This window comes from Suncus etruscus, chromosome 12, assembly GCF_024139225.1.
Source record: "Suncus etruscus isolate mSunEtr1 chromosome 12, mSunEtr1.pri.cur, whole genome shotgun sequence".
Classification (NCBI taxonomy): Eukaryota; Metazoa; Chordata; class Mammalia; order Eulipotyphla; family Soricidae; genus Suncus; species Suncus etruscus.
In genome coordinates this window covers 62501-572500 of record NC_064859.1, presented here as the reverse complement: position 1 = coordinate 572500, position 510000 = coordinate 62501, and the positions used below count along the sequence as shown (strand labels likewise).

Here is a 510000-nt window from a genome sequence, read left to right as displayed (position 1 = left end):
AGAAAGAAGGAAGGAAGGAAGGAAGAAAGAGGGAAGGAAGGAAGGAAAGAAAGAAGGAAGGAGGGAGGGAAGGAAGGAGGGAAGGAAAGAAGAAAGGAATGAGGAAAGGAAGGAAGGAAGGAAGGAAAGAAGAAAAAGAAATCACTTGCAAGTGATCACCAATAACCGTGATGTGATTCAAGGATGGTCTACACTACAGTCTGCCTTTAAGTTGCAGGAGGGACACACCAGGTGGTGTTCTGGGGAACCACAAAGGTCAGTATGCAAGCCACTACTGCAGAAGCTTCTTGCAAAGTTGCATCTGTGTTGTCTCTCTCTAGCCCTGCTGCTTTTATTTTTACACTGGGCTCTACTCTCTACTTAGAGAAGATAGAGAAATGATCCCTAATGATTATCCCTTTCCTTTAATAGGTCAAAGACTCTTCTGCAGACAGTTGCAGGTAATGTGGGTAAAATGGGGAAAGAGGGAGAGAGCCTCAAGAAAACATTTCTACCTCTCTTCTCCACCCACTCTGACACCCAGAAAAATTCCTGAAATGGGTCAAGATTGATCCAAACACCACCTAGCAAGGCAATCCATCCCTCTAGCCTCATCAAGCCGCACATGAAGTTCATTTAGTCTGCAAATGTAGGAACAAGTTCCCACTACCCCTGAGAGAGGGTCACCAGGAGAGCTGGACCAGAGACTCAGTCAGAATAGAGTGTGGAATTGCTCTTTTCAGGAAAAGAACGTCAGTCGTGACATTCCAGAAATGCCACCTTCTCTCTGAGAAAAGGTTTCAGGAGAAGACAAAATAGTGAACCAAAGTAGTTTTATTTAAAAAAAAAAAAGTCACTTAGAGATAGTGAGAGGTGTGTGTGTGTGTGTGTGTGTGTGTGTGTGTGTGTGTGTGTGTGTGTGTGTGTGTGTGTGTGTGTGTGAAATAAAAAAATCCATGAGTGAATGGGGCCTGAGAGATAGCACAGCAATTGGAAGTTTGCCATGCGTGCAGCCGATCCAGGATGGATGGTGGTTCAAATCCAGGCATATGTCCCCCTGTGGCTGTCAGGAGCGATTTTTGAGCACATGTTACAGGAGTAACCCCTGATTGCTGTTGGTTGTGACCAAAGAAAAACCAAAACAAACAAACAAACAAAAAACTAAAAAAAAAAAAACTAAAAGAATCCACGAGTGGCAAGATTATCCCAGACCTCAGACCATCCCAGTTTCTAACTCCTTAGGCAGACAGATTTGATGAAGTAGGTTAGCGGCAGACAAATAATGCCAAGCCAGTGAGAAAAGTAGTCAGTCTGCTTTTCACTTCATGGCCTCTCTGATATGTGTTGCCTCTGCCCCCACCAAAATCCAGAACTGTTCTTTCTTTTCTCAGACCAACTCATCATACCAGGAGGAGGGAGATCCAGTAAGATACAAAAGTACTCCCTGGTGGCCTTTTACACATCAAAGGAAGAGGTTACAAGGAAGAGAAAGTTGAGGAAATACCTTTGTTTAGAGTTGTTGATAGTCTCACCTTACTTGAGAAAGAGACAGACAGACAGAGACAGAAAAAAGGGGAGACAGAGAGACTGAGAGAGAGACAGAGAGAGAAAGGGAGAAAGGGAGGGAGAGAGGGAGAGTGAGGGAGGGAGAGAGAGAGGTACAGGAAGGACACGAATTTCTCTAGAGTAGAAAACGTAAGTTTTTCTCACAATCAGTTTGAGCTTGGACTTCTCTGCTAACAGTGAAGCTGACTGTAGGTTTATAGTTTTCTAGTTCTTCCATAGCTTCTCCTTTTCAGAAGGAGTTCATTCTTCTCTGTCTGGTGCCTCAGTTCCTCCATCTCTAAAGACCTCAGGAGTTGCCCTTCAAACAGTTGTGATCTGTATGCCTTTGGACTACTTCAGAGTTTGGCAACTTGTTAAATTTTATTTTTTCCAAAAATCATTTCCAGGCTACCCATCTCTCTGCAGGCCCCAATGTTGAGGTTGGAAGCATGTGAAAAAGGCAAATGATTACTGGTACACAATCCTTTTTCTTCATGTTCTAACCTTCCCAGCAATATTTGGTTGCTTTGAAAGGTCTGGACGCCCTAATCTAGCTGCCCGACGCAGAGAAATGAAGAGACTGAAGCCCCAGCAAATGCTCCAGTAAGTCCTTTATTTCTGGCCGGTCAGGGTCTAACAACGTGTCCATAACAGGACACGTGGTGTTCTACATTCATTCTTATATACCATAAGAAGAGGGAGGAGAAAGGAAGGGGTAGAGACGACTTCCTTAAGGGCGGGACATCTGCCAAGGTTGGTGGGGGTGGGGTAATGACTTTCCTTTTCAATCTCCACTTCTTATAGAGAGGCTTCTAATCCTAGAAGCCAGTGGGATAGGGGAGAATCCCACCCCACGAAGATCATAAGGGACCATCTGATAGCTCCTTTCTTCTTTTGGCCACCTCCTCTTGATGGTGTCTGATTCTGTCCTGCACTATTCCCAATTTGTTAGTATAAAAACAATATTTTTCTTGCAAAGCCTTCCTTTCTCTGCCAAGATAAAATCTAACCCTCGCCTGCTTTGTAATACCACTTCAGCTACTGAGGCGAGCTGGTCCTGCAGATCATTAATAGATTTATATATGGTCTCCACATCTGAAATTAGCTGTTGTGAGAGTCTGTCATACCTGTCTATTGATATTGCTAGCCCTGCTCCCCCAGTCGCCAATCCACCTGCTACTCCCGAGCCATACCATAGGGGCAGGAACACCACAGCTCACCTAGACGGATGAGTGCTGCCTAAGAGATCTATGCTAGGCAGAGGGATGGGCTCTGTCCCCGGAATGATGTCAATGTTGGGAAGTACTAATGCTGGGGCACAAATTCCAGTTCAGTTTTGGGGTAAAAGAGTGTAAGCCAAATTTTCCCTCCACATATCCATACCCATCCCGGAGGTAAGCATCCTGGGCTGGGGGGGGGGGGGCACTGAGCACTGAGCGGCTTCTACCTGACCCATGTCTACAGATTCAGTGCCATTATGTGAATAGCAAACAGAAGATTTGAAGCTAAAAGGGACTACTTTACAACTAAAAGCAAAGATTAGATTACCTAGTCGGACAGGGACAGCCAGAGGCCAATTTTCAGCTAAAAAGTTTGTGAGTTTCTTCCAGGATGTTCTGAGTATTTGGATCTAACTTTTCAGCAGGCATCTGGGGTTGGAGGGAGGGATGCTGGGGCAACTTAGACATTAGGGTCTCCACCTCCTTTGTAGCCCAGTCTATGGCCTCCTTCTCTCTTTTCTGGTCTGTTGCCCCCCCATCCGAGATGTGAATGGGCGCCTTTAGGGGCCAACAGATCAAGTCTCCCACTTCAGCCATGCAACTCGTGGCTCCATAGGGAGACTTATGGCTATTAACTGTCCATTCCCCTTCCCATGCTCCCCCTGTAAGTTTCGGTGAGTTTGGCCACCAGATATGCCTTGTTATTTTTAGTACACTCTTGATACTCCCTATAGCACTGGGAGTAAACTTGATTAAGCTCCACACATCCAGCAGGGCATCCCCCACCCCCAAAGAGGGAGGCAAAGGCTGAAGTTTTGCTTTACACACCCATTCCAGCTCCACCCCCCCATGGGAAGAAGTATGGGACTGGAGGTGAGCAGTTCTAGTTCCACAGTCTACTGATCCAGTGTACAGAAGCCTACTGTTGAGTTGATAGCTCCCCCCTGCAGTCACAGGGGTTTCATATAGTCTTTTAACCAGCTCATCCGGGTGTATGGCCTGATCGAGTCCTCCCTCAACAAGTGCCAGGAGGAGCATTGTCAGAATCAGTGAGCGCATCAGGGTGGAGTGTGCCTGCTGGACCCAAATCTTGAGGGGATTCTCAGTGCGCTCCACTTTCCACTCATCATGGTTGAGATCAGCAGGGGCAGGTTTTAGATGGGAGGCGTGAACCCAGGAAGCAATGCCGTCCACCTTAACAGCAGTAGGGGTGATCAGAAAGACGACATAAGGTCCTTTCCACCTAAGCTCTAGTGTCTGCAAGCGGTGCCATCTCACCAGGACCTGGTCTCCCGGCTTGAAGGGGTGAGGCACCTTCAGTTATCTGGGTTCATATGCCTGTCTGAGTTCCTTCCAGACTTGGCTTTGTAGGACAGTAATGGTGGCCAGCCGAGCTGCTAGGGGAGTGGAAGGGGGAGAGAAAACATTATAAGGCTCAGAAAGCATTCGCACTGGGGAGGGGGGGAAGCGCCATATAGTTGCTGCTGTAGGAAGACCAGGACTGTCTGCCTTTTGTTCTGGTTCTATGAGCTGACTCAGCTGGATCTTCAGGGCTTTTTTCTTGTTCAGGCTATTAATTTCTCCACGAAGATAAGGAGGTTTCTGCGTTCTTTTCTTTAATCCTGCAACTTAAAAGGGCTGTTGGGGTAGAGAAAAAACAACAGAGCCCTAAACTTCAGTTGCCTTTCCTGCACTGGGTTAGACAGAGATGAAGGAATTTCATATTTAGTAATAATTTTCTTACTTTTAACATTACCAAGGGAAGCATAATTTTTGCTTCTTTCCTTATACTACCCATCTTTGTTGAATATTAGGGTTGATTTATTTTCGCTACCTGCTTCAACCTCTGGGATAGATAGGCATAATGTTATCTTTAATTGTTAACTTGGTTTATTAATTCCTGTGGCCTTTCTTTTCCCCTTATTTTCCTCATAGCCTTTTTTGATGACCATTTTGCTCCATGTTTTTCCTAGAGATTTCATCACCCTAGAAGTCATTAAAGGGAACGTGGTTGAAGATCAATTCTCTGTAGCTACTTCAGGCTGATAAGGGAATGCAGTCTTAATCTCTAGATATGGTGAAATCTCATATTTCCCTAAAGGAGCAGTTAACTGGTTCACTTTTGCAGTCTTAACTCCTGAAAAGGATCAGATCAAGTAGACGGGGGAATATTACTTAACCCAATCAGGCCTTGGAGCAGTAAATAGTACAACTTGAATGGCACAGGTGTCCTTATTGTCTGTAATGATAGCACAAATTAAACAACAGAAAACAAAGCAGTATAGCATTATCAATAAACACAGCTCTGAGTTACTTTAGCCAGACTAACGTTTACATTTACAGTTTATTATCTGGTTCGGTACAACTAGTAAGAACATTTTCACATAAGTTACTTCAAAGAAGTGGGTTTTAAGTTAGGCCCACTAGAATTTTAATTAGCTACCAAAAATAGTTTTTCTCTCTACCTTTACCTTGTACCTTACCAGGTATTTGAATAACTTGGCTTTTTCCTTTGCACATATACAGCACTGTTTGAGAAATCTCCATCTGGGACACCCCCATTACTTACAGAGCTTTTCTGAGGATAGATTGTAGACACAGCAGATTTATCACGTTACAGTCACTCAGGTTTGGCTGATGAGTTGGTCAGTTCAGCATAAGAATCTTGTGGCTGGCCGTGAGCATCTCACCCTCTGTAGGAATTTTCAGAGGTGACCTGTCTGTTCCACTCCTCTTCTCTTGAGATTGAGGGTGGAGGGTGAGAGCAGGCCCACAGGATGTGGTCAGTTAGTGCTGCTCCAGAATCTTCTAGGAAATCTTTAATTTCCTTACTCAGGACATTCATCTCTGTATCTTTCCAGTCTTTACAGCCAAATGCTTAAGGATGCCTGCTTGTCACACCTCAACTCCAATTATTCCTCTGAAAGAGGACTTTGGGGTCCCCTCACTAATTTTAGGATTTTCTGTCTGCATGGGAATCACTCCTAATGCAGAGAGGAAAGCCATCTGCTTGTATCTTGTGCAAAGCAACATGATGCCATGACATAAAATGGTACTAAAAGGTTCTAGGAGAAGAGAAAAAGAAAATATTACTTAAATTTGCACAGAAAATTCTAGAATCTTTTATACAACAAAATCTTTTATATTTTTTGATTCTTAAAACCATGACCTTTTTTTTGTTGTTTTGTTTTTGTTTTGGGGCCACACCCGGCGGTGCTCAGGGGTTACTCTTGGCTGTCTGCTCAGAAATAGCTCCTGGCAGGCACGGGGGACCATATGGGACACCGGGATTTGAACCAACCACCTTTGGTCCTGGATCAGCTGCTTGCAAGGCAAATGCCGCTGTGTTATCTCTCCGGGCCCAACCATGACCATTTTTACAAAGCCTCTTGTGATACAAATATTAATGTCATTGGTAGCAAATAATGAAAAATTGTAAAATAACATTTTAATCGTGCTTAACTCTACATATAGAAGTTTACTTAGTCTTCTGGCCTCGGTTTACAGGCAGAAGACACCAGCAATTCACATTACACAAATTAATTCTGAAAACCAGAAAGAATGAATGCTCACTACTTCTGGCAGAACATGCTTTAAAACATTTATACTTCCTTTATGTTAACCTAAAGGCATATCAATAGTAATCATACAGATTTTTCCTAGTATACATGTTTAATTTCTTTTGCACATCCTTTCTGCATGTAAGGCAAATGCCCTCCCTACCTTCCAGCTCCTTCTTCTCTTCTTTTTTTTTTTTCTTTTCTTCACTCATCCTTTGGGAGTCCTTTTGTTGCTAAAAACAGCCACGTGCACCAAACTCAGACTAGAACTTAGCATTTGGACCCTAGGAACAGTGCTTTAAATTGTCTGCTGCCAGTTTAGAATTACTTTGCTGAATATTTTTGCACCTAGCAGGACCAGTTTTATTGATTCCTTTTTCTTTAGGTATTCACAACTTAGTACCATCAAGATTTTCACATTAAGCCACTTAAAATCCACCATTAAGTTTGGTGAGATAAATTCAACATGGAATTGAGATACTGTAACAATAACATGTGTTCACAAAGTCAACAATATTGTTTTAAAAAAAAGGCCAACCACAATAATCTGCAACATCTTATTTTTTAATTGTTCAATTTAAGAAACCTTTAAGTTAGAAATTTAAATGCTCAAAAAATTTTTTCCTGACTTCCAAACCATTAGCTAAATTTTTCTTTGATATGTAAAAGACCCACTGGGATTACTTTGCCTACACCCACATTTCCCAGCCAGGTGAGTCTGGGAGAAGAATAGCCATTGCCCTGGGGCTCAATGAATTCCTTCAGGCTGGAGAGTTTAAAAAGCACTTTTTTTTTTTTTTTTAGCTAAAAAAAAGTGGCCAGTTAGCCCCGTTTCTTTCTGGCCTTACACATGGCAGGAAAGTTGGGTGATTGCAAAGTCCAGAAATTCTCCAGGAAAAATTTATCCCCAATGGCCATTGAAAAATCTGGGGTTTGCAATCTCTGACACCCTCTGCCATGTCCCTAGAATAACAAAACTGGCTTAACACACAATTTTTGACCTGATAAAGGAAGCAGTCAGAGAGGAATCAAAGGAACATTCAGAGGCACAACTATAAATTCACAGATTAATTCTCGACTGTAAATACCAACAATAAATCCAAGACAGACAGCAATGCCAATAACAACCAAGCTGGTTGAGCTCCACAAATTACAGGCAGACAACCTCTCCCAGCAGTCCGGGAATGTCTTCCCACTGCTTTTAACGACCTCCTGGGGTGCCTCCAGGGTCGTGACCTATAGCACCAGAGCCCGTCAGCTCGCTACTATTCAGATTCCTCGTTGAGTAGAGGACTCGAACCCTCAGTCACAAAGTCTACTACTACTTGGATTCCACATCGAGTAGGAAACTCATATCCTCAATCACTAAGCCACTACAAAGTCTGCTTCCCACTGTCACAAAATACAATATAATCTTAGACTAAGACAGACACGAGGGGCCGGGCGGTGGCGCTAAAGGTAAGGTGCCTGCCTTGCCTGCGCTAGCCTTGGATGGACCGCGGTTCGATCCCCCGGTGTCCCATATGGTCCCCAAGCCAGGAGCAACTTCTGAGCACATAGCCAGGAGTAACCCCTGAGCGTTACCGGGTGTGGCCCAAAAATCAAAAAAAAAAAAAAAAAAGACAGACACGAAGCAAAGCCGCACTCACACACACATCAGAACTATTCAGGCCGCCTGTTCACAGCTCTATTCTGGGCAGGATGAGGACTCCTGGCTGGCTCGCCAATTGAAAGGTCTGGACGTCCTAATCTAGCTGCCCGATGCAGAGAAATGAAGAGACTGAGGCCCCAGCAAATGCTCCAGTAAGTCCTTTATTTCTGGCTGGTCAGGGTCTAACACCTCAACCATAACAGGACAGAGGCAAAAGACCACGTGGCGTTCTACATTCGTTCTTAAGGGGAGGAGAAAGAAAGGGGTAGTGACGACTTCCGTAAGGGCAGGACATCCGCCAAGCTAATACGAGTTATTAGTGGGGGCGGTAGTGATGACCTCCTTAAGGGCAGGACATCCGCCAAGGTTGGTGGGGGCGGGGTAATGACGACTTCCTTAAGGGCAGGACATCCGCCAACGTTGGTGGAGGCGGGGTAATGATTTGCCTTTTCAGCTTCAAATAATGGCGTTAAATGTAGCCAAAAGTTAGTCAGGGCTTGATAAAAATGTGAGGTCCTTAGGGATTAGATAGAGGCAAAGGCCCACATTTAGGTGATTTTTGTCAGTGGTAGTGAAACCAGGGCTTGATTGGCTGAGTTCATTCTTACTGGGATTCATTTCTTTTTCTTGCAATGAATGATCCTGTAATTTAGAGATTAATTTTCCCCTTACCCACCAATTTTATTTATTTATTTATTTATTTATTTTGGTTTTGGGGCCACAACTGGTGGTACTCAGTACTCTTGGTTCTGCACTCAGAAGTTACTCTTGGCAAGCTCATGGGACCATATGGGATGCTGAGGATCAAACCCGGACTGGCTGCATGCAAGGCAACCATCCTTCTCGTTGTGCTATTGCCCAGCTCATGTTATTTTAAAATATTCACTACATTATAAATTTTCTCATTCATTTTGATATATCTGGAATCAGAAATCACACACACACACACACACACACACACACACACACACACACCCTAAAGGCCTCTTTATTCACATTTTCCTGAAAAGTGAGTATTTTGGTATTTTCATTATACAATCATATCAACATTGTAAATGAAGGGGCTGGGGCAGTGGTCAGCAAGCCGCAGCTCACGAGGCACATGCGGCTCTTTACACTTTTTAATGCGGCTCTTCTGTGTGCCAGGCGGCAGCTCCAAGAGTCAGGATTCTGTTCCTAGCCTCTGTCAGTGCGCTCCCTGTGTGCAGCCCCAGCAGCTGACTCCATGCAGCTCTGATCAGAACCAAGGCTTTGTCAGTCATTGTCAGGATGTAATTTTCTCTACATTGTAAGTCAAATTTTGCAGAATTTAACATTATCGATAAATGATATTGTTCTAAAATTTTTGTTTTATTAGTTGTGGTATTTGTATCCTCCCGACCTGTGTACTTGTTTGTAAAGAAGCACACATAGACCATTTTTATTGACAAAGATAAAATTTTCTTCACTGTAATTTTGTCTTTGACAGGGGCTATTAACACTTCAAGACTTATAATAATTGTTTAAAGGTGTCTATTAAGCTGTGAACTTGGTTTAACACAAAGTGAAATGGATGTGGTATTAGAATCTAGATTAGACATGGAGTAACAGTACTCCTTTACTGAAGAATCTGGTCAATGAATTCCTCTTGCCTCTGCAATAGGATCTGGCACTCATGATGCATTTGCACTTAGATGGTGTCTAAGGAAAGAGTGACCCACTGCAAAAACAGGACCAACTTGGACTAGAAATTGCTTTATCTCTATGCAACATTAAGTAAAATGCTGCATTGCACATGATGCTCAAAGAGCACTCCTGCAGCAGAATATCTCCAGAATATCTCTCCCACAGAAAACACTCAAAGAAAAATCAAGTGGTTAGGAAGTCCCATTGGTATACCAGCAAAGGTGACCCAATCCATGAAAGACCTCAATGTTCATTCCCTTCAAAGAGCTACTGGACCTCCTCACCAGCCCCTATCTTCCACATCTTTCTTTACAAATGTTAATGCCCTTTCCAAGAGGTACCTGGGGGCAGCCTCTCAATTTCCTTGAGGGGATTTTATATCTCAACTCAAATCTCTTTTTACTGACTTAGATTCCAAGACTAAGTCCTTTAGAACTCTGTGTCTAAGTTCAGATGAAGGTCACGAGGAGAAGGTGTCTTATTTTGTTTTGATTTTTGGTTTGTGCTCAGGGCTTACTTTTTGCTCTGCACTCAGGGATTACCCCTAGCAAGGTTTAGGAGAACTAGGTCCTGGAGATGGAATAGAATCCAGGCTAGTCTTGTGCAAGGTACCTGCTGTACCTGCCTTACTTACTCCAATCCCAGAGTGCAATTTTTGGACCCCAGATATGCTTAGCAGCATGAGCTGGGAAGCATTGAAAGCAGTAATTTGAACTGCACTAAATCTAGGACAGACCCTTAAATATCCTTTGTTTCTAATGACTAAACATCAACCACATAATTGAAAAAGTAATGGATAAATCGATAACATATTGATTATTAGTAAAAATATAGGTTGAGTCAGTTATAGGATACTGCCAATATGTAATCAGTTTTATTATAATTAAGTTAATTTCATAATATTCAACTTTAAATTGTAAAATGTTTCAGATACCACTGAAGAGATAAAGAAACAAATTGTTGATTTGGTTTGGTTTGATTTGGTTTGGAAGCCACACTTGCAGTGCTAGAAACTGACTCCTGGTGGGACATGAAGGACCCAAGTTTTTTCACTGTTTCCTGTCCCCCTAGATCCAAAATTTTTTGTCTCCCACTCTTACCCCTGTATTAAAGTTACCCATACAATGTTTTTATTCCAGATTCTGAATTTGATTTATTGCCACTTGATGATCATGGAAGTCACCCAGCTATACTGTATTCAATGATTTTATACATAATATTCAACAGTTATATCCTCAGCACCAGAGAGCTGGAATGCCAGATTTGCAGCCAGATGGCTTGTGTTGCTACTAGCATCACATACAATCTTTTGAGTACTATCAAGAGTAGCCTCTTTGAATATTATCAGAAGTAATTCCCCAAATACAAGCTAAATAACAATTTCCAGGGGATTGAGAAATAGCACAGCAAATAGAATGTTTGCCTTGAACACAATCCACTGGTTTGATCCCCAGTATCTCCATGAGTCTCCCTAATCTCACCAGGAGTAATTCTTGAATACAGAGCCAAAAGTGAGCCCTGAGCATGAGCAAATGTGATTCCCAAATCAAATGCATAATAACAATAATATCAATACTAATGATGATAATAATAATAATAATACCCACATTCTACACTAAGGGGCACACAAGCTGATGTAAAAATCCAGAAGTGCCTCTCTTGACAAGCCTGGGAAATCCACAGACTGATGGTGCTACCTCTGGGGACTTCAGCCTTCAGCACTTCCATCCACCACAAGTGACTCTGAAATCAGAGTACTGCTGGCCTGGGACACTGGGGTCTCCATGGTGACCAGTCTGCCTTGAGGCATGGCTAGTAGGGTCTCTGCTGCTTTGGGAAAGAGAATCCACTACTGGAGAATGAACAAAGTGGTTCATTTAAGTCTGGGCTAGTCCCTGAGGAAGGGTAGGGTTTGCATGTGGCCTGTTGGGCAGAATCTTGCATTCAACATCCCTGCACAGGAAAACGGTTTTCCTGTCACAATCTTCTGTCCTATCACAACCTTCTGAAGTTGCAGGCTGAAGTTGCAGACTAGATTGGTTTGTTTGTTTGTTTTTTGGGTCACATCTGGCAACACTCAGGAATTCCTCCTGGCAGGCTCGGGGACCATATGGGATGCCTAGATTTGAACCACAGTCCTTCTGCATGCAAGGCAAATGCCCCACCTCCAGGCTATCTCTCCAGCCCCTGCAGGCTAGATTGGAGAAGAATCTACATTTAGCTTTCATTTGAACAGTCACATGCTACGTGGTTGATGGCTAAGGCAAGGTGGTTCAGGCCTTGATGGAGAAAACAGAAAATGTGATTGAGAGAAACTGGAAATCAGGCATGGCCATAGCTCAGGCTCTTTGGAGAATGAGGTGGGACAGGTCTGGAGAGAAGCTGAGAGAGACTGGCGAACAGAGCTTCCAAGTTCTCTTCTAAGCCCTGGGCCCAGGGCAGCCTTGAGGACAAAGCTCTGCTTTAGAGAAAAGGAGCACTTGAAGTAAGGGCAACTTTGTGAGTGGAACAGCTGGAAACTAGAAGCAGAAAGAATGGGGATCTGAGATGGACAATCCATCTCATTGCAGGATTGTCACAAAGAGCAGGGGAGAGCATTTAGGATAGAGGGGGGACCACTAAGCAGCAGGGGATAGACCAGGGAGGAGGGTGAGAGAGAAATTAGAAACATTGGTGGCAGGAAATGTCCCCTGGTGAAGGGTGTTATATATTGCATGACTGAAACTCAATTATGAACAACTTTGAACTGTGTTTAAAAACCCCATGTTTCATGGCTGAAACTCAGTTATGAACAACTTTGTAACTGTGTTAAGAAAAACCCAACTATATTATAAAAAACTAGAAACCATGTTCTTTACATAAAGTAATTAAAATAAAAGAATAGGGAGCTTTACCACAGGTACCAGAAAAAGTACTTCCATGGACCAGGCTCTCCATACAGTTCCTCCTCCATTATCCCATAGCACATGGGATTTACATGAAAGCATGGAGATGAGTTTATAGTTGTTGAGGTTACATACATGTCCAGTTCTGCTGAATTTCAAAGCCCATGAAAAGGGGAGGTAGCCCAGTGGTAGAGTATTTCCTTGCCTCTATGAGGTCCTGAATTAAATCTTAGGAACTGAAAAAAAACTCAAATAATAATAGTAAAAAAACAAAACAAAAAAACCTTGACATAGAATCTGTAATAGAAAGCATGTATGCCCACTCTAACCCTGGTTTTTATGATCTTTAGGCCAGGCAGAAATACTCCCTTACTATAGAATTGGGCAGAGGACACATAGCCACCAGATTAGATCAGGTTTTGACACTGGTAGGACAGGGGCTACCTTTCCCTGGCTCCTTTCATTTATGCATTTATGCTAATTTTTAACTATTTTTTTAAATGTTGGGGGTTTGGGGTCACAAACAGTAATACTCAAGGTTTACTCAGGGCTTAATTTTAACACTGTGCTCAGAGACCACTTTTGATGATACTTGAGAAACCATCTGTGGTGCCAGGTTAGTGTATTGAAACACAACACACTGCCTGTGTGGGGCCCTAGATTCTGAAGAAAGAGGGTCACCATTTTGTAAAGGGCCACATGTTGTAGACCTCTTAGGCTTCTTTTTTCCAGCCTAAATTTCCATTAATACTGCTCTGAGATATTTGGCCATCCCAAGTAGCCTATCTGGAAAGGACACAAGGGAGCATTAGGAGGGTACTCTAGATAACTGCCAATACTTTTAAATACCATCAGAAGCTAGAAACTCCTTATCCCCTCTCTATATAAACTGGCTTGTGACATTGGCAAGGATTGCCTTCTGTAGGAGGCAGCCCTGGCTAGCCAATTTGGGGCTTATGGCTGATGGAATAAAGTCTTGTTTTTGTTTATTTCAATTGTCCAGTCAAATTCTTTGACTCTGGACCCTAACACATCTTACTGCCTTCCCCCTGCAATCTCTGCCTAGCTATGCCCATGTATTTTTCAAACTGGCTTCTCAGACCATCAGTTCTCTCACCTTCCTAGTGGGTGGCAGAAGCAGAAATACAGCCATTGCAGAGAGTATCTATGTTTATTTGTGTACAGAGTAAATTTCTGCACTTGAGGTGCCTTCCAAAAGGCTTCCTGGAACAGTTTCCTTTTATAGATAAGAGTGTCTTTTAGATTCTTCCCTGGAAGGCAGCTCAATATGGCATTAAAACAATTCAAGAACCTGGATTTTTAAAAATATTTTTATTTAAACACCTTGAGTTTCAGTCATATCAGATGACACCCCCCCCATCACCAGTGCAACATTCCCATCACCAATGACCCAAATATCCCTCCTCCCCTCCCCACCCATACCTGTACTGTAGACATGCTTTCCAATTCCCTCATATATTCTCATTGTTAGGATAGTTTGCAATGTGGGTATTTCTCTAACTAAACTCATCACTCTTTGTGGTGAGATTCATGAGGTCAGCTGTAATGTTCAGCCCTCCTCTCTTATATCTCTGAATATTGTTTAGAAATGTCTTTCATTTTTCTTAAAACCCATAGATGAGTGAGACCATTCTCCATCTTTCCCTTTCTCTCTGAATTACTTCACTCAGCATAATAGATTCCATGTACATCCATGTATAGGAAAATTTCATGACTTCATCTCTCCTGATGGCTGCATAATATTCCATTGTGTATATGTACCACTGTTTCTTTAGCCATTCATCTATTGAAGGGCATCTTGGTTGCTTCCAAACTCTTGCTATGGTAAATAGTGCTGCAATAAATATAAGTGTAAGGAAGGGGTTTTTATATTGTATTTTTGTGTTCCTACAGTATATTCCTAGGAGTGGTATAGCTGGATCATATGGGAGCTCAATTTCCAGTTTTTGGAGGAATCTCCATATTGCTCTCCAGAAAGGTTAAACTAGTCAGCATTCCCACCAGCAGTGGACAAGAGTTCCTGTCTCACCACATCCCTGCCAACACTGCTTGTTCTCATTCTTTGTGATGTGTGCCAGTCTCTGTGGTGTGAGGTGGTACCTCATAGTTGTTTGATTTGCATCTCCCTGATGATTAGTGATGTGGAGCATTTTTTCATGTGCCTTTTGACCATTTGTATTTCTTCTTTATCAAAATGCCTGTCCATTTCTTCTCCCCAATTTTTGATGGGATTAGATGTTTTTTTCTTGTAGAGTTCTGTCAGAGCCCTGTATATTTTGGATATTAGCCCCTTATCTGATGGGTTTTGGGTGAATAGTTTCTCCCACTAAGTGGGTGGCTCTTGTATCCAGGGCACTATTTCCTTCAAGGTGCAGAAGCTTCTCAGCTTAATATATTCCCATCTGTTAATCTCTGCTTTCACTTGCTTGGAGGGTGCAGTTTCCTCCTTGAAGATGCCTTTAGTCTCAATGTTATGGAGTGTTATACCTACATGTTGTTCTATATACCTTATGGTTTCAGGTCTGATATCGAGGTCTTTAATCCATTTGGATTTACCTTCATACATGGTGTTAGCTGGGGGTCTAAGTTTGCTTTTTTGCAAGTGGCTAGCCAATTGTGCCAACACCACTTGTTGAAGAGGCTTTCTTTGCTCCATTTAGGATTTCCTGCTCCTTTATCAAAAATTAGGTGATTGTATGTCTGGGGAACATTTTCTGAGTATTCAAGCCTATTCCACTGATCTGAGGGCCTGGGCCTGTCTTTACTCCAATAGCATGCCGCTTTGATAACTATTGCTTTGTAATACAGTTTAAAGTTGGGAACCGTAATGCCTCCCATATTTTTTTTCCCAATAATTGCTTTGGCTATTCGAGGGTGTTTATTGTTCCAAATGAATTTCAAAAGTGCCTGATCCACTTCTTTGAAAAATGTCATGGGTATCTTTAGAGGGATCACATTAAATCTGTACAATGCTTTGGGGAGTATTGCCATTGTAATGATATTAATCCTGCCAATCCATGAGCAGGATATGTGTTTCCATTTCCGAGTGTCCTCTCTTATTCCTTGGAGCAGAGTTTTGTAGTTTTCTTTGTATAGGTCCTTCACATTTTTAGTCAAGTTGATTCCAAGATATTTGAGATTGTGTGGCACTGTTGTGAATGGGATTGTTTTCTTAATGTCCATTTCTTTCTTATTACTATTGGTGTATAGAAAGGCCATTGATTTTTGTGTGTTAATTTTGTATCCTGCCACCTTGCTATATGAGTCTATTGTTTCTAGAAGTTTTTTGGTAGAGTCTTTAGGGTTTTCTAAGTAGAGTGTCATGTCATCTGCAAACAGTGAGAGCTTGACTTCTTCCTTTCCTCTCTGGATTCCCTTGATATTTTTTTCTTGCATGATCGCTATAGCAAGGATTTCCAGTGCCATGTTGAATAGGAGTGGTGAGAGAGGACAGCCTTGTCTTGTGCCAGAATTTAGAGGGAAGACTTTTACTGGCTTGTGGTAGATGGCCTCAACTATATTGAGAAAGGTTCCTTTCATTCCCATCTTGCTGAGAGTTTTGATCAAGAATGGGTGTTTGACCTTATCAAATGCTTTCTCTGCATCTATTCATATAATCATGTGATTTCTATTTTTCTTGTTGTTGATGTTGTGTATTATGTTGATAGATTTACAGATGTCAAACCATCCTTGCATTCCTGGGATGAAATCTACCTGATCATAGTAGATGATCTTCTTAATGAGGCATTGAATTCTATTTGCCAAGATTTTGTTGAGGATCTTTGCATCTGCATTCATCAGGGATATTGGTCAGTAATTTTCTTTTTTCGAAGCATCTCTGTCTGGAATAGGTATCAAGGTGATGTTGGCTTCATAAAAGCTATTTGGAAGTGTTTCTGTTTTTTTGATTTCATGAAAGAGTCTTGCCAGGATTAGTAGTAGTTCCTCTTGGAATGTTTGAAAGAATTCATTAGTGAATACATCTGGGCCTGGGCTTTTGTTTTTGGGCAGACATTTGATTACCGTTTTAATATCATCAATAGTGATGGGGTTGTTTAGATATGCTACATACTCTTTATTCAACCGTGGGAGGTTATAAGAGTCCTAGAATGTATCCACTTCTTCCAGGTTCTCATTTTTAGTGGCATAGCGTTTCTCAAAGTAGTTTCTGATTACCCTTTGAATCTCTGCAATATCTGTAGTGAACTCCCATTTTTCATTTCTAATACAAATTATCAAGTTTCTCTCTCTCTTTCTCTCTCTCTGCTAGTTTTGCTAATTGTCTATTAATCTTGTTTATTTTTTTTTTTTTTTTGAAGAACTAACTTCTGCTTTCGTTGATCTTTTGGATCTCTTTTTGGGTTTTACTTCATTGATTTCTGCTCTCAGCTTTGTTATTTCCTTCTGTTTTCCTATTTTTGGGTCCTTTTGTTGAGCACTTTCTAGTTCTATTAGCTGTGTCATTAAGCTATTCAGGTAGGCCCTTTCTTCCTTCCTAATGTGTGCTTGCAAAGCTACAAATTTTCCTCTCAGTACTGCTTTTGCTGTGTCCCATAAGTTCTGATAGTTTGTGTCTTTATTATCATTTGTTTCCAGGAAAGTTTGATTTCATCTCGGACCCACTGGTTATTCATTAGGAGACTATTTAACTTTCAGGTGTTAAAGTTTTTCTTCTGTGTCCCTGTGGAATTCACATATAATTTCAGAGCCTGTGGTCAGCTAAGGTAGCCTGCAAAATTTCTATCTTCTTGATATTATGGAGGTATGTTTTATGTGCTAGCTTGTAGTCTATCCTGGAGAATGTCCCATGTACATTGGAGAAAAATGTGTATCCAGGTTTCAGGGGATGGAGTGTCCTATATATATCTAGTAGGCCTCTTTTTTCCATTTCTCTTCTCAGATCTAGTATATTCTTGTTGGGTTTCAGTCTGGTTGACCTGTCCAGTGTTGACAAAGCCGTGTTGAAGTATCCCACAATTATTGTGTTGTTATTGATATTATTTTTCAGATTTGTCAACAATTGTATTAAATATTTTGCTGGGCCATCATTTGGTGCATACATGTTTAGCAGTGTGATTTCTTCCTGCTCTACATACCCCTTGATTAATACAAAATATCCATCTTTGTCCCTTACTACATTCTTGAGTATAAGTTTGCATCATCTGATATTAGTATGGCCATTCCAGATTTTGTATGGGTGTTGTTTGCTTGGGTAGTTTTCCTCCAGCCTTTTATTTTGAGTCTATGTTTGTTCTGACTATTCAGGTGCCTTTCTTGTAGGCAGGAGAAGGTTGGGTTGAGTTTTTTGATCCATTTAGCCACTCTGTGTCTCTTAACTGGTTCATTAAGTCCATTGACATTGAGAGAAAGAAATGTCCTGGGATTTAGTGCCATCTTTATATCGACATTTGGTGTGTCTTTTGGTCAGTCTTGTCTTAAATTAGGTCTTTCAGTTTTTCTCTTAAGACTGGTTTGGAGTCTGTAAAGTTTCTGAGCTGTTGTTTGTCTGTGAAACCATGTATTCTTCTGTCAAACATAAAAGTGAGTTCTGTTGGGTACAGTTTCTAGGCGAAGCATTTATTTCATTGAGTTTTGTCACTATGTCCCACCACTGCTTTCTGGTCTTGCGTGTTTCTGGTGACAGATCTGCTGTAAATCTCAAGGATGTTCCCTTGAATGTAATTTTTCTTTTTGATCTTGCTGCTTTCAGAATTCTGTCTCTATCTGTGGGATTCGTCATTGTTAGTAGGATGTGTCTTGGGGTATTTTTTCTGAGGTCTCTTTTGGTTGGTACTCTTCGGGCATGCAAGATTTGATCGCATATATTCTTTAGCTCTGAATTTTCTCTTTAATGATGTTCTTGACTGTTGATTCTTCCTGGAAATTTTCTTCTTGGGTCTGTGGGTCTCCAATGATTCTTAAATTGTTTCTGTTGAGCTTATCATAGACTTCTGTTTTCATCTGTTCCCATTCTTTGACTAATTTTTCCATTGTTCATTTGCTTTAAGTTTTTTTTTCCAATCTCTCCCGCTATATAGAGTTGTTATTTATCTCATCTTCCACAGCACCAATTCTATTCTCAGCTTCTGTTACCCTGTTGGAGAGCTTATCTATTTTGTCATTCAATTTATTTACTGAATTTTTCAGGCCTGTTATTTGACCTGTTATTTAAGTTTAGAGTTTTCTGATTTCTGTCTTCATATTTTCTTGGTTCCTATTAGTGTTCTGTTCAACTCAATCCATGGTTTCTTTGAGTTCTTTGAGCATCTTCCATATTTCTAGTCTAAACTCCTTATCTGAGAGACTGATTAGTTGGTTGGCCGTTTTCTGCTCATCAGAATTGTCATCTTCAATCTCTATGTCTGATGCTGGTCTGCATTGTTTCCCCATTGTCACACTTGTATTGTGAGTTTTTCTGTGTTGTGGTGGTATTCATTGGCTAAATGATGTGGCATCCACGCTCCTCTGGGTATGTCTTTTTTGGGTGGGTCCACTCTCCTCCAAAAAAGGGGAACCTTCCATGGATGAAGCCTCACACAGCATCAAATCTTAGGCCCAAGCACGCAGCAGAGAAGACAGTCCGGAGAGAAATGCTGGGCTTCAGTGATCCAGTTCCTAGTGTGATTTTTTCTTCTTGTTGCAGTGGCCTTCTTTCATTTGAAAGAGTGCACCCATGCTCTTCTGGAGCCTCTGGAAGAGCAAATTTTCTGGGCCCTTTTAGGCCCACTCCCAAGAGGTTCATGAGACAGGACAGTAGACAAACACACAAAGGCAGCAGTCACAGTTTCTCACAGTCGGGAACCACTGGGCAGCCATACATTTTCTCGGCCTGATGTCACAAACAGGGGGCCTGCTTTCTGCGAAGTACTGCTTATAACCGGTTTTCACCTTTGGAAGCAGTTCCTTGGCGTTCAGGCCTTTGAATGAGCTTCTGGGAGAGTGAATTTTCTGGGCCCTTTTCGGCCCATTCCCAAGATGTTCAGGAGACCGGGCAGTAGACAAACGCACAAAGGCAGCACTCACAGTTTCTTACAGTCGGGAACCACTCAAACCTGTATTTTTTAACTCTAATCTGACTTTGAATCAGTTGTTGATAACATGATTTACAAAAGTTTATGTTTTAAGACTTGAGGAATAAAAGGTACCCTGAGTTTTGCAAAGCATTTGCCATATAGGAGTATAGCTTATTCTCCTCTCTTAGAAGGTCATTTTATTTTATTTTTTTCTTGTTTGCCTGACTGCTTTTTCTAGATTGTGGTGGAGAGCAAGGAAGCTGCAGTTTCAAAGCACCAGTTCTGCACTAGACGTTCAAGGAGTTCACTCAAGGTCAGATTTCTCAGTTTAAATTACGACTTGTCAGAAGCCCTGCACAAATGTAAACACATCAAGAGAAGATGGTAAAGATGAGGTGTTGGTCGTGATGGGGAATCCTGAAAGGTTGGAAGCATTGGAAGATCGGAAGCTAGCAGGCATTTGTCCTCCCTCTGTAGATTGGTGTGTGCGGCCTCAGTGCTGCCATCTACAGGGTGTGTGGCGCCGAAAGCTCCAGCCTGGCTTTGCATGTATCTAAGACAGGGTGCAGAGGGGTGCAGAGGGGTGCAGAGCCTTTGGGCTTCCGGACTTCTCTGCCCCCCTCCCTTTTCCTGTAGGCTTCCCATGATTCTGAGCCTAGCTGTTCTGCAGTGCATTTCAAATGTCATTCCTGAAAGAAAGACTGGGGGTGGGGGTGGGGGGGGAGAGCAATTCAGAGCCACATAACAAGTGTTTCACTGATGCAGATACATGCCACAGGCTGGCTGAGTTAATAGCTAAACGTGTCAGTGTCTCGACTCACACCACTCAAAGCACCATGGACATTTCCATCTCCATTATAAAGGAAGTGAAGAATCCGATTGAGTAAAATTGCTTAGACCAAGTAAAAATACAGATCTACAAATGATTTTTCTTTCTTTCCCATGTATGAAAACATATCCAATCGAGAGTTACAAAGAGCTTCTGTTTGCACATGATAAAGGTAAATGCTGCTTACCTGGAGCTAGGACTTGGAGAATCTGGGTCACCAAAGGAAGATACTTTAGCTGAAACTTCATTTATTTCAATAAATTTTCAGTGAATCTTTTTTCTTTTGCCCCCTGCCTTTTTTTTGGGGGGGGGGTTGGTGTTTGGTTCTTGGGCTATACCCTGTGGCTCTCAGGGTTACTCCTGGCTCTGCATTCAAAAATTGCCCCATGGACCACATGGGGTGCCGGATCAAATCTGGGTCCGTCCCAGGTCTGCTGTGTGCAAGGCAAATGCCCTACCACTGTGCGATATCGCTCTGGTCCTTCTATTGCTTTCTTTTTTTAAATAAACTTCCTTAGAGCCAGGAGTAAACCCTGAGTGCTGCCAGGTGTGATCCAAAAACCAAAAAAAAAAAAAAAAAAACTTCCTTCCTTCCTTCTTTCCTTCCTTATTTCTTTCCTCCCTCCTTTCCTTCCTCCCTCCTTTCCTTCCCTTTCCTTCCTTCCTTCTTCCTTCATCCCTCCCTCCCTCCTCTCCTTCCCTCCTTCCCTCCCTTCCTTCCCTTCCTTCCTTCCTTCCTTCCTTCCTTCCTTCCTTCCTTCCTTCCTTCCTTCCTTCCTTCCTTCCTTCCTTCCTTCCTTCCTTCCTTCCTTCCTTCCTTCCTTCTTTCCTTCCTTCCTTCATTGCACCTATGATACTTATAAGCTGATATCTATGTGCTGTGATCCAAGGGGTCTCTTTTTCATTATCACTCCTCTAATCTTGAAACTTTCTTTTTTTTTTTTTTTTTTGGTCTCAACCGGCTGTGCTCAGGGGTTACTCCTGGCTCCATGCTCAGAAATTTATCCTGGCAAGCCCGGGGGACCATATGGGACGCCGGGATTCGAACCGATGACATCCTGCATGAAAGGCAAACGCCTTACCTCCATGCTATCTCTCCGGCCCCTAATCTTGAAACTTTCTACCTGTGGCTTTAGTCCTTTTGGTTGAGAAATTGTGTACAATAGATGCTGTAGGATTAAGATGCTGTTATGTCAATATTACATATTATGACTGCCATTAGAGTCTATTTTGACCAGTAATTATTAAGGTATTTTCATGGCACAATTCAAACTAAAAGAAACATTTACCTTACTCTCTGAACAAGTTTGAAAAATTTAGAAGAGTTGAGAAGTCGAATGTCAGCCCATAAATAATTGTGATGAGAAGTTCTGGGAAATGATGATAAATCTAGCTTGGTCTCCCTATTTGCTGAAAGTGATGGTGGTTGTGGCGTGGGAGATTATAATTGACAAGTACTAATAAAATCACAGTTTTAGTGATTTTCCAAAAAAAAAAAAAAAAAAAGGTGCTGTTCTCCTGAAGAAAAAGCATCTCAAATGAAGAGTTTGTAGCAAAGTTAAATTAGATAATCTAGTCTCCAGTTGTATTTTTAAAAAATGTAATACTTTGGGCCAGAGAGATAGTTCGTGGGCAGGGTGTTTGCTTTCCAAGCCATGGATATGAGCTAGAATTCCTACACTATATATAGTGCCCTGAGCAACACCAAAATGATTTCTGATTACAGAACCTGGAGTAAAGCCTGAGCCAGGAGTGTCCCAAAAGCTAAAATATAAATAAATAAATAAATAAATAAATAAATAAGTAAATTTAGTATATTCTGAAATATTTCCATATTCAATTTTAACAAAAAACGGAAACTTTACTAAATAGAGGAAACTGAGACTCACAAAGCTCATATTAAATCTTTAAAATAAAAAGTGGTGGAAGTCATTGGACTAGTTTTAAAGAATATCCTCCCACTTCGGTGAAATTAGTTTTGTTTAACCATCATGGCTCTGAATCAATCTCCCTGCTCATAGGCTACAATATGATAAGTGAGACAATAAAGGATAGTTTTAATGGATCTGGGCTCCTGATTTTTGGGTCACACTCATTTATGTTGTTCTTGGTAGAACTTATTCTTGGCAGAATTCAGGAAATCATTTGTGGTGCTGGAGATCAAACCCAGGTCAGCAGCATACAAGAAATGTGCCTGTACTGTTTCTTGGACCCCTGGGCACTTAAATTTTTAGTTTTGGTGTCTTCTGAGACATGCTAAGGTTATTAATGTAACTCCTATCTTTTTGAGAGGGAAGGTTGGGTCACAACTGGCTGTGCTTAGGAGCTCTGCCTGTCTCACTCAGGACTTACTCCATGCAGGTTTTTGGGATCCATCTGTGTTGCTGCATATTCAGTATAGGTAGAAGGTACGGGGTTTAGGCAGGCTCTTGCTTGCTTAACCTGGTATTATTCCTCCAGCCCTAATTCCTATTTTTCTTATGGAAATACTGGTAAATAGGAAGAGGGAAGGAAAAGCTACTGGGAATTCAAATTAAAGACATTGCCTTTGGGAAAAGATTAGGGGGAAATCTGGGAGGATCATAGTTCATAGACATTTGTTATTATGCTGGGAAGTTGATGGTCAAACAAGTCACCAGTGTTTGTTTTAAGGTTTCTCAAAATAAATATTTATACCATACAATCAATGAATTCTAGAAAGTCAGTAGAATGTGTTTTACTTTTAACAAGCTGTTTCTAAACTAATTGTTGATCCACTGCATTTATAAACTTCTATTAGCCCTGAATAATTTCTTAGAACTTCTAATAACTTTCTCTCTTTTTAAGCAAGTGTCAGTCAAACTTAATATGTTTTTGAGTCCCAAGGAAAGTAACATCTTCTTTTTTTTGTTTTTGTTTTTTTGTTTTTTTGTTTTTTGGGCCACATCCGGCGATGCTCAGGGGTTACTCCTGGCTGTCTGCTCAGAAATAGCTCCTGGCAGGCACGGGGGACCATATGGGACATCGGAATTCGAACCAACCACCTTTGGTCCTGGATCGGCTGCTTGCAAGGCAAACACCGCTGTGCTATCTCTCCAGGCCCGGGAAGTAACATCTTCATTGGGAATATATAAAAAATGTGAATCAAAGGCTTAATGTACATGATTTGCCCTGCCAAATTATCCTTAAATAAATAGATACAAATAGTAAATGGTTGGTCACTGAAGCATTGTATTATCATAGTAAAAACAACATAAAAGGGGCCAGAGATATAGAACAGGGGCTAAGATGCTTGCCTTGCACGTGGTTGATTTGAGTTCGATATCTGACACCACCAAAAGTTACCCATAAGCACAGAGCCAGGAGCAAGCTTGGAGTATAGTCAGGCATGTGCCCTTCTCAGGAAACAAACAAATAAACAAAATAAATCACATTTTAGAAGGAAATTTACTTAAGAGATTATAGTATCTTCATACTGGATTATCAGGTAGTTATTATGAATGATGACACTGAAGAATAGTGCTAACAAAACCATTTACAAACTGAATCAATCAAAATAAAAACTATAGTTCACTGAGCTGGATTCTGATTCTAAACCACTGATCTCCTCTTTATCCAAACTTGAGAAATTGACTTAACCTTTTACATTTCACTTTACTCAGACATAAAGTTGAATTAATGAACAGACATTGAGGGCACTGTTTTCCATGAAATAAGCCAGATAGAGAAATATACATACTATGTTATTTTACTCTATGTGATGTAAAGAGGGAGAGATGAGTGTGGAGAGGTTCATGATTTGATATATACAGACATTGAATTATAATACTGAACTACTAAAGTCACTACAGCAAAATCATTAACTGTTGTGACCTCAAAACAGTTAATTATTTATTTGGGTTTATCCTGGCTTCATGTTCAGGACTTACTCTTGGCTCTCTGATCACGAATCATTCCTAGCTGGACTTAGGAGACATATGGGATGCCAGGAATGACCAGTGACTCAGGTCACCTGTATGCAAGGAAAGTCTCCTACCTGCCGCTCAAAAAAAAAATCATTTAAAAAAGAAAAGGAGGAGCCAGAGAGATAGCATGGAGATAGGGTGTTTGTTTACCTTGCATGCAGAGGGATGGTAGTTCAAATCCCGGTGTCCCATATGGTCCCCCGAGCCTGCCAGGAGCGATTTCTGAGCACCGAGCTAGGAATAACTCCTGAGCGCTGCCGGGTGTGACCCCCCACCCCCCAAAAAAAGAAAAGGAAAGGAAAGTCAGTCTGTGTAAATAGCTAAATATAAAGCCAGTCCACTTAATTAGGAACACTAATATCTTGCTTTGTTTACTTAAATTTCTTACTTTTGGGGTCAACAGTTACATATGAATTTGGTATTGACAAATCAAATAATTCCCTCAAATGTTTAGATCATAATCATCTTTATTATCAGTTTTGGAGACATACTAGCTGTGTTCAGGATTTACTCATGCCTCTTTGTTCAAGAATGAGCCCTGGTGATGCTTAGGGTACTATATGTAGTATATAGTACCCTAAGCATATATATATATATGTGTATATATATATATATATATAACATAAATATTGACTTTTGGCTACACTTGGCAGTACTTGGAAGTTACTACTAGCTCTACACTTAGATATCACTCCTGTGTGGCTCAGGGGGATCATACGAGATGCTGAGGGCTGAACCAGGATTGACAGCAGGCAAGGAAAGCACCCTCTCTGCTGTGCTATAGCTCTGGCCCATGCACTTATATTTTTATTAAGATAAAGCAATTGAACTTGTCATCATAACCTAGCTATCATAACCTGTCATCCCACAGCTATCTTTCTTTTGTTGGTGGCATTGTTGCCATGGCTAGGGCTGGAAGCTTTTTGTTGTGTGGTGCTTAAATACACAGTCTTACTCTTCCTCAGAGATCACACTCTTTGGCTAAGGCTCCTCATATGTGCTCAGGTGCTTATACTCCTGAGCTCAATGGGCACACAGAGTTCAAGTTTTGGTGTTTTCTGTTTGAATTGCAGTGTTCAGATCCCTGAGCAGTATGGCTGGAAATGAGTTTCAAGTCAAGGGATCTCAAACCACCACAGAGTTCTGAAACTCACAGGCAGCCTAAGCATTGGTAACAGGGCTCAAACTGGCAGCCACAGAGTGAGTGGGCCCCACAATAAAGTGTGTGTGTGTGTGTGTGTGTTTGCCACCCTGCTTTTGGCAATAGCATCAACAGAGACAAGGCAAGGAGAGGGAAAGTTACAAGGTGGAGAAAAGGAACTCAAAATACCATTGAGAGTGAAATGATTGCTTTTCATTCCCTGGTGAAACAGGTAGGTGGATGTTGAAAACCCATCCTTATGGCAATGAGTTCTTGGGATCTAATAAAAGTTCTTGGGGCATAATAAAACCAAGAGATGAATTAGAAAAAGTGACTCTTGTCACTGGCCCTAAGATTACCAGGTACACCTTGTGGATACTGGAACTAAGGCCTGATAAAAGAAGCTTCCCAGAAAAAAGGCCAAGAAAGGAAGACCAACTGATTCCCTCTGACAACCACAACTGAACTCTTCCCTAGGTAGAAAGCCCCATGTAGGACAGGTTGGGGGAAACCTATATAAGCCAACTTGGGACAAAGGAGATGCACACCTATGCTCCACATGTACATGTTGCCTGCCTCTCACCTCCTGAGATGTGGACTTTTCTACTTTTCTACTTCCAGGCTGGATGGTGTCCCAGAGCTCTCTCTGCCTTTGGAGAAGCCCATACGCTCTCTTGAGTGTGTTACTTATCACTCTCTCCTATACTCTCCCTCACCTTCCTCAGTACCTCAAATAAAATGTTTTATGTCCTCCCCTAATAAAAGGGAGTTAGTCTCTCCCTTTCTTATCCTCTCCCTCCTTTTCCTCAATACCTTCCAGTGAAACTTGTTTTTACTTCATGCTCATCTCCCCTGGAAATTTATCTGTGAGGGAAGGTGATAGACCTGAAAGGCCTGGCATCACTATTGTGCAAAGTCAGAAGTGGGTGAGCTTGTGCTGAGCCTCATGCCAGCCAAGTCTACTTTGCTCTCTGAGCATGGCCTTGCCTCCAGTGACTTTCTTCTTCTCTCCCTTAGGCCAGAGGTCAGTCTTAGGATTGGCCTGATCCAAGGAGTGGCTGAGCCAAGGGGCTGTTCACTGTTGACAAGACAAGTGAGGGGACTGTCAGCGAATGAATGGCAGAGGACAGAGGCTATCAGAATTTCCACCCCACTAACTGATCTTTGGGAAGTATTCCTCTAGGAGACATTCCCTGTGTTTCAAGATAATGGCGAAGAATGACTGAAGAGTGGCAGTGATTTGTCCCTGTTCTAGCAAAGCTAACTCTGAAAGAGACTGGTTCAGCCTTGTAGTTTGTAAATTCTAGAACAGTCATGAGGCACTAGTTTAACTGATGTCTCTGCTTTGTGATGAGATTCTTAATTACCTCACATTTTGAAGAGACAGATAAAGATGCAGCTCTGGTTTCTGGCAAGTGTTTGATTGATTTTGTTTTGTTTTTGAACCACACTCAGCTGTGCTCAGGTTTTGTTTGTTTGTTTGTTTGTTTGTGTTTGGGTCACACCCAGCAGCGCTCAGGGTTACTCCTGGCTCTATGCTCAAAAATCTTCCCTGGCAGGCACAGGGAACCATATGGGATGCCCGGATTCAAACCACCAACCTTCTGCATGCAAGGCAAATGCCTTACCTCCATGCTATCTCTCCGGCCCCTGTGCTCAGGTCTTTATCCTGGCTCTGTGCTCAGAGATCACCCCTGTCAGGGCTGGGAGGGGGCATCAAAGGGTGCTGAGAATGGAACCAGGGCAAGCCTCATGCAGATAACAAGTAACAGACTTACCTGTTGTACTATCTTTCTGGCCCAGAAGATTGGTTTAAGCAGCGACTTTTTTCTTCTTCAAATTTTAGATCATACCTGTGCTCCAGAACATGGAAGATGCTGTAACTGAATCTGGGGTGTGCTGCTGGCCAGGACCCATCCTATCCTCTGAACTAACACTTTGCCTCCAAGGAAAGTGACTTCTCAGAAGCCTTTCTGAAAACATTCATGTGAATGATATTAGTACCTATTTGGCTTTGGAGCTAAGTGGATATTGATTTTGAGAACTTCCAACATAGTTGATTTGTTTAATATGTGAACCCTTGACAATGGATCATCACCTTAGAAGAGGGGAATTCTTCATTTTCCTTTGGGGCCAGACCTGGAAGTGTTCAGGGCTTCCTTCTGGCTTTGTGTTCAAGGATCACACCTGGCATGTGTGTGGGACCCTATGGAATGCCAAGAATAAAACCTGGGTCGGTTGCATGCAAGGTAAATGCTCTCAACCTGCTATACTATCACGCTGGTTCCAGACACTGAAGATTAAAACCAAAGAAACTTTGTAAAATAAATCCTGTGTTATCATTGTAAACTGGAGAATTTGCAGCTCTACACTTGTTTTTGTTTTTGTTTTGACTTTTGCTTTGTGAATTAGGCAACTTACGCATCTTAACCCATGGCATACCCTTATCTTTGGCCTGGAAATGGCAGTCTGGTTAGGGAATGCCTGAAGGGGAGTTTATAATTTATAAATAGCAAAATGGCGGTGTGGTTAGGGAATAAATAAAGGGGAGTTTATATTTTCTAAATTAATAATCTGAAACTTAAAGTACAATTTATGGGGCCGGTGAGGTAGTGCTAGAGGTAAGGTGTCTGCCTTGCAAGCGCTAGCCAAGGAAGGACCGTGGTTCGATCCCTCGGTGTCCCATATGGACCCCCCAAGCCAGGGGCAATTTCTGAGTGCTTAGCCAGAAGTAACCCCTGAGCATCAAATGGGTGTGGCCCCAAAACCAAAAAAAAAAAAAAGAGGGAGAAAAAATGCAATTTATTACATGAATGCAGCCATATCTAAACATGTGTTGGTCTTACCATCTTTACCAAAATGTCCTGCTTTGGAAATGAAAGATATTTTCATAAAAAAGGAAAAGAACCTTAAGAGTGCAAATATTAGACTAAGTAAGGCAGTATGAGCCTCATGCCTCAATAATTTAGTTTCATTAATGATTATGTGGAGTAGACCAATATCATTGAAATGATGCTTTTGTCATTGTCCCATTATCTTTTCTCATTATCTTTTTTTTTGGACCATACCAGTTTTCTGACCATACCATACCACCAGGATCAGTCCTGGTGGTGCTCAAGTGACCATATGCATTACTAGGGATTAAACCAGGGTCACACCCTTGGCAGGCCCATTACTTATCTTCTGGTTATGGTTTTACAACTCCTGTTATTGGTGCCAGTTAGTGCAATTGATATTTAAGTACCTATTTTACCAATTCTGTAGCTTTAATTTGTATTATATTTAAAATCCTTGGTGAAACTTTTCCATAATTCTTATAACTCAAGAAGGCAGATTTTCATTACAAGATTATACTTGTTATGAAAAGAACCATGACTAAGACAAATTTTAAACTTAAATGGGTTATGCTATTAATTATGTGACACTAGGCAAGTAATTTACATCTTATCCTTCAGAATCATTATTATTATTATTATTATTATTATTATTATTATTATTATTATTATAGGATTTTTGAACCACACCCAGCACTGCAAACTTTAAATCACCAGTTTTACCTATAATTTTTCCAGGTGGTTTAGAAACAGCATTTTTGGACTAGAGGTGTAGCTCAATGAACTGAAGTTCCTGTTTCATAAGCAAGAGGCTGGGCTTAATCTCTAATATTACATGATCTTTTTGAGCACTGCCAGGAGTAACTCCTGAGCACTGCCCAACCAACCAACCAACCAACCAACCAACCAACCAACCAACCAACCAACCAACCAATAACCAAAAAGCAGAGCATTTCTACTTTCTCCTCCAGAAGAATCCTCAAGAGAAAAAGAAATCTGACATCACCCTTTAAATATATTTGAGTGGAAGTGCAGTTCTTTAGTACCCATGCAGAGTGCAGACTCTATCTGCAGAAATATTTCCCTGGGTAAAAAAAAACATAGTGTAACTCTGTGACAGAATCAGGCACATCTAGGTTCCCCACGGCTCCCTTCCTGTTGCTCATTGGGTGGATCCTGCAATTGCAGTCCATCCATTCTTGATTATCTCTAAGCCTCCCCACAGCTCAAGCCCAGCCCAGTTAGAACTAAGTGAATGCTTTTCCCTTGCTCTTAATGAATAATGTGACCTCCTGCTGTCACCCCACTGTTCCTGATTGCCCTTCCTCCTCCTAAAACATGTTTGCATTCAAGGCTCCTGCGTATGCCACCTCCTCCTGAAGCCTAATCTCGCCTTCCTTTCAGTTTGTAAGAAAAGCTACTTTATCTTCTCCACTGACATTCATTTTCAACCTTGCAGCACATTCATTTATAAACTTGCTTTATCTCAGTGACTAGCTTCTAAGCTCCTTGGTAGCACCATCCCTTATCCTTATCAAGTCTAACATGCCTAGCCTGGTGTGTTTTATAAAGCAAGACAATCTTATGGACATCATAATCTTATGGACTCCTTTCAACTCTTCCTCCTGGTTGCTATCACAGTCCTTTTATGCTACTCTCCTTTTAAGGGGATTGATTTATTTACATTTTTAGGAAGCTTGGTTGCTATAATTTGTCTTGAGGTAAACTGGAGACTTAGAATCCATGTTTTACTGTACATTTAGTTGAGTTTCCAGTGTCTGACATTATGATCTTGCAAAGAAATGAAGAGAATTCTTCCAACCTTCAACTGTCTGCTTTTAGAATGCTTAGGTTATTATATATTCATTTTATTTTGTTTTTGTTTTGAGGCCACACCTGGTGATGCTTAGGGGTTACTCCTTGCTCTTCGTGTAGGCATCACTCTTGGCAGGGTCAGAGGACTATATGGGATGCCAAGGATCGAGTTTGGGCCAGCTACATGCAAGGCCAGCACCCTACCCACAGTGCTATCATTCTGGCCCCTTTATATTTCCTTTTTTTTTTTTTTTTTTTTTTTTTGGTTTTTGGGTCACACCCGGCGGTGCTCAGGGGTTCCTCCTGGCTGTCTGCTCAGAAATAGCTCCTGGCAGGCACGGGGGACCATATGGGACACCGGGATTTGAACCAACCACCTTTGGTCCTGGATTGGCTGCTTGGAAGGCAAACACCACTGTGCTATCTCTCCGGGCCCTATATTTCCTTTTAAAGAAGATAAGATGTGATTTGTTTAGCGGTGACTGGAGCAGGCTGTGTTAAATAAATGGTCTTTGTAAAAGTGTTCAGCATCTCTGATTAACAGGGTAATGCAACTCTAACTTCAAGGCGATATCACCTCATAGTCAGTAAGAGTGGCCTAGATTAGAAAGACTGGAAACAACCAGTGTTGGCCAAAATGTAATGAAAAAAAGTAGCCTTCATTCGCTGTTGGCAGGAATGCCATCTGGAATGGCCTCTATGGAAAACAATATGGGAACTTCCCAAAAGACTAAATTGGTGGAACCCAGCGGTTCCACTACCTGGCATGAACATTGATTAACATGGTGAGAGACATGCACACCTATATTCATTTCAGGCATAGGTATCATTGCAATGAGATAAAATAGCTAATATTTGGAAACAACTCGATTGCTCAAGTACAGATGAGTGGAAAAAGAAATTATGTATCAGAGTCTAAAAGGAAAAAAATAGGAAAAGAGTAGGGGAGAGAGGAGAGAGAGAGAAATATCAAGAGAGGAAAGAGGAAAAACATCTGACCCAAAGGCAGGCAGGGGAAAGGGCAGGGAGAAGGACAGGAGGAAAACTGGGGACATTGGTGGTGGGAAATGTGCTCTAGTGAAGGGTATTGGCCACTATATGACTGCAATTCAAGCATGAGCATTTTTGTCATTGTGTATTTCATGGTGATCAATGAAAGAATTTATTAAAATTGGTGGGATATACAGACAATGGAATACTACTCAGCCTTAAGAAAAGATGACCTTTCACAATAACTTGGGTGGGGTTAGAGGCAGCTATGTTAAAGGAAATGTCAGAGGGATGACAAATACCAGATGGGCAGTTTCTGCTGATAACACATGCTTGGTTTTGATTACAGAGTGAAGGGTTCCAAGTGATGAGGATTAGGGGGTTGTAGTTTGGGGAAGGAGGAAGTAGGAGAGAAAGGACACAAGGACAGTGAGGGAGGGGCCAGGGCACTTTGGTGGTGGTAGAGGAGTGGCAACTTTGTGCTAACTATTTAATGCTGTCATCTTGTTACCTCAAATATGAAAAGAAGGTTTTTGGTAGAGGCCCCATTAATGTCTGCTATTAATATATGTGAGAAGTAAAATCAAACACAGTTTTTTCCTTTTCTGATTTCAGTCAAGCGTATTTGGATATTTGGATCCACTTATTTTATTTTATTTTTAATAAAATCTTTTTTTAGGCACCATGACTACAAATGTGTTTGTTGTTGGGTTTCAATCATAAAAACATAAGCAATCCCTTAGCACCACCAATGCCCCCCATCTTCATCCTCCCCCACCCACTGCCTGTATTTGAGACAGGCATTTTATTTCTCTCTCTCACTACCATTGTCATGATAGTTGTTAATGTAGTTATTTCTCTAACTGAACTCACCACTCTTTGTGGTAAGCTTCATACCATTGGGCTGTTCTTCCAGCCCTCATCTCCACTGTCTCTAGGTAATATGACAATAATGTCTTTTATTTTTCTTAAATCCCATTGATTTAAGAAACCACTTATTTTATTTTATTTTTTTTTTACCAGAGTTCAGGACTTTTAATTTGTCCCAAAGTAGCTGAAGCAAAAAACAAAAACAAACAAACAAACAAAAAAAAAACAAACAAAAAAAAACTTAAAACATTCTTCTTTCCTTTACACCCCTGAATGCAAAACTAACAACTATTTGTAGGAAAAAATGATTTTGTACATAGGAAGAAACAATAGAAATTCAAAACTTAAAGATAAGGGTTAGCTCTATTACTCATCTCTTTAAAAAGTTTATATGGGGCCAGAGTGGTGGTGCTAGAGGTTAGGTGTCCGCCTTGTAAGTTCTAGCCTAGGATGGACTGCGGTTCGATCCCCCAGCATCCCATATGGTCCCCCAAGAGCGATTTCTGAGCGCATAGCCAGGAGTAACCCCTGAGTGTCACCAGTTGTGGCCCCCCAAAACAAAACAAAACAAAACAAAAAGTTTATATGAATATCCAGTCAAAACCAACCATTTATTTTAAATGTGAAAGTGGCTAGAGAGATTGAACAGGAGTTCAGGCTCTTGACTTGCACGAGGCTGGCCTTGTCTCCAGCATCACATATGGTTTCCAAACCTTCAGAGATAATCTCTGAGGACAGGAATAAGAGCCAGGAATAAGCCCTGAGCACTGCCAGATATGTCCCCCAAATAAGCCAACCAGGGGAAAATAGATCTTTGTGCCTTCAGCACAGATTGCTTCTTCTGGCTTGACTCAGTCCTCTTAGTTGTGGTAGAGATAACTGACCAATGATAGGAGTTGATATGCTGCTCTTTGAAGGGAGAAGATACAACAGAAGGGTGAACACAAACGCCCATTGGGGGAAAGTGCTCTTTCAGAGGCAGGGCCTGTTTGTATGCAAGAGAGAGCCTCAGAGACAGTGGATTAGGAACAAGAGGAAAGGAAAGTATAATGAAGGCCTTTCTACACTTTGTGCACTCACAAAGCTTCTTGGCAGCCTGAAACGTTTCAAAGCCATGTGGCTTTGGTGTGCAAAGATGGTCCCTGGTCGGATAAGCGCTGTAGCCACCATGCAGGGGACAGACAGTTTGCAAAGCTGAGGTTGGAGGGTGGTGGAGGGGATTCAAGCTCACTTGCAAGTTCATGGCGCTTGTTTCTTTGTGTCACCCATGTCTGGGGCAATGAAAGTTCTTCCCTTTCCCCTTCACAGTTTTCTGTAACTAGGAATCAGACAATTAGTATCTTAAATATGCCCAAAGAAAAGCTTTTCTTCTTCTTCTTCTTCTTCTTCTTCTTCTTCTTCTTCTTCTTCTTCTTCTTCTTCTTCTTCTTCTTCTTCTTCTTCTTCTTCTTCTTCTTCTTCTTCTTCTTCTTCTTCTTCTGCCTTCTTCTTCTTCTTCTTCTTCTTCTTCTTCTTCTTCTTCTTCTTCTTCTTCTTCTTCTGCCTTCTTCTTCTTCTTCTTCTTCTTCTTCTTCTTCTTCTTCTTCCTCCTCCTCCTCTTCTTTCTTTCTTTCTCTTCCTCTTCTTCCTCCTCCTCCTTCTTTTTGGTTTTTGATTTTAGGGCGTTCAGGGTTTTTTCCTGGTTCTATGCTCAGAAATCACTCCTGGCACGCTCGGGGACCTTATGGGATGCTGGGAATCGAGCCCAGGTTCATCCTGGGACTTCTGCGTGTAAAGCAAATGCCCTACCGCTGTGCTATCTCTCCGCCCCCCCACCTCCCTAGAGAGCTTCTTCTTCTTCTTCTTTTTTTTTTTTTTTTACAGAGCACATAGGACTTTCAATGACACTTATCTACAAGTAGCCATAGGCGGTAGTTGGTTTATTTGGCTTGGGGCCCGCATTGGCGCAGCCCGGGCTGGCACCGTTCTCAGGGGCTGCTCCAGAGCTATGGGGTGGGGGTGGGGCGACCCATAAGCAGTGCCTGGATCCAACCCAGGGGCTCCTGCACACAACAGCACACAAGGCTCAAGGCTTAGCCAGTTGGGTTCTCTTTTTATCTTTGGCTTTTTTTTTTTTTAATCTTTGGCTTTTGAGACATCTTTCTTCTATGTTCCAGGAACCTGTGTGGTGCCGGTTATAAAAACCAGGCTGTACTTTCCCCCCAAAGTTGCAATTCAAGGATTGAAAGCTAAGATTGGCTTCTATCCGCTCTGGGGATCCTAGTTTGCATCCTCTCTTTCGTGGTTTGTGCGGGGCACGCTGCTCACTGTCTGATTTTTCAAGAAGCCACCTGGACACGGCTGTTATTGGAGGTCAGGAGAGACTTAAAACACTCACGATCATTTTTCCTTCTCTTTTGACTCTTGGGTACTCAGGGATCATTCCTGACAGTGCTCGGGGACCAAGCAAAGGCGGTGAAGGGTATCAAATTCCAACAAATGCCTTCATTTCTGTACTCGCTCTTCTTCGGGTTTTATATTAAAATATCAGTTTCGAAGGAAAAGTGGTGAGGGCTGAGCTCTAAAACCATGCTTCTGTCTCTCGTACAGTATCTCAATAAACTGAGAAACGCTTTCGGGTCAGCGAGCGAGCAGGGAGCAGAGGGGTTGGCAGTGCCGGGTCAAAGTCAATGCAGCGGGGCCGGAGAGATAGCATGCAAGTAGGGCTTTTTGCCTTGCGTGTAGAAGGACGGTGGTTAGAATCCCGGCATCCCCTAGGGTCCCCCGAGCCTGCCAGGAGCGATTTCTGAGCGTAGGGCCAGGAGGAAACCCTGAGCGCTGCCGGGTGTGACCCCCCCTCAAAACAAACAAAAACATTCAATGCAGCTTCCAAGCTACCAGACCGACCCCTCCAACCCCCCCCCAAATACCCCTTAGACCCCGCCCTCAAGTGAGCACCGACGGGGGGGGGTGCGGAATTCGCTTTCAAAGCTGCGGTGTGCGGCTCGAACAGCCCGTGCGCACCGCAGACGCGCGGAGAGGTGCGCCCCGCGCGGCCCATCGGGCGGGGTGCGGGAGCGCCTCCATCTCCGTTAGGGGGCCTCGGGCCCCTCGCAGATCCCCCGGACAGGCGAGCCCGAACCCCCCTGCTGCTGCCTGCCCGAGCCTAGCGCCTCGTTCCCATCTCAGCTCCTTCGCAAGGCTCCGAGTCTCGCTCCGCGAGCCCCGGCTGTCGCGCGCACTCGGTGCCAGCCGGGTCCTTCCTTTCCCTTCCCTTCCCTTCCCTTCTCCCAGGTCCCAGGGCCCCAGCGCATCCCCGGACCCGGGGCTAGCCTCCGAGGGGGGCCGAGAGGTCAGTGCAGGCCGGAGGGAGGAGCCGGGAGCCCGGAGTCTCGGTTTGGGAGGCAGAGACGCGCCGCTCCCCGCTCTCCCGGCCCCCACTTCGGGCTCGGCCTTGAGGTTCCCGGGAAGCAGCGCGTCGGTGCGCTCGCCCCCGGAGACCGCATTGCGCCGCGGGCGCGGGGCGGGCTCTCCCCAGATCCGCGTCCCCTCGCGTGCGCCCGGCGGGGAGCGGGCGGAGAAGCCGCGGCGAGCGACTCCGGACCGGCAGTAAGCCGCATGGAGACGCCGGCCTGGACACTCCCCCTGGGCCCGCACCCCGCCTTCGCGCCCGCCCCCGCCGCGCCCCCGCGCCCCGTTCTCCGCGCCCGCCCGCCCGGAGCCCGACCCGGGGAGCGAGCGGCCGTGCGGACCTGCCGGCGCCCGGGACGTGTCCAGGAGACGATGCGCAGCTCCGGCAGCGTCGGGGCTCCGGCCGGGGCGACTCGCTGCCTCCAGCTGCTGCTCCTCTGCTCGGGGCTGCCCTTGTCCCTGGCGTCCTCCTTCCTGACAGGTAGGTCGGGCCGGGCATTTTCCTTGGGGGCCCCAGTACCTGAAGCCCGGAGGCAGCCGGGGAGCACCTGGGACTGGGGGTGGGTGGAGCAGCGTGGCTGGAGCGCCGGGACCCGGCGCAAAACGAAGCGGAGGCTCGTCATTGGATTGATGCATCCATCTCCTGATTTATGTCATTTATTTATTTTTGCTTTAATCTTGCTTCCTCCTTGCAAATTGAAGGCGAAGAAATTACACATCTTTTTTTTTTTCGGAGCACCCTCTTCTCGCTTTTCTTTCAGCTACCTTTCGTCCTGGGAGTGCGCTTTTTCATTTTTAAACATATATATTAAAAATATAAAGCACTCGCGGCTGCTCTCCAAGTCTGGCATGTTTTCAATAGATAATCATATGTGAAAAGGTTGCAAGAGAGTCGAGATATCATAATTAGACGTTGTCAGACAGGTGAAGCCCTCGGCTGCTGTTTCTGAAGGACAAGCTTTACTGACACCTGGCGCAAAAAAAGGAAATGTTGAGGCGGTCTCTGAAGACGGTGGGGTTGCAAAAAAAGTGAGTCCCATCTCACCCAGCGTGAGACCTCACCGTGATTCCTAGTCCTCAGTCCTGAATCTCGCCCTCACCTCTGATGACCCATTTGAATATTTTGCGCCTTTGTTGTTGCGTATGGGGAAAGGAAGCGACTTCGTGAAAAAAGATGAAATAACTGTGCTCGAGTCATTTGCGAGTAGAAAAGAGCAGCATTCTAAGAATGCAGCGTCTTGGATTTTTTTTCTTTCTTTCTGGAGGTTTGACTTGTTGCATCTGAAAGTTTAAAACTCGTTAAATATCTTTAAAATTTGCTTTATCACTGCTGAATTACCGACGTGACAATTTCACGTCTGTAAACACGCCACCGAGCTCAGTTTCAATTCAAACTTGATTTTCTCTCTTCAGGTTCAGTTGCAAAGTGTGAAAATGAAGGGGAAGTTCTCCAGATTCCTTTTATCACCGATAACCCCTGCATCATGTGTACCTGCTTGGTAAGTGGTTGCCCACTACTGTTGCTAATTCTGTCCAGGTAAATCTCTTAAATATGATCCTAGGAACAGGCCTCAAAGATTACCTTCAGTCTATAGAAAACTGTTCCCAGGAACAGTTATGCCATCACTGCAGAGGTGCTGCCCAGCTTTCTGCTTGATCCAATCATGTGGACCAACTTGGGTCTAAAGATCAGGGACAAGGAATAAAGGAAGGAGAAATGAAGGCCCCACGATGAAGGGTAAACATGAGGAAAGGGGCGATCTTGAATTTCTTTGCCTGTTATAATCTCAATCTCAAAAACAGTCCTCATCCTTCTTTGGAAGCAGGATTTAGAAAGAGTGCTGAGTTAACACTAGTGATTGCTACTAGAGTTCAAAAATAATGTATCTTGATTTATTCTAGCTCAATAGCTAACGATAAAAATCCAAAAAAATAACCATATGGGGAGATTAATTTGAAAGAACAAGAATTTCTGGGGGTCTGAAGCGATAGCACAGAGGGTAGGGAGTTTGCCTTGCATGTGGCTGATCCAGGTTCAATTCCCTGACATCCCATATGGTCCCTCAAGCCTGTTAGGAGTAATTTCTGAGTGCAGAGCTGGAGTAACCCTTGAGTATTGGTGGGGGTCACCTAAAAACAACAACAACAAAACCAAAAAAGAGTTTCTGAGTTAAATTTAAGCTTACAATATGAGCCTAAGGGTATGTTATGAATCTGCCACCTTTATTGGCCCTTGAGTGAAAACATGCCCTATTCCTTTCGGAAATCTAAAAAGACAGTTACATTTGAAGACCAAGTGAGAGATTGTTACGCAGTCAGTCTGCTGTGTGGAACTGGAAGAGTCATCTCTGTTTAGGAGAAAGCCAGGCCATCTGGATTTAAGCTACCTAGACATTCCCGACAAGAGATGAGGTCAATATTGCAAAATGATAAATGAGTGAAGGTAGATGCTTGCATTAATGATGCTTTTGAAGATGAAGGTGACTGGTAGAAGCAGAAGTTAAATTCTTTAGATGGGGAGATAGTTAAAAGGGCTGAGTTTGTTATTAGCATACGGGGGCGCAAGATCAGTTGACTGACACTTAATGGGCCTCTGAGCATTTTGGCTGGTATTCCAGGAGCCCATGCAAAAATGCATTACAAGGCGCTGGAGCTATGGCACAGTGGCAGGGCATTTGCTTTGCACACGGCTGCCCAGGACGGATCTGGGTTGGATCCCCTGCATCCCAAATGGTCCCCCAAGCCAGGAGTGATTTCTGAGCATATGGCCAGAAGTAACCCTTGAGTATCACCTGGTGTGGCCCAAAAAACAAAAAACAAAAAATCCCCAAACCCCCCCAAACCTGAAAACACAAAATCATTTGCTAGAATGATTAGTCATTCTAACCCAAGAAGAAAGTGGGGTTACTATATTTTGTATTTGAGTTACTGTGTTAATGTGTCATTAATGATTTTTAACTAGAAGAAGCAGTGAAAAAAGTTTTGTGTTTCAATTTGGAAACACTTATTTACATATGAATTGTCTATAAATGAATATTTCTTTTTTTTTTTTTTTTTTTTTACTTTTGAACTACACCCAGGGGTGTTCAGCACTTATTGCTGAGGACCACTGGGTGTTAATCCTTCCCTAGGCCAAACCAGAGGAAGGTTTACGCTCCTCTCCTTCGTCTGAGGAGGCTGAGGACATCACTCTGGGTAGACAGAGAGAGCCTCTCTGTTCAGCACAAAGCAGGAACAGACCAGTGCAGGCCCGTATCTCTAGACAAAAACAGGCCATTTGTCTAGAGATACCAAAAAGCAAGATGGTCAAGAAAGATGGTCAAGTTATTCACCTCTCTGGCAGTGCTGGAGTCACTTCGGCTTTTTTTCTTTGACTCTTTACAGAGCTGAGTTAGCTAACATTTGCTAATCACATTATACACATTATAGGAAAGGAAAATCCTGTTATTTCATTTGACCTGCAGGGAGCTTTAGTTGTGAGCTACTTTTGTGTATGTACAGTGTGAAAGTATGTAATAGTCCAAACTGTACTTTGCAGAAAGAAAATGGTCATATGTAGTTGGTCTTGGTCCAGTCTTTGGTAGAAAGGTATCAAAGGCTGGAGTAAGTTGGTGTCTTATTTCCTAACATGTGCTAAAAAAAAAAAAAAACCTCTAACCTCAACTTATGCTAAAAAAGACATGAACTGTTTCCTTGGAAGGGAATATGGCTCAGGGTCCGGAGAATGATTACAGAGTAACAGCTCGAAACCCGTAAAATCAACGACCTGGTTTAAGCGTCTGAACTGGGAAATGTTTCCAAAGTGGAGTGAGCTCATTTCTGTGGGAATTTTGAGGATGACAGCGGGCGTAGTGGCCACGGCAAACAGACCTGAATAATTTTATCCTCATTTATCCTCATCTGCAAAGACCTGAGCGTTTTGCCAGAACCAGTTGTGGTCCAAGAAAAACCTGTGCGTGAGCTGGTGATGGAGTGTGTGTGTGTGTGTGTGTGTGTGTGTGTGTGTGTGTGTGTGTGTGTGTGTGTGTTGGGGGGGGGGGGGTTTGCAGGGACACAGAAAGTTCCAGTTCCTTAATTCCAGAGAGTAGGTGGAAAGTGCGACCAAGATTCTAAAGTTTGAGGTGTTATGGGGCAGCCCTCAATTTCGTTTGGGTTTGGGTTTGGTTCCTGAGCCACACCTGCAGGGCCTCAGGGCGGTGCTCCTGGTTCTGCATTTGGAGGCCATTCCCACTGGGTTTGGAGAATCTTAGCGGGTGCTGGGGATGGAACTCAGGTTGGCTCTGTGCAAGGCAAGTGCCCTACCGGCTGCACTACTATTACTCTTCCTCTGCAGTGTTCTATTTTTACTTTAGTTTTTGGTTTGGGGCTCCAAGGGGTGCTCTTTTGCAAGTGCTCATCTGCTCTGGCAAAGAGCAGTGGGGACTTCACCCAATTTGCAAGGCAGTTTAAGGAACAGAGGGAGAGAATGTCTTCCACTCAATCCTGCTAGAATTCCTTCTCCACCAATGCCTAGGGGAGAAAAGCTTTCTGGAACCTCCAGTCCCAGATCCAGGGAATGGGCAGGGCAATTGCTGGGCTGGGGTGGGGGGGGATGGGGCTCACTTCCCCGTACCACTTGTACCTGAAAAGGGACCCACCTTCTCCCACCCTTTGCACCTTTCCTGCAGGAGCAGGCACAATTTCCAGTCCCCAAGCCCTGGAAATTTGAGAAAACTGTGGAGGCTGCCGCTCAGCAAACCAGAAGTTGGTCAGAGCTTAGTTTGGCATACATTTTGTCAGCAGAAAACATTATTCTGAGGTTTAAATTTCCTCTTTTAAATCCAGAGGTGCAATGTCGAAATGGACCCTTTGCTCATAAAAAGCAACGTAAAATTCGGTGTTAGCAGGAGGGCTCCACCTCCTTTGGGGCTGAGCAAGGGTGAGCACAGAGGAGACTTTGTCTGCCACCCTCCACTTCTCAGTCACAGAAATCCTGTGTCACCCACACAGGAGGTCTCTGGGGCAACTTCGCTCTATGACATCCTCACGTTTTGTACTGTTGGAATGAACTTGTTCGAGAATAGATATTTAGTATCTGAACAGTGTTGGGCACATGTTTGAGAAGGAGGGAGATAATTCTGTGAGGCATGTGACTGTGTGAGTACGGATGTGAGCATGTGCGTGTGGAAATTTGTGAGTACATATCTAAGCACAGGAGTGTATATGAGTGGATGCGACTCTATGTGAATGAGTGTGAGAGCAGTGCCTATGTGAGTAGGTGTAAGAATGTCTGAGTGAGTGTGCCAGTGAGTGGATTTGTGTGAATGCCTGTGATTTTATGTGAGTGTGTGAGCCAAGTGACTATATGTGAGTGCACGAATGAGCATGCAAATGAGTATATGGTTATACAAGAGAGTGCAAATGAGTTGTATGTGTGAGAGGGTGTGGTGAGTGACAGTATGAATGTGTGTGAGCGGGCATCATCATGGGTGACTATATGCAAGTGAGCATATGAGTATGAGTATATGAATGTATTAGGGTGCATATTATATGAGGGGATCTGTAAGAGACATCCAGAGACATAGTTTTTATATTGCATTTTCTTTTGTTTTGGGGCCACACCCGGCGGTGCTCAGGGGTTACTCCTGGCTGTCTGCTCAGAAATAGCTCCTGGCAGGCACGGGGGACCATATGGGACACCGGGATTCGAACCAACCACCTTTGGTCCTGGATCGGCTGCTTGCAAGGCAAACGCCGCTGTGCTATCTCTCCGGGCCCCTTATATTGCATTTTTAATGTCATATAGCCATGTGTATTCAGAGGGATGTATTTGATTATTATGTTTACACTGTTGTAACATAAAAGTTTCATATTATTTCTAAATTTTGTGCTCACAAAGAAAATTAACTTTTCTCTATTTAGAAATGATATGGCCCATTGCCTTTCCATAAAATAATGTATTCAAGAGAATATATATTATTCAAGGAAAGAAACGAACTTATGCCATTGTGCAGATAAATCCCTCAGCACTACTCTCAGGCATATTTGAGTTACTGCTTAAGCCATACCCAGTGGCCCTCTGCTGAAGGGAGATGTTATCTCCACCGAGTGTCGAGTGTCGGAATGGGAAGTGCATTGAGGAACAAGCAGTGATGGCGACTGAGCCCAGGGAAGCATGTGCCTCAGCCTTTGAAGCCCTTCCTGGATGCCCTGTTCATAGTTTTACTCTTGCCTGATGGTCCGCAATAGAGAGGCCATGCAAATACACTGTGATCACCAGGTTTCAAGAATCAGAATTGAAATGAATGAATTTGTTTCTACTGGTTATTTAAAGTACTTAAAGTACTCTAAAAATTTCAGCTAGTTATTTCACACTCTCTGAAGCTATCACAGGCTCTCTTTGAGGACAGTGATAATGCCTTTGGCTATAGTATAAATCCAAGTCCAAAGATTGAAGAGTCTTTTGGAGAGGAAGACTAGCTTTATTAAGTACCTAATATCAATCAGATCAACTCAGGTTCAAATCATTTTTGGGGGGTAGGAGGTTTAAAGTTGCTTTTGGAGGCCACACCAAGATGTAATCATTGTGCTGAGGATGGTGGGCATTGGGGACCAAATAGAGTGTGGAGGACCCAAGTCAGCTAAAGGCAAGGCAAGTACCCTAATCGCTATGTTTTTTAAGCTCCAGCGAGGTGAAAATTTTGTCTTTATCAAAAACTTGTGGTAAGCTAGTGGATTCCAAACCTCAGTTTATTCAGCTAGAGAGAGGATAGGTAGCAAAACCCAGTGCTGAGAAATAAGTGAGACAGAAGGTTAAGGTCGGGTCTGGGGCTTGGCATGTCAGGAACTCTCTGAAGTTACTCATTATTGCTATTCATGTTGCTAGAATTGTTGCTTAAATTTTTTCTGTAATTTTTTTTAGGGGGGCCACACCCAGTGGTGCTCAGGGATTACTTCTGGCTATCTGCTCAGAAATAGCTCCTGGCAGGCACAGGGGACCATATGGGATACCCGGGATTCGAATCTACCACCTTAGGTCTTAGATCGGCTGCTTGCAAGGCAAACACTGCTGTGCTATCTCTCCAGCCCCTTTTCTGTAATTTTTTGAGGGGGAGGGTTGTGGGCCACACTCAGTTGTGATCAAGGATTACTCCTGGCAGTGCTCAGGGACCAATTGTGGTGCTAGGGGTTGAACCAGGACTGGCTGTGTATAAGGCAAGTGCCTACACACTTCCTGTACTATTGCGCCGGCCTAATTTCTTACTTTCTTTCACAGAACAGGAACAAAAGATTAGGGGAAAGGAAAAAGAAAGGGAAGCTCATGGGAAGGATAATGATGATTCACTCAGCTTGAGAGAATAGAGTTATGACAGTTTCTGTTCCTTCAAGTTGAATGAAGTTGATCTGATCTGCTTTCTTATTGGTTCAGTGACCTACTGACCCCTGAATAAGTCTTTCTTGCTCTCTATTGAATGCTAAACAAGAAGAAAAAATATTTCAAACTTCTTTTTATGTAGACATGAGGCTTTGTGTATGCATGTGTGTGTGTGTGTGTGTGTGTGTGTGAGAGAGAGAGAGAGAGAGAGAGAGAGAGAGAGAGAGACAGAGACAGAGACAGAGAAGACAGAGACCTAGTATTAGAGTGAGTGTATATGTATTGTTCTGTATCTGTGGGTTCACCTTCACATACACTTTTATTAGTAGAGGATCAGGGTTGGGACTTGAGCACTGCAACTCTGGAAAAACTGCCTGATGCATCTGGCATTTTGGGGATTTTCCTGGCTCACTGTATGGAAGTCTCTCGACCCTGTTCCAGACTGAAAGAGGTTTTGGTTGCCTCTGACTCATGCGCCCCTTCCCCACTCTTGTCCCAACCTAGCCCCACTTCCCTTTTTCATTTGCACTGCCACTCTCTGGTTTGAGTGTCCATACTGGGCACTGTGAGATGAGTGTGGGATGTTGTACCACACACTAGGGTCCAGACTCCAAGCAGAAGGGTGGAAGCCAACAGAATATGCACAAAGAGCCCATTATCTGGTAAAGACTATCCATCAGTGCTTTTCTGTCTAGCTGATGGGTTAGCAAATCATGTGTGCATGAAGACGATATGAGTGATCCCACCTTTCCTGGAGCCGGGAGGTCAAGTGCTTGTGCAACTTAGCAAGATAAGCCAAGGGCTGGGGGTTAAATTTTAAGGACTTTTGCTTCCCAGTTCTAATTCTGTAGAGCCCCAGTCAAGGCACTCTGGGTAGCAGGTTATAAATTCAGTAATATTTTTCTTTCTTCCTTCCTCCACACTTCATTCCCCTTTCGTTTTATTGGTATTTGTTGTTGTTGTTTTTTGTCTTCTTATTGGTATTTTTTTAGCCATTTTTCTTTTAGTCTTTGAAATATTGTGCTCGTGGGCATCTCAAAGGGGCAGAGGCCAATAGGAGAGAGTCTGGCTACTAACCAATCTGGGAGACAGACACACACACACCAATATGTCTCAATAGAATGACAGAAAGGCACTAAATTAAATTCAAGTCCAAGTTCTAGGGAGTTGTAAATGAATGCTGAGGATGAAGTGCTGTGGACCTGGAGGAGTAGAAGCAAGACTGTCTCACTGAGGAACTGTGAGAAGAGAGTATGTATGCACGTGGAAATGGGGGTGTTTTTGGTGCCCCGATTTAAAGGACCATTAGCATAAGGAATCTTGAAGCCAGCAAAGGGCAGCCTGAGTGCAAGGATAAGGAAATCTGAACTACCCAGCTCTGGAGCTGGGTTGAGGGTATGTGTGATAGGATAGTATTGCCGAATAACCCAGGGAGATGTGTTTGACAGAAATGTGTAGGATAATCTGAAGTTGAACAACAGGCTCTACATATGTATTGTAGGTAAGTGAGAGCAAGCGGCCCAGTGTTGGGATGGGCAATGAGAATGGTATAGTGGTATTAGAACTAGCCAATGTAACTCATTCTCGGCATTTTTAAAAATATAATTTCTTTTAGATAGAAAGACCTCAAACTATATGAAGGAAGGCACACTCATTAAGATGCACTAGTCTTTTCTTTTTGGTATTTGAGGCACATTGGGCTGTACTCAGGGGTTACTCCTGGCTCTCTGCTCAGAAATTGCTTCTGGCAGTCTCAGGGGACCACATGGAATGCTGGGCTTCAAACCACCACTTGTCCTGGATTGGATGCAAGGCAAACACTCTACCTCTGTGCTATCGCTCTGGCCCCAAAATGCAATAGACTTTAAGGTCACTAGGGTTTTCTGGCTATATCTCACTGCAAAACAGAGCAAAGCATGGTAATTAAATAGGTTTACTCCACAGAGCTCACAGAATAGTAGTTTGAGCTAGTTATCTTCTCTTTTTTCACAGTGATGTCTTAACCATCTATTGTTGCCCAATGCATTTGGCAAATTTTTCTAACTGGTAGTCATTACCATAAAAGTATGTATTTGCATTGATGGTACACATTTTGTAAAATAATAAAGATCAAAAAACTTAGCTAATATGATAGTGCAGAAAGAGGCAAGAATATGGGTGGATGATAATGTGTTTAGATTTATGAGTTGTACTCACTGGATCATAAGGAGAAAAACTATATACAATCTTCAATATGTGGATATTTGTTGGTGAGTATTTTAGGAGTCACTGAGCCCCTTTCGGTAGTCAGGGGCTATTTCTGGCTCATTGTTCTAAGATTGCTCCAGAATTGTGTGCTTGAACTGGGCTGGGAATGTGAGCCTCCTGAATGCAAAGTATATATTCTATTCTCTTGAGATGTCATACCCAAATGTGTTTTTATTTTTATTTCAATAGAGACATCAGGAGCAGAACACAGAATTTGTTAATTATTTACATTGAACTAAGATTCAAAACTTTAGTAATAGAATATCTTGGAATAAAAGGTCTATTAAAATTTTAAGTAATGGCCTTATAATAATTACCAGAAAAAGGCTGGATTTAAGAGAAGTATGTGAGAGGAAAAAGGCAGAATGATACTGAGAAGTAGTCAAAGACAAGATCTTGGAAAGTACAGACCTAAAGAAATACCGGTGGTATTAAACACTTCAGAGTAAGACCAAAGATTCTAGAGGAATATCAAAGAATGAACTTTCTCATCATCTTTAATTATTTGGAAAATACAAATGGTGGTGTCTCTCTTATACCTGCTGCTCATTTTCACATGGAATTGAATTTGCCATATATAGAATGTGTAGAACCCCATCAGACAGAAATCTGAAGCTAAGATTGCTGTAGGGATTTTGAAAAGTTAGTGCAAAAGTCACCAATTTTCCAAGCTTTGATTTGAAAAGATCTTAGCAAAGTGAATAAATACCATATATTTTAAAAGGTGCCAAAACAAAATTAATTTCATGAATACAGGTAATATACTTTGGAAAATGCCTTTGGAAAGTTTCTGGAGTTAAGAGTACAGTGGACAAGGCCACACTGAAGCATATTTTATGATGAATAAGAGCAACAATATAAAAGAACCTGACTAATATAAAATCTCACCATTATAAACTTTCAAGTTTGCCTTTTAAGCTGTTAATGGTGCTTTAAAAATATTATGCTATAATTTCATGCCTGAAAAACTAAATCTTCAGGGAAAATATTTTCTTTTTTTCTATTAAAATTTTAATGTGTGATTTGTCATTGAAGTAGAGCTGTAGCTGGTGGCCCAAGTGGCTGAAATATGGGTTCAATCTCACCCAGACTACCACCTGGTTATTGTACATCACTGAGCTAGGGCACTGCCCTCCCTGAACTACACTTAGAAGTACTTTTCTACTGTGTGTGCCCTGCAGTATCATCTTAGAGTGAAAGAATAACACGGACCACTACTATCAACTCATTCATGCTAAAAATGCTGATATTTGTAAAAGTTTCTGGTGAACATTGTATATAGAATTATTGCTAGGGTAAGAAGTTCAGTAGAAGGAAGTGCAGTTGTATCATAAACCAAGTTTTGACACAGCTTTTAATGAGACAAACTGCTCCCAGTTTAGATGGCTTGATTTACTGATTTTTGGACTTTACTGTGGTACAATTAAGCATTTAGTAGAGCCTTACTTGGATTGTTTTCAACCTCTGGCTCAGTGTGTTCTATCCACTTTTCTTGAGCATTATTAGGAGGGGTGGAGGCTTCTGTAGCATCCAATTCATTCTATTGCTATAGCATCCCCATAATTAGCCATTGAGTGTGAATGCAAACATTGTTTAGACTGAATGCACTTTTGCAAATACACATTAGTAGTGAGAAACCACACAGCTAGTCTGTTTTGCTCTTTCAATACGTCAATGACTTGCATAAGTTATTTAGCATTTTATTATAAAACACGTTTTGTGTTGGATGATTTTACCCAACTGTGAGTTCATGTACATGTTCTGTGCACATTTAATGTAAGCAAGAAAAAGCAATAACATTCAGTAGATCAGGTATATTCAAAAATGTTTCTTACTTTATTTTATTTTACATTTTACCAATTGTACAGAGATTTACAATACTGGTAATTGTACTTTTCATGCATGCGTCATTCTAACACCACTCGCATCACCAGAGAGCTCCCCCAATGTCTCAAGGACCTTCCTTCTCCTCAGCCCCATGCAACCTCAGTTCTGTAGACAAAATCTCCAGTTCGAATGACTTTGACCAGTTCTTGTTATCCTTGCTATATTTATTAAGGGTGATTTTGAGGTCTGCATTCAGAGATTACTGCCAGCAGGACTAAGGGGTCCATATGGCAATGGTGAGGATCAAACTTGAGTTGGCTGCCTGCAAGGCAAGTGCAGTCCTCACTGTACTATCTCTCCAGCATGAATACTGTGATTTCTATCTCTGTGCCTTTCTTTCTTTTCTTTATTTCTGGATTTTGGGTCATACCCAGCAGCACTCAGGGGTTACTCCTGGCTCTACGCTCAGAAATCGCTCCTGGCAGGCTTGAGGGACCATATGGGATGCCAGGATTCGAACCACCGTCCTTCTGCATGCAAGGCAAATGTGTACCTCCATGCTATCTCTCCGGCCCCATGATTTTTATCTTGTGCCTTTCTAACCCTATGGCTCTGGGTATGCTGCACACTTTCTAGGTCTCAATACCTTTATCTAAATCATAACACTTGGTCAGTGCTTTGAGTTGAAATATATAAAATTCAAGCTGGAGAGATAGTACAAGCAGATAGGATACTTGCCTTGCAGGTAGCTGACTTTGGGTTCAATCCCCAGAGTCCCATCTGATCTGGGGAGTTCTACCAACAGTGATCCTGAGCACAGAGCCAGGAGTAAGTCCTGAACACTTCTGTGAGTGCCCCCAAAACAAAATGAAAATACGTAAAATACTTAAACTAAGATCTGGTAACTCCAAGATGACAACTGCTGTCATTATCTAAACGCTATGCAATAGTTGCCCCTCTGCTACTTTTCACAAGTGTCTCTGTAGAACTATTTCTTTTTTCTTTTAAAACCTATTTCATGACAACTTACTGCCAAAAAGCTAGGAAATGTGTTTTACTGGTAGTTTCCACTTGAGAAGAATGTAGAATCACAGCAGAAGGGACTGATAACTTTCTGCCCTGGTAGTTATTGAGGCCTGGTAGGACAGTAACAGGTTGCTTCTCTAGTTCCATCTTCAGTGATCCACCTTCCTGATCGTACCCATGTAAGTACAGCCCAATATTGCATCCACTAGAAGGTCAATTATACTTTGATGGAATGGTCATTGAATCAGGTGGTGGCCGGTGGGAAGCAGATGTAAATAAAATGAGCTGTTGAGGGGAACCGGTCAGCCTACAAATTTGAATCTCTTCCAATGTGGCACCCTACGCTCCCTAAGGCAGCCTTCGATGACCTGATCTGATTGAGTTGCAAGCTGTTGACCCTACAGGTTCCTATAGCTTTTTAGATTTGTTATCACACAGTCTTTCCACCCTTTCAAAGGCATGGCTTGCCTTGGGTAAGTCTGTGCTTTCAGAGAGATCTTCAAGTGGTAGATCTGCTCCCATCTTTTTCAGAAGCCCCAGAGCTTCAGCCCAAGGTTTGTAGCCAAGGGGTTGGAGTGGGGGGTCAGATTGCAGATTCTTGTTTACGGCTTGGGTTGTTAACCCTTGGAATTACTCTCCTTTCAAATGGAACTGTAGTTTCCCAGAGCTTGTCCCATAAGGTCGACCTCCTTTAGAAAACACATCCTAAATCAGCATCATATCCCCCACCTTCCAAAACTTGGAAAGGAACATACTCGTATTTGAAACTCTAGAACCATAGAAAGACAGACTTGCTTTTATTCCCAACCAAAGTGGCTCCCTCTTATGGGAGTATCTTGCTATCAAAGGATTTGGAGAGACAGTGGGAGGAGCCTAAGGCAGGCGAAGGCTCCGTGATGATCTCACTTCAGCTTTTAAGAGTCACAATAAAAACCACCACCCCAGGCCTGGAGCTGCCTTTCTCAGGGCATTTCCTCTCCCCTTCAGTAAGTCAAGCTCTGAAACCTTGACACAAGCCTTAGTGTTTATATTAGGTTTTGGACGTTAGTTCCTTTGGCTTCTGGGAGCTGACTCTGTTGAAAATTATGTTTTCTTTTAAGGACAAAGGCCTTATTGTATGTACGTGCTGTGTAGTATAATGAGTTTTCTTTCTCCTTTTTTGTCATGTTAGGTAATGGGTGGTACTAACCCAGATTTGCCAGATGAGAAGTTCAAAAGCCTGGACTCCAAATGGCAATTTCAGGGTTTCACTGAGGTAATTGGAGAGAAAATGAGGGTGAGACAAGTGGCCTCTTCCCTGACCACAGTGTCCCCCAAGAGCTCTGCTTCTCTGGCAGATGGTGGGAGAATACCTGCAGCAATGTGACAGAGTCCCTCAGAGACACTTCAAAGAGAATAACAGTGACAATCCAAATAACAGAACTAAGTCACCCCAGTTGAACCTGTAAAAGCACTCAGGACCAGATGAACTCCTGCGTTCTCAGTCACATTTGTTCTGTTTCCATGATTTTCCCTTGCTATTTAAACGGCCCTGGGAAGCTGAGCATCTTATTTCTCCATCCAGTATGCTGGACTCCTGGTCATGGCCTTGACCTTGTTAACTGTGGGTGGGTGACAGCAGGGAGCCATTTCCTGGAAAGATGGCACTGGCCTGTGGAGAAGTGCTCAAAACCATCAAGACCCAATGTTATTCTTGTTTGCTTGTTTTGGGGCCACAGTCAGTAGGCCTCAGGGATTACTCCTGGTAGTGCTCAGAGGATAATATGTGATTGAGTCAGCCATATTCAAGGCAATCATATTCAAGGCAGTCACCTTATTCACTGTGTATGTCTTCAACCTGACACATTTTTTTCAAACCAATTTCACATGTTTTTCTTCCAAGAGAACCTCTTCTTGCTGTGGACAGCAACAAGAACATTAAGGTTTCTTTATCTCTTTTTTTCTTTGCACTAAGCCATGCTTTCCAGATTTGTCCTTAGAATCACGTTTTTAGAGCACATTAGGGTTTTGCACTAGCATTATGTCTTCATTTTCAGCAGTGCACCTCAGTACCTGTGGCACAGGGCTGCAGTGTCTACTTTCCTCTTTAGCTGCTTGCTTCATCTTGTCCTTGAAGTTCCCAGGAGCTGAGAATTTATCTGGCCTGTGTGAAAGGGGTAGACTGGAACAGTTGGGGAGAAGCCTTTCTTTGCATCAAGGCCTCCAGATGAGGACAGGAATGCTGAATCAGAGCCCCCAAGAGTGACTGTCCTGGGGGGAAGCAACTGTTCTAATTGTGATGTGGCCTGTTTTCAAAGCATGTGTGAAACCAGTGCCCAAGACCCTGTGGCACCCTCTACCCCCAAGCTCATGTCTGAGTTGGTTCCATGTGTCGTTGAGAGGCCAGCAGAAACTTACTGCTCCCTTAGTCAGAATGAACCACCACACTGTTAGCACTCATCCTCTCTATAATAAATGACCAAGGCCAGAGCCCAGAGCACCTCTTCCCTATGATCTGTGCTGGCAATATATGAACCAGATAGCAGTGTCTCTGAGTGCTGGTATGTACACAACAGGAGTGATAGTAATGGGCTATTTCCTGCTTTGTGTAGACCCAAACATTGGACAAAGGCAAAGGGACCTTTGCATTAAGTACTCTGTTATACTCTATGTTGTAGGACTCCAATGAGTTTTCTATGTTGTAGACTATATTTAGTATTCTATATTGTATTATTCTATGTTAAATATTCTTTGTTGGACTATTTTATGTTGTAGTACTCTGTGTTGTAGCCAGTGCATGGGAAAGAGTTTCTGGATATGAGTGTGAGAGGAAGTTCTGATATCAGGTATGGATTCATAAAAGCTGTCACTTACCTCAGCTAGTTTTTTCATCCTCTGCACACAGGTCATTGTTTGTGTCCTAGTCGGAGAAACTCTGCCTTTAGAGGGCATTTAGGCTTGATTGGTAAGTCCCTGTGAAAGGTGCTGTAGAGTTCCAAGCTGACTGATCTTCCTCTTCAGAATTCAAGAGCTCTCCATCCATTTGCTAAGGGTGGGGGTGGGGAGGGAAGTAGCCTCACCTTGGCTGTGAGCTTGATGTGCTCAGAACTAGGGTCTGTCTGGGTTAGTTATTGGTTAGATGAATGATTGGTGGTCATTAAACTCAGCACTTATTTATTGAATGATTATGTTAATCATGGCTCAAGGCCCTGTAAGCTTCCCTTGAACCCAAAGAGATTAAATTATGTTCCACACAGTTTTGAAGTTAGACTTAGTTTTTATTACCTTCAAGTTCTTTGAACATTGATTATTTCACATGCACTGCTCAAACTCACATGTTTGAATTTTTTGTCCATAGACTGGTGGATTATATGCATGAACTTACATACACATTCACATGTGAATGCAAACATACTTGTATTTATCAAGCACAAATTGGAATAGAATAGCAACTTTTTCTTTTTTGGGGTGGATTGTTGGACCACAACCAGTGATGATCAGGGACTGCTCCTAATAGTGCTCAGAATCCAACAGGGATGAGTCTCATATAAGAGAGGCACCCTTCAGCTTTGTGATGTCTCTCTGGTTCTAGAAACTACACTGTCATTGAATATGACATAAAAATGTGGCCATGACACTGAAGCAGGACTTTTGATCATGTGAGGTTGAAACTCGGAATGATGCTGATAAGCTGCTGGCAGATTCTTAGCCCCACAGCCTTTCCCTACTGCTCTTCCTTCTTGTCTTATCTTCTCACCAAGCACAAACTCACTCTTTTTATTTTTCCTCACTTATTTGTTGGTCATTAACAAGTAAAAGTGTTAAGAATTTTCTCTAAACCTTCATCTGCCCTTGCATCAGGATCCCACCAGACCTCTTTTTGTTTTTGAGTTTTCAGTGCATGGAATCAACAAACATTCATTCTGATATCCAGGTTCAAGATCCAGATCCAGAGGTCTGAGCAGACTCGAGAAACTTTATTTTATTAGAATCTTTCTGTAAACTCTATGCAGGGACTAATTCTTGAAATATTCTCCTAAACTGAAGGAAAGGATGTGTAAACACACAAACACATACACACACATATACACAGGCACTCCAGTAAAGCAATAGTTTAGGTAAGTGGTTAGAGAGTCAGAGAGATAGTATTGGGGTAGGGAACTTGCCTTGCACATGGCCCATGTGGTCTCCTGAGGGCTCCCCCCTTCACCAAGTGTAATCTTTGAATACTGCTGGATATGGCACCTGAAAATAAAAAAATGATTAGGCACAGTTGAAATTCTTTTTTGAATTCTAATATTTTATTGACTTATCATTGGATCACAGTGTATGGCATTCAGGTTTAGCATTATTCTTCTTTATGTGTGTAATCAGCACCAAAGTCTCTGTGTTCTCCCACCTCAAGAACCCTCCTTGCATCCCTCCTTTTCCTCCTTTTCAACCCTCATAGCTTTAACTGAGTCTGGCAGGACATTTTCCTTGCCACTTTGCACTAGTCAGTCATTCATAGTCCCCACAGAAGAGAAGCTGTCTTAGAGTTTTTTTCTCATTTCATTACTGACCCTAGTTGCAATCCTCCTGTTACTGCAAGACATAATAGAAGTCATCTCACTGATGAATTATGTTATTGGGGATTTCACATGGCCATTTACAACAGTGACACTCATTGTGTTTATTTTCCCCCTATGTCTTCTTTTCTACCATGCGTTTTCTAGACATCCATTCAAAGTGAATCACTTACTCTTCAAATACTTTATGCTGGTTAATTCATCTTAGAGACCTTCCTCCTGAATGTTTTGAAATGATAATAACTATGACCTTATCTATCTCCTTCATTAGTTTCATCAGGAAAGAGATAATATCCTATTCTTCTATTCCTCAAAACATCAAGAATAGATTCTTGTACATTTTAAGGATTAATAACCGTTATTATTAGCTTGTTTCAAGGCCATACCTGGCAGTATTTAGGGACTACTACTGGATTTGTGCTGGTGGGGGGAAACCATTCAGTTCTGGGGAGTATATTCTGCCCTCCTATCATGTATCACAGGTGTTCCAATTCCTGGAACCATCTTTTGGCCCCTCAACAATGTAATTCTTAGGGATTTATTTCCTTTATGTTTGGAGGGTTTAATCCAGCCATACTCAGGGATTACTCCTGACTTCGTGCTCAGGGATCACATCTGGTGATCATTGTTAGGAGACCATAAGTCATGTTAGAGATGGAAATGAGGTCAGTCATGTGCAAAACAAATGCCTCACTCCTGTTCTGCCTTTCTGGTCTCTCAGCAACTATTTTATGATCCAACACTGTATTCATACACTGGGAGTGGCCCGACCTTCATATTCTTCCTAACTGGAGGCTGTGACATTCTCTCAGCTAACCGGGGTAAATGGGGGAAAAGAGCCACACCAACTTCCAGGAGACAGGACAGCAGCTGCAGGATGGGCTGACCTGCAGAGAACTCATTCTGACTTTGAAGTTGAGAGAAAAGCATCTGGGACGACTGAGTGAGCAAAGCCCAGTACTCCTCTTCCCTGGGACTGACATTGGCTGTGGCCCTGGAGATCTAGTTCAGTTCTGACTGGCATCTTTGGATGTGACAAGCTGATCCCTTGAACAGCTGCCAGAGCCTCACCAGAGACATGTTTCTTATGGGGTTTGTGATGGGTAGCAGCTGCAGGAGGGAACTGCTGTTCCTTGTGAGCCAAGGAGATGTAGCAATTTGACCAGGCTTTCATGGCCAACTTGCTGCAAGCCAGCAGTATCTGGGAGACTGGAGGAGGCAAGAGCAAGGGGGGCTGGGTGAAAGGAATGATACTGAGACGCCCCCACACATACACACACTGCCACCACCATACACAGACCCGCATATGCCAAAGCTTGCAAGGAAGCTGCTTCCTTCTGCCAGCCACTTTTTTCCATCGTTTCTTCTCTTAGTCCCCCCAAAAATCCATTCTGTAAGACTATCCTTCATTGGGAAGGAGGATTTGGGTCACACCTAGCAGAGCTCAGGGGTTACTCCTGGCTCTGCGTTTAGAAATATGAGCTCGGGGGATGGCTCAGATCTGGAAGGCTCTGGGGACCATATGGGATGTTGGGGATTGAACCTGTGTCCATCCCTGGTTGGCCACGTGCAAGGCAAACACCTTACAAACACCCTACCACTGTGCTATCATTCCAGCCCCTGACCTTCACTTTTGTCAGCCTTCTCTACCCTGGCAGCAGAGCAGGCGTAAGAGCTGAACTGATTGGCTTCCAATGAATGTTGCCTTCATATAAATCTGGTCATATTGCTTAATTGTTTCCCAGACTTTAGATGAGAGTTCTCATTAAAAAATGTCTTTTATTGGAAACAAAGGCAGGGCAGTATGTAGGACATTTGCCTTGCATGCAGCTGACTTGTATTTGATCCTCAGCACCTCACGTAGTCCCAAGAGCTCACCAGGAGTAATTCCTGGGTGCAGAGCCAGGAATAAACCTTGAGAATTACTTGGTGTGGTTCCAAAACCATAAAAGTGGTATTTTCTAAAGTTAGCTTAGCATTTTCTCCTTGGAATATTTTCTATCTTTCTCCCTCCCTCCATCCCTCCGTCCCTCCCTCCCTCTCTCCCTCCTTTCCTTCCATCCTTCCTTCCTTCCATCCATCTCTCTTCTTCTCCATCCCTCTCTCCCTTCTTTTCCCTTCCCTCTTTACCTCCTCCCTCCTTTTCTCCCTCCCTTCCTCCACCTTTCCTTCCCTCCCTTCCCCTTCTCCCTTCCCACATCTCCCTTCCCTTTCTTTCTCCCCTCCTTCCCTCCCTCCTTCCCCTCCCTCTCTCCTTCCTTCCTTTCATCCAACTTTCCTTCCTTTCATCCTTCCTCCCCTCTTTTCTCCCTTTATTCTTCCTTCCCTTTCTTCCTCTCTCCCTCCCTTTTTTCTTTCCTTTCTCCCTCTCTCTTCTTTTCTTCCTTTTTTTTTCATTAATTATTATTGATGTAATGTGATTCTTATATTCCTGTCTCTGATTTGGATGTACAAAATTACTTTCTCTGGTATTATTCCTGCATTTCTATGATGTCAACACCACTATTCAAGTTTTTTGGTTTCGGCCTTTTGGCTTTTGGTTTCTCCCTTTCAGCCTCAAATGAAATGTACAAACAGAATCACAGTGCAGTGGTTGTTCTTCCTCCAATCTGTTGGCCAGACATTTGCAGAATGAGGTGTCCAGTTGGAAGAGCCTGTGAAAACTTGGGAAGGGCCATTTGTGATCATTGTGATCATTGATTAATCATTGTGATAATAAGTAAGGACCAATAAAGGATTATTGGGAATAGCAAAAGGGGCTTGTCAAAACAATGGTGAATGCATAGCTGGGATTTACGTAATTTAATATAAGTTAAGAACATGGTAGAGAGAATTTCCAGAGGGGGCTCAAACAGCTTTCAAATATGTGAGAAGGAAATAGCATAATCAAATGATTAACATGATCATTGAATTCAAAGTTGTAGCATCTCCTTAGCACCAGCCTCCTGGCTCGCCTGTAGCTCTTCTCACTTCCAAAGTGAACCTCAAGAGATGGTTGTTGGGTCTTGGCTTTCCTTCTGCTCAGCCAATGTCTGCCCATGAGAGGAAGCTCTTCCCCAATGGCTTGTATCCTAGTTTCCCTATTCCACATGATTTAGCATGCCTCACTTTGGACCACAGAATTAGAAACAGAACACATGAGATTGTTCACTCTGGACTTTAACTGTGCAGGAAAGCTTATCAGGAAGGTCTCCCCTTTTCAAGCTTTTGCCACTCAAGTGCTTAGTGCCCATTCACCCCCCATTTGTCTTAACACCACCCCCTTGTTTTAGTCAGTAGGCTCCAATAAGTCATTGAGCATGTTGGTCCTAGTACTTGCCTCCCATCACAAGTTTGTACCCTTCTCATGAGATACATATTCCTAATCTCAAATGTCCCTCCTCTGATATGTGGTCCTGAAATACTAATATGGACGAGTGGCCAGTAAGACCAAAAACCACAAATAGTGGCATAAAACAGTCATGTCTTGAGATATCTTGGCCTGTAGGTCTAATACAGTGGCAGGTGTCAATTATGGTTACCTCTGATTGTAGTGACCTCAGGTACAGTTCTTTGTGTGTGTGTGTGTAAGTATAAAAGACATACATACTCAGAGTTTGTATGATGGAATGTGCTCTATGCCTTTAAACTTTTTTATTTCATAGTTTGAACATTCAGTTATCTTTTTTTTGGGGGGGGGGTCATACCCAGCAGCACTCAGAGGTTACTCCTGACTCTTCACTTAGAAATTACTACTTATAGGGCCCAGAGAGATAGCACAGCGGTGTTTGCCTTGCAAGCAGCCGATCCAGGACCAAAGGTGATTGGTTTGAATCCCGGTGTCCCATATGGTCCCCCGTGCCTGCCAGGAGCTATTTCTGAGCAGACAGCCAGGAGTAACCCCTGAGCACCACTGGGTGTGACCCAAAAACTAAAAAAAAAAAAAAAAAAAAGAAAAAGAAATTACTACTTACAGGCTTGGGGGACCACATGGGATGCTGGTATTCGAACCACCATCCTTCTGCATGCAAGGCAAATACCCTACCTCCAGGCTATCTCTCCGGCCCCTCAGTTAATTATCTTCTGTCTAAATAATTTTCTTTTTACTCTAAAATGTTTCTGGGGTCTCTTTGTTAGAGAACCAGAACAGGGCTCTAGGCACTTACTTTTCACACAACCGATCCTATTTTGATCCCTGGTGCTATATGTGTTTTACCTGAGCACCACCAGGAGTGATCCCTGAGCACAGAATCAGAAGTGAGTGCTGAGCTTAGTGTATCCCCCAAATCCCCAAAAAACAAAAATAGAATACAGTAGGTTGGCATTGTACATTTTGCCTAGTTCATCTTGTAGATGAATAGTTTAATGTTACAAATGTTCTTCTAGCAATAAAAAGTGATGGAAAACATCATCCTACGATCTACATAAGCTCCCCTTAGCTTGGCAGGTCTGAGCTAGGCTTTCTCTGTCTATGTCTGTGTGTATGGTGTGGGGAGGTCAAAGGGGTGGCTCAACATACTATTGTCAGAGGAGATTCCTTTCGTGTATTGTCAAATCCCAGGGTGCTTACAGATCTGGGTCAAATTCTGTCTCAATGAGATAATTGTATAATAAAACATTTTGAGCCTCACTCAGTGGCCCACGTACACCTCAAGAACGGAGATGATTCATCTAATGTGGTAGGAGGGAGGGAATAGTGAAATTTGGTAAATTTGGACTTTTCCCTCTTCTGGCATGAAAAATATCACACGCCATTTAGGCTGCACATGGTTGGGACTTTCCGCTCATTTCATACTTGGACTGGAAGCTCTTCTAGGGCAAACCTGGGATTTGATTTCAGTTTTCTGTCCCCACCAGGACCTGGCTAACAACCAGGCTCTAAAAATGTTGAATAAAAATTTTGGATTTTTGGGTCAGGTACATCTGAGTTCTGTAGTGCAAGTGCAGCTGACCTGCAGAAAACTCTAGACTTATGGGTAAGATGCCATGTATTCTTGTTTTATTTGTCTTGGTGGAGATATTAGAGCTTCACTTTAAATATTTTTATTTTGGGGCCACAACTGGCAATGTTCAGAGGTTACTCCTGATCCTGCACTTACAAATTACTCTTGGAAGGCTCAAGGAACCATATAGGATGTCAGTGATCAAACTTGGGTCAGCTGCATGGAAGGCAAATGTCTTCCCTCCTGTACTATCACTCCAACCCTTAGTTATTGGCACTTCTGATGGCAAAACTCACTTAAAAAATAACTATTAAGGTCACTTCTTTTTCTAAAATGGGTCACATGTTGTTTTGTTAATAATATTGTGCATATAGGGCCAGAGGAATAGCACAATGTTAGGGGGTTTACCTTGCAAGTAGTCGATCCAGGATGGATGGCTGTTCAAATCCCAGCATCCCATATTGCCCCTGATGACTGCCAGGACTGATTTCTGAGTTCAGAGCCAGAAGTAACCCTGAGTGCCACCAGGTTTGACCCAATCAAAACAAAACAAACAGACAAACAAAAAATAATATTGTGCATCTAACGGCCATTTTCATTTTTACTACCTTCATTAGAAGTGGATTTGATGTGAATCTTATCCATAGATTGTTTCCTGAGTTTGAACATAAAAGTCAGTGGACTAAAATGTTCCCTGAATATCTGAAATCAACCTGTGGCTTCTCCAGTTCTCTTTAACAGCTGCATGATTCTTGTGGCCTTTATGCTTTGAAGAGGCCTTCTGGGGAGAGGACAAGCTGCTAATGGCACTGGTGAATCACTGGGATACTCTGAGATGCTTCTTAAGAACTGTTCACCCCATCATTTCTGACTGCCCTGAGATGCTCAGGTGGTGGGCGCTTCTAGCATTTCTAGTAAAGACTAGCCCTGCAGCCTTCCTCGAGGTCCCTTCTCAAGGCACTGGAAGAGCAATAGCCTGCTCAGTTGTGAGATATCTTCCAATGTGATCAGAAAATTACAGGGACTGGAGAGATAATCCAGTAGATAGGGTGCCTGCCTTACACACAGCCAATCCCAATTCAATCCCCAGCACCTGAAAAGAGTTCCCTGAGTCTTGAGCACAGAGCCACTCTGCCTCTCAGAAAGAAGCACCGTGTGCCTCTGTCTTCCCCTAGCTCTTTTGTGTCCATTTCATTCTGGCTATGTTAACAGGATGTTGCCAGCAGACCCCTTGCTCCTACGATGTACACTCTAATAAAAACCAGGCAGTGCTACTTTCTTTGGGCTACTATTTTCATTTGGTGGTTATTTCTTTTGTGTTCTGCCATCTCTAATGTTTTGGTTCTATTTCAAAATATGATTAAACAGACTGAGGAACTGTTTGACACTGCCCTGTTTTAAATCAGAGCTGGGCCTTGAGAAGTTGGGACTTTCTAATGGACCATGTGTCTTTGTTCTGAGAATTCCTTGAAAAGTGCCACCTCTCCCCTCCCCCACCCAAAATGCCAGACCAAAATCCTTAAACAGCATTGGACCCCAGACAATTTCTCCAAAAGACTAAAGTCTGTTAAAAAAGAATTGAAATGTTAAAGGACTTAAGTCTAAAAAGGGCCCCCTTATTAATCCCCCGTTGCTTCTGCTAGCACGTGTTATATTTTCAAGGTACAGTATTAGGAGAACACTGTCACTTGGTGATGTATGAGGGCCATAGATCATCAGAACATCGTCTTTGTAGAGGATGTGAGTACTAAAAGACACGGTTATGGCCAGACAGAACAGCAGGGGGTCTTACTTCTTTTTCTCCACCCCCCTGCCTTTTTCTTTAATCTCCTTCTGTTTTGTGTTGCAGAGAAGTGAATTTCTTCATGGGATATGACTTGTTGCAAAATAATCATGGGGCCCCAGTGGGCCCCATAAAGTCTTTTAAATGGCTGAGCTTCAAGGGCAGCTTTGTTCAGCGTGTACACTGTTAGCTGGACTGGAGGACGCTGCCTTCGCCAGGGTCCAGAGCTCTGGGGTAAAGACTTGCTGAGGCTAGACAGGAGGGAAAAAGAATAACACTCCCAAATGGAGCACAATAAATTGCAGTGATGTTCTTGCAAAGATGCTGGAACAGTAAGTCCCCAAGATAGTGTAGCATTAAATCTCCAACAAAAAGACCATGACAGGCAGCGGTCATCTGGGAGACACTCTTGATCTCTTGGCAAGGAAAGGCTTCGGGGCTAGGGTCTGGGCCATCTGACAAATGACTGGACACTCGGTTAATGAGATTTGTTGTGATGTGTCTTGCACAGGGCCACATCCAGCAGTTCTCTGGACTTGTTCCCAACTTGGTGCTCAGTTAGAGTATGGTCATTCACTGGCAGCATTCAGGAAACCATGTGGCCCCTGGGATCACACGTGAATCTGTGATTCCTGCATCTAAAACATGTGCTCTAATCTATTGAACACTCTCCAGCCCCTTCTTTTGTGTTTTTTTTTTTTTGTTGTTGTTGTTGTTAGAAATTGTCCCGAAAGGTACTATTTTTCCTGAGGTGTTTGAAATGAAACTATAAGCCACTGAGGCTAGTAATGGTTTGAAAGAAGACATTGAAAATCTCAACTGCCACAAGAGACAGCCTAGCAGAGCCTCGGAATTTTGCTGTTTTGCAGAGCAATGAAAACACCAGTAGCTGCTAGCTGGTTTCCATCTCTGACTTGACCTATCTACAAACCTGGACAAGATGTTTTACCTCACTGTGCCTCTGTGTTCTTAGCCTCCAGTTGGGCCTTTCTTAGGTTCTTTGTGGTGGCTAGAAATGACATAGGACACAAAATGTATACAGCACAATCTGGCAAATAATAGACCTTCTACAGGTGCCAGGCACTCTTGCTCTTGGTGGCACAGCAGCCAGGATGGAAATGACTTGCCTCTCATGGTTTAGTAGAGAAAAAAGGCAATTAGATCGAACTTTGGAAGGGATATGCAGAAATGGGAGAGGTTGAGAGTTTAGAAAGTTCTGGAAATGTTCCTTGGCATTCACAGCTGGAGGCACATTCTATAAGTTATGCCCTGACACTTGTTAAATAGGGAGAGAGATGAGGTTTTGGGAGTCCACTATTTGGTTTTGTTTCATTTCAGGGCATACCTGGTGATGCTCAGGGGTTACTCTTGGCTCTATACTTAGGATTTACTCCTGGTGGTGGTTGGGTCCTTTATAGGATGCTGGGGATCAAACCTGAATTGGCCATGTGCAAGGTCAGCGCTCTATTCTCAGCACTAATGCTCCAGCCGCGGAACCCTTTCTCTAGATTGAGATGTGTTTCTGTTCTCTCTAGCACATGTTGTCACCTTCTTTCTCTGCTCTCCTGCTGATCTGAAACTAGCTAGATCCTGATGTGGGAAGGCCTGAAACAGCACCGAAGTTCCTTTTATTTTTTCCCCTCAGCAACCTGCACATGGGTTATGGAAGTCGATTGTACTATCAGTAACAAAGAGCGAGTAAAGAGAAGCTTAATTAAAACAATAAATCATCAATCAAACTTCAAACTGTCATTGGCAATCACTAAGCTATCTTGACCTCCACTTCCCCTCCCCACTCCCATGATTATTTTGTAAGAGATTAAGAGCAGATTTTGTCCAAAGAGACAGGCTGGAGCAGGCACAAGCTTTCATTGTCTCCCCTTTGAGGGCTCAGGCAGGCTTGCATAGGATTTCCCCTGGATGGATCTCTGACATTTTCACTGCTCAAAGATACAGAGAAATGTACTTGGACTCTTTCTATCTATCAGCTGTTGCCAGCATCTGTGTGTTCTAGAATCATGGTGTTTTGAAGGTCCATGTGCTTGTCCAAGGGTTGGCCCACCTTCACAGGATCCCTTCCAACATATCAGGCGACCTTGCATGTCTGACTTAGGTGACCTGTCTCTCAGGTTTTCAGACAACCTCAACTATGAACTAATCTATTCCTGAAATCTCAACCTTGTGTAGGAGCTAACCAAAGTCTGTTACAGTTCACCGTCAATTTTAATGCTGTATTTTAGCAGCTAACCGCCCTGCCTGGCCCCTTAATCCAGACCTAAGAAGCTAGTGCACTGCTAGCAGGGGAATCTGAGGGCCCCAAGATGTTTGGCTGTGTTGTGTGCAGCTTCTTCCCTTGCACATCTGAAGACCCCTAGAAGATGAATGAAATAAGGTCTGTAGAACTCTTGAGAATAGAGATGTCATGATCTGTTTATGAGAAGTTTTAATGTATTGCCTGAAAGAAATTGTGAGCTGTGTTCAAGAATCCCATAAAAGTTCCCTTTGACTCCATCGGGACTAGAATCAGTTTACGATGGGGGCTTTACAGAAAAGGTGACCTTTTGGACTTTATGCACAGAAAGATTAGGACTTCCAAGTTATATGCATGTGCTGATGATATTGGGTTTATATGTTTCCACTGGAAATTTGACACAATGCATCCATGTTCCTAAAATATGAATTCTTCTGTGAGCAGTTCTGAGATGGCCATAGTCAAGCACTTTTGTGAGTACATTTCAATGAAATTCTCAAACGCAAATTTGATCTGGTCAGAGTGTTATTCTGTTTATGTTCACAAACCATGAGGCTCATTTGGAGGAAGGTGAAATTTTCTTCCTTAATTCTTATTTGGTAGCAAAGAGTGATGCCACATGTCTGGCATGCTCTTGTTGAATGTCTTATTTTTAAGTGCATGCATGATTCTAGAGAAGGGCAAGGATACTTTCAATACCATGACATCTTGCTTCCACAGCACTAAGAACTGTGAAAATATGTGAAAACACATGAGAACAGTGAGAATATGTGAGAGCAGTGAGAACAGTGAGAACATGTGAGTATAGAGAGGAAATGATGATAGTGAGAATATGTGAGAACATTTAAGAACAGAGAGAGCATGTAAGAATAGTGAGAATTGTGGCACTGAGAACACAAGAACAGTGAGAATAGGTGAAAACAGTGGGAACACATGAGAATAACAGTAGTGAGGACACATGAGATGCTTGAGAACATGTGCAAACATGTGAGAACACATAATAATAGAGAAAACAGTGGCACTGAAAACACAAGAACAATGTGAAAAAACCTGTGAAAACAGAGAACAGTGTGAAGATGTAAAAATCGTGAGAACAGTGGCACTGAAAACACAAGAACAGTGAGAAAATGTGAAAACAGTGAGAATATGTGAGGACATGTGAGAACACAAAGATAGTGAAAATATTACTGAGAACGTAAGAACAATGCAAACATGTACAAACAGAGAGACCATGTGAGACACAGCTAGCACTGAGAACATGAAAATTACACTGAGGATATGTGAAAGCGGTAAAAGCACATGAAAACAGTGACATTGAACAGTAACACAGAACAGTGAGGACACATGAGAACTGTGAGATGTGGCACTGAGAACAGTGATCTATGAGGTTGGGTTGGGTCCACTAGAACTTGCACAACTAAATGACCTTAATTCTCAGAGTAGTTACGGAACATTCATCCCCTGCCAGCAGCTGAAGGTATATATATATATATATATATATATATATATACATACATACATACATATATATAGCATATATCTGTATATATCTGCATATATATGCTAAATATATGACTATGAGATGAAATGATAGTGCTGTGTGTATGCATGTGAGTGTGTGAGTGAAGAATGGGTTCTAACTTAGGACAGAGAGATGATTAGACGGACCTTTTTGTCCCCTCTTCATCGTACTTCCTGGCTCAAGTGGCCCTTGTGTATAAGGGGTGTTTTTCAGGAACATAGGTTAGCCATTTTGGGGATGTATGCACCATACCCAAAGATGCTCAGAGCTTACTCTTGACTCTGTACATAGGAATCCCTCCCTGTGGGATTAGGGACCATATGGGATGTGAGGAAATCATGACTGGATCAGCAACATGCAAGACAAGTGCTTTGTCCCTTTTTTTTTTTTTTGGTTTTTGGGCCACACCTGGCGGTACTCAGGAGTTACTCCTGGCTGTCTGCTCAGAAATAGCTCCTGGCAGGCACGGGGGACCATATGGGACACCGGGATTCGAACCAACCACCTTTGGTCCTTGGATTGGCTGCTTACAAGGTAAACGCCGCTGTGCTATCTCTCCGGGCCCTGCTTTGTTCCTTCAATTTCTTCCTGACCCCAGCTTTCTTGACCCCAGAATACTGGAGTCCATGAAATGACAGCTCGTTTATCTTTAAGGTGGGCTTTGCTCTCAAAAGAGACAAGGACAGCAGGAAGGTAAAGCCGCCTTTCAATGGAAAAGTCTCATACTCCCTACTTACACTTTCTTAGCATGGCCCTGGGGAGTAGGCTGGGTAGCAATATTTTTTATTTTCATTCTCGTTGCAAGAGGTGAGTGGTGCTTACTTAAACATCTCAAGGCTAAACTCTGCTGGAACTCAGATGCCAGCACTCCTATCTGCCTGTCTTCTGTGCTGTGCTCCATTTTCGGCCCGATTTCATCCTGTGTATGGCTCATCTGCAGATGGCTCGCCTTCCCTGGAGCTGAGCTTACACACACAAAAAGGGGAAGCCGCTGAACTCTGCTGGAACTCAGATGCCAGTACCCCTATCTGCCTGTCTTCTGTGCTGTGCTCCATTTTTGGCCTGATTTCATCCTGTGTGTGGCTCATCTGAGGACGGCTCACCTTCCCTGGAGCCTTCCCTGGAGGTGAGTTTACAAGCCCAGAAAGGGTGGAGCCAGAGGAGCATGGCCGCTCCGTTTTGCTTCCCGGCCGTGCACATCATTTAGCCAATGAATACAACCACAACACGTAGAAAAACCCACAATACAAGTGGGACAATGGGGAAACAACGCAGACCAGCACCAAACATAGAGAATGACGATGGCAACTCTGATGACTTGAACATGACCAGCCAACTAGTCAGTCTCTCAGATAAGGAGTTTAGAGTCGCAATATGGAAGATGTTCAAAGAACTCAAAGAAAGTATAGAAGAGAACATTACTAAGAATCAAGAGAATATGAAGATAGAAATCAGAAAACTCCAAACTGAACTTTCAGGTCAAATAACAGGTCTGAAAAACTCAGTGGATGAAATGAAGAAAAACATGGTTGAGCTTTCCCATGGGTTAACAGCAGCTGAGGATAGAATTAGTACACTGGAAGATGAGATGAATAACAATTCCATATAGCAGAAGAAATTGGAGAAAAGCCTTAAAGCAAATGATCAAACAATGGAAAAATTACTCAAAGAACGGGAACAGATGAAAATAGAAGTCTATGATAAGCTCAACAGAAACAACTTAAGAATCATTGGAGTCCCAGAGACCCAGGAAGAAAATCTCCAGGAAGAATCAACAGTCAAGATCATCATTAAAGAGAAACTACCAGAGCTAATGAATATATGCGATCAAATCCTGCATGCCTGAAGAGTACCAACTAAAATAGACCCCAGAAAAAACATCCCAAGACACATCCTACTCACAATGACGAATCCCAAAGCTAGAGACAGAATTCTGAGAGCAGCAAGATCAAAAAGAGAAATTACATTCAAGGAAACATCCTTGAGATTTACTGCAGACCTGTCACCGGAAACACTCAAGGCCAGAAGGCACTGGTGGGACATAGTGACAAAACTCAATGAAATAAATGCTTCGCCTAGAATACTGCACCCAGCAAAACTAACTTTCAGGTTTGAAGGAACAATACATGGTTTCACAGACAAACAACAGCTCAGAAACTTTACAGACTCAAAACCAGTCTTAAAAGAAAAACTGAACGGCCTACTTTAAGACAAGACTGACCAACAGACACACCAAACTTCGATATAAAGATGGCACTAACTCCCAGTACAATTCATTCTCTCAATGTCAATGGACTAAATGCACCAATTAAGAGACAAAGAGTGGCTAAATGGATCAAAAAATTTATCCACCCCCCAAGCCAGGGGCAATTTCTGAGCGCTTAGCCAGGAGTAACCCCTGAGCATCAAACAAGTGTGGCTGAAAAACCAAAAAAAAAAAGAATGTTATTTTGGGCCCGGAGAGATAGCACAGCGGCGTTTGCCTTGCAAGCAGCTGATCCAGGACCAAACGTGGTTGGTTCGAATCCCGGTGTCCCATATGGTCCCCCGTGCCTGCCAGGAGCTACTTCTGAGCAGACAGCCAGGAGTAACCCCTGAGCACCGCCAGGTGTGGCCCAAAAACCAAAAAAAAAAAAAAAAATTTATCCAACCTTCTGCTGCCTACAAGAAACACACCTGAATAGTCAGAACATAGATTCAAAATAAAAGGATGGAGGAAAATCATCCAAGCACACAACACCCATAAAAAAGCCGGAGTGGCCATACCAATATCAGATTATGCAAACTTTATACTTAGGAAAGTTGTAAGGGACAAAGATGGACATTTTGTATTAATCAAGGGATACATACAGCAGGAAGAAATCACTCTCCTAAACATAGGCAAAGAATGAGGGGCCAGCAAAATATTTAATAAAATATTTGTTGACAAATTTGAAAATAATATCAATAACAACACAATAATTGTGGGAGACCTCAACATGGCATTGTCAACACTGGACAGGTCAACCAGACTGAAACCCAACAAGAATATACTAGACCTGAAAAGAGAAATGGAAGAAAGAGGCCTAGTGGATATATACAGGACACTCCACCCCCAGAAACCTGGATACACATTCTTCTCTAATGTACATGGGACATTCTCCAGGATAGACTACATACTAGCACATAAAACATACCTCCATAATATCAAGAGGATAGAAATTTTGCAGGCTACCTTCACTGACCACAAGGCCTAAAATTATATGTGAACTACAAAGGGACAATGAAGAAAAACTTTAATACCTTGAAGTTAAACAGCCTAATACTGAATAACTGGTGGGTTCGAGATGAAATCAAAGAGGAAATCAAAACCTTCCTAGAAACAAAAAACAATGGAGACACAAACTATCATAATTCATGGGACAAAGCAAAAGCGGTACAGAGAGGAAAATTTATAGCTTTGCAAGCACACATCAGGAAAGAAGCAGGGCATACCTGAATAGCTTAATAACATAGCTCATAGAATTAGAAAGTACTCAACAAAAGGACCCAAAAATAGGGAGACAGAAGGAAATAACAAAGCTGAGAGCAGAAATCAATGAAGTGAAAACCCAAAAAACAATCCAAAAGATCAATGAAAGCAGAAGTTGGTTCTTTGAAAAAATAAACAAGATTGATAGACCACTGGCAAAACTAAGAGAGAGAGAGAGAGAGAGAGAGAGAGAGAGAGAGAGAGAGAGAGAAACTTGATAACTGGTATTAGGAATGAAAAAGGAGAGATCACTACTGATATGGTAGAGATCCAAAGGGTAATCAGAAAGTACTTTGAGAAACTCTATGCCACTAAATATGAAAACCAGGAAGAAATGGATAAATTTTTGGACTCTTATAATCTTCCACGGTTGAATGAAGGGATGCAGCATACCTAAACACACCCACCACTATCGAGGAAATTAAGAAAGTAATCATATGTCTGCCCAAAAACAAAAGTCCAGGCCCAGATGGATTTACTAATGAATTCTTTCAAACCTTTCAAGAGGAACTTCTACCAATCCTGGCAAGACTCTTTCATGAAATCGAAAATACAGGAACACTTCCAAATAGCTTTTATGAAGCCAACATCACCTTGATACCTAAACCAGACAGAGATGCTAGGAAAAAAGATAATTACAGACCAATATCGCTGATGAATGCAGATGCAAAGATCCTCAACAAAATCCTGGCAAATAGGATTCAATGCCTCATTAAGAAGATTATCCACTACAATCAAGTAGGTTTCATCCCAGGAATGCAAGGCTCGTTTAACATCCATAAATTTATCAACATAATACACATCAAACAATAAGAAAAATAGAAATCACATGATCATTTCAATAGTCGCAGAGAAAGCATTTGATAAGGTCCAATATCCATTTTTGATCAAAACTCTCAGCAAGATGGGAATGGAAGGAACCTTTCTCAATATAGTTAAGGCCATCTACCACAAGCCAGAGGCAAATATTGTCCTCAATGGAGAAAAACTGAAAACCTTTCCTCTAAATTCTGGCACAAGACAAGGCTGTCCTCTCTTACCACTCCTATTCAACATAGCACTGGAAGTACTTGCTATAATGATTAGGCAAGAAAAAGATATTAAGGGAATCCAGATAGGAAAGGAAGAAGTCAAGCTCTCACTGTTTGCAGATGACATAATACTCTACCTAGAAAACCCTAAAGTCTCTACAAAAAAGCTTCTAGAAACAATAGACTTATATAGCAAGGTGGCAGGCTACAAAATTAACACACAAAAATTAATGGCCTTTCTATTCACCAATAGTAATAAGGAAGAAATAGACATTAAGAAAACAACCCCATTCACAATAGTGCCACACAAACTCAAATATCTTGGAATCAACTTGACTAAAAATGTGAAGGACCTATACAAAGAAAACTATAAAACTCTGCTCCAAGAAATAAGAGAGGACACACGGAAATGGAAGCACATACCCTGCTCATGGATTAGCAGGATTAACATCATAAAATGGCAATACTCCCCAAAGCATTGTACAGATTTAATGCAATCCCTCTAAATATACCCATGACATTCTTCAAAGAAGTGGATCAGGCACTTTTGAAATTCATATGGAACAATAAACACCCTAGAATAGATAAAGGAATCATTGGGAAAAGGAATATGGGAGGCATTACGGTTCCCAACTTTAAACTGTATTACAAAGCAATAGTTATCAAAGCAGCATGCTATTGGAGTAAAGACAGGCCCTCAGATCAGTGGAATAGGCTTGAATACTCAGAGAATGTTCCCCAGACATACAATCACCTAATTTTTGATAAAGGAGCTAGAAATCCTAAATGGAGCAAAGAAAGCCTCTTCCACAAGTGGTGTTGGCACAACTGGCTAGCCACTTGCAAAAAATTGAACTTACACCCCCAGCTAACATCATATACGAAGGTTAAATCCAAATGGATGAAAGACCTTGATATCAGACCCAAAATCATAAGATACATAGAACAACACGTAGGTAAAACACTCCAGGACATTGAGACTAAAGGCATCTTCAAAGAGGAAACTGCACTCTCCAAGCAAGTGAAAGCCGAGATCAACAGATGGGAATATATTAAACTGAGAAGCTTCTGCACCTCAAAAGAAATAGCGCCCAGGATACAAGAGACCCCACTGAGTGGGAGAAACTATTCACCCAATACCCATCAGATAAGGGGCTAATCTCCAAAATATACAAGGCACTGACAGAACTTTACAAGTAAAAAAACATCTAAAGCCATCAAAAAATTGGGAGAAGAAATGGACAGACACTTTGACAAAGAAGAAATACAAATAGCCAAATGACACATGAAAAAATGCTCCACATCACTTAATCATCAGGGAGATGCAAATCAAAACAACTCTGAAGTACCACCTCACACCCCAGAGATTGGCACACATCACGAAGAATGGAACAAGCAGTGTTGGCGGGCATGTGGAGATAAAGGAACTCTTATCCACTGCTGGTGGGAATGCCATCTCGTTCAACCTTTATGGAAAGCAATACGGAGATTCCTCCAAAAACTGAAAATCGAGCTCCCATACGACCCAGCTATACCACTCTTAGGAATATACCCTAGGAACACAAAAATACAATACAAAAACCCCTTACTTACTTCTATATTCATTGCAGCACTATTTACCATAGCAAGACTCTGGAAACAGCCAAGATACCCTTTAACAGATGAATGGCTAAAGAAACTGTGGTACATATACAAAATGGAATATTATGCAGCTGTTAGGAGAGATGAAGTCATGAAATTTTCTTATACATGGATGTACATGGAATCTATTTTGCTGAGTGAAATAAGTCAGAGAGAGAGAGAGAGAGAGAGAGAGAGAGAGAGAGAGAGAGAGAGAGAGAGAAGCAGAATGGTCTCACTCATCTATGGGTTTTAAGAAAAATGAAAGACATTCTTGCAATAATAACTTTCAGACACGAAAGAGAAAAGAGCTGGAAGTTCCAGCTCACCTCATGAAGCTCACCACAAACAGGGATGAGTTTAGTTAGAGAAATAACTACGTTTTGAACTATCCTAATAATGAGAATGTACAAGCGAAATAGAAAGCCTGTCTAGAGTACAGGCAGGGGTTGTGTGGGGAGGAGGGAGATATGGGACATTGGTGATGGGAATTTTGCACTGGTGATGGGTGGTGTTCTTTACATGACTGAAACCCAAACACAATCATGTATGTTATAAAGTTGTTTAAATAAAAAAAATTGAAAAAAAGGCACCTTCTGGAAAAACATAAAAAAAACACACATCTCAAAGTACTGCATCTGCCAGCTTCTACTTTACTTTGATCACTCTCGACATCCTAGCTGCTGAATTTTCCTCTTCAGAGATCTCTTAATGTTAGTTTTAATGTCAGTATGAGATCAGGTTCTGCTTTGCCCATCAATAGTTGGGACTGGTTCTGCACAAACCTTGAGAAATGTCTCTTCAAGCCTCTGGTTTATAAAGAACCAAAGCATCTCAGAACTTATTTTATGAAGGAGGAAAGCAAAGTAGATTTTTCTACAATACTAAATGCCATGTTCTGTTACTCTTCCCCCTGTCACCTCCTCTGCACTGGAACCTGTTGTTTGCCTCTCCAGCAGACACAGAACAGGGTTCAGAAAAAGGTCTAGGTCCCAGGATCACAGGGCCCAATCAGGGAGCTCTGTACTGCCATCTAGTGGCAGGCGCAAACACAGCCACTGGCTGCCAGAGTAGGCTTGGGCTTGGCTGGGTTGTGGCTGTGGTTTGGCTTATGTCTTGGAGTATTTTGCTGCCAGCCTGGTCGATTTTTTTTCTCCCCATTTTACTCCTATTGCCCCTCCTCCCTCCCTCCCTCCCTCCCTCCCTCCCTCCCTCCCTCCCTCCCTCCCTCCCCTCCCTCCCTCCCTCCTTCCTTCCTTCCTTCCTTCCTTCCTTCCTTCCTTCCTTCCTTCCTTCCTTCCTTCCTTCCTTCCTTCCCTCCTCCCTCCCTCCCTCCCTCCCTCCCTCCCTCCCTCCCTCCCTCCTTCCTTCCTTCCTTCCTTCCTTCCTTCCTTCCTTCCTTCCTTCCTCCTTCCTTCCTTCCTTCCTTCCTTCCTTCCTTCCTTCCTTCCTTCCTTCCTTCCTTCCTTCCTTCCTTCCTTCCTTCCTTCCTTCCTTCCTTCTTTCATTTTTTATGTTGGCACTTCATTGAATATGCTTTCACAGACTGTTTTGGGTTTTGTTATATTTAGTCTTTCCAGAAAGGCGGCAATAATGCAATCTGATGTCTTTTTTTCTAGCAGATCAACTGCAGACTGGCTGCCCCTAAAAAGTGCTAATGCTGGATGGAGGATGAAGGCTGGGAAGGAAAAACTAGGTGAGGGAGGGTTTCGTAGCATATTTGGAGTTTTTTTTTTTTTTTTTTTGCACACCATATCTTTCTGTTGTTTAGCTTTGGAGAGATTCACACCCAAGGCAGTATGTTGAGGACATTTGGTATGCAAGGACCAGCATGACCATTCTAATCTGTGTGATAGGCACAGATTGCTAAATAATCTTCCCAATGGAATAACTTCCTTTGCTCACCAGGACGCGAGGGTTTGGTGACACCATGACTTTAGAAGCAAACCTGTGCTTGTTACAGAGTCGTGTCATGTGTATATCCATGTCCCTTGAAAGGCATCAGTCCCCCTAGGCCTTGGGCTGTGACATTGTTTTACTTCTGCCTGTATTCTGAGTGCCTGGGGATTTGCATGTAACAATTACATGCCGGCCTTTTGGCATGACATCAACTCCTGTTTCTGTTGTAGATCAGCAATTGCTATTTCTGTTCCCCTCCCTCCTTCTCTTGTGAGGGAGGGCAACTTTCCCAGGCCTGGGTGGTGTGAAATTATTTTCTGAGCCCCCCACCCCGTGTCCCCTATGCATGTAAAATACTTAGGTCAGAAACTGGTGCATAGAAAGTGCTTCATAAGTTTAACTCTGTCAGAAAACTGAAGGAGACAATGAAGTGAATGGAATTCTAATGTGTGCCCTCTATTTGTGCCAACAAGACACCAGGGAAAGAGCCAGGTGAGGCAGCTACATACCTACATGAATGCTGGTAGAAATTTGTTTTTAAAGCCAACTGTTATTAGAAGGGAAAATACCTCAATAAGTCTACAACTAAAATTTATGCTTCTCTCTCTCTTTCTCTCTTTCTCACTCACTCTTTCTCTGTTGAGTGTATGTGTGTGCAAAAAAAAAAAAAAAAAAGACCAGATGTGAATCTACAAACCATCTGGTTGGAATGACTTTGGTGCTGGAGTATAATTACAAGCTATTTATTATGAATCTTGGGATCCTGTTATGGATTTTGACTGGCTCTCACGTCTCTAATTTAGCAAAGAGTTCCTCAGTTTAAGACTGTTTTTTTCTCTTTGGGCCAGAGAGATAGTATAGGAGGTAATGTCCCGGTCCTGCTTTGAAATCCAGCGCTGTGTATGGCACCTCTAGCCCTGCCAGAAGTGATGATCCCTAAATGCAGAGCCTGAAGTAAGCCCCAAGCATTGCCCAGTGTGGCTCTCCAACCTTCACCCCTACCCGCCCCCAAGTATGTGTGTCTTCCTTTTCATCAGACTCGAATTGGAACTCCACATTCTGACTGTCTTTCGAGCATGGATTGCTTTCCTTGATGATTCTTCTTGACAGAGACAAAGTGCATTTGAGAGGGTAGCTCTTAGGATATGTACTTGGGATGGCCTTTCCCTAAAGCTGAGACTAGGTTTGCAGTGTGCACATAATAAAAGTAACAGGTATTTTGTTTTAGGTCACAGCTGCCCTGGGTGGGCTGGGTTTAGTATCAAGCTACGGTTTTAGAAACTGTATTTTGCAAAGCAAAGGCATTGCTTAGTGCCAAAAAGTACTTATTTCTAATCCTCATCCATTTTCATGTTTTCCTAAGATATAATTGACATACATTATTGCAAAGTTAAAGGTACTCTGAATGATGCTTGATTTACATATATTGTGAAATAATTTCATGATGGTTTAGCTAAACATCATAGAGAAATTATAAAAATAAATAAGAACAAAACTTCTTGTGATGAGAACTCTCAGAGTTGACTCCCTTAAGTAAGAAATTATATGTCATAGAAAGTGTTAATTATAGTCGTCATGTTATATCTGGCATCCCTAAGATTTATCTTATAACTGATAGTGAAAACCTTTTGACCTTTTTATTACCATCCTTTAATTCCCTGTCCCCTCACTGTTCACCATGGGTAACCACAAATATGATCGATTTTTAAAGTTTTATTTTTTATATAAATAAAATATAAATCACTCATATTTTATATTGTTATATTAAATTAGCAAGATTAGATTGTAATTATTTCCCTTTATTTGACTTATATTATGTAGCACATGCTGCAAAGTTCCATCTAGGGTCCTAAAAATCATATTATTCAGCTAGTAATATGACTCTGTGGTAAAGTGTGTATACCTTGCATATATAAAACATGGGTTAAATCCATTGCAATGAAGAAAAGGTAGAATTTTCTGTCTTAAAAAGTTGCTAAAATGATGTGCTGGTATATGTATTTATAGGTAATTAATACATGACAACTTCCTTCTATATTCAAACAGAGATGGATCACTGGTTACTTCTATTTATTTCTTTCCTATTTAAATTTTGTTGTTATGAATGTAGGGGGTAAATAAATTTTGTGGGGGAAGGTTACATTTTCTCAGAAATAGAATTGATAAATTACATAGTAATTTTACTTTGAGTGTTTTGTGGATCCTGTAACAGTTTTAATAGTGGTTGTGTCTAACTGTAGTAGAAAGGCACTATTTTTTTCCTTTTTTAAAATTTTATTTTATTGAAGCTATTGTGATCTACAGAGTGCTTCATAGTCGAATTTAAGATATACAATGAGTCAGGGCCATTCCCACCACCAGTGTCAACTTTCCTCCATCAGTGGACCCAGACTGCATCCTATACCACCACCCTTTTCCTCCTGGTGTGCCAGTATAACAGGCCCCTTTAAGTTTTGATTATTAAATTTAGGTCCCTTGATTCTATTTTTGTTGACTTTGGCTTGGATATTTAGTTCTGTCCTTATATATTTCCCCACCAATGCACCAATGCATCCGAGACCACTTGGTCCCTGGCCCACAGCCTTTCATTATTCCTTTCTTTCTTTTCTTTTCTTTTCTTTTTTTTAGAAAAATGTGATAATATGTGGTAAAATAAAGTTATCTGTATCCCAAGGTTCTATGAAAAAGATGGGAGCCCCTATTTAAAAGATAAGAAATAAAAAAATACAATTAAAAAAAAGATGTGTGTGGCAGGCTTTTTTTTTTTTTTTTTTTTTTGCATAGGCACAGCAAAATATGGGGAAAATAGAAAGGAAAAAACTTTGGTACTATAAATTTAAAAATATGCCCTAATATGTATTGCATTGGTAACCTAAGAAAAATTGGAAAATTAATATAAGACCATGGCTTACAGTGAGACTTGATGCCACTGAGTCATTATGGAGAAGAGAGGGAAATAAAAGAGATTAAAAGGGCCTTGGATGGGCCAGAGAGATAGCACAGTGGTAGGGCATTTGCCTTACATGAAGCCAATCCAGGACAGATGAAGGTTCGAATCCTGGCATCCCATGTGGTCTCCTGAACCTGCCTTAGGTAATTTCTGAGCACAGAGCAAGGAGTAACCCCTGAGCACTGCTGGGTATGACCCCTGCCCCAAATAAATAAAAGGGCCTTGGAGTCTGGATATGTGGTTTCACATTTTAGTGCTGCATCCTCTGATGAATGGTGAACAGCTCCCAAATCATCTCAGCTCCTCTGTGAACAGGAATATTCTTCACACAGCAATTCTCAGGCTTGCCTTTCCATTAGGATTCCCTGGGAAAACTACTAAAATAAGATCTAAGATTATATAGATTATAATATATATATATATTATAATCTAGGTCTGATACTTAGTTTAATCAGAACTGAATTTGGTGATTGGGAGGCAACGTTGGTCTTTCTTAACTTACAGGGCTACATTAAAAGGTATGTAATTCTGTTGAAAGAAATAGAAAAAGACAAAGAAATGCAAGGATGTTCTATACCCTATGAATTAGAAATAGCATTATTAAAATATTTATTTAAAGCAATGTTTTAGTTCAGTGAAATTCCTGTAAAAGACATTCTTGTCAAAATTAGACCCAAAATGCTAAGACTAGTATGAAGCTATAAAGATCTCAAATACCCAGTGCAATGCTGAGTAAAAGGATTGAAAAGGAAGATTGCAAACTCTCTAATTTCAAAATATACATAAGGCTATCATCAATGGGATAGTATGGTATTAGAATAAAAGTAGACATACCAATTAATTGAAGAGAACTGAAAGTGCAGAAGAAAGCTTTGCATATATGCACAAATAAGTGATGGCAAAGGAGATGAAAGCAATACATTAAAGAAAGAAAATTTTTTTCTTAAATGGTGTTTTAAGCTAAACAGCTACATGCCAAATAATAAAATGATCTTACGTTATTCACAAGAAATAACTCAAAATGAATTAAGTATTTGAAAGTAAGACTACTCCCAAAAAACAAACAATAAACAAAGTACATGGAAGAAAATAGACAACAAACTCTTTTTATTGGGGGGGGGGATCACACCTGGCAGTACTCAAGGGTTACTCCTGGCTTTACATTCAGAAATCACCCCTGGCAGGTTCAGGGGACCATATGGGATGCCGAGATTCGAACCACCATTCTTCTGCATGTAAGGCAAATACCCTACCTCCATGCTATCTCTTCAGCCCAACAAACTCTTTTATGTCTGCCTTACATCTATCTTTCTGGATTAATGCTATGACTGGGGGATAGTAAGCAAACATAAATAAATGGGTCAATATTAAATAAAAACATTTCTGCGCAGCAGAAAAATTGTCAAAAATGTAAAGGAAATTTTTCTGTGTGTGTGTTTTTTAATTCTCGTTTATGTTTATTTTAATACAACACTTGGAGGTGTTCAAGGCTTACTCCTGGTTCTGTGCTCAGGGATGACTCCTGGCTTTGTGTTCAAGGATTCTATGGGATACAAAAGACTGAACACAGGTCAGCCTCATGCATGGCAAGTGCCCTACCCATGAACTATCACCAAAATTGCCAATGAAAGACAAATTTTCTGAATGGGAGAAAATATTTGAAAATAATCTGTTTGGCAAGATATTCATATAGCAAATATGTAAACAATTTATATAACTAACAATTATAACAAAATACCTTATTTAAAAATGTGCAGGGGGATTTACACAGACATTTCAGCAAAGAAGAGCAACAAATAGTCAACAGACACATGAATAGATGTGATTAACACATATTAGGAAAGTGAAAATCAAAACCACAATGAGAATGAGATACTACATCATGGCAGTTAGATTGTCTGTAATTAGAAAAGTAAACAGATGAATATTGGTGAAGGTGTGAAGAAAACATTTTTACTTAATTAGTGGGAATGTATATTGTTGTAGCCTGTAGGCATGGAAATTTTCAAAACAATAGAAATATTGACTATTCTTTATTTATTTATTTTTTTTGGTTTTTGGGCCACACCCAGCATTGCTCAGGGGTTACTCCTGGCTATCTGCTCAGAAATAGCTCCTGGCAGGCATGGGGGACCATATGGGACACCGGGATTCGAACCAACCACCTTTGGTCCTGGATCGACTGCTTGCAAGGCAAACGCCGCTGTGCTATCTCTCCGGGCCCCAATATTGACTATTCTATGTTGGGATATTACCCAAAGAATATTAAAATAGTAATTTTAAAAGATAGATGTATTCCAGCTTTAATGGCAGTACTATTCATAATATCTGAGACCTAAGTGCCCATGAATGATTGTGTATTTATTTGGATCTTATTTTGCATACTGTAAATATGACTCAGATAAAAAAAAAAAAGAGAGATGAAATCTCCCTTCTGTAGCAGCAAAGATGGACCTAGAGGGCATTGTGCTAAGTAAAATAAGCTAGATGGGAAGGATAAATGTGTATGACTTCACTCATAGGTGGAAGATAGAAGGAGAAAAGGCAATAAATAAAGAAAAGAATAAACTTTAAACTGATGAAATAATAAAGTTACTTATGGTGGTTATCAGGAGAAGCGGATGGGGAGTGGTGTTACTAAAATGAGTAAATAGAGTCTCTTTTGTAGTGGTGGATGCTTTTGTAGTAATTGATGTTGACAGACTAAATTATATACCTGAAAATGAAGAGTAAAAAAGATAGAAAGGAGGGAAGAGAAGAGATGGAAGAGGAGGAGGGAGGAAGAAGGGAAGGAGAGAAAGGAAATGTGATAGAAAGGAAGGAAAAAAGTAGGAGGGAGGGAAGAAGGAAAGGGAAGGAAGAGATGAAGGAAGGAAGGAAGGAAGGAAGGAAGGAAGGAAGGAAGGAAGGAAGGAAGGAAGGAAGGAAGGAAGGAAGGAAGGAATTGTACAGGGATTCATAGATCATAGAGGTCTTATGCCTCTTAAGCTTTTAAGGATTAAATGCAGTTAACCCAAAGAGTTCTGTTAGCACACAACAAATGCTTAAAAAAAAGATTTAGGGCCCGGAGAGATAGCACAGTGGCGTTTGCCTTGCAAGCAGCCGATCAAGGACCAAAGGTGGTTGGTTTGAATCCCGGTGTCCCATATGGTCCCTCGTGCCTGCCAGGAGCTATTTCTGAGCAGACAGCCAGGAGTAACCCCTGAGCACCGCCGGGTGTGGCCCAAAAACCAAAAAAAAAAAAAAAAAAAAAAAAAGATTTAAGGAAAGAGGGCTGAAAAAACTATATAGAGGTTAAGGTAACTTGCCACGTATGGAACAATTTCAAGTTATACATTTGGTTTCCTAAACACTATTAGAGGTTACTCCTGAGCATAGAGACAGGAGTAAGTTCTATGCACCAACAAGTGGGGCTCAACAAGTCCCTTCCAATCCTCAAATAAGGTGACAGGGTTACTGACTTCAGCTATAGCATCCATCACCCTACATGGATAACTAGAAATGAAAATGAAAACATCAGAAGCATCAGCCCTGGGACTGTGGGGATTAATCCAAGTGGAAAGGCATATCAGGGCATTTATCATAGTGCTTTCAGGGGTCTTTGTCGACAACAATAACGATCATTTTTGAGTGTCAACCAGTGAGAAAGTTTAGGCAACCTGTTGTAGAAGATTCATCACATTTCCATGCCTCATGTCTTGCAGAATCATGAGGGTAGAAACATACCAAGTCTGAAGTAGATTCAGAGCTATTGGACAGATGAGCTCAACCCTGTAAACCTCATTCTGGGTGAGCAGGAGATTCTGAGAAGTTCTGATCATTTGAAAGAGAAGACGATCAAATGCAGAATATAGATTTGAATTAGACCCCAGGATCATTTGGGGGGTGCAGGGTCTTCGAAGGATTTTGAGGAAAACATAAGCAATGGGTTTTATCTTTGGGCTGGATTTGGCATATGGGTTTGACTTGGACCCCAGGCTAATCAGCCTTTTTGCCTGCCACCCACTTCCACTTTTACTATTACTTCCCCATTCTTCTGGACCTGAAATGAAAGAGTGAGATCTAGCTAAGTCTATTTTGTAGAAGCTCATGTATGGATCTTTCCAGCGTCACTGTTACGACTGGGTTAGAATTCCTCCTGTATGTATTCCAGGAGGGTTCCAGCTCAAGGTGAATGTGAGAGCTCTTCTCTCTAGTCTAATCTCCACCTAAGGTCATCAATTTGGACTTAGTTTGCACCACAGGGTAGAAAGTAAATGATGTGAGTTTCACTGGAAATCTACCTCCTCACAGCACTGTATTTTCCCCTTGAGTGAATCTTCTACCTTCTTTGAGCATCAGTCTTGTTTGTAACCCAGGGATAATAACAATCCTTATCTCTCAGTGTTAATTCTTGCCTGTAGCAAGAACTTGTTAAAGTGCAGCTCTCGTTGGCATGAGTTCTGTTCCATGGTGCATTTGTTCATATGAATACAGCCTGAGTACAAATGAGCATATTCAGACATACATACATGTTCAGACCTTCTTTGAGACATTTTAACAGCTAACTTTTCAGGAGAAAACTGAGGATGCAAATGCTCAGCACACTTCATTAGCATAAGTGCTAATATAATACAGCTGTCCCACAACCATAAAACACTGCAGACTGTGTCTCAGCTTGGCATGGGGAATATTTTTTTTTTTTTTTTTTTTTTTTTTTTTTTTTTTTTTTTTTTTTTTTTTGGGTTTTTTGGGCCACACCCGGTAACGCTCAGGGGTTACTCCTGGCTATGTGCTCAGAAGTTGCTCCTGGCTTGGGGGACCATATGGGACACCGGGGGATCGAACCTCGGTCCGTCCAAGGCTAGCGCAGGCAAGGCAGGCACCTTACCTTCAGCGCCACCGCCCGGCCCGGCATGGGGAATATTATTTTTTCTCTTACTGAACTGATTCAATCCTCAACTTTGTCATTATTTGAGTTGGAACTTTAGATTGCCACATTTTAATGCATTCTTCTATTGAGAATTGTTGCATGGCCATGGGCAATATTTTTGTTCTCACGATGCAGTCCTGGCCCAGGTAACCCAATGGGCAAAATATGATTTACAAAAATATTATCGTTTCTATACTGTATTCTGAAAAGGAACTTTAGAACGGGAGAAAACTTCTCACCCTTCAGTGATAACTTAAATTAAGCTGTCCTGTAAAAAGGGAATTTTTTCTTCCTTTTTCATCCCCCTTAATCTCACAAGGTCTTATATTCCTGGATGAGGATTTCTTTTCTAGGCAGAACAAAATCCTACTTGCTGTCACAGAGTTTTCTTGCCAAAGATGATGACAAGAATAGGAGGTTAGAATTGTGTCAGAATTTTGTTTGAAGTTTGTCTCAAATAACCCCCCCCCCTTTTTTTTTTTTGCCTAGAACAAGGAAGTGACATGTAAGAGAGAGAAATGTCCTGTGCTGTCGAGAGACTGTGCGCTGGCCATCAAACAACGAGGAGCCTGTTGTGAGCGCTGCAAAGGTGATGTGGCTTGGATGCTTTCTTTCATGACTGTTATTGTGAAATTTTATTTCTTATTCCCTCACCTTTCTCTTCACTCAACTGTTGGCTGGAGAACAAGCTCGTATTGGGAGGGAAACGTGTGTGTGTGTGTGTGTGTCTGTGTGTGTGTGTCTGTGTGTGAAACTGTCAGTGAGGAGAGTTTGCCTAGAGGAAGGATGAAAATATAGTAAGCATCTGCATACTTGGTTTATTTTCTAAGTTGTTAAATGTTTCAAGTTGTTAAAATGTCCTAGAGAAGATGTGAACACAATACCCACAAGCGGCTAGCACACAAGAATACAAGCATATTTCCTCAAGATAATTTCAACACTTAGCTTTTTCAGGCTATACCCTCAGCTTGCCCTCTTCAAAATTGACCATTTTGATCCCTGTTGCATGTTTTTTTTCTTTCCAACTGAATATCAGTTTTTCAGCTTGTCTTTGAAGCATTCTTGTGGCACCTCCCATGCCACCAGCACACACACCACTCTAACAGGGTATTATGAGTCTTGTTCTCTCTTCCATGTGTTTTCTCAGTCTGTCCAGACTCTGAGCTCATGTCTACAGTCTTGTGTCTTTTGCTCCTCTATATGTCTGTGACGTGTGGGAGTGCATGCAGATACTTCACTGATGGGTACTTTCCCTCTTTCTTATTTGTATTTGATGCATCATCAACTCTTGAGAAAGGAGTGCTCTTCCATGGCCTACCTTTGTGCTGACATGCCTAACAAAGTGCATAAGGAAACATAAGGAGAAACAAGGAATCGGAGGTTTCTGACATCAGCTCTGCAGTTATACTGTCAAGTTCAGATTCAACAGTCTTGGAGACTAGAGTGTTTCCAAAGGCTTATGACCCCAGGGAAACTCGGAATCTGACCTTACTTGGAACCAGTATCTTTGGAGATATAATATGTAGACATAAGGCAGTTCTAGATCAAACGGTTCCAGATTCAGTGTGGCTGGTACTTATATGCAGAGCAGAGACAGACAAATGTGAGAGAAGAAGGCCAGGGCACAAGGGAGCCAAAGTTAAAAACTCCTGGGCTCCTTGAGCTGCAGGTTCAGTTCTTCTGGAGAGGTCAGTAAAGCTTCTGCTTCTGTTCAGGACTTTAAGGAGACTCAGTACACTGTCTAAATGGGCAACTACCAAACTAGATACTGATGTCCAGTATTTTCTGTCTCCACAAAAGAATTTCCACTTTATGCCTAATGACAAATTGATGACAAATTCCATCAAAAAGAGCACTACCAAAACCAGTTAAACTGCAAAGTTCATTTGCAGGTTGCCTGGGGTGGTAGGGTATCTCTGTATTCAACAGAGTTTCTATGGGGCCTTGCTTCTGGCATCTCCTAGCTATTGATCACATCAGCATAGCTTCAAATATCTTTGTCTTTGCTCATGTATTAGTCTAAACAACTATTATAACCTCCATTGTAATTATAGGTATTCTGTTAATGTAATGGTAAAATACTTAGACCACTGGGAGGAGTTTCTCTCCTCCTCTCCTCCCCTGGTTGACAACTCTGGTTGTCAACTCTGGTTGACAAATGCAAGGCAAGTGCCCGACCCATTGTCTTATCTCCACAGTTCAACATGATTAATGTTCTAAATTGTGTAGTTTTCAGCTCTACCATGCAGTGCCTCACCATTGGGAAGGGAGTTACATGTGGACAGGTTGAAGCATATTGTGTCAAGGAACAAGCCCAGGGAAAATGAGATTGTTGCTATATACCATCATCATTCTTTCTTGATCTCCTGTTTTCTTCAATATTTTTCTCTCCAGAAATAAAAGGTACCCAGGATAAATAAATTTCTAACTGTCCTTTTTGAGTTTCAAACTAAACAAGATCTATGTCTAGACCAAAAAACTCAGTATTCTCAGTGTTGTTTCTGAAACTAAAGCCATAGCATTTGCCAGGAGGTAAAAATATCCAACGTGCTCCAAGTTGATCTTCTTTGAGCAAGACCTCTGAATGGATCTGATTTTTAATGCCCACTGGGAAGTGAGGACATATGAAAGATGCTTCATTCATTTTTCTGAGTTCTATTCCATAATTCAGTACTTGTCTTTGGGTTTTCAGAAACACAGTTATATTTACTCTTAGCTACTGATTTATTTATACTTTTTGCTGGTTAAAATAGTAACACATGCTCATAGAAGAGGCTTTGAAAATAGCTGAAACTTTGAGAAAGTAGAAAATAAATTACTCATAATTCCACCTTCTAAGAGTAGCAATTGTGAATATAGGGTAGCTTACTTTTTCTATTTTTCCCATGTGAAAGTATTTATCTAATTGATATCTTACCAGTTCTTAACATTTTAATATTTATTTGTTAGTGCTGACAATAAAATCCAGGCCCTCACACATGCAAGACAAGTGCTCTGTCACTGAGTTCTAGCCTACTAATCTCTGGGTTTTAGTGCTGCACAGGCATAGAGAAGAGAAATGAAGCCAAAGAGAATTAGAAAAGGAATAATAAGCAAAAGAAAGAATCAAGAGGATCATTTACCTGGGTAATGTTCTTGAGGGTAGATCTTGGAGTGAACCCAAAATCCATGCAGGATCTGAGAAGATTTCTCCTTCACCCTTTGTGTGTCCTCTCTTCACATCAGAAAAACAACAACAAATCCTTAGTGTGTAGCAGAAATGTGGAGCCAACAGCTGCAGCTGTGTTTCTCCTAAGTCCTCTCCCAACAAGCATCTTCCACTAACACTGAGGGATTTGACTTTCTTCACTCAAAGAGAGTAATTCAGTGAGAAATTATAGTCACAAGAATGTTGTTAAAAATATTTTAGAGCAGAGTGATGGCTAAGCAAGATTGGCACGGGGTTAGCACATTTAAATCAGATTAGGGAATAATATGCAATGAATCTTTTTTAGCAAATCAATGGAACCTCTTGTGTAAAGGATCAATTAACACGTGGTAATGGAGAGCTGATGAAGGCCTTAATTCATCTGTATTTTGAAAGGCAGCTACGTTCTGAGGCACCAACTGTACTCCGCCCCCTTCTAGAGATGAGCAGGGCTGGTACCTAACCTGGTAGTGAGTGAATGGAGGGAATGAATTTCTCAGCATTTCCAACAGAAACCTTCTTTCTAGAAGGCCCTTTCTATAATAGGCACCAACCACTTTGGGGAAGTTTGAGTTTTGTTATTTTATTTTGAAGGGAAAAATCACATTACTGCTGCCTGTTTTAAATAACCAGGAGTCCAAAGTGGATTTTTGCTTTTACAATAAAAAAATGCCAGGTAAATGTAGCATTCAGAATTGATTTTCAGCAGCTTGTTAAAGGGCAGCACCAATGCCAACAGTGAGAGTGGCCTGCTGAGCTTCTTCAGGATGACCTTATACAGGTCATGTAGTTATCAGAACAGTTCTTCTTTTGCTGTTATGTAACTGATATATACATATATGTGTGTATGTACATATACATGCATATTGTATGTACATATATAGTTTTGTTGTTATTGATAACTTTTGGAATTTTGGGAACAGTGTAATTTTTTCCCCAATTTAAATGAATGTTGATCACTTTGTTTTGATACCATTTGGCCTATGAAAGGTTTTATAGGAATGCTGTCTTTTGGATACAGCGGGAAAACCAATGGTGGAAGCTTCCTAACTGCATTGAGTTCCCCTTAGATATTGTCTCTTGTCTGCTTGTCCTTCCTCTTAATTCATGGTATCATGATTGTATGTAGAGTTTCTCAAAATCACAGGCTCCTTGAAAAATGAAGATTCCCTGGACTTGTTTACTAGGAATCATAACTATCATCAAGTTCTTAGAATTGAGGAGATTCTATTTTATAGATTTAGAAGTATTGAAACATTGAAGTTTAGTAATTTGCTCAAGGTTAAAGAGCTGGTCAGTGGTCTTACTCTTACGCGTATAGGCACAAGCTCTTAAAACATTTTTCTCTCTCTTCAACTTGGCTGAAGGGCCAGGTTGAAAGCTATTGCTGCCAGTAAAGAAAGAAAAAGAAGAGATGGGGTGGGTCTTCTTGATGAAGGAAGCAGAACTTCATCTTTTAGAAGAATTGATTCATTTTTTGTTTGATTGTTTTTGGGCCACACCCAGTGATGATCTGTGGTTACTCCTGGCTATGTACCCAGAAATTGCTCCTGGCTTGGGGGACAATATGGGATGCCAGAATCAAACTTAGGTCTGCCCTGGGCAACCACATGCAAGGCAAATACCCTACCGCTGTGCTATAACTCTGGCCCCAAAAATAATTGATTCTTAATTGCTCAAGTTAACATGTTTTTAGTGTGAGAAATTTCATTGGTTCTCATAATCTTGAGAACATGATCTTTCTTTACCATCTTGTCTTCCTAATTTTCAGTATTTTTACCATTAGATTGGTGGTATTAGAAATAAAATTTTAAGTATAAAGTCCAAAACAATAGAGCTTAAATGTCAAAAAGGTGATATTTATTTTCCAGGTATTTTCTTTCTTCAGTTCTGTATAAACAAGCAGGCATCAGAGATTTGAGCTTGACTCCACCTATGACATTTTTACCTTCTAATTTTTCTTTATTCCTATTTACTTGCCTTAGTAGAATTGCCTTTTTAACTTTATTTTGATAACTATTTATAATTAGCTCCATTAATGCATTACTACCCTAAAAATTTTAACAGTAAAGGGGAACTCTTCTTTTTTTTTTTTTGTGGTTTTTGGGTCACACCCGGCAGTGCTCAGGGGTTACTCCTGGCTCTATGCTCAGAAATTGCTCCTGGCAGGCACCGGGGACCATATGGGACCCCGGGATTTGAACCAATGACCTTCTGCATGAAAGGCAAACGCCTAACCTCAATGCTATCTCTCCACCCTGGAACTCTTCTTCTTAAAAATAGCATTGCTGGGGGCTAGAGAGAAGCATTGCTGGGGGCTAGAGAGATAGCACAGCTTGTTTGCCTTGCAAACAGCCAATCCAGGACCTAAGGTGGTTGGTTGGAATCCGGGTGTCCCATATGGTCCCCTGTGCCTGCCAGGAGCTATTTCTGAGCAGATAGCCGGGAGTAACCCTTAAGCACCACTGGGGTGGCCAAAAAAAAATAGCATTGCTGGAGTCAGATTTAACCCCACATTCTTTTGGACTTTGCTATGATATGGAAGTGAGTTGACTTGGCCAACTTTGGGCTGCATGCACATAACTACAAGTTTATAAATCCTAGATTAAAGCATTATACTATAATTAAATAATCCATTTAAAGAACAAAAAATAGTAGTGGGACCGGAGAGATAGCATGGAGGTAGGGCATTTGCATTGCATGCAGAAGGACATGATTCGAACCCTGGCATCCCATATGGTTCCCCGGAGCCTACCAGGAGTGAGTTCTGAGTGTAGAGCCAGGAGTAAACCCTGAGCACTGCCTGGTGTGACCCAAAAACAAAAACAAAAACAAAAAGCATTGCTGGGGGCCAGAGTGGTGGTGCAGGCCTAGGACTGACTATGGTTCGATTCCCCGGGTCCCATATGGTCCCTCAAGCCAGGACCGATTTCTGAGCGCATAGCCAGGAGTAGCCCCTGAGCATCACCAGATGTAGACGAAAAACAAATAAACAAAAATAGCATTGCAGGGCCGGGCCGGAGTGATAGCATTGCAGTAGGGCCTTTGCCTTGCACGTGGCTGATCCAGGACGGACCTAGATTCGATCCCAGATCTCCAGGATCCCATATGGCCCCCCAAGCCAGAATCAATTTCTGAGCGAATAGCCAGGAGTAGCCCCTGAGCGGCAGCCGGTGTGGCCCAAATCCACCCACCCCCAAAATAGCATTGCTTATTATTTTGAGCCACAAACCTTACTCTTAAAAAAAAAAAAAAAAAGAAAATCCTGTCCATTTACACCAGTATCTTTCCCATATATATAGTTTTGTTTTTGTTTTTATTTTGGGCCACATACAGTGATGCTCAGGGGCTATGCACTCAGAAACTACTTCTGGCTTGGAGGACCATATGAGACTTCCGGGGATCCAACCCAGATTCGTCCTGGGTCAATCATGTGCAAGGTAAACACCCTACTGCTGAGCCATCACTCCAGCCCAATATAGTTATTTTTATTGGCGTTTAATACCCTCCAATATGGTGAAGGTATGAAGAGAAGAAGAGATATTATCAGCTTTTATTTTTTTCTCTGTTGACAGTATCTTAAGTAATTTGAACCTCTTAATAAGAAACATCTGACATTGGGGATTGAAATGGGTCAAAGATACGTAGTAAGCAAGGACAATGTCCTAACCCCAAAGCCTAAATAAAAGAACAAGTTTTCCTTAATTTTTATTTTCTCCAAAGCCTAGTTCTTATTTAGTTTATGATTGAAGATAAGACTCTGTTTTAGGGTATTAACCCACAAGGGAATTTTATTGTTCATTCTTGCAAATGTTCATTTTAGCACTTCACAAAATGCTTCTTGCGATCCCATGAAGACAAGGTGGCTGCTTGGAACTCATGAGCCCAAAATTTCCCAGCCTGTTGCCAGTAAAGTTCTTTCTTGATCAGCTTCCTGAACCCTCAAAGAAAAGAGAGAGAGAGAGAGAGAGAGAGAGAGAGAGAGAGAGAGAGAGAGAGAGAGAGAGAGAGAGAGAGAGAGAGAGAGAGAGAGAGAGAGAGAGAAATTTGGATGCCTACATTATGTTACATTTATAGTTGTATTTTATTCTATGAAGACTATTTTAGATTTGGGTTATTTATGTGATTAGTGTTCTTGGATCATTTATTATGCTATGCAATCTAACATCATACTTTTAAATAACTACAGAGATGCATATTTATTTTCTGTGCGTGTTTGTGAAATGCCTATTCTTTGGGATTCTTTACAAGTCATTCCCATTTTTGTTTGAGTTCCATCTCCTCACTGTTTTCATTATTTCTTTTGGGAAAGACCCATCTGTCTGTTGTGCTTTGTGGCATGGATACTAGAAGTTCCTGTGTCTACCAAGTGCTCTGACCTTGAGGCTTGGGACTTCTGTGGGTGTTGCCTTTCCTCTTGTGTTTAGGAAACTGGGTTTGAGGTGTGATTTGATGCTTGATTTTTTTTTTTAAGAACTTCAGCTCTATCTCTTCCCTTCATCAAGTACCCAGAGAAACTTGTTTTTCCATAGTGTTAGAGACCTGGTCTGTTAGTTTATCTTCACAGAGATGATACGGAATTGCAGCATCTAGGGAAGTTAAATCATTCATTTTCCAAAGCTTAGTAACCCCAAGATCAACCAGACTGTTCTATGCCCTCAAGAAGCTTGATCTGTTGAAGAGACAGGAAAAATAACTAACCTTTGTAGGCAAGCAGAATGCAAAGGAAAGGAAGAAGATGATGATTTACAGGGATTGGGAACCAGGTGGATTTTCTAGAAGAGGAAACATACTTTCATGAATTCTTCTAAGTCAACCACTTTATAAAGAAGATTACAGTAAAAAAAAAAAAGATTACAGTCATAAAGGTCATGTTGCACACAAAGGCTTGAAGAAATCCATAGGGATGGCCTGCCACTCATGATCATCTTGGGAACTTGGTAAAAAGTGAATTATTTGGGTTCTCATCAGATCTATTGAAATTGAAAAAAAATCTAAATTGAGCATTTGCTTACTTCGTAGATTATTGGGGAGGATAAAGGGTGCAGACAAAAATGTAACAGTACTAGCATGAGCTTGACTTATTTTCTGAAAAAGATGACACTAAAAGAGTGGTGGGACTAGAGAGAGAGTACAGTAGGCAAGGCCCTTGCCTTGCATGCGGCTGTATTACCTGTGAATCTGGTTCAGAGCCCCAGCACCACAGCACCTGAGCATAGCCAAAGTTGCTTTTGAGTGCTCAGTTAGGAATACTTCCTGCACACTATTTTTGTGGCTCCCAAAAAATGAATAAAAATAGTGATAGAATAGATGTTCTTGAAACATGGAAATATGAAAACTATCTAAAAAGTTTTGGAAATATTTTATATATTCCTATGCATTTTGTGTGCTTTAACTTTAATTCATGTGTAGTTTAACTAATATATTTGAATTTTTAAAAGATTCTCTGCTATCATGAAATGAGAACAAAGAGATAAAATATAAATTTATGTTCCTGTTTGTCTCCATCAGGTTGCTCACATGTTCTTTTCTTCCATTCTCATTTTTCATTAAGTCATTCAGATATTTACGAATTCACATGCCATGGGGTAGTCCAGATAAACAAGATAAACCAACTTGTTTTTAACTTTTATAAATTTATGAATATTCATTCAAGTAACCAATATTACAAGGAGTAAGTATTTTGCTGCATTATTAAGATTATGTTATGAAAGGGGCTAGAAAATACAGTGGGCAGGACTTTTGCCTTGCATCTGATTGACCTGGATTTGACCCCAAGCAGCTTTTATTATCCTCTAAGCATTGTGAGGAGAGATTCCTGAGTACATAGCCAGAAGGAATCCCTAAGCACCACTGGGTATGACTTAAAAAATATACACAAGATATAAAGGATGCCTTATGCTAATAATGGGATACATTTTGATCTGTCTATCCAACAAGTGGGCAAAGATGAATCTCATTTGAAAAAACTCAGTACTGTTTGATGAAAAGTGAGATCACTGACAATTAAACAATTTTGGCAGCGTTATTCGTATTTAATTGAACGAAGAATCAGCCCTTAATATGGGGCTCTTTCATGAACAGTAATTACTTGTTATTGAATGTATATTTGCTATTAGTGAATCATAAGTGAATAAGTTGTATTTCAAACATTTATAAGTCCAATTTTATCCTGTATATAAAGTATTAATAATTGTAAGTCCAGAGAGATAGCACAGCAGTAGTGAGTGCATTTGCCTTGCATGCTACCAATCCGGGGAAGGACCCGGTTCGATTCCTGGCATCTCATATGGTTCCCCAGCCTTCGAGGAGTGATTTCTGAGTGCAGAGCCAGGAGTAATCCTTGAACACAGCTGGGTGTGACCCAAAAACCAACCAACCAACCAATCAATCAATTAATCAATCAATAAAGTTTAAAAAATATAATTGTTTGCAACACTATGATGAAAGATACCAGAAAATAGATAGTTATCTGTTGAATAACAAATAATTATTTGTATTCTAAAGTCTTCTCTTGTGTTTGATTCTGTTTGTCTTATTTTCATATGATTGTGATATAATTTTAATAGCTTAAATTTTATATTTGATTTTTTTAAATATTGGCATACTGATTTTCAAAATCAGGCCAACCATCCTAGGTCAGAAAAATAAGATTTAAGGAAGGAAACATACATGGAAAATTTTAAGAGGGTTGGGTTCATTTTATAAGAATATTACAGTATCAGAAACTATGAATAGTGGTAAGAGACTGAGCATTCTTGGAGCCAAAGAGTTAGTTCATCAGATAGAGTGTCTGCCAGATTCAATTCCCAGAACCACTTATGATTCCTCTGAGCTAAAGCAGGAATGAGCCTAAATACACAACCAGGACTAAGTCATGAGCATTGCTGGGTGTGCTCCCAAATAAGAACAACAACAAAATAGCAACAGCAGCAACAAAAAGATTGAACATTGCTACTTAGAGTTGTCTTCCATTAAAGCATGGCTCTGATAAGGACTTGTGCTGTTTAGGAATGACTGGTACATTACAGAATACTGCATGTGGCTAATGTGGCAGAAGCCAGTCACTTATGTAGAGGAAAAGTTCCCGCAAACCCCAACACAAAAAACTCCCTGTGACAGTAAAGTATCCCATTGTTGAAAATCTTTCAAAACAGAAAGGCTGAGGTAGCTAAGTTTTTACTCTTCTGGTTCTTTGCTTTTGACTGACCAAACTTCTGGCAATTGTAACTGTTCATCGTCTGTTGTCAGACAAAATGGTTGTTCTTTCCTTTAACCTCTGCATTATTTTCCGTTAGACTTAACCAATTTCTTTGGAAGCACAATGACTTCTGATAGACTAGGATATAATTTGCCCCAGATTTACATCTTAAGAAAGAAATAATAAGTCATCAGATTAATGCTGTCAATTGTGAATTAGATATAAAGAATGTTTATTTTTTGAGGGATTATATCTCTCAAGTGGTTATATCCTCAAGTATTCAGGAAGCCTCTTCCTTGGAGCCTGTTCCTGAGATGCTCAGCCAACCAAGCTCTGTGTGTAGGCCTAAAATATAGCACCACAGAGGATCTAGGGATCAACCTGATCATTATGAAACCAGGAATCATGTGGCTAGTTGTTGGGCTCAAATGGAAGTTGACCAAATGCATTTGAGTTTGTGTGGCACTAATGTAAATGGGATTTTTTAATGTTCATTTCTTCTCTGTCATTATTTGTATATAATAAGGCCATTAATTTTTGCATGTTAATTTTGTAGCCTGCCACTTTGCTATATAAATCTATTGTTTCTAGGAGCTTTTTGGTAGAGTCTTTAGGGTTTTCTAAATATAGTATCATGTTATCTGCAAACAGTGAGAACTTGACTTCTTCCTTTCCTATCTGGATGTCTTTAATATCTTTTTTCTTGCCTAATTGCTATGGCAAGTGCTTATAGTACTTTATTAAATAGGAGTGGTGAGAGAGGGTAGCTTTGTCTTGTACCAGGTATTAGAGGAAATCTTTTAGTTTATCTCCATTGAGTATATTATTTGCCATGGGCTTGTTGCAAACAGCCTTGACTATATTGAGAAAAGTTTCTTCTATTTCCATCTTGTTGGAAGACAATTATCCAAGCAAATAACTCCTTTAAAAAAGGCTGGAGTAGACATATTAATATCAGATGATAGACTTTAGTCTTAAAAATTTTATAAGGGAAAAGATGAACATTTCATAATAATCAAGGGATATGTACAACAGGGAGACATCACATTCCTAAACATATATGCACCCAATGAGGGACCAGCAAAATATTTAAAACAATTGACAAATTGCTGACAACGAACAATTGACAAATCTGAAAGAAGACATCAATAGCAACACTGCCCTGTTACCCCTTGATAGGTCAACCAGGCAAAAACCTAACAAGATTATACTAACTCTGAAAGAAAAAATGGTAAAAATGTGGCCTAGTATATCTATCTATATATGTGTGTGTGTGTATATTGGTGTATATGTATATATATCTATATCTATCTATATCTATATATCTATATATCTATATATCTATATCTATATCTATCTATCTATCTATATCTATGTGTATATATATATATATATGTGTATATAAACTAGCTTGACTTTTTATTCCCCAGATAACTGGATACACATTCAGAATGACATGGGTCATTCTTCAGGATATATCACATGCTGGCCCATAAAACATACCTCTATGAAATCAAGATGATAGAAATTATATGGACTACCTTCTCAATCATAATGTCCTGAGATTAGAAGTGAATTACAAACAGACACAGGAAATAATTTAAAACCTGGAAATTAAACAGTTCACTACTCAACAACCAGCAGGTTAGAAATCCAAAAGGAAATCAAAAGATTCCTGGAAACAAATGCAAAAGAAGATACAAATTTCAGGATTTGTGGGATACAGCAAAAGCAGTGCTAAAAGTAAAATTTATAGCTTTTAAGCACACTTCAGAAAGGAAGAAGGGGCCTACAAAAATAACTTGTTTTATTTAGTTTTAGTATTACTGTTATTTTTAATGTAATTTGTATATGAGAAAATTTCCTTTTTGTTGTTGTTGGTGGTTTTGGGTCACACACAACAGCTTTCAGGGTTACTCATGGCTCTGTGCTCAGAAATTACTCCTCACAGTCTCAGTAAACCATATGGGATACCAGGGATAGAACCTTAGTGGGCACATGCAAGGCAATCTTCCTTCTCACTGTGCTATTGCTTCTGCCTCATCTTGTGTTTCTTGATGAAAGTTACTAGACATGGAATGTCAGCATTATATTATTTAATCCATGCAGTATAATTAATTTTATTTCCCATGTCTCAGAAATTTGTGTGGGACTAGTTAACATTTTTAAAGACAAGAAACATAACAAAAAATATCCAAAACAATTAGAGAAGTTTCTTTTTGGCTCACTTTCTTTAACTAAAAAAGGATGTATAAAACATTAAATTTCATAAATTGGTTTTCTATAATGTAAACCAGTCTTTTTTGGCATTTGAATAAAAAATTATCTCACTTCTTTAGGATAGATCTTACTAACATTAAATTCATAGTGTATAAAAATCTGTTTTTGTTGTGAAAACTGTTAAAAAACAAAACAAAAGCCAGAGCTGGAACAGTGGCGCAGCAGTAGGGTATTTGCCTTGCACGAGGCTGACATAAGACAGACTATGGTTTGATCCCCCTGCATCCCATATGGTCTCCCAAGCCAGGAGTGATTTCTGATCTTATAGCCAGAAGTAACTTCTGAATGTCACTGGTGTGGCCCACAAACAAACAAAACAACAACAACAAAGCCAATAATTGAAAACAAATCAGCATTACCTGTAAATGTGTACACATTTCAAGTCTTTTACATTTGTAGTATTTTGTTTTGCTTTGTTTTTGGGTCACTTCCAGTGTTGTTCAGGGGTTACTCTTGGCTCTGTGCTCAGGATTCACTTCTGTCAGGCTTGGGGGACCATATGTGATGCCTAGATTCAAACCCACATCTGTTGGGGTGACTGTGTGCAAGGCCACATATCCCTATGCTATCACTTCGGCCCCCAGATTTGTAGTATTTTTGAAGGTAGTTTAAATGGAGAGTCTGTGGTTACCTTTCAGTTATATAATTAAATTTCCAGTTGTTGATTGTGGACCTGGAATTTCTCTGCTTTATTTGTTTAATAGGGGCCACTCTCACTTCTACTGGAATGTGAAGAGCTCAGGAACACTGAGGGCCATAAAATATTGCCTATGGGTTTAGTGCTTGGTCACAAAATGGGGTTTGGTGCTCAAGCACTAATCAGGGTTACATTGGTGCTATTGGAGAATGGCATGCAGTGCCAGTGATGAAACTCAGGGTCTTTTCGATGTAAAACACAAGGTTTACCTCCTATTTCCTCTCTTAGGCACCACTAGTCAAAACCCAGTCAAATCAAACATTAATAGGACAGACTGGATGAGCATTTAATTGTCTCTATTTGCACAGAATTAGAGCATGGCTGTGGTCAAGAATAGCAGGAACTGGGGTCTTATTTGAATGAGACCAGGGTCTTGCTTGACCTTGAAGTGACATGACATGAAGTCAACATTCATGTCATTTCTAGCAACGCTAAAGTGGCTTTTTCAACAGAAAAAGTATCTCTGCTCTTTTATAAAGGTCATCATTTCTTCCCCTTCCACCTATTTTTCTTCCATTTTTAAATTTTTGGGTGGGGCTGTACCTGGCAGCACTCAGGTGTTATGCCTGGCTCTGTGCTCAGAAATCATTTCTGGCAGGATGTGGGGACCATATGGAATGCTGGGGAATGAACTTGGGTTGGCTATGTGCAAAGCAAACACCCTACCCACTGAGCTATTGCTCTGGCCCATCATCTCCCCTTTAAATGATGCATACTCAAAACACCTTTTCTTTGCTTGTGATAAAACCTGATTATGAAAAGGACACCCACTATATTCATAAATCCTGTTCATACTCAGAGCCAGGGTGAAAATATTTGGAGGTGGTGGGGTATCTGGTGTTGCTCCTAAGAATCCCACCAGCTCTGAGATTTATGGCAGATAGATTTATGGCATCTGTGGAAAAAGGTGTCCATTAGATATAGCTTTCAGTTAAACACACACAGCTAGTGATCACTCTTGACTGTCTCCTTCCTCCTGAATTGGGTGGCCATCAAGACCTTATATCAATACTGTGCCCACACTCCCCTATTATGCACCCTTCAGGTCAGAAGCTAGCTTTGGAGACTCTCAAAGTCCTGTGCCAGTTTCCTGCCATGAGGGTTGCACATAGACCCTCTGTTTAGACTCTTTTTCCACTCTAGGTAATCTAGTTAACTCTGTTCCTTTTTGTTTGTTTGTTTGGTTGGTTGGTTTTTTTTGGGTCACACCTGGTGCGCTCAGGGGTTACTCCTGGCTCTACACTCAGAAATTGCTCCTGGCAGGCTGAGGGGACCATATGGGATGCCAGGATTTGAACCACCACCCTTCTGCATGCAAGGCAAACGCCCTACCTCTATGCTATCTCTCCAGCCCATCTCTGTTCCTTTTTTTTAAAGCTATTTTAGGACATCATTCCTGGCCTCTATGTGTGCTTGCAAGACTATCTGTCCTTCTTAACAATAAGCACAGTTGTGATTGAGCATTTTGACTTTCTCTGACTTCCCTTAAATTGAAGATTTTATGAAAGAAGGAACAATAGATTTCTTAGTTGTGATTATTATGCTCAATACATAATGTTTACCTATTGGAAAGAGAGGGAGTCAGAGAAAGTTAGGGAAAGTAGAAGCAAATTCCATTCTTCCTAGTTCAGTGTATTTCTCATGATGACAACTGCACAGTTAGTGTATTATCCTTGAGCCATATTCCTCTTAACACATATTAAATCCTTTTAGATTTCTTCAGGGCTTAAAAAGGTTGAGCAAGAGTTATATCCATGGTGCTCAAATCTAAAGAAAAATACAATGTGGGAGAGAATAAGAATGGATCCACGGGATAGAAAAGTGTCAAATGTCTATAAACTGCCCCACAGTCTTGATACTTTACTCATTTTCTTCACTGAATTCCATAGAAGTCAAACATCTTTTTTTTGTTTGTTTGAGGGGTGATATCTGGCAATGCTAAGGAGTTACTCCTGGCTTTATAATCAGGAATCACTCCTGGAAGTAAACTGAGGGCCTATACTTTATGGGATTCTGGGGATCAAACCTAGATCAGCTGTGTGCAAAAGCAGTCTTATCTATTGTACAGTTTCTTCAGCCTTGGAACTCAAATATCTTTTTAAACCACCAATCCAAGTTCATTTTCATTTGTGGTGGCTGTAGTGTTCTTTAGTATTAATGGACTTAGTGACAAACAAGTGCATCTTTCATTGCACTCCACAGTCATCAATAATGTCATGCAATTTTGATCACAAGTTTTCCTAGTTACTATTGTTTGATGGATCATCTTTTTCCTTGGATGACATCCTGTATAAATCAGCTTTAATTTGGCTATGACTTTTCAGCTGCCCTTTGCAACTCTTTGGTGCTATATTACAACTTTAATGATGAAAAGCAAAGGGCTCTGCTCTTCATGAGACAGTGAAATGATTTCACTATCCTGTTTATATTTCACTATGGGAATTCACAGTGTTGCTTTTTGTCTCAAAATGTCTTGGATCAAAACAACCTTGTATCTTTGGGCCATCCAATGACTATTCCATAGAGGCAGTGACACTGTAAACCTATGGCTCAGTGTTTAAGCTTAGGATAGGAAATAAAGGCATTGACTAACTCATGTCTAGGACCTCTTGAATTTGCTACTTGACTTTGGCAACCCTAGAGTGACACTGTAAACCTATGGCTCAGTGTTTAAGCTTAGGATAGGAAATAAAGGCATTGACTAACTCATGTCTAGGACCTCTTGAATTTGCTACTTGACTTTGGCAACCCTAGAGTTAAAATTATGTTTCTACATGTGACATATATAATTTTATGGAAGTGAATAAACTTTTTTCTCTATACCATTTGAAAAACGATCATCTTGCTACTAGGATACTGATTCTTATTGAACTTAGCCCTTCAGAAGCTTTTATATATTTAAGTTTATAGTTGAGGTTCTTTGATTTTCAATATTGGTAATAATGGTTTAACATATGTTTTTAAATAGATTTTTAAATGATCAAATGTTCTAGATCCTTTGGTGAAGAAGTTCATCTTGGGTGCTAATGTGTATTTGTTTGAGAAATTTTTCAGCTAGAGAGGCTGCCATTTAAGAGAAATTACACAATAATAAAGGTGAACCAATGCATTGGCATGTCCATGAACTTGAGGCCTCCTTTCCTTAGATAAGTTTATTTACACTAGACTCAGCTAATTATATTTTCAGTAGCTTTTTGGATAAAGGGCTGAAGATGTTTTTCTATAGACATGCTTGGGCACTAACTGGCTGGCATTTAGCATGATACTGCTGAGAATATTTGGGCAGTCTGAAGTCTCTGGAGATTAAAGTTTTAAATGCACTGTGTTTTTGATATTAGTGTTTAGGTCACCATTAAAAAGTTGTAAACAGAGGGGCCGGAGAGATAGCATGGAGGTAAGGCATTTGCCTTGCATGTGGAAGGACTTGGTTTGAATCCCGGCATCCCATATGGTCCCCTGAGTCTGCCAGGAGTGATTTCTGAGTGCGGAGCCAGGAGTAACCCCTGAGCACTGCCGGGTGTGACCCAAAAACAAAAACAAAAACAAAACATTGTAAACACAAGAGTAACACTTTCAAACGTCTAGAGGCAAAGTTTCCTTCAGACTCCACATGCAAAGACCAGGGCACTCTTTCCAGGCTTCTGTACCTATGCCGTGAGAATTGTGCATTGTAGGGTAGTAACAGAGACTCAGTCATCTGAGGAGGGAGAGATTGATGTAGATGGTATTAGTTATCTAAGCAATTCCCAATTCTGCTAATTCTAGTAACTTGACCTTAGCCATTATACTTCTGGATCTTGGTGTCATTTTATGTGAAATGCAGATCTGGTATGAAATACATTTCCTCTCTGTAAAACTCAAATATCTTTAAGATGTCTGCCCAAATTGCTGGGAATGCTTGCATAACATTCAGATACCCAAGAGCTCTCTGGCCAAGTGATTCATAAATGTTGAAAAGAGTCATAGACATCTGTATTCTTTCTGTTTTATTGTGTATGCAAAATGCACTTGACAACATTTCGTATTTCAAAGTGTACAGTTCAGTTGAGTGCACTATCTGCACTCAGATTCTGTGTATCATCACTGCTGGTTTTCCATGTAACTTTTTCCTCATCCAAACTAAAACTATTCACTAAGCAATAATTCCTTTTTCTTCCTCTCCCTGGTAACTATCTCTGTGGATTTCACTACCTCTATACATTTTTCTGCTCTAGTTTTATTTATAGCATGGATTGTAATGTTATTCCTTTTCAAGACTGAGTAATGTTCCATTGTATGCATATATCACCTTTTATCAACTCATCCATCCATTGAGTTATTTCAACTGGGCATCTTTGCTATTTTATTTTTAGTTATTATTTTAGTTTCATTATGTTATTGTTATTTATATTATTATTTTATATGATCAATTTATTAATTAAAATTTTAATATCTTGTAATATATAAGTACTTATAAAATATTAAAAATTCGTATTTGTCACATTAGTTTTTGGCCACACATATTCATCCTCATGGATGACTTTTTTTGGGTTTTGGGGTCACACCCTGCCGTGCTCAAGGGTTACTCCTGGCTTTGCACTCAGAAATCACTCCTGGAAGGCTCAGGGGACCATATGGGATGCCGGGAATCCAACTGGGTTTCATCTAGTTTTGGCTGCATGCAAGGCAAAGGCCCTACTGCTGTGCTGTCATTCTGAGTCCATGGATAATTTTGACTCTGACCATAAGAAGCACATAGTTATTTTATTTTATTTTAGTTTAGTTTAGTTTAGTTTTTGGGTCACACCCAGCGGTGCTCAGGGGTTACTCCTGGCTGTCTGCTCAGAAATAGCTCCTGGCAGGCACAGGGGACCATATAGGACACCGGGATTCGAACCAACCACCTTTGGTCCTGGATCAGCTGCTTGCAAGGCAAATTGCTATCACTCTGGGCCCACATAGTTATTTTATTCACGTATTTTTAAAATTAATATCTTTATTTAAGCACCATGATTACAAACATGTTTGTAGTTGGGTGTTAGTTATAACAAAATGAACACCCTCCTTCACTGGTGCACCATCCCCACCGCCAATGTCCCCATCTCCATCCTCCCCCACACCCTGTCTGTCTCAAGATAGGCATTCTACTTCTCTCACTACCATTGTCATGATAGTTGTCAGTGTAGTCATTTCTTTAACTGAACTTACCACTCTGCCTTCTGCACATCTTTATTCATTGCAGCGCTATTCACAATCGCCATAATCTGGAAACAATCCAGATGCCTGACAACAGATCAGTGGCTAAAGAAACTGTGGTACATATACACAATGGAATATTATGCAGCTGTCAGGAAAAATAAAGTCATGGAATTTTCATATGCACATAGTTTTTAGATGAAGAAAACAAGAAAAATATTTTAAATCAAATAGTGAAACATGAGATGCATCAAGAGATGGTGTCTGGGAACAATGGCCTGTGAGGCAAATGTATATTTACAATACCCCAGTCTACACCTGGTTAAAAGCACTTACCTAACTTTTTTCACATCAGAAAACAAACAAACAAACAAAAAGAACAAAGAATGGACCCGTGGCACAAGTGATAGGGCATCTGCCTTGCATGTGGTAACCTAAGACGAACCGAAGGGCAATCCCCTGGTGTCTCCTATGGTCCCTCAAGCCAGGAGTAACCCCTGAGTGTCACCGGGTGTGGGCCCCTCCAAAGAAAGATAAAAAACATTTTAAAATACTTTTTTGTTAATATAAAGAAATAAATGTCACAGCAGCGATCAGATAGTCCTCAACGAAAGCTCTATATATGACAGTGAAAGTGTGTTAACCTGATTCCTTTCACTATGTGGTCTGTCTGCGCAATGAAGGGGGCAAATCATTATGGATACCAAGTGGTTAGTATATGTTCTCCTTTTCTGCACTCAGGCTTCAGCTGCAGGTGGCATTGGCTCTATAAGACACACAGACGTATACCCCCAACTTTTGGGGGGAGATAAAGCATGTCTTATGGTAGGAAAAATATGGTATGCCAGGGAGTGAACTCCAGTCAGCAAAGTGCATAGTGAGTCACCCTGCTCACTATATATCACTCCACCCCCTCCACTGCACATCTTTAGACTCGCTACTTCTCACCTGATTGTGATGCTCAACAGACTTGGGAACCACCAGAAAGAATGTTCTGGAAAAACTTATGAGCTCACATAAATTAGGCTTATGAGAAGAAGGGTCAGAAGTAATGCTATTAATGATCTATAGAATGAACAGCTTTATCTCTGGTACCCATAAGCTACCTGAAACTCTATCCAGACATTCATAGTCCACTATCAGAAAGAGACAACATTTTACATTAGAAACAAATTGCCTCTAGTTTTAAAACAAATCATTCTAGATGTATTGGTGCACCAGAATGTCTCTCTTCCCAACTTTTTGGTGACATACATCAGTGGTGTAGCAAGTCAGCCCCTGAAGAGGTTGACTGATGGAGGGATGGAGGATGAGGTCTTTCCCTTCCAGCTCGGAGCACGTGTCTGCCACCCTGTCTAGCCAATGGTTCTGAGGTGAAACGGCGGGTAAACAGCTCACAGACAGTCAGCTCGTTGAAATATTTGCTTTATTCGGTGGACAAGACTGAAGTCCAAAGACTCAACTTCAGTTCCAGCCAAAAAGCCCTGGCCTTCCACAGACTCTTGTTTTTATCCACCAGAATCAGGTACCACCCAATGGTGGGATCAGATACCAACCAATGGTGGAAGCAGAATCAGGTACTACCCTAGGGTGGGGGCAGAATGCCAGGTCACACCCTAGGGTAGGGCACAATCACCAAACAGTTTAGGGTGAGTAACATAGTAATCCCCTAAAATATTTACATACACAACAATTCCCCAGTTTGTTTTTAGTAAACAAACAATATTGTCTACAATTATTAAAGGAAAAATTAGTCAATAATAAAAGAGCGGCTGTTTGCATAAGCTCCATCACAGGAAAATGTAAAGAAAAACTTCTAACCTAAACACAGGGTGTCTAAAACCAGAAACATGTAATAAGGAATCAACTACAAGCTCCTGAGAAGATAAATCTAAGACGTACATAGATCTTTCGAAGAGACACCAGAAAGGTTGTGTAGCAGGCAAGAAGAAGCACCTTTTCTTTATTTGTTGTTGTTGTTGGTGGTGGTGGTGGTGGTTTTTGGGTCACACCTGGCAGTGCTCAGGAGTTACTCCTGACTCCACGTTCAGAAATCGCTCCTGGCTGATACCGGCATTCGAACCAATGACCTTCTGCATGAAAGGCAAACGCCTTACCTCCATGCTATCTCTCCGGCTCCATTTTCATTCAAGTTCAGGTAGACCAGAAAGCCCATCTTTGAGGGCAATGAACTAGGCCTTTATTTCGGAAGAAGAGGCACATACACCCTCTGCACAGTGGGGAGCCACTGCAATGATGATCAATAGGTATCTGAACTTAGTCCAAGTTCTTAATCCAGTCTGAAGTCCATAAGATGTCTGAAATTGATGTTGATTATTTATAGATGGGAGCTTAAGTCACAAACCAAAACAAAATGTTTAAGGCAGAGACCCTCCCTGTGTAAATAAACAACTTGAGGGCCTATCCAAAATGGATGGAACCTCCTATAAACCTAGTATTTTGCCTATGATGCGCCCACGCAAAAAAACCCTGAGAACAGACAAAAATATCATTTAGGAAATTATAGACAACAATATCTAACTCACAAACCTAAAGTCAAGAAAGCAAAACCTTAATGTAATACAACATCAATTCCTAAGTTTAAAAACTAAAATAGAAAAACATTAATTATAATAGTCAAAAGAAGTGTAGTACCAAATATAACTTCAAAGGATTACAATTATAGGAAAAATACAAAAGGTGAAATTTCTACAGAGTTCAATACCAATCTGTAAATATGAGGGGTCTGGAACTCCAAAAAGACCGGCAAAAGACACTTGATGGGTCTGGAAAAGCGGGTTGAAGCCTTGTACAGGAGATAACATCAAGCTGAATGAAGAAGGAAGGCCAGTACAGTCATCCATGTGTTGGGGCATCCCCAGGCATTACATCATTACATCATGAGTTGGTTGGGCTTCTGCATTTTCTTTGGGATTGGTGCAATCTTGGGGTAGCCATTGTAGAAACGGTCAATAATAGCACTGTGTATGTGGATGGAAAACCAGAAATTCAGATAGCACAGTTTAACTGGGATCCAGAGACTGTGGGTCTTATCCATGGATCTTTTCTCTGGGGTTACGTTGTGACACAAATTCCAGGTGGCTTCATTTCCAACAAGTTTGCAGCATATATGGTGTAAAACTCCAACAGTCATGGATTTCTTATTCCGGCCGAGATCAGGAGGCTTGTAGTTGTAGGTGAAGGAGATGAGTTGCACATGTGAAGGGAATCCTGAAAATTAAATGTTAAGGACTAGGAAGAGAGAAGGAAGGATAAGGAAGACTAAATTGGGGAAGATAAAGTTAGGAAAAATGGAACTATATACAAAATATGCAGAACAGACAGACACTAAACAAGACATACACATACAGACTTCACAAAAAATATGGCCACAACACTCACTCATACTAAAAAATATTTGTTGGAAAGGATCCAAAATAGAGCAAAATAAAAGAGAATTCAGCTGAATCAATTAAAAGCACCTTAAAATGTAATAGCCGGCAACTGTTTAGATAAATCATTTAAAATTCAAAAAAATATATTTTTTATGGCAGAGCAGAGCAGATCTGAAAGAGAATTTCATGCATAATACAAACATGGAAAACTATAAGTGTATAACAGTATATATACAAAGTTATTGTATAACAGTAACTTTATGATTATCAATCATAGGCAAGAAGCACTGTGAAGAAAGTCCATCTAAAATTATCATTATGTCAGCGTCTTAAAACCTAAATTGAGGGAAATAAAGCAATGATGTTAAAATAAAGAGTGAAAGTCGTTAAAATGAGTATACCTAGAAAGAAAAACAACATTAATATGATGAGAAATTTATCTTTCAGGTGAACCTTGACTAAATTAATTTGTAAAATTTCATGATTAACTGAGACTTAGAGCAATAATGAAATTAAGACATAAATCCATCATACAAGGAAACACATTAGGGATTCATGATTTTCAATCCATATTCATTGATCATGCCTGTGGAAAGAATCCTAGAGCATTAATAGCAACCGATAAGGAAGTGAAATGATTATCTGGTGTTCATTGTAGATCTTTAAGAAGTATAACACAGGATGTATGCTGCTGTGGATTTCACCAATGTATTAGGGACTTTTTTGATCTTCTTGTCATCAAAATTGATCTAGTGTTGTTTTGCAGCAATTTTACTGTATGAAGTACAGTGTCCATAGTGATCTTTACCATAATGGTTTGACACCGATGATAAATTGTATTTCTTAATCTTGCTTTTATTCTCTGAAGTGAATTCCACTAAATTGAGGTCTTCTAAAGGAAAATCTACATAAGTATGCAATTTTTTTTATTTGTTTGCCATCAAAAGCAAAACGTTTCAAGTGTATTATAAGTACTGGTGGCAGTTTCCATAAGTACGTTTTCTTTGAAAAATCCCTTCTAGTTTTGCAACTGTTGCACAGAACTTTGTTGTCATTTCTTAATTCTTCTTCTTTAAAAAATTCAGAGAGGCATTCCTGTAATGTACATTTATCTGTAGATGTAACAGCCAGAGACAAATGAACAAATGTCTCATAAACCTCAGACTTTTGGTGGCAAGTGAGACACTGGAGTATAGATTTGAATTGTCCTTGAAAGAGATCATAAATAATAGATTTGTGAGCCTTTTGGTGTTCTGGACTAAATTGTTCATAATTTTCATTTTCCATAAGATGTGTAGTTTTGTCTGTCATTAGATTTACAATTGTAAGGAATTCCTCTGAGATGTCTTATCTGCCATTCCTTAGAAAAAAATTCAAAAGTTTTGCTAACATAGGTTGGCCCATTATCTGTTTTTATAGAATATGGAATACCCATCACAGAAAAACATTGTAAAAGAAAACTACAAGCAGCCTTAGATTTTTGAGAAGACATGGGAATTGCCCACATAAACCGAGAATAAGTGTCCAACACAACATGAAGATAAGGTTTCCTTGGAAATAAATCTGTTTGAGTTATGTCCATTTGCCAAAGTTCGTTAGACTGTAAGCCTCTTGGGTTTGCTCCTGCTATGTGAGTCTTTTTTGTTAACGGTGCACATATGTTGCAGTTTTCTACAATTTCTCTAGCTTGCCTCCATGGAATTTGGTAATTCACATGTAAACGGCGAGCATTTGTGTGTAGGGATGAATGTTCCTCTACAGGTGATTTAAATATAGGCATTGCTAGCAAGTCAGCAGTTTTATTTCCTTGAGCCATCGGTCCTGGAAGACCTGAGTGGGCTCTAATATGCGTGATGAAGATGGGCTCAGTTCGTTTTTGAAGAAGCTGCTGTAATTGTTTAAGTAAGTTCTGTATGATCGGGTTATTAGCATTAAGGGAAGCAGTGGCTATCACATGACATAAATTTACCACATACAAAGAATCAGAAACTATATTCATGGCTTCAGATACATTTTCTAATAGGTAAATTAACATTGCTAATTCAACTTTCTGTGCAGATTTATATTTGGTATTTATGGTCATATTAATGTTGTCTCCAGTTATTCCTCCTTTTCCATTTTGGGATCCATCAATGTAAAAAACCTTGGCATTGGGAATAGGGGAATCCCGAACAATTGAAGAAATAACAAACTGAGTTTTCTTTAAAAAGTCCCAAATTTTTCCTGCTGGATAATGGGAGGATATTTCTCCTGTGAAATCTGAGAAGGCCCTTTGTAGAGATTCATTAATTGGCAATATTGACTCAATTTCCTTTTTTGGTACTGGCAAAACTATTATATCTGGGTCAAAACCTAGTAAAGATATAGATCGGAGTCTTGCCTTGATAATAATCTCTGAAATCAGTTGCAAGTAGGGGACAACTGAGCGGGTTGTTTGTTATGTAAATACACCCATTCCAAAGGTCCTGACTGTTGCATCAAGGCCCCTGTGGGGGTTTCTATAGTAGGGAAGATTAACAGTAATACCTTTTCTCCTGGGATGAATCTTGAGAGAAACGATTTTTGTAATCTGCTCAAGAAGATGTCCAATTCATTTTTGGCAGCTGTTGTTAAATTTCTTGGGCTATCTAAAGCAGGGTCACCCTCCAACGTTTTAAACAGATTAGATAACTCTGCATTTGGGATTCCTAGTGCAAGGCGGAGCCAATTTATGTCACCTAAAAGTCTCTGAAAATCATTAAGCGTTCTGAGGTTTTCTTTTTTGATAGAAATTTTTTGTGGACGTATAGACGTCCAGTCCAAAATAAAACCCAAATATTGATACGGTGGCATTATCTGTATTTTTTCTAAAGCTATTTTCAGTCCTGATGTTTGTAAACAGTCAGTAACATAAAAGTATAAGTCCTGTAAATCTGTTTCATTGTTCATTGTGAGCAAGATATCATCTGTATAATGAAATATCATGGCTTGAGGAAATTTTTCACGAGCAAGGCTCAAAACCTTATCTACAAAAAACTGACACATGTTTGGGGAATTCAGCATGCCTTGGGGGAGAACAGTCCATTGGAAACGTCTGCAGGGATGGGTATTATTGAGAGAAGGAACTGAGAATGCAAAACGTTTTTTATCATCTGGGTGGATAGGAATATGGTAGAAGCAGTCTTTCAGATCAATTATAATTAGTGGTCATTCCTTTGGAATAACTACAGGTGATGGTAAACCAGTCTGCAGTTTGCCCATAGGTATCATGGATAAATTTATAGCTCTAAGATCCATCAAAAGTCTCCATTTACCGGATTTCTTTTTTATAGTGAATATAGGTGAATTCCATTGGGAAAAAGATGGTTCAATATGTCCTAAACTTAGCTGTTCCTCCACTAATTCTGTCAGCACCTTTAATTTATCAGTTTTAAGGGGCCACTGACCTGTCCAAATTGGTTCATCAGATTTCCATTTTATTTTTATTGGTGCTGGTGTTTTTATGGTAGTGGCCCCTACTAAAAATTTTGGGTTTTTAAATCAAAAGAAGGTTCGGGCTCTTCTGGAGTGGAATTCTGCTTTCCACTGTTTGTGTAGGTCACGGCCCCACAGGGATGGTGAAAATGGGCCCATGTGAGGTCTGATTATTGCTTTTTGATTTTCTGGGCTGTAAAATAGCATAGTCCTCGTAGTCAACAGACAGGAGCTCAGGCCTCCTATTCCTTTTAGGGAATATGGGATTTCCTGAAGAGGCCAATTTTCTGGCCATTCTTTATCAGAAATTATGGTAACCTGAGCACCCGTATCTATCATTCCATCAAAGGTTGCCCTTCCAAATGAAGTTTGATCATTGGGTGTTCATCTTTACATTTAGTAACCAGAGCCACGATTGGGTTTTGAGCAGCACCCGGATCTGTGCTTCCAAAACCTCCAATTCTAGTCTTATCTGAAGTCCCAAATTTGACATAAGGCACTATTACTTTCTGGGCAATCGCTTCTCCTTTTTTAAAGGTCCATGTAACTGGTACAGTAATAACTACAATGATTTCTCCCATAGAATCTGAGTCAATGACACCAGTGATTACTGATATACCCTTTATGTTGAGGGAACTTCTGCCAAGAACCAAACCCATGGTATCTGGGGGTGGCGGGCCTACAATGCCAGTTTCTAACATGTAAGGGCATGCTCCTGGGTAAATTGTAATATCCTCTGGGCATAATATGTTTAATCCGGCACTCCCTGAAGTGGAGTGGATTAATTCCCTTATCGTGATGAATTTTCTTGGGCTGGGCTTGGAAGGATTATTGTCTGTGAACTTTGCCCCTGATTTGGAAGGGCCTGGGGGGAGGCCCTGTGGGCGTTTCCCTGCATCTTGTATGTGTGTTCTTGAGGAGCTGAATTTATAAGGAGATGACAATTTCTTTTGATATGTCCCTGTTTTCCACAATGGTAGCAGGCGATTTGCCTCCTGGGGACTGTGTTGAAACCTCTACTTAGATTATTATTAATGAGGTTTCTGGATCTGCAATCTTTCACCCAGTGGCAACCCCTTTTGCATTTTGGGCAAAGACCTGGAAAGTGTTCTGTCCCCGAGGGGAGTAAGGCATTGTTCCCTTGGTAACTGGGAAGGTTTGTACTGAGTCTAAGTGGGGTGGGGGTTGGGGTTCCCCATAGACATTCCGGCAGGCATAAAGGTAATCATTCACATCTGCCTTTTCATTTAATGTATTCAATACTAATCTATAGGCTGAATTTGCATTATGATAGGCCAAAGATTTTACTAGGAAGTTTCTCATCTCCTCATCTTTGATGTGTAACTTCAGAGCATCTTTAATCTTACCTACAAACTCTGCAAATGACTCATAAGGGCCTTGGGTAACTTTTAAAAAGTTTCCTCTACCAATGCTGTTAGAATCAATTTTTTCCCATGATAACAATGCAATATCCCTAATTAAATTTAAGATTTCCTTAGGTAAAGCTGCTTGTGTCTGAATATTTGCAAATTGATTTTCTGCCATCAATAATTCATACGATAGAGTAACACCTGCCACTTGCTTTTTCGTACCATCCGGGCTATATAATTTAGCTTTTACGCTTTCTGAATAGTACATTTCCCATTCAGTTCGCTGTTTAGATGACAGGCATATTTCAGCGATTCTTTTAAAATCATACAAAGTCCAAGATGAGTTATGACTCCAAAGTCTTAATAACTCCACACTGTATGGCGATTTTGGCCCATGCTCTTTACATGCTCTTTTAAACCGATCTAATTCTTCCATCTGATAGGGTACATAGTTAGAAACATTTACCCTGTCTATAGGGGATGAGGCCGGATTAGCAAAATTACTCTGAATAGAGCTCTGAGACCGAGCATGTGGTTCATCTCTGAATCTGCACTGCTCTGCGATTCAATTTTGTGAATAGAACAAGGCCTCCCTTGTGGAGTTAGCACTGGAGGTTGATCATTATCTGAGTCACTACTGTCAAGCGATTCACTAGAATCAGGCTTAAAATTCCGAGTTGTTTTTCTTCCAGCAAAAATTTCTATATTGTTGATGGTGGGGCTGGATTCGTCAGCCCGCACCTTGGTCTGAGTTTTCATCAGATAGATTTCCTTATTATCTATACTGGTTTTAGCCTCACCATTTCTACACTTTCTATTTCCTAAATACCAGCCAATAACTATGCTCACAATAATGTTAGTCAACACAGAAATTCCACAAACTATGATGGCTGGAGACACTGCAATTTTCATTTGAAATATAGATCACAACCATCCAACTGCAGTGATTGTCCTTAGATCAAAACCAATTAGTTTTAAACAAAATGGAATAATCCACTTGTATACTAGAACACCAATGCGTAAGACAAAGGGTGGCAAAATCCACATGACTAACCACAGAAACCATTTAATGGTCAGCAGAGGAAATTTCCAATGAAGTATTTCACTTACAGTTATTGAGGGTCCAGGTTCAGCCTGTTCGGGCGTCATTATGTAGCAAGTCAGCCCCTGAAGAGGTTGACTGATGGAGGAATGGAGGATGAGGTCTTTCCCTTCCAGCTCGGAGCACGCGTCTGCCACCCTGTCTAGCGGACGGTTCTGAGGTGAAACGGCGGGTAAACAGCTCACAGACAGTCAGCTCATTGAAATATTTGCTTTATTCGGTGGACAAGACTGAAGTCCAAAGACTCAACTTCAGTTCCAGCCAAAAAGCCCTGGCCTTCCACAGACTCTTGTTTTTATCCACCAGAATCAGGTACCACCCAATGGTGGGATCAGATACCAACCAATGGTGGAAGCAGAATCAGGTACTGCCCTAGGGTGGGGGCAGAATGCCAGGTCACACCCTAGGGTAGGGCACAATCACCAATCAATTTAGGGTGAGTAACATAGTAATCCCCTAAAATATTTACATACACAACAAGTGGTTATGAGGTCCACTTGGGAGTGGAACACACTATAGAATTTAAGCTTAATTTTCTCTTACAGAGCTGCTATTACGTATTTGTTTGACATCAATGACCATTTTCCAGGTATTTCTTATTTCTCTCACTTGGAAGATGTGAGGGTTGAGGGCACACCTGGTGGTGCCTAGAGATTATTCCTATCTCTGCACTTGGGAATCACTCCTGGCAGGCTTAGGGAACCATATGGAATACTGTATTAAATCAGGTTTGGCTGAATGCAAGCAAGTATGCCACTCAGTACTATCTCCTTTCCTTTTTTATTTATTTTATAATTTAATATTTTAAAAACTTTTTAGTTTTTGGGCCACAACTGGTGGCACTCAGGGGTTACTCCTGGCTTTATACTCAGAAATCTCTCCTGACAGGATTGGGGGACCATATGGGATGCTGGGAATCAAACCCGGCTCTGTCCTGGGTCAGCCTCATGCAAAGCAAATGCCCTATCACTGTGATACCTCTTTGGCCCAAAGATGCTACCAGTTTTCTTCCTTATCTTCTTTTTAAAATAACACCAAAAGAAGACATTAACTTAGTTCATTTAAAAATCTCTAACAAGCTAATAATCCAGAAATCCATGTTCCTCCTAAATTAAGGACATGGCAACTGATATCTCAGCTTCCCATAACCCACCCCTTTTCCATTTCCATGCTAGACCAAGCATGCTCTTCGAGGTCCATAGAGGTCCATCATTTCACACACTGGTAAGTGTCTGCTTTGCTTCTCAGGCATTTGGAGTGTTGACAGCTTTGTCTTCAAATGGTCTTTTTCATTTTCTCCTATTTTTAGTGTAGCTGACTTTTATGTTCTTTCTCTCTCTTCTCTCTCTCTCTCTCTCTCTCTCTCTCTCTCTCTCTCATAGGAATTATTCCCAGAGGGACCCCAAGGCCATTTTTCATAGTTATGAATGACTCAGAGGGATGGTCCTGAAAATTTGGTTCTTGGACTAGATATGGGGTTTGGCCTGGCAGTGCTTGGGAGTACAGTATTTAGTACTGGGACCACATCTGGCAGTAGTCAGTACTAGAACCACACCTGGCACTATTCAGTACTAGGGTTACATCTGGCAGTACTTAGGACCTTACACATGCTAGGCATGTGCTCCACTACATATCTATCTCTCTGGCCCTAATTTTCCTCTTTAATGTCTTCATCAAATCTTTGTTTCCAATGTAGCAAAGTGCTTCCTCTGATTTCATGGAGTGAGATGGAAGGGCTCCTCACTCTTCTTGAAGTTTATATATATATATATATATATATATATATATATATATATATAATATATATATACACACACACACACACACACATATATGGTGGTTTGAGAACTTTGTGTATATACATTTGTTTGAAGATGACAGAAAGCAAAGTTATTTAAAAAAAAGAAAATATAAATAAAAACTAAAAATAATGGAAGGTAAAAGAAACAAGAAAAAGTTTCATAGCAAGTATATGTTTGAAAATTTTTCTTTCTTTCTTTTTTTTTTTTTTTTGGTTTTTGGGTCACACCCGGCAGTGCTCAGGGGTTACTCCTGGCTCCACGCTCAGAAATCACTCCTGGCAGGCTCGGGGGACCATATGGGATGCTGGGATTCAAACCAATGACCGTCTTCATGAAAGACAAACGCCTTACCTCCATGCTATCTCTCAGCCCTGTGTGAAAATTTTTGTATCTCCAATGTACTCACTAAAACAATAACAGAAGGTTTAGTAAGCTCTTTTTTTTTTTTTAAAGATAAGAAATAAAGGGGCCCAGAGAGATAGCACAGCGGCGTTTGCCTTGCAAGCAGCCGATCCAGGACCAAAGGTGGTTGGTTCGAATTCCGGTGTCCTATATGGTCCTCCGTGCCTGCCAAGAGCTATTTCTGAGCAGAATAGCCAGGAGTAACCCCTGAGCAACGCTGGGTGTGGCCCAAAAACCAAAAAAAAAAAAAAAAAAAGATAAGACATAAAAATACAGTAAAAAGGTGTGTGTGTAGGGACCAGGACGGTGGCATAATTGGTAGGGCATTTGCCTTGCATGTTCTAACCTAGAACTGAACGTGGTTTGATCTCCAGGCATCCTATATGGTCCTCCAAGCCAGGAGCAATTTCTGAGTGCATAGCCAGGAGTAACCCCTGAGCATCACTGAATGTTCCCCCCACAAAAAATGTGTGTGTGGAAGGGGGCAGTTGTTTTTTGCATAGACCCAGCAAAATATGGAAGAAATAGAAAGGAAAAGCCTTTGGCCTAAATACAGGTGAACCTTACTCCTAAAGTATTCTGGCATAAGACCAATTCTGGGTTCCAGGCATACTAGGTTGTCCAACCCCCAAGTCTGTGGTCCACCTCTGTGGTCCCAGTAAAAGCATTTCACACAATCACAGATGTTGCTGTCAGGTTTCTATAGTTAGAGATCCCGGTTTCTGTTCAGATTCTACATGGAAGTCAGGATGATGTGTTGCGTCTTCTGGTTTCATTTCACCATTAGGAGGCAATGCGGAGAACCCTGCCCTGAGAACTAGTTGTTGCTGTTGCTAAGCTGTCTCTGAGTGAAACGAACCCTCTTTGGAGTAAGTAGATGACAGAGCAGTAGTAGGATCTTCCCTGACAGAGATTTGCTTCCTGGTGTTCGTGGCTGTTTCTGTAGATGGTATTAGGGGTGAATGGATAACTTCCATTCTTTTGAGGCCTAAGTCAAGTCATTAGGACAATATTCAGGGTGTAAGTCCCCACTTAAGCTTACATTTTGTAAAAAAAAAAAAAAAAAAAAAAAAAAGAAGTCCAGACAGATAAGAAAAAAAAGAAGGGCTGTAGTAATCTGCCTTTTTCCAGACTATTTGGGGGTTCCTTCAGTTTTTTAATTGCTTGGGGACAAAAGTGTCTCCCTAAATTATCTTGGCGAGTAAAGACATTGTAGAGGCACTTGGCTCCTTTCAGAGCTAGTATATTCTTGTTAGGTTTTGAGACCTGGTTGACCTATAAATTGGTGACAAGGCAGTGTTGAAGTCTCCCACATATATCATTGTGTTGATATTGATATCTTCCTTCAAGTTTTTCAGTAGTTCTTATATATATTTTACTGGCCCCTCCTTGCATATGTATATGTTTCAGAGTGTGATTTCTTAAGCCTGATTTTTCTTATTATTATTTTTAAAGATTGTATAAAAAAGGCATATGCCAATTCAGGGATATGTTGTAGATATAGAAAAACTAATTCTAAACTTAATATTAAAAAAATCAAGTATGTGCCAGAGAGATAGTACAACTGGTAGGATTTGCTCTGCACGCGGCTGAACTAGATTTGATCTCTGGCATTCCATATGGTCCCCTGAGTTTTCCAGAAGTAATTCCTAAATGCAGAACCAAGGGTAATCCCTAAGTATCACCAGGTGTAGACCCCAAATAGAAAGAAAAACCAAACACCCAAAACCAATCAATCAACCAAAAAGACAAGGACCTCAAATATAAAAGAGAATTCTGTAAAACAAAAATAAAGTTGAAAAAAGCTTTCTACCTAATTTCTAACTTACGATTTTGCTTCAGTATTCCAATCAATGTGGTACTGTTGTGGGGACAGACACAGAACTCTATAAAATAGGATGGAAAATACATACAGATATAAATATGTTTAATTTTTACCAATCCACTGTAAGATGAACCTTTATAGAATATTGTGCTGGGAACATTCATAGGCAAAAATAAATAAATAAATTTAACCCAAAATTATATTATACAAAAATGGATTCTTAATTGACCAAGCACTAAAAGCATAAAAATATATATTATATATAACATTATATATATAATATATATAAAATATAGAAAAATATGTCAGAGTAAAACCAGAATATAAGATTGGGCACAAAAATTAGATCTGTCAAAAAAAGGAAAAACTGATAAGTTAGATGTCATTAAAAATAAGTAAGCCACTGGGGTGATGCACAGTGGGTAGGGCATTTTCGCCTTGCACATGGCTGAGCTGGATTCAATCCTCAGCATCCCATATGATTCCCTAGACTTCTGGGAGTAACTTCTGAGTGCAGGTCCAGGAATAACCCCTGAGCACCACCAAATGTGCCCCCTCAAAAGCAAGCTAGACTGTTTATAAAATATATTTTCATACATGATTTTACCCAGAAAGTTTTACTCTTTTGCTTTTATAAGACATTGCTTTGGGTAAGACCTTTAAAAGCGTAGCATAAATAATACAGGATATTAGCTGCTTCCTTGCATGTGTCTAACCACAGCTTGACTCCCCAACACTTTATATGACTCCCTGATCACCATGAAGGGTCATTCTGAACACAGGAATTGAATGTGAAGTCCTTGAACACCACTGGGCATGCCTCCCAAAGCCACTCTTCCCCCTTAAAAAGACCTTGCAAAAAGAATGAAAACTCATTGGAAATGGGAAAGGTACATGAAAAGATATTTCACCAAAGAGTATAAACAGATGGCAATTAAGCACATGAAAAGATCTTTAACATCATGAACCATTGGGAACATGTGAACAAAAGCCACAGTGAGCTATCACTCCCCATCTGTCAAGATGGCCAAAAGGATGTTAGCCCCAAATGCTATTAGAACTATAGAATACAGCATATATTGCTGGTGAAACGTCAAAGGGTTCAGTTCACCCTCCCTGGAAATTACTATGTTAATTTTTTAAAGAAATAAATATGCACTTGCCATGCAGCTCAGAAATTGCTCTCTTGCTGTTTTATCAAGTAAAATGGAAGTTTGTTTATTCAAAATGTTCCACACAAATGTTCATAACAGCTGTATTGTAATAGGCAAAACCTGGAAGCATTCCAGAGCTCTATAATGGGAGAATGAGGAAACACACTGTGGTACAACCATTCCATAGGGTGCTCCTCTTTTTTATTTCTCTTGGTCACACCCAGTGGCTCTCAGGGGTTGCTCTTGGCTCTGAGCTCTGAAATCGTTCCTGGCAGGCATGGGGAGCATATGGGATGCTAGGATTTGAACCACCGTCCATCCTGAATCGACTGCGTGGTAGGCAAATGCCCTACTGCTGTGCTATCTCTATGGCCCCTAGGGTGCTTCTCTTAAGAAGAGACAGAAAAGTCATTTTTCTTTGTGGTTTCCACTTTCTGAGCTTTCTATATGAGCTTGGTGTGACCCAAGAAATAAATGGTGAGGGGCTGGAGAGATAGCACAGCAGCGTTTGTCTTGCAAGCAACCGACCCAGGAACTAAGGTGGTTGGTTCAAATCCCTGCGTCCCATATGGTCCCCCGTGCCTGCCAGGAGCTATTTCTGAGCAGATAGTTAGGAGTAACCCCTGAGCACAACCCCTGAGCTCAGGTTGTACCTGAGCACCGCAGGGTGTGGCCCCCCCCCAAAAAAATATATATATATATACCATAAATGGTGTGGTTAAGTCAATGTCCTGAACAAAACAGTTTAGCTCCTGAGAATCTGGTTTCTTTCATTTCAAGAAAGATGAGAAAATGTAGTTTTCCTCATTATAAAATCACATATAAGAACTTTTCAATAGTGTTTCACCTAAAATAATTATGCAGTGATTCTGTTTTTCTTCTTTCCTCTCCTTCGAGGATTATCCATCCATCCATCCATCCATCCATCCATCCATCCATCCATCCATCCATTCATCCATCCATCCATCTATCCATCCATTCATCCATCCATCCATCCATCCATCCATCCATCCAATCTTTATCTTCTTTAAGGGGTAAGGACACACCTAACTATGCTCCAGGCTTATTCCTGGCTCTATACTCAGATATCACTCCAGGTATTGTTCTGGAAACCATATGTAGTGTCAGGGATTGAATGTAGGTTGAATGCATGTTAGGAAAGTATTCTACCCACAGTAATATCTCATTAGCTCCTATGTAATATTTAATATTTATGTATTTGAACTCACTTTGGAAATGATACCTATTGACATTTTCTTATCCATATCAACAAACCAGCCTTATGTTTTTATAACAAAGTCTTTCACTTTGTAACCCTGTCTTCCTTCTTTCTCAGTTTTTGCTCAGTATGAACACAGTGTAGTGGCCTACTGAGAAGCATGGGGTGTTGGCTATTTGACAGTAGAAAATGTTTGAAGTAGTTCAGAAAATACTGGTATGCTGAGTGATCTCAGATTCCACCAAAAATGCTCTCCCCCCCCAAAGCATTGACAATTTTATTTTATACTAATTTTAGTGTGAATGGTATACGTGATATAAAATTCATTTATACTAATTTACATCAAAAGCTTGATAAGATCTTTTATAGGTCTAATTTATTGTGGCACCTTGAATATGTATGTTTCACCAGTGCCAATGATTTCACACAATAATAATAATACAAAATTATGAGATGGTCCATAAGAGAAAATTTCATCATCTCTCATAATGTTCAAAAAATACATAGATTCTAAGTAAGTTATATGGAAATTTTAATTCAAAGTGAGCTAAACTTGCTAGTCATCTGTACTCACCTAAACTTCTATTTGTAACTTTATTCAGAAAGCTGCCTTAAATTAAAAAATTTTTCTTTCATAGAAAGGAAATTCTTTCTGTGATTTCCTTTCCTATGGCTTCTTATTCTGCCTCAATCAATAGGTATTTAATTCCTATTTGTGAAAGAAAGCAAAAACAGGTATGAAAAGGAATGTTGTGAAGGGTACACAGTGTTTCTTTAGAATTCCATTCATGGACCTGATTCTCTTGAGATTGAGGAAATGGCTTGGCTATAAAATTCCCATTAGTCAAAAATAAGTAAAATTACCTGCAGGATTCATGGTAGGTACAGCCTTGAAGAGTAATAAAAGCCCATTTTAAATGAACTCTTAAGGATACAGTTTAATCCATAGAATGACTAGTCAGATTTTATATTCATCCCTTTTGATTCTACTTCCATATGTTTCTGGAGAACATTGTCTGAAAAGCAGTTCATTTAAACATTGTATTGGGCTGGACTAATTGGCAGTTTGTTGACCAAGTCCAGGGATTGGGGTTCTTATTGGGTATACAGGAAGCAGCAAAGAATGGCAGACCAGTCTGCTCACCTTCCCTATATCATGTAATAGGACCTGACTTCAAAGATATCCTCAAATCTGGTTTAATTTAAATGACCACTATAGAGTGCATGTTAGTACCTCTCTCTCTCTCTCTCTCTCTCTCTCTCTCTCTCTCTCTCTCTCTCTCTCTCTCTCTCTCTCACACACACACACACACACACACACACATATATATATATTATATATATTTGAGAGAGAGAGAGAGAGAGAGAGAATAACTAGTAGCATAAGGGACCAAAGTGGATAGTGAATTTTGGGAAGAAAATGCACCCCACTGAAAATTACTTAAAGGCAACCTTGCCAAGCAAGGGGAATTGTGACAGTGTTGGCAACTGTCTTTTTAGATGGTAGAGACTGAGATGCTCATGGATTTCCCTTCATTATGCTTGGCCCTTGTCTGCCTGGTCCATTGGGCAGAGTACTGGAAAGGAAAGCAAACAATGTTAAGAAAAAAACTTTGTCATTTGAGTTGCTTTGCAGGTAGAATATTGAATGAAACAGGCCCACCTATCAAGAGGAAAAGATAGAAGGTTAAGGAAATTATTATCCTTTCTATATCATGTTGTATGGTTTGCAGAGCTAGCTACATGTTAGCACTATTTATTGCTAATGTAAATTAAATACCCTCTGCATACAAAGTGTTGGAAGGAAGCTAGGCACTCATACTTGAAAGTGTATCTGGAGAGAGAGCTCAGGAGGATAATCAGAGCTGGGAAGTTTCCAGAAGTTGCAAAGCTGCCTAGACACTATTACTGTGAGTTAGAACTGAAGTGAGTAATTACAAAGGAAAGAAAGGAAGGTCTGGGGGCCCGTGTACCAAGGGAGGGTGAGGAAAAACAAGAATACTTGAGATCTGTTTTTATTTTCTTTAAGGGGAAGGCACTATGTGGAAGACCATGAGATGAGATATGACCAAACATGGGGAAATTCCAATGCAGCATATCAGAGGTAGAGAGAGTTTGGGAGCAGCAGATACAAGACAGGAGGAGTCATGCAGGGCCAGTTGTGTGATTTTGAATTTTATAGTAAAGGTCAGTGGTTCTTAATCTGGCTATATATTACAATCTCCCTGTACTTCCTTAGTATTTCTAGAAATTCTGCTTCCTCTTGCTCTGGAGAAGGGTGTGTGATACATTATCTACTAATATTTCAGTTCAGCTGAGACTGAGCGTTCCAGTGTGACAATGACATAAGACTTCTCTTTTATTTAGAGAGCACACAGTGGTAGTGTGCATGGCAGAGTATGAAAAGGTCCAAGAGAAATAGCCAGTGAGTCTTTGATAGGAATCCAGGTGAGAAACAAAGCAGTACTTAGTTGAGGGGTTGCAGGGATGAGAAAGTGAATATTTTGAGGGTTTGAAGTGAAACTTGAAACAAGAAAAAAGAAAAAGTATGATCAGCAGACCCCAGAAAGTTCTTTTTTTTTTTTTTTTTTTTTTTTTTTTTTTTTTTTTTGGTTTTTGGGTCACACCCGGCAGTGCTCAGGGGTTACTCCTGGGTCTAGGCTCAGAAATCACCCCTGGCAGGCACAGGAGACCATATGGGATGCCGGGATTCGAACCACTGTTCTTCTGCATGAAAGGAAAATGCCTTACCTCCGTGCTATCTCTCCGGCTCCCCCCAGAAAGTTCTTATACAGTTTAAATGCTTCTTTGATTTGGACCTTGCTTGACAATTGTATTTAGAGAGAGTGGAGTTCCAGTGGCATGGTGGAAAAGGAAACCAGTCTTAAGTATTGAATGATCAGGGATGGTGGCTTATGATCATAGATAATGGAGAACTCCCAGGGGCCTATGTTGAGTTTTAAGTATAAAGTGGGGAAGTTTAAAAGATATTTTGGAATTGTTTTTAAACTTCTGGGAACCAATGGCTATTCTTGGTATTGCAAGATACAGTTCTCTGCTCTGAAACTTATGTTAGCTTGAAAAGCAAAAGGATTAAGGCGACAAGAGTCAAACTAGATGGTTCTAATGTTTGTTGGTAGGAAATGCCATTTTTTATGGTCCTGATGATTTTTAACAGCTATTTTAGCAACGAAGTGATGAATTGTGGTACTTGCTATCCCTTGGGAGAATGTGGCCACAGAAAAAGGTCAAAACTAATGGGAAAAATGAGTTTTATTGCTTAATTGTAGATTCAATTTATTTGTGCTTTTCCTGATTTTTTTTTTTGCCATGTGTTTTGTGAGTTGACTAATTGTCTTAGACAAGCTACTGCTCAAAAGCATATGTGTATATAATATATTGTATCTATTCTTATATATAATATTAAATATATAGAAAAGGCATTTATATCTAATGTTTTCTAATCTTGGACATGATATTTTAGTCTTGGTACAAATCTTATCATCTGCAAAAATGAAGAGAATAACTTATATGATATGTATTTGCTTCTAGTTGTAAGTATCTAGACTAGAAATCTTTGTATTTTTCTTTGGACTGTTTTCCCAAACCTTACATTACATTCCTCATTACAGTGCAACCCAAATATGCTCCATGTCACCAATGACAACAAGACTGGACTACAATGAAATAAGAACAAAGAGAGAGTGAGCAATTAGAAATTTTTGTTAAAATTTCATGATAATCCCATGCCTGCTATATATACTAGTTTACAAAAGGTATAGTTTGTTAGACTTTTAAATTACATTTTTCTGATAATTTGACTGAATTTATAAAACAGCAGCCTACATGGAATTGAAAAAATAAAAGCAAAACAAACTTGACTTTCATTTGTGTGGTTTAAGAAGCCCTGTTTTTATGTACAATGACAAAAATTTTTCTGCTCCTCTCTCTACTCTGACCATTAAGAGGTATTTAGTATTTCCTTCTCTGGGGTTTCAAACAAATCAAGGCAAGATATTGCCTATCTGTCTTATTAACAAGATAAAGTTGGTGGCAAGCAGAATTTGTTATAAAAAATTTGCCATAGAGAAAATAAGAGAAAATTCTAGAGCAAAAATGAGGTACTCTTTGATTTTTATATGCATCTGTTTTTATAAAGCTAGTGATGGTATCTCATATTAAGATGATATAGAAATCTTAGCTCAGGAACCCAAAGATCAGTAAAATTGCTTTCCTAACTTTCTTCTACTTAAGAATATTTTACAAATTAAGACTACTAGAAGAAACAGTATAATGAAATGTCCACAACCATCTGATATCGATAAGGGTAGGTAAAGAAGGAAAGGTATGTCTGACTTTTTACTAAAAGATGTTAGACATTATTACAAATGCTTTCTTTCTTTTTTTTGGGTGGGGGAGGTCACACCTGACAGTGCTCAGAGGTTACTCCTGGCTCTGGCTCAGAAATGGCTCCTGGCAGGCACAGGGGACCATATGGGATGCTGGGATTCAAACCACAGTTCGTCCTGAATCGGCTGCATGCAAGGCAAATGCTCTACCACTGTGCTATCTCTTCGGCCCTCTATATGCTTTCTTAGAGTATATTCTATCATTCAGATTCATCCAGTGTTGGGAAAATTTATTATAAACTCAGGCTTGGTAGAGATACGTGTAAGCAAAAGTAGATATGTATCAATTTCCAGTGACTTTGATCTTTTCATGTGAAACTAGGGTAAATGAAATAGTCTTCCAATGGGTCCACCTAAATTTGTTCCATGCCCTTTTATTGTGAAGGAAGTAGAATCATTCCAAGAAGACTATTCTAAGCTGGGAAACCTGGTGCACAATGCCTGGTGTGGAACAATCTCTTGGTCTGCAGTTGCTGTTTACACTATGTAGATTTTGGAGAGCACTTCCTCTTCCAAAGCTAGAAAAATAAACATTTAGCCTGTCCTTTTAACAGCATAAAATTTCTCTTTCTTTCAATTTAATTATTTTTATTTTGGTTTTGGCCCACACCCAATGATGCTCAGGGGTTACTGCTGGCTATTCGTTTAGAAAAATTAATGACACTACTGTAATAAGGCCAGAGACAATAGAGTTAAGGGCCGGAAGTATGATGGGCTCACAATATGAAGCTCACCACAAAGACTGGTGAATGCTGTTAGGGAAATAACTACACTAACAACTAGCATGATAATGTTAATGAGTGAAAGAAGTAGAATGCCTGTCTCAAATACAGGCAGGGGTGGGGGAGGACAATGGGGGCGTTGGTGGTGGGAAGGTTTCACTAGTGAAGGAGGGTGTTCTGTTTATGACTAAAACCCAACTACCATCATGCTTGTAATTATGGTGCTTAAATAAAGATTTTATAAAATTAAAAAAAAATCACTCCTGGTTCAGGGGACTTATGGGATGCTGGGAATTGAACCCAGATCTGTTCTGGGTCAGCTGCTTCCAAGGCAAAAGCTTTACTGCTGTGCTATCGCTCCAGCCCCTGAATTTAAAAATGTTAAAGGATAAAAAAAATATATATATGTATATATATACATATATATGTATATATATATAAGTATATATATATATATATATAACATATTTGAGAACTACACTGGCCAACTTGGCAGGCATTTCATATTTACTTGAACTCAACAGGAATTAGATTTGGTCTTCTGATTTTCCTACCTCCATCTCTCAGAGCAGGTTATTTATTATCTGAGTGAGTCTGTGTTAGTGGATCAGACTTACACATGGCATGTCTATTGTAAGTGCATCTGTTTGACAAGATTGATGCTAGCCCAAATTGTTTTATATTGGTTTTCATTGTTGAAAATTTGCTGTACTCATTTTTGGTTTGGCATAAGTAGTTTTAGTGTGTTAAGTGTCCCTGTGGTTGAACATTTTATCTCTGTAACACTTCATGCAAAGGAAATTAAAAAAATATATAGTGAAAGCATTTTTCCTAATGTGTTTCCAATCAGCTGTGCACTTTAATACTTTTATTGGTAGAAACTAGGAAGAAGAATGTTACTGAGATTTTTTTCATTCATAATTTTCTGGGAAATTAAATCATGTTTCCCAGTTTATAAAATATAAAATAGCTATTGAAAAACATTAGGCACTTTATTTTTTCCTTTGTGTATATGTTAGGTTTTTTTTTGGGGGGGGGGAATTGTTTTTTTTTTTTTCTTTTTGAGCCACACCTGGCGGTGCTCAGGGGTTACTATGCACTCAGAAATCGCTCCTGGAAAGCTCGGGGGGCCCCTGCAGGACGCTGGGAAATGAACCCGGGTCTGTCCTGGATCAGCCGTGTGCAAGGCAAGTGCCCTACTGCTGTGCTATCGCTCCTGCCCCAGTTTTTTTTTTTTTCCTTGACATTTTTTGTTTTACTTTGTTTTGCTTTGGAGCCACACCCAGAGGTGCTCAGGAGTTACTCCTGGTGGTGCTTGGGAAACCATATGGGATTCCAGGGATTGGGCCTGGCGAACACCCTATCCACTGTACTATCACTCCAGCCCCTGTTGATTTATTTTGAATCTAAAACAATCCTGGGAAGAAGTCCAGTTGCACCTTCTGTATCTTGATAAGAAAATCTGATCTGAGAGCTGGAGATGGATAGTATAGGAGGGTAAGGCACTTGACTTGCATGTGGCTGATCTGAGTTGATCCCAACACCTCTATGATCCCTTGGGCATTGCATGGAGTAAACCCTGAATACAGAACCAAGAATAAACCCAGGTGTATCCCCCAAACTGAAAGGAAAATCTGCTGTAAATTTACTTTGATTTATCAGAGATGAATCACTGGACCAGAGAGCTAGAGAGCCACCTCTTTTCATTCATGTGTGATCCTGTGTACATGATGCCACTTCTGTGGAGCAAGCTATCTGGACTATAGCCAGTAATTCTCTTTGCCCATTGGCATCCGCTGGATATAGTGACTAGAGGCACAGCCTGAGCCTGGGATGCATCCTCAAGAAGTATGGATCAAAGGTCTTTGCTATGATCATCACACCATTGTTACTTTGGCTCTTTTATAAGAACTTAGACTAACATTTTTGTTGCCTCCTGAAAGGATCCCTGGTCTTTGATTTCTGCTTTTGCCAAAGAAGTCATGTGCAATAATAAGTACACGAGTAGTATCTGATTTTTTCTGGATAGGTCACTGCCTGAAAATAAAAATCAAGTTAAATATAAAAGTGAAGTAAGTCCAAGGGAGAGAGATAAACACAGAATAGTCTCACCCATCTATGGGTTTTAAGGAAAATAAGACATTGAAATAATTCCTAGATATGAGGGCCGGAAGGACTGGCTCAAGATATGAAGCTCACCACAAAGAGTGATGAGTGCGGTTAGAGAAATAACTATGCTGAGAACTATCATAACAATATCAGTGAGTGAGGGATGTAGAAAGCCTATCTGGAATACAGGCGGGGGTGGGGGAGGGAGTAGATGGGGGCATTGGTGATGGGAAGGTTGCACTAGGGAATGGGGGTGCTCTTTTTTATGGTTGAAACCCTACTACAATCATGTTTGTAATCATGGTGTTCAAATAAAGATATTTAAAAATAAAATAAATTATAAAAATATAAAAGCATAGTGCTGAGAGACAAGAAATGGAAGGTTTTTAACTGGTGAAGACACAAACTTGTCAGGAGTCTTAGGTACTAAATCTTAAAATCATTTATTATATTTTAATTGTATATTTGTATTTTCTGGCATATTTGAAGTGGCTTTGTAGCTATTTTGAGTTTCTTTATCCTCATTTTTGATTGTGTTTTTTGCTCTGCTATCCTTCAGTGGCCAAGTGAATTCATTGCTTCATGGTTCTCTAATTAAAATATAGTTCATAAGTTAATTTTATTAATGAAAGAATTAATGTAATTAAGCATCAAGTTGATACTTAAATAGGTTATTTGTGATTTAGGAGAGAAACAATTAGCAAGTATGGTGTTTCACATGATCACCAGTTTTAGGTTAGAGGAATACCATCATTTGTTCTGCAGATTTGGGAAATATGCATTCATTTCCTACTTCTGTTTTCATCTAGGTTGTACCTATGAAGGCAACACCTATAATAGCTCCTTCAAGTGGCAGAGTGCATCCGAACCCTGTGTACTGCGTCAGTGTCAGGTAAGTATTATTATCTCTCCTCCTCTCTCTGAAAAGGAATCTGTAAGATTCTCTGAAACTTCTTCTAGACAACAGAAACTATTTGTCCCCATAGAAAGGCAAAAGTTTTTTTTTAAAAAAATTAAAAAGGAAGTAAAAAAATGTCTCCATGTACACATTTATAGTGACATTCACCACAGCAAGACAGACATAGGATAGGGCCTGTATACGATTTACTTCCAAAAACACATGGCAGAATTGTTCACACTGTTGTTAAATAGTGCCTGGAAAAACTCTAGAAAGATGCAGATGTCCTTGGGGAAAATTTATGTCTTCCTCTGAAGTCAATTTCTAACAAAACACGATTCCTCTAAGTAGAAAGAGTTATTGTTAAGAGGTTATATGTTTTCCTTCTTTGATTTAGAAACATTTTGAACTGGAGCCGATCTGTAATTTGTGTTAAGCCAAAGCAATTAGTGCATTGGAACCTCAATGATTTTGCCAGGATGAACTGAAGAATCACCAGTTGAGGAAACTCACTCTGCTCTGCTCTATCCTGAGTCCATGTAGCCCACATGACTAGACTCAAAGCCCAAGCTAAACCCAAAAAGAAAAGGAGGAATCTAAATGTTCAAACTCATTTTTCTTTTTCTTTTTTCTTTTTTTTCTTTTTTTTTTTTTTGCATTTTGGGCCACATTTGGCAATGCTGAAGGGTTATCCCTGGCTATGTGCTCAGAAATAACTCCTGGCTTGGAGGACCATATGGGACAACGGGATATTGAACTGTAACTCCACCCTGGATTTAGGTGTACCTATCTGAGACCCGCCCATTTCTGGGAGGGGTCTTGGGAACTGAATATTAAGTGTGACCTTACCTGCAAGACCCCGCCCATTCCTGGGAGTGGTCTTGGAAGAGGTAGATAAGCCTTTGAGCCAGGGGATTAGGGGCTTCTGCCCTGCTGGGCTCTCGGGCTTTTGGGTCTTGGCCCTTTTGGTCTTTGGCCAGCATGGAGGTCAAAGGAAGATGGCTGAAAGGAGTTAAGATTCAGGGCCAAGAATAACTAGTGCTTGAAAGGTTATGAGTAGGCCACACACATGTGGTGAATAGGGTATGAATAAAGCTGATGCTTCCTGATGCCTGTCTCTGGATGAGTGATTCCGCCGTTCACCTGGGCCTGGGACCTGCCAGCTGAATGGGGTGGCAGAGAGAAAGATCCTTCTACATCCACCTCCATCCATTTCCATCCACCACCATCTTTAATTATTTAATACAACATAGAACCGTGATCTGTCCTAAGTTAGTGCATGCAGGGCAAATGCCTTACCACCTGCATCACTGCTCTGGCCCCTCAAACTCATTTTCTTTTGTCAAAAGTTTCTGTTAGAAAATAATGTTCTGAGGCCAGAGAGATAACATGAAGGTAAAGCGTTTGCCTTGCATGCAGAAGGACAGTGGTTCGAATCCCGGCATCCCATATGGTTTGCCCGGGGCAATTTCTGACCTTTTACTCTGCTTTTACTCTGCCTCACATGGGATGCTGGGATTCGAACCACCATCCTTCTGCATGCAAGGCAAACTCCCTACCTCCGTGCCATCTCTCCAGTCCCTTGTATTGCAATATTATAGCCCTTTTTCTAGTCTCTTTCCTGTTCTAAAGCAGAGGACAGTATAAATGTACAGCCAATGAGGCACAGACTCTGCCTCTCACTTAATTAGCTTTTTAGCCTCTCTGACCTCTATTTTATCCCCATAAAATGAGACTTGTGCTCCAGTATACTTGTGACCAGTAAACAAGCCTTTTTAAAGCCTTTCTAAACTCTTTTCTGAAGACCTAGAAAATGGCTCAGTGATTGGCAAGCACAAAGCTTGAGTTCAAGCTTGAGTGCTGAGGAGATCCTGACTGTCGGTTTGTTAGGGATCTCAAAGACAAGAGGCCCAGAAGAATTAGCTCAGTGACTTTGGAACTGTGCAGATACGAGTTTAATCCCAGAGCCACTTGTGAGTGGAGCCAAACCTGCTGTCCCACAGTTTTGGTCCCTGGTGAGGGAAGAAAAGGAAATGAAATATACTTTACAAACAAACCACTTCCAGTGGAACCTGTGTGCACTGAATACCAGACAGATAATAATTTTACTAACCATCTGGATTGCTTAATTTAAACAGAAGTCTAGCTTTTTCTTGTATCCCACTAATCAAAAGATATGAAATTTTTTACCTTTATCTTTGTATTGAAAGAGGAAATTATCCAAAGATCACAGGCAGAAAATTTATGCTGGGAAATACCCTGAACTTTCCATCTGGATTACAGATACAAGAAACTGATCCTGGGCCATACACGGCTTTTTGAATAGCTTTAGTTGTGTAACAAAAGTCCAGATTCATTTTTTGAGTTGTATATTTTGACAGTCTTTCTCCATCTAATCATAATATAGTGCCACAATATTCAAAACCTCAGGCCGAAACAGATAGGAAGACAATTAGAATACAGTTTACCTTGTGTTGAGCTTACAGTGAAACATGGATGAAAATTACCTAGTCACGACTAAGTTGGCACATTTTTAATCATATGCTATGGACATTCCTCAACCAAAATTAAACAAACTGACAAACAAAAATCCATTTACAAAATGGGTAGAGCATCTGGAGAAAACAAAGTCAACTCTGAAAACTAATAAAAACGGTTTCAACTGACACCGAAGTATTAGATTCAAGAACAGTTTGGAAATAAGTCACTTGATTTCATTTTGAAGACATAATAGCCTTTATGTGACATGTGAAATCTCTCTCTCTCTCTCTCTCTCTCTCTATATATATATATATATATATATATATATATGTAAATGAAAACTTTACCACAATTGTCTGCATTATCATTATTTACACTACACTGTCAGGTTCTGTGAGAGGTGGAATGTATTTGTAAAACTGAAGAAGTAACTGGTCTAGATGTTTCCAGTCTGCAGTATTATGTATGCTTATACTCTGCCTCATGTATAGTGACTGGAAGGGTAATAATGCAGGATCTGTGATGGAAAATACAGCAAGTATTGAAATGAAATGCTGTCTTGAATAAACAACTAGATGCTGCCAATTGCTGACAGAAAGCAAGAAGCTGGTACCTGCAAGACTGAAGAGGAAGAACTGGAGAAAGAGAAAGAGCAAGGATTGAGAAGCAGTCCAGCAAGGGGCAAGACTGGCACACTGATTTGAAGAGTTTTACCTGGAGAGTCCTTGGAAGCAATAGACACCAGGGACCACCAGGGACCCTGATGCTTTGCTTGGCTTTTCACTTTTCTTCCCACCTCAGTTATTTTCTAGCAGTGAGGAGCTGATGAGAGGTCTCTGACTGACTTTGCTCATTAATTTCTGTTTTCAGGAAGGTGTCGTCACAGAGTCGCAGGTTCGGTGTGTAGTGCATTGCAAAAACCCATCCAAGCATCTGGGAACATGCTGTCCCTCATGTCCAGGTAACATTCTCTCAAGGGTTTTATGATGGTGGCGGTGGGCTACTGCTGGAAGCTTCCTGCATAGCAAAGTTATAATTCCCCCAAAGTTCCCTTGAGATGTTGAATGCCCTACCCACTTTTGCTTGGAATTTTTTTCAGCTGATTTTTTTCTCATCTGTGAAGCTGATGGGTTTAGAGAGCAAACTCCTTTGCATAGAAATGCCCACTCAGACTTCGGCATGCCCAGACTAAATGCAGTGTGCTGTAGGTCTTGGCATACACCCCTCTAAGCTTGGAGGCCTGCTTTCCACTGCACAGGGCCACAGGTAACGCTGATTTTGGAAGGAAAGTCTGTGGTTTTTCCCTTGCTTCTAGAAATGTCTTTTTACTGTTTCATATTGCAATACCTTGGCCAAAGCTTGCCCTGGTGATGAGGTGACCAGATGTTTTCTGAAAGCTGAGAACTGTGTCCCTAAGTGAATGGTCTTTGCTAGTCTTGGTTTATGCTCTGGTGCAACAAGTTGGACTATCTATGGAGAGGGGCCTCTCCCTCTCGTTGACAGCAAAAGTGTCTTTCCTTTCCAGTGGCTGGAATGCTTCCTCTTGCCTTTTTCAATAGGATCACAAAGTCCTCCAGCATCTTTTCTTTTTCTTAGGTATGAGCCTGGGGATTTTGAGGTGAAATTTATTTTTGGATCCCTTAAACCCCTGGCCCATGGTCTGAGACAGATGTTCTGTGTTTGGGTTTTACCGAGTGCTTTTCCTCGTTGGAAATTGTACAATCACTCCTCTTTGCTTTATGGGTGAGCCTTCAGTGCCCTAGATCCTTCCTTGGACAAGGATCAAGTGCTTGGGCCCTCCCACCCCACCCCACCCCACCCCACCCCACACACACACTGTGGAGAAGAGTCCAGCTCCTCTCCCCTACAGTTAACTTTCCCCTTCATCTGAATATTTCCTTTTCCAAGTTCTTTTTTCAATCATGAATGACTGTTTCATGTATTCCTACAGTCTTCACAACTTCAAATATTTTCAAGTTCTAGAACAGTCTTATTCCAGTTAGATTTGCCTTTAATACTGGCAAGTCTATGGCACTTGTACTATTAGATTAGTTTTAATGAAGAAAAAAAAAACTAAAATTATTTTTTTATGTCTTTTTTCTTGCTTTGGGACTTTAGCAGATGCTATGCAAGGACAATGCCTAACTCTGCTTGGGGGCTATTCTTGTTGATAGATGTTCCAGGGACTATGTGGTACCAGGGTGATGTGGTACCTGTGTGATTTGATCTTGCATGTCAAACCTATACTCAGTCCATTGAGCTATCTTTTCAACCCTTAAAGTAAAATAATTCTTTTCATAATCCAGTTATTTTATATTTATCAAAATGAGTGCTTTTGTTTCCTCTGAGTAAATTAAATACTTTGTTTCATGTAACCAAATTTTGAAGTACCATTAGTGGTTGTTATTTTTTATTAAGTTACATCAGTAATTTCTAGGTTGCATATTAAAATTAGTGGGAAACTTTTTGAAAGTAAATTTTGGGGTTGGGGATGTTTCAAAGGGCTATAGGTTATGTTGAATATGGGAGGATCAGGTTCACTATCCCATATTTCTTTTTTGTTTTTTTGTTTTGTTTTTTTTGGGGGGGGACACACACGGCGATGCTCAGGGGTTACTCCTGGCTGTCTGCTCAGAAATAGCTCCTGGCAGGCACGGGGGACCATATGGGACACCAGGATTCGAACCAACCACCTTAGGTCCTGGATCGGCTGCTTGCAAGGCAAACACCGCTGTGCTATCTGTCCGGGCCCCACTATCCCATATTTCATGGTCCATGATCACAACTAAAAGAAATGTATGAGTACAGAGATAGGAGTGACCCCCCATATATATGAATAAACACAAATACACAAGAGCCACAAGTACAGCAATTAAGGAAGTTGCTATATATAAACCAACCCTGATTTGATCCCTGGCACTGCATATGGTCCTCAGAGCACCATCAGTTCTTCAATGTATCATCAGTGTTGGGGGCCAGAGTAATTGTACAGCCAGTAGAGCATTTGTCTTGCATGTAGCTGACCCAAATTTGATCTCTAACATCCCATTTGGTCTCCTGAGCTCCACCTAGTAAAGAATCAGAAGTCACCCCTATATATGGCCAGATGTTGCCAAAAAATGGTGTCAGTGTTAAAAACCAATTAGCCTAAAATTAAAAAAAAGAAAAGAGTGGTCTCAGGAATAAGATTTGTTTGCCCACAGCTGGAGATAGCATTTTCTTATTATTTTCATTGACACATAAAGCCATGTTTATTAACCAAAGCTTAGATTGTTATTTTACTAGAGATCTTGTCTCTCTATCATTATTTTTCATAACAAATGCCCAATGTCTATAAAGGATCTTTCCCATAACATTTCAGCTCTTTGGGGCCAAAGTGGTGGTGCAAGTGGCTGGTGATTGCCTTGCATGCACTAACCTAGGACAGACTTCAGTTCAATTCTCCAGGATCCCATATGGTCCCCCAAGCCAGGAGCAATTTCTGAGTACAGAGTCAAGAGTAACCCTTGAGCATCACTGGGTGTGGCCCAAAAACCAAAAAAAAAATTTTTTTTTCTACTCTTTTAAATGCTTATACTGCTGGTTTTGTCATACCAATGGCCAAATTAGCCATATCAACAATTGGCAAATAAGGGCATTTTAGACCTTTGCCTACCTCAAGGAGGTCCTGGTGATGTCCGCAGTTCCAGGCAGCTTTATTGGTGATCGAGTCATAGTCTTTTGATCCCAGTAGAGCCCCCAAATGTTAGGGTCCGAGTCGAGGACAAAACCACACAATTGTACTAAAGCTGAACAAAACTTTATTCCATGAGCCACAAGCTCTTGTACTGTCAGGGTCTTCTCCCCAGTGGAGATGAGAACAAGGGCATTTTAAATGAAAATTTTAACATGGAGGAGGTTTAAAGGAGGGACTCTGAGACAATGGTGGAAGAAGGTGAACACTCAAGTGAGGGGCAGAGTGTTGGAACTTTGTATGCATGAAACTCTTTTATAGGTAGTAAATGAAGGTGACTAAACTAAAATTATAAAACAAGTAAGAATTCTATGGCCTGTTTCCATTATAAGCCATCATCCTTGGGCAAAGAGCCAAAAAGGATTAGACAAGAATGTCCTGAAATGTTTTGAGCAGAAATGGAACAAAATGTCACATGTTTGTCATTATATAAAACACCTTTCCACAGTGGATGACAGATATGTCCTTCTCAATTACAAGGAACATGTCCAGCTTCTCTACACTGACCCTATGAGATATGGCTAAGGTCTCCTTCCTAAGACAATAAATCAATAAATCATGCATGCTAGATGTGGTTCCTCTGAGTCTTCAGATTTGCATTCCAAAGTCCAAAGGTAGAGGGAAGAAAGTTGATTTTTTTGATGCCATAAAGAGGGCATATGGTATGCCCAGGTTTCACATTGATGGGGAGAGTGTGTACCACTGGCATAACCACTTTGAAAGATTTTCTGCCCAGCATAAATAACTGTGGAGCAATTATTTTGGAGTGTGGGCTTGGAGGTGGAGGTTTTGTGCCCCAAATCACAAGGACTTGAAATCCACCTCACCTTTGACTCTCCTTACTTAAGGGCCTTGGACATTTCCCCCTGTGTGGTGAACAAACAGTACTTCACCTCTCAGTGGGTGGCCAAAAGCAGAGATATTCAACCACCAGTCCATAAAGAAATGCTGATCCATTGGCGTAGACAGGTTGAAAAACCATTGGTCTACTGATCATGTTATAACTGCTGGTTTGTAGTTCAGTATGTGGGACAGGGGCCCAATCACAGGTATCAAGGTTGACTATTGATAACCAAGAGGATTTAGAAATATATGATGTTCAGTGATTAGAATTACAATACATCCTTCCAGGTCCTCCAGCAAAAAGTGAAATCCAAGAAGCTACTGAGCTAATGTAATTCTTTTTTTTTTTTTTTTTATTTAAACACCTTGATTACATACATGATTGTGTTTGGGTTTCAGTCATAAAAGGAACACCACCCATCACCAGTGCAACATTCCCATCACCCAAGTCCCAAATCTCCCTCCTCCCCACCCAACCCCCGCCTGTACCCTAAACAGGCTCTACATTTCCCTCATACATTCTCAATATTAGGACAGTTCAAAATGTAGTTATTTCTCTACCTAAACTCATCACTCTTTGTGGTGAGCTTCCTGAGGTGAGCTGGAACTTCCAGCTCTTTTCTCTTTTGTGTCTGAAATTTATTATTGCAAGAATGTCTTTCATTTTTCTTAAAACCCATAGATGAGTGAGACCATTCTGCGTTTTTCTCTCTCTCTCTGACTTATTTCACTCAGCATAATAGATTCTGTGTACATCCATGTATAGGAAAATTTCATGACTTCATCCCTCCTGACAGCTGCATAATATTCCATTGTGTATATGTACCACAGTTTCTTTAGCCATTCGTCTGTTGAAGGGCATGTTGGTTGTTTCCAGAGTCTTGCTATGGTAAACAGTGCTGCAATGAATATAGGTGTAAGGAAGGGATTTTTGTATTGTATTTTTGTGTTCTTAGGGTATATTCCTAGGAGTGGTATAGCTGGATCGTATGGGAGCTCGATTTCCAGTTTTTGGAGGAATCTCCATATCGCTTTCCATAAAGGTTGAACTAGACGGCATTCCCACCAGCAGTGCATAAGGGTTCCTTTCTCTCCACATCCCCGCCAGCACTGTTTGTTCTCATTCTTTGTGATGTGTGCCATTCTCTGTGGTGTGAGGTGGTATCTCATTGTTGTTTTGATTTGCATCTCTCTGATGATTAGTGATGTGGAGCATTTCTTCATGTGTCTTTTGGCCATTTGTATTTCTTCTTTGTCAAAGTGTCTGTTCATTTCTTCTCCCCATTTTTTGATGGGATTAGATGTTTTTTTCTTGTAAATTTCTGTCAGTGCCTTGTATATTTTGGAGATTAGCCCTTTGTCTGATGGGTATTGGGTGAATAGATTCTCCCACTCAGTGGGTGGCTCTTGTATCCTGGGCACTATTTCCTTTGAGGTGCAGAAGCTTCTCAACTTAATATATTCCCATCTGTTAATCTCTGTTTTCACTTGCTTGGAGAGTGCAGTTTTCTCCTTGAAGATGCCTGAAGTCTCAATGTCCTGGAGAGTTTTGCCTATGTGTTTTTCTATATATCTTATGGTTTGGGGTCGGATATCGAGGTCTTTAATCCATTTGGATTTTACCTTCGTACATGATGTTAGCTGGGGGTCTAAGTTCAATTTTTTGCAAGTGGCTAGCCAGTTGTGCCAACACCACTTGTTGAAGAGGCTTTCCTTGCTCCATTTAGGATTTCGTGTTCCTTTATCAAAAGTTAGGTGATTGTATGTCTGGGGAACATTTTCTGAGTATTCAAGCCTATTCCACTGATCTGAGGGTCTGTCCTTATTCCAATACCATGCTGTTTTGATAACTATTGCTTTGTAGTAAAGTTTAAAGTTGAGGAAAGTAATTCCTCCCATATTCTTTTTCCCAATGATTGCTTTAGCTATTCTAGGGTGTTTATTGTTCCAAACAAATTTCAAAAGTGCCTGATCTACCTCTTTGAAGAATGTCATAGGTATCTTTAGAGGGATAGCGTTGAATCTGTATAACGCCTTGGGGAGTATTGCCATTTTGATGATGTTAATCCTGCCAATCCATGAGCAGGGTATGTGTTTCCATTTCCGCGTGTCCTCTCTTATTTCTTGGAGCAGAGTTTTATAGTTTTCTTTGTATAGGTCTTTCACATTTTTAGTCAAGTTGATTCCAATATATTTGAGTTTGTGTGGCACTATTGTGAATGGGGTTGTTTTCTTAATGTCTATTTCTTCCTTATTACTATTGGTGTATAGAAAGGCCATTGATTTTTGTGTGTTAATTTTGTAGCCTGCCACCTTGCTATATGAGTCTATTGTTTCTAGAAGCTTTTTGGTAGAGTCTTTAGGGTTTTCTAAGTAGAGCATCATGTCATCTGCAAACAGTGAGAGCTAGACTTCTTCCTTTCCTATCTGGATTCCCTTGATATCTTTTTCTTGCCTAATCGCTATAGCAAGTACTTCCAGTGCTATGTTGAATAGGAGTGGTGAGAGAGGACAGCCTTGTCTTGTGCCAGAATTTAGAGGGAAGGCTTTTAGTTTTTCTCCATTGAGGATAATATTTGCCACTGACTTGTGGTAGATGGCCTTAACTATATTGAGAAAGGTTCCTTCCATTCCCATCTTGCTGAGAGTTTTGATCAAGAATGAGTGTTGGACCTTGTCAAATGCTTTCTCTGCATCTATTGATATAATCATGTGGTTTTTATTTTTCTTGTTGTTGATGTTGTGTATTATGTTGATAGACTTACGGATGTTAAACCATCCTTGCATTCCTGGGATGAAACCTACTTGATCGTAGTGGATGATCTTCTTAATGAGGTATTGAATCCTATTTGCCAGGATTTTGTTGAGGATCTTTGCATCTGCATTCATCAGTGATATTGGTCTGTAATTTTCTTTTTTGGTAGCATGTCTGTCTGGTTTAGGTATCAAGGTGATGTTGGCTTCATAAAAGCTATTTGGGAGTGTTTCCACTTGTTCAATTTCATGAAAGAGTCTTGCCAGGATTGGTAGTAGTTCCTCTTTGAAAGTTTGATAGAATTCATTAGTGAATCCATCTGGGCCTGGGCTTTTGTTTTTGGGCAGACTTTTGATTACCATTTTTATTTCATCAATGGTGATGGAGGTGTTTAGATATGCTACATCCTCTTCTTTCAACCGTGGAAGATTATAAGAGTCCAAGAATTTATCCATTTCTTCCAGGTTCTCATTTTTAGTGGCATAGAGTTTTTCAAAGTAGTTTCTGATTACCCTTTGAATCTCTGTCATATCAGTAGTGATCTCTCCTTTTTCATTCCTAATACGAGTTATCAAGTTTCTCTCTCTCTCTTTCTTGTTAGGTTTGCCAGTGGTCTATCAATCTTGTTTATTTTTTCGAAGAACCAACTTCTGCTTTCGTTGATCTTTCGGATTGTTTTTTGAGTTTTCACTTCGTTGATTTCTGCTCTCAGCTTTGTTATTTCCTTCTGTCTTCCTATTTTTGGGTCCTTTTGTTGAGTACTTTCTAGTTCTATTAGCTGTGTCATTAAGCTACTCAGGTAAGCTCCTTCTTCCTTCCTGATGTGTGCTTGCAAAGCTATAAATTTTCCTCTCAGTACTGCTTTTGCTGTGTCCCATAAGTTCTGATAGTTTGTATCTTTATTGTCATTTGTTTCCAGGAACCTTTTGATTTCCTTCTTGATTTCATCTCGGACCCACTGGTTATTGAGTATGAGGCTCTTTAACTTCCAGGTGTTAAAGTTTTTCTTCTGAGTCCCTTTGGAATTTACAAATAATTTCAGAGCCTTGTGGTCAGCGAAGGTAGTCTGCAAAATTTCTATCCTCTTGATCTTATGGAGGTATGTTTTATGTGCCAGCATGTAGTCTATCCTGGAGAATGTCCCGTGTACATTGGAGAAGAATGTGTATCCAGGTTTCTGGGGATGGAGTGTCCTATATATATCCACTAGGCCTCTTTCTTCCATTTCTCTCCTCAGGTCTAGTATATTCTTGTTGGGTTTCAGTCTGGTTGACCTATCCAGTGTTGACAAAGCAGTGTTGAGGTCCCCCACAATTACTGTGTTGTTATTGATATTGTTTTTCAGATTTGTCAACAGTTGTTTTAAATATTTTGCTGGCCCCTCATTTGGTGCATATATGTTTAGGAGAGTTATTTCTTCCTGCTCTACGTACCCCTTGATTAATATAAAATATCCATCTTTGTCCCTTACAACCTTCCTGAGTATAAAGTTTGCATTATCTGATATTAGTATGGCCACTCCAGCTTTTTTATGGGTGTTGTTTGCTTGGATAACTTTTCTCCAGCCTTTTATTTTGAGTCTATGTTTGTTCTGACTATTCAGGTGCGTTTCTTGTAGGCAGCAGAAGGTTGGATTGAGTTTTTTGATCCATTTAGCCACTCTGTGTCTCTTAACTGGTGCATTTAGTCCATTGACGTTGAGAGAAAGAATTGTCCTGGGATTTAACGCCATCTTTATTTCAAAATTTGGTGTGTCTTTTGGGTAGTCTTGTCTTAGATTAGGTCTTTCAGTTTTTCTCTTAAGACTGGTTTTGTGTCTGTGAAGTTTCTGAGCTGTTTTTTGTCTGTGAAACCATGTATTCTTCCATTAAACCGGAAAGTGAGTTTTGCTGGGTATAGTATTCTGGGTGAATCATTCATTTCATTCAGTCTTGTCACAATATCCCACCACTGCTTTCTGGCATTGAGCGTTTCTGGTGACAGGTCTGCTGTAAATCTCAGGGAAGCTTGCTTGAACATGATTTCCCCTTTTGATCTTGCTGTTTTCAGAATTCTGTCTCTATCTGTGGGATTTGTCATTGTGACTAGGATGTGTCTTGGGGTGGTTTTTCTGGGGTCTCTTTTGGTTGGTACTCTTCGGGCATGCAGGATTTGATCACATATATTCTTTAGCTCTGGAAGTTTCTCTTTAATGATGTTCTTGACCATTGATTCTTCCTGGAAATTTTCTTCCTGGGTCTCTGGGACTCCAATGATTCTTAAGTTGTTTCTGTTGATCTTATCATAGACTTCTATTTTCGTCTGTTCCCATTCTTTGACTAATTTTTCCATTGTCTGCTCATTTGCTTTAAGTTTTTTGTCCAATCTCTCCTGCTGTATGGAATTGTTATGTATCTCATCTTCCACAGCACCAAGTCTATTCTCAGCTTCTTATACCCTGTCCCAGAGCTTATCCATTTTGTCATTCACTTCGTTTACTGACTTTTTCAGGCCTGTTAGTTGACATGTTATTTCAGTTTGGAGTTTTGTCATTTCTGCCTTCATATTTTCTTGGTTCTTATTAGTGTTCTGTTCAACTCGATCCATGGTTTCTTGGAGTCTGTTGAGCACCTTCCATATTGCTAGTCTAAAGTCCTTATCTGAGAGGTTGATTAGTTGTTCAGTCATTATCTGGTCCTCAGAATTGTCATCTTCATTCTCTATGTCTGATGCTGGCCTGCGTTGTTTCCCCATTGTCACACTTGTATTGTGGGTTTTTCTACGTGTTGTGGTGGTATTCATTGGTTATATGATGCAGGCAATACACTTCTCTGGCTCCGCCCTTTCTGGATGGGCCGACTTGCCTCCAAGGTAGGGGAGTCCTCCGTGAATGAAGCCTCACACAGGATCAAATCTTAGGCCCAAGGATGCAGCAGAGAAGACAGTCTGGAGAGAAATTCTTGCTTCTGTGATCCAGCACAGTTCTTAGTGTGGTTTTTTTCTTCTTGTGATGGTGTTCTTTTTTTAGAAAGAGCGCACGGCTGCATAGCGAAGTGGAGCTAAGTGCCTTCTGGAGCCTCTTTTCAGCCCACTCTCAGGAGGTTCACGCAACAGGATAGCAGAGAGACACACAAAGGCAGCACTTACAGTTTTTCACAGTCGGGCCCCACTGTTCAGGCGTAGTTTTCACTCGCTCGCTGGGCAGCTTCAGAATGCTGTATTTTTGGGGTTCACTTCCCAGGACTCTGAGGAGAGTCACTGGCTCGCTGGGTAGCTTCTGAATGTAGTTTCTTTGGGGTTTGCTTCCCAGGGCTCTGAGGAGAGCTTCCAGAGTTCAGGAAAGACAGAGAAGGGTAGGACAGGGCTCCCTTCCGGTGCTCAGTTTCCTCAGAAGAAGCACAGCCGGGTGGAGACTCTGCAGGTAGAGCAATCAGCACTCTGCCTGGAAACCCCCACATCCAGCCATTTCTTTCTCACTCACTGGCTCGCTGGGTAGCTCCCGAATGTAGTTTCTTTGGGGTTCGCTTCCCAGGGCTCAGAGGAGAGCTTCCAGAGTTCAGGAAAGACAGAGAAGAGTAGGACAGGGCTCCCTTCAGGTGCTCAGTTTCTGGTTTGCTGGGTAGCTTCCAAATGTAGTTTCTTTGGGGTTCGCTTCCCAGGGCTCTGAGGAGAGCTTCTAGAGTTCAGGAAAGACAGAGAAGGGTAGGACAGGGCTCCCTTCTGGTGCTCAGTTCCTCAGAAGAAGCACAGCCCGGTGGAGACTTTGCAGGTAGAGCAATCAGCACTCTGCCTGGAAACCCCCACATGCAGCCATTTCTCACTCACTCACTGGCTTGCTGGGTAGCTTCCGAATGTAGTTTCTTTGGGGTTCGCTTCCCAGGGCTCTGAGGAGAGCTTCCAGAGTTCAGGAAAGACAGAGAAGGGTAGGACAGGGCTCCCTTCCGGTGCTCAGTTCCTCAGAAGAAGCACAGTCCGGTGGACTTTGCAGGTAGAGCAATCAGCACTCTGCCTGAAAACCCCCACATGCAGCCATTTCTCACTCACTCACTGGCTCGCTGGGTAGCTTCCGAATGTAGTTTCTTTGGGGTTCGCTTCCCAGGGCTCTGAGGAGAGCTTCCAGAGTTCAGGAAAGACAGAGAAGGGTAGGACAGGGCTCCCTTCCGGTGCTCAGTTCCTCAGAAGAAGTACAGCCCTGTGGAGACTTTGCAGGTAGAGCAATCAGCACTCTGCCTGGAAATCCCCACATGCAGCCATTTCTCACTCACTCACTGGCTCGCTGGGTAGCTTCCGAATGTAGTTTCTTTGGGGTTCGCTTCCCAGGGCTCTGAGGAGAGCTTCCAGAGTTCAGGAAAGACAGAGAAGGGTAGGACAGGGCTCCCTTCTGGTGCTCAGTTCCTCAGAAGAAGCACAGCCCGGTGGAGACTTTGCAGGTAGAGCAATCAGCACTCTGCCTGGAAACCCCCACATGCAGCCATTTCTCACTCACTCACTGGCTTGCTGGGTAGCTTCCGAATGTAGTTTCTTTGGGGTTCGCTTCCCAGGGCTCTGAGGAGAGCTTCCAGAGTTCAGGAAAGACAGAGAAGGGTAGGACAGGGCTCCCTTCCGGTGCTCAGTTCCTCAGAAGAAGTACAGCCCGGTGGAGACTTTGCAGGTAGAGCAATCAGCACTCTGCCTGGAAATCCCCACATGCAGCCATTTCTCACTCACTCACTGGCTCGCTGGGTAGCTTCCGAATGTAGTTTCTTTGGGGTTCGCTTCCCAGGGCTCTGAGGAGAGCTTCCAGAGTTCAGGAAAGACAGAGAAGGGTAGGACAGGGCTCCCTTCCGGTGCTCAGTTCCTCAGAAGAAGCACAGCCCGGTGGAGACTTTGCAGGTAGAGCAATCAGCACTCTGCCTGAAAACCCCCACATGTAGCCATTTCTCACTCACTCACTGGCTCGCTGGGTAGCTCCCGAATGTAGTTTCTTTGGGGTTCGCTTCCCAGGGCTCTGAGGAGAGCTTCCAGAGTTCAGGAAAGACAGAGAAGGGTAGGACAGGGCTCCCTTCCGGTGCTCAGTTCCTCAGAAGAAGTACAGCCCGGTGGAGACTTTGCAGGTAGAGCAATCAGCACTCTGCCTGGAAACCCCCACATGCAGCCATTTCTCACTCACTCACTGGCTCGCTGGGTAGCTTCCGAATGTAGTTTCTTTGGGGTTCGCTTCCCAGGGCTCTGAGGAGAGCTTCCAGAGTTCAGGAAAGACAGAGAAGGGTAGGACAGGGCTCCCTTCCGGTGCTCAGTTTCTCAGAAGAAGCACAGCCCGGTGGAGACTTTGCAGGTAGAGCAATCAGCACTCTGCCTGAAAACCCCCACATGCAGCCATTTCTCACTCACTCCTTTTTTTTTTTTAATTTTATTTAAACACCTTGATTACATACATGATTGTGTTTGGGTTTCAGTCATGTAAAGAACGCCACCCATCACCAGTGCAACATTCCCACCACCAATGTCCCAAGTCTCCCTCCTCCCCACCTAACCCCTGCCTGTACTTTAAACAGGCTCTCCATTTCCCTCATACATTCTCATTATTAGGAAAGTTCAGAATGTAGTTATTTCTCTAGTTAAACTCATCACTCTTTGTGGTGAGCTTCCTGTGGTGAGCTGGAACTTCCAGCTCTTAATAATGTAATTCTTTTAACAGCTGAAATAGACCCATTTTCTTATGTGAAGCAGTTTCAAAGGCAGTTCCCAAATATCCCCTATGGAGACATATTATATATAATGGGTTGATTTGTATCAATAAAGCAATAGTTTATCTAACACAACATAATTCCTATTTGAATTCTGATAATTTGGAGGCCAGAGCAGTAGTACAGCTGGTAGGGTACTTGCTTTGCATGTGGCCAACCCAGTTTGATTTCTGATACCCCATAAGTTCCCTGAAGCTCATTAGGAGTGATTCCTCAGTGCAGAGCCAGGAGAAATACCTGAATATTGTGGGGGTGTGGCCCCAAAACAACAAGAAAAATGAGTTTTGATATAAATTTAAGTTAATCTACAATTTAAAAATTGAGAACATTCTTTTTATTTTTTTTCAGGGGCACACCTGGTACTCCAGGATTACTCCTGGTAATTATTCCTGGCAGGATCAGAGGACCATATGGGATGCCAGGGATTGAATCTAAGTCAGCCACATACAAGACAAATGCCTCACCACTGTGCTATTGCTCTAGCCAAGACCATTCTTAAATCAAAATCTTGCTTGGCTCTTCACCTTTAGAGATAGTCCTAGCATTTACTTCAGTTAAAACATAGAGCTAGTGAGATCTAGCTATAAAAAATGTTGATTTCAGGGGCCAGAGAGATAGGGCCTTGCATGCAGAAGGACTTTGGTTCGAATCCCGGCATCCCATATGGTCCCCCAAGCCTGTCTGAGGCAATGTCTGAGTGTAGAGCCAGGAGTAACCCCTGCACACTGCCTGGTGTGACCCAAAAACCAAACAAAAGTGTTGATTCCATGTGAAGAATGCTTTGGGTAAAGTTGGTACCCTTGTTAGAACCACATGCTTCCTGATTGCTGAGTTTGAAGAGTTTTTTTTTGGTAGACCTAAAGCACTTATTCTCAGGAATAGCATTTATTCTTTTGCAAGAGCATCCTTGCTTAAAATCTGCCATTTTTTACACTCTCTAATTTGTGCCTAGTTACTTCACTTATTTTGATAGAGAACTGTGGGTACAAGTGCCGAATTTTGTGGCTGTGCCATTTGTGGTTTGGTCTTCCATGGTCCAGGCTTACTGGCCAACTGTGTTTGTTTACAACTTGGATTTACCCCCAAACAGAGATGTTTACTTGTAAACCTGGATGGGACTGGCTCAGGTCAGCCTGAGCTATCTGACCTTATACTGTTCTTACTGTCCTACCCAGTACCCACTCTGTGATCAATAAAAATGGCATTTCTGGCAGTCAGCTTTGTGTAGATAGAAGGTAGAAGATGGCCATACTATACATATTTCACCCTCAGCCTGGTTTGGATTATTTCATGCGTGACCCGGATTCATACTCATTCACCAGGGATTAGAGATACTATGTGTAGTGTGATTTTACAGTCCCAACTCTACTACTTGCCAGTTTGTTGAGCTACTTCATCTCTCTCTCTATGTCTCTCTCTGTCTTTCTCTGTCTCTGTCTGTTTCTGTCTCCCTGTCTGTCTCTTTCTCTATCTCTGTCTCTGTCTCTGTTTTTCTTTCTCTATCTCTGTCTCTGTCTCTGTCTCTCTCTCTCTCTCATGTGGGGACAGTGATGGTAGACTCTGTTCTGTGCACTCACTCTGAAGTGGAATAAGATCAAAAGCAGGAGGGCCCTGACAGAGCTGGTTCGATTTCCACTGGCTTACCTGATAGATACTCTTACTGTTTGCTCTTTCAGTCATCTTTGCTGTCTGTCCCTTGCACTTTTTGCTTCTTCTGGTCCTTTTGGTGCCTGGGACCCCAGCCTGGTCACAGTGCTTGTAGTGATCTTCTCAGACCAGGAGACTCTCCACTGTACCTCAGACTAGCTCTTTTCTACATTCTTACTCATCTAGTACCTTGAGATTTGGCCCCATGGCACTCTTCTGTGCATATTTATTACTGGGTTTTTCCCCCAATGATGCAATCTTGTTCTATGTTTTAAAAGAAGTTTTGCTGAGCCAGAGAGATAGCATGGAGGTAGGGCTTTTGCCTTGCACGCCGAAGGACCATGGTTCGAATCCTGGCATCCCATATGGTTCCTCGAGCATGGGGTCGATTTCTGAGCATAGAGTCAGGAGTAGCCCTTGAGCACTGCCGGGTGTGACCCCCTCCCCCCAAAAAGAAGTTTTGCTTAGGTGGCATTAGAGAAAGAAATAATGATAAAAGATGTGTGTGGGTTTAAGTGAAGCCCGTTGCCTGGCTCTAAATTCTTCTCTGTTTCCAGGCTGCGTGTTTGAGGGTGTGCAGTACCAAGAAGGGGAGACTTTTCACCCTGAAGGAAATCAATGCATCAAGTGTTCCTGTGTTGTAAGTATTGCTGTGGCTTATGTTACTACAACACTTTTCCTGGTTCACTGCTGCAGGAATGCTCCAAGATCAGTCTTAATTCTCTGTACAATCTTACCTTCTCCATTTTGGCACACAAATATGGGAACACATCCTTGATTTTCTACAGTGGATTTCTCATTCTCAACTCTTGTGATATTCTGGGCTGGGGAAATTCTTGGATGGGGACTATCCTGTACATTGTAGGCTATTCGGCAGCACCATTTTTTCTGCCTCTCAGTTGCCTGTTACTCTCCTCTCTTCAGTTTTGATCACCAAAGTTTTCTGAAAATTGACAGATAATGTCCCTTTGAGAATGGGATTTTTCTGATTGAAACTATTGACCTACAGAGTAAGGACAGAGAGCACACTTTCTGCCTGCCTCATTCATTGGGAGATCATTTCCATTAGCTGGTTGGAGTGACTCTTCTAGTGCTAACTGGAAGAATTGGGGAGGAACTCGGCTTGTTTCTTGCATTCTTTGGGGGTAGAGAACTTGATCAGAGATGTGACAAGTTATAATGGGAGGAGTAAGCAGAAGGAAATTACCACTGAAGTGTGGTTTCAAGGAAGATTAGGTATTAGCGAGACAGAATCATAGATTTGATTTTCTAAACTTTGATGATAGTGTATATATCAAGATTTTCTTAAAAACACAAAGAATTTGGAAAAAGGGATGACTGTCTGATGTAATTTTAGAAATGTTTTTATTACTATATTTTAATTTTTAGTAATATCATTGGTAATGATAAAGACAATCTAGTTTCAACAAGCTGCTACAAGTTATTTGCATTGGGGAATTAGCTATATATGTGTGTATATATATATATATATATATATATATATATATATATATATATATATATATATGTTTTTGGGTCACACCCAATGGTGCTCAGGGATTATTCCTGTTTCTGCACTCAGAAATTGCTTCTAGCAGGCTTGGGGGACTATATGGAATGCCGGGAGTCAAACCTGGATCCATCTAGAGTTGACCTTGTGCAAGTCAAATGCCTTACTTCTGTGTTTTCACATCTGCCCCAGCCATTTATATTTTTATGTGTTCAATCATTTGTGACAAAAACATACCTTATATATCCAGAATATTAAAAATATTAAATATATATTGAGATTATTAAGAAAAACAATCACCACCACCTGGGAAATTCTATCATTTTAATTTTACCAAAGTAGAATCACAAGAGAATCATTTATTTTCATGTCTACATAGTGATTTTTCTCTGATTTTTCTCGTCTTTCCTTTCCTATAGTGTACACCATATGCATTTAGAGAATTCAAATTATAGTGAATATAATTAAGAGCAATAGAAGGAGGAAGAAGAATTAAGGAAAGAGAAAACAAAGGAGATAAATATTACATAATAAGCTATATAATCATACATACTAAAAATATAAAAACACTGAAATACTTTACTAATGAAGAAGAATGATGTTTACATATATAGATCTCTGACTTTTCACTTTTGCCAGTAATAGTTAGATTTATGTTATTTTCCTATGTGACAGTTCTGTTTGCTGTTGATTAAATTTCCCATTTCTCAATTCCATTTCTTTCACATTGGTAACTACAGTTTCTTAATAATGTGTAATTTTTGCTCCGGACAGTGCTTAGGGATTCATTGTGATTCATTGTGAAGAGGTCAAACCTGTAGGTGAAGCATGAAGCATGTGTCCCAGCCTTTAGAGTCAATCATACTGGCTCCAGTAATTTTTCAGATTAATATTGTTCTTTCAGGTAAACTTAGGCATAATCACATTTTAGTAGAAAAAAAATAAATCTATTTGCCAACACATTATCTTTACTGTGGAGGTGTGCCATTGGTTTTCCTTGGGGAGGAAAGTTACAATGTGGAAAGCAGGATGCCCTCAGGGGATAAAGAGTAAGTAATGACTTTGATCATATTATTGCTGTTTATTAATAATATCAATGGAAGAAGAAAAGGAGCTCAGGGACAGGACATTTCTATAGACTTCAATTTTGGAAAATTCATAAAATAAGTTTCTTTCTTTTTTATTTTTTTTTATTTTGGGCAACACCCAGCAGCACTCAGGGGTCCTCCCAGCTCTGCACTCGGAAATCGCTCCTGGCAGGCCTGGGGGGCAATATGGAATGCCAGGGATCAAACCCTGGTCTGTTCCAGGTTGGCTGCAAGCAAGGCAAATGCCCTACTGCTGTGCTATTTCTCTGGCCCTCTAAGTTTCATTTTTTTATTATTTGCTTTTACCGTATTTTCTGGCGTATAAGACGACTTGGGAAACAAAAAAAAGTCAACTGAAGATCGGGAGTCGTTTTATACGCCGAGTATATCCCAAAAAATGTTTCAATATGCCACTAAACGAAAATAGTCTGAATATTGCTACAAAACGAATTTTCCAACTCGATCCTGCACCAATCACTGCAAGGCTGCTCGGACCGCCTCTCTAACTCAGCCAATCCAAGCAGGCTTTTGATGCATGCAAATTAGACAATGTTCTGTACCCGAATCTACACTATAAAAAGCCTGCTCAGATTGGCCAGAGTCAGAGTGGAAGTCTATTACATTTGAAACTTTGCTTGTTGTGATTGCCTCACTGTGGTACATGAGCACAGGAACACATGCAGCACATGCATCACAGGAACGTTCTGTCTGATACAGCGAATATAGGCCTAAACCTATGTTTTAACTGCAAAATTAGGGGGTCGTCTTATACGCCCAGTCATCTTATACACCGGAAAATATGGTATTTTGCTTTTGGACCACATCTAGTTTGCTCATGGCTGACTCATTGCTATGTCTTCAGGAATCATTGCTGGCAGTGTTTGGGGACAATGTGCATTGCCAAAGATGGAACAGCAGTCATCTGCATGCAAGGCAAGGGCTTAACTACTGTCGTATCTCTATGGCCATAAAAATTTTTTCTTTATGTGAGGATGATAATTTAAGGTATAAGTAATGTTTGTAGTGTTTTTTTCCTTTTTTTAAATAATATTTTATTTAAACACCTTGATTACATACATGATTGTGGTTGGGTTTCTGTCATGTAAAAGAACACCCCACCCCATCACCAGTGCAACATTCCCATCACCAGTGTCCCAAATCTCTCTCCTCCCCACCCCACCCCTGCCTGTACTCTAGACAGGCTTTCTATTTCCCTCATACATTCTCATTGTTAGGATAGTTTGCAATGTAGTTATTTCTCTAACTAAACTCATCACTCTTTGTGGTGAGCTTCATGAAGTGAGTGTAGTATTTTTCTGGCCTAAAACAGTTTCTTTTTATGAGGATGATCATTTGAGGTATAAGTTGCTCTTGCAATTTTTTCTTAAAATAACTTTTAATATGAAATATATTTTAAATTATATTTTCTAATTTTTCCTATAGTAAATAAGCAAGCAAATAAACAAAAAACTTATTGTGAGAATGAGAATTGCATAAATATTTGTTCTAGACGACTATATTACACATCTGTGGCCAGATCCTGACATCACTAAGCCTGAATTTGCTAAAATTTTGCTGCAATAGGATTAGAGACTTTGGTATCAAAGGTCCAATAAGATTGAGGTGACTTCATGCTGCATGAAAAAACTGAATAAGAGCTTTGGATAAGTCAAGTAGGTCAATCCCTTCAAAAGACATTACATAAGCTGAAGTTTCCCTGTAAAAAAGAACTGTATATGGAACCAGAGAGATAACTCAAAGCATTTTGTAATGTTGGAGACCCAGGTTTGGAAGGGAGGAAGGGAGGGAGGAGGGAAAGGAGGAAGGGAGGGGAGAAGGGAGGGAGGGAGGAAAAAAGGGAGGGAGGGAGGAAGGAAGTTAGGAGTGAAGGAAGGAACAATGAGGGAGGAAGGGAGGAAAGAAGGGTGAAAAGAAGGGTGGAAAGAAGCAAGGGAGAAAAGGGTGGAAAGAAGGGAGAAGGAAGAAGGGAGGGAGGAAGGAGAGAGGAGGGAAAAGGAGGGAAGGCGGGATAGAGGAAAGAAGGAAGGGAAGGAGGGAGGGAAGAAGGGCAGAAGGAAGGAAGTGAGGGAGGGAGAGGAATAAAGGAAAGAAAATGGAGGGAGAAAGGGAGGGAGGGAGGAAGGAGCAAGAGAGGGGGAAGAAGAGTGGGAAGGAAGGAGAACTTTGTGGAGGGAAGGGAGAAAGGAGAGAGAAAGGGAGGAAAGAAGGTAGGTGGAGGTAAGGAGAGAAGAGAGGAAGGACAGATGGAAGGAAGGAAGGAAGGAAGGAAGGAAGGAAAGAAGGAAGGAAGGAAGGAAGGAAGGAAGGAAAAGACTGGAAGAAGAAAGAGGTGGGAGGAGGGGAGAGAGGAGAGGCTAATGCAGCAGGTAACAGACCTACTATTACCTGCTGTGTCCACGTTCAACCTCTATTTGAATAACTGAATGTTTGGTTAGAACACAGGATTCATCCTGGTTTGGTTTGAGCTTGACAAAACAGTCACTGCCAGGCAACCAACAGGCAACTAATTGCACATGCCTTAGTAGACACCAAGATTGCTCGGTGCTACACATATTGCTAGGCACTTTTGAATACAAATCCACATTTGTGCCTAGACATTTTGAACACTGTCACCATAGCCAATATGAGCACTACTGGTATACCTCTTTTTAGGGATTAAGCAGATATATGATTATGATATGATATAAGATCATGATCACTAATTACCATCAGCAAACCAGAGATAGAATAACACAAACTCAGAGCCATAGTCTCTGGGTACACAAGTTCATAAGTAAGTGCAAACCTTATATGTGAATCCCCCCAGCCATGCCTAGACGAACTAGATTGACATACCTACACTCATATTGTACCTCTGGTCCAGACATAAACAAGGAAGTGGTGGAATGCAACATCATGAAAAGAACAAAAGATCAGGGAGGAGTCCAAGCACACAAGAGTTCACTGAAGACTATGATGAAGATATCAGCATTACAATACCTCAGAATATTCAGTGTATTGAAAAATGCAAACATGAGTCTATTGTTTCTAGAAGCTTTCTGGTAGAGTCTTTAGGGTTTTCCAAGTAGAGTATCATGTCATCTGCAAACAGTGAGAGCTTGACTTCTTCCTTTCCTATCTGGATTCCCTTGATATCTTTTTCTTGCCTAATCACTATAGCAAGTACTTCCAGTGCTATGTTGAATAGGAGTGGTAAGAGAGGACAGCCTTGTCTTGTGCCAGAATTTAGAGGGAAGGCTCTTAGTATTTCTCCATTGAGGATAATATTTGCCACTGGCTTGTGGTAGATGGCCTTAACTATATTGAGAAAAGTTCCTTTCATCCCCATCTTGCTGAGAGTTTTGATCAAGAATGGGTGTTGGAACCTTATCAAATGCTTTCTCTGCATCTATTGATATGATCATGTGATTCTTATTTTTCTTGTTGTTGATATTATGTATTATATTGATAGATTTACGGATGGTAAACCATCCTTGCATTCCTGGGAGGAAACCTACATGATTGTAGTGGATGATCTTCTTAATGAGGCATTGAATCCTATTTGCCAGAATTTTGTTGAGGATCTTTGCATTTGGATTCATCAGCGATATTGATCTCTAATTTTCTGTTTTCATAGCATCTCTGTCTGATTTAGGTATCAAGGTGTTGTTGGCTTCATAAAAGCTATTTGAAAGTGTTCCCTTTTTTTTTTTTTTTTTTTTTATTTCATGAAAGAGTCTTGCCAAGATTGGTATTAGTTCCTCGTGGAAAGTTTGAAAGAATTCATTAGTGAATCCATCTGGGCCTGGGCTTTTGTTTTTGAGCAGATATTTGATTACTGTTTTAATTTCATCAATAGGGATGGGGGTGTTTAGATATGCTACATCCTCTTCATTCAACCATGGAAGACTATCAGAGTCCAAGAATTTATCCATTTCTTCCAGGTTCTCATTTTAGTGGCATAGCGTTTCTCAAAGTAGTTTCTGATTACCCTTTGAATCTCTGTCATATCAGTAGTGATCTCTTCTTTTTCATTCCTAATACGAGTTATCAAGTTTCTCTCTCTATTTCTTTGTTAGTTTTGCCAGTGGCCTATCAATCTTGTTTATTTTTCGAAGAACCAACTTCTGCTTTTGTTGATCTTTCGGATTGTTTTTTTGGTTTCCACTTTGTTGATTTCTGCTCTCAGCTTTATTATTTCCTTCTGTTTCCCTATTTTTTGGTTTCTTTTGTTGATCACTTTCTAATTCAATGAGCTGTGTCATTAAGCTATTCATTAAGCTATTCTTCCTTCCTGATGTGTGCTTGCAAAGCTATAAATTTTCCTCTCAGTACTGCTTATCATTTGTTTCCAGGAAAGTTTGGATTTTCGCTTTGATTTTATCTCAGACCCACTGGTTATTCAGTATGAGGCTGTTTAACTTCCACGTGTTAAAGTTTTTCTTCTGTGTCCCTTTGGAATTCACATACAATTTCAGAGCCTTGTGGTCAGCGAAGGTAGCCTGCAAAATTTTTATTTTCTTGATATTATGGAGGTATGTTTTATGTGCCAGCATGTAGTCTATCTTGGAGAATATCCCATGTACATTGGAGAAAATTGTGTATCCAGCTTTCTAGGGGTTGGAGTGTCCTATATGTATCTACTAGGCCTCTTTCTTCCATTTCTCTTCTGAGTTCTAGTATATTCTTGTTGGGATTTCAGTCTGGTTGACCTATCCAGTGTTGACAAAGCCGTGTTGAGGTCCCCCACAATTATTGTGTTGTTTTTGAAATTATTTTTCAGATTTGTCAACAATTGTATTAAATATTTTGCTGGCCCCTCATTTGGTGCATATATGTTTAGGAAAGTGATTTCTTCCTGCTGTACATATCCCTTGATTAATACAATATGTCCATCTTTGTCCCTTACAACTTTCCTGAGTATAAAGTTTGCATCATCTGATATTAGTATGGCCACTCCAGCTTTTTTATGGGTGTTGTTTGCTTGGATAACTTTTCTCCAGCCTTTTATTTTGAGTCTATGTTTGTTCTGACTATTCAGGTGTGTTTCTTATAGGCAGCAAAAGGTTGGTTGACTTTTTTGATCCATTTAGCCACTCTGTGTCTCTTAACTGGTGAATTTAGACCATTGACATTGAGATAAATAATTGTCCTGGGATTTAATGCCATCTTTATATCGAAATTTGGTGTGTCTTTTGGTCAGTCTTGTCTTAAAGTAGGTCTTTCAGTTTTTCTCTTAAGACTAGTTTTGAGTCTGTAAAGTTTCTGAGCTGTTGTTTGTCTGTGAAACCATGTATTTTTTCATCAAACCTGAAAGTGAATTTTGCTGGGTACAGTGTTCTAGACAAAACATTTATTTCATTGAGTTTTGTCACTACGTCCCACCATTGCTTTCTGGTCTGCTGTAAATCTCAAGGATGTTCTCTTGAATGCAATTTCCCTTTTTGATCTTGCTGCTTTCAGAATTTTGTCTCTATCTGTGGGATTCGTCGTTGTGACTAGGATGTGTCTTGGGGTATTTTTTCTGGTATCTCTTTTGGTTGGTACTCTTCGGGCATGCAGGATTTGATTGTATGTATTCTTTAGCTCTGGAAGTTTCTCTTTAATGTTGTTCTTGACCGTTAATTCTTCCTGAAAATTTTCTTCCTGGGTCTGTGGGACTCCAATGATTCTTAAGTTGTTTCCGTTGAGCTTATTATAGACTTCTATTTTCATTTGTTCCCATTCTTTAACTAATTTTTCCATTGTCTGTTCATTTGCTTTAAGTTTTTTTTCCCATTCTCTCCCACTGTATAGTGTTGTTATTTATCTCATCTTCCACAGCACCAATTCTATTCTCAGCTTCTGTTAGCCTATTGGAGATTTTATGCATTTTGCCATTTAATTCACTTACTGAGTTTTTCAGGCCTGTTATTTGACTTATTTCATTTTGCAGTTTTGTGATTTCTGTCTTCATATGTTCTTGGTTCTTATCAGTGTTCTGTTCAACTCGATCCATGGTTTCTTTGAGTTCTTTGAGCATCTTTCATATTTCTTGTCTAAACTCCTTATCTGAGAGATTGATTAGTTGGTTTGTCCATTTTCTGGTCATCAGAATTGTCATCTTCATTCTCTATGTCTGATGCTGACCTGCCTTGTTTCCCCATTGTCACACTTGTATTGTGGGTTTTTCTACATGTTATGGTTGTATTCATTGGCTAAATGATGTGCGCTTCCACGCTTCTCTGGCTCTGCCCAAGGAAGGGGAGCTCTCCGTGGATGAAGCCTCTTACAGGATCAAATCTTAGGCACGAGCATGCAGCAGAGAAGACAGTTCAGGGAGAGATGCTGGGCTTCAGTGATCCAGCTCAGTTCTTAGTGTCATTTTTTTCTTCTTGTTGCAGTGACGTTCTTTCCTTAGAAAGAGTGTACAGCGAAGCGGAGCTAAATGCTCTTCTGGGAGAGAGAATTTTCTGGGCCCTTTTTGGCCCACTCTCAAGAGGTTTAGGAGACAAACACATACAGGCAGCATTCTCAGTTTCTCACAGTCTGGTCCCACTGGGCCAGTGTAGATTTTCCCAGCCTAAGCCAGGACATTTTATAATTAAATAGCAAAAGCTGAAGCAACAAAGAGAATCTTGAAAGCAAAAATAACCAAAGACATACATGTAAGAACCTTATAAGATTCCCATATAAGAAGCATATAGGACTCACATATAAGAACCCCATAATGCTCACAGCAAATGTATCAGTGAAACCCTGAAGGCACAAACCTGACCCTCATTCACAGTGACTTTTAATATTCAGGTGAATAAAAATGTTCTATTCAGCTAGGCTATCTCTCAAATTTGAAGAAGCAACAAAGTTTTACCTTGTTTAAGACAAGCCCCTTAACCACATACAACATTTGTATATATGTATACTTGTGCATGAACATTGAGATGTTAACATGCTCACCTCTCTGGTAGGTATGCCTATATGAGCATGTACATGCATACAACTGCAAAACACTGGGTCACTAGCCTTTTCTCAATTCCTTTCCCTGCTTTCTGCTATCTTCAGTCCTTTGCTTTTACTGCTCTCTCTGTTTGTTTGTACATTTCTTTTCTTTGTTTGACTGTCCTGGGCTGTTTATTAGGTAAGAATTTATAAGAATTTATAAACATTATTAATTTAGCAGTAATGGTGGGGCTGCAGAACATTGAGTCTTCTCTAAGCTACATGAAAAGTGTGCCCCTTTCCAAGGCCATGGCTCTTGTGGCCTGCAGATGTCAGCCTTTACATCTCCTTGTGCTTGTGGACTGAGTTTTGGGATCCAATAGACATCAGGACTTCTTCTGATAGCGTAGTGTTGTATCCACGAAGATAACCTCAAAGAATTTGCAAGTAGAACTTTCACCACTAGCCTAGTAGAAATTTAGGATTCTCAGAGCCCTGCCATGGCATCTAGCTTGTTTCTATGCCACACACTGGAGGTTTTACACAAACTTGAGCTGGTTCACAGTGTAATTATCAAACTTGTCATAAGTCACCCCCTTCCGCATCAGATGTTTGCTGCTACCACAGTGCACGGGAATCCAATAATATGAAGCATACTCTTGGTAAGCCTTGTAGTCTGCACACTTTCTCCAGCTAGGTGGGCCAGAGGCCTGGTGCAAAGTCAAGAGTAGTTGGCACTGCCTGCATTCCCAGAATGCATTCCCAGAATGCAATCCCAGGTACTACATTTCCAGAATGAAGGACTTCCCATCCAACTGCTGCTTCCTCCATAGCTCTTGGATGTACTTAGATACACAGTTCATAGCTTACTAATGGCTGCTTCTAAATTTAAATGGTCACTTTTACTGTTTGGGAATTCTTTTTTGCTGCTTCTTCACCTGGCGAGTACACTTGACCATTTAAATTCCTTGTTTATTGCAACTCTCTGCTATATTCTTTCATGCAGAATTAGTTTTGTTCATTTATGTTCTAAGGCTTGTGGCCTTGATGGCTGGCTAGTTTACTGGCCGTTTTGCTTGTTTCTTTGCTCCCGGATCACTTCTCCACCCCCATAAATTGAACATTTATGCATTGCAATGTGATTATTTTTCCGTTATCTGTGTTAGAATGTGTACTCCATCGGGGGGGGGGGGCCAACCTCCTGAATTGCAGGCAATTCTACCTTGCAAATTGGGTGCAGAGCCATATTTATTTATTAATTTTGTTTATAATCACCATGACTTACAGAGCTACAAAGCTATACTTTATTGAATTTCAGGTATACAGTGTTCTAACACCAATTTCTTCACTAGTGTCCACTTCTCTCCACCAATGTGCCCAGGTTCCTTCCCACCCCCAACCTGCCTCTATGGCAGACACTTTTCCCTTCCCTAACTTAACCTCTACCCCCACCCAATGGCAAGTTTCCTACAGAAGACCAATTACCCTGCTCTTCCTTTTATTACCTTTGGCTTATTTTATTCCTCTATGTACTTTTTTCTATCCCACATATGAGAGAGGTCATTTTGTGTCTGTTCCTCTTCCTCTGATTAATTCCACTCAACATGCTCTCCAGATCCATTCACATAGCAATAAATTGCATGGCTTCATCATTTTTACAACTGTGTGTTTATATACCAGAGCTTCTTTTTCATATCATCTATTCTTGTATGTGGTTCTCTGAATGATTAGGGCATTTTTATCAGATAAGATGGCTGTTGCTAGCTGTTCTTTCTATCCTCAGTGCTTACCTGTGGACCTCAGGATTGCTAGAATCTTCTTTCTTTTATATTGCATCCTTGTGATAGGAATACTCTAAAATTCGGGAATGTTGGCTAGCAAGAGTCAATTTCCACCCTTCTGGAATATTCAGGACTGAGTATATTTCCCCCAGCTGATGACTGGGAAAGAAATGTGTCCCAGAATGATGGCCAGAAACACTTTATTCCATTCCAACAATACTTACATAGGACAAGAAAAACTGGAATATGTGAAGAGTGGCAGGGCCATGGACATAGCAGAAGTATCGCCAAGGAGAATTGAGGTACCAGGGAGAAGATAAACACAAACATTGAGGCTTAGGAGTGTTTTGGTAGCAATATGGTGGGCAATAAAATGGCCTGTAATCTCCCTTAACAAGAGGTCTCTGTGAGGGAGGAGGGATGGCCCAGTGTCAAGCCTGAGAGTAGTCACTGGTCATGGGGAGATGGTGTCCCTATTCTTACCCATCTTTGAAGCAATGTCTTTGAAGCTTTTGCCTCAAGGACAACCCTATATAAAACTTTCGAAGTGTTTGTGACAGCATCTCATGGTTATTTCCAGGTCTTGGTGGTATCTACACTGTCAAATAAATAGCTCCTATGCTATCTGGCTTGTGGATTTCATCCTTCCCCCTTCATCACACTCTCCAAAGTCACAAAACCCTTCTTGCTTCTGGGATGTGGTGACAGAGGTCGACCACCAGAAAAACATTTTATATAACTGTTCTAGACCTTTTAGAGAATGGAACAAATGCCTTACACATGACATTCCAGCTTTGCTGTAGGGTGGGATGGTATCTAAGGTGTTCCAGACATCTCCAACATTTGGAGATATCTGGAGTGAATTTCATAAGCATTCCATATAACTGTGATATGCATTCCATATAACATATGAATTCCATATAACATATAAATGATATACATTACAAAACATTCCATATAACTGTGATAGACTCCTTAGAGAATGGGACAAATGCCTTACACATGACTTTCCAACTTTGCTGTAGGGTGAGATAGTATCTATGGTGCTCCAGAAAGTTGATAATTGTTAACAATATTTGGAGCTATCTGGAGGGATTTTCATAAGCTCTTTCATTAACATTTCAGAAGTAGATCATTTAATATTTTAGGTGTTACTGTCATCTTACCTTATGTAGAAAATGCAGGCCTTTTTGATACCTGTTAGACCTTATTACCCTTTACCCTTGATATAAATAAGAGGGTAATGAGAATTACATCTTTGAAACTCTAATACTAATCAAGTGGTACTAATCCATGTTCCTTAGTGGTTCCATAGTATTGACAGAGCATATCAGAGCTTTTATATTTTATTTATTTTTCTGAGTCACAGCCCATGGTGATTAGGATTTACTTCTGGCTTGGTGCTCAGAAATCACTCTGGCAGGCTCAGGGGACTGTATGGGAACAAACCTGGGTTGGCCATATGCAAGGAACTGTGCTATCACTCTGGTCCCTTATCAGTGCATTTCTTTTTTTGTTCATTTTTGTTTTTGTTTTGTTTTGTTGGGCCACACTCATTGATGCTCAGGGGTTACTACTGGTTATGCACTCAGAAATTGCTCTTGGCTTGGAAGAGATTGTATGGGACCCCAGGGGATTGAATCGTGGTCCTTGCTAGGCTAGCACTTGCAAGGCAGACACTCTGGTCCCATTAGTGCATTTCTTATGATGTACGTCCAATGTATTAAGTCATACATTCATTTACAAATAGAAATGGTTCTTTTTATTTAAAAAAACATGCCACACACATTTGTCTCTTATGTTTTTCTTTGACTCTTTATTCCTTTTCTACTTGAACAGCATACAGTTACAGTTCTTTAAGTCTTTGTTTTATCAACTTCATAGGCAAAGGGATGGTGCAGTTGTCACAAACCTTTCAGTAAAATATGACATCTTTGGGCTTGTAATATTAAAGGCCAGGTGCCAATGTTTATGTTCTTTTTTACCAAACTATTTTAAGAACCCTATTTGCTCCAAGTTGTTAGAAATTTCTCACTGAAGAGAGAATATATATAGCCCCTGGGTCGTAGGACACTCTTAAAAGAGTGATAAGTCCTTGTTTGCAAAACCGGCCAAATTAACTGGACCAGATCAATTACTTTTTCTGACAAAAGACCAAGGATTTTTACTAATAAACATGGCTTGTTAATAGGCTGTCTGTGATGAAGGAGTTCTACTTTATTGGCTCTTAGAAGCTCTGAAGTTCATAAACACCTTTGCTCTCATTTACACTTTAGATTTTGCATCACAGAAAATGAGACTATTTGGAGATTTGGAGAGACAAAAGGAAGTGGAGACCATCACAGTGCCCATTCCTTTTAGATTGAACTCCTTAAGAGCTTCTTCATACTCTGGCCTGACCCAACCTCTACAAAGCTTCCTGGTCTCATCATTGGCTCTTTCTTACACTCTGCTCTTGCTCCTCTGGCTTCTGGAAAGATTATTTTGAGTCTTTGTACAAAAAGTATATATCTAGCCAGCCATGTCATTTGTGACCTATTGGAAAAAGAGTCTTAGGCTGTCCCACAGAAACACTGAACGAAATCTGCATTCAATAAGCTCCTAAGAAGATTCATTTGTCAAGTAAAATTTGAAACAACTTACCCTTTTGTTATTGTTTGTTTGTTTTTGGGCCACACCCAGCAATGCTCAGGGTTTACTCCTGGCTCTGCACTCAGAAATCACTCCTGGCTTGGGGGACCATATGGGATGTTGGGGATCAAATCCAGGTCCATCCTGGGCCAGTTGCATTCAAGCCAAATGTCCAACTGCTGTGCTACCACTCTGGCTCCCACTTAACCTTTTGCCTACATTAATTTTTTGGCGGGGGATGTTTTGGGTCACAGCTGGTGGCACTCAGGGGTTACTCCTGGATCTGCACTCAGAAATCACTCTTGGTAGGCTCAGGGGACCATATGGATGCTGGGATACTGGGGTCCTTCCTGGATTGGCTGCATGCAAGGCAAACATGTCTTACCTATGTGCTATCGCTCTAGCCCCTATACTAATTTTTTATTCTTGCCTTTATTCTTCTTTTTTATCACCCCCCTATGCAATAGCCATTCATTTTGTTTTTAGAATCCCAAACAGCCTTCTTTGATGAAGCTAGTTTATGACTCCTAAGAACCGGTATTTTTACTTTTCTGATGTTTTAAATTCTTAATACTTTATAACTAGACGATTTGGGGGGACAAAGAGTAGATTCAATTTCACGAGTATGAAAGGGTTACTTTGTATCTTTGGGATTGGAACATAAAGGACATTTATAATAATTACTGAATTCATGAATAAATGAATGCTGGATTCGATTTACTGTCTGTCTCTTTGCCCTTCTTTCTCCTCTGCTATTATATTCCCCACTTCCCTCTAGGCCTGCGTACTTAGTTTTGCCAATTCAGTAGGGAACAGAGAGAAGCACATCGCAATAGGTGACTAAGAAAGCAAGATGGTGTTATATGCAGCTGCTGCAGCATTCATGATAAATTGCTGTGTATGGAATGGGATGACTTCCCTAGGGATGTGTTGTGTGAAATGTGTTATCCAAGCTCCAGAGAGCCTCATCGTTTATGGCAGCAGAGTGGGTCTGTTGTGGGGAACTTTTAGAGACAATGAAGGCTGCTCGCCAGGGCAGAACTTAGAAGGCCTGGTTCTGCGCCATCAATATTGTCCAACCCTGAAGTAAGGGGTGACTTGTTCAACCTAACCCTATTTCAGGGAGTCCAGTGTTTCTTGTAACAAGAAGGGGTTGAACATCAACTTTTCCCTTCCCTTCCCTTCCCTTCCTTTTTCTCTTTTTCTCGATGTATGTGTGTGTGTGTGTGTGTGTGTGTGTGTGTGTGTGTGTGTGTGTATGTGTGTGTGTGTGTGTGTGTATCTGTCTGTTTAGTTTTTTAATTCTGTCACACTCGGAGGGACTCCCTACCATACTGATAATTCTCTGATATAGCCATAAGAAACTTTTGGGCCTGAGCACTTGGCCAGGGCCTCCACCTTACTTATGATAATCATTGCAATTTGGCATGTTTTCTTCTAATTTGTCATTATTTCTTCCTGTTCCACTGGGAGGAATTTGGCTACTTCTGGGTAATAAATTGAAGAATTGAGCAATTATCGAGAGTATTAGAGCAATGTGGGCAGCTTATGTCATAAATGTGGGCTCAAAGCCCTTAGAGTAGATAAAGGCAAATAGTCTAAAATATTGGTCTAATTATTGGAGTATGCTGATTTTATTATGGGTATACCATCACTGTGAAGACAAAATAAAAAGCTTTCTTTAATGTCTGGATGCATTTGGTCTCTAGGAAGGGCCTCCAACTAACTGAGCAGAGTGATTGATGCTGAATTGGAGGGTTATGGATATTTGCGTTTTATATAGAAAAGATTGATGTAGCTGTAATCAACTGGTTAGCCAAGACTTCTGCTTTCTTCTTCTGTCATTTTCTTTAGGTTGAATCCTATTGAGATGGTTGTGTTGACTTCTGGCTTCTCAAAAATACAAATATAACGTGATTATAAGTCAAAGCTGAGCTTGTATTTACCATAGTTCTTTATCATTAATTCTACAGACCATTAAGGTTGAATCTGAAAATAAAAGGCGTAAAGATAGAAAAGTTAGGAGGTTTGGGAAGATCTGGTCTATCTTGGGTTGTTCAATCTAAGAACTTGATTTGGTTTGAGAAAATGTGGTGGTATACAGTGATATGATGGAAGTTGGAGAGACTGAGGCAAGAGCTTCATGGACTTAGGGATTATTATTATTTCTAGTATTATTGTGAATAACATGTATATTTTAAATCATGAGTTTTTAAAAATGAATCCTGAAACTTAATCTTCAAATATATCTTTATTTTTTATATCTAAGGTTATTTTTGGCTATTTTAAATGTAATTTATAGTTGAACTATCTTATAGTGTTGTTTTCCTTATAGAATACGATCATTCATTGTCACTATGTACATAAATACTACTGTGAAAGATTTGTTATCACTCTTTGGTCACAATAAAAATTATTATTATTAAAAATACCATCAGATAAATAAACCCAAAAAGAAATTAGTTGAAAGAATATTTCCTATATTGCATTTGAACATTTGTGGGAAAATACAGTCAGAAGGGAGAGAAAATAATTTATTACAGAGGAACTATTGATAGTAATAGCTACTATTTTCAAATTATCTTATAACCTAAGAGGAATAATACACATGTTTTTTTGGTGAAGAAACTTATATTTTGAAAGTTTTAATAACTACTGTAGGTTAAAAAGCTAAAGAAACACCCACCACCAATAAACCCCTGACTAATTATAAAGTTCCATATCATCTCTCTCTCTTTCTCTCTCTCTCTCTCTATTTATCTCTCTCTCATTTACCCCTTTATATGCCACTAAGCATTGAAATTTTAAGATAATAAAGATGATATTTTGCTTGGACATTTGAAATGTCATTTGAATGTATGGGCGAAGAAAGGATATTTTAAGGGAGAAATAACAATGATGTGAGCGTCTATAAATTACCCCGTGTTATACACAAGAGATTTTTGCACAGTAAATAAATGTAAATTACCCTTCTTTTTGAAATTCACAAGTCTAAGTTAGACTAAATTCATATAAGATTTCAACCTCAGACATTTAGCCTAAATATATATCCTCAGGATGCCACAGTGGTTGAAGAACTCAAATTTGTTATGAAAACATATGATCTATAGACTAACAAAGAAATGCTAGTTTTTTTTTAAATGTGATAGTGGTTAATATAGAGCAGGGGTCTCAAACTCGCGGTGCCTGGGCTGTTTGCGGCCCTCTGTACAACATTTTGTGGCCTGCGGCTAACCTTCAAATATCGCAGTATTTGCAATTATTCACTTACCGAATAATTGCAATAAAAATCGCATTAGTAAGAAAAAATTGCATTAAACATTCGCATACCCCAGTTCAGGGTATGCGAATGTTTAATGTGATTTTTTTGTGTGATTTTTTTCTTACTAATGCGATTTTTTATTGTGAATATTCGGTAAGCAAATAATCGCGAATACTTTGCGCAGACATCATTTCCGCTGCTCCTGCCCGCTGTCCCTTGCATTATCGGAGGCCTAAGGGAGAGAAGGGAGAGAAGTTTATTACAGAATTAGATTTTGTCATACCTTCATCATGACTTCATCAAAGCCTGCAGTGAAGAAAAAGATTGATGACGATCACAGACAATTTCAGGAAAAGTGGAAGATGCAGTATTTCTTTGTTTAGCAAAGGGGCATCCCCACATGTCTTTTTTGCTCAGAGAAAGTTTCAGTGCACAAGGAATACAACTTGAAACGCCATTATTCAACTAAACATGCTGAGCAATGTGCAAAATATCAAGGAAATGAGAGAGCCAAGCAGATTGCCAGTCTTAAAGTATGTCTAATGAGGCAACAAGATTTCTTCAAGAAAGCAACCAAAGAGAATGTTGCATCAGTCGAAGCTAGTTACATGGTTAGCGAGATGATTGCTAAGGCAGGGAAATCATTCACAGAAGGAGAGTTTGTTAAAAAAAAAATGCATGTTACAGGGTGCAAGTATTATCTGTCCAGAAAAAAAAGGTGAGTTTAGCAAAATCAGCCTTTAGGCCAACACTGTGGCAGAGTGCATTTCTGACATGTCAAGTTACATTTATCATCAACTATGTGAGAAAGCAAAATATTTTGATGCATACTCAGTTGCTCTTGACGAGGGCACAGATATAACAGACACTGCGCAGCTCACAATTTATGTCTGTGGTGTTGATTGCAATTTTGAATTGACAGAGGAGCTGCTCACAATAATTTCAATGGATGGCCAGACCACCGCTAATGAGATATTTTGGCATCTGTGTGATGCCATTGAGAATGCAGGTTTGCCATGAAGAGGTTTGTTGGAATAATAACCAATGGAGCACCATCAATGACAGGGATGAAAAATGGACTGGTGGCACTTTCTCAAAAAAACAAACTTGAAGAGGAGGGTGTAGAGAAGGCCATTGCTCTTCACTGCATTATCCATCAGCAGGCCTTTTGCAGTAAATGCCTGCCGTGTGACAATGTGATGTCTGTTGTTGTGAAATGTATCCACCAAATCAGATCCAGGGGCTTAAAGCACAGGAGGTTCCGAGCTTTGTTAGAGAATATGGAGTCAGAATATGGAGATGTGCTTTATTTCACTGAGGTACGTTGGCTCAGCAGGGGAAATGTCCTGAAAAGATTTTTTGAGTTGAGAGAAGAAGTGAAAGCCTTCTTGGAGAAGGATGGAAATGCTGTTTCTGAGTTGAGTGATCACAAATGGCTCATGGACTTAGCTTTTCTTGTTGCCATCACACATAAGCTGAATGTACTAAACAAGATGTTACAAGATCCGAGGCAGCTTATCAGGGCTGCCTATGACAACGTGAGAGCATTCTCCACAAAGCTTGTGTTATGGAAATCCCAGCCTTCTCAGAAAAACCTTTGCCATTTCCCAGCATGTAAGGAACTTGTGGATGCAGGCATACCATTCAGTGGTGAGAAATATGTTGATGCTATTTTTATGCTAGAGAAGGAATTTGATCACAGATTTGCAGACTTCAAAAAGCACATAGCCACTTTCCAAATTTTTGTGGACCCCTTTTCCTTTGATGTGCAAGATGCCCCTCCTGTGCTTCAAATGAAGCTCATTGACCTGCTGTGCAACTCTGATCTCAAAGCCAAGTTCAGGGAGATAAGTGGAAAAGCAGACATGCATGGGCAATTTTTGAGAGAATTGCCCCCCAGCTTCCCTGAGCTTTTCCTAATGTTCAAGCGCACCATGTGCCTTTTTGGGAGCACATATTTGTGTGAAAAGTTATTCTCAACATTGAACTTCAATAAGTCAAAGTACAGGTCTAGACTTAATGATGATCATCTTCAAGCCATACTGAGGGTCTCAACTGCTTCCTCTCTAAAGCCAAATGTGGTTCAGATTTATGAGAAGTGCTGTCAAGTTTCTGGCAGCAAGGAATAGGCAAAAGATGCCATGTTCAGAAGAACTGTTCATGATCTTCACTCAATGTTCTATTCATGTTCAGAAGAAATAATTAAAACTGTTAATAATGACGTTTGAGGAATTTTTTTGTGTGAAATCCCTTATGCGGCCTCGCCTCACCCAGACTTTGCCTCCTGCGGCCCCCAGGTAAATTGAGTTTGAGACCCTGATGTAGAGCCATCCTCATTGTCTGTGCTTCTAAAGATAGTAATGAATGTTTATCTGATGCAGCCTATCTCTTAACCTGAAGCTTAAGCATTTATTTTGAAGATTTTATGGGGGTTTTAAGGATGTGTTGGTTTACCTAAACCTTAGTGGTACTGAATAAAGTATCTTTCTGGTAGAATGAAGGAATAATTGTATAATTGCTTCTGAGAAATTGTTTTCTTTTGTCCATAAGCAGATGTATCAGCAACTGGAGTTAAGGTTTGAAAGGACGTTGCATTTGATTAAAAAAATTAAATTACTTGATTAAGTCTTCCTCTAGCATATCTCTGCAATAAAAAGAGCCATGCTCTATTTTTTCCCTTTTTTTCTATTTAAGGACTCTCACATAATGTGTCCTTTTCATCTTTTAAAAACAATACTGATTTTACTCACAAGAAAGATACTAATTTTATTAAACTAGAAAAATGTTTCCAATTTTTTTCCCTTTTATCTTTTCAACCTTCCTTTTCTCTACAGCAAGCCAATCATTGATTTCTTTAACAATGGGTGTGTGAAAATGTTATGGCCTCCATTAGGCACCAAGAACTCCAAAATGAACTCAATCTCACTTTCTTTTTATAATTACAATGTATTAACCAGGTTGCATTCATTAAAAATAGGCCCCAAGTCATTCTATGACATATATAATTATAAAAATTCAAGATGGTTAGCAAAAAATTGTGCAACTGGGGCTGGCGAGATAGCATGGAGGTAAGGCGTTTGCCTTTCATGCAGAAGGACGGTGGTTTCAGTCCTGGCATCCCATATAGTACCTCATGCCTGCCAAGGGCGATTTTCTGAGCATAGAGCCTGGAGTAACCCCTGAGTGCTGCCGGGTGTGACCCAAAAACTAAAAAAAAAATTGTGCAACTGAAAGATGACCTCTATTAATATTTTTCCTAAATGTTTTTATCCATTTATATAATTATACAGCTAGGTAAGCACATTTTACTTTTGCAAAAGCACATATACTTTTGTGTCCTAATTTCTTGTTTATATGTTAGTATGTTTTTTAAATTTCTTTTTTTTAAACATCACGATTTACAAAATTGCTCAAAATTAAGGTATTTCTGGCATTTAATACTCCAACTCCAATCCCATTAACAGTGTAATTTTTTTAGTTTCCCACTGTCCTTAATTTCCCAAGCTTTTACCTTGGTAATCCCCTTAGTAAATAATATTTACATAGTATAGTAATATGTAAGTAATATTTACATCATATTGCTTGTTACAACTGAATTGTAACAATTATTGGGAAATAAAACCTTCAATAGAAGAAAATTTGTGAAAATTGTCAAATCTCACTAAGTGGTCATTAAGTCACTGTCAGCAGTTTACTGTGCTGTTTGTTGCTAGTTGAGCATTCTGTTTTTGGTTTTGGTTTTGTTTGTTAAACTTCTAACATATCATTTGGTGTAATCTTACTGGGAAGTCAATATTGAAAATACGTAGGTGTCACACAGCCATATGTAATGCCGAGCATTTCAGGACTTCCAGGATCTATGCAGCTGGGCCAAAGAGCTGGCAAGGAGGTAGCTGTGGGTCTCTTTAAAATTTTTCTTCCCCCTTCCCTTTGTTGTAGCTATTGTTGTTTCTGTGATGATCATATACTTAGTTACAGTACTCACAAGAAATTGGTGTGGTGTGCAGGTGAGCATGCACTTTGTTATGGTCCTGGAGTTTCACAATCAGGTTTGTGGGTTGGTGCCAGAGATTGAACTCCTGAATGTCTCCACTGCCTAGCAGAGCCTCAATTCAGTTGAATTGAACCCCTTTGCTTTTTTAATTGAAAAATCTGTTATTTTTTTTTTATAAATTTTTTCTTTGGTTTGTTTTTGGGTTACACAGGCCCAGCAATGCTCAGTACTTACTTAGTCATAGCTCTACACTCAGGAATTACTCCTGACAGGCTCACAGGCCATTGTGATAGTAGGGGATAAAACCTTACTTTTTTGTGTAACAAAATTTGATCATTTTTGTGTAACATTTTGCGATCGTATTTTTATATAATTGTGAAGTAATTAAAATAATTTCAATATATTAATACTAGTATAGTAGCATACTGTGCCTTATTCTTTTTGTATTAAAAATTTACATGTTAAAGTTTCAATATGTAACAAATGCCTTTTAAAGATCATTTTAAGGGTTGGAGCAATCTTATAGTGGAGTGGGTTGGGCATTTTATCCTATATAGTACCTTGATTCCCACTAAGAATGACCCTGAACAGAGCCAGAAATAAGCCCTGAGCACTTCTTTTGGTGTGGCCTAAAACTTAAGAAAAAAAGAAAACTCATTCTTTTGTATCTCAGATTACTTTCTAAGAAGAAATTCATAAAATAATGTAATTAATGGATCAAGTTACAGGCACTTTAGGGTGTGTGTGTTGTTAAAATTTCTTATATTAGTGATGTCTCGATTTCCACTTCAATCTAGGTATATACTCTTAGGTATATATCTTCTTGGATGAAAACAACTTGTAAAGTTGAAAACCTTGTTTATATTGACATTTGACTTCTGAAACTGAACAGTTTTATATGTATTAGTCATTTGTATTTCTTGTATGAATTGGTTTTTTTTGTTTTTGTTTTTGTTTTGTTCCAGGGTTTCGTCCACTATATCTTCTGTAAGGTGGTTACAGTTCAGTTGAAGTTTACATATGGCAAATATGAGTCTTCTGCTTGTTCACTGAGGTGTATTTTTTTTAATACAGAAGAAAGTGTCATGTGTGGTTTGACCTTATGTGTGCTCTGCATGTTGGATTATGGCAGAGTTTACTGAAATCCTGTGTCTTCTTCCAATCTTTTCTCAAATCTTGATCCAACTATATTAACAAAGAGAGGAGTGACTCAACACTGTCAGCTCCCAGATTTAATTAATTCAAGCCTTTCTTTATTAAGCTCCTCTCTTTCCATCTTTGACTTCTTTGAGACAGTGGCCAACTGTACCTGGTTCCTTCCTAAAGGGAAGTGATGCTTTGAGTTTCCATGAAGTCCTTCTAGTTACCCACGACTCAACACTCCCACATCTTCCTCTCATTCCCCTTAATATTCTTCTACCTTCCAGGTCTCATCTTGTATATTGGCTCTTGTTCCCATTTCCTCTTGCCTCTACTAGAACTGGTTTCAATTTACATTTCCAGTGAATGGACCCAGCAGTCTCACATCTAAATAAAAATGGTTGACATAACAATGATTTATAATATGATACGTGTTTTGGGTGTAGAACCATCTAAATCAACAGCTGAACCTCACAATTTGAGCAGAGTAGAAGAGCATATTTTGAGAAAGGCATACTCTTACATTTTGTGATTTGTAGTCTTGAAAGTGAGTTATACCCTCTAGAATGTTCTGCCTTCTAATTTGAGTCTTCATCTTTATCTTGAACACAATGAGTAAAATTCTTACAGTATTTTCCCTCAATGGGTTTGGTGACATGAAGGACCTTTGATAAATATTTAGAAGAGAACATGAGCTAAAGAATTTAAACACCTGACGCAGAGACTTTAGAAAAGCTATTTTTTTTAAAAAAAAGAAAAGCTATTTAAGGAGAAATGGGGGCCTCGACTCAGCCTGGTTGGTTGCAAGGTGCACTGCATATCATTCTGTAGATGTGAGTAAAAGAGAAAAGAAATGTTTGTGAAAGAAGGTAAAAGAAATGTCAATGTTGTCAGTAAGACAGAACACAATATTCATATTCAATTACTTTAGAATGTTAGCAAACCCTTTATGGGGGTCTGGGACCACTCCCAGATTGGGGGTGACTTATGGTGGTACCTGAGTGACCATGTGGTCTGGTCAATGGAATTGGGGTCCATTTTGTTACAAGGAATGCACCTTAACCCCTGCACTATTTCTCCAGCCCTGCAAGCCTTCCATCACTTTTTATGTTTTTTTCCCATTATTACTTTGAGAACATAATTTTTTAAATATTGGTACCTATGGATCTGCTAATTTCTTTGCACCTTTTCCTGTTTGTGCTCCTTCCATTTCCTCCGCCTACAGCTCCTTCTCTTTTCATTTATCCTGTTATTTCCAGTCTTCTTAAACTACTCCTTGATAGATCACAGCATATCCATCTGTTTTAGTTAAGTAGCATAATTCCTTCTCATTGCACTCTTGGACTCTCCTGGGAGAGCCACCGCAGAGTTTTGTGCACATAGATGTACAGGAAATACCTTTTGAATGAATTGATCACACATTTTGGCACCTTTTAAATGTCATTCAAATGCTCCATTTGGAGGGTGGCAGTGCTTTTGTGATCCTGGGAATGGCTTTAATTACCACCATTCCTTCTAAGTGGAATTTTAAATGGTACCACTTGTTTAGCATAAGCAGCAGCACGGTTGGACCACAGCAAACCACAGTTCTCTGAAAGGGGGGAAGAGGGAATCCTGCATCACATAGCGCACAGTCGCTTGTTTTTCTTTACCTGTCCAACTTTGTTTTGAAGTCCCATACCTGAGTCTCGTACTCACAGCGCTGAATCTTCCTTTTTTAACCACACCTAAGCTCTCTAGCTGTGGCTTAAGAGAGGCCAACTTGAAACACTGAGTTGATGTTTCTATATGGAAAGGGGGTAGGCAATGGAAGTCTGGGTGGTTCTTTGATGTAAGGAGAATCTTAAAATATCTCACCACCTACATATATGTAGATAGGTCTGTCAGACACGGCTCTTACATAATTCTCTGTACCATATTTTTCCATGCACCTCTCTTCTGTTCTCAGGGATAACATTTCGAAATCACACAACACAATTCTGGCTAACAATATCATCTTCCAGATGTGTCCTACCTGAGGATTTTGAAACTGGGAAATATCCTTGTAGTTAAAGACAAAACACGCCCATAATCATAACCAATAAAAAGCAGGTATAGTTTGTTAATGACATTCTCTTTAGAAAGGTAATTCCATTTGGAGTCTGAGTAAATATAAATATAACATAATTGAGCATCAATAAGAGCACTTTTAGGATGAAATAGTATCCTTCATATAACAGAAAGTTACTTTTTAATTTCAAAGGAATATGAAAATTTACTCTTACACATTATTTATATTGATGCATGTCTAAGGAGTTTTAATGCTTTAATTTGACAGAACATGTGTTTAATAGGCTTACACTTTTTTGGGGTAGGGTGTGTTGACTTTAGACTTCTTATTCTTGCCAATCTGGCTATATAAGCTTGATTGGTAGATGACAGGAGTGACTATCCTTGACATTGGTGGGAAATATGTTTTTTTTTCAGTTACAAGTTCAAGAAAAGGAGAGGGAGGGGACCCTTGAGAATTTTTGGTTTTGTTATTAGGCTTTCAGCATCCATAATATTCATAAACAATGGACACAGCTGTCTTTAATAACTGATTCCACTAACCAAAAGAACAGAACACACCAGAAAAACATCAGGCTCTTGGATGATTATTTTCCCTAACACACACACACACACACACACACACACACACACACACACACACACACACACACACACCTTTCATATATTGAAACAAGATTTCTTTCATGGGTAACCTGGATATTTATCCTAAACTTTCATCATAAAATCAAAATTATTTGAACAAGGAGTAGGAAAAGGGCAATGGTGTTTCTGTGAGTTAGAAGTTGTGTAGGCTTTGCTGCCAACTTCTGAATGGTGTTGGAGATTGCAGTGGTGTCCTCTATCCTGTAGGCAGCACTATTGAAGGAAGCAGGACACTAGTTTCCCAGGAGAGTCAGGGTCCTGCCCTGCTTCTGTTGCTGGCAAATTTTGTGACTTGGAGTCTCCCTGATATCTTCTCTGACACGGTTTCTTCATAAACCCATTAAAGGTCTGTCTGTTCTGTAATTCTGTAATTTCTCAAACCTTGGAAGTCTTCCTTTTCTCTTGGAATGGAGTTCTTTGACAGCCTAAGCACCAGTTAATAAAAGTTATTTTTCTCATCTAATATTTGACCATCACTACAATGTAAAATTCACTTTTTACAAATTATTTTTAAATTCACACATTCTTAGGTATAGATATCTATGAGTTTTGACAAATATGTAGTGATGCACATTTAAAAACTTACAGATGATTTTTTTATGTGTTGATTTTATGCATTGTTTTTTTCTATTTCAGATGATTCAAAAATGCACTAAAAGCCTTTGCCTGTAACTGTGGTCAAAGTGACTAAAGTGTTCTAAAATATTAAAATTTATGACTTACATATGGTTTATCTAAAATATTAAGACGTGTTGCATTTTCAGTATATTTAGAATAAAGAGCAAGAAATACATCTACTTTGGATCAATGAGGTTTTTTAAAAAATCTGTTTCTGTGCTTTTACTTTAGTATCACACTTTATTTTTATTCATTTATTAAAATTTAATATATTCATTTACTTGATTTTAATATGCTTAGCTTAATTGATTAAAGTATTGTGTTTATGGTAATGTTAATGATGGTTCATTTGTACATGAATTCCAACAGTAAGTGTATCTTGGAGTAACCTTCCCTCCCCAAGCCACTCACTCCCTTTTAACAGCCCCAATACCCTGCCTCTACTTCTTCACCCATACTCTCAGTTCTGTGAATTAATGCTATCATTTTATTGCACTTGGCCCTTTGATGCTACCTTGCTGTATAATCTTTGAAATTCAACATATGAGAGATACTATGCTAAGAGCAAAGATTCATTTTTTAAGAACAAAGGAATTATTTGATTAGGATGACATGATTTCCCCCCATTTATTGAAGTATTATGATTTAGAATACTATTAATGATAGTTTCATGCATACTCATAAAATGGACTTGAATTTTTGTTACAGAATGATGCCCAGAAGTAGAGGATATGTTTTCTTCTCCTCTACCAACACACAAGGCAAGGGCAAGAGCGCAAAAGAGGACAGTGAGATCAGGAAGAGAACTCTGGTAATGCAAGGTTCTAGACACAAGCTGCTAAGTGGGCTATCCATGTTTACATACAGTCCAGCATCATGGCTCCGAGGTGGAAGGAGATTCCAGTGATTTGATGATGTGTATCCACAGTAGTGTCAAACCAGGTGTTGTGCGAGTGTAGGTTTTCCAGAAGAATTTTGATGTACTATGAGGAGAATGCCCTGGCTTTTCATCCACATTGGTTACTTGAGGCCTGTGCAGCTCTTAAAATGTTGCTTGCTTTTCCATTCTAAGTTCTATTGCTTCCCCATTCCAGGTGTTGTCCAAGTCATAATACTCGAATTATCTATGGGGTTTGAGAGCTATGATCAAAGATTCACAATCAGGGGCCAAGGGTGAGTTCTGTGAATTGCACCTGGGGTCTGGTTCCATTGAGGAAATGGGCCTGTTGAGAAGGTCATGGACTTCGAAATCAGTGGGACAGGGATTTAACTCAACTTTGCACCTTGACCAGGTGAATAGACCACTGAGCCTCACTATTTTTTCATAAAATTTAAACTATTTCTTAGAAACAAACATTTGGATTCTCATACTTTCTCTCTCTAAAATGATTGCTGTATCAAAAAGTTTACACAGTCTATTTTACACTTTAGCAAAATAGAAATTAGTACAAAAAAGGGAATGGAGAGAGATATTGTAGATTTTAAGGCACTTACCTTGCATGTGGCCAACTGAGGTTGTATCCTAACACCACAAATCCTGGCACTATATGTGTGTGTGTGTGTGTGTGTGTGTGTGTGTATAATCCCCCGAGAATGTTGGGTGTGGCCCCAAACAAAAACAAACTATCCATGTGGCGTTTGCCTTGCAAGCAGCCGATCCAGGACCAAAGGTGGTTGGTTCGAATCCTGGTGTCCCATATGGTCCCCCGTGCCTGCCAGGAGCTATTTCTGAGTAGACAGCCAGGAATAACCCCTGAGCATCGCCGGGTGTGGCCCAAAAACCAAAAAAACAAAAACAAAAAAACAAACTAATCTTCCCATTGTAGAAATAAAAATTTTAAAGTGCAGAGAAACATTAAGAATTTGAAACCCCACTCTTTCACTTTGTGTGTACACACATATATACAGAGCCCAAAATTTCAAATATATGTATATTCTTATATATACATATATACAGATCTGTATACATATATCTATTTATGCATAACTTCCATCCTGTTATTCTTTGCTTTGTTTTGGACTATCTATGGCTGTTCTCAGGACTTAATCTTGGTCCTGTGCTTAGGACTTGCTCCTGGCTTGGAGGCCCATGTATGGTGTTAAAGATCAAACCTGGGTCACTTTCTGGCCCACCATTTAAAAATATAAATGGCACTTTGCATTCTCTTTTTCACAAGCTTTCATTTATTTATTTATTTATTTATTTATTTATTTATTTATTTATTTATTTATTTATTTATTTATTTATTTTACTGAATCATCATGAGATAGAGTAAAGTTGTGGATGATTGAGTTTCTTGCAATGTTTCAACACCCATCCCTTCACCAGTATTTATTTCCCACCATTAATGTCCCCAATTTCAGTCGCTTTATGGTCAGCTCTTTTTTTTTTTTTTTTTTTGGTTTTTGGGCCACACCCGTTTGACGCTCAGGGGTTACTCCTGGCTATGTGCTCAGAAATTGCCCCTGGCTTGGGGGGACCATATGGGACGCCAGGGGATCGAACCGCGGTCCGTTCCTTGGCTAGCGCTTGTAAGGCAGACACCTTACCTCTAGCGCCACCTTCCCAGCCCCTGGTCAGCTCTTTTCTTTCTCTTTTTTCCTCACTCCTTTTTCCCTTTTAGGCATTGTGGTTTGCAATATTGTTACTCAGAGGGTATGATGCATATCACTTACCTCCTTTCAGCATCCAGTTCTTGTCCAAAATAATCATTTCCAACTATCATTGCTCCTTTTATTTCTAATGGCATTTCCCCTCCCCTCCCTGTGACAAGCTTGCTAACATAGACTGTTCCCCTGGTGCTTCTTTCTACTGTCTTTTTGTATTAGTCTCACATAACATTGTCTTGATTTTTTTTGTGTCCCATAAAATGAGTGTAATCATTCTATCGGTCTCTCTTTCTCTGTCTCATTTCAGTTAGCATGATGCTTTCTATGTCTATCCATGTATAAGCAAATTTCATGACTTCATTTCCTAATGGCTATGTAGTATTCCATTGGGTAGATGTACTATGGTTTCTTTATCCAGTCTTCTGTTCTTTTTCTTTTTATTGGGACCAATGTGAATTACAAGTCTATCACAGTCATATTTTTTTTTTTTTTTGGTTTTTGGGTCACACCTGGCAGTGCTCAGGGGTTATTCCTGGCTCCAGGCTCAGAAATTGCTCCTGGCAGGCACAGGGGACCATATGGGGTGCCGGGATTCGAACAGATGACCTCCTGCATGAAAGGCAAACGCCTTACCTCCATGCTATCTCTCCGGCCCTATCACAGTCATATTTAAGGTACATAGTAACAGTGAATTAGGATAGTTCCCATCACCAATGTTGACCTCACTGCCCTGTTTCCATCATGATTCCCTTCCCTCCGCCCTTAGCCCCCTGGACTACCAGCATAACAGGTCCTTTTTGTGTATAATTTGTTGTAGTTTGGGTCTCTTGATTCTATTGTCATTGACTTTGGGTTGAGCATTTATGTCTGATCATATTTTTTTTAATTTATGAGGCATAACAAGATGATTTATATTCTATGGTTCTGTTGAAGAAAAAAAGAAAAGAAAGAAAGAGAAAAAAAGTGGGAAGTAGCTCCTGTCAAGATTCCATGAATATAAATTTAATAGAAGAAAGAAAGAAAAAGGGAAAACAAAAACAAAAGGGGAGACTGGTGTGGCAAGCTTTTATTTTTTTTGCATAGGTACAGTAAGTGTAAGGAAAATTACAAAGGTAATTCCTTTGACCTAAAATATACAGGTTTCTCCACCCTTGAAGCATACTCTCATGGGATTGACTAGGTTCAGACCATGTTCACTGTAAACCCTGGGTCTATTTATGTTGCCTCAGAACATTCTGCTCAGTTGTGGTTGTCAAAGTCAGTCATCTGTAATTAGAGATCTTGGTATTTGCACCAGTCCTAGGATATCCACTCATCTATTCTTGAGTATTTGGTTTGTTTGCAGATTCTGGCTATTGTGAATAATGCTGCAAGAAATGTAAGAGTACAAATGTCTTTTATACATCGGAGTTTTGGGCATTATTACTGAATTGCATGGCATCTCAGTTTCTAGCTTTTTTTTTTTTTGAGGATTTTTCATATTATTTTCCAAAAGAGTTGTACCAATTTATGTTCGCACAAGCAGTGAATGAGAGTCCCTTTCTCCCTATATCCAGGCTAGCACTTGTTCTTGTTCTCTGTGATGTATGCTAGTATCTGTGGTGGAAGATATCTTATTGTTGCTTTGATTAGCATCTCCTTGATAATTAGTGATGTGGAACATATTTTTCATGTGTTTTGGTCATCTGTATTTCTTCTTTGAGGAAGATTCTGCTTATTTCTTCTCCCCATCTTTTATGGGATTGTATTTTTTTTCTTGTTAAGCTCTACCAGTGTCTTGGATATTATCTATCTATCTATCTTGGATATTAATCTTGGATATTAATCCCTAATTATATGGGCTTGGGGTAAATAATTTCTTCCATTCTTGGGCTTTCTTTGTATTCTGGTCATCATTTCCTTTTAGGTGAGAAGCATGTTTGTTTAATGTAGTATTATTAGTTTATCTTTGCTTCCACTTGTTTGGTTGGTGATGTTACATCCTTAAGGATGCCGTTAGCTTCAATATCATAACAAGTTCTGCCTATATTTTCCTCTGTACCTTGTGGTTTTTTGGTTTGATATCAGGGTCTTTAATCCATTTTGGTTTGACTTTTGTGCATGGCATTAGAAGGTGCTGGAAAAACCAATCAGCTCCAAAAATATGAACTCCAGCTATCAATTTTTATGTGTATTTCACACTGATAGCACTTCCTAGTTCAGTCTATCTGTGTTTTATAGTTTAGTAGTGTTTTATAGTACTGTGGCCTGCTGCTTTGATGTTGAATAGTACAGGTTTAACCCAGATCAAAGAGAAAAAAGGGAGAAAATCTTGCTCACATTCAATAGGACCTCTCTTCCTGTCTAAGTATCTTAAGCTCTGTTAATATTCTTCTTGTGGTAGACCTAGTTGATATTTTGCTAAGGAATATTAAGATAGGACTGGATGCTTGTCTTGTACATACTGATTGAGGTTTAATCCCTAATATTGCATATGATACCCTAAACCCTGAGCATAATGTGTGTGCCCCCACCCCAAAATAACAACAAAGATCACTCCTGCTGGTGTTCAGGAAACCATATGGGTGCAAGGGACTGAACATAATTTGGATTCACACTAGGCAATACCTTATGCACTGTATTATTTCTGCATCTTTCCAGCCCCTCCTCTTTTTTTACTTTTTACTTTTTGGCCATGTCTAGAAGTGCTCAGTGCTTACTTCTAGCTCTATGTTTAAGGATCATTCTTGGCAGGCTCTGGAGGACCATATGTGGTGCTGGGGATCAAACACTAACTAGTCAGTCACATGCAAAGCAAACACTCTACCTGCTGTGCTATCATTTTGGCTTCCTTTGTTTTTCTTTTCCTCTGTCCTGGTATTATCTTTAGACCAGAGATATGACAGTATTTATTGCTGGTGTACTTAGCCACTCCCTAAAATGAAACTTAGCACATAATAGATATTTGTTAGTTGAACAGACAACGCTAACCATGAGGCTTTTCTAGGAACTCAGAATTCTAATAATTTTGTTCTGTTTTGTTTTTTTGGGTCACATCAGGTGATGCTCAGGGGTTACTTCTGGCTATCCGTTCAGAAATCGCCCTTGGCTCCAGGCACCATATGGGACATGGGGAATCGAACAGTGGTCCGTCCTAAGTCAGCACACACAAGGCAAATGCCCTACTGCTTGCACCACTACTCCGGCCCCCACAATGCTAATACTTTTTAACTGTTTTTTAACCCACTATGGATTGGCCTTCAAGTGAAAATCTTGACTATCATCTCTCCCCACCCACTCAAGAAGAGTGGAATTACTTTGCTTAGTTTAAAAAGCACAGAACAGATGGTCTCTGCATGAGCTCTGTTCTGGTTTGTGGAACCCACGATGAGGCCCTTATGTTGCTTTCCAGGTCAGCTAGACCCTACTGAAAGTTTGGTCAGTGCCCTGGAGCACAAACACTTCTAAATTATGACCTGTTGGAATGTCAGCATAGATCTGCATTCAGGAGGTCTTGGATACTTTTCCTTCTTTGGAAGTAGATACTTAGGAATTCTCAAAATTTAGGAACTCTGTACTTGAATATTTATCATGAGAGCAGGTTGGATTACCTCTATCTTTACAAATTCTCAAAGCCTTCAAATAAAAATCTCAGCACTCAGCAGATACTGAGACCTCTAAACACAGAACAGAAGTCTTCCACACACCAAAAAAAAAAAAAAAAAAAAAAAAAAACCACCACCGGGAGAGTAAAGGCTCCTGAGCAAAGTCTAGTGTTGATCCCATGACAGTATGCTCCAAGGACGGAGAAACCCCATATCTCTTAGGCCAAGTGAATTCCTTTTCGAATGACCCCAATATTTACTGTGCCAGGGCAGGAGGGAAAAAATAAAAATACAAAAAGCACAAAACCTTGGTTAATATCTATATATTTTTTACCTCCATTTATTATTGTTGTTATTATTTTTATTCACCTATCTATTTTGGTCGATTTCTCTGTTTGGGAGTGATTATTGAAACTGTCCCCAACCATACTTATATTTTCTCTTCCTTTCTTTTCTTTCGTTATGTGCTATGCCATGTTTCTCATTTCAAGACCATGGTGTGTTTTTTTAGTTTGTTTGTTTTTGCTTGTTTTGCTTTTTGTTGTTTGTTTGTTTGCCTGTTTTTTTTTTTGTTTTGTTTGTTTTTTTTTTTTGTGGTGCTTATCGATACAGCTCAAGCCCTCACTAGATATTTGACACTTCTTTTGGTACTGGTGGAGTGTTTCACCTTCTTTTTCTCCATCTCTCAAAACGATGATGAGAGCCTCTAGAAGGATTCCGCCCAGTTTCGGGGTATTAGATCCTTACCCCAGTTTATTACTTTTCTCTTTTTCAAACAAAACCACGCAACTTGAACTAGCTAGTCCTGCCTCCAGTTAGAGGGGAAACTAAGGGAGGCATCAAGACCAAACAGGTGCAAGACTACTAAGTTGTGGGTTAGATAAAGAGGGGACCACATATTCAAGCCGACCTGGGATGAGGGAAGAGGAAATGGGAGGTAGGACAGAAATGGAGGTGTAGGGAGGACAATTTGGTGATGGGAATCCCCCCTGATTTTATGTAAATATGTACCTAAAATATTATTGTCAACACTATGTAAACCATTATGATCAAAATAAAAATTAAAAAAAAAAAAAAAAATCTCAGCACTCAGTCTCAGCTGAGGCTGTGGGAATGCAGAGGGCATGATGCACCACGTCCTGGCTGAGTGGTCATAGACTGTTAGCTGAGTCCTTCAGGGAGCTGTGTGGACTGTTAGTTTGTCCAGCCAGTGTAAGCGATCCTGGCAACATTAGAGTCTTACACAGAGGCTCCAGGCTCTTTGAGGAAAGCCAGTCTAATTTAGAAGCCAAAGAACTTTCTTTTGTTTTGCTTCTTTTTTCTCCCAAGAAGGCAAGGTTTTGAAGACCTCAGCAGGAGGGAAGTCTCTTGTGTCAGTCAGTGTCTCAGAATTTTGTGCCTTATAACATGGACGTTAGCAAGGAGCTCTGACTGTTCTCCTCCCTCCCTGCCTGCTCTCAGTCGTCCAACACAACATTGGCAATGAGTGCAAATACATTTCATACTAAGTCATGTTTCCTAGCAGTGCACTGGCCTCTTACTGCCCTCTTACACATTCCCACAGAGGAAATCAAACCTTTGTCATCAGCTGGAATCAATGCACAAGATGGAAATGTTCACTTTAGTTCTCCCTTTCCTTTCCTTTTACCTCTTTGACTTGGGGAATGTGATAGGTGGCATCTACAGAAACCTTGGTGAATTCAGTGCAGTGACTCTTATAGTTACAACAAAGTCTTATACTTGCTGAATTTGGTGATATTCTTTGGGCTTAAAAACCAACCTTTGGACCTGAACTCTTAGCTCAATGCTGGTGTCAATGAATTGATATAGAAAGTTCTAGACTACAGCTGGCACTGCATGGTTCCCCAAATACCCCCAAGAGTGACCCCCCCACTCTTAGACATCAAGCCAGTAGTAGCTCTTAAGAACTGCTTGGAGGGGCCAGAGCAGTGGCACAAGTGGTAAAGTATCTGCCTTGCCTGCACTTGCCTAGGATGAACCACAGTTCGATCCCCCAACATCCCATATGGTCCCTCAGCCAGGAACGATTTCTGAGTGCATAGCTAAGAGTAACCCCTGAGGTCACCAGGTGTGGCCCAAAAACCAAGGGGAAAAAAAAGAACTGCTTGGAGTAGTAACAATAGAAAAAATTTTAATAAGTAAAACACAACTTCAATTTTTTTTCTTTAAAAAGAACCAAGTATAGAAAGGTTTGTTTCCCAACTTAACCTTTATTATGTAACAATTGTTTTCCTTCCAAATATTAATTGTTGTGAAAAATATTTTACAACATGTACTGGTTTATACTATTGGAGCATTTGCAGATTATATGGTTTGACAGGATGTTCTGAATTTAGAGAAAAGTTAACAAACCTGAAGTCGGCCCCCCATTCCTCAAAGAGCCTCAGATTTGCCCTTAGAACTTGAATGAGAATATCTTCTCATGTCTGTTGACTGCTTGTTGCCTGTCCTTGACTCAGTCCTGAATGAATGAGGCCAAATTAATTCCAAAAGCTGATGCTGAATTATGTATAAACCTGTGGAGAGGGAGTGATGAAAAGACATGATGGAAGCAAAGGAGGTCATAAAGAACCCATTTTTAACCTCTTGTATTTTGTTTTAACATATGCTCTGTTTTCCTTCTTTAAATTTTTTTTTATTTCTTATATCTTCTCAGAACTTAAAAAGGTAAGTGTAGGTAGAAATGAGTTGGAGACTTCTGCCTGCTTCTAGCGAAGGATGTCTTGTGATCAAGATCTATGAGTCTTTTATGTGGCGCTAGGTGGGTAAAACTTTCCATCTTTCTGACCACCTAAAATCCCATTTGCAATCCTGTTCTGTAATTTCTCATGCTTTCCACAAGGCACTTGCCCAGATGGGAGAAAAGAAGATGAAAGGAAGTTTAGGAATAGTTTTCTCTGTTTTTGAAAATTATGTTCAAATAATTTGTGTTTTGAGTCTCAGTACCTACATGACTCAAAAATCAGTCACCTATATACTTGGCTATTAGTTTCTATTAGAATCCACTAAACTGAGAGCCCATTTTTTCTAAGAGCTATGAGGACAGCTATTAACTAGAAAGACAAAAAATGAGCCTTCCTATGAGGATTTACCTTCCAAAGGAGAGATAGATAATAGACAGAAGAAGTAGTCTTGGGGCCGGGAAGGTGGCGCTATAGGTAAGGTGTCTGCCTTGCAAGTGCTAGCGTGGGACGGACCGCGGCTCGATCCCCCAGTGTCCCATATGGTCCCCCCAAGCCAGGGGCGATTTCTGAGTGCATAGCCAGGAGTAACCCCTGAGCATCAAAACGGGTGTGGCCCAAAAACCAAAAAAAAGAAAAATAAAAGAAGTAGTCTATACATGTGGACTAGGAATGAGTTTGACGAGCTACATGAAATAGACAAAGTGGTACTAGAGAGATAGTACAGTGGGTAGACCACTTGCCTGCTACAGAGCCAACCCAATTGCAATCCCCATGTTTCCCTGTTCATCATCGGAGTAATTCCCGAGTACAGAGCCAGGAGTTATCCCTGAACATCACTAGGTATCACCCCAAAACTAAAACAAAAAATGGACAAAGCAAACATGCCAATTCTTAGCTCTGACTCACAAAGCATATTTTAAAATATGAATATGACTATAACAAGTATAGCATAAGTATATTTTTCAATAATTGAAGGGACAGAGAGAATGAGAGACTAGTCCTGAACTATTTAAGAGTATGTGTAGGCATCTCATTCTCAGCTTTTCTTTTATAGCCATAAAGTAATTATTACACACAGAAAATGTACTGCAGTTTTATTAGTGTATACTCTTCAAGTTTCCTTTATTTTCAATATCTAGTATATTATGTATATGGCCATATATTTTACAGCACTTGTCATCCAAAATCCCATATCATGTATTTTACTTAGTTGTCATGTCTCTTTCTTTTCTTTAATCTGACACAGTTGCCCAGATTTTTTGTTGTTGTTTTTAGGCCACACCTGATGAAGTTCAGGTGTTACTCCTGGCTATGCACTCAGAAATCACTGCTGGCTTTGTCCTAGGTTAGCATGTGCAAGGCAAACATCCTACCACTTGCGCCACTGCTCTGACTCCGCACATATTACTTTTTTTTTTTTAAAACTTTCACTAACAATTTTCAGGAATCCAAGCCTGAATTTGGATTTGTCTGTATTTTTTGTTTATTTGTTTTAGGGCTGTATATATTTTTGTTGTTGTTTTTGGGCCACACCTAGTATTGTTCAGGGGTTACTCCTGGTTTTGCACTCAGAAACTTTTCCTGGATGGCTTGGAGGAACCAAATGGGATTCTGGGGATTGAACCCGGGTAAGCTGCACACAAGGCAAATGCCCTTCTCACTGTACTATTGCTCTGCCCCCATTTAAGATGCTATAATCATTCCTTAAAACTGTCAGTTTTGGGGTAGAGGGAGGGAAAACAATGCCAGGTTGATTTTCTTAGAATGGTATTGCTGGGGCCGGTGAGGCAGCGCTAGAGGTAAGGTGCCTGCCTTTCAAGCGCTAGCCAAGGAAGGACCGCAGTTTGATCATCGGCGTCCCATATGGTCCCCCCAAGCCAGGGGCAATTTCTGAGCACTTAGCCAGGAGTAACCCCTGAGCATCAAACATGTGTGGCCCAAACAACCAAAAAAAAAAAAAAAAAAAAGAATGGTATTGCTAATCTCCCTTGCTAAAAAAAAAAAAATTTTTCCTGGTACTACTCTTATACCTATTGCATATCTGTAAATAATAAGCCTTTTTGTCAGTTTTTTGGGTGGAGGGGCACACCTGGTGATGCTCAATGGTTACTCCTGGATATGCATTCAGAAATCTCTCCTGGCTTGGGGACCATATGGGACGCCAGGGGATTGAACATCGGTCTGTCCTAGGCTAGCACACACAAGGCAGATACCTTACTGCTTGCACCACCGCTCCTGCCTCTCTTTTCTCAGTTTTATAAATATTTTTTTACAGCTTCTTTAAATGGTAGTGAAAAGAATGTGGAAATAAAAGATACTGATCAGAGTTAGAGAGATTGTTCAAAGGTCTGGAGAGCATACCATGTTCTTCTTGCAGGGGTTCCCTATATAATTTTCAGTACCATATAGTCCCCCCAAGCCCTGCCAGGAGCAACCCAGGAGAAGTGAAACAGGTGTAGTCTATCAGTATCATGTGCCCCTTTTCTCAAAAAACTCTAAGGAAAAGATGAGGAATAAATATTTATGTACAATTTCTATAATAATTGGTATTCTAGAAGGTCACATACATATGCAAAGCAGAATGCAAGTTCAAGAAAGAGCCCAAGAAATCCCAAATCTCTCACATTTATTTAACTTTGATGGTATGTCTGATTAGCAAGAGGAGGATAGTGAAAAGTTATAAAGTGCTGAAAAGCATAGAGTGTCATTTGGCAGTGTTTGAGAGATATATTAGTTTGAGCTATTCAGAAAAATCTCCATTTACATATGACTACAGACAAATCAATTTTTGTTATCTAACCAAGGAACAAAAAAATAAAGATAAACAGAACCTAACATATAAGTGAACTCACCATTAAGTATACAAACATAGAAATATCACAAGTCCGAGGGGAAGATGAGAAGAAGAATGGGAAGAAAGGGAAAAAAGGGAGGGGAGAAGTAGGAAGAGAGGGAAGAAAGAGAGTGGAGAGAAGGGAGGAGGCAAGAGAGAGAGAATAAAATTATCTTCCACAGAGATAGGAAGGGGAGAGGTTGGGGGAAGGGTAGGAGGAAATCTGGAGACATTGGTGGCAGGAAATGTGTACTGACGCAGGGTGTTGGACACTATATGACTGAAACTCAATTATAAACAATTCAATTATGAACAACTTCATAACTGTGAATCTCATGGTGGCTCAATAAAAAATTATTTATTAAAAATTTATTTATAACAAAAAAGCATGTTCCAGGTTAATAGTAAATGACAAAAAAGTAATGGAGTAAAAAGAATATGCAATGATATATTATATTGAACAAACTCCCAAACTTTATTTTAATATAGTAACCTATTTATATCCAGCCAGGTCTATTAAATAAGACTTACTTAAAGAAATCCACAACCTACCACCTCATATCACAGAGAATGGCACACATCACAAAGAATGAGAATAAACAGTGTTGGCGGGAATGTGGAGAGAAAGGAACTCTTATCCACTGCTGGTGGGAATGCCGTCTAGTTCAACCTTTATGGAAAGCGATATGGAGATTCCTCCAAAAACTGGAAATCGAGCTCCCATACAATCCAGCTATACCACTCCTAGGAATATACCTTAGGAACATAAAAATACAATACAAAAACCCCTTCCTTACACCTATATTTATTACAGCACTATTGACCATAGCAAGACTCTGGAAACAACCAAGATGCCCTTCAACAGACGAATGGCTAAAGAAACTGTGGTACATATACACAATGGAATATCATGCAGCTGTCAGGAGAGATGAAGTCATGAAATTTTCCTATACATGGATGTACATGGAATCTATTATACTGAGTGAAATAAGTCAGAGAGAGAGAGAGAGAGAGAGAGAGAGAGAGAGAGAGAGAGAAATGCAGAATGGTCTCACTCATCTATGGGTTTTAAGAAAAATGAAAGACATTCTTGCAATAATAATTTTCAGACACAAAAGAGAAAAGAGCTGGAAGTTAAAGCTCACCTCAGGAAGCTCACCTCAAGGAGTGATGAGTTTAGTTAGAGAAATAACTACACTTTGAACTGTCCTAATAATGAGAATGTATGAGGGAAATGGAGAGCCTGTCTAGAGTACAGGCGGGGGTCGGGTGGGGAGGAGGGAGATTTGGGACATTGGTGATGGGAACGTTGCATTGGTGATGGGTGGTGTTCTTTACATGACTAAAACCCAAACACAATCATGTATGTTTAAATAAGGTGTTTAAATAAAAAAAAATATATATAAAGAAATCCACATCCAGAGATATCACATGTTAATTGTAGAAATATAATTTTGATTTCATTAAAAGAAAAATGATTATTGCAAGGAATCTTAACAGTTAACTTTTTCTCAAAAATTACTTATACCAAAGACAAACTCAAAGTGGTGAAAGAAAAATAAAAACACTTGTAACCAAGAACTCCACAGGCAAAAATCTATTGTTGTAAAACTAAAGAAGAATTAAGACATTCACAAATAAACATTAAGTTAATTTATTGCTAACACTTTTTTACAGGAAATATTAAGGAAATCAACATAGCTGAAATCAAAAAATGCTAATCAAATTAATAAAAACATATTAAGGGCAACATTAAAATACTTCGTAATTAAATATAATAAAAACTACATTAATGTGTATTTTTCTCTAATCCCCTGATAGTTGGAGATAGTGAGGAATTGGATATTAAAAACAAAATATAAGCCTGAAAATTTTCAGTAAGTTGGCAAGCAGGTGAAATGGTATAAGATACTTTGGAAATAGGGCTTGGGGAAACTCTATATTCATTTTTCTTTCTCTAGAGATTACCAGACTACTATAGTTTTGATGCTTTTAAAGCCTTATTGAAAGATAAATTGTTTTTCCTTAGTAAATACTTTTGAGTTTGTTGTAAGCCTTTAATTTCCAAAGCTCTGAAATGTTAAATTCAATACTTTGGACAGTATTCTTATTTCTCTGTGGAGGACAGAGTCCTTTAGAGAAGTCCTTACCCTACATTCTAAAAGGTGTAAGCTATCCAGAATCACTTATTGTTAATTTTCCTCATCACTACATTTTATTCAATTTAAGTGCTTTTATTTAAGTGCCAGCAATGTTGTTGAGGTCAAATCTTTTTGTCAATATGGTATCTCTTTCTGTAAGATATTAAGGAATACAAATATACTGATATTTATATATTTATATTTTTGATATTTATGTTATTAATTTATGCTATTTGTAGTCAATAATTTGCATTCTACACAGATGATCTCAGTTCACTCTTGTCCTTCGTATATGTAATGCTATGTTTTCCTGCATGCTTAAAATCTCTGAGTATTATGCTTAATTTTCTTTAATATCAGAAAATGCAATTGCAATTTTACTTTTAATTTAATCAAAGTACATAATAATGAATATAATACTGTAACTATGATGTAAATACAAATAATTATTTTATTAAATGAGCAATCATATTTTCCTCTATTTAAAAATAGATAATGAAAATCAAAAATCAATAATGAAACATGTCTAATTTCACTTTATTGCCTTAAAATAAGTAAAATATAAACATCTGAATTCTGAGAGTTTTTGATTTATGTTTTCTTAACTTAGAATTAGATTTTACAATGTGTGAGTGAAACCTTAAAATCATCATACAATTTTGACTATCAAGTGGAAAGGAGGCAGCTTGTAAAAATTGCCATTTTCCTAGGAAAATAAAGAGTAATGATAAAACCAGAAAGCAGAACTTATACAAACTGCCAGAGCTAAATGATGAGTGATCCAGAAGTCAAAATGTCTGACATTCTCTTTGGATGAAGGTCTTCTGCAGGGAGCAGGAGGCACATTTTAGAATGGGTTATTGGCATATTTTGTTTAGCACCAGGAAGATTTGGCAAAGGATTCAGTAAGTCACCAAGACAATTGCTATTGCTGTGAACATGCAAACAGTACAGTTACTTGAGAATCGTATTGTTTTGCAGCAGTCCTATTACTATTACTTGCAAAGTACTTACACACCATAAAATTGCAAACAGTAATGTTTCAAGTTTTGAAAATTAGGTTGTATCATATTTCCTGGGGTGTGTGCAATCAGAGAAATTCCATGTGGTGGCCATAGTCTGACCTCGTGTACAAATGGAACAGATAGCCGAAGAACCATCCAAGTTTAGTTTAATAGTTCTTTCTCCAAGAATGGCAGAATGAGAGAGGTTTCTGAAGCACTGCAGATATTTTTAAACTTATTTAAGAGTATACTACACCTTTTCTGGTAAGGTCTCCTCATATTAATGGTTTCTGTTACATTTTCCTGTGTAAGGTCAGAATTCAGCAAATGCTAGTTAAACCTTACATTCCAGTAATATATATTTCTCATATGACTAAAGTTATAGGACTTTAGCATTTGAACATTAAACAATGAGACTATCCTTTTTTTTTAAAATATAATTTTTATTTTTATCATAGTGGCTTACATATTGTTGACAATAATATTTTAGGTACATATTAACATAATATCAGGGGGATTCCCATCACCAAATTACCCTTCCTACATCTCCTTTTCCATCCTACCTTCCATATCCTCCTTCGTCACCCCCGGGGCCGCTAGAATACGTGGTCCCCTCTGAGCCTAGTTTACTCCTTAGTGGTCCTACACCTGTTTTGGTATTGGTACCTCCCTTGTTTCCTCCTCTAACTGGAAGGCAGGACTAGATAGTTCAAGTTATGTGGTTTTGTTTGAAGAAGAGAAAAGTGATAAACTGGGGTAAAAATCAAATATGCCGAAAATGGGCAAAATCCTTTTAGAGGCTCTCATCATTGGTTTGAGAGACAAAAGAGAAAAATAAGGTGTAACACCCCAACAGTACAAAAAGAAATGTTAAATAAAATATCCAGTGAGCACTCCAACAATAATGATAAGCACTGCAGAAAAGCCATGGTCTTGAGATAAAAAAAAAAACAAAACATGACAGAGCACCTAAAGAAAGAAAAGAAGAATATATATATGGAGACAACAACTTCAATAACCATACCAAAATGAAGAAATCGACAAAACCTAGATAGATAAAAAAAATTGTTTTGTGCTTTTGTTTTCCCTCCTGCACAGGCACAGTAAATATTGGGGTCATTTGAAAAGGAATTTCCTTGGCCTAAGAGATACAGGGTTTCTCCACCCTTGGAGTATATTGTCATGGGATTAACTAAAGACTCCGTTCAGGTTTATTTACTCTCCCCTCAGTGCTTTCGTGGTGTTTGGAAGACTTCTGCTCCATCCTGGGTGATAAAATCAGATTTCTGTATCTAGAGATCTCGGTATCTGCACAGGTCAAGGGGTGGAACTTATAATGAAGCCTTTCTTTGTGGTTCTAGAAGTTCTGTTTCCTCAGTGTCATTTTAATCTGTCTTCTGTAGTTGGTGATCTTGGTCTTTGCGCTGATCCTAAGATGGACCCTAGGATAGCGTCTTTCATTATGTTTCCAGAAGACCCAATCCATTGCAATTGTCTCAGACAGACCTTTGGAACTGGAGATCATAGTTGTTGTGCAGGTCATAGCTCAAACCCTAGACTAGGGCTTTTTTATTGGTCCCAGGATACATACAGTCTGGTCATGGTTCTATCAGGCAGTCATCTGTAAATCACACTCTTGGCTTTTGGACTGACCAAAGGGTGACAAGTCTTCTGATTTTGTCTTATCATCAGCTGGAGAGGTAAGAAAACCTGCTCTTAGGTCAAGTTGTTCCCATTTTCCTCATTGTCAGGATATCATATTAGAGCTGGCACTTGTTGGTGTCAGAGCAGTATTAAGGATGTCCCAGATGGGATTTGTTTCCTGTAGCTGTCATGAAGAACTGTGTCATTTCTATGTCTGGGATCCAGGGTTCAAGTCTGGACGGATGGTGTCTAATCACCTGCAGTCTAAGTTGGGTCCACGTGACATATTTTCAAGGTGGAAGATGCCCCTGTATTGTAAACAAGTATGAGTTCTTATCCCTAGTAGATAAGGGCTCGTTTTTATACTTAAGATTTCCCCTGTTTTTAGTGTGTCTTTGCAGGGGAAAATGGTGCTACATTATATTGCCGGTGCATTTGGGGGTGGAAAAAGAAGAAAACAGAAACAGGTCATACACCTAAAAAAGATAAAAATAGAAATAAAAATATATGTGCTCATATATATAAATGAAACAAAGATTTAAAAAATGAAATAACAAAGTAATTACAGGAATAAAATGATGCTATCCAGGGGTCCTCAAACTTTTTAAACAGGGGACCAGTTCACTGTCCCTCAGACCATTGGAGGGTCTCACTATAGTAAAAACAAAACTTATGAATGAATTCTTATGCACACTGCATATATCTTAGTTTGCAATGAAGAAACAAGACAGATACAAATACAATATAGACTATCTTACATTTGGGGAAAAGCAGAGGTAGTGCAATACAGGACTTATACTTATGATGGAAGTATAGGTTTCCCCATTGTCTTTTGAGATTTTCTTGTGGTGTGTGGGTTCCTGGTCGCCTTTTCATCACACACCCTGAACTTCTTGAGATTGGCAAAAGCTTTTCGGCAGGGAGGTCTTGGGAAGATTTCTTTTTTGGGGATACTTTTAGAGCTGAGTCTGGGTTCAAGTAACAGTCCACCTTAGGAAGAGTTGATAAGGAGGGCCGCAGAGCTTGAGTCAGTAGGGGAGTTGGTTGCCTTTTTTTTTTTTTGCCGGGAACGAGGTGTGGGTTTAACTGGGTGTCCCTTTGGTTGGGTGCTGAGTACTGGGTCATTGGGGTAGGAGATCACTCTTGATGCCTAATAGATTAAGAACTGAGGGTGAAGAGTTTTAATAAGGTGGGAAATCTGGATGGGATTGAGGAGTGAAGGGATAGTCAAATTTCCAAAGTGGGGAAAGGGGAAAGTATATGGAAGGGGCAGGAAAGAAAAAAAGAGAAAATATATTAAAAAGACAAAGAGAAGAAGAAAGAAAGAAGAAAAATAAAGTAGTGAGAAGAAAGGAGGAAAGGGCAAGGGAATGCTAGTTTGCTTGAATGTGTTCGATGACTAGGGCTTGTAGAATGAGTCTGTAGGTCACAGTTGCTGCTTCGGTATTCTGGCTGGTCACATGTTTTAAGTCCTAAAAGAAGGTATAACCTATAGATAAAGTGTATGTTAAAGAGTTTTCTCGAAACATTCTCGTAGTGCAAGCTGGGTATTCTATCTCATGTGACTGAGCCCTGAGATGCCATCTTAGTTTGTACACCCTTTGTATCCAAGAATGCCTGTGGACAGAAAAGCTGAGAGGTTATTGTAAATATAGTAAGACTAAGGCATTAAAACATAGTGTTAAGAGATGTTTCCGTTGGAGTCAGTGATTTTCCATGGTATTCTTCGCCTGTAATCCTGTATAAGATCCCTAAGGAATTATTATGGGCCTTTGTAGTAGAAGGCTGATTACATACCTGTTCTCTCTATGCTGCTGTTTCTGCTGTTGCTGGTTTCTTTATGGTATAATGTGTAGTCAAGAGTTTGTGTTGTTCTTCTTTCATGTTTTTTGAGCACTGCTCCCCAGTGTATGTTGACTGTTACAGTGTTTGGAGTTTCTACCCTGTTAAACCCTGTTATTTGATTGTTGAGTATTAGTTGTATATAAGGTGTATGTTCTAGGTGCTTCAGAATAGTGCTATTATTCTGTGTTTATCTTTCATCTTCTGACTAACGTAGTTTAACATAGTATGTTCTAGGTCCATCCACGTTGCTGCAAAGTCCATGATTGTATTATTTCTGACTGCCATGTAGTATTCCATTGCGTATAGATACCACATCTTAATGATCCACTCATTTGTTGTTGGGCATCAAGGTTGGTTCCAAGACTTGGTTATTATACTGAGTGCTGCGATAAATAGTGGGGTGCACACATACTTTGGGATGAATATCCTTTCGACTTGGGAGTAGATACCTAGGAGGGCAATTGCTGGGTCAAATGGCAGCTCAATTCTGAGTTCCTTGAGTACTCTCCAGACTGTTTTCCATAGGGGTTGGACTAGGGGTCATTCCCACCAGCAGTGGATGAGAGTGACTTTCATACCACATCCCTGCCAACAGAAGCTTTTCCTATTATTTTTGATCTGAGCCATTCTCACTGGTGTAAGTTGGTACCTCATTGTTGTTTTGATTTGGATTTCTCTGATGATGAGTTGAAGGTGAGCATGTTTTCATGTGTTTGTTGGCCATCCTTCTCTCTTCCTCATAGAAGTGTCTATTCATTTCATCTCTTAATTTTTTTTTTCTTTTTTGGTTTTTCGGCCCATATCCATTTGATGCTCAGGGGTTACTTCTGGCTAAGACCTCAGTAATTGCCCCTGGCTTGGGAAGACCATATGGGACGCTGGGGGATTGAACCGCAGTCCTTCCTTGGCTAGCGTTTGCAAGGCAGACACCTTACCTCTAGCGCCACCTCTCCAGCCCCATCTCTTTATTTTTTATGGCTTTATTTGGTTTTGGGGGGGCTCAGCTTTTTGAGCGTTTTGTATATTCTGGATATCAGCCCTTTATATATGTGTGTGTATATATATTCAATATATATATGTATATATACATATATATATGTATGTATATATATGTATATATACATATATTGAGTGAAAAGATTTTTTTCCCAGTCTGTTAACTGTCTTCTTGTGTTAAGGAGGGTTTCTTTTGCCATGCAGAAGCTTTTTAGTTTGATGTAGTCCCATTTGTTTATGTTTGACACTAAAGTTCTTGCCATTGGTGCTCCATCTTCAAAGAACTTTTTGATATATAGGTCCTCGAGTGTTCTACCTATTTTATTCTCCATAAACTTTATAGATTTGGGTCTAATGTCAATGTCTTTGATCCGTTTTGAGTTGATTTTTGTATAAGGAGTGAGGTCTGGGTCAATTTTGAATTTCTTACATGTGGTTTTCCAGTTGTACCAACACCATTTGTTGAAAAGACTTTCTTTGTTCCATTTCAAGTTCTTGGCTCTTTTGTCAAATATTAGTTGACTGTAAATCTGGGGGTTTATGTCTGGAAATTCTTTTCTAACCCACTGGTCTGAGGCTCTGTCCTTGTACCAGTACCATGCTGTTTTGATCACTATGGCTCTATAATATAGCTTCAGGTTAGGTAGCGAGATGCCACCCAGCTTCTTGTTTTTTAGTATGTGTTTGGCTATCCTGGGTCTTTTGTGGTTCCAGATGAATTTTATGAGTGAATGTTCTAATTCTTTAAAGAATGGTGTCTGAATTTGGATCGGGATTAAATCTATATAGTAGTTTTGGTAGGATAGTCATTTTGACTATGTTGATTCTACCTGTGAGCATGGGATGTTCTTCCATTTCCTTAGATACTCTTCAATTTCTTACTGGAGTGTTTTGAAGTTTCCCTGGTATAGATCCTTCACTTCCCTTGTAAGGTTGATTCCTAGGTACCTTATATTTTTTGATACTATTTAAAATGGAGTTGTATTTTTGATCTCTCTCTCCTCAACTTCATTATTTGTGTAGAGAAATGCTACTATCTTTGTAGCCAGCCACTTTGCTGTATTGGTTAATTGTTTCTAGGAGTTTTACTGTGGACTCTTTAGGGTTTTCGATGTATTCATCATATTGTCTCCAAAAAGAGATAGTTTGAGTTCTAATTTCTCAGTTTAAATTCCTTTGATACCCATCTCTTGTCAGATTGCTATTGCTAGGACTTCTAAGATTATATTGAATAATAGTGGAGAGAGTAGACAGCCTTGCCTAATTCCTGATTTTAGTGGAAATGCTTCTAGTTTTTTGTCACTAAGGATAATGTTGGCTATGGGCTTTTCATAGATAGCTGTAACTATTTTGAGGAAAGTTCCCTCTAAGCCTATTTTGCTGAGTTTTTTCAATATGAAAGGGTGTTGAATTTTGTCAAACGCCTTCTCTGTTGTTGATGTGATGTATGCTGTCGAATGATTTGCGTATGTTGAACCAACCTTGCTTTACTGGGATGAAATCCACTTGGTCATGATGTATGATCTTTTTGATAAAGTGCTGGATTCAGTTTGCTAAAATATTGTTTAGAATCTTTGCATCTATGTTCATTAGTGAGATTGGTCTGTTGTTTTCTTTCTTGGTGGTGTCTTTGCCATCTTTGGGAATGAGTGTGATATTAGCCTCTTAAATGGAGTTGGGGAGGATTTCTGTTTCTTCAATGGTTTGGAAGAGCCTGTGAAAAAGTGATAGTAAGGCTTTTCGGAATGTTTGATAGAATTCGCCTGTAAATTCATCTGGACTTGGACTTTTGTTCTTAGGGAGTTTCTTAATTACATCATCAATTTCCTCTGAAGTGATTGGTCATTTTAGGCTTTCTAGGTCTTCCTTATCCAGCCTCAGAAGATGGTATTTTTCCAGGAATCTGTCGATTTCTACTGGGTTCTTTAGCCTAACTGAGTATAGTTGTTCATAATATGATCTCATGTTGTATTTCTTGGGGTTCTGTTGTAATCTCTCCCCTTTCATTTGTGATTCTACTGATTTGGGTGTTTTCCCTCTTTTTTTGGGGGGTGAGTTTTGCCAGTGGTTTGTCTATCTTGTTTATTTTTTCAAAAACCCAACTCCTGGTCTCATTGATTTTTTGTATTGTTTTCTTAGTTTCTATGTTGTTTATTTCTGCTTTGGATTTTATTATTTCTTGCCTTCTGGTTGTGGTTGGATTTCTTTGCTGCTGCTGTTCCAATTCCTTGAGATGATCCTTTAAACTGTTGGTTTTGTCATTTTCCTGTTTCTTGACATAGGCCTGTATTGCTATGAGTTTCCCCCCTAATTACTGTTTTGTTGTGTCCCACAGATTTTGACAGGTTGTCTCTTCATTATCATTTTTCTCAAGGAATCTTTTTATTTCTTCCTTGATTTGCTCTTTGATCCATCTGTTGTTGAGCAGCATGTTGTTTAATCTCCAGGTGTTAGTTTTTCTCCATTGCTTCTTCTTGTAGTCGATTTTGACCTCTGTTGCATAGTGATTTGATAGGGTGCTTCTAATGATCCTTACATTTGTAATCTGATATAGGTTAGATTTGTATCCTAGGACGTGGTCTATTCTGGAGAAGGTTCCATGTGGGCTTGAGAAGAATGTGTATTCTGTTTTCTGGGAATGGAGGTTCCTATAAAAGTCTATTAGTCCTATTAGTCTATTAGTCCTAGATCTTCTAATTTTTCATTTAGGGCTCTTATGTCTTTGCTGTTTTTCTGTTTGGTGGAAAATTTTTCTTTTAATGCAGTTTATAGTGGTTATAGTGGAGTATTGAGATCTCCTACAATTATCACATTTCCCTTTATGTGTTTCTCCAACTGCAAGCAGTTGCCTCACATATTTTGCTGTTTCTACATTAGGTGCATAAATATTGACCAGGGTTAATACTTCTTGATCTAGTGTTCCCGTGATCAGTAAGTAGTGTCCCTCTTTGTCCCTGATCAGTTTTTTGAGGTTGAATGGAATTTGGCATGATATAAGAATGGATGTCCTGCTCTTTTTTGTTTTCTATTATATAGCCTGAATAATTAATTTTCATACTTTTATTCTAAGTCTGTGTTTGTCCTGTAGTTGTAGGTGTGTTTCTTGCAGGCAGCAGAAGTCCGGTTTATGTTTTCTAATCCAGTTCTGTACTATGTGTCTCTTAATGGGAGAGTTTAGACCATTAACATTTAGGGAAATTATTGACAGAGAGGACTGTTGTGCAGTTGTGTTGTGTAGAGTGGTTGTTGTTGCAATCGAGGGTTTGGATTGTGTAATTCATCTCTGAGTAGGTCGTTTAGGATCGGTTTTGTTTGCACAAATAATGCAAGATCATTTTTGTTTGAGAATGTTTTTAGTTTGCCCTCCCATATGAATGAGAGTTTTGCTGGATATTGGTCCCTAGGTTGAAAATTTCTTTCATTTAGGCACTTAAATATGTTGTTCCACTGTCTTCTTGCTTGAATTATTTCAAATGGGAGATCTGATTTGATTCTTATGTTCCTTGCTTTGTACTTGAGGATTTTTTCTCCCTTATTACTTTAAGGAGATCATCTTTCTTTTTGTGTTTTGCCGTTTGGATTACTATATGTCTTGGTGTTGGTTTATTAGGGTCTATTTTATTAGAGACTCTCTTCACTTCCTGGATTTGCACTGAAGTTTCTTTCCAAGAGGGTGGGAAAATTCTCTACTATTATATCTCTGGCTATTTGTTCTTCCCCTTTCCCTATTTCCTCCCCTTCTGGTATACCCACAATTCTTAGTTTATTTCTTTTGTCCTTGTTCATTAGATATTGGACTTTTCCTTCCAGTGCTTTGCCTTTTATTTCTTTGTTGGTTTCTTGGTCTTTTTTGTTTGCAGTTTTCTTCGAGTTCTTTAATGTTCTTCTCCAACTGTGTGTTTCTACTCGTAAGGCTTGTTATGTTGTCTTTTAATTGCTTCAATTCCTTTTGTATGGAATCTATCATGCTCTTTAACATTTCTTCTTTAATTTGGCCGATTTTTTCATCCATATATTTCTTATACTTGGTAGCTAGCGTTTCTTTCATTTTCTTTATCAATTCTTGCATTTCCTTCCTCATGGCTGCTTTTAGATCTCCTCATCAATTTGTGCCTTTTTGGTGGACTTGGAAACTTGCCAGGGTTTGTCTCTGTATCTCCAGATGTTAGGGTTCTCCTTGATTAACCCATATTTCTTTGCATTTATTGGTGTGGCTTGGAGTGCAGTGCCTTCCAAATTCAGCCTGCTTTGGCCCCTGTGACTTGGGGATGGATCCCCTCTCTGAGCGTGGTTCTAGAGGGGTCTGTTGGGTGAGGTCGCTGAGGTTTGGCTCCTCGTGTGTTCTCTGCTGTGGCCTCATCAGTTGTTCTTCCCTTTTGGTGCCAGGTATTTCAGTTGTGCTCCTGGCCACAATGGTGGAGGGCGTTGCTGAGCCTAGCTCCTTCGCCCCACCCCCCTACCTGAGAGTCAGCCCTGCCACTTCCTTCAGTGGGGCTGGTCGATTCCCTTTGCTTATTTCTGCAAGCTGGTGCAGTTCCACTCCTGGACACAATGGTGGAGGGCACTTTGAGCCTAGGTTCCTGCCCTCTCTCCCCTGTCTGGGAATTAGTGGAGCTCCGCCCCCTCCAGGTCTCAGCTGAAGAAATTCCCTCAATCAGACCCCCGGCAGCTTTCCTTGGCCCCTGGAGTTTGAGGTCCACTCCTGGGCTCAGGGGGTGGGGGCAGGCTGCTGTAGCCCACCCAAAGGTTCCACAGATCCCAGCCTGTCCCAGCATAGCTGGGTGGCTCGGGAGCCAGTCATGGGTTGCCTAGGGGGTGATCACTTCCTAACCCGTGTCTGCACGTGTCTGGTGCGGTGGGTGGATTGCGTGCATGGGACAACTGGGGGTGGTTGCTCCCTTACCTATGTCTGGGCTGGTGTGTGGGTCTGGGGTGCATGCAGGGAGTGCCCTGGGTGTTCGCTCCCCCGTGGCTCCTGGCCTGCGTGAGTGTCCGGGCCTGTGGTTCCGGAGCGAGCACAGGGGGTACCTGGGGTGCTCTGTCCCTCACCGGCTTATGAGCCGGCTTGTGGGTCCAGGGTGTGTGGGTCCGGCACGCAGGGTCTGGGGCAAGCGCAGGGGTACATGGGGTGCTTGGTCCCTCACAGGCTTCTGGGCCAGCCTGTGGGTCCAGTGCAAGGGATCTGGGGCGAGCGAAGTGGGTACTGGGGTGCTCAGTCCCTCACTGGCTTCCGGGCACACCTGTGGGTCCAGCACACGGGGTCTAGGGTGAGCGCAGGGGGTACCTGGGGTCGACAATGAGACTATCTAATGACCATAAGTAAATTGCTCAATCGTAGGTGAGTTTTCCCATCCTCAGCATAATTAAGGCTATCATGATGCTCTTTCCTTTCCAGTTCCTGGATCTTTTTTTTTTTTTTTTTTTTTTTTTTAATAACTAAAACCCAACTACAAACATGTTTACACTCATGGTTCACGACTTCACCAATCTTGGGTTAAAATTTAGTTTTATCTCCTTTCAATAGCTTTCACATGCACATATGCTTTTCATAGTACAAAGTAGTTATTTTTAAAAGGCCAGTAACCCTTGTCAAAGGCTTCTCTAGAGGTTATTGTATTACAACGTTTTCAGTATTCTTCTACAAATAGTTTAAATACATCTATAGCCATAAACAATCATAAGCATATTTATATATAGCAAATGGTAACATTTTATACAACAATGTATTATTTTTACATACCTTACAAATTATAGTGTTTTATGTTATCTTGCATATTATTTGTTTTAGTTTAGTAGCTCTCTTCCACATAATTACACATCAATGTATTTAAGATCTACCTCATGACTTTATGTTGCAGCATATTATTAATTTGTAGTTATTTTGGATAACTTATTCTTGGATATAGTGTAGTTTACATTTTCCAATATTTTGTTTTTATCAATATTTTTGTTTTTTTTATTTTGCTTTTATTGATATAACTCAATACTATTACTATTTATTTTACACACCTGAAAATATCTCATTTTAAATAATTTTTTTATTCTAAAAAGTAGTTAAATACGTTTATTTTTGGCATTCAGTATTCCAACACCAGTGCAATATTCCCTCCATCGTGGTCATTCGTTTGCCAACATCCTCAAACCCTGCCCCTTGGTAGGTACAAATAATTTAATTAATATTGCTTGGAATAATTAAATTTTAATGGAATTATAGAAGAAAACTGCATTATCAGTCAGTGGGACAGAGATAGACACAGAATAGTCTCACTCATCTATGGGTTTTAAGACAAAAGACATTATTGTAATAACACCCAATGACAATAGAGATGAAGGCTGGAAAGATTAGCCACAGTATGAAGCTTACCACAAAGAGTGGTGAGTTTAGTTAGAAAAATAACTACACTGATAACTATTATGACAATGGTAGTGAGTGAGAGAAATAGAATGCCAGGCAAGAGGTGGGGGAAGAGGGAGATGGAGGGAATTGGTGGTGGGAATGTTGCACTGGTAAAGGTGTTTTTTTTTAAATAACTAAAACCCAACTACAAACGTGTTTATACTCATGGTTCTCAAAAAAAAGATACTAAAAAAAAATGCATTAAAAGAAAAATTTTGGAAGAAATGGCTGACCATGGGGACTGCCAGGTAAAGTGCTGATTGACTCACTTGCGGAGTCCCCGCCCGGCTGTGCTTCTTCTGAGGAAACTGAGGACCTGAAGGGAGCCCTGTCCTGTGCTTCTCTGTCTTTTCTGAATCCTTGAAGCTCTCCTCAGAGCCCTGGGAAGCGAACCCCCCCAAAACTGCATTCTGAAGCTATCCAGCGAGTGGGTGAGTGAGTAAGAAATGGCTGACCATGGGGACTGCCAGGTGAAGTGCTGATTGCTTCACCTGAGGAGTCTCTGCCCTGCTGTGCTTCTTCTGAGGAACCTGAGGAAACTTAGGACCTGAAAGGAGCCCTGACTTGTGCTTCTCTGTCTTCTATGAATCTTTGAAGCTCTCCTCAGAGCCCTGGGAAGTGAACCCCAAAAAAACTGCATTCTGAAGCTACCCAGCGAGTGAGCAAGTGAGTAAGAAATTGCTGACTGAGTGGGGCCCGACTGTGAAAAATTGTGAGTGATGTCTGAGTGTGTCTGTCTACTGTCCTCTTCCGTGAACCTCTTGGGAGTGGGCCAAAAAGAGGCTCCAGCAGAGCACTTAGCTTCGCTTTGCTACAAGGCCGTGCGCTCTTTCTAAGAAAAGAATACCATCACAACAAGAATAAAAAAATCACACTAAGAAACTTGCTGGATCACAGAAGCAAGCATTTCTCTCCGGACTGTCTTCTCTGCTGCGTGCTCGGGCCTAAGATTTGATCCTATGTGAGGCTTCATCCATGGAGGACTTCCCTCCCTTAGAGGCAAGTTGGCCCATCCAGAAAGGGCGGAGCCAGAGGAGTGTGCTGCCTGCATCATATAGCCAATGAATACCACTGCAACACGTAGAAAAACCCACAATACAAATCTGACAATGGGGAAACAACGCAGGCCAACATCAGACATAGAGAATGAAGATGACAATTCTGAGGACCAGATAATGGCCAACCAACTAATCAACCTCTCAGATAAGGACATTAGACTAGCAATATGGAAGATGCTCAAAGAACTCAAAGAAACCATGGATCGAGTTGAACAGAACACTAATAAACCAAGAAAATATGAAGACAGAAATCACAAAACTCATAACTGAAATAACATGTCAACTAACAGGTCTGAAAAAGTCAGTAAACTAAGTGAATGACAAAATGGATAAGCTCTGGGACAGGGTATCAGACTTGGAGCTGTGGAAGATGAGATACATAACAATTCCATACAGCAGGAGAGATTGGAAAAAAAAAAACTTAAAGCAAATGAACAGACAATGGAAAAATTAGTCAAAGAATGGGAACAGATGAAGATAGAAGTCTATGATAGGATCAACAGAAACAACTTAAGAATCATTGGAGTTCCAGAGACCCAGAAAGAAAATTTCCAGGAAGAAACAACGGTTAAGAACATCATTAAAGAGAAACTTCCAGAGCTAAAGAATATATGTGATCAAATCCTGCATGCTCGAAGAGTACCAACCAAAAGAGACCCCAGAAAAACCACCGCAAGACACATCCTAGTCACAATGACAAATCCCACAGATAGAGATAAAATTCTGAAAACAGCAAGATCTAAAGGGGAAATTACATTCAAGCAAGCATCCTTGAGATTTATAGCAGACCTGTCACCAGAAACACTCAATGCCAGAAAGGAGTGGTGGGATATTGTGACAAGACTGAATGAAATGAATGCTTCACCTAGAATACTGTACACAGCAAAACTCACTTTCAGGTTTGATGGAAGAATACATGGTTTCACAGACAAAAAACACCTTAGAAACTTGACAGACTCAAAACCAGTCTTAAGAGAAAAACTGAAAGACCTAATTTAAGACAAGACTAACCAAAAGACACACCAAATTTCGATATAAAGATTGCATTAAATCCCAGGACAATTCTTTCTCTCAACGTCAATGGACTAAATGCACCAGTTAAGAGACACAGAGTGGCTAAATGGATCAAAAAACTCAATCCAACCTTCTGCTGCCTACAAGAAACACACCTGAATAGTCAGAACAAACATAGACTCAAAATAAAAGGCTGGAGAAAAAATATCCAAGCAAACAACACCCATTAAAAAGCTGGAGTGGCCATACAAATATCAGATAATGCAAACTTTATACTCAGGAAGGTTGTAAGGGACAAAGATGGACATTTTATATTAATCAAGAGGTATTTAGAGCAGGAAGAAATAACTCTCCTAAACATATATGCACAGAATGAGGAGCCAGCAAAATATTTAATACAACTGTTGACAAATCTTAAAAATAATATCAATAACAACACAATAATTGTGGGGGACCTCAACATTGCTTTGTCAACACTGGATAGGTCAAACAGACTGAAATCCCAGCAAGAATATACTAGACCTGAGGAGAGAAATGGAAGAAAGAGGACTAGTGGATATATATATATAGGACACTCCATCCCCAGAAACCTGGGTACACATTCTTCTCCAATGTACATGGGACATTCTCCAGGATAGACTACATGCTGGCACATAAAACATACCTTCATAATATCAAGAGAATAGATATTTTGCAGACTACCTTCACTGACCACAAGTCTCTGAAATTATTTGTGAATTCCAAAAGGACTCAGAAGAAAAACTTTAACACCTGGAAGTTAAAAAGCCTCATACTGAATAACCAGTGGGTCCGAGATGAAATCAAGGAGGAAATCAAAAGGTTCCTGGAAACAAATGACAATAAAGACACAAACTATCAGAACTTATGGGACACAGCAAAAGCAGTACTGAGAGGAAAATTTATAGCTTTGCAAGCGCACATCAGGAAGCAAGAAGGAGCTTACCTGAGTAGCTTAATGACACAGCTAATAGAAATAGAAAGTGCTCAATAAAAGGACCCAAAAATAGGGAGACAGAAGGAAATAACAAAGCTGAGAGCAGAAATCAATGAAGTGGAAACCCAAAAAACAATCCGAAATATCAACAAAAGCAGAAGTTGATTCTTTGAAAAAATAAACAAGATTGATAGACCACTGGCAAACCTATCAAAGAAAGAGAGAGAGAGAAACTTGATAACTCATATTAGGAATGAAAAAGGAAAGATAACTACTGATATGACAGAGATTCAAAGGGTAATCAGAAACTACTTTGAAAAACTCTATGCCACTAAAAATGAGAACCTGGAAGAAATGGATAAATTCTTGGACTCTTATAATCTTCCACGGTTGAAGGAAGAGGATGTAGCATATCTAAACACCCCCATCTCCATTGATGAAATTAAAACTGTAATCAAATGTCTGCCTAAAAACAAAAGCCCAGGCCCAGATGGATTCACTAATGAATTCTTTCAAACTTTCCAAGAGGAACTACTACCAATCCTGGCAAGACTCTTTAATGACAGACAGAAACACTTCCAAATAACTTTTATGAAGCCAACATCACCTTGATACCTAAACCAGACTGAGATGGTACGAAAAAAGAAAATTACAGACCAATATTGCTGATGAATGCAAATGCAAAGATCCTGAACAAAATCCTGGCAAATAGGATTCAATGCCTCATTAAGAAGATCATCCACTATGATTAAGTAGGTTTCATCCCAGGAATGCAAGGATGGTTTAACATCCATAAGTCTATCAACATAATCTACAACATCAACAACAAGAAAAATAAAAACCACATGATCATATCAATAGATGCAGAGAAAGCAGTTGAAAAGGTCCAACACCCATTCTTGATCAAAACTCTCAGCAAGATGGGAATGGAAGGAACCTTTCTCAATATACTTAAGGCCATCTACGATAAGACAGTGGCAGACATTATCCTCAATGGAGAAAAACTAAAAGCCTTCCCTCTAAATTCTGGCACAAGACAAAGCTGTCCTCTCTCACCACTCCTATTCAACATAGCACTGGAAGTACTTGCTATAGCGATTAGGCAAGAAAAAGATATCAAGGGAATCCAGATAGGAAAGGAAGAAGTCAAGCTCTCACTGTTTGCAGAGGACATGATACTCTACTTAGAAAACCCTAAAGACTCTACCAAAAAGCTTCTAGAAACAATAAACTCATATAGCAAGGTGACAGGCTACAAAATTAACACACAAAAATCAATGGTCTTTCTATTCACCAATAGTAATAAGGAAGAAATGGATATTAAAAAAAAAAAACAACCCCATTCACAATAGTGCCACACAAACTCAAATATCTTGGAATCAACTTGACTAAAAATCTGAAGGACCTATAGAAAGAAAACTATAAAACTCTGCTCCATGAAATAAGAGAGGACACGCAGACATGGAAACGCATACACTGCTCATGGATTGGCAGGATTAACATCATCAAAATCGCAATACTCCCCAAGGCATTATACAGATTTAATGCTATCCCTCTAAAGATACCCATGAAATTCTTCAAAGAAGTGGATCAGGTACTTTTGAACTTTGTTTGGAACAATAAACACCCTAGAATAACTAAAACAATCATTGGGAAAAAGAATATGGGAGTAATTACTTTCCCCAACTTTAAACTTTACTACAAAGAAATAGTTATCATTTTATTGGAATAAGGACTTGCCCTCAGATCAGTGGAATAGGCTTGAATACTCAGAAAATGTCCCCCAGATACACAATCACCTAATTTTTGATAAAGGAGCAGGAAATCCTCTTCACCAAGTGGTGTTGTCACAACTGGATAGCCACGTGCAAAAAATTGAACTTAGACCCCCAGCTAACATCATGTACGAAGGTAAAATCCAAATGGATTAAAGACCTCGATATCAGACCCAAAACCATAAGATTTGTAGAACAGCACATAGGCAAAACACTCCAGGACATTGAGACTACAGGCATCTTCAAGGAGGAAACTGCACTCTTCAAGCAAGTGAAAGCAGAGATTAGCAGATGGGAATATATTAAGCTGAGAAGCTTTTGCACCTCAAAGGAAATAGTGCCCAGGATACAAGAGCCACCCACTGAGTGGGAGAAACTATTCCCCCAATACCCATCAGATAAGGGGCTAATCTCCAAAATATACAAGGCACTGACAGAACTTTACAAGAAAGAAACATCTAATCCCATCAAAAAATGGGGAGAAGAAATGAACAGACACTTTGACAAAGAAGAAATACAAATGGCCAAAAGACACATGAAAAAATGCTCCACATCACTAATCATCAGGGAGATGTAAATCAAAACAACGATGAGATACCACCTCACACCCCAGAGAATGGCACACATCACAAAGAATGAGAATAAACAGTGTTGGCGGGGATGTGGAGAGAAAGGAATTTTTATCCACTGCTGGTGGAATGCCATCTAGTTCAACCTTTATGGAAAGTGATATGGAGATTCCTCCAAAAACTGGAAATCGAGCTCTCATATGATCCAGCTATACCACTCCTAGGAATATACCCTAGGAACTTAAAAATACAATACAAAAACCCCTTCCTTACACCTATATTCATTGCAGCACTATTTTCCATAGCAAGACTCTGGAAACAACCAAGATGCCCTTCAACAGACGAATGGCTAAAGAAACTGTGGTACATATACACAATGGAATATTATGCAGCTGTCAGGAGAGATGAAGTCATGAAATTTTCCTATACATGGATGTACACGGAATCTATTATGCTGAGTGAAATAAGTCAGAGAGAGAGAGAGAGAGAGAGAGAGAGAGAGAGAGAGAGAAATGCAGAATGGTCTCACTCATCTATGGGTTTTAAGAAATAGAAAAGATATTCTTGCAATAATAATTTTCAGACACAACAGAAAAAAGAGCTGGAAGTTCCAGCTCACCTCAGGAAGCTCACTACAAATAGTGTTGAGTTTAGTTAGAGAAATAACTACATTTTGAACTGTCCTAATAATGAGAATGTTTGAGGGAAATGGAGAGCCTGTTTAGAGTACAGGTGGGGGTCCGTTGGGGAGGATGGAGATATGGGACATTGTTGATGGGAATTTTGCACTGGTGATGGGGGGTGTTCTTTACATGACTGAAACCCAAACACAATCATGTATGTAATCAAGGTGTTTAAATAAAATAAATAAAAATATTAAAAGAAAAATTTTGAACAGTTCCATATCTTGCTTTGTGTTTTATGTCACTGTCTACTTAACTGTCTAGTGCCCCTTGAGCATTCTGCTATTGATTCTATTTGTTAAGTTTATGTGGCTTCTATGATTATCTCACATCTAATTTGGTATATTTGTACTGCGATATAAGCATTAAAATTATGGGCTGTCTCAAGGCCACTTAAGCAGCTGCAGATCTGAAAATCTGAGGATGTGTGGAGCTGAGCTGATGAATTCATATGGTAACAGAAACCTAACATATGGTTCAGAAACCTTCAGAAGGGTCCCAGTGTGATCAGCTTCGAGGCCAGTGTGTCCATGAGTTTTTCCTGCTAGTTGTGCTTCTCTTTTAAGAGTTACATGACTCTATGACACTGGCTGTTTGCAAAGACATCACAGAAGGCTCTGGATTGCAGGTGCGGCTGCCAGGATTCCAGAGTTGGATTTGAGAAGACAGTCAGGTCTTGGCTCCAAAGGTCCTTGGAAATGTCAGCCAGAGTACATGTATTTTTAATTAATTAATTAATTAATTAATTTATTTTTGCTTTTTGGGCCACGCCCAGTGATGCTCAGGGTTTACTCCTGGCTATGCGCTTAGAAATTCCTCCTGACTTGGGGGACATATGGGAAGCTGGGGATCAAACTGCAGTCCATCCTAGGTTAGCCTGTGCAAGGCAAATGCCCTATCACTTGTGCCACTACTCCAGCCCCAGAGTACATATATTTTAAATGCTCTGGACAGTTGTCAAATGCTTGGCTAATTTGTACCGATTGTTTTGATGATTCCACACCCAGTAATGAGCTCAGGAGCCATATGGGATGCCAAGGATCAAGATTTGTTTTGTTAAATAATTAGTAATGGTGCTGGAGGGCGATGTGAAGGCCACGTGGCTTCATCCTCCATGAACCGGTGGGTCTGGGGTCCAGGAAAGCGACGGGTATTGAACTCACTCACAGGCAGGCATCAGGAAGCATCAACTTTATTCATGCCCTGTTCACCACATGTGTGTGGCCTATCTCATAACCTTTCAAGCATTCAGCCATTCTTAGCTACCCTGCATCTTAATTCCTTTCAGCCATCTTTCTTTGACCTCCATGCTGGTCAAAGACCAAAAAGCCAAAAACCCAAAAGCCAGAGAGCCCAGTAGGGCAGACGCCCTAATCCCCTGGCTCAAAGGCTTATCTGCCTTTTCCAAGACCCCTCCCAGGAATGGGCGGGGTCTTGCAGGTAAGGTCAAGTTACCTAGGAAATATGGGTGGGGGATGAGGCTTCAAAGACTGAGTCTGTTGGTCTAAGGAAAGCATTCTGCCGTACTAGCTGTACTATCTCTTCTCTTTATTTTGAAAAAAAAAAAAATTTTTTTTTTTTATTTTTTTGGTTCTTGAGCAACACTGGCAGCACTTGGGTTACTCATGGCTCTGTGCTCAGAAATCGCTCCTGGCTGGGTCAAGGGACCATATGGGATGCTGGAGATCAAACCCAGGCAAATGCCCTATGGCTGTACTATTATTTCGGCCCCTCTTCTGCCCTTTTTTTTTTTTGTTTTTTTTTTTTTGTTTTTGTTTTTGTTTTTGGGTCTCACCCGGCAATGCTCAGGGGTTACTCCTGGCTCCATGCTCAGAAATTGCTCATGGCAAGCACGGGGGAACATATGGGACGCCGGGATTCGAACTGATGACCTTTTGCATGAAAGGCAAACGCCTTACCTCCATGCTATCTCTCCGGCCCTCTTCTGCCCTTTTGTAGTGATTTTTACCTTCAATTACTGTAAAAATGCAGAGTAATATGTACTTTCCCAACAAAGAATTCTTATTGTTTTATTTTTTCAGTATGATTGGTGAAAAATGAACATTTTATATAACTTTGATTTGATTTTCTCTTAATCTATGTGCAATTTCATATCTCTGTGCACTAAAATTCATAAAGTTATATTTCTTTGCAAGTTACTTCCGGATAACAGAAATGTTTGATCAATGAAATATAATACTAGTATATATGTAATGCTCTTTTGTGAAGTGTGTTTTGTTAACTTCACTGCTGGCTTATTGAACGTTTGAATTAATTTCATAAAAGTATAATTTGGAGAAGCTTTCTTATGATTTGTGCATCTTCCACTTTATTTATTAATATTACTTTTTTTGTCATTAAGTTCAATTTTATTTTAGTTTTTTGAACCTGGCATTGTTTAGGTCTTACTCCTGGCTCTGCTCTCGGGGATTATTCCTGGCACTGGTGACGGGTCTATGTTGTGTGCTGGGAATTGAACCTTGTGTGGGCATGTATCTCTCTGGTTTCTCTAGCTTTTGTTTTTAGCAGTGTATTTGTCTTGATGGTACTAGAAACTAAAGGGTTGATTCAACATTGGCTAAATACTAGAAATACAGTTAAATACTAGAAAGTAAAAATTTGATTGAAAACTATTCATTGTTAATTTCACTGTTAACATGAGTGTCCTAGAACATGAAATAACAGTCAAATGAAATTCCTAGAATGTTTTTGACTTGTTATAACTTGCATTGAATTCATGTACAGTACTATGAACTTTTTATGAATCTTGGAAAAACTACTTAAATTCCATATAGTCAATTTTATCCTCTATAAAAAAGCTAAAATTAAATACATTAAAATGTAGTTAAAGAGCCAGAGTGTTAGCACAGTGGTAGGGTGTTTGCCTTGCATACTGCCGACCTGGGTTCTATTCCTGGCATCCCATATAATTCCCCCTGCCAGGAGCGATTTCTGAGAGCAGAGCCAGGAGTAACCCCTGAGTATCGCTGGGTGTGGCCCCAAATAAAACAATCAAACAAACAAAAATAAAATAAAAGGTAGTTAAAGGCCTGGAGAGATAGTCTAAACACTGCTTTGTATGAGGTTGATCCAAATTCAATCCCTCATACTATATATGATTCCTCAAACACTTCTAGAAGTCATTCCTGAGCAAAAAGAGAGAGGACCTGAACATAGCCAAGTGTAGTTCCCTAAAATGATGAATTTTTTGTAATGAATGCATGTATGCTTATACAGTATGTATTAATGGTTCTTTAGAATAGTTTTTTTTCCTCTCTAATACCTGAGGTACCCTTTCTCAAATAATCCACAAAGTAAGGTATTCTGTTACCTTGAATTTATCTGTATCTCCTTGCCAGTTGATCACAGCATTGTGGACAGATGAATCAAATGAAGCTCTTATTAAAGCCAAATTTGGGTTCCATGAATCTGAGTCCCAAGAAACAGTTTGGGTACAGAGATTTCAATTCAAATAGGACTTTTTGTTTGTTTTTGGTTTTTGGTTTTTGGGTCACACCCAGCAACAATCGGGGGTTACTCCTGGCTCTATTATCAGAAATCGCTCCTGGCAGGCACGGGGGACCATATGGGATGCCCGGATTCAAACCACCGTCCTTCTGCGTCTCTAAGGCAAATGTCTTAACACTGTGCTATCTCTCCGGCCCCTCAAATAGAACCTTTTATAGTTTATTAACATCTTGCTTGGCTGCTCCAGAAAGTATCATTGTGCCAGGAAGATAGAATAGCAGATATGGCTTTTGCCTTGCACACGTCCAACCGGAATTCAATCCTCAGCATCCCATAAAATTCCCAGAGCTAGGAATAACCACTGAGCCTGGCCAAGTGTGACCTGAAAATAATTAAACAAAACAAACTAAGAACTTAAAAGAAGGTTTCACTGGAAGAAAATAGAATTCATACTTTGCTTACATAAAGTTTCACAATACAGCTGAGAGCATCATCTTTATACCACTCTCTATGAAGATGAGTAAAAATTTCCATTAAAGGAAAATATTTAAGCCAGAATATTAATAAGGTCTTTGCTGCTTTCAGTTGGTGGGGTGAGCAAAGAAGTTTATGTTGTACCTTAAAATTATTTTGCATAAGGAAAGCAGGTAAATTCCAGATAGTGGAGACCTTCTTTGAAAAAAACTATTGCTCCTATAGGACTTTTCACATTGAAGATACAAAACTTGAAAGCTAAATTTAAGTTGCAGCTCAGGATTCAGTGCTTGAGGTTTAAAACCAGTAACACTCTCCATGTAAAATTTCTTTGGAAAGGCTTTTAGATCTGAGTCAGCTAGGGTGAATACATTTTCTAAGATTTTCTTTCTGGAAGCATTTAATTGGAAGGAAAAACCCAAAATATGCATGCTGACTTGAATGGCATGCCACATTTGGGAGAACCTTGAAATAGCAGCAATGGGAGTAAATGTAGCCAAATGAAAGCTGAAAATTATTAGGATAAAATCAGAGGGATATAAACTTAATAAGAGAAAGTAAGAGAAATCATTTTTAATACAATATTTGTATTAAGATGTACAAAAAAAAAAGGTCTTAGAATAGGAAATTTCTGTAAGCTAAAAAGATGGCAGAGGCTACTGGAGACTGGATGTCTCTCATTTGAATCTGATTTTCTCTAAGAGGGTTTAGCCTCAAAACTCTTAAGTGGTTGTCCTTCATGAAAGTGTCTCTGACTTCAAACAAATGTAGCCCCCTAACATCAAGAGATCTACCCTCAAAAAATCTGGAAAGAGACAGATAAATCAAATGTGGTATCAAGTTAGAACTGTTCCTCCTCACTAGGAAATTAATAATAAATCTTAATTCATAAAATTGACTATAATTTTGCTGGGGGTTTATAACTCCTATTCTCTTCCTTCCCTCCCACCCCTTCCCTCCTTCCCCCCCCCCCCCCCCCCCCCCCCCCCCCCCCCCCCCCCCTTCCCCCCCACCTACCTTCCCTCCTTCCTTCCTCCTGCCCTCCCCTTCCCTCCCACCTCTCTCCTCCCTCCTTCCTTCCTTCCTTCCTTCCTTCCTTCCTTCCTTCCTTCCTTCCTTCCTTCCTTCCTTCCTTCCTTCCTTCCTTCCCTTTTTCCTTCCTTTCTTCTGTTCTTTCCTTTCCTCTCTCGCTCTTCACTCCTTTCTCACATACATCACACTAAGAATTTATCTTCTATCTCCCTTCTCTGGGACTAAGAGACTTGGGAAGTTGTATTCCATCTCAAAATCTGGAGAAAAAATTTAATAAAATATACCAGCATTGATTTATAGTAAATATATATCACAGCAGTTTCAGAAGTATAAATAAGCTAGAAAAGACTAATGAAAAGAATTTGTATCAATTATGAGAGTACATTCACTTGGATTAACTTTTTTTCTAAAGTGATCTTAAGGTGAATCTATCTTTATGAATGATTTAATTCTGTACCTCTATATTCATGTCATTGTCATTCTTCTTGTGGTGTGTTGTTTTGAACTGGTTGTAATACCAGGAGTCTACTGGTGTTTTGGTACCAGCATGCCTGGCTTTGTACAGTAGGACTGTAATGGAAGCTGAGCTCAGGATTTCACATGAGTAAAGTTTGAGTTCCTCTGTTGAGTCACATCCTTGGTCCCCACTTATTTTAAAAGAAATAGATGTACAGGAGCTAGGGAACTAATTCACGGGCCAGCACAGTACTCAGTTCCTAGCATGGTATGGTATGCATTTACCTCAGCACTATTGTAACTTGTTGAAACTATGGAGATCCCATAAGGATGGTCTGCTGGACTTGAGCAGAAATTATCTCACCTGATTAAAGATAGGGAGTCATCTGAAGCATTGCTTAGGAACAACTCTAAAAATTAGTAATCCAAACTTTGAATTAATTTTGTGATGAGGGTATACCCAATGTTGTTCAATGACTACATCCCTATCAGTGCTCAGGTTCTACTCCTGGCTCTGTGCTCAGGAGTCTCTCTTGGCTCTATGACCATGTGATACTAGGAATTGAATGAGGATCTGCAGGATAAGTACTGTCTCTCTGGCTTCTAAACCAAACTTTTTAAAGGGCAGAATCTTTGATGACATATTTTCATGTATTAAAGATGTTTGGAATCCTCAGATGTCTCTTCCTGAATACCCTGACTCAATAGTAATGGAAAAACCAGAAAGAGCCAACTCTTAAAAGATTGGGTGCAGAACTTTATTTTTAAGCATCATCCTATTAATCCAGAATTAGTGCTATTCTGCTTTTGATTTCTGTATTGATTATCATGCAGGTCTCCCAAATTGTCTGTGTATCTTTAAAAAAATATATGTTTTAAGTTTTAGTGACGAGATTCTTAATTTGATTTCTTTTACGAAGACAATTCAGCCAAAGGAAATAGCTCAGAGAACTGGAGCATATGCTCTCTGTGCTAGGGTTCCTCTTCATCAGGACTCATCATGTAATTTGATATGTGGAAACCCTTACATACAATTCTATGAAAAAGTCGTTTATATATCCTAAATCCACTTGTTTCAAAGGATAATTCAATGAATTTTTTTTTTTTTTTTTTGGTTTTTGGTTTTTGGGCCACACCTGGCATTACTCAGGGGTTACTCCTGGCTGTCTGCTCAGAAATAGCTCCTGGCAGGCACGGGGAACCATATGGGACACCGGGATTCGAACCAACCACCTTTTGTCCTGGATTGGCTGCTTGCAAGGCAAACGCCACTGTGCTATCTCTCCGGGCCCCTAATTCAATGAATTTTAGCACATTAGTGAATTTTAGCACAATTAGTTTCATTTCACCTCCTCTCCTGCCTTTAAGTGAACTGTTTGACCAGTTGCCTATATGTTGTTCATTTATCTCTTATTTTTCTGTGAGCCTAAAGTCTGGGGCAATTATCTTGGGAAATTGTTCCTTTCTCATTCTCAGGAATTGCTCAGGAGTTTGCAGGAATATTTTGAGTGGAGAATAGAGACAGCTAAAATGGCATGGCAGCTGGCGAGGGAAAACAAGCTTTCTCTTTCTCTGGGTTCACAAAACCAGGAGGAAAAGCAAGGAGGGCTACCCATGAAGCAGGCAGTGCTCTGTGAATGGTGACTAATTTCCATGGGACATACATTATCCCCAGTTCATCCTTTTATGAATATCTCATGAATATCATGGTGGCATGGCTGTTCTTGGGCCGGTCCCGACAAGGTTTCTCCTTGCCTTTTGGACAGCACAGAGCCAGGCCTGTGCCTTGGGATATGGCATTTTCTTCTACAGAGAGAGATTCAATGGAAAACTTACTATAAAAATTGTTGCATGGGCAGTTTACAATCCATTATTTATTTTTTAATTTAACTTATTTTTTAAAAAAATTATAAAATCTTTATTTAAGCACCATGATTGCAAGCATGATTGTAGCTGGGTTTCAGTCATAAACAGAACACGCCCCCCCTTCACCAGTGCAACATTTCTACTACCAATGCCCCCCCACCTTCTCCCCAACCCCTGCAAGACAGGCAATCTACTTCTCTCACTCATAAGATTGTCATGCTAGTTGTTAGTGTAGTTATTTCCCTAACTGCACTCACTACTTAGGATCCTTTAAAGAGAAGATAACATTTTGGGAATGAAGGTCGAACATAAACCTTCAAAACAGTTTTAATTTCTATGTTTGCTAAGTATCAGTTCAGTATGATAGAATATATTTTATATTTATATTATTAGGGGCATAGGGTGGGGCCACTTCTATACACCCACTGTGCTCAGGGTTTGCTATTGGCTTTGTTGTGTTTAGGGATCACTCTTTGATAGGACTCTGGGGACTATATGCAGTGCTAAGGTTTGGATTGAACCTGGGTTTGTGGGGTGCAAAGCTTACTCTATTCACAACCCTACTTTATACTTCTTATACTGCTAATAATAGATTTTTCTAGAAATAGATTACAATAGAATATACTAGTAGAAAAGATTAGTTTTCAATGTATGGGCATAATGTTGATGCATTCTTCTTTCTAAAAGTATACTCACAGATTTTTTGGTGCTTTGTTGTTAGCTCTTTGTACAACGACAAACTGCTTCTATCTGATGGCTTCACTGCTGTGGAGGGGAGTTCTTTTATGACTTAAACCCAACTACAAATATGTTTGTCATCATGGTGCTTAAATAAAGATATTATTAAAAAAACAAAAGGAAAATTACCAAATAGTAAGGGGAGCAGGGGGGTGGTGTGGAGGAGAGGTGGACATAAGGAGGCATAAAGACAGTGGTAGTGGAGGGTCTTAGTCTTGTTGTTGGTGAATGTAGTGATTCCACATTGAAACCATAAGCATTAACACTATTGATTGGAACTATGTTAACTAACTTGCAATTTAATATTTTAAATAAGTATTTAAAATATGGAGCATCACACAGGTCAGAATTTAGGAGAAACACGCACACTGGAAAAAATACTCAATACTTGTGTAGCTTTGCAATTGAGAACCTCTCAGTTCACACTCTGAAATCATAATTGAATATTCTCTAAATATATGAGGGGCCAGAGTACAGCTGGTCGGGTTCTTGCCTTGTGCTGGCTGAACCCAGTTTTATCCCTGGTATCAAATATGGTCTCCCTAGCCCCACCAGGACTGATATCTGAGCTCACTCTGAGCCAAAAGTAAGCCCTGAGCACCAATGGGTATGGCCTTAAACTAAAACAAAAAATAAACAAAACAAACAAATAAACCACCCAACAGAATATGGGAGAAATTATTTCATGTGAAGGGGCAAATACACTCAAGTAAAGTTAAGGTGACTATAATAGCTTAAGAAAATTGGACAAGGGGCCAGAATTTTTAGTCATGGATTTAAATTTCATGACCAATTGATTATCTCATTTCTGTGTTTTTAGTCCTCTTGTGAAATAATATTTCACAGTGTTACACAGATAGAGATTAATTACCAGTGTCCACTGTGCTATCACTTTTGCCCCAAGTTATGCTTATTCTAAATGTGTGTACCTGTAAGTTTAGGTACTTCAGTGCTTGCTCACTTCCTCAGTTACCTCAGAGTTCCTTTCAGTACCACTGAGATGGTGAGATGCCAAGAGCAGAAAGGGAACAATGGTTCAGTTAGAGGAACAATGATTCTTCAACCTTTCACCTACCTCAGTCTCCAGTTCTGAGCACAAAGAGATTCTCCTGAATGTGGAGGGAGTCCTCTTCATCTTTAATTAAGCGGGGGTATGGGTTGATCAACACAGCATTTTTTTTTTTTTCTGAATGCAGATCCCATTCTACTGTGAGCAATGGGACTGGACTTCAAAACTTAAGGGTGACCATTAATGGGCATAGAGCTCCTTGCAGAGGCCTGTTTTTTTTTTTTTTTTTTTTTTTTTTTTTGGTTTTTAGGGCCACACCCATTTGATGCTCAGTGGTTACTCCTGGCTAAGCGCTTAGAAATTGCCCCTGGCTTGGGGGGACTATATGGGACGCCGGGGGATCGAACCGTGGTCCTTCCTTGGCTAGCGCTTGCAAGGCAGACACCTTACCTCTAGCGCCACCTCACCGGCCCCAAGGCCTGGTTTTTATGAGCAACTACAGTAGAACTTTTTAAATAATGACAAGTGTTTCATTCAGATGTGACATGACATTAGAGAGAGGGAGTTTGAGAGTGAGAAAGCTAGAGAAAGAGAGGGAGATGAAAAACACCATAAACTTTTAAGGCTTTTAAAGGCACTGAATTGGTATCTAATGTATCTCTGATAAAGATTTTTGTTTTGGAGGCTGGGGTGAAAGGACAGTGGGTAGGACATTTGCCTTGCCTGTGGCCAACCCAGGTTCGATCTCAGATATCACATAGGATATCTCAAGCCTGCCAGGAGTGACTACTGAGGACAGAGCCAGGAGTAATCCCTGAGTACCATTGGTTGTGACCCCAAAACCAAAAACAATTTTTTGTTTTGAATACCATTATTTTTAATGTATTTAATCATCTTCTTAGGAAAAAAATGACATGTCTGCTTTACTAAAAGGAGATATTCATCATGGCAAAGAATGTTTGGATCCATAGTGTCTCATAAAAGATCACAGTGATTTTTACTGTATTCTTTCTTGTGTCTTCATTTTTCTCAGCCTCGGAGTCTCAAACCTACCTGTTTAAAGCAGTGCCTGAAAAATGCCTAAGCAGATTGTTAAATATCATTGGTTTGAGGGGCCAGAATGATCACACAGTGGGTAGGGGTTTGATCCCCAACATCCTGTATAGTTCCATGAGCTTGTCAGGAGTAATTTTTTGAGCACAGAGCCAGAAGAAACCCCTGAGTGCCACTGGGTATGGTTTCAAAACAAACAAACAAACAAACAAAAAAGAATCATTCATTTGAAATTTCTTTCTTTTTTTTTTTTTTTGGTTTTTGGGCCATCAGGGGTTACTCCTAGCTATGCAATCAGAAATTGCTTCTGGCTTAGCGGACCATATGGGACTCTGGGGGATCAAACTAAGGTCCATCCTAGGCTAGCACTTGCACCACGGCTCCAACTCCAAAAATTGATTGATTGATTGAGTGATTAGTTTTTGGGCCACCCCAGTGGCACTCAGGGGTCACTCCTGGCTCTGCACTCAGAAATTGCCCCTGGCAGGCTGGGAAATCATTCGTATGGGATGCCTGGAGTCGAACCAGGTCCCTCAGGTGGGCCACATGCAAGGCAAACACCCTACTGTTGTGCTATCTCTCTGGCCTCGATTCATTTGAAATTTCTAAATTTTTCTACTGGTTCAAAATTAGAGCCCTTTTGTTACATTGCCTTTGACATGTTTCAGCTCTTATGATTTCTCAGGCTATGGACTACATTTTAGGATTTTACCTACATTTTCTTTTAGTTCTTGGAGGGGAATTAATCTAGTCTGAACTGAGAACTGAGTTAATTTAAGAGATTGGGTTATCATTTATTTCCTTATCTAGTGCATGTTAAATAGTTTTCTAATACTTTTAAGGCTCCCAATTTTCCAGTTTTATTTGAGTAATTTCTGCATATTACAGAAGATCTGTGTAATTTTTGGAAAAGATTTTTGGAGAGCTGAGATAGAAGGAGGGAACAAGAGACAATTTATCAGTTCACTTATATATAGTGTACATGCAGAATTTTCCAGTTAAATATTATTATTATCCAGCATTTTATTATAAGTCAATGAAATATGTTTAGTACTAAGAAAACAACTTGAGATCAAACCCAGAATGGATCTGGAAGTCATGGAAGGACAGGGTGGAATAGTGGTAGGAAAGTAATTCTACATCATGGTTTAACAAGTCTGATTGTGGGGCTGGAGCAATAGCACAGAAGTAGGGCCTTTACCTTGCACACAGCTAACACCAGATGGAGCTCGGTTCAATTTCCAGCATCCCGTATGCTCCCCTGAGCCTGCCAGCAGTGATTTCTGAGCGCAGAGCCAGGAGTAAACCCTGATTGCCCCAGGGTGTGACCCCAAATCCCTAACCCCTCCCCAAAAAAGTCTTTATTGTGTGAAACAAAGGAGTCTAGCCTTGTTGGAATGCTCAAGACCTGAACTAGGGAGAGTGCTGGTATCATTAGGTCTGGCTGGGAGACCTGGCTGTTTTTATTGTGCTGCCCTGCCATGCTAATGATTTAGAAAAAACATTTTATTGAAACCATTGTGATTTGCAAAGTCCTTGATAGTTGGATTTCAGACTTACAATGAATTAGGGCCAATTCCACCACCAATGCAGAACTCCCTCCACCATGTTATATTCCCAGAGTGTATCCCATACTACCACACTTTGCTCCCGCCTGCCAGTATAATAGGCCCATTTATAGTTTAGATTGTTAGAGTTTTGGTCTCTTGAGTCCATTGTTGTTGACTTTGGCTTGGATATTTAGTTCTGTCTTTTTTTCTTTTTATATCTCCACCAGAGTTGGGAACTATTGAATGATATTCAAAGGACTCCCCTGAAGTGCTTATTAAAGCTTAAATTGCAAGGTTTCCTCTGGGAGATTTCTGAAAATCTGGGGCTGAGCCTGAGAATTTGCATTTCAATGGATTCTCTGCCATTGCTGCAGATAGAAGCTTTTAGTCAAAGTGCTAACCAGCTGCTTATTAGTATAGGAGCCTCCAACCTTAAATTCTTATCATTTACAAAAAGGTTGACCTCTCTGCCACCTGTGCTGCTGTAGCTTGGGACTAGACACTACTGCTGAGTATCTCCACTAAACATACTTAGCTTGTCAACCAAAGATCATAGATGAATAGTGGACAAGGATGCATTTATTTTCCTTTGATTAAACTCCCCGGCAGTCCTAAACTGCTCAGAGGTTTATTATGATCATGAGAGCATGACAATGTTCCCAGTAGACTACTCTATGTAGCCCAAGCATGTAGTAGTAGGCAGTATCAGTTAGGCTGTGTCTATACTTAGGCAGTTGCACATTGACAAAATTGCCCAGTGATGCCATTTCAGAACATATTCTATTCAACTACGTAGAATTGTACTTGTCAGGTGGTTCTCCAAAACTTGATGTGGCCTGAACAGCCGAAACCATTGTCCAGTTTGCCTTTCATCCCTGTTTGCAAGGGAAAAGCAGAGAACTTTGAAACTTTCCTTTGAAAACTCTAATAATGGTCAGTAAGAAAATACATCGACTTCAAAGAGAAGAGATTGAGCCGCGGGGACAAATAAAAGAGAAGAGATTGAGGAATATACGGGGACATTTTCTGTTAGCAACTGACTAGAAAGGTGCTGGTTCCTTCCTATTAATACATCAAGGGCATATGTCACCTGTAACACATATTGAGGTGTTTTATATGGTTCTAGTCTTTTAAAGGTTACCTGAGAAGGCAGAGTTAGTACTAAATGTGTCTCTGTTTTATAGTCCTCAGAGTGTCATTTTAGAAACTCTTTGTGTGAATTGTACCATATTCTCAGAATAGCCCTGGCAAATTTCTGTGTAGCTCACAAAAAAGTGAGCCATAAAACCAGACACCAAGATGAGTTAGATGCAGCATTTCCAGTCTGAAGCACGGCTCACAGATGTTTAATGCTTTGAATTTCTGAGCTTTTTTTTTTTTTGATGCAATCCTTCCTTGAGTTTATCACAAGTAACTTTCTGAGATGGTTTATGCTGCAGAGAAAGCAGGTTGCAGATTCATTTTTTAAAATGAGATTGTCTCTCCTTTCCCTTGTAAACACAGAAGGTGAAAACCAACTTCACAAGAGCAAAAATCATAAAACAAAACAAAGGTGATTTTTGTGGTTTATGCTCTTTGCCTCACCTTGGAATGAAAAGTGCTACTTCTGTCTACTGAGAAGTAGTCTGTTAGGTGAACATAGTGGTTTGCTATAGGAAAGATCCCCTTGCTCTGTTTGCTTAAAAAATTCTTATTAGGACTCTGAAAGGGATGGGAAAGTGTGGTATGTTTTCAAGAAAACTGAGAAAAAAATAGATCCACAGATGATGGTCCTGCCAAAAAAGACAACTGACTTAATGAAACCTGGAAAGATGTTGATCTTTGGGGAATGAGGACCTCATTTTGGAGTGGAGTTGCCTGTGAGGTTTGTATAACAATACTATACAGTTTGGAAGAAATTTTAAAAAACACAGATTTTCCACTTCAACTTCAGAACAGAAACTGTAACTTTGTGTTTTGATTCCTTCATAAATCACCTGGTATGGACAGGTGGGGTGCCAGGGATACTCTGCATCTATCAGCAGAGCAGGACCATTCTTGGTTGGGACCAAATATCACGATTCTCAAAAAGTAATCTCATCTCAGCAAACCCACATCCATTCAGATTATTCTACTAGCACTAAAACTCATTAAAACCATCTCTCCCCATACCAGTTTTCTCTTCAACTTCACTAAACCCTTGGGAATGTACTTGTATAACCTACCCAGAAAATCGTCTGATGTGTTTGAGTTTGATCTCTCTTGGGGCCCTGTTGCAGATATTGAAGCATCTCTGTGAGTGGAGGGATTTTAAGAAGCAGGGCCTACTCATGTGTTCATTGAGTCATTGCACAAACACTTGAAGACTCCTCTGTGTTCCTTGGGCATCACACTGTGCTTATGAGGAGGCAGTCTCAGATCCTGTCTTGTAATAAAGGATGAAAGCAATAAAGCAACAATTACAATAGATGGAATAAGGGTTATACAATGACACGAAGTACTTTCAGACTCCTCACATGATGATTTGGTGCTCAGAGAGTCAGAAAAGGTGCCAGTGGGATTGAACAGAGTTTAGTGATAAAGGTGAGAGGGTGGTGGTGGTAGAGGGACTATGTTCTGTAAATTGACTAGTTGACTGTCAATGTGTCAGAGCCAAAAAAAATTGAGTAGGGAGGCAGAAAGAAAGACACAGCTAGAGAAAATAAAGAAATACTCTGGAAGTGGGTTAGGATAAGCAGAGAGGGCAATGTAAGCAAGAGGTGGACAATAGAATGGAATTTCTCTTTTTTTATAATTTTTGCACTTATTCTTAATATTTATTATACACCTATCTTTACAAAGTTATTGATAGTTAAATTTTATTTTATTTTTTAAAGTATTTATTTTCTTATTTATTTATTTATTTTATTTATTGGTTTTTGGGCCACAACTGGTGGTGCTCAGGGGTTACTCCTGGCTCTCTGCCCAGAAATCTACCCTGGCAGGCTCAGGGGACCCTATGGAAAGCTGGGATTTGAACCACTGTTGGTCCTGGACCGGCCATTTGCAAGGCAAAAGCCCTATCGCTGTGCATTCTCTCCGACCCCAAATCTAATGTTTGTTCTGTGCCATGGAGCTTAACAGTCATGGCAATTAGAGCCTTCTCTTAATAAAAGCTGTCTAATTGTGTGAAAGTAAGTTGTGGATGACTTATCCACTCCAAATCATAGGAGTCACGAAGCTATTTTTATTGTGGAAATAGTCAAAAATTTCCCATTGAATGGGATACACTTTTCTTGTTTAATTTTTCTGGGCTTGTTCTGTGAGAAACTACTACTGAGGCCATTTTCTATGAACTGCATTTCCTCCCGCTAGGCAATTTCACAGTGAGGAAATGCAAGGCAACTTCTTTCTCCCCTTCTACCAGAGCTGATCTCTTGGAAGGTATTAAGATTTTAGCCTTAGAATGTGAATTCAGACTTTTACACGTATATTTTCCCAATAAGGCAACTTTAACTCCATATTTAATTCAAATACTTTGAGAAGCTATATAGGACATATAATGCTCCCTTATAGCTAACTTTCTGAGTTCTATTGCTCAACCTGAAAGAAGAAATAGTCTACAAAGATATTTTAGTTTGGTTTCACTTAAAATTATGAGTAGGTAGACTAATCTCTTTAACATTTGCCATTAAAACAGATAGGCAGAAATAGACAGAGACAGACAGAGAGACAGAAAGGGATCTATCAAATGGGCAACTGTTGCAACAAACTCCTCCTCTTTGCAACAGCCCAGTGTTGGTCCCAGATACAGTAGTTGTCTTCTGCTCTTCTGGTGATAATGTGACTGATTGCTCTTCTCCGCTTCTTGGAAGTCAAAAGTGAAAGGTAATACATCTCTTGTTATAAAGGTTGATGATACACAGAGTTTGGAACCAACTTGGAACACTCTATAAAGCTAGCAGTAAAATGACAACACTGCTGTCAATAGATGCCACGAAGGAAAGGTATAATCCCTGAAAACTGGGATTCACTTTACACGAGGAAGGAATCCGGAAAGTACTTTTGCTTTGTAATTACCCAATTGATGCCCTTTACATGCTAGGTAAGTGTTTCTCATAGTGATCAATACTGTCCCATCCCACTGATGCTAGTTCTGGAGGACAGGATGCAAGTAGCCTCATCTACAACAGACCGACACTTTATTGTCTGTCCAAAGAAGGTAAATGTTGGTGGGTGATTTGGTGCACAGTAACCTTTATTCCTGAAAAGTGGTTGGTAAATCAAGTGAATTTGGGAACCTCTGCTACAAGTCAAGTAACCAAAAGTAATGCTGTTAGTAACAGATATATCTTTTTGTCTCAATACCCACAGCTGTCACAATTTGTCTCCTCTGGATAGTATCTTTGGAAACACAGACTTCTCAGTTAAACTCATTTCTGATAATCCTTGATTGTGTTCTAGTGAAGAATGGTGGTCCAGAAAGGAATAAACACAAGTCTACTCAATGTAAGAGAAAGATTTTAGTATGTTCTTATTGGAGTCAGCGTATTACTACCAAAGTGGTTGGAAGGCATATGGCTCAGAAAGCCAGCTTTCTTCTTAGTTGGTTCTCCATTCTGCCGCTGTTCTCAAACTCTATATATTTCTGTCTTTGCTATCCTAAGCACATCTCTCCCAACTTCCAATCCCCTTGCCAAACTTCCAAATAATGCCAGGTCTCTGGAGGCCCTAAATATATGAATTGAAACCCCTTATTCAAGTTTGACATAAATATTGGGTAAAGAAAAATTACAGGACTTTCTAGAGAATATTGAATTACTCCATATGCTATGACATTTTAATAGGAATTATGTGGTTGTCACACAGAAAGTTTGAAGTGGTCCAAGTTATTATGTTTAGTTTCCTTTTTTTGATCACATGTAAGAATTTAGTGGTGTTTTTGCACATTTTATTGGGGGAAGTTTCTGTGAAATTTTCTTATTCCTTTCATAAAATCAAGATCTAACAATTTAAGGGTAAAAATAATACATTGGTATATTTTGTCCTGTGTCAGAATAAATGAGAATTGAAGAAACAATTATCCAGGATTCCTGTTTTCTCCAAGAAGTGCCATCTTACTACCATAGTTATACAAATAGAAGGGAAATATTAACTTGAAAAATAAAGAATAATTGTTTTGAACTTTAATTGTTTGAATTTTTTTAAATTTTAAATTAAAGTAACATGCACTATTAGAAAAAAATCATATAAAACTAAAATGTTAATAAAAAGGAATAGTATTTCTCCTCCATATTCCCACTTTCATTCTTTTTCTTCCATGGGTGACTGTTCTAGTGTTGTTATTTTATTTTTACTTTTTGTTTTAGGCCACACCTGATGGCACTCAGGGCTTACTCCTGGCTCTGTGCTCAGAAACCACACCTGGTGGGTTAGGGGAACCACATAGAATGCTGGGAATCAAACCCGGGTCCATCCTGGGTCAGCTGTGTACAAGGAAATGCCTTACCACTATGCTATTGCTCCAGCCCCTATTTTATTTATCTTAAAGTAAAACAAAATTAAGCACCGTAACTTACAGTACTCTTCATGAGAGGGTTTCATACAACACTGTTCATAATAGGAGTTTCAAGAATAAGTGTCAGTATTTTGAGTATTATCTCTTGTTTTTAGTCTATAAAAGATATCCGGGCCCGGAGAGATAGCACAGCGGCGTTTGCCTTGCAAGCAGCCAATCCAGGACCGAAGGTGGTTGGTTCGAATCCCGGTGTCCCATATGGTCCCCTGTGCCTGCCAGGAGCTATTTCTGAGCAGATAGCCAGGAGTAACCTCTGAGCACTGCCGGGTGTGGCCCAAAAAAAACAAACAAACAAAAAAAGATATCCAGGATTAGACACCCTGGTGAGTTGGGAGGTCTTGATACTGTATGATCCTATTTTTTCTATTATTTGAACTTTTTTAGATTTAGTAAATAGGATGAACAATGATTTGGACCAGAGTAAATCAATAGGAACAGGCCTAGCCAAATATTGACTTCATTAAATAGTAAAAAATTCTGCTTGTAATTGTTATAAGCCAAAGAGGGTCTCTAATTAGTTTCTTTTACTTATAGGTTAGCTTAAAAAAGTCGTAAAGATTTCTTTGATTTTGATTTCTTTTTATTTGCTTTTATGCCACATCAGGCAGTGCTAGGATTTGGCTTTTTTGACTTTGTTCTCAGTGATCCTTCCTGGGGAAGATTCAGGGACCCACATGTGGTACCAGGGATTGAACCTAGGTAAGTTACATGCAATGCAAATTCCCTACATGCTGAACTATTGCTGCAGCCCAATTTCTTGGATTTGAAATGACGGCAATATAAAAACATCTCATTCAACTTTATTAAGATAAAAAAATTGCGTGCAGACTTAGATTTTGCAGTGCTGAGAGATCACACCTTGTGTGGTCAGGGAACTATATGTGGTGTGTTGGATTGGATAGAAATTGACTGAGTACTAGGTAAGCACATTTATCTGTATACTACCTCTTCACAACCTTAAATGAAAATTTAAGTCATTACAAGAGCATGCTGTTAACCTAGCACACCAGATCTAACTCTAACCCTAGTTTTTTCCACATAATGGCCATTTTATGAGGACATCATGCTTAAAGCCTGTTGGAAAGGGTTAGCTATCCTTTCATGACCATTAGATTGATGCCTAAAAATTCAGTCATAAAAATGAAAATGGCCCATGTATTTATTTATAAAAGTTCTTTGTTGATCTTCTAAGTTGAAGTTGATGACAGAAATGTTTTTATAAGAAAATGTACAAACTCTAGCACCATATGCATGTGCTCCTTACAGTCTTACCTCTTTTAAAAATGAAGGTTTAGCCATCATTTTTTCACCCACACAAAGACTTTTTTGCCTACTGAATACCTGAAAATCTTAGTATAAATGACTAACATGGATTCTGAATTGTTTTATTTCAACAAAACTGGTGTTTTCAGATTTTGTGTCTATCTCACCAGGTTTGTGGGTGTTATTGATTATCCTTTTTGCCCCATATTCTGTACAGCATTATAGTTCACTAAGAGAGCTTGATGATTTAAGTGATGACATACAGTGTTGCCTTGGGATTGTGGCGTTTCATTTGTACATTCCAATGTGTTACTATATTTTGGTTTGTTTGTTCTGGTTTTAAGAATTATTTCATGGAGGTAGACCTCAAGGATGTAAAAGTTAAATCATCTTAATCAGCACTTCCTAAGACTGTTTCAGGGGTCATGAGTTAAAAGTCATATTTATTATCATAAGGCATTACTTTCCTTTATTGCTTGTTTCACATTTTTTTTTTTTTTTTTTTTTGGTTTTTGGGCCACACCCGGCGGTGCTCAGGGGTTAGTTACTCCTGGCTGTCTGCTCAGAAATAGCTCCTGGCAGGCACGGGGGACCATATGGGACACCGGGATTCGAACCAACCAGGTCCTGGATCTGCTGCTTGCAAGGCAAACACCACTGTGCTATCTCTCCGGGCCCTTGTTTCACATTTTCACTGAGAATGAAAACAATCAAGGATCAAGGCAATGGCATCAAAACAATGTATTGTTCTACACTATGTCCCTTTAGGATATGAAAAGAGCCATTTTTACCTAAATACATTTCCTTTAAAATTTTTTAAATGTATTTAAAGAAAATACATCACATAGTTGCATTAGTTTCCAGATAACACATCAGTTTCCAGATAAGTGAAAGCAAAGTTATTGAAAAAATAGAAATAAAAGAAAAAATAAAGATAAGGTACAAATAACAAGCACATTTGTGAAAATTATTATATCTCCAATGAAATCATTAATACAGTGGTAGAAGGTTTAGTAAGCTCTTATTGTTAGCTGCCCATTCTGCTAAACTGGAGTATATCTATAGGACTGAGAATCAAACAAATGAAAATTTCCAGAAATTCAAAGCACTATTACTGATGCTACAACTTTTAAGGTCATGTACTCAGCTGCCAGGCCTCCTTAAAGAAAAAAAATATAAGGAGAGGGTACCTGTACTTACTCAAAAAAGCACTGGTGATATCAGCCCAGAAACTGATGCACCTGGTGTTCCTGAAGGGAATCATAAAGGATCAGTGGTGAGGCAGGGTCATCTTGGAAATGATGGTTGTGGGTGTGGATGAAGCCACATCACATCAGGTGTGGCTTTGGCAGGGCAGGAGGCTTGACCCACCCTCTTCTACCAAGGCCAGTTTTCTTCTGTGTGGCCTGGTATAGCCATTATCTTTCACACCTTGGTGCATATCTTGTTTAAAAGATATAAAGTGAGTCTATAAAAGACCTTTAAAAGTCTTTTTTAAAAAAAGAGAAAGAAAGAAAAGAGTGAGTCTATGGAGCTGGCCTGGTTCAAACATGGTAAATGTTCAAAATAAATATCCTTGACAAGGGTTGGGAAAGTGTTTCAAAAGGCCTAGTGCACACTTTACATATGGGAGCCCCAGTTAGATCCCTAGTGCCACTTGATTCTCTGAGTCCTTGAGTGCTTCCTGTTATGACCCCCAAACTAAAAAAAAATATGTCCAGAATAAAAATAAAAAATAATTCATTTTTATTGAAAATACTCTTGAATGCACATTAATTTAACATAGGAAGTTTGTTTAAAAGTTGTTGAATACTGAAATATGATGATGGCCAAAGAAAAAACACTATGTGTTTACTTGAAATGCAAGCTGAACCAATTGCGTTTTTCACAGAATTCTACTTTTACTTGAGAGAATGACTAATAGACAAATTATTCAGGTTTGTGTATTTAGCAAATATTTTCTCAAAAAAATCTGAGTATGCCACTTTAAGAAAAAGTAAATAGTATTCTATTCTGTCAGATAAAATTTGAGATTTTATGTGAAAATTGGATTTTTGGAAACTCTGCCATTCTGTTAGATAGCTTTCCAATATGCAACATGTAAAGACTTTTCTGAAAGGTTTAAAGATCATTTTCTTTATTGTGATTTATTTTTGGCATTTAAAAGGTCTTCCTAAATCAATATTTCCAAATTGAATAATGAGGTGTTAATAAAGAAACACATGCAGTCTTAACTGAAAGAGAAAAATGTAGTTTAATAAATACAGAATTAAAATGGTTTTAAATTCTACAGTAGAGCTAATCTATTGGATTGTTTAATTTTGAGATGGTATCACAGAAAATTATATACAATTATGGTAAATTGTCATTAAAATCCTTTTATACTGTTCAACTGCATATCTGTGTATGGCTGATTTCCTTTATGCATTACATTCCACACAATCTATCTTAACAAATGGAAGGAAGAAAATAAGGACATTCAGTGTTGGATTAAGTCATGTATTAAACTGTAAAACTGTGCTGTTCTCTTTTAAGTTCTTCAGTGTTTGAAAACCATTAGTATTTTAAATAAAATTGTAATTTTTACATGTAAGAAGTCCTTATTATTTAAAAATGAACCAATGTATAAATATTTGAAAATTCTTTTTCTTTATTTTGGTTTTTGAGTCACACCCAGCAACGCTCAGGGATTATACCTGGCTTCATGCTCAAAATTACTCTTGGCATGCTCTGGGGATCATATGAAATTCCAGGGATTGAATCTGGGTTGGTCACATGTAAAATAATGCCCTGTCTGCTGTGTATCACTCTAGTCCTGTAGACTCAAAAAAAAAATTTTGTTTTGGTTTTTGGGTCACACCCTGCAGTGCTCAGGGGTTACTCCTTGCTCTACGCTCAGAAATCGCTCCTTGTAGGCTCAGGAGACCATACAGGATGCCGGGATTTGAATCACCATCCTTCTGCAATCAAGGCAAATGCCTTACCTCCATGCTATCTCTCGGGCCCCGAGACTCAATTTTTAATACAGCAGATATTGATACATTCGAAGTTAATTAAAACTCATTGGTAGGGTCATTGGTTTTTAAGAGAATAAAGGTATCTGAGATCAAAAAGCTTAAAAATTACTAGTTCAACTGTTTTGTTGCACATATGGCACAATTAGGAATCCAAATGTATTTTAAATGGAAAATTTAAATTTATTAGTACAACCATCCCCCCATTTTCTTAGCATTGCCATTGTTCTTAGGTCCCTGAATGTCTTTCCAAAATTATTTATACAAGATGTCTTTGCTACTCTCCAAGATGAAGACTCCCAGATGACTTACTGTGTCCACCTGGGAAAGGGCTCTGCTACCTGAATGTGAAGAGAGAAACCCAGCAAAGCATTTCCATAAATGATTTCATAAATCATTTCTACTTTTCACATCTTAGCAACTCCTTATGAAACAATGCTCAGTCATCTGGGACCATGGCAGTGGGCTTGAATGCTTCTGTGGACAGTTTGCTTATCTAAAAAGAAAACTACATTCAGAGAAGTATATGAGTTTTTTCCTTAAGACTATCATCATCAGGGGCCAGAGAGATAGCATAGTGGTAGGACATTTGCCTTGCAAGCATCTGAACGAGGACCAACAGTGGTTCGAATCCCGGCATCCCATGTGGTCCCCGTGCCTGCCAGGAGCGATTTCTGAGCAGAAAGCCAGGAGTAACCCCTGAGCGTGGAGGTTTGCCCCCCTAAAAGGCTATTATTATCATATGGTCCCCTAAGCCAGGGTGATTTCTGAGCCAGGAGTAACCCCTAAGCATCACCTGGTGTGGTTCAATATAAACCAAAAAAAAAAAAAAGACAAGAAAAAGACGTGGCTGAAATATGCCTCAACATATCCTACAAATATCCTTTTTGAAAGCCATAAAAGCCACATATCCCTTATTGTCACTTGGTGAATTTCTAGCCAGCTGTTTTCAGAATAAGTGGGAGGAAGATTTTTCATTCTATGGCATGTATAAGTAGTCCTCGAATGTCATATTGGTAGAGTTTTTCAAGGTTTATAGAATTGGGAAAGGGTCATTTTGAAGCCTAGAATACTTTGCTACAGTGAAACATTTAAAAGGTCTGAAAACAAGCCCCCCCAAACAAAAAACAATTCTAAACAAACAAACTAAAAGGTGTCCTTAGATAGCTTGTTTTGACTGTATCATTCCTCAGACTTTCCAAGAAACTGCTGTTAGAATGCCTTGGAAAATCTACAAAAATAGGGAAATCTACAAAAATAGAATCTAAAATGGGATTTGAAGAGTTCATTATTTAATGTAGTATTCGTGGGGAATGGCTTTAGGGAGTTGAGTTGATTATTCAATGAAGAAATATTGATTGTTTGATTTAAGAATTAGTTTAGCTGAAAATTATCTCCCAGAAATTTGTGCCATTGAAGAACCCTCGAACTGTCTTTGGATATTTAGGCCAGACCAATTCATAAATGAAGTTGACTGGCAAGTTCCTCATTGTATTGCCCTAGAATACATTTGTGTGTCACAACAGAAAGACTGTTTTTAAATAAGTTTGAGAAGTAGCATTTTCCATACTCACCCCCATTGGATATCAATATGTGATCAAATATAAGCAAGTTTCACAGTTAAAACACTCATATAACTTTATTTCAAACGAACGGTAGAAGTCATGGGTTAGGGAACTCCTTGTTATATCGGACTAGTACTGACTAAATACTAGTTTAGGCTAAGCCACAGAAGATTGTTTTAGCATAAGTTACTTTGACATTTTTGGTGAAGAGATTTAACCAAATTGTTTTCTGTAAGGATTTTTGAAAGAAGACTGATGGCATAGGTCAACAAGGAATTATGATTGAGCCAGAAAGAAGGCTCAAGGGGCTGGAGCACGTATTTTTCTTGCAAGAGCCCTGAATTTGATCATAGACCTGGCATGGTCTCTCACATACTTTGGAAGTAACTCCTGATTATTGAGTGAGAGGGAGATCCTGCGTATTCTGGGTATGGCTCATCAAAGAGCAACATCTTTTAGGTAGTACAAACTTCATAGGATAAAAAGATAGTCAACAGTAATTGGATCATTTCACAGAGAGAGTTTGTGAAAGACAGGTCAGGGTCCTTAAGAAACCTCAGTCAGACTGTGGTCCTGGTGCCACCAATGTGATTTTTCCCCTCACAAAAATCACCTTATAATAATAATTACCACTTACCTACCCAGTTTGTGGACTTGCTCCCAAGGAACACCAGCCCATTTGTGGCAACAGTAAAAGGAATTTGTCAGCTGTGCTGCTTTCTAGAGTGAGATGGAATAATTATCTCCACTACCCAAACATACCCTCCTTAGGAAAACAAACATTTGTGAGTTTATTTTATAAAATTTGTGTGGAACTTACATAAATATATGTGACAGCGGCCGTCATACTGCATATGTCAAAGAAAGTGCTTTGGAAGTTTATGCAAATAGGTGGGCAATGTATACACTACTGTATGCACCAAAGACTACTCCATGTGTTCTGGATGCCAAGGAAAACACAAATGTTCTCCAGCTAATTCAGAGGAAAAGTCGCCACAACCCTGTACATTTCATTGTGCTTTGCTTTTGGCCTGTGAACACTATACTGATGGACTAATTCTAGAGAGAGGTGGTGGTGAGGGCGAGACTGCAGAAGGTAATTTTTTATCTGCATCTTTTACAGACCAAGAATGGCATTGGGCACTTGAATCACATTTGTTCATATAATATTAATGACAGCTTTCTGAGGAAGATGACATTGTTTAATAGCAAAAATAATCAAGACTTGTATGTAATACATTGCTGAAGGTCAGGCACTTATTAGTTGATGGATCTGGTTAATGTTCTAAATTAAATTAACACTAAATATTTGTCAGAGCTAACATCCAAGGCCCACTAACTACATTACAGATGCTAAACTGAAAGTATCTTTCTCTGGAATCTTAGTATTTCCATAACTCAGAGACGTGTACAATTGTTTTTCTGATTCTAGAAAAACAGGAACTGGAAGGAACTGGAATTTAAAAAAACTAAGGAATTTTGGTGCAAATTAGCTGGATAGAACTGGGATTCTGAAAGAGTGCTTGACTTTTTTTCTCTTTGAGGCTACTATACCTGGTAATAGTCACAGGCTACCCTTCACAGATTACTTGGGGATTACTCCTCGTGGTGCTCCAGGGATCATGTGGTATTGAGGACTGAATCTGAGGACTCCTCTATGCAAACATTTTGAGATATCTCTCTCACCCCTTAATGAATTATTTATCCCAGGGCTGTTATGAACTTTCCATTTTTTTCAATTTAAAATTCTTCCCTGGTTTACATTATTATTATTATTATTATTATTATTATTATTATTATTATTTTGCTTTTTTGGGGGGGCCACACCTCGTGATGCTCAGGGGTTACTCCTGGCTCTGCTCTCAGAAATTGTTCTTGGCTTGGGGGGACCATATGGGACGCCGGGGAATTGAACCATGGTCCGTTCTAGGTCAGCCGTGTGCAAGGCAAACTCCCTACCACTGCATCACCACTCCAGCCCCCCTGGTTTATATTATTAATCTTTAGGTGTATATATATACGTATATATATATGCATATATATGTATATATATATATGTTCCTGCCAAAAAGCAAGGATATAAATATATATATAAAGGTTTGGGACTGAAGATATAGTGCATGCAGACAACCTAGGTTTGATCCCTGATATCCCATATGGCCCTCTGAGCAATATCATAAGTAAAAAAAACAACTGAGTGCAGAACCAGAAGTGAGTCCTGAGCATCTATGAACATGCCACTCCCAAAATAAAGACAAACAAACTCCATATATACAGGTCTTTATTTTCCTTTAAATATCTAATTTATTGCACACTTTCTGGGATATAATATAATTTCCACATTATGGATCTAGTAATTTCTATAAATAATAATAGAACTTGAGGTTTTCATAATGTCACATTACAAAAACATAACCTATGTCTGAGTTAAGGAAATGACCTCTTTACAGTAGTTTTAAAAAGTTTTAAGTTTTTTGTTCCTAATAGTGGATTCTTGTATAGTGAAATTATTTATTCCTGCTCCTTCGGAGTTGGGAATGTCCAAGTATATATATTGATTAAAATTATTTGCTATTAGTAATTTTGATTCTAACATTGCTCCTCTGAATTCCAAGTTTTAAGAACCATTGTGCGTTTCTAAAGCAAAACCCACCAGGCCCCGGGAAAACAAAGGATTTTGCATTCTGATACTCTCATAGTTGCTTATGTTTTCTCCACATAACATGTATTGTTGGTAGTAATGAGAACAATGATTTTTCCAGGCATAATTGATCTGAGCAAATTGTTCACTTATATTTCAAGTCAGAGTAGCCCTGTGAGGGGTTAGAATGGGGTCTTAAGATTTGAGAGCCAAAGCTGCCTGAAATCGGATCAGAGACAATTTCAGTTGCTCATACCCTGGGTCATAAAAGGCTGTAAAAATGCTCTCAGAACAGAGTCACAAGTCAGGCTTTGCGCAAGCATGCCCATATGCTGTATTATAAGAAAATCAGGACTATAAAAATTAATGTATTTGTACATTGTCACATAAGCATGTGTCACGTAACTTGTCACCATAACCAGGTTTTTTAGGGTAAATAGTGTTTACTTTGGAATCTCATTTACAGAATTCATAAATAGACCTATAACATGGAAACAACTTTATGTTTTATTTAAAGTAAGAGAATAATTACACTCTGTGAATATTAAATCTTAGATATCACATGTCTTCAGTCCATCAGAATTAACAATGATCTCATGATGAGTTGGTTATATATTTTCAGTTACTCATTTTATCTGTTCTGAGCTTTGCAACCAAAGTTGATGCATTTTTCTCTCTCTGCCCCCTCTCTTGTTTTGGGCAAGTATCAAAGCCAAGGCTTCACACATGAAAGCATACATGGTTTTTATCCCTCTATGATAAATAATATAAGTAATTAAACAACAAAGTTTGGGAGATGAGGGATGGTGAGGTAGGCCACACCTTTTGGTTCTCAGCAGCTATTTCTGGCTCTGTGTTCGGGGTTACTCCTGGAAGTGCTTGTGGTTCCATAGTACATACAAGTATTGGGGATTGAAACAGGGTCTGCCACTGTGAGATTAATCAGATCATCAAGAATGAGCTGCCTTGTCACATAATGGTGAGAAGAAACCAGGAAGCGTCCCTGGACTTCCTGACTTCTACATAGGATAAGTGCTAACTCCAATATCTTTATTTCCCTTTTTTATATCTTTATTTATTTAAACACCTTGATTACAAATATGATTGTAGTTGGGTTTCATTCATGTAAAGAACACCCTCCTTCACCAGTGCAACTTTCCCATCACCAATGTCCCGAGTCTCTCTCCTCCCCACCCCACTTCCACCTGTACTCTAGACAGACTTTCTACTTCTCTCATTCATTCACTTTGTTATGATAGCTCCCTTTATTTATTTTTTTTAAAGATGTCCAACATTCCCTTACTTTCTCTTGGGGTGTGTATTACCTTATTTTACCTCTTATTTCTGGATCTTTTTCTATTAAGTCAATTAGGGGGAGATGTGGGATTAATCAGATTCCATCCCACTCAGCATACATTTTGTTACTCATTAGTTGGAAACATCTTTGAATGTAGCACCTTGGATTGGTGTTTAAACCTCCTACTTCTACCTCCAGATGTGGCCTGTTTCTTCCTAATAAATACCTGGATTTTCAGGAAAATGCTCTCTTGCATTTCCGGACTTGCCACAGAGCTTGCTGATTCTTAGGGCCTGAAGGCTTAAGTGTTGAAATTCATGAATCCATTTCTTCCTTGTGTGTGTGTGTGCGCGCATGCGCGTCTGTGTATGTGCGTGCGTGTGTATTTTTCCTAGATCGACATTTGCTTCCAGAGTTGTGTTTCACCAGTGTCCTGGTTTTAGAACCCGAGGATTAATTCTATAGACCACAACCAAGATAAACAGCTGATATCTCCATAATGTCTCTGGCCCATAACATAGATCAATTAAAATGAAGATTTTTGGACTTAATAGTTAAAACCATGATTCATAATTCTGCCTTCAATATATAAACTTTTACATGATTTGCCTCTTTCCAGCATACTCAAGTTTCTCTAATAAAACAATGGATGTTTCTGAAACCTCTGCCTCTCCAAATCCTATAAATATGACTCCAGAATACTCTAATTCAATGCTGGATATGTTCTTTCAGTGGCTTATCTCTGGTTATATGATTACTACAAGTCCTGACAGTGATTTTACGTGAAGTTTATTGGTCTTATCCTGATTTCTAATCAAACTGGCCTCCTATTCTTCTTCCGTTTGCTTCATTAGTTCCATGGACACTTGTTTTGGTTGTCATTAAAGAATTTTGAATGATTCTAAAAAAAATTTTACCTGCATATGGCCTTTACCTTTATATGTGTTTATATATATATATATATTCATATATATCCTGGTTTGCTATATATTCTTAAATAAGACATTGTGTTTCACAGAGTGCAATATTTCTCTTTACTAAGATTGAGAATTTCATCTATCTAATCTTATCATTCTCCATCCTTTTATAATAAAATATAACAGATTACTAAGCCTGGAATTATGGTTATGGAGCGCATCTATTTAGATCTCATATAAGTTGATCTCTCTACTCAGCTATTGCCCCACTGACATGTTAGCTGCTTCTAGACTCTCCCTGGCATGATTACAATCTTGCCTGATAGAATTCTAGAAAGGCACTTTAGTATGATTATTGTTTCTACAAGTCATTGAACTCTTACTTTTAGTTTGGCAAATGTATAAATTCTTTTGTCAGCAATTCTGACTATGCCTTGTTTATAGGTATAATCTATGCTGCTCAGTGCTGGGCACTGCTGATCCTTATCAGTTTTCTCTTGCAAGATGCCAAAGCAAAGATGGTTCCCCAACTTCCTCTTTCTTTTCACTAAGCTCTTTGACTTGTAAAAGTTCACCTGGATTTCACTCCACCCTCCCCTTCCTATTTGAATTTGTACTGGTAGAATAAAAAAAAGATTTTGATTTCGCTTCGTACATGGAGTGGAACCACGAGATGAGAAGCAAACTGATTTCATGATTCTCTCCTGACTGGTTGGTTTATTAATTCTTCATGGATCCCCTGCTTCAGATCCACTCACCCAGGCTTGGAAATATGGTGTGTGGTGGTGATTTTATTAATGACTAGTTCATGGTAGATGAAATGGTCTTTCCTGGGCAGCATTTCACCTACTGTCATGTTCATCTGATCTTGTTCACTGTCCTTACCACTTTCCCAGGCATTTTGAATCTCAGTTCTATTTTTTCCCCTTGGACCACACCCAGTGACGCTTAGGGGTTACTCCTGGCTATGCACTTAGAAATGACTCCTGGCTTGGGGGACCATATGGGACTCCAGGGTGTTGAAGCACAGTCCATCCTACGTTAGCACATGCAAGGCAAAAGCCCTATCACTTGCGTCACCACTGCAGCCCACTCTTCTTCTTCTTCTTCTTCTTCTTCTTCTTCTTCTTCTTCTTCTTCTTCTTCTTCTTCTTCTTCTTCTTCTTCTTCTTCTTCTTCTTCTTCTTCTTCTTCTCCTTCTCCTCCTTCTCCTCCTCCTCCTCCTCCTCCTCCTCCTCCTCCTCCTCCTTCTTCTTCTTCTTCTTCTTCTTCTTCTTCTCCTTCTCCTTCTTCTCCTCCTTCTTCTGTCTTGTTTTGGGCCACACTTGGCAGTATTCAGGGGTTACTTCTGGTTCTGCACTCAGAAATTTCTCCTGGCCCAGGGGACCATATGTGATGCTGGGAATCGAATCCAGGTCCATCCTGGGTCGGCTGCGTGCAAGACAAACATCCTACTGGTGGGCTATCTCTCCAGCCCCAACTTCTCTCTTCTTAAGTTGTGCCATGCAACAGTAGCCTGGAGACTTCCAAGGATAAAGCAGCATGAGGAAGGAACAATATATCATATGTGTGTGTGTTTTATCCTACTTTAAGGAGTAAAATAGTGCCACCAGTCTGTGATGGCATACTGAATATTCCGCAGAGATATCTCTTAGATTAGGCTTTCAGCATCCTTCCCCATTAGTACCATCATCAGCATCCATGGCATCAGACATGGGATAAGCTTAGTGACAGTTGCTAAGTTTTATACACAACATTATCTCTATAACTAACTAATGTAGATAATTGGAGATAAAATTATGCATCTCGGGGTCTGGTGGAAAAAAGTAAAAAATTATGCATCTCACTTCCTCCCTGGACAGATAATTATTTGTTTGGGCTCCACACTGTTATCCTTAGAGCTTACTCCTGATTCTGTATACAATGTTATTTTTGGTAAAGCTCAGTGGGCCAGATGGGGTTCCAAGGATAAAAGCAGATTGATTTTTTTTCTCCTCTTAGATACCAAAATTGTTAATCTCTTCCTTTTACTGGACAAGCATGGAGATGTTAACACCATTTGGATTAAAGTTGGGGTCCCTGTCTCTACCCCCATATTGACAAGTCTTTCTCACAGCTTGTATGCTTCTTTAACTTAAATAATATTTGACCTGAATTATAATCACCCCAAGAGTTTTTCAAGATTGTATTGTGATTTAATTTTCTTAAAACACTAATTTAGAACTGAATGCTAAGAACTAATGCCAAGATATCCCCAATTTGAGTGAATAATACCCCAAACATCTATTCTCTCTGTACTGTGCTCCTTGATGGATACCAGCGTATTAATAGGACTTCTTGATACTGAAATAAAATAATAGATTTTTTTATATTTAATTTAAACACCTTGATTACATACATGATTGTGTTTGGGTTTCAGTCATGTAAAGAACAACACCCATAACCAGTGCAACATTCCCATCACCAATGTCCCAAATCTCCCTCCTTCCCACCCACCCCCGCCTGTACTCTAGACAGGCTTTCCATTTCTCTCATACATTCTCATTATTAGGACAGTTCGAAATGCAGTTATTTCTCTAATTAAACTCATCACTCTTTGTGGTGAGCTTCCTGAGGTGAGCTTTAACTTCCAGCTCTTGTCTCTTTTGTGTCTGAAAATTATTATTGCAAGAATGTCTTTCATTTTTCTTAAAACCCATAGATGAGTGAGACCATTCTGCATCTTTCTCTCTCTCTCTCTCTGACTTATTTCACTCAGCATAATAGATTCCATGTACATCCATGGATAGGAAAACTTCATGACTTCATATCTCCTGACAGCTGCATAATATTCCATTGTGTATATGTACCACAGTTTCTTTAGCCATTCATCTGTTGAAGGGCATCTTGGTTGTTTCCAGAGTCTTGCTATGGTAAATAGTGCTGCAATGAATATAGGTGTAAGGAAGGGATTTTTGTATTGTATTTTTGTGTTCCTAGGGTATATTCCTAGGAGTGGTATAGCTGGATCGTATGGGAGCTCGATTTCCAGTTTTTGGAGGAATCTCCATATCGCTTTCCATAAAGTATGAACTAGACGGCATTCCCACCAGCAGTGGATAAGAGTTCCTTTCTCTCCACATCCTCGCCAACACTGTTTATTCTCATTCTTTGTGATGTGTGCCAGTGTCTGTGGTGTGAGGTGGTATCTCATCGTTGTTTTGATTTGCATCTCCCTGATGATTAGTGATGTGGAGCATTTTTTCATGTGTATTTTGGCTATTTGTATTTCATCTTTGTCAAAGTGTCTGTCCATTTCTTCTCCCCATAATTTGATGGGATTAGATGTTTTTTCCTTGTAAATTTCTGTCAGTGCCTTGTATATTTTGGAGATTAGCCCATTATCTGATGGGTATTCGGTGAATAGTTTCTCCCATTCAGTGGGTGGCTCTTGTATCCTGGGCACTATTTTCTTTGAGGTGCAGAAGCTTCTCAGTTTAATATATTCCCATCTGTTAATCTCTGCTTTCATTTGCTTGGAGAGTACACTTTCCTCCTTGAAGATGCCTGTAGTCTCAATGTCCTGGAGTGTTTTGCCTATGTGTTGTTCAATATATCTTATAGTTTTGGGTCTGATATCGAGGTCTTTAATCCATTTGGATTTTACCTTCGTACATGATGTTAGCTGGGGGTCTAAGTTCAATTTTTTGTAGGTGGCTAGCCAGTTGTGCCAAGACCACTTGTTGAAGAGGCTTACTTTGCTCCATTTAGGATTTCTTGCTCCTTTATCCAACATTAGGTGATTGTGTGTCTAGGGAACATTGTCTGAGTATTCAAGCCTATTCCACTGATCTGAGGGCCTGTCCTTATTCCAATACAATGCTGTTTTGATAACTATTGCTTTGTAGTAAAGTTTAAAGTTGGGGAAAGTATTTCCTTCCATATTCTTTTTCCCAATGATTACTTTAGCTATTTGAGGGTGTTTATTGTTCCAAACGAATATCAAAAGTGCTTGATCCACTTCTTTGAAGAATGTCATGGGTATCTTTAGAGGGATCACATTAAATCTGTACAATGCTTTGGGGAGTATTGCGATTTTGATGATGTTAATCCTGCCAATCCATGAGCAGGGAATGTGTTTCCATTTCCGCGTGTCCTCTCTTATTTCTTGGAGCAGAGTTTTATAGTTTTCTTTGTATAGCTCTTTCACATTTTTACTCAATTTGATTCCAAGATATTTGAGTTTGTGTGGCACTATTGTGAATAGGGTTGTTTTCTTAATGTCCATTTCTTCCTTATTACTATTGGTGTATAGAAAGGCCATTGATTTTTGTGTGTTAATTTTGTAGCCTGCCACCTTGCTATATGAGTCTATTGTTTCTAGAAGCTTTTTGGTAGAGTCTTTAGTGTTTTCTAGGTAGAGTATCATGTCATCTGCAAACAGTGACTTCTTCCTTTCCTATCTGGATTCCCTTGATATATTTTTCTTGCCTAATCGCTATAGCGAGTACTTCCAGTGCTATGTTGAATAGGAGTGGTAAGAGAAGACAGCTTTGTCTTGTGCCAGAATTTAGAGGGAAGGCTTTTATTTTTTTCTCCATTGAGGATAATATTTGCCACTGGCTTGTGGTAGATGGCCTTAAGTATATTGAGAAAGGTTCCTTCCATTCCCATCTTGCTGAGAGTTTTGATCAAGAATGGGTGTTGGACCTTATCAAATGCTTTCTCTGCATCTATTGATATGATCATGTGGTTTTTATTTTTCTTGTTGTTGATGTTGTGTATTATGTTGATAGAATTACGGATGTTAAACCAGCCTTGCATTCCTGGGATGAACCCTACTTGATCGTAGTGGATGATCTTCTTAATGAGGCATTGAATCCTATTTGCCAAGATTTTGTTGAGGATCTTTGCATTTGTATTCATCAGCGATTTTGGTCTGTAATTTTCTTTTTTCGTACCATCTCAGTCTGGTTTAGGTATCATGGTGATGTTGGCTTCATAAAAGCTATTTGGAAGTGTTTCCATTTTCATGAAAGAGTCTTGCCAGGATTGGTAGTAGTTCCTCTTGGAAAGTTTGAAAGAATTCATTAGTGAATCTATCTGGGCCTGGGCTTTTGTTTTTGGACAGACATTTGATTACCATCTTAATTTCATCAATAGTGATGGGGGTGTTTAAATATGCTACATCCTCTTCCTTCAACCGTGGAAGATTATAAGAGTCCAAGAATTTATCCATTTCTTCCAGGTTCTCATTTTTAGTGACTTAGAGTTTCTCAAAGTAGTTTCTGATTACACTTTGAATCTCTGTCATATCAGTAGTGATCTCTCCTTTTTCATTCCTAATACGAGTTATCAAGTTTCTCTCTTTCTTTGTTAGTTTTGCCAGTGGTCTATCAATCTTGTTTATTTTTTTCAAGGAACCAACTTCTGCTTTCGTTGATTTTTTGGATTGTTTTTTGGGTTTCCACTTCATTGATTTCTGCTCTCAGCTTTGTTATTTCCTTCTGTCTCCCTATTTTTCGGTGTTTTTGTTGAGCACTTTCTAGTTCTATTAGCTGTGTCATTAAGCTACTCAGGTAAGCTCCTACTTCCTTCCTGATGTGTGCTTGCAAAGCTATAAATTTTCCTCTCAGTACTGTTTTTGCTGTGTCCCATAAGTTCTGATAGTTTGTGTCTTTATTGTCATTTGCTTCCAGGAACCTTTTGATTTCCTCCTTGATTTCATCTCGGACCCACTGGTTATTCAGTATGAGGCTGTTTAACTTCCAGGTGTTAAAGATTTTCTTCTGTGTCCCTTTGGAATTCACAAATAATTTTAGAGCCTTGTGGTCAGCGAAGGTAGCCTGCAAAATTTCTATCCTCTTGATATTATGGAGGTATGTTTTATGTGCCAGTATGTAGTCTATCCTGGAGAATGTCCCATGTACATTGGAGAAGAATGTGTATCCAGGTTTCTGGGGATGGAATGTCCTATATGTATCTTCTAGGCCTCTTTCTTTCATTTCTCTTTTCAGGTCTAGTATATTCTTGTTGGGTTTCAGTCTGGTTGAACTATCCAGTGTTGACAAAGCCGTGTTGAAGTCCCCCCAATTATTGTGTTGTTATTGATATTATTTTTAAGATTTGTCAGCAATTTTATTAAATATTTTGCTGGCCCTTCATTCGGTGCATATATGTTTAGGAGAGTGATTTTTTCCTGCTCTACATACCCTTTGATTAATATAAAATGTCCATCTTTGTCCCTTACAACCTTCCTGAGTATTAAGTTTGCATTATCTGATATTAGTATGGCCACTCCAGCTTTTTTATGGGTGTTGTTTGCTTGGATAATTTTCCTCCAGCCTCTTATTTTGAGTCTATGTTTGTTCTGACTATTCAGGTGCGTTTTTTGTAGGCAGCAAAAGGTTGGATTGAGTTTTTTGATCCATTTAGCCACTCTGTGTCTCTTAACTGGTGTATTTAGTCCATTGACATTGAGAGAAAGAATTGTCCTGGGATTCAATGCCATCTTTATATCGAAATTTGGTGTGTCTTTTGGTTAGTCTTGTCTTAAATTAGGTTAAGACTGGTTTTGAGTCTGTAAAGTTTCTGAGCTGTTTTTTTATCTGTTAAACCATGTATTCTTTCATCAAACCGGAAAGTGTGTTTTGCTGGATACAGTATTCTAGGTGAAGCATTCATTTCATTCAGTCTAGTCACAATATCCCACCACTGCTTTCTGGCCTTGAGTGTTTCTGGTGACAGGTCTGCTGTGTATCTCAAGGATGCTCCCTTGAATGTAATTTCCCTTTTTGATCTTGCTCTTTTCAGAATTCTGTCTCTATCTGTGGGATTCGTCATTGTGACTAGGATGTGTCGGGGTATTTTTTCTGGGGTTTCTTTTGGTTGGTACTCTTCGAGCATGCAGGATTTGATCATATATATTCTGTAGCTCTGGAAATTTCTCTTTAATGATGTTCTTGACCATTGATTCTTCCTGGAAATTTTTTTCCTGGTTCTGTGGGTCTCCAATGATTCTTAAGTTGTTTTTGTTGAGCTTATCATAGACTTCTATTTTCATTTGTTCCCATTATTTGACTAATTTTTCCACTGTCTGTTCATTTGCTTTAAGTTTTTTTTCCAATCTCTCCCACTGTATGGAATTTTTATTTACCTTATCTTCTATAGCACCAAGTCTATTCTCAGGTTCTGATACCCTGTCACAGAACTTATCCATTTTGTCATTCACTTTGTTTACTGAGTTTTTTAGGCCTCTTAGTTGACATTTTATTTCAATTTGGAGTTTTGTGATTTCTGCCTTCATATTTTCTTTGTTCTTATTAGTTTCTGTTCAACTCGATCCATGGTTTCTTTGAGTTCTTTGAGCATCTTCCATATTGCCAGTCTAAAGTCCTTATCTGAGAGGTTGATTAGTTGGTTGGTCATTATCTGGTCATCCGAATTGTCATCTTCATTCTCTATGTCTGATGGTGGCCTGCGTTGTTTCCCCATTGTCACACTTGTATTGTGGGTTTTTCTACGTGTTGTGGTGGTATTCATTGGCTAAATGATGCAGGCAGACACACTCCTCTGGCTCCGACCTTTCTGAATGGGTCGACTTGTCTCCAAGGGAGGGGTGTCCTCCGTGGATGAAGCCTCACACAGGATCAAATCTTAGGCCCAAGCACGCAGCAGAGAAGACAGTCTGGAGAGAAATGTTGGGCTTCAGTGGTCCAGCACAGTTCTTAGTGTGATTTTTTTTCTTCTTGTTGCGATGTTGTTCTTTTCTTAGAAAGAGTGCAAGGCCGCATAGTGAAGCAGAGCTAAGTGCTCTTCTGGAGCCTCTTTTCGGCCCACTCCCAAGAGGTTCACGCAACAGGACAGTAGACATACACACACAGGCAGCACTCACAATTTTTCACAGTCGGGCCTCACTGGGCAGGCATAGTTTCATGGATTTTCCCAGCCTGACTTCTCAAACAGGGGACCTGGCTTCTGCAAAGTACTGCTTATAGCCGGTTTTCAAGTTATGGAGCAGTTCCTTGGTGTTCCTGCCCTAGAATTAGCCTCTGGGAGAGCGAGTTTTCTGGAGCCTCTTTTCAGCCCACTCCCAAGAGGTTCACGCAACAGGACAGTAGACAGACACACACAGGCAGCACTCACAATTTTTCACAGTCGGGCCCCACTGGGCAGGCATAGTTTTGTAAAATAATAAATTTTTATAGAATTTTTGAATCTACTCCCTATGTAGAAAATTGATGTGTGGAGCAATGGATATGGAATAGAAGTATATGTAACAATGCATATGAATAAAATTTTTAATTACTTTAAGTAAAATTTTAACTTATATCACCATGAGATACAGTTACAAATATTTTCATGATTGATTTTCAATCATCTAGTGTTTCAACATCCTTTACCAGTGCAATTTCTCAAAACCAATACCCCAGTTTCCCACTCCTATTCCTCCAAGCCTATGGTAGAATGTTTTCTAATTTTCCTAATTTTCTAATTTTCTCTCTTCCTTTTTATTTTAAACACTGCAGTTTTTAATATTGTTAATGAAGGAGTACTATCCATGGATACTGTGATCAGTTTATTGCTATTTAGAAATTCAAATAAATCTTAAAAGCAATATTACTTTCTTGAAGTATGTCCAAGTTTACTTTTTTTAGGAAATATCTCAAAGATCTTTCAAAATACTCTTAGAATGAAGGAATTCAGATATATCATAGTTAAGACAAATTTATTTAAAGGCACACTCTTCCATACCTCTGGAAAACTCACTAGAGCATAGGCATCTTCTGAATTCACCTAATTTTTTAACTGACAACTCAACAGATTGGTGTTTGTAAACCGAAGTGTTGGATGTTAATTCTGTCTTCTCTGCTCAGACAAATTTTGCCCTCTGCCCTTAGTAATCTGCCTAATTTTGGGCAAATGATAGATTTAGGTAAATCATTCTGCAAACAAAGTAAAACAAACTGTAAAACATGTACCAACATAAGTGAATTTTGGTTGCCTATACTTTAAGGCCAATGCGAAAGAGCAGCAGTTCATCGACACTACCTGAGATTCTGTCTCTGTGGCATCTGAGGGTTTTGGGTTCCCATCATAGCTTCCTCCTCAGACTGAAGTGTAGATAGCTTAATGCACATATAAAATGCCCTTTCTCCTTCACAATAGTGTTATTTCCTTCCTTTCAGGAATGGCTCATAACTCAGAGGAGGTGTGAGTCAGAAATGATTGTTCTTTTCATTTCCCTGGCAGCAGACCAATTTGTAGATAAAGTGTTTGATGTGTCAGCAATAGGCTTGTAGCAGCTTTGATTCCTTACATGATGATGAAAGGTTGAACTTTGATTAAAAATGGCAAGAAAGGGGAAAGGACTTATTTTCTTTCTTTGCCTCTTTTCGGGGGAGGATGGCAGTTGAGAAGCATCCAAGCAGGGTGGTCTGTGAGGTCTCTGGGAGAGTGGCTTTGTTGGTATATTTGCTAATTATGGTAGAGAGGGAACATGCAGGCTGTGCAGCTCAGGCAAACCCACCCTCTCCAACTTTTACCAATCAAGCTTCTCCTTTTCTGTTCAGTCCCTGAATGGGGTACAGAATCATGAGGAAAGTCTTCTTGACTCTCCCTGAGCATCTGTGACACAAAGCAGACCAGTCAGTGCTCAGCAGTCTATTTGGGTTCTCTGGGTTTTGGGTCACACCAGGCTTTCCCTCAGAGATCTCACCTGAGGGTGCCCAAGCCTGTGCTGATCTTCCCACCATTCATAGCAACACAAAAAGTGATAAGTGAGTGTGGAAGATCAGAGCCAGCTGGGATTTACCTCAATAGCTATCACCCTCCTCTTATCAGTGACTGCTACGGGAAATCTGGGCTTGAAGAAAATGAAAGTTTTTCAAATTTTCTGCTTTAAAGCAAGACCATTATAAGGACCGATAAACAAAATCTGCCATTTAGCTTTTGACAAGAAAGCAAGTAAAGAACTCAAAGAGGACGTTGGAAGAATTCTCCAAAGCCTCCAAGCCCCCCAGGCTCCCCACACAACTGGAAATGCTGGAGAAAGGTGGAGGGGGTTGCTCTTGGCTCTGCTAGGGCATTGCTTGAGGACCACATGGTATTGAACAGAGCCATTGAACTATCTTTAAATATGACGGAAGCATACACTAACACTCCATTTTAATATGGAATTGAACAGTGAAGACTTGTGCATCACTTATCACTTTATGTCTGATATTTAGCTCACAAAATTACCACCATCAGGGCCTTCAGGCCCTATGTGTTACTTGATTTAATTGTTGTTATTTCTACAGTCTTGCTGACCTGTTCATGCACACCAGCCAGCCAAGGCCATGCTACTGTACCCAGCAGAGCTTCATTCAACCATGGTCTTCTGCATGTACCCATGGATGTGCTGGATGCTGTGAAAATCCTGGGGAGACACCAGGATATTTCTGAGCAGGAAGAGCCAACACTGATGTAGCCACAGGATTTGCAAGCCTATTTCTACAGCTTGTAGGAAAGCTGCCGTGGGGAAACATGTTGGCAAATATGACAGTTTTCTGACTTGATTAACTCCCACAGAGGGACTTATAAAGATACTGCCTATATCAATTTGCCTATAGCAATAAGGAAGGGTGAATAGGAAGTAAAAAACAGTACGGTTTGAATATCACTTTCTGAAAGGTAGAATAAAATTCCTAGAGATGAATAGAGTCAAACCAGAATATCTTGTTCAAACAAGAAGTAGGCTTAGCTATCCTATGACCAGGATTTAAGGTAATATTCTTTATATTTTTAAAGTTTTGTTTGTTTTCGGATCACATCCCTAGTTTTGCACTCAAGAATGCTCTGGGGATCATATGGGAAGCTGGGAAAATTATTGAAAATACAGGTTCTCAGACCTGAACTTGAGAAAAATCTCAATATATGCTCAGGAAAGATTTTTGTTCCCCAGGAATATTTGGCAATGACTGGAGATATTTCTGTATATTACAGCAGTGGATGAAGGGTGATACTGGCATCTAGTGGAAAGAAGCCAGGGATGCTGTTGTAATGCACAGATAGATGGCTCTTGTAACCAAAACTAATCCCATCCAAAAGACAGTGGCACTAAGGTTGAGATATCCTGGTTTAGTCTCACTAAGGTTAAATATCTCTGTAATACATACCACAAATCAGAATACTACAGTGCATATTTACCAGTACTGTGGTGTGTGTGTGTGTGTGTGTGTGTGTGTGTGTGTGTGTGGTGTTTGTAACACTCACTATGCTTTTCACTCTATACATTGGGGTTTCCTCTTCCTCCTGTCCACTGTACTTCTGCTTCCTCAGTTTGACAGCATTCTGGCTGTTTTTTCCTTTTGTGTTTCTTCCTGTCTCACCTGGTTTAAACCTTTCCCTAGAAGTAACTGTCATGCTCTGAAACTTTGACCAAAACAAAGTTCCAGGTCAAGAACAAACATTTCCAAGAGAATAATTTTCTTTTATAAAGTTATTAAAAATCCAATAATAGTTGGGTGCCCTAAAGTGCTCTGTAATGGGTGCCCTGGCACAACTCAGTTTTTTATCTCTCACTGGTGACAATTATAAACCACACATAAATTTTTTACACTCAGAATATAGTCTCCCCTAAAATTAGCATTCTGGCTTCTTACTTTTTCTCCAACTTCTAGAATCAATGGAGATATCTGGAAGAGATATAATTTGAGGGTGAATCGTTCCCTAGAATGTGGTCCAGTATAGTTGATTGGTTCTGGTTAGGGTAATCTGCAGGTAATTTGCTTTTTTCTTCCTGCTAGAGAGCCACGGTCTGTATTCTGGTCAAGACAAGTGCATGTCACATGTTCCAGAACAGTTTCGAGAACCGAAATCCAGTGGTTTTCAGGACTGGGAGAAGCATCCTGCACACACATGTTGAGGTTTTTATCATCTTGCCTTCATCACTAAACAGGATGATCACAATTTTTATTATGCCAAAAGTGGGGTGGGGGTAATTGCTGTTCTGGGATAAACTGATAAAGATTATGAGCTTGACTGAATTAGTAAAAATGAAGAATATTGGATAGCAAATAGACATATGGCAAGTTTCATGCCTATTATTATTGTTGTTATTATTATTGATTTCATATTTCATTAAAAAGTTACTTTTGAAGAAATGCTTGACAGGAAGTTAGTGTAAATGATTATTTTTAAAATACAATCTTGAGGGGCTGGAGAGTATAGCAGAGCAGCTGGGCGTTTGCCTCGCATGTGGTAGAACTAGGACTGAGGTGGTTCGATTCCCGGTATCCCATATGGTCCCCTAAACCTGCCAGGAACAATTTCTGAGTGCGAAACTAGGGGTAACCCCTGATCGATGCTTGACCTAAAAACACAAAACAAACAAACAAACAAACAAAAAACAATCTTGGGCCACAGAGCCAGCACAGGATTTAAGGTAATTGCCTTGCATGCTCTAATTACAGTTTGATCTCCTTACCTTGATTCCCTAAGTACAGAGCTGGAAGTAGCTGTCAGATACCACCAGGTATGACCCTCAAACTCTCCCTAAATTAAAAACTGAAGTACAAATTTATAGTGGAAATTATAACACTAAAGTCCTAACACACTTTTCCTTGTTGACCAAATTAAAATATTGTCATTAATTCCTATGGTTTGTAACCATTTAAAAAATTTCAAACACTTAACCTGGGTTTCTAGGAATTAAGCTAGTATAGATGAGAAAAGATTTGTGGAAAAGATCGGAGATGATTACCTTGAAATGGAGTTTCACAGATGAGAAAATATTTGAACTAGACCTGGAATGATGCAGGATTTCCATAGGCAAAGGATAGGGGAGAAAAAAATTGTTTGTATAAAGAATATGGAAGGCTGAAAATAATGAAGGGACAAAATATGCTGTGGTCCTTTATGTTGGAGTTAGGATGTGAGGAGGGAGATTGGGGTATTTGGACAAAGCAGTTTAATTCTGATAATGAAGATAATGAAGATGAGCTTCTTATTTATTTAACAGTTGATTTTAAGTGGTGATGAGTAAACCTCCATGTGGTGATTCAATTAACTAGATGCTTTATACTTTTTCAAACTTTGTGAAGTGCCTTCCATTCAGCTATCTATGTAGTTGAATGAGAAAGGGAAAGAATGGAGCAGTTGTAAAAGAGACATTTTTGTTATGCTTTGAAATGTGATATATTTTTATCAGCGAACAGTCACATGGCCACCTTTGACTTTAAGTTGTTTGAAAAATGTGATTCCCTATGCAGCGAGAGAGCGGGGGGTGGGGGGTGGGGGGGGTGGGGGGGTGGGAGAGGGTTAACAAGGCACAAACAAATGAGGGTAAAGGAGAAACAGAGAGAGAAAAATTGAGAGAGATTGTTCAGTTAATACATAGCTGTATCTGCATAGACTTTAGCCTAAGGGGGCTGAACTTTGTTCTGAATCATCTTAGCAGGATGGGCCAAGAACATGGTAATGTTAGCTTCTTAAAGGGAGTGATGTTTATGTTAGATGTACTGCTATATGGTTCAGTAAGCCCATGGTTGGCGTTAAACCAATGCTTGATCCAATAATGAAATAATTGATGGATGTTGGATTGGTATCTTGGGCACAGTGAGCCTTCCAAGATCTACTGGTTAAAAGAGAGTTGAGGCTGGGAAGCTCATTAGCAATTTTAATAATCTGTGGAGTCTGAGTTAGGTTTGTTACCATAGGAACAGATGCATTGTTAGAGATAAAAATGTTGACTTCTGCTATTTGAACTTCATTCCTTTACAACACTGCTCCAGCTTAAAGTTTAAGGAGAATTCCTGCTGAGTTGAAATCATAGAAGCAGGTTGCAAGCTGAAAAGGCCTGGGACTTTCTTTGGAGGCATTAATTGGAACGCAGCCTCTGGACTTGGGCTATGCCACTATAGTGCAGCCCAAACAAAACAGAACTTGACCAAACCAGCAAACCCAAATTAGAGTTCAAGTTACATTAACAGACTCTTGGGAAACACATACTGCAGTTGTCTTATGTATGTGAAAGTTGCTCTTTGACCTTATTGTAAGGAAAATTACTGGAGTACACATAGTCTTTTGCCAGCTTTTTAATGTGTTGGAAAAGTTCACTTCTATGCAATTATGCAATATATGAAAAATGTTAATTTAAAAATATCCTTGTAAAATAGATGGTGATCCAAAAAGAACAGAGAGCATGGATGGAAATAGTATGTTCTCTGTACACCCAGAGAAGTCAACACACGGGCAGTTTTCTGAAGTATCTAGATTCTAGGAAGCTGCTCACAGATATATTTCTTTTGAAAGAATAGCTAAGGGCCATAATCTGTCACCCCTCACTCCCTGCTCTAGATTTAGCTCTGTGGTTCTAAGTCATGGCTGATCTGAGTCTCACTGTGCATCTAGTTGTATATCCCTAGAGTGCTGAAAAGCCAGCCCTAACTAAATATTAGGATTATGTAGTGTTGAGTGAGAAACCTCCCAGAGTTCAGCCCGAGATTTCTGAGACCTTTTTTTAGTGATTCTTGTTGACCTGGGAATTGCATAAAGGCAATAGAAAAGCTATGAGGTAGGATATGAGGAGAAAATACAACTTTACAGAGGCTTAAAATATTTAAAGCCATTATATGCTCTACTTTATTCATTGAACCCTACCTAATAAAAAGGCTATGATAATACTGGTGCCAAGAGCAAGAAGGGAGAGTAGAAACAAGAAGCTTGGACAGTTTGTGGGAGATGTAGTGGAGGGGGTCCCATAGCTGTGTTCTGCTATGAGGGAGACTTTGCTAGAAGATGTGTTAGTAAATGTCCAGATGGAATCATTACCAGGAGAGGCCAAGAGTACTTTGAGGGCATGAATTCCTCATTTTCTGTGACCTTTTGAGATAAAAATGACTGACTTATGTCCATGTCTACCCCCTTTGATATTTAGTTTAAATCCCAGAGAATTCAATCCATTGAAAAAATTTGCTGAATGACCTATTTAACCAAAATTACTAAACTTTTATTCTTAAGGAAAAAAAAGAATCATTTCTAGATCTGACAGTAATTTATAGTTTACAGAGTAATTTTTACATTAGCCTTGCAAAGTTGGTAAATGGATGGCGAAACACTTCTTTTCTGTCCACCTTTCTGAAGACTCAGTTACAACTTGTCAGTGATGGAAAATATAGGAGTTTTGTTGAGGGGTGAAGGGAGGAAGGAATGAATTAGAGAGCAGAAAGGTCAAATAGGAGGAGAAAAAAAAGCTCAAAAGGTTGGAAGCCTCTAGAACTTATTCTAGTTGTCTGAGAGTCTGCCTGTTGCTCAGACCTACTCAGTTTGTGGTGGTTTGAGAAATCCAATGAATTGGATTCAGTAGGTGTGTTTTCAGTGGCTTGGCTACTTTATCTAAACTAAATCTTGATGATTCATCTTAGAACAGCATTTTTTTCTTTTGTTGCCACTTTTGGTGGTGTTCAGGAAAAAATCTGTGGCCCATTGCTCAAGGATTGTTTCCTCAAATGCCCTGGGGCTTCCCATATGCAAAGCATCTAGGGGTCCTCAAACTTTTTAAACAGGGGGCCAGTTCACTGTCCTTCAGACTGTTGGAGGGTCAGATTATAGTAAAAACAAAAATTATGAACAAATTTTTATGCACACTGCATATATCTTATTTAGAAGTGAAGAAACAAAATGGGAATACATACAATATGTGGCCCGCAGGCCGTAGTTTGAAGACCCCTGCTTCAGACACTCAGCTTTCAGCTGACCTCTTATCTGAAGCGGAAAGAGGAGTCTTTCTGGAGAAAGATATCTGGCAAGCCTACAGAAAGATGTGAGTCTCAGGACAATCCAGACTGGTCTTTTGTTTGCCTGGTGCTTCAGAGAGAGTTCAGTGTGACTTGGATCACCAGAGATTTTTTTCTGGTTTTAGTTCTAAAGGTCCCAAATCCCAGTCAAGCTGAGAGGGTTGGCTGATCTTGAGAAGAAAAGTGATGAAAGTTGTGGTAAGTCGGAGAGGTGAAATCGTCATCTCTTTGGGCACAATACATCTAGCGTGCAGGAAAATGCAAGCCCCACTGGGCGAAATTTCACTGCTCTGAGTTTGATCAGGAAAGACCCTAGATTTGCACTAGTCTGTGCATATTCACCTTTAATAAAGGTGCTTTTTCCTCTCTTCTCCAGGGCGGCAGAACGCAGTGCATGAGAGAAGTCTGCCCCATTCTTTCCTGTCCTCAGCACCTGAGTCAGGTCCCTACAGGACAGTGCTGCCCCAAATGTTTGGGTAAGTGACTATTTCTGGGTCAAAAAAAAAAAACTTTGAGCTGAGCTTAGGTCTCATTCTTCTTTAGAGATCTCCGAAATGTTGGAGGATTTGGTGGACACAATAGCCTGCTTCTAAAATGTGAATGCATGGTGTGTATTGGGTGGGCCCTTCAGAACTGATTTCTGGCCCATTACTCTCCTGTGTCTGGAAACTGCAGGGGTGGCCCAGGATTAGCCCTGGGGGGAGGATTGTATTTTAGGAACTCTCTAACAGGAGGTGGAGCTGGGAGCAGGTAAGTGTGTAAGGCATTTATCTTGCACATGGCCTATCCAACTTCAAGTCCCAGCATTCCATATGGTCCTCAGAGCTCCTTCAGGAGACCAAAGCAGGCCTGAGGGTCACTTTCTTCTAGCAGATGAGAGGAAACAAATGAGATATTTGGAAGGATCCAGTGGGTAAACAAACAAGAAAGAGTATGCCGTAATTCTTTACCTTTAGATGAAGCTCAATAATTTTCTTAATAAGTTGCTAGAGTGAAGGCTTCATGTTGAAACTAAGACATATAGACTGAGGTATGTTAGTTCCCAAAGGTGAAGCTTCAGTTGACCTTTCCGCCCAAGCCCAACTCTCTTTGGGTTTTCAGAAAATACAGAACATTCCTCCCAACAACCAGCCTTAGATGGGATTTTGTTGTTGTTGTTGTTCCCTTTGGTACAAGGGGTGTAGCCTACCCTTCCTAGCCACTAGCTTCCTTATTTTCATTCTCCTTGTTGCAAGTGTGAGGACCTGGGTCATATCAGATTCCTAGGGTCCGATGATCCTTTGAACCATCCTGGTTTACTCTAGGAGTAATCCATATGCTCCAAGCCAGGGGTAGACTTTAAGCATTGCTGGGTGTGGACTCAAACCCCATTCAAATCAAAACCTTTTGGTTTTTTAAGAAGAACAGTTTCTTGGAGGGCACACATTTTGCCTCTTCCAGCCTGCTTGGCTTATTGCCAATGATGACCTCTCCTGACCTTGTCTTGCCATTGAATTGTGAGCAGCAGTGGAACCAGGATATTCTTGTACTATGCAACTAAGTATCATAGCATACTAACTTCCTATGGCTAGAAGGTCATGTTTTCCAAAAGAACATAATGTTTGGCAGGAGGATAGGAGAAAGAGAGGGGGAAGGAAGGAAGGAAGGAAGGAAGGAAGGAAGGAAGGAAGGAAGGAAGGAAGGAAGGAAGGAAGGAAGGAAGGAAGGAAGGAAGGAAGGAAGGAAGGAAGGAAGGAAAGGGAGGAAGGGAGGGAGGGAGGGAGGGAGGGAGGGAGGGGAGGGAGGGAGGGGAGGGGAGGGGAGGGAGGGAGGGAGGGGAGGGGAGGGAGGGAGGGAGGGAGGGAGGAAGGAAGCAGAGGGAGGGAAGGAAGGAAAGAAGGAAAGATGTAGGAAGAAAGGAAGGTAGAAAAGAGAAGAGAATGCAGAAAAGAAAGAGGGAAGGGAAGGAGGAAGGGAAGAGTAGAGGGAGGAAGGGAGGGAAGAAGGGAAAGAAGTTTTGTTATGCAAAACATATACTAATATTACTATTTTAATTTATTAATATTTTATGTATGTTTTTAATTTTGGGGCCACACCTGGCAGTGCTTTTGGGTTACTCCTGAATTTGTTCTCAGGAATCACTCCTAGTGGTGCTCAGGGGATCATATAGGATGCTGGGGATAGAACTCAGCGTGGCAACATAGAAGTCATGAATCATACCCACATGAACTATATTATCCAGTATTTTATATTGACTTCTCCAGCAAAACTCAGGGCTCTGGTCATTTGCAGTGATTCTTGACCCTACCTGACCCTTCTGTAGTCAGCACCAGTGATGTGGTGCTGGACCACCATGGTCATACCCAGCCATGCTGGAGACATGCAGTGCCCAGGACTAAGGCTGCTGTGCGTTTTCCACCCTTTGAGTTCTCTTCCTAGCCCTCCTTCCTTCAGAAAAAATTATGTTGCATGAGACTCTATCATTAACAGTAGAATAAATGATGAGTCTCAAAAAAATTCTTTTTTTAACCTGACTTACAATACTGTTTTTGTTTTGGAGCCATACCCTGCCATGCTCAGAATTTACTCCTGGCTTTGCTTTTAGGTTCCTCCTTATGGTGTTGAGGGACCATATGTGGTACCATGTATTGAAACCAGGGTCATCTGCATGCAAAGCAAGAATCTTAAACCCCACAATACTGATATTGTTAGGGTTTATATTTCTTTCTTTGAGGAATTTTGGGCCACGTCTATAGATGCTCAGGACATGCTCCTGAATCTGTGTTCATGTGGCACCTCACCTTGTGCTTAGCATTCTGTTCACTACCTATTTCTTATAGTACATTTCTGGGCACTAGAAAAGACATGAGATGCTTTATAAATTAATTTCTTATTTGATCTTTGCAAGAAATAATGGTATATAGATATTAAATGTACAATACATTTCTAATGAGTGACTTAGAGTCTTTTAGTAATTTTATTGTCCTAAGGGGACACTAGATTCGCCAGAAGTGACCCAGCTGGTGAGTTATGGGCTTGATCTATGAACCCAGGCATACTGAATTTGAGAATCAACCTTCCTTCCTTCCTTCCTTCCTTCCTTCCTTCCTTCCTTCCTTCCTTCCTTCCTTCCTTCCTTCCTTCCTTCCTTCCTTCCTTCCTTCCTTCCTTCTTTCCTTCCTTCCTTCCTCCTTCCTTCTTTCCTTCCTTCCTCCTTCCTTCTTTCCTTCTTCCTTCCTTCTTTCCTTCCTTCCTTCTTCCCTCCCTCGCTCATTTCCTTCTTCCTTCCTCCCTCCCTTCTTCCCTCCCTCTCTTCCTTTATTCTTTCTTCCTCCCTCTCTCCCTTCCTTCCTCTCTTTCTTCTTTCTTCTTCCCTTCCTCTCTCCCTTCCTTCCTCCTTCTCTCCTTCCTTCCCTCCCTCCCCCTTTCCCTCCCTCCCTCCCCTTTTCCCTCCCTCCCTCCCCTTTTCCCTCCCTCCCTCCCTCCTTCCTTCCTTTTTTCTTTCTTTCTTTCTTTCTTTCTTTCTTTCTTTCTTTCTTTCTTTCTTTCTTTCTTTCTTTTTTCTTTCTTTCTTTCTCTTTCTTTTTTCTTTCTTTCTTTCTTTCTTTCTTTCTTTCTTTTTTTCTTTCTTTCTTTCTTTTCTTTTCTTTCTTTCTTTCTTCTCTTTCTTCTTTCTTCTTCTTTCTTCTTTCTTTCTTTCTTTCTTTCTTTCTCTTCTGCCAAACACTTAATGTGTTCTTTTGGAGAACATGTCCCCTCCATCATATGGCTGCTATGAAACATAGCTTGTCTAACAGATGTTGCAGACAATGAGAAAGATTATTTTACAGAAAACTGCAATAAAGTACATGAAATAGAATATAAGTTGCTCTTTGTAAAATTTCTTAGCTATTTTTTTTCTCTCAAAACATCTCACTAGTGTTTTCTTTATTTGTGCTCTAGCCACTCAGCAGCTACTTACCAGACCTCTGACAGAAATATTCTCTTTCTATTGGAGTTTGCATTCCTCAATTCCAAACATGCTTTTGATTTGTTTGTCTTGTTCTCAGGGTATCACAGCCATATCCAAAAGTTTATCTTTCTATGTCCAAATGGCTAACTAAAGATATCTCGTGAAGACATATTTTTTCCCTCTTTGAAACGTTCTTCTGCTAACTCATACAATATTTACAGTCTGCTATATGTATTGTCTCTCATTTTCTCAAAAATGTGTGAAATAATTATAAGACCAAAAGAGAAATTTTTAGACATGTTTGACTAAAGACATTTCTAGTGATGTGTGTGATTCTTGGGTTGCCAATGTGCATGTGAATAGACTCTGTGAGCTGCTATAGTAGAAGTGATTCAGCTGTGAGTCATGGTAGATCATGGGTCATAATAGAATCTGTGTTACATCTAAGAGTGAAGAAAACAGAGGAAGTGGCCTTCAGACCTCACCTCAGTGATAAGCAGGCTTGATTAATATTTTGAAGATACAACAGGACATGCTGAGTCAGCTTAAAAATTAGTCATTGAGCAATGCCCTGTTGTATTGAATGAAAGATTTTCTATTCACTTGTGGTCATAAGCTAGGCTATAATAAGAGCAGAAAGTCTTAGGAAACTGCAGAATAATAATATTTTTTTCAAATGAGGCTGTTTTGTTTGGACTAATTCCCAATAGAACAATGTAGAAGTGGCTTAAATCCAAATGTAGGCAAAGTTTCTAAGTCTTTGTAATGTCTTATTTTATTCTGGGTCATGATGACTTTAGGATTGTGGTAAGATTTTACATTCTTATGAGGTTAATAAACACTCATACCACAAAAAATAACAATGGAAATAAAGGGATATACTAGTATATGTTCTAGATGATAAAATTATAGATTGAGATATTTTTATTGTTGTTAGGACACTGATTTACTAGAACAATTTTCATTGACCAAGAATTATTCACATGACATACTTTTGATTATTGCGCTATGTATTTTTTTCTAATTTTTAATGAAATTCTTTGGTATTTACAGAGCACCTAATGAATCTCTCAAAGTGACTCCCATAGTTATATTTAAATAACATCCTCACTAATAACGAAAACACATACCAGTTAATGGGGATATTCTACTGTGCTTTATATTATTATATTTAGGTTATTTTTACCTTTTATTGGATGAGATCATTTAAGATATCACATTTGTTCTGGAGGAAAAACTTATTGAAGTATCTGTTCAATCCACTGAGAGACTGATCTACTAATTTATCTTCCCATTAAAAGTTATTACTATAGGGGCCGGTGAGGTGGCGCTAGAGGTAAGGTGTCTACCTTGCAAGTGCTAGCCAAGGAAGGACCCCGGTTCGATTCCCCAGAGTCCCATATGGTTCCCCCAAGCCAGGGGCAATTTATGAGCGCTTATCCAGGAGTAAGCCCTGAGCATCAAATGGGTGTGCCCCTCCCAAAAAAAAAAACAAAAAAAAGTTATTACTATAATTGTAATATAAGCAACATGATCTAGGAATACAGTGAAAAGACTATTCTAATAAAAGAACCTCAGAGGAGGCAGTATGAAACTCTGATATAGAGGAGAAGGTGGAGAAGGAAAGTTGACTAAATTTATGTATTTATATCTTGCCTTTTGTCAAAAAGGACTTAAAGCCACTTTCTAAATTTATGAAGCAATTTAGATGAAATATAGAAAAAGAGGAAAATCATGTTATCATAGTTTTAAAAAATGCTCAACTGTATGCCATTGATGAACTGTTCTAAAGGCCATTATAAAAGTTCTTAAAATTTGATTTCATTGTTATTTTTATAATAAATATATTTTTATAGTTCATCCACAAAATAAGGTATGTGGAAGTGATTTTCATTAGCTAACTTTGATCCATTGATTTGTCTTGTCTCTAAGTTTTTGATGCTTCAGAACAATTTTAGTATGGTTCTTTAGAGCAAAAAAAAAATCTAGATAAAAGAGGAATTTTATAATATGTAGATAATCCTTTTATTTACACTGTAAATTCTCAAGACTTAAGAGACTTTGGACCTAGATGTATATATAAAATTATCTATTTTGGTTATAAGTATTGATAGTTGGTAGGTGTGAATGCAATCATTATGTTATATTTTGTCCAGTTATCAGGTTTGATTTGTGTGCTTTAGTATCAGTGTTGATAGATTATTATGTTATTTGGAAGAGTCATTATTGATTTTATTTTAAGATTGAAGTAAGCAAGGCCTGGAGTAATTATATTCAAAATTACTGGGGATTTTATGTGCATACAATTATCATTCATTATCAGCAGCTTTTGTGGCACAACAGCATGTATGCTCCTTATAATAAGAATCAAGCCAATTAATGATTTAGTTCTGAAATTGACTCTGATAGGAAAATGACAGTTTTCTTGACTTCCAATAGCAATAATTCCAACAATTCTGAACACAATTTATATATATGTATATTTAGCAGTTCATAGACTTTACTGATAGAGATATTTTTATATTTGTATAAGAAAATATTGTGAATATAAATCTGATGAGTGAACATAAAACATTGACTTCTTAATGTTTTTATTTATTTTTATTTTTTTAATTTTTTTTTAATTCAAGCAACATTTCCAATATGTTCCCTTGTGGTCTAAAGAAATTCAGATATTGAAAGAGAGGAGGAAATTGAATGTTATTTATTTAGGGCTTCTTTTTTTTTTTTTTTTTTTTTACTTTTTGATTACCATTCAAATCTTTGCTTCAGGGGAAACCAAACTGTAGAGATGAAAGACTGTGAGAGATTGTTACTTGGCACACAGAGTTGACATGTACATTTGTGCACTCTAAGTTAGTAGCCTCACCCCTCTACTACTAGTCTTAATATTGCATGAGCTGTGTTGCTATTTCATGAATTTTTTTTGTGCTCATTCTGGTCCTTCTTAGAGTATCTCTTTCGTTTCAGTCCCTTTTTTTATTGCTCTTATGATGACTAGGTATTGTAGGACTTTTGGAGAAGGTTATCACATTTCAATTGAGAATCACTGGAGATCATTCACTCTTATGTAGTATTAGGGTTTTTAAACAGCATGGTGGCACCAGGGATTGAACTCTTAGCTTCAAACTTGCAAAGTAGCCAGATTAACCTCTGTTCAATTGCCTGGATTCTCTTGGCTATATTAACTTCTCCTGCATCTTTTATAACAATAGCCATCCCCTGTATAATTTTTCTTGTCCTTTAAGATGTAACTCAGACACGACATCCTCCTAGCAGTTTTCCTTAGCCTCCCTGTCCCATGGTATTAACAACATTTGAAATAATGATGTTGTATGGAAATGATCTTTCTTGGGTTTGCCTTTTTAGTAGATGGTAAACTTCCTGAGGGAAGGTGGTCTGCATTTTGGTCATCTTGGTTTAGTAGCTGGACATGTAATAAAGATTTGCCAATCTAACAAGATTTATTATTTTTTTTTGACAAAGATATTTAAGTTAATGACTCCTGGTGGTTGCCTAAGAGCATTGAATCTAAGGCTCTGATTTTGTGCACTTGTTTTACCCTATCTTGTATGAATGTCTGATAGTGCTGGGAAAATTGCTGATGACAGAGTGGGGCTATTGCTGATGCTGGTTTTATTCACAAGCATCATTTATTCAATAAATGTCATTCATTGCCTCTCTCTAGGACAGAGGAAAGTGTTTGACCTCCCATTTGGAAGTTGTCTCTTTCGAAGTGATGTTTATGACAATGGTTCCTCCTTTCTTTTCGACAACTGCACTGCCTGCACCTGCAAGGTAAGTGCTTCAAAAAGGCCCAAAAGGCTGGAGTATGGGCTATTAGTCACCACTGGAGACCCAGGAGCATATATTCTTCATTGAGGGTGCATTATTAATAGTACCTTATTATTAGGGTCCCAAGGAATTTCAACCATGGAGTCCAAATAAAGTCTCACTTTCATCTTCCCTGGTCCAGCAGATTAGCTCTTGTGGTAGTGCCTAACTTCTGGAAGGACAGTCAAGAATAACTTTCTAGAATTAGACAAATGCACAGTGTCGCAGTGTTTTCTGGCTCTAATTATTCATTATTAATTCCCTGACCATACTTGGCTATAAAAACGACTTTGAGGCCTACTTGGCATCTCGCCTATACAAGTTCTATCCATGATGTCACGTATAGTTCTCTGGGCCCCACCAGGAGTGTTTCTTGAACACAGAGCCCAGAGTAATCCCTGAACACCCCTAGATATGTCCCCCAAAGCAACAACATTAGTAACATAAAAGGACTGTTGCTACATTAAAGAGAAATAAAATACATGGGAAAAGTTAATGGTAAATATAAACCTGAGAGTTTGGGGGGAAATGTTATGTTCTCTTCATTTTACTTTTGAAATTTTAAATATTTGAGGCATGACTTACTTTTCTCAAAAGTTATCTTGAAATCTAATGCCTGGTAAGGAAAGTACTCTGTGGAACTGTAAAGAGATGCATATACATGAACACATAGAGCCTGTCCATTAGCAGTGATTTTAGTTTTTATTACAAGAAAATAATCATTTCATTGGTGGATTTTATGATTATTTATCAATGACTTGACAGTAGCTGTGTAATCCAAGTTTAGAATAATGCATTTTAGGGAGGGTGGTGGTGGTTTCATTTTTAATAGTTATAGGGTTATAGAGGGAAAGAGGTGAGCTTCGCTCAATGTCAGTTAGGAGTTAGGAGCTGGAAGTGGAGTTCAGAAGTTCCTGATTACTTGAAACAAGCTTTGGTAAATAGCATTCACTGTTTTAGTCACTGTTTTAGGGAGGCAGTTGAGTTAGGGAAAAGCTGTCTTATCCTTGGAACTGAGAATTGAGTCATTCTGAAATTCAGAAATACTGTCCTGAGGCTCCTTCCTATATTTCATGGTTTCTATTGTATCTTGGGACAAGGTAACAAAATCATTTCTTCCATTTGCCTTGGCCTTCAACCTCAGAATTTCCCTTCCCTCTGGGAATTTTACAGGCTATAAGTTTCCTCATGAGAACACTAAGAAGTCACATCCCATTTTTAATTTTCTTAATTGTAAGAGAGATGTGCATCCCACCAATGGGAGCTAGTTATGCTTGCAATGTTTTGCATCAAAAGATGAGAAGTCCTTGTGCTTTCTGAGAAGTATGATTAATAATGCTTAGTATTTCTCTGCACACATTGTGACTTGAGGTTACTGTGCCATTGAGTGTGGGACAGTTACTGTACCTGTAGTGTCCTCATTAAAAAATTGATTAGCAAGTCCCTTTTTTTATCCTTATAGCCTCAGGTTTTACCTCTTCCAGAGAGGTCTCCCAAGTAACTTAGACAGATAATATTTTCTCTTCTCTGCTCTTACTAAATCAATTTTTCATATAATTAATTAGTTTGCATGGTTCTCTTGCCTTTTGTACCTTGAGTTCCTTAAGACAGAACTTTTTTCAGCTTTGTATTCTTATTGGTTAATAGTAGAGTGTTCGTGCACATGCACGAGGGAATCCATCATGGATTATGTATTATTTTGGAATTAGTGAATGCCCTTATTTTTCCAACTTGAAATCAAGATATGCGATAACATACTAAATTTTCCTAATTTTTGGTGGATTCCAATATTTTATATGCCAGTCACTTTGTACATGTAAGTTTAAATTGCACAGTAAATTTGAGAAGTAGGTTTTAACTTCTTTGTTGTGAGGACAAGGAATCTGAAGCCCAGAGATATGAATAAACTCTATAATAAAGCTAACAAGTGAGCTGGCATTTAACTGGCATTTAACTTCATGGTCTTATTAATCTGAGATGGACGAGCTAATGTAATATAGTAGATATTACAGAAGTAGCTCTTGAAGGCATGAAGTTCACAGAGAAGCTACAGAAGTTTCATGAATAGATTTATTCAACTTATTTATGGTTATAATGCTTAGAAATAAACTCATCTCTCTAGCCCCCTCCTGATGGCTCACTAATAAGGTCTGTGACGAAGACAGGGATTTGGCTTAAGGTCTCTGCTGTTGGTTTCAGTTCTGTTTTACTCTTACAATTTACATCAAGTGAAAAATGGCTTCTCTTGGACTAGGGACCTAGAGAAGTTTGCTTGTTTCAAGCTGCGCTTAACCTTTCTTTGGAGACTTGTTGAATTGATTGTAGACATAGTTTACTTGGCTGTTTTATTTGTGGAATTGCACTTCTTTAGAAAACACTCCAAACTCCTTTATGTGGTTTTTTTTTACACATAAGTTGTAGCTGTAAACTTGCTACTCTCAAAGAGGTTCAGTGGCCTGGTTAAAGGCACACCATTTCTGGCAGAGTCCTAAAGACCAGGTACAACTTTAGAACTGTTGGCCTTTGAGGAACAAAAACTTACTTAAAACATTTTTCAGCTTGATGGAAAACATTGCTTCCTAATTTTCACTCTTCCAGCTTGGGGGTTTATATATCAGGCAGTGTTCAAGATCTATTCCTGATTCAAAGCACCAGAAGCAGTACTGGAATCAAACAGGGGTTGGTGGGATGCAAGGCAAGTGTCTGAATCCCTTAACTAAGGATATTTTAGGCCCCTTAAGTTTTACTCTTTGAGAAAATACCTTACTTTTGCAATCAACACCTAAAAATGTCACAGGGATATGAATGAGTCTTGAGAGCACTGACATGAAGACTATAAATGATGTAATGGCAAATGAAGGACACACTATGAGTTCTCCTTTCTTTGCTGGGGATGTTTATGTTTTTTGAACATTAAATGGTATGTCCTTGGCAGGTAGAGAATTTATTCTAGTTCACAGGTACTCCTCTTCTATCCAGATCTCTGAGTAGAAAACTACATATTTAAGAGAATTAGAAAAGGGCAGCAACAAAATGAAAATGTGCTCTCTACAGACTAGATTTTAATGCTACCTATTGTGGGGTACATTGAAGGATTATTTAGTGGAAATGAATTGTAATTTCTAGATTGTCTTTGGGCTTCCAGGACTCTACTGTAGTGTGTAAGAAGAAGTGTTCCCATCGTGGTGATTGTAACAGAGGTGAAGAAGCCTGCTGTGAGGAATGTCTCCTACGAGTCCCCACTGAAGATATAAAAGTGTGCAAGTTCGGCAATAAGGTTTTCCGGGTATGTCACCATCCTAGCTGCTGTGGACTACTGTTCTACACTGAATGCAAAATGTTTCAGGAAAAATGCAGATTAGATTATTCCGCAGTTTATATGCATATGCACTTATGTGTAGATAATATACCTTTCTATATAGCTTTATAATATAATATTGTACAAATAAGCAAACACAGAGCCAGAGAAGTAACTGAAAATTGGTTTTCTTTGAGTTTATTTTGCTCTAGACATTTAGATCTTTAAAGCATCATTCCCTTCTCCAAATGTGGTTGTTCAGCAGATGGGGTAAAAATGAAAAAGCTGTCTAACATTTCAGATGGAGTTATAATAGCTATCTGGATAAATGAGGGCTACTCATTGCATTGGAGATTCTCTATGCTTCTAACCAAGATCTGAATGGTTTTATCTGATCCTTAGAAGTGTAATAGCAGGTGAAAGGCACAAAGTCGGACTTCTTGTTCTGATCATGTTTTCTGATAAGTGGCATGCCTTTGGCATATAGAGAGTCTTTTATATGTCAGAGATCCTCATCTTCAACTCTAGTTATTTGATCAGCAAGTTATGGGCTTAAAGGAGTGAATTAAAGGATTTTTACACTGCTACCTTTTTCTCAGAAAGACTGTCTCATCTGAGAAATGACCAGGGTGAGGCGCTCATGATGTATGTGGTTAGAACAAAAGCAGAGCTAATGTGAGAAAGCCTGTTCCTACCAAACTAGCTAGGTGGTAGTTGTACTCAGGTATAGTATACATTATTTATAGCATAAAACATGATGTTCACTCTATCCACAGAAGGAAGCTGTATATTGGCTACTCAAACATCAGATTGGAGTTAACCAATTTTGTCTAAAGTGTTTCCCACTGTATCATTTTTTCACAGTGCTGGGAGGATGTGTAGGGACTCTGTCTTGGAGGTATTCAGTAACTAATAATATCTGTGGGAACTGAGATTTGGCCATATGTAACAGCCCTTCAGAATTTGAGGAGTAAGTCTTAGCTCCAACAGAACCAATAAGAAAACATGGTGTCATTCATGCCAGGCTCAGGAACCAACACCAGATTTTCAGAGCCACTCTTTTCCTTCTTCCCACAAAGTCCTTTTTCATCTCCACCCCTAGAGACTTACATCCCATGACTCTTACTCCAAAATGGTGCTGTATGCAAATTGCTGTAAGGTCATCTTGTCAAGAATTTCCCTTATGTGAGTGACACCTGACATTTATGGAGCTTCATCTTTATAATCCCAAATCCTAGCCAACCAGATATCCTTCAAGGTAGTTGCAATGAGGTATTTCTCTCCTGAGAATTAAAATGCATCGATGAATAGGCAGTACTGAAAACAACTTTAAAAGGTGTGAAGGCAGAGGAGTTATTGAAGGCCCAAGTTTTCTTTCAAAAAAAATCTCTTTGGATTGGATTTACCAGTTCAAAGCAATCCTTGTTTTATTTCCAAGCCTGTAATCTTGCTTTCAAACACAATGTGTCCATCTCTGCTAGGAGTTCAGAGGGAGGGTACAGTGCTTCTGGTTTTGACTAAATATTCTTCTAATGAGACAAAATTTTTTATCTTTATGGGCTTGGAAATGTCCCAAAATGATAATGAGTTTTTAGGAGAGTGATGGAAAGGAAGACATCTAATTGGTTTTTGGAGCACCATGTCTGCTTGCCACATTTTCATATGACTTGCTCATCAGGCATCAGCTGGGCACTTGGAGCCATTTGAAGTGACCACTGTTCTGTGTCTATTCATGTCCTGTGTGGTCTAGAACCATGACACATCTGGGAGAAGACATCTCCCAACATCTCAATTAGTTGCTCGTGCTTGCGATGGCTTACACTTCAATCCTGCCAAAAAGAAAATTAAAATGTTGTTACATTCCTGCCAGAAAAGTCAGTGTTGGGGTCTCCCTGCCTGAAATGAAGTCAGCAGAGCTTAAGATGCAAGATGTGAATATAATTTGGTTTGGTTAAGTGTTTTCTGTGGATCTGAAGAGGGAGCATTCCCTCAGCTGCCCCCCCCCCCCACCGGGATCATTATCCTGAATTAGGTAGGTATCCATAGACACTTCAGTGTCATTTAATCTATTTTTGGTAAATGCCATGCACAGTGGCACATTTACAAACTGTGACCTTCTAGTCTGTTGCTCTGAAATCAGCAACCTCTAGCTGACCAGCCCTTTGCCCCTGCTGCAGGATGGAGAGATGTGGTCCTCTGTCAACTGCACCATCTGCTCCTGTGTGAAAGGCAAGACAGAGTGTCGAAAAAAGCAGTGTGCTCCCATTAGCAGCTGCCCTCAGGTATGTTGACACTGCATTTGCCTTTCTCTTGGACATTGGTGGGAAGCAGGTAGCATCTCCATTGTGGTGCTAATGAGCTCATGTGTCTTCTTTGGAGATGGAATCCAGATGCTAAAGGCTTCTGTACTTCTTACTAGCCACTTAGCCCGTTGCAATGGTCATGGCTTCTATTTACAGGTATGCCTCATGCCCCAACAACCTGGACCTAATCTTGAGTAAAATTTACTCTGTGTCTTTTTCAGCTTATCCTCTGTTTTTCTGTTCGTTCGTTTATTTGTTTTGGCCCTTACCTGGCAGTGCTCAGAGCTTACTCCTGAAGGGATCACTCTTGCTGGTGGGAGACTATACGGGATGCTGGAGATTGAACATGGGCTAGTTGCATGCAAAACAATCCTTTTGAATTCTCTTTTCTGTTCCCATTCTCCAATTTGTTACTTGTATCGTATCTTCCAGCTCTCTAAGTTTTTTGATTTTTGCTAGAGCTGCCCCCATGCCATTGTTACAGATTTCTGGGGTTTCCATTGCACTTCATAGTCATTATTTATTTTCTAATTCTTCTGCCTCACTTCTCAACTCACTGTTGTCTTCCCAGCCTTTAAAGTTTATTTTCAATTTCCCTGGGGGTTTCTCCTGTCTCATAGCACCCCAACTAATCTCTTCACTTTCCTCCCCTCCTCTGCCTTGGCTTCCATCATAGTCCTAAATAGAAATCTCATCCTGATGGAAATATCTCTTTTCAGAAACACATAGTTTCAGCACATTGAATAAAGCAACCATTATCTTTTATACCAGGAGCTTCATTGAATTCACCTCAGCAACTTGAAACCTTTCAAGGTTTTATGAGTTTTGGGAAAATGTCAAACCTATTCAATACCTTCCAGTGAGTGAAAAAAATCAATCCATATATTTAGGGCGCGCCTTCCTATCTCTACTATATACAGCCTTTAATTTTATTCACATCTGTTATGATTATAAACAAAAACGTTGCTGTTTTTACTTGAGTGCCAAATGAGATACAAAAAAACAACAGCTGTTGCTATTGCACAACTGAATGGGGGGGCTAATTAGTCTTGCCTTAAAAAGCTTCAGACATAAAACTGAAAACCTCCCATTAAAAAAAGGCAGATATAATAAGTAGACTAAAATACGAGGTCCTGCTTATAAATATTCATTGGGAAAATGGTGTCTGGCAATCCTCAGGGAGAACCCTTACTGCTAATGAAGTCTTGCAGCACATGCTAGTAATAATGGGCTCCCTCTTCTTCAGGACAAAAACAGGATGCTGTGCCAATCTGGTGGCTCAAGTAACGAGCCTCAGCAGGCCATGCTCGAGTTCCCAGCTCCCCTTTGTCCTGCCACTGTGACTGGCTTGATGGCTCATTGTTACCTTGATTTTCTGTTGTAGGGTCTCATTGGTGCTTCTTTGAAGATCACATGAGACCAGAAGCCATTCAATTCGCAGCATGTCACTTGCCCACATATGTCATACCTGTCAGGGTCAGTGTGTGTCCAGCACCTGCTCTAAGTCCACTTTTTGAATCTCAGTCTTTGAGATTCAGAAAACCTTTGAATATTTTCCCATCCACACTGTCCTTCATACTGGCTCCAAAGGAGAAAGAGTGGGAGATATAGCTTAGTTCAGGCATAGACATCCTAGTGAAAGCATATTCCCTCCACCACTGCATTCTTGGGGAATTCAAAACTACTACTACTAGTACAATGATGATGATGACAATGACAATGAAGATGACTATGATTATTACTATTGTTTTTCTCTCTTTCTCACTTTTTCTTTGTCTTTCTTTCTTACTTTCTTTACTTTTCTTTTTCTTTCTTTCTTTCTTTCTTTCTTTCTTTCTTTCTTTCTTTCTTTCTTTCTTTCTTTCTTTCTTGCTTTCTTTCTTTCTTTCTTTCTTTCTTTCTTTCTTTCTTTCTTTCTTTCTTTCTTTCTTTCTTTCTTTCTTTCTTTCTTTCTTTCTTTCTTTCTCCCTTCCTTCCCTTTTTCCTCCACCCCTCCCTTCCTTCCTCTTTCCTTCCTTCCTTTCTTCCTTTTTCTTCATTCTTTTTCCTTTCTTCCTTCCTTCCTTTTTCCTTCCTTCCTTCCTTTAATCCTTCCTTCATTCCTTCCTTCCTCCCTCCCTTCCTTTTTCCTTCCTTTCTTCCTTTTTTCTTCCTTTCTTTTTCCTTTCTTCCTTCCTTTTTCCTTCCTTTCTTTTATCTTTCATTCCTTCATTCCTCCCTTCCTTCCTTCTTTTCTTTTTCCTCCCTCCCACCCTCCCTCCTTTCCTTCCTTCCTCCCTACCTCCTTCCCTCTCTCCCTCATTTCCTCTCTCCCATCCTCCCATCCTTCCATTATCACTTCCTCCCTCCTTTCTTTCTCCCACTCTCTCTCCCTCCCTCCTCCCTTCCTCCTGAAGAAGGCTATGTTCCTTCCTGGCCAACAGCACTTCTCTTTTTCCAGAACTAGGTATGCCTCCGAGAGATCCAATTTGTTAATTGGACTCCCTGTCCACCCCCACTACCTTCTCAGAAGCAAAAGTGCCTTTTGCAAAAGAGCTACGTCCTGGTCTCCCAAAACTTAGGCTCTGTCATCTCTTCATCACTAGGGCATTGTGAGACTTTTTCTGGGGTGTTAGGACAGCCCTATTTACAGACAGACCATCCAAATGAGACATTGCTGTCCCTACTCTTTCTCTTTGCTTTTTGGGCCACACCCGGTGATGCTCAGGGATAATTCTTGGTTATGTGCTCAGAAATTGCTGCTGACTTGGGAGACCATATGGGATGCCAGGGGATCAAACCGTGGTTCATCCTAGGTTAGCCGTGTGCAAGGCAAACGCCCTACAACTTGTGCCACTGCTCCGGCTTATACCTCCTCTTTTTACTGGTTATGTCATGTGTGTTCATTATTCCTCACCGGGTTGCCCTGAACCTAGGTGCTGCATCTTCACTGCCAATGCATGAATCTCTTACTGAATTTCCTCCATATTGAATGCCATGATCTCCTTTTCCCTAGGACAGAGATGGCAGCAGTTCTCTGGAAAGCAGCAGGAGTAAAGCTAAAGGGGAGCTTAGTTTTGTGGGTGTGGGGCCCCTTCTTAGAAATTAGAACCAGAGACGCCCCCATATCTCCCAAAGTCTTCTGCTTGTAGAAGAGTTGGTTTAGGCCTCCCTCCCCTCCAGTATGAAGTCAATGGGAATGTGAGTAGTGTTCACATTCATGTTAATTGTAATTTTATGCAATAAATGGTTTCCAGGGAGCAGTGGGGGTCCCTACTCTGAGAAGTGCTTGTTGAGGGTCAAGGAAGCACTGCTGTGTGATGTTCAAGTGGTTCCCAGTAAACCTGCTCTTTCCAAAAAATAAAGATGCCTCAGTAGAGGAGCCTCTGTAAGAATACTATAGAAACATTCTTTTTTGTTTTGTTTTGTTTTGGTTTTGACCCACACCCAGTGATTTCAGGGGTTACTCCTGGCTATATGCTCAGAAATTGCTCCTGGCTTGGGGGACCATATGGGATGCCAGGCATCGAACCCAGGTCCATCCTGTGTATTTTGCATGCAAGGCAAACATTCTACCACTGTGCTATCGCTCTGGCCCTATATTATAGAAACATTCTTCAGGAGCTTTATGTCTATGATATTTGAAGATTTTAGAATTATTTTTATTGTGGCAATATGATTTAAAGTAGTTTCCCATATTCTTTTATACTTGTAATACTGTGTCCTTTCATCCCCCACACACTCTGTCAGTAACTCTCCACCACTTTCCCAAGATCCTTTGTAGCCACAGTTTACAACTTCTGTTGGCTTTGAACAACTCAGTTTTACCATGAGAAACCATGCACTTCTGCTGAGCCCCACTCCAGGCCTACCATTCCAACCTCTGAGCCAATTTCCTTTAAGTTGGCCCAAATCAGGAGAAGCCAGCACCGATGTCTCTGAAAATAGAACTAGGTAACAGAATTGAAGGTGATGAGTGTACACCCTGATGACTGAAAGTCATCATAGATTTGAATAGACACTCTGTCTATAGTTGACACCAAAACAAACAAATGATAAAACAAACAAACCAAAATTCTAGAGGTTGGATTTAATGCTTACACTATTAACCAGAATTTTAAAAATCAACGCGACTTTTTCTTTTTGAGTTACTTGGTGTAATTGAGAGCTAGAAGAGGAAATGGGCAGCATTTGAATGAGGGACACCACAATTGATCTACATGTCTCCAGCTTGAGCCACCTCTCTGATCCTTATTTAAAAACAAAAAAACAAAAAACAAAGCATAGGGGCAGGAGTGATAGTGCGGTGGTAGGGCATTTGCCTTGCAAGTGGCTGAACCAAGATGGACCTGGGTTTGATATCTGGTATCCCTTATGGCCCCCCAAGCGTGCCAGGAGCAATATCTAAGTACAGAGCCAGGAGTAACCCCTGAGTACTGCCAGGTGTGACCCCAAAATAACAAACAAAAATGTTCAAAAAATAAATAACAGAACATATCTGCCCTTGCTTAAATGAGAAAAAATGTGAATAAATTTACATTCTATTGCAAAGTAGTCAGTAAATACTAACTTCCTGAAAATACAAAAACCCACAAATCTATTATTGAAAGAATATTTCTTTAAACTTGTGCAAAATCAGATTTGATTGTTCAGCATTTCTTTGACTGCATCATAGTGGCATAACATGAATAGCATACCACTGACTAATATGACATAATTTTTGGTCTATAATATAGAAGATAGCCAAAAGTTTCAAATGCAGGTTAGTAATAAATACTATATATGAATCAAACCATAATATAATCTAAATATTAACTTGGTTCTACCACTAACTGAATATTAGATGATGCCATGAGGGAAATATGAAATAGCATATCTTATAATTGCAAATGTTCCCTAATGTTAATCCTTGTTTGCATTTTTCTTTCTCTGTGGTCAACCATGAAGTCAGGGGAAAGACCACAGCATTAGTTGATATGGACCCTGAGAAGATGCTTTCTCCTTTAAATATCATACATTAGACTAATGAAGCAATTTTACAATAGGAAAGTATCCTTTATTTTTGTAAAGGTCATAGAAGATCAGTCACTATTTTAGAACCCACAGCTTCATTGTTCTGACTGCATTAAAGTGACTTAGCATGTGTCATCACTTTGGTCATTTTCTGATGGAATGTGATTGGTGGCACAGATAGCATCTATATTCACTCATTGACCCATATGAGGCCCAATGACTGAGATCAGACTGTAGTTCGCTGTGGTGACCATAGTCAGGCCTTATTCTTGACTTTGTGGTCAATGATCATTCCTGGAAGAGCTCAGGGGATCATATTAGATGCTGGGGATCAAAACCAGGCTAGCCATGTGCAAATAGCGTGATAACTTCTATCTCTCTGGCCCTGAATTTACTGTTTATACTCCTCCATAAAGTAAATGTGAAAGTCAATCAATTGCTAGGTTGACAAAGAATTCCCTCTTTTATGTGTGAGAACTTGGTGTAAAGGGCTGCATTTGGATATCTGTGAAAAGATTGAGTCCAAGTTGTCTTCATCTCTCCATGTGAGAAAAAAATCATACCAAATGAGTTCTTAAAGTATTATATTTCTTGGAGAATAAAAACAGGAAAGCTCTTGTATGACTTTGCTTGGCCTCAGAATTGATACTTGAAACTATAGTTTCTCTATCATCATTGGAATCTGGGCTTTGAGTTCAAATACAGCTTGGAAGGACTTCATTGGGTTATTTGGTATTAGATTTAAGATTTGTCCTCAGCAGACCCAATTTTTAAGCACTCATTTCTTCTTTGTTTTTCTCCTAATTAGGGTAAAATTCTCAACAGAAAAGGATGCTGTCCTATTTGCACTGAAAGTAAGTCTATTTCTTTGAAAAATGCAATATAGTATTTGTTTTCTTTTTGTAATACAAATGGAAAAATGCTGATGTGACTTTTGTTTTCTTTAAATCTCATAAGAAACAAAATGAAGATGAATAGAGATGTTTCCATCTGAAATTGTTATATGAGAAATCTAGAAGATAGATAGTCTGACAGGTTTAAAAAATGACCAAATAACTTAATAGCATTAGCAGTCTTGAAGGCTAAGATAATTATATTCAGTAAAAGCAAGCAGTATACATTATTGAGGAGGATTTTCTTTTCTTTCTTTCTTTTTTTTTTTTGGAGGGGTACACCCAGCAGTGCTCAGGGGTTACTCCTGACTCTGTGCTCAGAAATCTCTCCTGGCAGTCTCTGGGGACCATATGGGATACTGGGGATTGAACCCGGGTTTGTCCTGGGTCATGTCATCCACATGCAAGGCAAATGCTCTTCCATTAAGCTATCACTATGGCCCCAGATTTTACTTTCTTAATTATGAAATCCAACAACAGCAATTATGTACTCCTTCCTCATTCTCCAGTCCATCTCTTTACCTTTTTAGCTGGGCACAGCCAATGTTACTATTGATGAAAATAAAATTGTGCTCATTGGGCTGGCACTATGTGTGCCATATTTTTTTCTTTAATTTTAAATTTTTGTTAAAATTTTTTTCTCTTAAATTGGCTTATTCTACAAGTTGTTTGAGACCAAATTCTAGCCACACAACAGAACATAGGAATGAGTTTTTTTTATCATCCCTATGTAGATATATGCCTTACTTGCAAACTGCCATTTAGTTCTCTCTCTTTAAGTTCATATGGCTTTGAAAGAGCTTTATGAAATGTCTCACTTAAAGAGGGATATTAGTCAAGTCTCTGTCAAATTTAGTTCCCATGGATGATAAACAGGATTAAAAAGGTAAAGAGATTTTTTTAGAAAGTATCTTATGAGCTTATCAGGCTTAGAAAAGGGGCTTTGATGACATTTGAAAGTGGATTTCATATGGGAGCAGGTCTATTGATGTCACTTGTTTAAAATTAGGATTTATATTACTAAAGACTATTCTGGTTTTGTTGTTTTTCTCTTTGCAATAGATGCAGATATTCTTTGCTATGCATTTATAAAATATTCATTTTATGTATATTTAATATATTTCTAATATATTATTTATTAGTATTTTATATTTTAAGTTTTGAAATATTTCAGGTTATATGGACTATATTTGTTATTTATGTTACGCATGTACACATACACTCATCTGTAGATTACTTTATTTTGAGACAGGGCACTTTTAAACATTGTATATGGGATAGAAGAGCTGTTTTAAAAAACAATAACTAAATTATAGATTTAATAACCACTTTATTTTGATAAAAACCTGCAAAAGAGGCCAACCAAGTATAATTTGGAAGAGCCCAGGAATTCATGCAATAAGAATTAGCTATGTTGGGGCTGGCAAGGTGGTGCTAGAGGAAAGGTGTCTGCCTTGCAAGTGCTAGCCAAGGAAGGACCGTGGTTCGATCCCCCGGTGTCCTAGATGGTCCCCCTAAGCCAAGGGCAGTTTCTGAACACTTAGCCAGGAGTAACCCCTGATCATCAAATGGTGTGCCCCCCACCAAAAAAAAAATTAGGTATGTTTAGCATAGCAGTTGATTTGGTGTTGTGGGTAGTGGGATCTGGGCTATGCCCAGTATAGCTAAGGAATTTACTGTTGACTCTGTGCTCAAGGGTCACTCCTGGCAATGCTCAAAGGACTATATATAGTCCTGGGGATCGAATTGGGGTCAAATGTGTTAAAAGCAAGCTTCTTATCCCCTGTACTAGCTCTCTGAACCACATTGATTAAAAAGACATGTATATAACATTATATTTACTCATGTTCCCAAAGATGCCTCTCTCCCTCTGAAGAACTGCTTTATAGATATTCAAATTCACCCTAATTTCTTTTTGAAAGAAATCAAGCATCTAAATTGATGCTTCATGCTTCTGAACGTCTACAGTTTCTTAATGAAGATTTGTGCATGTCCTTAGAAAGAACTTCTAGTTGCAGCAGAGACAGAATAGTGTTTTCCAGCTAACTGTTTCAGTGAGCACAGATACACTGCATCAGCTATCAAACAATCACTACTTATCAACTCCATACAATCATCTGGCCAATCTTGTGCAGAAACAACCTGTATCTTGAATTATTTAACTTTATGTTTTAAAAATTAAGAAAATTATTGTGGAGATGCTTAGGAGAGGAGTTACATTTAATTACATGTGTCCCAGTTTTGCTTGTCAAGAAGGAAAAAGCAGTCAATAGAAGGCTGAGTAGGAAAAGTTGAACTAAGTTTTTAACTGGTCCTGGGAAGCAGTAACTTATGTAAAATATGAGTGCACATGACCTCTGTCACTGAGCGATGCAGTTGGTAAGGCTGATAGCCACCCAAATCAAGGGCACTGGGGAAACTATTGATTCTGAGCACCTGCTTCTAGCAGGTTAATATGGAAAGAACCCAAGCATTTGTTTCTTTGTCCAAATCTGAATGAGCTCATCAGATGGCTGACTCTCAATTTCCTTCAGTGCTCTTTCCATCTGTTAAATCTCTTGCTCCCCACCAATCTTCCAACAGCACTGTGAAACTCATTCTATTAATTGATGTTTATTTGTTCAGATTGAGTTAGGAGAAGAGAAGACTTTCAATTTCTCTGGATGCCCAGATTTTTAAAACTTATTTAGGTAGACTTCTTTGGCTATCTTTTAACTGTATTCTAAAGACCTCTTAGTTTGAAATTCCTTTCCCATTATATATCCTGGATTTACAATAAGCCCCTGGGCTCATAGTTTTCTCCTCTCTCAATTGGAAAAGCTCTTCTAGGGCCAAGGATGTAGTTCAATGGTAGAGTGAGAACTGAACGTATGATCAAACATAGTTTTTACATCAAATTTCTATAATAAAAGAAGAGCTATTCTTTCATATGGATTTCTAAGATAGATAAATGAAGCCTGAAATTAAAACTCAGTGTTTTCAAAAATTAATGGATGTTTATCTAACTGAAACAAAAATCACTCACTTATACTCACACACACACATACACACACACACACACACACACACACACACAATTAAGTATTGCAAGGTTTCAACCCCAATATAAAGTAATTGGAAAATTCCTTCTTATCATAAGGTGCTTCTGTGCATCAGAGGGTGTTCATTAGCATCTGTAATGATGTAAATGTAGCATCTGCGTCCCCATGATCTCACAACCAGCAAAGTCTGCAGATATCACAGATGAAATCCTGTCTGTTTTAGGATTATTTGTTTTTAAAACAGGGATCACAGCAGAGGAGAAAGCACAAAGCACCTCAGAACTGAACATGGTAACTACCCTTAGTGTCTGGTGCAAACATTAATGTAGGAATAAAATGGGGTTGTCCCGTTGACATGGGATGGATTAGAAGCCTCTGAATTTAATTGCATGAGAGCTGCTATATTTGACTACAAAAGTAATGATAAAGCACTAAATATATCTTGAAGATTACATCTTTGCTTTTAGTTTCTAAGAAGCTAGAAATATATTTGTACTCATCTCTAATGGCATGAAACTTTTGAGTAATACATTATTCCTAATTTCATCTTGTCTACCCTACATGTGTATTTTTAAAGCATTTTGTACATAGAGCTACTTCTCATTATTTTTTGAAATAAGACAAGAATAAATGCTTAGATATAAATATATTTACCTGCATAAATCAAATGAATGAATCACATGGCTTCAGATACTCTGAAAGTTATGTTGATCATCTGTCATAGTTAAATGATGATTTCCTTATTTCTAAACGTGGTGATAATGCATTGTCAGTTTCTTAAAAACTGCAGAACTCTTCCTACCTGATTGGGTTAGTATAAGGTTAGTCATGTTTAGGGCTATCTCTCAGACCAACAAAGAGGAGACATAAATATGTGAGTAACACTTTTAAGTAACTCTTTCTCCAATGATGGAGATCACTTATAATGAGTTGGTTCTGTTGCTCAGAAGCAATAAGTGAGGTGCGAAATTGTAGGATTGGGTAGTAGTATAGTGCTTATAGTGTTGATCTGAAAGGACAATGATGATTCGTTTTAGGGGGAAAATACACTTTAAATCAAACCTTTCCAAAGGAAGTGGGAAAGCAATTCTATCTTTGAATAACACAGGGTTTTCTTTGTTTCTTTCCAAAGAAAAAGTTTTAAATTTGGTCTGGATGATTTATTTGCAATAAAATATTTGACATGAGCTAAACAAACTTTGTAAAGCTTTTATGCAACTGCTGTTTCTTGCCAAAGTCTGAGCTGTAACCCTGAGCCAGTTCCTTTCTGCCTGGTCCATATGTCTTGGGAATCAGTTTGTGCCAAGGCCACTGTCTGTGGTGCATATAGCACTTAATGTAGCATATGTGTGTGTGTTTGTGTGTGTTGTGTGTGTGTGTGTGCATGCATGAAATGTCATCCTAGAAAGTGTGACAAACAATTTTTGACATAAGCACCCACTGGAGATCTAAATTAAATCAAATTTTTGCAGCAAATTGTCTGTTTACAGACATGGAAGGGATAATGACAGCATTTTCACAAAATTGAGAGAGAGAGAGAGAGAGAGAGAGAGAGAGAGAGAGAGAGAGAGAGAGAGAGAGAGAGAGAGAGAGAGAGAGACTATAGGAGATCATTTAACTTTTTATCCATCTACAAGGCCAGAAGCAGACCCAGGGCAGCCTAGCTGTGAATGCCCCAGGCCAGGTCTTCTGGACTGATCCTGTAGCTCCATCAGAATCCCAGGCCAACTGTAATTCCTGATTATCTAATACAGAGGCGGTTAGGGTCTGTTGAGCACAGATGTACATTTGATTTAATAACCTTGAGTACATGTCTCACAAATAACAGGAAATATCAGATTTCGGCAATTTGTGGTACAAGGAAGCTCCCAATTGCCAGTAGACTTCTCAGGTCTTCAGGGATTAGTTAGTTCTCATCTGGGTGCAGTGGTTTTGTGTTTTCCCACCAGATTTCTGCTGACTGTGGGGCACCCACCTAATTTGGATGCATCACACCTGAGACCACAGATAACCTTTGAGATATGTCTAAGTAAAGAGTCATGGTAACAGGGAGGATGTAGAATCAGTGGAAAAGTAATGACCTCCAGGCCTATTTTATGAGAATTCTCCATTGACACAAGTCCTACAGATTAATAACTTTGTGTTTAAGTCAGGTTTCTGGCCTTCAGGTCTGTAAGCAACTCCAGGTCCCATAACACCAAGAGTCTTTTCTAACACAGGAAAGCTGGAAATATGAAACGGAGTTAGAGATGCTTGTAGAAGAATTTGTGACACTGACTTCTGCCCTGCCAGGGATGTGCTAAGCTGCATGGCCCCTGACGCTTCTGCTTGAGCATCTGGAATTGGGTTTGGCAGGGCTCCTGAGGTCCAACCAGCAGATGGGAGGATACATTTATTTATTTCCTGGTCTATATTGTGCTGTCTTTTGAGAGAATCTGTCTTTTTAAGGTTATGGTGTTTTTATTGCCTGTAAATTGTTTCTGATGTGAAACTTGATATTATTGGTATTGTATTATTGATATATACATACATAGATATATATTTGGTGTTTGGGTCACACCCAGTGGTGCTCAGGGGTTATGCCTGGTTCTGTGCTGAGAGATTGCTCCTAACAGGCTCAGGGAACCGTATGGGATGCTGGGATTTGAACCACAGTCAGTCCTGGTGCTGCCACGTGCAAAGCAAATGCCCTACCAATGTGCTATCTCTCTGGCCCCTATTACATATTTTTTGATATTATTAGGGGGACATTAGTCATCTACCAATAATTTCAGCTGGGTGTTGGCATTCTAAGTAACTCTAAGTTATAACCATTAGTTTACAATCATTCTGTTGTTGTCTTGGTCATCACCCTCAAAAGGAATTAAGGACAATGATCAGAACAATAGCAGCTGATAAGTGCTAATAACCATCTTCTGGCCTATGACATCTCATTTGATTCTCAGAATCATCTTATGAGCCATTGTACCACTGAGGGAGGGAGGGAGAGAGAGAGAGAGAGAGAGAGAGAGAGAGAGAGAGAGAGAGAGAGAGAGAGAGAGAGAGAGAGAGAGAGAGAGAAGGGTTCTCAATGTAAGTAAAGTATTCTGGGATTTCTACCAGGAAAGTCTGGCTAGGTTCTGGGCTGAAATATATACCACTGACTCCTTTGCTATTCTGCCTATTTTGGGAGATAATTTGCAGTTAGAAAGAGAAGAGAAGGTATAGAAGACTTTTCAACTACTAGAGATTGAACATGGAACATTTGCCTTCACCACACCCTAGCAGAACTGTAGGCTCGAGGCTTCAAGCTTCCATCTTCCTGGCTATACTTCCACCTTCTATTCTGTGCCAGAACACTAAGAGTTGGCATGGCCTGTGTTTATTGGAAATTTATACTAGATAGGTTTCCTATGTTTAGTCATTTCTTTGTTCAGTCCCAGCATCTCCTGTCAGAGAAATATGGAATGTAAGTGACAGGTAAGAGGGAAGTATAGAATGAACATATACAATATACCAAAAGAAACTGAACTATCATGTATAAGACTGTGAACTTGTCTAATCTCTGGCCTAGTCCTATTTGCAGCGTATTTCTGAGTGCTCAGGACGATAGAGAAGACAGACTTGGAACTCAGCTTGGTGGGTTTGCCTTCTCTGATGTGGATAGCAATGCCAAAGATATAGCTCTCTTTCTCTAGGGCTCCACCTGGCCGTATGCTTTCCCTTGACAATTCAACTTGATGTATTTGCAGCAGTTTATAAAAATTTCTCCAAGTTATTTTATTTTTTATTTTATTTGATTTGATTTGTTTTTTTTTGGCCACACCCATTTGATGCTGAGGGGTTACTCCTGGCTAAACCCTCAGAAATTGCCCCTGGCTTGGGGGGACCATATGGGATGCCGGGGGATTGAACCACTTGGCTAGCGCTTGCAAGGCAGACACCTTACCTCTAGCGCCACCTCGCCGGCCCCAATTTCTCCGTTTTCTTGCTCACGTTAGACACCTGTATCTTTAAAATTTAAACTTAATTTACTTAGGAGTAAGAGCAAAGTTATTCTGCCACTTGAACTTTCCACAATATTAGTGTCATGGAATTGTAGAGAGAATGGACTTGAAAGATGAGGTCAGCTCTCTGGTAAGGAAACTGAAACTCATGATAATAGTAGCTGGAAAAGCTATAATAATAAAACGTGTTTTTTCTTAATATCTCATTTCAGTATTCTCTCCTGTAATATTGCATATCATCCTTGGATTTTTGCTAAGAAGGATGTTTAATATAGACATGCTATTCATGTCTATTCATTAAATTATTCAATTAAAAGTTGTTTTCTTGTTTAACATTGAAAGAATAAATTTTGTGCATAGAGGATACTAGACATCTGGTACATTTTAGCCATGGATGCCATTTTGAATCAAAAGAAAAAGATAGTTTCTCAGTTCTGACTGAAGGAATTTGTGACCCAACCTTTGAACACTGAAACACCTAAAATATAGCTGAATAACCCAACAAAAAAAGTAAGCCCAAACTCCAAAATGGAAACACAAAAAGCTTTGTAGAAAATACTACATGATCAATTTTACATTTAGGCTTCAAGTTAAGAGAAATATATTCCTCAATGAAGATCATCTATAAGTAAAATTTATGAGTAAAATGTGAAGTACCAAATCTTCCCTGGCATTTCAATTCCTCCTATCACCTGTAATGACTTTCAGAATATAAACCCATATCAGTCATTGTGATGAGGCTCTCTCCAAAATTTTGATCTTTATTCTCTCAGTAACCTTGGAAGACAGAGTTTTCTTTTCTCAGTTTTACCGATAAAATCTGAATTTCTGGTACATTGATAAGTGTGAGGTCAACATATTGGCCCAGAGACTCCAGACTTCTAAGTCCTATTCTGTGTTCTTCACTGACTGAAATTTTATTCATTTGAAAAGTTTGTCTCCCAGTATAAAAGAATTTCCCTCCTCTATATTTGTCTGACTTTGGGAAGCACTTGCATTTGCTCACTTTTTAAAAAAATTATGTATGTCTATGACCTCAGTTAATTACTTCAGACTTTGTGATTAAGATATTTGATTTTTTATATTTTTATCTATTTTTAATATATATATAAAATCTTTAAGCACTATGATTACAAGTATGATTATATTGGTTTTCAGTCATAAACAGAATACCCCCTTTCACCAGCGCAACATGTGAAAGTGGCAACCATTGTAATCATGTACTTACTGCTAATCTTATTTTTATTTCAGAGTGATTCTTTTTTGCTTAACTTAAACTTGATTAAAATATTTGAATTGTGAAAGATATTCTTGCAATTATAATTTTCAGACACAAAAGTGAAAGGAGCTGGAAGTTCCAGCTCACCTCAGGAAACTCACCACAAAGAGTGATGAGTTTAGTTAGAGAAATAACTACATTTTGAACTGTCCTAATAATGAGAATGTATGAGGGAAATGGAAAACCTGTCTAGAGTACAGGCGGGGGTCGGGTGGGGAGGAGGGAGATTTGAGACATTGGTGGTGGGAATGTTGCACTGATGATGGGTGGTGTTCTTTACATGACTGAAACCCAAACACTATCATGTATGTAATCAAGGTGTTTAGATAAAAAAAGATATTTGAATTGTGGCTTAAGAATTTGAAGAAATGGGGCCGGGCGGTGGCGCTAGAGGTAAGGTGCCTGCCTTGCCTGCGCTAGCCTAGGACGGACCGTGGTTCGATCCCCCGGTGTCCCATATGGTCCCCCAAGCCAGGAGCGACTTCTGAGCACATAGCCAGGAGTAACCCCTGAGCGTCACCGGGTGTGGCCCAAAAACCAAAAAAAAAAAAAAAAAAAGAATTTGAAGAAATGGCTCATATGTTTACTGAATTATTTACCTTGATGTAAAATTATTATTTACTCCTGCTTTTATTCTTTCTCCTTAACAAAGATCCATTATATAATATTTTTCCTACTACCCTTGCCTCACTTTGCTCTGTCTCAATTTAGTTGGTACCCATATCTGTATACCTATGAAGTTTAGCCTTTTGATCCTGTAAACTCATAGCTGTCACTACAGTATCTTTCCGTAGTTATTTTCTCATTCTAGGTACAGGTTTGTTCTAACCTTAACATTATTACATCAAACATTAACAAAGATGCTAAAATACTAGATCTCTGTTTCTAATTTCTCTTTTTGAGGATAAAGGATCACATTTTTTCTTAAAAAAAATGTGGCATTGGGCCCGGAGAGATAGCACAGCGGTGTTTGCCTTGCAAGCAGCCGATCCAGGACCAAAGGTGGTTGGTTCGAATCCCGGTGTCCCATATGGTCCCCGTGCCTGCCAGGAGCTATTTCTGAGCAGACAGCCAGGAGTAACCCCTGAGCATCGCCGGGTGTGGCCCAAAAACCAAAAAAAAAAAAAAAAAAAAAAAAAATGTGGCATTTGAATTTTATTAGCAATTTGTACCTTTTATTATCCAACTTATCTGGGTTGGAAGTTGGACAGAGAGTTGATGTCTGTTCCCAACCCCTATCTATTGACTGGATTCTGGCACCCCTTTTATACAGCTGCACAAGTTTTGGGTCTTAATATTATTTCTCATACTTTTGGCATTTCTCTCCCATGTTGCTAATCAATCACCAACTCTGGTTGATTGTCTCTTTGTGTTGCTTTTCTAATAAATAATTTTCTTTGCATTTTCAGGCAGCCAGACCCTCATCCTGTCTCCTGCAACTAACCTGTCTCTCCTGCCCTTTTTGCATACAGAAATTAGATCACAAACTTGGCTTTCAAAAGCACTTAACCCAGCTTCTTTTACTGATTTCTTGCAGAGATTTCAAGCATGTGTTTTATAAAATACTAGTGCCAGGGGATAGTAATGAGTTATATCTTTTAAAACAAGACTATGATTAACTATGTTAGGGAAATGCTGCGTCAAGCAAACTAATGCATGTTTCCTTACTACAGAATTGTAGAGTCTTTTAGATGCCAATGTACAGGGTAAACTTCCAGAAGGGTGACAGAGTATAGAGTATCCTGAACCCATTTGAGCTGCAAAACTTTTTTATTTCTACTTATTTTGGCAGTGCAACAGGCAGGATTGATGTCTCATAGGAAACATGTTAAAAAATGTTGGTTCTTTGGAATACATTTAAACTTCTCAGACTGGCAATAAATCTTGGGCCAATTTATTTAGACAACTTGGGTGTCTCACAACTTCTGAAGCAACTCTTCAATTTGGTTAGATCTGTCTCCAGTTCTTCTTGTACAAGCTGCCTTATTTCCTATGTTATGACTTTATTAACATACTTTTCCTTAGGAGGCTCAGAGCTCTCAATATTTTTACTTATTATTCTTTTATGTAGACACATTATGTGGTATTTTCAGCAAATCTATTTTGATATGATTATTATAGTTTATTGTAAAAAACAATATAGAAATGGTATCTATGTACTAGCTTTTCATAGCAATTTTATGAATTTTACATAACAATAAAACTAATCATGATTCAATAAAACTAATCATGATTACCTTCTTTTTTGTTTTTTTTTGGTTTTTTTTGGTCACACCCGGTGTTGCTCAGGGGTTACTCCTGTTTGTCTGCTCAGAAATAGCTCCTGGCAGGCACAGGGGACCCTATGGGACACCGGGATTCAAACCAACCACCTTTGGTCCTGGATCGGCTGCTTGCAAAGTAAACGCCGCTGTGCTATCTCTCTGGGCCCTCATGATTATCTTCTGATTGTCTCATTATTCATCCCATTTATAATTCTCTTTGTCTTTATAACCACCTTTTAAGGCTTTTGTCCTTGGACTTTATTATATAGTAGCTGTATGGGTATTTTAGTCAGTGAATGGCAAAGTCAGGATACAAAACCCAAGTTCTCTTCAGAGTAATTTGCTTAATGTTTGATAGAAGCTAGAAAACCCTGGCCCTTCAGATCATTTACATTATTTTCTTGATGGTAAATAACAACTTCTAGTTTGCTTATTTGGGGGTTTGGGAGCCATATCCAGTGGTACTCTGGCATATTCCTAGCACTGTGTTGTGGTAGCACGGTGTTCCTCAGAGATTTAATATGGTGCTGAACATTGAACTTACTTTGCTTATATGCAATGCTAGTCTTAATCCTATTTTTTAGGCCCCCCAATAATAATCTAGTTTTATTCAAAATAGAACAGTTCAAGGTCAAAAGATGAATGATGGCAGTAACAAAAATATATTTTCTAGAGCACACTTATATTAACTGCTCATTGCTTTTCAACATTTTCAAATGTAGTTACACTCACACACATACACACACACACACACACACACACACACAAACCAAACAAATAAAATGTGTGTAAACACTCTGACCTGCAGCTAAGAACTAGTAATGCAATTTGGGGCATGAAGCTTAGAATGAGACTCCTTCCCTTGGATGCTTTTGATTTCTGAATTCTTTACAACTCATTAAATTTAGGATAGATTTCCAAGTGACCACCTTTGAGTGAGCACATTCAGTGCTTTTGAAAAGAAAGAGTGTCTGCACTCATTTTCACATCCTAAAGTCCACTGCAACTTAGTTAATAGTAATTATATAGGTTATTGTGTAGAAAGAGTCTCATAGGCATTAGGTTGTGTTGGGGAGGGCACTGGCTTTAGTTCCTCAGAGATGGAAATTGGACTCTGTTATCACTGCTTAACCAAGTGCCCATGAAAACATATTGCTCTTTCCAAACTTATGGCTAAGACGTTAGATAACAAGGTGCAGAGAAGGGATGAGAATCTCAGGAGACAGTGACTTTATGGAACACATCTGCTGTGTTAATTTTAGAAGGTCAATTTCTGGTGATGATACAGAAACCAGTTACAAATATAGGACCCAAGGTTCAGGGGTAAATGGCCAATGTCCAAGCAACTGAAGCCTAAGTCAATTCACTATGACAAATGTTCAGGGTAGAAGGTCCCCCTGCAAAATAAAAATTTCAGAGTTCCTATCCCTATTTGACAGAAACTTCTCTTTATACCTAAGATCTTCTCATTTTATTGTACCTATGCAGAATAAAATGCCACAAAATACTATTGGTGCATTTTGGATAATAGCAAGATGCATCATCCCCATAACCTGGTTTTAGAGAAACACAGTACCCAAGAGATGTGTATCTACTAGAATTTTCTACAAACCAAAAATGGGGAAAGCTACATCTAATAAAGAAATACAAAATAAAAAATACACATATTAAGTAAATATATAAAAGAGATATAAATATTCCTTTTAAACCTTTCGAAATAGTCTGAGGGGGATAGAATCCAAGGCCTACCTTCAACCAGCAAAGTGGTCTTGTGATGGTCTGAAAAAATTAGCTTTCAGCAGTCACAGAAAAGAATATGTCCTAGAATCAAGGCTCTCTCAAAAGCCAAATTTGGTTGCAAGCAACAGTTCATGGCAAAGGGAGATGGGAGGGATGAGGATGAAGAGCATGCTCTGATTCCTGAGGAGTGAATAACTGAGGGGAAAAGGAGGAGATAAATAGGAAGTAATAACAAATCAGGGTGAGAGAACAAAAGGAAATAATAGAAAAAGATTTATAAAGTGGTAAGTGGAGAGGGAAGAGGAAAGGCTATTTACAAATGAGAAAAGGACTATATATGACATAGACATTATGTATGATATATATGGACATTAGACAGAAATAGTTATGGTCAACACACACAGAACTAGAAGATTGATCATTAAGCTACAGTTGTCAAACTGACCCAGGTGGAAGGTGTCAAAGCTCTTGAAAAATATAAAGCCAGCAGGTCAGATAAAAAAGTTAAAAAAGTTTTCCAGTTCCTAGGAAAATTCACAATTGGTGAGTGTAGATGTGGTTGAAAAAACTTCAGAGGTTAGATTGTGCTAGAGTATTCTCAATATAATCATATTTTCCAAGTCTAGGATATTAATATGATAATGAGCACTGTAAAAGGTGTCTGCAACTTGGAGATTAATATAACAGGTTTTGAGCATCCAGGATCTTTTCCTGAAGGCAAACTGAGAATAAAGGCATTGTGATATAGTATAAGCTAGCTTAAATTGAAAATAAGTCGTAAAGACATACTAAATGAATGAACACTGTAGCAAGAGTTTCTGGCACCAGATACCTTTTCCAAAGATATATGTGAATAGAAACATTAGATCATATTAGAAGGCATAATAAAATAGAAAATCTATAGTTTAAAATATTTGTTAAGACATTATTACAGTGAGCACTGCATTAGGAAGCTAATAGAATAAAACAACTGCAGTACAAAACTAGGGCAACCAATCTATTTCTTCAAGAATCACTGTGAACAAAAAATTAAAAATTAATTATAAACATATTAGTATCAAAATTAAGACACTAAAAATTCTTATAATGACCACTGTGGTGGGAGTCCAGGTCTTCCAAATGCACCTATAAAGTTGAATACTTGCTTAAAATAAACATCTATGTCTGTTGCTGCAGTCTCTTTGAATTACAAAAAAGAATATAAACTGCTGGAGATTTCACAGATGAGGTGGAAATTCCTGACACTTTTTGATCATCAAATTTAAATCAACATTGTCTGAATTTTTACAATTAACCATGTAATGACCCTTTTTCATTTCACTAAACAGAAAGTTTAGAGAGTTCTAAACAGAGAGTAAGTTGTATTCTTTAGGATTGTTCCTGGAATTCATAGTGTACTGTGACCTGTCAAGGTTTTCTAAAGGATAGTTAACCCTAGGTTTGTAGTATTTTCATCCACTTGCCATCGTAGGAAAAATGCTTTAGATGCTTTAGAAGCATAGGTGGAAGTTTCCAAATATCTGTACTTTTTAAAGAATTCCTCTCTATGTTGCAATGACTGCAATAAAACCTACTATTGTTTCTTACTTCTTTGAAAATTAACTAAAAGTGATTTCACAATGTGCATTCATCTCTAGATGTCAGAGGCAAAGATAAATGCATAAAAATCTCAAATGTCTGAAATTCTTTGTGGCAGGCAAGGCATTGGACTGTGGACTTAAACAGGCCTTGGAAAAGTTTAACAATAATAAACTCATTAAGCTTCTGTGTCTCTGCCAAGCTTTCTCTGCAGCTTTTAAGTGAATGAGATATCATTATTTTCCTCTTTATGTCTTTACTGCCTATTAGCTCTGTTCAGGTCTTCATGGAGACAGTTCATCAGAAATAGAAGTAATTCATGTGTATCATGTGGCTCTTGTTGTTGACTGTGCCCTAAAAATTGGTCATTTAGCTTTCTTAAAGAAAGCTTTAAGATAACTTTCTTAAAGTCTTTTGGGTTGATATAACTGTTATAAGGCTCTCATAATTTTACCAAATTCTTCTTCAACTTTGCTTTTATGTCCTAATGCATTTGACCTGTTAATATTCTTCTTGCAATGACTCTGGTTAAAATAATCAATGAAACTCGGACTGTACACAAGCATTGAATATTGAGTTCATGTAACAAGTGTGTCCTTAATTATGATATCCAATGAGAGCCAAACCAGTTTCTTCATCTACAGAATCAAGGTTATGGAACAGGTCATTTTCAACCCCAGTAGTAACTGCCTCAGTGTGAGTTGTTAACTTATTGCCTTGGTAACCTGTTAAGGTTGCAGTTGGTTTCCTACTCTTGTCTTCTCAAGGAATATGTGTTGGGTCTGGAAAGAACCATGCATTCTTCAGTTTGAAAGGTTTTTTATGATGCCCTGGTGTCTGAGTTCCATCATTTGTGAGAAATCCTGTTTTATGACAAGGGGTAATGGGACCCAGCATTTCTTGGCAGGGTTGCTCTCTGTGGAAACATAAGCATGTCCCTTTCCTTGAATAAGATTACCAGCAATCCATTCATTATCAATTTTTATCCAAATAGGTGAATTAATATTTTTGTACCTGTGTATTCTCTTTAAAGTGTTTTTCTGCAGCTGTGTACGACTCTCCTTGGGGTAAATTTAAGAAGTTTAGTGAAAATAATGTTAAGGATAAAAAGTCCATTTGGTGGCATGTCCCCTTTCCTGTATTTTAATAATTGAGCTTTGAGGGTTTTGTGAGTTCTTTCATCTATGCTTTGTTCTTGAAGATTATAGGGGACACCAGTGATATGTTTGATTTGCCATTCTTTGAAAAATGACCGAAAAGTTTTATTAATATAGGTGAGACCATTGTCTTTTTATATGGATTAGGGACTACCCATGACAAAAAAACATTGTAGCAAGAAGGTGCAAAAAGCTTTATCTCTTTTAGAAGTAATCAGTATTGCCCATATAAAATAAGAATACATGTACACCACATAAAGATAGGGTATTTTTGGAAAGAAGCTAACATGTATAATACCCATTTGCCACAATTCATTTGTCTGCAAACCTCAGGGATTGGATTGAGCTACATATGTTCTTTTATGCAAAGACACTCAAATGGCATATTTATCCACAATATGTCTGGCTTGCCTCTCTGGCATATGATAGTTCATGTGAAGACAATGTGTATTTATATGAAGTGCTGCATCAATCTTCTACAGGTTATTTAAATACTGGCATGGCTAATGGTCAGCATTTTCATTTCCTTGAACCATTGGCCCTGGGAGGCCAGAATGAGATCTTATATGAGTAATGAAAATTGACTCAGAATGCTGTTGTAAAAGTGACTATAATTGCTGAACCAAATTTTGAGCAACCTGGTTATGAGAATTTAAAGAGGCAGTGACAACCCCAGGGAAAAGACTGACCACATATGCTGAGTCACTCACATTTCATGGGCATGAAACATGGAAGAGTAGGTAAATTAAAGTGACAAGTTCCACTTGTTGAGCAGATTTCTAATTTGTAGACACTGTTGTGGTCAGTGAGGGGCCAGTGATACGACCTTTTTCTGATGATGATTTGTCAGTATAAAACATGGGAGCATCATATATGGTGAAGGAGTGGATTATTAAGAAATACCAAAATGCATTCTTCTTAAAAAAAATCCAGGCCTTCCAAGCAGCAAGAATATATCACCTGAAATGTCTGATAAAGCTCTTTGAAGGGGCTTACTGAGAGGTAATATGCATTTTACTTCCTTTTTTGGAATTGGCAGCAATATAATTTCAGTATCAAAATCTAACAAAAAAAAAACACACTAAGCCTTGCTTTGATGATAAGAATAACAATCAACTAAGTAGGGCACAAATGTGTGAGATTGTTTGTTGTGTAAATAAACCCATTATAATGGTCCTGACTGAAGTCCTAAAAATTAATAGCCACATTATATCTCCAGCATGAACCTGAAAAGATAGGACTTTTGAGGTCCCATCTTCATGGTACATGAAGAAACCCAATTCCTTTTGGGAGTTTTGAGTTAAACACCTATGGCTATTTAAATCTGGATTTACTTCCCAGGTGCTAAATAAGTTGCTAAGTTCAGAGTTTGGAATTCTAAAGGAGAGATGAATCCAATTTATGTCACCTAAGAGTTTTTTTGAAAATCATAGAGTGTTCTTAGATTTTTTTTGATAGAGATATGAGGGCATACTTATATACACTCTAAAATGAAACCCTTATAGTGAAACAGGGAAAAAGTCTAAATTTTTTCTGTGGCTAATTTTAAACCAACATCCAGCAAACAAGTGATGACATATTTATACAAACATTGTAATATTTTCTGTAGAGCAGGGAAGCAAGATATCATTCATATAGTTAATAATATAAGCAAAAGGAAACTTTGCACCAGCAGTATGAAAACCACATCAACAAAATATTGACACATTGTGGTTGAGTTTGCCATACCCTGAGATAGAAGAGTCCATTGAAACCACCATATGGAAGATCTATTTTTGAGAAAAGAAACTAAAAAAGGTGAAATGCTTTTTATCTTTTGGGTGAATGAAATTGCTATAAAAACAGTCTTTTAAGTCAATTATTATCAAAGGCCAACATTTCAGTATCGCTGCTGGTGAAGGAATGCCAGCCTATAATGTCCCCATGAAAACCATGCTCGCATTGACAACTGATAAATCAAATAATAGTTGCCGGCTACCTGACTCCTTTTGTATAACAAAAATAGGAGAATTCTAGTCAGAAAATGATGTTTCAGTGTGCCCCAATTTTAGCTGTTTGTGAATTAAGTTTTTAGTGCTTTTAATTTTGTATTGTCCACAGGCCACTGGGGAATCCCAATTGGAACATTTCATTTTCATTCACTTGTAATGTGTGCCAGGCACTGAACCCTAGCAACCTCAATTGAAAAGGAAAAAAAATCTCCGCACTGGTAGGCTGGATGGGAGTTGGGCAAGAAGGTGAAATGTCTGAGTTGATAATTTGGGAGGATATGGGTGAAGGATGTGGTATTATTTTGCCTCCCCTTATCCATGCAAGTCACGCTCCCAGAGGTACAAAACATTGCAGCCATAAATTGAAAAAAAAAATCAACTTATTGGCCTTCTAGCCCCATGCACTTTAAAAGTCTTGAGCTCTTTTGGACAGATGATGAAATAAAACACCACCTATTTCTTTCAAGTCATATTGTATGTCTTTCAAGACCCAATTATGGGGCTAGTATTGTAAAGATATCACATATGCCTCTGCACCTGACTCAAACATACCTTCAAATTTCTTGCCCTGAATTACAAGAATTAACATTGGGTGTTCTTTAAATTTAACAGTAAAGGCTATTGAAGGGTTAACAGGGATATTGGGATTTGCACTTACAAACCACTTTACACTGAGGCAGTCTGAGCGGCTATCTGAATGGCCAGGCATAACATAAAGAAGTAATAAAATTTGAGCTATGTTTTAACAATTTTTAAAGGCCCAAAATGTGGGCACAGAAATAAGAACCATTATTTCTTCATTATAGTTAGAATATATAATTCCCAGATGAACAGAAATACCTTTAATAGTCAGTCTGCTTCCACCAATTATTAAGCCCATAGTTCCTGAAGGAATTGGCCTTTTATGCCAGATCTTAACTTGTAAGGGGCACTGGGCATTTTTTTCGGGGCAGGGAATATCCAATATCCATAACTTTCTGAAATAGCAGGATTTAATGAAGGATTGGGGAGCACAGTCTACAAGCAAACACCAACACAGGAAATATTCCACAGAAGGTTGAAGAGAATAAAAGAGTTTCAGGAACTTCATCCCAAGCTTTCTTTCTGCTTGCTAGCAAATGATACCAGCAGGCAGAAAGACTAGTTGTGGAAAACAGAACCACAAGCACCTTCTCCCTATGCTCTGAGGTCTTTATTTGGAAGAGACAGACAATTCCCATGGGTGGAGAACAGGTATGGGTAAGGGATTCTATGCAAGAGTATTTCCAGTTCATGAATAACAAGCACAGGCAAAGAAGAATTATGCTGAATAGTGAAAACCAGTTACTCCAACAAGTTGTCATCATTTTCTATGGCTGTCTTCACGAGTTACTTTCATTTATTGACTTAAAACAACACACATTTGTTATCTTACTTGTTCTGGAGGTCAGAGTCTGAAATTAATCTGAATGAGAAGCCCAGTATGCAGGCAAAACTTTTTTTTCTTCTGGATATTCTAGAGCAGGGGTCTCAAACTCGCAACCCGTGGGCTGCAAACGGCCCTCTGTACAACATTTTGTGGCCTTGCCTTAAAGGAATCTTTTTTTGTTTTGTTTTAGTTGTTTGGGTCACACCCCCAATGTTCAAGGCTTACTACTGACTTTGCACTCAAGGATCACCCCGACTTTGCCTCCTGCGGCCCGCAGGTAAATTGAGTTTGAGACCCCTGCGAGGGAAAATTTTGTTATTGTTATTTTTGTTTTTAATAAAGTGTAGATTCTAGAGGCTGCCCAAATTTCTTGACTCCAGACTCTTCAGTCAGTCTTCAAAACCAGCAATAGTGGTAAGTTGAGTTCTCATGCTTCACAATGGGAATATTCACTCTCCTATACCACTATGAAGAATCCTTGCAGTAGCAACTGTTTTGCTTTGATTAGAAACTCCACTGAGAGGTCCTGGAAGGAGTATACACAGAATTTACATAGGGGTGCATATTGTGCTGGCTTCAAATTTAAGGATCCACTGTGGCTGTAAATAGAATGAAAACTGATATGTCATAAGTAAGTCATGGGGTTTGATGACTGTATTTTCAGTTGCCAAACCAGAAAGCAGCAAGACTATAGAATGCTGTATTTGTAAAGAAGGCTGCCTAAGAATGGCTGAGCTCTGTGATGAGTCCTTCTTTGGGAATTTAGAGGAAAGAGAAATGAGTGACTGAGACATGAATGAAGTTGCTGTGGGAAATTGGGGTGAGTGCTAGTAGCTGAAGGATTGTTGTGCTGTGTACTGTGAAGTTTGGGGTACTCCAGGCCACCACAGAAGGCAAGGTGTAAGCGAGCTCCATTGGGAAGTCTCTGGTGTCAGGCATGGTTTTTGAGTTAGATTTCTTTTCGATTAGATGTGGAAGCTTAGAGTAGTTTTATTCTTCTTCTTTAAAATGGCGACTGTATCAGATTATAGAAAATGTGTGACAATAGATCCACATCCTTTGTAGTGTTCCTATTCAAAGTTGTTTTTGAATGGTCACACCTAAATACTCAAACCAAAGTCAAGAACAATAGAATAAAAGAGACCAAAACTACCACAAAAGGGATATGTTTCACTAGCAGTCAAGAGGGCTAAGAGTGGAGGTATGGGAGGCATGCTGGGATCTCTGGTGGAAGGAGATTAACAGTGGTGGTAGGAGCAGCCCTAATTCACTGTCACTAGATACCTTAGATACAACTGTGAAAGGTTTGTATTTCACATTGGTCCCAATAAAACAAAACAAAACAAATTGTTTTTGGTTTGGGGGACACACCCAACAGTGCTCAGGGCTTTCTCCTACCTCTGTGCATGTTTCACAATGACTTTAATGACAGGGAAAGTCATGAGCTGTTTAGTGAAGAGGAAATAAAGTTTCAGAAATAGGTTTTTATTTTTAATGTCTAAACTAATATTAATGTTAACACAAATTTGTTTTTACTTATTTTTAATTACCATATCTTAAAGAACAATGAATTACATAATTATTAATAGTTACGTTTTAGACAAGTTGGGTTTGGAGGAAGAAGAAAGTTGGAATATTCTCAATTTCTCTTTTCTTATTACTAACATAGAATTATATAATTTCCTTTTATTTCCTTTGATGGATGTTTTGACAATAGTCGATACTTTCAGAAGGGTATTTTGTTAGAATAAATATACCAGGTCAGAAATTAAAGCACCTGAGGAAATGAAGAGGAAAGAAATGGAATTAGGTTTTTGGAAGCAACCCGATTCATTGAGTTATCATAACAATCTTGTTCAAGAAAGCACAAAACATCAAAGCAGTATGTTTAATCCAGTGTTTTTTTAATTTCTTTATTTAAACACTGTGGTTACAAAATTGCTCATGATTGAGTTTAAGTCCTACAGTGTATGATACCTTTCACCAGTGCACATTTCCCACCACCAGTGTCCCCAGTTTTCCTCCCATCTCCTCACTGCCTGCCTCTGGGGCAGACATTTTATTTCTCTCTCTTTTATCCCTCTTAGACACTGTGGTTTGCACTATTGTTAATGAGGGGGTACCATGCATATAATTTTTTCTCCTTTTAAAAAAACAGTATTTTTTATATTCTAAACACTCTTTTTTAAATGCATGCAGAACTACTGTGTATAATAAAATGTATACAATAACATACATACACATAAACAAGAGGAGGGAAATAAATGCCATATATAATTCCATTACCTCAGGGGGATAAAAACCATTTATAATAGTTGGAATTTTAGCTTTTTAATACCTTTTTGCCTCTGCTCCCATCATAGCATCTGACAATTTGGCCAATTGACTATGAAAAAAATGTTCCACCTAGTATACCCTAACATTTCCTCTTGCTCCTTGGGTTTAGACACAGTCAAGCAAGGCTAGGTACAGATGCATCTATTTACTTAGCTCTGAATCTCTTAGCAGTCCATGAGCATAACTAGACATCTGGACATCTTGGACCAAAGCAGTGTGTTTCACTAGGTCTATGGAACAAAACTTTATAAGGATACAATGTTCTACTTTTGTCCCCAAAGTGTTTCTTTAGCTCTTTTCTTGTTCAACTAGGCAGATTTTTATAACCTGAAGTTTCTCCCTTGTGGACACTTCTTCACTGCTTCTGAAAGTTCTGGAATGGGGAACTTGAGGTGCCAGGGATGAAGGCCAAGGTCCCAGTTTGTTGTATCTCAGGATACAAATGTCCTCAAATGTAACTCAGCCACTCTCCTAGTCATGAAATTTTGTTGGCCTCTTCTGATTGCTATTACACTGAAAAATCATCTTAAATCTCCCCAATCCACTTGTCCACAAATTAGGGCCTCTTGAAACGTATTTTTCCTGACAGTCTTGTTCACACATGAGTTCCCTTGCCTAGTGTCTCTGGCTCATCACGTGTAGCCCAGCTATGAGTAACCTAAAGCCCCAGGGCCAAGCTAGGCGGCAGATTTTTCTGTTGCTTCTCCGTGGATTTGTCATATAATTGGCCTTATCTATAAGTACCCACATTTTAAAACTGAAAAGCAAACCCCCAAAATACCCCCCACAACAAAACAACAACAACAACAACAAAACAAAGAAAAAAGCAGAAACAGAAAAGAAGAAAGAGTGTCTATCCATGGATCTAAGAAATAACAAAACAGCAACAACGAAAAACAAAGAAAAAAAGCAGAAACAGAAGAGTGGCTACCCATGGATCTAAGAAATAATAATAGTTATGGTGTTTTTTTTTTGTTTTTGTTTGTTTGTTTGTTTGCTTGGATTTTGGGTGACACCGGCAGCGCTCAGGGGTTACTCCCGGGTCTATGCTCAGAAATTGCTCCTGGCAGGCTCGGGAACCATATGGGATGCCGGGATTCAAACCACGGTCCTTCTGCTTGCAAGGCAAATGCCCTACCTCCATGCTATCTCTCAGCTCCGAGTTTATGGTGTTTCAATGCAGGTAAAATTATCCTTTGCATCTTTAGGACACTTAACATGTATTAATCATTTCCCTAATCATTCTTTAAAACCAGACATTTTTTAGGTTTCGGGTCACATCTGGCAATGCTCAGGGGTTTCTCCTGGCTCTGAATTCAGGAATTATGTATGGCAGTGCTCTGGTGTCTATATTGGATGCTGATGATTGAGCCTTGGTGGGTTGTGTGCAAGACAAGTTTCTTACCCACTGTACTATTTTTCAATGCCAGAAATTACTTTTATTATAAGGCTTTAACATACTTTTTAAAGGAGAATATAATTGATATCTAACCAATAACACTAAATAGTGTCTATGGAATAGTCATAGCTAGGAACTCAGGGAACCGTGTGACACCAGTTATTGGATTTCAGTCTTACACAGACAAAGCATGAGCTCAGTTTGTTGAGCTATCTTCCTGATCCAAATGAAGTTTACTTTATGGAATCACTGCTAAATGCTTAGCTGTTTGCAGAAACAATTAATTATGCATTTTTCTCTTGATCAGTATGCAGGCAAGGTAATGCTGATGGTGTGTGGAGCTGTCTCTGTACAGGCTAGATAAGACTGGATTATTTTGTGATCACTTAGATGTCACTGTCAAAAGAAGAGAAGTCCTTGCATTTATCTGGTGTAGAACCATGATTGTCACTCATGGATTTTAAGTTGAGGATTTGGTCAACTCCTGTGTGTTCTTAAAGCTGAGAGGAGGTTTCTTCAGTTGGATAATTTTTTCTTCTTCAATAGCACATTGGCCTTTTCAGTTGAAATTTCACCTGTATAACTTAATGCTTTACATCTTGATTTCTTTTCTGGGGTTTCTTGACTGATCTGTGCGAGTAAAAATGTGAGCAAAGGGTAGGGCCGGAGTGATAGCACAGAGATAGGATGTTTGCCTTGCATGCAGACCTGGGTTAGATCTAGGCATCCCATATGGTCTTCCGAGCCAGGCGTAATTTCTAAGCACATATTCAGGAGTAACCCCTGAGCATCACCAGGTGCGGCCCTAAAAAAGAATGTGAGCCAAGGAGCAGAATGATAGCACAGCAGAGGGTGCTTGCTTTGCACACTGCTGACCCAGGATGGACCTGAGTTAGATTCTTGGCATCCCAGAGCCTTCAGGAGCGATTTCTGAGCACAGAACCTGGAATAACCCCTCAGCACTGCCAGCTATGGCCCAAAAATAAGTAAAAACAAAACAAACAAAATAACCCCCGAACAAAAAATTGTGAGCAAAGACTTTCTTTTTTATTTGTATTTAGTTATCTTGACTAGTTATTAATATTTCTGTTGCACAGACTTTTGAGAACTCTGGACTATAATTCTTCCAAATATCTAGCTTTAGTGGGGGATTCAATCAGGGCAGAAAAGGGACCACTGTGCCAATGAGAATTAGAAATGATCACTCTTGACAAGAATTGAGTTGTGCAAGGAGATAAAGTGATATGCATGATACCTTTCTGTAGTAATATTATAAACCCTAGTACTCAAAAGAGAGAGATGCATTTTTCACTCTGTGTCTCTTAACACGTGCATTTAGTCCATTGACGATGAGAGAGATAATTGTCATGGGATTTAGTGTCATCTTTGTGTAACTTTGGTGTGTCTATTGGTATGTCTTGTCTTAAAGTAGATCTTTTAGTGTTTCCTTTAAGGCTGGTTTTGAGTCTGTAAAGTTTCCAAGCTGTTGTTTACCCGTGAAGCTATGTATACTACCTTCAAACCTGAAAGTGAGTCTGGCTGGGTGCAGTATTCTAGGAGAAGCATTCATTTTGTTGAGTTTTATCACCATATCCCTCCACTGCCTTCTGGCCTTGAGGTTTTCTATAGAGATGAGGGCTGGAAGGACTGGTTCATGATATGAAGCTCACCGCAGATTGGTGAGTGCAGTTAGAGAAATAATTACACTAACTACACCAACAAATACCAAAAAATTGTTAATGAGTGAGCAGTAGAATGCTATTTCAAATACTGTCTGGGAGTGGGGGAGAAGAGAGAAGGGGCATTGGTGGTGGGAATGTTGCACTGGTGAAGGGGATGTTCTTTTTATGACTGACACTCAACTATTATCATGTTTTTAATATTGGTACTTAAATAAAGTTATTATGAAAAAAGATATGGTGGTAGATATGGAGAAGTGTGTGAAGAGAGAAAAAGAGAGAGAAAGAAAGAGGAGAGGGAGAAGCATGTCTTTTGCAGAGATAGGCAGGATATAGGGCAGTGGTGAGGGAACCTGAGACACTGATGCCAGAAAATATGCATTGGTGAAGGGAAGGGTGTTGGATATTGTATGACTCAACTCAATCATAAACAACTTTTAACTGTATTTCATGGGGATTCAAATAAAGTATTTTTAATTAAACAATAATTTAAAAGAACAAAGAAAAACAACAAAGATCTACCCTTTTACTTGTCAACCCCAAAGCACTATGAAGGGGTTCCATTTATATTAATGTGAGGGAAATATATGATTGGACCACAAGCTGTCTCAGAGAGAAAGGGCTGGATCATATAAAATGGGTGGTTTTATAAGTCTGGGTACTAATTACTGGGAGATGTAGTATCAGAAAAGAAGGTAATTCAACTGAAAAGAGAACAAGCAATGAACAGAAATGGAAGGTAAATTCAAATATTGCTTCTGACCTTACAGAACTTGTCTATACACTTCCTTCAGAAGTTCAGCCTTTTCCCTTAGTCTTTCCCTTAGCCTTCCCTTTTCCTTTATTCCTATATTTCCTTTATTATTAATAATAGTTTATTATAATTATATAGTATATATTATTTATCCCTATATTTCCTTTATTATTTCCTTATTTATCATTGAAATTCTCCTACATGCCCCCCAATCTCTTTTTTAGTTTCTCTCAAATATTAATAAGAAAACCTTATAGCACGGGCCCGGAGAGATAGCACAGCGGTGTTTGCCTTGCAAGCAGCCAATCCAGGACCAAAGGTGCTTGGTTCGAATCCCGGTGTCCCATATGGTCCCCTGAGCCTGCCAGGAGCTATTTCTGAGCAGACAGCCAGGAGTAACCCCTGAGCACCGCCGGGTGTGACCCAAAAAACCAAAAAAAAAAAAAAAAGAAAACCTTATAGCACAAGCAATTAATTTACTAATTAAAGTACATGTGAATTATAGGTAGTCACATGAAGTTGACATAAAATGACAGAAAACAACATAGCTCTCAAACTTTAGAAATAAAAACCAAAGGTTTTTCTTGGAAGTCATTGGTCCTATTGGCTGAATTGGTACATCCTTTGTCTTGACTAATGATTCTTGTCTTAGATGTTTAGATTTATGGCTGTATTTTATTTCATACTTTTGACCTGCTCTGCTGTTTGCTGGAAAAATTTTAAACTAGAGCTTTTATATTATTTAGGCTAAATTATGTAAATTAAGTCTTTATTTTTTTGTTATTCATGTCTTTTTGAAAACAGCTAAACTATCTTTACACAGTTACGAGATCAGTAAAAAATGTGCGTTAACAAAGACAAGAAATAATAGGATAGGAGTTAAGATGCTTTGCCTTGTATTCTACTAATTGATTCAATCCCCACATATAGTCCCCAATACTGCCACAAGTAATTCCTGAACACAGAAGTAATTCTGAACACAGAATTAGGTGTAAGTCTTGAGCATCACTGGCAAGGAAGGAAGGTAGGGAGTAAGGAAGGAAGAAAGGAAGGAAGGAAGACTAATTTCTTATGAAATCTTTGAGAGGCCTCCGAAGGAAGGAAGGAAGGAAGGAAGGAAGGAAGGAAGGAAGGAAGGAAGGAAGGAAGGAAGGAAGGAAGGAAGGAAGGAAGGAAGGAAGGAAGGAAGGAAGGAAGACTAATTTCTGATAAAATCTTTGAGAGGCCTCGGAAGGAAGGAAGGAAGGAAGGAGGAGGGAAGGAAGGAAGGAAGACTAATTTTTATAAAATCTTTGAAAAAAAAGAAAAAATATCTTTGAGAGGTCCCCAAAGTATATAACTGTATGGGGTATCATAAGTATTTGAATGAATAGTACTTTAAGTGATTAGTTCATAGGGACTTCTTAACTCTGGCAAGGGATGGATTATTCAATTTTTAACTTTCTAGGTAACTTTGAAAAATGATTAATTTCATCAGTACTTTTGTTCTCATCAGATCTTTTATTTATATTTTCATTTATTTTTTTTCTTAGTAAACACATGAAAGAAGTACATCATGTTTTGCTTTAAGACCTCAGGTGATATTTAGAATACCATGTTTTTAAATTTTTGTTCTCATTAAAAACATGATATCCATGTGGTGGTGTGTTGGCATGTGTATGATTTTTCTTTTATTTAATTTACTTGTTATATGAGGTTAGGTCAGTTCCACTTGCAAAACGATCTTCGTTTCCTCTCCCCATTCTTTGAACATCCTGTTGGCCACAGCACTGACAGTCAACAACTCTGGTTTGCTATAGGAATTCAGAAGCTCTATCAGTGGTTTTGAAGTGTCAAGCCACCTGGTCTTTGAGGTCTCAAACACTGGGAACAACCTTGCTTCGTCTTTTTCCTCTTTAGCCCATTGTCCTCAGAGCCTCTCTGCAGAGATCCACCCTTCCCTGGCAGGTGGATCACTGTAACCCCCGATGACACTTTGCCGTCTTTCCTTCATGCCTGACCCTGTTTTGTCTCTCGTCATCTGCAGAGCCTGGTGTATGCACAGTGTTTGGAGACCCTCACTACAACACTTTTGATGGCCGCACGTTTAACTTTCAGGGGACATGTCAGTACGTTTTGACGAAAGACTGCTCCTCCCCTGCCTCGCCCTTCCAGGTGCTGGTGAAGAATGATGCTCGCAGGACCCGCTCCTTCTCCTGGACCAAGTCGGTAGAGTTGGTGCTGGGCGCCAGCACCCTCAGCCTTCAGCAACACCTCACGGTGCGCTGGAATGGCACCCGGGTGGCACTGCCCTGCAGGGCGCCACACTTCCACGTGGACCTAGATGGCTACCTCTTGAAAGTGACCACCAAAGCAGGTGGGCTCCTCGGGGCCCCTTCTCTTTCCTCTCACCTGAGCATAGGGCTGTGCTCCTCACACTACTGCAGACCTTGAAGGGAGGGCTCAGGCATGGTCAGTTAGGATAGCTGGGGAAATTTGCATGCTCCACATCCAGTCCACATCTGAGATTCACCGACATCCAAGGCCTCTCTAGCGTGGTGCCAAGACATAGTGTTTATGCTCCTCAAATAGCCACTTTGCCAAGTTTCCTTGTGATTTTAGGTCTTTCAAGTCTAATTTAGAGTGACCAGTGTCTCTTTTGGCTGAGCTATAATGTGCTATTTTACATTAGGATATAGTTTTTCCTGGCTAGCATTTGTCTATAGTAGTGGGGAGTCCTACTAAGGGAACAAAATAATGCAGGTCTGTGGAACAAAATGTCTGACCAACCCTCTATCTCTTTACCTTGGGGATTACTGATGCTATGATTATGACCGAATCACTGACTCCAGTTGCAAGAGATGAAGGCTGCTTGCTCTGAAAATGCTTTCAGCCTGGTCTAGAGATGGCCTTTAGCTTCCTTTCTAGTTCTCCCATGTTCTCCACTGGACTCTGCATTTCTAGAGTGGCCAGATATAGCCCCACATCAATCTCTGTGGGATTGTCAGCAATGCTTTGAAAGCAAGGCATTCCAGAAGATAAATTCAGTTCGATTAGACCCAACTAATGAATTTAGTCTATTTGCACATCTTGTTTTTATCAAGTCAAATTCCTCTCATACACTCTAAGATGCTAAGGCATCTTATTTGTTAAATGGACATGGATGTATGATACATAAAATTAGTATCTTTCTTGATTTTTCTTTGATAAGAATTTAGTATTGTAATAGCAGCAAATAGGTCCAAGTTATTTTCATAAAACTAATCTGAAAGGAAAACATTTGGGAGAACTTTTGAGAGTCTATAGACATTCTTCTTTATTATACCTTTAGAAAGAGCCCTGTTATAGTTTCAATGCAGGTAAAACACTATGTGATAAATTGATTTGACTCTATGAAATGCTAGCTTTAGCTGAATAAAGCAGAAGGCCAAGGAGAATCTTGGTGAGCTTTTTCTTAGTGTATCACATGGTTTCAGTGAGAGAATATAAAATATTAATGGCTTGGAGCTTTTGCAAATCAGGGTATTCCCATCTTAATAATGTAAGGGGCAGATGTGAATCTGTTTAGTTGACTTTATAGGGCTAAGTCTTGCTCAGAAATTCAGACACTATTGTTCTATCTTGATGACATGCTGTTCTGCAGATGGAGAGACCTCAGTGGCTTCTTAATAAGAGCAGTAGTTTGTGGCTCCCTATAAAATGTGAACAGGATGACCTGTTACAGCACTTATTAGAAACACCTTGCCTATCTGTGTGCAAGCCAACTAAACACGATGGAATCTATTGATATGGAAATTATTAGTCAACCACAACCCCATTCTCAAAGATCATGGGATGCTCAGAGATTACTAACACTCTAGGAGTTTTTGTACTGTTCCACACCCAGCTGACAATACCTTGTGGAATAAGTGTATTTTTAATAATATTTTTGTATTGTAAAAATGAACAAAGCAATGAAGCTGCTATGAAAGTAATAATAGATTATAAATATGATAATTAGATTAGAGGAATTAACTCATAGGCCTTAAACTTAGTTTTACAATGTCTTTTATTTTTCCATCTCTCATATCACAATGCAAGTAAATTATGAATGCACCACATACCAGCTGAAAAAATTTCTGTAGTGTGTGTGAGGCATACGAGTCTTCTTCCTAGGGAAGAACGATTCCTCTGGGTACTAAACTGGCTTTAACATTATCCTCTGAATGGAACAGTTACATTTTCAGACAATAGTGTTTTGTACTCTGATATGCCAATCTCAGTGTGAGTACCCATTGGGATATTTTCTTTTTACTGCCTGTTGATTGTCTATTTAAACTAGCACAGTGCATTATTTGAATGCTTTTCCAAATATTTTTTTCTGCTTCATAAACCTGTATGATCACAGAGTACTTTCCTACCAATTGAAAGCTTAAATCAAGCCTGCATTTGGCCCAGCCGCAGAGGTTCCTAGCTGCTACATTTCATGATAGAGGCACTGTGGTCAAAGAGGTACAGGTGGCTGTATTTCTAGTAGAGTTGGTCAGGCATTATTGACTGATAATAACAACTGGGTTACTAGAGACATGTAGAAAAGGTTAGTAGCTTGAGAAAGTACTTCCTACCCCAACACTTCCCATACTCCAATTCTCTGCCCTTTGAAAATAGTTTAAGAATCATTGCCACACTTACCTGGCAGGGGAGATAATATGATCACAAAGGTGGTTTCCCCAGGGCGAGGTTCACCCATTGCACTCTAGGTGTGCTGACCCCTGCAATTTCCCCAAATGTGGGAATCTAGACTGCGTAATTTGTGGTAGTGGGGGACTGCATTTACACTCTCCCCTGGGAAAAAAATCTTTGTCACCTGTCATCTTTTCACTGTACCAACTCTACTTGAAACATACTCTCTCATGTATTCGTACACATATTCATACTCACACCTGCACACTTACACATGTACATTCATTCAGACTATCAATGTACATACACTCTTAGTATTCACATGCATATGTGTACAACATATATATTCATGAACACACACTTTCCTTCCCTTTGTGGGGGCTAAGATCTGATTAGAAAACTTCAGCTTTTGTGAGGTATCACTGTGTATATATGTACCTCCAAATTTACATCCCCTTTCTCTTTCAAGTGAGCAATAACATCACCAAAACCCAAACAAATCAATGCAAAGAAAAACAACACAGTGTTAAAAATCAATTTCCAGGGCTGGAGAGATAGCATGGAGATAAGGCATTTGCCTTTCATGCAGAAGGTCATCGGTTCGAATCCCAGCATCCCATATGGTCCCCTGTGCCTGCCAGGAGCAATTTCTGAGCATGAAGCCAGGAATAACCCCTGAGCACTGCCGGGTGTGACCCAAAAACCACACACACCAAAAAAAATCAATTTCCTCTTCCACCCACCCCCAACAAAAACAAAAACCAAAAAACTAAGAAGTGATCTGGAGTCAAGTCACACATTTGAAAGGTGAAGAACAAGTTGGTGAAACATTCACTGGTGAGCAGGGAAAATTAGAAGGCCCTTCACACAGTGGAAGGAATGTGGCTTCTGCTCACGTCCTCACATGGGACATGTGCTTTGGCTTTAGCCTCTGACTCTGCCAGTTATTCCTACCCAATTTCTCATGCAGAGAATTGGGAAACTCATCACAGCTGCAGAAAGGACAATCCCCCAAACACTGCCAGAATGTTTTCATCTCATAAGAGACCTATTTAAAATATCTTTTGGAAGATCAATTTCTTCAAATATAACTTAGTCTTTTAGACTGTCATTACTATACTCTACTTTGAAATGGACTTTACTCACGTAGAGGGTTAAAAAAATAGGCAAACACATGTTTATGAGATATTATTAGAAAGAGACATCTTCAGCGGAATTAATCATCTCTTGGCAACATAAAACCAGATCAGCATTGGTCCATGAAAATGCTCTTACTACTACAATAACACAAAAGAGGAAGAAAAGAGAATGAAGGAACAAATATTCTCTTATGTTGATGCCTATGTTTTATGAATGTGATGTCAATATTTTTTGAGAAAAAATTTCTAAATATGCTGTGGGTCTTCATCTTCTGAAGCATATAGAAACTACCAAAAATGGGGGCAGGGGAAGAGAAGAATAGAATGATGGCTTGTTCACTATGAGCTGAATTCCCATGGACTTAGTTGCCCAAAGTTTCCAATTTATTGTATCATTGTCAGTAATGTTGCTGGAGCTCCTTTGGATGTAAATCTCAATCTTTGTGGCATTTGGAAGAATAGTATTTTCCTGCTGTCTAGGAACGAGATTTGTAGCTTGGAAAATTTTGCAACATGGAAAATCTTTGGTCTTATGCTCTAGAAGTTAGAAGTTGTATGGCACTGATTTTCTTCCCTCATTTTTCTAGCAGGGCAGCTGCCTGGCTACAATATTGGAAGGTCAGATTTCTTCTATACTTTAGAGAATATATTACAAATCATATTACAGTTTGCTTGTGTTTCTTAAAGACTTGTTTCAGTGTCTTAACTAGCATGAAATTCACAATTATTTTGCCTTCATGGATTGGATGTATCTGTTTGCAGGGTAGTTCATTCTTTACTGAGAATACACTATGTGCCAAAAAACATGTCAGATGATGGTGTTAGAAAAAGTATAACTCATTCTGTGTGGTTATTGCAATTGTCAGAGACTCCACGATCTCCCAGAGACCCACTTTAGGGAAGCCTAGAAAGGCCCTAAGTAGTGGTTCTTTCCTCTTATCGCCTAGCCTTTTGAGATACTCTCTTCAAATTATTTTCAAGAAAGATGTTCTTAGGATCTTTCTTATTTCTTTACCCTACATAGCCATTGCTCTTCTCAACTCAGTTTTTCTCCTCAACCAAGAAATATGTCATATTTACCTTAAACTAAGAAAACTTTCATTTCTTTAATATACCCAATAGTGACATCTCTATATGACTAATTTCTTGAGACACCCAGTTGTGCCACTGATTTATTCTGTCACTAACCCCTTAATTCAGATCTGTAGTTATTTCCTGTGTCTTATGATAGGAATGTTGTTTGGCTGGCTTTCTCACCTCCTGGACCATTTCCAGACTTAAGGAATATTGGCATTAGAGTCTTACTTCTTGGAATTTCTTACTGATATTTTATTACTCAGATATTTCCTTAAGCCAGTACTTGATCCATATCTTCTTATACTCTCTCTTTTTTTCTTTTTTTTGCCTTTCTCACGATCAACTATCTGCCAGCTTCTGAGCCTCATGAGAACACATACTTATTGGCCCAATCTTTATTCTAAAGAAACTAAAGCAAAGTAATTATAAAGATGAGACCTGTTCTTTCTAGGCATTCAGAATAGGCTACATAAAAGTCTAAATTTTGTCAGAAAACCAAAAAAAATGTACTCTTGGATATATGACTTTTAACTGTTAAAAAGAGAAATTCTTAGGAGACAGTGACAGTGAAGATTGAGAAGTTTCAAGGCAGAAACATACATCTACCTTTTGCAGAAGGTAGGCCAGGTTCTTGCAGTGAACTATCTAGATTAGCCAGGTATCACCTAAGTGCTTCCTGACCACTTAGTAGCACTTGAGAAATGAAAACAAAGCAAACAAGTAAAAAATGACTCTTTTCTCCATAGATTTTGGCAAGAGTGACCCCTGAAACCTATGTGTAGCTTAGACAAATGTTCCAAGGAAATTTAATGGTCAATTTAAGAAGGGGTTTATATTCTCCACATTCTGGAGTGAAGATAGCTTTTCTAGTAAAGAAGATGTTGTCTACTAATTCTATTAATCCATAAGGGCCAAGACGTCTTAAACGTTTGAAGCTAATGAGGGATAGAAACACAAGTTGAGAGCTGCAAAGGTTAGAATTTTACAACAAGCCAGAAGTTGGGTCAAGACTTGTTTATTGTCGAGTTATTGGTCATCCCTCAGGAATGACTATAAAATAATAAGGGAATAAACATTTTTATTTGTGTGAGTATGGTCCTTGAAGAAAATGTTTTCAGAAGCTTGATATTTTATCACTGTAATACTCTGACTGCAGCAAATAATTTGGCAATTTTTATTATGCATTTGGCACAATAAAAAGGAAATTTGAGGATGAAAGAAAAAATACAATTAAAATGATAATCTTCATTTTCTTTTACTCCACATTATAGTAGCCATTAGGTAGGAGAAAGAATGGTTTGAATCAATATAATTACTCTAGAAAAGAGAAAAAATAAACCTTAGCAGCCTGCTCAATGAGCAGCCTATTATAAAGGTATAGAACATATCATGATAAAGACAAACTTTTTTTTGTTTTTGTTTTGGGGCCACACCTGATGATGCTCATGGGTTACTCCTGGCTTTGTGCTCAGAAAATCACTCCTGGTTTGGGGGACACTGAGGACCAAACCGAGGTCTGAAGGACAAACTTTTTATACTTAATAAGCTTTTAGTGGGGCGGAGAAATAGCACAGCAGTAGGATGTTAGCCTTGCAAACAGCCGATCCAGGAGAAATGGTGGTTTGAATCCTGGCATCCCATATGATCCCCTGTGCCTGCCAGGAGCGATTTCTTAGCACAGAGCCAGTGGTAACGCCTGAGTGCCTCCAGGCGTGACCCCCAAAACAAACAACAACAACAAAGCAAAATAAAAAGCTCTTAGCATCATTAAGTAAATGGTTCGGGTAGTTAGGTTGGGGGGCGGGTGGATAAAGGTCAGTCCTAGGGATACTAGGCTAACTGGGTCAATTATTCAGTGCTAGAGCCTGGGGTTGTAGTTTTGAGGAACACCAAGGTCTCCTCAGAAGTGATAGGGAGTCTTCCATGGCGATACCTGTGGTATATGAAAATATTTCCATAATCTTTGCCTCTTGTCCCACCTTGGCCTTCCAGGCGGGGGCGCTGTTGAGAGCCGAATAAATAGTTTGGGAGCGAGGTGTTCAGGGTCTTTTGTCAGAGTTGGCTGGCTGGCTCTAGGTCTGTTTCGGAGCTAGCAGCAGGCTGACAAAGGACTCTCTTTGCCCAACCTTTTACTCCTTAACCCTCCTGTCTGTGTGGATTATTTGCTGCAGATCAATATTACCAAGATCTCCCCCCAAAAGGGGACAAGGGAATGGGAATCAATTTCTCATTCTGGGAGCTCTTTGCGGATACACAACCAACCAACAAAGGAGTATACGGGACCCAACAAATAGGGCAACAATACCCAGTGATGCTTGCGAAGCCCTTTGATGCTTCTATACTATCTGCTTAGTCATGATTCATGTGATTTTATAGAAAGTTTGTTTGGTCAACATATACAAGATATATCAAGATTCTCGAAGTTCTTTGTTAGGATATAGTTATATTACAATGTGTATAGTATAAGAACATAGAAATTCTTTGTGAATTTAGAGTGTTTTTTCCCTTTTCTTTTCTGCTAGGTTTGGAAATATCATGGGATGGAGACAGTTTTGTAGAAGTTATGGCTGCCCCCCATCTCAAGGGCAAGCTTTGTGGTCTTTGTGGCAACTACAATGGACATAAGCGTGATGACTTAATTGGAGGGGATGGAAACTTCAAATTTGATGTGGATGACTTTGCAGAGTCCTGGAGGGTGGAGTCTAATGAGTTCTGCAACAGGCCCCAGAGAAAGCCTGTGCCTGAACTGTGTCAGGGGACAGTGAAGGTAAAACTCCGTGCTCATCGAGAATGTCAGAAACTCAAATCCTGGGAATTTCAGACTTGTCACTCAACAGTGGACTATGCAACTTTCTACCGGTAAGTTTAGTTTTCTGAAATATGGGTTTGGGTTGTGGATAGATAGACTTGACGATGGAACAGAGTATATCAGATTTCATGGTAGACAAAACAAGAGACATGAAAACAAAGGGCACATACTCCTTCTTTTACTTTTTTTTTTTTTTTTTTTTTGGTTTTTCGGGCCACACCCGTTTGATGCTCAGGCGTTACTCCCGGCTAAGCACTCAGAATTGCCCCTGACTTGGGGGGACCATATGGGACGCCGGGGGATCGAACAGTGGTCCTTCCTTGGCTAGCGCTTGTAAGGCAGACACCTTACCTCTAGATCACCTCGCCAGCCCCACCTTCTTCTTTTTCTTTAAGACTGATCTTGTATTGAATCAGTTTTAGGCTGTGTTCTAAGTGAGAAAAGTTTAAGAAATATTTCAGAATAATTTTCTTTAAGGAATTAGTTTTTAAGTGCCTCATAGCTTATGGGAATGTTGGGAAATCCCTTACATATATAAGCATAATCTTGACTTTACATTTGAGAAATGTTTCCCAAAGTCTGGTCTATGACAGAGTAGTATTAGGCTAAGGTAGAAATCTCACATCACTTTGGCTGCCTTTGGATGATTTAGTGAGCTCAGTGGTTCTAGATTTGGGGTAGAGTTCAATCTATTTCATGTTCTTGCCCCAAACATATTAGCACAGGGAAAACATGGAAGCACAATGGGAATATTGGATCTTGGCATCAATGTGACTTTGGTTCCAGTGTTATAAAGAATAGAAAAAGAAATTTAAGATGGAGGAAAAATGGTCTTTTATTAAAGATTTGGGTCTCCTAATTTTTTTAACTTTGCTAAACCCTTTCCATGCAAACCACCAGGCTAAAAAGAGAGCTAGACTCAACTTTTATGCTAAAAACTTGCTTTAGTGTGTTCATGAATTTGGCCTGAATCTACTTGTATTTATTACACACCAATTCCATGGGTTCAAGAGCTCTTATTGCGTATAACTTTAACTACCACGGGTGTGGGAGGGAAAATGAGATACATAGTTCCAAAGGCCTTGTTTAAGTGATTTGCCTATGCCTCTTAAAATGAGAAGACTCCTGTGGTCTGAAGCCACAGAGAAGTTATTTTTACTCTTTAATTGCCACCAGTTTATTTTCCCCAGTTCTCATTAAATGTGATCTTTTTTTTTTATTTGATCTTTGTACATAAAAGATAAAGTTCCATAAAGACAGCTCAAAGTGGGATGGAAAAAGGATGGTGTCTGTCATCACAAATCCCTGAACATGGCTGTATCTGCCAAACTATTTGGCTGCAACTCATACATTTAGCTCTTTCAAGCCATTTTGGGGGATATGATTTGAATTCTCTGAGTTCTATTCCTCCCTTCCTTGTGTTCCCCAACCTAGATCGGCCCAATACCTTGTCTATTGATACTAAAATGTCTTAATGTGAGACTTTGGACTGAACTAAGGAGCTGAGCAAAAATCAGCTTGTCTTTCGATTCTAAATGTCCAACACTTCAAGGTCTTATGAGCAGCATCTGAGCATAACAATGACGGTTTGTGGCATTTCAGACTTGAAAACCAGTGCTGACATATACTTTTGAATAATCATCAGAGTTCTCTATACCCCAACTTGCTTGTCTATGAAAGGGGAATGATAAAAGAACCCATCATTGTAAGTTGTCCTTTATTTTTTTTTCTTTCTTCCTTCCTTCTTCCTTCCTTCCTTCCTTCATTACTTTTTCTTTCTTTCTTTCTTTCTTTCTTTCTTTCTTTCTTTCTTTCTTTCTTTCTTTCTTTCTTTCTTTCTTTCTTTCTTTCTTTCTTTCTTTCTTTCTTTCTTTCTTTCTTTCTTTCTTTCTTTCTTTTTTTTATTTTAATTTTTTTTTTAATTTAAACACCTTGATTACATACATGATTGTGTTTGGGTTTCAGTCATAAAAGGAACACCACCCATCACCAGTGCAACATTCCCATCACCCAAGTCCCAAATCCCCCTCCTCCCCACCCAACCCCCGCCTGTACCCTAAACAGGCTCTACATTTCCCTCATACATTCTCAATATTAGGACAGTTCAAAATGTAGTTATTTCTCTAACTAAACTCATCACTCTTTGTGGTGAGCTTCCTGAGGTGAGCTGGAACTTCCAGCTCTTTTCTCTTTTGTGTCTGAAAATTATTATTACAAGGGCGTCTTTCATTTTTCTTAAAACCCATAGATGAGTGAGACCATTCTGCGTTTTTCTCTCTCTCTCTGACTTATTTCACTCAGCATAATAGATTCCATGTACATCCATGTATAGGAAAATTTCATGACTTCATCTCTCCTGACAGCTGCATAATATTCCATTGTGTATATGTACCACAGTTTCTTTAGCCATTCGTCTGTTGAAGGGCATCTTGGTTGTTTCCAGAGTCTTGCTATGGTAAATAGAGCTGCAATGAATATAGGTGTAAGGAAGGGGTTTTTGTATTGTATTTTTGTGTTCCTAGGGTATATTCCTAGGAGTGGTATAGCTGGATCGTATGGGAGCTCGATTTCCAGTTTTTGGAGGAATCTCCATATCGCTTTCCATAAAGGTTGAACTAGACAGCATTCCCACCAGCAGTGGATAAGAGTTCCTTTCTCTCCACATCCCCGCCAACACTGTTTATTCTCATTCTTTGTGATGTGTGCCATTCTCTGGGGTGTGAGGTGGTATCTCATCGTTGTTTTGATTTGCATCTCCCTGATGATTAGTGATGTGGAACATTTTTTCATGTGTCTTTTGGCCATGCGTATTTCTTCTTTGTCAAAGTGTCTGTTCATTTCTTCTCCCCATTTTTTGATGGGGTTAGATGTTTTTTTCTTGTAAAGTTCTGTCAGTGCCTTGTATATTTTGGAGATTAGCCCCTTATCTGATGGGTATTGGGTGAATAGTTTCTCCCACTCAGTGGGTGGCTCTTGTATCCTGGGCACTATTGCTGACATATACTTTTGAATAATCATCAGAGTTCTCTATACCCCAACTTGCTTGTCTATGAAAGGGGAATGATAAAAGAACCCATCATTGTAAGTTGTCCTTTAGATGCAGCTAGATTATGGCCATATACACACATACTCAACTCAGTGCCCAAATCAAGTGCTATATTACTATTTGTGTTAGCATTTTTTTTTTTGCTCTTAATGAAATTAATACAATTGTTGTAAAAACTGAAAGAAGAAGTTAATAGCAACACAATAATAGTTGGAGACCTCAACAATTCTTAACAAGCATATGGCCTCTTTTGGAAGATATTCTAACACAACTACACATTAGTATTGTGTTCTTTGCCTAAAATAGAGTTAAAAATGAGGCAAAATGTGGGTGGAGGGGTATGGAGAGCCTTGGTGGTGAGAATGTTGCATTGATAAAGTGGGGGGGTGTTCTTTTTGTGACTAAAACCCAACTACAGGCATGTTCGTAATCATGGTGTTTAAATAAAGACAAAAAAAAAAAGAATAAAAGAGGAAGCCTGCTATCAGAGCTCTCAGGGCAGATCTTTGAAGGTTAACTGCAGCACAAAGAGACATTTGAGGAGAGCCATTCTAGAGCCTGAGACTCAAGTGTCACAAGATGACTCTGGTCAGTGAGGAGAAAAAAATTTGAGGACTTCAGAACACAAAGGATGGGGTCCGTTCTTTCCCATCCCCCCTACCTAATTCTGAGGGATCTTCAGTTCTCCTCACCAGAATACAGCCTGGGATCACCAATACGCTTCTCTCCACACAATTGTTTACCCAATCATATTGCTCACACCATTGAGACAATGAGAAACACCTTCCTATACACATGAAATTCACAAGGCCACCCACCTTTGTTGTGGAAGTCCATAAAAAGAAAAAAAATGAGATAGAACCAGCAGCCTATCCATCTGTTTGTTTTTAAAAAACCCATTTTATAGGAATGCATTGAAAACAAAATTTGGAGAGTTTTGCAGAAATTATTCATAAACTTTTCCTACTTTGAAAATTTCTCTTCCCTTTATTGACTTGTTTTTACTATGTCCCCTGGACCACAAGCAAATGTATGATGAGTGCCTTGGTAAAAGCCACAAGAGATGACTGACATGAACAGAGAATAAACTGTTTGATGGATGTTACCTTTATTCCCTTCAATGATTACAGCAGAATGGAGTGGATGTTCACCATTTCTTTGTGTATCAAGGGTTTGGTGTACCATTTTAGGAGCTTAGGAGAATGCTCTTATAATCTTTGCACATAGTTTCCACATATATTCCTTTCTTCTTCTTTTTTTAATTTAATATTTCTTTGTTTTTTGTAAGATTAATTCTCTTTTATGGCATTTTTTTCATTTCATTGAATTTTTATTTATTTATTTATTTATTTCTTTATTTAAGCACCATGATTACAGACATGATTGTAGTTTGGTTTTAGTCATAAAAAGAACACCCCTCTTCACCAGTGCAACATTCTTACCACCAATGTCCTTCCTTTGCCACATCCACCTGCATTTGAAAGAGGCATTCTACTTCTTAAACTCATTAACAATGTCATGATAGTGTAGTCATCTCTCTAACTAAATTCACCACTCTTTGTGGTGAGATTCACTTAGAGAGATGATCCTTCCAGCCCTCATCTCTGTTATCTCTGGCCATTATTACAATAATGTCTTGTTTTTCTTAAAACCCATAGATGAGTGAGAGTATTCTCTGTTAATTTCATAGCCTGCCACTTTTTTATATGAATGTCTTGTTTCTAGAAGGTTTTGGTAGAGTCTTTAGGATTTCTATATATAGTATTATGTCATCTACAAATAGTGAAAGCTTGACTTCTTCCTATCCTATCTGAATGCCCAAGAACTTCCACCACTATGTTGAATAGGAGTAGTGAGCTTTGTCTTGTACCAGATATTAGAGGAAAGGCTTTTAGTTTATCTCCATTGAGAATAATATTTGCCCTTGGCTTGTTGTAGATGGCCTAACTATATTGAGAAAAGTTTCTTTTATTCCCATCTTGGTGAAAGTTTTTTTTTTTTTATTAAGAATGGGTGTTGGACCATATTGAATGCTTTCTCTGCATCTATTTATGTGATCATATGGTTTCTATTTTTCTTTTTGTTTATATGGTGTATTATATTGATTGATTGATGTATGTTAAACCATCCTTGCATTCCTGGAATGAAACCTACTTGGTCATGGTGTATGACCTTCTTGATGAGGCATTGGATCCTATTTGCCAGGAGTGTGTTGAGGATCTTTGCATCCGTGTTCATCAGGGATATTGGTCTGTAGTTTTCCTTTTTGCAGCATCTCTGTCTGGTTTTGGAATCAAGGTGATGTTGGTTTCATAAAAACTATTTGGGAGTGTCCCTGTTTCTTTAATTTTATGAAAGAGCCTGAGAATCATTGGTAGTAGTTTCTCTTGAAAGGTTTCAAAGAATTCGTTAGTAAATCCACGAGGCCTAGGCTTTTGTTTTGGGGAAGACTTTTGGTTACCATTTTAATTTTCTCAGTAGTGATGAGTCTGTTTCGATATACTAGATCATCCTGATTTAACCTTGGGAGGATTATAAGTCCAAGAATTTATCCATTTCTTTCAGGTTCTCATATTTTGTGACATAGTTTCCAAAGTAGTCTCTGATTATCATTTGAATCTCTGCATTATCTGTAGATCTCCCCTGTTCATTTCTAATCTGGTTTATTAAGTTTTTCTCTCTCCTTTTCTTTGTGAGTTTTGCTAGTGGTTTATCAATCTTGTTGTTTTTTTTTCCAAAAAACTAACTTTCGCTTTCGTTGATCCTTCGAATTGATTTTTGGATTTCCACTTCATTGATTTCTGCTCTAAGCTTTGTTATTTCTTCTGACTACCTATTTTTGTTTTCTTTTGTTAATAACTCCCTAATTTTATAAGCTGTGTCATTAAGCTGTTTAAGTAGGCCCCTTCTTCCTTCTTGATGTGTGCTTGCAAAGCAATATATTTTTCTCTTAATACCACTTTTGCTGTGTCCCATAGATTCTGATAATTTGCATCTCCATTAGCATTTCTTTCCAGAATTTTTTTTATTTCCACTTTGATTTTATCCCTGACCCACTGGTTGTTCATAGTGAGCTGTTTAATTTTGTGTTGAAGTTTTTCTTATGTGTCCTTTTATAGCTCACTTTTAATTTCAGTATACTGTGATCTGAAAAGGTTGTTTTTACCATTTCTATGCTCTTTATTTTATGGAGATATGTTTTATGGGCTAAAATGTGGTCTATCCTGGAGAATGACCCATGTGCATTGTAAAAGAATGTGTATCCAGTTTTGTGGGGATAAAGTGCCATATATATATACACACTAGTCCACTTTCTTCCATTTCTGTTTTCAGAGCTAATATACTCTTGTTGGGTTTCAGCCTGGTTGACCTATCAAGGGGTGACAGGGCAGTGTTGAGGTCTCCAACTATTATTGTGTTGCTATTAACGTCTTCTTTCAGTTTTTCCAACAATTGTATTAAATATTTGCTGGTTCCTTATTGGGTGTGTATATGTTTAGAAGTGTGATTTCATCCTTTTGTACATATCCTTTGATTAGTATGAAATATCCATCTTTGTTCCTTATAGCTTTTCTGAGTCTAAATTTTATGCCATCAGATTCAATATGGCCACTCTAGCTTTTTTAAGGGAATTATTTTCTTGGATGACTTTCCTCCAGCCTTTGATTTTGAGTCTATGTGTGTTCTGACTATTCAGGTGTGTTTCTTGTAGGCAGCAGAATGTTGGATTCAGCTTTTTGATCCATTTTGCCACTCAGTATCCATTGACATTGAGAGATAATTTCATGGGATTTATTGTCAGCTTTATAAAGGAGTTTTGTGTGTCTGTTCTTTTGTCTTGTCTTAAAGTAGAACTTTTAATTTTTCTTTTTAAGGCTGGTTTCAAGGTTATAAAGTTTCTGAACTGTTGTTTAGTTCAGGGCTCCATTATGTTGCAAATCAGCCCCTGAAGAGGTTGACTGATGAAGGGATGGAGGATGAAGTCTTTCCCCTCCAGCTCGGAGCACACGTCTGCCACCCTGTCCAGCAGACGGTTCTGAGGTGAAATGGTGGGTAAACAGCTTGCAGTGGAAATATTAGCTTTATTCGGTGGACAAGACTGAAGTCCAAGGTCTCAGCCTCAGTTCCAGCCAACCACCCCTCACCTTCCCCAGAATCAGGTACCACCCAATGGTGGGATCAGATACCACCCAATGGTGGAAGCAGAATCAGGTACCACCCTAGGGTGAGGGCAGAATGCCAGGTCACACCCTAGGGTAGGGCACAATCACCGGATCAGGGTAGGGTCAGTAACATAATAATCCCAAAAATATTTACATACACAACAGTTGTTTATCTGTGAAGCTATATATACTTCCTTCAGATCTGAAAGTAAGTCTGGCAGGATGCAGTATTTTCTGCAAAGCATTCATTTTGTTGAGTTTTGTCACTACATCTTGCCACTGCCTTCTGGCCTGAGGGTTTCTTGTGACAGGTCTGCTGTAAGTCTTAAAAATGCTCCTTTAAATGTAATTTTCCTTTTTGATCTTGCTGCTTTCAGGATTATATCCCTATCTGTGGGATTCATTATTGTGACTAGGATATGTCTTGAGGTGCTTTTCTTTGGGTCTCTTCTGGCTGGTACTCTTTGGGCATGCAGAATTTGGTTGCATGTCGTATTGAGCTATTGGAATTTCTCTGCAATGATGTCCTTGACTGTTGATTTTTTCCTAGGGATTTTTTTTTCCTGTGTCTCTGGAACTCCTATAATTATTATTTTGTTTCTGTTGAGTTTATCAAAGACTTCTAGTTTCATCTCTTTACATTCTTTGAGTATTTTTTCCATTGTCTGATCATTTGCTTTAAGGCTCTTTTCCAATCTCTTTTGTTGTATGGAGTTTTTATTCATCTATACTTCCAGCTCACTGATTATGTCCTCAGCTACTGTTACTCTATTGGAGAAGATTTCCGTTGTGGTTTTCATTCCATCTATTGGGTTTTTCAGACCTGTTATTTCAGTTTGGCATTTTCTGATTTCTGTCTTTGTAGTCTGTTCAGCTCAATCTATGCTTTCTTTGAGTTCTATGAACATCTTCTATAGTTCTTCTCTAAACTCCTTATCTGAGAGGCTAAATAGGTGGTTGGCTCTTCTCAGGTTATCGGAGTTGCCATCTTAATTCTTTATGCATGGAGTTGGCCTGTGTTTCTTCCCCATTTTCTCGCTTGTAGTGTGGTTTTTTCAATGCATAATGTTGGAGTCCATTGGCTAGATGTTGTGTGCCACCATGAAGCAGAGCTGAGTGGCTGTACTCCTCTGGCATCACACTTTGTGGGGGAGACAGCCTACCTTGTTGGTGAGTCTTGATGGGACTAAGTTCGCTGGGGTCTTTCTCAGCAGCCTCACACAGGAAATCAGGAAGCAAAATATGGAGAAATGCAGAGGCCCTTTATAAGCCCATAGTAGGAGTCAAGCACCACTGTTGAGGGCAGAGAGAGCCTACCTTGCTGGTGAGTCTTGATAGGATTAAGATAATGATGTCTTCCTCAGCAGCCTCACAAAGGAAATCAGGAAACTCTATTCCTTTCTTCTAAGCACATATGTGGAAAAAGAAAATACAGAAAGTCTATAGCAAAAGGCAAATCTACTTCTGAATATCAGTGGCTAGGGCCAAACCTCTAGGTTCTGAGGAAGGTAAGGGTAAGAGAATGTGCTGGGTGATGCCAAGTCAGCATTTCTGCATTCTAGCTGAGAAACTCTCTTGCAAGCTGAGTTTGTTTCTTTATCTATAGAACTTATGGGAAAGTCACACCTTGGTGGTAGTCTTTTCTTTGAGGTCAGCAGTTGATAGGCAAGATCCTATTGTTTGGCAGATGGGAGAGGGAGGACACCTTTCTGCATTGCATTGCTTACCAAGAAAACCTCAGTCAGATTGATTTAGAGTCTCATTGATGAAATCTTGGGGCCACTTTAAAACAAACTGTACTCTTTCCCAACACTGAGTGATGTTCTAAGACTGCTTTGTTTTCCTTAAATATGTTGGTGTTACTTTATAGAAAATAATATATGTTCATTTGTGGCATTTGAGAGTGATTGAAAATAAAGGAGAAATGAGCAATTTATATCAGTCAAATTTTTCCTGTAATTTTATAGCATCAGAATAATTATTGAAAAGAAATACCCAGAGACAGACAATACCATAGTGGTAATATTTCTTTATGAATACTAAAGACCTTTCTTTGAAATAATTAGAAATCACATTGAATTTTTCTTTTATTTCAATTTCATCTTTCAAATCAATAACTGTATTTTCCCTAAAGGATTATGAATAAAAATTCATACTACATGCAATTTTCCAAGGACTGCTATATTTACAACATAGAGAAGAAAAGAGTGAAGATATTTCTATGGACAAGTTTTTTCTTTTCTTTTCTCTTCTTTTCTTTTCTTTCTTTCTTCTTCTTTTTTTTTTTTTTTTTTTTGCCACACCCAGCAGTGCTCAGGGGTTATTCCTGGCTCTATGCTCAGGAATCACTCCTGGCAGGCTCAGGAGACCATATGGGATGCCAGGATTCAAACCACTGTTCTTCTGCATGCAAGGCAAACACCCTATCTCCATGCTATCTCTCTGGCCCCAAGTTTGTTCTTTTTGAATTACACAAAATTTTCATTATTGATTTATTTATAAATATATTATAGGTAAATTTATAAATATTAGATAGCTTTTTTTTTAAATAAAATCAGAATTACAATCTAACTTCTCAGAAATAGGGTTTATTTTTGAACACTCCAGGATTTGTTTCTTATTTTATTTTGGCCTCTTACTCTCTTCAGTATTTTAAATTAGTTAATTGTTCATTTTCTAAAATATTGAAAAAAGAATTACAAATGACATATTAGCCAAAACTCTAAAGTTCTTTATCTGCTCATTGGTGAAACTTTTTCAGCTTTGCTGATTTTTTCCATAAATTAGTTCCACTAATCATAATTTCAATTGGCATATAATATAGTGATATTTGACATACTAATTGATAAAAGTTCTTTTTATCAACATAATTTGTTTTAATGAGGTAACTTATCACATTTAGGATCAAAACAACTGAATTATGAAGCTCACAAAATGTTTTAATGGTATATTGATGAAGTATCTTAAGCCCTAGAGCTGCTAATTAAATGGTCTTTAAATTAGCTAATCCCTTTTTAATGCTCTTTGCATTTATCTTTTGTTGTTGCTTTATGGGAAAATTCCCAGTTCCTCAAGAGGTTGTATAATGTAGAAAAATCAATGTGAGATTAACTGCATTATATTTGGGTTCAAACGTAGGCCTTCCTAAAGGGGAAAGTATTGAGTGTGTTGAACTCTTTTCTTCTTTCTTATTGTTACATCTTCCATTAGTGGCTTAAAAGCCAAGTGAGAAATCTGAGAACAGACTACTCCTCCTTGAATCCTAAAGGTATCTTTAAGAACTCAGTAGGCCATGTTCACGCTTGTTCCACTTGTGACTGAGGTAGGACAGAGGACTTGCTCTAGGCAGCACAGGGTCCTGAGTTAGAAACTTTTTATTAGACCTTAGGCCCTGTGAAGCTCCAGAACCATATCCTTTTCTAACTCAGACCCAAACTTGGATCAAACAGTTGCAAGTATAGCCTGCCTACAAAGTAGGACTCTTAACTGGAGGCAGGTACACATTTCAGAGAAGGCATAAAATGAATGTAGACTACACTGAGGCCCAGATATTTACAGACCACAGTCATCTCAGCTCTTATTTTCTTTCTGGTACTCTCAATAATAGAGTATAATTCACAAAAGTTGAACTGATTACTTGTTTGGGTTGGGCAAATATCTGGGTATTTTCCATCTAGGAATTGATATGTTCTTTCCATGTAGTGGTTTTATTGTTGTAAAGACTTTAAGAAATCCAGAGGATTACAAGATGTGTTCTTCCTACTGAGGTGCTAAGAGATTGTTCTGGACAACCCTGAGGTGCAGGGAGGTGGTGGTGGACAACTCTGAGACTGGATAGGAGGGTGGTGTTAGAGGGTCAATTTTCTGGATGTGACAATGCTTTCTTCCTTTCAGACATCACAGGCTACATGAACTATCCACTTCTATTATCCTATGAAAGAAGCAATTCCCAAATAACCCTATTCTATTCCCAAATATTGCTATTTTAATTCTCTCTTTTATTTATAAATGAAGCAACTCAGATCACTCAAATAATTCTTTCAAATCAATAATATTACCCACTGTTCTATTTCTACAACCCAATTATTTTTGTTTTGTTTGGTACTTCTCCAGGGATCAGTCCTGATAGTACTGAGGTATGACATGGAATTCTTGGAATCAAGCCTGGGGTGACCACCTGCAAGGCAAATACCCAGCCCACTGTACTGTAGCTCTAATCCCTGGCTCAGCTGTTTTTGATTTTTAGAGCCAGGATATATTACTTGAAGTTTCCATATACGTTTTTTTAAATGTATCTTTGAGGTAAATTGAGGTTAACTGTAGAGTCCATTTCAAACTTAAAGGATCAAGGTAGCAACAACAAACCAAAGACAGTACAACAAAACTGATCTACAGAACTGGGTTAGGTGGGGAAGAGGTTGAAAGAAGGAACCTTGAGGGACTTGTAGGAGAGAGGTAAAAGGTGGTGGTGGTGTGGTGTTAGAATTATGTACACTGAAAACCACCACTACAGTATTGTTACTGATAGTACCTCAACCACTAAAGATAAAAATTAAATTAATTTTTATAAATATAAAAAAATTAATTTTTACCAGAGTGCTGGTAAAATAGGGCATTTGCCTCAATACCAGACATCCTTATATGGTCCCCAGAGCTCACAAGGAGTGATTCTTGTGTGCAAAACCAGGAAAAAAAATCCTGAGCATTGCTTCTATGACCCACAAACTAATGACAATTATGAGAATAATAACTCAAAAAATTAAATTTACAGAAGTAAAATCAGAAGGAAACCAGTCTATTCTTGAGAAAGACCTCTGGTTTGCAATGCTTCCCCCCTTCATTCTCAGGGTCAGGGAACAAATACAGATTATAATAGAGTTTCTAAAATAAAGTCTCAATGAACACAGACATTGAACTACCAAGAAACCATTGGTTAGTGGATGTCAGGTTCTTTGGGCCACTCTTTGGCACAATGTTCACTGAGGGATGTTTTCAAGCAGAGAAGCTCAACCAAACCTTTGTTGTCCATGGTCTATTGGGATTTCACCTTCTGTCACCTATATGGCAGACTTTTAACCTCCTTTTGGTAGAAGATCTGAAGTTCTTTTTAATTAATTGATTTATTTAATTAATTTTTTTTTTTTTATTTTGGCTACATCCAGCAGAACATAGGGGTTGCTCCTGGATCTACACTTGGGAATCATTCCTGGCAGGCTCAGGGAACCATAAGGGATATATGATATAGATAGAACTTTGGTTGGCTGTGTACAAGGCAAACACTCTACCTGCTGTACTATCTCTCCAGTCTCTGGCCTTCAGCTCTTACATCTCCTGGAAAACAGAATTGACCTCACGTAAGCCAAAGCTATTTCTTTCTCAATAAGTCACATTGTTGGAGTGTCTGGAAGACACCAGACAAAGGGGACAAAAAACATTTCTAGCAGACAGAACATTCTAGCAGCCTACAGATTATTTTCAGATGAAGGGCCATGGAGAGAATCTTTTATGACAAGGCCAATCCTTTCTACCAATACAGCCTTCCTGACCAAAGATGATGTGTGATTTTATTTTTAGCCTTCAGTTTGTTTTCAGCATGAAATTACTAGGAAGCCACAGTATTCTTTCTCAGGAAATTACATACTAGCACACAGTTTGATGACACTTGTAAGCTTGAAATTGAATGAGTATCATGGTAGTAGATAAAACATTAATTATATTATTTTGTAGCATCTCTGTTGGCTGTGCAAGAACTTCTTAATTACTTGTTAGCAAACAAGAGACATTCTTGTATAGCTATGCTGTATTTTTATTGTTTCTGGATGCAAATTTCTTTTTCATCTATGAGGCAGGAATTTTATTTTTCTCAATTTACCCAGAGGTGAAGGTGTTTAGTCCTTGTCACCTGGAGCCTGGTCTTCGATTTTTCAGCTTTAGTCCATAACTTGTGTTTTTCAGAGATCACTCTTGGTTCAAAATTCAGTGCTTGAGTGGCCTTATGTGGTCGTACTGAGGGTTGAACCAGTCCAAGATATTCATGTTTACCTTGTACTATTTCTCTGGCCCTGGTCTCCATTTATTTTTGTTTGTTTTTATTTGAGTGTCATGCTTGGCTGTTCTCAGGGCTTACTCCTGGCTCTGCATTACTCCTGGGTGTGCTCAGGGGAATATGTGGTGCCAGGGATCAAACTCATTTGGCTAATTGAATACATTGTATATCTCTGGTCCAGTTGCTCTCCATTTCTATCTAAGAACTTGTATGAAACACATGGCTTCATTTTTGTCCACTCTGGTCTTTTTATATTCTGTTCTGCATGAGCTTTCAGAGGAATTTTTCACTAATTAGTTCATGCTCTCCTCCTGACTCTTCCAGCCAAGCACCTGCTCTGTGCCAGGTACCATTTTGAGTGTGAGAATTAAAGACTGATTAAGATACAAATTGCTGCCTTCTCTGAGCTCACAGTCCAGACAGCCACGAGTGAGAAGCAGGTCCTTGTCCATGGGAGAAGTGTGCAAATGAGAGAGGCTGCAGGAACAGGACAGACTAGGATGGCTCACAGAATCAAATGGTCCATCTATCTTTATGAGGAGGACAAAACTTTGAGGCAAAGCTCCCTTATATGGAAGACTCCAGAAGTCCTGGCTCAGGGCTGAAGTGTTTGAAGGTCAGATTGCAGACTGTGGCATCTGGTACAGTGTGAAGTTCTTAGCAGCCATGCAGGCTTGGAACAGATTCTCCAGAGTGGTTCTGAGCCACAGAAGTCAACAAACTTAGGCCTGCTTGCCTGCCCCAGAGGGATAGGCACAATTTGTGTGGAAGCCTTTGAATTAACTCTTCATCAGTATCAAGAGCTAGTGTGACCTAGACTGAGCTTTAGAATTAATAGCAAGTGAAATGTGAGCCATCCCCCTTTTCTACATCATCTAACCTTCCCCACCAACACCCTTTGCTTTAACCCTACTTAGCCTAGGTGACCTCCATGCTCCCCTGCACTCTACCTCCTAAGATAAGTCCAGATTGAATGCTGTCTTTCTAAAAAAATATTTGCCACAATCTTTGTAGCCTTGTTGAAGCTTGCATATTATGTTCATGATTACATGCTTAATATATAAGAAAGTGCTGAAAATTAAACTATCTTCTATACAGAAGAGTTTACACATATTTAGCGTTTCCACATATTTGAGATATATCTTGTTGGTGAGTTAACCAGAGAAAGACATAGATACACAAAGTAAAGAGAAGAATGAAAAGGCACAAGTGGGCAGAGTGGACCCAGCTATATGTGGTAGAGCTAACAAGCTGCCGTGGAGGGCTATGCTAACTGCTGAGCTCCTCTGCTTCCATGCAGCATTCAATTGGTCATGTTCCTTTATGAGTAGAAGCCCAAGGCAGCACATGTTCAGAGGAAAATAGGGATAGCACACAGCCTGGTTTCTATCAAGAGTTATTGCGTGAACTGCAGGAGGTGTTCTGCATGGCTATTTATCCCAGGTGTGGGATCAGGCACAGGCTCAGTAGAGGTCAGTTTCATGACTATCATTCCATTGCTTTGAAATAGGAACATATTTTGTATGTTGTTGTCTTCAATATGACCTAGCCCATCTGGTGCCAGTTCAGAAAGAATTTTTTCTTTCATTTCTCAGGGTCACTTTAGACCTATCTGGAAGAACTTTATTTTGTGCAGAAATGAATGCACAAAGAGAACAATAACCAAACACTAATGAAAATTCATGAAGATTTCCACAATATAATCTTCCAAAAATTATTTCTATTCATAAAACTAAACCCAAGGAACTAGGGAGATGATTGAAAGACTGGAATGCAAGCTTTGCATGTGGGAGCCCTGGGTTTGAAAGTTCTGACATTGCCTTTACTTCTTAGCAATGCAGGCATTAGCTCCTGAACACTATTGCTGTGGCACAAGAAGAATGAAAATCAAAGTAAAACAAACCTACAGTGGAGAGCTGAAGCTCACACAATTAATTCTGTTCTAAAATGGATATTTGATCTGAACTTATGAAAAAAGGAGGCTTCCTCCCTGCTGTGCGTTCCATAGTAGAGAGTGAAAGCAAGACTTCCTATGTCTTGTATTATTTTGTTTGCATAAGAGAATGTGGGGTCTGAGAAAAGAAGAAACATATGTCCAACCTAAATTTTTTCTTATGGACATAGTCTTTGCCTCCTTTAAGAGTATCTGAGCACCAGTCTGTCTTTGCAGGTCATTATTGGGTTGTCATTTGCAGTTAGGCTTCTGGCAGAGTCTTGGTGTGAGGACGGGAAGCCCTCAAGCTTGGTTTGAATGCAGATCTTTTCAGTGACCTCAGACTTGTACTCAGAATTTTCCCTTTACTCTGCTTCTTCCCCTCACCTGTTAGTGTAAGAAATAAAGTGTCAGTTGACAATCCATATGCACTAAATTATCATAGGGTTCTGGAAGAAATCCCAAGTATATGTTCTTTGAGAAAAGTACTAGAATATATCTTTTGATATTGGTTGCTGACAGCATAGAGTGCATGTGTGACCCATGTCTTTCAAGTAGACAAGACTTCAGGACATCAATTTTAGTGTTTAAAGAATATCACATTTTGATTTCCTATCTGGGAGCAGGGTCAGTGGAGAACACTGATAAGCAGTGCTCAAGGACCCCAGGAGTATACCTGGCAATGCTGGGGCAATGGTTTCTTTTAAAATAGTTTTTGTTTGCATATATATCATTTCATCATTTCACTTTATTTGTCATAGAATTGGATCAGCTGATTTAAATATTTTTGTCATCAGTCATGGGAATGAATGTCAGTGGCCACTGGGTCTAATGCCTTTAAACTTCCATTTATTTATTTATTTATTTGAATACTAGAAGGCATGTCCTCAGCCACAGTTTGTTCTTTAATTTTGTTGAGGTTTCCTTGTAAAACTCTAATGAAATAGGACACATCACCAACAATGTCTGGCAGCCTCTTGTGAGGACAGACTCAAATCCTGAAGCTATGGATTGCCTTTCAGAAAGAAGATGTAGTTAGTTCAGGCCCTTCGAAATCTTGGGAACCTAGAGATCACTGAACACAGAGATGGCCCTGGGTAGCTAGGCTAGCATTAGTCAATCTGACACATGGTCAGCTCTTGGGCATATGAGGAGATCAGGGCTGAGACTTAATTGAAGAGGACTTGACAGAAGCCAGTTGGCAGGTGCAGCATCTTGCAAAATCAGCAGCTGCCCTGTCAGTCCATTGCTTCTTTAGGGGAACACTTGACCCCTTGCTGAGTACGTATGCATGTCTGCTATAGGGTAGCACACAGCCCCTCTCGATATGTATATCTATACTTCGCTGGCATGCATGCCCCAAAGTAGCGGCGGTGCTAGATTTGAGCACTGTGCTGGCTTTGGCAGTTCTCCAGGAGCCTGAATTCCTGTCAAGTTGGCATGAATGAAAATTGATGAAAATGTGCAAATAGGAAACAGGAGGTAGGCTTCTGCATTGTTGGAATGCCTTGCTCATGCTTTTCTCTTTACATGGAAACCTCCTAAGCAATCACATTTTTCTTTAGCCTTGATAAGTAAAAAGAGTGCAGGAGTGCCACAAGTTCATGTCACTGCACAAACAGGCTCCCACAAATGGCCTGACATATCTAGAGACCAAATATTTATAAATCTGTATCTGTTTTTTTTCCTAAATGTGGGAGTGGGACATTTTATGTAGGAAAAAACATACTCAAAGAATTACATACCTTTTTCTTTAGGACTCATTTCTATGTTAATTCTCGGTTCATGTCCAGGAGTCAATAAAATTAATCCAATGAGTTGATGTATTCATAATGAATTGATATATTACATATTGTAAAGAAATAGGTTATTCTGTAGTTTCAATGGATTGACTTATTCTTCAGGCATTGTTCAAACTGCTAGATATATAGTTGTGGGAGACTGCTCTAGCCTGTAATAAATAAGTCATCTGGCTTTCAGAGTTTGCAGGACATGTTGCAGCCTTCGAAAGAGAAGCGAACTGAAGTGCATGCAAACAGTGATATAGAGAGTGAGTTTTTAGAAAACAATGGGAATTGCCAGGGTAAGACATCTTGGATAGATGACTTACTGAAATGATAGCATAGGTCAGGCTCAGCTATACAAAAATAGGTCTAGGATTTAGGCAAGAAAACACAGGAAAATATTTCAATCATACAGAAAAAGGGACCACTAGGACAATAATAGTTGGGAATGATCATGCAGGACAAGAACTGGATGCTGAAAGGAGGGAAAGTGATATGCATGATATTCCTTCATAGGATAGTCCATAAAATACTTTAAACACGTGTTTAAAAGGGAAAAAAGGGAAGAGTGTGTGTGTGTGTTTGTGTGTGTGTGAGGGAGAGAGAGAGAGAGAGAGAGAGAGAGAGAGAGAGAGAGAGAGAGAGAGAAGAAAAATTTCTGCCAAAGAGGCAGGCAGAGGAAATGTCAAGGAGGAGAGCTAGAAGGGGATATTGAGGGCAAGCACACTGGTTAAGGTTACTGGATATTGGTTAATTTAAACTAACTCATGAACAACTTTGTAAAGGTATCTCACAGTGATTCACAATAAATTAAAAAGAAACAATTCCCGCCATAGAATGTTCTAAGCCATGCATGGGGGGGGGGGGGAGTGCCCAAGAACATCGCACAGACAGCTAAGGAAGGGGTCCCTGGTCAGTGCTTTAAACCAGGACAGGCATGTATGTGTAGCAAGACCACATCATCACTGTCAATATTATTAGGGTCCGGTATTCGAAAGATCACACAAAGCAATGAAAAGATTTTATTATGCACAAATCACAAGTCTAACAAGCATTATAGTATTTTTCATACCATAAGACACATTCTTTTTTCCACTCAAAAGTCTATCTTATGGAATAAATGACACCTGGTGCTGAAGCCTGTGTGCAGGAGAGGAGCACACCTAAAAACTATGTGCGTCTTATGGTCAGGTGCGTCTTATAGAGTGAAAAATACAGTGAAGCTGACTGGACAGGGTCATGCCATTTAGGAGGGGAGTGACTGAGCCCTAGAGTATGGGCTTCCTTCTAGACTTCAAAACTGCATTCCTACAATTTTCTTATGCCCTTTACAATGATTGGTTTGATCCACATGGAGGGTATATTGTTCATATTTTCTTGGGAACTGTTAAACCACCAATTTCCCTCTGTTATTTGATAGATTGGTACTTTGTTTAAGACATGGTTGGGGAGTTTCAGAGCATGATTAGGAGTAACTGAGAGGTCAGCCAGTGTGTATAAAATGGCTGCAGTCATAACGTGAAGGAACTTATGCTAAGTCTTAATTGAGGTGACCTTACATTAATCCAGTGTTTGCTAGACTAGAAGGGCCCCGATCCAGCACCCTGCCACCATTTACTACAGACAATTTATACTTGGCAATGTCATGACCCTAAATCTCTCCCTTTGTCACCCATTTTCCTTCTTCTAATACTTATGCTGTGTGTTCAAGCAGTTTGTTCAACTGTATTGGGAGTCAAAATTATGTAGATTATGTAGATCAGTGGTACCCAGACAGAGACTGAGGCCATGCACTTCCATCCACTTCTCAGAAATGTTAGGGTTCAGGGATTATATGGCTGGCATCTCAGTATGAGATGAAGAAATTACCTGGACTGCTTCCAGGTGTTTCTGCATCCTTAGTTTAGGCCTTAGGGGCTTCATTTTATATGACTTTTTCAACTCAGAAAATATGTTTTCACTGAAAGGGTTCACATTTCTTTTTTCCCTTAGAGTCATCCTCGTGGCTCCCTGCATAAAGGACTTAGGCACTGACCTGTGCCTTCTAAGCCAAAAGGGACGTGTATTCCATGGTATTCTCTTGGGGTGTAGTTTCATTTTTAATTATTTATTTAAAGAAAATGTATCACATTGTTGACATAAATGATCATAATACATTTGTTTCAGGATGACATAAAGCACTTATTAAGAAATAAAAAGAGAATAGAGAGTTTAAAAATTGGAAAAAGAAGGGGAGAGAGTTCTTTAGCAGTTATATTGTGAAAATTATTGTATCACCAATGAAGTCATTAATGCAATAACCGAAGGTTTAGTATGCTCCCATTTATTTTCTCCAGAGATGGAAAATGCCCAAAAAAAAAAAAAAAGATGTGTGTGTTGCAATTGTTGTTTTTTATAGGCACAGCAAAATATGGAAGAAATTGGAAATAAACACCTTTGGCCTAAAAAGAGATCTTACCCCTGAAGCACTTTGGCATAAGACCAACTCAAAGCTCCAGTCATACTCAGTTGTCCAATAACCCTAATAATTCATGGTGGTCAGCTCCCCAGTCTCACAGTTGTTGCTGTCAGGTTTCTTCAGTTATAAATCCTGGTTTCTGAACAGATCCTGTGTCAAAGACTGGGTGGTGTGTAGTGTCTTCTGGTTCCATCTCATCATCAGTTAGCATTACAGAGAATCCTGCCCTAAAATCAGACTATTGCTGTTGCCCGGTTTTCAGGGTGATATAAGAACTGCTTTTGGAGTAAGTTAGTGCCATGGCCATAGTAGGGCCTTCTTTGGTAGAATTTATGTTCCTGGTGCTGATGTGGGAAACCACGATTGTTTCCATAGGTGGTATCCTTGGTTTAGGGGGTGAATATTCAATGTCAAATTAACTGTAGTTTAAGTCAAATCATTATGCCAAGTGTCTAGGGTGTAAGGTCCCACTACAGTATAAAAAATTTTGTGTTTCCATCTCTATTAGATAAGAACTTGTTTGCAACTGTTAACTTTTCTCATTTTGATGTGCCTATGCAAAAAGGGACAGTGTCACAGGGAGTTACTAGTGTGTTTGTGGGGCCTAAGTGTTAAGACCAATAGTCCCCAGAGCATTTTGTTTACATGAGCTCTGAACAGAGATTTGTCTACTAGTATACTGTGGTATATTCGTATACATAGTTTACTAGTATATATAGTATATCTAGTGTAGTATATAGTATAGTATATAGTACAATACTAGTATTGAATGGAACCCAAGGATAGGGGAAATTGCCGCTACATGAGAAGATAATGGGTATGCCTATGAAAGGGGTATATCTAAAGGAAACATTCAAAGGAAATTTATATGTTCTCTTTAACTCTTTTAAATAGACAGGAGAGGGGTAAGATCGGGCACAGCTTCAAGCTGTGGTTTGGTTTTGTGCAGTCTAGGGAGGATGGCTCCCAACAGTCCCATAACAGAAAATGTCAAGTGGGGGATTTCTCAGGAAAAGTTCATGGTACAGGAAGGCAAAGGGGTCACCAAGAGCAAATGAATAGCAGCAGATTGTCAGTTTCTTCTCATGCTGAGAATCTGTCTTTTCATTTTGGGAGCTGATTAGCATCTATCTTGGCTGGGGAGTATGTTCTGCTTTGTGAAGAGTTATAAACTGAGTAAAAAAAGTAGGTTAAATATGGAGAAATAACATGAAGGACTTGAAGAGGGTTTGTAAGGTATTAAGCAAAAAAAAAAGTTGGGGGAGGAAGGGTTATCTATGATAGATGAGACAACACTATACTACGTAGACATTATTTCTATTACAGACAGAAATTAGACTGACAATGATATGGCATATGCAGACACTCATGTGCCTATATTGGCAGCCAGATAGATTTGCGGATTACATTTGAAAAGCTTTCCCAGGTGATATGGGACAGAACACTTGAAGAGAAGAAAGAAATAAAAGGGATAAAAAGATCTATTTGAGTGTTGTCATACAAATCTTCGGCATTTTGTTTCCTTTCCTAGGAACCATCTAGAGTACAGAGCATTTTTAGATAATGCTTTAAAAGTATATTTGTCGCGAGTATTAGTAAAAAATAAGACACCGCTGAAGGGGGTTCAGTATGCATAGGGATGAAGTTTCCGTCCTCCCCCCTCCCCCCAGAGCCCAGTTGCCAGACCTGGCCATGAAGGCTAGTCTGGCATGGGGGAGATCTCGGTATCCTGGACTGAGTGGTCAGCCCAGGAGGCCTTTGGCCAGCTGTCTGCCCAGATTCCCAGCCATACCAGTAGAAGAGGAGCAGAAGTCCTGGCATGTGGGGTCTTCTGGGTCCAGCTGCAACCTCCCTCTCCAGTTTGAAAATGCATAGGGGTGGAGTTTCTCTCCACCCCATCCCCCCAGAGCTCAGTTGCCAGATCTGGTCTTGAAGGCCAGTCTGGAGTGGGGGGATCTGGGTCTCCTGAACCTTTCTTCCCCAATGCTTACTGTGCCTATGCAAAAAAAAAGTGGGGGGAACGCCAAACCCTTCCATTCCAGTACCCCTACTTTTTCTTGTTTTGTTTTGATTTGGTAGTTTTTGACTTTATTTTCCTTCTCTTTTTTTCTTCCACTTTTCTCTTTTTCACTCTTGTGGTTATTATTTGGTGATTTTATTTTTATTTGCTGGGTGCTTTTTTTTTCTTTTTTCTTCCAGTTTTCTTTCTCTTCTTTTTCTTTTCTCTCTTTTTTCTTTATTTGGTAGTTGTTACCATTTTTTTCCTCCCTTTTTTCTTATCCTCTTTATCTCCAATGACAGTGAAATGGATGCTCAATCTACAACAAGCCGGTTGCACTAGCATTCTGGGGGGTAAAAGAGGGAGATATGGGATACATGCTGGGAACAGGAGTGGAGGGAGGACAGCACTGGTGGTAGGAATGCCCCTCATTCATTGTCACTATGTACCATAAACGATGCAGTGAAAGATTTATAATGCAATTTGGTCACAATAAAAATTAAAAAAAAAGATAAAAAACGTATAGCTGGAAAATATGCTGTAAAAGGTCCTCTCCCCTTTTATTTTCCTTTTAGGACAATTTTATTTGGTAAAGGTAAACTGGATTGAAGAAAGGCTTAGCTTAGGTTGTGTGTGTAGCATTCTTAAGAACAATCATGGATTTCAAGTCAAAATAACCAAGTGACATGGTAATGAGCACTGTCTGGGGAGACTATACCATGAAATTGATATATATCTATTACAGATGAACATTAGACAGCCATTAGTATGGTAAACATATGTACTCATGCAATCGATGGATGGGTTACAGTTAAAAAGCAGACCCCAGTGAGATGGGACATAAAATAAGAAAGAGGGAGAGAGAGAATAAAAGAAGTGGTTAAAGCGAGGAAAGGTTTTCCATTTTCTGGTCTAATCCTATTTGGTTAGAGGAGACTTTACTGGGGAAAGGTTACCTGAAATAGATTGTATATTAAGCATTCTAGAAAATATGTGATATGTAATAAGTACTGTATGTATAGTATATACCATGTATTATTATTCAGGGGTCATGTGTATCACGATTTCTTTCCTAGAGGCACAATTATGAGCATTATGGTATCACGGTTGGAGCACACCCGCACGGTTTGGGAGAAAAGGGCTGATGAGGAGTAGGGAAAAATCTCTTTCATAAGGTCTGTGAAGGCCCCAGGGATGGGCTCCTGGAGGCAGGGCTCCTAGCCCAGCAGAGGCACGCAGCTCCCAGATGACAATGGATTCAAACAGTTGTGGTAGTGTGTGTGTAGTCTTTGTTTTGTTTTGTTTTAGGGGCATACCTGACAATGCTCATGGGTATTCCCAGTTCTGCATTCAGGACTGAATCCTGATGAGGCTTGGGGGACCATCTAGGGTGATTTGGAGATCCAAATCTGATCAGCTGCATGCACGACAAACATCCTACCTGTGTCCTTTCACTCTGGTCCCTGATGTGTGTAGTTCCAAATGAAGTCACAAAAGCCCTTTGGTGCTTTTTCTTTAAAAAGAGAATATAAGACTAGTTTTATTGCTTCCCTAGACCCAGAAGAGATAGTAGACTTGCTCAACTGTGTCATTTGTGAGCCATAATGAAATCCAGAGTTTATGTTTTATGTTTGCTGCAATATTTTCCAGAGCTTTTGAGTACCTGTTCACTTTGGATGAGAAACCTATACTCCCTTATAGGAGGGAATAGAGAACTCTTCACACAGTAAAGTCTGCTACTGGGCCAACTAGGACACTAGCATTCTTAGCGAAGGCAAAGCCTCTCTTACCCAATATGTGCAGGATGGACAAGCTAAAGATGGCTTCACAGGTTATAGTTATTAAAACATTTTTTTCTACCTACCATCTGCTGGCTCTTCAAGAATTTGGATACTGGGCACTGGAAGTAGAGAAACAATTGCTGTGCAAGGAAATCTGGAAATCTGGTGACAATACTGGAATTAATCATTCTTTTAACATGAAAGAATGGTTTGCTCTGATCTTTTCTGTCTTACCTAGTGTTTGAGGAGTAAAAAGAGAGTAGAGGTGAACTGGTTTCTTCATCCTCTTCCAGGCAAATGGCCCATATGTAAGCATAAAGGTAGGATGCATTTGAACTGCTCGTAGAATATGGACCAGAAGTCCTTCCAGTCCCCCTGAAAGCTTTTCCATATGAAAAGGAAGCGAGAAAATTAGAGTCTCCATTTTAAATTTGTGATCAAAGCCAGGGAGGAAAGATATTAAGCAGATACTGACCCATCTTTATTTTTTATATTAATAATTTTTATTTTGACCAAAGTGGATTACAAATCATTCACGTAGTATTTCAGGTACATAGTGACATTGAATCAGGGACATTCCCACCACCAATGTTGTCCTCCCTCTACCCCTGTTCCCAGCGTGCATCCCATATTGCTCCTCCTTTGCCCCCTGGGCTGCCAGTATAAGTGGTTCCTTCTGTATCTAGCCTGCTGTAGACTGGGTATCAATTGTGTTATAGTTGGCTCTGGATTTGGTGTTCAAGTCTGATCATTTTTCATTTCTACTCAATGTTCATACGATTGTTTTGTCTTGGTGACCTCCATTATTTCCCCCTCAATTTGTGAGGCAGAACAAGATGATTCAAGTGATGTGTTTCTGTTTGAAGTTAAGAGAAAGCAAAAGAAAAGAAAAAAGTGGGGGCAAAAATTCAAACAAGCAAAAGACAGGAGGAGTCTTTCTAGTGACTATAAATCTCAGTTTAAGAAAAAAAAGGAAAAAGGAAGGAAGACATAAAAACAATACAAGAAAAATCAAACTCTAAACAAAACAAAACAAAAACAATCACAAAACCTGGAAAGCACCACAGCAATATTGACAACAACCAAACAATAACCATGGTCCTGAAATAAAGACGAATCAAAGCACAGGGAAAAAAAGAAAAAGGGCAAAGAAAAAAGAATGAAGAAAAAAAGCAAAAACAAGAAACAAAAAACAAAAACACAAGCACCAACATTTACACTGACCTGATCCACCTTTTTGAAAATTTATTGACTTAAATAGCAAGTAACGATTGCTGAAAAATTGGTATTGATATTTAAAAAATTTAAGATTCAGACTAAAGAGTTAATGAGTCCATTGGAGGGAAAGAGAAACTTGTTGAATAAAACTGATTGACACATGTTGTGTGTTTGGAACTCTGAGAAGTCTACTGCTCTGTCACAGTGTTAAAAAAAGAAAGAACAGTACTGTGATTGATGCCTTGGGATTGATCCCTGGTACCATGTGATCCTCTAGCACCACTCCTTATAGCCTTGGTGCAGGGTCCTTCAAACTCTTCCAGGAGTTGCTCCCCCCCCCTCCACCAAAATAAAAATTGACAAAAAGACTTAAAGTTTCAGAATATTACAATATCAAACTTGTGGCCCGCGGGCCACAAACGGCCCTCCGTACAACATTTTGTGGCCCTGCCCTAGAGGAATCTTTTTTTGTTTTGTTATGTTTTGTTTTGTTTTGTTTTGTTTTAGTTGTTTGGGTCACACCCCCTCAATGTTCAAAGCTTACTACTGACTGCACTCAAGGATCACCCCGACTTTGCCTCCTGCGGCCCCCAGGTAAATTGAGTTTGAGACCCCTGAAGGTCATCAGGCAAATGAGAGACAATCAGTATTTGAAACGAAGTTTGTTTGACTTAGAGACAGACTCGAAATGAGGGTGAAGAGGTGATGAGGAACTCTAAGGACATTGATGGCAAGAAATGTACATTGGTGTTGGGATGGGTACTGGACACTGTATGACTGAAACTCAAATGAACAACTTTGTTTCTCGTGGTGACTCAATGAAAAAGTTTTCAAAAATGATCCATTTGACTCAAAGCTATGCTTTGGACCAGCACTTTAAGGCAATAGTTCTTTTTGGAAACTTAGAACCAGTTTTCACTGTTTGGGGAAATGTGATTACCCACGAGTTCAGGAGGCTCTGGGATTGGCTGCTTGTAGAAAAACTAGTATCCTAGCCAAATGACCCAATGCCAGGGCCTGAGTAGGAGGCACTGCTCAGATCTGTGATGCCAGGAGGGAGTTATGGGGATCACATCTTGTGGCCTCAGAGCCCGAGGACGACATGGTGACATTTTAGGAGTTTTACTGGGGTACTGAACTCAGTGCATGCAAGCAACAAATCTGTTCTAAATCCTGTACTATCTCCCAGGCCTGGTTCCTGTTTTCTAAACTGAGCTGAAATGTTTAGAGTTGAAAATGTTGCACATGCCCTTCTTCAGAATAGATCTGGAAGGGTAAGGACACACTTGTTACCTACATGGATGGTTCACAGAGGAACCTCACCACACATTCTATATAGTACATGGCTGTTACCACATAGCATGGAACATAACCTTGTCTCCAATGCACCAACTTTTCACTGGCAACAAAATGCATGTAAATGCATGTAAATTCCCATGTCAGAAATATAGTCTTGAAAAGGTACTCATGTGACTTATACCAAGTTCGAGTTTAAGTTATACTGCTTTGGTCTTCTCCATTTTTACTCCCACATAGTCTGTGTTATTAAAGTTTTGTCCAAATACTTCCATTTAAAGTTTGCTAACATAATGAAGCTATTCATTATCTTTATTATAATAAGAACCATCATTTTTTTCCTATACAAAGAAAAGGTATCCAGAAAACTGTTTTGAGGGAAACATTTGTAATGTGACTCTGATATATAACAGACATGTGTGCTTTCAGGCATGGAAGCACACTCCTGCCACTCTTGCCAAAGACATTAACCTGTGCACAGGATGGCTATCTGCATTGTTTTCCTTTGGATCCTAATTTAATTTTTTTAAGTTACTAATGATATAAAACTAGGGCAAGCTAATTGCCTACCAATTAGTAAAATCATGCATACTTATGAGTTGTAAAAAAATTTCTATTTGCTTCACTTTGGGCCCAGAAAATGATCTTTGTGAAGGTCAGGTCACAAGATACCTATGAAGGATCTGGTAAATGGCTCATCCTGCCCATACCTGCCCCGACTCTGAGACCTCAAGTCCTTCCAATCTTGATAGTGATTAATTCCTTACTTTCTGGGCTACTGGCTACCCATTCTATCTCCTCTCCTGTTGACTCCTCCTGACTTCTGCATTACCTGTAGAATTGAGTCAGAACATTTTCTTTGCTACTCTTGGGTCCAGGTAGCTATCTCAAGAAGGAGTGTGAAAACCCTTGTATTAACTTGCCAACATGACTCTTTGTATTCAGTGGCACACTTTCTCTCTAATTCAGTTTAATGAAATTTAGCTCTGGTATGCACTTGGCTCACTTTGTGCATGTCACAGGGTGAGCCAAGTGCATGGACACATTTAAAAAAATTGATCTTTTTTTTTTAATTTTGTGAACTGCAGATAAAGAATGCCCAGATAAAATGTTTTAACCAATGACATGCTGAGTTTGTTGTTGTAACTACTGATGGACTCTTAATTGAAAAGCCAGGGCAGCTTTTCCTTGACTTTGAACATGACTTGGTGTTCCAGTGAAATCATCAGGGTTTGTTCTTTGTTCAGTTTCTGCCATGGCCCCTCACTATTGTAACTTAGCCTATCTCTTCTCTATATTCTTTCTTTCTTAGAGCTTCAAAGTAATGTGCAAAGGGGAGTCTTTCCTTCTCTAAACCCAACAAAGTTTCATGACGCAGGTTATGCTCATCTTGTGCCCACGTTGTGCTCATCTCCAAATTGATCACTGATTTTGAAATAGTAAAATAATGGGATTGATTTAGCAGTCAATGAACTTTGGATAATAGGAAAGTTTTCATCTGAAATTATGGACTAAACAGAGAATTCTGGGGCCAGATCAGTAATTCAGTGTAAATGATTCCAGTAAGTTCACATCCCAAGTTGTAGAAGTCACATATAAGGTCAGAAGTCACTGGATGTAGATGTCACTGGTGAGATCAGATCTCAGGCAAGTAAAGCACTCACTAAGAAACATCCATCAGCCACTTTAGGGAGAGGAACTCAGTTTTTGTAGATGGGAAATGGATATTTAAATTAGGGTAGAGTGCCAACCAATCAGAGAGAAAGTGTAAGGGGATTAAAATAGTTGTGTGTGCTTCTTGTTTAGAGAAGACATAGTAAGGGGATTAGGGAAAGCAGGGTGTGTGCTCTGAATATTAAAACAGGGCGTGTGCTTAAAGTGGTTAGCTACACTTCAGCAGGTAGCTACTTTGCATGTAGCTAACCCAGGTTTGATCCCTGACATCCCCTATGATCCCAGGAGCTCTGCCAAGATTTAATTCTTGAGTGCAGAATTGGAAGTTATCTCTGAGCATCACTGTGGGTGTGACCCAAAAACAAAAATAGAGATTTCTGTCTCCACACCCAGTGTTTGCAATTTAGCAAGTCTACATAGGGCTGTAAACTTTCTAGCAAGTTTATAAGTAGAATTGATATTGAGGCAATAGATGTTTTAAAACAGTAAAGACCCACTCTCATCGCAAAGAAAGAGGAGAGGTATTCTCCCCATCTAAGTCTATACCAGGAGGTTTATACACCTTTTATCATTTGGGTTAGGTGGGTAAGTTGGGCCTAACCTGGCAATATTTATGAGACCATATGATACTAGGGATTGACTAGGATGGCCATTTGCAGGGCTTGTGCCTTACCCCTGTGTTGTATCTCCATCCTATTCTTCTTTATAATCAACACACCTTCTATGATGTAGGCCAGAAAAAAACAAAACAGTGCTTTTCTTCTTTGCAAACCAGGAGGTTTGTTAGGTTGGTAAACAGAAAGTAAATACATATATAGTTCTGAAGTGATTTCACTTCTTGTTTGTGCTTCTGGTCCCCCAGCTTGCGTTCCTCTCTAGTGAAACCTCATGTAATATTATTTTCTCCCTAAATTAAACTCTAGGCCTTTTCCCAGTATCCCTTTATGAAAACACATCCATTTCTCTCATTCTTCTTAAGGAAAGATGATAAAAAACATTGTCATTCAGTTTTACTTGAGAAAAAGTTTCAGAAGTACATTGGCTTTTACAAATAACTTCTTAGATCAGAGTGATAGCAGAGGGGTTACAGAATTTTCCTGTACAGCACCCTTGTCTGCTGAGCTCTACCAGGACTTATCCTTGAGTACAGGATCAGTTGTAGCAATTGAGCATAACTGCATGTTGCTCCCAAACAAACAAATGAACAATAAATAAATAGTAATAACTTTGTTTCAAATAACACAAAAAATAAGGTAGGTGATTCAGTTTTAGGGTTGCTATGGGGAATTAAGTCCAGGTCTGCAAATTTCAGAAAGAGGGTCAGTCCAGCAGAGGCTGTCCTTTTGCAGGGCATATGAATTGGGACACTAGGGGATAAGGAAACAGTTTGGGCATAAATATGAATTTGGGAAACAAATAGGTTCCCAGGGGCCGGCGAGGTGGCGCTATAGGTAAGGTGTCTGCCTTGCAAGCGCTAGCCAAGGAAAGGACCGTGGTTCGATCCCCCGGTGTCCCATATGGTCCCCCCAAGCCAGGGGCAATTTCTGAGCGCGTAGCCAGGAGTAACCCCTGAGCATCTAACGGGTGTGGCCCGAAAAAACAAAAAAACAAAAAAAAAAATAGGTTCCCAGAGTGTGAACTTATGTAGGGGTTCTATGCGCACATGAAACTAGGCCCTAGCAGAGATTTGGGGCCTAGTTCTGTGCTCAGAATTGCTAAAACCTCCATCATTTATTCAATCGGGATTGTATATTTTTTTCTTAAATAAAATCTTTATTTAAGCATCATGATTACCAAGATGATTGTAGCTGGGTTTCAGTCATAAGCAGAACATTCCCCTTCACCAGTGCAACATTCCCACCATCAATACTCCCCCTCTAGAATTGTATTCTTTAGTAAATGCCCACCTGCTGGTGATGTCTTATGCATGCATGTGTGTGTGTGTGTGTGTGTGTGTGTGTTTGGGGCCATGCCTGATGGTGCTCAGTGCATGCTCTACAAGGATACCGACCACCCCAACTTTCAATAAACAGAGACTCAGGCAGCAATGCTATTCACACAATCGGATATTATATACTAGATCACTAGGATTCACCAGCAGGTTTGTGATGGAACCCGAGCACCCAAAATTCAAGGCTTAGGTTTAGGGGTATTACCAACATGTCATTACTATGTCACAAGCATTTATTTTAAAATACCAAATCATGAGGGTGCCCACATAAAGATAAACAAAAGTAATTTTCTTTTTCTTTTTTCTTTTTTTCTTTTCATTTTTTTTTTTGGTTTTGGACCACACCCGGTGAAGCTCAGGGGTTACTCCTGGTTATGAGTTCAGAAATCGCTCCTGGCAGGTTTGGGGAACCATATGGATGCCTGGGGATTGACCCACAGTCCATCCTAGGTCAGCTCGTGCAAGGCAAATGCCCTACCATTTGACCCACCACTCTGGCCTCAAACCAAAATACTTTTCAAATGTAAGGTGGGCATCCTACTTACATCAGCCAACTGCCTCACATCCTGGTCTGAGAGTCATATAAGGGTGTTCCTAGTTAAAGCTTAATCTTACTGACCAGGCTGCTTGCTCACCCTGTCTAGTCAGTTGTTTACTTTAAAGCTGCTGTTTCTAACAAGCCTGAATATAACATGGCTGAGCATATGTTAATTTAAATAATCCCCAATTCTCAAGCAAACGTCCTACAGAAACTAAACATAGTTATTTCTAACAAAATCCTCAAGCAAGCACCTTACAGAAGCTAAAGCATAGTTATTTCTAATAAAATTTTCAAGTATGGGGGCCAGAGAGATAGCACAGCATTAGGTATTTGCCTTGCAAACAGCTGATCTAGGGCAGACCGTGGTTCAAATCCCGGCATCCTATATGGTCCTCTGTGTCTGCCAGGAGCAATTTCTAAGTGTAGAGCCAGGAGTTGTCTCTGAATGCCGCTGGTGTGACCCAAAAACCAAAACCAAAAACAAAAAAACAAAAAAAAAAAAGAAAATTCTCAAGAAAGCACCTTACAGAAGCTAAAACATAGTTATTGCTAATAAATTTAAACCACACACGTTAACAACACACTCTAACATCTCCTGGCTCTGTGCTGAGGTATTACGCTTGAAGAAGTTCAAGGAACCATAGAGGCACATGGATGGCAAGAGCCCTACGCACTGTAGAGATTCAGTTCTGGCCCCTGATGCCTTATATTTTGAGATTTATCCCATTTGAGCGGTAGCCAGCAGCTCCAGCCTATACTGAGTCCTGGATTGTATTTTATGTTATTTGCTGGATCTCTTCCTCTACTTCTCCTTGCTTGGCCAGTGTTAAGGATTACTTCTGGATTTCAGTCCTTTTTTCTTTCAGATGTGCAATTTGTGCACTAATTCTCCCTGGTCTTGGAACTGTCTCATTTTCCTCTGACTCTAGGCTCTGAGGTTAATCGGCCATTTCTCTCTCAGGCTGTTTTGTTCCCTGCACACACCACACAGGAGGGAATTTCATGGAACTGCATTGCTTCTTTTTAGCTCTGGGAAAAAAAAAAGAAAAGCTGTGTGTGTGTGTGTGTGTGTGTGTGTGTGTGTGTGTGTGTGTGTGTGTGTGTGTGTGTGTGTGTGTGATTTTTACTCAGGGTTTGTTGAACAGTGAACACTTTTCCCTTTCCAACCCCTTCCTTTTTTTGGGGGGGGTATTATCTATTTTTTATAAATCTATTCTTTTGAGACACCCGAATTATACTTTTCTGAGCTCAGAACCAATGCCATTGTTTTCCTCTGGACCCATTTCTTTCTTTTTTTTTTTTTTTTTTTTGTTGTTGTTGTTGTTGTTGTTGTTGTTTTCTTGTTCTTTTTTTACCTGTTCAAAACAAGTTGGAAGCTTCTCTTTCAATATCAAGTTCAGATCCTGGTGTCTCACAGAGTTTGAGAAGAAGAGGCCCCAATAAATAAACCAGCCTTTTTTTTTCCCCCATGATGTGATATTCTTTTACATGGATCCCACTGGGGAAAGTATTAGAGAAGAAATGGCTACCAGCTCCCTATCAGATGAGATGTAAGACTGCCTCCATGCACCTATCAAACTTTAAAGAGTCACAGGTATAATTAAACAATAAAGTAATTTTTTCTATAGGCAATAGTGATCCATAATAGTCTCTGGACCCATTTCTAAGAAAAAATCACATAATTCATTCCAAGGAAGATAAGAGTTGGGCTACGTTGGGCAGTCTAGTAATGGGCTCCTTTGTCTTTGGCTTGTGCCAAGGTGCTTGTCTTCCCTTGGTGGAAGGAAGAAAGAAGATGCCATGCCACTCTCCAGGATCTCCCAGACTCAAACATCAGAGCAGAATGTACTCAGGGGCAGGAACAGAGAGAGCCGATCTGTGATGGGATGCCCAGGCATGCATACTATAGACATATGGCTTTGCTCACTTTGCTTCAACTCTCATTTTTGGGATTGTTTGTTAGGAGTTGTCTCCTGCAGAAAAATTATTGGCTGGGAGCATCACTGTATGTAGGAGAGAAGTCAGGGTCCCCTTGGAAGAGAGAAGAGAGACATGTGGTCTCAGGGATCTTGGCTCTGTGAGGGTGTCCAGAAAAGTGTTGTTGATGTTCATAACTGATTGCTCTTGGTGCATCTCCTCATGCAGCTGATGTACAGTCCAAAGCATGCTGGGCACAGCTGAACTGTCAAAGCTAGTGTTTTGCATGGTTTCTGAGCACATTTCCACATGACTGTCGAGGCTGGCAACACACGGTGAGCGTGCCACTAAAGCAACACAGGCTTACTTGTCCTGATTTGGACTTTTGGAAAAGAGGTTGAAGAAGACAGGTTCAATTTTGGTTTGATCTTCTTCCCTCCAGATGACATTGCAGGAAAACTAAAATCACCTGAGGCCTTGTCCAAATTAATCAGCTTTATGTGTGAGAGCCAAGTGAGCAATCAGGCACCCCTGATTGACCACCATTGAAGACCAATCAAGGATGACTGAACTTACCAGTGATGAGAACAACTTGATGGGTGATGCAGGAGTCAAGTTATTTTTCCACTGGAAGAGAAAATGAGTTTTGATACATAAATTCCTTTGGGAGAATGACTTGAATCCCTTTTTCACTTATAGAATAGGAGAAAACAAGCCTAAGTATAAAGTTTGTTGCAAAGTGTACTCTGCAGTCTCTGTTGAGAAAAGTAGCATGTCCAGTTTACCTTGAAGTGAGACGGTTATTTACTATGTGAGTTGGAGACACTCTGATTAAGGCTAACATGGCCTTTGAGTCAAAGCAAAACTGCTCTGGTGTTAGTGGAGCATCTGTTAGTGGAGCCTACGGTTCCAAAATGAGGGTCTGATGAGATGCAGGCCTGGAAGCAAACATTAACGCAAATAATTCACACAGTGAAGAGGTACAGGAATGGGTTCAGGGAATCCAGGGCTGAAGTAAGGAATTCAACCACCCAAGCTTTCTACTCCTAAAATAGAATGCAGCTCAGTGTAAAAGACCAAAGAATGAGCACCTACCTTCCTCAGACTTCTGCTTTTATTGACAAGAATCAAGTCCCACTCTAGGGTGGGAGAAGTATACCAAGTAGGGAATAATCCAATATACCATCACCAGATCACACCCTAGGGTGGAGTATGAATATTGATTAGGGTAGGTTCGGTAACCCAACACTGGCAACAGATGAGCTTTAAAGAATGGGATTATAGAGCAGGAAGATTGCAGAAGCATTTTCCTAAGTCAGGGAGAGCTAAATAAGCATTGGATTGATGTTTAATCTTCAGTGTTTCAGTTTCCACAGTCTGTCCTCCAGATGGTATGCTGATTCTCCTAAGTATAATTCCTGTGTAAATATGACCACAGGTGCCATTGTACCATGTATGCAGAGCTTCTGCTATGGAGAGACCCATTTTAGCCCTAGAAGAGAATTAACAGAATATGATCTCTCATGTGCTACTCCTGGGGACATATTTCACATGCTTCTAGGGCAAACATGCTATATTATAACAGGCCCATTTTCTAGTAGAAGCTGTGTGACATATGAGATTCAAAGCTCAATTTATATGGTCTTTGTGGCTGGTCAGGTTCATATTTTTGTTCATTAATATCTATAGTACTTTCTGCTTGAACTTTATATCCAGAATTAAGCCTAATTGGTTGTGTCCTGCCTTTTATAGCCTCTTTAATCAGTCACCAACCCTATGTTTTCATTCTGTTTTAAGAAATTATATATGTCTCATTTATTCTCATTCACAGACTAGATGATAAGGCAACTTCCTGGAGCTTTCCTGGCCTATTAAATGGTATAAATGAGAGTAAGGTGATAGTTTGGTCCACTAACATAGATATAATATGTCTGGATAAACAAGGCACCATACATACATATATATATTTAGAGCATGCCCATCCTTTTTCTATTATTTTTCAGTGATGGATATTATTAGAGATCCCTATCTGTATTGACTCTCACTAATATCAGTGACTCTGTTGCCTTTGCTAGAATCTATCAGCCTTGCCCCAACCTCTTTGCTCGGTGAGCTCCCCCTAAGGGGCAACTTTTGGCTTGTGGTCTTCTCAACGAAAATTGCAAGGGACACCCTAACTTGAAGAACACATCCAAACTCTTTAGTTTGTCTCCAAGATTTTTTCTAAGCTTTACCTCCATGGACCTCTTCAAATTCTGACCTTACTAATTTAGTCTCACTTGCAGGCCGAGTCCCCTGCTCTGCTGTGTCTTTAGCCTGTTTAAGTTTTTCTCTGGAGTTTTCTTTTCTATATCCCCAGATCCTGGTCATTTTTACATAGCCAGCTCAAACTTTATGTTTTTCCATAGCCTTTATAATGTCATGTTCACCTAAGACATTCTTTTTCTTGGTTTCTAAACTCTGATCTGAATTGACCAATATGCTGATTTGGCTGTTAACTAAATGACCTTTCTTCTTCTAGTTACCAAGTCTCTGTTGTAAGTTTATTGTGTCTTCAGAAAATGACCCATCTTGAATGTTGCACTGGTGAAGGTGGGTGTTCTTTATATGACTAGAACCCAACTACAATCATATTTGTAATCAAGGTGTTTAAATAAAGATATTAAAAAAATGGAATCAAGGATCCAAACTATAACAATCTAAATTTAAAATGGCCTTTTATACTGGCAGGCCAGGGGGCAAAGGATGGTGGTATATTATGCACTCTGAAGTCATTCGTGGAGGCAGGTCAACAATGGCAGTGATATTGTCCTTAACTCATTATTATGTCTGAAATCCATCTATGAAGGATTTTGTAAATCACAATAATTTTAATAAAATAAAATTAAAAAAAGAAAAGAAAATGACCCATCTCTTTAAGTAGAGGGCATGGTTGTCACAAATTCAGGACTGTCAGCTTAAACTCACATTTTCTACCTGGCTTTCTTGGTATCGGACATTCTGGCTAGTTGGATAGACCCTGGAAAGGTTTATTGTGATTGGAGTGGTAAATATGTTCTTTATAGTTATTTTAAACAACAAAAGCTATGATTATGCAGGAAGTGTGCAACATCTTTAACGGAATTGAGCTATACCATTGGAATTATTGAGTAACATTCTCAACTGATTTGTTACTTTATCCTTTGGATATTGGAATGCTAATTTTTTTTTTTTTTGGTTTTGGTTTTTCGGGCCACACCCTGGCTATGTGCTCAGAAATTGCCCCTGGCTTGAGGGTATAAAACTGCGGTCGCAATCCTTCCTTGGCTAGCGCTTGCAAGGCAGACACCTTACCTCTAGTGCCACCTCGCCGGCCCCGGGATGCTAATTCTAAATGTAACTTCTGCCAAGCCTCGGAGCATAGTTCTTCTGACTGACATCCTCCAGAGACTAATCTGGAACAGGAGACACTGGATAAGTGAGCCATTTAGAGTGTTATGCAATTTGGACCAAAAATTAAATTGTTCCCCACCACCACCACCACTACATAAAGAGGAAATAGGACACTGATGTCAGCCCAGGTGTTTTTCTCCTTTTACCATGTTCTGGTCTTAAAAACCAAATCTGGGGCAGCCCTCTGTGTTCTCTCTTACTTCTCCAGTACTCATTTTATATGACAGCAGACCTCATTTTTTGTTAGAAGCTGTGTGACATATGAGGTTCAAAGCTCAATTTATGTGGTTATATTTATTTGATTCTTCAGTGATTAGAGTTTTAGTGTAATGGATACATTATTTCTAACCATTTCTCATCGACTATATTTCTTCATAAGTGAATCAATATAGATTTTATCGAAAGAAATCGTGATTCTTTCGAGAAAGAAAGATAGAAAAGAAGAGAAAGAGAAGAGAAGCTTGTTCCAGGGAAAGCACAGGCTTTTCCAGAAAAAAAAAAAAAACAGAAGGCTTTTGAGAAGTTTACATACAATTTATCCCAATTGTCTTGGCCTGGAGTTCTCTGCATACATAGAAGTTAATCTGGGTTTTGTCAGAGGGAATGCCTTGAACTATTGGTGATCCTTTCATATTCTCTCAGGATCCTTAAATTCTCCTCAGAGGTACCTTAGATTTTTCATCTCCAAAAAGCTCAAGATTTGCATCTCAAAGAAAGTTTCTTATTCCTTTAGGCTACTTTAGTGCTAGGCAATTTCTTAATTTTTTTTCACCAAATTCTCCTTTGTCAGGGTCTATCTACCTGTACAATTTCTTCGTAGAGATTTCAACCCCTTAAATAAATTTAAATAAATGTTCTTTTTCTTTCAGTTTTCTTTCTTTCTTCTTTCTTTCTTTCTTCTTTCCTTTCTTTCTCTTTCTTTCTTCTTTCTTTCTTTCTTTCTTCTTCTTTCTTCTTCTTTCTTTCTTTCTTCTTTCTTTTCTTTCTTCCTTTCTTTCTTTCTTTCTTTCTTTCTTTCTTTCTTTCTTTCTTTCTTTCTTTCCTTTCTTTCTTTCTTTCTCTTCTCTTCTTTCTTTCTTTCTTTCTTTCTTTCTTTCTTTCTTTCTTTCTTTCTTTCTTCTTTCTTTCTTTCTTTTTCTTCTTCTTTCTTTCTTTCTTTCTTTCTTTCTTTCTTTTCTTTCTTTCTCTCTCTCTTTCTTACTTTCTTTCTTTCTTTCTTTTTTCCTTCCTTCCCTCCTTTCCTTTCTTCCTTCGTTCCTTCCTTTGTTCCTTCCTTCGTTCCTTCCTTCGTTCCTTCCTTCCTTCCTTCCTTCCTTCCTTCCTTCCTTCCTTCCTTCCTTCCTTCCTTCCTTCCTTCCTTCCTAATGCTTCTTTATATCACACATATGAGAGAAATCATTATTTCAAGTAAAAAAAGTTTATTGAAAGAAATTAGAGAACTTAGGGAAGTGTGGGAGGAGAGAAAAAGAGTACATTATGTGACAGGAGAGTAAGAGAAGAATTTCAACAGACTCACAGGGCTACAGAGGGGCTGAGAATTGGGGAAAACCTGATGTCCCATTTAGAACATGGAAAAAATCGTTTTTCTCAGAAGAGGGGCAACTTTTTATTCTATTCAACTCTGAAAGGGTTAAGTTGCTCTCAATCCTTCACTTCAAGAGAAGAATTTGCTTTATACAGTCTACTAAGTTTAATTTTACTTTCATGCAAAGATACCCTTATAGAAACATCCAAAATAATATTGAACCATAATTTGAGTAGCCATGTTCCAAAACATATATCATCTTGACCCTCTCAATTGGAATATGGACTTTTAAACTATTTTTTTGTTTTTTGGGCCACACCCGGTGATGCTCAGGGTTACTCCTGTCTATGCACTCAGAAATTGCTCTAGGCTTGGGGGAACATATAGGACCCCAGGGGATCAAACTGTGGTCTGTCCTAAGTCAGCCTCGTGGAAGGCAAATGCCCTACTCCACTGCTCCAACCCCTGGACTTTTATCTTGATTCAATTCTCCACATCATCCAAGAGCTATCCTATTACTTTCTTATCATTTATCAAGATTTATGAAATAAAAACTTATTAGTTAGGGACTTTTATTTGTATTTTGATACTTGCTAGTCTGGAATGATGGGGAACAATGCTGGATTTTTTTTTGGGAGGCACAGTGACGTTCAGGGGTTACTCCTGGCTATGTGCTCAAAAATTGTTCCTGGCTTGGGGATCCATATGGGATGCCTGGATCAAACCCCTGTCCTTCCTGGGTCAACTGCATGCAAGGCAAACACCCTACTGTTGTGCTATCGCTTTGGCCACCAATGATGGATTTTTTTTAATCTCAAGATGTAAATTTTTAAGATGCCTGCTCCATCTTAATTTAGATTCATTTTCTTTTGTTAAATTATTTTGAAAATAATATATTTATTTAAACACCAGGGCTACAAAAATGTTCATAGTTTGGTTTCAGTCATAAAATATACAACACCCTTCACCAGTGCAATTTTTTGGCCACCAATGTGCCCCATTTCCCTCCCCTGCCTGTCTCTGGGATAGGCATCCTGCCTCTCTTTCTCTCTCACCTTTCTCTTACCTCTCTCTCTGTCTCTCTCTCTTTTTCACTATTACTGTCCTGGTAGTTATCAGTGTGATTAGTGCTCTAACTGCACTCACTGCTCTTTGTGGCAAGCTTCATATCATGGGCTGGTTCTCCCAGCCCTCATCTCTATTGTCTCGATATTATTACCATACTGTCTTTTATTTTTCTTAAATCCCACAGATGAGTGAGACTATTCTATGTCTATTTCTCTTCCTCTGCTTTTGCTCAGCCTAATAGTCTCCATGTCAATACATATATAGGAAAACTTCATTACTTCATTTTTCCTAATGACTACATAGTCATTAGTATTACATAGTATTCCATTCTGTATTATTTTTAAAAATGTTTTAGAAAATTTGGCTTTCTTGAGTTTAATCCATACCAATGGGTTGTTTCTTTTCCCATTGCTCAGACTCCCTTTTCATTCATGCAAAATGAAAAACTGATTTTTTTTTATTCTACTAGTTCTTAATGTTTTGGGGAATCTTGCTGACAGTCACCATAAGATTAGAAGAAAATTCTATCCAGAGAAAGATGAACACAGTCCAAATATTATTCAAATAATATTTGAAGCAGGGATGTAAATTTTATTTTTTTTCTTATTTGTTTGTTTTAATTTTTCACTCGGGAATCATTTAGGGGACCATATGGAATGCCTGGGATTGAACCTGGGTCAGCTGACATATTTGCATACAGATTTGGAGTGAAGGTTCTCAATACTGTACAAACACAGTGGATTTTACTAACCATGTATCCACTAACACTGCTTTATAACTTGCATTGTTATCATTTTTGGTCATCTTATGAGCGAGCACCTGCTTTTATAGCATCAAGCACCTACTGCCTCAATTTACCAGCCCTAGGCTAACATGATCTGACAACTTTCTTTTAACCCATTCCTTTCTCACCAAGATTCCCTTAAACACTCAATGTCAGTATTTGTTATGGGTTAGAGTATGAGACAGCAGAGAGGAAGCATGGACAAGCAGATTAGCATTTTGTTCCTGTTTAGTGTGATTAGTGTAGCACTGAGTGTGGGTGCCAGATTGCGAAGCCTCTGGAGTATTCAAGGAAAGGAGTAGTGAAGAGAATAACAGCTGGCTGTTAGTCTGGAAATCACAGATGTGGTACTCATGTTCCTATGTTCCTTTCCTCACCACTGCTGTGTGTACTTTCAGACTTTAGATGCTATGTGTTCCTGTGACATTTGGAAGAAGATGTGTGAATAAATTTAGGGTGGAAAGATCTTATTACACTCCGTGAAGTCTTTGAATAAACTGCATCTGGAAAAAGAGTTTTTTTCTTCTTTAGAGCCAGAGGTGCTAAAACTATTCTTGACTGTGCAGATCAGCCTGATTTCTAACTAAAAACATTATTATTGGAAAGGAGATATGCATCCAAACAAATGATCAGAGTATGAATTATCAGGCATAGAACATGGACTCAGCACTAAAGAAGGGAGAGATATGACTGTGCAGTTGCAGGGAGTGTGAGTGGTTTTTTTTTTCTTTGCTTGTTTTTGGCCACACACTGTGATGCTCAGGAGTTACTCCTGGCCATGCGCTCAAAAATCACTCCTGGCGGGCCTGGAGAGATAGCACAGCGGCGTTTGCCTTGCAAGCAGCCAATCCAGGACCAAAGGTGGTTGGTTCGAATCCCGGTGTCCCATATGGTCCCCCGTGCCTGCCAGGAGCTATTTCTGAGCAGACAGCCAGGAGTAACCCTTGAGCACCTCCAGGTGTGGCCCAAAAACAAACAAACAAACAAACAAACAAACAAAAAAACAATAAAAAATCATTCCTGGCTAGGGTTACCATATGGGATGCTGGGAATCGAATCAGGTCAGTCATGGATAGGCTGTGTGCAAGGCAAATGCCCTACCGCTATGCTATCCCTCCAGCCCTGCAGGGAGTATGTTATATAAAATTAAGGCCCCGTGCAAAGCTAAAGATGCTTCTGTTCTGGAAGCTTTCCACTGAAAAGAGATCTTTTCTGGGGACCCTGGGCACTGTCCACAGACTTGGGGATCAGCCATGCAGTGTTAGGAATCAGACTCACAATGTTGCACTGGCTAGACATGCTCTCTGTTCCTCAAGCTATCTGCCATGGTCCTTTGGTTTGCTTTTAGGTTAGTAATTGAGCTGCTTAGAAAGCAAACAGGTGGAGTAAAAGTTGGAATTTTCAAATGCAAGATTGACACTGGAATCCATCTTCATGGACGTGGTTTTATTAACACTTTGTTGAAAAATTTAGGGGAGAATGGCGACTTCTTGTGACTGTTTTCTGGAATTTTTATGCAATTTCCTGCGGTTCCATAAAATTTCAATGGGAAATTAGACACTTAGCACAATATTTCAGATTTATATTTTTAGTGGAATTTTTGTTTTGATGAGCTATGCCTAGAGTTTTATGTACTCATTGTACCGAATCATTATTTTGTTAAAATTTAATTTGGTCCCATTATCTTATAAATATGATTCTCTCCAATATTATTTGTCTGCACAATCAGATAGATAATTTTTTCTGTTGATCCAATTAGGTTGTAAGAACATAGTTGTTTGTCCAGGGGTTCAATGTTATAATCATTTGAAATCAGTTGATGTTGTAATCATTGTGTGCTCTGTTATAAAGAAACCATTTTAAGATAATGATGTAGAATGAATATGGACTCAAGTCTTTGGCTTGGATGATGATCAATAATTTCTTGATATTCTTTTCAGCTCCCCAAAGAGGAAATTGTAAGACAAAATTGTCATCTGATGTAATTGTTGTCAATTTCGAATAAACACAGAAACTTCTTGCTTTGGAACTGGAGCAATATAGTGAAGTGCTTGTCTTGCATGTAGTCAACCTGGTTCTATCCCAGCATCTCATGGAGATGCCAGGATCTGCCAGGAATGACTTCTGAATGCAGTGCTAGGAGTAAGCCCTGAACATTGATGGATATGACTCAAAAAGTAAAAGTAAAGAAAATAAATGACTGCTAAAAATGATAACATTAAAAATTGAACTTATAGAAACTTTTGTACAAATTCTGCATTGGAACTCTGCAAAGTGTACAAAAGGTTTAAAAATGTGCATTTTAGCAAGTGAAAGTTCAAACTAGGTGGGCTTCAAAAAACTATCATATACATATCATAAAGAGTTCAAGATATTTAGAAACCAGACAATGGGTAAAGTGGAAATTACTTTATTTCTAAACAAGATAAAAGGTTTCTATTTTTTTGTGTCATATGTTTATGTATACACATTCATTCACCTTATTTTGCAATGGCCAAATCATGTATAATTGCCTTTTCTTGTTTTTTTTTTTGTTTGTTTGTTTCTTTTAGTTTTTGGGCCACACCCAGTGATGTTCTGGCTGTGTGCTCAGAAATCGCCCCTGGCTTTGAGGGACCATATGGGACACTGGGGGATCAAACCGCGGTTCATCGTAGGTCAGCAATGTGCAAGGCAAACACCCTATCACTGCGCCACCACTTTGGCCCCTGCTGTTATTTTTTTTAATTTAATATATTATTGAAATTGTCATAGATCAGGAAAGATTCTTTTCTAGTATTTGAGATCTATGTGTATTTTATTTTAGTTCACTTATTAAATAACTACATAGTTTATGTGTGTCAGGAAAAGTTCTTGGTGACTTACAAACAATACTTTTTTCATTTAAATATAACAATAATATTTTTACCTTTTTTGCAGTTAAGGTATCTTGTTGTTGTTGTTGTTGTTGTTGTTGTTGTTGTTATTTTGGTTATAGTTGGTGGTACTCAGGGCTTACTCCTGACTCTGCACAGGGATTACAATATTCTGGGGATCATTTTCGGTGCTGGGTTTCTAAACCAAGTCAGCTGTGTGTTAAGGCCAACATCTTAACCCTTGTACTATCTCTCTGGCTCCTGATGTGTCTTTTTATACTGATTTTAAGCATCATTATGATGAACTTATCTTGCAGCTAAATACTTTATTTTTGTTTTTTTTATTTGTTTGTTTTTGTGTCACACCGGCAGCTCTCTTTCCTGGCATGCTGGAAGGACCATATGGGATGCCAGGACTCTAACCACTGTCCTTCTACATGTAAGGCAAACGCCTTACCTCCATGTTATCTCTCTGGCCCCTAAATAATTGTTTTTATCTGCATTTCCTTAGAATAGAAATAAAATTATTTACATGTCAAATGGTATGCAGATTTTAAAAGTTTTAGAATATATATATTATAAAATCATATCTTTAACTATCACCAGAAATTTAGACAAGTTTTATACTTTAACAATATATGAACATTTGTTTTTGCTATATGTGAGCAATTTGTTAATAGACTAGTTTCTTTAAAGCAAACATTAAAATAAAAGTATAAAAATTCAATATCAAAAAGAAATAATGTTCCCAAAATTATGCCTAACAATTATTTTTTTTATTCTTACTAGTCTTAAAATGTGTGTTTACTGATTTTTGGATATTATTTTAATACTAAAATTGTACTATAGTGCAGTTTTTCCCTTAGTCACTTGTTTTGTTACTCTGATTATAGTCATCATATGTAAGTGTTACTATTTTGGGTAGTCTATTTTTTATTTGTAGTTTATGGGTGTTCCTTTGCATTTATGCCTCTGAATTTTACTTGTATTAAGATGATGTTAAAATATACATAAATTTCTTGAGTACTTTTATGGTTTTGTTTTATTTCATTTTAGATTTTTAATCCATCTGGAGTTAGTTTTGGCCAGCAGACATTTTTTTTAACCATCTAGACTGTTTCTAGAATTTCAGAGTGAATGTTGCCCTCTGGTTTGTGCAAGTTATATAACGAAATATCAAGCTATGAACTTAATAATAGTATTAGAAAATAAACATTGATGACTTTTTAAAACCAGATGCCAGCTAATGTCTTAAGGGGTTTATATGGTTCATTTTTTAGAGTTCCAATTGTTTGAAGTTCCTGTAGTGAACACGGAGCTATCACAGGTCACCCTTATCCTGTCTTTAGCCATGGGCCTTTCAGCTGCTGGAACATATTCTAGGTGTTGGCACTCCTTTTCCTGCAAGATTCTAATGGCTTGTTCATGTAGCTGATGCTAAGAATGAGTATTAATGTAGCGTCTCTTACTGTGTTTATTGACAAAGTTGGCGTTTTTATTGCCTCTCTGTTTTTCATCTAGAGGAGATGACTCTTACTTAATAAGCTTGGGTTTCCATTTTTAGACAGATGTCTTCATGTGGCTGTGTGTTTTATCCCTTTCCTCTTATAAATATCACCACAAACAGCAATGTGTGCACATGCTTTTCCTTTGGAAGTTCACATCCAACTCCAAGAGGCTGAAACTCCAAGGTTTTACCTCTCCTGAAGTGCCATTTTCCTCTAAGACAGCCTATGGCTATTGGACTTGACTTTCTGACTCTGTCATGCAATCTTAATTTCAGGAGGCTGTTCCATTGTATGACAAGTGAACTGTAATTTATGGAGGCTTGCCCATATAGATTGCACAGAGTTTTTTTTCTGCACTTTGGTTTCTTTATTGGCCATTAAGAAACCTAGTCATTCAAAATTATTTCCTGAGTGCCTGGTAGGTCTTCACAACTATGCAAAGACTGAGGCTGCATATGAAAATAAAAGAGTCCAGAGATTTGTCCTCATTGAGTTTTTGTATTGGGAGGAGAAAGACAGGAAGGAATAAATAGGATCAGTAAATGTTACTGATGACTATGCAGAAAAAAAGAAAAATGGGAGAAATTGTGAGGTGTTCTAAATCTGAGAGGCCTTAATCTGTATAGGAAATATCCCCAAGATGAGAAGAACATAAGCTGGTCCCCCGAAGAGGTTTGTGCCAATGCAGAGGGAAATTTGACAAAGGCCTGAGATTGAAGGGAGCTGAGCACATGTCTGGAACTGCTGAGGGTAGAGAATGGAGGACAAACATGTGGCTTATGAGATGGATTCATGTAGGACTTCACAGGTGACAGGAACAGTTCAAGTTTCTCATATTGTTGCTTTAAAACATAGTAGTGGAAAGTTAGGAGAAAAGAAAAGTGGGAGGCTATGTGCTTTTCCAATATTATCCAATTATTGATTAATAAAATGATTCTAAATTTAGACCAATTAATAGTTCATGTTCAACATTTATTGCGATAGAAATAAAACTCAGAGCCACAATACAATAGTAAAATAAAATAAAAATAAAATAGTAAAAATGTGACACTATATATATGCCAACTATATACACATATGTGTACGTATACATATACATATATCCTCCTATATATATATAGATACACATATACATTTTAGAATATGTAGAAGCTCAGGCACCTTCATGGAAATCTTGGTGGAAGTGCAGCTTCTAGAGAAAGTGGGACAGAGATTTCTTTAAAAAGTAGTAAGTCAGCAACACTGGTTCTAGTATTTATTTGAAGCGATGAAAATAATATTTCGAGACGCCATTTTCAGGGAGGGACTTCAGAGCATAAAAACCAGCTATCCTTTGCAAAAGCTGGCTCCCTGTGTGTGACACCAGGCGGGGAAAATCCGCGAAAGTACACCGGCCCAGTGGGGCTCAGCTGTGAAAGACTGTGAGTGTGACCTGTCTATGTCTGTCTACTGTCCTCTTGCGTGAAACTCTTGCGAGTGGGGCAAAAAGAGCCTCCAGAAACCTCGCTCGCCCAGACGCCATTTTCAGGGAGGGACTTCAGAGCATAAAAACCGGCTATCCTTTGCAAAAGCTGGCTCCCTGTGTGTGACACCAGGCGGGGAAAATCCGCGAAAGTACACCGGCCCAGTGGGGCTCAGCTGTGAAAGACTGTGAGTGTGACCTGTCTATGTCTGTCTACTGTCCTCTTGCGTGAAACTCTTGCGAGTGGGGCAAAAAGAGGCTCAGAGGAGCACAACCGCTCCGCTTCGCTACGCGGCCGTGCACTCTTTCTAAGGAAAGAACTCCATTGCAACAAGAAGGAAAAATCACACTAAGAACGGCGCTATATCACAGAAGCAAACATTTCTCTCTGGACTGTCTTCTCTGTTACATGCTCGGGCCTAAGATTTGACCCAGTGTGAGGCTTCATCCACGGAGGACTCCCCTCCCTTAGAGGCAAGTCAGCCCATCCAGAAAGGGAGGAGCCAGAGGAGTGTGCTGCCTACATCATATAGACAATGAATACCACTACAACACGTAGAAAAACCCACAATACAAATGTGACAATGGGGAAACAGCGCAGGCCAGCATCAGACATAGAGAATGAAGATGACAATTCTGAGGACCAGATAATGACTGAACAACTAATCAACCTCTCAGATAAGGACTTTAGACTAGCAATATGGAAGGTGCTCAACAGACTCCAAGAAACCATGGATCGAGTTGAACAGAACACTAATAAGAACCAAGAAAATATGAAGGCAGAAATGACAAAACTCCAAACTGAAATAACATGTCAACTAACAGGACTGAAAAACTCAGTAAACGAAGTGAATGACAAAATGGATAAGCTCTGGGACAGGGTATCAGAAGCTGAGAATAGACTTGGTGCTGTGGAAGATGAGATACATAACAATTCCATACAGCAGGAGAGATTGGACAAAAAACTTAAAGCTAATGAGCAGACAATGGAAAAATTAGTCAAAGAATGGGAACAGACGAAAATAGAAGTCTATGATAAGATCAACAGAAACAACTTAAGAATCATTGGAGTCCCAGAGACCCAGGAAGAAAATTTCCAGGAAGAATCAATGGTCAAGAACATCATTAAAGAGAAACTTCCAGAGCTAAAGAATATATGTGATCAAATCCTGCATGCCCGAAGAGTACCAACCAAAAGAGACCCCAGAAAAACCACCCCAAGACACATCCTAGTCACAATGACAAATCCCACAGATAGAGACAGAATTCTGAAAACAGCAAGATCAAAAGGGGAAATCATGTTCAAGCAAGCTTCCCTGAGATTTACAGCAGACCTGTCACCAGAAACGCTCAATGCCAGAAAGCAGTGGTGGGATATTGTGACAAGACTGAATGAAATGAATGCTTCACCCAGAATACTATACCCAGCAAAACTCACTTTCCGGTTTGATGGAAGAATACATGGTTTCACAGACAAAAAAACAGCTCAGAAACTTCACAGACACAAAACCAGTCTTAAGAGAAAAACTGAAAGACCTAATCTAAGACAAGACTACCCAAAAGACACACCAAATTTTGAAATAAAGATGGCGTTAAATCCCAGGACAATTCTTTCTCTCAACGTCAATGGACTAAATGCACCAGTTAAGAGACACAGAGTGGCTAAATGGATCAAAAAACTCAATCCAACCTTCTGCTGCCTACAAGAAACGCACCTGAATAGTCAGAACAAACATAGACTCAAAATAAAAGGCTGGAGAAAAGTTATCCAAGCAAACAACACCCATAAAAAAGCTGGAGTGGCCATACTAATATCAGATAATGCAAACTTTATACTCAGGAAGGTTGTAAGGGACAAAGACGGGCATTTTATATTAATCAAGGGGTACGTAGAGCAGGAAGAATTCACTCTCCTAAACATATATGCACCGAATGAGGGGCCAGCAAAATATTTAATACAACTGCTGACAAATCTGAAAAATAATATCAACAACAACACAATAATTGTGGGGGACCTAAACACGGCTTTGTCAACACTGGACAGGTCAACCAGACTGAAACCCAACAAGAATATACTAGACCTGAGGAGAGAAATGGAAGAAAGAGGCCTAGTGGATATATATAGGACACTCCATCCCCAGAAACCTGGATACACATTCTTCTCCAATGTACATGGGACATTCTCCAGGATAGACTACATGCTGGCACATAAAACATACCTCCAAAAGATCAAGAGGATAGAAATTTTGCAGACTACCTTCGCTGACCACAAGGCTCTGAAATTATTTGTGAACTCCAAAGGGACTCAGAAGAAACACTTTAACACCTGGAAGTTAAACAGCCTCATGCTCAATAACCAGTGGGTCCGAGATGAAATCAAGGAGGAAATAAAAAGGTTCCTGGAAACAAATGACAATAAAGACACAAACTCTCAGAACTTATGGGACACAGCAAAAGCAGTACTGAGAGGAAAATTTATAGCTTTGCAAGCACACATCAGGAAGGAAGAAGGAGCTTACCTGAGTAGCTTAATGACACAGCTAATAGAACTAGAAAATGCTCAACAAAAGGACCCAAGAACAGGAAGACAGAAGGAAATAACAAAGCTGAGAGCAGAAATCAACGAAGTGGAAACTCAAAAAACAATCCGAAAGATCAACGAAAGCAGAAGTTGGTTCTTTGAAAAAATAAACAAGATTGATAGACCACTGGCAAACCTAACAAAGAAAGAGAGAGAGAGAAACTTGATAACTCGTATCAGGAATGAAAAAGGAGAGATCACTACTGATATGACAGAGATTCAAAGGGTAATCAGAAACTACTTTGAAAAACTCTACGCCACTAAAAATGAGAACCTGGAAGAAATGGATAAATTCTTGGACTCTTATAATCTTCCACGGTTGAAGGAAGAGGATGTAGCATATCTAAACACCCCCATCACCATTGATGAAATTAAAACAGTAATCAAATGTCTGCCGAAAAACAAAAGCCCAGGTCCAGATGGATTCACTAATGAATTCTATCAAACTTTCCAAGAGGAACTACTGCCAATCTTGGCAAGACTCTTTCATGAAATTGAACAAACAGAAACACTTCCAAATAGCTTTTATGAAGCCAACATCACCTTGATACCTAAACCAGACAGAGACGCTACCAAAAAAGAAAATTACAGACCAATATCACTGATGAATGCAGATGCAAAGATCCTCAACAAAATCCTGGCAAATAGGATTCAATGCCTCATTAAGAAGATCATCCACTACGATCAAGTAGGTTTCATCCCAGGAATGCAAGGCTGGTTTAACATCCGTAAATCTATCAACATAATACACAACATCAATAACAAGAAAAATAAAAACCACATGATCATATCAATAGATGCAGAGAAAGCATTTGATAAGGTCCAACACCCATTCTTGATCAAAACTCTCAGCAAGATGGGAATGGAGGGAACCTTTCTCAATATAGTGAAGGCCATCTACCACAAGCCAGTGGCAAATATTATCCTCAATGGAGAAAAACTGAAAGCCTTCCCTCTAAATTCTGGCACAAGACAAGGCTGTCCTCTCTCACCACTCCTATTCAACATAGCACTGGAAGTACTTGCTATAGCGATTAGGCAAGAAAAGGATATCAAGGGAATCCAGATAGGAAAGGAAGAAGTCAAGCTCTCACTGTTTGCAGATGACATGATACTCTACTTAGAAAACCCTAAAGACTCTATCAAAAAGCTTCTAGAAACAATAGACTCATATAGCAAGGTGGCAGGCTACAAAATTAACACACAAAAATCAATGGCCTTTCTATACACCAACAGTAATAAAGAAGAAATGGACATTAAGAAAACAACCCCATTCACAATAGTACCACACAAACTCAAATATCTTGGAATCAACTTGACTAAATATGTGAAGGACCTATACAAAGAAAACTATAAAACTCTGCTCCAAGAAATAAGAGAGGACACACGGAAATGGAAACACATACCCTGCTCATGGATTGGCAGGATTAACATCATCAAAATGTCAATACTCCCCAAGGCATTATACAGATTTAATGCCATCCCTCTAAAGATACCCATGACATTCTTCAAAGAAGTGGATCAGACACTTTTGAAATTCATTTGGAACAATAAACACCCTCGAATAGCTAAAGCAATCATTGGGAAAAAGAATATGGGAGGAATTACTTTTCCCAACTTTAAACTGTACTACAAAGCAACAGTTATCAAAACAGCATGGTATTGGAATAAGGATAGGTCCTCAGATCAGTGGAATAGGCTTGAATACTCAGAAAATGTTCCCCAGACGTACAACCATCTAATTTTTGATAAAGGAGCAGGAAATCCTAAATGGAGCAGGGAAAGCCTCTTCAACAAGTGGTGTTGGCACAATTGGATAGCCACTTGCAAAAAATTAAACTTAGACCCCCAGCTAACATCATGTACAAAGGTAAAATCCAAATGGATTAAAGACCTCGATATCAGCCCCAAAACCATAAGATATATAGAACAGCACATAGGCAAAACACTACAGGACATTACAGGCATCTTCAAGGAGGAAACTGCACTCTCCAAGCAAGTGAAAGCAGAGATTAACAGATGGGAATATATTAAGCTGAGAAGCTTCTGCACCTCAAAGGAAATAGTGCCCAGGATACAAGAGCCACCCACTCAGTGGGAGAAACTATTCACCCAATACCCATCAGATAAGGGGCTAATCTCCAAAATATACAAGGCACTGACAGAACTTTACAAGAAAAAAACATCTAACCCCATCAAAAAATGGGGAGAAGAAATGAACAGACACTTTGACAAAGAAGAAATACGCATGGCCAAAAGACACATGAAAAAATGTTCCACATCACTAATCATCAGGGAGATGCAAATCAAAACAACGATGAGATACCACCTCACACCCCAGAGAATGGCACACATCACAAAGAATGAGAATAAACAGTGTTGGCGGGGATGTGGAGAGAAAGGAACTCTTATCCACTGCTGGTGGGAATGCTGTCTAGTTCAACCTTTATGGAAAGCGATATGGAGATTCCTCCAAAAACTGGAAATCGAGCTCCCATACGATCCAGCTATACCACTCCTAGGAATATACCCTAGGAACACAAAAATACAATACAAAAACCCCTTCCTTACACCTATATTCATTGCAGCTCTATTTACCATAGCAAGACTCTGGAAACAACCAAGATGCCCTTCAACAGATGAATGGCTAAAGAAACTGTGGTACATATACACAATGGAATATTATGCAGCTGTCAGGAGAGATGAAGTCATGAAATTTTCCTATACATGGATGTACATGGAATCTATTATGCTGAGTGAAATAAGTCAGAGAGAGAGAGAAAAACGCAGAATGGTCTCACTCATCTATGGGTTTTAAGAAAAATGAAAGACACCCTTGTAATAATAATTTTCAGACACAAAAGAGAAAAGAGCTGGAAGTTCCAGCTCACCTCAGGAAGCTCACCACAAAGAGTGATGAGTTTAGTTAGAGAAATAACTACATTTTGAACTGTCCTAATATTGAGAATGTATGAGGGAAATGTAGAGCCTGTTTAGGGTACAGGCTGGGGTTGGGTGGGGAGGAGGGTGATTTGGGACTTGGGTGATGGGAATGTTGCACTGGTGATGGGTGGTGTTCCTTTTATGACTGAAACCCAAACACAATCATGTATGTAATCAAGGTGTTTAAATAAAAAAAAAATTAAAAAAAAAAAAAAAAAAAAAGAAAATAATATTTCTAAAAATTTCTAATCATTCCAGCTGGCCAGAATATGGAAACAACTTGAATGACCATTGACCATTAGCTGTGTACTAGTGAAACATTTCTTAACTTCTACAAAAGATGATTTTGTTTTTCTTTCATAATGTGACAAAGATAGAGCTTGAGGGTAAGCAAAATAAGTTAAAAAGTGAAAGATAATATAGGATCTTTTTACTTACAAATGACCAACTTAAAAATATTAATAGAACACATAAAAACAGTGGTTTTGCACTATAGGGAAAGGGAAGAAGTGGGTAAGTAAAGGGCAAATGGGATTAATTTGAAAGTGTGAACTACTGGCAAACAAATACAATTTAAAAAAAAAAAAAGAATACAAACAGGGGGCCAGAGAGATAGCACAGCAGTAGAGCATTTGTTTTGCATGCCCACCTAGGACTAATGGTGGTTCAAATCCCAGCATCCCATATGGTCCCTTGTGCCTCCCAGGAGCTATTTCTGAGCAGAGTCAGGAGTAACCCCTGAGCATCACCAGGTGTGGCCCAAACACCCCCCCAATAAAAATAAAATAAAATAAAGATAAAAAAGAATACAAACAAAATATGGGAAGGACTAGAAATTTACATTCTAGCAGAAGACAGTAAACTTTCATCCAGGTAAGGTCAGTAGAAGTAGAAATGTTTAAGCATTAGGATTTAGAAATAGGGTTACTATTTTAAGAGAAAAGGGAGTCATTTCTTGAGAAAGCATCCCTACTATCATTTTTTTCTGAACAATGCTTTTATTGAGATTTAATTTATGCATATACATTCATTCATATTAAGTGTACAATTCAGTGGATTTTGTTTTGTTTTGTTTTGTTTTTGTTTTGGGGCCACACCTTGTGATGCTCAGGATTTACTCCTAGCTATGCACTCAAAAATCACTCCTGGCTTGGGGGACCATATGGGATGTGGGGGATAGAATCTAGGTTCGTCCTGGGTCAGCCATGTGCAAGGCAAACGCCTTATCACAGCGATATCTCTCCGGTCCCAGTTCAGTGGATTTTTATGTTCTACCATCACAAGACTCAATTTCAGGATGTTCATGTTACTAAAATTGAAATATGCTTTAGCTATTATTGTCCTGTCTCCTGCCTACAATGAACTGGTATCTATACAGTCCCTGATTCTGGATTATTTTTAATGCTATCAGATAATAAGTGATTTTTGAGAAATTTTATTAATATTTTTACCACAGTGGATTAAAAATCTTTCACAGTAATATTTTAGGTACATAGTGACATTGAATCAGGATTATTCCCGCCACCAGTGTTGTCCTCCTTCCACCTCTGTTCCCAGCATGCATCCCATATGTGATCTTTTGTGACTTTTTCCACATACCTTAAAACTTTAGATTTATGTTGCATATCACTTATAGCTAGTTTATCTATTCATCAGTTGATGGTCACTTGAGTTATTGTGAATAGTACTGCTTTGAATAATTGTATTCTTGTATTTATTTGAAGACTTGTTTTCAAATGCTTTTAGAATAAAATGCATGCTTTTATTTCTATTATGTCTAATCATTTAAGGGGGTAACAAAATATTTTCCAAAGATACTTTTTTTTATTATCACCAATAGCGAATTTGGACTCTGATTTTTCTACATCCTGATTCTTTTTTTTTTTTTTTTGACAATGGCCATTCTGTGGATATGAAGTGATGTCATATTGTGGATTTGTTTGCAATTCCTTGAAGATTATCTATGTTGAGAATATTTTAATCTGATGACATTAGTGATAATGAGAAAAACAAAAAGAATATTTTGCAGTATTAATGCAAAGTAATTAATGTGATTTAAAGTAAAATAAATTTACTTTAGTAAGTAAATATAAAAGTAAATTAATGCAATTTAATGCAATATTCCTTTGCATTAAAAATAATACTAAAAAAGAGACTATAATTCTAATATGATTAGGAAAGTTATTACAGTCATGGCTATACTCTCATTACCTAATAGTTAGCAATAGAAACATGTAGCAAAATATTGAATGTTGAATGGGTATGTAGATGAATGGATGGATGGATGGATGGATGGATGGATGGATGGATGGATGGATGGATGGATGGATGGATAGATGGGTGGATGGATGGGTGGGTGGGTGGGTGGATGAATGAGTGGATGGATGGAAGGATGGATGAATGAATGAATAGATGAGTGGATGGACAGATGGGTAGATAGATGGATGTGTGGGTGAGTGGATGGATGAGTGGATGGATGTATATATGGGTGGGTGGGTGTATGAATGGAAGGATGGGATGGTATATGTATAGGTGCAATACGTATTTATATTTGTAGCTATGTATATATAAATTACAGGAAGATTGTTTTTTATCTCTTTTTTTGTTTTTTGATTTTTTTGGGGGGTCACACCTGGCAGTGCTCAGGGGACCATATGGTTTACTTCTGACTCTATGCTCAGAAATGTTCCTGGCAGGCTCAGGGGACCATATGGGATGCCGGGATTCAAACCAATGACCTTCTGCATGAAAGGCAAACGCCTTACCTCCATGCCATCTCTCGGGCCCTTGTTGTTGTTTTTTTTTTTATCTATTTTTATTTTCTTCAGAGTATTGATTTATTTATATATTTACAAAGAAGACTGCAGATTTAAATCTCTGGAGCTCATTTTCTTCATAGTTTTGAAATTTTTTAATTTACAGAGTTGTGGAGGTAAAGAGAATTTTGAAACCATGAAAGATGCAATTTTAATTAAATGCTTTATTCTTTCTACCACTCACATTATTCTTGTCTTTTTCTTTGTGGTTCTTATCTGTTTTGTTATTATTAATAAAATAAAGTAATGATAAACAATGACAAGAAAAAATAATTACTAGCCATGGCAAGCTAGTATGCTTTCTTAAACTTCCAAAAATAAATTAAGATCCTCAGAGCATTATTTTTCCTTGATGCAAATTATTTGTAGTACATAGGCAATAACATTTCTTAAATTTGCCTAAGAAAAATTTCATCTGTGTTTAAATTTGGGGAATTATTTATGACTCACCAAAATGTCAGCACTACATGCTAGATGGCCTCATTGATCAAGAAGAGAGGTCTTATACACTTAGGCATTTCTGAACTAGACCTTGTCTTCCTTAACTGTCATATTTATTATAAAAATCACTAGATTAAAAAAATTGAGCTTACAGCATTAGGATGTCTCAAGAGCAGTTCTGGTCAGAACCAGTAAAATCAAGCTTCTAATAAGGATACAGCAAGAAACCATATATTGCCCTGGGCTCTTTGCCATCTTTTATTGACCTTTTTCTAATGATTTTTAAAAATCATAAGTAATAAGAAAAAGGCTAGTGCATTTTTGACAATCATCCTTGATATTTATTTTCCCTAAGAAGAAATAATAAAATAAAGTTGTTGCTATGGCCCTGCCCTGTTTATTATCTTCTAATTTAAATTTTTTGTCAGCTTTTTATTAATACCAGGGAAGCTACAATAGTCTTTGTCTAGCACAAACTATACCTGTTTCCAGCATTCTTTCCCATCCAATGCAAACGTTTAAGAAAGTAGTTATTCTGACTCTGCCATTATTTGTATGTAGTAGGGTGCAGAAAGGCAAGTTAAAAGAATTTTCAGCTAATATAACAAAATTAAGTCATCCTTAGGAGATGAAAAAGCATGTTTTAGTACTTTTATTCTTTGCTTATAGTTAAGCATAAATTCTTGAAAATCTCTAAAAATCCTTGGGAATTAGTTATCGGTAACCCATATTGTTATGCATGTCACACTTTCTTTTTTGATTAGAAAACCTTGAATATATTCACTCTATAAAGACAAATTTTAGCAAACAAACAACAATTTCGAAAGAGCTGATAAAGTTCTAGTTATTAGCACTTTAATAAAAAATAGAAAATCCTTCTCCACCACAAGCCAATTTCAAAAGTTTTTTTCTTGACTTAGGCTGATTAGGTTTTTCTATCATTGCTTCGTGGCCCAGAATTGGAACCAAGATTTTTCCTGCATTTCTTTTTTTTTAATATATTAATAATTTTTATTTTGACCAAACTGTATTACAAATCATTCACAGTAGTATTTCAGGTACATAGTGACATTGAATCAGGGACATTCCCACCATCAATGTTGTCCTCCTTCCACCTCTGTTCCCAGCATGCATGCCATATCGTCCCTCCTTTGCCCTCTGGGCTGCTAGTATAAGTGGTCCCTTCTGTGTCTAAGCTGTTGTAGATTGGGTATCAATTCTGTTGTAGTTGGCTTTTGTTTTGGTGTTCAAGTCTGATCATTTTTTATTTCTACTCAATGTTCATATGACTGTTTTGGTGCCCTCCATTATTTCCCTCTCAATTTGTGAGGCAGAACAAGATGGTTCAAGTTATGTGTTTTTTTTAGGTGCAGAGCTCTCCATTAGTCTTTCACCGGTGTTTCAAGATTTCTTCTATTCAATAACAAAATACCTGACAATCTCATTTCAAGACATGAGCTGACATCTACCAAAAAGTATATGATCATGGCTTTTAAACCAACTCAAAGAAATTGCAAAGAAAAACAAAATATAAATAGAACTAACAAATTTATTGTACAAGGGAAAAATCAGGAACTAAGATTGGATTATTTAAGAAACTAGAAAGGCTTCTATAAATAACATTAAAGGTTTTCCCTGGATCATTCTCTTGATATAAATATAGTTTTCGCTCAGAATAATATATTTGGTGAATAAACGAAGACAGAAATTTACATTGCAAATAAAAAATACTGTAATGGCTAAAACTATGTTTTTTATAGGTATAATAGCTATTCAAATTAGACTTATAAATTAAGATAACTCAATAAAACCTTTTTATTTTAAAGTACCATTAGGTTAATTTGGTCATGTAGTAAACATACAGACTAACAATAATCCTAAATAAATATCTTTGGTATAAAAAAATAAGTTACGTGTTTCTGTTTGAAGGTAAGAAAAAAAGGGGGGGGCAAAAATTTAAACAAGCAAAAACCGGGATATTATATATATTATATATAGTCTAAAGACTATAAATATCAGTTTAAGAAAAGAAAGGGAAAAAGGAAGGAAAATATAAAAATAATACAAGAAAAATCAACCCCCACAAAAAAAAAAAACAAAAAACAAACAAACAAAAAAACAAATGAAAGACCTGAAAAACACCACATCAGTAAAGACAACCAAACACTAACCATGGTTCCAAAATAAAGATGAATCAAAGCACAGGAAAATGAAAAAAAATGCAAAGAGAAAGAAAAAAACAAACAAAAAATAAAACAAAAAATAAAAACAAGCAACAACATTTACAAAAAATAAAATTAAAAATTTAATTTGTGCTTTTTTTGCATAGGCACAGTAAAAATTGGGGAGATTAGAAAGGAAAATCCCCTGGCCTAAGAGATACAGTTTTTCCTCCCTTGAAGTATACTATCATAGGTATAACTAGAGGCTCCGTACATCTTTTATTCTCCCTTAGGTCTTTTTGTGATGTCTGGAAGTTTTCCGCTCCTGCATTTCTTGAATCTCTTGGTTTTTTTTTTTTTTTTTTTTTTTTTTGTGGTTTTTGGGTCACACCCGGCAGTGCTCAGGGGTTATTCCTGGCTCCAGGCTCAGAAATTGCTCCTGGCAGGCACAGGGGACCATATGGGACGCTGGGATTCGAACCGATGACCTCCTGCATGAAAGGCAAACACTTTACCCCCATGCTACCTCTCCAGCCCCTTGAATCTCTTAACATAGTAACTGCCTGATGACTTTTGAGTTTTCTATCCATCTCTTAGCTCCCCAGAATGAGCTCCCTCTGCTCTTGCAGTGTCCTTTCCCTAAAGTTCTCACACTTAGTAGATGTTTGTTGTAAAAGGGAGGAAGTTGAAGACACAATAAACTCTTTAAGGAATGCAGCTATTTTTCCAATGATTAAAATCTTTAGGAAAATATGGAAGGAAAAAATACTTCAGCGACAGTAATATTAGAGATACACGTATCCAAAAATTTCCATCCATGTGAAAAATTTGTTTTTAATATTCTACATCAGACAGTGGTCAAGACACAAAGTTTTGATTAAAAGCAAGGAGGAATTGGAGGTATTCTTTGCAAAATAAAAATAAGGGGACTTGAAATCTTTATTTCAAGTTTTTATTTTGAAATTTGTAATTATTTGTGAGTTTTTTAAAGAGTGAGAATCCAAGATCAACAGCAGATGATAAGATAAAGTGTGTCCTGGCAGAAATGTTGGGTGAGACTATGCCTCTCTCCTTTCTCTTCCAGTTTACTTCTATTTGTCTTTTACTGTGGCTCAATTAATCCTTTTTTTTTTATTTGAACACCTTGATTACATACATGATTGTGTTTGGGTTTCAGTCATGTAAAGAACACCACCCATCACCAGTGCAACATTCCCATCACCAATGTCCCAAATCTCCCTCCTCCCCATCTGACTCCCACCTGTACTCTAAACAGGCTCTCCATTTCCCTCACACATTCTCAATATTAGGACAGTTCAGAATGTAGTTATTTCTCTAACTAAATTCATCACTCTTTGTGGTGAGCTTCATGAGGTGAGCTGGAACTTCCAGCTCTTTTCTCTTTTGTGTCTGAAAATTATTATTGCAAGAATGTCTTTCATTTTTCTTTTTTTTTCATTTTTCTTAAAACCCATAGATGAGTGAGACCATTCTGCGTTTCTCTCTCTCTCTCTCTCTCTCTCTCTCTCTCTCTCTCTCTCTCTCTCTCTCTCTCTCTCTCTCTCTCTCTCTCTCTCTCTCTCTCTCTCTCTCTCTCTCTCTCTCTGACTTATTTCACTCAGCATAATAGATTCCATGTACATCCATGTATAGGAAAATTTCATGACTTCATCTCTCCTGACAGCTGCATAATATTCCATTGTGTATATGTACCACAGTTTCTTTAGCCATTCGTCTGTTGAAGGGCATCTTGGTTGTTTCCAGAGTCTTGCTATGGTAAATAGTGCTGCAATGAATATAGGTATAAGGAAGGGGTTTTTGTATTGTATTTTTGTGTTCCTAGGGTATATTCCTAGGAGTGGTATAGCTGGATCGTATGGGAGCTCGATTTCCAGTTTTTGGAGGAATCTCCATATCGCTTTCCATAAAGGTTGAACTAGACAGCATTCCCACCAGCAGTGGATAAGAGTTCCTTTCTCTCCACATCCCCACCAACACTATTTATTCTCATTCTTTGTGATGTGTGCCATTCTCTGTGGTGTGAGGTGGTATCTCATAGTTGTTTTGATTTGCATCTCCCTGATGATTAGTGACGTGGAGCATTTTTTCATGTGTCTTTTGGCCATTTGTATTTGTTCTTTGTCAAAGTGTCTGTTCATTTCTTCTCCCCATTTTTTGATGGGATTAGATGTTTTTTTCTTGTAAAGTTCTGTCAGTGCCTTCTATATTTTGGAGATTAGTCCCTTATCTGATGGGTATTGGGTGAATAGTTTCTCCCACTCAGTGGGTGGCTCTTGTATCCTGGGCACTATTTCCTTTGAGGTGCAGAAGCTTCTCAGCTTAATATATTCCCATCTGTTAATCTCTGCTTTCACTTGTTTGGAGAGTGCAGTTTCCTCCTTGAAGATGCCTGTAGTCTCAATGTCCTGGAGTGTTTTGCCTATGTGTTGTTCAATATATCTTATAGTTTTGGGTCTGATATCGAGGTCTTTAATCCATTTGGATTTTACCTTCGTACATGATGTTAGCTGGGGGTCTAAGTTCAATTTTTTGCAAGTGGCTAGCCAGTTGTGCCAACACCACTTGTTGAAGAGGCTTTCCCTGCTCCATTTAGGATTTCCTGCTCCTTTATCAAAAATTAGGTGATTGTATGTCTGTGGAACATTTTCTGAGTATTCAAGCCTATTCTACTGATCTGAGGGCCTGTCCTTATTCCAATACCATGCTGTTTTGATAACTATTGCTTTGTAGTAAAGTTTAAAGTTGAGGAAAGTAATTCCTCCCATATTCTTTTTCCCAATGATTGCTTTAGCTATTCTAGGGTGTTTATTGTTCCAAACAAATTTCAAAAGTGCCTGATCCACTTCTTTGAAGAATGTCATGGGTATCTTTAGAGAGATAGCATTAAATCTGTATAATGCCTTTGGGAGTATTGCCATTTTGATGATGTTAATCCTGTCAAACATTCATCCCAAACATCTAGAACAAAGTTACTCCGTCTGCTTTCCTATTGATTCCTCCCAGCACAACTACCATTGTATCTGAAGTGATGACTGGTTTGATTCTTGACCCATTTGAAGAGGGCACAGAGGGGGCCATATTTGCTGGGTTCTATTCTCAGTCCCAGATATACAGGATTTAGTAAATGTTTCACAAATGTTTAAGGAGTCAGGGAAGTAGTTGAACATGACAGTGTGAAGAGACTAAAACTATATTAGTATCAAGATAACTTTCATTAGCCACAAATCTATTGTTGTGTATCTGGATTGAAATCCAACTACAAATATGTTTGTAATCATGATGCTTAAATAAATATTTTAAATGTAAAAATTAAAAGAATATTCATCATAAAAATAAAAATATATTAAATTGGATAAAATATATAAAAAAGGTTAGCTCCACAAAACCCAAAAAACATCAAAAATGGGGAGAAGAAATGAACAGACACTAAAAAAAGATAAATTTCAATCTGAATATTATGAATTATAATTTATTATAAATATGCATTTATAAATAATAAGTAATTATTATATAAATATTTATAGATTATAATTTTATAAAAATATAACTAAGAAAATTATACTTTGTATTTTAACTATGGTTCAAATTCTATTACCTATGATATGTACTACACTTGCTTTATTATATACAGTGGGTATGTGTCTCCCACATCAATAGCTAGTGTTTGAATAGTTGTAAACACTTAAATTGGTTTATCACTGGTTTATAAAACTTTGTAAGCTTCAGTAGTATAGCTTTAGTGTCAGTATTATAGATATAGCAGTTACTTCTATATCTAGTATGTATGTACCATTACACCATTCCTAAGGTGTTTGTATCCTTCACCTCTACCAAACTGACACTTCTACCTCTTTATTCCACTCCTATTTCTCCAAGATCCTGCTAAACTAGTCTGAATTTCACCAGACCGGGGCTAAGGTTGAGGTTCTGCATTTTCAACAACGTAGAAATTAAGTGCCAAGTGAGGACAAGATTTCTGATTTGAGAATGCCACTGTTGCTCCAGGCTGAAGTGATGCTTCAAAAATCTCCAAATGCATGCAACAGGCCTGGGTTCAGTTCCCAGCTCCTCAGTGTCCTCTGTGGACTGCTGGGAGTGATCCCTGAGCACAGAGTGGGGGCAGACCCACACCACACCAGCCAGGTGTGAACACACCCACATCATCAATAAAAGAAGCAGCATGTGCCAGTAGAGTTCAGCTGGATATTTGACATCTCAGGGAATTGTGAGCACTAGGGTATCTATTGCTAGCATACAGTGTTAAGCCAGGAGGACGAGAGGTTGAGACAGTCTTGTTAACCAGACACCTTTTGCTACTATGCGTTTTATTTCTCTTTACCTTCTGTTCATTTCTCAAGAATTTTCATTTTGCAATGTCGTTTAGCCAAAGAACATTTCTGTGGAACTTTGAGACAGATGATGACAGCTCTTTTTGAGGACTGGTCTCCATAATGATGAAGATTGTTCATTTTCCTCAAGCTTATGATTATGTACACAGGGATAATTTTCATCACTAGCCTGAATAATATTGCCTTAGCATTTACCTGTCTCTCCTATAAAGGTTAATGAGAAAAGATAATGTTCTTCATAGAGTTTGTAGACATTCCCCAATCCATTTCTATATAATGTTATAAAATGCCATATATTCTTTCTTTAGGGAACATTGCATAGAAGAATGGAGCTATAAAGTGCTATAAAATGACAACTAGTATTTGTAAATTTAAGAAACTGTGGTACACAATGGAATATTATGCAGCTGTCAGGAGAGATGAAGTCATGAAATTTTTCTATACATCGATATACATGGAATCTATTATGCTGAGTGAAATAAGTCAGAGAGAGAAAAACGCAGAATGGTCTCACTCATCTATGGGTTTTAAGAAAAATGAAAGACAATCTTGCAATAATAATTTTCAGACACAAAAGAAAAAAGAGCTGGAAGTTCCAGCTCACCTCATGAAGCTCACCACAAAGAGTGATGAATTTAGTTAGAGAAATAACTACATTCTGAACTGTCCTAATAATGAGAATGCATGAGGGAAATGGAAAGCCTCTCTAGAGTACAGGTGGGGGTTGGGTAGGGAGGAGGGAGATTTGGGACATTGATGATGGGAATGTTGCACTGGTGATGGGGGGGTGTTCTTTACATGACTGAAACCCAAACACAATCATGTATGTAATCAAGGTGTTTAAATAAAATATATTAAAAAAAGAAATGTGATTTGAATGCTATTTGAGGGAGAAGGCATATATATATATATATTATATATATCAACCTATACAACATAGGTGGAAGAACATCATACTATAAAAATGCTTCTGCCCTTTCAAGGTTAGGAAAAGCTGATTCATTGATAAAATATTAAAAATTCTGTGTTAGTTTTCTGACTCTAAAAATGAGAATATTTGGGGCCAGACTGGCTATTTCTGTGAAAAGTAAGCATCTAATGCCCTCTGTCAACACAAAGATTAAGACTTTCTTGTCTTGTGTTTGCTCAGTGTTAATAATGAACCCAGATCTGTTAGAGAGGCCCTAATCCCAGGTGCCAGGCATCAAGCCTAGCACACCTGGAAGTGTCTCATATGTTGGTCACACTCAGACCAATGAGGTCCTGCAAACCACACACTCCATGGTACAACCAGGACTGAGAATAAGTGATTTCAAGGAAAGGTGTTGATTTTCTTTCTTTTTTTTTTTTTTTTTTTGGTTTTTGGGCCACACCCGTTTGACGCTCAGGGGTTACTCCTGGCTATGTGCTCAGAAATCGCCCCTGGCTTGGGGGGACCATATGGGACGCCGGGGGATCGAACCGCGGTCCGTTCCTTGGTAGCGCTTACAAGGCAGACACCTTATCTCTAGCGCCACCTTCCCGGCCCTATAAATCTTTTTTTTTTTTTTTTTTTTTTGGTTTTTGGGCCACACCCGTTTGATGCTCAGAGATTACTCCTGGCTATGCGCTCAGAAATCGCCCCTGGCTTGGGGGGACCATATGGGACACCGGGGGATCGAACCGCGTTCCGTCCTAGGCTAGCGCTTGCAAGGCAGATACCTTACCTTTAGCGCCACCTTCCCGGCCCCTGATTTTCTTTCACTTAAAATTTTCATCTATGATTTTCTTGATTATGTCTGGCCTCTCTGCATTAGTCCAGTCCTAGCTAAATTCCTAAGTCAGTTTTCCAACCATCTTTTCTGTGGTTCTATGTTATTCATTAGTTAAAGACTTATTTTCCCTCTGACTTTAATTTGAAAGCATGATTTCTTTCTGATTTGTAGCCAACAAAATCATATGCAATTTTTTGTACCTAAGAAATGCATGTAGGTTTCTTGTAAGTTTAAACTCTCTCTTTGAATCCATTCTCTTCTCTTCAATTATCTGTGGGTTCTAGGGCCAATCAGGTGTCTTATTCACAGAAAGTGTTTGCAAACAGTTTTTGGAGGCAGACATTGTTTTTTCCCTTTTATTTAGTGTTCATGCTCAAAATTTTCATCATATTTACCTATATCATACGGATGTAAACTCAACAATTATTACTACACTATATGCCCCTGGTTACCTTAGCAACTGTCATGGCCTTAATGTGGGCAACCACTATCCTGTGTTTCAATATCTACTTCTCCAGGGACCTCATTCATGGTAAAAACACTTAGCACTACACTATAGTTCCCACTGATTGCCCAAAGAATATTTTAAATTATGTTAGTTAAAATTTATTATTTTGGTTCTCATCACAATATGAAATGTAATACAGATTTTTAAAAATAAAGATATAATATAATATATTATTCCTGGAAATTTCTTCCTGCTTACACAGTATATTTTATTTACTTTTTGTAATTGATGGCTTTTAGTAAGAATTATTTTATAACTTATATATTATTTTTCTTTTTTTATTTTTAAGCAACTTTTATTCATTAGTGTAAAAGAGACAAGATTTGTTTATTTAAAAATGGGAAATGGGCCCAGAGAGATAGCACAGAAGTGTTTTCCCTGCAAGCAGCCGATCCAGGACCAAAGGTGGTTGGTTCGAATTCCGGTGTCCCATATGGTCCCCCATGCCTGCCAGGAGCTATTTCTGAGCAGACAGCCAGGAGTAACCCCTGAGCAACGCCGGGTGTGGCCCAAAAAACCAAAAAAAAAAAAAAAAAGGGGGGGGGGGAATATATTTTTTCACCTAAAAGTGGACAGATAGGATGTCAATAGGATGAAACAAAAATGAGAATGATTCTGATATCAGTTTCTGGTTGTAGTCACTTCAATTCAACTAGTTGGTGACAGTTTAAGTTTTGAGTAAAATAGATCATTGGACTAGGGCTCTGGAGCTTGAGAGTCTTAGGCTGTATCTTTATTTTTCTGTTGTTATATACCTTTATTTGTAAGCAGTGGAGCAGGTAAAACATAGCTGGATTACACTTGACCCTGAGATAGAATCCTCTCTTTGTGATAAGCAACTTTTCTAGTGTAGGTGGATGATCCAGCTATACCACTCCTAGGAATATACCCTAGGAACACAAAAATACAATACAAAAAAAAAAACCCTTCCTTACACTTATATTCATTGCAGCACTATTTACCATAGCAAGACTCTGGAAACAACCAAGATACCCTTCAACAGATGAATGGCTAAAGAAACTGTGGTACATATACACAATGGAATATTATTCACCTGTCAGGAGAGTTGAAGTCATGAAATTTTCCTATACATGAATGTACATGGAATCTATTATGCTGAGTGAAATAAGTCAGAGAGAGAGAGAAAAACGCAGAATGGTCTTACTCATCTATGGGTTCTAAGAAAAATGAAAGACAATCTTGCAATAATAATTTTCAGACACAAAAGAGAGAAGGGCTGGAAGTTCCAGCTCACCTCATGAAGCTCACCACAAAGAGTGATGAGTTTAGTTAGAGAAATAACTACATTCTGAACTATCCTAATAATGAGAATGTTTGAAGGAAATAGAAAGCCTGTCTAGAGTACAGGCGGAGGTTGGGTGAAGAGGAGGGAGATTTGGGACATTGGTGATGTTTTTGGGCAGACATTTGATTACCGTTTTAATTTCATCAATAGTGATGGGGTGTTTAGATATGCTACATCCTCTTCATTCAACCGTGGAAGACTATAAGAATCCAAGAATTTATCCATTCCTTCCAGTTACTCATTTTTAGTGTGATAGCATTTCTCAAAGTAGTTTCTGATTACCCTTTGAATCTCTGCCATATCAGTAGTGATCTCTCCTTTTTCATTCCTAATATGAGTTATCAAGTTTCTCTCTCTCTTTCCTTGTTAGTTTTACCAGTGGTCTATCAACGTTGTTTATTTTTTCAAGGAACCAACTTCTGCTTTCGTTGATCTTTCGGATTGTTTTTTGGGTTTCCACTTCATTTATTTCTGCTCTCAGCTTTGTTATTTCCTTCTGTCTCCCTATTTTTGGTTCCTTTTGTTGCGCACTTTCTAATTCTATGAGCTGCATCATTAAGCTATTCAGGTAGGCCCCTTCTTCCTTCCTGATGTGTGCTTGCAAAGCTATAAATTTTCCTCTCAGTACTGCTTTTGCTGTGTCCCATAAGTTCTGATAGTTTGTGTCTTTATTATCATTTGTTTCCAGAAAAGTTTTGATTTTCTCTTTGATTTCATCTCGGACCACTGGTTATTCAGTATGAGGCTGTTTATCTTCCAGGTGTTAAAGTTTTTCTTCAGTGTCCCTTTGGAATTCACATATAATTTCAGAGCCTTGTGGTCAGCGAAGGTAGCCTGCAAAATTTCTATCTTCTTTATATTATTGAGGTATTTTTATGTGCCAGCATGTAGAATGGAGAATGTCCCATGTACATTGAAGAAAAATGTGTATCCAACTTTCTGGGGATGGAGTGTCCTATATATATCTACTAGGCCTCTTTCTTTCATTTCTTTTCTCAGGTTTAGTATATTCTTATTGGGTTTCAGTCTGGTTGACCTATCCAGTGCTGACAAAGCCATGTTGAGGTCCCCCACAATTATTGTGTTATTATTGATATTTTTTTCAGATTTGTCAACAATTGTATTAAATATTTTGTGGCCCCTCATTCAGTGCATATATGTTTAGGAGAGTGATTACTTCCTGCTGTACATATCCCTTGATTAATACAAAATGTCCACCTTTGTTCCTTACTGCTCCGGACGACCTGCATCGCTAGCAAGACCTTAGTGGGGTTCGTAAATTTTCACTGGGAATAAGCAGGAACACGAAGTGGACAAATATGAAATATGAAATAATGATACCACACACAGTATGTGTAGGGTCAACACATCTCTGGCAGGAGTGTGACAAATTTAATCTTCAGTCAAGGGAGTATATAATGGGAAAAAAGAGGCAGTCATAACATGAAAAGCATATGCAATGTACATTGTTTGATTTTAGAACAAATACACATAGTTTTAGGTGGTTTGTAACCTTAGAATAGAATAGGTTTCAGTTAGAAGTTGGAAGATAAAAGGAAGGCTAAATTCTTACATATCAAAGAAATTCCTTGCCCTAGGTGTCATTTAGTTGTAAATTAAGGGATAGCAGGAATCCTGATTTACTCCTGATAACACATATTCTTAGCCTGAGGGAAATAGTATACTAGCTAGTATTGTGTATGTAAACATTTTATGGGATTATTATATTACTGACCCTACCCTGATCCTGTGATTGTGCCCTACCCTAGGGTGTGACCTGGCATTCTGCCCCCACCCTAGGGTGGTACCTGATTCTACTTCCACCATTGGGTGGTATCTGATCCCACCATTGGGTGGTACCTGATTCTGGGGGATAAAAACAAGGGTCTGTGAAAAGAGAGGGGCTTTTTGGTTGGAAATGAGGCTGAGACTTTGGACTTCAGTCTTGTCCACCGAATAAAGCTAGTATTTCCACAAGCCTGACTGTCTGCGAGCTGTTTACCTGCCATTTCACCTCAGAACGGTTGGCTGAACAGTGTGGCAGATGTGTGCTTCGAGCTGGAGGGGAAAGACCTCATCCTCCATCTCTCCATCAGTCAACCTTTTCAGGGGCTGACTTGAAACAGATAGGGGCTAAGACCCACTTCCTATGATCTGGTAACAGAAAGAGAATAATACTAAAGAAAGGGGTACAATAATTATACCTAGTAAAATAGCCTAATTCTATACTGACCAAACCTGTTTTTAAGCAGGTACTCAAAGTGAAGGGAGAGTCCCCAAGGCAGAAAGAAAGTTGCAAATATAGTAAGCCAGCAGGGAACTTCTAGCAGCTTGCTTTTGGTACTGAGATTTCTTGTGAGTGTAGAAAAGCTAAAGCCGAATTTCTGTAGTAGAAAAGGAGTTAAAAATCAAATAAATAAAAGTAAAGAGATATATAATGTCACATCCATGTCAGAAATACAGCCAGTAATCCAGGCAAGGGTCAATGACTTCTCCGACCCACGCAAGGGTCAATGACTTCTCTAATGGGCCTTCTAGCAGATATCTCTTGGAAGGAAAATTAGGCACTGCACCAGGAAAGCCAAAGGCCACGTCTGGTGCGTGCTTCCATTTGCAGGTAGTGACACCTTACAACTTTTCTGAGTATAAAGTTTGCATCATCTGATATTAATGTGGCCACTCCAGCTTTTTTATGGGTGTTGTTTGCTTCAATAATTTACCTCCAGCCTTTTATTTTGAGTCTATGTTTGTTCTGACTATTCAGGTGCATTTCTTGTAGGCAGCAGAAGGTTGGATTGAGTTTTTTGATCCATTTAGCCACTCTGTGTCTCTTAACTGGTGCATTTAGTCCATTGACATTGAGAGAAAGAATTATCCTGGGATTTAATGCCATCTTTATATTGAAATTTGGTGTGTCTTTTGGTCAGTCTTGTCTTAAATTAGATCTTTCAGTTTTTCTCTTAAGACTGGCTTTGTCTGTAAAGTTGCTTCTCCCTGATGATTAGTGATTTGGAGCAAATTTTTATGTGCCTTTTGGCCACTGATATTTTTTCTTTGAGAAAATATCCATTCCTCTTTTCTTCCCATTTTTAATGTGATTCGATTATTTTCCCTTGTTAAGCTTTTATGTATCTTAAATATTAACCCCTTATCAAATAGGCATTAAGTGAATAATTTCCCACACTCCATGGGTGGTTTTGTTTTTGTTCATCATTTTCTTTGTGGTGCAAAAACTTCATAATTTTATGTAGACCCAGTTGTTATATTTTGCTTCCACTTGCTTGGTCAATGATGTTTTATCCTTGAAGATACTTTTATTTAGCTTCAATGCCATGGAGAGTTATTCCTAACGTTTTCCTTTATGTTTCCTTATGGTTTTAGGCATGATATCAAAAACTTTAATCCATTTTGATTTGACCTTTATCCATAGTGTTAGAAAGATGTCTGAGTTTTTTTTTCCTTGCATGTACCTTACCAGGTTTCCCAGCATCACTTGTTGAAGAAGGTTTCCTTGCTCCACTTCATATCTTTTGCTGATTCATCATATTTTTTTTTTCCTTTTTATTCTTTTGTTCGAAGAAACCTGGGTCTATGCTCAGGGTTTACTTTTGGTGACGCTCAGGAACTATATGAGGTGTTGGGACTCAAATTTAGAACTAAGAATACAAATACACTACTTATTGTAGTATTTCTAGAAGCCCTTACCTTTGTTTTTAAAATGACTAACACACTTATCATATTTCATTATTAAGTATAATTCTGGCTTTTTAAATTGAGATAGACACAATCTACTGTACTAAGAAAGCATTATTTTATTTTTATTACAATATTAATAGAAATCTGAATTTTATAAATTAGCATGTAAAATTATTTCATGATTGTTTATACTATTTATGCTATTATTATATTTATAAATCACACAAATAATAATTTATAAATTATGAAAACTAATATATATAAACTATAAAATAGTTTTTACTAATAATATTGATATAAAACAACCATGTCTAATAGAAATGCTCCTTTATTTGTTTTTTAATTATTTTATTTTATTAAACACAATGATTTATAAAGTTACTCATAATATAGCTGCTCTGGCATTCCATATTACAACATGATTTCCACCCCCAGCATAACCGTTCATACATGATTGTCCCTGGTTTCCTATCCATTCCTTGGCAACCACAAAATAACTCAGTTTACTTTGTTTGTTATATCCAAAATGGTAATAGAATTATCAAAGAAATTTATTTTAAAATGTTATGTAAATTGTTAAATCTCACAATAGAGTCATTAAATCATTGTCTGAAGCTTGATAAGCATTTTGTTGTTAAACAGTCAGTGTAAATGTTCTGTTTGTTGACTTTGGTTGGTTTTATGCTACTTTGACATCTAATTTTATGCATTTTTATTGTGGTATCAGTATTGAAAATTGGATCCATCTCTCCATTTCAGGACCTGTGAATCTGGGTTAATAAGCTGACATGGCAGGGGCTGTGAATTCTGGGCCTTCTGAAAGTTTGGAGGGTTGTAGGAAAGCTGTCCATCCTTGCTCTGAGAAGACCCAGAGATCTCAGCCTTCAAACTGGCATACTTGGAGTTTTTGTTGGCTAAATGGTTCTGCAGAGATCAGTGGGAAAGTGGTGAGTGATATTGGGCCATTGACATAGTGTCAAAACAGCAGCTTGGAGCAATGCCCCTCGTCCCCCAAACTCTCCAACCAAAAGTGTACCAAAGTTTTCAATTGTGAGATTTGTATACATATGACTTTTTGTGGTTTGGCATGCATTTCTTTTGAATAAAATGAATCAATGAAACTGGCAGATTAACTGGCAAGACAATGGCTATGAAAAGTGGTATGTTTCTTTTATTTACTCTTGGGTTCTGTCTAGTTATGTTTTGTATTGCATATTTGATATTCATATAATTTTACTCTTATATTTTAAGTAAGAAGTCTGTAATTCTCCTAATAATCTCTATTTTCTTTTGCTAAGATTAAAATCCTTTTCTCTATTTATCCACTCATGACATACGAAGTTAACTTTAATTCCATAATTTCCTAGTCTGATTGTCAGGCCCATTGATTCTCTGCACCATATTTCCTTTGCTTGTTCTGTTCAGACTCATTCAGTATTGAGATCCTTGGAAGTCCTTGGTTCCTCTACTTCAATTCAAATAAGTATCTTTTCAGATACAATGGCCAAACCATCAACTTAGTTGAATATTTCCTTTCTGTAGTCTCCTTTCCCTTTTCATGCATCTATTTTTATATATCTTAACTATCTTTTATACTTCTATTTCATATATTTTATAACATCTGGTAGTGTTTACAATATGGGTTGGATCTGAGAGGATAGGGATTGAACCCAGAGCCTCATGCATGCCTCTGTGGGCTCAATCATTTAGAACCATTTTCCAAATTCATCACATTAAGAAAAAATCCCTATTTCATGTCTTTGAAGGTATAGAGTTTGACTCCAGGTAGTAGGTGTTTAGTAGATGTTCAGTGAATATTTAAGTAACTGAAAGAACCTTGTATCAATCTCTTCCTTTTCTTACTCTCTGGTAAATTCTGTGTACCCTCAGTATGCTAGAAATAACCAGCACATACATTCTTAGTGGTATTTTTTATAAGTAGCCTGTCTGTCATCTCATGCAGAGTGTCTCTATCATGTATTTTTATGTATTTAAATATTTCAGTCTGTTGTTTTTAATATGATGCTCATTGTGGCAAGAAATTATATTTAGACAAAATAGAGATCAGTCCAGTGGAGACAAGACTAGTCATTCTTTCATTTTTCTTTAATAAAAACTGCATTCGGTTCATGAAGTAGGAACATTTTTCATGCCACAAATATTTATTGGGCTCCTCTGTCAGCTAGTATGGTACTAAGTACTGGGATTCAGCAAAAAATTAGATAGACATGGTCCTTCTTGGAGTTTACATTCTAGTTAGAGATTATAACAAAATATTAACTAGTGTAAGTAGTAACTGGAGTAACATTTGATTTCAGAGAGGGTGGTGGAGTGGGGTTGGAATTATTTTAATATTGGTGGTCAGAGAATTAAGAAGAGGTAACTTGGCTTGGAAGTTGAGATGTTTTGAGCCATTTCTCCACCAAGACTGGCAGAGGCTTCTTGCTTGAGTCAGCTAAGGAAGATATTATTAGGGAAAGCAAGAAGGTCAGCCTAGCAGAAAGACTGTGAGCTAAGGCTGATGAACAGACTGGAAAATACAAGGTGTGTAGCCTGCCAGCAATATATGAAGTGTGATTAAAGCTTATGCAATTAATGAGCCAGCTTAAGAAACTTTTGATCAGACAAGTGGTATGATGTGATTTATAGGTTAAAAATACATTTTTGGGGTCAGACTGATAGCACTATAAGTAGGGTGTTTGTCTTGCATGTGGTCAACCTGGGTTCAACCCCCAGTATCCCATATGGTTCCTGAGCCTGACAGGGGGAGCCAGGAGTAACCCTTGAGTGCTGCCAGGTATGACCCAAAGCCAAAAACAAAACAAAACAATAAAACACATTTGCCAGTTTAGATAGATAGTACAAGGGCTAAAAGCACATGTCTTGTATGTTACTAAACAATTATTTTTTTTAATGTTTGTTTGTTTTTTGTTTTTGGACCACACCTGGTGATGCTCAGGAGTTACTACTGGCTATGCGCTCAGAAATCGCTCCTGGCTTGGGACTAGGGGGGATAAAACACAGGTCCATCTTAGGTCAGCGTGAGCAAGACAAATGCCGTACCTCTTGTGCCACCACTCTGGCCCCGCTACTAAACAATTCTGAGTATCACATGATGTCCAGAGCAGAGCCATTTGTGACCCGTGAAGCCACCCAAACATTCAGGTTGTCTCAGATAACTGTAGGACTGCAGAGCCAAAGTAACAACATATCCTTGAGCCTTTCCATTAAACCAAGGATAGCCTGTTTGAGAATTACTGAAAACAGCCCCCACTCCTAAGCATCCCAGCCTCCAAAAAGTAACATTTAGGTGCTGTGGACAGAATAAAGACTATGATCTCCTTAGTGTAATTGTAAAGTGGCTGTAAAAAATTACAAAATTGGGCTCGGAGAGATAGCACAGCAGCGTTTGCCTTGCAAGCAGCCGATCCAGGACCAAAGGTGATTGGTTTAAATCCCGGTGTCCCATATGGCCCCCCATGCCTGCCAGGAACTATTTCTGAGCAGACAGCCAGGAGTAACTCCTGAGCACCCCCGGGTGTGGCCCAAAAACAAAAAAAAATAAAATAAAATTACAAAATTGACTACTCTATAGGTAAGACTATGGCTACCTCAGTCTTATTATGGGAAGAATCAATCAGCTTGTACTCTTGAGTCCACGTAAAAGCTTTCCTGTCCTTTCCTTTTTCATAACCTCCCTCTCCCCAATCCACCTTCTTTTCAGTGCTTGGCTTTTAATAATAATCTCTGTAAGGTCTGTTCACTTTTATCACTTTCTAAATTCCTTCTTCTATGCAATACATAGCACCATTGCTCCAATATTAATCCATAATACTTTAGCTTTTTATACACTTGAAATGAGATAGAGTAAGATTATTGTTTCTTTTTCAGCCAAGTTACATCATCTGGTTGACTGACTAGCATTATTATGAGATATTATAAAACAGTAGACTGCCCAGAGATACATGCAGAGGTGACTATGCAATGAAGTCTTTAAATTGATTTAACAGCACACTTAGTTACTATTTTATGCTGGGCAAAACAATAATAAATCTTAAGAGAAGAATCTAAAATATGATGAAAACTAAAGCTAGCAAAAACTTTCTATTTGCTGTTAGCATTAAGTTTTTATAAGGTTTATGTCAAAATTAGAGAATAAGATAATTATTTGTGACTGAAGTTGAAAGTACATCTGTCAGGATGCTCAAAATGGTCTATAGTTAATTTGTCTCACATTGCGAGTATCACAAAATTATTACCTTTGACTTATTGGAGGTTTATTGGACAATACGGGGGAAATCATTACTTAACGCCTGTGTTCACTTCCAACCTCTGTCAAGCATTTTTAGCTGGTTGCAGTGGTGTACTGGATATTATGTGCACTGACTCTACAACCAATGTTACAATCACCCCACAACTCCATGTTCAGTGATCAGCATGTCAGTTGATAGCTTGAAAACAGTCATAGGGGTAATATCTGTGGTGTAAATATTACCCCTGTGACTGCTTCTTACCTTCTTCTCTTCCTCTTATCGCCTTCTCTTGTATTCCTCCTACTTATTAATAGATTTTATACCCAGAGTCAAATCTCAGGGGACTTTTGCCCCAATATGAAATTTTTTTTCTGAGTTTATACTGCTCCTACCTCATTTACCTCTCCTTTCAGTTTCCTTTGTTGTTGTTGTTTTGTTTTTTTGGGGGGCCACACCCAGTGATCCTCAGTAGTTACTCCTGGCTATACACTCAGAAATTGCTCCTGGCTTGGGGGTCCATATGGGATGTCGGGGGATCGAACCACGGAGCGTCCTGGGTCAGCCTCATGCAAGGCAAACACCCTACTGCTTGCACCACTGCTCCTGCCCCTCTTCTTTCAGTTTCTACTGGCCTCTAACAGAAAAGTGTCTTGTATATCTACATTTTCTCTCATATTCCTCAGCTGAGTCATCTAGAGCATCTTCTTTTCGCTCCACTCAATATCATCTTATTTCCCTCACTTGATACAACTTTGTCAGCTTTTTTACTGGAGAGCTTTGTGGCCAACTTCATATCTCCTCAGATGTCATTGAGACTCTTACAGTCAAATATTGTATGTGTCCCATAGCTTGACACAGAGGGCACTCCATTACTGAGGCACAGCCCACCTTGCCATATTTTTAGGACATTTGTTCCCATTCTTGATTTTTATGATTCTCCAAATAGCACACCTGGCAATTTAAATAAATGCAATTTAAAATATGAGTTTTTCAAAATGGCCTTCCTTCTTTGCTCAGAGAAATGTATTCTCTTTCAAGATGTACTCCTTAAAGGCCAGTCAAGCTTCTGCTCCTTCCCTACTCTCAATGCCAATGTAAGCTCTCTCCCCTTTACTCTTGAATTGACTTGATGACACTGCATTGTCTTTTTTAGAATTTGTTTTTCCCTTTTAATTGCAATTTATTTTAGTACATTGTAGAGGTTGGAATAGGAATTTCATCTTTTTCATATTTGTCCCTAGCTTGGAGGTTAAAAATAATGACTTGTACAGAAGTTACTTGTTTAAAGAATAAATCTAAGGGATGAAATTTTTGTACTTAGGTTTCATATCTCTTAGCTGCCAGGAATAAAGAAATTAAATGCACAAAAAGTAAAATATAATCTGATAGTACTATTTATAGAAGTCCCCCAACATTCCATTTTAAATGGAATATTCATTTTTTGATTTCTGTAATAGATTTGAAGAGGGTATCATAAGGAAAATGGAAAAAATAGAATTCTACAGTATAACAGAAGGTAGAATTCAAAGAAATGTGTAGGGGGTCACAGAATCCATTCTCATTTAATATGTAAGTAAATTTCATGACTGATAGAGTCCTTCATTGTATATCACAGGAATGAGATCCCTAAAACACCCCAGATTCCTTCTTCAGACCTGGTTCAGATATGAGCTTGTGTTGGAAGGAAGTGTGAAAGGAAGTCCTACAGAGAGCAACTGTAAGGGAAGTTCTTCTGAGCCTCTCAAGTCTAAGATTCTATGTCTGCCCTTGGCAGAGCTTTTGAGCTGTCTTTGTCCTAAACCTAGAAGGTTACCACCATTGCCCTCAAGACTTGTACTGCATAGCTAGGACATTAAACTACTTGGAAAGAATCTGGAAAAGCATCGCCATGCTCTGATTCCAGGAACAAGAAGCAATACCTAAATTGAAGGTTCTTTCTAGAGAAAACAATATTAGGTTCCTAATGTTTTCTAATGTTAGGTCATAAAACTAAGGTTTGCAAAATCTGCTATATTATCTTTGTGACTTACTAGGCACTGGAGATAATTTCCTCCTGGGATTAATCACTGTTGGATTAAAACTCTGGTTTAGTTTTTATTTCACTCATTTACCTTTGGCTCCTAATGCATGGACCAAGATAGAACTGAATTTAGTCTTTGCCTGTGATCTAGCAACTTGGCCGAAGTCCTTCCTCACCTGCAAGAGCTTGTTTCAAATGTCCTTCTCTTGCAACTTTCTTCTGTCCTTCCCTCTTTTCCACAGATTTTGCTACATTGAAATATTGGTCTTTTCCAAGTGTGGAAACTGAATCTAACCTATTTTGCTTTTTTCTTATCTAGTCCTTAACCATGTCTCTTAGTATAAGATCTTTTATGTATTCTCCCCTTTTCCAGAATTTTACTACTAATTATTGGAAAATAAAGAACACTGGAAATTTCTCCTGCATTATTTACTCCATTCTTTTTTTTTCTTCCTGACATTATTATCTAATCTTTCCATCTCTTTTAGGTCATCATTTTCTATTGGGCTTCTTTTTCCTGCGGTGTGAGTCATGTTCAGGTTCCTTGCTATACAAGCATACACACACACACACACACACACACACACACACACACACACACACACACACACACACACACACCTGACTTCTTTTTAAACTAAAAATCCCTTTTCTGTCCTTTTAACTTCCAGTGCTCTGAAAGAGTGGTCCTCATTTAATGCTAACCTTATTTTCCACTTCAAGTATATGTTGGGGTGACTTCTCTCCTCACAATTCCTGTGGACTTTTTCTGCAAAGGCCACCACAAGCCTCCAAGTTGCCTGATATAGTTTCCAGATTGCACTCTTCATGGCCTTCTTGAGGAGTGGACTGCTCACACCTCTTTGAAGCTATCTCAGACTTAAACATCTGATTTCTATTGTCTTGGCAATCACTTTACCTGAACTCGATCATATAAACATCTTTAAATGATTCATCTAGAAACCACACTTGGAGCCTCTCTTCTCAATCCTACCATGTGCCAGGAAGAATAAATTGAGGGAAATTGCTTATCTGGGGGTTGGGGGACCCAGAACACAGTTCAAGGGCTACACATAAATGCTGTATGCGGCTAGGGATATGGTTCAAAGGGCTGCAACACACTTTACATGGAGGAACCCGGGGCTTAATCTTCAGTAGCATATGGTCCCCAGATAGCTGCCAGGCGATATGGCTAAAAAAAAAAAAAAAAAAAAAAAAGGATACTGTGCTATGTGGGTGCTTACTAAGACCATCTAGTTTGGGAATCTCAGAAGCATGTCCTGAGAAATATGCTGGGCTGCACATTTGGGACGAGGAGCAAGTATGAGTAGGAAAAGGAGTGGAAGGATGTTCACATGGAAAGAATGTACAGAAGGGGGACAAGCAGGCATCCACCTCTGCTCATACAATGTGGCAGCTACGAGAAAAGTCCTGCCTCTTTGAGTCGAGTTCTTCATTCTCTTAGGCATATTGTAATGGAGATTTTTGTGTCATGTGTGCGGTGCACCTAACACATAGTAGGCATTTAGGAAATGTTGTCCACTCTCCTGATTTGAGGGGAGGCTCTGAAGGTGAGGAGTATGGCTAAAAACAAAACAAAACAAAACAAAAAAAACCTAAAAGGATACTGTGCTATGTGGGTGCTTACTAAGACTATCTAGTTTGGGGATTTTAGAAGAATTTCCTGAGAAATAGGCTGCATTTCTCAATTAGGAATTATATAGTCCACAGGGAGAAATCCTGTGCAGGGGGACTCATGTCATTAGCCAGTCAATAGGTTGAAGGATGAAGTTTGAAAGATGAGGCCGATGAAGACTGTGGCTTTAAGGAAATGGATCCTTGGTTGCTGCTCAGAAACAGGATTCATTTAAGATGGGTCAATCAGTGGCAGGCAAGAACTGACAAGACTGCAGGTGGTCCATTGTTTTGTGATTGAATTTGAAGACTATCCAATCCTTGAACCCTGGCCTGGAGATTCTACAGTTGCCTGTACCAATCTCCAGAAATAGGAATCAATGAGCCTCTCAGATGAAGATTTTCCCTTTACTTCAAGGGAACCAATTTAACCCTGGATGTCCGTTGTGCTGGAGCAAGTCCCCAGAGAGACTGAATACAATGCTGGTGCCTGGCAGAGCCCAGGGATGTGGCAGATATTCCCTGGAAGGCACTGGCATCTGCTAAAGCTCAACACTGCAGTCTCCAGGCCATCACACTGCCACCCTTTTCTGAAGCACGGAGCAGAGGCTCTGTGGGATCTGGCTGCAAGCCACCACCTAATGTGAAAAAGGCCCAGGGCAGGCGAGGCCTCTTTGAAGCAGCCGGGCTGCTGGTGGCTGCTGAGTGTGGCTGGGGTGTGGTCTCCAGATACTGGATTGCCTTCACTTTCCTGGATTTCTCTTGCATCCACTCATGAGGATGGCCTCTACTCATCGTGCCCAGGGCAGGCAGATGCTATCCGCATAGGCTGCCCAGTACTGATCCTACTGTGCTGTGTGTGGCCAGATTTTTCTCAAAGCCCTGGTGGAGGCTGAATGTCCCTGAGAATGTGTCCCAGAGGTGTCATTCTCCAAGAAATAATAAAGTCAAGCCCCACTCTTTGGTCTTAAAGTAGCTTCCACTCTTTACTGCATCTCCAGACACTGTTGAATCTCTTTTCTACTGGGAGCAGTGGCAAGGTGGGTGTGTCTGCTCTCTTGCTCTTTCTTGGATAATTCCTGTGAAAGCCATGAGTGGCTAGGCAAAGGACTTAATGACAGCTGGGGTTTGCTCCTAAGTTTAATGATATCTCACCTAATGCACCTGCCATATGGGCTGTTCTGCAGGTTACCCAGATCTACCTGGTGTCCTAAGCTTGGCCCATAACTCCAGAACAGGATTTAAGGAACCTATGCCCTCCCTCTCAGAGTTTATCCAGGTTTGGCTCCCTAAACCATGCAGCTGGCTTAGCTCTGGAAGATCCATGTTCTAGGCACACGTGGTTTCTGTAGCTCCCATCTAGAGCCCAACCTGGCCTCTGTGCAGAGCAGATGTGCTAATTAGGATATGTTAAGTTCAGTGGCAAAGCTAGTCTGGGTCTGACTGTGTTGGAGGAAAGAGAAAAAGAAGGAAGATCTGCTTACCATGGAAGATTCTCTGAATACAGAACCCACTTCTGGTCATCCAGACTTGGCACTAAGGTCTATGCACAAGGCAGTTGTGGATTGGACACAGGCCCTGAGAAGCCACATCTTACATCTTAGAGAGACCTGCCCTGTGCTTGCCATTCTGTTGTCCACATGTCAGCACTATCTGCTCAATGCAGGCAGTGCTCCAGATAAGAGCATCTGCCTCTTGCCCGTGCTTTCATACTTGGGGTTCTTTACAAAAACAAAACAAGGAGATGTTTGATGCATGCATAGGGAAAGGATGAGTGTCTGCGATTGGGAGATGCCCCCATGGCTGTACACTGGGCTCCTTCTGTTCCTCTAGCATCCAATTACTCTGAAACTTGGTAAGCCAGAAAGATTTCACAGTGAGTATGGCAGTGACAGACTGAGCACACACTTCAACGGAGTGACCATTACAATGTGTAATGTGGCCATTACAAGACTTTTCATCAGTTCAGCTGCCCCCATAAAAGCAAGGATTCAGCTTCCTTGGCGCTCTGACTGAAGACCACTAGAGGGCGGTAGTAGCCAGGCTTTCTCTCCCACACATCCTGCGAGCCCACACTGCCAGCTTTCCCCCTTGTAGAGTGACAATGCAGCAAATGGATCTTAATCAGGGCCTTTTCCTTTCTTGGAGCTAGTGTTAATATGCAACAAATGCATTCCTTGTTTTGTTTTTGTGTTGGGGCCACATTAGGCAATACTCAGTGCTTTATCCAAGCTCTGTGCTCTGTGCTTTGTGCAAGCCAGCCAGGAATCTCTCTCTCTCTCTCTCTCTCTCTCTCTCTCTCTCTCTCTCTCTCTCTCTCTCTCTCTCTCTCTCTCTCTCTCTCTCTCTCTCTCTCTCTCTCTCTCTCTCTCTCTCTCTCTCTCTCTCTCTCTCTCTCTCTCTCTCTCTCTCTCTCTCTCTCTCTCTCTCTCTCTCTCTCTCTCTCTGATGGAATCTCTCCTGGTTGGCTTGGGGGACCATATGTAATTCGGGGAATGAAACTCAGGCCACATGTAGGACAAGTGTCTTATCTACTGTACTATCTCTCCAAGTCCCTGCAAATTAATTTATTTTTCCTAAGGTGAGCCTTTCTGATTGGGGGGGGGGGCACACCCGTTTGATGCTCAGGTTACTCCTGGCTATGTACTCAGAAATCACCCCTGGCTCGGGGGAACCATATGGGACGTCGGGGGGATAGAACTGAGGTTCGTCCTAGGCTAGCGCTTGCAAGATAGACACCTTACCTCTAGCACCACCTCTCCAGTTCCTCTTTCTGATTTTTTTAAAGTGATTATAGATTTTAATGCTTTGGCCATGTGAAAATTAACATTTAGGCTTGGGGCAAATAGAATGGTGCATTATTTTTTTCAGACACAAGACACAAGAAAACTTACTTGTGGGGCATGGAGACGTGTGTGCACAGATGGTCTAACATGTGACCTTCTAAAGGTCTGATTGTTTTAGACCCAGGCCAGGCACCAGTCAGGACAGTAGCTAAAGTAACTCTGTTTTTAAAGTCTTCATTTCTATATGTCTGAGAAAAAGCACAAGGAGTAAAACGCTTACCTTGCATGTGGCCCACCTTTGTTCGACCCCTGGCACCACATGGTCCCCTGAGTCCTTCAAGGAGCTATTACTAGCCAGAACCAAGAGTACAGCAGGGTGTGAACCCCAAACAAACAGAAATATTTTAAAATTTGCATCGATGAGAAAAGTGAAACATTGGATTCTTTGTGTGTTTTTTGGGGGGCCACACCCTGTGACGCTCGGGTTATTCCTAGCTATGCACTCAGAAATCGCTTCTGACTTGGGGAATCATAGAAGATGCCTGATCCATTCTGGGTCAACCACGTGCAAGGCAAACACCCTACCACTCTGCTACTGCTCCGGCCCCAACAGTGCTTCTTTTTAAAGGTCATCACTATTTCAAAATAGCTGTGATACTCCACAAAAAGAATTCTTAGGTTTAGAAAAGGTTTAGAGAGAGTCCAGAGTGAGTGTACAATTTCTGGAATTCCTAATCCAAACTATCTGAGAAAGTGCAGGCAACACCATTTATTATCTCTGGGTAGTGCAGTGAGAACTAAGATATCAATACTTTTCAGGATCTGGAGATTTGCTAACCTCTGAAATGAGGTTAGAAAAAATAGGTTCTAAATGAGAACTGTGTTCAAGTTGGCGTCGTGTGTACATGATTGTGGTGTGAAGGCTGTCAAGAAGGGAAGCATGTTTAATAATCATCAGACTGGTTCTATAGTCTTTCTCCTGTTTCAATGAAAATTTGTTTTTGTAAGGGTGGGAAGAAAGGGAAGGAGAGCTGTGGCTTCAGGAGTTACAGCAAAGGATTAAAATTTCCTGGACTCCATGGGAAATGCTCTGTGAGGGAGCAGGTCTTCTGGAAAGGACTAGGCCATTATCTGCCTGTCTTTTTCTATCTTATTTTAATAATGGATGTTGGATCACTTATGAGATCTTAAGATTTGGTGATGTTGCCTTCCTTCTGCTTTTCTCTTTGTTTGGAACTCTTGTTTCTCTTTGTTCTCTTTGGTTGTTTTGTTTCTTCTCTCTTTCTCTTTGTTTGGAATTGTTAAATGAACTAAAATCCCTAGATTATTTTTGGGAGGGGGGAGAGGAGAAGCGAGACATCCAACAATGCTCAGGTCGTACTACTGGCCCTTCACGCAAGAATCACTCTTTGTGGGTTTAGGGCAGTGCTTCTCGATTATTTTCTGTCATGCCCTCCTAGGAAGAAGAAAACATTTTTCCACGCCCCCTGCGCTACTGTAAATAGTATACTTAAAAATATTTTAACCTACAAAACAAAAATATATAAAATAATTTGAGCTGATTTTTTAATCAGAGATAATGTCTGGATGAATGGCTACAATGAGCACGTTTTGCAATGCATAGCTTTTCGAAGCGGGGTTTGAAGCAGGACATAGCAATTCTCAGCTCCAGAGACATACAGAGACATAAACACGGGGCTTACTTGTTGTGACAGTGTTTGCCAAGGTAAATGTGCCCCCCTTTATGGAGCCTCGTGCCCCCTGGGGGGTGCACCCCACTACTTGAGAACCACTGGTTTAGGGGACCATGTGGGATGCTGAGGATCAAACCCTTCATGACAGCACGCAAGGCTTATTTGCTGTACTATCATTTTAGACATGAATCCCTAGATTATTCTGGACTTAATTTGCAAAGCATCTGGGTGCCGTAGTCCCCCTGGATCTCAGTTCCTGCCATATCCCTGTGTTAGTTTCCCATCTGTAATGATCTGTACACCATTTGGGGCTTTGTATGTAGTATCTGTACAAGCTCCCCTTCTAGTTGGTGTCCTTATCACCCAAGTGCCCTGTCAGTGCCTGGAGCTAACATATGACCAGTTCTTCTGTCACACTTTAAGGTGGGAGAATTGATGAAACTGGATTGGAAATAAGTCTCATTTCCATAAGCAGATAAATAGCTGAATTTGTGGGTTTTCCTGCTCTGTCTCCTCAAATAAATTTAATAAAACTGACGTGCTTTCAAAAAGGTCTGGTCTTACTTGTTTGCCCTGGCAACCCAGAGAAACAAAATTGAAGCTAATATTTGTTATTGAAGATTCTCATTAAAGTCTAAGCCATAGTGGTGCCACACTGTGAATGGGCTGGGAAGGATCTGGAATACATAGGAAACCCTTGCAGGCTGGCTCAGGAGGTCTCTCCACCTGCTCACAAACAGTACATGGAGCATCCTTCCAGCACAAACACTTAAACTCTTTTGGAGGAATTTCTAGGGTAAATTTAGTCTAGGCTTAGGGCAGCATTTGCTGGTTTTGTGTTTCTACTGGTGAATTCTGTGTGGAGGAAGAAAGTAGAGTTCTCTGCTGAGTTCCAGAGGTAATGGCCTATACCATTCACACTGTGATGTATGTGGCCACCACCTGTAATTATTCTTCTATAGCTTAGATTAGGTGAACAAACCCTACTTCCAGGACTAAAGCACAAGTGGATTTTGTAAGAAACTTTGTGTTTTGTTTTGTTTCGGGTCATACTCGGCATCGTTCAGGGGTTCCTCCTGGCTCTACACTCAGAAATCATTCCTGGCAGGCTCAGGGGACCATATGGGATGCCAGGATTTGAACCACCATCCTTCTGTATGCAAGGCAAATGCCCTACCTCCATGCAATCTTTCCATGCAAAGTTTCCTGTAAGAAACTTTTGATTGCAAAGCACACTTGTGTGCTCCATCTCCCACATTCTTTTTCTTTGCTCTGGATACTCACGTATAAATTTTAGGTGCTGACACTTTCTGCTCTGATTATTTCAGACAGGTGAAGTAAAGATAGCCTCAGGTCCCACTGTGGTGGTCCTGACAACTTCTGCCCCCAGTGTTGTTGCTTTCAGGAACCCCAGCTCTCAGATTGAGCAGTACAGTTCAGCCAAAGATGCTTTCTGGGATTGGATAGTACATCATACACCTGCCTAGCATGTGACTGACTGGCTTCAATACTTGGCACCCTATATCGTCAACTGTGCCTTCTGGCAGGAATGATTTCTGAGCACAGAGCCAGGAGTAGGACTTGGGCACTGCCCAATGTGGCCCCAAACTCCCCCAAATGAAAACAATATGCTCCTTGTTGGCAGAGCAACTGATTGGATCTCTGAATGGCCACTTGAATTTTCTACTACCTTGCCCTTCAGCACTCCTGGAAGAAGTGTGCTGAGCTTGCCATGTAGTTAGCATCTCAAAACTGTGCCTGCAGGGCAAAGGTCTGAGCACTTAACTACTTCTCTAGTACCTCTTGTGCCAAAAAAAAAAAAAAAAAAAAAAAAAAAACCAGAAGGAAAACAACTTGACCTGCTGTTGCTAGGAGCCCAGCAACTGTTTGATGTTTGACTTGAACACTATTGGAAACTTGCCTTTTTAATAATGTGGAGAGCTATAGGTTATTCTTACCACATTAAATATGAGCTTTTCTGAAGATGTGCCATGATAGTGGAATTTTATCATCCAATCCTTTTTTCTACCACCACTAAATTAAATATATACATACATATATACATATGTATACAAAATATCTGTTAATATGTCCCTTTATATGAGAACTTGAGTGTCAAAAATGCACATGAAATGCCACGAGTATGGAAATGACATCAGAGAGTTTATCATAGCTGCCACTTTTCTCAGGGTCTGCTGTGATAGCAGATGCCAGGACTAGAGTCACAGTAAACACTAGTCTGGAGGAGGGATAAGGACAGAATTCATGACCCTCATACATCATATTGCAAGTGTCTTAGCCTTGTAGAACTAGGCAAAGTGTGCGACCCATTCCATCTGTCACGATTCCATCACTGAATGTGGCATCTTCATGCCTCCATGTTGGGCTTGGTGAGCAAGATGCAAACAGTGGGAAAGAGAGTGTAGACTCCAAGGAGTGACAAAGTGTGACAAGGACAACCTCCATTCTGAAGAGGCTACTTTTTCTTAGCTAGCCCAAGATCTCATTTAAATATTTGAACTAAATCTTAAAAACTAAGATCTCTCCTCCCTACTCAGTGGAAAAGAAAAGGACACAACTTCAAGGAAAGAATTGTTAAGTATAAGGAAATCCAAAAGCTAATGTCTTTCCTTTTAATGGCTGAAAGAGTAATAGAAGAAAACAGGCTGGAGTGAAGTATAACTTAAAATCTAGAGCAGGAATTAATCTTTTTTCTACTAGCAACCTCTTTTCCATTGAAAAATGTTTACAGGACTCTGGGAATTTAAAACAAATAAAATTCAAGCAGATAGTGTAAGTCATAAATTTATTTTAACACAATTTTTTTTACAACGTTTACTTTCAGCTTTATGATAGAGTGGGCTGCAGCCCACTTGTAAGAGGCCAAGGTGTAGATTACTAGAATTACACATTTGATGCTAAGAAATAAAAACTTCTCTTTAAGTGCCTAGTCAGAAAGAAGGAATCAGCTTGATACAAATTTTACTCCACTTAGAAATTCTTTTGGAATGGCAGGAATGGATTCCCAACATATATGGGGCTTCCTCGCTGTTCCATGATTCCATGGAACTTCTTCTGATGATAGAAATGGTTTAATTAATACTGTACACTATGATGATGGCCATTAGTCATTTATGGCCATTATACTCTTGAAATGTGGCTGGCACTACTGAGGACATTAATGCTTTTATTTCATTGTAACTTATATAATTTTTATTTAAATTTTTATTTATTTATTTGTTTGTTTGTTTGGGGGCCACACCAGGTAATGATCAGGGATTACTCCTGGCTATGTGCTCAGAAATCTTGGCTTGGGGGACCATGTGAAACTCCGGGGATTGAACCCAGCTCAGTCCTGGGTGAGCTGCATGCAAGAGAAGCACTTTCTATTGATCCCACCCCTTATTTAATTTTAATAAGAACATATTTATTTAAGCACCATGATTGCAAACATGTTTGTAGTTGAGTTTCAGTTATAAAATAGAACACCCCCCTTCACAAGTGCAACATTCCCAACACCAATGCCTCCCCATCTCCTTCCCCTCCCATATACTCCCCTCCAATACTCCTGCCTGTATTTGACACAGTCATTCTACTTCTCTTACTCACTACCCTTGTTGTGATAGTTGTTAGTATAGTTATTTTTCTCACTGCACTCACCACTCTTTGTGGTAAGCTTCAGATCATGGCTGGTCCTTTTAGCCCTCATCTCTATTGTCTCTGGGTATTATTACAATAATATATTTTTTTCTTAAATGCCAAAGATGAGTGAGACTATTCTGTGTCTATCTCTCTCCCTCTGATATATTTCACTCCACATAAAAGTTTTTGTGTCCATCATGTATAGGAAAATTTCATAACTTCATTTTTCCTGACAGCTGCATAGTATTTCATTATGTATATGTACTGCAGCTTCTTTAGCCATCTGTTGTCGGGCATCATAACTTATTTAAATTTTCATTGAAAGGACTTCTTTTGCTTTCTCACAACTTTGTACAAGTCAGTGGTGGGCACTCAGTGGAGGAAAAAAATTGAACGAATTCTCTGTTGATAAATCCTGCTTGGTTGAGTTTCAGGGAGGGTTCTGATACCACTACTTTACTGGACAGAATGAGGATAAGCATTAAAATTAGTCCTTTTTGTTTGGTTTTGCTTCTGTACCATATTCAACACTGTTAAGAAATATTCCTGGCAGGCTTGGGAGACCATATACGGTGAAGGGGATCAAACATGGGCAAGCCTTATATAAGGTAAGTGCGTTATCTCTCCAGTTCCACCTTTACATAGTTTTAAGTTGGGCTTTCCACATGAATAATCAGAGAAGAGAAAATGATTCATTGTGTCAAGATATGCCAAGCTGGGGCTGGAGTGATAGCACAGTAGAAGGACATTTGCCTTGCATGCGGCCAACCCAGGATGAACCTAGTTTGATCCCTGGTATCCCATAGGGTCCCCTAAGCCTGCCAGGAGTGAGTTCTGAGTGCAGGGCCAGGAGTAACCCTTGATCTCTGCTGCTTGTGGCCCAGAAATCAATCAATCAATCAATCAATCAAACAAGCAAACAAACAACCAAGAAGATATGCCAACCTGGTGCCAGTGAATAGAGTTGGGAGTGGCTCTGAAATAACATTTTCTAGTCTGGCCTGTAACTCTTGCTCTCAAGGAAAGTGCCAGAATTAGGGTGCCTATATTAGAAACTAATTCCTAAATATGTTAATTAAAAGCACCTGAGAATAGGATATGTATGCTTTAAAGATAGACTGTTGTTGTTGTTGTTTTCATTTTGTTTTGTTTTTGTCATTGGGTCACACTCAGCGACACTCAGGAAATACTTTTGGCTCTAGGCTCAGAAATCATTCCTGGCAGGCTCAGGGGACCAAATGGTATGCCAAGATTTGAACCATCTTTAGTCCTGGATCTGCTGCTTTCAAAGCAAATGCCCTACCGCTGTGCTATCTCTGACCTGATGCCCTAAAGATAGATTTTTAAGGGAATAGACCTTATTCCTTTATTATTATTTTGTCTTTGTTTTGGGACCACACCCGGTTGAGCTTAGGGGTTATTCCAGGCTCTGAGCTCAGAAATCACTCCTGGCATGTTGGAGGGATCATATGGAAGTCAAGGGATTTAACTCCGTCCTTCCTGGGTCGGCCATGTATAAGGCCTCTGTGCTACCTCTGTGCTATCTCTCTGGCCCCGCCTTTATTATTGTGCTAGTTTCATTAAAGTGTTAACCCAGACACTCTTGACTTGTGTTAAGCTTTGCTGGGGAAAGCTCTGCTGAAATGCTATCTGTGTTTTCACATTGGGAAGGGAACCTCACAGGAATTTCTTGGGCAAGAACTAACACAGCATCAACAAGAACAGAATAGACTAGTGAACAAGAACAGAATAGGACTAGTGAAACTACTACTAAAATGTAGTAAACTAGTAACTACAAGTGAAACAAACTACTAAATATCCTCAAATTTGGCTACTTAATCTATAATATTAGTAGAAATGCATCATTTTGATACTTTCAAACTAGGGAAAGGGCTGATTTTTTTTTTTTGATTTTTCAGTCCAAATCCGTTTGATGCTTAGGGGTTACTCCTGGCTAAGCTCTCAGAAATTGCCCCTGGCTTGGGGGGACCATATGGGATGCAGGGGGATTGAACCGTGGTCCTTCCTTGGCTGGCGCTTTCAAGGCAAACACCTTACCTCTAGTGCCACCTCGCTGGCCCCAAGGACTGATCTTTTGATTGTTAGTTTGTTTTTGGTTTTTTGGGGGGCCATACGTGGTGATGGTCAGGAGTTACTTCTGGCTCTGTGCTCAGAAATTGATCCTGGCATGTGGGACCATATGGGACACTGGGGGATCGAACCGTGCTCCGTCCTAGGTCAGCGTGTGCAAGGCAAATGCCCTACTGCTTGCACCACTACTCTGGCCTCATGGACTGATGATATTTTTATAAGCATAAAAAATGGGGAAAAAGGGGGCCAGAGAGATAGCACAGTGGTAGGATGTTTGCCTCTCATGCAGTCAATCCAGGATCGATGGTGGTTTGAATCCAGGCATCCCATATGGCCCCCAGAGCCTGGAGTGATTTCTGAGCGTAGAGACAGGAATAACCCCTGAGCGCTGCTGGTATGACCCCCACCAAAAAAAAAAAAATTAGAGAAAAAAACTGATGATTTTTCAAACATAAAAGTTGAACTCCACTTTATCACAAAATAGATGCTTCTTTGATGGAATTATTGTTTTACAAAGAAATAAAATGTCAATAACAAGAGTTTTGTTGAAATTTAAAGTGCATTTGATGTGGCCCCTTAATAAATTTTCTTACAAACAGAAGAAGTTGGCAAAAGTATCCCATTATCTATTCCATCCAGTTAGATGTTAAATTCACATCAGTAGAGTGAATGCAGAGAGAGATCCGGAAGAGCACAGAGCAAAGAGAATAAAATAAATCCTGTGCAAGACTAGGAAACTATTTAAAATATTGATATTTAAATAAATCTCCAATTTTTTCTCGTTCTTTATAATTCATTTTCCTACTCCAGTATCTCAATTCTTTTCTTTTCTTTTCTTTTTTTTTTTTTTATTTTTTAATTTTTTTTTATTTAAACACCTTGATTACATACATGATTGTGTTTGGGTTTCAGTCATAAAAGGAACACCACCCATCACCAGTGCAACATTCCCATCACCCAAGTCCCAAATCTCCCTCCTCCGCCCCCAACCCCCGCCTGTACCCTAAACAGGCTCTACATTTCCCTCATACATTCTCAATATTAGGACAGTTCAAAATGTAGTTATTTCTCTAACTAAACTCATCACTCTTTGTGGTGAGCTTCCTGAGGTGAGCTGGAACTTCCAGCTCTTTTCTCTTTTGTGTCTGAAAATTATTATTACAAGGGTGTCTTTCATTTTTCTTAAAACCCATAGATGAGTGAGACCATTCTGCGTTTTTCTCTCTCTCTCTGACTTATTTCACTCAGCATAATAGATTCCATGTACATCCATGTATAGGAAAATTTCATGACTTCATCTCTCCTGACAGCTGCATAATATTCCATTGTGTATATGTACCACAGTTTCTTTAGCCATTCATCTGTTGAAGGGCATCTTGGTTGTTTCCAGAGTCTTGCTATGGTAAATAGAGCTGCAATGAATATAGGTGTAAGGAAGGGGTTTTTGTATTGTATTTTTGTGTTCCTAGGGTATATTCCTAGGAGTGGTATAGCTGGATCGTATGGGAGCTCGATTTCCAGTTTTTGGAGGAATCTCCATATCGCTTTCCATAAAGGTTGAACTAGACAGCATTCCCACCAGCAATGGATAAGAGTTCCTTTCTCTCCACATCCCCGCCAACACTGTTGATTCTCATTCTTTGTGATGTGTGCCATTCTCTGGGGTGTGAGGTGGTATCTCATCGTTGTTTTGATTTGCATCTCCCTGATGATTAGTGATGTGGAACATTTTTTCATGTGTCTTTTGGCCATGCGTATTTCTTCTTTGTCAAAGTGTCTGTTCATTTCTTCTCCCCATTTTTTGATGGGGTTAGATGTTTTTTTCTTGTAAAGTTCTGTCAGTGCCTTGTATATTTTGGAGATTAGCCCCTTATCTGATGGGTATTTGGTGAATAGTTTCTCCCACTCAGTGGGTGGCTCTTGTATCCTGGGCACTATTTCCTTTGAGGTGCAGAAGCTTCTCAGCTTAATATATTCCCATCTGTTAATCTCTGCTTTCACTTGCTTGGAGAGTGCAGTTTCCTCCTTGAAGATGCCTGTAATGTCCTGGAGTGTTTTGCCTATGTGCTGTTCTATATATCTTATGGTTTTGGGGCTGATATCGAGGTCTTTAATCCATTTGGATCTTACCTTCGTACATGATGTTAGCTGGGGGTCTAAGTTTAATTTTTTGCAAGTGGCTATCCAATTGTGCCAACACCACTTGTTGAAGAGGCTTTCCCTGCTCCATTTAGGATTTCCTGCTCCTTTATCAAAAATTAGATGGTTGTATCTCTGGGGAACATTTTCTGAGTATTCAAGCCTATTCCACTGATCTGAGGACCTATCCTTATTCCAATACCATGCTGTTTTGATAATTGTTGCTTTGTAGTACAGTTTAAAGTTGGGAAAAGTAATTCCTCCCATATTCTTTTTCCCAATGATTGCTTTAGCTATTCGAGGGTGTTTATTGTTCCAAATGAATTTCAAAAGTGTCTGATCCACTTCTTTGAAGAATGTCATGGGTATCTTTAGAGGGATGGCATTAAATCTGTATAATGCCTTGGGGAGTATTGACATTTTGATGATGTTAATCCTGCCAATCCATGAGCAGGGTATGTGTTTCCATTTCCGTGTGTCCTCTCTTATTTCTTGGAGCAGAGTTTTATAGTTTTCTTTGTATAGGTCCTTCACATATTTAGTCAAGTTGATTCCAAGATATTTGAGTTTGTGTGGTACTATTGTGAATGGGGTTGTTTTCTTAATGTCCATTTCATCCTTATTACTATTGGTATATAGAAAGGCCATTGATTTTTGTGTGTTAATTTTGTAGCCTGCCACCTTGCTATATGAGTCTATTGTTTCTAGAAGTTTTTGGATAGAGTCTTTAGGGTTTTCTAAGTAGAGTATCATGTCATCTGCAAACAGTGAGAGCTTGACTTCTTCCTTTCCTATCTGGATTCCCTTGATATCCTTTTCTTGCCTAATCGCTATAGCAAGTACTTCCAGTGCTATGTTGAATAGGAGTGGTGAGAGAGGACAGCCTTGTCTTGTGCCAGAATTTAGAGGAAAGGCTTTCAGTTTTTCTCCATTGAGGATAATATTTGCCACTGGCTTGTGGTAGATGGCCTTCACTATATTGAGAAAGGTTCCCTCCATTCCCATCTTGCTGAGAGTTTTGATCAAGAATGGGTGTTGGATCTTATCAAATGCTTTCTCTGCATCTATTGATATGATCATGTGGTTTTTATTTTTCTTGTTATTGATGTTGTGTATTATGTTGATAGATTTACGGATGTTAAACCAGCCTTGCATTCCTGGGATGAAACCTACTTGATCGTAGTGGATGATCCTCTTAACGAGGCATTGAATCCTATTTGCCAGGATTTTGTTGAGGATCTTTGCATCTGCATTCATCAGTGATATTGGTCTGTAATTTTCTTTTTTGGTAGCGTCTCTGTCTGGTTTAGGTATCAAGGTGATGTTGGCTTCATAAAAGCTATTTGGAAGTGTTTCTGTTTGTTCAATTTCATGAAAGAGTCTTGCCAAGATTGGCAGTAGTTCCTCTTGGAAAGTTTGATAGAATTCATTAGTGAATCCATCTGGACCTGGGCTTTTGTTTTTCGGCAGACATTTGATTACTGTTTTAATTTCATCAATGGTGATGGGGGTGTTTAGATATGCTACATCCTCTTCCTTCAACCGTGGAAGATTATAAGAGTCCAAGAATTTATCCATTTCTTCCAGGTTCTCATTTTTAGTGGCGTAGAGTTTTTCAAAGTAGTTTCTGATTACCCTTTGAATCTCTGTCATATCAGTAGTGATCTCTCCTTTTTCATTCCTGATACGAGTTATCAAGTTTCTCTCTCTCTCTCTTTCTTTGTTAGGTTTGCCAGTGGTCTATCAATCTTGTTTATTTTTTCAAAGAACCAACTTCTGCTTTCGTTGATCTTTCGGATTGTTTTTTTGAGTTTCCACTTCGTTGATTTCTGCTCTCAGCTTTGTTATTTCCTTCTGTCTTCCTATTCTTGGGTCCTTTTGTTGAGCATTTTCTAGTTCTATTAGCTGTGTCATTAAGCTACTCAGGTAAGCTCCTTCTTCCTTCCTGATGTGTGCTTGCAAAGCTATAAATTTTCCTCTCAGTACTGCTTTTGCTGTGTCCCATAAGTTCTGAGAGTTTGTGTCTTTATTGTCATTTGTTTCCAGGAACCTTTTTATTTCCTCCTTGATTTCATCTCGGACCCACTGGTTATTGAGCATGAGGCTGTTTAACTTCCAGGTGTTAAAGTTTTTCTTCTGAGTCCCTTTGGAATTCACAAATAATTTCAGAGCCTTGTGGTCAGCGAAGGTAGCATGCAAAATTTCTATCCTCTTGATCTTATGGAGGTATGTTTTATGTGCCAGCATGTAGTCTATCCTGGAGAATGTCCCATGTACATTGGAGAAGAATGTGTATCCAGGTTTCTGGGGATGGAGTGTCCTATATATATCCACTAGGCCTCTTTCTTCCATTTCTCTCCTCAGGTCTAGTATATTCTTGTTGGGTTTCAGTCTGGTTGACCTGTCCAGTGTGACAAAGCCGTGTTAAGGTCCCCCACAATTATTGTGTTGTTGTTGATATTATTTTTCAGATTTGTCAACAGTTGTATTAAATATTTTGCTGGCCCCTCATTCGGTGCATATATGTTTAGGAGAGTGAATTCTTCCTGCTCTACGTACCCCTTGATTAATATAAAATGTCCGTCTTTGTCCCTTACAACCTTCCTGAGTATAAAGTTTGCATTATCTGATATTAGTATGGCCACTCCAGCTTTTTTATGGGTGTTGTTTGCTTGGATTACTTTTCTCCAGCCTTTTATTTTGAGTCTATGTTTGTTCTGACTATTCAGGTGCGTTTCTTGTAGGCAGCAGAAGGTTGGATTGAGTTTTTTGATCCATTTAGCCACTCTGTGTCTCTTAACTGGTGCATTTAGTCCATTGACGTTGAGAGAAAGAATTGTCCTGGGATTTAACGCCATCTTTATTTCAAAATTTGGTGTGTCTTTTGGGTAGTCTTGTCTTAGATTAGGTCTTTCAGTTTTTCTCTTAAGACTGGTTTTGTGTCTGTGAAGTTTCTGAGCTGTTTTTTGTCTGTGAAACCCTGTATTCTTCCATCAAACCGGAAAGTGAGTTTTGCTGGGTATAGTATTCTGGGTGAAGCATTCATTTCATTCAGTCTTGTCACAATATCCCACCACTGCTTTCTGGCATTGAGTGTTTCTGGTGACAGGTCTGCTGTAAATCTCAGGGAAGCTTGCTTGAACATGATTTCCCCTTTTGATCTTGCTGTTTTCAGAATTCTGTCTCTATCTGTGGGATTTGTCATTGTGACTAGGATGTGTCTTGGGGTGGTTTTTCTGGGGTCTCTTTTGGTTGGTACTCTTCGGGCATGCAGGATTTGATCACATATATTCTTTAGCTCTGGAAGTTTCTCTTTAATGATGTTCTTGACCATTGATTCTTCCTGGAAATTTTCTTCCTGGGTCTCTGGGACTCCAATGATTCTTAAGTTGTTTCTGTTGATCTTATCATAGACTTCTATTTTCGTCTGTTCCCATTCTTTGACTAATTTTTCCATTGTCTGCTCATTTGCTTTAAGTTTTTTGTCCAATCTCTCCGTCTGTATGGAATTGTTATGTATCTCATCTTCCACAGCACCAAGTCTATTCTCAGCTTCTGATACCCTGTCCCAGAGCTTATCCATTTTGTCATTCACTTCGTTTACTGACTTTTTCAATCCTGTTAGTTGACATGTTATTTCAGTTTGGAGTTTTGTCATTTCTGCCTTCATATTTTCTTGGTTCTTATTAGTGTTCTGTTCAACTCGATCCATGGTTTCTTGGAGTCTGTTGAGCACCTTCCATATTGCTAGTCTAAAGTCCTTATCTGAGAGGTTGATTAGTTGTTCAGTCATTATCTGGTCCTCAGAATTGTCATCTTCATTCTCTATGTCTGATGCTGGCCTGCGTTGTTTCCCCATTGTCACACTTGTATTGTGGGTTTTTTCTACGTGTTGTAGTGGTATTCATTGTCTATATGATGTAGGCAGCACACTCCTCTGGCTCCTCCCTTTCTGGATGGGCTGACTTGCCTCTATGGGAGGGGAGTCCTCCGTGGATGAAGCCTCACACTGGGTCAAATCTTAGGCCCGAGCATGCAACAGAGAAGACAGTCCAGAGAGAAATGTTTGCTTCTGTGATATAGCGCCGTTCTTAGTGTGATTTTTCCTTCTTGTTGCAATGGAGTTCTTTCCTTAGAAAGAGTGCACGGCCGCGTAGCGAAGCAGAGCGGCCGTGCTCCTCTGAGCCTCTTTTTGCCCCACTCGCAAGAGTTTCACGCAAGAGGACAGTAGACAGACATAGACAGGTCACACTCACAGTCTTTCACAGCTGAGCCCCACTGGGCCGGTGTACTTTTGCTGTGATTATTTTCTATTATTTATAATTTTTCTATTATTGGAACTTGTTATACAGAGGCTTGTGTGTTCATTTCCCAGAAGGAAAACCATACTGAAAAAAGAGAAAATGCAAATCTTGCTGAAAACCCAGTATTTTTCTTGGACATTGTACTGATTTGCCTTTGATCTCTTGGAGGATGGAATAACACGTAGGTTTATTCTTTTTCCAGGATCCTGGGGTGTCACTGCAAGCCGGGAATTCGGTCTGCAGTGAGACTCAATTCTTTTCTTAATTAAACTTTATTCAAACACTACGGTCACAAATTATTTGTGATTGAGCTTCAGTAATACAATTCACCCTTCACTAAGTGCACATTTTGCACCACCAATATCCCCAGTATTTTATTTATCTCTCTCTTTTTCTATTTTTTCAGTTGAGACATTGTGGTTTGCACTGTTGTTAATGAAGTGATATACCATGCATATCACCATATCTCCTTTCAGAACCCAGTTCTTGTCTAGTGATCTGCTTCAACTGTCAATGTCACAGTAATCCCTCCTCTGCTTAAACCATACTGCTCCATTATTTATGGCAAGCTTCCTACATAAACTTGTCCTCCTGGCCCTCATCTTTACTGTCTCTGTATATTATTGCCATACTATTTTTTCCATAGCCCACAACTGAGTGATATCATTCTATGTCTATTTCTTTCCCTCTGACTCATTTCACTGAGCAAAATGCTCTCCATATCCATCCATGTATAAGTAAATTTTATGACTTTATTTTTCCTTTTTTTTTTTTTTCTTTTTTTTTTTTTTTTGGTTTTTGGGCCACCCCCGGTGGTGCTCAGGGGTTACTCCTGGCTGTCTGCTCAGAAATAGCTCCTGGCAGGCACGGGGGACCATATGGGACACCGGGATTCGAACCAACCACCTTTGGTCCTGGATCGGCTGCTTGCAAGGCAAACGCTGCTGTGCTATCTCTCCGGGCCCGACTTTATTTTTCCTAACCACTGCTTAGTATTCCATTGTGTAAATGTGCCATAGATTGTTTATCCATTCAGCTGTTCTTGGGAACTTGGGTTGTTCCCAGGTTACAAGTATCTCAATTCTTTTTTACATGCTAGTATGGTCCATGCATTCTACTTGCTTTAAAAATACACTATTGCATATTGTTAGAAACATAATGTGTATTGTTGTAGAAAATGCGAATGAGAAGAAAAACAAAACAAATATCAGTCAGGATTCCACCATCCAAAACTGATAGTTCTGACTTGGTCCTGAACATACAATAATAAAATAGATTTGCTATCAAGTTATTCTTTTTTTGGTTTTTGAGCCACATCCACAGGCCCTCAGGAGTTACTCCTGGCTCTGCATTCAGAAATCACTTCTGGCAGGCTCAGTGGACCATCTGCAATGCCAGGATCAAACCCAGGTGGGCCTTGTGCAAGGTAAATGTTCTACCCTCTGTGCTATCTCTCCTGCCCCAATATTCATTTATTCTTTTGTTAATCATTTTATAGCACTTCTTCACATTTTGAAATGTTTCCAACATATTACTTAGCACCAAAGTGCAAATGCAGAGTGTTTGTAATGCTCATTGCTGTCACACAGAATATTTCCTAGGGGAAGTGGCCTGCATTTACATAAGTAGATTGCCCCTCTCTATTGTGGTTAATTTCTCTCCACCCCATATTTTTTTTTGTTCTTTTTATGGGATAATTGTGGTAAGAATCTCCATGGAAAACATCATCATGTATATATAATGCCATTTTCTTAAAAGCAGAATTTCCAAGAGCCTGTCTTTGGGCTATCTGCCAGTATTGCCAATTGACTTCTAGAAAGATATTAAAGTTTGGTACCAAGATTTGGAAGTCAGAAAATCTAAGTTCTAGCCTAAGTCTTTCAGTTTAGATCTGACCTGGGCTCTCTCCCAGCATTAGCACATCCTCTATCTTTTCAGTGAGCAGCTATGATGCCAGCCTTATGCCTCATGTGCAGACTAAATGAAATAGCTAACATCAGTGATGACTTTTACAACATGGTTGGCATGAGAACTAACAATTTTTACACTCTGTCAGCAATGCAGAGACCATTTATATTTCACTTTCTCACAAACCCTGGACACATTTATGTGAAAAATTGTTAGCTTGACAAGTGAAAAAAAAGTCATCATTTTAACTTCTGTTACAAAACACATCTTTCAAATTTTAAAAACTATATGTAGTGTCTCAAGTGAAGAACTGTTTTTAACAAACATTTTTCACATAAAGTTTGTTCCTCAGGAGTGCCAAGTAATAGAGTAAACTTAAATCTTTGATGGCCAGGGTAAATATAAATTATCAGTTGTGTCTTGAATGAGGCCTGGTGTTAGTGGGGTTAAGTCCATGTATGTAGTGATTATGAATCATGTCCTTAAATCATGCTCTCTCAACAGTCTCAATGAATTGGATAAATTGTTTTCAATTTATTTAAAATTATCTAAATAATTCCTGAGAGGACCAGTAGAAACAAAGAAGGAAAAAAATCATTTACTAACAATTTTTCACCCTTTTTTGGATTACTCACAGTTTTGGAGAATGACACTAGATATTCTCTCAAATAAGAGGGAAGAGTATCCTTACATTGAGAAGTTATTTTTCATACAAGTGCCATCATGATACATTTGAGCAGGTCCACCAGCTGCTTTCTTCATTCATGTCACAACAAGGCCAAGGGAAGGAGACAGCACCCCATTGTCCTCACACACACTCATGGTGGGTGGCAGCATCTCAAACTTCTGGAAGTATAAAGTAAGAGTGATGTGAAAGGGTAGATCCAGGGCAGCCAAGAATATTACAGACTATAGGATGTGCTAGGCCTGCATTAATCTGAGAGTACTGACACAGTAGAATCAGTAGTGAGAGGGCATTTAGAAACTGCTTTAAGAACAGAATTCAGGGGTTGGAGCGGTGGTGCAGTGTTAGGCGCATTGCTTTGCAGGTAGCTGACCTAGGACACCCCCAGTGTTCCATATGGTCCCCCAAGCCAGACGTGGTTTCTGAGAGTAGAGCCAGGAGTAACCCTCCTGAGTGCTGCTTTATTTAGAATTTGTCATTCCAATTCTAAAGAATAAAATTCAGTATTTCTTTCTTTATATATATTTTATTTAAACACCTTGATTACATACATGATTGTGTTTGGGTTTCAGTCATGTAAAGAACACCACCCATCACCAGTGCAACATTCCCATCACCAATGTCCCAAATCTCCCTCCTTTCCACCCAACCCTCGTCTGTACTCTAGACAGGTTTTCTATAACCCTCATACGTTCTCATTATTAGGATAGTTTAAAATGTAGTTATTTCTCTTTGTGGTGAGCTTCATGAGGTGAGCTGTAACTTCCAGACCTTTTCTCTTTTATTATTATTATTTATTATTATTATTTTATTATTATTAGTGCAAAAATGTCTTTCATTTTTCTTAAAACCCATAGATGAGTGAGACCATTCTGCTTTCTCTCTCTCTCTCTCTCTCTCTCTCTCTCTCTCTCTCTCCTCTCTCTCTCTGACTTATTTCACTCAGCGTAATAGTTCCATGTACATTCATGTATAGGAAAAAATTCATGACTTCATCTCTCCTGACTGCTGCATGATATTCCATTGTGTATATGTACCAGAGTTTCTTTAGCCATTCGTCTGTTGAAAGGCATATGGGTTGTTTCCAGAGTCTTGCTATGGTAAATAGTGCTGCAATGAATATAGGTGTAAGGAAGGGATTTTTGCATTGTATTTTTGTGTTCCTAGGGTATATTCCTAGGAGTGGTATAGCTGGATTGGATGGGAGCTCGATTTCCAGTTTTTGGAGGAATCTCCATATCGCTTTCCATAAAGGTTGAACTAGACAGCATTCCCACCAGCAGTGGATAAGAGTTCCTTTCTCTCCACATCCCCGCCAACACTGCTTGTTCTCATTCTTTGTGATATATGCCAATCTCTGGGGTGTGAGGTGGTACCTCATCGTTGTTTTGATTTGCATCTCCCTGATGATTAGTGATGTGGAGCATTTTTCATGTGTCTTTTGGCCATTTGTATTTCTTCTTTGTCAAAGTGTCTATCCATTTCTTCTCCCCATTTTTCGATGGAATTAGATGATTTTTTTCTTGTGAAGTTTTGTCAGTACCTTGTATATTTTGGAGATTAGCCCCTTATCTGATGGGTATTTGGTGAATAGTTTCTCCCACTCAGTGGGTGGCTCTTGTACCCTGGGCACTATTTCCTTTGAGGTGCAGAAGCTTCTCAGCTTAATATATTCCCATCTGTTAATCTCTGCTGCTTGGAAAGTGCAGTTTCCTCCTTGAATATGCCTGTAGTCTCAATGTCCTGGAGTGTTTTGCCTATGTGTTGTTCTATATATCTTATGGTTTTGGGTCTGATATCAAGGTCTTTAATCCATTTGGATCTTACCTTCATACATGATGTTAACTGAGGGTTTAAGTTCAACTTTTTGCAAGTGGCTAGCCAGTTGTGCCAACACCACTTGTTGAAGAGGTTTTGCCTGCTCCACTTAGTATTTCTTGCTCCTTTATCAAAAATTAGGTGATTGGGGCTGGCGAGGTGGCGCTAGAGGTAAGGTCTCTACCTTGTAAGTGCTAGCCAAGGAAGGACCGTGGTTCGATCCCCTGGCATCCTATATGGTCCCCCCCAAGCCAGGGGCAATTTCTGAGCACTTAGCCAGGAGTAACCCTTGAGCATCAAACAGGTGTGGCAGAAAGAAAGAAGAAAGAAAGAAAGAAAGAAAGAAAGAAAGAAAGAAAGAAAGAAAGAAAGAAAGAAAGAAAGAAAGAAGGAAGGAAGGAAGGAAGGGAGAGAGAGAGAAAGAAGAAAGAAAGAAAGAAAGAAAAAAGAAGAAAGAAAGAAAAAGAAAGAATGAAAGAAAGAGAAAGGAAAGAAAGAAAGAAAGAAAGAAGAAAGAAGGAAGGCAGGAAGAGAGAAAGAAAGAAAGAAAGAAAGAAAGAAAGAAAGAAAAAGAGAGAAAGAAAGAAAAAGAAACAAAGAAGAAAGAAACAAAGAAGAAAGAGAGAGAGAAAGAAAAAGAAAGAAAGAAAGAAAGAAAAGAAAGGAAAGAAAGAAAGAAAGAAAGAAAGAAAGAAAGAAAGAAAGAAAGAAAGAAAGAAAGAAAGAAAGAAAGAAGAGAAAAATTAGGTGATTGTATGTCTGGGGAACATTCTCTGAGAATTCAAGTTTATTCCATTGCTCTGAGGGCCTGTCTTTATTCCAATACCATGCTGTTTTGATAACTATTATTTGTAGTAAAGTTTAAAGTTTGGGGAAAGTAATTCCTCCCATATTCTTTTTCCCAACGATTGCTTTAGCTATTCTTGGGTGTTTATTATTCCAAATGAATTTCAAAAGTGCCTGATCCACTTCTTTGAAGAATGTCAAGGGTATCTTTAGAGGGGTCATATTAAATCTGTACAATGATTTGGGGAGTATTGCCATTTGATGATGTTAATCCTGCCAATCCATGATCAGGGTATGTGTTTCAGTTTTCACGTGTCCTCTCTTATTCTTGGAGCAGAGTTTTATAGTTTTCTTTGTATAGGTCCTTCACATTTTTAGTCAAGTTGATTCCAAGATATTTGAGTTTGTGTGGCACTATTGTGAATGGGGTTGTTTTCTTAATGTCCATTTCTTCCTTATTACTATTGGTGTATAGAAAGGCCATTGATTTTTGTGTGTTAATTTTGTAGCCTGCCACCTTCCTAGATGAGTCTATTGTTTCTAGAAGCTTTTTGGTAGTCTTTAGGGTTTTCTAAGTAGAGTATCATGTCATCTGCAAACAGTGAGAGCTTGAATTCTTTCTTTCCTATCTGGATTCCCTTGGTATCTTTTTCTTGCCTAATCGCTATAGCGAGTACTTCCAGTGCTATGTTGAATAGGAGTGGTGAGAGAGGACAGCCTTGTCTTGTGCCAGAATTTAGAGGAAAGGCTCTTCGTTTTCTCCATTGAGGATAATATTTGCCACTGATGGGCTTAACTATATTGAGAAAGGTTCCTTCCATTCCCATCTTGCTGAGAGTTTTGATCAAGAATGGGTGTTGGACCTTATCAAATGCTTTCTCTGCATCTATTGATATGATCATGTGATTCTTATTTTTCTTGTTGTTGATGTTGTGTATGATGTTGATAGATTTAGGGATGTTAAACCATCCTTGCATTCCTGGGATGAAATCTACTTGATGGTAGTAGATGATCTTCTTAATGAGGCATTGAATCCTATTTGCCAGGATTTTGTTGAGGATCTTTACATCTGTATTCATCAGCGATATTGCTCTGTAATTTTCTTTCTTCGTAGCATCTCTGTCTGGTTTAGGTATCAAGGTGATGTTGGCTTCATACAAGCTATTTGGAAGTGTTTTCGTTTGTTCAATTTCATGAAAGAGTCTTGCCAGTATTGGTAGTAGTTCCTCTTGGAAAGTTTGAAAGAATTCATTAGTAAATCCATCTGGGTCTGGGCTTTTGTTTTTGGGCAGATATTTGATTACCATTTTAATTTCATCAATAGTGATGGGGTGTTTAGATATGCTACATCCTCTTCATTCAACCATGGAAGTCTATAAGAATCCAAGAATCTATCCATTTCTTCCAGGTTCTCATTTTTAGTGGCGTAGAGTTTCTCAAAGTAGTTTCTGATTACCCTTTGAATCTCTGCCATATCAGTAGTGATCTCTCCTTTTTCATTCCTAATACGAGTTATCAAGTTTCTCTCTCTCTTTCCTTGTTAGTTTTACCAGTGGTCTTTCAATATTGTTTTTTTTTTTGTTTTGTTTTGTTTTGTTTTGTTTTTGAAGAACCAACTTCTACTTTCATTGATCTTTCGGATTGTTTTTTTGGGTTCCCACTTTATTTATTTCTGCTCTCAGCTTTGTTATTTCCTTCTGTCTCCCTATTTTTGGTTTCTTTTGTTGAGCACTTTCTAATTCTATGAGTTGCATCATTAAGCTATTGAGGTAGGCCCCTTCTTCCTTCCTGCTGTGTGCTTGCAAAGCTATAAATTTTCCTCTCAGTACTGCTTTTGCTGTGTCTCATAAGTTCTGATAGTTTGTGTCTTTATTATCATTTATTTCAAGGATAGTTTTGATTTCCTCTCTGATTTCATCTCGGACCCACTGGTTATTCAGTATGAGGCTGTTTATCTTCCAGGTGTTAAAGTTTTTCTTCTGTGTCCCTTTGGAATTCACATATAATTTCAGAGCCTTGTGGTCAGCGAAGGTAGCCTGCAAAATTTCTATCTTCTTGATATTATGGAGGTATGTTTTATGTGCCAGCATGTAGACTATCCTGGAGAATGTCCCAGGTACGTTGGAGAAAAATGTATATCCAGGTTTCTGGGGTTGGACTGTCCTATATGTATCTACTAGGTCTCTTTCTTCCATTTCTCTCCTCAGGTCTAGTATATTCTTGTTGTGTTTCAGTCTGGTTGACCTATCCAGTGTTGACAAAGCCGTGTTGAGGTCCCCCACAATTATTGTGTTGTTATTGAAATTATTTTTCAGATTTGTCAACAGTTGTATTAAATATTTTGCTGGCCCCTCATTCAGTGCATATGTGTTTAGGAGAGTGATTTCTTCCTCCTGTACATATCCCTTGATTAATACAATATGTCCATCTTTGTCCCTTACAACTTTCCTGACTATAAAGTTTGTATCATCTGATATTAGTATGGCCACTTCAACTTTTTTATGGGTGTTGTTTGCTTGGATAATTTTTCTCCAGCCTTTTATTTTGAGTCTATGTTTGTTCTGACTATTCAAGTGCCTTTCTTGTAGGCAGCAGAAGGTTGGATTGAGTTTTTGATCCATTTAGCCACTCTGTGTCTCTTAACTGGTGCATTTAGTCCATTGACATTGAGAGAAAGAATTATCCTGGAATTTAATGCCATCTTTATATCGAAATTTGGTGCGTCTTTTGGCCAGTCTTGTCTTAAATTAGGTCTTTCAGTTTTTTTCTTAAGACTGGTTTTGAGTCTTTAAAGTTTCTGAGCTGTTGTTTATCTGTGAAACCATGTGTTTTTCCATCAAACCTGAAAGTGAGTTTTGTTGGGTACAGTATTCTAGGCGAAGCATTTATTTCATTGAGTTTTGTTACTATGTTCCAACACTGCTTTCTGGCCTTGAGAGTTTCTGGTGACAGGTCTGCTGTAAATCTCAAGGATGTTTTCTTGAATGTAATTTCCTTTTTTGATCTTGCTGCTTTCAGAATTCTGTCTCTATCTGTGGGATTCATCGTTGTGTCTAGAATGTGTCTTGGGGTATTTTTTTCTTGGATCTCTTTTGGTTGGTACTCTTAGGGCATGCAGAATTTATTCACATATATTCTTTAGCTCTGGAAGTTTCTCTTTAATGATGTTCTTGACCATTGATTCTTCCTTGAAATATTTTTCCTGGGTCTCTGGAACTCCAGTGATTCTTAAGTTGTTTCTGTTGAGCTTATCATAGACTTCTATTTTCATCTGTTCCCATTCTTTGACTAATTTTTCCATTGTCTGTTCATTTGCTTTAAGTTTTTTTTCCATTCTCTCCCGCTGTATGGAGTTGTTATTTATCTCATCTTTCACAGCACCAATTCTATATTCAGCTTCTGTTAGCCTATTGAAGAGTATATTCATTTTGCCATTCAATTCATTTACTGAGTTTTTCAGGTCTATTATTTGACCTGTTATTTCAGTTTGGAGTTTTGTGATTTCTGTCTTCGTATGTTCTTGGTTCTTATTAGTGTTCTGTTCAACTTGATCCATGGTTTCATTGAGTTCTTTGAGCATCTTCCATATTTCTTCTCTAAACTCCTTATCTGAGAGATTGATTAGTGAGTTGGCCGCTTTCTGGTCATCAGAATTGTCATCTTCATTCTATATGTCTGATGCTGGTCTGTGTTGTTTCCCCATTGTCACACTTGTATTATGGGTTTTTCTACGTGTTGTGCTGGTATTCATTGGCTAAATGATGTGCGTGGCCACGCTCCTCTGGCTCCGCCCTTCCTGGGTGGGTCAACTTGCTTCCAAGGAAGGGGGGCCCTCCATGGATGAAGCTTCACACAGGATCAAATCTTAGGCACACAACAGAGAAGACAGTCGGGGGAGAGATGCTGGGCTTCAGTGATCCCGCTTAGTTCTTAGTGTGATTTTTTTTCTTCTTTTTGCAGTGACATTCTTTCCTTAGAAAGAGTGCAGGTCCGCTTAGCGAAGCGGAGCAGCCATGCTCTTCTGGAGCCTCTGGGAGAGTGAATTTTCTGGGCCCTTTTCGGCCCACTCCCAAGAGGTTTAGGAGACAGGACAGGAGACAAACACACATAGGCAGCACTCACAGTTTCTCACAGTTGGGCCCCACTGGGAATTTAGTATTTCTTTAAAAAAAAAAAAAAAAAAAGCAAAGAAAGAAACTAAGATACAGAATGCATTAATTTCCTAATACTCTTAAGATTTGAACTGAAAATTAGCTACTATGGCCATTTTCATATCATGTATCTTTTACTATTATTTATTTTAAAGTGTTTGCTCTCAGGAAATGGAATTTAGAGAAAGAGGCAGCGACCTTCTTTTATAAGCCCAGAACATTTATTGACTTTCAAATTATGTGTGTCAAATATTCAGATAATTAAAATACCCTAAAAGTATAAAGACAAAACAAAACAAAGCAAAAAAAAAAACAGTAAAAATTTGCAACTGAATTTAATTATCATAAGTCTTCAGAAAGTTATGACTTGGTTTCATCAAGTTGGTTATATCAGATTTATTGATATCCTGCCAGCATATTAAATAGTCCACTAGCCTAAAAACTCTTTTTTCCAATGTGGCAATGACTAGTCTTATATGTATATTTATATATTGTCAATTAAAATAAAACTAAATAAAAATTCAACTATTCAACTACATGATTCTCAATACTCAATAATCAAATACAGAAAGTGATTCTGGACAGGAGAGCCATTAAAATATTTCCATCAATGCAAGAACTTTATTGAATAGTCTTGCTCTAGACTAGAAAATTTGTTGTCATATTATTATTTTCTTTGCTTTTTTTGAGGGGAGGGAGGCTACACCCGGTGATGCTCAGGGGCTATTCCTGGCTATGCACTTAGCTATCTCTTCTGGCTTGGGGGACCATATGGGGTGCCAGGGAATCAAAACACGGTCCATCCTAGGCTAGCACACACAAGGCAGTTGCCTTACCACTTGCACCACCACTCTAACTCCTATTGTCATATTATTTAGAAGTATTCTGCTTAGATTTCATGCATACTTTTAATTCAGTGTTTGAATGTCTGCTCTAAAATAAGAATCTATAATTGAAGGTCAGGTTCTCCTCTATTCACTCACTCATTCTTTGCTGAATCACATTTAGAATTACAATAATTTGGTGTTTTTCTTTTTGTCTTTTTTAGGTCTTGTGTGACTGATATGTGTGAATGTCCAGTCCATAAAAACTGTTATTGTGAGTCATTCCTGGCATATACACGGGCTTGCCAGAGAGAGGGCATCAGTGTCCATTGGGAGCCACAACAGAATTGTGCAGGTAAAAAGTTTTTGTTGATCCATCCACCTGGAAGTCCACTGACACTCCCAAAAAGTTGACAAAAGAGGTCTGAATGGTCATAGAAGTCTCTCCTCCCACAGCTAAAGGGAAATCCCAGCAGTGGAATCACAACTGGATAAAACACTGGGATTTCTAATGAAGGAGAATGTGAGAAGCACTTCAGAGAAATGCTTTTTAACAAGCACATTTGAACCATTTTAAGGTTTCCACTGTTGCAAATATGCACACAAAGCCAAGCTACCAGCTGGCTATTCTTAGTATGCACAGTCACAGCTGACACTTAGGTTATTCATGGCACAGAGGAGAGTCAGCACAACTACAGTTACTTAAGGCCTTCAGGATAAACCTGATGTTTGAAGAGGAATTGTTACACAGTCTCTAGCAGAAAGTTCATGATTTTTTAGTTTTTAAAAGATATATTTCAGTAAAGTTCTTTTAGGTCTTAGGCAAATTAATTACCTTAGTTAATATTTGTAAAATGGACATCTTGAATCTCACAAACAATATTTCTTACCAGTGGCTAAGAACAAGGCATTGTGCTTAACACTGTAGATGTTTTGGTGCTGACAGTCCAATAAAGGAACTACTCAGAAACTATGGGTACATAGCAACTATGGTAAGGAAAGCACCAAGGCAGAACTACCCAATGAAGTAGAGAGGAAGTGATGCTACCCAGATGGAAATGGAATAAAGACTTCTCAAAAGGGGTGATAATTTCAGCAAAGTGAAACCCAAAACATGGAAGGGACTTAAGACAAACAGAATCTGCAGAATAAAAACATTTTTGATGGCTGCAAGGAAGTGGAAACCATACTCTCTTGAATGAGAGACACAGTGTGAGCTGGATAGCAAAAAAGGAAAATAGGACACAAGATGAGGATCAAGCAGCATGGAGAATCACCTGATACACATCTTTATAGGTCTTAAGAATGAGCCTGGTTTTTATACCAAGAGTACTGGAAGCCCTTCAGAGATTTTAAGCAAGTTCTTTTCTGCTTCTCAAATATTCCTCTGGTAGCTTCTTAGGGAATATATTGGATGGGGCAAAAGTAAAAACAGACAACCAGGCAGGAGGTAGATGGATCAGAATAGTGAAAAATGATGATGAATTAAATTAAAACATTAGTATATTGAGAAGACTCAAAGTCTAGATATATTCTGGAACTTTACAGTAATTTCTACAATGCAGTTTTAAATGCATTGGCGCTAAATATGTGTTTGAATTTGAAGATTGTCTATCTCAGAAGATTCTTCATTATTCATAGAAGCTGCTACTGTTATTTAAATTCTAAGATGAATGTCTGAGCTTTATTTTAAGGAATGGCACACTTTTATTTGTAAAGTGCCTTATTTGCCAGGAATGAAGAAATGAAAATTTGCAAAATTTGATACGATTTTTGTTTCTCTATGGGAGGGCAAGTAGGCTACAGAAATAGTGTTCAAGAGGCTGTGGCAGTGCCCTGGGTTTACACTTTATTGTGTTTAGAAGACCTTGTGGTGCTGGGGATCAAACACAAATAGATCTCATCTAAGGCACTTTAAACTACTAATTTAATTTAATTTCTCTGTCCCTCCAATCCTAATAAACTCAATTCTGATAAACAAAAAGAAGGAAGTCCATGTTATTTGTAATCTAGAGTGTCAATATTGATGGAAAATAGTGTCTACAATCAGGAGTGGGGTTATAGGGAATATCTCTGAGCTCAGTTTAGAGTGTGTGGTCATTGTGTTTGTTCACTATGTTTTTATTCATATGTGTTTATTCACCTGGCTAGATATTGGCATTAATTACTTTGGCACTTAAAAATAAATCAGGATTTATCTCCTAGATACCTACTTTACTTGGCCTTGTTCATCATATGAACCCATGTAAGTGATTCTGACCTAAAGTCAGAGTTATAACCACTTAGTTAACTGGTGAATTTATTGTGTTGGCATTGGGGGAGTAGGCTGATGGAGATTTAGGATATACTAGGGCATCATCCAGCTGGCTCTTAAAATAGACAGTAATCTGTGTCTACAGGAGCACCAAAGCTCCTCCCCCCTCAATTTTTTTTGAATTTGCACTTCTCTGCAAAGTCAAGTTCATATTTCCTATGTGAATTCACTTGCTCCAGCCAGAATGCTTCTCTATCAGTGCTTCTGTCTTGGAGGAGTATTTCTTTTTATAAAAATAATTCACATAGTATGGATGATGTTCTTGAAGGGCAAGAATGACTGGCTCACTTTTAACCTATCACATCTGTACTAGATTATAAAATAAGTCAGTGTTGTTGAAGGCCTGGGTCTTCCAGAACTCACTCTTAGCTCCCTTTTGCTAAGTGGATTTCTCTTTCCTTTGAGACCACTAAAATACATATAGCAAAAGTCTTTCTATTTATACTGGTATCCTGGAGAATTCAGCACAACTCATTCATTTATTAGTGTGATAGTACTTTTGTTAGGGTCATATTAGATCTAGAATATATACTCTGAACTCTACTTAGCCCTGTTTCAGTTGATACATTGCATTTTAGTACAGACTGTGAAGATTAGCTCTTTTACCTTTAGTATCTTGATTTCAGGAACTGAATTGCAGGAACTAAAATTACTTTTCTAATGGAAAAGTAATATGGCTCCTGAAAGGTTTCATTTACCATTTAAAATTAGTTGAGCCATCTGAATGAAGAATAACCCTGGCACCATGAAGCTGTAGGGAACTTTTATAGATACACACACACACACACACACACACACACACACACACACACACACACACACACACACACACACATCACAGCCTGATAATTAGTACATGAGAAATACATTTACAGAGACCTACAGCATTTATTCCCAATTTATTTATTCCCAATTTACCTGTAATAATGAAAAACTTAAGAATATTCTTCACTTGTTTGGCCCCAGATCTTTTAATGTGTGATAGTACTTAACATCATAAAAGGGAGAAGAGAAATTTTCTAGTACAAAAAGGATTGAGGTTGAATTAATAAGAAGCCACCAGGCAAGAATCTCTGAATAAACAAGGCACATTTTGAATCTTGTCTAAATTTTAAACACTATCATGACTTTTGGTGCAGGCTAACTGTGTAAAGACAGTAAAATGAACAAAATAATAATAAACAAATTTAGTGATGAGTTATTACATATGATACAATATGTTAATGATATGTGCAAGATAAGTGTGCTGTTGTGGGCATATTATATGTGTTTATGTGTGATGTGTACATGTATGATATAAGTGTGTGTCCTTGTATCTTCTGGCACATAAAATAGTTTGCTAGCTTCTGTGGTCAGCTTCTATCTTATTTTTATCTACAAATTCTCTTTTCTGCAGCATCTCTGACCTAACTACACACACCAACCTTTTCCATTATGAACTGAATGTCTCCTATAAAATTTTAGACTAGGCTAGAGAGTTAGCATGGGTATTAAAGCACTGGCTTTGTATGAAGCCAACCTGGATTTGACCCCCAGCACTCCACTGGGTTCTCTGAGCACTGTCAAGAGTGACCCCTGAACACAGAGCCCTTAACACAGCCAGATATTGATCCAAATCCAAAAAAGAAACTTTAAGAAATAAAGTAATTTTTTTCTAACCTTCCACATCCTGTTGGAGGTCAGGGAAGTTGAGTTTCACAGGTCACAAAGCCACACACTATGATGTTGTGTAGTTGTGATGTTATTTGTATGTACCCTACAGTTGTGACCTAAGTACCCTCTTGAGAAAAAAATTCGTGATTAATTCGAACCACTTCGGTTGTCTCCTGGTTAAAAAAATGATTAACCGGGGCCAGAGAGATAGCCTGGAGGTAAGGCGTTTGCCTTGCATGCAGAAGGTGGTGGTTCAAATTCCGTCATCCTATATGGTCTCCTGAGCCTGCCAGGAGCGATTTCTTAGCATAGAGCCAGGAGTAACCCCTGAGCACTGCTGAGTGTGACCCAAAATCCAAAAAAAAAAAAAATCAATAATAAAAGATTAACCAAATGAGTGGCCTTTGTATTCTGGGCACTATCTCCTTTGAGATGCAGAAGCTTCTCAGCTTAATATAGTCCCATCTGTTTATCTCTGCTTCCACTTGTTTGGAGAGTGCTATCTCCTCTGAGTACTCAAGTCTATTCCACTGATCTGAGGGTCTGTCTTTATTCCAATACCATGCTGTTTTTATAACTATTGCTTTGTAATACAGCTTAAAATTGAGGAAAGTAATGCCTCCCATATTTCTTTTCCCAAGGAGTGCTTTAGCTATTCGAGGTTTTTTATTGTTCCAAATGAATTTCAGAAGTGTTTGATCCACTTCTTTGAAGAATGTCATGTCTAAAGATACTTTAGAGGAATCGCGTTAAATCTGTACAATGCTTTTGGAAGTATTGCCATTTTAATGATGTTGAGCCTGTCAATCCATGAGCAGGGTATGTGTTTCCATTTCCATGTGTCCTCTCTTATTTCTTGGAGCAGTGTTTTATAGTTCTCATTGTATAGATCCTTCACATCTTTGGTCAGGTTGACTCCAAGATATTTGAGTTTGTGTGGCACTAATGTGAGTGGGAGAAATTATTCGCCCAATACTGATCAGATAAAAGACTAATATCCAAAATTTACAAGGTACTGATAGAACTATACAAGAAAAAAACAACTAACCCCATCAAAAAATGGGGAGAAGAAATGAACAGACACTTTGAAAAAGAACAAAGGCAAATGGCCAAAAGGCACATGAAAAGATGCTCAACATCACTAATCGTCAGGGAGATGCAAATCAAAACTACTATGAGGTACCACCTCACGCCACTGAGATTGGTACACATCACAAAAATGGAAAACAAGCAGTGCTGGCGGGGATGTGGAGAGAAAGGAACTCTTTTTCACTGCTGGTGGGAATGCTGTCTAGTACAACCTTTATAGAGAGCGATATGGAGATTCCTTCACAAACTGGAAATTGAGCTTCCATACGATCCAGCTATACCACTCTTAGGAATATACCCGAGGAACACAAAAATACAATACAAAAATCCCTTCCTTACACCTATATTCATTGCAGCACTATTTACAATAGCCAGACTCTGGAAACAACCAAGATGCCTTCAACAGACGAGTGGCTAAAGAAACTGTGGTACATATACACAATGGAATTCTATGCAGCGTCAGGAGAGATGAAGTCATGAAATTTTCCTATACATGGATGTACATGGAATCTATTATGCTGAGTGAAATAAGTCAGAGGGAGAGAGAACGACGCAGAATGGTTTCACTCATCTATGGGCTTTAAGAAAATGAAAGACATTTTTAACAGTATCTCAGAGACAAGAGAGATGAGGGCTGGTAGGTGTAGCTCATGACATGAAGCTCATCAGATAGAGTGATGAGTGCAGTTGGAGAATGACTACACTGAAAACTATCATAACAATGTGAATGAATGAGGGAAGTAGAAAGCCTGTCTCAAGTACAGGTGTGGGGGGGTGGGGAGGAGGGAGATTTGGGAAATTGGTGGTGGGAATGTTGCACTGGTGAAGGGGGGTGTTCTTTACATGACTGTAATCATACAACTATAATCATATTTGTAATCATGGTGTTTAAATAAAGATAATTATAAAAAAAAGATTAACCAAATGAATCCTTTATAAATTATAGCTGTGCAAATTGAATCACATATATGTTTTAAGAAATCAATTTTATATATTAAAAAATAGATGAAATCATCAAAGGGTAAAACATCAAATAATGATTGTTTCTCTTATTCTCATTAACTGTGGTTAGACAATAATGGATTAAGTATGAGTTATTAGAAGCAATACAATATGCTTTTTGTAATTCTATAATATATAGTTGTACAGTGCTCTTATTGTCTCATATATTATACATTTTATTAAGAATTCATTTGCTGGGGCTGGAGCAGTGGCACAGTGGTAAGGCTTTTGCCTTGCATGTGGCTGACCCAAGACAGAATGTTGTTTGATCCCCGGCATCCCATATGGTCCCCCAAGCCAGGAGTGATTTCTGAGCATATAGCCAGGAGTAAACCCTAGGCATCACTGGGTGTGGCCCCAAAATAAAACAAAACAAAAATAGAATTAATTTACCACTTCCACTTGCTTGGTGATAACAAGGATCCTATAACTGGAGGTCAGAGTTACTAGCTGATTCACATTTGATTTATTGGCCAAAGAAAATGACTGGAAAATGACAGATACTCAGAAGATATTTATAGATACAATTTGATTTGAAATGGAGATTTTATATAATAAAGGAGAATATTAGAGAAAAGATAAGTCTTTCTCTAAGTAGTTCTACATTTTCTATAGTTTATGATCTAATGGATCTTTGAGAAAAACACCTGTGTTCAAAGCCATGTTACAGAAGAGCATTAATAAGCTAAATGCAGCACTAAAGAAAAGAAGTTGGGCTAAAGCAGTGGTTCTCATATAGTGAGGTGCATCCCCTAGGGGGCACGTGAAGCTCCATAAAAGGGGTGCATTTGACCTTGGCAAACACTGTCCTAAGAAGCTAAGCCCCATATTTATGTCTCTGGAGCTGAGAGATGCTGTATCCTGCTTCAAAACCGCTTCAAAAGCTATGCATTGCAAAACGTGCTCATTGTAGCCATTAATCCAGACACCACCTCTGATTAAAAAATCAGCTCAAATTAGTTTATATATTTTTGTTTCGCAGGTTAAAGTATATTTTAATAAAGATACTATCTACAGTCGCGCGGGAGGTGCAAAAATGTTTTTTTCTTCCTAGGGGGGCATGAAAGAAAATAATTGAGAAGCACTGGGCTAGAGCAATAGTACAATGAGTATAGCATTTGCACAACTGACATGGCTCTGATCCCAAGCATCTTATACGATCCTCTGGGTATCAACAAGAAAGAAAGAAATCTTAACACCTCAGGAACCACAACCTTTCCCCTGCCACAAAGTGAAACGACAGTCTTCCGGCCCATCTAGACTTGGCACAGGAAGAAGTTGCTGCTCCTGTAGTTGCTGATTCACCCTATGTAACCCCTTTTCTCCCACCTTCTTTCACTGAGGACTGTTGCTCACTTACCAATCTGGCTCCTCAGCTTGAGGACACTACCTGATCCCTGACTTCTGCGAACCATTTTTCAGACTTCACAAGACCAAGTCGCAGGTTTAAACTGCTCTAGATTTTACACACCTCAGCCAAACTATTTCAAAAGATTTAAAGGAGACATGTATGCTTTCTTTGTGTGTGTGTGTGTGTGTGTGTGTGTGTGTGTGTGTGTATGTTTTTGGGTCACAACAGCAGCGCTCAGGCTCAGGCTCTGGCTCTATGCTTTGAAATTGCTCCTGGCAGGCTCGGGGGACCATATGGGATGCTGGGATTCAAACTACTGTCCTTCTGCATGCAAGGCAAATGCCCTACCTCCATGTCATCTCTTCGGCCCCCCTTTGTATATTTCTTTAGATGTATATCCTTAATAATTATAATTCTTGCATGTATTTTTTTATGTAGAGGCGACTTTCCCATTTCCCTTTTTGGGTCTGCTTAGGAGGAAACTCTAGAAGATAAATTTTTCTTGGAATCTGAGTTCATGTTAGGACCAGGATATAGGGATTGTTGAGCCTGATATTTTTACCCCTATATGTACCAGTAGTCTCATGTGGCATTGCTCCTTTTTGCACAGACACATTAAAATGGCAAAATCTTTTGTATAGAAAGAAGTTCTTATTTAATAGGGATAGAAACTCTTAAATTTTATAAAACAGGGCTCCTTTCACCCTGAACATTTGTCATAATGACTTGACTTAGGCCTCAGTAGATCAAACATTGACCTTTCAACCTTGAACCTTGGATTCTATTCTAGAAACCAGTATGGTTTTCTGCACCAGCACCAGGAATCAAATTTCTAACTGGGGAGGCCCTAAGTCCATCCTGGTACTGACTTGTTCCAGGGTGAGTTAATATGACACCCTGATGACTAGAAAACAGCAAAAAATTGCTGTCTGGGCACGTTTTTCTGCCTCCATACCTAATGGTGAGATAAAAATCAGAAAACACTTTGAGACACCCAAGCTTCAACAAAGGATCTGTGCAAAAATCAAGATCTCTAATTACAGAAACCTAACTTTGACAACCACAATTGAGGAGAGCTTTTCCTGGGACCATGAAGAAAATTCTTGGGGTTGGTGCATTTGTATATCCAGAGCCTGTATTTGATCTTATGACAGGATGCTTTATGGGTAGAGAGACTCTGTGTTTTTAGACTAAGAATTTTTCCTTTCTGATTTCCCCATCAAAGGTTTCTGTGCCTATGCAAAGAAAACCAAAAAAAAAAAAAAAAAGCAAATAAACAAACCAAAAATAAAACAAATAAAACAGAAACAAAAACTGTTATCCCTCTTTTTTATTTTCTAAATTTTATTTATTTATTTATTTGTGTCTTCTAGATAGGGGTTTATACAAAATTGAGAAGAAAAAAAAAGAGTATTGGTGGAGATAAAAAAGGACAGAACCAGGAGCCAGAGCAGTGGTGCAGGCAGTAGGGTATTTGCCTTGCACACGCTAGCCTAGAACAATGGTCTGTGGTTCAATTCCCTGGCATCCCATATGATTTCCCAAGCCAGGGGCGATTTCTGAGAGCATAGCCAGAAGTAACCCTGAGTGTCACTGAGTGTGGCCCCAAAACAAACCTAACAAAAAGGACAGAACTAAATATTCAAGCCAAAGTCAATAACAATAGAATCAAGAGATCTAAAGTATAGCAATCTATACTTAAAATGAGTCTGTTAAACTGTCAGCCACAGCCTAAGGGTGGAATTATAAAATACACGCTGGGAACTTTGGTGGAGGAAGGTCAATACCAGTAGTGGGAATGGCTTTAATTCATGGTCACTGTATGCCTGAAATCCAACTATGAAGGACCTGTAATTCACAAAGGATTCAATAAAAATTATTTAAAAAGGAGAGAAGAAAGTATGAAGGAAGGAAGGAAGGAAGGAAGGAAGGAAGGAAGGAAGGAAGGAAGGAAGGAAGGAAGGAAGGAAGGAGAGCAAGCAAGATATACCTGAGGTCAATAAAACATTGAGGAAGAAAGAAAGAATATGGGTGGGGGATAGTAAGATCTTTTGAGTTTTCTCTAAACATTAGAGGGGGACTAGAAGACCCTTATGCAGGATATGAAGGGGAGCAAAGATACTAAAGGGTAAAGTAAGATGAAAAAGAAATTATGAAATTAGCAGAATGGAAAATGAGCTCAAGGCCATCTGAACATAATCCAACTGAGAAATGGGATGATGGGTTGAATGTCATTAAGTGAAATCATCATGCAACAGACATAAATTTATTAAACTACTTCTTTGAGCTTTGTCCTGTGCCAGATCTTCAGACTATGGAAGACAAAGACACTGCCCTCATCTAATGTTTCCATGCCTCAGTGGTTGGCTCTTCAGCCAGTGGTGCCAGTCATAGTAACTACAGGAAACATTTCAACCTAGAGCTACCCAGGCACCATTACAGAGATAGAAAAGGGACTGAGGAATATGAAGTTTTAAGTGTTTCTAGGGATTCAGGAGGATCGCTATCCAAGAACCAGAGCTGCCCTGTTATTGGGGGATTAGAACAAAAAATAACTATAGCATGAAGAGTAGTGAGAGAAGGAGTGCAAGAAAAAGTATGCTGAAGATATTCAAAAAATGAATTGAATTCAAAAATTGAAGGATATGAATTAAAACTTGAAAAGTGATTCTTAGATTTCAAAGGTAAATCACGCTTTGGAGAAGAGCTTAAGTTCTCTCTGGGAGATAAGAAAAATAATTTTTAAATAATAATTTATTTAAACACTATGTTACAAACATGTTCATAATTGGGTTTCAGTCATAAAATGCACACCCCTCTTCACCAATGTGACTTTCCTATCACCAAAAATCTTAATTAGTGGAGGAGAGGGAAAGAAGAAGGGATGACAACACAAAAGAGGAGAGATTTTAGAGGGAAGCTGTTTAAAAATTAAGACACTGAGATATATAATTATTCATAATTTAGTTCTAGGTATACAATAAGTATTCCAGAACCAATCTATTACCAATGTCAATGATTTTCCACCAGTATCCCCAGGTTACCTCCTCTTTCCTAGCCTGCCTCCTTGACAGATGCATTTTTAAGTTTGGCTGTTGTGGTTTAGATCTCCTGCTTTCCATAGTATTGCTTCCTCAGTTTGCATGTATAGCTATGCCACCATCCTGGGGAAGTCTTGTAGGTAATTTGAAAATTAGTGTCAGGTTGTAAAAGACAAATGTGTTAGCCTAAGAGCCTGAAGAATATCATAATATAAGATAAACAAGATGACCACCTTCCCTGTGGCAAAGTCATGAGGACATAAGGCTTGCTGATGCTGACATTGTTGAGGAATAATGATAACTGTTTTGTCGGTAACTGTTTCAGTGAAATGGTAAGACAGGTGAAGCTAGAGACATCACAGTGAGTAGGGTGCTTTCCCTGCTTTTTGCTGACTTGGGTTCAATTTCCAGAACTTCATATGGTACCTCAACCCTACCAGGAGTGATTCCTGAGTGCAGGAATAAGCCCTAGACACTACCAATGTCCCAACATCCAAAAAATGGGGGAGGTGAGGAAGACAAGTCATTGATGTGATGAATTATAGAAGATAGAGATACGATGTCTATAAATTCTTCCATAAGTTTGGAGGTAAAAGGGCAAAGAAAAATAATAGGTGAAGGAACTTTTTTCTTTGTGATTAATTTTTCATCTGAAAATTTTTCTATATTTAGACAATAAAATCAGGAGAGAAGTGAAAAATCATGAGGACAATGTTTCTGAAAGAGAGGAGGCAAAACACAGAATAGTGCAAATAAGAGGTCAAGATAGAAGGGAAATGGATCAATGGAATACCTGTAGATGACCTCAAGCTATTGATAAATTAGATGAGAGCTCCACCCCACACATTGATCTCCAAGCCCAAATGAATGAGTCTAAAACAGAGCCACTGCATGAAATGATCCAGACCAGGGTGAGAGAGAAACACATGTAATCTGACAATCTTCCATCTCATATCGATCTAGCTGCTTTACAGAACTGTGGTTTTTATTGAGTATAGAGACCACCTCAGGTGGGGCAGTAAGGACAGAAAGGGCAGATAGCTCAGGCTCTCCTGAGCCTGTACCACTCAGGTTTACATATAAGACAATCTTTGTTTTGGGTGAAACCAAGTAGTAAACAAACAGATACAAAGGAACCAGGGATGGTCTTTGTTTTGGGTAAAATATGGTGTAACCTAACACTCCAGTAGGGTTCCAGATAGATGTTAGGAAACAGTAGGAGCTTTCATTGTGCACAGGCTTCTATTTTGGAAACATTATGTACTTTATCTCTGCAAAAAGACAAGTTACTGTAGTGACAGAAACATGAATGCTGCACTTATTTATTGGAACAATTTTCTGATCTAACTACATAATAAATAACTTGTGCTGGGAAGTAGGATTTCTTTTTAAAGCTACTACAACCAGTTCTCATTATCAGATTTGGTCTAACTCAGGGTTTCCCAGTTTTGAATAGCATTGGTATTGTGAATATACAACAATCACTGTGTACTAGGCTATATTTCCAAACTAAAAGGCACAAACTAAAAGACACAAACAAAAGTTGTGTAAGGGAACAAATTATTCTATTATTAAATAAAAAAGAACATTAATGGGATCATCAAAATGTTGAAGAGATGATCAGAAAAGCACAAATTGAGACATCAGGAAGAAAATGTCTGTTGACTCAACCACTTCTTTATCCGCATCATTGTTCATTCAATTCCCCAACTTTACTCTAAGTACTCACTACCTATATTGCTGTAAATAAAATGGAAAAAAAATCCCTTTGTCTCTAGTTATCCAGATCTATTAGGAAAGGGAGGAGAAGAAAGTAAAAAATCTAATTTTATGAAATAAATATAGTGCAAGTGGACAGCAAGTGTCATGATTATACAGTCAGATTTTTATCCAAACAGGAGAGAACATAGAACTGAGCATGCATGAGGATTGAGCCTAAGGGAGGGGAAGATAGAATAAATGGTCTCACACACACACACACACACACACACACACACACACACACACACACACAGACACACACACACACGACTTTAGTCACCTTGAACCTGGTAAAAGAAGTTATTAAAATTTGGGGAGAGAGGGCCCAGAGAGATAGCACAGAGGCGTTTGCCTCGCAAGCAGCCGATCCAGGACCAAAGGTGGTTGGTTCAAATCCCGGTGTCCCATATGGTCCCCCGTGCCTGCCAGGAGCTATTTCTGAGCAGACAGCCAGGAGTAACCCCTGAGCACCGCTGGGTGTGCCCCCCCCAAAAAAAAATTGGGGGAGAGAATGATCACTTTGTTTATTTGGTAGTTTTTTGGCTGGAGCCTGAACTTGGCTGTGCTCAGGGCTTATACTGACTCTGTATTCAAGGATTACTCCTAGAGGGCTTAGGAAACCATACTTGGTGCCAGTGATCAAACTCAGGTTGGCTATGTGCAAGGCGAGCAATTTTTCCCACTGTACAATGGCTCTCACTTTATTGATCACTTTATTTGATTAATGTGGCAGCCCATAATAATCACAGAAGAGAGAACTAGGGTGTTACATATCTATACCTCACTTTCACTTTTCTTCCAATGTCCTGCAGGTGTTACTTTCAAAAAAGAGTCCAATAGAGGAAAAGAGAGAGGGATAGGGAAAGAGAGGAAAATGGAGAGAGAGAGAGGGAGAGAGAGAAAGAGAGAGAAAGAAAGAAGAAAGAAAGAAAAGAAAGAAAGAAGAAAGAAAGAAAGAAAGAAAGAAGAAAGAAAAGAGAGAGAGAGAGAAGAAAGGAAAGAAAGAAAGAAAGAAAAAAGAAAGAGAAGAAAGAAGAAAGAAAGAAAGAAGGAAGAAGGAAGGAAGAAAGAAGGAAGGGAAGGAAGAAAAAGGGAAGAAAGGAAGAAAGAAAAAAGGAAGAGAAGAAAGAAGAGAAAAAAAGAAAAAAGAAGAAAGAAAGAAGAAAAAGAAAGAAAGATAAAAGAAAGAAAGAAAAGAAAGAAAAGAAAGAAAGAAGAAAGAAAGAAAGAAAGAAAAAGAAAGAAAGAAAAGAAAAGAAAGAGAAGAAAGAAGAAGAAAGAAAGAAAGAAAAGGAAAGAAAGAAAGAAAGAAAGAAGGAAGGAAGGAAGAAAGGAAGAAAGGAGAGAAGAAAAAGGAAGGAAGAAAGAAAAAAAAAGAAAGAAGAGAAAGAAAGAAAGAAAGAAAGAAAAGAAAGAAAGAAAGAAAGAAAGAAAAGAAGAAAGAAAGAAAGAAAGAAAGAAAGAAAGAAAGAAAGAAAGAAAGAAAGAAAGAAAGAAAGAAAGAAAGAAAGAAAGAAAGAGAGAGAGAGAGAAAATATCTGTAATAGAAGCAGTCTGGGAGAAGGGGTGCTATGGAAACTGGGGGCATTGGTGGTAAGCAATGTGCCCTGGTGAAGTACTGGGTATTGGAATATTGTATGATTGAAGCTCCATAATGAACAACTTTGTAACTATCTCACAAGGATTCAATTAAACAGTTTATTAATTGGAAAAAAAGACAAATATAGAGACATAGCATAGCTTATATGAGCAGGGCAGAAAAAGGAAGAGAGGAAGATAGAGAAATTAATAGAAATTTCCAGATGACACATTAATGTATTCAGTTGCATATTCATTTAATGATCTATTATTTATTGCTGACTTTTATCATTTATATACTTTGTGTGACAGGAAATATGTTAGGGCTAGAATTTGTCATAGGCCAGATTAAAAAAAATCTGCCCTCAAGGAGATTCCATTCTAGTGTAGGAATATGGAGATTAAACATGGTTATAAAGAGCAGTATTATTTGTAAAGATATATAATTTCTATTTGCATTAGAAAAAAGAGAGACAATTTGGTGATGCCATTTTGTATTTGATGTTAACTATGGTATAACTGCACAAAAAGTCTAACAGAAATGAGAATTAGGCATGTCAGCAATGTTCTGCTTGATATTTCAAAATATTTAATTGGTAAATAACTTGCTACAGTGAATTAGTTTGAAACATGGTTAGGAATAATTCATTGTTTAGTTGACAATTGATACAGAGATAAATATACCTCTGCTTAATAATAAAAGTATGCTTCCATGTAAAAATGGTAATTGTAGAACCAAATATCAAAAAGTTGGTTATACTTAGATATTTTTCAAAATTCTGTTTTATACAACACAGTTTTGTAGTAAGATGAAAGAATTTGTGAGTGGTAATGACTACTCTTTTTAGACAGTACACAAATGTACACGTCTTTTGTTTGCTAGTACAAATTATTTGTATAGTCTTCCTAGAATGTACTTTCCAGTTTTTTACTAACTATTTCTTGTTAGATATGACCAGACACAAATGTATAGTGGTAACTAAATACATAATATGGAAGATGCAAAGTAAGTGTTCTCACTTGAAAAAAAATTCTAATTTTTAGTTTAACCAGGACATGATTCTTTGCCAGGTCTGACTTTGCAAATTGCATAAACAAGAATAGAAGTTCTAAGTTGCTGGTGATTTCTCACTGTTCCTGCTTTTGTTTGGAACAACTTCAAATGAAGGCAGGATTGCTATGAGTTTTTCCTAAAGTGTTTGTCTTCTAAATGTGTGTGTGTGTGTGTGTGTGTGTGTGTGTGTGTGTGTGTGTGTGTGTGTGCGCGCGCGCGCGCGCGCGCGAGTTGTTGTTATTTAAGAGAATGATTGTCACTGGGAAGTAGAAAAGCTGTCATGGAACTTTGAGAATGTTTGCATTCTTTATTTTCCCCGACCAATCTATTCATACATTTGTAAGGAACTCGGAATTTTGTCAGTTCAATTTTAACTCTAAGTTAATGATGGTAGTAAATTGGCTATACTTTGTCCACATCATCATTTTTTATTTCCTGACCCAATCACCCAGTCTCTTCTCTCTTCCCAGTTTCATACCCAATTATTCACTCTTGCTCTAACTTGTTCTCAAATTATTAATTCATCACAAGACCACCACAATTAAGAATATGTCACAGATTTCCAATATCTTTGAAATGTGTAATTCTATATGTTTGAATATTCATGTTATCACATACAACATTACTATGTATCACAACTCAGTACTTAAAAGAACTATTTGGAGCTATATTTTATTCTCTTCTCCCTAAATTACCAATAGATTTTCTTGTAGCTTTGCTAACATGTATTTAAGACAAAAAAAATATTCACTTTATTTTGATGTTCACTGACCCAGTAGGTACAACTTTGATTTTTATTTCTGGTTGTTGATTTACAAAGTGTTTGAGGAATGTTGGATATTTGCTAGGCTTTTGTTAAAATCAAATGGGTACCAGTATCTGTGTCTTGGCATGCCCACCCTTCCATGTGTCTGTGTCTATACAAATGGCTTTGAGCTGCAGGGAAATTAAAGGGAGCATTTCTTCACATCTCACCTTCATCTCCTCTCTTTCAGCTACCCAGTGTAAGCATGGTGCTGTGTACGATACCTGTGGACCAGGTTGCATAAAGACCTGTGACAATTGGAATGAGATTGGACCATGCAATAAACCTTGTGTGGCAGGCTGCCATTGTCCTGCAAACTTGGTCCTTCACAAAGGAAGGTGCATCAAGCCAGTTCTATGTCCTCAGCGGTGACCTTTGTTCTACTCTTTAAGACTTTGAAACTGGGGCGTCCTTGAGACTAAAGTGGAAGAGCCAATGAAGGACTGAAGTCTGCGTGTGCTGATTCTCCAGACAAAAACTGAGTATATATGTGTACATATATAGATAAATAGATATATTCAGAAACATTTCATCATTTATATAAACTATAGCAGGATTGTTATGTATATTTTTTGCTATGAGACGTGTACTGTTTCTAGGATCCTTATCTGTAAGTCATTGGATATGTTGTAAAAATAAATCGAGTATTTTAATTTAATAAAGAAGCATGCAGAAGTTCTGGAGGACTTTCACATTACATACTTTTGTTCATTTTAAGATAATTCCTTAAGAAACCTAAGTTGCCTGCCTGCAATACTTTTAACTTTGTGTCAGGATTTGCATTTGAATGGGAAATGTCTTTCTCTGGAGAAGGAATCTTTCATTTAGGAAATTTCATGTTTCCAAAGAAAGGAATGAGTGATTAGAGCAATGGTTGATAATTAATTGTCTACTGGCCACAATGGTGCCTATAAACAAAGGATAGACTGTTAGACTTTAATGGGTCTAATATTATTTACAAAACTGATTTGTCTTTTTTTTTGTTTTTTTGTTTTTTTGTTTGGGGGCCACACCCGGTGGTGCTCAGGGGTTACTCCTGGCTATCTGCTCAGAAATAGCCCCTGTTAGTCAGGCATGGGGGTGGGGGGGGACACGGGACAGACCATATGGGACGCCAGGATTGAACCAACCACCTTAGGTCCTGGATCGGCTGCTTGCAAGGCAAACAACACTGTGCTATCTCTCTGGCCCCCTGATTTGTTTTCTTATGAAGAAATGTATGTTGTTACCTAGAGCTTAACCAAAGAAACAAATGATTTCTTGCCCCTTTTGTGTATGCCTTGAATCTCCTGATTATATATGTATGTGAGGGGGTATCCACTGCGGTGTGACAGATGAGATTAAGGTATATGTTGTTGCTATATTATTTTTTTATCAATTATTGGCAGATAATATTGGCAGTTGCCAAAGAGAAATAGCCATTTCAGCAATTTAGAAGGGACAAATCTAAAAACTGAGATAAGCTATATATTTAGTGACTATTCCATGTACAAAATGAAATCTTTGAATTATTTCTAGAGAATTCCTCATCAGCACTGTTTGGTAATGTTTAATATGTCATAATTAATAGACAGAGGCTTTTACTGCCCATTTGGTCAGCACAAATAAAGAACAGTCTATATATTGTCTCTAATTTACTCATGGACTATTAACAGTCATCATGTAATTTTTCTGACTTTTTTCAATTAAGTGAAATTGTCAACAAAATAAACCCCACTAATGTCTTAAAATGTTCTGCATTGTAGTAAATAAAGGGCATAAAATTTTAAATGATGCACTTTCTATTTCAAAACATGCTGCCATATTTTGTAAATGAGCTATATAAATATAGATTTGTCATATATATAGGTATATCAATCAGATTTGTCATTTTGTTTACTTTATGTAGGCACACACGTCAAATAGATAATAAATATGTATACATATATATTTGGGTTTCTTAGACAATACCTCATAGTGTCCAGGGTTTATTCCTGACTCAACATTAAGGGAGTGCTCCAGGAATTAGTTGCAGGCCAAAAGTGGTGCTGGGAAATGTACCAGTTTTCAAAATGTGCAAGACTAATCTTTGTATTAGCTTTTCTGCACCTTGAGACATATCTTATATATTTTTATATATAATATAAGAAAAAATATAAAAATATATCTTATATATTTTAATATTTAATTTTACAATTAGTAGAAACAATTGCAAGCTTCTCTGATTTTAACAGCATATCATTATTGCTTAGTAATGTATTTATACTTTTTTCACATATATTCTTACTAGAGAAAAGAATAGTTTAGAAATTTCATATGATTATATCTAGTTCTTTGTGTAAACAGAATATAGTCCAGAGTGACTGGTTGGAGAACCTGGAAGTATGGTTAATGGAGTATGTTTTGTTTGGTTTGTAAAAACAGTGAGTAATCAAATCATTGCTATAGTGCTGTATTTGGAAGAGAGCTTTGCTTGAGATCTGAGTTCCACTTGTAGGTTTTCTCTCTGTCCATACAATTTCATGGTGATTGTCTTATTTATCTGACACAAAGAATTAATGTAGTGTATATAGGCCTCACAGAGAATCAGAAGATCTAGATACTTGCCACTTCCAAAATTATTTGTATAGCAATATGGGACCTCACAGTTGTCAGACACTTTCACACTTGAATCTCTTTTATTTCCCTCATTGTTCTGAAAGGAGAAATAAGGACATGTGTTGACCTCTTTTAGTTAGCTTTTTTTTTTTTTGGCATTTTTTTGTTGCATCTTAATTTCTTTCCAGTTCAGATTAGGTCTTCCCTTGATCAACTTGATGAACAATGGGTATAGGAGGTACATTATTAAAATTTGAGGGTTGTTATTTACTATTTAAGATTCTTATATCCATGAACTAAATAGCCCTATCTGATAAAGCTAAATCTTAAAAGGAGTTTTCTCTTTTATAACATTTAAATTATAACTAGACAAACAAGTGATTAAGAACTCTTCTGCATGAGCCAATTCCATCTATTTGGAAGCTTGATGACACATTTTTATATCATATGTCATACAAAATTTAATTTAAGCTGTGTATCTATTTCATTTCAAATCCAAGAATAAAGACAGCAAAGAGCAAAGGATTACTAGGGTTAGCTAATTTAGACATCTGTCTAAATGGCTGTAAGAATGGGAGTAAATTAGGCAAGTGTTGATTTTGCTTTGAGCATTGGAGTATAAGTAAGCAGTGATTTTGTATAATGGTTAATCATATTGAATATCTACCCAGTGCTAGGATCATAGTAGCCACACCTAATTGACCATGAGACCACATGGGGTCCCAGAGATCAAAACCAGATTAAAAAAACATGAAGAACATGTATCCTACCCACTATACTTCTCTATGTACAAAACCAGTTAACAATTAGTGTTGGTTTCATCATATAGTTAGCTAAATAGATATAAATGAGATTTAAAATGTGAATTAATATTGTTCCTTTATAATTACAGAATTTCTATTTTGGTGTTGCTATTAGCTAAACATCCTTTTTATTTTGTTTGTTTGTTTTTGGGTCACACCAGCAGCTCTCAGGGGTTACTCCTGGCTCTACGCTCAGAAATCGCTCCTGGCAGGCTCGGGGGACCATATGGGATACCAGGATTCGAACCAACCACCTTTGGTCCTGGATCGACTGCTTGCAAGGCAAATGACACTGTGCTATCTTTCCGGACCCAGAATCATCAATTTTCAAGCAAACCCCCCTCCCCAACATTCTATTTCTTCCTGTCCATTGGGCCTATGAAAAATCATGTACCTACCAGCCCTACGTCCCTAAGCTTTAAGGAAAGATAGCAACTTTTCTTAAATGTGGACAAACCAATGTGACCAGAAAACTGCCTTATTATGTAATATCTTAGGCACACAAAGACGTTCAGAGAATCATTCATTAGTACAGTATCCTAAACTGGAAAAGATAACATAGTAGCATCTTTTTCTTAAAATCAAAACAAGTCTCATGGTTGCCCCAGCTCTGGCAGATTTTTCCTTGTTGTGTTTTTTGCTAACATTGCTGCTCTTTGTCATTCACATTCTTCTGGATCTGACAAGAATCTAGGATTTGAACTGAAAGCTCTTGGTGTGAGAGAAAGAAAGTGCCTTAAGGGACAAGAATCAAGATATTTTAATTAGCTATCTCATCCAAACATAACCCTTAGTAGCAAGCAAAAATAATCTCCAATTCTAAATCCTAAAGTATGTGTCTTTTCATAACCTAGGACTTTAATTCTAAAGAATGACAATGTTCAGGTGGCCAAGTATGAGTAAATCAGTAGAATAAATAAATCCTGGTCATAATGCTGACCTTGAGGGGTATTTTCTCTGACTTTTTGACCCTGTTACTCGAGATGGCTTAGTTATATCAATTGGACACTCTCATGAGAGCCGTATTTACTGCCCTTTTCTTTCAGATTAATTTTAAACAAACTAGTTTGGAAAAGATTGATGCAGAGGGAAAGGTTGTAAAATTTGCATGTAGAGATGAATCTTGATAGAATCTTAAGATTGAAACAGATGGAGAAAGTGGGAGGAAGTTTTCTGTAGAAGAACAGCAAAGCACCAAGACAATCAAAGGTTCTCTGTACAAGTGGGAGGTTAAGTGCAAGAAGAGAATGGGAAAGCAGGGTACAGAAAGATCCTCATGGGCATGCTAAGGAGCCTGGGATTTATTCACTGGAATAAATTTCCTCCGAGTATTTGATGTCATTACACGTCAGGAAATGATGCATACTGGTGTTGTGGCTTGATGTTGCCAGTCTGTCATAAATGGAACACCAGCAGGTCATCAGATTGAAAAACATTGCTATCATGAGTCAAATGAGTTAAGATACAGTAGTTCCTAAAATAGTCCCGTGTTGAGAAAGAGTCACTTGTGTTAAGTTGGAACAGCACAAGTTGTCCATAGCAAATGGGCAAGTGAAATTTGGAGTTTCTTTTGAAAAGAATCAAAAATAAAAAGGCATTCTAATGTAACTAGGTAGGACTCACCTAAGCTAAATGTGTGTGTGTGTGTATACATGAATGCGTGCACTTGTGACTGTGTGCATGAATGTGCAATATGAATGTTTATGTATATGGGAGGGGTAGGAATGCTCCAACTTGGGCATTTAAGGCACAAGTTGCCATGGATACAGAGAAAGACAAGCAGTTTAAGAGATAAGCTGACAGTTTAGAGGTATAGAGAACAATGGATTTTTGATATTTCTGGAGTATGGTTAATTCTTTGATATTCACAATACAGGTCATATAAGTTGAGTTGTTTACATACCTCTTTTAATTTTTAGTGAAGTGAGCCAGAAGAGGATTTGAGGAACATTAGAATTTTGATGTATACTTTATTGTTTTCATGTTTTCTGATGTGTTCTCTGAGAATGTACAAAGAGGTTTATTATGTAATCATTGAATTATGTGATTCCTTGAAACACTTCTTAGATCTTCAGACCTTGATTGTGGAGCAGAAAGTATCTAAAGATTAGTGCTAATAGTAATAGTTCTTGCGCAGACAGAGGTAAAACAACTGAAATTTCAGACCATTTCGAATTTTCTTCCAGGGTGTTGTAACCCACCTTAAGCCTCAAATATGGACAGAAACTGCTCCTCTCCTTTCTTCAACTGGAAATTGACCCATAAAATTAGTCTTCAACTAGCTCCAGTAGTGCTGAAATTTGATACTTTAAGATATATTTGGAGGCATTTTGGTGTCAGAGCCCTGTATGTTTATCAGGATTGCCATTTGTCCCCCACCCCCACCCCATGTCAGAACCCCTTCACAAAGTACGTGACGATGTGCATCTGTACATTTCTTCACCTTTTCATGTATCACCATGAGCATACATCCTAACTCTAGTGAGTCAGCCACACAACACACAAGAAACGGCTCCATGCCTCAAAAGTCACAATGTGAAAGCAATACAGAAAGAACCCCACTAGACTTAGTGAACGAAGATGGTAATTCAGCCAATATCAATCAGCTATATAACATAAGAGAAAATGTTGAGGATGTTTAAGGAGCTAAAAAAAAAAGAGTGAAATATATATCCAGTTAAACACGAGGCTAAAAGAGTAGAAATGAAGAAACTGCGATGACAATCAAAAAACTTGGTAGGTAAATTGAAAAACTCATTTCAGTTCCTTGCTGTCAGTTACCTCTCAGCTCCTGGCTGCTCACATTTCCTGTATTTCCCTCTATTTTCAAACCAGCAGTTCCCCATGGGTTCCTCATAATTCAAATCTCTCTGCTTCCCTTTATAAGAGATTTCAGGATGTGATTAGATCAAGTCCGCCAAGAAAATCTGTTTGGATGGCCTGTGCAGAAAACATTATCAGTACAGAAGTAATTTATTCTCAGGCTCCTGAAATTGAGATATGGAATGGGAAGAGGAACATTTAGACCACAAGCTGTAATGTTACCCATCTTGGCTCTGAGTGAAATTTTTTCATCAACGGGTGGGCCTTAGAAGTTTCCTTTATTTTCTCCATGGAAAAAAACAGCCCTCAAGTGCAACATTCAACCTATGTGTTTACTGAATCAACTACAGAAATAGCTTTTCTTACTAAAGGGGATTGTTCTGTATTTTAAGTTATTTTTAATAAAATTGAATTATGTATTGTGCTTAATAGAAAATGCATCATTGGACTGTTTTTGTAATGTCCCATTTACTTCAAATGAAACATATAACTAGTGTTGTTCAGAAATTGTAGAAAATTATTTATACATATTGCCAATGTCTAGTTTGTATATACTTCATTTCCCTAAACTTGAAAAGGGACCTTGTAGAAATTAAAGTGTATACTTAGTCAAAAAAAAAAAAAACTCACTGGAAGGCCTCACCAGCAGAATAGCAGTTAGCTTCAAGATGAAATACTGAAAGCCTCCAGATAACAGAAGAATATGGGGAAAGTCCTCAAAATAAATGAACATCTGACTAGAAAACTTTGGGATGAATTCAAGGGAAACATATATGAATTACTGGAGTCTCAGAGAATTAGGAAGGCAAACCTGATGAAGAAACACCAAAGACATTATTGCTGCAAAGTTCCCAGAACTAGGAATATACCAGATTCAGGAGGCCTGAAGAGTTTTTGATTTAATGCTAAAAAAATCCAATAAAAATACTCAAATATATCCTAATCAGAATGACAAAAACCATAGATAGAGATTGAATACTGAAAGCAGCAAAATCAAAGAAGAAAATTATATACAAAGGAGTATCATTATGATTTAAAGCAAATTTATCAAATGAGACCATCTGGTGAGATACAATACAAAATAATTATCCTCAATGAAATGTACATCTCTTCAAGAATTCTTTATCCAGCCAGAATCATGTTCAGATTTGAAGGTATAATACACAACAACTCAGGAACTTCATAGAATAAAAAAAAACATCTTTATATAGAATTGAAGGACTACTGAAAAACAAAATTACTACAGATATGTCAAACTCCAGAAGAAATATGACATAAAACTCCGTGATAATTTTCTTTCTCAATGTCAATGGGCTAAATTCACCAATTAAGATACATAGAATGGCAGAATGAATTAGAAAAATGAAGCAATATTCTTCTGCCTGCCTGTAAGAAACACATTTAAATAGTAAAAGCAAATACAGATTCAAAGTCCAAGGTTGGAAGATAATACTTCAAGCAAACAACTCCCTTAGTAAGCTGAGGTGGCCTACTAAAATTAGATGACATCAACTGCAGGCTCAAAAAGATTATGAGACAGAGAAAGTAATTTCTTGATGACCAAGGGATATGTACATCAGGAAGAACTAGGATTCCTAAACATATAGGCACCTAATGAAAGTCCTTTATGCATTTAATGACTTCTAATCCTCAAAAAGCTGAATATACATTCTTTTCCAATGCACATGTTGCATTTTCCAAGGCAGACCACAGGCTTGGTCACAAAATATACCTCCACAAGGTCAAGAGTTTAAAAATCTTACCAACTATATTATTGAATCATAATGCACTAAAAATAGAATCTAATCACAAACACAAATGGAGAAGCAACTCAAACACCTGTAAATTAAATAGCTTATTACTGAACAAAGAGTGGGTCTTAGACTAAATCAAAGAGAAAATTAACAAATTCCTGGAAACAAATGAGAACACTACCAGAAATTTAAGACACAGCAAACAAAATATTAAAAGGGAAAATCATAAATATAAAAATATTTTCCAGGAAGGAGAAAAGAATCCACATAAAAATGACTGCACAACTTAAGAAACAGGAAGAATCATACATCATAACCAAGTGGGATTCATGTCATGGATGCCAGGGTAATTTAACATATGCATCAATCATTGATATTACAAAACACATTGGTACAGTCCATTTTTCTTAATTTGGGGCTTTTATATTTCATTGGCTTCTAAATTCTACTAAATATGATCGATTGAATGTTAACATTTTTATCTTCAGTCAGTTTTAAGTATTTTGAGTATAATTTTCAAATGACATTTAAAAAGCTTGTTTTCATTGAAACTGGTTCCTTTATTTATTGTCCATATGGCTAAATCACTTAGTCTGTTTTGTGAGTGTATAAAAATGTCTACAAAATGTATTTGCATCTTATTTTTCTCACATAACAACTTTATTATCTGTATCAGTAGCACATACAACTTCATTTGTTTGTGCTCCTCCAAGCATAAAAACACAAATATTTGTGCTCTGAGTGAAGGAACTCATTGGGAAATGGAGAGACTGAGATAAGTAGCCAAGATGTAGTGAACACAATCAAGTGCATCTTTCTGTTGGGTCATGCAAGAGTTGGCAAATGGGGCTTTATCTCTGTTGCTTTCAAATGAACTGCAATCCAGTTCTATGACTTTTATCCAAAGAAATGCAAGGCCTGGCCAATATAATCTTCAGAAATGTGGATCTTATGGCATATGGAAACAGAAAACCATATTTTAAATTATGCACTGAACTCCATCACATCCATGCTTTACCATCCAGTTTATCAAGGGTGCTGGACATAGCAGGGACACATTTTCTCTTGAACTGATCTTTTAGTATGAGACAGTTGGATCTGTTGGTACCCACACGTCAGGCAGGCAGGCAGCATAGGTAATAGCTCTGGATGGTATATGACAGGAGAAGGGGTTTCATCAGATATTCAATGAGCTCTTAGAACTGACCTTACCTTTTATGCTCATGCTTCTTCCCTGGTATAGAGTGGGAAAACTTCCCTGATAGACCATGGGATCTTAGCATTTCCTGCATTCAGAGTCAAAGAAACTCTTCAAATAGGAGAGAGTTCACAGTATAGTTTTCTGAGATTCTTGCCACCTTGTGAGAACTTTCTCCACTCTTCTGCTTTTTAAATTTGCATCTCTTCTTTACAGCTCTACATTTTTTGATTGCTATTATGCTTTCTATCATTTTTCTGACTCACATTCCAAACTGGTCTACTTCCTGGCATCATTCTATGCTCCAACACTTCATTCAGATTATGAAGTATTTTCCTGTACTAAAAATGTCACCAGAGGGCCTGAACAATAGTACAGTGTTTAGGGTACTTGCCTTGCATGTGGCTGCCTGAGCTCAATCTCCAGCATCCCATATAATTGTCCTAATACCACCAAGTATAATTCCTGAATATAGAGCCAGGAGTAAACCCTGAAGGTCAAACACTAAAAAGAAAAAGAAATAAAAGTATTACCTATCTGATTCATTCTATCTCAGATAAATTGGTCAAAAATTAGTTATGTCATCCTGTGGTAGTCTGGTGTGAAATTGTCCTATGTGCTGTATCTCCAACCCCAGGTGATCAAGTCTAAAATAAAATACTCAGAGTGCAAGAGGGTGTTCTGATATATATAGAAATATGTAGAAAAAAATGTAGGTACTACTTAGATCAGCATAGAGGACTTGTCTATTTGCTATGGGCCTTTTGAAACATTGTTGACCATAGACAATTATTTCATTTTTTTGGTAGAATGTCTTGAATTTCTGAATCTAAAATTGCACTTAAAAGACCAGAAGAGACCTCAAAGGGCTAGAATGTCTGATAGCTAACCTCCTGGCTTCTCTCTCTGAGAATGTCTGGCCTACTGAGTATCCATTGAATGTAAATCCTGGTGGCCTCTAGTACCACTGGGGACACCAACAAGCAAAAGAAAGGGGCCAGAAAGACAGCTCAAAGGGCTATAACGTCTGCATTCAGGTGTCCCACTGTTGGACACCTAGTCAATATTCAGACTCCACCCTAGGGTGTGATCTGGTGATGAGTTTTTTGGATTATTTTCTACTTGGTATTTCTCTCCCAACCTAGGGTGTGGCCTGGTTTTGTCAATAAAAGCAGGGATCTGAGGAAGGCAGGAGCTCATTATTTAGTCTTCTTCCACTAAGCTGCATTCTTTCTTAGGAGCAGAAAACTTATATGGTTGGATTCCTTGCTTGAGTGCTGAATATCGTGAATTTTGTTCTTATTTCTTTTCACTGTGTGGACTGTTTCCTGAGTCAACATTTGCTTCCAGACCTGCATCTCTATGGCGTTCTGGTGTTTTAACCTGAGGACTTAATTCAATACCCCACTTTTAATCTCTAGTACTGTAGATGTAGCACTTGAGCACTAGTCAATATTTATCTTCCTGGCCACACTAAGTGTGGACCCCAAATAGCAACCCAATAAAAAAGTTTGGACTAAATTTATCCTCTCTTGAACCCTAACCCCTTCTTTAATAAAGATAATAGCAAAGCAATTCTGTCAAGTTTTTCTTCTTGGGCTTCTGATGAGATATCAGAATTCTGGGATATCAGAATCAATTAGAGACACACATTTTATTTCATATCTCTAAAATAAAATGGATTCTTAAAAAAAAAAGGATAATCCTGGTCCAAGGGTAATATGTGAATTGATTTTGTCTTAGCAAAATGCCTTTTCTCTAAAGATCAATTTCAAGTGAATTTTAATGATTGCTTTTGTTTTGTGTTGTGAGCTGTGAAGTCTTTCATAGAGTACGAATATGAACTAGTCAGATCTGCATCAAAGGAGACTAGATTTTTTTCTCTTTTAGGTTTTTGTTTTGTTTTGGTTTTTGGTTTTATCCTGGCCCTCACACATGGAATGGACCACATGGATATACAAGAACACTCTTTTATCACCAAGAATGACATTCCAAATCTCTCTCTCTCTCTCTCTCTCTCTCTCTCTCTCTCTCTCTCTCTCACACACACACACACACACACACACACACACACACACACACACACACCAGAAATTCCCTATGCCATGGAGAGTCTTTTGGATAGAATTTTATGTTCCGTTTGACCTTTTGTTTGAGATACAGAATTTCCAGAACAATAAAAATTTAGTGAACCAGCTCAAGCTGCTTGTCAAATTGCAGAGTGGGAACCTCGGCTTACTACAAATTGGTCTAATTAAGCTTTATTAAAATCAGTACCCCAGGGTGCATATTTATCCCTTGCACAATGGATGACATTGCACATTTCCACATACAATGCAGACAAGTCAGACACTTTTATGGGTGAATTTTCCAAATGGGGATAGCAAATGTGCCAGGGACAGCATCCCCATCACATATGGTGATATATAATTGCTCAGTAATTGCAGTTTTCATTTGGACAAATTTAAATAGAAATAAAAGCAGAAGTCATGTCCTAAAACAAAAAGAAGTCATGTCCTCTCTCTGCAGCATGTGTGTCAGAATCCAGGCTCAGGTTGCTGTTCTGAGGATATTTCTAGCCTCTTTGTTCCTAATGTCACTCTCCCCCCCCCCTCAGTTCGGGAGAGATTTTGACAGTTGGACATGGCTTCAACAGTTTCTCTGCTGAGATAGCCACACTAATAATAGGACCAGTTCATCTAAATGTGGTTACTCTGCTTTGGGGATACAGCAGCAGCAGCAGCTAGAATCCAAGGAGAAGAGCACAGCAACCCTGTTATGCCAGTTTGGGAATTGTCTGTTGTGGTGCCCTGGCATGACCCCATCCTCTTCATTGCCAGTCCAAGAGGCCCATATCCAGGGAACTGTAGGATATAGGCCTTTTACTGATGGGGGCTTTGATTGTGGGACCCCAAACTGCCCCAGCACAGGCACCACTGGAGACAAGAAAGCACGTCTTTCCTGTGTTTTGTGTTGATTCTGATTTTCTTTCTGTGAGATTGGTGGAGCTAGTTGGAAACTTAACTTTTCACCTACCCTACACAAGGTAACTTCTACATTCACCTCCCTTCATTCTTACCTCTTGCAGCCTTCTGCATTTACATACCTTGAGTGTTCTTCAGGGAAGAGTCTCTGGAAAAGGCCCACCTGGTAAAAGTTAACTTTAGGAAGAGCATCCTGAACAGGGCTGAAGAAAGAGGAAGAGTACTATGCAGGAGGAAAGCTCTCCAACCAGCATCTGATTGATCAGCTTGCAGCTATGGACATGTGTAAACTCAGTTCAATGACTTTTCTATAGATTTAAGAGTGAAGGTTGCTCACCTGTTTCAGCTTCCAGTGCTTAAAGTTTCTGCCTCTCTTGCACAAGCCCCAGAATTCTCTGGGGCCAAAAAATAAATAAATAAATAAATAAATAAATAAATAAATAAATAAATAAATAAATTAAATAAAAATAAAGAAAGCAAAAAGAGATGAAAGTGGAGCTTATGCCAGGTAACAACCCACAGAACTTGTTGCCATAACAACTACTAAAGTGGGTAGAAACATCTGTAGGAGACATTTATTTATTTATTTATTTATACTTATTTTTATTTTGGGTCCATCCCAGTGGTTCTCAAGTGCTATTCCTGGCTCTGCACTCTAAATCACTCCTGGAGGGCTCAGGAGACCAAATGGAATGCTGAGGATTGAACTCAAATTAACTGAATACAGGCAAGTGCCTATCTGCTGTAGTATTGCTCCTACACTGGGAAACTTTTTACACTATGCACTTTCTGTTCACTTTATATTCTACTCACCAGTAATTAATTTTTTAATTAAAATGCTTTAATTAATTTTTATAAATTATTTTGATTAAATTACCATGAAATATACAGTTACAAAGTTATTCATGATTGAATTTCAGTCGTACAATGTAAAACACCCTTCATGAGTGTACATTTCCCACTACCAACGTCTCCAGTTTCCTTCTTGCCCTCCCCACTCCTCTCTTCCTGTCTTCTCCTTTGTCTGCCTCTGAGCAGATTTCTTTTTCTTTTTCTTTCTTTCTTCTTTCTTTTTCTTTCTTTCATTCTTTCTTTCTTGTCTTTCTTTTCTTTCTTTTTCTTTCTTCTTTTTCTTCTTTCCTTCTTTTACTTTCTCCTTTTTCTTTCTTTCTTCTTTCTTTTCTCTTTGTTCTTTCTTTCTTCTTCCTTCCTTCCTTCCTTCCTTTTTCTTTCTTCTTTCTTTTTCTTTCTTCTTTATTTTTCTTTCTTCCTTCCTTTCTTTCTTCTTTCTTTTTCTTTCTTTCTTCCTTCCTTCCTTCCTTTCTTCCTTCCTTCCTTCCTTCCTTCTTTCTTTCTTTCTTCCTTTCTTCCTTCCTTCCTTCCTTCCTTCCTTCCTTCCTTCCTTCCTTCCTTCCTTCCTTCCTTCCTTCTTTCTTTCTTTCTTTCTTTCTTTCTTTCTTTCTTTCTTTCTTTCTTTCTTTCTTTCTTTCTTTCTTTCTTTCTTCTTCTTTCTTCTTCTCTCTTTCTCTCTCTTCTTCTTTCTTTCTTTCTTTCTTTCTTTCTTTCTTTCTTTCTTTCTTTCTTTCTTTCTTTCTTTCTCTTTCTTTCTTTCTTTCTTTCTTCCTTCCTTCCTTCCTTCCTTCCTTCCTTCCTTCCTTCCTTCCTTCCTTCCTTCCTCCTTCCTTCCTTCCTTCCTTCCTCCCTTCCTTCCTTCCTTCCTTCCTTCCTTCCTTCCTTCCTTCTTCCTTCCTTCCTTCCTTCCTTCCTTCCTTCCTTCCTTCTTTCTTTCTTTCTTCCTTCCTTCCTTCCTTCCTTCCTTCCTTCCTTCCTTCCTTCCTTCCTTCCTTCCTTCCTTCCTTCCTTCCTTCCTTCTTTTTTCCTTCTTTCTTTCTTTCTTCTCCTTCCTTCCTTCCTTTCTTTCTTTCTTTCTTTCTTTCTTTCTTTCTTTCTTTCTTTCTTTCTTTCTTTCTTTCTTTCTTTCTTCCTTCCTTCCTTCCTTCCTTCCTCTCTTTCTTTCTTCCTCTCTTTTTCTTCTTCTCTTTCTATCTTCCTCTTTCCCCTCTTCTTCTCTTCCTTTCCACCTTCTCCTTCCTCCTCTTCCTTCTCTCTCCTCCTCTTTCTTGTCTTTCTCCTCCTCCAACTTTTGATTTTCTTCCTTCTTCTTCCTCTTCTCCTCCCCTTTTATTTCTTCCTTTTCTTCTCCTCTCTCTTTTCTACCCTGTTTTACCTTTTCAATACAGTGGTTTGCGTTATTGTTTCTGAAGGGGTAACATGTATACCACTATATTTCCTTTCAGCATCAGTTCTTGTCTACAGTGATCCACTATGACAATGATAGTTGGAAATGATCACCAATAATTTCTGTTGATTTGTGTTTCCCCTTGTGGTGAAGAAAACTATAATTTGGTATGTTTCCCCAACTTTTTAAAATTTTATTTTATTGAAACTATTGTGATATACAAAGTCCTTCATAGTTGAATTTCAAATATACAGTGAGTCAGGGCTATTCCCACCACCCGTGTTGACCTCCCTCCACCAAAGAAACCAAAGTGCATCCTATATTACTACGCTTTGTCTCCTGGCCTGCCAGTATAACAGGTCCATTTAAATTTAGATAGTTAAAGTTTAGTCTCTTGATTCTATTGCCATTGACTTTGGCTTTGTTACTTAGTTCTGTCCTTATTTTTTTCTCCCCCATTGAACCTGAGATACTTGGCCTCTGGCCCTCAACCTTTCTTTTTTTTCCTTTCTTCTTGTTTTATAGATAAAAGCAAAAATATGTGGTAAAACAAAGTAATATGTGTCCCAACATTTTATGAAAAAGGTGGAAGGCCCTATTATAAGATAAGAAAAAATTTTTTAAAAAATAATAAAAAACAGGGTGTGTGCGACCGGTTTTTCCTTTTTTTCTTTTCTTTCCTTTTTTTTAATTTTTATTTTATTTTTTGCAGAGGCACAGAAAAAGATGGGGAAAATAGAAAGAAAAAACCCCTTTGGCCTAAAACCAGGGAGACCCTACCCATGTAGCATCTTACCATAGAACTGACTTAAGGCATACTAAGTTGTCTAACCCCGAAGTCTTTCTTTATAGTTTCAGTAAATGTTCTCAATTATGGTTGTATCAATCAGGTTTCTGTAATTAGAAATCCTGGTTTTTGCACAGATCCTATGTTGAAGTCAGGATGTCACAAAACATCTTCTGGTTTTATCTAACATTTAGGTGGCAATGCAAGAAACCCTACCCTGAAGGAAGTTGTTGGTATTTCCACATTGTCAGGATGTCATATGATTTCACTCTGGGGCAATTTTGGGCCAGGGTAGCATTAGGGCCCTGGTAGAAGTCTGATTCCTGGTGCTGGTGCAGAAAACCATGCCAGTTCCAAAGATGGGATCCAAGATTCTGGGATGAATGACTGGTGTCCAATTAACTGAAACCTAAGTCAAGTCACTATGACAAATTTTCAGAGTAAAAGGCCCCCGGCAATATAAAATCTTTAAGTTCCTATTCCTATTAGCTGTAAGATTTCCCTCATTTTAATGTGCCTATGCAAAAAGACACAATGCCACATAATATTATAGGTGCATATGTTCCCCAACTTTTTATCTTATAACTTTCTAGAGCAGGATAACAGCCAGATCAAAAAGATGTCATGGTTATCTTAGATTTGATACCCTCAGCAAAATCCTCAGTATTAATTGAGTGCATATATTTCTTGCCAACATATGAATCTGACAAGTAGAGCTGAAATGTCAGTGTAGACTTTCTGGAGAGCTCCAAACACCAGATTTTTTTTTCACAAATAGGTAGTTTCTCATTTATGATCAGCACATTTTTCCCCATGACAATAGAAAATTTCAGCGTAAGAGAAGAGAAAGGCAAGCTGCAAGTACAGTGTTAATTTTACATTGTATATTCTTACATAAAATCATTCTATCAGAGGAAAGAAAGGGCAAACAGAAGTCTTGGTATAGTGTTGAAAACATGAAGACCTGGCTCAGAAGTCTACTGTAATGTAGAACTGCTTTCATAATACAACTACAGAGTTGAGGCATCATGACCCACAAAAATGACAAAATTTTAATTATCTTCACACTTATGGACAGAATTTGCACTGTATCTATGAACTCAGCTTAATTGAAATCCGGTCCCTGTTTTATAATTTATTATTTATATAAATAAATAATCTATCCCCAGACAATGTAAACTTCATAGTATTTTTACAATGCAGAATTGAAGTTAATTTATGTATTTTCCTTTTAATTTCTTAGTGTAAAGAAGGAAGTAACTAATATCTAAAGGCAATAGAGGGGCCAGAGCAGTGGCCAAGCAGTAAGTGCCTTGTGTGCACTAGCCAGCCTAGGACAGACCACAGTTTGATTCCCCAGTGTCCGATATGGTCCCCCAAGCCAGGAGACATTTCTCAGCACATAGCCAGGAGTAATCCCTGAGCATCACCGGGTGTGGCCTAAAAACAAAACAAAAAAAGGCAATAGAGAAAAATAAGAATGAGGATGGTATATATAACCCTATAGTTATATAGTTATATATATATATAGTGGAAGTATAAGGACACTCTAGTTGCTGCTGTGGTGTTGTGATGTTATAGACATTATCACAATACGGTAAATCAGGGAGCTGTAAAGAAATAAACAAAAATAAACAAAAAATTAACCGACCAACTGAACAAAATATAATAAAAATAAAACAATCACTTCTTAACCTGAAGAATGTACTCCAGTTAAATAACAACAATATGGATATAATTAAAACTCCCATAAGTAGAACAACCAAGAAAGTAAGACATTTTCTTTGAATGTATAACACACATAGTCAAGTCTCAGGGGAAATGATAACTCTACATAATGACCTTTCCTGAATTGAGGAAATAAAATGAAGCTCAGAAGTGCCCTTTAGAAATTCCAGGCTGAGTTTTGCAAAAGCTGGCTCCCTGTGTGTGACACCAGGCGGGGAAAATCCGCGAAAGTACACCGGCCCAGTGGGGCTCAGCTGTGAAAGACTCTCTATTTACCATAGCAAGACTCTGGAAACAACCAAGATGCCCTTCAACAGATGAATGGCTAAAGAAACTGTGGTACATATACACAATGGAATATTATGCAGCTGTCAGGAGAGATGAAGTCATGAAATTTTCCTATACATGGATGTACATGGAATCTATTATGCTGAGTGAAATAAGTCAGAGAGAGAGAGAAAAACGCAGAATGGTCTCACTCATCTATGGGTTTTAAGAAAAATGAAAGACACCCTTGTAATAATAATTTTCAGACACAAAAGAGAAAAGAGCTGGAAGTTCCAGCTCACCTCAGGAAGCTCACCACAAAGAGTGATGAGTTTAGTTAGAGAAATAACTACATTTTGAACTGTCCTAATATTGAGAATGTATGAGGGAAATGTAGAGCCTGTTTAGGGTACAGGCGGGGGTTGGGTGGGGAGGAGGGTGATTTGGGACTTGGGTGATGGGAATGTTGCACTGGTGATGGGTGGTGTTCCTTTTATGACTGAAACCCAAACACAATCATGTATGTAATCAAGGTGTTTAAAAAAAAAAAAAAAAAAAAAAAAAAAAAAAAAAAAAGAAATTCCAGGCTGAAAGGGAATCTTCTGAGTGATTCAAAGTCATGCTTGCAAAAAAGGGCAAAATAAACCAGGTGGGGCAGAGGTGGAGGAGTAGGAGAGGTCACCTAAAGTCCTTTTGCCTTCACTGTGAAACTCACTTTTGGGTCTGGACTACAAAGTTTATCTTTGTGGTTTATTACTTAGCTATGTCTATCCTTTTACTATATCCAAAGCTTGGAAAGTTGTTGTTCTAGTTAGTCTAAATAAAAGTCCCTTTATTCTTTTCTTTAGGGGAGGGTAGGGGGGTCACACCTGGCATAGCTCAGGGGTTACTCTTGGCTCTAGGCTCAGAAATCGCTCCTGGCAGGCTCCAGGGACCATATGGGATGCCGGGATTCGAACCACCGTCCTTCTGCATTACCTCCATGCTATCTCTCCAGCCTCCCCTTTATTCTTTTTAAAACAGCTGGATTCACCCCTTTCCTTACTATTTATAAAAATAGACCACTTACAAATTAGATGCTTTAAAGTCTGAAGCAATCTATTGTCATTTCAAGGAGATAAATCTGGCAGGCCTACTGTTGGATTTTATACTATGTGCTTATATATATATATTTGTATACATATATACAAATTTCAGGTCTTAGGATTTCTTACTTTCTTAGTTGTTCTACAGTCCTTTTGGTTCACCAAAGAAAGAGTATACCCTTATGGTAGTTTTCATTATATCTATATTATTGTTGTGCAACTGGAGTATATTCTTCAGGTTAAGAAGTGCTTGTTTTATTTTTATTATATTTTGCTTAGTTGGCCGGTTGATTTTTTTGTATTTGTTTATATGTATATATGCTAATATGTATACTGTACACATATATGTATATGCATGTTGAATATGGCTGAGTTTTCACTCAATTTGTTTTTCAGTAACATGCTCCCACAGGTCTGAGCATGATTTTTAAAGTATTTAAGTACAAATTTAAATCATAAAAGACAAAATGAATTCAAAACATGAATTCAAAAGAGAGACTTTATTTCAGGAGCTAGATTTAGAAATTCCTAAATGCTCTGGACTTTTTCCCCATTGCATTTTACCTGCAAGGTCAGTGCCAGCAAAATCACTGAGAAATCAAAATTTCCTATCAGAGTTAATAGAAAATTTTAGAAATATACATAGAAGATTTTTACTTCTGAGGCCAGACACCTGGTGTTGAGACCTAGAAGTTGCTCAGAGGTTCTTTAAATCCTGTTATGTGTGTCTATCCATTTGATGATGTCCTAATACAAATAAGCAAATTGAGGACTGTAAAGGTGGGAGGGACTTGCTAATATTTATTAGAAAGTGGTAGAGCCACGAATTTAAAAGCCTACTCAATTCAAATGTTTTCCCTCAATCACCTGAAAACCCCAATAGTATGTTCCTAGATAAGGATTTTCTAATGCAGAGTGTTAGTGAGTTTGCTAAGGCAGTGTGTTACTCCAGAAAGAAGAACACTCTGGAAAATTTAGACATTAGTTCTCTCTGGCATGGAGCCTGACAACTGTTGGAAAACCTGGCTGTCTTTAATGCAGTACTGAAGCTGAAGTAGAAGACCTGAACCAACTGGCTATGAAAGTTGGTGAGTAAAGGAAGAATTGAACCTAAAAGAAGGTGCCAAGGACATGCTGTCCTTTCTTATGGGCCACTTACTGTAATACTTTGTGGTACAACAGCTGCTCAAATGGAGCTCATTTTCTTGATTTGGGCCTGAGAGGTCTGAGAGGATGCAGAGAGCTCTTGTTATGATAGAGGTAGGTGTTGGTTCTTTACCAAATCCCTTAATTTGTTCTCATGAGAAGGCTAGATTTTGAATGCTTGTCATGCTAGACACCCTTGGATAACTCAAAACCCCAGTACACAGTAAAAAAGATTTTTACTATAGCTCTTCCAACACTTCATCACACACACCCCTTACCTTGAGTCACCATAATCAGAGACAAACTGAGAAAATTTTAGTCATTGGCCTGAGGAGAAATCTGGTCAGGTTTATTATGGAAGCAGAAATAGGAAAGAAACCAATTGGATGAGAGGTTGGAATTTTAAATTATTTAAATGAGAGCAATACCCTCCAAAGGTCCTGTGAACACCAGGAACCGCTCAAGATGCTAACAAATGAGGACAATGAGACTCCACAGAACTTGTCTGTGGTCAGTGGCAGAAGACTATAAAGGTGTGTTCTTTGGGTCATCTAAAGAATAATTGTATTGTCTTTATTTTTGTCCTAGGATATTGTTAAAAAAAATACTTTAAAAAAACAACACATACTTTGAGATAGCTAAAGGAATTTTAAAAATTTGCTTCAAATATTTTTAATTTAAAAAATAAACGTTGGCATTGTATCTGATATAATTTTTACAGACTAATTTGAGATGTATCAAAATTCTGAAGCTACTTGGTAAAATTTTGACATTATAATTAAAATAATTTTCTCAATAATTGTAAAAAAATAAGAATTTGCAAAAAAAATCCCAAAATAGTACCAGAGAGTTCCCTCTTTCCTTGGCTGAATATTATAGATAGCTCCTTTGATAGCTATGTTTTACATAGCTGTTAGACTGACAAGACACAATGATTCCTCAAATTCCAAGGTTTCTCCAGTGCTTTCACTTCACAATGACACCACCACTTTCCCTATGCCCTTAATACCTGGTGTCACTGATGGAGTTTGCCTTTTAGTCATTTTTAATTGAAGAGCATTATATAAATGACACTGTCTCTTTTGTATAATTTTAAAAGTTCACAGTTTACTTCCATCGAAGTCTTCTTTCTCTTTATATGTATTTGCCTCAAGCATTTCTCATACATTCTTGAAAACCTCATCAAAGTTAAACAAATATGATTTTTTTGGTCTTAACTGCAAACAACTCTTTCTCAAAGAAAAGTAACATCTAGTCTATTTGTCAATACTTATTCTTCCCAAGGCTCATTCTTCATGATTTTACTAGACTCATATTGCATTTTTTAGCTATCATTTTAACATAGTTATTAAGTATTTTTAAAAAACCCAAGAATACATTTAATAAGTTTAATTTTATTAACGGAATTCTTTTTTCTTGAAATAGAATATGGCATTGACAATTCATTTTGTTCATCGTGTAAAAAATATTGTGCCACTCCCACTTCTCCTGCATGTCTTTTGATGGAAAAGAATTATTATTCAAATTGACTTTCTATATCAGGAAGGTGTTACCTGTTAGAATCTACTTGAAAGATTAATTGATCTTTAATTATTTTAAGAATTTTGACTTAAGAAACTTTAACTTGGTGTTAATTGATTTGGCTTTAACATGCTTCAAAATTCAGTAATTTTTAAACATTTTTAAATTTTTTTATATTATTTAAACACCTTGATTACATACATGATTGTGTTTGGGTTTCAGTCATGTAAAGAACACCACCCATAACCAGTGCAACATTTCCATCACCAATGTCCCAAGTCTCCCTCCTCCCCAACCAACCCCCGCCTGTACTCTAAACAGGCTCTCCATTTCCCTCAAACATTCTCCTTATTAGGACAGTTCAAAATGTAGTTATTTCTCTAACTAAACTCATCACACTTTCTGGTGAGTTTCCTGAGGTGAGCTGGAACTTCCAGCTCTTTTCTCTTTTGTGTCTAAAAATTATTATTGCAAGAATGTCTTTCATTTTTCTTAAAACCCATAGATGAGTGAGACAATTCTGCATTTTCTCTCTCTCTCTCTCTCTCTCTCTCTCTCTCTCTGACTTATTTCTCTCAGCATAATAGATTCCGTGTACATCCATGTATAGGAAAATTTTATGACTTCATCTCTCCTGACAGGTGCATAATATTCTATTGTGTATATGCACCACAGTTTCTTTAGCCATTCATCTGTTGAAGGGCATCTTGGTTGTTTCCAGAGTCTTGCTATGGTAAATAGTGCTGCAATGAATATAGGTGTAAGGAAGGGGTTTTTTGTATTGTATTTTTATGTTCCTAGGGTATATTCTTAGGAGTGGTATACCTGGATCATATGGGAGCTCGATTTCCAGTTTTTGGAGGAATCTCCATATCGCTTTCCATAAAGGTTGTACTAGACGGCATTCCCACCAGCAGTGGATAAGAGTTCCTTTCTCTCCACATCCCCGCCAAACTGTTTATTCTCATTCTTTGTGATGTGTGCCATTCTCTGTGGTGTGAGGTGGTATCTCATCGTTGTTTTGATTTGCATCTCCCTGATGATTAGTGATGTGGAGCATTTTTTCATGTGTCTTTTGGCCATTTGTATTTCTTCTTTGTCAAAGTGTCTGTTCATTTCTTCTCCCCATTTTTTGATGGGATTAGATGTTTTTTTCTTGTAAAGTTCTGTCAGTGCCTTGTATATTTTGGAGATTAGCCCCTTATCTGATGGGTATTGGGTGAATAGTTTCTCCCACTCAGTGGGTGGCTCTTGTATCCTGGGCACTATTTCCTTTGAGGTGCAGAAGCTTCTCAGCTTAATATATTCCCATCTGTTAATCTGCTTTCACTTGTTTGGAGAGTGCAGTTTCCTCCTTGAAGATGCCTGTAATGTCCTGGAGTGTTTTGCCTATATGCTGTTCTATATATCTTATGGTTTGGGGGCTGATATCGAGGTCTTTAATCCATTTGGATTTTACCTTCGTACATGATGTTAGCTGGGGGTCTAAGTTCAATTTTTTGCAAGTGGCTATCCAATTGTGCCAACACCAATTGTTGAAGAGGCTTTCCCTGCTCCATTTAGGATTTCATGCTCCTTTATCAAAAATTAGGGGATTGTATGTCTGGGGAACATTTTCTGAGTATTCAAGCCTATTCCACTGATCTGAGGACCTGTCCTTATTCCAATACTATACTGATTTGATAACTATTGCTTTGTAGTAAAGTTTAAAGTTGAGGAAAGTAATTCCTCCCATATTCTTTTTCCCAATGATTGCTTTAGCTATTCTAGGGTGTTTATTGTTCCAAATGAATTTCAAAAGTGCCTGATCCACTTCTTTGAAGAATGTCATGGGTATCTTTAGAGGGATAGCATTAAATGTGTATAATGCCTTCGGGAGTATTGCCATTTTGATTATGTTAATCCTGCCAATCCATGAGCAGGGTATGCGTTTTCATTTCCATGTGTCCTCTCTTATTTCTTGGAGCAGAGTTTTATAGTTTTCTTTGTATAGGTCCTTCACATTTTTAGTCAAGTTGATTCCAAGATACTTGAGTTTGTGTGGCACTATTGTGAATGGGGTTATTTTCTTAATATCCATTTCTTCCTTATTACTATTGGTGTATAGAAAGGCCATTGGTTTTTGTGTGTTAATTTTGTAGCCTGCCACCTTGCTATATGAGTCTATTGTTTCTAGAAGCTTTTTGGTAGAATCTTTAGGGTTTTCTAAGTAGAGTATCATGTCATCTGCAAACAGTGAGAGCTTGACTTCTTCCTTTTCTATCTGGATTCCCTTGATATCTTTTTCTTGCCTAATCACTATAGCAAGTACTTCCAGTGCTATGTTGAATAGGAGTGGTGAGAGAGGACAGCCTTGTCTTGTGCCAGAATTTAGAGGGAAGGCTTTTAGTTTTTCCCCATTGAGGATAATATTTGCCACTGGCTTGTGGTAGATGGCCTTAACTATATTGAGAAAGGTTCCTTCCATTCCCATCTTGCTGAGAGTTTTGATCAAGAATGGGTGTTGGACCTTATCAAATGCTTTCTCTGCATCTATTGATATGATCATGTGGTTTTTATTTTTCTTGTTGTTGATGTTGTGTATTATGTTGATAGATTTACGGATGTTAAACCATCCTTGCATTCCTGGGATGAAACCTACTTGATTATAGTGAATGATATTCTTAATGAGGCATTGTATCCTGTTTGCCAAGATTTTGTTGAGGATCTTTGCATCTGCATTCATCAGCGATATTGGTCTGTAATTTTCTTTTTTCGTAGCATCTCTGTCTGGTTTAGGTATCAAGGTGATGTTGGCTTCATAAAAGCTATTTGGAAGTGTTTCCATTTGTTCAATTTCATGAAAGAGTCTTGCCAGGATTGGTAGTAGTTCCTCTTGAAAAGTTTGAAAGAATTCATTAGTGAATCCATCTGGGCCTGGGCTTTTATTTTTGGGCAGACATTTGATTACCGTTTTAATCTCATCAATGGTCATGGAGGTGTTTAGATATGCTACATCCTCTTCCTTCAACCGTGGAAGATTACAAGAGTCCAAGAATTTATCCATTTCTTCCAGGTTCTCATTTTTAGTGGCGTAGAGTTTCTCAAAGTAGTTTCTGATTACCCTTTGAATCTCTGTCATATCAGTAGTGATCTCTCCTTTTTCATTCCTAATATGAGTTATCAAGTTTCTCTCTCTCTCTTTCTTTGTTAGGTTTTCCAGTGGTCTATCAATGTTTATTTTTTCAAAGAACCAACTTCTGCTTTCGTTGATCTTTCGGATTGTTTTTTGGGTTCCCACTTCATTGATTTCTGCTCTCAGCTTTGTTATTTCCTTCTGTCTCCCTATTTTTGGGTCCTTTTGTTGAGCACTTTCTAGTTCTATTAGCTGGGTCATTAAGCTACTCAGGTAAGCTCCTTCTTCCTTCCTGATGTGTGCTTGCAAAGCTATAAATTTTCCTCTCAGTACTGCTTTTGCTGTGTCCCATAAGTTCTGATAGTTTGTGTCTTTATTGTCATTTGTTTCCAGGAACCTTTTTATTTCCTCCTTGGTTTTATCTCGGACCCATTGGTTATTCAGTATGAGGCTGTTTAACTTCCAGGTGTTAAAGTTTTTCTTCTGAGTCCCTTTGGAATTCACAAATAATTTCAGAGCCTTGTGGTCAGTGAATGTAGTCTGCAAAATTTTTATTCTCTTGATATTATGGAGGTATGTTTTATGTGCCAGCATGTAGTCTATCCTGGAGAATGTCCCATGTACTTTGGAGAAGAATGTGTACCCAGGTTTCTGGGGATGGAGTGTCCTATATATATCCACTAGGCCTCTTTCTTTTATTTCTCTCCTCAGGTCTAGTATATTTTTGTTGGGTTTCAGTCTGTTTGACCTATCCAGTGTTGACAAAGCCGTGTTGAGGTCCCCCACAATTATTGTGTTGTTATTGATATTATTTTTCAGATTTGTCAACAGTTGTATTGAATATTTTGCTGGCCCCTCATTTGGTGCATATATGTTTAGGAGTGTGATTTCTTCCTGCTCTATATACTCCTTGATTAATATAAAATGTCCATCTTTGTCCCTTACAACCTTCCTGAGTATAAAGTTTGCATTATCTGATATTAGTATGGCATCTCCAGCTTTTGTATGGGTGTTATTTGCTTGGATAATTTTTCTCCAGCCTTTTATTTTGAGTCTATGTTTGTTCTGACTATTCAGGTGCGTTTCTTGTAGGCAGCAGAAGGTTGGATTGAGTTTTTTGATCCATTTAGCCACTCTGTGTCTCTTAACTGGTGCATTTAGTCCATTGACATTGAGAGAAAGAATTGTCCTGGGAATTAATGCCATCTTTATATTGAAATTTGGTGTGTCTTTTGGTTAGTCTTGTCTTAAATTAGGTCTTTCAGTTTTTCTCTTAGGACTGGTTTTAATTTTTTTTAATATATTGTTAAAATTTTTTTAAAATATATTTATTTTAGCACCATGATTACAAATATATTTGTAGTTGGGCTTCAGTTATTAAAAAAAAAAAAAAAGAACATCCTGCTTTATCAGTGCAACATTCCCACCAGCAACGCCCCCTCTCTCCTACCCCACTCCCTGCCTTTTTAAGATAAGTGTTCTATTTATCTCACTCACTGCCATTGTCATGATAGTCAGTGTAATTATTTCTCTAGCTGAACTCACAACTCTTTTTGGTAAGCTTTATATTGTGGGCTGATCCTTCCAGCCCTCATCTCTATTGTCTCTGTGTATTATTACAATAATTTTTTTATTCTTCTTAAAACCCATAAATGAGTGAGGCTCTTCTGTGTCTATCTGTTTCCCACTGACTTATTTCACTTAGCCTAATAGTTTTCATGTTCATCCATGTGTAGAAAATTTTTATGACTTCATCTCTCCTGTGTATCAGTTTTCTCAGCCATTCATCTGTTGAAGGGCATCTGGGTTGTTTTCAGATTCTGGCTATTGTAAATAGTGCTGCAGTGAATATAGGTGTGCAGAAAGCATTTTTGTATTGTGCTTTTTGTATTCCTAGGGTCTATCCCTAGGAGTGATATAGCTGGATCATATGGAATTCAATTTCCAGTTTTTTTGAGGAATTTACATAATGTTTTCCATAAAGGCTGGACTAGACAATATTCCTACCAGCAGTGAATGACATCCCCACCAGCTCTGGTTGTTCTTGTTCTTTGTGATGTGTGCCAGTCTCTGTGGCATGAGATGGTATCACATTGTTGTTTTGATTTGCATCTCTCTGATGATTATTGATGTGGAACTTTTGTTTTTGTTTTTGTTTTGGGCCACACCTGGTGACACTCAGGGGTTACTCCTGGCTATGGGCTCAGAAATTGCTCCTGGCTTGGGGGACCGTATGGGATGCTGAAGGATGGAACAGAGGTTCGTCCTAGACTAGCACAGGCAAGGCAGATGCCTTACCCCTTGTGCCACTGCTCTGGCCCAGATGTGGAACATTTTTATGTGCCTTTTGACCATTTAGATTTCTTCTTTGAGGAAATATGTCTGTTCATTTCTTCACCTTATTTTTTGATAGGATTAGATATTTTTTCCTTGTTAAGTTCTGTCAGTACCTTTTATATCTTAGATAATAGCTCCTTATCTGATGGGTATTGGGTGAATAGTTTCTCCCATTCTGTGCGTTGCCTTTGTATCCTCATCACTATTTTCTTTGAGGTGCCGAAGCTTCTCAGTTTAATATAGGCCCATATTTTATCTCCACTTTCACTTGTTTGGAAAGTGTTGTTTTCTTTTTTAAGACTGAACAACCAGTGGGTCAGTGAAATCAAAGAGGGAATAAAAAATTCCTGGAAACAAATGAAAATAAACAATCAAATTTTCAGATTTGTGGGACACAGCAATAGCAGTACTAGCAAGAAAATTTATGATTTTGCAAGCACACATCACAAAGGAATAAGGGGCCTACATACATATAGCTTAATGACAGATTATAAAATTAAAAAAGATCAACAAAATAACCAAATATAGGCAGAGGGAAATCACAAAGCTTAGAGAAGAAATAAATAAAGTGAAAATCCAGAAAACAATTTACAATATCAATGAAAGCAAAAGTTGGTTCTTTGATGAAAAAAATCAACAAGATTGATAAACCACTAGCAAAACTCACAAAAAAAGGGGAGAGAAACTTAATAAACTGATTATAAATGAAAAGAGGAGGTCGCTACAGATACTACAGAGATTTAAAGGGTATTCAGAGACTACTTTGAGAAACTCTATGCTACAAAGCATGAGAACCTGGAAGACATGGATAAATTCTTGGACTCACAATCTTCCATGATTGAACTAGGATGATCAGTGATTTTTTTTAATCTCTTAAGTCCAAACTTCTAACTTTAAGTTCACATCAGTCACCAAACCTGGAAAAATTGTAGTTATTATTTTACTAAATATTACTATTCCATACTCATTCTTTTCTAGAGTTATGATGACATGGATATTAATTTATTTATATAGTCTTACAGGTTCCAGACTCTATATACTTGGATTTTTTTCTTTCTATTTTTTTTCTATTATTCAAATTTGAGGTTTTCTATTTTTCTGAGCTTGAAAATGATCACTTTATTATGATCACTTTATTCTGCTATTTATTTCAATCATTGTATTTATAAAAAGTTAATGTCATTGTATTGTTAGTTCTAATATTACTATGTTTGTTTTTATCATATCTTCTGTACATATATTTTCTCTTATTTTAATCATATTCTTAACTGCTCATTGAAGCATTTTTATGATAAGTGCTTCAAAATCCTTGTCAGATAATTTTAACATGAATCATATTAATCTAGGCATCTATGGAATTAAGATGCTTGTGCTTGCCTTGCATACATCCAAACTGATTGCATTTGTGGACATCATTGATGGCCCCCACAAGGAGTTAGCCCTAAGCACATAGCCAGGACTAAGTCCCAAACATAGCTGGGTATGTTCCACCCCCAATCCCAACAAAAAAAAACAACCATATGTGAGATATTTTATCTTTTTTATTATATTATAGCTTATGGAAACTATAATTCTAAAGTCAAGTTACCAAAACGAGTGATTTCTTTTGAAGCATTGCTTCTGGCTTGCACATGGCTGTTCTTTGACTTTTCTGGCATTTAATTGAGTATCCTAAGCTTTCTTCTAAAACATATACCAATCAAACTTGTAGTAGGTTGATGTCATTTTAATCTAAATAACAGTAAGGTTTATCTTGAATATAATCACATTCTTAAAATTTAGGAATTAGGGCTTTAATATATGAACTTAGAGGGAAAATGGTTCATTTATAAAATGGTTACTTATAAGAGCTGGCTACTCTGACAATTTAGTGACAGTTGCTTGCTACTGCACATGGAGAGGCTTAGATTCCCCACTCAACTTGCACTGACACCCTGGAAAACTTCTGATTACTGCATCTGGTGGGTTTGAAAAGTTATACATAAACTTGACTGATACCACTGATGTTGAGACAGAGAGGTACCGACATTCTTGACATTGGATAGTGTGGGGGTGCTGCCTATACTCCACTACCAGAAAAATCATGCTGAGTTTCTTCCCAGAATGGCATTCTGTCATATCCATATAGTCTTATCAATATTCAAGTGTGGTCTTTGTAGAGCCATATATTTTCTCACAATATTATGCTGGAATAGGAGAGTTATTGCTTAAACATTTCTGACTTCTGAGATTATTCCTTTCCTGACAGATGAAAGAGAATAGGCATTTATGATACTTTATTTACTACTTCCATTGGTATTTCTAATTTGTAAATACTAAAAAATACTAATTATATTCAGAAAGAAATCCCAGGAAATTTCTGTGACACTCCAGGAGTTTCAAGAACCCAGCCAGTCTGCATGTCCTTTATTGTATTCTTATATTAAGTTCTTCTAATGCTTTCAAGGTTCTTTATTCAAGTGTTTAATTTATTTGAAAATTTCAAAATTAGAGTGTTACTAAGTCACTACTTTGTTAAATGTGAAATAAAGTTACTACTGACCATAAAATGTCTATGCCTGTTGGTTAGATTTGCTCTGTCTTTTGCATATTTGTGTTAAGAGTGATTCCTATTTTTAGAAGTGAATAAACTGAGTTTAAGACAATAAAATAAATTGTCACTATTATAGAAGTCTAACAGAACTTTTACTCAAGTAACATTTTTATGTTCAAAGTATGTTTTATATATACAGTATCACATGTCATATACCCAATTTTTATGAACAATATATATTTTAGCTCCTTCAATGATACTATGTAATAGTATTTTTATTATACCAATATAAAATTGATTAATTTGCCTCTGGGCAGAATCTAATTATTAAGTGAATTTAAATTATAAAATGTAAGTTTTTATTTGTCCTTAATAGTTTTATTAGTATTCAGGAGCATACATTTTTTTCTCATAGGTTTACAGCTTATTTATAATCTTCTAAAATTATATAAATGAATCATCATCCATATATATTGTTATGAATATTTCATAGCTATGACTCTTTAGAGAAATGAATGCTTGAGATAAGCTATGAGTTTTAGAGAGATACATTTCCAACATCCTTTGTAATTGTTTTTCTTAACTTTATCAGCTTTCTTCCCAAGGGAAAATAAAATGCTATGTATAGAAAGCTCTAATTGTGGAAATATAAAATAAGTATTATTTTATTTATTTGTATGTGCTTTGGGGTGGCCACACCTGGTGATGCACAGGGATTACTCCTGGATCTAAGCTTAGAAATTACTCTTGGTAGGGCTTAGGGAACACTATGTGGTGTCTGGGACTAACCTGGGTTGGCTGTGTGCAAAGCAAGTTCCCCACCTACTGTACTATTGCTCTGGCACCATTAAAGTGGCAATTTGAATTTATTTTTAATTTATGTTTAAATTGGATAGGGATTGCATTAAATCTATATAGTAGTTTGGGTAGGATAGTCATTTTGACTATGTTGATTCTACCTACCCATGAGCATGGGATGTTCTTCCATTTCCTTAAATCCTCTTCAATTTCTTTCTGAAGTGTTTTGAAGTTTCCCTGGTATAGATCCTTCACTTCCCTTGTAAGGTTGATTCCTAGGTACCTAATATTTTTGATACTATTTTAAATGGAATTGTATTTTTAATCTCTCTCTCTTCAACTTCGTTATTTGTATAGAGAAACACTACTTTTGTGTATTGACTTTGTAGCCAGCACTTTGCTGTATTGGTTAATTGTTTCTAGGAGTTTTACTGTGGACTATTTAGGGTTTTTCATGTATATCATCATATCGTCTGCAAAAAGAGATAGTTTGAGTTCCTCTTTCCCAATTTGGATTCTTTTGATTCCCTTCTCTTGCCGGATTGCTATTACAAGGACTTCTGAGATTATATTGAATAAGACTGGAGAGAGTGGACAGCCTTGCCTAGTTCCTGACCTTAATGGAAATTCTTCTAGTTTTTCACCATTAAGGATAATGTTGGCTGTGGGCTTTTCATAGATAGCTGTAACTATCTTGAAGAAGGTTTCTTCTAACCCTATTTTACTGAGTGTTTTCAACATGAAAGGGTGTTGGATTTTGTCAAACACCTTCTCTGCATCGATTGATATGATCATGTGGTTTTTGTCTTTCTTGTTGTTGATGTGATGTATGATATTGATTGATTTGCGTATGTTGAACCAACCTTGCATTCCTGAGATAAAACCCACTTGGTTGTTGTGTATGACCTTTTTGATGAAGGGCTGGATTCGGTTTGCTAAGATTTTATTGAGTATCTTTGCATCTATGTTCATTAGTGAGATTGGTCTGTAGTTTTCTTTCTTGGTGGTGCCTTTGCCATCTTTGGGAATGAGTGTGATATTAGCCTCATAAAAGGAGTTGGGGAGGATTCCTGTATTTTTTTTTTTTATTTTTTATGATTTGGAAGAACCTATGGAAAAGTGGTAGTAAGTCTTCTTGGAATGTTTGATAGAATTCACCTGTAAATCCATCTGGGCCTGGACTTTTATTCTTAGGGAGTTTCTTAATTACATCTTCAATTTCCTCTGATGTGATTGGTCTGTTTAGGCATTCTAGTTCCTCCTTTTCCAGTCTTGGAAAATGTTATATTTCCAGAAATCTGTCAATTTCTACTGGGTTCTCCAGCCTGAGTATAGATGTTCATAATATGATCTCATGATATGTTGCATTTTTTGGGGTTCTATTGTAATCTCTCCCCTTTCATTTGTGATCCTACTGATTTGGGTGTTTTCCCTCTTTTAATTTTTTTTTTTGGTGAGTTTTGCCAGTGGTTTGTCTATCTTGTTTATTTTTTCGAAAAGCCAACTCCTGGTCTCATTGACTTTTTTGTATTGCTTTCTTAGTTTCTATATTGTTTATTTCTGCTCTGGTTTCTATTATTTCTTGCTTTCTGGTTGTGGTTGGATTTCTTTGCTGCTGTTGTTCCAATTCCTTGAGATGATCCTTTAAACTGTTGATTTTGTCATTTTCCTCTTTCTTGATATAGGCCTGTATTGCTATGAGTTTTCCCCTAATTACTGCTTTTGCTGTGTCCCACAAATTTTGACAAGTTGTCTCTTCATTATCGTTTGTCTCAAGGAATCTTTTTATTTCTTTTTATTTCTTCCTTGATTTGCTCTTTGATCCAGCTGTTATTGAGCAGCATGGTGTTTAATCTCCGTGCACTGGTTTTTCTCCATTGCTTCTTCTTGCAGTCAATTTTGACCTCTGTTGCATAGTAATCTGATAGGGTGCTTCTAATGATCCTTACATTTGTGGTCTTATTTAGATTAGATTTGTATCCTAGGGCATGGTCTATTCTGGGGAAGGTTCCATGAGGGCTTGAGAAGAATATGTATTCTGTTTTCTGGGGTAGAGGGCCCTATAGAAGTCTATTAACCCTAGATCTCTAATTTTTCTTTTAGGGCTCTTATTTCTTTGCTATATTTTTGTTTGGTGGATCTGTCCAGTGGTGACAGTGGAGTGTTGAGATCTCCTACTATTATCACATTTCCCTTCATATGTTTCTCCAGGTTAGTGAGCAACTGCCTCACATATTGTGCTGACTCTACAGTAGGTGCATAAATATTTATCAGGGTTAGTACCTCTTGATCTAGTGTTCCCCTGATTAGTATGTAATGACTCTGTTTGTCTCTGATCACTTTCTTGAGGTTGAATGGAATTTGGTCTGATATAAGAATGGCTGTCCCTGCTCTTTTTTGTTTTCCATTGGCCTGAAAGATTGATTTCCATCCTTTTATTCTAAACCTATGCCTGTCCTGTACTTGTAGGTGTGTTTCTTGCAGGCAGCAGAAGTCCGGTTTATGTTTTCTAATCCAGTTCTCTACTATGTGTCTTTTAATGGGAGAGTTTAGTCCATTAACATTTAGGGAGATTATTGACAGAGGGGGCTGTTGTGAAGTTGTGTTGTGTAGGGTGATTGTTGTTCCAATCGGGGTTTGGATTGTGTAGTTCGTCTCTGAGTAGGTCATTTAGAATTGGTTTTGTTTGCACAAATAAGCAAGATCATGTTTGTTTGATAATGTTTTTAGGCTAGCATCCCATATGAATGATAGTTTTGCTGGGTATTGTACCCTAGGCTGAAAATTTCTTTCATTCAGTCGTTTAAATATTTTATTCCATGGTCTTCTTGTTTGAATTGCTTCAAATGGGAGATCTGGCTTGATTCTTATGTCCCTTCCTTTGTACTTGAGGTTTTTTTTCCCTTATTGCTTTAAGGAGTTCATCTTTCTCTTTGTTTTGTGTTTTTTGTTTTGTTTTGTTTTGTTTTGCCATTTGGATTATTATATGTCTTGGTGTTGGTTTATTAGGATCTATTTTATTAGGGACTCTTCACTTCCTGGATTTACACGGAGTCCTTTTTCCAAAGAATGGGAAGTATTCTGCTATTATTTCCCTAACTACTTGTTCTTCCCTTTTTGCTGTTTCCTCTCCTTCTGGTATACCTACACTCTTAGATTATTTCTTTTGTCTTTGTTCATAAAGTACTGGACTTTTCCTTCCAGTACCTTGCCCCTTATTTTCTTGTAGGTTTCGTGGTCATTTTTGGTTTTCAGTTTTCCTTCAAGTACTTCTATGTGCTTCTCCAACTCTGTGATTCTGCTCATATAGCTTTTAACTGTGTCTTTTAATTCCTTTAATTCCTTTTGTATGGAGTCTCATGTTTTGTATCAGATCTTCTTTAATTTAGCTAATTTGTTCTTCCATGGATTTCTTGTACTCAGTGGCTAGCGATTCTCTCAGTTCCTTTACCATGGCTTGCATTTCCTTTCTCATGGCTGCTTTTAAATCTTCATCTCTTGGATCTGTGCATTTTGGTGGACTTGGAAACTTACTAGGGGCTTCTCTCAGTATCTTCAGCTGTTAGGGTACTCCTCAGTCCACCCATGGTTTTTTGCATTTATTAGTGTGTCTTGGAGAGCAGGGCCTTCCGATTTCGACTTGCTTTTGCTCCCTGTGGTGTGGGGCTGGGTCCCTTCTCTGGACTGCAGCTCTGGGTGGGCCTGTTGAGTGGGCTGGCTGAGGTTTGGCCTCTAGAGTGCCCTCTTGCGCCAGCCAGTGCAGTACCTCTTGTTGCCAGCCAGTGCAGTACCGCTCCTGACCACAATTATGGAGGGCGCTGTTGAGCCTGGCTCCCTTATCCTCCTCCCCTATGTGGAAATCAGCGGAGCTCCACCCCCTCCAGGCCTCTGCCGGAAGCCCCTTCCATCTGTAGATTGTATCCCGTCCCAGGGACGCTGAGACACAGTGGGGCAGGGGGGGAGACAGAGGAAGGTCCCCTACTGTCTGCCAGCCCCAGAAGCTCGGAGATGTGATCAGGGGTAGGGCGAAGGCAGGGGAAAGTCCCCTACGTCAGCAGGCACTGGAACCCTCGGAGATGCAATCGGGGGAGGGGCCAAGGCCTGAACAGACTTTTGATTACTCTTTTAAAATCCTTATTAGTGATGGGTTTATTTATATATGCTAGATAATCCTGATTTAACCTTGGAAGGTTATAGGAGTCTAAGATTTTATCCATTTCTTCCAGGTTCTCATGTTTCGTGGCATAGTTTCTCAAAATAGTCTCTGATTACCTTTTTGAATCTTTGCAGTATCTGTAGTGATCTCATCCTTTTAATTTCTAATCTGATTTATTAAGTTTTGTTCTCTGTTTTTTTTTGTGATTTTTGCTAGTGATTTATCAATCTTGTTTATTTTTTCAAAGAACCAACTTTTGCTTTCATTGATCTTTCAATTTTTTTATTTCTATTTCATTGATTTCTGCCTTAAACTTTATTATTTCTTTCTGCCTACATATTTTTGGCTCCTTTTGTTGATCATTTTCTAATTTTAATGGCTTTTTGTATTCATACCTTCTTTCTTTCTTTTTTGTAGTTGTTTTTTGTTTGTTTTGTTTTTTAGTTTTTGGGCCACACCCGGCGTTGCTCAGGGGTTACTCCTGGCTGTCTGCTCAGAAATAGCTCCTGGCAGGCACGGGGGACCCTATGGGACACCGGGATTCGAACCAACCACCTTTGGTCCTGGATCGGCTGCTTGCAAGGCAAACACCGCTGTGCTATATCTCCAGGCCCACCTTCTTCATTTCTGATGTATGCTTGTAAAGCTATGAATTTTCCTCTTAGTACTACTTTTGCTGTGTTCCATAAATTCTGATAGTTTGTGTCTTAATTGTCATTTTTTTTTTCAGAATGTTTTTAATTCTACCTTGATTTCATCTCTGACCCACTGGTTGTTCAGCAGTGTGATGTTTAATTTCCAGGTGTTAAAATTTTTCTTCTTTGGACCTTTGTAGTTCACTTCTAATTTTATTGCCTTTTGGACTGAGAAGGTAGTCTGTACAATTTCTATCCTCTTGATTTTATGGAGATATGTTTTTATGGGTCAGCATTTGATCTATCCCTGAGAATGACCCATGTGTATTGGAGAAGAATGTGTATCCAAGTTTCTGGGGATGAAGTGCCATATTATACATACATACATACATACATACATACATACATACATACATACATATATATATACTAGTCCACTTTATATATGTTTAGGAGAGTGATTCCTTCTTGCTGTATATATCCCTTGATTAGTACAAAATGACCATCTTTGTCCCTTATAACCTTTCTGGGTCTAAAGGTTGTGTCATCTGATATTAATATGGTTACTCCAGCTTTTTAAGAGAGTTGTTTGCTTGGATGATTTTCCTTTAGCCTTTTACTTTGAGTCTGTGTTTGTTCTATTTAGATGTGTTTTTTGTAGGCAACAGAATGTTGAATTTAGCATTTTGATCAATTTTGACACTCTATGTCTCTTAGCTGGTGCATTTTTGTCCATTGATGTTGAGATTATTGCCATAGGATTTGATGTAATCTTTGTGTAGAACAGGGGTCTCAAACTCAATTTACCTGGGAGCCGCAGGAGGCAAAGTCGGGGTGATCCTTGAGTGCAAAGTCAGTAGTAAGCCTTGAACATTGTGGGGTGTGACCCAAACAACTAAAACAAAACAAAACAAAAAAAGATTTCTCTAGGGCAGGGCCACAAAATGTTGTACAGAGGGCCACAAAATGGCCCATGGGCCATGAGTTTGAGACCCTTAGAAATTTGTTGTGTCTGTTGGTCTGTCTTGTCTTAAAGAAGACCTTTGAGTTTTTCTTTTATGGCTGGTTTTTAGTCTGTAAAGTTTCTGAGCTGCTGTTTATCTACGAAGCTATGTATATTTTCTTCAAACCTGAAAGTGGGTCTGGATGGGTGCACTGTTCTAGGTCAAGCATTCATTTCGTTGAGTTTTTTTTTTACTATATCCCACCACTGCCTTCTGGCCTTGAGGTTTTCTTATGACAGTTCTGCTGTAAATCTTATGGATGCTCCTTTGAATGTAATTTCGCTTATTGATCTTGCTGCTTTCAGTATTATATCTTTATCTGTGTGATTTGTCATTGTGACTAGGATATGTCTTGGGGTGCTTTTCTTTGGGTTTCTTGTAGTTGGTACTCTTCGGGGATGCAGGAGTTGGTTGCATGCCATCTTTAGCCCTGGATGTTTGTCTGTAATGATGTCCTTGACTATTGATTCTACCTGAGGATTTTCTTCCTGGGTCTCTGGGACTCCAGTGATTCTTATGTTTCTGTTGAACTTGTCAAGGACTTCTATTTCTTCTTTTTCATTTATTCACATTGTTTGAGTATTTTTCCATTGTTTGATCATTTATTTTAAGGTTCTTTTCCAGTCTCTTGTGCTGTATAGAGTTACTCTACATTTCATCTTTCAACTTGCTGATTCTGTCCTCAGCTTCTGTTACTCTGTTGGATAGGCTTTCCCTTGAGTTTTTCATTTCATATACTGAGTTTTTTAGTCCTTTATTTCATTTTGGAGTTTTCTGATTTCTATCTTTGTGTTCTGTTCAGCTTGATGTAGTCTTCCTTTGAGTTCTATGAGCATCCTCCATATTACTGCTCTAAACTCCTTGTCTGAGAGGTTAACTATGAGATTGTGAGAGCTGCTGTCTTCATTTTCTATGCATTATGTCCTGCATTGTTTCTCCATTAACACACCTGTAGTGTGGCTTTTACTACATGTTGTGGTGGGGTTCATGGGCTAGGAGATGCACACAGCTGCATAGCGTTTCTCCCTCTTCACCATTTTCTGGCTGGTGAACCTTGATGGGATTAAGTTCACTGGGGTCTTCCTCAGCAGCCTTTCTTAGGGATCAGAAAGGCTGGAGAATGTAATTTAAATGTCCATACTATCCCAAACAATTTACAAGTTCAATGTAAATCCTTTTAAAATTCTGATGGTGCTTTTCACAGATATGAGAAAAAAACCCTTGTAATCAAATGCCTGATTAGAGGCTCAATTCACAACACCATATATAATCTCCTGAAATGATCCCTGAGCACAAAACCAGGAGCAGCCTTGAACACTCAGAAAGGGGTTCCACCTGGGTTGCCGGCTGCTCCAAATGTCTGGCTTTTCCACCATTCTTCTCCAAGATTATCTGCCATGTGTGGTCCAGACTCCTCCAAGGTTGGCTGAACTCAGAAAGGAAAAGCCAAGTGAGATCCTTCAATGCCAGGGCCAGTAGCAAAGCATTTGGAACCAGAGCCGCAATTTAAATTTAAATAATATTTTGGATAACATAGAGATATTCTCATTTACTCAAGTCATGATATACTTGTGTGTTTTATGTAAGAGTCATTCCTGGCAGTTCTGGTATTTGAGTCCAAACATAAAATCTTTCTTATGCTAGACATGTGTTCTACCTCTTGAGCTACCTCTTGTAGTTTTTTTTAAAAGAAGTAAAAGATTTTCTGTTCCTGTTGAGTGAAGTTTCAATTCATATCTATTTGAATAATCTTTTTTCCATAAGATACTCTTAGTTGTATGTGGTATATAGGATAACTGGACATGGGTCTGTATTTTTTAAAAGAAGAAATACCTAGATCACCCTTGACCCCAGAGTACAGGGATGAGAGGGGAAGATGAATAATAAAATTGAGGGAGGAAAAAGAGATAGATGGGAAGCAATATGGGCAGGATTAAAAGGATCTGAGTAGTGTAAAGTAGTAGTATATCAAAATATCCAAATCACAGAGTCAACAACACTGAAACAAGAAATTCAAACTTCTTTAACAGCCAGACTTAAAGGTACCTGTCAGGATGGTAAGATGGGGATGAGGTGAGTGGATGGATGGGTGGGTACCTGGAAACCTTGTGGAGGTAAGAAGGCATTGTTGTGAGATGCATAGTACACCTAAACCCAACTATAAATAACTTTTAATTCAAGGTATTTTAATACAACTTAAATTTTCTTCCAAAATAAGTGATATAAACTTAATAGAGAGATTAAAAGTAAGTATCACAATATCTTAGAGATAGTGTTATCTTCAATTCTAAATTATGTGCTATGTACAATTTGTAACTAAGGATGAGATGTATGGTCATTATCAAAAAATAATCTGAAAGTGGTTGCCAGCAGAAAAAAAAAAAGCTGTGGAACTAACACTTTAGAAATGTTAAAATTTTGTGTGGCAAAAAGAAATATGGGGGTAGCCAGAATAATAGTACAGTGGGTAGGGCACTTGCTTACACAGATGACCTAAAATAGATCCATCTGACTGACTTGAGATGGATCAAGTGTGATTTCAGAGTCAGGAGTAAGCTCTGAGCACCATTAGTTGTAGTTCAGAAAAAAAAATTAAAAGATATTTTTTTTGTATTGTTGTGATGTTTTAATTTCCTTTTTCTGTCCTCTCTCAAACTGAGGTTGAAAGCCTCTAGAAGGACTCGCCCATTTTCGGCTTCTTTAATTTTTACCCCATTTTATTGCTTTTCTTTTCTTCCAACAGAACCATATAACTTGAACTATCTAGCTCCACCTCTCAAATAGAGGGGGAAACAAGGGTGGGTACCAGGACCAAACAGGTATATGATCACTAAGTAGTAAGATAAACACAGAGGGGACCACTTATTCTAGCAGCCCAGGGGGTGATGGTGGGGTCTATGGGATACAAGATGGGAACGGGGGTGAAGGGAGGACAAATTTGGTGATGGGAATTCCTCTGATTCAATGTTAATATGTACCTAAAATACTACTGTGAAAGACATGTAAGCCAATATGGTCAAAATAAAAATTATATATTAAAAAAGTGAATTGACATATAAATAAGATATAAATATAAAAGATTTTCCTTAAATACTGCAGGATTCATTTGTTCAAAGAACAGAAATATTAATTTAATAAATTAAATGTCTAAAAATAAAAAAAGAAAGAAAGAAGGGCTAAAGTGAAAAGACATACCACTGAATGGAGAATTCACACACAGAGGTAAATTCACATCACAGGTAAATTCACATCAGGTAAATGGTTAATATACAAGTTCTATTAAGTTTTCACCAAGATAAACAAATAATTTCAATATTTTCATAAATATGGGGAGATGTAATGACACTTCCTTGAGAAGATATAAATATAAAAGATAGAAAGATGGATAGGCATATGAAAATGTGCTCTTTGGATATCATCTCACTCTAGTGAAAATGGCATTTATCCAAAAGTCTGGAAACAACCAGTGTTGGTGAGGTTGTATTGATAAAGGAGTCCTCATATACTGTTGGTGTGAATATTGTTTGGTAGGCTTTATTAAGGCAATATGGGGAACTACCCCCCCAATTAGGAATGTAATTACTATATGATCCAGTGAAACTACTTCTTGGCACTAGACCCCAAAACGAAACTGTTGATTTGAAAAGATATATACACACCTCCGATAATTGCCATGCTTAGTACAATAGCCAAGATATAGAAAAAAAACCCAAATGTTCAACTACACAAAGAAAAGAACAAGACGTTGTGATCTAGCAGTCCCAATACTTGGCCTCTACCCCAAGACATAATAATATTTATTTTTTTAAAATAGTATATTGTGGGGCCAGAGAAATAGCATGAAGGTAAGGCATTTGCCTTTCATATAGAAGGTTGGTGGTTTGAATCCCAGCAACCTATATGGTCCCCTGAACCTGCCAGGAGCTATTTCTGAGCATAGAGCCAGGAGTAACTCCTGAGCGCTGCCGGGTGTGACCCCCTAATCAAAAAATAATATATTTTTCTTTAAATATAAATAGAAGTGTCCTAGTATTGTGGAAATGGTGAGGCCTTTCTCAGTTGGCTGGGCCCAGCTTCTGCAGCCCCAATGGCCCGGCGGGTCTGAAGGTTGAACGATGACTGCTGAGAGATTCACAAAGCAGTTAGATGATGGTCGAGGGAGCCAGCCAGCTTTATTTCACGGTCCCAACCACCATTTACACTTATTCACATGGCCTCTATGCAAAGCCTTTTCCTAGTAGCTACATCTCTACTCCTTCTTTGGCTATCTCTGCCTCTGTCTCCCTTTCAGGTGCTCTGCAGGCTTTGCTGCTGATTCCCCTTTGCTGATTTTCCTTGTTGATGCTCTCTGCTGATTCTCCCTTCTCTCTCTCTCTCTCTCTCTCTCTCTCTCTCTCTCTCTCTCTCTCTCTCTCTCTCTCTCTCTCTCTCATATTACTACAGAAGCACTATTGATAAGTCTAGGACATCCAAATTTCTTTTCATAAACTTCTCTAAACAAAATCACAAGAACATTTTTGCAGATAATACAGTTTGAAAATAAGCTGCTATGTAAGATACACAATAAATATCATATCATAGCAAATGGGAAACATTCATTAGGATAGCTGAAAACTTTCAAAATTCTAACATACATCCCCCCAGAATTGTGCAAACAAATTTTAAGTCACTAAAGTTAGAGCATATTATTTTTTTAAAGTATTTTTAAAAGTAATTTTTAAAAATAATTTTTACAAAATATACAAGGCACTGACAGAACTTTACAAGAAAAAAACATCTAATCCCATCAAAAATTGGGGAGAAGAAATGAACAGACACTTTGACAAAGAAGAAATACAAATGGCCAAAAGACACATGAAAAAGTGCTCCACATCACTAATCATCAGGGAGATGCAAATCAAAACAACGATGAGATACCACCTCACACCACAGAGAATGGCACACATCACAAAGAATGAGAATAAACAGTGTTGGCGGGGATGTGGAGAGAAAGGAACTCTTATCCACTGCTGGTGGGAATGCCGTCTAGTTCAACCTTTATGGAAAGCGATATGGAGATTCCTCCAAAAACTGGAAATCGAGCTCCCATATGATCCAGGTATACCACTCCTAGGAATATACCCTAGGAACATAAAAATACAATACAAAAACCCCTTCCTTACACCTATATTCATTGCAGCACTATTTACCATAGCAAGACTCTGGAAACAACCAAGATGCCCTTCAACAGACGAATGGCTAAAGAAACTGTGGTACATATACACAATAGAATATTATGCACCTGTCAAGGAGAGATGAAGTCATGAAATTTTCCTATACGTGGATGTACAAGTAATCTATTATGCTGAGTGAAATAAGTCAGAGAGAGAGAGAAAAACACAGAATGGTCTCACTCATCTATGGGTTTTAAGAAAAATGAAAGACATTCTTGCAATAATAATTTTCAGACACAAAAGAGAAAAAAGCTGGAAGTTCCAGCTCACCTCAGGAAACTCACCACAAAGAGTGATGAGTTTAGTTAGAGAAATAACTACATTTTGAACTTTCCTAATAATGAGAATGTATGAGGGAAATGGAAAGCCTGTTTAGAGTACAGGCGGGGTTCGGGTGTGGAGGAGGGAGACTTGGGACATTGGTGATGGGAATGTTGCACTGGTGATGGGTGGTGTTCTTTACATGAATGAAACTCAAACACAATCATGTATGTAATCAAGGTGTTTAAATAAAAAAATTATTTTTAAAAATATTTAATAAGTAGCATATTTAATAAAATGGCATATAAGCAAATAGTCATAATTACCTAAGTGCCCAGTGCCATAGGCACTCAACCTCATAACACACTCTATTCTGTACTTCTTAATTAGAGTATAAATTAGGTAGTAGCTATTATATAATGAAGTAGATTTCATTTAGGCTTTGGGCAAGAACCTTCAGGTTGAGCAGCTTTTCTCATATAATGGGAATAATGCTATCTAATCTCACTAAAATATCAGTTTAAAATTTATACAAATCACTTTGCACAAAGGTCAGTACTTGCTTTCTCCATTATTTGTTGACATTAATGCTATTGCTAGATTTTCAACCATTTACTTCACTCTAATACTCTGACTATAAATATTAAAATGACTCAGATGATCTTGTTTAAAGAAAAGCCCTCCCAGAGTTCATCTCTCCCTACTTACATGAGAAAAGATTTTTCCTTAAGAAAAAGCCAGTCGTGATATAAACTTAATCCATATAGAAGTAGTTATTTGAGTTTCATCCTATCAGAGGAACAACTGAAATGTAGAGTCCTACTACTCTGCCCCACTTGAATAAAGTGTTTTCCAAGTGATGGAACAGTTTATAACTCCTACTGTTACTGCAGATCTCATTGTTACACAGGTACCTCACTGAGAAGTTTCACTGTCAATACACATTCCATATTGAGGTGAATCAATGCACCTCTAAGTTGCAAGTTGCTGCATGTTACAAATATTAGCTCCATCTCTAGTAGGAGAAGCCTTTTGATGACTTCCAAACTATACTGAAGTTAGATGAAAAAGTTTATAAGGTTCAATTTTGGAATACTCTGAACATTTGAATAAGTTATTTTCAGTTTTAGAAAAAATCAGATTTCAGATGTTTTCAGATAAACTGAGAAAACCTATCAGCTTCTATCTTTGCTCCATAATACTGCTCTAAGATGGCAGCCCAGTGATAGTCTGTCACTTTCACTAATTTTGTATAGTATTCTGATATAAAGCCAGAATGAGATAGCTCCTTAATATACATAGTACGTAATTTTAGAAAAATGAGGGGATGTGTCTAAAAATCATTTATTATCCATAACAAAAGTGTAAAGAAAATATGATAAGAATCACAAGATTTTTTTGGAATAAAGAGGAGATAATTTTTTCTCAAAAAAAAAAAGCCCTCCTCTTTTATTTATCTATGTTTAGAGATTGTCATCTTCTGTCAAGGAATCAATTTAACAAAGGGAAAAACTAAAAAAAAAACTAAAAAAAAGCAAAATGCAGTGGATATATAAAGAGAAAGGAATCTCTTTATATAGCCAAGCAAAGCTTTGGCTAGCTAAAGCTTTGAATTTTATCTTAACTTATAATTATTATTTTAAAACTGTAATTAAAAGTTCTTGAGTGTGTCAAAATTTCTTTGATTCCTTATGATTCTGAAAACTCCTATTCAAAATTAAAGATATATTATTAGCCATCAGGGCAGTGTTTTGTATTATAAATAGATGAATGACCCTAACATGTTAAAAATGGGAAAATTCTGGGATAGATAGTGTGGGTGGTAAGGAATTTGTGGTGCTGCAGTATACCAGTTTGAAATTCATAGTATTATTGAGAATACTGACAGGGGTCATTCTTGAGCACAGAACCAGTAGTAGCTCCTGGGCACAGCTGAACATAACATAAACATTTCCCCCCACCCTTCTATCCTAGCCAAAAAAGGGGTGAGGGAATTCAGGAGATGTGGACACATCAGAAAGTAACAAAGATATTTAAAATACATGAGTGGACAAATGCAATACTTCCAAAAGACCTGGCAGCCATCATCATGCCCACAAATGCAGCCTACATATCTGCACCCAGATAGCTCCATAGACTCACTCTGATTTTGAAAGAGATATAAACCAAGTCATAAAAATTGATGGATACACTGACCATACAACTAAAAGCTGACAATCTTGGGAGTAGAGACCAGGCCAAGACCCTGACCTACTGAGGCCATGACTACTGCATCCATCAGAATAACCACTGTTGCCTTTGTTCCTGCTTCATGACTGACTCATCTACAACTTTCTGTGGGGACACCATCTGACCAAACTCCAGGTATGCTGGTATTTGAACTGATATTATCAGGACATTTTGGAATGAGACTGAGCATCTTTTTCTGCCTTCATATATTTTATACTACTTGCTTCATACTTCTTTTACTAGAAGCTAAAAATATGCCCCATAAAAGCTGCAGTATCAGTTATTGTGCTTTGAATTCCTGGACCACTTCATAGCTGCTCAACAATCTCATTTTTGTTTAATACTATCATCTCCATCAGAACATACCAATTTATATGACAATCTGTAGCAGAAGTTACTTAATGTATGGAAACAAATGAATAATAGAATGGCCAGATAGCAAAAAGAGCGTACTAAACCCTCTGACAAATACTTGATGACCTCATTGGAAGTAAAATAATTTTCACACATTTGCTCATCACTGGACTTCTTTTTCTTTCTTCTCTTCTTCTTTTCTTTTCTTTTTTTTTTTTTTTTTTTGGTCTTGATATTCCTCTTTAATAACCTTGCTTTCACTTTTCTGGAAACAATTGTATTACAACTATGCTACTATATGTTATTTTCTTTAAATAAAGTTAATTAAAAATAAATGAGTAGAACCCCAAGAAACTAAAGCAGAGAGTCAAAGCCATAACAAGATCCCCTTTGTATTCAGAAGCTCCATTTTCATACCTAGATCAGTGCTTCCAAAGGGAAAGAGAAGCAACATGACAAGAAAAAAGGTCTTTATGCTGCCCTGGCTCCGTTCATATTAGCCACACATTCCTAAGAAACTGACAGAGTGGTAGCTGGGTCCATTTAGTGACTTAAAAGTGTCATTTTCTCAACCAAGCTAGTGTTTTATGAGAAAAGTTATCTAAGGCTGCACATTACTTCTAGTCAATAAGCCACAACACAACAAATAATACTCATTTTCAGATGGCAAAGGTCACAGTGGGAAATCAATTCAGAGCCCCACCATGATTAGTGAGTGAAGATGGTAGCTCTAGGGATCAAACTAGTATCAAATAGCTATATACCCTCTTTGATAAGGACTTTATAGAGAAAATGTTGAAAATTTCCAAGTAACTCAACAAAACTAGAAAAAGAACAGCTAATAAGACTCAACAGGATAGGAGAATAGAAATGAGAAAAGCTCAAACAGAAAAGACATAACTGAAAATCTTGGTAGGTGAAGTGAAAAACTCACTGGAAATCTCAGCAGGATAACAGCTATTGAGGACAGAATCAGTGAGTTCTAAGATGATGAGCTGCATAACACCTCCATACAACAGAAGAAGATGGAAAGGATTAGTAAAATAAACAATTAGGTCACGTTGGTGATGGAAATCTTGCACTGGTGAAGGGGGCGTTTTTTACATGACTGAAACTCAACCACAATCATGTTTGTAATCAAGGTGTTCAAATAAAGATATTTACTAAAAAAAAATTAGCTCAGTGGAAAATTTGTGAAATATCCCAACAAAAATGATAAAAAAAATACATAGAAATAGAATACTAAAAGCTGTAAGATCAAATAAGGAAATGACAAACAAACAATCATCCATAGGATTTACAGCAGATTTACTGTAAGGCTATCCTCTAAGCCTAAAACAGTGGTGGGATATAGTGAAAAAATCTCATTGAAATAAACATCATTGTAAATAAACCAAGAATAATTTACCAGCCAGACTCTGTTTCAGATTAAAAACCACACACACACACACACAATACTCAGCTTCATGAATAAACAGCAGCTCAGAAATTTTATGAACTCAAAAATAAAAAAAAACTGAAAATCATGCTTTTAGACAAGACTAACCTCAAAAGTACATTAAACTTATATAAAAAGATGACATAAAATTTTGTGACAAAAATCTCTCTAAATGTCAATGGACTAAATGCACCAATTAAGAGACACCAGTGGCAAAATGAATTAAAAAATAGAATCCAACATTCTGCTGCCTAGAGAAAACATATTTGGATAGTCAGAGCAAACATAGACTCAGAGACAAAGGGTACAAAACCCTCAAAAGGGCCCGGAGTGTCATACTAAATTAGATTTTAGGCTCAAAAGGTTATGCTCTTTAAGGGTTATATATTCAGAGAGGGTAATTTCTTAATAATTAAAAATTTGCATCCTAAAGAAATCACATTTCTAAATATATATGTAGCCAAAAAGGGTCCAGCTATATATTTTAAAAAACTAATAGACTTGAAGAAATATATCAATAGCAACATAGTATTAGTTAGAGAATAATACTACCCAAAGGATCATGCAAATTTAATGCTGTTCTGATAGGATCACTCATGACATTTTCAAGGAAATATATTAAACAGTTCTGAAATTTATATGGAAAAATAAACATCCATGGATAGCTAAAATATCATTGGGAAAAAGAAGATGAGTGGAATCACTTTCCCCAACTTCAAATTCTACTATAAAGCAGTAGTAATTAAAATAAATAAATAAATAAAAATAAATTAAAAAATAAAATAACATCAGATTGGAATATAGACAAACTAACAGACTTGAATATCCTGAGAGAGATGGTTAGGTATAGAATTAATTCATCTTTGATAAAGGAACAAAAAATATGAAGCAAAGCCAGAAAAGCCTCTTCAGCAGTGGTCTTGAGAAACTGGTCAACAGCATGACAAAAAAGATACTGAGACCTCATTTAATGCCATGCACTAAAGTAAAATCAATATGGATTAAATATATTGATATCAAACTTGAAACCATACGGACATAGAGAAAAAAATGTAGGAAGAATTATCCATGACATTAAAATACAAGGCATCTTCAAGGATAAAACATCACTGATTGAGCAAGTGGAAACAAAGATAAAAATGAAACTACATTTAACTAAGAAGCTGCTCACCTCAAAGGAATTGGTGGCCAGAATACGAAGACTGCCCACAGAGTGGGAGAAACTATTCGCACAATACCCATCTAATAATTCTTATGACCTAACATATATATTGCACTGAAGAACTTAACATAAAAAAATCTAACCCCATCAAATATAGGGAAGGAGAAATAAACAAAAATGCCCTCAAGAAGAAATAGAGACCAAAATACACATGAAAAATGTTCCACATCACTAAAAGTTAGGAATATGCCATTTTAAATTTTAAAAAATAAAATTTTATCTCATATGTAATTTTAAATTTAAAAAAATAAAATTTTATCTCACACATCAAAAATAGAAAAGAACAGCCAGTGCTAAAACGAATTCAGGAAGAAAGGGACTCTCATTCATTGCTGGTGGTAATATCGACTGGCCCAGCTTTTTGGGAAATCAATAGTGACATTTCTCAACAAACTAGAACTTGAGCTCCCATATGACTCAGCTACTGGGAATATATACACAGGAGCCCCAAAACGCAATGCAGAAAAAAGCATCTGCACTCCCATGTTTATCACAGCAATATTCCTAATAGGCATAATCTGGAAAAACCCCGAGTGTTCAAGAAAAAAATCAATGGATAAATATAAAAAATGGTACCTCTACACAATGGAATATTCTGATGCTTTTAGAGAAAATAAAATCATGAAATTAACTTATACATGGATGGGTATGGAGATCATTATACTGAGCTAAATGAGTCAGGAGGAGTGGGATAGACAAAATGATCCTACTCATTGTTTGATATTATATAGTAATATAGAGATAATATAGTAATAATATCATAAAACAGTGGAGATGAGGGCCAGAAGGACTGGTCCATGATAGAAAGCTTGCCACAAATATTTATTTATATTTAGGTGAAAGAAGATTTTACTATTACAAGAGTAGTTGGATATGCTCAGTTGGAAACAGTCTGGACAAAAACTGGGTGCTAAAAAGCAGTAAAGAATTACACATGAAACACCTTCAGTAACAATATTTTAAATTACAGTGTGAAAAATGCCACAGACAGGGAGGTTGATGGAAGTGGAAGGGAAACTGAGTACTGTTGTCTGGAAGTATGCACTGGTGTAGAAACAGGTGTTTGATATGGCTGTTTGTATGATTGAAACTCAATGAAACAAATTTCTAACTCTACCTAACAGTGATTCAAGTAAAATTAGTAAAAAGTAAAAAGCCAAAATTCTAAAAAATATTCATGAGTATAATTTTTAATCAGAACATATGGAATAAGTCTTTCATTAAGAATGAACAAAAATAGATATCAAGAGAGATAGTACAACCAGTTAGTAGGGCACTTACCTTGCATGTGCCCAATATGAGTTGGATACCTAGCACCACATATGTACCCGGAAGTCCATAAATGATCCATTAATGCATGCATATCCAAGAGTAAACTCTGAGCATTGCCACGTGTGGCCCCCAAACAAACAAAGAAACACAAAATGCTAAATACTAGTATATAAAGAAATAACAACTGAAGGATCTGCCTAAAAAATTAGAAAGTGGAGTAGACACAGACTGTAAGAGGTCATATCCATAGAAAAATTAGTTGAAAATCTGCTTTTTTAAATATGTTTGTGTGTGTGTTGACAGACAGAAAAAAATGAGTGACTAAAAATGAGTATGGCTTTTTGTAGCCATTGGAGATGTAATAAAATATGGGAAACTTGATAACATTATATACCACCTTAATTCGCAGTAAAGAATAGTGCTAAATCTGAAGCAGCCTAAGGTAGTTGTAGTTCAGGAATGAGAATATATATAAAAGTTCAATCATATTTATTTAGTTCTGAAAGAATACCATTGAAGTTTTGACAGGGGCTACATTGGATCTATATAATACATCTTTTGATTTGTTTTGTTTGGGCCACACCCCAAAAAAGGTACCTATACACATTTAAATATTCTGAAGCTTTTAGGGTAAGTGAAATTAGCCTATGCATAGATGGATATGGAGAATATTCTACTGAGCGAAATGAGTCAGAAGGAGAGGGATAGACATAGAATGATATACTCATTGTATACTATAATAATAGTAATATAGAGATAATATAGTAATGATACCATAAAACAGTGGTAATGTTTTACATTAATGGTTCACATTTTACATAATGGTTCACAGTCAGAAGCTCAGGGGTTACTGCTGGCTCTACACTCAGAAATCACTCCTGGCAGGCTCAGAGGATCATATAAGGTTTAGGGATCGAACCCTGGCAGACCCCAGAATGGCCACATGCAGGGCAAGTCGTCTACCACTGCCTCTACGGCCCCTCTTCTAGTTCTTTTATTTAAGCACTATAGTTACAAAATTGTTCATGATTCAGTTTCATTCATAGACTGTACACTACGCTTCACCAGTGCACATTTTCTGCCACCAATGCCCTCAGTTTCTCTCCCTAGCACTCCTCACTCTCCTGACTCTGGGGTTGTCATTTTACTTCTCTTTCTTTATTTTCCTTTATGACACTGTGTTTTGTACTTTCGTTAATGAAAGGGTACCATACAAATCACATTATCCCCTTTCAGCACCCAGTTCTTGTATAGAGTGGTCAGTTCCAACTGTTATTGACATAACGGACCCTTCTCTACCCTAACTACACTCACTACTCTTTGTGTCAATCTTCCTATTATGGACAGGTCTATTGTATCTGGATAGACATTAGTGCCATATTAAATTTTTTATATTATATCCCCAAAATGAGTGATATTAATCTATGATGATCCCTCTCCTCTGACTCATTTCATTCAGCATAATACTCTTCATATCCATCTAAGTATAAACAAATTTTATAACTTTACTTTTACTAATGGTTGCATAGTATTCTATTGTGTACCACAATTTCTTTAGTCACTGATTTATTCTTGGGCACTTGGATTGTTTCCAGATTCTGACTATTGTAAATAGTGCTGAGATGAACATAGTATGCAGAAGACTTTTCTGCATGTTTTTTGGGGGGGGGGTTCCTAGAATATATTCCTTGAAATAGTATTACTGAGTCATATGTAAGCTCAATTAATTTTCAGATATTTTTGAGGAATATTCAGAATTTTTCATCTTAATGTTTTTATCAGTACTTTATAGTTCTTAGCATCCAGATCTGGCATATGTTTTATAGGTTTTATACCTTAGAGGCTCATGATTTGGAGTGTTATTGTAAATGGTATATTCAAATATCAAATATTCAAATATCAGTAGATAGAATAAGAACAGTCTTTTAAAATATTGACCATGACGTTGCTAGAATTCTTGTTAGTTTTAGTCACTCTGTGTGGTCTCTGGAATTTTTTTTTCTTTCAGTGGTGGTAGGATGACATCCTTTGTGGTTCTCAGGGGACCAGCTTTGTTATCAATCTTGGGGCTCCTGCAAGCAAAAGAAATGCCTCCCCAACCAGCCATTTTTAAATTTTTATTTCAAATATTTATTCAGAATAGTTTAATATTCATAATATTGAAAAAATTAAATAATTTTATTCTTTTTATTTAGTATATATTTAATATAAATTATATATGTAATATAAACACCATGAATAGCTAAAGTAATCCATGGGAAAAGAAATATGGGAAGCATTACTTTCCCCAACTTTAAACTGTATTATAAAGCAATAGTTATCAAAAACAGCATGGTATTGGAATAAAGACAGATCCTTATATCAGTGGAATAGACTTGAGTATTCAGAAAATGTTCCCCAAACATACAATCAACTAATCTTGATAAATAGGCAAAAAATTCAAAATGGAGCAAGGAAAGCCTCTTCAATAAGTGGTGTTGTTGGCACAACTTGTTAGCCACTTACAAAAAAATCAAACTCAGACCCCTATCTAACACCATGCACAAAGATCGAATCAAATTAATTAAAGACCTTTATATCATGCCTGAAACTATAAGGTATATAGAACAACACGTAGGTAAAACACTCTATGACATTGAGACTAAAGCAGTGCTTCTCAAATAGTGGGGTATGACAGGGGGACACAAGGCTCCCTAAAGGGGGGCACGTTTGACCTTGGCCAATACTGTCATAACAAGCTAAGCCCCATGTTTATGTCTCTGTATGTCTCTAGAGCTGAAAGTTGCTGTGTCCTGCTTCAAACCCCGCTTCGAAAGCTATGCACTGCAAAAGGTGCTCATTGTAGCCATTAATCCAGACATCACCTCTGATTAAAAAATCAGCTCAAATTATTTTATATATTTTTGTTTTTCAGGTTAAAGTTTTGTTTTAATAAAGATACTATTTACAGTCGCGGGAGGTGCAAACATTTTTTCTTCTTCCTAGGGGGGCATGGCAGAAAATAATTGAGAAGCACTGGACTAAAGGCATCTTCAAGGAGGAAACAACACTCTCCAAACAAGTGGAAGCAGAGATGGGACTATATTAAACTGAGAAGCTTCTGCACCTCAAAGAAAATAGTGCCTAGGATACAAAAGCCACCCACAGAATGGGAGAAACTATTCACCCAATACCCATAAGACAAGGAGCTAATGTCAAAAATATACAAAGTACTGACGGAACTTAATAAGAAAAAAACATATAACCCCATCAAAATATGGGGAGAAGAAATGAACAGACACTTCCTCTAAGAAAAAATACAAGTGGCTAAAAGACACATACTCATAATTTTTTAAAAATGGCTAAATTACTCAGCATTGAATGAGAGTGTCTTCTTTCCTGCATTCATGCCAACATTAGTTGTTCTTGTACTTTGTGATGAGTGCCAGACTCTGTGGTGTGAAGTGATATTTCATTGTTGTTTTGATTTGCATCCTTCTGCTGATTCGTGATGTAGAGTTTTTTTCATATGCCTTTTGGTGACCTATATTTCTTTTTTCAGGAAGTGTTCATTTATTTCTTCTCTCTATTTTTGCATGTGATTAGATTTCTTTTTCTTGCTGAGTTTTACTAGTGCCTTTATTAACCTCTTATCTGATGGGCACTGGGTTCATAGTTTCTCCAATTCTATGATTATTTATGTATTCTAGTTACTGTTTTCTTTGAGATGCAGAAGCTTCTCAGCTTAATATAGTCCCATTTATTTATCTTTACTTCCATTTGCTGGGCAAGTGGTATTTTATTATTTGTGATGCATTTAGCTTTTGTGTCTCAAAGTGTTCTGCTTATATTTTCCTCAGGGGACCATATGGCTTTAGATCTGATATCAAGGTCCTAATCTGGTTTGATTTGACCTATGTGCAAAGCATTAAATAGAGGTCTGAGTTTACTTTTTTTTGTTTTTTGGGGCCACACCCGTTGATGCTCAGGGGTTACTCCTGGCTATGTGCTCGAACAATGGTCTGTCCTAGGCTAGCACTTGAAAGGCGTACACCCAACCTCTAGCACCACCACACTGGTCCCTGAATTTACTTTTTTTTTATGTAGTTGAGCAACTTTCCCTAAATCATAAGTTGAAGAGGCTTTCTTTGCAACAGTTTTCATTTATTGCCCCTTTATCAAAGATTAACTTATTATACACTTGTGGGTCTGTCTCAGTAAACTCAAGTTTATTCTACTGATTGGAAAAAAGACAGACTACTGTCCATTTTAATGAATATTTTTTACAGTACAATTTAAAGTTTGAGAAAGTGATGTCTCCCATTCCTGCTTCCCCAAGAATTGCTTTAGATATTTGTGAATGTGCATTGCTCCAAATAAATTTCAAGAATGTTTTATCCATTGATTTTGCTGCTTCTCAGTATTCTATCTCTGTATGTGTATTTTATCATTCTGACTAGGATGTGCCTTGGGGTGCCTTTTTATTAGTCTCTTTTAGCTGGAATATCATTACTGAGAAGTTCCCAGATCTGGAGTATATATAAAGATCTTCAGATCTAGGAACTTCTCAGTTATGTTATTGCTGCAGACATCTTGCGTCCCTAAGCAAAACCTTGGTGGGGTCAGAAAAACCTTCACGGGAAAAAGTGAGTACATGAGATGGACAAATATGAAATATGAAATAATTAAGACCACACAAAATGCATTGTATGGGGACCCACGTCTATGAGACAAGAGACAAATTTTACTTTTCAGCTGATGGCATTTTAAGCACAACTCTGGTATACAAGGGTCAATAATTGACTTCTCCAATGGGCCTTCTGGCTGAGATATTTCTTGGGAGAAAAATTAGGCACTGCACCAGGAAAGCCAAAAGCCACGTCTGGAGTGTGCCTCCCTTGATACTGGAGACATGCATGCTGCATGCCTCTACATTACTAACTACTGATTCTTCATGGAAGTTTTCTTCCTGGTATCTAGGACTCCGATGATTTCATGCTGTTTCTATTGAATTATCATAGAGTTCTGTTGTCATCTGTTTGCTTATTTTGATTTTTTCCATCATCTATTAATTTAATTTAAAGCTCTTTTCCACCTCTTCTGTTGTATGGAGGTAGTATGCAGCTCATCTTCCAATTCACTGGTTCTGTCTTTGCAGCTGTTACTATGCTGAGTTGGCCTTCCTAGGTTTTTCATTTTGCCTAGAAATATTTTTAGTCTTGTTATTTCTGTTTGAAGGTTTCTCATTTTTCTTCTATTAATTTTGAGTCTTATTGGCTGTTCGTTCAGTTTTTCCCATGGTTTCTATGAGTTCTTTGTACATCGTCAACATTTCTTCTTGAAAGTCTTTATTAGAAAGGCTATACAGGTTGTTAGTTCAGTCTTCCTAAGTACCATCTTCATTCACTGAGCATAGTGGTATTCTGTGTTTTTCCCCCATTGTTACCTTAGCAATATGGGAGTATTTTATTTATGTGTTGAGCTGGGGTTTATTGAAGAATTTTCATGGTCATGTAGTTTAGCTCTTTTCAAGGTGCACTGCCTCTGCCTTTTCTGAGCCATGGGCCAGGTTTCAGACTCACCTTAAAGTGAGCAGTGAGGCATGCTGGTCCTCATTCTGCCACATCATAGGCTGAACGATCTTCTCACCTCTGGCATGCTGGTTTCGAGCCTTCTGTGTCATAAGCAGGGCTCTCTACTCACCTCTGGTGAGGACTTTGGTGTACTGGTTCTTCTTTCCTTTTTTTCAGTTCTTTTAATATGCATATATTTTATATGGTAAATTGTTCACCTACTTTATTAAGTTGATTTTTATGTACTTGATTTTATGCAACTGTATTGTAATTTAAAAGGATTTTTCTTCTAGTTTACTATTTTACTTAGAAGTGCAACAGATGTTTGTGTCATCAGAAATTAGTGCTGATTTGACCAGTGATTCCTGACTGTGAGTGTTGCCTGTGTGTGTTTTTCCACTGTCCTGTCTCTGAAACCTCTTGGGAGGGGGCTGAAAGGGCCAGAAAAATAGCACTCCCAGAGGCTCCAGAAGAGTGGTGCCACACCGCTTCACATCTGCGCACTCTTTCTACCCAATGAACCCCACCACAACACACAGAAAAAAATCACACTACAAGTGAGAAAAACCTCGCAGGCAATCAACATGCACAAAGAATGAAGATGATAGCTCGGATGACCAAAAAAACTTCGACCATCTAATTAATCTCTCAGACAAAAAATTTAGAATAGTAATATGGAAGATGTTTGTAGAACTCAAAGAAAGCATAGATCGATCTGAACAAAACACAAAGACAGAAATCAGAAAACTTCAAACTAAAATAACAGATCTGAAAAACACGGTAGCTCAACTGAAAACCTCAGTAGATGGCCTTGCCAGTAGGGTAAAAGCAGCTGAGGACAGAATCAGTGTGCTGGAAGATGAGATGCAGAAAAACTCAACACATCAGAATAAATGGGAAAAGAACCTTAAGATAAACGATAAGGCAATGGAAAAAGTACTCAAGGAATGTGAACAGATGAAAACAGAAGTCTTTGACAAATTCAACAGAAACAACATAAGAATCATTGGAGTCCCAGAGATAGGTAGGAGATCTCCAGGAATAATCAACTGTCAAAGACTTCATCAAAGAGATACTCCCAAAGTTAAAGACTACATGCAATCAAATCCTGCATGACTGAAGAGTAACAGCTAAAAAAGACCCAAAGAAAAACACCCCAAGACATATCCTCGTTACAATGACAAATCCCACAGATAGAGATAGAATACTGAAAGCAGCAAGATCAAAAAGGGAAATTACATTCAAAGGAGAATCCCTAAGACTTACAGCAGACATGTCACAAGAAACTCTCAAGGCCAGAAGACAGTGGTGGGATATTGTGACAAGACTGAATGAAATGAATGCCTCACCAAGAATATTGCACTCTGCCTGACTCACGTTCAGGTTTAAAGGAAGGATACATAGCTTCAGGGATAGACAACAGATCAGAAACTTCACAGATAAAAAACCTGCCTCAAAGGAAAAACTGACAGGTCTACTTTAAGACAAGAGAGACCAACAAACACAGCAAACTTATCTACAAAGATGACATTAAATTCTATGACAATCATTTCCCTCAATGTCAATGGACTAAATTCACCAATTAAAAGACACAGAGTGGCAAAATGGGTCAAAAAGATAAATCTACCCTTCTGCTGCCTACAAGAAACACACCTGAATAGTCAGAACAAACATAGACTCAAAATCAAAGGCTGGAGAAAATCATCCAATCAAACAACACACTTAAAAAAAAAAGCTGGGGTGGCCATATTAATATCTGATGACACCAACTTTATACTCAGAAAAGTTGTAAGGGACAAAGATGGACACTATGTACTAATTAAGGGATATTTGCAACAGGAACAAATCAGACTATTAAACATATATGCACCCAATGAGAGACCAGCAAATTATCTAATACAATTACTGACAAATCTGAAAGAAGACATCAATAATAACACAATAATTGTGGGAGACCTCGACACAGCCATGTCAACACTTGATAGGTCAACCAGACTGAAACCCAACAAAAAACATAATAAACCTGAAAAGAGTAATGGAAGAAAGAGGACTAGTCAATATATATAGGATACTCCATCCCAAAAAAACCTGGATACACATTCTTCTCCAATGTACATGAGTCATTCTCCAGGATAGTCCACATGCTGACACATAAAGCATATCTTTATAAAATCAAGATGATAGAAATCTTGCAGGCTACCTGAGCTGACCACAAGGCTCTGAAATTAGATGTGAACTACAAAGCCACACAGAAGAAAAATTTAACAATTGGAAGTTAAACACCTGATACTGAACAACCAGTGGGTCCAAGATGAAATCAAAGAGGAAATCAAAACTTTCCTGGAAACAAATGATAATGAAGATACAAACTGCCAGAACCTATGGGACACAGCAAAAGCATTCCTGAGAGGAAAATTTATAGCTTTGCAAGCACAAATCAGGAAGAAGAAGGGCATACCTGAATAACTTAATGATGCAGCTCATAAAATTAGAAAATGTCCAACAAAAGGAAGCAAAAAATAGGGAGACAGAAGGAAATAACAAAACTGAAAGCAGAACTCAATGAAGTGGAAAACCAAAAAACAATCTGAAAGATCAACGAAAGCAGAAGTTGGTTCTTTAAAAAATTAAACAAGATTGATAGACCATTGGCAAAACTCACAAAGAAAGAGACAGAGAAACCTGAAACCCATATTAGAAATGAGAAGAAGGAGATCACGACAGATACTGCAGAGATCCAAAGGGTAATCAGAGACTACTTTGAGAAACTTTATGCTACTAAACATGAGAACCTAGAAGAAATGAATAAATTCTTGGACACTTATAACCTTCCTCAATTAAGTAAGGAGGATATAGCATATATAAACACCCCCATCACTACTGAGGAAGTTGAAACTGTAATCAAACATCTGCCTAAAAAGAAAAGCCCAGGCCCAGATGGATTTACTAATGAATTCTGTCAAACCTTTCAAGAGGAGCTACTACCAATCCTAGCCAGGCTCTTCCATGAAATTGAAAAAATGGGAACACTCCTGAACAGATTTTATGAAGCCAGCATCACCTTGATACCAAAACCAGACAGATATGCTGCCAAAAAAGAAAATTACAGACCAATATCTCTTATGAATGCAGATTCAAAGATCTTCAACCAAATCCTGGCAAATAGGATCCAGTGCATCATCAAGAAGATCATACACTACGACCAAGTAGGATTCATCCCAGGAATGCAAGGATGGTTTAACATCGTAAATCTATCAACATCATACACAACATCAACAACAAGAAAAATAAAAATCACATGATCATATCAATAGATGCAGAGAAAGCATTTGATAAGGTCCAACACCCATTCTTGATCAAAACTCTCAGCAAGATGGGTATGGAAGGAACCTTTCTCAATCTAGTTGAAGCCATCTACCACAAGCCAGTGGCAAATATTATCCTCAATGGAGAAAAACTAAAAGCCTTTCCTCTAAATTCTGGTACAAGACAAGTCTGTCCGCTCTCACCACTCCTCTTCAACATAGTACTGGAAGTTCTTGCTATAGCAATCAGGCAAGAAAAAGATATCAAGGGAATCCAGATAGGAAAGGAAGAAGTCAAGCTCTCACTGTTTGCAGATGACATGATACTCTGTTGCATTAAATAATTAAAGATGGAACTGGATGGAGAAGGATTGATGGAGAGATATTTCTCTGCCAGTTGTAGCATTAAATAATTAATGATGGTGGTGGATGGTGAAGGATGGAGGCCTTTGTCCTTATGCCCCGGCCACGTGGCTTCATCCCCCATTAACTGGCGGGTCTGGGGTCCAAGAAAGTGACGGGTATTGAACTCACTCATAGTCAGGCATCAGGAAGTATCAGCTTTATTCATACCCTAACACCACATGTGTGGCCTATATCATAACCTTTCAAGCACAGCCATTCTTCGCTAGCCCTGCATCTTAACTCCTTTCAGCCATCTTCCCTTTCACCTCCATGCTGGCCAAAGACCAAAAGGGCAGAGACCCAAAAAGGGCCGAATCCCCTGGGTCAAAGGCTTTATCTACCTTTTCCAAGACCCCTCCCAGGAATGGGCGGGGTCTTGCAGGTAAGGTCAAGTTACCTAGGGAGAAAGGGTGGGGGATGAGGCTTCATATCCCCCTTCTCTGAAATATAAAAGAACCTTTTGTAATCCTAACTCCACCTTTAGCCAAAGGTGGGTTAATATTTTCATGCAACGTAATAAAGTGAAAATTAACATACCAGCCCTTTTCAAAAACATAACATTTTTGCAAAATATACTATACACCTGTAACTTAAAATTTTCTTAATGCTTTTCTACCAAGCACTATTCCGGAACTTTCATGTTCCTATACTTTTAAACTATATTGGGGGAACGTTTTGTTTCTATTAACCTTCCTTACACACAAGTACTACAGCATAAATGCATAACATACATTTTAAAAACAGGCTAAGTACATTAAAATACACACAGTAAAACATTTTGCAATTGAAAATATTAGCTATGGAAAACAAAACACAGTTAAATTATAAAGAAAATGACTTAATCAAGACAAAGATGCAGGCGGTTAGAAATCAGATCTTTAAATGGGTTAAACTGCTATTACTCCCTTTTTTTAAACCACTAACTAAAACTTATCCCATCACCAACTATGAGTAAAATATATGACTACCCGCTTAGTTCCTACACCTAAAACCATAAGTGTAGATGATTAATTTGTTTCACGCTGTTTTCACCACGTGGATTACTTTTATAGTTCCAGGCCCCACAGACGATTTGCTCGCACTGTTGACCTTTGTGATCTGGAGGGCGGATTTCAAGCTTGCCTTTTTTTTTGGAGCAGAGCTGAGCCGAGCCAAACTACAGGCGTTGCCCCTTCTGGGCTGATTAGGAGATTTTTGCCGCTTCTTTGCTGCAGGACCGGAGTTCTTGGTTGATTGCAGCTGCCTTTTCGTCCCTGTTTGGGCGCCATTTGTAAATTGTCTTTGCTGTTAAATCCTTTGTTGGGTATTTGTGAATCCAAGAACAGTTCCCAGAATGAGAAATTACTTTCCATCCCCTTGTCCCCTTTCGAAGGGAGACCTTGGTAATATTTATCCGCAGCAAATAATAATCCACACAGACAAGAAGGATAGGATGTAAACGATTGGGCAAAGAGAGTGAGAGAATCCTCTTGCAGCCTGCAGCTTTTGCAGAAGGACCCCTCTCCCCTCTCCATCAAGCTATTTATTGCCAACTCCACAGCGCCCCACCTGGAAGGGCTAGGTGGGGCAATAGTCACAAAACAATCCTAAGGAAATACTTTTATATACAACAATTCCAAGAATAATCTTATGAAAACTTTTTCATATACTACAATACTCTACTTAGAAAACCCTAAAGACGTTACAAAAAAACTTCTAGAAACAATAGACTCATATAGCAAGGTAGCAGGCTATAAAATTAACACACAAAAATCAATGGCCTTTTTATACACCAATAATGATAGGGAAGAGATGGATGTCAAGAAGGCAATCCCATTCACATTAGTGCCACACGAACTCAACTTGACCAAAGACATGAAGGACCTATACAAAGAAAACTATAAAGCCCTGCTCCAAGAAATAAGAGAGGAAACCCGGAAATGGAAACACATACCTTGCTCATGAATTGGCAGGATTAACATATTTAAAATGGCAATACTCCCCAAAGCATTGTACAGATTTAATGCGATCCCTCTAAAAATACCTATGACATTCTTCAAAGAAGTGGATCAAATACTTATGAAGTTCATCTGGAACAATAAACACCCTCAAATAGCTAAAGCATTCTTAGGGAAAAGGAAAATGGAAGGCATTACTTTCCCCAACTTTAAACTGTACTACAATGCAATAGTTATCAAAACAGCATGGTATTGGAATAAAGACAGACCCTCAGATCAGTGGAATAGGCTTGAATTCTCAGACAATGTTCCCCAGACATGCAATCACCCAATATTTTACAAGGGAGCAAGAAATCCTAAGTGGAGCAGGGAAAACCTCTTCAACAAGTGGTGCTGGCAGAACTGGTTAGCCTCTTGCAAAAAAGTGAACATAGACCCCCAGTTAACATCATGTACGAAGGTAAAATCCAAATGGATTAAAGACCTTGATATCAGACCTGATACCATAAGGTATATAGAACAACACGTAGGTAAAACACTCCATGACATTGAGACTAAAGGCATCTTCAAGGAGGAAACTGCACTTTCCAAACAAGTGGAAGCAGAGATCAACAGATGGGAATACATGAAGCTGAGAAGCTTCTGCCTCTTAAAAGAAATAGTGCCAGGATACAAGAGCCACCCACCATGTGGGAGAAACTATTCACCCAATACCCATCAGATAAAGGGCTAATATCCAAAATATACAGGGCACTGACAGAACTTTACAAAACAAAAACAAAAACAAAAAAACAAAAAAGAACATCTAATCTCATCAAAAAATGGGGAGAAGAAATGAACAGACACTTTGATAAAAAAAGAAATACAATCACCTAATTTTTGATAAAGGAGCAGGAAATCCTAAATGGAGCAGGGAAAGCCTCTTCAACAAGTGGTGTTGGCACAACTGGATAGCCACTTGCAAAAAATTGAATTTAGACCCCCAGCTAACATCATGTACGAAGGTAAAATCCAAATGGATTAAAGACCTCGATATCAGACCCAAAACCATAAGATATATTGAACAACACATAGGCAAAACACTCGAGGATATTGAGACTACAGGCATCTTCAAGAAAGAAACTGCACTCTCCAAGCAAGTGAAAGCAGAGATTAACAGATGGGAATATATTAAACTGAGAAGCTTCTGCACCTCAAAGGAAATAGTGCCCAGGATACAAGAGCCACCCACTGAGTGGGAGAAACTATTCACCCAATACCCATCAGATAAGGGGCTAATCTCCAAAATATACAAGGCACTGGCAGAATTTTACAAGAAAAAAACATCTAATCCCATCAAAATATGGGGAGAAGAAATGAACAGACACTTTGACAAAGAAGAAAAACAAATGGCCAAAAGACACATAAAAAATGCTCCACATCACTAATCATCAGGGAGATGCAAATCAAAACAACGATGAGATACCACCTCACACCACAGAGAATGGCACACATCACAAAGAATGAGAATAAACAGTGTTGGCGGGGATGTGGAGAGAAAGGAACTCTTATCCACTGCTGGTGGGAATGCTGTCTAGTTTAACCTTTATGGAAAGCGATATGGAGATTCCTCCAAAAACTGGAAATCGAGCTCCCATACGATCCAGCTATACCACTCCTAGGAATATACCCTAGGAACATAAAAATACAATACAAAAACCCCTTCATTACACCTATATTCATTGCAGCACTGTTTACCATAGCAAGACTATGGAAACAACCCAGATGCCCTCAACAGACGAATGGCTAAAGAAACTGTGGTACATATACACAATGGAATATTATGCAGCTGTCAGGAGAGATGAAGTCATGAAATTTTCCTATACATGGATGTACATGGAATCTATTATGCTGAGTGAAATAAGTCAGAGAGAGAGAGAAAAACGCAGAATGGTCTCACTCATCTATGGGTTTTAAGAAAAATGAAAGACATTCTTGCAATAATAATTTTCAGACACAAAAGAGAAAAGAGCTGGAAGTTCCAGCTCACCTCAGGAAGCTCACCACAAATAGTGATGAGTTTAGTTAGAGAAATAACTACATTTTGAACTGTCCTAATAATGAGAATGTATGAGGGAAATGGAAAGCCTGTTTAGAGTACAGGCGGGGGTCGGGTGGGGAGGAGGGAAACTTGGGACATTGGTGATGGGAATGTTGCACTGGTGATGGGTGGTGTTCTTTACATGACTGAAACCCAAACACAATCATGTATGTAATCAAGGTGTTTAAATAAAAAAAAATACAAATGGCCAAAAGGCACATGAAAAAATGCTCCTCATCACTGATCATCAGGGAGATGTAAATCAAAACAACGATGAGATACCATCTTACACTACAGAGATTGGCACACATCACAAATAATGAGAACAATTGGTGCTGGCAGGGATGTGGAGAGAAAGGAACTCTTATCCCCTGCTGGTGGGAATGCCGTCTAGTCCAGCCTCTATGGAAAGCGATATAGAGATTCCTTCAAATACTGGAAATTGAGCTCCCATATGATCCAGCTATACCACGCCTAGAAATATACCCTAGGAACACAAGAATACAATATGAAAACCCCTTCCTCATACCTATGCTTATTGCAGCACTATTCACAATAGCCAGGCTCTGGTAACAACCAAGATGCCCTTCACCAGACGAATGACTAAAGAAACTGTGGTACATATACACAATGGAATATTATGCAGCTGTCTGGAGAGATGAAGTCATGAAATTTTCCTATACATAGATGTACATGGTGTCTATCATGCTGAGTGAGATAAGTCAGAGAGAGAGAGATGCAGAATAGTCTCAATCATCTATGGGTTTTAAGAAAAATAAAAGTCATCTTTGCAACAATCCTCAGAGACAATGATAGGAGGGCTGGAACTTCCAGCTCACTTCATGAAGCTCACCACAAAGAGTGGTGAGTGCAGTTATAGAAATAACTACACTGAGAACTACCATAATCATGTGAATGAATGAGGAAACTGGAAAGCCTGTGTAGAGTACAGGTGTGGGTGGGGTGGGATGGAGGAAGATTTGGGACATTGGTGGTGGGAATGTTGCACTGGTGAAGGGGGGTGTTCTTTACATGACTGAAACCTAATCACAATCATATTTGTAATCAAGATGTTCAAATAAATAAAAAATACTAAAAATACTAAAAATTACTAAAAGTACTAAAAAAATAAATTAGTGCTGATTTAATATCTTTTTTTTCTGATATTGCCTCTTTTGCTTTGACTAGGAATTTTAATACCATGCAGAATAATTATAGCGAGGTTTAACATCCTTGCTTTATATTTAAAAATGTTTTCCATTTTTACCTTTATATTAGCTATAAATACATTACTTTCAAAGAAAGAACTGTAAAACTAAACATTTGACTTTCCTACAGAAATAATAATATCAGGGGCCGGAGCAATAGCACAGCAGTAGGGCATGTGTCTTACAAGCAGCTGATCCAGTACGGACTTCAGTAGGATCCTCAGTGTCCCATGTGTTTTCCCAAGCCAGGAGCGATTTCTGAGCATATAATCAGGAGTAATCCCTGAGCTCCATCAGGTGTGGCTCCTCCCCCCCAATAAAAAAATTAGAAAAGGAATAATAACATCAAGGAATAATACATTATCAATTATTTAGTACTTTTCTATACTAGTCCTCTTTAGGGGGACCACACTGATTCTGGTAAGACCTTTCTTCTAATTCTCTGTTCAAGAAGTCATTCAGGAAGAGCTCAGGAAACCACCCATGATACCAGGGATCCAGTCAGATTGGCTGTGTGCAAGGCACAGGCCTTAACCCTGTTACCATCTCTCTGTCCACTATATCCTTTTAAAGTGCTAAAAGTAAATTAATTCTAAACTAAAAATCTATGCCTAACAATATGCTCAGCAATAAAATAAAAATAACACCCTGAAAATGCTTTTTTATAAAAACAAAATCTGCCATATTTTTTTCTTAGAAAATATACACTATGAGTAATACTAAAGGGAATTTGTCAAACAGAAGGAAAATGGTCCAGAAGAGAACCATGAAAATTAAGAAAGAAGTAAAATAGTTGGACCCGGAGAGATAGCACAGTGGTGTTTGCCTTGCAAGCAGCCAATCCAGGACCTAAGGTGGTTGGTTTGAATCCCGGTGTCCCATATGTTCCCCGTGCCTGCCAGGAGCTATTTCTGAGCAGACAGCCAGGAGTAACCCCTGAGCACCGCTGGGTGTGGCTCAAAAGCCAAAGGAAAAAAAAAAAAAAAAGAAGTGGAATAGAAATAGAAAGGGTAAATATGTGGATACAGAATATTGTGGATTAATAAATATTGACATGTAATGCAATAATAACTATGTTATTGTATATACAGAATTAAAATTCATGACAACAATGCACAGAAGATGGGAGAAGAGTTCATTGTATTTAGAGCCTTTCATTACAGGAGCATTTTTATTTTTGCTATTTGGGGCCACACCTAGTAGTGCTCAGGACTTACTCCTGGCTCTGTACTCAGGAATTGGTCTTGGCAGTGGTAGGGGGACCATTGGGATGCTGGAAATTGAACCCAGGCCTATGTATACAAGGCAAATACCTTATACACAGTACTACTATCACTCACTCCTAAAAGAACTTTTGAAAACATAAGTTTCAGTTAAACTTAATTATACATATATTAATTTATACTATTATAAAAATAATACATAACATAGTAATATTATGCGTGTAAAAAAATTTTTTTTCAGTTTTTGGGCCACACCTGGCAGTGCTCAGGGGTTACTCCTGGCTATCTGCTCAGGAATAGCTCCTGGCAGGCACAGGGGACCATATGGGACACCGGGATTTGAACCTACCACCTTTGGTCCTGGATTGGCTGCTTGCAAGGCAAATGCCGTTGTGCTATCTCTCCGGGGACCTTGCATGTAAAACTCTAATTGGGAGGAAAATTAGACAATTACAGAAAGGTTGTCTTTCAGCACTTTAATCTAGGCATTTGGAGATTTGGTGACACATACAAATCACACATCCAAGCTCTGTGATTAGGGAGTGTTCAATATGATTAGGTCCTAAAATGCTCTGTGTCCCCCAAGTGTGCTCAGGAACCCCTAAAATGCTTGAGATTTAACCTATGTCTCCTGAACATGATAAAGGATTCATTACCTTTAACTATATGGCCTACACAAATATGACTTAAAGAATCCTTTGATAAGCTGGTTATCATATGGTTAGTGAGAGAGAAATATAAAATATAAAATGAAGATATAATATACAACTTATGCTAGAGTCTAGACTTGTAGGATGAGACCACTAAACTGGAATAAAGTGTAATACTTTAATCAGTCTGCCAAAAAGGCCCCCAAACTGGCCAGCCAGCCTGGGCTATCTCCTAAAGGAGATGAACCCCATCCAAGTTCATGAGGAAGATTATATAAGGAAAGGATATAGAAAAGTTCCAGCTTTCTGATGATCTTTAAAATGATTGACTGTTGTCTAGGGGTACATTTCTACTGCTCCCTTGTCTATCCCTGATAGGCTACCTGGTATGGCCAGGTAGCTTGGGGCAATATTTATGGAAATTAGCTTATGAAGACCTCCACCATGTGGTTCTTACGAAATGGTGTCTCTCCTGCTCAGAACCTGAAAGAAGCCTGCAGTGTGGTCTTTACAAAATGGCATCCTCCTTGTTCAGAACCCAGGTGCCTACACTTATACAATGTTATCCAGTAATGTATGAACTTTGACCTGTAAGTTAAAGGTAATCAAGTGAGACCTGAAAAGGGGAGCACTGTCATCAAAATATGGTGAAAGATCAAAGTATGTAGTAAAATATGACTAAAGTAAAGCTTGATGGTATAATTTGTATTGTTTTCAGACCTTTACAAAACGTAAAAGACACAGTTTAAGTAAAGCAGAAGAAAGGATGTACCCCAACCCCCAGTTGGGGGTACTCAGCATGGAAAACACAGAAGCTACAGGAACTGAGGGAGTGAACAGATGTTTTGCACTTAGCTGGAGTTGAATCACAGGAAACAGATTGAGTGAAAAAAATAATGCTACAGGAAAATTTTATGAAACCTTTATAATCTGATTGTGGATTGTGGCATGAAGAGGTCACTGAACTTCCCTTAAAGATTGGCTTAAGCCTTTTTATTTGGAGACTAGAGATCCCTAGGTAGTGGATAATTTGGAGGCAGTTGGTTTTGCATTTCATGCGTTTCTGCTCCTTACAGGCTCCTCAATAAATTCTATCATTATCCTTAGAAGTGGTAGAATAGAAAACAAAGCTTTTTTTTATTCAATTCCTTTTCAATCCTGTTCTCCAGTCTACCCTAAACTAAAAGTATGATGCCAAGTTGGGAAGGGTTATCTATAATCTAATGTGGAAGCTTAATTATCTCAGACAAAAACTACTAATGAGGAAATAGCATTATCTTTCACACATGAAACTTAATTATCTCAGACAAAAACTACTAATGAGGAAATAGCATTATCTTTTACACATGAAGCTGTTTTGATGAAAACTATTTTATGGCAAGGGTTCTCTCCTCCAGGCTTCATTATAAAGGGCCTCTGTCCTCACAGTTTCCTCCCTCCTTCTTTCCTATCACTTCTCACTTTCATTAGCTCAGTCTCACAGGAAATCAAAAGAGAGGAGATAGTGCTTTCCACACCTTTTAAAGGAAAGGAAATAGTCTAAGGAAATGCAGTAAGGTAGCCAGAACTGGTTCCAGGCAAACTCCCAAAGAACAATGCTTACTTTGGGAGTCTCTCACTTTTCTTTTTAGCTGTGTTTTATTCATCTAAGTCTCCCCTTCCTTTTCTCAGCCCCTCTCCCTTTCATCTCTCTCCCTCCCTTTACATCCCCCTCCTCCCCTCTCCCTGCCATTTCCTGCCCTCCCCTTACTGTCATCTGCTGCCTGGCTGGTTGCCTCATTTCTACCCTCTCTACTCATTAAACCTCTCCTATGCTTTTTAAGTACTTTGTAAGCAAGGACCTGAGATGGGTTGGGGTACAGGCAATTTCTGAGTTTTTTTTTATTACAACTGAGGAAAGGGTGAGTAGTCCTCAAGCAATATGATTGGGAAGGGGATAAATTCAGAAATTAAAGCCACTCCACAGAAAAACACACAATGAGACTTCTTAGAGTTTTCATGGGAGGAGTTGGGAAATGCCAACCAATGACCAAGACTGAAAAGTTACAATTAATTGTTCCTCTACCAGTTCATGTGTTTGTACTGCTTTTTATATCCATTTGTTCTATTTATCTATAGAATTGGCAATAAAAATCTAAAATGTACGCTTTGACTTTGTAGTTCAGGTGGACTTGGCTGAAGCCAATCTCTCCCATAATCAGCTTTGGAGAGAACATCTAAGGTCAATGGATGATGGTGTTCCCAGTGCTTGGTTTCAGGGACAATGCGGCATGAAGGTAATAAGAGGACTTAGTCTGTCCAGGGTCAGACTACAATCATTTTTCAGATAGAACTTCCAGAAAAGATGCCTGGTCTTTTCATGATTCACTTCCTTTGCAGATCTTGACATACAAATTCAGAATATTAACCTGTGGGTTTCAATCCAATAAAGAAATCACATAACAGAACATGAGGGTCATGACAAATTTGGCAATAGTCAAAGGTGCATGGATGTGCAAGACAAAGAGTAATTCTGAAGCAAATATCTAATGAATCCCAGGTGTCTCATCTGGTTTCATCTGTGCTGCATTTCTCAGTATAAAGTACAAATGCTTGAGAAGCCTTGATCTATAATATAGGGAATCAAAATTGTGTGTGTATTCACTAAGGAATAAAGTATGTAAGAGAGACACATGAAAGAGCTAGCTTGCCCCTAAATTGGGTTGTGCAAGTGTGACAGCTGGGGTGTTATTGATTTCTAATAGTTGGGCCTGTAGCACATGGGGCTGATTGTTATAAGCTCACCACTCTGTTAATGAGAACAGAGTGACCATGAAATCACTTGCTCGAGCCCAGAAAGCTGTTCTCAAAAGACTACAGGACAACAGAGAAAACAATTCTGAATCCTTGAGGTTTCAGTGACAGACAGAGAGTAAGTGGTTGAATACTAGTGATGTGGGGCAAGAGTAGTTACAATAGGACATATAGCTGGGATAATGCATGTATTCAGTCATTATCAGACTTTTTGACACTGGGAAAAATGGTCAATCTGTGCACAATGAAGTCATCTAGCAATTGTAGTTCCCCATGCAATTGACCACAAAAAGTGAAGAGAAAATGCCTTTGGATTCTAAATTTGATAATTCTGTTAAGGCTTCAGAGTAATTCAGATTATGACATTCACCTGCAGTGGCACTTTCACATTTTTCAAATATCAGGCAGTTCTGTTTTGAATGATAGGATACATCACAATTATCATAATGAGTCACCAAATACATCCATTTCCTCTGCTGGTGGGTATAGGTTTCTAACAGTTATCAGTCTTTCATTTGAAACAGATTATTTTTATTTGCAGAGAAAAAGATCCCCTGAGGTGGATTCAAAAGGAGAAGCCTTCATATTTTCCCCAAATCAGTAACCCTCCCAAACCTGGGTCAGACACCCACTTCTTGGCCAAGGCTGATTGCTTATCCAAGCCAGAGGCAGGAGCCAGTTCTCTGCTCACTGTGCCAGCCTTACTAACAATAGCAACACACATGCCTTGTCCTCATTACTTCCAAATTGCTCAAGAGAGTGTCATTTTTACCTTTCTTTAGTTCTGTCTTTCTTTTTTTTCATGGTCTGTTGAATAGGCTTCTGGAGAACAGCAAAGCATGGATCTTGTTGCTGGAAGATCACACAGCAACTCTGTTTCCTGGCTGATGGGGTAGCTTGCCAGGAATGAATTAAATGTTTCCACAGAATCATTTGCTTCACTCCTAGTCAGTTCTGTAAAGCATTTTCCTTCCCCCTGATAGTTTAACAGGGACATGCTGGCTCCTTCAGTCAGGTACCTTAGCTGAGAGGGCTTTAAGGAAAAAGGAAGATGGAAAACCATGCATGAGAAGCCCTTCTAGAGTGCAAAGAGGTGGGGAGAATGGAAAGTTTGAACTGCATGCAGGCTTAGCCACATAGTGGTAGATAAATTAGAAAACAGAACCACTCTACTAGCACCATGGTCATGGAAAAGGAAGGGACACACATTTCAGGTGATTGAAAATCACCTAAAATCCTCACAGGTGGTCTTGCCCCGAATTTCTACTTTTGAAAGATCTCAAAGATCTCCTGCCCTCCAATTCATTTGTCTGGCATGAGGGAATACTTCCTAGAGTAGATCCCTCACTGTCATCTTCCTCCTGGGGACCCTTTGACTACTGGTCACCAGGATGACTGTTAGCAAATGTCTTCCCAGGTTTGGGTGCCAGGAGTTACTGTTCCACAATATCACTCTTCTTCCCCTCTGGAGAGAATTTTCTTTTTCTATTCAAGAGCCTGATAGCAAGTGTGTGAAAAAATCTGTTTTTTCTAATACTATTCCACTCTCTTTTGGACCACAAAGCACTGCTACTTGTGTCTTTTATGTCCAAGTACAAACTATACTTTGAACTATATTGAAATCCAGCATAGGTCTTTCAGTGACCAACTAGTTAGTGAACAACTAACATTGATGACACTGTGTGTCATGGCTTTAAACCTCATAACCAGACTATTGTCCCTTTGGTCAGAACTGAGAATCATCTTTTCTTTTTTTTTTCTTTTTTTTTTTTTTTTTTTACGATATATGGAGTGGCTCATTATTAATACCATTAAAACATTTTTTTTGAGTGTTGGATCCTACCAAATTATTTCTCTATCGAATGATATGATCATATAATTTTTATTTTTCTTTTATTGATATTGTATATTATGTTGATTGATTTGCATATTTTATTTTATTTTTATTTAAACACCTTGATTACATACATGATTGTGTTTGGGTTTCAGTCATGTAAAGAACACCACCCATGACCAGTGCAACACTCCCATCACCAATGTCCCAAGTTTCCCTCCTCCCCACCCGACCCCCGCCTGTACTCTAAACAGGCTCTCTATTTCCCTCATATATTCTCATTATTAGGAAAGTTCAAAATGTAGTTATTTCTTTTTTTTTTTTTAATATTTTTTTTTATTTAAACACCTTGATTACATACATGATTGTGTTTGGGTTTCAGTCATAAAAGGAACACCACCCATCACCAGTGCAACATTCCCATCACCCAAGTCCCAAATCTCCCTCCTCCCCACCCAACCACCGCCTGTACCCTAAACAGGCTCTACATTTCCCTCATACATTCTCAATATTAGGACAGTTCAAAATGTAGTTATTTCTCTAACTAAACTCATCACTCTTTGTGGTGAGCTTCCTGAGGTGAGCTGAAACTTCCAGCTCTTTTCTCTTTTGTGTCTGAAAATTATTATTGCAAGAATGTCTTTCATTTTTCTTAAAACCCATAGATGAGTGAGACCATTCTGCGTTTTTCTCTCTCTCTCTGACTTATTTCACTCAGCATAATAGATTCCATGTACATCCATGTATAGGAAAATTTCATGACTTCATCTCTCCTGACAGCTGCATAATATTCCATTGTGTATATGTACCACAGTTTCTTTAGCCATTCGTCTGTTGAAGGGCATCTTGGTTGTTTCCAGAGTCTTGCTATGGTAAATAGAGCTGCAATGAATATAGGTGTAAGGAAGGGGTTTTTGTATTGTATTTTTGTGTTCCTAGGGTATATTCCTAGGAGTGGTATAGCTGGATCGTATGGGAGCTCGATTTCCAGTTTTTGGAGGAATCTCCATATCGCTTTCCATAAAGGTTGAACTAGACAGCATTCCCACCAGCAGTGGATAAGAGTTCCTTTCTCTCCACATCCCCGCCAACACTGTTTGTTCTCATTCTTTGTGATGTGTGCCATTCTCTGGGGTGTGAGGTGGTATCTCATCGTTGTTTTGATTTGCATCTCCCTGATGATTAGTGATGTGGAACATTTTTTCATGTGTCTTTTGGCCATGTGTATTTCTTCTTTGTCAAAGTGTCTGTTCATTTCTTCTCCCCATTTTTTGATGGGGTTAGATGTTTTTTTCTTGTAAAGTTCTGTCAGTGCCTTGTATATTTTGGAGATTAGCCCCTTATCTGATGGGTATTGGGTGAATAGTTTCTCCCACTCAGTGGGTGGCTCTTGTATCCTGGGAACTATTTCCTTTGAGGTGCAGAAGCTTCTCAGCTTAATATATTCCCATCTGTTAATCTCTGCTTTCACTTGCTTGGAGAGTGCAGTTTCCTCCTTGAAGATGCCTGTAATGTCCTGGAGTGTTTTGCCTATGTGCTGTTCTATATATCTTATGGTTTTGGGGCTGATATCGAGGTCTTTAATCCATTTGGATTTTACCTTTGTACATGATGTTAGCTGGGGGTCTAAGTTTAATTTTTTGCAAGTGGCTATCCAATTGTGCCAACACCACTTGTTGAAGAGGCTTTCCCTGCTCCATTTAGGATTTCCTGCCCCTTTGTCAAAAATTAGATGGTTGTATCTCTGGGGAACATTTTCTGAGTATTCAAGCCTATTCCACTGATCTGAGGACCTGTCCTTATTCCAATACCATGCTGTTTTGATAACTGTTGCTTTGTAGTACAGTTTAAAGTTGGGAAAAGTAATTCCTCCCATATTCTTTTTCCCAATGATTGCTTTAGCTATTCGAGGGTGTTTATTGTTCCAAATGAATTTCAAAAGTGTCTGATCCACTTCTTTGAAGAATGTCATGGGTATCTTTAGAGGGATGGCATTAAATCTGTATAATGCCTTGGGGAGTATTGACATTTTGATGATGTTAATCCTGCCAATCCATGAGCAGGGTATGCGTTTCCATTTCCGTGTGTCCTCTCTTATTTCTTGGAGCAGAGTTTTATAGTTTTCTTTGTATAGGTCCTTCACATATTTAGTCAAGTTGATTCCAAGATATTTGAGTTTGTGTGGCACTATTGTGAATGGGGTTGTTTCCTTAATGTCCATTTCATCCTTATTACTATTGGTATATAGAAAGGCCATTGATTTTTGTGTGTTAATTTTGTAGCCTGCCACCTTGCTATATGAGTCTATTGTTTCTAGAAGCTTTTTGATAGAGTCTTTAGGGTTTTCTAAGTAGAGTATCATGTCATCTGCAAACAGTGAGAGCTTGACTTCTTCCTTTCCTATCTGGATTCCCTTGATATCCTTTTCTTGCCTAATCGCTATAGCAAGTACTTCCAGTGCTATGTTGAATAGGAGTGGTGAGAGAGGACAGCCTTGTCTTGTGCCAGAATTTAGAGGGAAGGCTTTCAGTTTTTCTCCATTGAGGATAATATTTGCCACTGGCTTGTGGTAGATGGCCTTCACTATATTGAGAAAGGTTCCCTCCATTCCCATCTTGCTGAGAGTTTTGATCAAGAATGGGTGTTGGACCTTATCAAATGCTTTCTCTGCATCTATTGATATGATCATGTGGTTTTTATTTTTCTTGCTATTGATGTTGTGTATTATGTTGATAGATTTACGGATGTTAAACCAGCCTTGCATTCCTGGGATGAAACCTACTTGATCGTAGTGGATGATCTTCTTAACGAGGCATTGAATCCTATTTGCCAGGATTTTGTTGAGGATCTTTGCATCTGCATTCATCAGTGATATTGGTCTGTAATTTTCTTTTTTGGTAGCGTCTCTGTCTGGTTTAGGTATCAAGGTGATGTTGGCTTCATAAAAGCTATTTGGAAGTGTTTCTGTTTGTTCAATTTCATGAAAGAGTCTTGCCAAGATTGGCAGTAGTTCCTCTTGGAAAGTTTGATAGAATTCATTAGTGAATCCATCTGGACCTGGGCTTTTGTTTTTCGGCAGACATTTGATTACTGTTTTAATTTCATCAATGGTGATGGGGGTGTTTAGATATGCTACATCCTCTTCCTTCAACCGTGGAAGCTTATAAGAGTCCAAGAATTTATCCATTTCTTCCAGGTTCTCATTTTTAGTGGCGTAGAGTTTTTCAAAGTAGTTTCTGATTACCCTTTGAATCTCTGTCATATCAGTAGTGATCTCTCCTTTTTCATTCCTGATACGAGTTATCAAGTTTCTCTCTCTCTCTTTCTTTGTTAGGTTTGCCAGTGGTCTATCAATCTTGTTTATTTTTTCAAAGAACCAACTTCTGCTTTCGTTGATCTTTCGGATTGTTTTTTGAGTTTCCACTTCGTTGATTTCTGCTCTCAGCTTTGTTATTTCCTTCTGTCTTCCTATTCTTGGGTCCTTTTGTTGAGCATTTTCTAGTTCTATTAGCTGTGTCATTAAGCTACTCAGGTAAGCTCCTTCTTCCTTCCTGATGTGTGCTTGCAAAGCTATAAATTTTCCTCTCAGTACTGCTTTTGCTGTGTCCCATAAATTCTGAGAGTTTGTGTCTTTATTGTCATTTGTTTCCAGGAACCTTTTTATTTCCTCCTTGATTTCATCTCGGACCCACTGGTTATTGAGCATGAGGCTGTTTAACCTCCAGGTGTTAAAGTGTTTCTTCTGAGTCTCTTTGGAGTTCACAAATAATTTCAGAGCCTTGTGGTCAGCGAAGGTAGTCTGCAAAATTTCTATCCTCTTGATCTTATGGAGGTATGTTTTATGTGCCAGCATGTAGTCTATCCTGGAGAATGTCCCATGTACATTGGAGAAGAATGTGTATCCAGGTTTCTGGGGATGGAGTGTCCTATATATATCCACTAGGCCTCTTTCTTCCATTTCTCTCCTCAGGTCTAGTATATTCTTGTTGGGTTTCAGTCTGGTTGACCTGTCCAGTGTTGACAAAGCCGTGTTAAGGTCCCCCACAATTATTGTGTTGTTGTTGATATTATTTTTCAGATTTGTCAAAAGTTGTATTAAATATTTTCCTGGCCCCTCATTCGGTGCATATATGTTTAGGAGAGTGAATTCTTCCTGCTCTACGTACCCCTTGATTAATATAAAATGTCCGTCTTTGTCCCTTACAACCTTCCTGAGTATAAAGTTTGCATTATCTGATATTAGTATGGCCACTCCAGCTTTTTTATGGGTGTTGTTTGCTTGGATAATTTTTCTCCAGCCTTTTATTTTGAGTCTATGTTTGTTCTGACTATTCAGGTGCGTTTCTTGTAGGCAGCAGAAGGTTGGATTGAGTTTTTTGATCCATTTAGCCACTCTGTGTCTCTTAACTGGTGCATTTAGTCCATTGACGTTGAGAGAAAGAATTGTCCTGGGATTTAACGCCATCTTTATTTCAAAATTTGGTGTGTCTTTTGGGTAGTCTTGTCTTAGATTAGGTCTTTCAGTTTTTCTCTTAAGGCTGGTTTTGTGTCTGCGAAGTTTCTGAGCTGTTTTTTTGTCTGTGAAACCATGTATTCTTCCATCAAACCGGAAAGTGAGTTTTGCTGGGTATAGTATTCTGGGTGAAGCATTCATTTCATTCAGTCTTGTCACAATATCCCACCACTGCTTTCTGGCATTGAGTGTTTCTGGTGACAGGTCTGCTGTAAATCTCAGGGAAGCTTGCTTGAACATGATTTCCCCTTTTGATCTTGCTGTTTTCAGAATTCTGTCTCTATCTGTGGGATTTGTCATTGTGACTAGGATGTGTCTTGGGGTGGTTTTTCTGGGGTCTCTTTTGGTTGGTACTCTTCGGGCATGCAGGATTTGATCACATATATTCTTTAGCTCTGGAAGTTTCTCTTTAATGATGTTCTTGACCATTGATTCTTCCTGGAAATTTTCTTCCTGGGTCTCTGGGACTCCAATGATTCTTAAGTTGTTTCTGTTGATCTTATCATAGACTTCTATTTTCGTCTGTTCCCATTCTTTGACTAATTTTTCCATTGTCTGCTCATTTGCTTTAAGTTTTTTGTCCAATCTCTCCTGCTGTATGGAATTGTTATGTATCTCATCTTCCACAGCACCAAGTCTATTCTCAGCTTCTGATACCCTGTCCCAGAGCTTATCCATTTTGTCATTCACTTCGTTTACTGACTTTTTCAGTCCTGTTAGTTGACATGTTATTTCAGTTTGGAGTTTTGTCATTTCTGCCTTCATATTTTCTTGGTTCTTATTAGTGTTCTGTTCAACTCGATCCATGGTTTCTTGGAGTCTGTTGAGCACCTTCCATATTGCTAGTCTAAAGTCCTTATCTGAGAGGTTGATTAGTTGTTCAGTCATTATCTGGTCCTCAGAATTGTCATCTTCATTCTCTATGTCTGATGCTGGCCTGCGTTGTTTCCCCATTGTCACACTTGTATTGTGGGTTTTTCTACGTGTTGTGGTGGTATTCATTGTCTATATGATGTAGGCAGCACACTCCTCTGGCTCCTCCCTTTCTGGATGGGCTGACTTGCCTCTAAGGGAGGGGAGTCCTCCATGGATGAAGCCTCACACTGGGTCAAATCTTAGGCCCGAGCATGCAACAGAGAAGACAGTCCAGAGAGAGATGTTTGCTTCTGTGATATAGCGCCGTTCTTAGTGTGATTTTTCCTTCTTGTTGCAATGGAGTTCTTTACTTAGAAAGAGTGCATGGCCGCGGAGCAAAGCGGAGCGGCCGTGCTCCTCTGAGCCTCTTTTTGCCCCACTCGCAAGAGTTTCACGCAAGAGGACAGTAGACAGACATAGACAGGTCACACTCACAGTCTTTCACAGTTGAGCCCCACTGGGCTGGTGTACTTTCGCGGATTTTCCCCGCCTGGTGTCACACACAGGGAGCCAGCCGGCTTTTGCAAAGCTTAGCCGGTTTTTATGCTCTGAAGTCCCTCCCTGAAAATGGCGTCTGGGGGCCGGGCGGTGGCGCTGGAGGTAAGGTGCCTGCCTTGCCTGCGCTAGCCTAGGACGGACCTTGGTTCGATCCCCCGGCGTCCCATATGGTCCCCCAAGAAGCCAGGAGCAACTTCTGAGCGCATAGCCAGGAGTAACCCCTGAGCGTCACAGGGTGTGGCCCAAAAGCCAAAAAAAAAAAAAAAAAAAAAAAAAAGAAAAAGAAAAAAAAGAAAAGAAAATGGCGTCTGGGCGAGCGAGGTTTCTGGAGGCTCTTTTTGCCCCACTCGCAAGAGTTTCACGCAAGAGGACAGTAGACAGACATAGACAGGTCACACTCACAGTCTTTCACAGTTGAGCCCCACTGGGCCGGTGTACTTTCGCGGATTTTCCCCGCCTGGTGTCACACACAGGGAGCCAGCCCCAAAATGTAGTTATTTCTCTAACTAAACTCATCACTCTTTGTGGTGAGCTTCGTGAGGTGAGCTGGAACTTCTAGCTCTTTTCTCTTTTGTGTCTGAAAATTATTATTGCAAGAATGTCTTTCATTTTTCTTAAAACCCATAGATGAGTGGACAATTCTGCGTTTCTCTCTCTCTCTCTCTCTCTCTCTCTCTCTCTGACTTATTTCACTCAGCATAATAGATTTCGTATACATCCATGTATAGGAAAATTTTATGACTTCATCTCTCCTGAAAGCTGCATAATATTCCATTGTGTATATGTACCACAGTTTCTTTAACCATTCATCTGTTGAAGGGCATCTTGGTTGTTTCCAGAGTCTTGCTATGGTAAATAGTGCTGCAATAAATATAGGTATAAGGAAGGGGTTTTTGTATTGTATTTTTGTGTTCCTAGGGTATATTCCTAGGAGTGGTATAGTTGGATCGTAAGGGAGCTGGATTTCCAGTTTTTGGAGGAATCTCCATATCGCTTTCCATTAAGGTTGAACTAGACGGCATTCCCACCAGCAGTGGATAAGAGTTCCTTTCTCTCCACATCCCCGCCAACACTGTTTATTCTCATTCTTTGTGATGTGTGCCATTCTCTGTGGTGTGAGGTGGTATCTCATCGTTGTTTTGATTTGCATCTCCCTGATGATTAGTGATGTGGAGCATTTTTTCATGTGTCCTTTGGCCATTTGTATTTTTTCTTTGTCAAAATGTCTGTTCATTTCTTCTCCCCATTTTTTGATGGGATTAGATGTTTTTTTCTTGTAAAGTTCTGTCAGTGCCTTGTATATTTTGGAGATTAGCCCCTTATCTGATGGGTATTGGGTGAATAGTTTCTCCCACTCAGTGGGTGGCTCTTGTATCTTGGGCACTATTTCCTTTGAGGTGCAGAAGCTTCTCAGCTTAATATATACGCATCTGTTAATTTCTGCTTTCACTTGCTTGGAGAGTGCATTTTCTTCCTTGAAGATGCCTTTAGTCTCAATGTCCTGGAGTGTTTTACCTACGTGTTGTTCTATATATCTTATGGTTTTGGGTCTGATATCGAGGTCTTTAATCCATTTGGATTTTACCTTCGTACATGATCTTAGCTGGGGGTCTAAGTTCAATTTTTTGCAAGTGGCTACCCAGTTGTGCCAACACCACTTGTTGAAGAGGCTTTCTTTGTTCCATTTAGAATTTTTTGGTCCTTTATCAAAAATTAGGTGATTGTATGTCTGGGGAACATTCTCTGAGTATTCAAGCTTATTCCACTGATCTGAGGGCCTGTCCTTATTCCAATACCATGCTGTTTTGATAACTATTGCTTTGTAGTAAAGTTTAAAGTTGGGGAAAGTAATTCCTCCCATATTCTTTTTCCCAATGATTGCTTTAGCTATTCGAGGGTCTTTATTGTTCCAAATAAATTTCAAAAGTGCCTGATCCACTTCTTTGAAGAATGTCATGGGTATCTTTAGGGGGATTGCATTAAATCTGTACAGTGCTTTGGGGAGTATTGCCATTTTAATGATGTTAATCCTGCCAATCCATGAGCAGGGTATGTGCTTCCATTTCCGCGTGTCCTCTCTTATTTCTTGGAGCAGAGTTGTTTTTTGTTTGTTTGTTTGTTTTTTGTTTTTTTGTTTTTGGGCCACACCCGGTAATGCTCAGGGGTTACTCCTGGCTATGCACTCAGAAGTTGCTCCTGGCTTGGGGGACCATATAGGACACCGGGGGATCAAACTGTGGTCCGTCTAAGGCTAGCGCAGGCAAGGCAGGCACCTTACCTCTTGCGCCACCGCCTGGCCCCTGGAGCAGAGTTTTATAGTTTTCTTTGTATAGGTCCTTCACATTTTTAGTCATGTTGATTCCAAGATACTTGAGTTTGTGTGGCACTATAGTGAATGGGATTGTTTTCTTAATGTCCATTTCTTCCTTATTACTATTGGTGTATAGAAAGGCCATTGATTTTTGTGTGTTAATTTTGTAGCCTGCCAACTTGCTATATGAGTCTATTGTTTCTAGAAGCTTTTTGGTAGAGTTTTTGGGGTTTTCTACGTAGAGTATCATGTCATCTGCAAACAGTGAGAGCTTGACTTCTTCCTTTCCTATCTGGATTCCCTTGATATCTTTTTCTTGCCTAATCGCTATAGCAAGTACTTCCAGTGCTATGTTGAAGAGGAGTGGTGAGAGAGGACAGCCTTGTCTTGTGCCAGAATTTAGAGGAAAGGCTTTCAGTTTTTCTCCATTGAGGACAATATTTGCCACTGGCTTGTGGTAGATAGCCTTAACTAGATTGAGAAAGGTTCCTTCCATACCCATCTTGCTGAGAGTTTTGATCAAGAATGGGTGTTGGTGTTGGAGACAGTATCCTGTCAGAGATAAATTTTTCTGTCTTCTGTCTTTTATGCAGCCTTTTACCTAAGGCTGCCTACCTGCAGACTTTGCTGTAAGCTTTTGAGCTAACAGGAAAGGTATTTCACAGCTGAAGGAGATTTTTCTTTGAAGCCAAGGAGAAAAAGTAAACACCCCAATACCAGTTCCAGATTTAGACCACTCCCTTTAGCTTCTTTCCGGAGTTAATAGCTACGCTTCAAAAACCTGCCCCTTCACAGACTGATGTTAGCTCCAGATAAGCGGGCTGCAGATCCCACTTTGGAGACATAAGGTCTCCCTCCCCTCTGAATATTTTACTGCCTTTGTTCTATAACCTTCGCGCCAAAAAGTATGATTGACATGTCCTTTTAACCTGCCCATTTCTCCTCCTCTATATAAGAGATGCTGAACCAATAAATTTTGCCTCTGATCGGATATTTCGCCTGAGGTCTTCATTTACTAACCTCTCTCAGATTTTTTACAGGTGTGGTTGTTCTATTAACCCAGCCAAATAAAGGTGTGGACGTCCAAGAGCCTCCCAGCCGTTTCCCCGCTGGCCGGGCCCCTCCGGGGGGCTTTAGGACCCCGCGTGTTGGACCTTGTCAAATGCTTTCTCTGCGTCGATTGATATGATCATGTGATTTTTATTTTTCTTACTGTTGGTGTTGTGTATTATGTTGATAGATTTATGGATGTTAAACCAGCCTTGCATTCCTGGGATGAAACCTACTTGATCGTAGTTGATGATCTTCTTAATGAGGCATTGAATCCTATTTGCCAGGATGTTGTTGAGGATCTTTGCATCTGCATTCATCAGCGATATTGGTCTGTAATTTTCTTTTTTTGTAGCATCTCTGTCTGGTTTAGGTGTCAAGGTGATGTTGGCTTCATAAAAGCTATTTGGAAGTTTTCCTGTTTTTTCAATTTCATGAAGGAGTCTTGCCAGGATTGGTAGTAGTTCCTCTTGAAAAGTTTGAAAGAATTCATTAGTAAATCCATCTGGGCCTGGGCTTTTGTTTTTGGGCAGACATTTGATTACTGTCTTAATTTCCTCAATAGTAATGGGTGTGTTTAGATATGCTACATCCTCTTCATTCAATCGTGGAAGATTATAATATTTCAAGAATTTATCCATTTCTTCCAGGTTTTCATTTTTAGTGGCATAGAGTTTCTCAAAGTAGTTTCTGATTACCCTTTGAATCTCTACCATATCAGTAGTGATCTCTCCTTTTTCATTCCTAATACGAGTTATCAAGTTTCTCTCTCTTTCTTTCTTTGTTAGTTTTGCCAGTGGTCTATCAATCTTGTTTATTTTTTCAAAGAACCAACTTCTGCTTTCGTTGATCTTTTGGATGGTTTTTCGGGTTTCCACTTCATTGATTTCTGCTCTCAGCTTTGTTATTTCCTTCTGCCTCATTTTTGGATCCTTTTGTTGAGCACTTTCTAATTCTATGCGCTGTGTCATTAAGCTATTCAGGTATGCCCCTTCTTCTTTCCTGGTATGTGCTTGCAAAGTTATAAATTTTCCTCTCAGTACTGCTTTTGCTGTGTCCCATAGGTTCTGATAGTTTGTGTCTCCATTGTCATTTGTTTTCAGGAAGGTTTTGATTTCCTCTTTGATTTCATCTCGGACCCACTGATTATTCAGTATGAGGCCATTTAACTTCCAGGTGTTAAAGTTTTTCTTCTGTGTCACTTTGTAGTTCACATATAATTTCAGGGCCTTGTGGTCAGTGAAGGCAGCCTGCAAAATTTCTATCCTCTTGATATTAAGGAGGAATGTTTTATGTGCTAGCGTGTAGTCTATCCTGGAGAATGTCCCATGTACATTAGAGAAAAATGTGTATCCAGGCTTCTGGGGGTGGAGTGTCCTGTATATATCTACTAGGCCTCTTTCTTCCATTTCTCTCCTCAGGTCTAGTATATTCTTGTTGGGTTTCAATCTGGTTGACCTGTCTAGTGTTGACAATGCCATGTTGAGGTCTCCCACAATTATTGTGTTGTTATTGATATTATTTTTCAGATTTGTCAACAGTTGTATTAAATTTTTTGCTGGCCCCTCATTCGGTGCATATATGTTTAGGAGGGTGATTTCTTCCTGCTGTACATATCCCTTGATTAATACAAAATGTCCATCTTTGTCCCTTACAACTTTCCTAAGTATAAAGTTTGCATAATCTGATATTAGTATGGCCACTCCTGCTTTTTTATGGGTATTGTTTGCTTGGATGATTTTCCTCCAGCCTTTTATTTTGAGTCTATGTTTGTTCTGACTATTCAGGTGTGTTTCTTGTAGGCAGCAGAAGGTTGGATTGAGTTTTTTTGATCCATTTAGCCACTCTGTGTCTCTTAACTGGTGCATTTAGTCCATTGACATTGAGAGAAAGAATTGTCCTGGGAGTTAGTGCCATCTTTATATCAAAGTTTGGTGTGTCTGTTGGTAAGCCTTGTCTTAAAGTATGCCGTTCAGTTTTTCTTTTAAGAATGGTTTTGAGTCTGTGAAGTTTTTGAGCTGTTGTTTGTCTGTAAAACTATGTATTGTTCCTTCAAACCTGAAAATGAGTTTTGCTGGGTGCAGTATTCAAGGCGAAGCATTTATTTCATTGAGTTTTGTCACTATGTCCCACCACTGCCTTCTGGCCTTGAGTGTTTCTGGTGACAGGTCTGCAGTAAATCTCAAGGATGTTCCTTTGAATGTAATTTCTCTTTTCGATCTTGCTGCTTTCAGAATTCTGTCTCTATCTATAGGATTCATCATTGTGACTAGGATGTGTCTTGGGGTGTTTTTTCTGGGGTGTCTTTTAGTTGGCACTCTTCAGGCATGCAGGATTTGATCGCATGTATTCATTAGCTCTAGTAGTTTCTCTTTAATGATGTTCTTGATTGTTGATTCTTCTTGGAGATTTTCTTCCTGAGTCTCTGGGACTCCAATGATTCTTAAGTTGTTTCTGTTGAGCTTATCATAGACTTCTATTTTCATCTGTTCCCATTCTTTGAGTAATTTTTCCATTGTTTGATCATTTGCTTTGAGGCTTTTTTCCAATTGTTATGCATCTCATCTTCCAGTGTACTGATTCTATCCTCAGCTGCTGTTAACCTGTGGGAAAGCTCCACCATGTTTTTCTTCAATTCATCTACTGAGCTTTTCAGACCTGTTATTTGATCTGAAATTTCAGTTTGGAGTTTTCTCATTTTTATCTTCATATTCTCTTGATTCTTAGTAGTGTTCTCTTCTACACTTTCTTTGAGGTCTTTGAACATCTTCCATATTGCAACTCTAAACTCCTTATCTGAAAGACTGACTAGGTGGTTGGTCAGGCTCAAGTCATCAGAGTTGCCATCTTCATTCTCTATGTCTGGCAATGGCCCGCGTTGTTTCCCCAGTGTCACACTAGTATTGCGGGTTTTTCTACGTGTTGTGGTTGTTTTCATTGGCTAAATGATGTGCACCGTCGCGAAGGGGAGCGGAGCAACCGTGCTCCTCTGGCTCCTCCCTTTCTGGGCATGTGGACTCACCTCCACAGAAGGCTCATGGGAATGCAGGCTGGCAGATGAGCCGCACCCAGGATGAAATCAGGCTGAAAATGTAGGACAGCAGAGAAGAGAGGCAGAAGGGTGCTGGCATCTGAGATCCAGTGGAGTTCAGTGGCTCCTCCCTTTCTGGGTGTGTCGACTCACCTCCATGGAAGGCTCACAGGAAGGCAGGCTGGCAGATGAGCTCCACGGAAGGCTCACGGGAAGGCAGGCTCCACGAAAGTCTCACGGGAAGGCAGGCTGGCCGATGAGCCGCACCCAGGATGAAATCAGGCCGAAAATGCAGGACAGCAGAGAAGAGAGGCAGAAGGGTGCTGGCATCTGAGATCCAGTGGAGTTCAGTGGCTCCTCCCTTTCTGGGCTTGTTGACTCACCTCCACGGAAGGCTCACGGGAAGGCAGGCTGGCAGATGAGCCGCACCCAGGATGAAGTCAGGCTGAAAATGCAGGACAGCAGAGAAGAGAGGCAGAAGGGTCGAGAATCATCTTTTCAGGGAGAATCATACTTGAATGACTCCTTCAACTCAATACCAGTTTATATTGGGACATTTCTACAGCTTGTTCTCCAGCTATGTAGGGGTCTTTATGAAAGGAGGCCACCTCTTATGTTCAAGGCATTTAAGACATGTCTTTACCCCCAAATTCTTTCTCTCACATTACAGATCAACACTAGACTCATCCTACCAGCATTGCATTTCAAATACCATATTTTCCAGCATATAAGATGACTGGGCGTATAAGACAACCCCCCATTTTGCAGTTAAAACATAGCTTTAGGGCCCGGAGAGATAGCACAGCGGCGTTTGCCTTGCAAGCAGCCGATCTAGGATCAAAGGTGGTTGGTTCAAATCCCGGTGTCCCATAGGGAGCTATTTCTGAGCAGACAGCCAGGAGTAACCCCTGAGCACCGCCGGGTGTGGCCCAAAAAACACAAAAAAAAAACCACAAAAAAACAAACAAACAAACAAACAAACAAAAAACCCCATAGCTTTAGGCCTATATTTGCTGTATCAGACAGACCGTTCCTGTGCTGCAACTGTAAGTACCACAGTGAGCCAATCACAACAAGCAAAGGTTCAAAGGTTATACTGTAATAGACTTCCTCTCTGACTCTGGCCAATCTGAGCAGGCTTTTTATAGTGTAGATTCCAGTACAGAACATTGTCTAATTTGCATGCATCAAAAGCCTGCTTGGATTGGCTGAGTCAGAGAGGCGGTCCGAGTAGCCTGGCAGTGATTGGTCCCTTATCATAGGCACCTTTTCTGGTAGTTCCCTGGTGGCGTCAGTTAATCTCCCCCACGACATGAACCAAACAACACCCCATCCTCAGACCCTAGCACTGAACCACCAACACGGTTAGCTGGGTTTTGCCAGAAGTGGCCCCCAGATCTCCTGAATACTGTTTGGGAGCCCCCAAGAAAGAGATTTGGAAAATCTGCGGCCTAATTTTTTTTATTCGTTTAGTGGCATATTGAAACATTTTTTGAGATATACTCGACGTATAAGACGACCCCTGATTTTCGGTTGACATTTTTTGTTTCAAAAGTTGTCTTATACGCCAGAAAATATGGTAGTTTTGAATAACATCCATAGAATCATGTCCTATGGCATTTATGCCACCACACCTTGGCACCATTTCTACTTCCAGTTCCTGTGATTGGCATGGTTAGTGAAGCTTTTTTCTCATAAATTTCAGTTCTTCTCAATACTGTATAGTTGACTGCAATTATCAGTCCATTGGAGTTGGTACCAAAGATGATATTTTTATTTTCCTTAATTTGGGGTTTCCACTGGATCTCCTCAAATTCCAACTACTCTGTTCATGAAATACTAACAGATACTTGATACTAACCTGAACTTGACATCAGTTTTAATAAGATCTCTGCCAGTGGCTTTGCAGTTTATCTTAGATTTGTCAATAAGATGTAAGTGTGTGTGATTGGGGGGTAAGGGAATGGAAAACACAAGTTTATTAAAATAAAATTTATCCCTTTTTCAGAGTTGATTATACCTATTCATGCCTCTTTTATTTATTTATTTATTTATTTATTTATTTATTTATTTTTTGGTTTTTGGGTCATACCCAGCAGTGCTCAGGGGTTATTCCTGGCTCTACACTCAGAAATCGCTCCTGGCAGGCTCAGGGGACCATATGGGATGCAGGGATTTGACCCACATGCAAGGTAAACGTCCTACCTTCATTTTATTTCTCTGGCCCTCTATTCATGCTATTAATTCATCTTTAATTGACTAGAATTTGGAGTATTTTAGCATGTTTTAGACAGGATAAAAAATAATTGGTCCTGGGAGAGAGGGAAGTCAATTTGAGACCAGCCCAAAAACATCTCTCCTAGAGCAAATCCTGTCATAATCAGAGTAACACTCTTTAATAAGCAAAGTTGTGACCTGTAATGTGGGCATGTTGTTCCTGACACAAAGAAAGAGGGAAATGAGGCAATGGATTACCGCTCAACCTTGAGTTGTGATTCATCTGTGGAAACCAAAAATGGTGACTTAAATATCTATGTCAGAAATTAGTACATGAAATACATAAAGTATCATTTCAGGAATGTAACAAAATACAAAGACAAAAATCAATAAACATTTTAAATTGTGATTTTTCCTGAAATCTAGACTACATTACAAAACTAGACTGGCCATCATTTGTTCTCCCTCCCTCCCTGTCCCTAACTCTATTTCCTGTGGATTAGTTATCTGTCATGGGCCTTTTCTGGCTTAAAGTTCTGGACTTGACCCTTATCTATGTTTCTTCTTATGCCTTTAAATGCCCCTAGCACTTCTGTTTCCAGTTTGTTCTCTTGGTTAATCTCATGCAACAATCAGGAATTATGAGGATCCAAGTCCTAGGAGCATTAATCCTTTATCATTGGGCCTCCCTATAAGTTTGACTAATTCCCTAGTCCCTTTTTTGGTGTCAATATTGAAACAGAACTACTATCCTGCTTTTTCCTCATAACTTCAATTTTTCCAGGTTTAGGGTAAGACCCTGTCCTGCCTTTCTTCACCTCAGACTTGGACTCCTCAAGTCCAAGTCAGTTTTCAATAGACTCCTTAATCTCCATAAACTTCCTTCCCCAAGGTAGGCACATAATGAACGGTCCGTCTACAATGCTTTCTTTGCTTTTCTGTTCTGAAAACTGATTCACTTGGCATTTTAATCTCAATTATGTTATTGCTACTAAGTCCAGAGACTAGAAAAATGGGGCAATCATAGTAAATTGGGCAAACAATAAAATTTTAAAATAAACTTGGACCCTGGCTTGTAATTTCTAAATTTTTTAAAGTAATTTTCTTTTATTTTTGTCACAGTAGCTGAACTCTTTCTTATATTTTTTGTTATTGATTGTGCCAAAATCATAGAAATAAACAAGGGCTGTTCTAGACAACAATTATATTCTTATACTTACTTTGCCTTTTGTAGTCAATCTTTAGTAGTCTAGAGTCTGGTAAATAGTATTGGGAGCTCTCTCTAAGATTACTTCTATTAGAAGTAATGAATGTGCAACCATTATAGTTGTAGGCATAGGAATGCAATTTGGGAAGGTCTTGACCTTAAGTAGACTACTTTCCAAGTACTGGGACCTGAACTCTTCACTCTTCAATGACTCTCAGTTTTCCAAAATGCACAATGAAGACAATGTTCAGTTGTCTCAGTGAAGACTTTATAGATTAACATAGCATTTAAACCATTTGTCTTTGAGTGACTTAACACATTCTACTTCCCTTATTTCCATGCTATTTTCCTAGTGAAACTCATGGAACTATGCCAATTTTCTTTGTAATTATTCTTTTACAGGAAAACTGCTCTGTGATCTGCTACTCAGCATTCTATCTAAAAACAATTCCTTATTTTGTATTCCCAACATCTTCTAATGTGCCAAGTAAAATGACTAAAATTCAATATATTACATAAAGTGATTCTAATGTCTGAGGCAGAGAGGTTTAGCTTATGGTCCAAATATGCAGAAATATGAGATGCATTCAAAGTCAGATGCTGCTAGATAATATGAATGAAAAGGATTAATCCTGACCTAAAGCATAATTAAATAACTGAGAAGAAGGCTAATGCTTTTAGGACAAAAATCTTTTAACTTTAGACCTCTGGTTTTAATACCACTGAGGAAGTTTTTATGCAGCTTCTGAGAAAAGTGTTCAGAGTGAACTGCAATGCCCTGGAAAGATAAAGGTCTTACATAAAAAGTTTTAGTTGCACATATTTGCTAATAACTAACTCTCAGTCTTAAGTTTTTTTTTCCTGGAAGGACCGGCTCATGATATGAAGCTCACTACAAAGAGTGGTGAATGCAGTTAGAGAAATAACTACACCGACAACTATGGTGACAATGTTAATGAATGAGAGAAGTAGAATACCTGTCCCAAATACTGGCAGGAGGGAGAGGAAGGGAGATTGGGGATATTAGTGATGGAATGTTGTACTTGTGAAAGGAGGTATTCTTTTTATGACTGAAACCCAATTACAATCATGTTTGTACTTAAGATACTTAAATAATATATTAAAAAGATTTTTTTGCTTGGAAAATGGATCAAAAATATTCACAAAGTGGACTGAAATAAGATTGAAACCAGAAACTACAATAAAAGGAGCCCTGCAGAGCCTGTCAGTGTATGACTATCAATGCAAAGTAAGATGGGTTAAGTTAGAGTATTTAATTCTTTTGTTTTGGGGGAGGGGGGTTTCGGGCCACACCCATTTGATACTCAGGGGTTACTCCTGGCTAAGCACTCAGAAATTGCCCCTGGCTTGGGGGGACCATATGGGACGCTGGAGGATCGAACCACGGTCGCGATCTTTCCTTGGCTAGTGCTTGCAAGGCAGACACCTTACCTCTAGCGCCACCTCGTCGGCCCCAAGTATTTTAATTCTTTATGCATTTAGCTGTATTTAAAAATATATTTCCTTTCATTTTAAACCAACTTTTCTTGCAAAGTTTAACAAACATTTTTTTGTTTATAAGGCAAACAATTACAAATCTCTAAAACCCAATTTAAGACACTGACCCACCCCCCAAATAAAAGAACCCTACCTAGCTACTTGGAACATCGGCAGCTGTTTCTTCAAAAATGGAATAAATGTTCAGATGTATTTGGTAACTTATGGGTAAATAAAATAAAACAAGTTTTCCAACAGCATGACTTTTCACATATTTCAATGAGCCAGTATGCTTTTTAAATTTCTAAACTAGGATCACATCACAGTTTGTCTCTTAAATATTTTTGAAAATGGTCCCCATATTTTCTTTGGCTACTTTTAGAAACCAATGATTTTTGGCATGCTTTGACTTACACTCTTCTCTGAATTTGTGTGAATTTATAAAAAAATGTTCACATTATAATATTAAGTGAGAAAGCAAGTTACTAAATTTCATGTACTGTAAAATCATGATTATGTAAAAATGTATTTAAGAGTAAATATATCTAGGGGCCGGAGAGATAGCATGGAGGTAAGGCGATTGCCTTGCATGCAGAAGGTCATTGGTTCAGTCCCGGCATCCCATATGGTTCCCCAAGCCTGCCAGGAGCGATTTCTGAGTGTGGAGCCAGGAGTAACCTCTGAGCACTGGCCCAAACCTCCCCTCAAAAGAGTAAATATATCTAAAGGTTAACATGTTAACTAAATGCAGCAATATGGTTGGAGGGGGGATTTGGAGTCGTTTTTATTATTTATTTCACTTAGTTATTTTACAACATTTTTTCATAGCCAACATGTATTACCTTTATAATCTAGATATTTTTATTTCCAACTACAATGTTGGAACCACCTGAATGAAATATGCTTTTCATTGCATCCTGAGAAGATGGAAGAACTATAAAAAAGATTTTAGAAGCCCTTGAGGAATTTTGAAAGCAGTAAAAGCAAAGACTATAAACTAAAGAAAAAGACATAATATTATAAGAACAGTAGAGAAAAGAGAGGGCAAAGGATATTGAGTATCTTAAAAGAAGAAAGAAGAAATAAGCCTTTCCTGGAAGAGGAAAATTCAAGGCAAAAGGCAACTGATGGCTTTTGTAACAAGCCAGTGAAAAAAAGAAGTCAGCTAGGGGAAACCATCAAATGACTGCTAGAATGTTCAATCCCTCTTCCTTCACAACTCACCTTTCTGCCACAAACTTTCAATTCCCTCTAAATAAGCATGGTATTCATTTCCATCAAGATAATGCATAGCAAGGCCCGGAGAGATAGCACAGCGGCGTTTGCCTTACAAGCAGCCGATCCAGGACCAAAGGTGGTTGGTTCGAATCCTGATGTCCCATATGGTCCCCCGTGCCTACCAGGAGCTATTTCTGAGCAGATAGCCAGGAGTAACCCCTGAGCACCGCCGGGTATGGCTCAAAAACAAATAATAATAATAATAATAATAATAATAATAATAATAATAATAATAATAATAATGCATAGCATATACATACATGTGACTCTTCAAACCTATGTCGATTTCCCAATTCAGTGATACTTACTAAGAAGCAAAAGGTGGAAGAAAAAATTTTCTAATAGGTCTATCCCTCCTCTGGAGGGAGATGTTAACAAGAGTTTGTAGCTCCATAGATTCCAAAATAGAGTACAAATATATTCTAGTGGTTGAATATATGCATTTATTCTTGACTCCCTGGCTTATACTTGTGAGGTTTGAGATGTTCTTTGAGATTAAGTTTCTTATAAAACAGAAATAATAGTAAAATTTATCTTGTGTAGTCATTTGAAGATAAGACCATATACTAGATGTAAAATCCCCACTATTAGTAATTAATTAAAGAGGCCCTATAAATAAGTCATATGTGGTTTTCCATGTTATATCTTATAGATGCCCACTTTGGAACTTGAGGTTACTTATAAAAATAGTGGCACTATCAACAAGATACAAATCCTTGGTTTGGGAGTCACTCCTCCCTCTCAGCCAAAGTTTTCTTTAGTCACTAATCTGTTCATGGGCATTTGGGTTTCTTCAGATTTAACTATTGTAAATATTGCTGCAATGAACAAAGGGAACACATGTATTTTCAAAGCAGTGCTTTGGGGTAGATGCTAAAAAGTGAAATTATTGAATCACATGAGAGAGAGTTTCCTGAGAAGTGAGGTATATTGTTTTCAAAAGAGGTTAAACCAGTCAACATTCCCACTAACAATGAATGAAGGTTTTATTTTCTCAACATCTAATATTTGTTCTTTTGTGGTATAGGCCAATATTAACAGTGTGAGGCAATATTTTATTTGTTTTTATTTGCATTTCCTTAATGATAAGTGATGACCAATAGGTATATGAAAAATTATCTTCATTACTTACCATCAATGATACCTCTTAGCAAACTCATCCTGCTCTGGGTACAATAAGCTTCAGTAAAATTATCAATTGAATTGGTTTCTTCTAAGTATAATAATGAGTGTCTAACTTAGAAAGCTTGTTTTAGATGTAATAGTAAATGATGGAGAAATCATGTTCTGTTCATCTTTGTGAGGATTGTACACAAGTTTAAAGAAAACTTGACTTTAAGAAAAGTCTCATTGGGGCCGGAGAGATAGCATGGAGGTAGGGCATTTGCTTTGCATGCAGAAGGACAACAATAAGAAAAGTCTCATCTTGGAACTTACTGGAATCTCCACTGACCATTTTGTAGACTGTAGCAACTGAGCTTTTGTCAATTGAACATATATTAACATAATTGATTAATAGTTCCATTTAGATTTCATGTATGCACAAATATATATAAAGTTATATACAAATAAATATTAATAAACTATATTATATATACACGCTCAGAGAAATTCATATGGAGACTTTCCTCTTAAACCATTTAACAAATAAATGAGTCTGTGAAGAAATGATTCTCTACACCTACCTTCTGTAGGAAGCCAAGAATACTGAATATAGTTGGATGGACAAACAATTCTGACAGCCACTTTCTAGTCCCTCCTCCCATCTTGAGAAGTCTGTGATCACTTTCAGCCATCAGTTTCAACTCTCTGCTCTCACCATTCTTTCCCAGAATTAAAGTTTATAGCTGTGCTATAATTTTATTCACTTATATTTACATTATTTACCATTTTAATGAGTAAACTGACTCCACTTGGAAGATAGCATTCTCTTTTTCCATTTTCTTAGGAAACAATTGTTTTTCTGGGAAACCTCACTTGCTGTTTTAGCTTCATGAGCTAAAAGAGTTCATATCCTGCTCCTAAATCCTGCTTCTCATGAAGTATTTATTACAGCTTATTTTGGACTTATTTTTATTAAAGCCCCATATATTCAGTTTAAGGATCTTATTAAGCTTCTTCTCTTAGAATCATCAGGTACAGTTGGAAGGACCAAGTGAAGATACAGCTTCTCAAATTGCTTGATGCTCAAGTCATTTTATGAGTCACATGAGTTTCATGTGTGCAGAACAAGTGATTTATTTCACTAACAGTTTTCTTAGGTATGACTTCTATAGTTTGATTTCAAGTATAGTTTGATGTCAGATATGACTTCTAAATCTATATATAATGCCCATTTAGACAAAATAGTTAGATAGATATAATAGATAATTATATGCCACAGTGCATAAAGGCTGCTGGTATTTCTACCCCTTCAAATGTGGGCAAACTGAGAACATTCTTTTTTTTTGGTTTTTCGGGCTACACCCGTTTGATGCTCAGGGCTTACTCCTGGCTAAGCGCTCAGAAATCGCCCCTGGCTGGGGGGACCATATGGGACACTGGGGGATCGAACCACGGTCCTTCCTTGGCTAGTGCTTGCAAGGCAGACACCTTACCTCTAGCGCCACCTCACCTGCCCCACTGAAAACATTCTTTTTTTTTTTTTTTTTTTTGCCAAGAGCTTACCTCTTTATTTGCTAATCCATCAAGCAAATGCAACCAAACTAAAGTGCAGAGATTTGTCAATGTTCATGGTATTTGACTTGGAACTTCTCCATACATCAGCCCTCACTAGTAGTATTTGAAGTTTCTAACCACGTAAAACTCCATGTCCCTACCCATAACAAAATTCAAAATGGAAAAGGTATGTAGGAGAAGCAGTAGTAACTAAACCACTGGATTTACATACCCACTTACAGATCCAACTTCTACATTACACAGATAAAAGTATTTTTCTTTTTTTTTCTCCTTTTTTTTATTTAAACACCTTGATTACATACATGATTGTGTTTGGGTTTCAGTCATGTAAAGAACACCACCCATCACCAGTGCTACATTCCCATCACCAATGTCCTGAAAGGAATGAAAAACATATTTTCCCCTACACATTCCTGATGGGAGCTGTCTGTCTCTTTCTCATGCAATGCAATGTTCCCCCCCTCACCCTCCCCTCTGTGTTAACTATCTGCTTGTCTCTTATCTACTGAGCTACAGGTGCTGATCCATTTGCTGGCTCCCCATGGTTTTACAGACCCTGCATTAATCGTCCTGAAGACATCTTGGAGACTTAATGTCTGAGTCCCGCTCACTTGGAGACTTGAAGTCTGCATCCCTACTCACACCTACCCCCAAAACCTCCGGATTCCCCCATATCAAAGCCCATTCCTGTTTCCGCTGTAAAAATAACTCAGCCCACCTGAAAACTGTATAAAAACCCCCTGATTTCAGACCTCGGGGTTCGCAACCTCTGCTCTGCTCTGAGCACGTTTCGAACCTCTGATCGATCAGATTAAAATTGGAACTTGCCTGCAATTTGCTGAGCACGTGCCTTTTTCACTATTCTGTGCTGGGCAACTGGGGGGGTCGGGTCGTCCGGACTTTTCAGTCCCAAATCTCCCTCCTCCCCACCCGACCCCCGCCTGTACTCTAAACAGGCTCTCCATTTCCCTCATACATACTGAGAACATTCTTAATACTTTATACATACAAATTCCTGGTAGCTGAGTGATACCTCACAGCATATTGGCCAATATACTTTTTCCTCCCCATTTTGATGGAGAAGTGGTTTTATAATGTTAATCTCTTTTTAAATTTTGAATTATTTTTATTTCCTTTTTGTGTAGCGCATGACAGAGTAGTGATACAATAACAGCAATAATTTTAATAAAGCATTTAGGGAGGAAGTGTTATATGTGTGTAAGGAACTGCCTAGCTCAGCATCATGATTGACCTCTGGCGATGACATTTGATAAATATCATTTCCCATTTCGAGAAAATCAACTTTAAAAAGATTTCCTTTCGGCTTCACATTGACAGGGAGTATCACTAGAGAATTTCTTCAAAAGACATCGTATTGACTATCAGAAGGGCTTGAAATGTTATGTATTTATTCCTAAGTTAATGAGGACACATGTGGATTCGTTTTTCTCATCAAAGTCACATGTTTTTCCTATTGTGAGGATTTTAAAGCTTGAGGAAGAATCTTGAGAATTTAGTTGAATGCTCAAATATTTGAAATATGATGTGAGTTGTTTTCCAAATCATTTTCTTTCTGTGAGAAAATTGCTAAGTCATCTCCCTCCTTATACAGTTTTTTAACATGGAGAGCTATCATAAGTAGTTTGACCTTGAGTTCTAAAGATTTCCAGATTGGTTTTGATTTTTTTTTGATGTTACTAATTTTTACTTGTTAGACAGTTTGAAGTGGGATATATCTCATTTTGCTAAGAGTTGATGATTTATAGTTTTCTCAGATTAACTACATGAACCTCAGCTTCTAGTGTTCCAAAATAAAGAGTTAGTAAATAAAGCTGAGGCTAGTTGTACTTTGTGAATAGCTAGTTACCCAGTCAGATGCAGAAGTGTAGTTCATCATCATTTCCTATAGGATTTGGGTCTTTACTCCAATGTAAATGTGTGAGGAGGAATCACTCAACAAAAGTTCTTTTCCTCATGTGTCTGTTCTACACTTCAACTCAATCTTACATTATCTGCTGAAGAGACCTTAGAGTCCACAGTTATGGATCAGTCCTACACTATGCACCCCCTCCAAGAGATCAATTGCAAGCCCAGACCATCTTTGTTTTTTCCTCTCACTCCTATTCTCTCTCACACCCTTCCATCTATTCTCACTTCTTTATTTGTTCCTTTCTCCCCATCTTCCTTTACTCCATTCTTCCCCTCCTTCTTTGATCCTTGCTTCCTTCCTTGCTTCCTTCCTTTCTCTGTCTTTCCTCCCTCTGACTCCCTTTCTTCCCTCCTTCCTTCATTCTTTCCTTCTTATCTCCCTTCACCTTCCCCTAATTCCTACCTCTCTTCCCTCCATCACTTTGTTTCCTTCTTCCCTCCCAACCTCCTTTCCTCATTTTCTCTCTTCCTTTCTTCCTTTCTCTCCTCCCCTCTCCTTTTCTTTTTATTTCCTCTCTCCCATCCTCCAATCCTCCCCTCCCTCCTTCCTCCTCTCTATTCCTCCCTCTCCATTCCTCCCCTCATTCCTCCCTCCCTTCCTCATGCTCTCCCTCTCTTCCTTCCTCCATCCCTTCTATCTTTCCTTCCTTCCTCCCTTCCTTCTTTCTGCCCTTCCTCTCTTTCTCCCTCCCTTCCTTTCTCACTTTTTACCTCCCTTCTCTTTGTTCCTTTCCTTCCTTCTTCCATCACACTTTCCTTTTTGCTTTCCTCCTTTCTTCCCTTTCTCCCTTCCTCTCTTCTCTCCTCAGCTCTCCTCTCTTCCTCCTTTCCTTCCTTATTCACTTTCTCTTTCCTCCTTTATTTTCTTCCTGAATCCCTCTTTCCATTAACCTTCCTTTCCTCCCTTTTTCTGTCTTTTCTTTCTTCCTGCTTCCCTTTCTCCATTCTTTCCTCTTCTCTCTCTCCCTCCCCTACTTTCTTCTTTCCTCCCCCTCCTTCCTTTCATCCCTTCCTCTTCCTCTTTCTTTCTTTCTTTCTTTCTTTCTTTCTTTCTTTCTTTCTTTCTTTCTTTCTTTCTTTCTTTCTTTCTTTCTTTCTTTCTTTCTTTCTTTCTTTCTTTCTTTCTTTCTTTCTTTCTTTCTTCTTTTCTTTTCTTTCTTTCTTTCTTGCCTTCTTTCTTTTCCTTCTTTATTTTTCATTTGTATTTCTGTCTGCCTAAAGGTAATAGATTCCAATGAGTCCCTCCTATAATTGTTAAATTTTCTAGAGAAGTTTTCTGAACTCAGAACTATTTTATTTACTCAATCAGGAGTTTATTACACACATATTACATATGTATATCATAGAATATTGTATGCACATGTATATCATCTATGTATTCATATATCATATATGTATCTTATATATGATATAAATTTATATCCTACATATGATATATATGCATATATGTATTTTAAAACAAATTGATGGAAGAGCTGCAAAGATCAGGAAATGGGTGTATTTTTTCTAGTTGCATGCACAAATCTGCATGCATTCACACATCCAGAAACTCTCTGAACTTGGTCTATGGGATTTTATGGAGACTTCAGAACATAGGCCAAATTGATTAAATTACTAATGGTTGATAATTGCTTTAATCACAATCAATTTGTCTCTTCCATGAAAATTAGGGATCATATAATTCAAATCCTCTAATCATATGTCAGGTTCTCATAACAACCAGTCCACATCTTAGGTGTGTTCAAAGTCATATTATTAACTTACCAATACATATCCAACCCTCTCATCAGTTAGAAAATTCCAAGAGTTTTAGAATTTCTGTGCCAGAAAGGAATTGAAGATCAAATGTGTATTTCTTATTATTTATCACAATCTCAATACATAGCTTCTTCTTCATTTTTGAAAAGCTGTGTTGCCCCTGGGCTTTGTGCAAAGCATCCAGTCATCTGGGAGTAGGACATATGTGTGTGAAATTTAGAGACAGACTAGGATAGTTATATACATGTGCTCTTGTGAACATAGCACTTAATAAGTGTTGTGAAGTAATCAGATAAAGAATAGTTGGGGCCAAAGCTATAACACAGCAGGTAGGGCATTTGCCTTGCACACAGCTGACTCAAGATAGATCCCCAGAATCCCATATGGTTTCCTGAGTCTGTTAGGACTAACTTCTGAGTACAGAGCCAGGAGTAACCCCTGAGTACTGCCATGTGTGGCTGAAATACTAGAATACAAAAAGAATAGTAAGCTAGTATGAAGTACCATAATTTATTTATCTATTCTTGGGCACTGAGTTTGTTTACAGATTCTGGCTATTATAAATGGTGCTGCAATGAGTAAAGGTTTTTCTGCATGTGTTTTTGGATCCCTGGGTATATTACCAGGAGTAGTATTTCTGGATCTAGTGAAAGCTCATTCCATATTGAGGAATGTCCATATTATTTTATTAAATGGCTCAACCTGTCTACATTTCCACTAGCAGGGAATGAAAGCCCCTTTCTTCTGGCAGATTGTTTTTTGTTATTTTTAATATTTTCCCATTATGTAGTAGAAAATAGTATGTCATTGTTGCTTTGACTTTTATCTCTCTCTGCTAATTAATGATATGGAGTATTTTTATGTGCCTTTTGTCCATTTGTGTTTTTCTTTGATGATCCTGTCCAACTCTTTTCTCCACTTTTTGATATAGTATATTAGGCTGAGGGAAATGAGACAGAGAGAGAGAGAGAGGAACATAGAATGACTGCACTCATGTAAGATATTAAAAAAAAAACACAGTCTGAGAGTAATTTCCAAAAACAATACAAATATAGGCAAGAGAACACCCATGGTAGAAAATTTGCCACAGATCATAATGACAATGACAGTTGCAAATGAACTCTGGAAAAGAACTGGGTGTTGAAAGGAGGTAAAGTAATAAATAGAAGAGTAAAGAAGAAAAGTTTCTGCCATAGAGGCAGGCTAGGGAGAATGAGAGGGAAAGCTCAGACATTGGTGACAGGAAGTCTACACTATTGAAGTAATGGGTGTTACAATATGTATAAATAAACATCAACCATCAACAACTTTGTAAATGTGTATCTCCTGGAGATTCAATTAAAATAGTACAAATAGTGAGCCAGCTTAATAAAAAGGGAGGTTTGGGACACTGATGATAGGAACGTTGCACTGGTGAAGAGGGGTGTTCTTTACATGACTGAAATCCAACCACAATCTTGTTTGTAATCAAGGTGTTTAAATAAAGATATTAATTTTAAAAAGGGCATTGTTAGAAGTTACACTGTTTATATGTCAAATATAAATGTGTCCTTCTTTATGGCTACATCAATATTTTATACATATATCAGTAAGTAATAAATGCATAATAATTTTGTTTAAGGGTGGGCTTAGGAGGGAATAAAAGAATTTTGTTTGAACCCTCCTTTTACTATTTACCACTGTGAATTTTTCTAATTTACCTACATATTTTTATTATATATGTAGTATGTAAATTACATAAGTATACAATTAGTATGTAGATCACAATTCTCATGGCATATGTAAAGATAGGTTCACAGAGTAGAGAACCCATATGTGGTGTCAAATATGATAGTTACCTTCTTCCTTTCATCCTCTTTCCCTCTTATCCTTCTCTATATTTTCCTTCTTTTATTCACACAGTTAATTAAACCTATCCAAGTGGCAAATTATTGACAATAGCATACTCAAGAGTGAAAACTTTCCCTTCAGATCAGGCATAAGATATTCATTCTCCACTTTATTTATAAATATTGTTTTGGAAGTTCTTGTTATAATAATAAAACAGATAAAAAGAAATCAAAGGATTATACAGAACCCTGCAGGAAATAGACATTAGAGTAGTCTTTAATGATTTGACACCTCAGGCAAAGACAACAAAGACAAAAATATAATGCTACATTAAACTTAAAAGCTTTTTGTATTGCAAAAGAAACTGCCTGAAACAGTCACCCTATGTATCAGGAGAAATGTTTTCTTTTTTTTTTCTTTTTTGGGTCCTGAAATTTTTTTATTTTATTTTTTTCTTCACAGAATTATTTATGGTACATAGTGACAATGAATGAGGGGTATTCTGACCACCAGTGTTGTCCTCCCTCCACCCCCATTCCCAGCATGCATTCCATATCTCCTTCCTTTCCCTCCCCAGAGTACTAGTATAACTGGTCTCCACTTTACAGCTTGTTGTAGATTATCTATTCTGTTGTTGTTTGAGATAAAAAGGATAAGAAAAAAAGGAATAAAAAATTTGGTAGCAACTACCAAAAAAAAAGAAAGAGAAAAAGAAAAAAATGCACCCAGTTAATAAGAAAAGAAAAAAAAATTCGCTTTCACCACTCCTCTTCAACATAGTACTGGAAGTGCTTGCTATAGCGATCAGGCAAGAACAAGATATCAAAGGAATCCAGATAGAAAGGAAGAAGACAAGCTTTCATTGTTTGCAGATGACATGATACTCTACTTAGAAAACCCCAAAGACTCTACCAAAAAGCTTCTAGAAACAATAGACTCATATATCAAGGGTGGCAGCCTACAAAATTAACACACAGAAATCAATGGCCTTTTTATACATCAATAATGATAGGGAAGAAATGGATGTCAAGAATTAGTGCCACACAAACTCAAATACCTTGGAGTCAACTTGACCAAAGACGTGAAGGACCTATACAAAGAAAACTATAAAGCCTTGCTCTAAGAAATGAGAGGACAAAGGAAATGAAAACACATACTCTGTTTATGGATTGGCAGGATTAGCATCATTAAAATGGCAATACTCCCCAAAACATTATACAGATTTAATGTGATTCCTCTAAAGATACCCATAACATTCTTCAAAGAAGTGGACCAAACTTTTGGAACAATAAACACCCTTGAATAGCTTAAGCAATTCTTGGGAAAAGGAATATGGGAGGCATTATTTTCCCCAACTTTAAACTATTACAAAGCAATAGTTATCAAAACAGCATGGTATTGGAATAAAGATAGACTCTCATATCAGTGGAATAGGCTTGAGTACTCAGAGAATATTTCTCAGACTTACAATCACCTAATTTTTGATAAAGGAGCAAGAAATCCTAAATGGAGTATGGAAAGTTTCTTCAACAAGTGGTGTTGGCACAACTGGTTAGTCACTTGCAAAAAAGCGAACTTAGATCCCCAGCTACCTTCATGTACAAAGGTAAAATCCAAATGGATTAAAGACCTTGATATAGATCTGATACCATAAGGTATATAGAATCACACATAGGTAAAACACTCTATGACATTGAGACTAAAGGCATCTTCAAGGAGGAAACTACACTCTCTAAACAAGTGGAAGCAGAAATAAACAGTTGGGAATATATTAAGCTGAGAAGCTTCTGCACCTCAAAGGAAATAGTGCCCAGAATAAAAGAGCCACCCACTGAATGGGAGAAACTATTCACCAATACCCATCAGATAAGGGGCTAATATCCAAAATATAAAGGGCACTGACAGAACTTTACAAGAAAAAAACATCTAATCCCCTCAAAAAATGGGGATAAGAAATGAATAGACACTTTGACAAAGAAGAAATACAAATGGCCAAAAGACATACGAAAAAATGCTCCACATCACTAGTCATTAGGGAGATGCAAATCAAAACAACCATGAGGTACCATCTTACACCACAGAGATTGGCATACATCACAAAGAATGAGAACAAGCAGTGTTGGTGGAGATGTGGAGAGAAAGAAACTCTTATCCACTGCTGGTGGAAATGCTGTCTATTCCAACCTTTATGGAAAGCGGTATGGAGATTCCTCCAAAAACGGAAAATTGAGCTCCCATATGATCCAGCTATATCACTCCTAGGAAAATATATACCCTAGGAACACAAAAATACAATACAAAATTTCCTTCCTCACACTTACATTCATTGCAGCACTATTTACAATAGCCAGACTCTGGAAATTCAAAATGCTCTTCAACAGATGAATGGCTAAATAAACTGTGGTACATATACACAATGGAATATTATGCATCCATCAGGAGATATGAAGTCATGAAATTTTTCTATACATGGGTGTACATGGAATCTATCATGCTGAGTGAAATAAGTCAGAGGGAGAGAGAGAGACGCAGAATAGTCTCACTCAGCTACAGGTTTTAAGAAATATAAAAGTCATTTTTGCAACAATCCTCAGAGACAATGAGAGGAGGACTGGAACACCAGCTCACTTCATGAAGCTCACCACAAAGAGTGGTGAGTGCAGTTATAGAAATAACTACAGAGAAAACTACCATAATCATGTGAATGAATGAGGGAACTGGAAAGCCTGTATGGAGTACAGATGGGGGTGGGATGGGATGGAGGAAGATTTGGGACATTGGTGGTGGGAATGTTTCACTGGTGAACGGGGGTGTTCTTTACATGACTGAAACCTAATCACAATCATATTTGTAATCAAGATGTTTAAATAAAGAAAAAAGAATATAGACCTTTGATTCTCTTTTATTGTGGTGTTCTGCCTGCTTTTGGTATCAGGGTAATGTTGACTTCATAGAAAATATTTGGGAGAGTTTAGAAACACTTATGGAAGAAACAATCATGGAAGAGCTTGAAGAGGATTAACAGTAGAAATAATTCACTGGTGAATCCATCTGTATCTTTACTTTTGTTTTTGGGAAGTCTTTTCAATTTCCTCTGTAGGGATAGGTCTGATCAGGTAATCTAGATTATATTATGTCAAACTTAAAAGATTGTAGGAGTTCTTGAATTTATCTATTTCTTCCAGGTTCTCTTGTTTCATGGCATAGAGATTCTCAAAGTAGTCTCTAATTATTCTTTACATTTCTGCGGTGTCTATAGTAAATTCCCCCTTTTCATTTATGATTCTGCTCATTGTTTCTTTCTTTACCTTCATTGGTCTTGCTAATGGTTTATTAAGATTATTTTTTTCAAAGAACCAATTCTTGCTTTGATTGATCTTTTGGACAGTTTTTTAGGGTGTCCAGTTAATTAATTTCTAGTCTAAATTTTGTTACTTTCTTTAGTATGCTTACTCTTGGCTTACTTTGTAGCTCTTTTTTCATTTCTTTTTTTTTTTTTTTTTTTTTTTTTTTGTTAAGTCTGTATTTAGCTACTAATGAGATTAGAATGTAGGTGTTAATTACCTCTTTAACATTTTTGCTTTCATATTAGGTGCTAAAGATCTCCAAGTGACTTCATTTTTCTCCACTCATGCCAGTTCATCTGTTTCAGACCTCTGAGCTTTCTGTTTTCCCTTTCTGAAGGGCGCTTACAGCCAGGAAATAACTGTGGCCAGAATGGCCCAGTTCTGACTTTTTCTGCCAGAATTGTTCCCTCAGGGTGTATGCTCCAAACTGGCTTCTTAAAGGGACTTTTGGGGCCTGAGTGATAGTATAACTGGTAGGGCATTTGCCTTGCATGCGACTGACCTGAATTTGATCCCTGGCATCCAGTATGGTCTCTAAATTCTGCCATGAGAAATTTCTGAGTACATAGCCAGGAATAATCCTTGAGCACCATCAGTGTAGCCCCCAAACCAAAACAAAAAGCAAGAACTACAATAACAACAATACCCTGCAAACCAAAAGAAAAACAACAACAAAAACAAATAAAAGGACTTCTAACTTCTCCCAAACAAACAAACAAACAAACAATGTAGACTGGGGCTGGAACAATAGCAAAGCAAGTCGGGTGAAACCTTGCATGCTGCCTCCCGGGGTTCGATCCCTGGCATCTCATATAGTCCCTCGAGTTTGCTAGGAGTGAATTCTGAGTGCTGAGCCAGGAGTAATCCCTGAGTACTTCCAGGTGTGGTCCAAAAACAAAAATAAAGAGGGGGACCAGAAAGAAAAATACAGACCCAGTCACAAACCTCTTCTGGCTGCAAGCTTTATTTTTTTTTTATCTTTATTTAAACATCTTGATTACAAATATGATTGTGATTAGGTTTCAGTCATGTAAAGAACACTCCCCTTGGGGCTCTTTTTTCATTTCTTAAGCTGTGCCATAAAGTTATTTATGTAGGTCTTTTCTTTCTGATGAATTTTGCAAAGCTATAAATTTCC

General features: G+C 38.9%; 1 protein-coding gene and 1 non-coding gene across 2 annotated transcripts; both read left to right on the top strand.

Moving 5' to 3' along the window:
• The first annotated feature begins 35723 nt into the window (after window positions 1-35723).
• BMPER (BMP binding endothelial regulator) lies at window positions 35724-411308 on the top strand. Its single transcript, XM_049784999.1, has 15 exons — window positions 35724-35833; window positions 36766-36851; window positions 79244-79343; window positions 121066-121148; window positions 124506-124596; window positions 138876-138958; window positions 239781-239880; window positions 247024-247133; window positions 250315-250455; window positions 252645-252749; window positions 258571-258616; window positions 285295-285624; window positions 292648-292984; window positions 394913-395043; window positions 410527-411308. The coding sequence occupies exons 1-15, from the start codon at window positions 35725-35727 to the stop codon at window positions 410706-410708; spliced, it is 2034 nt and encodes a 677-aa protein (XP_049640956.1). The 5' UTR covers window position 35724; the 3' UTR covers window positions 410709-411308.
• Window positions 287911-288074, top strand: LOC126024892 (U1 spliceosomal RNA). Its single transcript, XR_007500978.1, has one exon. It is a non-coding gene; the product is annotated as a U1 spliceosomal RNA (small nuclear RNA).
• Window positions 411309-510000: the final 98692 nt, after the last annotated feature.

Bases quoted from the DNA above. Each gene is read 5' to 3' on its own strand.
- BMPER (XM_049784999.1), top strand. From the start codon at position 35,725: ATGCGCAGCTCCGGCAGCGTCGGGGCTCCGGCCGGGGCGACTCGCTGC. The intron at 239,881-247,023 runs GTAAGTGACTAT...GCCTCTCTCTAG, and splicing joins GTGCTGCCCCAAATGTTTGG to GACAGAGGAAAGTGTTTGAC. The intron at 285,625-292,647 runs GTGGGCTCCTCG...CTTTTCTGCTAG, and splicing joins GAAAGTGACCACCAAAGCAG to GTTTGGAAATATCATGGGAT.